Raw genomic sequence first — 450,125 nt, forward strand, 5'->3', positions numbered from 1 at the left:
CTGAGAAAAAATAAAAAAAAATCGTAATGAATGATTTGGGTAATATTGCGACTATTAAGTACCTGCAAATTTTCATGATCCACACGGATTCAAGAAGTAGTTTGAAGAAGGCTTGAACTTAATTGTATGGTTTCTCTGGGACGACATAAGTACTTACGTTTTACACGAATGCAGCATACTCACCTGTTAAAACAGTACCGTGTATAAGAAATACGAACAGACTACAAAAGAAGTTCTGCTAGATGCACAAGTAGAAATTTGTCTTACGTCACGACCAGAACTTGGACAAAACTTTGCACACATAACAAACAAGTTTGGATCGAGAGCATTGTATATAGAGAGCAACATTTCTGGCTTAACAATTATTTCAAAAAATTACACAGACTACGCGAATAAGTACAGGAAATCATTTCTAGCCAAGAAAAACGATGGTTTGCATTGAACAAATTGTAAATAATTGTATTCGATGTGCACATGTATTGGATGTAGAAATCCCACCCAAAATTTAGCTGTGCGGATTTAATCTTTATTTATGTGTATTAATGAAAACTGGCACTCAGATAATAAATAGTTAGTTAAACTGACTCTTGAATAAGTTCAAGAACTTTAGGCTTTTTCCGTATTTAATAAGGCCGAAGATAGCCCTAGGTTACTTCTTGGTGACTGTAACAGTCAAGGGCCAAGGACAGAACTGCAATGTCTTCGACAGTAGAAGAAATAAGTCGTTTTCAACTGGCCATATCCGCTTGGTGCTGTTGTAGCTTCTAATTGTGGTGCGGCATGTAAATAAGAGACTATGCAGCAGAGAGAAAATAGTTTCACTTCTTTTGCATTTTTCGGCCCTGTCCTGGCCTTGTGCTGCCATACATAGGACCTAATTATTTTATTCGACGGAACAACGGCACTGGAAATAATTATTTCTGCTTTGCAGTGAAACAAAAATTAATTGTACAACTTTGGCCATAAATAGAGCCACAAATAATGTGGCACGATAAGGGCAGAAAAAAGGTCATCAGAAAGGTAACTCTAAACTCAACTTTGCGCAAAATTTCCATTTTCCGTTTGGCCTCCATTATTTATGCTTTTCGGGACAAAACACAACACGGAGACAAAGTGCAAAACAAAATGTTGTCTTTAAACTTGTTACCCGAAACTCGAAGGTAAGTATGATTTGCATTTTAAACACATGCTGCCTGCACTTTGATTCTTGGCTGAAACTACAACTTCAACTTGGAAAAATGTGTCTCTAAATTTCATAAAAAATAAACATAAATTTGAAAAATAATTGTTTCAGTTGCGTCTTGAGGCTACACCAGCGCTTCCCAGCAGCAAATGCATCTCCTTGTTAGATTTTCAGACTTCTTCAGTTACATCTCACTTCAGTACGGAAAGGACTTGGAATTGGACTGCTCCTCGTAGTCGTCGTAGACAAGGACTCGTTTATGAATTGGCTGTATACAGGCAGCTCCTTGGACTTTGTCAGCTACTTAATGATCTTCCGAATGCGTGGCTCATCCTTCCCCGTCATCAGAGGCAGTTCGATAATTATTGAATTAACTATAATTATCGAATTATCTGTTTATAATCAGACGATCCATACAGCCTTTGCCCAGCTTGTATGCAGCCTTAATGTCAACTAACTCCAGCTGCGACCCCTTGCAGTGGTTTATAAAGACTCCGTAGACATCCGACTGATCCTGGTAGCTTTTTATTAGAGACCAGCATACGGACAATAAAGCAGGTTTGTCGTTGGTTAGGATGCTCATAATTCTGAAGACTTAATGACACCCTTCCAGGGCCCTCTACCGTTGCTTGGCAGCAACCTGATTCGGGTGTTCCTTTATGCTCAGCCGATGGCCATCTCCATGGTACATCCAACACCTTGTAAATGATGCGTGTCCCGAACAATCGCCACGATTCACCGTACACAGACATAGCATAAGGATTGGACTAACTGCGCAAGAAAAATTCGAAGAATAAAAGTGTTTTAATCTGCGGTCGTGAAATGATAGTTTTTAAAAAATTAAAATAGCAACCCCCTATTTAGAGAAACATTTCCCATCACTCGAGAGTTGAATCAAAACCAAGCTCCTCGCCTCAGGACAATTTCTTCCCTCAGCTTATGAACTTATGAATCGTATGGTATATACATTTTCAAACTTTGGCCCCAAGTTTAGCCGGGAGAAGACCACATAAAGTTAAATTAATGCTCGGTCTGTGGCTACGTACCACTCCCATCCCATCCACACTCTCTTAGCCAGCTTCCTGTCTGAGTTTGTCGTTTTCAATTACACTTAAACTTTAAGCGTTTTGCGTTTTTTGATTCTCTAGAATACCCCTGCCCGTACTCCTACCCCTGCCTCTCTCACTCTCTTTATGTATCTCTTCAAAATCATCAACTTTGCCCAAGTGGTTCATAATTGTATTAAGCAACGTTTTGAGTTGCTTAGCGCCAGCTCCTGGTGAGATTCATGCCACGTGCTGCAATTAATACCTGCTGCTCAAAGGATACTCCCACAAGGGTATACTGTATTCGTGGCTATGCATGTAACAAAAAGAAATCACAGTCGATATAAAAAAGATAATCAATACCTCGGGATGAGTGTTTTTCGATACAGAGATATATTGGACATACTATATTTTTTGCAACTCAGTACCAGGTATAGTCAAGACGCCTGTGCCTTTAGCACTCTGGGGCGGAGATACTTAGCATCAACTTTGGACAGGGCCAGGCAACGGTCCTCCATCTGTTACATGCAGCACCATCTGCATGTCCGTCTGTTTCGTCTGTGGGACCTGTTTTCACATCATTTGAAACGTGGCCGGCATTCAAATGAGGCGCATTACTTTCTCCTTTCGTCTCTTGGGCAGCTTAATGCGAAAAGTTGAACATTTCTTGGCCGGCTTTAGTTCATCTTCTGGTTAATTTAGTTAGCAGACAGGAACTCAACAAAAAAACGATTTATCAAGATACGAGTTAGTTTGGCTTTATTTTTTGGGGACTGAATGTTCGTTCCCATTGCATTCGTGATTGGTTTTTAATTCAAATGGAATTCGGCAAAGCTAGGTAATCCACTTAGTTGCGGTATAAGCTGACTTATCCTGAAGTTGTTTGACTCAAATAAATTTCAGCTTTCAGCCGTTTGTGAATCGGTTAATGCTGCGGCTGCGACTAGTCAAGTAGGGCTATAGGTCTTTGTCTACTCAATAATACATAACATTAATTATTCGCCTTTTAACGACCTATTGTCTGAATGTTGTGGTGATTGATTGATTGATTCGCTGACTATTTTTGTACGGTTCTCTTGAATATCCCCGTCAAATATGTCAGGCAGGCAATGTGCAAGCATTTTTACAATTTGCATGCAAATATGCTCTTATACATGATATGAGCATTTTTTTTTGTCGTACGTCCCTTTTGGCCTTGCAAATATTTACATTTGTCGAGCAGCCAAGGCGGTGCTCTGCACGATACTGCCAGGGCTCAATGCGAGTAGGAGTATATTGACAATTCCTCAGTTCCTTAGCAAAAGGAACGTAACAAGCGTAATAATAAAGCAAAATATCGGATGCACAGCACAATGCAATAAATGATAACTGTATGCAAAGAATGCGCAATATGAGAGACCGCTCCCCCAAAAAGGACACAGGAAAACGAAAATGTATTTCAAGGAAGGCACAGAATCGAGCAACTGTTAGCCAGAGAATGGCAATCGTAGGCAAAATGATTTATGCAGACTGAATTGTCTGAAATATCATCTTTTAGGTCGAGTAATAGCTTTCTTTCCCTTTTAAAGTAAGTTTCAAAACACAAAAATCAAAGAAGGTTGCGATTAATTCTAGGACTGCACTCGACAAACGATTCGAAGACGGAGACACTAACTACGTAAGTCCGCTCTAAACATGCAGACCAAGAAAAAGTAAAACACTCGCACCCAGACCACAGGCCACAAACTGGCCTCAAGTTAAACAACCACAGAAATCCACACACACGAAAATTGGGCCAGGACGGACTCAATCGCAATGTGAATGAACGGCAGAAGATTTCGTTAAAAGCGGATGGTTGGAAAAAATAATGCGAACAGAGAGAAAAGAAAAAGAAAATAAAAACTAAAGTGAACGAGGAGAACGTGAACAGAAAGACGAAAGGGCAAAATCAGTTGAGAGCATGGTAAAGGGTTTTTTTGGTTTGAATTTGCATAGCACTTAAAAATGGAAGGGGGTGCAAACAAAAAAAGTGAAGTTAAAGGCAAGACAGAAGTGGTAATTCGGCATGAGGCTCGACGTGTTCAGGCGCTGGTAATTGACATTGTCGGTGAAAATGGCACAGGAGATGAGTGCGTGGCAGCAGCAGCATGCCAGAATGGCAGCATAGGCGTTAGGATGCCATCGAAAGCTGTTTATCGACTGCCTGTCAAGGCATAACACGCTGTCGTCTCCTGGTTGCTGGCCAGGTGACTGTCGCTATCCTACAGCCGCAGAAAAAGCCAGTTAGTTGGAAATGACATTTGCAGCAGTGTGCAGTGTGTGCTCAGAACATGTGCTAGTCGCTCATTCGGAGCGCCACTTGGGCAACTGTTGAGAGAGACGGACAAGCCGAGGCCCGGTGTCCAAGGCCTCTGCTCTGGACAAATAGGCCGCCTGTCATTTGTGAATGTCGGACCGGCAGAAGCCCGCATCTGACCTAATTGCCTGGGGCTAGAAACGAGCACACATTGCTTTATGTTCAATTGGGGGGTTCTCTACCTTTGTGAAGACTTGCCTAGCGCCTCGGAGAATGCGATGACATTTGTTCCTGGGCCTCAGTCAACAGGGATTGGTGCATTGAAGAGCCTAGTTAAGGGTCTAGCCACCTCATAAACATATACCAAGCGTGATCATAGTTCGGCTGTATAGCCAAGCCGTCAAATAAAGAGACCGAAAAACAAGTAACAAGTAAAAAGCAATTGGCATTTAAATGATGCGAAATTGAAACAAGCTGCGGCAGCTCTGTGTGTTTGTTTTATGTGAATGTGTGTGTGTGGGTATGCGCGAAAATGTGTATTTCCATTGCAGTTGTTGTGACGCTTACATATTTTCTGGCTTGTTTTCGTAGCGCTTCTTAAGCGCTGTTATTTATTTTTCACAAGGCGCATACGCCGCGTATGCCAGCGGAGTAATGCAGCAACAAGCAGCGTGCCTCGCACTGCTCGATGTACCATATTATTTTGTCTGCTCGCATTTTGTTTTTTTTCCCCTTCCTTTTTTTGTAATTTTTCCATTTCTCCCTTTATTTGTTTCATTTTGCGTGAAATACACCACTCCCAACGAATCCCCTCCCTTGTGCTGTTCTGCCCGACCATATCGCTGCCATGCCTCTTGATGTACGGCTTGGGCAATATCAGCATTTTATTCTGTGCTTTCGTCAGTTTCCGCTGTAGCTGCTCCTACCCTCCTGCTGCTGCCACAGTCCATGGCTACGGCGACGGCGACGACGATGGGCGGCGGCAGCGGCAGCGGCGGCGGTGGCATCCGCCATCATCATCATTGCTGGCATTTTGTGCGCACTGACCCGCTTTTTGCGCTTTTCCCATTACATTCGGTTTGCCATTTCTTCCCCTCTGACTCTCTCCCCGCCCTCACCACTCGCTTACTTATTTATAGTATAACTGTTTCATTGTTGGCTCGCGGGCATGAACTATCTGCCATTCGTTCTATGTCCAAGCTCCGCATGTGTCCGCGTCCGGGTGTGTGTGTGTGTGCCTGTATGTAGCTGTGTATTCTACTGGATGCACCAAATCAGTTTTGCCATGTAGTTTTCATGTTAAACGCGCTCAAAATTAATGGTCACACATACGAACAAGCCCCAGACACACACACATACATACGCACGCACACACACAGCCGTTGGGTTTCTGAAATAGAAACGAATGTTATCGTTACAAATGTCCTTTCCGCTGCCTGTCAGCATGACTGTAGTTCGCGGGCCGAACCCGCACCCCAAACCCTCCTCAGCTAAGAGACGCAATCACATTGTACCCTAGTAAAGGGTGCAACGATTTTGACCACATACTTGAAACACAGATAAGTTGCATATTAGCCATTTAAAATGTTTGTTCTGTATTGCAAGGAACTTATAAATAAACAGAGCCAAATCAATATTTGTTAAGGTCAAAATTGATTACATTAAAGTAAGTAAGTAAAGTAAAAGAGCGGATCAGACAACTGTCTATTATGCTGATCTCTAGTCACCATTCACACAATTATCTCTCTCCGAGCGTGGAGCAATACAACATGGCAAAGTCAAGCTATATTTTTTAAGATATTCTAAATAAAATCAATTTTTTTTAAACTTATTTGTGAAAAACTTGAGAGGGTAGTATGTGACTCGGGCGTCACGAAACACTATCCTGCGTTGTTGTCGGCTCTGTCTCTTACCATTTGGAGTTTCGTGAACACCAACGAGCACCGGACCCACACACAAACACGAACTCAAACCCAGCGTGCATTTAATATTTGCTTGCAGCTAAATCAAATTGTTTTTCTGCTTCATTTTTTACTTGTATTCGCTTTGGGTGCACAGCGTTTAACATTTTTTTCTGTCTTATGTTTTAGTTTCAGTTTCTATTTCAGTTCCAGTCTCTTTTTCAGTAACATGCGTATAAAAAATGCAAGATAAATGTTAGTAATGTGATTTTTAGGAGCCCTAATATGCCACAAAAACTTACCTCGAGGTCCTCATACCCTTTTTCCATTAATAGCCGTCGGATTTGTGCTTTTTGCACTGCCAGATATAATAAGCACTAAATACCTCTCGCCCAACACCACAATCTTTTTTGTTTACTTCTTTTCTTCGCATCTCAGATATGGAGTGACTTTTAACACCGGCACGAATTCTTAAAAATATTTATGATGTGAGGATTATAAAAGTCATTTTAATAATTATCAGCGGACGCTAGTCGACTTAAGTCTTCGTGACAGATTTAATCTACTGTAAAAGCCCAACATTTGTCAATTTATCAAGGAGCTGGGTAAGCTATGTTATGCACATTACCGCAACGGATTTAGATTTTCCGTAATTTAGAGTTATCTTCTGGTCGATCGGTCGTAATTACATCGATCACGCTCTGAGTAGCTGAGTAGCAAGCACCTCAAGTGGCACATAAATCATGCACTCTAGCCGATATCAACGGAATGCATTGTCCCGATGAATACATCGGATTAGGCTCTCTACCCTGAATTAGTCCAATAGAGTAATTCGAGTAATTAACCACTCAACTAATCTTCATCGTGAGTTCGCAGCAAAAGTCTCCTATCGTACTGCCCACAATCAGCCAGAACGTCTAGCTCGTCTCCCAATAATCAGCCGGCGTGCTGCCCCACACGCAGAGAATAAATGAATCGAAGAAAGCCGATAAGATCAAGTCGCAAATCACTCCCCACGAAGCCAATGCCGACCACCTATATAAAAGCGGTGCAAACCTGAATGCACTCAGAGTGCTTCTTGGATTTCACCTAGCATCAACATGTTCCTGACAAAGTCCATCGTTTGCATCGCCTTCCTGGCGATCGCCAACGCCCAGTTCAACACCAACTATGCCGCTGGCCGCAGCGGTATGGTCCACCTCTTCGAGTGGAAGTGGGACGACATCGCCGCCGAGTGCGAGAACTTCCTGGGCCCCCAGGGCTACGCCGGTATTCAGGTGAGATCCGTTCTCAGATTTCCAGAAATCCTCATCCACTAATCTTTTGCTTCTAATTACGTCCATCTCAGGTGTCGCCAGTGAACGAGAACGCCGTGAAGGATGGCCGCCCGTGGTGGGAGCGCTACCAGCCCATCTCATACAAGCTGACCACCCGTTCTGGCAACGAGCAGCAATTCGCCAGCATGGTCAGGCGTTGCAACAACGTCGGAGTGCGCACCTACGTGGACGTCGTCTTCAACCATATGTCAGCCGATGGTGGCACCTACGGAACCGCCGGCAGCACCGCCAGCCCCAGCACCAAGAGCTACCCTGCAGTGCCCTTCTCCTCTTTGGACTTCAACCCCACCTGCGGCATCTCGAACTACAACGACGCCAACCAGGTTCGCAACTGCGAGCTGGTGGGTCTGCGTGACCTGAACCAGGGCAACTCCTATGTCCGGGACAAGGTTGTGGAGTTCTTGGACCATTTGATCGATCTTGGTGTGGCTGGATTCCGCGTTGACGCTGCCAAGCACATGTGGCCCGCAGATCTGGGTGTCATCTATGGCCGCCTTACGAATCTGAACACCGATCACGGCTTCGCGTACGGATCCAAGGCCTACATCGTGCAGGAGGTCATCGACATGGGTGGCGAGGCCATCAGCAAGAGCGAGTACACTGGCCTGGGCGCCGTCACCGAGTTCCGTCACTCCGACTCAATCGGCAAGTGCTTCCGCGGCAAGGATAAGCTGACTTACATGTCCAACTGGGGCACCGGCTGGGGCTTTGCTGCCTCCGATCGCTCGCTCGTCTTCGTAGACAACCACGACAACCAGCGCGGGCACGGTGCAGGTGGGGCTGATGTGCTCACCTACAAGGTGCCCAAGCAGTACAAGATGGCCTCCGCCTTCATGTTGGCCCATCCCTTCGGCACTCCCCGTGTCATGTCCTCCTTCTCCTTCGACGACACTGACCAGGGTCCACCCACCACTGACGGACAAAACATTGCTTCTCCCACCTTCAACAGCGACAAGTCCTGCGGCGGCGGATGGGTGTGCGAGCACCGCTGGCGCCAGATCTACAGCATGGTCGCCTTCAGAAACGCCGCCGCCGATGCGGCTCTCCAGAACTGGTGGTCCAACGGAAGCAACCAGGTCGCCTTCAGCCGTGGCAACAAGGCTTTCGTGGCCTTTAACAACGACAACTACGATCTTAACAGCTCCCTGCAGACGGGTCTGCCCGCCGGCACCTACTGCGACGTCATCTCCGGCGAGAAGAGCGGCTCCTCTTGCACAGGCCAGAGCGTCACCGTTGGCTCCGATGGACGCGCCAGCATCAACATTAGCAGCTCCGCTGCCGATGGTGTCGTGGCCATCCACGTCAACGCCAAGTTGTAAGGGTCTCAGACTCAGTGCGTGAGAAACTCAAAAACCAAGCACCGAAAATCGAGATTATTATTATTAAATACACAATGATATTATTGCAAAACAAAACACACACCTCATGGCAATCGGCTCAATCCTTTATCCAACTCTGCTAGAACACTTTCCACGGTATCCTGTCGGAGCTGTAAATGGAACTCCCGTGATTACTCCACTGGTAGACACCTGTCTCTGGCTTTACTCTCCGCCGCAGAACTGCTTGGTAGGGCCTGCGACCGATGCGGTCTGTGTGTGGAAGAAAGCCTCCATATCCCATGTGGCATTAATATTTAAGAGTCAGCTTTGAAACTTGTTTGACAGGCTGTCAGAACATGTTTACCGGCAAGGGGTAGAAGAAGCGCGCCACGCCACTCCCACTCCCTCTGCCACTGAGCGAAAATTGAAAACATGTGCTTGCAGTGCTCGCTAACACATGACAGTCCAGACAGACAGTTTGTGGCAACTTTCAAAATAAAAACTTACAGTGGGTTGGGCTTGCCGCATCCAAACGGAGCTCCGTAAAGCGCTTAAAGATTCTGTCAAATGGTTGATTACAGGCCGATGAGAAAGATGGAATTATTTTTGTCGTGCTTCCGTCAGAGTCCAATGAGGCACTTCCGACAGTTGCTCGGCCTGCCTAGTGCCCTTCCAAAGTCTTCGCAGGCCCGCATTCTGGCACGTGTGTCAGCCCCATGCCCGAACAATGTCCTAAATCATCCCTCGCGGAGGAAGACGCGCAGGAGCCGCAAAAATACCGAGAACAAACGCCGTGTGACTGCTTGTGTGGTTTCATTTTGATGTTTTGCATAAATACAAGAATGCTTTCCTTTGTCAGCAGATTTAAATTAATTTTTGTGCACCAGAGAAGCGAGAGGCAGCTTAGCTCGTTGCTCAACTTCCGGTCCATCCCGGTCCACCTTGGTCTCAGTCACACCCACAACCAGCAGCCAGCAACCAGCAACCCTCTATCCCATTTCAGTCACAGAGGAGCCCGTGCAACCGCAATCTAGACATGTTCAGCTTTGACTTTCAGCTCGTTTTGCGTTCGTGTCTGTGTCTGTGTCTGTGTCTGTGTATGTGCGTATCTATGTGTACGAGTATCTACATATCATTTTTGATGCGAATTCTGATTTTCTGCCCTTTATGTAGATGGATTTTCCTTCTTGGCAGACTTAACCACACGCACATCACACACACACACACACACACACACTCGTTCTTGTATGTACACATGCGGCACGAAAAGTTGTCAACCGGAGCAAAAGGAAGAAAGGAAGGCTTGCTTAGGTGGTCGCAGATTCAAATACCCTCGACTCAGATTCAAATAATATTCAGCTCTTGATCCATGGAAAATTATAGTATACCTATAGTATACTGATTTGGTCTTGGCGGCCACCAAACCAACCAAACAAAACATTATACCCTTGTCGAAGGTAAGGCAAGTAGCCCACACACTCAATTCCTCACTCTAAATCACGTGGAGCACATGAAAATTGCGTTTGTGTAATAAAAAGTCGAGTTTATCTGTGCTGCGTTCACTTAGAAAACTGATTTACTTTGCAATTTTATGACTTTATTAAGAATTATGCGATTTTTTGAATATATTTACAATACGCAATCTGCAAACGACCGAGCAGCAGACGGTAAGTACTCGGAAGTTGGGGCATGAACCCTAGGTTCCTCCCTGGATGCAGGTCCTGCAGGTCCCACATCCTTAGAGCTGGTCTAACTCTGACTCCTGCTCATCTGTATTTCTGTACTGCTGCATTGTGTGTCGACCAGCTCGTGTGCGGACTCGGACTCTCTCTTGACCCCCAGTAAATGACATGAAAATCCTCTGATATGTTGCTCACATTTATTCATATCAAGTCGGGCCATGGTCGAAAGTTATGAGTGCATATTTTTATGCAACCAAATTGCACATCGACTTGCCATGGGAAACTGTTGCAGCAAACAGGAGTATGAGAGGCAATGTCCGTCTGCAGATGCAGATGCAGATGCTCTTCGGGGTATATTTGTTGAACAGATTTAAGTGCAAGCTACTGTTTTCCCCTGCCAGTCCCCCTACTCATCCGCACTCGCACTCGCACTCGCTTCCGATTCCAACTCCTACATTCTAAACCCACACAGAAAGACAAAAATTTGCTCATGCGATGAGCACAAATAAGCGCACACTGCAAGAGGACCGACCAGAGTGCCAGATATCTGACAAACTGACAAACAAACTACGAGAATAATGCTCTGCGATATCTATTCTTTGGTGCGGGTGGGATCGGGATATGTGGAATTGTCGTGGAGTGCCACTGTGCGTGGAGGAACCACATTTGACACACAATACTCGTACTGTTCACGTTATAAAGCCTTTCACCTGTACTTGTCAACTGCCACCGCCTCTTATCCGCAGTGACCCATCTCGTTCCTTTGTTGTCCAGAATTTAATTAATTTCCACACTTTGCACTGCTCGTCCCTTCTGGATTCAATGGACGCTTCACAGCAGAATCACCTCAACTTCTTGGCGCACTAAAGTAGGGACAGCTCTGACCGACCGTCTTGAGAAATGTCCTTTTGGCATACCTAGCCTAACCTTTTATCATTTCCCAACGCATTCCAACTCACAGTGAACGAGTATTGCATAATATCATTGTGTATTTAATAATAATAATCTCGATTTTCGGTGCTTGGTTTTTGAGTTTCTCACGCACTGAGTCTGAGACCCTTACAACTTGGCGTTGACGTGGATGGCCACGACACCATCGGCAGCGGAGCTGCTAATGTTGATGCTGGCGCGTCCATCGGAGCCAACGGTGACGCTCTGGCCTGTGCAAGAGGAGCCGCTCTTCTCGCCGGAGATGACGTCGCAGTAGGTGCCGGCGGGCAGACCCGTCTGCAGGGAGCTGTTAAGATCGTAGTTGTCGTTGTTAAAGGCCACGAAAGCCTTGTTGCCACGGCTGAAGGCGACCTGGTTGCTTCCGTTGGACCACCAGTTCTGGAGAGCCGCATCGGCGGCGGCGTTTCTGAAGGCGACCATGCTGTAGATCTGGCGCCAGCGGTGCTCGCACACCCATCCGCCGCCGCAGGACTTGTCGCTGTTGAAGGTGGGAGAAGCAATGTTTTGTCCGTCAGTGGTGGGTGGACCCTGGTCAGTGTCGTCGAAGGAGAAGGAGGACATGACACGGGGAGTGCCGAAGGGATGGGCCAACATGAAGGCGGAGGCCATCTTGTACTGCTTGGGCACCTTGTAGGTGAGCACATCAGCCCCACCTGCACCGTGCCCGCGCTGGTTGTCGTGGTTGTCTACGAAGACGAGCGAGCGATCGGAGGCAGCAAAGCCCCAGCCGGTGCCCCAGTTGGACATGTAAGTCAGCTTATCCTTGCCGCGGAAGCACTTGCCGATTGAGTCGGAGTGACGGAACTCGGTGACGGCGCCCAGGCCAGTGTACTCGCTCTTGCTGATGGCCTCGCCACCCATGTCGATGACCTCCTGCACGATGTAGGCCTTGGATCCGAACGCGAAGCCGTGATCGGTGTTCAGATTCTTAAGGCGGCCATAGATGACACCCAGATCTGCGGGCCACATGTGCTTGGCAGCGTCAACGCGGAATCCAGCCACACCAAGATCGATCAAATGGTCCAAGAACTCCACAACCTTGTCCCGGACATAGGAGTTGCCCTGGTTCAGGTCACGCAGACCCACCAGCTCGCAGTTGCGAACCTGGTTGGCGTCGTTGTAGTTCGAGATGCCGCAGGTGGGGTTGAAGTCCAGAGAGGAGAAGGGCACTGCAGGGTAGCTCTTGGTGCTGGGGCTGGCGGTGCTGCCGGCGGTTCCGTAGGTGCCACCATCGGCTGACATATGGTTGAAGACGACGTCCACGTAGGTGCGCACTCCGACGTTGTTGCAACGCCTGACCATGCTGGCGAATTGCTGCTCGTTGCCAGAACGGGTGGTCAGCTTGTATGAGATGGGCTGGTAGCGCTCCCACCACGGGCGGCCATCCTTCACGGCGTTCTCGTTCACTGGCGACACCTGAGATGGACGTAATTAGAAGCAAAAGATTAGTGGATGAGGATTTCTGGAAATCTGAGAACGGATCTCACCTGAATACCGGCGTAGCCCTGGGGGCCCAGGAAGTTCTCGCACTCGGCGGCGATGTCGTCCCACTTCCACTCGAAGAGGTGGACCATACCGCTGCGGCCAGCGGCATAGTTGGTGTTGAACTGGGCGTTGGCGATCGCCAGGAAGGCGATGCAAACGATGGACTTTGTCAGGAACATGTTGATGCTAGGTGGAATCCAAGAAGCACTCTGAGTCCAACCCGGTCGTTGCTGCGCCTTATATAAGGTGTCTGGAGTGCCTGGAAAGAGTTGATCGTCATCGGCTTGTTGTTTTGCTGGGTGAGTGATTTGCGATTCAAATTGAGATCTTATCGGACCGCTTGCCGTGGGGTGCCCTTCTCCTCACCGGTCGCGGCTTGGGGGGTCGTCGGCCGCAATCGACGCCTAGATTAGATATGAGTTCGCCATGCAGGATGCGCTGTCTTGTGGCGGATGGCTGAGATTTAGTCGAAATGGCCATTACGGAAGCCTATCAGCGGATCAGCCCGATTAGAGCGGATTCCTGTGGAAGTCCGTAGACGTTGTGGAATTCCGCCGGGTGGCAGGGGGGCCAGAGGGTCCACTCGGGCAGCCTGAGCAGAGCATATAAATCGCTGGTGTTAATGCTGCCAGTTTCTGTCTTGATTTACAGCCACAGGCTGAGATTCCAGAAGCACAAAAACATACGCTCGGTGGGGTTGGGTCGTATATATGGCTTAGTTTTACGATGCCGATCGGAAAAACAGCGAGGGGGCTTATCAGGCCGCACTTTGGTCGCGCAACTCCGCACGAGCGGGTAGAAATATGGGCACCTCCCTCGATTCGACCATTTTCGGAGTCGAACGGCCAAAACGCAGTTCGTCCCGAACAATCAAGCGATTGACTCTCTAGCTGAAGCCTATTTTTAAAGTCCAGCATTTGCATTGGAATGCAGCCACGCCGATTTCGAGTGTTCGTCGCGTGGCGCCAGATTATGAACCCCCCAGTGGCTGTCGAGGGGTGTCCGTGTCTGCAATTGGACGATCGACTCGCTTGCTAATCTTCCAAATAAGCAACGACCATTCAAAGTGTTTCTCAATGTCCATTATGTCACTTACATCCACTCGAACCTAATGAGAAAACACGCACCAGTGAGCGGCAGGTGGCAGCAATATATTATAATTGGAATTTTTATCTACAAATGCAGCTCGTGTCCGTCTAGTGCCCGGGGGGTGCCCACTTGAAGTGGCAAGTGCCATAAATTTGATAAGTATTCAATTAAGCCACATTGAGCACTAACCATTCAGTTGCTGCTATTTTCATTTACCAGTTATGCAGTGCACTCATGAAGATAACACATTTTTACACCTCTCCCCAAAGTCAAACACGATAGATGGCCGAAACAATGGGAGCTTTTGGAGGAGAAGACAGCTATACGACACAATTTTGCATCAAATTATAGAACACATTTCAGCCGCAGTGCAAAATGTGACACGTGTCTTGTGCAAATTGATTCGATGCTGGAATTGGATTCAAATTGGGAGAAGAAGGCTGTCGGTGTGTCATGTTGGTGTACAAATATTTACCTTAAAGTGCATAAACGGGAACCAAGGTCTGAATGGGAGCATTTCCGCACATTACACCTGAAGTTTGGGAACTTTTCTGAAGCGGACAGACACAGGCATACAGGCACTCACACAGTTACAGGCAGAGGCCGAAGCCGACGCAAGAAAGTTGGTATCTCTCTTACATGCCCTGTGTCCTCCTTCTCCTTGTCATGCCTGTTCCTGCCTTGAAAGCCAATTTGAATTGTAAGCAAATGCCGGATATGCCAAAGTTCAAAGCGGAAACGTTTGCAGCATTTTCAATGCCAGAATGGCTTTCTCTGCAGCAACAAAAACAGGAGCAGAAGAGCAAGAGCCGTCCAGGGAATGGTCATGGTGCACAGAAGGTGGGCGGGTATCTGCGTCTGGCATAAGCCAAACTTCCAAGTTGCAATCTATAAATGCAGACGAACTTGCCACCAAGCACAGTTAGCTAAGTCGGCTCAGAACTTTGCACCTGTATGTAGGCAGATGGCTCCAGAATTTCTGTGCGGGCATACGAGAAAAATTAATTTACATTTAAATTAGATCTATGCCATTTTCGGTCTAGGAGATTTGACGTTTGACAAAACAATTGCCTGCCGGCTTCATGCCAAACATCTATTCGAATGAAATCGAAGCCGCTCCGTCTCCATCCACCACATACATATTTGCGTAAAGTGTCCTGCATGGGGTATGCAAAATATGCAGACTGTGCGTGCCACGATATGCCAAGCATTTTTGTGGCATGTCGCACCCCGAGGCGAAGAGCAAGGAGGCTACCATAGCAGGGTCCATAGCAACTGATATCCCCAGCAAGGATTACTAACCTCAAGGATAGAGAGTTTATTACCTGACCATTGAATGCAAATGAGGTGGATGTCCTGTCTTATTTCCCATTAAGGGAATATTGAAACTTAAACCACAATAAGGTTAAAACAATGATTGAATTCGCTTGGAGTTAATTCTGCTGGCAGGAGGAGTCTCTAAAAACCCTAGTACGTTTGGACATCGTTTTTGGACATTTATTGTGCATATGAATATCAAAAGCTATTAAGTGCGTAACCATTGAAATGTGTATATAGTCGGTAATTGGATACGTAATGGCTTATCGAATATAATAAGTAAGTAGTAACCTCTTAAAATGGATAAAAATAATCAAATTGTCCATCGGATTCGGATTCCATGTCTTATCAAGTTTTGAACATTCAATTACTAATTAATACCGCTGCAAAAATTATATATTCTAATCTTTAACACATGAACTATAAAATTGATAAAATATTGATCAAATTGTATGAGCAAACGAATTATAACGACAAGTCAGAAAGTGCGATAAGATACTGTAAGAACAGGCTAACCTTAAAACCTTATTTTGAAAGGCCCACCATTAGAGTGGGAGCCATTAAATTGCAATGCAGAAATTCGATTTTCGTTTGTCAGACAGAGATGTTAGGCAAAAGAAAGTAATAACTTCGTTTCCATTGTCTTTACATATGTAAATATGTATGTAGTATTTATGTATGTAGTACATATTTATGCATGTACCCCACATAGAGAAAGCTGGATCGGAATGAGTCAAAGAACTGCATCCGCGCACACCGTGAGCGCGTTCGCTGGCAAAACACTTAACGGCATCGACATCCATACACTCACCCATACAACGAAGGACCGCTAACGACATCAACGCGTAGCTGCCAGAGTGTGTTTGTGTGTATGTGGGTGTTGTAAAACGTTAGATGTAACTTTGTCACATTATCATTTTGATTGCAATGTGCTAAGCACTCGCTCCCATCCACACATGCTCGCATGTACATATGTACATACATATGTACATACGTATAGCTTCCCTGTCTTCATGCTCCACGAAGCTACATTGTTGAATCAGTGATTCGAATGGATTTTATTGCTTACTTTTAGGCGGGAAAATTTGCTGCATTTTGGCCAGCGGCTTAAAGAGCATTACACTGCTCGTATTATTCGAGTTCATAAATTTCGCCAAGACTTACTGGCCCAATAAAATATAATACACTGCCACGACCAGACAACGACAGCGACGACAAAATGACCAACTGAAATGCCGGGCAACGGCAACGGCAGTGGCAGAGGCACCGAACGCTAATAAAAACCAACTTTGACTCTGACTGCAGCGCTTCCTTTTTAGTGTCGCTCGAAAATAAAACGGAGAATAACGAGGCAGCCGAAAGCGGACGAAGGAGAGCCAGGCAGCAGCCACGCCTCCACACAGTTGCACACACAATGCAATGTAGTTGAAAATTATGAAAATTATCTGCCACGCCATTTTTATGCCAGAAACTTTGCATCTAAATGTCCATAAAAGCGGAAGCGTCGCGACGCCAAATGGCAAAAAAAATAAGATGTGAAAAAAATCAACGAAGAAATAGTGCAGAGGCAAAGAAAGAAAGATCAGGCCAAGGAACCGAACCTGTGGATACCCTTATATTTTATCGTTTCAATGGTAAATTACTTAGGCTATCAGTTTTGAAGTTTCGTCCTATCTACTGCCTCTAGTAGAAATAAAATGTGGAAAGCTGAGACTCAAAGCTGACTTTGTGGGATCGGAAATGCATTCCTCCTCTTTAAGGGTATACTAACGGGAATAACTGAAAAGAAATGAAAAGAAATGGGGTAGCGCTATGGGGAGATAAAAGGCCAAGCTACGTGGCTACATGGCTACGTGTGGGCGTGTCATCTGCCGGGCCTCAGACTCCACCTCCGCTCCATCGTCGGCATTGCCACGGGGCTCGCTGCCTGGCAGCCGGCATGTCATCATTATAATAGAAATTAAGTGCAGTCACAGCTCAGTTCCAGTGGCACCAAGAGCAGTCAGTGCTCCGCTTCGCTCCGCTCCGATCCGGTAATGGGTAATAGAATTAAAATGGTTTGGACGCATGCCACCCAGTCAGAGCACCACGACAAAGGGACAAACAATAGCACCGATTCATTAAGAGGCAGCACAGGACAGCAGACGACGGCAACTAGGCAAACTTTGCCTTTGGAAAAGCTTAAAGCCACACTTTAAAGACAGACATAGTCAGCCTGGAGAACGGAAGTGCATAAAAAGCAATCCAAATTCGCCATAACCGTGACAATTGCAATCTGGTCTTGTTCACTGGAGCACTCAAGTGTAAGCAACATGTCATTTGAAATGCTTTCACCGTTCAGGCAATCCAGGAAGTCCATGCAGTCGGGAGTCGAGAATCGCAGTCAGGATTGGCCACAACAATGCAATAATGCACTTTCCGCACTCAGGCATACGCGCGTAGGGAAAAACACACCATTTGACAGATGATTTCCCACATTTCAGCGGCCATTTTTTCCACTCTCAAAGCCAGATGGCCCAAAATTGTATGCGCAATTTATGCCAACCCAAAAAAAACATTTGTGTGTGTCATTAAAATGCAAAGTTGCTGCAAAATATTTAATCAAACAGCATGCCAGAACCACGAATACTCTTTGAATAATAAAATATGGATCACAATACAAAATGGGAGAATGTCAATGTAAAACTTTTCTGTTTAGTTTATACAAAAATAATTGTGCTCATAAAAATGGGCTCAAACTAGGTGCCAAATTTGTGTTACCCACCCACAGAAGAGAAGGCATAAGCAGTCGCAAAGTACACAAAGTAAGTACTCGCAAAACAATCCACGCACGTGAAGAGGCCAGGCACCAGGCCAGGCCGCAGCAACCGCAGCAATGAAAGTTGGTTAGCCACACACCTACACACAGAGATCGAATGACCTCCCAAAGGACTCCAACTTCCCATCCGAACTCCAATCAAAAATCCCCACATGGCAAACTCAAATGTGAAAACAGCCACGAACCAAACTCCATTTCGGCAAAGAGAAAATTGAAATTTGAGGTGAACCATTTGCATTTCGGTATTAACTGGGCCACGTTCGCTGCAAAGCAATTAAAATCGCGTTCGCTTTCGTGGACGGCACCGAGACACCTTAAGCATCGACAAAACCTCCGTAAAAGAATCCAAAGCCATCAGCTGCGATCCCCAATGTCATTCAGTTTTGTATTAGCCCCATGCCACGAACCGATTTATACAACTTTTGTTGATGGAGAATGACCGTAACTTCTTGGCCTGCAAGCCATTCAATTTGTCTTAATGCGAAAACCAATTGCATGCCATAAACCAAATGGCAGTGGCGAAAAACAAACTGCACCGCCTAGTAAATGACAATAGGATCTCCACACAAAGCCATATCGTGAAACATGGGCAGGACATTCGATTTGATGACTAACCTTGCGTCGCGACGCACCGGGGTTATGAACATCAAATCAGCATTGAGTATACACTCGTAGCTGTGTTCGACCGATATATCTTTATGGGTCACATCAACTAGTTACGAGCCATGTATCTATCCACATCCACTTGCCATATTCAAACTCCTCCTCTAGTATGATGACGTGGGTTAGGGGACGGGGACGGGGACGGGGACTGCCCACCATTCTCAATTTATGACCCACTATTTGTGGCCTCGACTTGAACCTGGCTCCGACCCGACCCGTCGCATCCTGGACTGAATCGATTGTTTCGGCAATGGGAGTCGTGCGTATCGGCACATAAATCAAATCAAATGAATTTGATTTGTGCGCAGGAAATTGTCACTAAAAATAAGACGTCATAAATGTAATTTCCTCTGGGTTGTCCCAGGTCGCAGAGGTGCTGGGGTAGGTAAGTATGAGCTGGCTTTCTGACTAGAATCCCTATCCATCAGCAACATTGGAGAAACTTACATCAGCACATTAAAGCAAAGAAACGAGTTTGAAAGATTGATATCAACATTAAGCACATATTAAATTATATTCTTGACAGTGAACCACCGCTGGAACAGGGAGACGGCGTATTTGTTTATATTTTACTTCAGTCCTCAACTCTTTTCATGGCAACAAACGCTATCGGCTTGCATGCCCTTTGCATAATGTGGAACACTTTTAACTGCATTTGCCCAGTGAAGAATCCGAACGCAAAAGCATTGTATTTCGAACCGAGCAAATATTCGAAGGTGAATTCCTGCTTGTGCACTGCCAACACGAAGGCAAAATCTGGTTCTGATTCCCCCGTGGCATCGACCTGCGCCAGCCCTCATCTTTACTAGGCGCATTTCCCGGGAAATTGCACACAACTGTGCACAACGAATTATCAAAACGGCTCAGAGACCATGAATGGGGCTCACTCAGTCTCGACTTGAGGCACACACTAGCGCACTGGGGCCTGGTAGCTGGCAATCACTAACCGCCGACTCATTTTTAAACGCAATTGATCAACACACAGACACACACAACACACATGGCACGGTGGAAATAGGGCAGGAACCAGGACAGGAGCAGACTGGACCGGCAGACGACTAATGAATAAACCATGAGCGTCATCGCCAGTTGGCCAAAACAACGACAACAGCAGCAGAGCAGCCGCGGACTGGACCAGGACCGAGGACCAAGCCAGGACTACACGAGGAGCCTAAAGCTGGCCAGAATGCAAGCCCAACTCTGATGGCACTCAAAGTGCTTAGCATATTTTGCAGTGATGGCGGTTTCCAGCCCTTAATGGCCGAGTCACAGTTGCAGGCTCGCCTGGCCCAGTCAGCTTATAACACACACCGGTACATCGGTGAAGCACTAAAAGTCTTAATTATTGTGGAAGCCTCACGCATAATGATAATGCAGGTTTTTGCAAGATCTACAGTTGAAAGCTGCCTCACATCGTCTATGGTGAAGGAAATGCTGCACATGTCAGAGAAACTATCGAACAATTGCACGCTCGACTGAGGCGGAATTAAAATTATGTATCGCATTTCGGAATGCATTTTAAGTTTCAGCTGCCACTGCAGCTGCCTCTTATCAGCAGAGTTGCAGCTTGCCAGAGCACAACAAAGTCAACAGACAAGGGGATGCTGGACGCAGGGTTGCGGCTGCTGGGACTTCGCTCAAAAAAGCAAACAACTTTTTTGGCTTGCTTTTAGACAAGCATTTTCTTAGCTTATCCGATTGAACAGAAACAAGCAACCGAAAAAGAAACAGCAGCCACCCCCAAAGAAAATTAATATTAAACGGACAATTCGACAGCCACTTTAACCGGGTAAATGTGAAGAGCAAGATTGACACATCGAACGAGCTAAAATGCACAAGCTCAGGAGTAATAGCAGTATAGATAATTTAAGGACTCTACACTACTCATTAGTCCTATTTTAATATATTCCATTTTAATAAAAACAACAGACTACAAATTAGAGAGAGTAAAAGACTCATCGTACTCGTGCTTGCAGTATTATAACACCTAATTTTTAATATTTTATGTTCAACATTTTATACTCGATTTGATGGGGCCGCCTACATCCCAGCCAATGCAATGCATGTATGCCCCAGCACTCTAAAAGCACTACAGGTATACGAGTAACAACAGCAAATCGGGCCAATTTTCGAGGCTCGCCCGTGCGGGGGAAGTCGTGCCTGCAGAAGTTGATCGTTAGCAGGAAATTTCAGCTCTAGCTCTGCCAGAAAGTTCCAACGCTCCAACTTTGCGCTGCCTTTTATGCGCTGTTATAGTTTATCGTTAAAAAGTTCCCGAACAGAGGCAAACTTCTATTGGGACCTGTGCAACAGAATCGCTGGCCATTCCATTTCATTCCTCAGAACAGGTGAGCCCCCTCAGACGGTGCACGAGTACTACGCGGGTATTTAGTTCTGAGGATGCTCCAGTTTTGGTTTCTCCAAAAAGTTGGACACAACAAAAAGAAGAAAAATACTCGAATCTTCCGGTGCTGAAGTGTTAATAATGCACTAACTGGCTCAGAGAAGCCTACTTTGCAGCCGCAGCCTGGTTCGTGGAGGGAGGTGGGAGGTGTTAACGACCCCTAGACGACCTTGACGTCCGCCGCCCGTGTCGTGCATCTATTTCAAATAGATTGAAGCACCGCCTAAATGCGTTCGTGTGCAATTTATAAGAACGTGCTTCATCACACACACACACACACAAACCCGGATAGAGGGGGTGCGGGAGCTTCCTTTGGCAAGTTTAGATCTTATCATTCATTCTAACGAGTTCACCTACCTACCAACCCATTTCTTCCCATTCCCCATCTCAATTTCCCTACATTTTCCAGCTTTACCCAGTCCACCCACATGGAGATACACACGACTCTGCTTCTGCAGCATCCTCGCTCGACATTTATCTGTGCCAGGAAAACGTTTAATTAAGTCACTTGAATGCGTAGCCGGTTGTCGTGGCATTTATTCTCAATGATGTTGCTAATGCTGATGACGATGGTAATGCTGCCATTGCTGATGGTGATGATGATGATGATGTCAATGCTGATGATGAAACGAGCGATGGAGCGTGCTTGGGACTAGGAGCTCGGGGTTGCCTTGCCTCCCTTCGTCTGGTGTGCTGCATGTCACCTGGTGTGACCTTGTCAGCAGCATTTCTTGTGCACAACGTGATTTTCTCTACAGTAAAATCGCCCTTGGGCGAACACCCACGGCTTTGGTGGTCACCTCCCTCCAAGGGAGCTATATTCAATAGAACTTGCCCTGTGCATACTTAATGTGGGTACCTCTCAATTAGTTCCGATTGGCCATGAAATCGTATAACTGCTGATACATATGCACATGCCCCACTGTCTGTCATCATTAGCCATACGAGTCAGTCCATCATTTAAGCGGATGTATGAATGTATGAAGAGCTCATTACCTACACTCTTCAAATTAATGGGGAACTACTTTTGCTTGTACAACGACACTTGTTTCAGCATTTACCTGTACTAATGCGTAGGAAAAATAATGACGAGGCGTGGAGTATCTCCGAATGCCAACGGATTTAAAACTGAGTGGAGTTAGTCTAATTATTCGTATCAACAATCCTCCATAAAACGTTAGGAGATAGTAGGGAGCTCCCTTAGGAATCGCAAAATTGAATCAGTTGCCATTGAATCCACCTGAGTGAAGGGCGGTGGATTTCCTTGAGAGGCAGCATAATTCGGAGACTCCTTCAGCCTTTAATCTTTAATCGAGTATCTAGCAGTGCTCTAGTCTGGCTGACCTGGCTGACCTGACTCTGCAGCATTTTTGGTTTAATTTCGGTCGTTTGATAATTGTTAATTTTTAATTGTTGTACTAGGAGTCGTAGATCGGAGCTAATTGACTTCCGTATGGGCGCTTTTCTTCGTGTTGTTAAACACTCATTATTCATTCAACCGTTTGTTGGTTACTCGACCTACACTGCAGCTTTTGTTATCTGTATTGTGTATAGTCTTACTTACTAATACTCACCGCCTTCTTTTTCAAATCCCTGACGTCTCATTGTTCTCCCGAAAACCGCAAAAAGCAAGCAACCACACAGTAAAAACACTCACTCAGAAAAGTATGCGTGCTAGCGAAAGTGAAAATGCTTTTTGTGGCTGGTGTTCTATTCATAGTAGTTTGCTGCTGCACTTATTATTTCTGTACTTTTGTGAGTCTCTTGGGGCTGCTTCTGCTGCTGCTGCAATATTAGTTGATGCTAAGCTGCATCATTATTTATGCCATCACTGATAATTCCCTTGATTAATGTGCAGCGCTCCTACTTGCTCTGTCTTCTGTAATTAGTTTATACGCTCTAGTCCAAGGTAAGTTTCTATAAGTCCCCACGGTTAAGTAAATCATACCTATTTGACAGTGTACTGCTCTTGGTCTCCTTACATCTCAGGATTAGATACCTCTACACACAGTATACACAGTGTACGCTTTATTTACTTTCTGTCATGGGCCATTTATTTGCTGTCGTTTTCCTGTGAGGCTGTCTGACCTGATTGTACGGACACATCCTCAAATATACCTCAGTCAACAGCCGAATGCAAATACAAACACATTATGTTTAGACACTGCTACATAATTAAACACACACTTTAACCCACACCCTCGCTGGATAAAATACACATAAAAAGTAACCAAAAACCAAGTCAATCACTTGTATGTGTCAACAGAGAAGAGAAAGAAAGAGAGAGAGAGAGAGTAGTGACTGTGTTAGTGTTAATATGAGCTCATTCTCTACCTTGCTTACACTTGTTTGCCTCTGCCGACACTGTGGTGCACACTCGATTACGAGAACAACTAAATGCGATTTGAATTTCCAACGATTTCAACGACTTTGCGGTTAAAGGTCGATGCAGCCTAAAGTGCTAAATAAATTCACTTTGCAGAGTAACAAAAAACAAATGGCGCAGAGGGAGGTGGAGGTGGAAAGGTCGGGCAGCAAGTCAATTTGTCAATTTTAAAACAAACTATAGCGGCAAAAAACCTAAAAAATAAAGAAAGCAACGCTTCAGGCAAGTGATCCGACAATTTGATACCCAGTACGCTAGTGCACTGCTAAAACACATGTCAAATCTCACTGAGAGAGTACGGCACGGCAGGGAGTTCCAAGTTTTTTCCAACTGTTTTTTTATGTGATGAGCAATTACTGCAAGCCCAACTACTTTTTTTTCGCAAAACCATGCGAACAATTCGTCATAACAATACATATACTAAGCATACGGACAAATTAGAACTTATAAAAAGTTTACACTAAATAGGTCCATAGCGACTGTCACGTACATTTCCATTGATGCAATATACTCTAGTAGACTATAAGTATTGTATGCACAAAAAAATGGGATTCCCTCGCCACATGCGACGCAAGATGGTGATAAAAAAAATAGGATCGAGACAGAGAGGGGTGTACAAAATATACGACCATTGAGAAAAAGTTCAAAACAAACACAGTACACAAGTGTATGTGTGTGTGTCTGTTTGCAGAGCCTTGTATGTGACAATCTGTAAAATTCGACGTGCCAAACGCCCACAAACGCACACAAACAATCAACAATCGCAGCAGAAAGACAGACAGAGAGACAGGCAGTCATTCAGGCACAGCACACCCCCTCACCGTCCCTTCCCGAACTCACTTATGTATTCACTCACTCACTCAGTCAGTCAGTCACGCAGTCAAACATGGGGTTGCCGGAGTCTGAGTTCGAGTGGCGCTTCCGCCGAAAGCCAAATCAAAGTTAAGCACTCAATTTTCAATTAAGCTCGAAAAATGCACACTCATATACACACACATAAGCAAAAGGCTGCCCTCGTCCGATGGCTCTGTGGAAAAGCGACCAGAAAAATTCTCAGTGGTATCAATGGACGCCCAGCCAACCTAATCAACAGAAAATCGCAAGGATTCTCTACCCATTGGAAGGGTAACTCACTTGGGAGGTGAGTAATACAAAAAATACACTAAACAAATTTGATTTTATTTTACTTAAAAAAAATATGGTGCTTTTTTTGGTTAAAATAAAATCAGTTTTTTTTGTTGGATCGAAGGGAACGATCAATATAAAGATAAACATAAAGTTAGACATATCTTCTAGCTCACTTTTAAGATCTTCTCCACACAGAGGATATCGAATTCGTTCGGAGGTTTCTCTGTCCAGTTGGGTCTCAAAGCAAATCAAAGAAGAGCACACATACTAACTCTTGGGGGTTGGCCTCAAATTCATTCAAATGCTTAAGGCAGTTTGTGTTAAATTCACTTTGCCTGTCACCTGCCTGTCCCAGGGTGCACACCTCCAAAGGAGCCCAGACTCCCCGCAGTAATGGACCGGGACCAACACATGATACGAACATAGAGATGTGTTTCACCTTCGAGTTATTCTACGTTTTTTGCAGGTAAAGTGGCTTCTTATTTTCGTTCGTTACGCGGCTGGATGATGTTTCCGTTTGTCTATGACCCGATGGAGGCTCTCAGAACGGGAGACTACGTTGCTAGGGTTGGGCAGGATGGCAACGTCATGCCGGAGGCGTAATCTGTTTGCTCTCCTAATTATACGTAGTAAATGGGTGTGTACACATGGGTGTGTGCCACTGAGCTGATGGCATTTTCTCATGCGATTAGGTTCAGAAGTTAAATGTTTAATGTTTAATCTGTGCCTCATGTTTGTCAGTTATCATTAACCTGCCGCTATACACAAATTATTGCCTGGCAACTGATTGTCGAGCCCACCCACTCACACGGTGGCGCAAAGGCAAAGGCAGGGCCGAAGGAGCAGCACAGCTGAGGTAAAAATGTCAGACAGCCCACAAACAAACGCAATCAACAACATCATCAATGCCAGCTAGGCGTCAATAGTTCCAAGGGAAAATCGAGCTAAAGAGGAGGATGTACTTGACAGACAGGCAGAGAGACATGGAATGGGTGGCAACGTAGGGAGCGTTTGCATAAGATATTTGACTTGTCTAAGAAACCCGTCAGACACGCTGACAGACATTTCCACCTACAGCTCCAGCTCTAGCTCCTGCTGCTCCTATCCACCTCCTCATCAATGCCATGCCAATGGGGCGTATACGCAACAGCGCTGACTCGTGTTTACAGCGTACCCGAATCGCCTTTCTAATGCCTAAGGAATTCCTAGAAAATTAAATTTATTTTTGGAATTTTTATTTTTCTCTGCTTCAAAGCGCTCCTGCTCCTGCGGTTTATCTTTGGGGACAGGCTGTAACAGGCGGAGACAAGCTGTGACAGAGTGAGACAGGCAGGTAGGCCAACATGCATACAGACAGACAGACGGACAGACAGACAGAAACAGATAGACAGACAGACCACACATTGCCATATCTTGTGGTGGTACACCCGGGTGGGACCGCCAGGGTTATTGTACTTTTCGTGTTCAACAATTTCGATAAGTAGCAATTTTCAAGTTATGGCTATTCCTTCCTCCGGGCAACCTAATACCCCTAAATTGAGAGCACTTGAGCACCCAGAGGCAGGACTCGGAAGGCTGGAACAGGGAATTTAAGCTGTTCAGCTATTAATTGAAATCTTATCTTTTTTGTGGTATTTACGTAAAATGTTGGCCCCAAAATAAGCCATTGGCGAGGCCGTAAAACGTTTTCGGAGATACAATTCTGTTGCTTAAGTGAAAATATCAGTTACAAAAGAGGGAAAGAGATCAAAAGTAAACGCTATCCGAGAGCATGTACATATCCGTACTTTTTAACGGATACTTGATATTTAAATGGAATGGATATTTTAACGTATTCAACCTCAATAGCTTACTCTGTGGAATTTCTTAACCACTTTAAAGGAACATTAAATATTTAATTTCCTTGAACTTCTCTCCTTCAATTTTTATTTTCTAATTCATTACATTTTAATGTTAGTCTCTTTTTTTTACCATGACTAGCAGAAATAACACAATAAATTGCGTTCTCCGAATAGGAAATTAATCTCGAGTTCAACCCACTTTATTCAAAAAAGAATTTTAATTGCTCTCTAATTTTTGGTCTATGGCCTATTTGTTGATTCATTTGTCATGCATCTCCTCTGCTATGTAACGCACTCATACAACACGATACATACATATGTATGTATGTATGTACATATGAATGTACATGAATGTATGCACATATGTATGTACATTCATATGTACATACATATCTGCACATGCACTTTGTACTGTTTTTCACATCATTCTCTTCTCTGTAACCCGAACGATTGCATTTGGATTAGTTTTACGTTTCATAAACATTTATATTTTTATATTTACATATGTATATGTATGTGCAAATACTCTTATATTTACACAATCAATATTCTGGTCTATTACAGAAGAAACGTTGATCTCCCCCGTTCGGTCAGTTTGTGGGGTGATTGTTTACTTACCGATCAGCGACAATAAACACTTTTCCGAGCAAACGCCAACACGATACGAATAAATCAAACAAAATAATTGTTTAAAAGTGACAAAGGCAGACTGGAAACTGATCTTCTCCGCCTCATGGGAGGATCCAACGGGGAGTCACTCGAAGTGGGGCGAAAGCACTCAAAGAGCGAGCAGATCAAAGGTGCTGTATTATAAGGTGGAAACTCTCCCACAGTTCTCTCCGACTAAAGTGTATTTACTTTATTAAGGGATGTTGTTATACTTACGATAGGTACTATTAACACTGCATATGGTTTCACTCACACTCACACACAAAACATTAACTCCAAATGTGTGAAACCAAAAACTACTAATTATTTAATTTTTTTTTTAATTCTTTAAGAAAATACCACAAAATTAAGTTCTTTGCTTTGTTTACACGAGATATGTTATATTTTATTTGATTTTCCAATAATATACAATTATCTCTGAGTGACGCAAAAAGAGCAAAATCACCCTACATAAATACCCCTTGGCGCAGAACATTAGTCGAGCACCTCTCAGCGATTATTATTGTGGAGGCAATCAGAAAGCCCCCAACGCTCTCTCTTTAGTAGCTAACGCTCTTTATCTTTCGCTCTCTCCCTCTCTCTGCCTGTGTCTCTGTGCATGGGCTAACTGTAGTCGTCTGCGTCGTCGTTGTCCGTAGTCTCTGATTATTTGAACTTCACGCGTCGCTGACAACGTGCGCGTTTTCTGGCGGTGAGAAATGTTGCTACTTGCGATCGTAAATTATTCAACTAAAAAGAGTTTGACGGGCTTCGAAGGAAACGCAATCAAAAAGTTATCTAAAAACCGCTGTCAGTGTGAATTGCAAAGTGCAGAGTGTAAATTTCCCTAGTTCTCAGCTAGTGACAAGTGCTGATCTCAGCTAGTGACAAGTGCTGATCTCAGCTGACAAACAATTTTAGTTTTGAAAACCCACGAAAACAAAGCCGACACAACTGTAAATATCATTCGTCATTTCATTGTGTTTACATAAGTAATCAGCAAAATTTCGAGGGCTGCGAATTAGAAAACGAAACGAAAAATGCAGTGAATAGAATAACAAACATCATGAAGCGGAATATCTGAATTACGCTTTTTAAGGCTTTGGGTTCGTTCACTCCCTTGCCCTTGATTGCTGTTTCGCTCTCTCCGTCTCGCTACAATCTTTCTGACTCAGCAGCCGGCTTCACGTGCTGGCAGACAACACAAACAACAAGAAACTAATCGAACTTCGAGTGCCGAGTCTTTGCATACCCTTGCGGATTGCTCTTTTCCATGCGCTGAATTTTTTGACTGCATTGTCAACAGACGAAAAGATTTTCTCACCGGTATATGGTTTTTCTATGGTTTTATAAAAACACATAAAAAATACAGATGTAAATTGTTGTTTCGTAACATAGTTTCTTGCTTTGTGGGACATACATGTTGTCAAAGTTAGCTTACCCTCTGCCAGGGTGTAACAAAAACAGAGTGCAAGCAGCATCTGCAGCAGAGGCAAAGAGAGCGCTAATCAAGCTCATTACGCACTCGGAGAGTCAAACCTGTTGAAAAGGTCAATGCACGTTCTCTCTTCTCTTAGTCGCTGGGTTTTTTGTGTTTTTCTTTTGGTATTTTGCATTCTTTATTGCAATTACCGCTAGCACAAAGCAGAGGCAGTGTGGGAGAAGTTCATGCAAATTCGATTTGGTCAGCTCTTTCCCCCAACAGCCCCGATATAGGTTTATATTTCCTATTTCTCTGATACTAAAAATAACAATGGAAAATATGCCAAGAGCATTAGAAGCCCCCACGAGCACGTTCGGCTCTCAGTTCTTCCCTGCCTGCCCCATAAATAAACTGTTATAAATGGAAATTAAATGAAACCGAAATAGGAATGAAAACAAGAACAAATCAAAGAGCAACTGTCAACAATAAATTCATTTCGAAATCTGCTTTTCAAGGCCTGCAAGGTTGGGTGGCATGGGAGAATATAAGGGAGTGCGCCGGTACTCTAGACGCACGTATTTTTTATCAATACTCAATGGGAATTAGTCTGAACAGAATTCTAGTACTGTCTACGGTATACCAACGCATTGATTATTTCTTTTGAGAGCATGTACATACAAAATGTAAATGTGTAATCAGTACATTAAATATCTTTTGTGGGAAAAGAGAGTCCAATAGAACTTTCAAAGCAATCCATTCCCCAACTATTTCGAAGGAAAACTCCAGCCAGTAGACTTAATTGGCACAATTGTCGTGAGTCTTATCAAACAGGAAAGTAAGCGATATTGAATTCCAACAGATCATCAGCCCAAGATACCCCTCTCGACGCTGATTCAGATCTAACAAGGCTTATCTTATCGTGTAGGTTTATCGAGAGACGCCAGGCAAATACGTCCACACACATACTATACTTCTGTATGTATGTACATGTGAATATATGTATGTACATATGTATGTATTCTTCAAGTGCCAGCACCTCAATAAAATTGTGCCTCCACTCTACCCTACTCTGGAAAAAGTTTTTTCACCCTCGGAAAAAACGGTCTCTCAGACAACTGGAAGTTCGGGATAGGAAGTATAGTGAAGTTGAACCATGTTTTACTATGTGTGTGTCCGTGTATCTGTGAACTGGGCACCAACGGGATCCGACAAGTTAATCAAAGTCTTCAAGTAATTTCGCTGTTGCCGCATTGACAACCCCAATGGGGGAAACGTGGGGCTTATCGCAACTTAAGTGCCCCAAGGCAGTGGAGCAACAAATGTGTGCGACCACATACTCGTACATAAAAAAGCAAAACGATAAAAAATTGAATCAGCAGCAGCAATAAGAGGCCCAGAAACATAACCGCTACACACACCCTAACAACCAATTATCGCTGATAAAAATTCAAACAAAGGTTGAAAAGCGAATCGACTCATGTGCACATTATCACACGACGGCACCGAAGGGCCCAGATACTTATTATTTTGCTTTTTAAGTAGTTCAACTCCCTGGGGTTCGGAACAAGTCAACAAGGTTACAGGCAATGTACATATAACAATCTCCGAGTATCCAGAAGAACATGCAATAGATACTTATTCCTAAAGAACACATTCTTTCAAAGTAATTCTTTCCAGTGATCTTATTCAATGATATTTTAATTGAATGCTTCCCACAGCTCAGTTCCAGCAAGACATTGCTGTAGTTCTGCTTGAGGTTCCTATCCTAGAAAGGGCAACCCAAAGGGAAAATCACAAGAAAACTAAGTAGGCCGTAAAGCTTCTAGGCATATTTCATTGAATCATACATTTAAACATTTCCACAGGATGTGAGCTGGGAAGTACGCCAATGTACGAAGTAGAAGTAGATTGATTTCATTTGACAGATGCCGGGTCATACTACGCACACTAATTATGATAAATGTGTTGCTCACATTGCGTAAACTAAACAAAGGCTGATACAGATACATGAACACGCACAACACACATACACACAGAAAACACTAACAAAGAGCACCGCAAAACCAAAACCAAAGACCAAAGACCGAGACCATGTCAAAATATCAAAAGCTCGACAGCGCCCAGGCCCCCACGTCAAATGAAGATGATTACGATGAGAGTTTTTCGCTTTACTTGGATGGTAATCAGCCTCAGTCGGGTGCAGAGCAGGAGCTCCATGACTTCAGACAGCCTGCCAGAGGAGCCTCTCATCTGACCAATGATAGTCCCAAATACCAACATCACCATCACCATCCCCACCACCAGCACCACCTCAACAACAACAATAGCCTCGAAAGCAGCCGTCGAGTGGCAGGAATAGGAAGTAAAGCTATCCGGGATCTGGACGAGCAGACGTGGGAAGTGCCGCTGCTGGGCAGCAGCGAAGGAAGTGCCAGCAATCTGGTGAGCAAAACTTAATTGTTAATAATTAAAGCAGTAACCGAAAGAGCAGTTAGGCGCCCTCTGTGGTATGCAACGAAAGTGCTCCATGCCTCCTTTATATGCATAGATACACAAGCAGAGATACAGATACTCAAACTCGCGTACAGCTGGGATCACCATCATAGTAACAGATTTTTGCGTGGCATACAATTTTTTCTTGCACAAGTCGCATTCTAATCTCTTTTCTTCTTAAGTTCACACATTTGATTGCAAAGGGATTAAAGATTGAAATTAGTTTGAAGAATACATATGTACATACAACTTTTTTTCGCTGACCTTTCTTAAACTTTGAGAGAATTGATTATAATTAATGAAATATTATTCATTTGACAGTCTAGACATGTCCCATAAGGAAAGGATTGTAGAAAATTCGAAGTCAGTGTGGCTCATTTTACATATGTATGTATGTACATGCATGCGAGTATGTATGCACATATGTACGTACATATATAGCTATACAGGACCCCATTTAGATGGGGTATCTTGCACCACTAATTTGTTGGCCGCACCTGTGCGCTCAATGCAATGTCGACCCCCCTCTCACACACACGTTCATATTTATAAGCAATTTGCGCGGTCACTTGCAGCACTCGGAGCACGAGCATGACACTGCAGCGCGAATGGAATTTGAGATGGAGATGGGGGCGGACAGGGAATGCCGCAGCTCCCAGCCGGGATTTGGGGCGAACCTAAAGAGCAAATCGGCACAGGAGGCCAAATTTAAAATTCTGCTCGCAATTTCCCTCTGCTGCATATTCATGGTGAGTGCTCGGACGCGGACGCGGACACGGACACCGTTACGCACCTACAAATACCTCCTTTGGCTTGTGTGCGGGAGTGCCCATTGTTGATTTAATTATGATAAATTTCATTCCCCACGACAACAACAACAACAACATCAACAACAACAACTACGATGCTCCACGATAACCACACTTGATGGCAATGACCGCAGATCATTGAATTCCTTGGCGGGTACGTGGCCGGAAGCCTGGCCATTATGACCGATGCCGCCCATTTGGCAACTGATTGTATTAGTTTCGTCATCGGACTGGTTGCAATTTGGTTGGGCAGTCGACCGCCGGACGAGCGCATGTCCTTTGGATACAAACGCTATGGTAAGTACCCAATTAGGGTCGACACTATGCTAATGAGTGGACAACTTGTTGTCGGATTGTTGTTGCCGCACAGACACAGGTGCAGTCTCATGGTGAGCCAGACCCACCCATTTAATCCTTCAGAAATCCTCTGCTGCCATTGGAGCCCCTTCACCTAAGCTGGTTGACGGTTTGAAGTATGGCCCACAATAATTGCATTTATGTCAAGCAAATCCATCTGCCTGCCATTGGTCCAAGCCCCAACTGTGCGCGATCCTGGCCAGCTCTCAACACCATTTTCATGATGATTCACTGCTCTCGATTTTCAGAGGTTATCGGTGCCCTGGCCTCCATCCTGGGTATCTGGCTACTGACTGGCATACTCGTTGTGGTTGCCATTCAACGGATATATTCCCAGGACTTTGAGCTGGATGTGAATGTAATGATGGCCATATCAGGGATTGGCATTGCCATCAATATTGTGTGAGTTGTTTAAATTAACAGTTAACAGCTATGTTCGCATTAATCAACAAGTCAATAACTAAGAACCGTATGCTGCGTTCTCCCCTAAAACGCCACTTTAATTTGTTACCATCTCTCTCCGTATTTCCAGCATGATGTTCGTTTTGCATGGGTCCTGGTTGGGCATAGGCGGCCATGGTCATAGTCACGGACACGGCCATGGGCACGGGCACGGACATGGGCATAGCCACAGCCACAGCCACTCCGACTCCAACTCCAACTCCCATTCGGGTTCCTACGCGCTTATTGCCGCAGGCAGCGAAAGCTCTTTGATGGCGACGACAGCCACCGATTCGAGAGCAACAATTCCAAATGGCCATAATGTGGCTATATCAAATGGCTCGAAGCCATTCGAGCGCATCGGGACAGGGGAGAGGCCTAAGCATGAAGGGTAAATATTGATTTAAATGGCATTCACTGTCTGAAACTGCAAATGCAACTGCAACTGCAACAGCAATTGGCCAGCGGTGTTTGAATTCGAGTTAGCAATAACATTCGTGGTGGATGGGGATAAACCTTTCGGGACAGTGCGGTTTGCTGCCAATTGTTTGTTTTATTGCAAGTGATTCCAATTTAATTCAGTTGACAGCTGCTTTAATTGAAAATGCATTAACTCTGATACGATTCGCATTCGCATAACAACAGCCAAGAGATGAACCCTCCTCCGCAGGCCTTGGTCATCGAGGAGAACCTGAACCTGCGAGCGGCGATGATTCATGTGATTGGAGATCTGGTGCAGAGCATTGGCGTCTTTCTGGCCGCCGTCCTAATCAAATTCCGCGTGAGTTCTTGCCCTCTGTCTAGACGACAAGTCAATTAATGCACACGCCTTGACTGCTCTCTGCTAATTCAATTTGCGACCCGTGCAGCCCGGCGCCAAGTATGCGGATCCACTGTGCACGCTACTCTTCTCAGTGATTGTGATTCTGACGACGGTGCCGCTGTTCCGGGAGTCGGTCGCCATCCTGCTCGACGCAGTGCCGCATAACATATCTTTGCGCACTCTGCAGCGGGAGCTAGCCAGCATTGAGGGAGTGAGGTGAGTGTCCTGGAGCCGGAGAAGAGCGATTGCTGCATATCATTTGCTCTTCGCTTATCCACCCTTTACAGATCGGTGCATCATCTGAATGTGTGGCAACACACCGCAGAGCACCGGATACTCATGGTGCATCTTGTCACAGGTAAGTCTGCCTCCAAACGCTGGGACAACCCCATCTGATTCAATTTCCCACACATCCTTTGCAGAGGCAAGGAGCAACAGCAAGGACATCCTGCAGTTGGCCACGCAACTTGTCAGCGGTCCCGAGTACCACATGAAGCATGCTACCATCCAAATCGAACGTCTGACTGCCTAGTTTAACAGAAAATTTAGCGATTGGCGTGCCTAGGTTATAGCTACAAATTTTATGAACCACCAAAGTCTCAGTGCCACATTATCGAAGGCATTTTGTGATTTCACACACTCGTGAATTAAGTTTTATTTTATGTATAGCGCACCTTTGAGAAATGTATTTTTATGGCCTCCAGATAAAACAATTTTATTAATTTATTTTCTTTTTTTCGCCCCACGGCAGAGGCAGAACAAGACATTTTGAAATACAACACCTGAGTAGCATAATTGTGCTGACAATTTATACAATTATGCACTGAAAGGGATTGGAAAGCCGTTTGTTCTTAAGAACTTTCCAGTTCCAGCTTCCAACTAAATGTTGAATGTGAATCCATGATATGCATAAGAAATGTTCGATGAATGTCTGTCCCCTTGGGGAACAGTTCTCCCATTAAAGCTCTATTCGTAAACCAAATTTCATGTTTAATTGTTTAATGTTGGACCAGTCGGCAGGCACAAGCTCTGTAAAATGTTAAAGGGGAAAATAATTGAAATTTCTCTGAGGCTCAGTGTGGTTAAAATTTGAGTTACGTGCAAGTAAGTATGAAGAGCAACTCGACGAAATATGAAATGGAATGAAAACAACCCGCTTTTACACACGCGTGGTGGCAAGGGCAAGTCAGTCCTATGTGGACTCTGTGCTCGTAATTAATTAGAACTTGCAGCATCAGCAGATGGAAAGTCTGCGCATGTTTAGCCTCCTATTTCGCTGTCTAATTGATTCCTTATCTGCTGCTTTCGTTTTAATTAGAAAGCAGCTACATCAAAGGCAGCGGGCGAAATTATTAGGTAATCAAATTGGGAGGAATTCGTACGGGGATTTGCAGGGCGTCTACTCAATAAAGTAACGAAATTCAATGTTAATTTACTGCTGCAACCGATTAGGGTCATAAAGCCAGCAACTGTTATATGCATACACTCATACTCATAATCATAGTAAGTTCTGATTTATGCGAGTATGATTAATTTGGAATAACATTTTAGCTTGTTTGTACACTCGATATTTATTTATGCATGTAAATACATACATACATACTCGTATACATAAGTATGTATATACAATAATTACCTTGGCTGCTAATTGTTGTTTTAATAATTCATTTGCTTAGTGGCCAGCGCACAGAAATGCACAACATTTGTCGCATGCGAGTCTGGCCATAATTCATATACACATGTAGTGTGTATGTACATATGTACCTAAGTATGTATCGGACAAGCATACAAATCCGATTAGAATATCGCTTGCCAATACACACCCACGCGCACATGGAGCTCGTACATACTCCCCAGTTGGATTTCAGTGAACCGGAAATGAGCAAATCAAGCACACTGAGAGGAAGCAACAGAGAGATGGAGAAGGGGAGAGAGCTAACCAGAAAATATCGCATAACTACTTATACTACTATAATGTTAACACATGAGTGAAGTCAAGTTGAAGCATCTTAATCAACCTAGAGGACACGGGACACAGGGCCAGGCCGGGCCACGTCAACTCGAACTCCCTGGAATCCTCTCAAGATCCCGAAAGTGAGATTCGGTGCCGGGTCACAGGCCTCACCGGCCCTCAACGAACCTCACGGTTCAATACGCTCGGACACGATTAAGTTATTTATAATTTATGGGAGTGGAAACGAAATTTCCATTTCACTGCCAAGCAAATTGTGTTAAAATGATGGAAAGATGCGACAGGAAAACCCATAAGAACCAGGCCCCGCTTAAGCTGTAAATCAACTGATTGAAAGTGGTTCTGGTACTGGTCCTACTGGCATGGTGAAACTCCATCACACACACACACATACACAAAAGAGTTCGATTCATTCGATTGCTGACCCCATTGCCTGTTTCAGAGAAGCTTTGCAACTAATTAATACGGCCACAAAAAGAAAAACGAGAGTGAAGAGCGAGAGGAAGAGAGAGAGAGACTCGGAATTGCAGTCAAGTACTTCGCCCATTTCTCAAGTGGCCAGCGGGGGGTCGTGGCGCACTTGAAATGCGCAAATGTAAAATTAATGGCATACTTCACTTGATGCTTTTCTAATTAGAAATGCATATAACAAAAATCGGAGCACGCTTTTGAGAGTCGGAGCGGGATACACGGCAGAAAGAAAATGCTTAAAAATTTGTTCTCGAGTACTCCGATGGCACTTTAGAGACATAGTGTGATGGTGAGAGAAAGTGGAAGAGCAGCAGAGTAATTGAAGTGCCTTTGCACGTGCCCGACAGCCGTTGGTCCTGAAGATCTCAGCGGTGGGGTAGCGAAAGGTTACCCGAAAGGCAGCCCGTTGAATGCTGATTCCTGCTTTAAAGACGAGCACACTTCACTGTTCATCTTTTATTTAATCTCTTAGTTTAGGATTTCTAACACATAAATGCTTCTTAACGATCTGATAAGTGTTAAAAGGGAAAATATACATTGCACTTTGGCTATGTTACACTTCAACTTAACTACAGACTAGACATACATTCTATACCTACTTACTTACGGTACAGACGCAACGGAAATCGCCAAAAAGTTCCACCAAACTTCGTGTATTGTTCTAGACATACAGGGGGCTTGATATTGAACTTGAAGTTTGAGCAAGGCTTATATACATAACATAAAAATAATATAAATAGTCCTCTCAAACTTCAAGGCCAATGTCTTTACTCCGTTTTAAGTTCAAGTTAGTTGAAACCAGGCGATTTGTTGAATCTGTTTGCGGAGCTGAGCCGCGGACTGACGTAAACTTACGAGTCCATTGAGTTGTCCAAATGGTCCCTTCGACTGCTGTGAGAATAATTCCGGCGAATACATGGCGAGTATGAAAAAAATATCAAAAGCATGTCACAGCTCATGGCATCAATAATTATTTGGAACTTAATCCCAACTTACTGTCAAATGAACTTCGCCCTGCAGTGGGACTGTTTTTGGATTTCTGCATCTGAAAAACTGTAAGGAAAAATGGGGTTTAAAACTTAGGAAGCAAAACAAAAATTCCTGGTTAATTCCGGTTTCCCTGACACATTTCTCCTAGGGAGCAGCATCGATACCCGCATTCGTGCCGACCTAAGCAAGACCCAAGCATGTAATTAGTCCTTGTAGCCTGTTCGTTCCTTGTGTATGGGAGAAGACGGCATAGGGCATTTTTGCCAGCATTGGGCGGAACAACAAATAATTTAGCTATTAAAATTAGTGTGAAAATTACGTGCAGGGCAGCCACTGGACGCGGGACGCGAGTGGGTCGACTTACTGACCTCGCAAACCCCTCATTATGGGGGGAGTGAGGGCTGGGAGAAATCCTGAGTAATTAGACTAATTTCGTAATTAAGGTAATTCGAGAGTGCGCAATGCAGGGTCCTTCCGTCGAGGAGAAAGCTGACAAAAAGCAACAGACCCCCGAGCGCAAAGGTTTCCAGAGGAAAACCTTTGAACTGTAGAATATTATATCTAGATTAGATAGATTTCTGGACAGAGTGCATCTCCGACCGGCATCCTTTGGGGTCGCTATTGAATGCTTTGCGTTTGAATGAGCTGCCAGTGATGATTAGCGCGCTTTGAGCCGGTGCATCAGCAGGCAGCGCCTTTCTGTGGGTCGCTCTGCAGTTCCATCACGATGGGCGCGACCAGAAAAAATGCTTGAAAATCAAAGTTCAAGTCATAAATAAGAAATTCTGTAAATGCTGCCAACGCGGCTGATGATGATGATAGTGCAAAGACGGCGCCTTTTATCGCTCGGGTGGCCATCGCTGGAGCTGCCCGAAACTTTTTGGTATTCATGCACGAAATGACTAAAAACTTGAAACTAATAGAGAAGTGTAGCCAAAGTTGTGCGTGGCTGCTGCTGCCTGCCTGCCTGCCTGACTGCATGTCCTCCGTCCCCAGTAGCTGGAGCTACTTCTCCTCCAGATGCTCCTACTTCTGCCGCTGCCGCTGCTGCTGCTGCTGCTGCTAGCCCGGGGGCTGTGCGCACTCAAAATTATTAATTAAACTTACCCTCAGAGTTGACTTGCGTGACGCCCTGCGATTGGAAGCAAGCCATGTACACTGCAATGGAGACAGAGAGAAAGAGAGAAAGAGAGAAAGAGAGAGAGAGAGATGTTGGGAGATGGTGAGTGAGTAAAAGAATAACGCCGTGCAAAAAAAGAAATAAAAGTTTTGGCGATATATACGCGCAGCGTCATTCTATGGACCCCCATGCATGGTAGATGCAATTAATCAAGGATGTAGTCTGCTTTTGCTGTTGCTGTTGATGCGGCCCCTCCTACTTTGCTGCGGTTGTTTACTCACCCTCTCACAGAGTGTGGGTGGGAGGACTGTCCTGTCCCAAGCCAAACAGAACCGAAACTTCTTATCAGTTTTGGGAGTTTGGCAAGCGAACAAGGTAAGCGCCAAGCCAAGCTGGTTAGCCATGACTCTTTTTATTTGGTTTTTTGTTGTCTTGTGCTGTGTTTTGTTGTGTTTCTCACTTTTTTATTGGGTGTAAAGTGTTTTCGAAGCGATAACACAAAACTATCAGAACCCGCCCACTGCACGCCCCGCGGTGCTGGGCTGGGGCAAACAAGCCAGAAGTACATACATTGAAAAATGGCAAAAGAGCGAGTCCTAAAAGGGAAAACTTTGCCACAACTTTCGGACCCCAGACTCAGCTCGGTTGCCGCACTGTCTGCTGCTGCTGCTGCCCGTGTAAAAATGCAGGAAAATGGCCAAGGTTTAACCAAGCGATGTCCCAAACGCAGGGCACAGGTTGCGTAAGCACTGAAAAGGTCTGCGTCAAGAATAGCGTTCAAGGATACCACGCTCTATCTGGCCCTTAGCTCCAACTCAAGATCTTCTTCCTTTTCCGTTTTCTCCAGCCAGGGGCTGATTAAAAATTCATGGAATTTGCGATTAACTGCAAACAACCGCAACAACAGCAGCAGCACCAAAAGCAACAGAAACTTCAGACTCCAAGTTCTGTCTCAGTCAAGTCTTTCCTATGATTTATGATGTTTCGGCTCTAACAAAGCCAAGACAGTCCGGGCCGAACTTAGTTTTGTGCATAATTTACTTGGTCAATAGAATTAACAATATTATCTAGTTATACTCACCCCAAATCGAGATGATTACAATCACAGTCGGGGTGAGGAGGAAGCCAATATTCTCACCCAGACGATAAACCAGAGGTCCGTGCACTTCTGGGCCAGCATGGTGCTGCCCGCAATGGGTACCTGTAATGACAAATAAGCAAACGGAATTATAAGCAGACATAATGCTAATCCTTGACCCCACAGTGCAATCCCACTACAATCCACTACGGCCACTACTAATCATCTTTAAATGCTGTATCAGAAGTAAGCTGCAGGCGATGCGGGCAGAAGCATCTGCAGGATACTTTCGCTGCTCTCCGAATGACCCAACAAGCGTTCCATCGACTTATGGGCCAAAATTTATTGGCAGTGCAGTGTCCCACAGCGTTGGATGCCACAATAGCCGGGGCACAGACACAAAGCTAACGATTCTGCCTTTGTTTATAGGCAAAACGGTTGCAGATACCGTTTATAGGTCGAGAAGAGCAGAAATTTATGTAATTTCGGCAAAGGTTGAGCAAGACAGACGTCATTCCGCTGCCATTGCTTTTGCTGTTGCAGTTGCTCTTGCTGCTCCTGCTGCTTCTTCTGCCTTTTGTTCGGGCAGTTGCAATGACCGTTCTCGGGGTGCTTCCCCCGAAAAGACCATTTGTATTTCCCTTCGAGGCGCCACCAAAGGAGGGGAAAACAAGTTTCCGCAACAACAAATTGATACGCGGCTGGCTATCAACGTGTTTGCACTATCTAATGGCATCAGGTAGCGAATGAGAAATGGTCATGGCAATGGAGTGGCAGCGAATTATTTACATTTGTGCTTTTCCCTGCTGCAACTACTACACCACGACTGTTGCCAGTTGCAAGAGAGACAGAGCGAAGCGGAGCACGAAAATGTACCAAATTGAAAACACGCAGCACAAACAAAACACAACAGAATGGTATGAATTGTATAGTCCATTCCCCGACTAACGGACACTCGTTGAGGAAAGAGCCATGGACCCTTTATAGATGTTGATAGCTGTGCCACAGATTTATTTTTCTTGAAGCTATGACGACATTCCCCTTCTAGCGTCTGACTTCATTTCTCCGCCCCATTCGCTCTGCCTGTTACAACTTCGCGAAAAGAATATGCCCAAAACACCCAAGGATCAGGCATACATACCCAAGCGAAGTTTAAGCATTTTTTCTCTTAGTGAAATATTACTAAATCTTTATTCTGTTATCTGGTATCTTTGGCACAATACTTTACGGGAACTTCTATGTATTCGTTTAGTCTCTCTCCCAGTCTATTGTTTTGCCATAAAAGATTCTGATTCAACAGCGCTGGAGTCAGGGCTGGAGTCATAAGATATAGTACTTACCTCAATGAACTGCTCCGTTACCGGGGATTCGATTAGTACGTAGGAGTCAAGGATATCCACAGAAAAGGGTTTTCTGTTCGCTGGTTTGACCTGTCCATGGATTAAATTCATTTATTTTATTAATTTAAATTTAGATTATCGATTAAACATGAGTGTGAGCGCAGAAAAGATATATGTGTATTTATTTATTATGGTTTCCTATTCAACATGTTTCCTTTCCCCACTTTCCACGCTAAAAGCTTCCAAGGAAATTCAAAAGGCACTCATTAGCATCCCACGCAAAGAGGAGTGGGCGGGACGACCTCTGATAAAAACTCTGGGAGTGGGATTGCATTGTGTTGAAATGAATTTTGATATCTGAATGTGCTGCAAAATCATTTAATTAAAAATAAAATCTCAAATAAATGTCACGCACAAAGAACACACTTTTGTGTGCATTTGGTTGAAACTTGAAATATAAATTGCATGTTGAACACGGATTCGGTTTCAGGCAGGCACAGGTCCTCTATGACCGGGGGACAGTCGGACAGGGGGACTGGCGATTGGCGGACTATCTCAAAACTGTTACTTTGCCACCTGCTAGGCAAAAGAGCAGACAAATATCTTTTGAAATTGACAATATTTGCCCAACACTCTGAACTCTCTCAATGAAAGGCTGCTGGCAGGCAGCACTACAATTCGAGCCTTGAATAAATATTTAAATCAAATTTCATTTGCAAAAAGTAAGCTCATCAACAAGTATCTGAGCTTCTTGCAGCATTTTGTGGCATCAAATCAAGAGAGAAAGTAAATACAAAGCTACACTAACTGAACTTTAATCTATTTTCTCACAAACAAACGCATCTGTTTGTACATTTCTGCTAAATTTGAATTAATAATATCTGAAATTAATTATTCAATTTGCAGAACATTCAGTGGGTCAGTAGTGGCTCGACTTTGGGATTCCCTGAACTTCGAGAAAACTCATAAATCATGGGAATATTTTTGAAATTTATTGTTACTTTGAACTAATTGCCAATTGGTAAAAGTTATTTGGTGTTAATTAAAACTTTAAATGCAACACTTTAATTAAGGGAGGAACAATTTTCCAGGACGTGTGACATGGAAGACGACCCAACTTCATATTGGGTGAATACTAATGCATCATCAATGTCCTTCAATGATTGAGAACTCGATGAATTGAGACCTGGATGATTGTAAATGGCAAACTTGCATATGTACATTTGCTATTCATTATGCTCATTCCAATATGCCCTCGAGTCCCCAACAATGCATAGGTAGGAAAAGACAAAACAAAAAAAAACAAAAAGTGAAATAAGTTATTACGGCAACGGATGCGAATCGAGAACAACTGCTGACATCGGAACAAGCCCCGCACATCCACACGTGCACGGGCCACGTTTATATTATATTAATGCATAATAATAAGTACTTGAAAAAATATCGACATTGTTAATAAACGGAAGTGTCGGCATATCGACAGCCAGAGCAACTGCGGAACTCGGCGAAAAAGCTCCTTATTAGTCCATCGATAATACACGAAAGGGAATATTGAATAATTAATTTAAAATTATGCAGACCAATGTATTTTTTATTAAACCCATCGACGCATCTGAGTGCGTGAGCGAGTGCATGCCGGGCGTGGGGGAGTGCGGTCACACACAGTCGTCTGTTTGAGAATGTGAATTTTAATAAAATGTGCCGAGAGCACTGAAATTGACAGCCACATAATTTGTCTTCTGCGGTCTGTCTCCTGTGTGGGTGTGCCGAAGCTGATGACGCTGCCTGTCCGGTGCATCAACTTTAAAAATAATTAATTAATAATAATCAAGACCAAACCATTTAAAGCAGTGTTTATCAGCGATCAGCGCTGTCGTGGCGGAGGAGAGAACAGCAGGATTAGTGAACGGACGGACGGAAGGATGGACGGAGCACTTGCGAGTTGCATGCCCCCGATTCTCAGATGAGTACTGGACCAATAAAACGCTCAATTGCACCAGAGACAAACAGAGGGACAAAACATAGACAGCTCAAACAATGCAGAGCACCCACCACCACCCAAATGCCCAAACGGACAATGGCCATTGCATCTCGATGACAGCTGCTAAGCGCCCATCCACTCCCAGTGGCCACTCCAGAACAAACATTCAAGTTGCAGTTGATGCTCTTTGAGTGGCGAACTGAGCATTCAAGTGCCAATCACCACCACCAGCCAGCCCCTCCCTCTGCACCCCTCAGCCAGATCACTAGGCTACATTCAAGCCACAAAACTCCCAGAGTCAGCTGCATTAATGCTGCAGTTGCTGTTGCTGTTGCTGTTGCTGTCGCTCGGGCTTGTCAGAAAATGCAAATTATCTTGAATATCTCAAATGGCCACTTTACTGTAATTAGAGTTGCTGCAAATGCAGCTAATATTTTACTGAATGCCCGGGCAAATAAAGCCTCAAGCTAGCCGGAAACGGAAGTCAAGCAAAATGCTGTCATTTTGCATTTTTCAGACAAGGGCGAGACGACTCGACTCGACTCTGCTCTGCACTGTCTTTCAAGGGTGGAGAAGGGTGGCTTTATGTGGCCTGGATGCCTGCTGCCTGTGGCTGCGCCTGCCTTGCATTGACATTGCATTGCTGCCGCTCCTTCTTGTGCCAGTGTCTTGTCTCTTGCCGCTGTGGCTGCTCCAGCTACAACTTGCGGCGATTCTTGCGGCCCAACAACAGTGGCAACAATGGATGGTTGCCCAGCTGCCTGGCCGCCAAGGACAGACAGTTCATGAGCAGGAACTTTTAAATTCATGGAACAGTATTCGGCTGGTCTGTCCCTTCGCTCCGTTGAATTCGAAGAGCACGTTCAGCGCTTGTCGTACATAATATTGTACTTTGAAGAAGCCGCCAGTGCCACTGGCGATGGCAGTGGCTGGAAACATCACTGGAGTACATTGTAAAGCAATTTCCTGTATTTTATTACCGCACAGAGTGCGAGTGCGAGTGCGAGTGGGAGACTCTTTGGCTCCCCTCCTACTTCTACTTATGATTGTCTCGCAAATAAGAGCAAAGTGCGTCCTCTCTGAACATCCCGATGCATGCAGGGCATTGCTTCCTTTCATCCCACTCACCTGCAGCTTGTGCAGTGCCTTGACCAGCCCACTAATGTGCAGCTCCTGTGGCTTCAAATCGCTCACCTGCACCGATTCGGGCATCACATTAATGCCCGGCACCAATTTCAGAGACATGGTATCCAAAACGCCGCTGGGCATCGCCGCCTGTGCACAGCAGAAGTGAGGGTTTGGAAATAGTTTGAGTAAATTGCTGTGTTGCCAAAAACAAAAAGAACGAGCACTCACCTGCAGCTCTAAAAGGACATCGTTGGTCTTGACGACGGCAAGTAGCTCGAGGAAGCTAGAGAGCATCTCTAACCGACAGCTGCACTGCCCGCTGAAGGCATCAAACATGGGCTGTGCCTTGTAGAGCATCAGCAGGTGCCGGCCAAGTGCATTCTTGGCCACCAGGCGGCAGGAGAACACATCCACAAACACATTGTCAGCGATCTGGGAATGAGAGAGCGTTAGCAGGAGTTACTCTGAGGAGAGTATGGTATGCATACCAGGTTCCTGCGATTCTAGGAACAGCAGCTGAACAGCGGAGCCGCTGAATTTGTACGTCGTTTGGCAAACACAATCTGCAAGGCAAGATAAAAGGTAAGAGGGGTTTATATATGCAGCAGGCACCTCCTCGCGCACCTCCAGATCGTACTTGATGAAACCCCCTCGGTTGGCCTCATCGCCGCTGGTGATAACAATCTTTTCACCCAGCTTGTGGCGATGGTTCAGCATGCGGGCAATGACAAAGCGAAACACAAATTATGACAATAATTAATGTTTTTCTCTATCAAGTATGCTCCAATGAGCAGTGCACGTTGCACGTTGTACATTGCAACGAGGCATAAATAATATTAAGGACTAGAACTATAAAGGGGCAGTGGCAGGTGGCAGGTGGCAGTAAGGATTCAAATGCCAAAACAAAAGGAACCAATTTAAATTAATGTTCACCGGAATAACACATTTCTACATGATACATAGCTTTGGGGCAGGGCGGCATTATGGACATACATGTGTGTGCATGCTCCAGCCTGATTATTATTCATTGTTTGATTGAAGTCAACTTTAAACAACAGCCTGAAAACAGATGGCTAATTGTTTGGGGATTTACCCACTCAGGACACCCGCCTCCTTCCTCCTGCCTTCTACCCGAGACACACAAGACGGGGGGCTTTGATTTTGCACTTTTGTTCTCCTTTCCGCACCAACGACACAGCAACGACAACAGCAACAGAAGCAACGACAACAAAAACAACTTAAACTAAAACTAATCTGCAGATGTGGAGGACATTGGCTGTATAAATTGCTTGGGGATCTCGTGTCGCTTCCCTGAACAAAGGCGAAATAGTCAATTGAAAATTGAAAAGGAAATAAATAATCGCTTTTCAATAAGGCTCATAAAACGAGAGGCATTAAAGAGGCACACAGCTAGCATCAGGCGACTTAAATCAAACTTAAATTGTTCAGCGACTGAGAAGAACGGAGAAAACCCTTGCTTAAGTAAAACACATGCTCCTACATTCGACTCTCCTTCTCTGAACTCAATTCGGGCATTAGTAGGGTGAACATACATTACAAATATTGCATTTTTTAATTATTGTAATCGAAACCAAGTGTAGTTAAATGTAATGAAATAATCCATATCATTCTTTAGTTTAAAGTGTGACATTTTTAAAGATGCGAAATGTGGATCCTGATGCCCATACCGACAAGAGGACACAACACGACTAAAAAGCTTCCTCCTGTCGTGTCTGTTCCCTACAAACCATACATACATACATAGTAGTACAATACGAGTACAATACATCCTTACCAGCTACGAGTACCGGGTAGCTTCAAGTAACTGAACAAACAATGCTTAAATGGGAGGAACCTGATCCGATTTCAACTTCAGCAAACTTTTTATTTGGCCCCGAAGCAAAGTTTGGGTTTCCCCCGTCAACAAGTTAATGATTTGAGCGAGGAAAGGCGAGGCGAGCGTAGCCTCAGCGGAACTCCAAAGATGATGAAATTGTAATGATTCAATTTTTCAAAGCACTTTTGTACAAATACGACAGCGTAGAAAATGCCAGCTTAGACTTTTGGCAACAGTTCAGAATCAGATTTCAATTCTGAATATAAGGCATGGTGGATTCACTGTGCATCTGTCTCGTCTTGCTTTCCTATGTTTTCAGCAGAAGAAACGCCACTCTTAATATAATTTAAGGTTTTTTTCAGGCTCGTTTATAGCTGAAACTTTGTATGAGAAGTACATTTGAGGTAGCAAACTACTACCGCCTGTGCTTCGGCCTGCGAGAACAAGAAGATACATCAAGGACTTTTTATTGGCAGAAACTTTCCGAGTTATTCACCTGGTAAGTTATTCTTCTTTATCTTTATGCTTGAGTGCAACTCCAGTTAAGAATAATAGTATTGAAAACAGCAACACAAGCCACACACCAAAATCACATCTCAGCCTGCTTAAATTTTGTTGTGTTGGTTTTGTGTCTGTTAAATGTCTCCATTTTGTTTGTGGTTGGTTTGGGTGTTCGTCTGTTTGCCAATTCGCCAGCCTTTTGCCACCTTTTCTTTTCTTATTTCTTGCTACGTGAAAAGTGTGAAAAATTGTATTTTCCTTTGCGCTTCTCCATTTGTTTGTTGCGTGGGTAAAAGTTGTCTTCCATGAATAATGTATTACGCTTAGCTGGCTTGCGTCGGGAATTTTGTCAAGGGGTTTACCCGTATTCCGGCAATGGCTCAACAAGAATTGTGAGCGTTTGCGGCAAGACTGCAGTAGCACTGCCACTGCCACTGGCCTAAGGACAACTGTGTGATGAGGATCCCCAGCAAGCAAAAGAAAGAAAAAGGAATCTCGCACTAAACTCAAAGGAAATTTTGCCCAGGGGATTGTTTCTCTGCCACTGTACTCCCATTAAAAAATCTGTCCATGGGGGCGTGGGAACGTGATTCCGTTCTATCATTGGAAACACATTCCTCCTTCGACACAATAATCCCAACAATGAACTTGCACAAATATCCTTCAAAGACTTCCATTACGCTAACAATTCAGGTTTTTCAATTTTCGCTTTTAGTAGATTTTTATTATATTTCAAGCGATCCACTGAAAGTCCGCAATTCTACGACCCATGTCGCTTCTTCATTTCCCAAATGGAATTGCAAATTCGTCGCATTCCATGGGAAAACTATGGAAATGTCAACGCGATTGCCAAGTAATTAATGCAAATTATTGCCAGAGAGTGAGAATGGCCGGGTTTGGGCATCTCGCTTTCTCTCCCTCTCTCTCTCTCTATCTCTGGTTGTTATTCGGGGCTTAGTTGTTCCTAAACCAGACGAAAATAAGCCTAATTGGGTTATCAATAAATCGAACGTGAAATATAGGCCAATTTACAGGATTTGTGCGCGTGCAGCACTGTGCAAACAACGCTCTAAAATCCACAGTCGGCCAGTAAGGGCATGCATAAATTTGCAGCAATGAAAACTCTATTCCAAATCCCGAACTTTCTGGCCATCAAATTAACACTCAACAGACCATTTAAGATAGTTATCCCCATAATCATAATCATAATCGTAATCGTAATCGTAATCGTAATCATATTCAAAGTCAGAAAAGAGACATTCCAAACTGGGGGAAAAGGGGAGTACAAACTACTCACCTGTGTGCTTATTAATCGTCACAATCTGCTCATTGGAGCTGCTCCAAATCGATGACAACGTTAGCGGTGAATCGAAGCAAATGATGTCGCCCACAGAGAAAATGGTCTGTGGATCCGATGGTTGGTTTAAGGTTGGTCAAAGGCGAAGGTTGACGCGGTGCATGTGATGTGCATGCGGTTGCAGCAGTCGAGAATTTGTGGGTTTTGCATGCAGTTGGGGAGAGACAAGTAATCGGATTGAATTATGAGAAACGTTTAGCATTACAAAATAGGTGTTCTGTCCAGTTGTCTGCTCATCCTGCACACATCCTGTGGCTACATCTGCTGCACAATTAACTGCACAGCCAACTCACCTAGCTGGGGTAGATGTTCTTCGACTCAACCACGGACAGCTTGATATAGTCCTCAGCATGCTTAACGCCCGTCGTGTCCTTTAAACTGATGGAAATCATGTTGTTTGTCTCCCATTGCAGCAGCTCCTGTGTGTAAAGTGGGGAGAGTCGAGTGTGTATTCAAAATTAATAATGTGTTGCACTCAAGACTGCCATTTGAATTTAATGCGAATGCGAGTAGGGACCGGAATTTCCCTGGACAGGGAATATGCCTCCAGAGTCCAGGGCTTTCATTATGTGTTGTTGCTGCTTCTTGTGGTCTCTCTGCTATGTGGTCACTCGCAACTTTTAAAAGCACCAAAAATCCGCCTGCCTCAGCCCGACCAGCGCTGGGCAGCATCATGTGCTGCATTTTTACGTGGCGACGTGCCATGCGGCCGGATTTTGAGATTTTTAGCGCAGCTCCGTACACATCGTACTCATCCTCTTCCGCAGGTGGCAAGGCAGCGGCTCTGTCTGTGTCTCTGTCTCTGACTCGAGCTCTACTTTTATACAGTGCATTAAAATGCAGAGGATTTTTTGCTGCCAGAGCGTGGTGGCACACAGAAATAGAAATTGAAATAAGTTGCCCCGAAAAACTTCAAGTTGAAATTTACATATAAACCACAAAAGTAAAGTCTTTCTTTTAGTCTCTGGCTCTGCCTTCTCGGCCACGCTTGATCTCTCCAGGGCAGGGCCAGGCACAGCCCAGCCCAGCAAATATGACAAGCGAAAAGTTTTCTGTGTTTTGTTTGCCATAAAACTTAAAAAAAACCCACCCGTAACCGATTTATGTAAGTTCTATAAATGAACAGCATCTGCTGGACACTGAAATGGATACTCACCGCAATTGTCAGATTATTGTCGATCTGAGCATCGACCGCATCCTTGGTGGCCAGATCGTAGCGCAGCCCATTGGCGTCCTCGACGTTGTGCGAGAACTCGTTGCCTAGATTGTCGTGCAGCGACACTTCGAACAGAAAGTTCATGCCACGCGGGATTTTGTGCTCGAGCTTCTTGCATTTCATGTGGGGCAACAGGGACACCAGGATGTACTGCACGTTCTTCACCTCAATGCCGATGGGCAGATTTTGGTCCACGGTTTTGGCCTGAACGCAACAAAGGAAATGCAATTTAGCAATTTAGGAATTTCGAAATAAGCCGATTTTGGTTTTTGGCACACCAAATCACACACACATGAGTGGCACGGGTACACAAGCAGCACACACACACACAAACACTTACAATTATCAGATCCCGGCCGTCGGTGTCCTTTGTGTGGACAATGCCATCTGGCGTCACGCTAACAATGCCGCCGCTCTGCTCATCCAGCTTATAGACCGCATCGTCCATGCTGGACTTTAGCTGAAGCGTGCTGCGGGGCGCCGCCAGAATCGAGTCCATTTTGATGGGCTTGGCTCCGAGCAGCTCCTGTGTTTCGAAAACTGCGATAACATTTTCAATTTGCGGTGCCATTGTCAGATAGAGTTAGACTTAGAGAAATGTGAGGCAGTGAGAGATTCAGCCAAATGGACACTTACCAATTAGCTCCATGCTGGTGGCGGGCAGCTTGGTGCCATCTGCCAGACTCACAGACGCTATGATTGTGACCTTGCCGGGATTCAATGCCAGCACCCGAACCGAGATTAGGTCGCCACTCTGGTACTCAATTCCTGTGGAAGAAACGACATTAAAGTGTTAGAATGTGGGACCAACAAAGAGAGTCTAGTGATCAGACGACACACAAATGTATGTTCCGTATCTGTTCCTGCACTGGAGCTCAACCATGCAGGCTCATCGGAGAACATTTCGATGTTCGTTCTACGTGCACTGGGTGGACATTGGGCTGAGATCTTTTGGCCTCAATGCCGTATCGGGGCACGGTAAATGTAAACGTAAACGTATTGAGTCTTATTGAGACACACAACCCACCCGCTGCGGTAAACACATTGAAGATCTCCACAACATCCGGCTGACTGACTGTCCAGGTGGTCCTCAAGTCCTCCAGCGTACCCAGCACCATGGGCGAGAAGTCCGGCTGGCCCCATAGGGTGGCGGGCATGACGGCGCCACTGCGAATGCGGACGAGCGGTGTGCGGATTTGCAAAGCCTTCAAGGCAGCAACACGGACCTCGATGGTGTCCTGCGATACTACTTCATCCTTGCCAGTCTCTGGCCCAGACGAAGCGGCGTCAACAATAATTTGCCAGCCTTCTCGTCGTGCACCACATTCACGATACCGGACTCGGAGAGCTCCATTTCGAAGAAGCCGCTTCCTTGGGCAATGGGGATGCGTTCTCTGTAATTGGGGGCCAGATAGACAGCTGCTTACTGTTCACCGTGTGGAACCTGATCTCGTTCTCAATCAATGGCGTGGTAATACTCCCAGTTTTCAGCTGCGTACTAGAAGTCAGTCAGGAACTCCAAGTGTCTATTTCCACTTACATTCTTGACCCCAAAGGGAGGGCGTTCCGCGTAAATGTCCTGTTGGGCCAGCATCTTCTCATTGTAGCGGACCACCGTGCCCTTGGTGCGGGAGTTTGGGTGACACTTCATTCAGCGTGAGGACAAGCATTTCGGTGGAAGTGACATTGACGCCCTGGAGGAGCTCCACTTCGGATAGCTGGTGTGGGGAATGTTTTCCACATGGTATAGCTCGTCACCTGCGGCAAACTCCCAGTCCAGCCACAGCAAGCTACCGTTCTTGGCGTCCTGTACCTCGATTTCGATCTCAAAGTTGTTCTCGTGACTCTTGGGATATATCAGCTTGGAGCGGTGCTCCAGGGGACACGAATGGCGCCTCCTCCAGGTAGAGCTGGCGTGTGGCAGTCCGCACGTTCAGGCAAACGCAATGGCCGTGTCGCGACGTCGCTCGAGAGTCCGCACTGTGACCAGCCATGGTACACAGGCATCACGTATATGGGTTTTAGCGGGAAGACGTCCTGCGAGATTTTTTTGCATGTTAGTAATTTAAGGTTAAAGTGCCGGTCAACTCACCATTTGCAGCAATTTCTTTCGTCCACCTGTAAAGTGGAATTGATGGATTTCTCTTGGAAGATGGGTAGGAGTACGCGTGGGTGGTTTAATTTGACAGCGTCGATCAACTTACATATGTACATATGTGCCGCGCAAATTAGCAAAAGGAAATATACGACGCTGGCTGTCAATTCGAGATGCTAGACGCGTTATTTCACAAGAACATCGTAATGGCTTATCTTTGAAAATTGGCAGCAGGTTTGCTGGCTGCGTCGCGTACTTAATGTGATGCGATGCGGAAATTAGCGAAAAGAATAACACAACAATAATAATAATAAAAGAAATGCACTGTGCAATGCTAGGGATGCGATGTTGAAATATTTGTACTTATCGATATATCGATATATTATGTTTATTTTGCGGGAACAAAACTTGAATTCTTCCGAATTGATCGAGTTCTGGATCGAATGCTTTTAATTTACAATAGATTTAATTGATGTTGTTAGACATATTCCTATGCCAGCGTCTACTTGCAGGATAGCTGGCATAAAAATATCGATATTTCTTTGCGATAAAAGCCCCGAATTGAACAGTGTTCGTTCGGCAAACAACTCTTTTTTGAGTTCAAAATTTTCAGTAACTTTTTTATAATATTCAACACAAAACTCAAGTACCTGGTCAATCCGGACTCATCTCTGCGACCAACCAATTTCGCTGTAGCGATTAAATATCAAAAAAAAAAATAATAATAATAATACACTTTAGAGCCGGAATTGGCTATTTCCATTTTCCCATTTATACAATATAAAACATTAAAATATTTGCAATCTACAATTTAGCGAAAGGCCCTGTATCGTCCAAGAAAATATCCGTAGCGAGCTTATGCAAATTCTCCGGATAGCAGGCATATTTTGCAAGATCCTTCACTCCAACATCCAGCAAAACCTCATCGTCAATAAAGAAATGTCCAGTGTAGTCCTTGGCATCGCGACTAATAATTGCATAGGCAGCATCGGCCATTATGTCGGGTTTGCGGGAATACAAAGCCCCCTCTGGACCACTGAGCATCTCCACCGCCGCCGTGTGAACGGTTGTGCGCGGCCACAGCGCGTTTACCGCCACGCCTTGATGACGGAACTCCTCCGACATCCCGAGAACACACATGGACATTCCGTACTTGGCAATCGTGTAGGCAACGTGATTTCCGAACCACTTCGGCTTCATGTTGAGCGGGGGCGACAGGTTCAGTATGTGCGGATTGTCGCTCTTCAGCAGGTGCGGCAAGCAGGTCTTCGATCTGTGAAGTTTGATCGGACGCAATTAAATTGGGGGCCAGCAACAGATAGGCCCGAGTCCACTTACACTAGAAACGTCCCCCTAGTGTTGATGTTCTGCATCAGGTCGTAGCGCTTCATGTCCGTGTCGAGGGTGGGGGTGATGGATATGGCACTGGCATTGTTGATGACAATATCGATGCCTCCGAACTTGGCCACCGCTGCCGCCACAGCCTGCTGCACTTGCTTCTCATCGCGCACATCGACAACGCAGGCCAACGCCCGCCCGCCAGCCCGCTCGACTAGTGCGGAATACAAAGGTCAAACTCCACTCCATTCGAAAATGGCGGTGGCCAGTTCACTTACTCTCTTCAGCCGCCGTATAGATGGTTCCAGGTAGCTTGGGATGTGCCTCCGCCGTCTTGGCTGCGATCACTATGTTCGCCCCATCGCGAGCCGCCTTCAGGGCTATCGCCTTGCCGATTCCCCTGGATGCGCCGGTAATGAATAAGGTTTTACCCCTCAGCTTGCTAATAGATTATCAGAGATTAGCTGGGCGATGGCTCTGTCTCCCATATCGAATTGTACAGACATACCCACTGTTCTTCATGATTGCGCTGCTAGCGAAGGAATGGTATTTGGTTCTGGTAAACGAATGATTAGTGAGTCAAAATTGCGACAACCCTAATCACAGGCAATTCACTGGTAAAAGTAGATTCACTCAAGTCAAAGCATTAAATGCCCTTTAACTGGGACCAAAGGTCGGGTTCCACCCGCTCAACACACCGACTCATGCTTTAAAATTTGTATTATATTCAACAATATGTCGCTTTAGATAATTATTTGTTCAAAATTGTATTGGGTGCACAGGTCGAGTCGCCAGCCCTGGTAGGTACAGCTGATGGGATATGTAACACGAACGAAATAAAGACCGTAAACAATTGGCTTGGCCCACATTCAAGCAGCACATCAGAGCATCATGTTACATATGAGTCGCAGCGCAACTCTGATGCGGATGCGGATGCGGGTGCAGCATCGGAAGCTAGTGTCCACCTGGTCACCGCTGGCAACGGCATTCAATGCGCCGCCGTCGAAGCGTATCAACTTTACCCGCGACGATGTGGTGAGCCATGAAATCCATCAGCGTGGGAGCACTGATCTTTATAAATTGTTCATGGACAGGGCCTGTTCCGGATGCCCGAGCTGCGCACCTTCGAAGGTTTCTACTTGCTAAGGGACAATGTGGAGAACAGGGCGCAGGATCTCATCGCAGAGGCGATCTCTAGTCAAAGACAGCGCAAAATGGTGGACATATTTGACGAGCTCTCCGACTCGCTGTGCAAGGTGGCCGACCTGGCGGAGTTCATACGGATTGCCCATCCCAAAAACAAGTACATGGAGGCGGCGGAGCAGGCCACCATCAGCATTTGCGGTGTGGTGGAGAGGTGAGTCTAAACCACACCACATCTAGAGACCTCTCTACAGCCCGCTCTAAATGGTTTCTCAATGCAGCTTGAACACGCACAAGCCACTGTACCAGGCCCTGAAGAAGGTGGTGGAGCAGGGAGACTTAAAGCCCACCACAGAGGTGGATCGACACGTGGCCAGACTGTTCCTCTTCGACTTCGAACAGTGCGGAATTCACCTGCCGGAAGCGGAACGCCTTCGAGTGGTGCGTCTCAACGACTACATCCTGCAGCTCGGCCAGAAGTTCATGAACGGAGCTGCCCAGCCCTCCGTGCTGCCGAGCTCCTATGTCCCTGAGTCCATCCGGAACTAGTGAGTCCATATTGAATCTGACCAACCGATGATTACCATGAAATTTCGCCACCAGTTTCCCCACCTCTGGGGAGAATGTCATCATCACCGGCTTGTGCACCAACGCAGAGAACGTTCAGATGCGAGAAGCCGCCTACCGATTGTACTTGCAACCGTCCGAGAACCAGGAGGAGCTGCTGAGGGATCTGCTGCTGTGTCGACATGAACTAGCCAGGAGCTGTGGCTTCGAGACATACGCCCATCGTGCGCTCAATGCCAGCACAATGGAGCGGCCAGAACTAGTCCGCGAATTCATCGATACGCTGTCGGATCAACTGCGTCCGCGCGCCGAGGCAGACTTTGCACTCATGACGCAGATGAAGCGCAAGGAGAGCGGCCAGCCCAATGCCCTGGTGGAGGTCTGGGACACGCCTTATTTTACAACGCAACTAAAGCGACAGTCGCTTGAGGAGCAGGCCAATGAGTTCCTCCCGTACTTCTCGCTTGGCGGCTGCATGGAGGGTCTGGACAACCTCCTCCAAGCGCTGTACGGTGTCCGGCTGGAGAACAGCGAGATGGAGCCGGGCGAGTCCTGGCACAGCGACATCTACAAGCTGGCCGTGGTGCACGAGAGCGAGGGTCTGCTCGGCTACATATACTGCGACTTCTTCGAGCGGAGCGGCAAGCCCAACCAGGACTGCCATTTCACCATCCAGGGAGGCAAGCGGCTGCCCGATGGAACCTACCAGCTGCCCATCGTTGTGGTTATGCTGGGACTGGCGCAACCACGATGGACCGGACCGACTCTGCTGTCGCCGGCTCGGGTGGATAATCTCTTCCACGAAATGGGCCATGCCATGCATTCGATGCTGGCGCGGACCGAGTACCAGCACGTGACGGGCACTCGATGCGCCACGGACTTTGCGGAAGTGCCCAGTGTTCTCATGGAGTACTTTGCCAGCGACCCCCGCGTGCTGCGCACATTCGCCCGCCACTTCCAGACGCACAAGCCCATCTCCGAGGACATGTTGCAGCGGCTGTGCGCCTCAAAGCATCTCTTTGCGGCCAGCGAGACACAACTGCAGGTCTTCTACTCGGCACTGGATCAGGAGTATCATGGGGACACGGCCCAGAAGGGCGGCAACACCACGGAGACTCTTAAGGCTGTGCAGAAGCGCTACTATGGACTGCCCCATGTGGAGAACACGGCCTGGCAACTGCGTTTCTCCCACCTCGTCGGCTACGGTGCGAAATACTACGCCTATCTCATATCGAAGACGATTGCCTCCTGGATATGGCAGACCTACTTCGAGGGTAATCCCTTCAACAGGCAGTCTGGAGAGAGGTACCGGGCGGAGATTCTGGCCCATGGAGGCGCCGTGCCCAGTCGGCAGCTGGTGGCCAACTTCCTGCAGCGCGAAATGACGCCCAGCGTGCTGGCCAATAGTCTGATACACGAGATAGACACGGACGAGTCCAAGATCAAGGAACTGATAGTCAGCAGAAGCTAATCCAATGTAACTACATAGTCGTTCTCCCCGCTTTTTATTAAACTAGTTAACTTGAACTGCCTTAAATGTTTTGTTTTGTCTTCGTGTTTGTGTCTACGCTGGTCCCACGGCCGGCATCAGTTCCAGGCCCACCAGCTCCTTGGCCACACGGACACCCAAAAAGAAGAGGGCGTAGCTCTTCACCAGCATCCTGCCAAAGGGATTCAGATTAGATTATGTAAAAATTTCCTACTAGAATTACTGAATTGTATTCCTGGTGTCTCTGGGCACTCACCATTGGAACTCGTTGTTGTATATGCTGCGAACAAAGTTTAGGGGATTTCCTGCCTTCACCATTTTGATAAAGATTTTAAAAAAATAATATTAACTCAAAACTTTACTATATTTTGCACGAGGAATGAATGAATACCGATATACCACCATAAAACATGAGTGGTGGGACGAACTTAGCCCACTAAAGCCCCCTATATTTACACAAGGGAACAGCCTGAAATAAGCACTGCTTTCAAACTCTCCTTGTAAATAAATCGTTTCACTTAACATGAATACAAATTACCGCGATTTCTCGCAGTTAAACTTCGCTTAAATTCTTAAAATTTCATAATTCTCGTGGGAAAATATTTAAGTACTCATGGGTCGTCAATGGGCTAATTAAATCGACATTATCGATAGTTCCATCGATGATTTTGCAGCTGCTAATGCTAGTGCACCACGTGCAACAACGAATCTAAATCCCAAATACCATAAAATAGGAGCAATAACAAACTATGGAGTCCGAAAACGAAGAGTTGAGCATGGAAGTGGTGGAGCCCGAAGATGCCGAGACCGACTCAGAGCCGGACAGCGACAGTGGGGGGTCAGAAGACGACTCCGCAGCGAAACAGCCGAAGGAAGTCTATCTGCCGGGCAAAACTCTTGGCGAAGATGAGGAGCTGGTCTGCGACGAGAGTGCCTATGTGATGCTGCACCAGGCCTCCACTGGGGCGCCCTGTCTGAGCTTTGATGTCGTTCCTGACGAGCTGGGAAAGAGCCGCGAGTCATTCCCGATGACCGCCTACATTGTGGCGGGCACACAAGCGGCCCGCACCCATGTCAACAATCTGATTGTGATGAAGATGAGCAATCTGCACAGAACCCAGGACGATGAGGCAGAGGAAGACGATGAGGAACTGGAAGACGACCAGGACGATGTGCCCGACAAGGAGGAGCTGAAGAAACCACAGATGACCTGCGCCCTGATTAAGCATCAGGGGTGCGTCAACCGTGTCCGTGCCCGTCGTCTGGGCAACACAGTGTACGCCGCCTCCTGGAGTGAGCTGGGACGCGTGAACATCTGGAATCTATCACAGCCTCTGCAAGCCGTCGAGGACGCGCAGCTCCTAAAGCAATACGAACAGAACGAGACGCGTCCGGTGTTCACCTTCAGTGGCCACCAGCAGGAGGGCTTTGCAGTGGACTGGAGTCCCAGTGCCGAGGGCGTGCTGGCCACGGGCGACTGTCGTCGCGACATCCACATCTGGAGTCCGCTGGAGGATGGCACCTGGAAGGTGGACCAACGGCCGCTGGCGGGACATACACAATCTGTAGAGGACTTGCAGTGGAGCCCCAATGAGCGCAGCGTCCTTGCATCCTGTTCGGTGGACAAGACCATTCGCATCTGGGACTGCCGGGCGGCGCCCCAGAAGGCCTGCATGCTGACCTGCCAGGATGCCCACGAGAGCGACATCAATGTAATCTCGTGGAATCACACAGAGCCCTTCATCGCCAGCGGCGGCGACGATGGCTTCCTGCACATCTGGGATCTTCGCCAGTTCCAGAGCCAGAAGCCCATTGCCACCTTCAAGCATCATACGGACCACATTACCACTGTCGAGTGGAGTCCCAGCGAGGCCACAGTCCTGGCCTCGGGCGGGGATGACGATCAAATCGCCCTCTGGGACTTGGCTGTCGAGAAGGACGCGGACCAGGTGCAGGCCCAGGCCCAGAACGAGGAGGAGGTAAGCAAGCTGCCTCCGCAACTGCTCTTCATCCACCAGGGCCAGAAGGAGATCAAGGAGCTACACTGGCATGCGCAGCTGCCGGGCGTTCTGCTCTCCACCGCCCACAGCGGCTTCAACATCTTCCGCACTATCAGCGTTTAGTTCCGTGCACGTGTCATGTCGTGCCTCCAACTCCCACTCCCACACCCAACCCCCGCTGCCGCTCCCGCCCGCGTCCACAATCTACGACATTGCAAATAAACCATAAAACGAAATCTGTGATTGCCTAGATTGCTTTTTATTGGGGCTTCTGGTGTGCCGTAGCTTCCTTCGCATCAGCATCAGCATCATCATCATCCTCATCCATTAGCATCGTGATATTGATTAGATGACGCATGGTGGGGCGACCGTGCGGGCAGTTCTGCGAATAGGGAGAGGATTCATGTGGTCCATTATAAATCATGCTAGTCGGGGGATATATGGATCGATGGATAGTTGCTCCCCGCTGATGCACTTAAAGAATTATCACCTGATAACGGTATTTACGGAGATTATTACAACCCAAGCCCCTCCTCCGTGATGCAGTCCGTCCCTGGATTCCATTCCCTTTTCATATTTGGATAACTTTGGCAGCGGTTATCTCTCGGCGCCGCATAAACGTGCCTTAATCTCGCTGTGGGGCCCCTGTGGAGCTCTGGTGAACGAAAATGAAATACGACCGCAGCATTCCGCATGGAGCTCTTGACCAGCGTGATTCTCCTCGGCAAGCGAGCAACCTACATAAAGACAAGTTCCTCCCAGCTTGAACGTCATGGAAAAGTCAAAAGCCAGCGACCCCGAGGAGGAGCAATCATTGAGTCAACCAGAGGCACCGCTGATGGCACACGGAAAGAAACAGACACAGGTGAGACGAACAGCTCCTTGACCAGGAAGGAAGCCCTTTGATCACCACATAAACCCTTCCAGCAGGATCAGCCAAAATGGAGCTTTTCCCTCAATTTGGCCTGCTTTGGATCCTCAATTGGGGCAGCCGTGCCCGTGGGCTACTGCATCGGAGTCATGAACAGCCCCGCCGTGGTAAGAGGAGGAGCATGATTCGAGCATAATCCCAAACCATTATCCTCCCCAGCACATGCGCTCCTGGTGCAACGAAACTCTGATTACACGCTATGATCTGCACCTGGCAGACTCTGGACTGGAGCTGCTCTGGTCGGCGGCCGTCTCCATCTTTCTGGTGGGTGGAGCCATCGGTTCTGTGACGGGCGCCTCGATCGCCAACCGTTTTGGACGTCGCGGATGCTTCTATATATGCGGTTTGCTCCTCGCCCTCGGAGCCGTCTCCTTCGCTGTCTGCCGCTTGTTGGCCTCCGTGGAAATGCTGCTCCTGGGCCGACTGCTGGTGGGGCTGGCGGGGGGCCTGGTCACCGCCTTTATGCCCATGTACCACAGCGAACTGGCCGCCCTGTCCCAGAGAAGCACCCTGTCCCCGTGCTGCGCAATGGGCCTCACCGCAGGCGTGGTGGTGGCCCAGGTCTGCAGCCTCCAGTCGCTGTTCGGGGGGCCAGACCGCTGGCACATTGCCTTGGCCTTCTATGGCCTCCTCGTACTGCTCTGCTACGCACCATTCAGGTGGTACCCCGAGAGCCCCAAATGGCTGTACATAGTCAAGGGGCGCAAGGAGGAGGCCAGGCAACAGCTCCAACAGTTGCGGGGTTTTTCCCCGGACAGCGAGGCACTGCAGGCGGAGCTGGACGAAATGGAGCTGGAAGCATCGGCCAAGGTGGAGGCCAGTGGACTCGTGGAGGTGTTGCGTAATCCCCGGCTGCGCCTTCCACTCATCATTGTGTGCGCCTTTCTGGGGGGTCAGCAGCTGTCGGGTATCAATGCGGTGGGTGTAGCTATCATTCCCATCATCCGCGTACCATTAATCCTCTCTTGCCTTGCAGATATTCTTCTACTCTGTGTCCATATTCCGCAAGGCGGGGTTGTCCTCGCAGGCGGCAGAGTGGGCCAATCTGGGCGCTGGATCCCTCAATCTGGCCACCTCGATGGTGGGCCCGATCCTGTTGGAGCGCGTCAATCGCCGCCCGCTGATGCTCTTCTCCACCTTCTTCTGCACCGTCTGCCTCTTTCTCTTCGCGATGATGCTCTACTTCATTGTGAGTGCTGGACAGCTGTCCTCGAGTTCCTCTAATTGGTTTGGCTCTTTCAGGAGAGCTTCAGCTGGTTTGCCATGGGCTGCATTGGCTGCATCTTCCTGTACATTTTCTTCTTCCAGTTTGGTCTCGGACCCATGCCATTCTTCATAGGAGCAGGTGGGTTTTGCCCCATATATCCTTTTGACTTGCCGCATTCTCGTATCCTTCTTTAGAACTGTTCGAGGTCTCTCCGCGTCCGGCTGCCATGGCTTTGGGGAGTGTTGTCTACTGGCTGTGCAACTTCATCATTGGCATGGCCTTTCCCACGCTGCAGAATGCCTGGGGCGCGTTGGTCTTCCTCCCGTTCTCTGCCACATGCTTGCTGCTCTTTGCGCTGACCAAGCGCTACTTGCCGGAGACCCGTGGCCGCGATCCATCCGAGGTGGCACCGCTCGTCTCTGACGGCTTTAAATCAAAAGTCTTGCGCACCCGCTCTGCGAGCGAATCCTCTTAGTCTAAGTCCACTAAATCACACCCCTGTCTGAGCCAATAAATCCCACAAGTTTACACCGCGAGGCATCCGATGGAGATAAAATAAAGTTCTTAAGCATCTGGCTACACAGTTTCGACGCAGCCGCACAACATGATGGAGGTGGAAAGTGCCAGCTCTCTGGTGGAGCTCAAGAAACAGCCCAGGAGCCGTTGGACGGCTCTGCTCGTGTGGAGCACTGTGGGCAGCACCATTGGATCTGCCCTACCCTGCGGCTACTGCATGGGCGTCATCAACACTCCAGCTGTGGTGAGTAGTTCTTCCACCTCTTTTCCCGTGTGCCAGCAGTTGGACTACGAGTGCCATCCAATTTGTAATCAATTTGTAGCACATGCGGTCCTGGTGCCAGGCCATGCTGCTTGAGAACTATGGCCTGGAAATTTCCCCTGCAGCTCTGGACACTCTCTGGGCCCTCATTGTGGCCATCTATCTGATTGGCGGGGTCCTTGGCTCGGCCTGCGCTGGCTGGGCGGCTAATCGCTTCGGACGCCGCGGTTGCTTTCTATTGAGCGGCGCGCTCCTGCTGCTGGCGGCCCTGATGTTCGCCAGCTGTCGCTGGCTGCGGTCCGTGGAGCTGCTGCTGCTGGGTCGTCTGGTGGTGGGCCTGGGCGGGGGTCTGGTGAGCACTTGCCTGCCCATGTACCACAGCGAGATTGCGTCGCTGTCACAGCGCGGCACGCTGGGAGTCTGCTGCTCTGTGGGCTTCTCCATCGGCATGGTGGTGTCGCAGATCTGCACCCTGCAGTCGCTCTTTGGCGGCGAGGAGCTCTGGCACATTGCCCTCAGCTTCTACGTGGTCTTTATGGCGGTGTGCTATGCTCCTTTCCGCCTGTACGCGGAGAGCCCCAAGTGGCTGTACATCGTGAAGGAGCGGCGCCAGGAGGCCATCCAGATGCTGATACGGCTGCGCGGCTCTGACCTCGGCATAGAGCAGGAGATCCGCGCCATGGACGACGAGGCCTCCGACAAGGGCACAACCCGCAGTCTGAGCGAAGTTCTCGGCGACCCACGGATGCTGCTCCCCCTCGTTCTTCTCTGCGCGTACCAAGGAGGTCAGCAGTTGTCCGGATGCTCGGCGGTAATCCTTAACTCACGCATTGGCCCGCTCTCGTATTGAACGTATTCGTCTGCTTCAGATCTTCTACTACTCCGTTTCCATTTTCCGCAATGGAGGGCTCTCGACGAGCGCCGCAGAGTGGATGAATCTGGCCGCTGGCAACGTCAATCTGGCCACCTCGCTAATGGGTCCTCTTCTCATGGCCAAGTTCAACAGACGCACCCTTATGCTGCTCTCCACGGCGTTTTGCGGTCTCCTCATGTTCTCCTTTGGCTGGATGGTCGAATACACTGTGAGTCCTTCCGCAGCCTCGCAATCCAATCGAATCTTCACCCAATCTTCTTTCTCATTCTGGATTTTGTAGGCCCAGATACCATGGTTCTCGTATGGCACAATGGCTAGCATTTTCCTCTATCTGATCGCCTTCCAACTCGCCCTGGCTCCCATGCCCTCGTTCATTGGAGCGGGTAAGTAGTTCCTCATCTGTGCTTGCAGTTTTTGTTTTTTAATATTTTCCAAATCTTGCAGAGATGTTCGAGGTTCCCTCCCGCTCGGTGGCCCTGTCCATTGGCAACCAGGTGGGCTGGGGATGCAATTTCCTCGTTGGCTTCCTGTTTCCCGCCATGCACACACTCCTCGGATCCTATGTCTTTCTGGTATTCGCCATGTGCAGCTTCCTGGTCTTCCTGCTGACCAAATTCTACCTGCCCGAGACGCGCGGCCGGGAGGTCTCTAAAGTGGCAGAGTTGGTGTCCAGAGGCTTTAGAAGTAAAGTCCTACAATAAAGTTTAATAAATAAATATTCATGGTTAAGCAGGAAAACGATTCGTTTCACTCACACAATCGAAAATCTTTAGTGGGGAAGAAGCTCTACCCTGCGAGACGAATGCCATGGCAGAGGGAAGCTTTCCCTTGCGCTGTGCTCGATCTACCTCGGTTATCCATTAGTAATCCCGCAGAGGAGAGTTGAGGGTGGCTAACAAATGCCGAATTGTTCTTAACACTCGACAACATTTTAGTCTCTTCCATCGAGAGATAGCCAGATCTACTTCTTGGTGCAAGCGGAGATAGCTGGATCTGGTTGCCGTGACCTCACGTTCCCTCTTCTAATTTAATTTATTATTATACCCGGAACTCGAGGAGTAAATAGGGTAAGTAGTAGGGTATTGTATTGGAGGTATGTAACGCAGTATATACATATATTTTTGAACAGCATCAATAGCCGAGTCGATAGAACCATGTCTGTCTGTCCGTCCGTCTCGTTGAACGCCTGGATATCAAAGACCATAAAAGCTAGAGCCACCAAATCTTGCACCCAGGTGGCTGGGATTTCACACTTACAAGTGTATTTCAAAGAAATCTGCTGTATCCACAATGTTGAAGATAAAATAAATCTAACGAGAAGGGACGTGTGAGAAGCTTCTTACGCGTCACAACTTTTATACCCGACACTCAGTACTACATCTGCACTTTAGCGGTTATTTGTCAAATTTTACATTTTTTCTTCATCAGTCATCTACATCAACAACACTACTCACGCGTGTGAGTGGCAGAGGCCATAAACTGCGCGAAGCAGAGTGTGCTGCTATAAGCTGCGGGACGGGGTGGGTTTGGCTACTGCAAATTAATTTCTTCATTGTGGCTATAATAATGATCCAATCGGATCCCAATTTGATGATCTGATAGATATGGTCATTCCCTACGGAATGGCGTTTTTAGTTTTCTGTTATCTTCAAAATTGTAGGGAGGATTTTGGGAGGTTTTCGCCCTTTTGCGGGGGCGGAAGGGGGAGGGGCTCATTTTTGAAATACACTGATTTCAGTGTGAGCATACAGCAGTCTCGTGCCAAAATTTGGTGGCTCTAGCTCTTATAGTCTCTGAGAACTAACCGACAAACAAGACGGACAGAAGGACATGGCTCAATCGACTCGGCTATTGATGCTGATCAAGAATATATATACTTTATGGGGTCGGAAACGTTTCCTTCTGTGCGTTACATACAACCGTTATCCGCACAAATACAATATACCCTATTTACTCTTCGAGTACCGGGTATAAAAATGCAATCCGTAGATGGCAGATCTAGAAAAAATTCGATATATAAAATGTAAAATTCGAAATCAACCACTAAGGTACAGATATACTGACTGAGTACTTGGTATAAAAGTTGTGAAGCGTACGAAGCGTCTCACAAACGTTTTTTCTCGTTTTCATTCATTTTAATTTTCACCAAAGGGCGCCTTGACCGGCGTTTCCCCTCCTGCTGTAGGAGCTTTGATCTTTCTAATATTTTCACTGTTCGCCTGTTTAATTTTGCACGGGAATGCAGGGACGCGGATAGTTATCCGTATGGCCCAACAGATCAATGGATTAAATTTCCCAGTAATAGATTTAGATGTTCCCCTTCTTACCCAGGGCTGTTCGATTTGACCCATTTGGGTGATGAGCCGCCTCATGGTGGTCGTCCTGTTCAGAGCAGTGCCAATCATTACGGATTTGCGGCATGCGCGAGAGGCAAACATCGAGCGCACTCGCGAGGGTCGGCAGATGGTGCCCTCGGGGGCGTCTTGCAGCATGAAGATGAGCTCATCGATGTCCTCCTTGCCGAATTCCCATTGTCGGCTAAAGGGTTTGCCTAGCAGTCGCACCTTCCGCGTGGCGGGAGCTGATGGAAGGAGAGAAATGTTCAAAGGGGAATCTTCAGCCTTCAGCCTCTAGTCTCCGACAGATGGGGGCAGGGCAGGGCACTCACCCTCCGGATTGATCTCAAATTTAAAGCCATTCTTCTCGAACACTGGCAGATGATCGATGAGCACCATCTCGTTGACGGCGGTCAGATCCAAGGACTGGGGCACAGTCAGACGCTGATACTCCAGCTGTGTGCTGCGTTGGAGCGACTCGAAGTTGTACTTCTCGTCCGAGGCGTGCTGGTCAACAATGAACAGATCGTCCTGCAGCTTGACAATGATGAAGCCCAGATTAAACTGTCCAACGATGTCCATGCGGGCAAAGTCCTCCTTGGCAATCTCCCTTTGCAGCTCGTCCTCCGCCTTATTGTTCTGATTTGGGTTGATTTCGCTCTTGAAGCGCAGCCGCTGCAGCTTAGCTTTCGTCCTGCGCTCCTTCTGCTGCTGCTCCTGTTGCCTTAGCCTAGCTGCAATCTCCTCGATTGAGGTCCGCAGCTCCCCGCTTTTGTAGTTGGCCAACGACTGCTCCTCGCCATCATCGCCATCGAACTCAATGCGTGCTGGCAGCTCGATGTGATCGTCATCATCGCTCCGATCCGCGGCGCTGACAGTTTCCTGGGCCTCTACAATGCTCTGACGGGATTTCATTGGAGTCAAGTTCTTGCAGTCAATGCGGACTGGCTTGGCTGGCTGCCGCAGCAACAGATCGTAGGCTGTGGGAGATTCAAGGTAAGTGACGAGACCATCCTCCTCCCTCTCTGTGCAACATGCTCACCCTTTGACTCCGTCTCCAGCTCCTTGAGGTTCAAGAAACTCTCATCCAGATTGGCCTGCACCTTGGCAGGCTTTTTTGGCTCATCGACACGATCCTCCTCCTCCTCCTGTTCCGATATTAAACCACATTTTGGCCTCTGTTCTTTGGGCGACTCTTGGCTGAGGAAATCCTGTATCTTTTGCATTTTCATAGAGCGAGCGGCCAACTCCTCGCCTTCAGCGCACCTACGCTTGACCGAAGCACTGGGAGCAGTTCCCTGAGTGTCTCCAGTGCGTCGCCACTGTGAGAGCACATCCATAAAACGCCGAGAGGAACTGATGGGAACCTCTGTCTCTGTCTCCTCCTCACTGGCCTTGCTGCCATCCGCGGGCTGAGCCTGAGGCTGCAACATACTCACTATGGTTGTATTTTGCATTTGGAATGTGGATGGGGTCTGCCCAAAGGTCTCCAGCAGCGACTTCTTCAGGGCCAGCAGCAGGATCCTCTCGTTGTTGAGCAGCAGCTGCCGCTTGTCGGGGGTGAGGTTGACGTCCACGTCGGAGCGGGCCGTGACAATGTTGAGGTAGACGAAAGGCTGCTGCTGGACGTTGTACCGATGGTAGGTCTCGTTTATGACTTTGGCTATCTTTAAATGTAGAGCAAATCAGAGCATAAGCGGAGTGAAACAAATGGATGATCGACTCACATTCTTGGGATCGCAGGGTCTGGCGTTGACGAAGAAGAACTGGCGATCCCTGGTGGAACGGCCTGCGCCATGGCGGCAGCTGGATATGTAGCCCTCCAGCCGGAAGTCGGCCTGGTTCAGCCGCTCCACATCCTCGGCGCTGAACTGTGTGCAAGTGGTGTCGGCTGCATCCGCGGAGGACTCCAGCTCGGCCCGCAGTCCAGCCTCACTCAGCTTGCCCTTCTCGAAGGGGCACTTCAGGGGCACAATGTCGGCCGCTTGGCGGGCCCCGAATACCGCGGATACGTTGGCCAGCACATCCTGGGCACCGTGGGTCTGCAGGACCACCGTCTTGGCGCCCTTCGGCGTCTGGTTGCTGCAGATGATGCGCACGCCTTTGGTCACCAGGCAGTAGGCCTGCAGGATCTGGCACATCTTGGCGAACTCTTTCTTGATGTTGCGCGTAAAGTCGCGCCGTCGCACTGGCAGGGTACTGAATAGGTTGGAGAGGCTGACGGTGGTGCCCACAGTGCGGGCGCAGGGCGAACGCTTCTTGATCTTGCCCTCGTGGTCGAGTTCCACTTTGAGACCTGCCATTGGAGATGCACCATAAAGAGTCACACAGAGTTTATGCCCGCGTTTCAGACTTAGAGACTCACCCACATCGCTGGACTGGTGGCGCGTCTGAATTGCCATTTCGGACAGGGCGCAGAGGGAGCTGAGTGCCTCGCCACGGAACCCGAACGTTTCCACTCCCAGCAGGTCCACGAATTCCCTTATTTTTGATGTGTGATACTTGGCCGCTGTTGGCAGATCTCTTTAGAGTTTGGAGTTGCCTGAGGTTTTATTGGTTTCACTTACTCATTCCCTCCAGGTTGGCCTCCACCACGCCGCTGCCGTTGTCACTGACCTCGACGCCTTGCAGGCCCTGGTCCTTCATCTTAATCTCCACCAGCGTGGCCCCTGCATCGATGGAGTTCTCCACCAGCTCCTTGACTGCCACCGCCAAGCTAAGCACCACCTGAAATGGCGCAAAGTAAATATGGACAAAAACAGAACAATCTGAGATATTTACCTGGCCGGAGCAGATTTTATGCACAGTGTCCTGGGCAATGGGCTTGATCTGCCCGGATGCAGCTGTGGTGGGTGCTGGCAGCTCGACATCCTCTTCATTGTCTGCCATTTCAGTGGATTTCGGATGAATCGGTTTATTATTATTATTATTATCGGAAACAAAAATAGAAATAAAATAAATTCTGGCGCGTTTTCAAAGCCAGTGTGACCAAATGCCCTTCATATACTAAATAGTGCCACCGCTGATTGATGGTGGCGCCTCTGTGCCATGTACATATCTTGGAAAAAATGTGGAAAATGTTTTATTATAGTAATAAAAAATATAAAATAAAAGCTATATGTTTCCATGAAACCGAATGAAAGAAGAGCAGCACATTGTATAGGATTCAAGATTTAAACTTGCAAAACATGAAGCAAATCCAGCAAAAACATTTATTTATTAAGTTGAACGGAAAAATACTGTGTGAATTTTATACAATATATCAAATTCTCATCCTAAAATTCTTTTAGGATCTCACAATTGGCGGTGATCAAAGCTAGAGTTCTCCTGTCCAGCAAGTATCTGCAACTGGCTGGGCTTTGAAGGTACGGGGTATCCATTTCCGTGGAGCTCAAATTGTAACTGCGTACAAGATCACAATTTTCCTGTAGTGCTTTGCAGACCAACAATCAAATGGCAACGACAAGCGCCATTAGCTCACAGAGTTCAGAACACTTCAACACTGTGAGCTCAAGCACTGCAGACGCAACCACTTCTTCCTACGTTGTGGTTGACACACCAAATTTGACAAAGGATGGAGCTCAACCATCACAACCCGCCCTTACGTCAGTGCCCGGTATATCAGCCAACGGTAGTCGCGGGGGAATCACGGCGTCAGAGACTACCACAAGTACGAGTCATGCGTTACGTAGCGGACGGGCTACGACGAATCTGGTCGCGGATGTACGTGGTGCTGGTCGCGGTAGTAACTCCGTCCGTGGAACAGGGGGTGCTGGAGGAAATGGAGATGGTAGACCTGGGACCAGCGGACAAAGCGGAGCAAGCGGAAGAGACAACACTCCACCAGCGCCACCACCAGAGGACGACCCGAGTCCACCACCGGCGCCACCTACGCCACAGAACAATGAGGGTGGTGACAGGTCGGGTCCTGCACATGGGATTGATGGTCCGAAAGTGAGGGCAGCGAAACTTGCAGCATCGGCAGCGGAGGTGCTGGCAATCATACAGCGCATGTTCCTGGATCCAATACCGAACCCAGTACCAATAGGAGGTTCGTATATGCCAAGCGGTACGGAAGTGCTTCGATGTAAAATTGACGAAGACTTTAACAAATATAGTCCGGTAATGTGGGCTGACCCTCTGATTGTGACATCGATAACTGTGGATGCGGATGAGCAAACGATCGACTGGCTGCCGGCGATAGGTGTTGATGTCAACAACTCAGTGACGATGGCGTTGCCAAATCTTGTGCTGTCTGCCCTTGGTGTTCAGCTTAAAGCAATAGTTGACGCTGACATATCACAAACTGGTGCGATAAGGGCAATGATTCCTATACCGGGACTGAAAGATCAGAAGTCTGTTGCAACTATAATGCACATCGGAGATGTGGAGTCAGTGCCTCTCTTGGACGAAGCTGCCATTGTGCGTCTGATGTTGTTTCAAGCTGCAACTATGGACCCATCAAAACAAGTTTACGTCTCGACAGCTGTGAACGAAATCAGCTTAAACACGTATGTGAAGAGAGAATCAAGTGAACTAAAATGGACACCCGCCTTGACATCATCGGACAATCTGCAGATCGGTACAGCCACGGAAACCAGCACGCTGTACTTCAGAACGATCGACGAATATGCAGCATTGATAGCAGATGGAGCAACGGATGATATTGCGATAAAGACTAAATCTAAGGCTGTGGTGGACAAATCTAACGTGATATTCATACCCGTCAAGTCATCCTGGCGTGGGCAAGCGTGGTTACTGCCCTACATCATGAGTTTCACGACAACAACATGGTGGAATCATGCTATCAGGGTGTCTGTACAGTACACACCGCTGGGGGACCAGAAAACCGAGGGCAAATCGATGAAGATGGATTTCATGCCGAAAGCAGCAACAGTGTACATACCCGGAAACTATGCAAGGATATGTTTGGTTGTCATCGACTCAACGTCTGCCACATTCCCATCAGCCCAGCCATATTCGGTGTGCAAAGGAATAACGGCTACACGTGCGGGTGAATTTGACTTCGCGAAAAAACTATTTGCTGCAATGGGCAGAGTGAACGATGCATCGGTAAGACCCATGGGACCTTCAGATGTTGTGCAGGCACTGAACAGAATGATTGAGTTCATGTGCACACGCACAGAGGCAAGGGTTATGCAAGTCAAAGCAGCGGTCCTTGCCACGTCGAAGATGAACGGGATGGGGGTTTACCCATCTCCTGATGTCCCTCCAAAGCAGGGCGAAAGACAGAGAGACCACATTCGTGGAGTTTCACAATTTAACTCCAAAGACGTCATATCTGTCGGCGATTTTGCGGCCACGGATTTGGCAGGAATGAAGAGTGAGTCACGCCTCAGCCACATCAAAGCGTTTCAGTCATGGAGGACAGACCCTCTGGGTTACATGGCATATGGACAAGTCAATTGCAAGAAAGACGCAGCACACTACCCGGCTATATGGAAATACACAGCAGGGTGTATACAATACCAGCTAACCGCAAGCACGGCGAATATGCGCATACTTAGATTGTGTGGCGTGTACATGCAAGACCCTGAGTGCGACAGACACGTATTGCAGGAGCCTGTAGATGTGTACAATACAACCCTTGCTTATGGTGCACTGATACTGGGTCTCACAAACTGGGCTGCCATGGAATTAGGCGTTACGATCCTGGAACACAATCGACTAGGACGTCGTTGGCGGTCACTTCCATCCGATTATCTAGATCTGTGGCCATTACTAACGAACGGTTTCGTCGTTCAGACATCTGAGCACACAGATAGGCTCGTTGACGAGGTTGACTGGCAACATAGATGGGGATGGCTGATGAACCAGTGGAAGGATGGCGCTGACGTGAACTCCACATGGTTAGACACCCATTATAGCTGGAATGTACCTTGGTGGTTTGTGGCTGCGGTCGCGGAAAAGTTTGGTCACAAGTTCACCTGCGGAACAACGTCTAACGGAGAATTAATTATGGATGAGGACTTCGCCAACTCGGACAACATGTTAGGATGGCTGATAGAGCCGTCGAAAAGTACACAATTCGATCTGAGCATGTTGACATTCACGACACAGTACGAGATTCGTGTCCGTAGGAGCAAACCTGCCTACTTCGACATACTGACACCTGATAGCAGAGGGAAGGGCGAAGCGTACAATATGCTATCTTGGAACCCGTACTTCTTGCAGGACACGAAGAAACTCCAGTACCGAACAAGGGGTTTGGTATCAGTGCCAGACTACAAAGGTATCGTCGAACTGAACATTGTCGTGTTCCCGAGCGCTCGTATCGGGAAAATGAAGACTTGTCCACGTGCATTTGTGTCAGCGGACAACCGCCTGGATGGATCACAGCCGGAAACATATCCTTACATCTCAGGCGGATTGAGACTACCAGACCCTTGGCTGGACTGGTTGCTGAAGGGGGGCATAGCGGTGATTCCTCGTCTACTGGTTGGAGACTACATCGGTGCAATAAATGGTGGGTTGTCGGTCATCATGGATGCGTTGAGCGAATGGAAATCGTCATCAAAATTTGGTGGCGGTGATTCCTTTCGTGAATAACTCTCTACAATGCACACTAATTGATCGTATGTACTTTCAGTCTTACCTAACTACATCCAAGGGAAAGAAACTGAGAGGTCTGAGTCTACAATACGGTCACACGGCTTTAACACCTCGAGACTCAGCGAGAATAAAGAAAATGTGCGAGAACATAACATCGTCCTTCACGCTCATATTGACCGAACTGAACAAGCAGAAACAAAAGAGAAAGTTCCCAAGCTCAATGTCACAACATGCAGGTCTGATGATCCGACATGTGATACACGCGGACTATAAGGTAGAAAATCATCCTGTTGGCGGTGTCACAGTTAGTACCCCAGAAATACACAACTACGTCAAACTGAAGTCGTTATTGAAGAACGCTCAAGATATAGCGGTATCTGACTCAATCACGATAAAACCAAACTTTGACCAGTCACGACTGACAGCACTGTTGAGGTGCAGATCGAAATATTCTGGCTCTCCCAACATGAGCACTTTTTCAAATCCTTTGGCATGTTATCTAAGAATGTTGGAAGAAAAAAAAAAAAAAAAAAAAACGTATTACAACATGAAAAATGATCTTAATTGTACAATAAACGTTTATATCTAAACCTAAATGTGATGAATCGATTGCGAAATAATTGTCAATTATTTTTGAGTTGATGTGAATGTCAGTGTGGTATAAGTGAGAATAACAAAATATATATATATATACGTATATGTATGTGTGTATGTATGTTTGTGTAGGTAGAATCTGGTTAAAGAATTCACCAGCTAAACATTCACTTAGATCTAATATAGCTGGATGTGGCCACAGGGTCAATAATGATGAGGGTCGGTCACCGGGTGGTTGCCGTTCGCGCTGCGGTTATCAGGTGGTCTTCCCATTCGCGATGCTCTCCAGCTGCTCGATGATCTTGTTCATGTCCATGTCCTTGGCGACCTTTAGGTACATGGTCTTGCGCACCTCGTGGAAGGCTGCCCACGCGGGCAGCTCCTTGGCGAGCAGCTTCAGGTGCGCCTCGATCTCCTGGGGCGTTAGATTGGCGCGGAAACTGTTCTGGATCTTCTTGATAATTACCTCGAGGGTGAGCACCCCCTTGCGCTCCGTCACGAACACGTTGCGCAGATGTCGCGCCAGTTCCGGCAGGCGCGAGTACTTGGTTGCCTCCTGGTCCTGCGACGGTCGCCTTGTCATGGCTTCCAGGGCCTTAGCCGCCTGCTTGGCCCGAATTTTGTCGATCAGCGACTTTGGCAGCCCCTTCAGCAGATTCGATGTGGCGTCTGGGACAGTGGGACACTCCTTCACCGTGGGCGTGGCAGTAGACGTTTCGGGTATTGATGTGTCGTCTCCCGTTCCCGTTCCCTCTGTTGAAGTTGGCTTCTGCGGTGGTTGCTTATCCGGAGCAGCAGCAGCAGCTTGCTTGTCCGCCTCCACTTTGGCCTCGTAGCGATCCATTGCCCTCTCCATGGGCGTGGCGCAGTTGAAGAGATTGCGAGCCGTCGAGAGGATGTCCTTGGCCGAGGAATACTTCTCCACATTCGGGGGCTGGGGCAGCGGGGCCAGCTCCACCTCTGGACAGTTCTCCAGCTCGAACTGGGGGTGCCAGCGGGTCAGCGCCTTCTCAATGAAGATTGGGGGGTCCAGGGAGCGCAGGAACTTGGCGTGTGCCTGCTTCACGCGTTCAAGCAGAAGGTTCTGGAATCGATGCATGCGCGACGTCATGACGTGTGGATTCATCGAAGTCGACTGGGCCGACGCGAGCACATCGTCCTCGTTGATCTTGTTGCAGCGGTGGTGCTGCTGGTCCTGCGCCTGCTCCGGGACCGGCTCCACATTGGGGCTGATCATTAGCTGGTAGTAGTCCGCCTTGGACACCGAACCATAGTTCCGCATCTTCATTTGACTGAAGACGAAGGCCTCCGGATAGACAGCCTTGATCTGGGCCAGATGCAGCTCGGTGAAGTTCTTGCGCAGCATTCGCTGCACCGCCGGCTTCAGCTTCTTGAACGTGATGCACTCCTTGCGATTGTGGAACATGGCCACCACCGAGTCCAGGCCCTTGAAGACGTCCAGCAAGTAGCGATACTTGTACGGCAGCGGGAGCTGTCCGGCCTTGCTGGTCTCTGCAAGGCTGGCGTAGCGCTTGTAGGCCGGAACCTCCACCAGCTTGACGGGCGATCCATTCTTGGCCGGACTGAAGTGCAGCCGCTTGGAGGCGTCCGTGTGCCGCGGCGACATCAACTCATGCTTGTCCGGCGTGGGTGGTGGCAGTTTTGTGGGCGTCTTGAATGTCTTCAGGGGGCTGCATTGAGGTGATGGAATGGTTGGAAAAATGTGCTAATCAGTTTTCAGTTTCTATTCGAAATATGTAGTTTCAATTTCAATTTAAAACCCACCCCGAAAGGGCAGAAAAAGCCGTTACAGAAAAGATTCCTCAGACTACCTGATAGACACACACACACACAGACGGTCCTAACAAAGGACACACACACACATGGGAAGCAACCCCTGATAGAGATAGAAAGCGAGAGGGAAGGAGAAGGTCAGGCCGGAATTTAGCGTCAGCGAAGGGTAAACATGCATCGCTATGCATAGCCATACATGCTGCTGAGGGCAACATAAATTCAAGTACATGCGAGAGAATGTTGTATCATAGCGATGGGTCGTTCGGTCGCTGCTGTTCTGTGCTGAGCTGAGCTGAGCTGGAGAAATGCCATTTCAGCAATTGGACTCGAGCGACCCAGAGCGACCTCGATTGCAGCAGAGACAGCAACACTTTGGCGGGGCATTTGGCTTTCGGTATTGATGTTACCCAGATTTTGCGCTGGCCAGCTGTACTCGACTCTGGCGCTGTTTACCCCGATTCTAGGCCACAGCAAACAGTTCAGTTGGAAATTATTGTGGAAGGCAGCAGCAAACGGCAATGCCATCTGACATTTTGGCATTATTCATCTTATTGTGTTTTTTATGCTTACCTTGTCAGCACCTCCAGCTCAATGGTGTCGAACTCCTTCAGCTGCACGGACAGGCTCGACTTTGATGGGGAGGGGCCGGCCTCGCGCAGGCGGCGATTGCGTTCCTCCTGCTCCTTGCGCTTCAGCTCGAGGGCCGCCTTGCGGGCCAAGACCGCCTTCAGCTCCTGCATTTTGGCGCTGCGCGAGATCTTGCTCTTGACCTCATCGAAGGTGAGCTGGCGCTTCAGGTCGCTGTGCTTGATGGGCGAGGCGTCCTTGAGGATCTGTTTGGTGGGCGTGCGCATGCCCCGCTGCATGTTGTCCGCATTCTGCTGGCTGGTGATGGTGAAGCTCACTTTGGGCGTCTGCTCGTTGACCGGCTGCAGGAGCAGCTGCTCCTCGTCGATCTTGGTGGCCGCCTGCTTCCTGGGCGAGAGCGTCCCTTTGCGAATGAACTGTACCAGCTTCGGCTGCTTGATGTGCGGCTCGAGCTTGGCTGGCTTCTTCTTGCTCGTCCCCATCTCCTGGGGGGTGACAATCAGCTTGGTGCTGCGACTCGAGCGGGTGCGCATCCCGCTGGCTGTCGCCTTGAGCGTGTCGATGTCCGCATCTTGGTGCGCGGGGGCTGGGCTTCGCGGCTGGGCAGACTCTGCTGGTTCCACCAGGCGCTGCAAATGGTCAAAACAGGGATGTTCCATGTAAATATGAATTTCGAAAATGGCCGCAGGATGCCACATACAAACACAAACGCTCAACATATGGGCAAGCGTCGGTGCAGATACAAAAGTATCTGGAAATCTTGGACACGGCACTTTGCTCGTGTGTAGTCACGTTCCTGGTGCAACTTACTCGGTTCTTGATTGTGATCGCATCATCGAGAGCGGCGCGTTTGCGATTAGTAAAAAATGCTGCTACCGAGGGCTGGGCCATTTCTGTGTGGTCTGATTAATAGTCGCGTTGCAGTTGAAGTTCTTTGCTTATTTCACTTATGGCACGTCCGGTCTTTGCTCGCGTCTTGATCTTATTTATCTTATTTTCTTTTTATCGGTCAACACGCGTCGCGCCACAGCAATGATCAAATTACAAGTGGGCCACGAATTTTCTCAAGATGCGATTTCCCTCCAAAAACTAATATTGCGCCAAAACGCGAGCAGTGTTTGAAAGAAACCATTGGGCAGCGTTGGTGTTGGGCAGCATTGCAATTATAAATACTGAAAATACCAGAAATGTAATTCTAAAATACACAAAATACTTCACAGCACTGCAATAGTAAATACTGAATATTATAACTAAAAAAATTGTTTGCCGTGCTCGTGGATATCTGCACGTTTTTGCAATGTTTGCTATTTGGATTAGCTGCTAAAGCGATACAAACCATGTAAGTTGGCCAACATCGACACAAAAAGGGCAACGACGAGCTGCAGGCAAAATAATCACTGCGCAAAAATGATTTTTACGAGTGTGTGCCAACTGCAGGCACAGGCGGAAGCGAGTCGGCAATAGTGACCTGGCTGGTTTTTACAGTGGTGTGCGAGTGAGCAAGGGATAGAGCTTACGTTACGTCGTTTACTTTACCAAGTGGCAGGCCCTGTTTTCGATAACACACAACACACATCAGAGAGATAAACCGATTTGATTTTTTCATGAAATAAAACATACATTTCTGTACCAAAAGAGCAAGCGACCCAATGTTTGATAGTATTAAGCCGTAGGAAGGCGATTTGCTGTGCCATTGTCATCTGTTGCCGCCATTCCCGTGAGCGTTCAATGTGCTAATTTCCTCCCGATTTTTTGTGCAGAAATCCAGTTGTCAGAGCAAAGGCAAACGCTGAAGCAGCGGGAAGAGCAGCAGCAGCGGAGCGGTGACAATTTGGAACAAGTGGGAGCCCCGAGGCAAGTAGACGATTCGGTTTTTTGTTGTTGCTCGATTTGACGAAACGAAAGCCCCACCATTTGGCGCTGGCTCTCTGGGCCTGGCCTGGCTCTGAGTGGCTTTGGTTTTGGCAAGGCGTGCGCATACAGCAAGAACACAATACAAGCGTAATACATCGTACATTGCCTTATTGAGATCTGTGCACGTTGTTTCTTCTTCTCATTTTCACTCCACACAACAGCTGTTACACACTCACACACACACACACCACACACAGTCGGCGAAAAAGCGAATAATACGCGAAAAGCAATAGAAAGAACATCATGAACGCCAAAGCTGACGTCAACCGCCGCGTTTTGACCATTCAAGCGAAGAAGAAGCGCCATAAGAACAACAAGAAGCGGGGCAAGCAGAACGGTGTGGCAGCTGGGAATCCGTCGCAGGAGCCGCAGCAACAGCAACAGCAGCAGAATTCCCAGACTGAAATCTGTGCTACGGCAGCAGCACCGGAAAATGCTAATAATAGCCCCAGTAAGCCCGAACTGCATCCGTCTGGCAGCGTTGGAAAGGCAGCCGCCGCTGTCCCCACGTCCTTCAGTAAGGCCACAGCAACGGCAACTGCAACCGCCACATCCACGTCGAGCGGTGGATCGGGCAGCACCCCAGAGACCCCTAACCACTATCAGCCGCCGTTGCAATCGCAATTGCAATCACAGTCGAAGAACAAGAAGAGCAATCACAATCAGCAGCAACAACAGCAAAAGCAGCAGCAGCAACAGCAGCAGCAGCAGCCGCCGCGCAGCTCTTCGAACGAGTCATATGAGTCGGAGCTGAACAGCGAGAACGAGGAGCAGGAGCTGAAGGAGGACTACTGCAAGGGTGGCTACCATCCAGTCAACATTGGTGACCTCTTTCAGGGTAAGCTGGCACCTGTTTGCACGCCGCACTCCCCAAAATCCCACCCCACTTGATTTGGGTTACTGGCTGCTGCCCTGTCATTTCAACCGTGGTAACCCACATCGCTACCCATTCCCATTCCCGTTCCCGTTTGTGTGCTCAATTAGATGCCTGGCTAGGGGGCCATATTGGCTTTTCGAGCATGGCCTCGGCCTCCGCCCCAAAAACCGAATAACAACAACAACAGGTTGCCAATGGGTCTCGTGTCTGTGCGAAAGCTTCCTCTCCACAGATTAATCGAATTCTGTCCGTGCGTGCGTGTCGTTGTCCCCTTTTCAGGGGTGCTTTTCCTTTCAGTAGGAGGGGCAGGGCAGCTCGTGTTGTGACAACGACAACAGCAGCGACAGTAAAAAGGGACCCTCAACGTTTTTGACAGCCACCCCACAATGCTCCTTTCAGATGCACCCATTCTGCAGCATTTTCATTTTTAGAAGGGCCTGTCCGAAAGAGCACCGCCCCCGTAGTCATCGCCACAGATACCACATCCTGTCAGCTGCATGTTTTCCCCAGCAAATCCATTTGCCTGCCCAACAGTTGAAAGCTAATCCCCGTCCAACCTTCGATTGCGATAAAATAGACCGCCCGATAACACAGAATGAATTGAACTGCGCATTCCGCCCATCTCTGTCACTGAACCTCAAAAGTATAACTGAAATATTTCCCCATATTGACAAGATTCCAAGAACTACACAAAGTACTGGCCTATTCCAAATTTTGGTCAGGTCTAAATGCCCCGTAAAGGTCCACCCCGAGTCTGTGCATTCTACAAACAAGGGGGGGAGGAAGCGGACTGCTGACGGACTGCATTTAATTGAATTTAATCCACGGGTAGACGATGTAGAGTAGAGCCTCGTTCTCGCTGGTCGTTAGTCGTGGAGTGTGAGTGGGGCGATTAAAATGGATTTGCTGCCAGCAGAGGCAGATATTTGTGATTTCATTTTTTTGAGTGGTTCCGTTTCGTCCCATTTTGAACATTAACCGGAGAAGCAAGAGATATATATTTTATTTTATTTTTACTCCCCAGGTCGCTATCATGTCATCCGGAAATTGGGCTGGGGCCACTTCTCCACCGTCTGGCTATGCTGGGATCTGCAGGAAAAGCGCTACGTGGCCATTAAGATTGTAAAGTCGGCACCGCATTTTGCCGAGACGGCCAAGGATGAGATCAAGATACTCAGAACTGTGCGCGAGACGGATCCGTCCAATCCGCGTCGCCAAAAGACCGTCCAGATGCTGGATGACTTCAAAATCAGCGGGGTGAACGGCACGCACATTTGCATGGTGTTCGAAGTTCTGGGAGACAATCTGCTGAAGCTCATCCGCAAGTCAAATTACCGTGGAATACCGCTGGCCAATGTAAAGGCCATCACGCGACAGATACTGGAGGGCCTGGACTACTTGCACACCTGCTGCAAAATCATTCACACGGACATCAAGCCTGAGAACGTGCTGCTGTGCGTAGACGAGCCGCATGTGCGCTCTATGGCCACGGAGGCCACCAAGCTGTACTGCATGAACTCCAAGATGTACCCCTCGCTGGTCAGTCGGGCGCCCAAGGAGTACCGCGAGCCTCAGATCACCGGCAAGATGAGCAAGAACAAGAAGAAGAAGCTCAAGAAGAAGGCCAAGAAGCGCATGGAGCTTTTCAAGAAGCAGCGGGACTATCTCGAGCAGACCGGCCAGCCCGCGGCCGATGCTAATGCGTCTGCCGAAGACCAGACGGACTTTGGCATTAACCACAATGCGGTGCAGAATGGTGATGCTGAAATCTCTGATGGAGAAGAGGATGTTGACGTGGACGTGAAGCTGGAACAAGATCCAGAAGAGAACGATGGCGATGATGAAGATGTGGCTGTTGAGCAGCCTGTGGTGCCCAAGGAAGAACAGGAAGAGGAGGCCATCGGCAACCAGCCACCGGTGGATAACACCGAGAAAACCAAAAAGAAGAAAAAGCGGAAGAACAAGAGTAAGTATCACAGTATGCCTTTCCCCAATGAATCTCCATTGATTGTCACCTCTTCGCCCACTCTTCATGGACCAGACAAACCCAACCAGCCACAAGCGCAGCAATCTCAGCAGCCTCAGCAGCAACTGGAGAACTCGACGAGCAGCGGCGACAGTAGCAATGCCGTGAAGAGCGGCACCCACACCAACGGCAGTAGCAGCAACAGCAAAAGCAACATCACGGTTAAAGGAAAATCAAATGGTGCGGCAGACGGCAAGAAGATTCCGCTTCGACCGAAACAGGAGAAGCAGCAGGAGCAACAATCGTATCAGCCACTGAACAACAACAACTCCAGTTCGAAGCACACATCAAACAGTAATTCGAAAATCTCCAGCTCTCTCAACTCTGTGTCGAACTCCTCGTCGGCCACCAATGGACCATATTCGGATCCTGGAGTGCCCCCGGCGCCACCACCGCCCCTGTCGAAGCACAGGCCAAAGCGAGAGCCGGCGCTGGAGGAGTGCAACGTGCAAGTAAAGATTGCCGATCTGGGCAATGCATGCTGGGTGGATCGCCACTTCACGGAGGACATTCAGACGCGGCAGTATCGCTCACTCGAGGTGATCCTGGGCTCGGGATACGACACATCGGCCGATATCTGGAGCACAGCCTGCATGGTATTCGAGCTGGCCACGGGCGACTATCTCTTTGAGCCGCACTCGGGCGACACGTACTCCCGGGATGAGGATCACTTGGCCCATATTATAGAGCTGCTCGGCCCCATACCCCGTCACATCGTGTTCCGCGGCACCTATGCCCAGCAGACGTTCAGCCGGAACGGGGAGCTGCGCAACATAACTGGCTTGAAGCCCTGGGGTCTGATGGATGTGCTGCTGGAGAAGTACGAGTGGTTGAACAGCGAGGCGGAATCCTTCGCCTCCTTCCTTAAGCCCATGCTGGAGTTCGATCCGGCAAAGCGAGCCACCGCTGCGGAGTGTCTGCAGCATCCGTGGCTTAGATAAGATACGATGCCACCTGGTTGTTGGTTGCGTGCCACCCAGCCAGCAGCTGATGGAGCAGGGGCAGTAGGACTTAGAGAGGCAGGAGCAACGTACATAGAGTCATCGGCATCTGTGGCCACATTGGCCTCCATTTCATCAATTGCATCCACATCGGCGGCAGCTATGGCAGCGCTCAGGGCTCGCCCCTATTCGGTAGCACCGTTCATGGCTGCCTCAGCTCCGCCCACACCTCATCCACATGCGGCTAATTCAACGTCCACGGCCCGAACAGCGCCAGCCACTCCCTTGAGACGCCGCATCATCAACGACGATGTGGGGCGGGATGTCTTAGAGATGTTTGATCTTAATGTTTCCCACATGGAGGAGCCACAGCCGTATCCAAAGTCCAAATCTCAGCGCATTTTCTGGCGCAAAGCGCTGCGTCGCGTCTTCCAGCGCCGTAAGTGACATCAGCTGCGGCGTCGACGGCAAGACTTGCCCCGTTGGCATCGTCCCGCCCGTCGCTGCCGGCGTCGCAACTTGGCCGAGCGTGTGCGTCGTGTCTGCGCCTGCTGCGCCTACGGACAGATCCTACTGAGGGCTGCCCGCGTTGCTCTGCTCAGCTGCATCCGTTGGCGAACGCGAGGCAATATACGCAACAGCAATTTCTACTTTAGCAATCACTAAACAGCACAGCCAACATCAACCTGAAACTTCAACCAGCGACCAACGAGTGGCGACCAGCAACCAGCAACCACAAAGAGGCGCCAATATACCTGCTCCACACCAGCTCCCACGCGAACCAATTTGAATTATAGTTTTTAATGTAAATGATGAGATATTCATTTGGTTTAGTTCTTAGCTATGCCAGGTCTTAATTTATTTCCTGTGTTTCACTCCGACAATTAGACTATTTTCGTTGCTACATAAGAAAGTAAATACTGTATTAGCGCCTACACCTACCCACAAATCCTGTGCATAGGACATGGACATCACTGCCAGAGCACTTTGCCTGGTCCGTGCTCATGCCTTTACCATCCACCATCAACCCTCCAACTTGTTGGTGTGCTAATAGACAGAGCTCCACAACACAAATCATTTAATCGCAAGGGTCCCATAGAAGCTTACGAGCATACAATATATAGATAAATGTCTTTTTGTTAGTGTACATTTAGCCAAGAGGCGCAATCTGCAAATGTTGCTTGCACGAACATAGCGAGTTTATAGCGAACATGCATACATAGTTAATTGAGCTAGAGTCCATAGGTCTGCGAGGGCCGAGAAGGAGTTTTTTATTAGCATATGTCGATGGAAATGTACATGGGAAGGCATTAATTGAGCTGAACATAACAATAATATAAACGTAGCTAATTAGTTTAACTTAACCTCGGTGGAGTGACCGTCTGAACAATCTGAAATTAAATTACGAGTAATGGGAGAAAGAGCAGACCAGAACCACCTCCTCGAGAGCACTAGTAAAAGCACCACCAACATCAACCAACAGCCACAAGTGAATCCAATCCTTAAATCTTAAGCGGAACTAAGTAGTATGCTTAAAAATATCAATGTAGCTGCCACTAACAAAATATTGTTCAACATTAAATATTAGCAAAAGAAACACAATAACTAATTAAACAAAATATCGGTAGAGAAATATTTGAAGCTCTCACAACCAATCAACCCAACACACACAATCACAATTTTGACACACTAACGAGTACTAAAACTAAAACACTAAAATTATGCAAATGCACTCAATCTCTCTCCGCATACACACACACACACACACACAAATGTATCCTAGAAGGCCACTTTAGTTAAGGCTAGAACTTAAAATGTTTTCGGCAATAGATACGATACGAAACACGATCCTTGATATGACATGAAGTAATATGTATTTGGGTATTATGTTGTGCAAGATTGGCTAGGAAAGCTTATCAGAAGTGCATAACTGCTGCTGAGCTGGATTATTGTTCTTAACTGACTATTTACTATACACATTACGAGTGCATACATACATACAGACACACACGTGCACACATAAACATATATATATGGATAAGTGGCCTTATTAATTCAATTTTCCGCACTACACCCAGGCAGCACCACACACACACAAACACACACTCAGAAAACGAATCACAATTGAAGATTTATAAACGGAAAACCTTATTGCAAAACTTGATTTCCCCCTAAGAAAACTTAAACCTTAAACAAAGTAAGCGAATATCAAGCTAAACTACAATTAATGCAAATGTCTAAGAAGTAATAGAAGAGAGAAACGATCCCTAATTGTTAGCCACAATCAATCTACGATGTCATCAGATTAATCATTAACCGAAATTCAAATATCTTCGGCTGGCCGATGTTTCGACATACATATACTCTTTGAAAACCGCAAAGACTTCCAAAAGAAGCTAAACTAAACATGATATCCCGAGGTGGAGGTGGATGTGGAGAAGTGGGGAAAGTTCACACGGAGAGGACTCAAGATGAACAATTCTATTCGATTCTGAATCAGGAACCCAGTTGCCGGAACGCTATTCCAATATGTTCTCACGCTTTCAAAGAGTATGATTATGAATTATACGATACGATATATAATTTATTGATGTAGTTATAAAAAAATAAACAACAACAAATTACACAAATTGGAAAACAATCGACAGAGTTTGTCTTTACTAAATATTTTATGTTTATATGTATATCTTTGGAGAGCTAAATCTCTTGCTCACACTCGTGAATTCCACCAATACCCTGAAGCAAGCACAGATTCGAATAAAAGACGACAATTTATAGCCACATAAAAATCACAATGGACGGCAACTGCCAAATGAATGGCTCAAAATTGAAACATCTTCGTCGTGGACATAGACAAACGTCAGGAGATGTGTCCGAATGCGAGCTTCTGGGACCGACCTTCGACCTTCTGGAGCTCCCTCCAGAAATACATCACGTTTTGTTTGTCAATGGATTTGTCTGAGCATGAATTGAATTTGCACTGTCTGATACATATGTATATGTATGTTGAGAAATGTCCAACCATAGGCAATGGACGGTTATTAAATACACATCTCTTCCCAGGTTACACAAGCAGTGTAAACAGGCACACATTGGCAGGGCAGGTAAAAAGAGCATTTATAACTATCGGTCTTTTCCGCCTTCAAAATTATCCAAGATCATTAAAATAACATTTTGCAAGTACAAAAGTTGCAACCATTCTTAGAAATCGAAATAAAAAATAACCTTGCCAGACCGCCAAATAGTTAACAATAGTTAATAAAAACTAGATAAATCGCGGTCCATCGAGGGAATATTCCTCGAATATCGAAAACTTACGCAAAACTAAACTTTTTCGGGACAGGGGAACGCCAGGTCTTATTTCAAGTTCACTGTGTTTCCTCACAGGAAAACTTTCAGTGCAACATAGGTTGAGTCCTACCTCTGTTTGTTTGCTTTCGGCAACTGCCAAAGAATGCACAAGAATTCTCCAAGACAAATGCCAAGAGCTGAGCGCACACTGGGCAGGCTCTTGTCTTTGCTCTGAATTGTTTGCCAAAGTTTCAGATAAGTGCAAAGTGTGCGCTGAGATTATTGACAGGATCTGGGTAGTAAAGCACTCTCTGCAGCATTTCTCCAAGAACGAAACCCCTCAAGTTCGAAAAGGTAAGCTGTCAATTAAACCCTTAAAATAATTAATCCAGAATGATTTGATTTCTGGGACTTTGCAGATTCATTCCTCAAACTACTCCCACTTCGAATGATTCGGTTTCTACTTTTCAATTTAAATAAATTAAATCTTTTCTTTGTATGTACGAGTATTTATGAGCTTGTAAATCATTTTGAAAGCTTTAACAGCTCAATTCAAGCGTTTTGGATGGACATTCGATTCCATTTACTTGAAAGTTTTACAACAGGCTCCGCCTCCTCGAGAGTGCTAACAAGACCCGTACTTGACGGACCCGGATTTGCTTATAAATGTCCAACAAATGACAAACTCGACAATCTCGAGAGCAGCCACACACACACCCACAATTAAGGAAAAGTTTTGCATGCTCCGAACCTAAACAGAAAAAAACTGAAAAGGGAAAAGGGAAATCGAAAAGAAAACTCTTGAGACAAGTCGGTCAGAATGTTTGTGATGCGTCTGAATGAAACCCAAACAATTGTGTGTTCTGTGTTCTGCCATCCTAGATGATCGATATTCGAGGCAGACACAAGCACACGCATATAAATATACAAATACAAAAGGAACTTTCAAAAGGACCCTTTTTGTAAATGCTGCGAAGCGCAAACGATTATTCAATTTGCACTCTGCGAATCTGAGCCTTCGCGCTCTGAAGGGGAAAGGAAACGGTTAACGTCGACGACCTACCCGAAGTCCCCCAACCATCCGGGCGCTGCCGCGTACCGCGCTCCCATCATCCTACCAACCTCGAACCATTGTGCACTTTCAAACGTCCTTGTTGAGAATTCCAGCGAGTGGCAAACTGATGACATTAAGTAGCCGTCGGGTTGGCCAGGATTAGATAGCAAAAGTGCCTGATGTTAGTTTAAAGTAGATAAACAAAAGCGGATTCTGTCTCAGCCCCTTCAAAGCCCCTCTATTTGTTGCCGCCTTTCCGTCAGACTGTGCTCCTAGTCTCGCTCCACACAATGGACTACTCAATGTTGTGGCTTCCAGGACTCTTGCGGTGGTTCTGCGTTACTGTTGGTCTGTGTGTAGTTTGTGTACGTTTGACAAACATTTTTGGACGGTCGTGCCTTCTGGAATAACGGCAAAATTGTCTAGGAATAGTTGCTTTTAAAGAGGTAATCCCGATGTATGGGGTTTTCCTCAGAAGGCCATCGTTGCTATCCACCTAACTTAACATAAATTAAAGTTTCTCCTTTGTAATTGCTCGAGCTTCGTTCTTCTTTCCCTATCCCCTGCAGTCTCTCTTTTCTTGAGGCAACCACTTGTTTGTAAAATATACGTACAACGCGTTTTCGGACTGACTCCGAAACATTTGGGGTTCCTTCTCTTTGACCTACTGCCGTCCTCTCTTAAGCCTACCCACAGGACACACTTTTTATTTCAACCTCAATATGTTGTTTGTTGCTCGCCCTGGGTAAATACTACTCCTGGTATAGTATCCCGGAGTTTCGCCCGCCGACTGGCGAACAATTTTCAAGCTGAGTGTTGAAACTTGGCGCTGGGCGCTTCGCATTTTGGAGTTTCTCTGTACAGTTTGGTATCCTTTTTACACCATCGCCGCACATTTGAAATTGGGAAACAGAGGACTTAATTAAAATCAATGGTGCATGCCCTGAAGAGCAATAAAGCGTTGAATCAAACAAACCTCAGCGGCGTTTGGGTACTGGGGTTATTTTGGAATAAGCGACGCGTATGTACATATATCATTTTGGCTCTCAATGACAAAGGAATGTTTGGCATGCTCGGAACGTGAAAAATATGCAATTTTTTTAATATTAATCAAAATAATGCAAACATATCCGAAAAAAAACAATTTTTTTATTACATCTCTCTGTCGAATCCTTGAGGAATGGTAGGTCGGTCATAATAACCTTTTGAAATGCAATTTCCATGCGTGTAATAATTGTATTGAACATATCCAGGGGGAAAAGCTCTTTCCGCTGGGAAGGAAGTGCCAAGGATAGAGCGAGAGATAATAATATCCAATGTGAATTGAATTTGCCGAAACGAAGAGGAAATAAACGATAGCCACTTGATTAAATTTATATTTCTTCTGTCCGGCTTTTTTACAACTGAAGCACAAAACAACACATACGCCAGGGCGTAGAGAGGGATTGGATGGTCAGGAGTGTAGTGGAATGTGATGGGAGGGTCTGTCATCATCAGATGCCACTTTAACTTGACCGCCCATCGTTGAACTCAATGTTTACTTTTCCTCACCAAAGAGGCGGCTTCCACTGGAGTCGAAAACAAGGCCCTAACCAAACAAACTGGTAAAAAATAACCCATGTACAGAAGGAATATACATACATATACATTGTACATATACACATATACAATAACAAAACACTTCTTTTCTAGTGTTTTCCAACTATTTTTTGTGTGGATTAATTACTATGAAAATTAACATTTAATTGCTTAATGTTTTTATTTGTTAAATAAAATATTTCCAGTTGAAATTGCAGGGGATACTACACGTGTCATTTTCTCTTTCAAACAGATACAGCCATTGGATACTTTCATCTAATCCCTCTTGTGTGTGTGTGTGTGTGTATGAGTATGGGTTTGACCTTGAAAGTGTTATATTAGTACACAAATACACAGATAGACAGAAACACATGCTCGCAACGACTCTATTCCATGTGCTGCCTGCGTCTATGCGTCTGGCCATGAGGAGTCGCTCTTGAAAATACTGGGTGGGAGTGGGAGTGGAAGAATGGTATCGGATGGGTATGGGTGTACATGTATGACTGTTGAACTGTCATACTGTCGGATTGTCTGTCCCGGTTCGACTGTTTGCATTTGGCATTTTCAATTTACATGATAGTCGCCCGCGCGACAGTACACGGACTCTGGTGCATAACACTTTGGCAGATGCCGAGCCATCCAATATGTCACGTAGGATTGCCCATCTCCACGGGATTGGAACAGATGGATTGGGGTTCATTTCACGTACAGATCTATGTGTTTACCCATGAATCTGTTCCCCAAGAACTTTCTGCTCGTCTAATTATTGTACGTATCTCCCTACCAACACTTCTTTTGCACTCTGAATTTCGGTTCATAAAATGGAATGTCTTTATAAATGGAGGTCTTGGAGGCACTCGCCGCACGCACACTTAATTTTCCAGCCCGTCGTCGCTGGAGTTGAATAAACTTTCTGCCGCTAATTGATGAGTCCGAGACCTTCAAGGAATTCTTTTCGACTTAGGCTCTCAGCCAAATTTTCGTGGCTTTGCGGGTAGTAATTCAATTTTATTCTGGCCACGAGCTGTTAAAGGCCAACTTTTTGAGCAAACATTTGCCTCGGTGATAGTTTAAGCTTTTAATGGAGGAATCTTGTTCGCTTGGACCCGGCTTTCGGTGTTACGATATTTATGAGCTGGACATTCATTCTCCGCCCACATTGCCCACATTTGACTCGTTCTGCTCCTGTTTTTATGGCCTAAAAAGTATGCCGCATTTTCGGTTCCTCTCTTTGGCGCAACCGGAAATTGCCGGAACTTGGCGCTGGCACCTGGCAATTATAGTCATAATGGCAAATGCATAAATGTGTGTGTTTGAGTCAGACTGTGTGTGCGTGCGTTTGTGTGAATTTTGCCCCTGAGTTTTATGGGACCTTTTTTGTTTTTTTTTGTCTTATCAATGACAGAAATATGAAAATATTCTCGCTGAAAAAAAATGTAGGAGAAATTCCCCTGCATTCTTAAATTACCAACAAAACTATAAAAATAATTCGATTAGGATCCTAGGATTTGAAATGTTCCCAAAATATATCAGGGTCGACTGTATTTTATGTGTGAACATCCTCGGTCAGGCTTAAACATTTTCCCCTTTTTTAATTCATAATTTCAGAAAATATGAGCGATTTCAGTACCATGTACTTGTAAACAATACAACAATCTTATCTAAGAGCTCCTCCTAAGAGCCCTGCATCACCTACAGCTTTGAAGATGCCTTGACTATGGTATTATTTTTGCCCACACAGCTGACGTAAGTAGTCACCTAAGATAAGAGGCATTTGTGGCTCCGGGCGGCCATGGCCTTCCGTCCTTCCTTGTTTTGATACCCTTTCAGAGGCTATTATTGTTTCTTTTCTTGTTCACATGCGGAGCACATCCATTTTTTATTGACATTTATTTGTTTTGCCGGGGCGGGCTCAGTGCTCGGGGGTCGGGGATCGCTGCAGTTGGCCATAAGTCATTGTGCCATTAAGGATTCCCTTTATGCACAACAATCGATTTCTTTAGTGCGGACCTAGCTTGGAGCGACCCAAGCCACAGCCCATGTCAGAGCCGAAGCCGAAGCCAAAGCCAAAGCCCTGACTCAATGAGAATCGACTTGGGTGTAGATTCTCTCCCTTTGAGTGTGGGCGTGTTGATTTACATATTTTATTTTCATTGCAGTGCAAAGTGGATTTATGGAATGCCTTGCTGCTCCGATGAGTGCCCCTAGGCACGATTTCTGTAACGAGGGACGATTGCTTTGGGGCTCTCAAGGCTCACACGGCTCCACTTGTTGCACTCTTCGTGCTGAAACTTCCGCACGTTTTAGTTCTCCTTCGGCACATATTTCCATATGTATGTCTGTATGTATTGTACTCTGCAAATGGCGAACAATTTCCGTTCGCTGTACCTTGTCTGGGGCTTCGACTAATTGAGACACCAAGCGACGGCGGAAATGTCATTCGAGTTTTTGGCTCCTACGAAGAACACACAGAAACAGGGCAACATTTGGCCGACCTCAGCCATCAAAAATGTAAATATATAATAGCTCAAGAAGAAGCCCAAAGCCAAGAACTGGCCAAGACGATGGAATAGAAAAAAAGAGACAAGTCGGGAAGGGTCTTGCAGGGCATAGCTCTCGTTGGGCCAGTCTCCTGAAGTGGAGCAGCGATGAATTAAATATAACCCAGCCCAGCAAAACCATTCTAAAATGTATACGCTACAAGCTTTTCGCTTGATTGCCACTCCCCCGGTCCATCTTGGCCAACCCTCGCCTATCAGTCCTTGGCGAATGGAGCTTCGATTTACATTTCAACTGCAGCCGCAGACCACAGCCTGACGTAAGCGTCAGTCCTCCCTGGGACAAAAATTTCTATACCCATATACATATAGATGGCTGTGTGTATGAACATATGTATGAATATACACACTCGTTCGTACATGCTGGGATCTGTTTACGTAGTAAAATACAACCAACAAACTCAAGGGCTGCAGTGGGCGAAAGGGTATGGGCCTTAATAATTTACCGACAGGCTTAGCTTTGGTGACTGTTTTGGGTCTGTTACACCTTCGTTTTTCCAAATTGAAATATTGGGAAAGTATACAAAAACTTATCCAAGTTTTCAGGTGACATTTCAGAATTGATTATAAATGTACATTCATTTTATATCAAGCTGGGGAGCTGAAAGGATTTCCAATTATACTCGAGAGCAAGTTACTCAGTAACTTAATGGAATAAGTGAGTTCTCATGGAAATTAACGATTTCTGTGACAAATTCCTTTATATCATTCCTATACATATAGAAGTAGATATTATACAAACTGCTTTCGTACATTTCGGAGAACAGAACACTGAGAAAAAATTGATTTACTAGTATATTTCAAGTCAAATATTCTTAGTGCAAGTATTAAATTTTATTAGTCAGCAATTGGTGTTGGTGAAATTATTATTATTATGTTTTGAATTATTATTATTATTATTATTCTATGAATAAGTTGGCAGTCCCGCAAACAAGGTGTTGATCGAAAAAAATAACGAGCTTAGAGACGGCAATGAAATATTATTAATAAAAATGAGATGGAACGTGAGACTTATAGTCTCTGAGAAACTGACGTCAAACAAAATGGACATACATACATATGTACATACATCCACTGTTGACCACAAATATAATACCCAATTTACTCTTTGAGTACCGGGTATAAAAAACTACATGTGTCTCTCTGGCACGATATTGTGGAAATTGGTTAATCGAGCCTGATTGACTGTACTTAAAAGGTACTTTAAGAAGTGTTGAAATGCAAATAGAAGTGTTACTCTGGTCTCTCGCCACAGCCATTTTTCGTCTGTGGGGGAAACACCCTCGGCGTCTCGCTCGCCCATTTGCTTTTCGCTCTCGTCCCATTTCGCCCATTGTTGTTATGATTGGGAATTTCGCATAGAAGTCAATTATTTCTCGCTCGTGATGGTTATTTATTTAAACTCTCTGCATTTAAAACAGAAGCCCCCTTCAACCGTAAGGAAATAATAATAATAATGGTGATCAATTTCAGTGATTAGATGCATGGTCTTGATTGGATTTGCATTTCAATTATACATATGTACATACATACATACATATATAGTGATCTAGTATCTCCCCATTCAATATTTAACTTTTTCGCTGAGTGTATGGATGAATACATATTTGGCACGAAGGACTATAGGGCTTATGTATGTCCGGCAGCCGTTCCTCCTCCCATCCGTACCCATCCGCTTCCCGTAAATTGTGACTGAGCGGCTATCGATGTCGCTGTCTGCCGTTCAATTCCATTGCTCCGGTATGTCCTGCATATTAAAAGAGTCGCGTAAATAAATAAGCATATTCAATTTTGTATGGAACGTGAATCGTATCGAAATGTTTAACAAAATACGCAAATACGTGACTGTGCAGCAGCTTACTTCTGCTGCTACATACATATAAGTAAATAGTAACAGCATCAGCATTTACATACATATGTACGTATATTTTGCGGCAAGTATCCCGTATCAACATGATTGTCTCCGGCATTAAGTGCTTAGCCGGAACAGCTGAAGTGCAAGAGACTTAAAGACAGAGACAGAGAGAGAGAGAGCCAAGCCAGTTGACGGGACATTATGATTTACATAGACAACCACTGGAAGCACTCCGCCCGAATTCAACTTGCTGAATTATTCACCTAATTGGCCCCCAAAGGTCCCGTCAGGAATGTCCTCGGAATAGACGTCGAATGTCAGAGTTGATGCTAACCGAGTACAACACGAGTACAGCAAAACACAACAGTCAAAAACAAACAAAAAAAGAGCGGATATACCCACCCGGCTGAATTTGAATGTATGTATGTATCTGTAGCTTGCATTTGGCATGCAAATGCATAACAACACGCAATACGAATTCTGTTTCATCTGCTCGATTGGCCAAGGGCATATCCAGTTGTTTACGTTGACCAAATATATGCCGAATCTAATTATCGGTGGTCTGTGGTCGGGCCTGATTATGTTCAGCTCGAAAGTTTGCATTTAATTAGAGCATGCAGTGGATTCTCATTATCGGAATTTTCCAGCAGTGTTTATCGTCTGTTATCAGTTTATCGTCGTTGACTGAGGCAGAGGAATTACTACTGTCCAGAGAGTATCTGCAGTCTGCTCGTTTGACTTTGTGATCGTTCGCATGGCCCTTGTTGGCGAAACACATTTAGATTCTGTGAATTGAATTTAAAGTTAAATTCTGCCCAAGCCTAACCTTGAACCTGTTTGTGCTGCTGCTGGCATTGCAAATTATATTTTCAGTTCATTAAGCGGGATTTTCAGCAGATTATTTACCCCATCGCTTGCGCTGGCTGCGTTGTTTCACGGATTACCTGGCCCCACGAGGAAAGCACGGGCCCGGAGCAGCAGTTGGACCCATACTTAGTTATAAGTGCTGCACGACGTGCTCACATCCTTATTCTCATCCTCATCCTCACCATCACCGTCATCCTCGTGCTCGAGAACACTGTAAGCGAGAATTGGCGGCGAGAGATTCATCTCATTTAACTTTGCGAAGTGGTGGCATTTGGCAGGGAGTTGTCGTACTCCCATGTTGCTCCATGTGTTGCAGTTAGTTTTGTCTGTTGGCAATCTCAGCTGCAGCACAACTTTTTAGCTCAAGTTTATTAATTACATGTTCGGTTGGGAATGCCACTCAGAAGGTGTTCGGTTGCGAAGGAAAGCTTAAGCTGAATATTATTTACACATGAAAGCTCTAGCAAAGTTCGCTCAGATAGAGTTCAAAATAATACGGACTTGGTGAAGACTTTCCGTTTGGAAGCTATGTCTACTCTGTGCCCCGTAATTACCGTCGATTGTTTTACCTGACACACACAGCTTGTTATATTAAGCCAAAATATAATTATTTACCTGTATGGATAGATGGCATCTCACTGGTAGCTTACCATAACCAAAACCAAAGCCGTCTTTCCGAGTGCCGTCACATAAGGCAATACTGATATTAGGCGGCCTAAAAGCAACAATATAGTATATGTATATATCCACATAATAATTGCTTTTGTGTTGGCAGCTTAATGAAATTTTAACAAAGGTAAATGTAAGTCGGGTTTATCTTTTGGATAATCGAAACTGTTGCAGTGGCAGGCTCTGCTGGAGCAAACTATGGACAGACACGCAGTGGCAAAGGGCAGAGGGCTGTATCCGGGCACTGTAGGCTGGGAAAAGCCGAAACACATTTGTCAGATAGCAAACCACCCACCAACCCACACCCACGCACATATCCCATGCTCAATTGTTTGTGCTGACAGCTAAATGGAGGAGGTTCAGGGCCACACGAAAACGTAAATGGATGCTCCGTCCTTCGGATCTCGTTCCTCCATATATCCATCCATCCACATACCCGACCCCTGGTCTCCGTTCAGCATTACATTAGCATGGAAATTGTTAAATTGAAATTGTCATTCACATTTCCGATGCTTGAGTTGGCAAATCTTGCGCTCCGTTCCTCTCTTCTCCGACGTTGGAACAAATCCCGGATCGATTGGGGGGTTTAGGCTTGGCACGTCATCTGCCATGATTTACCTTTGTCAGTTGATTTCGGTTTGGTTGTGGCTTCACGTGGCAGCCACTGCCACTTGGCGACATGAAAACAACGAATGTGCCCATAATTACGAGTAGTAGCCCAAAATCGATAGGTTCGGCCAGCGAGCCAGAAACAGCGAGGAAACCAAAAATAAACAAAAATTACACAGCATTTGAACAGTATTATAGATTGCTGGATTGATGGCTTGCCAGTTAATTTGATGGCTTGGATACCCCCACCGAAATGGCAATTTAATATCGCCTTAGCTCCCTGGCTTCCCTCGACAGAAACTAATTGGATTCCTAATTATGCACTTTCCACAAATTTGCGCGTTGCCTCGGCAACTACTTTAAAGGCCAGTAACTGTAACTTGACCAATTATCGCTCAGTTACTGATAATGGAGATGTCTCCCCCAATGCCAATACGTGACTCTGGAGCGGCCCGACTCTTGAGAGGCCACCGCCGGAATGTATGTACATAGCTGCAGTGGTGGCACTGGTTATTAAAACGCAATTACGTGGCCTGAAAGTTGACAAAGTCGCCAGGACAAAGTAAGTACATAAATTTGATTAACTCCCTGAAACTGCAATCAATGCACTTGAGCAAACTTCCATCACTTTCGCTCTCTTTTTGGCTCCGGCCCGACCCAAAGAGCTGTTCACACCCGAGGAGTCAAAGGAGAGATTGCATCTGCGGAGACTGCAATTTTCGAAAGTTTCCAATCAGAAGTTGCCACAATGATTGAGCAACTCAGTCCGTGTGAGAGAGACCCTGTGCGAATGCCCAATGAAGCATGCTGGGAACGTGTCCTTTGAGCAACAAGTTCGCAATGCGTGCATATCGTTGGAATCCATATGCAGGCTAACACAGAAGGACTACTTGAAAGATTTCAGGCTCTCCTCTACTCAACAATTTTGCAAACCTACATAAGTAATTTAACTTGTTTTTTGAACAAATCCAGCTGACGGAAAATTGACAAGTTGGCGGGAATTGCCTTAGTCATGGTGTTCTTTGACAGGCATACAGAGGTCACATAATCAAGCGTGATTCTTGTGGAAACTTCATTTAATTTTGTTGTTGCTTTTGCCTGTGGTGGACATCATAAACTTGACGAATGTGTTTGAGTGGAGAAAAAGTCCAACGCTTCGGTCTTCATTAATATTTATAGCCTCTAGGAGAAAAAAGTGGTGGTTGGTCTTGCTATTTTTCATGCCTTGAATTGGTAACTCTGTTGGGCTGCTTACTTGGGAGGACACTCTGCCGCAACCGCTGAATCCGCTTACCAGTTTCAATTTAAATCTAATCTAAATTATATGATATGCGCACAATTTGAGCGCTAATGAGCAATGACTTTGGGGCTGGGGTACGACGCTGCGTATGCGCAACATATTGCGTGTGAATTTTAATTAAAAAGTTTTCTCACTTACCGCCAAGATAATCTCTGGCTCCCCCTCTCTTCTCCCTTCCTTCTACTGTGGTGAAACGGATATCGTGTCTCGTTGTTCTCCTTTCTTTTTTCGACTGCATCGATTTTCTGCTCACTTTCAGCTACCTTCGAGAGGAGCTTGCCTGTTTCTTTTGCCCTTACTCGTTCCACCCTTCAGCGTAATCCTATTCTTCTGACCAGCACTCTGACCGAGTTATTCGTATGCCCAAAAACTGGGTACTACGATTTAGCAAAGAGGCTTGTGAAAAAATATCAAACTGCGCAGATGTTCATTCATGTCTCTGGACATGGGAGGTAAAGGGTATATTAAGGAACGACCTCCATAGATTGCACTTCTTTCCGGAATTGTCTTCTATTTTCCCGCGAAGTTGGTTTTCATTTATATTTAATTGTGTTGTGGTTGCCACGCTGTCCCCATAAGTGTCCCTTTCTTTGTGGCCTTTACCTCTACCCTCTACCTCTTTCTCGCCAGGCTCTTTACAACCAGTTGCCAGGTCGTTTGGAAATTACATGACTGCACATGAAGGGGAGGGAATTAACTTGTGATTCCATACCTGGTAGAGGGCAGCCAAAGCGTCCCGTTTTCTGGCTAGAAAATTGGTCCGTTCATATGTCAAAACGTTTCCCTAATCGATTATGAGCTTATCGAGCAGTACATAAGTAATGTAATTAATCACGACTATTCATAATTCGTCCATTATCACGACCAGACGATTAACTTTGTGTGCCCAGAGGTGGCTTTTTTGGGCCATTGAGACAATGGGCCAATGGGCCACCGGGCCCGCCTGTCCGTTGCTTCAACCACTTGCTTGATTCTGTTTGGCTGCTCTCCTTACCTTATGTTCTCTTTTTGTCTCTCAGTCTCTTGTCACACTCATTCGTTCCTCTCTTTGCAACTCTTTGGTTTCTCCCTCTCTTTCGTTGGCGCAGGCGCTGCAAGTTATTCCGAAAATAGCAGGCCAGTGGGAGCATTGCGTATACGCAGCGCTGTCGACTGTGCTCAGTCGCTAGCTGGACGTGATGTTGGCCGGAACGCCACCCCGGAAAGCAGAAATAAGCCAAACAGCCTGAACCATCAGTCCCGACACGACCCGAGACGACACGAGACCACCAGTAACAAATCCAGTAACAAGTGTGGCCTGAAGGCAGTACTTTTTTAGCCGCTGAAACAACAAGTACCTAACCGAATCGAGCTGAACCGAACTTTCCCTTTTTACGTTCGCCGTGCGTGTGTTTGCGTGTGTGTGTGTGTTTGTGGCCCGGTTACATACGGCGGCTGTGCGTGTGAACTCCGTGTGTGTACTGTGTGTTGCTGTACGAGTATGCTTCTGTGTTTGTTGTGTAGATGCAAATCAAAGCGCAGCACACCTGAAAAGTATGCTTTAAATGTTAACCATCGAGCGGCACATTGAAGTTGTGTATTCGAGACGCATATAACTCGTAACTCCTAACTCGTACCTCGCGCAACCTGTAACTCCGGAAAGTTTTTATTTGGTCGCTCGGCACATTTACATAAGTGAACTTTGGCATGCGCCCCACATGGAGCCCCGCTGTGTATAATGACGATCCAGCAACGCCACTGACGCCACTGACGCCGACGACGACTGCGACTACTACGTTTGCTCTGAATAATTAATGCAATCAGGCAATTTGAGCCCGTTTTAGTCCAAAGTTTTGGGCGTGTGCCTGCGTTAGCACGGTTTCAAAGCATCTAAGTATAATAAGACTCCTCCGCTAGGCTCTCTCGCTACAGATCAGACCAATCCAAACCAAAACCAAAACAAAAACCAGGAACTGAAACAGGGAAGGAAGAAGTTAAGGAAGAAAACTCTATTTTTCGATACTATACTATATATACTACGCCACTATTTAGAATATACTGACCACACATATTCCAATCATAAATTAACGTGATAAAAATTCTTAGCTGCTGAAAGCCCATTTCAACTTTCGCATCAAGAGAGAGGGGCAACAAGAGAAGAGTAGCGGAGCCGATAGGAGAGGGACAGAGAGAGAGAGAGAGAAAACTGTCTGCAGACCAAGCAACAAATTACTAATAATTTTCACATTTAAACGACAACAAAGCAGACAAACAAACGTAGAAACATATGCTCAGAATTCAAATAAATATGTATATGTAGGTACACATATGTAAATGTATGTATATGTAGACGTACCGTACGGGTGTTTAGCGTCGGCCATATGAGCAGACAGCTTGGCAAAATATATTTCGATTAAAATACAAACCAAATTGGACTGGACAGAGCTTTGACACAAAAACTAAATTGCCTGCCAAGTGTCCCCGCCGTCGAAATTCACAAGGAGAAAGAAGCAAAGATAAGAGCCCCTATCGGCGCCAGATAGCGCGGATCCATTACCCATTGGAAGGTAAGTTTCAAATCAGAGGATAATGAATAAATGTTAATAAATATGTGTACATATGGAAGGTATAAATATAGACTTTATTACCTTTTCTTAAGAGAAAGTAATTCATATAAAAGTATTCTGAATGAGAAACTGTCTGACTCGGCTATTAAGGCTGGAAAAGAATATATGTGTGTACATATCGTGTACATACATTATATACAGACATGTAGGATATACATATGAACGTACATAGTACATGTCTGGTGGACATAAACTTATTGACTGTGGTAGACTCGTCTTACGTTTCGCCTGAATCGTAAACTTCAATTCGATAATCCAATTTTTCGCACACTCCCATGCCCGAGACCGCATTCTTTGGCCACCTGATAGCACTCTGGAAAAACATGATAATACTCTCTCATAGTTCTCACTCAGATGAGGACAAAATATGAGAAAAAAGGCAACGGAGATAAAAAAACACCAGAGGGATGGGATGGGATGGGATGGGATGTAAGAGTACTGACCATGTCACAGAGTGCCATAAACAATTTTACAGCATTTTTGCTGTCATAAGATTAAATGTGCATAAACTGGTGGGGCAAGGCGACAGACAAGCAAAACCACTAGATAAAGGAGCAGCGAGTGTTGGGCGATGGAGCCATGCGATGGTTGAGAGCAATAACTATAAAACAAGGGAAAAACAGAAGCCAAAGCTTCAAAGCAAAAAATGGCAGTACAGTTACAGAAACCGACTTTATGGAGGGAGCACGAGTACGAGTACGAGTATGTATGCATTTATTCTGGGATTCGTTTTTAGTTTGTTGTGAGGACGATTGCTTCCATACCGGTATGCACGAGTAGTAGCAGTAGCCAGCCAAGAGACGACAACATCCAATTACAAAAGTGAATATTTTGAACCATCATGTTTTGGCTTTCTCTCGCTTTTCCTGGTTTTTATTTTTCCTCAGTGTGTGTGACCTTAACATTTATTCCATCTCTTTATTCTATTTCTTTCATTTTTTTCTGGTTTGTTTTGTTGGTGTTGTTGCTGCCGTAAAGTGACTTTCAAGTTTTTGTTGTCCCCCACAACAACATCTGCCGCTGCCTCTGCCTCTGCCACTGACCTGATTTTGATTTCTTCTTTAGCCGCAACAACAGCAGAGGAAATTCCAAGTGAGAACATTCCATGGAGACGGCCTTAGCCGGACACCTTAGCAGAAATTCCTGGCATAGCTGCTCCCCAGAATAATGAGGCACGCGACCATGCCCACTCGAGCACGTTTTACATGAATTGCGGCTGTCGCTGCTGCTGCTGCCGATGGTGGCGTTGATTATGATGCCAGAGCTAATAATGGCGCACACCTTGCTCCCAAATGAGGCACGAAGACACAAGGCCTGAGAACGTACATAAGCATATAATATATTTCCCTCGCTTAAACGTTTAGGCAGTGGCTGTCATTTTAACATTATTCACGCAAAATCAACCAAAAGCCTCCCCCTCAGATAGCTATCAGTTTCGATGCGCGTAAAGCGCCTCCTGACAGCCTACCCAAATTGTGATTTTCGATTTGTGGTTCCCTTTGGCACTTACAACGTGGTCAACAAGTGTCCGTCTCGATTTTTGGACAGCTGTGTGAAATATAATTAAGTATACGCTGGCTTTGTCCGTCAAACGGTGCGTATACTCCACGCTTGACATGACCTGACCCGGCCCCCACCTTCCCTGAACCAATTCGTGCCCACACTGAGCGGCTTTCACCTGCCAGCCCCTGTCCAAAATTGACCAGCAAAAAGCACTTTGCCCCAGCCCATTGTCCTGTGAATTTCGGGGCAATTTGTATGGCCTTCCTATAGGCCGCTCTTCCTTTTCCGGACATGTGCCATTGTGCCACAGAGAACAACAGCACGTCGTCCTCTCCGAACGTGTGGCGTGTGGCAATCACAGAGCAGCTCAATAAAGGCGAAAATCTAATTTTTTATGCCGACACAAGAGTCAAGAGTCGAAGTAGAGCCAGAATGCTGAGATGAATATCAAAAGATACGTACACCTTTTGATTGATTTGGTCTCACACTGTCTTTGCGTTAGTATACCTGCATACAGCTGCCCCCATCATCACAACTGCGAACTTTGATCAGCTGGCAGTCTGTCGCTCTCTGACAGCTAAAGGGAAATTATGTATTACATTCTGGGCACGCTGGGCCAGCCTGTTTATCCCAACAAACAATAACATTTTCATAGTAGACACTCTGACAACAGAGACACTGTAACGAGATATTCACCGCTGTTTTTTCGAAAAATAAGGCCAGCATAGGCCCTTGTAGTCCGGAGCTCGAGTATTTGATGACCTGCAAACTCAGCTGTGGAGCCTCAACAAGGAGAAGGCTCTACAAATTTATCGTATTCATTTATTATGTATCCAATATACATACATTTATATTTAAAACCATAATGGACATCGTATAAACGCAGTGATAAGTTTTTAGCGATTGCCCATGTACAGTGGGTAGCCACAGGGAACGAATATACCCCTTGCATAATAGGAGTGGGATGTGGCATGAAATAACAGCCACTGACGTTGCATAATTAACCTTTTGTCTTTGCATTTGTTTGGGGCTCTGCGCCGTATGGGAGGGATGGCGGCAAACAAAAAACGCCCGTCAGATAAATTGCAAAGTTAATAAGGAATGTAGCTGTGGCTGCTCTCCCGTTGCCCGTTTTCAGTTGGTAACGCTATTTGGGTTTAAACACATCATTAACTGCTTAAATAGCAACATTTCCGTGTTCATGTGGGCATGTGTCTGGGCGGGGCGGGGCTCCGAGTGCGTTCATTATCACCTGTCCGTCCGGGACAGGCCGTAAGGCGGGATGGCAGTCAGCGATACAGACAAAGGCGATATGATATTCTTACGGTGAGGTGGATGGGGGCTGTTTCCCCTCCCACACGATGCTGACAGCGCACAACGTATTCTTAAGTGCTTCATCTTGTCTGAATAACATTTGGGGCAGGACCTGGGCAGACGCAGAGGCATATTTTCCTCATTTCCATCCCCCAGACGCCACCTCCTATTTCACTCCCTCCTCAAGCGCTTTGCCGAAATGAGCTGGCACATTTATGGCATTCATTTTCGGGACGAGCAACTGGCATTTAGATCCCCTCGGCCGCCTTCTTCTACTCGCTCGCCTGGCCATACATATCTAATGAGCAGTGTGCTCTCGAGCTGAAAGCTCACCTAAATGGTTTCTGTAAGCTTCAGGTTACCAGTTTCAGAGTTGTAGGTAAAAATTCATATTTATGCCTATTTCGGCATGTTTTTCTTCTACTCCGGGGCAGTGTCTGGCATTTTTATGGGGCTCCAGCTCCAGCTCCGGACACCTGAATTATGAACTTGCCACCTTCACTTCGCATGCGTCTGCAGTAGCAGCTACTTCTAAAGAAGTAAATTAGTTTTGCAGTAACTCGAGAGTTTGGCATTGCCGTCTTACATATACACAATTGTTTGTGCAGCGCTGCATAGTATGTTCAGTCACGATGAGTTTGGCCCCTGGTTTTGCAGTGAGCGTAGTAAGTTTTTGATTAATTTTGATTGGGCCAACAAGAAGAGCATCCGTTTGGGCAGGCCAATGCCAACAGAGGGGCCAACCATTGAAATTCCTGCCTGAACTTCAATATAACCAAGTAGCAACATGTTCTCTAACGTTGGCTCTATTTAAGATTAATAATTAATTGAAATGCTGCATGTCAGATCAAATTTCCATCAAATTCGTATTTTGCTCTCACTGAAATTGCTCGAAATTATTATTGGTTGATTTAAGGCTAAAAGTTTGTCCATCAACTGTCAGAAATTTGTATTAATTTATCGAGTTTAGCCAGCTCGCTTTGATATGGCCAAACAATGAACTCTCGCCGAGTTTCAGCTGATTATGAAATTGCATTTCCCAGCAGCACATAATTAGAAAATATTTCAGTGATTTTTCAGCTGTCAACGGCCCTCAAGGCCGTATCGATTGGGCTGATGGCGAGAACTTGTCGAGTGTTTCACCTTCGAGCCGATATCCGTTTCCTAGGAACGGTACGAAAAAGCTTTCCCCCAACACCAGACGGCATTCTCCGTCCTCCGCTCCACTCAACTCGGCTGCCAGTTGACAACATTTCTTGCCTTTCGATTGAATTGCCTCCATTTTTGGCTCTTATCGGCTCAAATGTTACTTTTCATAGCTGCGCGATTTTTGCCCAAAATCTGTACTTTCCTACACTCGAAAAAATGTACACGAATTGTACCTATCGACATGAAGATATTTGATAATCAAATGTATACTTTTAGTAGGGCTTCGGGGCAACTTTTTGAAGCTGAAGCATCAGCCCATTGAACATGCAATAATGCTAACTTTTTTTTCTCGGTGCATGGGATACTTTTGCTGCTTTACTGCTGCCACGGTCGTTAGACTGGGCGCGCGGTGCGGCGATGCGGGGTGTTCGACAATAATTTGCAACGAATATTTCAAAATGCCAGCCGCAGCAATGGAATGAATGCCAACGCGAAATGGCAAACTAAAAAGTTCAGTTTCTTGCCGCAGCCAGTCTCAAATTTCTTGGCCTAGTTCTAGGGCAATCGGAGCCGTGGCTCGATCTGACTCTTGAGCCATTTGCCGTCAGTCAGGGCCAGTGCCTGAAGACGGCAATGATTGATGGACTAATGCCTCAATTTGCCTGTCGCCCTCGCTGTTTACACTGGGAACCCGTTCGGATCTGATGTTTATATAGTTTAGCAGCCATTCAATACACAATGTTTACGTTTATTTTTTAATGGTCTAACCATGAAAATGGATTAAATTTATTTGGAATTTTGTTTGATTTATTTGATTTATGGCTGACCATAGAGCATAAAGCGAACACTAAAAAGCAAAATGTACATAGAATCGAAATCCAAATCAATTCGATACAAATACAATTCGATAAACAAGTTTTGTTATATTTCATTTGTCTTCAAATTGCGTTTTGTATGAACCGGAAATTGCGTCAGACTGCCCGCCCCTCCCATTTACCCCTCTACGGGTCCTTTTTCGAAGCTTCGCACATCGCCAAAATTGATTACACAGAAAGTCTTACACTTTTTTGAGGGCAATGAGGCATGGATTAAATCGTTTTTACGCTTCAGAAGAGTGCCAAAAAATAAGAAAAGTTAAGTTGATAATTACGGAAAATGTCAGTCAAGATATTCAAGTGCCCATACTCTGCCCTCAGATCCACCTTAATGGTGTGCCAGAGGTAGTGAAAGTTCTTATTATTTTACTACGAGCTCAATGCGGATAGGGTGAATTGAATGCCAGCATTCACTACGCTACAACAAACACCTTTTACCCATTGCTCCAAAGCCCTAAGAAAGCTAAGGGGCAATTGCCACTGAATTCGGAGACCTGTCCCTTCCTCCAACCCTGCTCCCCAGCTTCAGGCTCACATGAGCTAAAGCATCGTGTTGACGCCCATTGACGCTGCCTTCCAAAGGCTGTCGTCTGTCGCGTGGTCCTTTTGCAATGCAGAAACAACATCAAATGGCAGACTCATGCAGGCAGCGGGGCTCCACCCTCACCCCTGTGACCTTGCTCGGGAATGTAAATATACAGTGCTAGTTTCCATACTCATATTTAATTTCTGCTCTCTGAGATGTGATTGATAATCCCCTGCAGGGGGATGCCCCAGCCAGCAAGTTTCCCCAGTCCCAATCGCTTATCGGTAGCGCTGACATTTGGCCGTCATTCATGTGGCTGCTTATCAATAAAGCTTAAACAAAAGTCCCCAATCGGAGACTCGGTTGGGCTCATAAACTCGTAGTACGGCTCCGGGTATAAAAGCTGCTCCCGACTACCACTCAGAATATCAATCCATTCACGACACTCAACAAAGATGCAATTTAATATGGGAGCCGTTTTTCTGGCGCTGCTGGGTCTGCTTGCTGTTGGGCCACTCACGTCTTCCGAGGCACGCCATCGGCAGGGACCCATCTTCGATACGAGGCCGTCGCCCTTCAATCCCAATCCGCCCAGGAGAGGAACCTTATAAGGATCGACCGTGTTGTTGCTGCTGCTGCTCCTGATGTCGTTAACACATTTAATAATTAATTTAATGCAATTAAAGAAAACTGAACATCAAAGGCATGGAAACAAGTAACTAAATTACATCCATTCTAAATGGAAAAGGGGATAGGGAGGCTCCGTGGGAATATACCATCCACTTCATCTAGGAGCAGCATGCAAATCAGCAAAACTTTCCAGTTGCTGAACAATTTTCCAAGTCTCTTGCGGCCTCTCACTCTGCGAACTTTGTCGGGTTGCCACGTTGTGAGAAAATTATAGATAAGTATTAGATGCAGTTTGAGACACTCAAGTTCTGGGGAGAGACTGCATTTAGTGTGAATTTGAGAGCCATTCAACTGTTCGTGATGATCATTTCTGACTCATAAAAAATAATTATACAATTGATTGGAGCATCGGCATACACCTTTGGATGTCAACATTTGAATGCAATTTAATGTGCAGCGGGGTATGGACGTATGATTTAAATCTACTGCCATCGCATCTGCATATATGTGTGTACATACATATACATAAATATATGTGTATAAATCTACTCGAATGAGTAGATGCGAATAAAATTGAGTACGCGCAAACATTTCAATGAGTTTCACACACAAAATCGAAAATGTTTTCCTCACGCTCTGCTTTTCTATTTTCAGATGCGATCCAAGAAAAGAGCAAAGAAAAACACTTGCAAAAATTAGCAGCAACGCCGGCAGTGGCAGTGCCTGTGGCAGTGACTGCTGTAGCAGCAGCTGACGGACACCGGCAGCGGTCGGGAGGAGGCCGTGCATCTATAAATAGGAGTCGAACACTTTGTGCGCGTGACAGCTGTGAAAACGGCAGGGGGCCGGCGGCAGTGGCAGTGGCAGCCACAGAGATGGCAGCTATGACGTCATTGGCTGGATAAGTGATTGCGTTCGGAAACGTCACGGATGCGGTACAAACTGGTCCGGCCAGGCCAATAAACCACATATCGCGTATACCCGTTCCCCGCATATACAGTTGTATGTAGAGATGTATATACGTGGATCTGGCATAATGAGAGCGCCAGACAAACGGGAAGAAAACGAATGCCGAGCAGCGGCCGCATCACCTGAAGCAGCACCCGCATCAAGAGCAACAGCAACAGCGATAGCAACATGCAAAGAGGCAGCCAGAGCAGCAGTAGCAGCATCAACAACAGTAGCATCGGCAGCAGAGCAGCCATGAGAATCGCGAGAAAGCACATCAAGAAGAAGGAGAGTCGTCGTGGCGAAAAAGACAAAAGTTGCTAAAAATCAAAATATTTCAGTGCTCACAGCTGCTCTAGAATCAGTCTAAATTCGTCGTCGATCGGCAGCAACGAGTGTGCTGTGGTGAGCCCCAGTTCCACAAAAGCGCGCGCGCTTCTATCTGTATCTGTATCTGTGTGTGTTTGTGTTTGTGCGTAAGTGTGTGTGCGTGAAAAAAGGAAACGGAAGTGGAAGTCGAATTGAAAGGGGAATTGAAAGTACAAGTGTACACAACCACCACCACCGGCATTAGCAGCAGCACAAGCTGAAACGACTCAAACGAGCATTCAACGACACTGAACCCCAGCGTTAATTTACCAATAAAATCAAGCCAAACTGCTGCAAAAATCTGTGCGTAAACATTCAAATAGCTACCTTCCTTGTGCTTAAATATATTCTACAATTGAACAGAATACTGAAATGCCGACCACAGAGCGTCAAACAAATGCAATTGTGATGCTTTAACCATTAACGGTAAGTGAACATTTATGGAATTTCGTTTTAATAAGCCACATCTATGATCGTGATAAAGATTCGGTTCTGAAAAACTTCAAAGTGTGGGTCTATGTACATACAAGACTTACTGCAGAGAGAATTTCCATTCGATTAATACTGTTATTCGTTGACATCTAGGAATAAGGATTTCTGGAAAAATAAACTCCCTTCAAGTACATATGTATGTACATACACACACACGTATGTACATATGTACTTCATTCGGCTGTGCACGGTTCCTTCGCAGAAGTGTTAAAATTTTCTTATGTAGAAGCAGCTTCATGGTATATTCATGGGGTGCCACGTTGCTCAGAGGCAGTTCTTGCTGGTGCGTGCTTTCCCAGCCTCTCCAAAGGTCTCCCCATAAATTGAGCTTACTCGTTTCGGCAGCCTTGTTTTCCCTATCTATGTATATATCTTCCCTCGCCATGCGTATGTATCTCATGGCTCTGCTACCTGTATCATTGTCGGTGTGTCTCTATGTACAAGTATTTTTGGTTATCTGTTCTTTTGCATGGGAATTATGGTGAATTATTTGACAGCTGCATTGTTAGGCTCGTTACACTGATGGGTCTTGGCAGGAGGGCATAATTGCTGGTTGGAATTGATTGAGCCCATTACCCCGAGCATTTCCAGAAAATAAATTACTTTTAGCAGCTTGAAGATATTTGCTCTCTGTTTTCACTCGAAGTAAAATGCAACCTGACCTTGCAGCTTGAACTGGGACTTGCCCCCAGCGTTCTACTCCTTCCTCATCCTCAGCGTACAGCATTCGTTTTCTTTTGCAAGTCGCCAAGAATTTGGTTAATTTGCAGTCTCATAGCAAGCACAGAATAACTCGACACACAGCCATGCCATGAATTTTTGTATGTCTTTACATTTCTATATCTGTAACTATGTGTAATGTCAGGAACTTTTGCATTTGGATGCCGCTGAGGCAGCATCAGCATCATCATCATCATCAACGTCGTTGGCTTCTTCTGGGCTCACTGCCATGCAATTATGTCTATGTCTATGTCCGAGAGCATCGCATCCCCTGGCATAGCGTCGTTGGGACGCCTTGACAATGCACTTGAGTCAAGTTTGCTTCCTCTACTCGGATTCGGATCTGCTCCGATCCATTCGCGTGCTCTCTATATCTCTCTCCTGGGCTGCTGCTTGCCAAAATGCATGCGAGGGTAGAGGGTACAACTAGAGGTAGCTCTCTTATTTATTTATAAAATTTTGTTTGCTGCCTGTTTCCTCATGCCACTTATGCGCCGTATACCTTGGCCTTCTTGAGAGCACGCCCGTGAATGATAAGCGGGGCACAGCGTCGCCTGTCCATTGTTATACCCGGCATTCAAACATTTTGTGGGTATATTAAATTCGTGAATATGTATGTACATATGTAGCAGCCAAAAGGATTGCTGAATAGATCAATAGCATTTAACGTCTAGATCTCAGAGCTATAAATTCCGAAGCAGCTTCAATATTCACTCTGAAACAAGTCTGCCGGGAATCTGTGGAATTCAAAAATTTAAGGATACTAGAAAACCAATACTTGGAGCCTTTATATGGTAATCTGAAAAGCTCCGTCTGAGGGTTAAATCATCTTGGCTGTTGATGATGCTGATAAAGATATTATGGGTGTACAATGTAGATCAGGGCTCGGCACCCATACAGTGCAGTACGCTTGTGTGTGTAGCTAAAACACGAAGATGCCTACGCCGAAACCGGTTTCTTGCTTTACACTGGGCGAAACAAGCTGCAATTATTTCGTGTTGAAACTTTCAAGAGAAACACAAATTTTAAGCAAAACAATAAAAATTTTAAAGAATATATGACAAAAATGAATACAATTATTAAACACAACTGCACGTAACATAATCGCGTATTATGCATTGCGCATTGTCATCTATAATTTGGAAAAATAAAAAGTTTTGTTGTTACTTCTCATTGAGCATGTTTTCTTACAGTGTGGCATTCAATAGTTGCGTAGCGTGATCTTGCTTTGTCGACGGCTGATCAGCAACTGATGCCATTTTCGTTCTGTATCTGGTGTGAAAACGAGACAACAAGTGCCGAAGTCGCATTGCCGAAGCCATACGAAGCTCTGCTGCTTTTTTATACTGTCGGTGTACCGGCAGCGCAGCAGCAGCGCAATTTTACGCACCCCAGGGATAGGGCCGTGCCGAGCCCTGATGTAGATACATATTTTATGAATGGGGTCAGTATTGGTGCAGTTGGAAATATTCCATTCTCTTCGTTTTCTTTTTAATCCTCTCCTTTGTTTGTGGCATTGCCGCACTGGGAAAAATGCCATCTACATGCCATTCCCAGAAAATGTCACCCATCCGTCCTTTGCAACTTTAACTTCGTCCCCCAGTTCACGCCATTGTGTGGAATCACTTTCGCTTTCCCTTCTCCTCGGCGCGCTTTCCTCTTCTCCGTCCGTCCCCTTGCTGGCCTGGTTTGATGGATCAATGTTGACAGATTTAACGAGCTGGTAAAGTGCAGCAAAACAATTAAATTATCTGCGTGTGTGTGGAAAGTGTGTGCATGTGGGTGTGCGAGGAGATTTCGCCACTGTGGAAGATGGAGCAGAAAAGGCCTGTGGAGTGGCGAATGGAAATGAAATATTTGCGTACAGCGTCAGATAGTGCCACCGTCCCATCACATCCCATCCCATCACATCCCATCTTCCCTCGTCGTCGCTTTTCAACCTTCAGAACCAGGTTGGTTGCCTCGGAACTAAATATGAGGAATTATTCATGTGCCACACGGCTCGCTTGCCCTGTTTTCCACCTCTCTCTCGCGCTTACTCTGTCTCTCTGTGGCAGCCAATAAATTATTCACATTGAATTAAATTGCGTGATTTCTTCTCGACTCAAATCGCCTTGCCGCAAACACAAAATGTAGCCACCTATTTATGAAATGCAATTTCTGTGCTGGGCTCGGTTTTCTTCGCGGCTCTCATTCTCGTCACACCCCTCCTCCCTCATCCACCGGTTAGTTTTCTTTTGGGTTTTTCCTCACATTTTCTCGCATCCACACACGCAAGGCCGCCCTGCTCTGGCTTCTGACAATATATGAATTTAATCTCGACCGATTTCGCCGCACCGTGCCGTTGTTCGCCTAATGCGATTTTAATGCCGGACAAGGCATGGCCCACCGATAGTCGGCCGTTCCCCGAGGGTGAAATAGATCAGGCCAATATCAATTATATATCAATTATGCAAATTTTCCATCTACAATGCAACAGGAAAATACACACGCGCTTAAGTCAAGTTCGTCCCTTGAACGCAAATGGGTAGGGGAAAAAACGTTTGGGTTGGGTTTAATTCCAGCATTACACTTTTCACTACTTAGCATTTCTGTTAGTTATTCCAGTTAGTACAGGTCATTGACTAAAGACTAAAGCAGCTGCTTTATCTTACGTATACATTTGGCACAGACTTAGAGAAATAATTGAAGCCATGCGTCTACTATGGTCTATGTATTTAAATCTGAAAAATTCTTTAGTTTTTAGGAGCTGCGAATGCTTATTCCATTCCAATTTCAAGTTATTGGTCAAATTAAATTCTCCCAGCAGATTTAAATAAAAACAGAAAAAGCTATCAGTCTTTATAGCAGTTTCAATTGCTGTTTTTCTTAGTCCGAGATGATACAAACGAATAAGCTGCTTAAAAGTGTAAATTATACTGTGAGGCTCACTATAAATTAAATTACACAAACGCATTTTGTGAGAGGGAAGGAGGAACTCGAAAAGCAATAATTTGTCATCATGTTAACTCTGCTGTAATAACTAAGTCGGCGTGGAGACATCGGTTATCATAAATATTTAATGGAGATTTAATTGATATGGCTCATCAATTGGCCAGTAAAATCGCATAACAATAAGCCGTATATGTGGCAAGTCTGTTATTATACCCGGTACTCGAAGAGTAAACAGGGTATATTGGGGAATTTTGGATGTATGTAACACACGGAAGGAAACGTTTCTGACCATATAACGTATATACATATATTCCTTATCAGCATCAATAGCCGAGTCGATGCCTGTCTGTCCGTCCGTCTCTCCGTCTGCCCGTCCGTCCGTCTTGTTGAGCGCCTAAATCTCAGAGACTATAAAAGCTGGAGCCACCAAATTTTGCGTCAAGATTGCTATATGCTCACACTGTTACAAAATTTCGTTCCGCGCCCACATGGGGCGAAAATCTCCCACAGCCACAATTTTTAAAGATAGAAGAAAAGAAAGAACAATATCAATCATATCACCGAGCTGGGATCAGATTGGATCAATATTATAGCCAGAATGAAGACATTAATTTGCGTGGGCTGCGCCCACCCCGCCCAGCACCTTTTTTTTTTTTGCACATTTTTACATTTACACTCTTCTTTGTGTAGTTTGCGGCTCTAGGGGAGGGGGCGAGCTAAAAGAGCGTGTTGGCTTGAGAAGTTATGTAGATGTAGATGACATATGTAGAAAAAATGTAAAATGTAAAATATGGAAAAAATCACTAAGGTACATTTGTATGTATGTCTTACTGATTACCGGGTATAAAAGTTGTGACGCGTAAGAAGCGTCTCACACGTTCCTTCACGTGTTCTCTGACCTCTGTGGCCGCCCCCACAAGAGGCTTTAACACGCACCACACGCACACGTCCAAAAGGGGCATGCTGTGGGGTAAGCTTTGCCTTCCGGCTGCCGATGGCAATTCTGTTGACTTGTGTTCAAGCTTGCTGCCATAAAATGATCAATTACAGGTAGACTAGGACTAGAAGTCGAACAGTAACTACGTACAACACAAGGAGGAGGCTAACTTTGACTAGTCCGTAGCCATTGGGAGCCTGGTCTTGGCGTGGTGTGGCATGCAAAATGTGCAGAAGGTACTTCGAGGAAATGCCAAACTTTGTTGTGTAGACAGCGAGAAGTTTAGCCCGAGTCTTGGGTCGTGGAGTCGTGGGGTCCTGGAGCAGATGGAAAAAAGCTACTCCAAACAAAACGAAACACTTTTATGAGCAAAAATACTCGCTTGAGCGAATGACCCACAAAATGAAATGTTTTTAATGATGCTCTGCTGCGGTTTTTGCGGGAAAACTTTTGTATTGTGTTGTTTGAAAATTCAAAGTCGAGCAATTAATATAATGAATTTTATTATTCTCTTGTCTTCTCTTCTCCCATTGCAGAATATATATTCTTCGAGCATCGGAAGCATGCACAGATCCAAATGACAGCACGACCCGTAAATTAAATCAAATTCGAACTCTCCTTGTGATAGCCCCAAACTGCGGAAAGTACGTTAGCTTAGCCTCTATTAACATACTATACGACATACATATGATTTCTTACGGTGACCCTACCCACTGAGAAAACTCAAAAAAAGACAGGAAACCCGAACAAAAGACAGAAGAAAGCAAGCAAACCCTAACAGAAACCAAACTGAAACCGGAAATGACTGAGCCCCGCCGAGTGTAATGTATTCTGAGCCGATCCCAATACGATCCCGATACGAGAACTAGCTGAGGATTTACTTAGCGCAGTGTCACCATGTCGCATGGGGGCCGTAAGGAATGTACGTAATATATCCCGCCGATGAGCTCATCTTGATGACATATGGTTTCTTTGCGCCACGTGTGAAACCACGACCCTCACTCGACTGCCTCCGAGAGCCGCTCGTCCCCATCGAGTACCCAGAGAGAGGTGCCACCACAGCAACAACTACAACCACAGGCACAGCCACAAGCAAAACCAAAAACTCAACCGCTGCCGCAACCAGCAGCAGAGCCACCGCCTTCACCCCCACACCAGTCCAGTTTCAGTTTGAGGTTCCGGGGACCAGCCCTTCCTTAGGCATCAACCAACATCCGCAGCCACCTGTTCCATCACCTGTTTACACCAGCTTTTTCAGCTTTGAGGAACAACCACCCCCGGTCCAGAGTCCCCCGCAGTCACAGAGCCTGCCGCCCACGCCCACCCGCCGCGCATCGCGATCCTCGCTGACCCACTCGAATCACAGCCACACCTCCGGCAAACGGAGCAGCGTGAGGAGCGGACGCCTGCCGCCTGCGTCCATGTATAATGATGCCAGCCAGAAGCAGGGGAACAGCGCCACTGGACCAGGACGAGCACCATTCCAGCGCAGCAGCGCAGCCTATGACGACGAGGCAGGAGCCCTTGGCGGCAGTCTAGACTATGGCGCTGGTCAGTTGGTCAGCCGCTCGCGAAGTCCCAGCATCTTCCTGGAACCACCCACACCAGATCCCACACATGCCCACTTCGGTCCCGGCTGGGGCCGGCCCATGTCGCCAATGGATCTGCCGCCTGAGAAGTCGTCAAGCAGCGGCGTGGGATCCGGCGTCGGTGCCAGTAGGTCTCCCACGAGCAAGTCCCGGCTGCGACCCAAACTCCACCTGCCTCTGGGCCGGCTGGGCCGCTCCACATCGTCGGACACACGCGAGAGCAACCGATTACGTGAGGACGTTCACGTGCATGTGGAGAACCCGGTTTTCAGCAGCGAGAATCTGCGCCAGAATAATTTCGATGCATTCTTCGAGGCCCGCGAGCCCGTCATTAAGCTCCACCCACTCACACCGAACACGGCTCCTGCTGAGGGCGGTCGGGGCTATTCGCCGCCATTGGAGGGCCGCAGGGGGGTCTACGACTCGCCACGGACGAGGAGTCCCGTTGGAAAATCCGGGGGGGCCGGTGGCGATCTCTTTGCCCGCTCACCGCGAGAGGACCGCGATCGAATGGCCAACGCTCGTTCTCGCAGTGCGGATCAGTACGATGGGGCGGCAACGGGACTTGGGCCGGTACTGGGACCTGGACCGGGTACAGGTGCGGGTGCGGGTGCTGTGGAAAGTGGATCCAACTCTGCGGGCGGTGGTGGCGGTGGTTCAGCCGGAGCGCACTCCAAAGGTGACAGGTGCCTTCCAAGTCTACTCTTGCACCCGCTAATCGAATCGTTTACAGTTGATTGCTGCGCCTCGCGCGTCTCCTAGAGCATTCTTGACCGCCATGCCACATGCCATACGCCATAACATACCACAACATTACATGCGGTGCAAGTTTCAGCCGCAGTTTGAGTTTCGTTATCGTTATGAGTTTGAAATGAAATTCCTGCCTTTTCCTGGCGTATCCTTGGAATGATTTGCTAAGGGAGTAAAGGGATACATACATAACTTAAGTATCTTACATCTGGTTGTAATGTACTTATATTCAATAAAGCTGATTGAAGCATCTATAAAGTGTACCCAAATATCGTGTGGGTTTACCTTACCGTTTAAAAAATATTAAGCTTGAAATGCAAAAATATTGGGTTGGGAAAGATGCATTCATCAGCTTTATGGAATAGATAAGTCCATTACAACCAGATGTAAGATATTAGGTTATGTGAAAAAAAGTTATGTGTCAGAAAAAGACGAGTAGTGTAATTGGTGCACAAAGTCCGATAGGTCCCCCTCGTGCAAGGAAAAATCCTATGATCAGCATTGCTCATGTACTCTTATTCATATTTACCAACTGCTACTAGGACAAAAAAAGTCCGTTAAATACCAAAGCTGCCTCGAGTTTCCAGTTCATTCAAGGATACGCCTGCTTTGGCCTGGCCAGAGTCAGATTTTCTGTCTCTGTTCTGCAATCGCTTGGCTAACTTTTCCGTACTAAACACACAGATGAAGGAGCTGAACTTAAGGCGAACTTAAGGTGCTTGCCTTCCGCCTTTCGCCTGCCACCCTTGATCCATCCCTTAAGCTTAAAGGTGCTCTCGCATGCAGAAGTGGGTTACATACTTACATCCTTCCTTGTGGAGCTAGAAGTGCAGCTGCAAATGAAAGTGAATTGCGTGCCGTTGGCGCATTCGCTAAATGCAAGCACGCACATAATTTCTTCCTAAAGCTGCAGAAGGAGAAGGAGCAGCAGTGGGAGCAGTAGCGACAGCAGCAGCACATCCTGCTGTGACTGTCGTCCTGGAATGAATGTCAGCTTAGCAGCGCGTGAAGTGTAATCAACAACAGCGATAACGACGACAACAGCAACGGCAATGGCAACGGCAGCGGCAACGGCTGTGCACATCCTTGCAGCTGGCACGTGAGTGTGCGGCACCACCCACCAGGGAGGACCCATCCACTGAGCCAGCCCCACCCACTTGAATTCATTTAAAAGTTCAGAGCACGGAAAATTTGATGACCAGCGGCAAAGTAAATCAACAGCAGCAGCAACAGGGTTACGTGATTGTTGCTGTGGCCAACTTCTGGCAATCTCAGACACGCCTTGTTTATTTCGTTTTAAATTTGACAAGGATAAAAGGATACGACTTTCAACCCCTCGACCAGGCGCCGGTGCCCCGATTTTCTGCACTGCAGCTGTCCTTTTATAATGTCTATAGGATATCTGTATATCTGTGTGTATGTGCACCGCGGGTGCAAGCTATTCTTCTTTGTCTTCCGCTCAATTCCAGTTGCAGCTCGGCCCGTGCATATTTCATGTGAACTGTAATTGAGATGGTTGTGCAAGTGTGGGCCAGAACACACACACCAACAGAATAGAACAGAGTCAAACAGATAGACAGGCAGACAGCAAAACACTTTAGACACTTGGACAGACTGCACTCGATGGATGGGCATGGGAATGGGCCCCGGGGTCTTTTTAACCTCATACTCGTACTATACGGCGTATATGAGTGAGTTAGAGTGCGAGTCGAAACAAAATCTTGTCTCTGAGAGCGCGGCAATGAAATTACGCTTCATTTATTGATTGAATTTTAAATGAACCGACTTTTTTCGGACCCGACAACAACTCCGACCCCTACCAAGACCACGACCACGACTTTGAACAAACCTATTTTCCCTCTTGTTGACTTTGGTAATGGGACTCAGACTCAGTTTTCGGCACTCGGAATTTCCGCTTTCGACCCCGAAAAAACAAAAATAGAATGAACAGGAAAATACTCGCAGCCAAGGGCTTGGCTCGCTCGGCTCGCTCGGCTAAGGAAGACAGAAGGCCAAGGAAAAGTGCTGCCTGCGTTCATTATTTATGCATAAATACTCGTACCGACAGAAGACAGTGTTTGATTCGCAGCATAGCGGCAAAATAATTCCCGACATTGCTTCATTGACTTGACGGATACTTGATTCCGTTTATTTCGCTAGAAAACAAATCACATTTCGTTTGGAAATCTCCCACCCCATTTGTTTGCATTCAATTTGGTTTGTTTTGCTTGAATTTTCTTGTTTTCTGTTTGTTCACACAATTTTATTGATTGCCTCGTTATTTGAGTTGATTAATGTTTTTGGTTCTATTGAAAAAAATGCCAAGTATTGTCAAAACTAACGTCCAACGGTCTCGCAGGTTCTTCGGTAAAATCTTCAAGTGGTCGAAGAAATCGTAAGTTCTTCGGGTGGAGGGGGCCACGCGGTGGTTCCCTTAGCCCCCGGGCCGGCGGCAGTATGGCGTCTTACAGCGGCGTGCTCAAGGACTACAGTCACAGCAGCTTGAACGAGGCTTTCAAGTCCCAGAATAGTGTCAACTTTAAGTTAATTAAAACAGGTAAGCAAAGCCAATATTTTGTATGCGATACTTACTTACTCATACTCATGTCGTACAATTACATACATACATACATATGTATGTACAAATGTGTGTAGGTACATATTTGGGATTGTGTTTGTGTTTCCCCTAGTCAAGTCATATCCAATTCGCGTTGCCAGTGACATTCATGCCACAGGAGACGACACGCTATGCCGCAGCCTGACACGCACAGCAGGTGGGGCCAAAATCCATCGTGTAGTGCTCTAGGGCCAGGGAAGAGAACCACGAAGAGAAAAACGCTACCAGGGATAAGTTTCAGCTTTGGCTCGCACCTGAAAAGGCATGCGAGGAAATTTCTAGTCAAGAAAATAAAACAATTTATGTTGGAGCATTTAATTTGATAAGTTTTCCGTCGACTATTGTCGCTTTTAGGGCTTATTGATTTCCATTGCCAATTGTCTATGGTTTCGCATCTGATGGAGACATAAATCTGTGCGGCTCCTGCAAGCACTCGTACATACACACGTGTGTCCCGGGTACTAAAGCCTCATAAATTTTCCTCCTTATCTTAGATCTTGTTTGCACACAGGAAAAGAACACACACCTGCTCGAACGATATGACCCGGTGGACAATCTCCGACACAGATGCAACTTTTTGGCACAACTTTGACTTTGAATTACGATGTTGTCATAGAAAGTTGTCCCAGCAGGAGAGACCGGGAGATGTGTCTCCATCCCCATCTCCGCCACTCGCATAGTTCAGCGAAAATTGAGGCTGAATATTAAAAGTTTATAATAACATTTCTGATCCACATTGAGTTCAATCTCAAGCAAACAGATAGAAGGTGGAAAATAATTTATCGATTTAAGTAGAGTGGAGATGAGTGAGTCTAAGGGCTGTCGTCGTGTTTCTGGGAGCCAATAAAAACGGCGACCAATAAACTGGCAAGTTAAAGAGCTAAAAGCCAACTCTGAGAGAAATGCATATTCAGAGCGACATATGCATATTGGAGCAATCGTAAATATGATGGATTATCCAGCTTTTATGGAGAGGCATGGTCGCCTTTTCCAACTTTATGAGCTCTCCGAACCGACAATGTTGGGGGGAATATACTATACTCGCATTACTGCCAGCACAAAGTAAGTGAAATGGCAATGGCACTTTCTTAAAATAAAATGACTGCCAGACTCCAGCTTAGCCAAGAAAGTCACAAATCACAAAGCTAACTCTTTGAACCATCACTTAGGAGGAAGTTTCCATTTCTTTCTGAATCCAGCTCTTTATTGATTTCAATCTCTAATGCATTCTTGGTTTCCGGGCCATAAATCCCTTACATTTCATCTGCATTGTTTGAAATGAAAAACTCGTAGCTGCTTCACGGCATGGCCTCCGGAGAATTTAATTTAATGTCAAGGAAAACCTGAAAGCTCATGGAATTATACTATTTTCCATTGCAGTATCCGATTTCACCGAAACACTTTCTCAACTGTATGAGGAACACGCAACTGCCCTACAAACTCTAGTGTCCAATTATCGCAAAAAGAATGCTGAGCTACGCAAAGAAAGGTAAGTTTGGTCCTCACATTTCCTCCAATTTTGCAATCATTTTGATGAAAACCGGGGAATGGGGTGCAGACCAGCCTGCCACTTGGCCATATTTCAGGCATGGGAAACATTCCTGCAAGAGGCCGAGACGGACTCGCAGGCCTGCAACGATGTGGCCAGTGTCCTCTCCCGACAGGTGAGTGCTTAAAAGGGTTTATTTCTGGGCACAAAGCCTACAAGGCAACGCAGCTAATGGAAAAATCGAGTCTTTGGGAAATGTGCAGTTACCTTGGTCGAAAATAAACCAGAAAGTCAGTCGAATGACAATGACTGCTTTAATTAAATATCCCATTTTAACTAGCGTAAATTTTTTTGTATTCAGTAAAGCAATGCAGAATTGTAATATTTACGAACATTTTAATTCTGTATAAATTGAACAGTGATTTTCCTAAATAATCATTTTTTCATCTGGTCAATTTAATAATATACACAATAATTATATTCATATATGTATGAATACCGCGTCAATCCATTGAGCCAACCACCAACAAATTCACAATTTGCATCATAAACAGTCGACTCTAATTATGGTTAATTAGGGGCGTGCCCGCTGAGGGACCTTGGGAAAGAGACATTTGTAATTGGAGTGCCGAATAATGTTAATTTTTTTCTTTGTTTGCTTTGTTTTTTTGGCGCTCGTGGGTTGTTTTATGCTGTTTGGCTTTTGCATTAAATATCAATTTTCCACGATGACTTGCCTTTGGGTGTCTGAAAAAAATGTACATATGTACATACATATGTACATATCCCTAAATTAAAAAACCTTTTTTAATTTTCTCACCGAAACCGCAGGTGTCGCGACCAATGCTGGATAAATCCTTTCATCGTAAAGTTCAAAGCCGCAAAATATTTACACACAGGGAGTCTTTTGAGACTATTATCGCAAAGACTGAAGAGAAGCTGTCAAAGGTTAGTGAATGGGTAATATTTCTAATTAGTAGATCCAAGGAAAATGCTTTGCCATTAGGCTTTAGTTCGCATTAAAGTTATGCACCAGTGCCACATGACGCATACTCAATTTCGGCCGCTTCAAAGACCTCTTATGGCGTTGTGTCTGCATTCTGTTAAGCCATGGCTATTAGCCATAAATTCTTTTTCGTGATGTGTACCAGCGCAGCTCTGATTTTCCCTTCCAGTGCCGGATGGACTACAAGCAGTGCCACATGGCCCATCGACAGAGCCCCAGCCAGCACTCGCTCACCGAATACATTGATGCGCACAATGCATACGTGCAGCAGCTGCATGCCACCAATGGCATGCTGGAGGCCTACCACGGCGACACTCTGCCACACCTAATGCAGGAGCTGGAGGAGATACACAATGACCTGTCCGGCATTGTTTCCGATTCGCTGTTGCAGGGAGCCGACGTAATTGCCAGCAAGGTGAGTCTGAGAGCGGGAAGCTGGAGGTGCAATGATTTATAGCCGCAGCAGGTGGTTGCTGATGTTGCTGCTACAGTTGTTGGGGAGGGGGTGGTTCTGGTAATTGTGCCTGCCACCTGGCATGTGGGCTAATTTTTGTGACGACTTTTGTTTCCTGGGAAATAATTAGTGCACGATTATAACAATTACGCACAGTCGCAATTTTCCATAGTAATTTGCTTAATGGCTACAGCAACGAAGGGCAGAGCAGGGGAGTGTCCGACACCGGGCACAGGTCAAAGTTCCTGCGTAAGTTGCGTGTGGGAAGGGAGTCGTAGTTGTTTGAGGTCTACCACTGTCATACTTATGTAAATATACAATTACATGTTACCGCTACCATTTGTTCAGGCCAGCGACCAGGCCAAGCGGTACATCAGTCTGACCAACCAGTGCAGTGCGGTCTCGCCGCCGCAGGATCTGGCCAACTTTGTGCGCCTCCTGGCCCAGCCATCGCAGGCCCAGAAGGTTCCGCGGCGGCCCTTTGCTCCACCCCAAGGCGAGCCAGGCGAGGAGACGGGCGAATATAATGTGAGTACAATGCGAACAACTTGTCTGCGGCATTTGGCTGATGGGACGAGAGTGTGTGTTACAGGAGATGACGCCCAACTTACGGAACGAGCTCGTCTTCGACCGCCACTCCACGCTGTCGCAGCGCTCGGCCCTGGAGTCACTGAAGCGTGAGGCCTTAGAATTGGAATTGCAGATACGTCAGCTGCAGGTGAGCGCGTCCACCATTAAGACGACTATCTACTCCCTGATAGGTAGATGGCTAATGTGTGCGATTTTATTTGTTGCTCATCCCTTGCGCTGTAGGACGCCATTGATGCACTGAATCGGACACAGACTCGAGGCATAGAGGGCCAGCTTTACAACAAGGTCAACGAGCTGCAGGAGGATTTATCCATGAAGAAGTTTGACTTGCGCGCCAAGCAAATCCATTTGGCGGCCATACGGGCTCAGGTAAGTAGGCTGAGAGTAGAACGTTAGAACAAGAACCCAATTTGCAGGGGAAGCCTAACCATTAATTAAAAAAAAAAATCAGTTCGGTTCAGAACAGTCTGCTTGAAACTGCTAAGTAATAAAGTGTCAAATGTAATGTTAAATGTAAGTTTCGTACTTTTAAAAGCTTGTACAAGCTTTCAAGTATATTTAAAAGCTCTCAAAATCATCACAAAAGCTTATATGGAAAGCTATTTTGGACATACTTTTTTCAATGATGTGGCAAGGCCGTCATCTGACATTTGGACGAACCTGTTGCTCGAGCCCTCGACATTTGCCCTTGGGCGCTTGCACGCCTTTGAGTACACATGAACTGGCGCTCAAATGTGGGTCAAACAGCTGAGTGACTCTGTGACACTCGCTCCCTGCGCATGTGACCAAACCATGTCCCTCTCTGGCTCTCTCTTTGGCTGTATGAAGCAAGCATACTTGGGTTCATGTCGTCCTTCGCTTAGTCCTGCGGTAGATTAGCTTGTGTGTGGTCAGTGCGGATATGCGTGTATGCTGATGGCTTCGTTTGTAGAAAACGACAATTCCCCTCGTCGAAACTAGTCTGAATATCGCGTTTTGTGTGTGATTTCCCAGTTAATTTTGTTATTACAATTGCTCAGCAAACTGTTATTGTTTCTGTGTAGTGTATACTGTTGTTGAATTGGAACAGCCCAATCGCAAGCCCAAGCAAGCGCAAACAACTCTGCCCTAGCTCGCCTGTGTACGAAACAGCTGTTCAAGGGCTCCGAAGAGCTCGAGAGAGCAGGTGCATGCGTGGCGTTGCCAGACCATTTGCTGGAGGAGCCCGATGCTGTTTATAAGTAACGTGCAGCGCTGGCTCCGAGTCAGTCACGTGCTTGCATTCCGACGAATTTGATACGCGGGTAGCCGTCGTCTCAGTTCTACTACGCTGCTCCTGCCGAGTGATCCGTTCAACAAATTAGCCGTAGCCGTAGCCTTAGCCGTAACCGTAACGGTAACCGTAACCGTACACGTAGCCGTCGTCGTTAAAGCCGTCGTAGTCGTAGTATCAGTCGTTGCGGTCGTCGCGCTGAGGTTTGATTGGCTGCCAATTGCAACGGGATAATAATGCCAGGACGTCGCTTCAGTTAGCAAACAACAAAACACAAAAACCAGACAAATTGGAACAAGAGTTAACCAGAAAGGCGTTGCCCTCATTGACGATTTTTGTAATTCCCAACCACAGACAATCTATTTCTACAGTGGGGAGCAATGATGAGTACATGTTCACATTAACTGACTTTCGTCGCCCATAACTTCTAAACGCATAATGCAAACGTAACCAATTTTTTTGTAGATATCAATCACTTTATCCTTAACAAAAAGGCAATACCAGAAAAATACAAATATGAAGCTTTTAAATAGCGAAAAATAAAAAACTAAAAAAAGTCGCATGTACTCATTTATGCACTTTTCGTTGTTTTCACTTATTTAATATTTCAAAATTTTCTAATCAACAATATGCCTGCAGATTTGATGTTAAATATTTTTTTGGTTATATTCTAGTAATACTAACATCAAATTAAGACATTTCTCATAATAATCGAAGCAGATTTCATGAATTTATTAAATAGTGCCTATGTTGTACCTGAGGCTGAAGAAACAAAATCTAGAAAATGTAAATATTATTGTGTAGCTCACTAAAAATGGCTATAAGACAGCTAATACTGCTGAAAAACATGGCATTAGTCAATCGGTGGTGATCAGAGTGGAAAAGGCGCTAAATTTTGTCCCGAAACAGCAAAGCCAAGGTCGCCCTAAGGCGCTAGCAGGCCCAAAAGCCGCACTTATAATGTCGCAATTTAGTAACAAGGACTTTCTGAGGCCCAACGAGGTTCTTTTCGAATAATACTATCAATGTTGTTCTAGATGGCTAAGTATGGCCATCGTTCCACCGCCTAAAACATACTTACACCATTTTACATCTACCGGCATGTTTCATGGTTTGCTTGATTTGATGTCCTTAAAGCCTTTTTTCGGACTTAAGCTAACAATACTGCCACCCATATGATTATTTGGACTCATCAGACCTGATAACACGTTTTCAATCATCTGTGGTCAAATTGTTATGCTAATTTGAAAATTTCGGGTTTGCTTTACCATTATTTACCTACCACGTGAAAAGTGCCGGTAGATGTAAAATGGTGTAAAAATGTTTCAGGTGGTGGTACGATGGCCATACTTGGCTATCTAGACCAAAATTGATAGTTTTACGCGAAAAGAGCATCCTTTGGACTTAGAAAGTTCTTGTTCCCAATTTGCGACATTATAAGTGCGGCTTTTGGGCCTGCTAGCGCCTTAGGGCGACCTTGGCTTTGCTGTTTCGGGACAAAATTTAGCGCCTTTTCCACTCTGATCACCACCGATTGACTAATGCCATGTTTTTCAGCAGTATTAGCTGTCTTATAGCCATTTTTAGTGAGCTACACAATAATATTTACATTTTCTAGATTTTGTTTCTTCAGCCTCAGGTACAACATAGGCACTATTTAATAAATTCATGAAATCTGCTTCGATTATTATGAGAAATGTCTTAATTTGATGTTAGTATTACTAGAATATAACCAAAAAAATATTTAACATCAAATCTGCAGGCATATTGTTGATTAGAAAATTTTGAAATATTAAATAAGTGAAAACAACGAAAAGTGCATAAATGAGTACATGCGACTTTTTTTAGTTTTTTATTTTTCGCTATTTAAAAGCTTCATATTTGTATTTTTCTGGTATTGCCTTTTTGTTAAGGATAAAGTGATTGATATCTACAAAAAAATTGGTTACGTTTGCATTATGCGTTTAGAAGTTATGGGCGACGAAAGTCAGTTAATGTGAACATGTACTCATCATTGCTCCCCACTGTATATATCCATAATTTTAGAGTGCAAAGTCAGGCAGGCTTTTTCTGAGGCAGGCGAGAGATTTCTTGAGGCGAGTTCTGTTTTGATAGCCCCAAAAATTTAATTGAATCAATTTCAGCGTAAGTAACCACCCATTGACGATCAATAGTATTGCCTCAACTAGTCGAGAGTCTATGTTCAATTATTTAGCTTTATTAACCAATCACGCATTCGCACCGTGCGCCCAAAGAATTCGCTCTCAAAAACAAAAACAAAAACAAATCGAATCGAATCCACTCAATTCGACTGAAATCAAATCTTATCAAATCAATTTAATGTAGCACTGTCAGAGTTTCTCATAATTAATTGCTTGCTTTAAAACTTTAAAACAAACCTTAGCTGGTAGTCGAAATTCGCGGCGAAAGTTCACACTAATCAGTCTATCAATCAATCCAGCTTGTAAAAATTCTTTAGCGCCAGAAAATACTATTTATCGATACCTACCAATCTATGTCACAATTCTACAACAAACTCTATTCTATGTACTGTAAATAACCAATAACCAATTCTTTGCTAAACTAGAAGTAGTTAACTTATCTGTAGCACCAAACTGCAATAAGAACTATGTAAAAATCCATCTGGAGCTAGAGGCTCAGCTCGCTTTGCATTTTGTCATTTCGTGTCCTTTGTGCTTGTACTACACCTCGTGCTACACCCCTCTTGTACACCATCCAACACAACACAATACTCCCCCGATGCTGAGTGGGGTAGAACACCGTTTGTGAACGGCACCGCGAACTGCAATCACTTAACAGAATAAGAGACAAGAGATTCGCAATCGTATAGAACATTTAACGCAACTATCAAGATCTAAATCCACACTAAAACACATTCCTATAAATACACACATAATCGTATATACCATACACCATGCGCGTTATCGTACTGAAAAAGAATCGCCCTAACAAGCGCGGCACGCCCACGGCAACAGCGGCAGCTCCGTCGCGCGAGCCGCCGAAAAAAACGGCGTACGCAAAAGTAAGAATAAATTCGATATATTCAATATTTGGTTTCAATGTTTGCCGTTTTGATGGGATAGGAGGGAATGGAATGGCCAGCATGGAGAGCATGTCATTCCTTTGTTTCCTGTCCAATTTGCCAGTGCAATCAATTTTTGAGCTACCCTGCTCGATTTATGCAAATTTAAACGCCAAAACTTTTCTTACCGCGTACTCTGGTATTAGATCGAATGGAAGTGCAATTACCTCGTACTCTTATCAGCATGTTTTTGTAGCCATCTTTACAAATCTATACAAAATTAGCTCAAAAATTGGTTGTAGTGGCCTGGCATGATATATCTATAACTACGAGTATTTAATAATCTATATGTTTTAGTCAGAATTATATTTATTTCGAATATTTATATCCAAGATATTGGCATACATATGTACTAGGCTTTCAGAATTAGCTCAATTTGTGTGAATGTTGTGCTTGGAATTTTTGGCTAATTTAAATGGGAAGATTATGTATTGTGGAATTTGTATTGTTGTTGGCGAGGAACTCTATGAGTCCTCGCTGGCTGTGTAAAGCACTTCGAATTCCGAGGGGCTACCGTCGCGTTTTCGCTGTACATCCCAGTAGAATGATAGAACTACGAAGCCAAAATATGCCTCTAGAGCTGGAAATACTTATTGTTCAGTCAGTCAATAACAAAAGCAGAGCTAATAAGAAAGGAGATCATGATAAAGATGCACTTACATACAGACAGCGCCTCTAAGACCAAATGCTCAACAACCAAATTGATGAAGAGAGTATTGAGCATGAACATGAAAACCACAAAAACTGTAAGGTAAAGCCAAAGCAATAGGCAAATCTTGTGCTCCTGCAGATAGTAAAAGAAATCTTTTAGTCTGACCATAAACGCATCGAATTACTCACAATTCTAGCTCCTATAATAAGAAGAATCGACTTCAATACAGCTACTGTTTCGAGGGCCATGGTAAAATAGTGATTCCCTGTGCCATGGCTCGAAGGTGGGTCCATGGGGTCGTCTTCGATCGCGCGTGTGACAAACTCGGCCTCAGTTGTGACCCCAACCGCAGTCTCAATCTCCGATTGATTGACCAGATTGTAACACTGGTATATCTGCATCAGTCCAAGAAGAGCCTCGAAAAAGGCTATTAGCTTGCATCCCATTTTCAGATCGAAAAAGTAGCAGCAGCTCTTCAGTCCGGCCATTTCGTTGGTGCTGCGTCCACGAGCACCTTCCTCCAATGATCCCGCCTGCACCGTCGGCCCACTGGGAATTTGTGGCGCGCCCACCAAATCTAGAATAATCGACATCTTTCAACAATTACAATGTGTTTCTTACGGATAGATATAGATTGTGGTTAATGAGATTCACTCAAAGCAAACGCTGATGAATGAACGTTAGCTGCCAGCCCACTTAGTGAACTTTTTCTTTTGTTGAAGAGATTTTGATTAAGTTTTTTGTCGGCTTTCGATTTCATTTCGATTTAAGTGCACAAGAAAATCCAATTTGATTTATTCGCTTCGGATGGCAGAAATAAACGAAAAAGAGAGAGCGAGCACGAAATGGAGGAAAATCTAAAACAATTCAATTTTCTAAGTGTGGCAGCCAAAAAAGGAATAATCAAAGAAAAAACTTATTCTCCGCTTCCCACGTTCTGGCCCAGGGAACTTGTTCAAGTTTCTGCCCATTTCGAAGGCACAATCAGTTGCCCATAAGCGAAATTCCTTTCCTGATTTCCTTTTAAAAGCATTTCTTGAATTGTCTTGACTGAGTCGGGAGCCACTTGAACCTGCTCTTCCTTCTCCCTGCCGTCCTGCCATCCTGCCTGTCGACAGTATCCCTTCTGGCTCTGTCCGATTACTCCAGTTTCGCTTTGGCTTTGCCTCCTCTTTTGGCCAAGGTTGAGCCTAGGGCACAGTCATGTTTTCCATTTTATTTATTGTTGTTCGGCGTGTTGCACTGACAACTCTCTCGGCGGGGGCATAGCTGCAGGTTGAGCAGTTGCATCCCAGCCTTTTTTTAATGGCGTCGAAACTCTTTCATTTAATTAATCAAAAGAAATGATAATATTTCACGAAATTTAAATGTATGTAACATTAAAAGGGACAGAGGCTGGTCCAAAAAATTGCCTGGACCACCTGGGAATGCGATTAATTTGGTCAGTCGAAGAGGATTGTCCTTTCCTAGCTTGAGGAGCCTGCTTGGATGAGCACTGCCATCACGCCACCGCCACTGTGAGTGTGGGTTAAGGTCAAAAGCTGTGCTCCTAAAGGGTTAATTTTAAATTTATTGCCCTGCCCTTCTTGCTTATTCGCCCCAAATCCTTGTCGAGGACACTCAGACCTCAGACCCCTTACGCGTAGATGTAGGCGTAGGCGTGGGCAAACACCAATTGTAGGGCAGGAAGGCTGAGAGCTAAGAGGAAGCAACAAATTTGCACGTTAACCACGACCAAAGCAACAATAGGTTAAGCTCCCTGAATTTATGTGTGTGTGCGTGTTTTTCGTATTCGTTGCGTGTGCTTGTGTGAGTGACACAGTGATATTTCTCTACGACTCTGGGGCCCCAACACGTTATCTGAGCCACAACGCTCAGGGTTCAGTTAGGCCTTGTCCGGACTCTACTTTATTTTATTGCTTTAATAAATATGAAATGCGCTTACTTTTTTGGCACCTTCGGCATTCGGCACTCGGCAGTAGTGTTCCGCGCAGTTTGCCCCTCGAGTGCCTTCAATTAGTTTTCCAAATTGCGTTTTTTCTTTATGACAATCCTCATAATCTTAATCGCACAGTTTGACGGTCCCTAAACCAGATGAATTGATGGCCGCTCCCTGAATAGGGATACGAGTATTTATATGAACATGTTTGTACATGCATATTTAGTTCTATTGGAATGAAGGCGCACAACATTTTCTCAGGCATTAATTTTAATTAATCATAAAAACGTGGGCATAAAACGCCAACAGGTCCTGCCTGCCATTTTTTCCGTCTTATATTCCATTTCACAACACTCCTTTCCATTCCATGCCCAGCTGCCTAGCCTAGCAACTCCTGTAATTCATATTCATGTTTAATAATAAATCACAAGATGCCGCCGGGGCTGGAGCTAGGTCTGAGGCTGGGGTTTGTGCAGGGGCCAGTTGTGGTTGCAGTCTTGGGCTACCACACCCATACGCAAGGCAAGCAGTAGAGAGAAAGAGGAAAGTCAAATGCCAAAGGAAGCCCAAGTAAAATGGCGCGGGCATAAAAGGATTTGCGGCTAAAGGCGAATTTAATTAAAGACATCAACGCCGCCACACAAAGGCTGAATCAGGCTCAAACGCAGCCTCCTTTTAATTGCCTTCTTTTTTACCTCGGCCCAGCTGCCACCGTTCCATTGTGAGTACATACGTACTGGTATGGTCGTATTGCACGACTTCGACTACGACTGAACAACAATGGGAATTCATTTGCAAATTTTGGTATCAATTAATCAGCCTTTCCATTCTCCCGTTCATCGCAATCGTCATTTTGTTGTTGTGTCATGGTCGTATCAGAAGGATGTATGCTTCAACTAATTTTGTGAATGAACACGATATGGAGGGAAAATGTTTTGCAGTTTTGCATTTCGTTGACGCCATCGGGAAGGGTGGGAGAGGGTCCTACTCGCTGGTCCCCTATTGTTTCCACTGATAAATATTTAAGTAAAATCCTGGCAGAGAGGGCATAGGGGCCAAAGGGGATATGGAGAACGGGACTGATGCCTTTATGGTCGTTTGGGTGAGATAGACTGACAGATCTGAGCTGCTGTTTGGAGATTTCAAATTTCGTTGACGCATGCCACACAGAGTACGAATGGCAAAAAACACTTTTCTTCTCTCTGCCCTTTTCTCTCTCGCTCTCTCTGATTGTTGGCACGCGCCATGGGTTTTCCCTCTGCATGTGTGTCTGTGTGTGGCGTTCATTAAAATTTCATTTGAAAATCAGCAGAAATGCTGCTGTAATCTCTTCTAGTCATTTGTTTTGCCAGCCACGAGAACTTTCCATTGTGTTTCCCCCACCAGCCACGCCTCCTAGGTCCACTCTTTTGGTAGAAAAATAAATATTCGCCTGTCAGCAGGAGCCAAGTTGAGGGAAATTTGTTAAATTGGTAGAAAAAGTGCAAGGACAGACAAATCGCAACTTGATATGCTTGTATCTTGCATATTTTATTGCTACGACAATTGGATGTGCAGAGAACTTGCCAAAGTAGCGACAACGCTTTAATGGTCATATACTAAGCCATTGAAAAAGGAAAGAATCGAGAATCAATGAGGAACAGAAGGTTCGAGTTTTGCAGATCTTTTATTGAGCTATTAGTTGTAGATCATCAATGATTTTACTCTTTTATATTGAACACAAATACATATATCAGAATATATAAAAGTAAATATGAAGAAAGAATAGATGGTTAAATTTAAGCTCAATTCCCTGTACGATTATGATGGATGGGAGAATTCCCCAACGTTGTAAGATTATAATTGGCTTGATTTTGAGTATTGAAAGATTAAGATTCGAGCTTGATCAGAAAAATTTGATATGAACATTTAATGTCAAAGCTATTCTGAAAATTCTCTTTTTTGCTGTTTCACTCTAAGATCATGTTAGCCGCTTGGAAACGCTTCCCAAGTAAGTATTGTATGCTGTGCTAAGTGTATTCTTCCTTGCTATCGGCTGAGTTATGCTTTGACCCAGATTCCGTGACCTCACTCAGGCCTCAACACCTAATGGCTTTGAAATGCTCTCACCCACTTAAAGCAATCCCTCAAAGTGATGGCTGTTTATCTGACATTTATAGTTTATGCTTCATGTTTTGCTCAAGAAAATATACGCAGCGTAGATACGTATAAAAAAAAAAAAAAAAAAAAAAAAATCAAAACCGAATAAGAAAAGGAAAAATATAGATGAGAACCAGTCTGGTAGGAGCACTGGGAGAAGTATAGATGGAAAAAGTAAAAGCAGCAATGATAAAACTAGTAAAGCATACAACATTGTTTGACTTTGTGGACTTGGTGGGCGTGGAGAAGCGTTTCTGCTTTGTCTGCTCACTGGTCCTACCGGGTCCCACGGCACCACGCCCTTGGACCGCCACAAAGCATTTTTGGCAGTTAACCCGTAAAGATGATAAATGCGAATGTCTTTGCCGTTTGAGTTTGAGTTGTTGCAGTACCTACTCAAGAAATTTATGGCGATGCGCAACCAGAATTGGGCCACAGACAAAACGAGAAAAAAACGTCTGCGGCGAAATTGAAAAGGCTCAGGAAAATGCCTGAACTCTCGCTTTTCCTCTCCTCTGGATTGACAGGCCAGCTGGCAGGGTGCCCAGCTCTGGACCATGCCCCTTCCGAGAGTCACATTAATCAACACTTAAACGTTTAATTGCCGAACATTAATCTTGAGGTTAAGCTGCCTCCGTTAGCCCTGAACTGTCAATTGTTCCTGTTTTGCGAGTGTTTGCGAGTGAGTGTGGGTCTGAGTGCGGCCTGTGGCCTGTTCTTGTGGCTTTTTTCGACTGCTTCTGCATTAATTTTGTCATTTAGCAATTAACTTTCCGGCTGGGTCGCGCCATGCGTCCCATCGCCTCACTTCGCCTCGCCCCGTTTTGGCCCAGCCACGGTGACAAATTCGTGGCTGGCCGCCCGTAAATATTGATGATCCGTTCCACTGGGAGGGCCTGGCTTCCTCTTCCGCAACCAGCAGCGATTCGGGCCGTCGTTGGAGCGTTTCCAAAATGATGTTCGAGCTTATGCCGCCAACTTGCAGCTGTCGCAGTTTTGATTGAAATATGAGCGTGAAATTGCCTTCGTAGTCAGAAAGAGTCCACTCTTCGCAGCCGAGTTAATTAATTTCCACGTTGACATTTCTCTTTATTGTATATTTAATGAGTGCAATTCGGTATCGGCCAAGGTTCAGGACCCTGCTCTGAGTTAGTTGAGAGACAAAATATTCCTCCCATCGTTGATCCGGGACGAGAAACACCAGTTGTCTAAATAAATTCCATAATTTCATTTGGCCTTTGCGTATTCAATAAGCAAAACTTTTGCCGCAACCAAAATTCAGAAAAGAGAACAACAAAAACTCCAAGAAAATCATAGCGTTTACGATGCGAATAATCTATACCCATCTCTTTCCTTCATTGCTATCTTTCTGTCCCTCTCTGTGTCTCTGTATATCTGTCTCTTTCTCTGTTTCTGTCTCTCGTGCAGTTTTGGCTTGCTGAACTGCATTCTGCCTTCAAAGGAAGAACTTTTGCAGTATTTGCTCGGCACTTGTCTTTCATTTTGCTTTACACTTAGTTCTGTTACCAGCTCTGTTCGGTTTCCCCTTTCTACTCTCTTTTTGCCTTTATTTTCCGCTCTTTCAATTTTTATGTATGCAAATAAGTTTCGCCTCCATTGTTGCCAGCCGCCAGACCCGACTGGCAGCCAACGTGCTTGTTATCGCATAAGGATGTTGTTACAAGTTTACTTCTCATTCTCTCCCACATTTATTGTGGAATTTTTTGATGCTCTTTCAGTGGCTATTAAGGTTTCGATCAGGTGTTGCATCACATCACTTAGAAGCCTAGAAGCTATCTGTTTGGACCTTTGCATAGATCAAGCTTCTAACGTAGAGCTGTATTGAAACCCATCCAAATTGAAACTGAATTCACACCACTATTTGGGTATCGATGGATCTGTGAGAGTGTATAAAGGTTCGGTGTCCATGGATTGCCTCCCTTATTGTTTCCCTATGTTTTTTGGGTTAGTGGAGAGGGCCTGTGTACATGTTGACTATAGCTGGCCGCCCACGACAAGTGTTACGGGTGTCAGTACAATAGTTGAGTAATGGCAAACGAAAGCCATCAGCTGGCGGGAGCAAATGATACAGCAGGAGTGCTTCAGTCTGGCCGGGCCTCTGCTGGGGCCGTTGTCGAAAGTTTAATTATCACTGTGTTTTCTCTCTGTTTCGGAGCGGCCTCTGTGTGCATTGGGGCTATGATGTTGGGGTAGTATCCGTGTGAGTTTCAGTTTGCTGTTTGAATTTTAAACTTTTCTCTCGCTGGCATTCTTGTGGTCTGAACTACGAACTTTGTGCATTTTAACTTTTTCTTTCATTTCTTTGTTTTCGCATTTTTCCCTCCGGGGTGGGTGTGTTGTGTGGGCAGGGTGGTCCATTTTGGTGGTCAATAACAATCGCATACTTTGAGGCAAATTCGGGCAAATCACGCATTCACCGTGTGGTGGCAATTATTTCTGGCGCCTGAGCATTTTGCAATGGAAACACTCACTATGCTGCGTACAGGCCTTAGTACAGGCCCTGCCATATCGAAACATTTCCGTATGCATTCGCACATTAAGAACAGCCACGCCCACACCACGCTCTCCCCACACTCAGGCGCCTTATCGCAATCGCAATTTTTGCGGCCACAGTCCCATGAATTTTTATTACTCGTACTGCTGTCGTTAGTTCTCTGCATATATTATTAGGGAGCAGAGCCCCACCTCCAGCTGCTGTTGCAACATGTGTCCTGTGCTTGCACATGGCTGCCAGCAACAGCAACGGGAGCGCGTCCCGCACGTTCATTTGTAACATTTGAAGTGTGCCTTGGAGTGGGAGCTGATGCAAAATGTGTGTGTGCGTGGTGAAATCAATGAGGAACTGTGGGTGCGCCTCAAGCTGCTGTGCGTTGATGCGGCTCGAGGGACACATCCCATAACCGATGGGTGCATTGCATATTTTTATTTTTCATATGATACGTTCTTTTAATTTCAAATGTTACCATTGCTTCACACTTAATGACTCATTTTGCACTGCTTATAAACTGCAATACTAATAAGCACTTGAAAGCCTGTGCACTGCACAGAAATGCAGTTTGTCCTTTCCTCTTTCTGTCACTTTGGTTTAAAGCGAAAACAGAAGTCTGCCCTTTTACGTGCCTTTTCCACATTGCTATTACCATTGCCAGTCCCTCAGGCACTCCCACCTCCTCTCTTGGGTGCATAAGTGGAAAACGATGCCACGTGATGTGAATCGAGGAGCAAATTTGCATTGATCGCTCGTCCAAATGAAAAACGCGGCAGCCAATTCACTGACACCATCAATTTGCAATAACGCCAGAACGCTGAGGGGATTGGGCATGGCGGCAAGAATGTCATTTAATCTTTGCATCTGCATGCCAGGCGCTGACGTCGCGACAACTTGATTGCGATGCTCGCTTGAATGATACACTGTGCACTTTGATTCGGTGAAATTCCTTTTAATTCCTTCGCCCTGCTCCACTGCTCCTTTAGTCACTCCTGCATGTCACATGTCGAAAACTTGCTGGCACGTAGCTAGGTTTCAATTAAAGCCTCGTTACATGGTCCGCAGTGGGAGAATTTTACTGCTGCCATGTGCCCAGAGCCAGAGCAAGTCCCAGCGCATATCTAGTTCGTCCTTATCCCATTCCAATTCCCACTCAGAATCGGAATCCGAATCCCTTGCCTTTTCCCACTTGCAGGAAAATGAAAATATGTTGGAAAATACAATAAATACTGTGGCGGCCGTGGGCGGAGTAGCGAGTGAGTATGTGCCAGTAAGTGCAACTGGTACAAGGCCGAAAGTTTTTGCAGCACATTGAGCCACAAAGCGCAGAGCGTGCCGTTCTCTTTTCTACATTTGCAGATTTTACCTACCGCACATAGAGCCCATTCAATGGGTGTTCCTGTGTGTGGGTGTGGGTGTGGGTGTGGATGTGGGCGTGTCGCATTTAAGCCACAGAAATCGCCTTGGGTTCTACCATCTTATGGGCATTCGCAGCACTGCGAAAATGGCTTTAATAGAAAACGAGCGGAAAATCGCTTATTACGGCAAAGGGAAATAGTTGCTCTTCCCCATCCGCTCTGCTTGCACATCTTTCCTCTTAAGAAATGTCCCACCGACAGCAGCGGTAATTCGACTTTATATATTTACTGGTCTGGGCCCAGCCCTTTCATGTGACATTAGCGGAAGGGCATAAGTAGAGCAGCGCTGAGCAGAGTTTAGTAAGCCAAAAAGACAAAGTGAGCTGGAAATGCCTTGCACTTTGAGAAAGAAAATATAATCGATGCTGCATGAATTCCATGAAAAAATCTCCGTGGTGCAAAATATTTTTGCACTTTGTTGCAGCTTTTCGAGAGAGTGTAAAGTGTATTCATCGAAAGAGGCCAAAGAAACACAACCATTGAAATCTAATAATTATCGCACTGATATCGATTGCTAACGGACTGCTTCGATGGCCTGCTTTACGTGACTGGCATAGTTATCGTTCCATTTCACTTTAATTGTGATGCTCATTTGCCTGTGAACGAAAACAGTTTACCATTGATACCACGGAGCGTTGGACGGGTGAGGCGAGGAGAGGAGATACGACTGCAGCTGGTGTTAGCAAAAATATTTTCAAAGAAAACACTGTTCACGCTTTCACTCTCTGCGACTGCCTCTGCCTCTGCTCTGCCTCACCATCACTCACTTCCACTTGCACTTCCTCTCTATCCCTCCTTTCCATTTTGCACAATTTATAAACGATTCGTGTGGCAAACGCATTGGCATGGAATTTTAATTGGATGATTTCTGGTCCTGCCACGTGTTTGTGCGTTGGCAAAGCCAAAAAGGAAAACTATGCCATAAACATATGTATGGGAATTTGGGCAGCTTTTCTTGCGTCCATTTGCAAGCGTCAGACAAGTATTCCACTGTTATTCCAGACGCTGTGTTGCCACAGATAAGCTGCCAGCTCAACACATATTGTTAGAGAGGAAAGACGTGGGCGTTTGGGTCCAGGCACGAACTACTTCCATATCCACTTAGGAAGGCCATAAATGGCCGCCTAGCTGGTTGTGGGGTTCGTGCTGGGGCCAGTGTATGTGCGTGAGGGTCGTGCCACACACACACGCACCAAAATATATGTATCTACATACATACATACATACATACATATGTACATATAATGATGTGGTCTTCCATTCTGTCCTCTGGAGCGTGAAATGTATGACAATAGGAGTGCGTAGAGTGCGAAGCGGGAGGCGATGAGCTAAAAATACATGCACACAGACAGGGGAACAATAGGAAAATCTAGCAAAATCAACACAGAACTCTGAAGGAGGGGCAGCAGCTGCGGAAGAACACTGAACAGAAATCCAATAACAAATTATATGCACTAGACAATTGGTCCTTTATTGTTGGCTATGGTGACAGGAAAAGCAGGGGCAAGCGCCAATGACTGCTTGCAATAACAACGAGAACGACGACGACTTTTATGCGAAAAGTGCAAAATGATTTACGATTATGTTGATAAAATGGCTTAAACAGTATTTTCATTTCTTGATGCTCGAGTGCACTTTGTGGCATCTACTTTATGTCCTTCCCTGCTCCCGCATACCCACACACTTTCAATTGTCTGTTGCGGCAAAAGTGCTGTATGATTTGTTTGCGCTCAAGCAACGAAGACAGCGGAGAAGAGCCAAGCAGAGCAGAGCAAGCGGTGCTCCTTTCTAGCTTTTCTCAGCGCAGCTTCTCACAGCGCCAGCACGCAAGCTCCTCTGTGCGTGTTTCTCTGCTTGTGAGAGTGTGCGTGCGTGCCTGATTTGGATTTCTTGAAATATTCATGGCCAGTCTCTGGTTGGCATGTTCTTTTCTCATATATAATTTGTTTTTTCGCTTTTTTTACTAAGCATAGCTTCACTTTAAGTTATCTCAAGCAATGTCTGAACATGCACAACTTTTACCCTTTTGCATACACAATTTTGGACTTTACTTTCATAGAATAGCGGGCAAGAGAACGCGGGACAGATCATTGGCCACACTCAAGCACAGCTGGCTTCATATACTATGTATGTATGTATGCCAGGGCCGGCTTAAATAATCAATGCCCAGGACGGAGAAAACCAGACTGATTTCCTCTCCCTTCACACATCTCTGCGTGCATCAGCGCGTATTGATTAAGAGACTCAGAGAAAAAGAGAGAAGGTGTGAGTACAAGAGAGTTAAAGAGGGAAAGAGAAATTAAGCTCGGGAGAATCTTTTGTACAAGTGAGTCATATATTGTGACTGCACTCGCTACACATAATTGAATGAAACCGCACACATGTAGCGAACGAGATAATTTCCTTATTATCTTACTCTGCAGAGGAGGGGCAGGCGCCTTGAGTGGTGGTTAAAACGTATAGCAATCAACGGACAGACCCCATCCACAGCCCAGTCACTGTCATTCCACTAAGGGGGGTGCTATGACATTGTAACTCAGTCTAGTCCACTATCTGTGTAAGCCATAATCCTAAATTTGTTTTGATACCAATTACTGTAATGTGAGTGTACGCTAGCGGGAGCGCATCTGTAGAGCTTTTTCCCATGCACAATAGACAGGGCCGTGCCGAACCCTGCACTACACACACGCATACGCGTACACGCATACATATATATGTATGTATGTAGAGAAATAGAGAGCGACACACACGCGCAATTGACTTTGTAAGAGAAGAGGGGGTGTAAGAGGCAAATTGCCCGTGAAATTATGGCTAATACTTTAACTCTCAAGGTTGAGCAATAATTCCAAGGAGGCGCCTGGAAAGTACATAAATCACTGCTGCCTGCGAGACCTCGCCTCAAATAGTAGCTAATTTACCATTATTTATTATGATTTGATTGGGAGAGCAGCTACAAATACGTGTATGTACATATGTGTATGTTGTTCTCTTTTGGCTCCTCTTCGGACTTGGCGACGAGCTTAGCGAGTGCACTCAGACCTGTAATCGAACCGTACCCTCACAAGTTGGCGGCTTTGACTGACAACCGTCTAACCGAGCGTCCGACTGGCTGAGCGATGGACTGGATCTAATTGGATTTTCGATTTTCTGCTAGTAGCATGCACGCATGTCCCAGAATCGTTAAGTTGATGCTCTTTTTGTTGCTGCTGTTGCTGTTACTGTTGGTATTAATGTTGGATTAACTTAATTAATGTCACACACTAATGACAATTCAATGCGATTATGTTGACAGCAGAACAGACCAGAGCGCACTGAATGAAATTGAGAAATTAGCAATGAACTGGCACGAGGCAAATAAATTGAAATTTCAATCGTCAATTCACCTCGAATGCCAAATGCGATTAATAAATGGATTGCTAATGAGGGTACTCCCACACACAAACATACAAATTCACACTCGAATACACACAAATAACCATCATCGTCCAAGTTTGTGGTGTGTGGATGGGGGTGACTTTTTAAGCCTCTAATTAGTTCGTTATGAATTGCAGCAAAAAGAGTTGGATAAGTAACAGCAGCAGCAAACAGCAGCAAAGCTTTTGAGTTTGGCAACCCACTGACAGGGACAACACCCATACATATGTACATATGGCATGGTAGGGACACGGTAGTTCGTCGACTGATCTGCCTTTTGCGGCACACTTGATCCACATTCGAGCAGTAGTAGCGAAAACAAACATTCTGTCAGCCCTTTAGGGGACCAATTGAGAATGCAAATCTGCTTGCTCTCTGGGGCAAGAGCAGCAGCAGCAGCAACAGCAGCAACAGCAGCAGAAATTGCTCATGCCGCCTGCTGTTGCTCAATAAACGGTTAGGCAGGCCTCATCCTCGCCATCGCCAGCTACACTAACAGCCTATAATCGCAACTTAACATGCACTAGTCGCACAAGCAGGGGGCGTGGCAGTGCAGTGCTGCCAGCGGAAGCAGCAGCAGCAGAGCCAACATCCTTCACCACCCGGATATCGCACAATCTCAGAGAAACACACAGAAAAAAAAACACCAGCTTGACAAGCTGCTGCCTCCCCGAGCTGTAGCGCGACCTCAGCCTGCTGCACCTCATGGCATCCGAGCAGGCTATGCCTATGCTGCACTAAATGACTTGCCCACACAGAGACACACTAGCCAAAAAGTGCAGGGATGGGACAGGGGCTGGGGCAGGGGCAGGGGCAGCTGTCGAGTGCGTTGCACTGAATTTTACAGCTTTTGTTTTGTCGCTCGAGCCACTCTCTAGGCTGAGCTTGTGTTTTATATGCGTTTATCTCCCAGGCAGATGCCTTTTCATGTTGTTCTTGCAGGCAGTGGCATGTACGCTTTGCTCATTGGCAGAGAGGTCCTTGTGCCTGAGCAACGTTTACAAACATCCAGTTGAGTGGCTTTGAGTGCCATTGTTCTTGAACATTTGAACATGTGTTGTCAAGGCGAGAGTCGCATAGCTCGTTGCGCCCAGAGAATGACTCTCTCTCTATCTCTCTCTGTCTCTCTTTTTTTCTATCTGTGACTCTTGTTGGGATAATGCGGCCTACCTCTGAAGAGGGGAGGCGACTTTGGCCACGATTTTGGCTGCATTTTCATTTCACAATCAAGTTTTGTCGCCACCTTTCGCCTGGCTACCCACTCGGCCAATATCTGCAGTCAAGTCGAGTCGAGTCGAGTTTCGGATTCAATCCAATAACGCCGCCACTTGGCAGCTGCTCAGAAGAAGTGCAACTACTACTATTAGCATTCGGCTGAAGAATGGCATAGAAGTCAACAGAAATGTGAGCGAACTTGGAGAGCCTCTCCGAGTGCAAAAAGGCGAGAAGTGAAAAAATATTTGCACTGCCAGAAATTGACAACTGTTTGCTTAGTGGAGAGTGTTTGCACCCCCTGCAGCTGCAGTCAGACATTGCCGCTCTGGTGCCGCTCTGAAAGCGGAAATTTGACACTCTGCTTTCTACTTTCGCCATCACTTACCCCTACATGGCTCACCCCTCCCCCCCATGACCATCTACAGGGGAATGGAAAGTGGCACTGAGGAAGATGAAAACATTCCAATTGCTAGAATGTAGCGCGTTATATCAGCTTACATTTTAATGGCACTGGCACTGGCACTGGCTCTGGCTCGGGGATCGGTCTCTGTCTCGGGCTACGGCTTCGCCAGAGCAGAAATATACAATTACTGCAGATAGTTGCTTCGCAGGAAAATGGGAAAAATGTCGAGAAGGATATATCCATGGCCAAGCTATTTGATTACCGATTGCTTCTGTTTCTGTGCTTTGGTATCGTGGGGGGGCAGCAAAGTGTCCCATGGCTTTTAATTGCCGCATTCATTTCCAAGCAAGCGCTAATGCTGGAAAGATAACAAGGGAAGAGCAAGTCCTTAGAGGTGGAAAACAAAGCGAATCCCACCGATTTACAGCAAACAAAGAGAATCGAGAAGAACAAACAAAGTGAGAGGTTTTCACAGGGTTTGCGATTCATTCGATTAGCTTAAGGGACTAAAAGATCCCTCGGGGTGCTATGATTTCGCTGCCAACAGCAGCATCTAATCAATCAGCTGAAAGCTTTCCCAAATTACTCCTTCAGCACAGAATTTTCGCACCAGGAACTATTAGAAGTAGTAGCAGCACCCGTATCAGAAATTGTACTTTCATGTTCATGTCCATACATAATTATGTAATTTGTTCGAGAATTTCCAATTTGCTGAGCAGCTCCAGCAGCTCCAGCAGAAACTTTCGGAAAAACTTGCTGAGCTACAGCCACTGGCGCTGGCACTGGCACTGGCACTGGCATGTCCTAGCAGTTTTCAACTATCGAATCGATAAAAAGAAATGACTAACAGAAAGTGTAAATAGAACTGTTTGACCCTGGACAACGTCATAAATATGTCAGACCTAGACCGAAAACAATTTGTCAGGAGGGGAGAAGGAACGAAGAGGGGGAAGGTGGCAGGAGGGGAGGGGAGGGAGGCCGAGTTGAGTTAACATATACTTCTATTATGTCCCGAGCTGGTCTCTCTACTACGACTATGTATTTGAGCTTTAATCAATAACTTGTGGTATTATTAAACTGCCTCAAACAAATGGCACACACGTGCAGCATGGTGCATGTTGCATGGTGCATGCTGGATGGCCAAGGAGCTGGCCTGGCTTCCCGCAAATATTTGTGTGCTGCTTGGCACGCTGCTGTATGCCCGAAATATGAGTCTGACAAGGACTTATTTGCAGGACCCTCAGGCGGAGATACATGCGGGTGTGGCAAGCACATCTTCCACAGCGCTCTCTCTCTCTCTTTCAATCTGCCTCTGTGTTTGTGAATGTGTATGTGTGTGTGCTCTCGTTGTGTGTGCATCGTTACGCTAACAAGCTGCAGATCCAGCTGCTTCGCCCGCTCGCTCTCTGCCACGTCCCGCATGTGAGGGGGTAGGCCAGGCCAGGCACAATGTAGGAAGGATGCCGGCGAGTCCTTGCGAGTAATTTGTCGGGCTGCAGCCAGGCCAGGCCGCTTGCTTAATTTTACATCAAATTTATAACTGACTTATTGGCACTTGGCACTGGAATTACGCCTTCCAGGCCAGAGCTCTAAACTAGACTGTCTTCGGAGTTGCTCGCACAAGCTATTACGTATACGCAGCGTGTCCGTACCCAGACTTTCTATGTGTGTGTGTGTGTGTGTGTTTGAGTGTGAGGCATGTGCAAAGTTTCCGGCTCGCTCGGAGGGCCAAGTTGCTCAGGTAATCGGAAATTCAAATGAAACCGAAGACGAAAATGCTTCATTTATGCAATTTGCAATATTGGCAACTCAGCAGCACTCTCCACCTACGCAGCAGCACTCTCCACCTCGTAGGTCCCCTTTCGCCCCTTCCACGCTCCTTCGGTCCCCAGTGGCAGCTGTCGTGGGTTTCGGTTTTTATCAAAAGCAATTTTGCAATTTCTTTAGCTGGCCTTTTAATAAATTCCGTCAAGCTTTGCATTTTCAGCAGTTTTCGCTGTGGCTCGTCCGTCTGCCCCGAATGCTCCTCCACTTCGCTTACTTTTTCTGCTGCTCTTTGTGCTGATTTTAACACTTTTCGAAATTTCCGAGTAGGCCACGAAATTGGCAGAGCATTTCCACTTGCACTCTCTCCCCAGTTCGAGGTCCTGGCTCTGGTCCTGCTCCTGCTGCTTCAACTAGTCTTCCTCGTCAAGGCAACGAACTGAAATCGGGTTGGCTCTGGGATTGGTTTTGATAAGGTTTCCTGCCTCCTTGCGCCTTACGTTACTTCACCTTCCTTTTTTTACTAGAATTTTAATGAAAATTTAAATAATTGAAAACCATGATGCAATGCCAGGAGGAATGCGGCGGAGGCTGGAGACGGCAGGGCGACTCCGCTGATAGTGTTGCATATTAATGAGCCCAACGGCAGCTCCCGTTCGTTCCCCTGCCAGTTTCAGCCGGTTTCGTTGAACGCTTTAAGAGCCTTCGGTTAAAGCGATTTGGCAGGAAACCAAAAGGTGTCTCTAGGAGGCGTCTTCTCCTCGGCTGCAGCTTGCACAGCGTTTGACAATGACAAATGAATACTTTTATGGCCGCGACCCTGCCAGCTAAGGAGCACAGGCACTGGCAGTGGCAGTGGCACTGGCGCTGCCATCGGAGGTGGCAGTAGAAGCATTAAAAGTTTCGTGTTGGCCAAAGTGACACCCCAGGCAGGTGGGGCAAGCAGACACAGACAGGCAACGAGACCGCCGGAGAGGTAGATGAAATCAGCAGGATTCCAAGCCCTTCTAGCCAAGGTGCGACGCCTTGCGAACGCGAATGCTTTAAGGCTTTGGCTTACGCCATGACAGGAAGTAGTTTCTGCTACTTACTGCGTAGTCATGTCCAACACTTGCCTTTATTTATTCAGACAGCCAGCCTCTGCCTATGTCTCTGCCTCAGCCGAGTTCTGTTTACCAAACGAATTAAATTGTTCGCTTTGAGTGTGTTTCGTGTGCCGACGAACGCGAATGCGGCAATCACTGCGATTGCCATGCCCGATGTTTGTTGTTTGTTGTTTGCTGGCTGCCACAGCCTGCAGGCTCTGAATTTGTTAATCCGTGCCACTCAATCAGCGAGAGCAAGCTGTCGACTCGGCAGCAAGCTGTGAGCCGAAAGCTATGTATGCTCCGCTATTCGGCAGCCATCAATTTTTGTTCCTTACCAACAACCCACTAATTATGCACGTCCCAATGTACAATGGGCGCCAAGGCCGCCAACAGTCTCTCCATCGAAGCTTGGGCGTAAATATAGATTGTCTGGAAATGGTGGCATATTATTGCATATTTCGATGGGAGTTTCTCTATCAATTTAGATCACTTTTTCGGATACTTGTTCCATGGTATACTGTAGCGGCCGAATCGATGTCTCTATCCCCATCAGAGTTGGTGATTATTAAGTTTCGTTGTCGACTGGCAGTCACACACACGAGCTGCCCACCTTGGCCTATATGATTAACGACTGCATTCTCACAAACTGTTGCACACATACACAGCCATACACATTGCACACAGTGAGAGACAAATGTGACGAGCATTTGACATCAATTATCGAGCCCGGGCTTAGCTACAACCTGGCACCACCCCGGACCCCGGGCCCGGCCCCAGGCGTCAGGCCATAGAGACCCATCGATTTTCATCCCCGAAGTTAGCTTAAGCTTGGCATTGAGTAACGCGACTCAAGTGCAGGTAGGCAGGCATGGCACACGGAGCGAGGCACGGCGCAAGGCCAAGTTAATTGATTTTTTATTAGGCAGCAAAGGCAGAAGCAGAAACAGAAACACAAACAGGAGCACAAGCAGAACCTGAACCAATTGTGTACAAATATACACAGATACACGCACAAATAAAACCGAAAAAAACACACACAAAACAGGGGATATTGTCCACCTGGTGGAGTCGGATGTGGGCCCATGGGTAACCACTACAGAACGAAATAAAAAATTGAAAAATTGACAATTGACAATTTTCAATTTGAGGTGCGGAAATATTTTGATTTCCTTTTGGTTGCTGGCCTGCAAAAAATAGGAAATTCATATGTGTGCCCGCATATCCTGCAGTGGGAGCGCAGAGACAGAGTGTGATAAGGGGTCAGGGGAGTGGAGTGGAGTGCACTCTTTCGCACATATTTTCCGCTCCATTTCCCACAGAAGCTGGCGGACAAGGAAAGGAGGTAAAAAGGAAAGAGGGGATGAAGCAGCGAGCAAAGCGAACACTTTGTCAATGCAATACAAGTTTGCGTGAATGGCAGTGGCGTTGCCCAGAGGGGGGTGTCGGAGAGCAAAAAGCTGGAGCCTGCAGCACGAAGCTTTATCCGGGAAGTTGAAGTGGGTTTAATCAGCTGGGAGAGAGGTGGAGAGTCGACTCGTCGGAGTCTTTTGGGACACATGCACTTTAAATTATGCACATAATCGCCCGCTCGGCCCACCAAGTAATTAAGTATATAGCAGCCAATGTACACAGATACATACATACATATGTATATGTACACTTGCATACATTCATATGTACATACATACATATATGTATATTTTCATATGTACGCAAGTCAAGAGAGTGTGTCAGGAGGGAGCACGTTGTGCGGTTTGGCTGATTTTAATTAGAAAAAAGAGTGCGCCTAGTTGAGCAGTAGTTGTGTAAGCCTCACTTGTCTTGGCTTGCCTACGCCCACAACCGTTCACTCTTTTCTATCTGTAACTCCCCCACTTTTGCAAGCGGTAGTCGGTTGATTGATAAGCTTGAAGTAGACCTAGCCACCCGCAATCAAGCCATTGATCGCATTGTAATAAATCGCTTTTAAGCTGTCAGCCCTTCTGTTCCCCAAGTATCATCAATCTAGCTGAATGGAGAAAAGGTTGCTTCGATTGACAGGTTGGAATGCTAGCTTCAAATCTGCATGCGTGTTTATGCTCGTGTTTCACTTGCTGTGGCTTAAACATAATTACGTCCGGGTGAATTGAGTGGACGACATTACAGCCAGCACACATCAAGTCCAAGTCGGAGTCGGAGTAGTGTCTCTAAGTCTGCCTCTGTGTTGAGACCTAACCGAGTACGTCATTTTATTGAATCAAGAACCACTCAGCTATTGAAAATCAATTTGCACTGCCTCTGCGTCGGAGTCGAGTCTCCATGCGCAGGGATGGACCAGTCTGTCACAGTCGGTCTAACAAGAAATGGGACAATAAATGGCCACACATACAGAGAAACCCACAATCTCTGGGACTGGTACTGGGACTTTTCCCACAGTCACAAGTTACACTTGCAATAATCATACAAACACATAAAAGGGAAACTCGTCAGTGCCAGTTCCAGTCCCTATCTCATGCCCATTTCCCATTTACAGTCCGCATTTCAGGTGTGATCAGCAGTCGTCGCACATGACGCCTTTTAAACCAATTCAAAATCGAGTTAAGAGCGCAAGGACTTCCGCTTCCGCCCCTACCTCTTCGTCTCTCCACAATTCACCTGTTTGTATGCAAAATGATGCGGCAATGCCACTGAAAATTGATGGCAGTCACGTAAAATGCCAAGAGGAGGAACAGCAGCAGCCGCTCACCATCCAGAAGCCAAGAGAAAATCCATAAAAACAAGTGGAAACCTGGGGCCAGGTCCAGGTTCTGGTCCAGGCCAAGCCAGTCTCTCGCATGGCTTGGCATTTTCTCCCATATTCCATTTTGTTTTGAGCAATAAAAATAAAAAATAAGGGGATGCCGAGTGCAGGGGCGAAGCAGCAAATTCAAATTACATACAGAACATGCCAAGATGTGAATGCAAGTGTCATTACACGAGGAATCGGAAAGCATTTCACGCAGCTTTAACCACACACCATCACTTCCTCCCACGCCTTCATCCCATCCTGATGATTTCGGTTCGGCTTAATGAAAGCCTTTGCTCTCTTATTTGCCCCAGATTGTGGTGGCAGAGTGGGGTTGGTTGCGGCTAAGGGTGCACCTCATGAAGCCATCAAATTCGAGGAGAGCCAAGGCTGGCCGTGGTGAGGTCTGGTCGTTCTCCCCACAGAAGCAAATAAATAAAAGCCGCAACAGGCCAGCCAAATGGTTAAGGATGCCGATACTGGCCCGGCCTGGGCCTGGGCCTGGGCCTTTGCCTGACCCAGGAAGGCGTTGAGCGTGAGCCGATTAAGCTTATCATCTGGCCGAGCTCCAGCTTCCTGGCTTACTCTCATGCCGGAGGGCAAAGAGCAAAGAGCAAGGAGTGTGTGGCCAAAGAAAACATTGTGCAATTTTAATTGTTGGCCATAAATTTCGCATCCGAAGCCGAGTAACATATTTATTAAGCGCTCGAAAAAGTTCGGAAGAGCAGCACGGAGAGCGCGGCTAACCACAGAGCCACAGAACGGGCCGACGCCCCGGATTCCCAGACGGAACTGACTTCTCTGTGTCATCTGTCCCGGCACTCAATCTTCGCTCACAGATTGTTGGCGCTGCTGTTGCTTGTCAAATAAAAAGTGTGCCTCGGCAATGACTGTATGTAGCGTAGCTGTGTCAGTTGCACATGCCACAAGCAATTTGCAGCCGCAGTTAATGAAAATTGAAAAGTGCTTACTGCCATTGCGTATGTGCCGCCTGGTCCTTGGTCTGCAGAGCGTCGCATGGCATCGGCTCGCCTCGCCTCGCATCGCATCGCGATGGATTGGATCGATGGTGGGTGTATTGTCAGTGATGTGGTTGCATAATAGCTGCTCTACATTTCGCGCTACAACACACACTCTTGCAACAAGCAAACCCATTAGAAGTTGCAACAGCTCTACAACAGTCACCGTCCCCTGGCCACCCGTCCCCATCCCTCGCTGTCTGTTTTTGTGTCGAGTCATTTTTGCGCTCAAAAGCACTCACTAAAACAAATAAACACTTTGCGCATTGTTTCGTTTTGACAAATGCGTGTAATTTACGGAAATGTTTGCCCGTCCGTCCCCCTCCTTCCCCCTACCGCCTCCCGCTCGCTCAGAGGCACTCCTTGTCGCTGTCTCTCGCCCTTTCGCTGTGTGCTACATGTTGGCTAAATTGTCTTGGCCATGTTTGCAGAGCTCTCGGCTGCCTTTCTCTAGCCAGCCCGACGACTACAGGGCGACTACGGGAGCGGCAGTTAGTAGGAGCTGGGAAAAAGCCATGAAGTAAGTGGCAACCCTCCACTTTCTCTCACCGCCTAACGTGCACACACACACGCGCATAGGCACACCATACTCCAGATTACAAAGTCATAATCGGGGTTGGAAATATAGGTTATATCGCACAGAAAGGAGCCAACATCCCTCTGGCTGCTGCTCGTCAAAGTGGCAATAAAATAGGCTCTCATATTGCTGCCGCTCGAATGGCTCATCGTGGGCCAATTGAAATGCTTATTATAAGGTGGAAGTGGCATCGAGGGGCATTTGCTATCGGGTCGGGACTCCGTGGTCAAGCAGATCAGCCATCAAATCACAAAAGAAACCCTATCCTTTGTCGCTTGCCTGCTTTGTTGCGGCCTGCTTAATGAGGATATTTCACGGTTGGTTCGGTGATGTTCGCTTCGCTTCGTTTTGTCTTTGGTTGGCTCTTCACATCGCTGGAAAGGCTGTGCAATTTACGATACCTTTGTGGTTTCAATCTAGCAATGGGAAACATAATTAAAAATTGTGACAGCCATAAATTTGGCTGGGTCCCCTTCAGGGACCCACAGAACGAAAGCGAGGAGGCCAACCAGCAGATAGCAGATAATTAAAGTGGCAAAAGAGAAGCTCGAAACTTGCTTCAAACTGTCCAAGGCCCTCGCCAATCCTCTACTTAACGAGTATTCATATTGTGGAGCTCTTTTCCGTTTGGTTAGAAAAGTAGCTTAAAAAGCTAGGCGAAATCAATTAGGTCGCATTTTATGACAGAGAAGTGGAAGCCTAAGCTGAGAGAGAGAGAGCACTTTAAGCCTTTCTGGTCTGGGCCAAGCCATCGTTTGATTTCAGTATAGCTGCCTCAGCGAAGCAGCAGCTGGTGCTCCTGATTGCAGGACAGGACAGGATGCAGGACTCCCACATCTCTCAACTGTCCGCCCCCACTAGCCCCACTCGACAGTACCACTCCCAATCCCCTGCTGTCCCACGGTGCTGCTCCCGATCCCCTGGTCATTTAGCAGTCAACTGCTGACTGATGCCTGCTGCCTGCTGGCTGATGGCTGCGGGCTACGAGGCTGGCCTGGATGGGACTTGGCCTGTTGTAAAGTGTCAAAACGTGTACTTGTCGCTGCCAGGATGTGCAGCAGCTCTTTAATTTGAATTTTATGCACTGCATGCATAAATTTATGGCCCGAGTCCCGCCTTCAAATGGCGACGACAATGACAAAGGCAACATGACAGGCACATGTCCATTATGGCCAGACGGGGGCGGCCACTGCCACTCTGCCGTGCCTCTGGGTGGGGTGGACAGCATTTAAATGTGCTGGTTGCCAGCCAGCAAAAGAGCACGAGGAGCCGGGAGCCAGAGACCTTCTTATCTTGCCTCTGTCAAGTCAACTGGGTGCGGGGCGTCATCTTACATTGTTGGGTTCTACAACCCGATTAAAGCCAAAGTTAAAGATGCAGAAAAAAGAACCCACCCCAGCCCATGTCCATGTCCATTTCCGTTTTGCAAGGAATTTGCGTGCAAATTAATTGCACATTTAGTATTTTTTTTGGTGCCGTTCGGGTCGGGCAGTATGGAAAAGATTGAAAAATTCATTTTTAATTGCAATTGCTGCAGGAGAATTAATTTGTATAAGCGCATTCTCCTGCAGTCATAAAATGGTATTCAGCGGCATTACAACCTTTGTTTGACATCGCTTGCTCCTGCTTCTGTTCGTCTTCTGCTCTTGCTGCTGCTGCTGCTCCTGCAGCTGTGGCTGATGCATTGATTTTGATATGACGCTGCACCATGTGGACACGGGACACATGGCAGACTTAATATCCTGCCTGTCATCCACCCCTTTCATTCTGAATGTGTGTGGCCTCGCCTCCTTTAACTTCTGTCAGACTGTCAGAGTGCTAAAAATAACATGTGGAAAAAATAAAACACCCACCGAAAAACGAACCGAACCAAACCGAACCAAACCGAATCGAATCGAACGCGCTCCTGATGCATTATAGATACGGCAATTGCATTGAGTGCAATGATTTTCAACTTGTTTTGGCTGTCTCTCTACCTCTGCCACTGGCCTTATAAAATCACGCCCGACTTCTGTCTCTCGCGAAGCGGTGTGAAGCGGTGCCGTCAGTTGCACTTCCTTCAGATTATGGCTTTGATTGACGTACAAGCAGCCAGCAAATAAAAATCAATTAAATGAAATGGAAATTATAGCAGAACAACTTTCACGATCCTGCTCCTATTTCCTTCGAAACTTTTGTAAAACAAATCTTTATTATTGTGCTTTTGCCACTTTCTAGAATTCATCGGTTTATGAAACATATTGGCTCATCAGCGGGGTGTTTAATACTTGAGAGTCTGTACAATCATTGACAAAAAAACGCAGCAACAACAGCCTCAACAAAATGATAAAGCATCCACCCTGCTAATTAAAATATAGCGCGTAGATATGTTTGTGTGAGTAAATATTGCGCTGCTACCTACAACAACTGAAACTAATCTAATTATGCAACGCACAACTCACAGCCGACCGCACAACGCACTCCAACAAGAACAGGGAAGGGACAACTAGGACAACGAGGCTTACTAAACTGTGACCAAATGTCACACGTGGTTTTAATTATTGCCAAGAGTTCTGCCCTGTGAGTGTACCCATGGTGTGTTTATCAGTGACTGTGTGTGCGTGTGTGCGTGTGTGCGAGGCATAATTACATTTTGCGGCATTCGGTAAAGTGTTGATTATTAATTAAAATAGCTTTATTCAACGCTGGGCTGGCCTGTCGCCTATCAGAATATCAGTTAAATATTTAAGCATTTCTCTGCCTAAACAGTGTCGTCCATGTAATCATGGCTCCATTATGCCATAACGAGCTCCCCCTCTCCACTTCCCCTGTGCTCGTATCTACCACACTCGTATCTATGTATGTGTATTTGTTGGCGAGTATGTTTGCTTACATGTGTGTGTCCTGTTTGTGTTTGTGTCCTAGGGAGAAAACAGAAATCAAAATGGCTGGCAAATAGCAGACAAAGTTTTGCTGCAAATGGAATAGAATGAAATGCGAATGGGTGTGGGAATGGGAATGGGAATGGAAACGGGTTGAAAGTGTAAATGGCTTGTAATTAAGCTGCAACGTGAGACGTTTAAATGGAAATTGCATTTGGCCTAATGCACGTTTCCCCTTGCTCTCTCTCTCTCTTCCTCCCGTTGTCTATTGCAGAAGGAGCTGTTCGTGAGCAAAGTTGAGCCGACGTCGCCGCGCAACGAACGCAAATTCTCCGCTGCCACAGCGCCATCGATGAAAACAAAGTGGCTGAAAGCATTTAAGAGCCTAAAGCCTGCTGGTTCTGGTTCAGCACAACAAGCAGACAGGTAAGTCTAACCCTACATCATCCCATGCAGTGCATACCATCCGCTCCCTCCCCCTCCCTGCTCTGACACAACAACATTATCAGGCACAGAGCAAGGCCCATTGGCCCATTAAGCCGAAGTGAAACCACAGCAAAGTATCCCATCCCCATCCCCATTCCCATGCACATCCATAAAAAGCAGAAAGGAAAGAGAGAGCAGAGCGCCTACCGCCATACCACGATACAAAATGAAATAGTGCCGGTGGGCAAGAGCAGAGGAGGAGCCGCCCGCACATTAATATGACTAAAAGCTTGCGGAAAAGGCGGAAAATTATTCAAGCAATCGTGAAAAGCCCACAGGCTGCAGCAGCCGAAGGCCTTGAGCACAGAAAGTATATTGCTAATATTTACACACTTCGAATTATGCAATGCAGCCATTGCACTCTAGAAAGATAATCCCACACAGACGCAGGGCTTCCACCACCACCAGCCCAGTCCAGTCCAGTCCCACTTTAGGTTAAGTTAACGTTAACCCTCTGCCTCTGTTGGAAAAAGTTCAGACTACTAATGTTCTCTATACACTTTTTCTCTATTAATATACATACGTACGTACAATAAATGCCATCTCATTTGAACACTTAAAAAATGCTTTTGCGTTTGCCACTCAAAACAATCGATAAATCGGTACTTAATCGCGATTAATCAGCCAACCACCACCCCGACAAAATCAAATGTACCACGCTGTATCAACCGTTTTGACTTTGAGGTAACCGAAATTCACCAACTAAAAAATTCACCACCTGTCCAAAATACAGACATTCGTAACTATAACTAGAGAATCTATGTACCTTACCAACCTACACCAATACATATAAATATATCTAATTAATTCCCAGATGTATATGTCCCACAAAGCAGTAATAGGTTGTCGTAAATGTTGCACGCAAATCAGTAGACAATTAGTGGAAAGAACAACCTGCTTTGGCCCTGGATTATAGCAACTAATTGATTTCAAGCACGTCCATACAATATATGTTATTATTTTATTATTACTATAGATTAGCCGTTTTCTGGTTGCGCTTTGCAATAAAGTGCACCTGCTTCCACTCCACCGCCATCATCAATCACGCTTGCTGCCACATGTGGCAATTAAAAAATGGTGAATTTTGCAACAGTTCGAATACCTCTACAGCCAGTTCAGTTAAAGTGGAGCAAAGACAATGGTGGAGCTGCAAAGTTTACACTGTTCGATAACTGGGAATAAATGTGTCCGAGAGTGGGCTCCATATGTTCCGGACAAGTTTCCTGCTTCTGCTGCTGCTTCTGTTGCTGATGCCGATGCTGATGCTACAGGCGGACACAGTAAATTCCACTCGGCGCCACTGAAGCACTGAGAAATATGCGAAAAATTGCAAAACTATAAATTTTCCATCCACCCACAGTCCGACCATACATATACCCATGGACACACAGACTGGACAGATGCTTCCGACCCCATAGAAATGGCCAGCATTTTGTTGCATTTGTTATTTGCTGGCTGTGGGAAGGGAATGGTAGTGGGGAAATGGTAGTGGCAACTGCAACTGCCATTGCAGCAGGCATCGCATCCAATGGCAACAATACTTAATTCCATGCCGACAGCGGGCACTGCCAATGATGATAAATCTGGAAATCTTCTCGGCTTAGTCAGTGCGAGGGAAACGGGCTTTATCCCCACAAACTTCGTTTCGAATTATTTCCGACTTTTCGTGCATTCATCAGTGGAGTGAAGTGGAGGGGAGTGGCAAGGCGGACACTCCGCATAAATAAGCGAAAATACTAACACGAGTGCACGGGTATTTACAAACGTGACAAGAAAGTCCTAGTTAAAAGTTGAGTTTTGCTATATTACAAAAGTTTCGCACCGAAATTACAGAATGAATCTCGAAGCTGGACCTCCCCCAAAATGAAAGTTAACTCATTTCGCTGTGGTCCAGTTTTTGTTGCTGCCTATTGTACTTTTCCGTTCTGATGGGGTTTATTTTCAGGTTGCTGAAAGTTTTAAGTAGTGTACAAATCCAATAATAAATTTGTAATGTGAATAATTATTTATGTATGCCGCTCTTTGGTTTTAGCATTGTGCTTTCTATAGCAACCACAGACACATTCACATCACACCTCCAACACCACATCACCTCGATACCTAGATTACCTACCTAGTTTATGTATGTATGTATGTACAATATAACAATAATGACATTTTAGACGAATAGCTCGATTATCCCATTAAGTATGCCAACACATTGAACCCAAAACTACTTTCAATTACTCGTCGTAGTCTTCCTAGTAAACTTACATACAAAGATCCATTCATACATACATACGTATAAAACTCAGATAGCTGATGTACATATGTACATATGTTATACAGATGTATTTAAATTATGAATCGCTTAGAGAGTTGACACATCGGCCAGAAATCAGTATTGGTATTTTGTTGACAATGCCAACAAATAATTTTTACTTTATTTAATTTAGCTTAAGAACTGTCTGCAAAATCAATCTCATCTATCAATCATCATCTGCAGTTGGTTTATAAGAGTACACAAGTGTTGCACTTTCCCCACTTTCCACTTCTCGCCAATCGTTCGGCCACTGCGGAACTCGACTCACATTGTGTACGTCGTATTGTACGCACTTTACGCACACAACTTTGTAAATATTGTGCGGATACGCCCAACAGAATTTATTTTCTTGCCTGTCCGTCCGGCTGCCTGCATGTCTGTTGCTCTGTGCTCAACTGCAGAAGTGTGCATGAGCCACTTACAAAAAATCAACCTCGGGTCTGGTCCTGAGTCCAGGACGTTCGGTGCCAAGCCTAGGTCTGAGCCGGAGTCTGTCCGAACAATCGCCTCGCCCCAGTGCCAGTGGGCCTCAACCTCAGCCCTCAGCCTTTCCCCCTGTTTGCGTTGTCGGCTACGTGAGCTTTTTTCTGGTAAACACTCGTAGTGATGTGGGGAGAGGGGGGAATTGCAAATTGGTTGTATATCTGTGTTAAATATGAAATGAAATTGGTGAAATGAATTCGTTGTGTGCAGAACATAAATATCGTAGCAGTGGATTTGGCACACACAAATGTACATATGCAGAATGTTTGTGTCTGGCTGTGAAGTCCACTCGAACAGTAACAAATCGACCAATTTACAATGATTTGACAACGGTTGCAAAGAAACCCGAGTGCTGCCTGGTTTTAAATACATTTATTCTAATGTTTTTTTCGTCCAAGCACACCCTACAATGTGTTTGATTAATGTCCCCTGTCTATTATCTTCTTTTTGCATACTGCATTGTCCTGTCCACACCCCATTGTTGGTTTGACATTGTTTGTCGTGTGCGTTAAAGCAATCTGAAATAGCATAAAATATGAAACAAAAGCTGCCATAAAGTTGATCAGCATATGCTCCTGTCATGTCCTGTCGTGGCCTGGCCTGGCCGGGGATGTAACGAGGAACGGGGGACAAGTGCAACATTTGCGACGACTCCATTGCGAAGCCTACTTACTCATGCCAAACCCTTTTTCAACCCTTCCCCCTTCCCAAACAGGCGTAATGGTGCCTCCAGCACGGCCTCGGAGCCGCTTCGCCCCAACCTGGACGGGAGCCACCATCTGCAGGAGTACACGTACAAGAAGATAACGGCCTGCGACGCCTGCTCCCAGATACTGAGAGGTGCGTATGGGCCATGTCCCAGTCCCTCGCTAGCCGCCTGCTGCCAATGCTCCTGTCTGCTTTCCTTTCTTTCCTTCTAATAGGCCACACTCGGCAAGGTCTACGCTGCCGCATCTGCAAGCTAAATGCCCACGGAGACTGTGCCCCGAATCTGCCGCGCTGCCAGCCTAAACAGAAACTCCTGCGGCGACAGAAGAGCACCTCGGAGCTGGAGAATCGTGTTGATGTTGAGGAGGAAAGTAAGTATCTGGCACGTATTATCATCACAACCATGCCCCCCGAAACACACACTCGTGTACACACACACACACACACACACACACACACACAAGCAACGCAGATACACAGCCGCATACACTCACCAACACAGAGACCAACCCTCTGTACAGGGAACTAACGACTTGCAGGGGAAATATTTTGCCGAAACTTGGCTGAGCTTGGTTGGTCCCCAACAATTTGTTCGGCTACCGTGCTCTCTAACTGCATTTGCATGGAGACAGCCAGCGTCTGGCACATTGTTATCCAGGAGCTCGCCTTCTAACACGAAACAATTGCATTGCATGCTCTCTGTGTTAGTGTATGGTCGCTGGTCCCTCTACCACCTGACCACATAAGCAATATTTTGCGTACCATTTGGCATACATTTATTGATCTGAGTTGGTCAGGAGAGCGGGAGTCCGGCAGGAGCGAACTCTCTGCCACTGCAGGGGGTGCGATTGTGATTGCCTTGGTATCAGTTGATTTCACAATGGATTTATGGCACTCGTGGGGGCACACAGATTGTGGCATTTGTGATTTGTGTCGCAATTCTCTAAGCCCCAGCGAACAAGAGCTTTTGCAATTTTCTTGGCCCTCCCTTTCTGTCCCGTTACCCTCGCACCATACATACATATATAAAGAGACTATGTGCGGAGAAACGCAGTATGTGGCTGCATATGCAGGTACTAGAAGGATGACAATGATGATTTCCCTGCTCACTGAACTGTGAACGAGTGGCGGTGTCATGAACGATAAGAGTCAGAGTCTGTCGCATTCCACGAGGATGGGATGCAAGTGCCATTCATGTACATTGTACAAGTAGCTAATAAACACGAATTCCAAATTGTAGTCTCAGCATTAATGTGAATAACTCAATTTGAAATCCTCTTCCCCCCCACTCACACCACCGAACATTGAACACGGAACACCACTCCGACAAACCACACCACCGAAAAACTAGCATGGCCACAGGAGTCCGTTGTGGTTGCAACGCTAGCAGATCAGGCAGAGGATCAGTTGAGTGTGCCGGATCCGAATCCAAATCCGAATCCAAATGCGAAATTCCGTCAAAAGACGCCGTTCATGCAACGCATTGCGCAACTAGGTATCAAAACGATCAGTATTACTCTATATAGCATATGCCATATCTGTACGTACCTACAAACATACAAATAAATCAATATATAAATAGCATCTGCGATATAGTATGTATAGTCAGTCAGTCGTATGATGTCTCGACGTCAGATGCTCGACTGCAGACTGCAATGCGCTTGAACTTTATGATTTTTATTGGATTTTTCGTTGTTGTTTGACTGTTGCGCTTTGATTCACTTAATTAGCGAGACAATCAGCGAATGAACAATCAGCTCAAACTCAAAGTCAATAGAACATTAATACATGCAACAAACAAACAAACACATACATACACACATGCATACACAGATAAATAAGTGACAGCCCCTCGTCGGTAAATCGAAGGAGCTGTGGGCGCTCCCAAAGAAATCAGTTTCAGTAGCGGAGCATGTTATAGCCACCACTTACTCGTACTCGTACTCGTACACGTACAGTAATTCACCAGTATGTCGATCAGTTCACTAGAAGTTGCCTCACTCTCATTCCGCCTAGCTATTGTACGTTTAGGGACTCTTTGGGCTGGGTCTTCGAGCAGCCTACACCCCAGAGGTCTATCGCTTGCGTGCAGGCCAAAAGTAGCCACCAACTGGAGTCTTATGCTAAACTATAAATATGTAAACCCACTAGTTAAACGTTAAACGTTAAACGTATCTCGGTCCCACACTATCTTCCATTTACTTCTGCGCAGTTGAGATTATGACAAGTATCCCCTAGGCACCCACCATACACCCTCCCCATCCATCAAGCTCATTCCAAATTAGAGAACTGCTCAAACCACTTCCGATTTGTAATAATGCCTATCAACCACGCACGATCATCACAAATACAATATACGATATTTGTATATGTATATCCAAAATTGAATACGAATTGAAATCGATCAAACCAAAATCAAAACTGGCCACCACCGACCTTCACCAACCAAACAACCAAACAACCAACAACCAATCAACCGAATCAACTTGTCAACTCTCCTACGGCACTCAAAGAAATAACCGAAATCGATCAAATTTATCGAGTGCTGAAACAAGCCGGCGAACTCAAATCCGGACATCTTGCAGCAGGCGCCGAAAAATCCGTCCAGGCGAAGGTTTTGGATGGCAGCTTCGTGGGAGGCTCGATCCCCGGACCCGCATTCGCAGAGCGGGAGATGGTTCCGGGCCCACGGCCCGTCGATATACCCATTGTCAGTGTCTCCGAGCTAGCTTTGCAGGAGCAGCAGCAGCAGCAGCAGCAGCAGCAACAACAACAACAACTACAACAGCAGCAACAGCAACAATTGCAACAGCAGCAGCAATTGCAACAGCAGCAGCAATATCAGCAGCAGCAACGAAGTCTGGCATCGGTGGCGCAGGCGGCAGCTGTGCGGGCCGGACGGGGCGTGCGACCGCCGCCCGTGGCCATGCCCATTTTGGGCGTGCAACTGCAGCAACAGGAGCTGCAGCAGCAGCGTGGCGGCCTGCCAGTGCCCACCCAAGATATATCTAGTAGTTCAGGTCCGACAAATCACCAGCAAACAGATTGCAGCAAAAGTAGTTTGTTGTTACTCTCTACAATATCTCTCTCAACTATCTCTTCCACTATCCCCATCTGTCTTTCGTTACTATACTCACCTCACATTTATCTCTATTTATTTCATTATCTGTATCCTGAGTTCCACATTGATTTAATCTTTTCATAATACTCGTATGTTTTGTTGTAGTTTCGGTTTTGGTTTCGGTTTTGGTTTCGGCCTTGGTTTTGGTTTCATCTTTTTGTACTATCTGTGTTCCCCTCTCCGATTCTCTTCCTTTCGATCTCGTTTCTGTCTCTAGTCCAGTATCCCGTATTCCGTATCCCGTAACCCGTCTCAGTGCTTCAGCTATGTACCATCCACTCACCCAACTAGAAATAGAAACCCTTCCCTCCGCATTTCTCTAGCTTAACACTCTCACATTTCACATTAAGCTAACGTCGACTCGACTCCAATTCAAAAGCTCCCTCATGTAGATTTTCCTTTCTCACAAATATTTCCACCACATCTTCTTGAGATAGTAGTTGCTCATCCATAAACTCACATATCTTAGTTGTATTTAGTCACGCTCGATTGCATTTACTCTGTCTTTTTCTTAAAAAATTGTATCTAGCGTGTATCTATGGCAAGTCAATTTCAATTTCAATTTCATTCGCATTGCCCAAACCATATAGTTGCCCTCATTATTGCTTCGCTTGGCAGTTGACTTAGCTTGCGACTTAGATTTTGACCAGTATCTAAACAATTCCCAAACACACACACACACATCTACACACACTTCCAACCACCAACCACATACAGATGGATCAATGACAGACACACAAACACATCAATATGCATTTTGTCGATAAATAAAATATATATTTAAGAGTTGCATTTGAAATGCTTTTGACTGGAACAGTTGCTGAATACATTTTATCGTAGCCAGCATCACCCAGCGTACATACATAACTAGCGCAAAGACATATATACATACATATCTAGTATCTATGAGCCATATCGTATTTAGTTAACCGCAATTAATTTGTATATGCTAAACACTTTGATTTACTTATGCTATGTATATGTCAAGATTATATCCGCGCATTCTCCACACAAATAATCTAGCCGAGGAGAGTCAACCGAGTTGTCAGCTTGATTCCGAGATTCCGAGTGTGTTTCTGATTGTGCGTGGGAACGTGAACGGGAATGGGAATGGGAATGAGAATGGGTAATGGATGAGTGTTGTGTTGCAGCCTTATCTGGGTCTGTCTGCCATATGAACGAATGAGCTTCAATTAAAATACATTGCCACAAAACGCCCAGGGCAGACGGGACGGACACAGACCCCTACTCGTACCCGACTCTTCCATTGTCTCGACATAGAGCAAACACACACACAAAATGACGTTGCTATTTGTCGCTTACTCAAAGCAGCATTTCCGAGCAGTTGCCCTAGACGCAAAACGTCCCAAATCTTGACAAGTGTGCAGATAATTAGCGCCGCAGTTGCATGTTGTCGTTCAGTGCAACTGAAAACAGCAGCAACTGGCATGGAACTCGCAACTGTCATTGCGTTCCCCTGCGGTCTCCAGCTGCATTATTCCAATTAGGAGAGTGTAAATGTAGTCCTTGACTGATTGATTGGAGATTGCCTATGGTGGGTAATTAGAGCTTTGCACTCTGTATCTGGGATAGTTTGTGGCTGCCGCAGTTACAGTAGTTACAAGTTCGGTTCAAATGGGCCTCTCTGGTTCTCGTATAATGGCGGTTGATGAGGCGTCACACAGAACAGACACATTCTTTAGTGTTTAGTGAAATGTGCAAAATACAAACAAATTCATATACAAGATATATATATCTATATTATTTCGTGTCCATATCTTTTTTGCCAATTTTCGTTTCGCTTGCCACCACCAATTAACCAAATAACCAATAAAATAACAAACAACATCAAACAACCAACCGACACCCAAAGATCAACGCTGCGGGCAGTTCTTTGCCCCCGTCTCGAATATGTCCAGCTCAGCGTACATCAGCAACGGCTTCGGCATCAACTACTACACCGCCAGCGCCATGCATCAGCCGTATGCGGGGCCACAGTTTGCCGCATCCTCTTCAGCAACAGCATCGCCCTTGCATCATCAGCCATCCGGGAGCGGTGGCGCTGGTGCCAGTGCCAATGCCACGGGCAGCACAGCCACCGGCAGCGGTAGCAGCTATCCCGTGAGCGATACGGGACTGCGGAGGCGCCTGTTCGCCGGGTTTCGACCGCTCTCCGGCTACGGACTCTTGCGGAAGAAATCTTCCCAGAATCGATCGATTTCGTTGCCGGAAAGTAATTACGAGCAAGAGCCACACCTTAAGCATAAACATAGCCATAATCGTAGCGATAGACCTTATTGTCATTACCACATGCTCACAACCTTTCCGACATCCCTCTTATGAATCACCATCAGTCATTACCATTAGGCCATTACCCCAACATCTTCATCACCCCAAGCTTCTACGAGTGTCTTCAACTCCAAATTTAGATGGCAAACAAGTCCGCCCTTTGATATTGCAACATCTTCAATCAGCACCGCATCTACATCGACCTCAACATCAACATCAACACCAACACCAACATCAGCATCTACAACTTTTCTGCTTTTAGTTTTCACTTGCAATTGATGTTTAAAAAGTGTTTCAGTGTTACTAGATACTCTTGCAGAAGGCGATATAATTTTCCAGAATTTTCCAAACTAAATTAAATTAAATGACCAATTAAAGTGCAAAGCCGACGAGGCAATGATCGATCTGCAGGGGTACTTAGACCTTCGGTACGCCGAGACTTGTCTTCGATTAATTAATGTACTTACCTGTGGCAGGCCGCAGATGATTGTTTCTACGTACATATGTACATATGTGTTTGTCATGTGTGTTGCTCTGAGTGTGTTTATATTTACAATAAGTGTTTGCACCCAAGCCAAAGAGAGACAAGAGGAAGGCGCATTTCAGTTATTTTAATTTCGAGTCGTGGAATCCAAGCAGCGGAGCCCGTGGCGAGACATGAGCCCGCTCAAACAAAGACCAGAGTAAATGCCAATTAGTCTTAACCCAGTTTGCACTTCAAGCAAATGGCTCATTTCCGTTGCACACCAACAAACAACAACAACGGCAGCGGCTACAACAACTACTGCAATTCAGGCGCAAATTCCCATCGTTTGTGTGCATGGCCGTGCATTTGTGCTGAAAGCAGCTTCATCACGGCTCCAGCTTGGTTTAAAACGAAAGACTGACTACGAACTGACTCCATCCAGTACTCCGTGGTACCCCCTTTATTACAGGCCTGCAGCCCTCATCCACAGCTCCGGCTACTGTTGCTGTTGAAGCCGTGTAAATTGCAGGCCATTGTCAGCTTTTGTGCTAAAATTCAGCCGCATAGCTCCCCAGTAAATGGAAAGTACTACCACGAATACTTCTGGCAGGGAACAAACTTTTTTCGCCCAACTCGATTCACGGCGGGCGAGTTCATTTGTACTTTATGCTTGCTGTATTTCTGATGCTCCAGCTCCAGCTCCAGCTCCAGCTCCTCCCCTCCTGCTTCAGAATTCGTCCGCAGAAACAACTTTAAAGTCGCGTGCGGAAAAGTTTTTTGTCTTCGGCTATGCAGCTTCTTAGCGTGAGCAGAAGGGGTGGCGGCGATGGGGACGAGGACGGGTGTGCATGGCTGGGAGCTAGGATCTGGGGTCGGTCCCCGGTCCCTAGCCGAACATAATTATGCTAAAAATTGTTACGACACACACAATTTTTTCTTTCTTTTTTGAGCCTCCCTTTCCTAGGGCTTTCCCTCTGCTTTTATGCTGAGCCTTACTCGCAGAGTACAAGGGTATAATGAATCCATGCAACTATATGCAACAAGCAAGAAATTTGTATTCTACTCTATTATTTATTTAGTAAATACTTTTCCTTATATGAAGGTATCTTATATTGTAAAACTATAAAGCTTCAGGGTCTGTGAAGTATCAGGTATCTTAGAGTCGATCAGTTATTTATGGAGCTATTTTGTTTTTGCCATTCCTCTCTGCATGTTGTCGTCCGGGGCTGGTGCTGGTCTCGACTTCCTTCGAGCCAGACTGTGTAGTTATTTCCCAAGGATTATGTTTCTGCTCTATTACTTGGGCCAGGCAGCTGCTGGTGGTCCCTGTTCTTCTCTTTACTTTACTCAGTGCCCGCTTCTTTTCGTTTTCCTTATGCATGAACGCTGCCGTCTTAATGTTTAATATTTTCTTTCGGTCTTTGTGTCTTCATTTGGCATAATTAGTTTTAATTCGCATTTCTTTGCTCTGGCCTGGGGTAACCTTTAAGCATGCTTGGGGCCAGGGCCATCCGGTTCCTATTCAAATCAGCTGGATCCATCGAAGCGCTACTAACCATGAAAACTTCCGAAAACTGCTGGGTTGAAATTACAAGCGATGATATAATGTACTTATTTGACACAGCATCAACGAATCCGAAAACTGACACAGCGCGTCCCTTTGGCGAGCCCCTGATGCTGCCGCGACCCATCCTTAAGAGCCCAGAGACCAGTCTCCAGGATGAGTCGAGAGCCAGGCGGAGAGGCCGACTAAGCTAAGGCACAGAAGGCACAGAGGACAAGAAGAATATAAATTATAAGAGAAGAACAACGAAGAACGGATAAGAAAGGGGTGGAGAAACACTGCGCAGCGACACTTACAGCCAACATATACATACATAGATAAAATAAATAAATTATAATATTATTGATTATGTTTATCTCTTATCTCTTAAGTTTCTAATATCTTCTACCCTTTAGAAATGAATCCTGGCTCAATTAATGTTAAAAATGCATCACAGTAATTATTATAAATACTCGAAATAGTTAATTTACCAACTCATGCATACATACATAAATATATACCTACATATATGTACTCGTAAATATATTAGTTAATTTCAATTCTTGCAACTCTGTAGAGCTTGGATGTGAGCTACCTTAAACGTACTGTACTCTACATGTACTACTTTATTAAAGTATTAAGTTATATTTGACGATTGCACACTTTCATTGGTTTGTTGTTTGATTGTTGTACGTATTGCACAGACAACACCCGACGGATGTCGAAGGGAATTCGCATTAACAAACTCTTATAAGAACAAAGCTTTTTGGGACTCTCACCCATTCATTTCATTCCATTCCTTTTCCACGAACACGCCCACATACATATGTACATACATACATACATACAGACATTTGTATGTACTTCTGCCACAGTGTTCAGTACTGGAAGCAAGTTTTTATACCCGGTACTCGAAGAGTAAATAGGGTATATTGTATTTGTGCACATAACGGTTGTATGTAACGCACAGAAGGAAACGTTTCCGACCCCATAAAGTATATATATTCTTGATCAGCATCAATAGCCGAGTCTCTGTCTGTCTGTCTGTCTGTCCGTCTGTCCGTCTGTCCGTCTGTCCGTCTGTCCGTCCTGATGAGCGCCTAGTACTCAGAGACTATAAGAGCTAGAGCCACAAAATTTTGCATCCAGACTTCTGTATGCTCACACTGTTACAAGTGTATTTCAAAAATGAGCCACGCCCCCTTCCGAGTCCGCAAAAGGGCGAAAACCTCCCAAATCTACAATTTTGAAGATAGCAGAAAACTAAAAACGCCATTCCGTAGGGAATGACCATATCTATCAGATCACCAAATTGGGATACGATTGGATCATTATTATAGCCACAATGAAGAAATTAATTTGCAGTAGCCAAACCCACCCCGTCCCGCAGCATTCACAATCTGCTTCGCGCTGTTTATGGCCTGGCCCCTGACACGTCACTGCCTCTGCCTCTGCCGCTGCCTCTGCCGCTTCCTCTGCCGCTGACTCTGCCGCGACTCTGCAGTGTGTGTCTATAGGGGAGGGTGGCGAGCTAAAGGAGCGTGTTGACGTGAGTAGTGTTGTTGATGTAGATGACAGATGAAGAAAAAATGTAAAATTGGACAAATAACCGCTAAAGTGCAGATGTAGTACTGAGTGCCGGGTATAAAAGTTGTGACGCGTAAGAAGCGTCTCACACGTCCCTTCTCGTTTTTAATTATTTTTCACGACAGCAAAAAGTTCCTTACGTTCGTTTTTTTTGCGGTAACCCAAAAGAGACACACACACACTCGCTGTCTCTCTTATTCTGTCTCTAAACGTTGAATGTTGTTAAGTTAATACACAAAATAGATATTACCAACTACTACATAGTACTTCTATGTCAATAATCTCTCTCTCAGTGTCAAGGCGTAAGGCTATTTACTGAATATTTCAATTTTCATTTGATTACATTTTCGGTAATTGTTTGGTTTCTGTCTTGGAACTGTAGATGTACCCATAGATTATATTTTTCATTACATGATCAATGTTGAACAAATTAAAAATTAAAATCAATTTATTTTTATTCCACGTTTTATCGAAATCAACTCTCATGTTGTGTATTGTCTGACCACAAATACAACAAAAAAAAACAAAACAAACACGATCTAACACACCCACAAATCAAAAACCCTAACCAAACCAACAAAAAATACAACTACAACAACAGCACCGCACTCACCGCGCCGCCAAAAGTTGAACTTACGCATGAAATCCCTGAGCCTGGACTCCCCCGAGTCGTCGGAGCTGCACGGCCAATTCCGTCGACGTCCGCAGCTGCCGGTAGCGGGCGCTTCGACATCAGCGGCCCCGGGCTACTATCACGGCGGATCGGGTGGCCACCTGGAGCACAGCACTCCTCCATCGAACAACAGCCGTCTGCACTGTAAGTAGCAACCCAGTAAATCTTCCCGTTCCGTTTCCGTAACTGGTCCCAAGGCCGACACCGATAACGATACCGATACCGATACCGCCACCGATATCGTTACGAACGTCTGAGACCAACGAGTACTCTCGGCGCTGCACAGAGCCATCCAGAGCTATCCACCTATGTACCTACGATCAACTATTGAAAAAGGGCACCCACCTCTTTCGCTTCCTAACGAATCTCGTTCGTTCTCACTCTAATTTCCCGGTCTAGTACGTATACACCTATCCAACACCACCATTGAAGTCACACCACAACCTATGCTATAACTGAAAGAGCTTTCCTATGTAGTCGCTTACAATGTAAATACGTTGAAAACGCAGAGTAAAGTAAAGTTTCGTTGAGTAGTTAGATATGGTTAATCTCGTAAAATTTGCTACAATTACATAAGTACATAGAAGCCGTAAGCTGAAACTAATATTGCTATAAAGACCGCTAAAACATCTGCTGATCATACACCAGTATTTTGAACCTTGGTGGGGACTATCTGAAGTATGTTGAAGCACTGCGCCTAATCTAAACTAATCTCCCGCTAACCTCTCTCTATCTTTCTCTTGTATACATTTTATCTTTATGCGTATTTTATACATAATTTCTCTATTGCTAATCTTGTTCTTTTACGTTCATTCACTTGCATTCCAACTTGCAAACTAACCAAAACACATTGAGCATGTCCTGGAACAGGGATTAACGCATCCAAAACCATTACAGCACCATCGAGTCCTTCGCATACGGGCCGCAAGCTGTTGTATGCCACACGTGGCATGCGTGGTGGCAGCGTCGATTTGCCAGATGAATTGGAGAAGTCACAGTCATCGGCCAGCACTTCGCCATGCCTCTCACCAGTAAGACATCCCCAGGTATTCCCCCATCCCTGTTCAATCCCCTTCTCTTTCGTGTGTTGATTTTGGCTGCACCATCCGACAATGACTGCACCTACATTCACGCATTCTGCAATCTAATCCCATCCCATCCGCTTCGACATTTTCAAGAAATCGCATCGTCTGCTGCCCACCAACTTGTACGTCATCCTCTACAACTTCAAGGCTAGACATCCCGATGAGCTGGACCTCAAGGCGGGCTACAAGGTGAGCAAATCACGCAAATCCCGATAACTGTAGGGGAAAAACTCTCTCTCTCTTTTTTTCCTTCATGGGTGTGGTATGTACATATGTGTGTGTGTATGCACGAGTATGAATAATAAACAACACGCTTTGTTTAATCCACTAAGCGGAACGCTTAGCGCACACAATGGCTCACAGGAAATTGGCATAACAAAATCAGAAATGTATACACACATATTCGCATTTCCCTTTGCCCATTCCCCATTCTTTATTCAATATTAAAACGAGCAAGGACAACAGAGCCCCCTCCCTTTATTTATCGTACACTCGTATGTAGGAGTACGAGTATATGCACAAAGACAGAAGGACGAAGAGAGAGGAGAGCTCCTTTTATACTGCGTAAACAGGACAACGCAAACAACGCGAATAAGAAGAAATAATAATAGTTGCTGCGTTTTTTGTGTACTTTCGCTGATTGCGAGTCCTCGTCCTCCCTACCCGCCGGCAAAGTGTTCAATATTTACAGATTAGCTTTTGTTCGGGTTTCGTCCCCGCCAGTTTAGCAATCTGTTAGTGCAGCAAGTGCAGTATGAACCAAACTTTTGCTATATCATTTACTTATTATTATAATTATTGTATTCAGTCGATACTTGGATCTTCTGTTGTCCAAGTCGATACTTGGCTCTTCCTTGCAATCAACTTTTGTGTTTGCCATTAGAATTTGCATAAATGTATGCAGGCTATCATATACTGCATCATATTCAACTTTAATTGACTGAAAGACAGACAAGTTTAGAGTCCAATTTATATTTTTGAACTGAAATTCACTTACTCCCGCCAATTAGCTGAAGTCACATCTAGTGCAGTCTCAAAGTGTATCGACATTCAGCTCATAAATATTAAGAGGCCTCTCTTAATCTGCATTTATTGTCTCCTACTTAATTCAGGTGACTGTCATTGACACATCCGATCCAGACTGGTGGAAGGGGAAGGTGCTGGGACGCGTTGGCTTTTTTCCATCCAAGTACTGTGTGCGTCTGAACGCCAGTGAGAAGCCGTTGCAGGTTACCCACAATCTGCAAGTGTCCGATGGGGAGCGCAGTGAAAAAATTACGCTGCTGAGAGACCAGATTGTCATACAGGTAACGTAGACGAGCTGAGTGCGAGAAACACGAATAGGCTAACATTTCGTTTTGGGCTTGTTTAATCAGATAGGCGATGAGGTCAATGGTATGTGCATGGTGCGCTCAGCCGACAGCCGCCAGGGCTACTGTCCGGTCAAGTATCTGCAGGAGGTGTGACAGCCAGAAGAGCCAGAAGATGAGCCGCCTTCTGATGAGCGGAGTAGGCCGCAGAAGTCAGCAATGCAAACGTCGTCGTCGTCGTCGAGGACAACGGAGAAGACCAAGCGTAGAATTAGAATCGTAGTTAACGATAATAGCAGCTTAGCCGGAAGTAGTGTCGCACCTGCACCACCACACACCACCCACTCAAATCACCAAATTCCAAGGGAAGCTGAGGCCGAGACGAAGCGACTGAACATCGACTATGGCGACGAGAGCAGTGCCGATTGGGAAAAGGACAAGGACGTACTCATTCTCTCCGGACGACGGAACAAGAACGACAAGAATTGGGAGAACTGGGAACGGATTCGCGAGCATAAGCTGGAGAAGATGAAGAACATATGCTTCGAGAGCTACCGCCAGTCGAAGCGGGACAAGCTGCTACAGGCCAAGCCAAGACCAAAGCAGCTCGACACCACCTGGTACACGGACAACATATACTCCAATCGCTCGGACGACATGGATGAGGACTATGTCCCCGAGTGCATCAAGTACGGCCCTTACCGCACTCTTCGCGACATTAACGAGCTCGACGAGAAGTATCCGGAGGAGGCAGGCGTCAATCGCGAGCGGCGCGGAGAGGGCGAGGGCTCCCCAGGATACGGCTTGCACCGATCCAAGAGCTGCAAGGAGTTCCAGTACCCAAAATCGCAGAGCTGGTGCTTCGAGGGCAACGTCTTTGAGGGTGGCGGCGGCGTGGCCAGTGGAAGTGCGAGTGTGAGTGTGAGTGGCGCTGCTGCTCCGGCCACCACCTCCATACTGAAAAACCGATCAGGAGTGCCCAAGTCCTACTCATTCAGTGCCAGCACCAAGACAATGCCCTTCGACATCATCGACTACGAGCTTCCCCCAGCCTCAAACACGCGGCGAGAGAAGCGCGAAGCCTACAGGCGCAACATGAACATGCTCTACAGCAACAGCCTGGACGAGCGAAGCCTGGCACACAGGTGTTGCGCTCGGGACCAGTGCACCAGCGCTAGGTGCCTGCTGGACGAGATCTATCCGGTATCAGGGGTGGGGGTAGCACCCGCCCTGGTGACAGCCAGATCACGGGGTCGCGCCCCATCGCAGCAGTTGCTCGCTGGCAGCAACAGGAATCTGAGTCTGAATGCAGCGGAATGGCTATTCGAGGAGCGGGCAGAGGCCGATCACCGGGCGGGGCGGGGTCCGCGGACGCCGGCCCCCACGGTGATCTGTTGCTGCGCTGCAGACGACTGTTGCTGCCACCGGCAAGCACAGGCCCATCATGTGGTGGTTCGACCACGGTCGCGTGTCCACTGCCCCGGCCACCATCCGGCGGCCGAGGAGGAGGAGCACATGCACTGCCGGTACGACACCGATCTGGAACACTTCATACGAGCGGAGCGCGAGCGCCTGCTGCTGCAGGACAAGTTCCTGGACGAGGACGAGCGCTATATGGCCGCAGCACCTGCTCCGCGCAGCCCAGTGCGTCGGTACCCCAACTACCAGCGACCCACACGCAGCAAATCGTTGCTGGAAATGGAGCCATCCAACCTGTTTCATGACGACGACACTTGCTCGGACACAACCGAAATCGATCTGGAGGACTTCAACATCGATCTGGAGAAGTACTGGGAGCAGCTTGACAAGCCGCCCAGTCCCATCAACATGGACATGCGGCGCAACATGCAGAGCAGCCTCAAGGTGAAGAACGTCAATGTGAGGTGCTACAACAACGGACAGCCCATCGACCTTCATGACCGGGAGCACGAGCGCCTGATGATCAAGAAGTCGCTGCTCGAGGGCATGCCCTCGCCACCGCAGCTGGACTCCAGTGAGTCGTCCAACAATGCTGGATATCCTTTTTTTGAGAACGGAGCCGACAGCCCCTCCTTCCATCACATCTCTGGAGCGGGTCCTGCGCCCACCTATGGGCATGCGGCAGGCTATGGGCACAAGATTTATCCGACTGCGGACATCCTGCCCTCGTACCAGTACAATAACTTTTACCCCGAGCACAGTCACCCGACTGTGGGCAACGTGCTCACCCAGCAGCCCACAGCCGGCATCCACCATGCCTCCGCCGGCGGCCACTCTGCCCTAAGTCTGATCAACAACATCTTCTCCATCTACAAGCCGAACAAGTACTCGCCGGAGAACTGCCAGATGAACTATGAGAGCAAGCCGGAGCCGTGCAAGAAGATGAACGTGCCCAGCACCCGACGACCCCTTGGAGCGGCGGCACATCACCATCCACACCCTCACGAGTACATGCACTCGTCGATGAAGCGGCCCCTGCTGGTGAGTGCCGACCAGCCCCACTTCAAGATTATCCCCGAGAAGACTGGCCTCAAGATATCCCCTCTGCTTAGCTACGACGAGTATGGCGGAGGTGGATGTGGGGGCGCAAGCATCGACAAGTCGCATCATAGACTGAGCAGCACGGCACGGCCTCTGATGCTTCCGCACTGATGGTGCTGGACCTTTCCGTGGTATGGTAATGGCAACTATTGTTAGATATGCTCCCAGCGACTGCCAGAACAACTCTGCAGAAATCCAAAAGACTCTAGAGCAGTGGAACGCAATCCAAACGCACATGTCCTGAGCCCTGCCTGCCCCCAACATTTCCACTCCATCCACATTCCAGCTGGCTGGGGCGCGGTCTCAGGGCACTCAACCAACACCACCACTCGTCGTCGTTGTCGTCGTTGGTCCTCGTCCTCGTCGCCTTCGTTCATCCGCCCGCACAGTTTGCTTTTGGTTCAGCAATGGGAGCAGGGACATTGTTCCATTGATTGATTCATCGCTGTCGCAGCAACTGGCACTCCAGCAATCCAGGAAAATCCAGGAGCAACAACTTCAGCCATACCATTGGAAAAGAGCACAACAACAAACTACAAGAAATACTATAACATGACCAAGAACTTAGTCAAAAGAATGTCGAATCATGAAGATGTAAAGATCGAAAGGTAAAGGTTAAGGTGAAGGCAGGTTAGGTATCGAAAGAATTTGTTCGACAGATCAAATGAATGAATGAATCCTCTTCTCCCCTGAAACGGCCACTCATTCGAGCAGAACACACAGACACACATCGTATATACACATGTACAATCAATGTGCTTTTAATTGGATTAAAAACGCTAGAGAAATCGCAGCATAAACCGCAGTATATACAATACATATGAATGTAGTTCATACAGATACACTAATTTTTCGAGCAACTTTTAAGCAATCAGCAGCGTATTCTCAATTGCAAAGAGCAAGGAAGAATACACACATGCATATTTAAGGCAGATAAGATAAAGACACACTTGTGTGCATAGGCTAAGTTTATAAGTTAATATCGTGTTTCATATCCAAGTATGAGAAACTATGGTATGCCCCGCTGTTAATCTGTAGCAGTTAAGCCGATTTTATTAGTACTGAAGCTTCGAAAGAACATTTACCTAATGATCGCTCTTAATAGGGATACTTTTTGGCCTCGATATTGAGATAATTTTTGGAATACGATACGATACGAAATGACAGAAGGGAGGCAGATGATGTGTACTAGGGAAAACCGTTTTTATTGTCACGAAATTTTTTCTATTTTTTATACCAGACAACTTTGAAGCAACTAAACGGACGGAGGGAGTCCATAAAATCGATAGGATTGATAAGGATAGAAGCTTTTCGCTACATAGATTGCAGCTACTAGATGGGATTATACAAAGGACATATGTACATGCATACATATGTATTTACATATGTACATGTATACATACATACATATGTAAGAATGTATGTATGTACATACGTGTGGAAAGTGTATGGCTTCGACCCGATAAAAGCGCTTTTATAAACTAACTAGATTTGTATATTAATGTGAAACATTGAATATGATAAATATGAATTGTACTTTTATGATGTATGCGTATCCACTGGCCTTATTTATTCAGAAGTAAGCAAACCATGAGCTGAACTCACACACAAACAAGTCGAAACTCGATCGCACCGAGATCACAGATACACATCCACACCCACACAACACACTAAACTACAAACGAAAACAAGCAACCAAATTGAAAATTAGAATTGAAATTTTCAGCAAGTAATATTCTTAAGGCTTCGCGTCGATTTTGTTAATTGTTTTTTGGCGTCCAATTTTAAATGATAGTTAACTAGTGTAGGACTCAAGACGAACTATCGAGTATTTGTAGCTGTAAGCAAACTAAAACAGAAACCAAAAGCAAAGCAGAACCTTCAAAGAATATTAAATTCTAAGCGGAAGGAGAATCCTTCGGACCCGTCGAAGATGCAGACGATTTTGAATTTGAATTTATTTTTAATGTCTTTTGAATACAAGCTAAACCAACCACAGGACGTTTCATCGGAGATCGTTTTTTATCTATGTATCAAACGTGTTCTTGAACCACATACCACATACCAATTACAACAACTAATTGCTAAGTGTTCCCCTTTGGCGTATGAGTTAGATGTAAGAGATTAAGTAAGCTACGAGAGAGAAGGGATCCGAAACTCATTCAAGCACAAAAATCGTCTTACAAATCTTGAATGTACTTTTGGATTGGCACGCCCAGACGAGCGAGCAAATGATCACTTTTAGTAAAGGAAAATTGTTGTCAAGTGGCGACCGTGTCCCTAGCCTCACGCTTACAGTGAAGGGACACAGACACAGAGACAGAGACAGAGACGAAAGGAGTCAGAAGAACACGGGGGAATCTGCACAACTTATAAGAAAATATCCATAAACTGCACCCAATTAATTATACAATATACATACATATATATCGAGTATCAAGTATTTATGAACACGTCTAGCCACTAAGGAAGAATTGTAAAATGAATGGAATCGATGAACACGAAAACGCCCAAATCTTATGAGTATGTAAGTAGAACCGGAAACTAGAATTCAAACAGGATAACCGATGGCTCTGAGACACGAGCTACGAGCATCCAAACTGCTGAAATTGGCACTTAAGTATACATGTAGAACATACATACATACATACACACAACAGGATAGTACGCCTACGTACGTAGTAGAACTTTCGAGTAAACTAAACCAAACTTGCAACAGTAGTGCGACTTTTTGCCAATTTACTCTACCGGAGAGCCCATTGAAGGGATTGGTTTTCTTTTTTTGGAAAAACTGCTTCACGTTTTTAGTGTGTAAACTTGGTTTTAGATATAGGCGATTATACGATTACCAATACTATTCAGCGTGTCGCAGGGAGCCGCTTCAACAAGCGATGGTTCTCACTCTCCTCCCTATTAGATGGGGTGTTGCCTGCGGACCCATGCTCTCCCTGAGACACATTCATAGACATAGACAAATGGGTAGCTAGCGGAAAATACATACAAGCAAACAATACGAGTATCTAGAGAAAACAAATATCAGAGTGGAGTGGGTATTAATCAGAGCAACATAAGAATATCGGTAAAAATAATAGTTAAACGAAAACGGTAGATAAACTCAACTCATTTAGCACTTGCAATTAAATGTGACAAACCACACCTTCCCCAATCTTCCCCTGAACTGCGACCTCCCTGAAATGCAAATAAAACAGATGTTTATTCGATGTACAAAAAAAACCCCCACTGACTAAGTTTATTAGCTTCTTCCGGGGCCAGAACGTATTCTTGTGTACTGGGAATGTCCCTCCAACCACAGATATAAAAGTAAGTATAGAAATAAAAATATACATATTTATGTATGTATGTACATACGTCGAGGTATACTTAATTGTTATCTTATTTTAATGATAAAACCAAATATAAAACAAATAAATTTCTATATCTACATATTTAGGTATCTGTGGATTTCTCCATTTGTCATATTGTTTGTTTATCATTTGTCCTTTTGAAGAAGGAGGGGAAGGAGCCCGTGCGTATGGTTTTAGTAGAATTTTGTTAGCCAATTGAAAGAGAAAATTCAGTTCCTCCGTCAACCAGTATTGCTAGTCAGCGTAAGTCCAGCTCCAGTTGCTAAAGTTGATCAATTTTTATATAAAGAAATACGTCTAATTTTAGGTTGCCGAACTGTCAGTTCAATCTCACGTTAAAATGTTCATACCTACATATGTTACGTGTGTATCTTGAACTTTCTTAGCATACTTTTAGGTGTAAATGTCGTGTAGGGCGCATGTAAGAATTAAGTAAAAATTACATTTTTGGCGCGTCTGCGAAAATATCGTTATTTGCATAAAAACAATTTTATCCATATTCTGATAACGGCGAACTTGTTTACTGCCCAATTTCTATAGCCATTTGTGGATTAATGGGTATGTATGTACATATGTTTATATGTTTGAATACATCAAATGCTACTAAATGTTGAGGTCAGCTAGAATTAAAAACGTAGAATTACGAGTACTTAAACACATTTCTTTCTTTATTCAGTTTTAAATTTATATCACATTAAATTTTAAATTAACAGAAATACAAAAGTCAAGCGATTCGTCAGTTGCTGCTGCTGCGGCAGCTTTACAATTACATATATGTCTTCAATTATGGGAAACTAGTGGGTCTGTCAACAGCCTTTAGGGACTTTGACAGACACGGGACAGATGCAGGACGGTTGGGGTTAGCATAGTCAAACATTCAACATCGAGTTACACTTAGATCTATCACTAAATTGGTTTTAACCTAATTGCATCAGAGTCAGTCAGAGAGATGTTGGGTACCTAATCTATGGTTATTACAGGTGCGAAACCTTCTTGTCAGATTTACGATCTAGTTTGTTGGCTGTTCCTCCTGCTGCGTCTGCTGCTGCTGCTGCTGATGCTGAGCATCGCCTGGTGACGCACCAGTTACAGCAGCTGTTGCCGCTGCTGCGGATCCTGTTGTTGTGTGGCTGGTGCTAGCAGCTCCTGCATCCAGGTCGAGCGTAGTGCTGCTGGCAGCCTTCTGATTGGGAAAGAGCACCGAGTATGCCGGAGGCGGATCGAGCTCCTCATAGTTGGGCGGCGATGCGGCGTTGAGCTGATCCAGGCCACCGCCTCCTCCTCCGCCATTGGCAGCGGCCAGCGCCGCCTCCCTCTCATTGTTAACCGCGTGCTGTGATGCGGAGGCTGCAAGAGAAGGAATGGATTAAAGTCAGAAAAAGTCACAATATGGTGCAATTTAACGTACCCCAGAGGCCGCAGATGAGCAGGGCTCCGCCGCAGAGGAGCATTCCCAGCATTAGGTAGCCCCAAGGCCCGTATTTCGAAAGGTCCGAGTGGAGGCCCGATCGGGTTGAGTTGCGGCGGGTGAAGCCACTGCCAGCTCCTGTTCCCGCACCCGCTCCCAACTCTGTTGTGTCGTTTTCCGACTTTCCCTGCCCCTCCAAAAGGTTGGGCCCTATGGAGTTGGGAGAACCATCGCCTCCCGGCTTCTTCATGTCTTTGGTGTGGACTTTTCTCAGCGTTGTCGTGGTTGTGGTTGACGTTGAGTTATCCAGGCCGACAGATCCGTTGAGGGGCAGATCCTCGGGCGCCATTGGGGAATCATAGGCGAACAGATTGCGGAATACTTCTAGGGCAAACTGCTCGAAAAGGTCCGACTCACGGCCCGCAGGCAGATTGCCGGCACCAGGTCGACGCTGCTTGAGGCACATCTCGTAGTCCTCATCGCTGTCGTACTCATTGCTGTAGGGACAGTGGCGGATGCCGTCACAGGCCAGCTCCTTAGAGATGCACAGGATGGGCTCGTCCCTAGAAAGGATACAAATCGAAAATTTTTTACACTCTGGTCAAGCTGAAATCTTGATTTTCTACTATCACTCACCCGATCCTCAGGCACTGATGCTTGCTCGCATCCTTGCACTGCTCTCCCTTGCCCAGCACTGTGACCATTAGCTTCGACCTCAGCGCGTGCAGGCCGTGCTCCCAAACGATCCTCACCCGCCCGTGAAAGAGCCGCACGGGATCCTCCATCTCCGAGGCTGTGTCCTCCAGCTGACATGGGTCGACGCGCCACTGGGCCGTGTGGGGATCCAGCGAGCTGAACTGTGGAGGCAAATAGATTTATCCAATTATTGGAAGCTGGCTAAAAGCGTGGGACAAATGCGTATGAGTTCTCCTGATGGCATCCCATGCTGAATATTTGCCGCCAATGTGCGACCTAGCAGTTTACACGATCGAAATGCTAAAAGTCTCGCCTCTCAGAAACCGCCCCCACGGACACCGCCCCTATAGGCTGACGTGATAGCACTTCTAAAATCCTACAAAACGATCCGCGATCAAAACTGCGATTCCACATCGGAGGCAAACACACACGCGCTCACACACATAATGCAAAATTAAATATTTACGCTGGAAAAATACAAAACAAAAAGCTGTTAAGCCTCCGCCAGATACACATATAATATATGTATATGTATTTATATGCATACTATACGCGATCTACGAAATGCCTGAGAATCATATGGGTATAAAAATACATCCAATAATATCTGCTTCTGGCTGGTGGCGCTGGCGCTGTCGTTGTCGCTGTCGCTGTGGCGTCACGTGCAGAGCCAACAATCGGAATGGAATGATATGGCGCACACAAAGAGATGTGGAAGCTACGAGTCGACTGAGCTGGCTTTCTGTCCAGGTTCAATAACTGTGAAACAGCTTGGCGATCAGTCGCCTGGCAATTTCAGTAAACAGCAAACTGCAATTAAACCTGTTCTAAAGAAGTAACAACTAAATACTTTGAGTATGAGCTCGCATTTTCTAGCCTGTTCATGGGGAATATGCTTGCCTAGTGAAGAGCTGCAGTAATGCGTCGCGATGCATCAATTTGCACATTTCGCGGAGGGGGAGCCTCTGACAGAACAAAGAAGATATCTCTACTGGAAATGCAAAAGCGACACACCCCCAGCCCCACCACATCCCAAAAGCTGGCAGCAGCATAGTTTGTTTTTATGGCCAGGCTTGACAGCCATGGCTGTCAGTCAGCCAACCAGCCAGTACGCCAGTTGGGCAGTTGGAGTCGGCGGATTTATTGCTAGGGGTCTGAAAGTGTTTCTGCCGGGCTGCGCTCTCTAGCCAAATGAGACAAACGTGTTTCAAATACAAAAACGCCCTGACAAAATGCTTGGAATTGGCGCGCTTATGCAAATATAGCTCATGTGGGTGAGAACCACCACTATGGTCTGCCTATGGGTTCTGTTTCGGATTCAGTTGCTGTTTCAGCGTTTTACTGCGAGATGCGTCGCACTTTTGGCTTTGCAGTGAGTGAAACATTTCCAACTGGCTGAACACGGGCCAAGACCAAAGGGTGACAAACTTTAATGGAAAGTCTCATAAGTCCTAATCGAGAACACCTTGAAAATTTCAACGATTTGTCGACGAATTACGTTCCAGAAAGTGTTTTTCGCTTGCCTCGCGTGAGAGGTTGCCAGTAATTGGAGACAATTTCAGATGGATGTCAAACTGTCTCATCGGAAAGCCACAAAAAAGTAACAATGTCAATGGGAAACCTACCTATACATAGTAGTCATTCCATTCATATGTACATACATACATACATATGTATGTATGTATTCAATATGTAATGATCTCAACAACTTAATCTATTTGACAATGGCGATTGAAATCGGTAATCGCTTTGAAATCCATTTTTATGTTTCATGGAATAAATTTAAAAATCATACCGATGAAGTCATTTGAAATTCAGATTTATTATGTCACTTGCTGTCGATGCACATTCTGAATGGAAAGGGAAGCATTCTTACTAGAGAGAGTTCGTCGCAGTCCGTTGCAGAGTTTGTGACCAAATATCAAGGTTTCATGGTATACATTTTACTGACCATTAAGTGCCTCAGCCCTTATTCTTGAGACTTGAAACATTGTACATATTTAAATGATTCTCACACTTAAGCACTGATGGCTTTGGCGGCGTGTACGCACAGCATCCAAGAGGATGAGCCAGAGGAGAGAAAATAGATCAGTCAGTGAAGAAATGGAAATGGCAATTCCGCACTAATCACCTCAGTGTGCCCATGGTTGGGTTTCAGGTGCGTTTACTTACGATGTTCAGGGGACAGGTGCGTCCCACCCGGGGTGTTGTCAATGGCTTCGTTGTGTTGAGGCGGTCCGTCAGCGTGGACATTTCCGTCAGACCACTTGTCTTGGGTATCCGTTGGGGTTTCGCTGTACTGCTAGCAGCTGGCATGATGCTCGACGATGGAGCACTCCCACTGTCCGGCTGAGTGTGCCGTAGCTTGGGCAGAATGAGGCGCACTATGAAGCCGTACGTTGGCGGGGCACTCAGTATGCGGGAGCAGGAGGGGTGCTCGGCGCCATAGGAGCCCGGCTTCAGTTCGATGATGAGACTAGATTCCTTGCCATCGCTTTCGATGAAGTGTTCCTGCTGGGCGCTGCACAGCGGCTTGAATGTTGGGTGCGATAGCAGATCGCCTGAAATGTAGAGAGCTGAGATGAGTCTCTTTTTCTTTTTTTGGTAAATGGAAAAGACGCCTTGATCGCGAATTTACAATAGACTGTTAATTCCTAGAGCATACATATACACACATGTATGGCTGGGATGTAGGGGGGCTGTCGGGGGAACATTTTTTCATTTGCATGCAACAGCATAACGAAAGCGATAGAAAAAACCGCTTCGAATGCAGATATCAGCCGCGAGCTGCCAATCAATAAATAACTCTCAGATTGACTAAAATATAACCAAATAAAAACTCCATGTGACAGCTCCAAAAATAGACATTTTGTGTGAATTGAAAATGGAACTGAAAATGAATTGTGGTGAAAATGTTTATTATGCTCTCCCTCATTCGCGTTCGAGTATTTTTCTCTTTGATGAAACTAAAATTCAATTAATTTGAATGGATTCTCCTCGTGCACTAATTGAATAACTGCCTTTACCTACTGGAGGCACAGGGCAGGCACGGGTAGAGGTGGAGTGTGTTCGCCTCCTCTGTTCAATTATTTTGCACTCGTATTCGAACTTTGCGACACAAAGGTTAAAGATTCACACAGATACACACACCACGTCCTACGCATACTAAATACCACAATTAATAATACACCATACACCAATCTAAATATATGTACATATGTATACTCGTACAGTGGATAGTGGATATGGTAGGGGCTTTTGATAAACGCGAAATATCTCTCGATTCGTGTAGGAAAACTACTCTAAATACAGACATCTCTGTACAGACGAATGTACATACATACATATGTATGTATGTACATAAGTATGTACGAGTATGTAGACAAGTATTTATGTACATATTCTGGGTCACTGACTGCACCACATTCGTTATTATTATATTATTATTACTGATGTTGATGTTGCTGCAACAGCCTTATTGTTTACTGTTGACTCGCCTCGTTGCCGGGCACTTGTGCCATACACTGGCACCCAGCATATTGCAAACCATTAAAAATTGGACGAGAGCTCGAGTTAGTATTTGCGACTGCCCATGGAAAAACAATTTGCATTTGCTGCATCCACCAACACACCGTCCGCGTGTGTGTGCAAGTGTGCAATTTCCCTGCTAATTCCCATTCCGAACTTGACATTAATATTCAAGTGGTGCCCCTGCCCTGCACGTGCGGAAGGCGATTCAATGCTTCATCAGCATTTAACGGAGAAAACCGAAAAAGCACTGCAAATAATTATAGTATTTCCACAAACTTAAATGCCAATTGTAGTTAATTTGAGTCGAAAATCAAGAAGAGATCCCTAACACATTAACAGATTCGGTTCACGAATATACAAGAACGTACATACAAATGTACATACTTACATATACATTTTACATACTATGTATATGTACACTTGTAAATGCTTTATTCTTTTCAGAGAGAAATTGGAAAGCAATAACGAATGAAATAAAAGGGAGAAGCATTGATAAGATGTTTCTTTATGATGGAACTCTTTCAATTTCAAAATAGGGATTAGAGCTGCTCTTTCCTAGGGCACTCATCGTCGCCCACACAATTAGTCGCAATTGTTATACATAGAGACCAGATGACATTGGCATCACTAAACGAACGCAGAACACTGCGTCTCATACAGCTAAGAAATTATTAAGGTTTGTTTGACGGCTAAGAGAGAGCTGCAAAACGTAATCTCCCACTGAGCGCCTCTGCTAAAAAACAGCACAAGCACTCGCGCATCCCATATACATACATATGTATGTACAGACATATATACATATGTACATATGTGCATATCTAAAAACTTAACAGAAGTATGCGAGTATAGGATGAGTTTACAAGTTCAATTAATGTTGCTGGTTCCGTGCGGATGAGGAGTAAAGCAGCTAGGCATTAGGGCTAATACGAAATGGCACTGGTAAATGGATTGGTTGAGGGATCACTCTGCTAACAAGGTAGTCAAGCAAGCGAGGAAAGGGCCCATCGTTTCACTTATATTTTTCACAAAATATGCCGTTAATAATTTGTCTACGTTTTCAGAGCAGAACAGAATAATTTTTTGGGAAAGCAGAATGAATGAAGAGCGATTTGTTGAGTGCTTTTCTAGGGAAAGTCAGAGTCAGAGCAGCGACTGGGAAATATCTTTGATCTTGGCCATGCCAAGCCCAGAGCTAGATCAAACCAGACACAAGCCTCGAGCATTACGTGTTGGGCAAGGTCAGGCTAAAGACTTGGACTTGATTGCACAGATAAACATAAACATCAGCTTATGCCAACATACAGATACAGATACTCGCACAGATAGAAAACAATTTAGAGAAAATTGTTGTACGACCAAAATTGTTGCTGCCAGTTGTGTATCTTTGGCAGCTGTGTGAGTTCATGCGAGTGCGAGAGTGCTGGCTAGTATCTGTGTGTAGGTCAAGCAGCAGCCATTTCAATTTGAAAAGGGCGCATTAAAATGCGTAGTCAATGCCGATCCACATGATGATATACTCGCCTAAACATGAACAATGACATATGTACATACATAGTATGTATGCACATGGCTCTGGAGTCGCTGGCTCGGTCCACGCTGAGTGGGCCAGTTTTCAGTTGTTGTTTAGATTCAGATTTTGATTTAGAAAAAAAGGGAACTTGGCTAAGAGCAAACTGCAACTTGCTCGTGCAGAGATTGTCAAGCGTTTGAGGCTGTTTTTTTTTGTGTCGAGTGGCAACTGGGCATAATAAATTCTGTGGCTGCCACGCGAGGCGGACGCGTGTTGCATGCTGGATGGATGCTGGATCCTCTGCTCACTCATCATAATTACGCCTGGCTGGCTACAGAAGGCAGAACACGGGAGGGAATGATGGCTCTGCAGTACAGCGCAGTGCAGTGGGAGAACGATGGAAAGACACTCGAAAAAAAAAAGTTGTTGTTAAAAATTACACAACTCTGGCCCACACGGACACACACCGGCGCACACATTCATAGAGGCAATGGGAATGCCACTCGACGCACAAACAGAAACAAACAAAAACAGTCTACAAGTGCAGTTCGTAATGCTCTTCTTCCTCGAGGGGTGGGAAGGTTACCAAAAACTTTCCATCAGGTTTGCCACACTCATCAGAATCAAGGAAGGGAAGCACACGAATTGCTGGAATTGGTTTCATATTTCCAGTTATGAAATAATATCATATAAATTGTACGCCTAATATTTGTTATTTGTTTTTATTTTTGTTGAATTTATTATAGTTAAGACTATTGTTGGCCAGAATTTCTTTCAGATTTCCCATTTTTAGGTACCAAGACTTAGGGAATATGATCTTCGACTCTTCTGGTGAAATTTATTCCGTCTGCCTTCTATTTTTTTGTTTGTTTTTTTGTTCGTAAAACTGCAAAAATTGGGTCAACTATCAAAGTCAGAATGGCAAGGGTTAAGTGCTTGTCCCACTGTCTGTGTCTCTATTTCTGCCCTTGCACCTTTCTCCGCTCCCGCAAGACCTCTCTGCCCAAAACCTCTAACCCTCCCTTCGCATCATCGACTCTAGCTTTGGACCGAGCGCCACAATTCCCGCTGGCCAATTTTCCTAATAGGTCAGCGACTGTGTCAGCATGTTGTTGCTCTTGTTGTCAGTGTTGCTGTTGCTGTTGTCGCTGTCATTTTCTGTTTGCTCAGCAAAAGAACATCCAAATAAATAAATGGTAGAAAAACAAGAATCGAGGAAACGTTGGAGGCACAGAACTTGGCAGTTGTTGATACTGCCACTGATGCGCTTCTGTTGCATGCAACACTTTTGCAGAGCTAACGGCAATTGTTGCTGCTTAGCTGGCCAAGCAGTTAGTGGAGAAGCCAGTCGAACAGCCAGTCGTCTAATGGCAGAAAACGTAAATTAAAGCAGCCATTTTGCCACTTTTATAAAAAGAAGTACGGGAATTATTGGAAAGGGAAAAATGGACAAAAAATCAAGGAAAATAGCTCACAGCGTCAGCTTTTCTGGACAATTTGCATTTTAATTACGCCTTTGCAAATGCTTCTACCCATCTTCATCTTTATCTTTGGACTTGCCTCTCTTTTTGCTTGAACAACTTTGAATTCCCAATTGAATTGGAAAATCCAGTGGGCGTTTCATGTGGAAGTGAGGAGATTGTAGAAAGCCACATAATTGAACCCAGACGACATCGAATTGCATAGCAAAAAGGTTTCGGACACCGCAGCGCGAACAACTAAAATAAAATGAAAAACTTGACTTGGGGGAAACAGAACCTCAACACATGGCTGCTGGCTGGCTGCTGGCAACATATGTTAATTCTATTTGATATTCACAACAACAAAATTTATAACTACTCGGAGCTGGAAACCAGTTTGCATACGTGAGTATATAAGCCATTCATGCATATGTACATATGTATGTACATCTCTACATTTGAATACTTATAGATGGTTAAATAAAGCTTCTTGTCTCTGGGTGGATTGGGTTTGTTGTGCTTGCCAAAAAAATACGAAGAGAATTTGAATAAAATGGTAAGCCAAATCATACTCCTATACTTATGTACACACATATGTACATACATACATATGTATGAAAGTAGTTTTTATCTCAACTGTAAACATCATTTAGTAGATCAAGATTCCGATTCCCATTCGAATGCTGCGCACTTTGACGCTAGCTTCCGTTCTTGGGTCTCTGCTCTGTGGAGCACAGAGAAGTCAGACAGAGAATAGAGTTCAACAGAACGCGCTAAACACTGTCCCAGGCTTAATGTAGTTGCAACTGTGCAGATCTGCAGATCTGCGCTGTGTAGTGTGCTGCCATGTAGTGCTGTGTAGCTGTGGCTCGCCACTCTGAGTCTTTGTTCTGCCATCCCATAACTGTATTTCAATGACAATGAGGTCGCGCTCGAGCTTGTCTCGCGGTTCGAGTTGCGTTTTCTGTTTTTCTGTTTTCTGTTTTTCAGTTTATCTGTTTCAAGTTTCACAAAACAAAAATTATTTTCTTTTATCCGTATTACTCGCATTTGTATTCGTTGTTTTCTTTATTTCATGCCGCAATGCTTCCGCGTGTTTTTCTTCTTTTTATTTCTTTCCTCTCGGCCTAGGGCCAGCCATGATTGAAGTCTCAATCGAACAATGGCTTATCAGACGGACGGCTAGGGCTTTGGGAACCTGGAGTCTAGACTAACCTCCTCTAACCAAATGACAAGCAGTCAGTGATAGATTGAGCCAAAACATTATTGTTTATACCAAACCATGTGCACGGGTCGGTCAATTGCGGTTAAGATCGAGTGTTACCAGGCCGAGGCGGCAACCGGTTTGCGAGACAAAAACGACAAAAAATAATGGACGATAAAATTAAAACACACACAACAAATGACAGTGGTTCGCAGCGCATTGTACTCGTACTCGAAAGATTTGTGTTTACGACCGAAGATGGGACGTTAGAGGAGATTAGTAGAGGGACGGGTTAATTCATGGGAGAAATGAAAGTCGCCCAGTGGCTCCTTAAAAATTGGTACTTCATATAGGAGATTTGCCAATTTGGAGCTGCAGAAATTTGTGTTCGTGCTTCTTTGCTTCCTCTTACACGAACCAGTAATTTCGTCCAACATTTGCACACAATGAAGAAGGTGCGGAGAAAGAGAGATGAAGAGATGGATTTTTGCACATACATACGTTTGTATGTATGCACATACATATTTATAGATATGTAAACGAAACGTATACATAGATAGAGACCCGATTAAAATAAAAACCGTTTCCCAGACACGCTTCCTACTAACCAAAGGAGACCGCTGCGCTCTGGACGATGGCGGCGCTGGCGGCCAGCAGCGTAATCAACGCCCACGCGCTGTAAATGTGCAGAATCCGATGGCTGCCTGCGCCGGCGCCACAGCTGGCGCAGATGGACGACGCGACAGCAGCAGACGCCATTTTTTCTCGGCGCAAGTGTGGGATGGGACGCGGCTATTACGGTTAGGTTTCGTATTAAAACGGCTCTAAAGTGCCGTTGGTCGTCGCTTGGTTTTCGCTCTTGTATTGGATTTCACTCGGGAGGGGCCACAAAAGCACTGTTTCACTGCGATTCACTGGGATAGATAGTTGCACAACAGCTATTGGAAAAACATTCACGAATATTCATTTGCTGCCTTTTTAAGTGGTTTTAGTGGACTGGGGAGGCGGTTCGTTCACTCGCGCGCCCTTTTTGAAACTGAGCCAGGCTCTCTGCGCCACCATCGACAACGACACGACTGGGGCCGAAAACTTCAACTGGCTGCTGCACTTGAACTGATCACTTCGACTGATGAAACCGTAGTGAGCGCAGCTTTGAGCTTGGCGCTCGGCGCAGCCGCGCCGCGACCGCTCCAAGGTGCATGAACATAAGGTGACCATTTTTCGTTCACTCTCTCTTGAACCAGTTGTGTCCAAATCACGTAAAAACGGTTATGTTGAACAATGTGTTAATCCGAGTACATTTGTATGTACTATGTACATACATACATATGTATGTATGTATAAGCCAACATACATTAGAAACGTAAAATTTAAATTTAAAGATAAGCTCAACTCGAGTAAATGGGCCACTATCAAAAGAGCGCTCGTTCAATGCCTCACCTTACACAACTACATATGTGGGTACAAATGTACATATGTATGTATGTACATGTGATCAAAGAGTGTCGACTTAGCGTGTCGCGCTCTTAAATAACTTATCATCTTCTACCTACCAATCACAAAAAAAGAGCTCGAAACAACTGTAACACTGCAAGTCAACCAACAAAGCAGAAACGGAGATAGTCAGGGGAAGCGAAGCAACTAAGTAAAAGAGAAATCGAAATCTTGAGCACGAAAATAGTGTCCTCCCCCGCCACCCCCGACCAACAACATCAAGCAACAGCAATCAGTGCAACAACAGTGTTCTGACTCATGGAGCTTACGGGCGTCAAACGGATTTTTGCATTCTGTTTTCTTTCTGTAATTTTTCTGCGTGCGCTCTCTGGGTTTTGGGGTTCGGTCTGGTCTGGGGCTCTGTAACCCAATTTTGAAACGAGTCAAGTCGAGAGGCGGGAAGAAGGTCGTCAGCAGAGTGTGGGAAGACAGAATACGAAAATTACAGCAAAAGACCAAACGTCTTTCGGTAGAACAAAAATCGAAAAAAGTTCAAACAACATATGTATGTACATACATACAAACATACTTACATATGTATGTATGTACATACATACATATGTCAGACGCGATGAGAGCAAGAAGTAAATCTGCATACAAGAGAGATGCATGCAATCTGTATTCCTCACATACATGCCTACGTACAAACATATTCACATATGTACATACATACATACATAGCAGAGAAGAACAAATTTGAGTTTACCTTAAGCCTGCGTGGTGACAGGGATTCGTTTCCAAGGCTAACTGAATCAGAAAGTAGGCTAAAGCTAAGTTGATACACAACTCTACATTTACTTAGACTTACTTACTGCATGTACTTATGTACATACATATGTACATATGTATGTTTGTTAATTTATCTTACATTTGTAACATGTGTATACATAGGTACATACGTATGTATCATTATTCCCTTGAATATATTGAAAGATGTGAGTGATTACAGGTTATAATCTCACACATTTTACAACTTTACTTTGGCAGTTGCAATTTGTTTGTCTGGCAACAAAATATTGAAAAACTCTTGAACATTGCATAAGGTAAACATGGGAAAGCAAACAAACCATTTGGGCAGCAGCGACCGGATCGGGCCAGATCGGACCAGCAGCAATATCTCTGTTACGGCTCACCTCATGGCAACATCAGTACAGCAAGAAAAACCTGGCTCCATTTTCCCATTTTATGCATTGCAGTTTTTGTGTTGCTGCCGCTCGCTGCATTTGGCCGCTTGCCAGTCCACACGAGTTTTCTGTAGTTGCCCCGTTGTTGCAGCCTCGCGCAGTTTGTGGAGCTAAAAATAAACTACATGTAATTATAGGCGCTGCAACCGCTGACGCGGACAGCGACTTGTTGCACCTACAGCCATGCCCATAAAGAAGAACTGGCTGTGACTGAGAGGGAGTCTTTAAGAGAGCGACATGCTCACTCTTTCTGTATGCATGCTCTTTGACAGCTTTTGGTCACGTCGTCCAGCTCCATTGGAGCCACCCGCTCTGCGATAGCAGGGTCACGTATGCGTGTGATTTGTGGGGCTTGGATGAAATCTTGTCCTGCTATCAAGTCAGTCACACAGACACGTTTGGCGTCTTGTTGCGGCTGCTCAGAGGCTGAGATGCCCACCAGCTAACCTTGGCCCAAATGCAGGATCGAATAGGGTTCGCGCGAACTGTTGAAGCTGGTATAAGCCACCGGAAGCCGGAAGCCATGTACATGTACCATGTTCATACGATTACTTTAGCAAACTATTTCTCGTGACCACATATTTATCAATATCAATTTATCATGAAGAAACTTTAAATTTTGTGTAAATTTAAAATTTCATTTCGTGCCATCTACTGGTGGTAAGTAAGATAGCCAACGTTAAATAGCGCCATCTGTTTTACAGAACACTAAAACACCAACGCTAGATGGCGCTTTAGCAGCAACACCCAAGTGTCATGCCGGTCAGCTTTTGTTAGTTCATTTTTCGATATCAGGTGTTTTCTGACAATGAAATACGATTAAGTTAGCCAAGAACATAAATATGTAGGAACTTTCGACGTCAATTTTAGGAACTTCGTCGGCAATTTTACGATTTTGCCCCAGTGGGAAAATGGGCGTGGCGTTCACCAGGATATCTTGATCTAGGTGGCGCCATATTATCAAATACCAAATGTTTGGATCGATATTTGAAAAGGCCGTTTTATAATGGCATCTTCCACCACATTTATGCACAGTACTGCACTTGCTCTCGAAACTTTACCAATGTAGTTCATCACCTGTCGTGCCCCACTGTGGGAGCCCATTCAGCAGATCTCCAGGTCTCCCAAGCGAACCGGTTGCAGGAAAGATAGCTGTTAACAAGCAAAAAAAAAATAATACATATCTACTAATTACGGGACCGTATGGTGAGCATCTTCCTCAACGCCTTTGGGTGGCGGAATCATGCTCCTCTTTCTGTAACTTAGTCAGCTCATTCTTGTTCTGAAGGTGTGAGTTCCCAAAGAGGTGCATCTAACAATTTACATTTTCCTTATTTATTTTGATTGTTTTACGTAAATTAACTTAAATTAAGATAATTGTAACATCAGCATAGAATATTTACAAAATGGAAATACTACGAGTGGACTTGGGGATGCAATGCCGTGATCAATGAAGCATGATTCTCTTTTCTTTTGCTGGAAATGTGCAACCTGATGATAGCTCAAGAAGAGAAGAGACGGAACGCAAAACTAAGGAAGGAGGGTGGTAAAAGGAGGAAAAAAATAAGGCGAAATTGTGGAACGGTGTGCACGATGATGTGAAGAGTAGCTAAATGGCATTTTGTTGTGGACTGCGGTTGCGACTCAATTTATCTGCGTCGCAGATGCATCATGGACTCCAGCGAGCTGTGGTCCAGAGTGGCGGCATGTTCAAGATCCTCGCTGCTGGCGTTCTCCTCGGCCACGCTGACGAAGGTGCTCGAGAGCTCCCCGTTCAATCGATTGATACTGCCCGTGCCGATGTCGTACATGAAGATCTCCTGATCCGCGGATGAGTCGCTGGTCCTGCAAGAAAACGAAAGGTTAGCAATGGCTCCATCAAGTGAGGGGAAAGGGACACTTACCTAGTTACCAGCAGAACAACGGACTGCAGCTCGAGGTCCGTGCGAGACTCTTTCTCCAGCCAACGCTTGAAGTTGTCTTTAGTGGGCTTCTTCACCAGGGTTTTAATGAGATCTCCGCCCAAGAACTTGACCTCCTTGTTGTCCACACTGCGCCCCTCACTGCTGCCTGGCTGAGAGTCGACGGGCGCCAGGACGACCACGCTGACGATCTTCTTGCCCTGTAGCTCCTCGCTGTCTGGAATGGGGAACTGGGCTCCGTTTATCTTCAGGGGCAGGTAGCGGTTGTACTGCTGTCGCTCGGTCAGGTCCACGGGGGTCACCACCGTGGCATCAGTGCGAACATACTTCTCGCTGACGCTCTGGCTCTGTCCCGCATCATAGCGGACCACCTTTACGTCCAGATTCTGCTTCTGGGGCAGGGAGTTGCTCTGCTTGACGCGATCAATCTGCTTCTCGCTGAGCCCAACCTTGTCTCCATTTGGCTTGACCACGGTGAGCACCTTGTTGGTCTCGGCAATCTGGGCGCCGCCGCCGGCTCCATAGAAGTGCTGCAGATGCTCGGCGGGAAGGTTCTCCAGGGCAATGTCCCCTTGCTTGTCATAGTCGAGGATCGAGATGTCGGCGTTGTTTAGGATGCCAGAGGAGAACAGTTGCTGGCGCAGATCGTCGGGTACTTCGTCGGGAAGTTGGAGCAGTGTCTGTGAGGCCTTTCCATTGGGAGAGGATGCCGATGGGGCAGCAGCCGTACCAGTTGGTACTGAAGCGGCACTTGGTTGTTGCTGCACTTGCTGTGACTGTACCTGCAGCTGTAGCTGTTGCTGTGACTGCGCATCCTGCTGGTTTCGCTGCTCAAGCTCTTTGAACACATCCGAGTGGAAGGTGGAGACACTGAAGGGCGAGTGGTCCGTCGAGGGGGCGCTGATCTGGGAGCCAGTTGGCTGCCGGGGCTGCTGAGCAAAGTGAGTGCTGGCCTGGGCCTGCAGAGCGGCTGACTGGGAGTTCACATGGACCACGGGCTCGTTTGCCGCCTGCGGATATTGATTGTAGGTCACATAGTTGGCAGATGGGGGCACTGGTGTGACCACCATTACCTTTTGGCCATGCGTAGACTCCGCATACACGGGCGGCTGGACCGGAGCCTCGCTGGGAAAGCTGGCAAAGTGAGATTGCTGTTGTTGTTGCTGCTGCTGTTGCTGCTGATGTTGGGCGCTACCTGAGCTTGCGGTTATGTAATGGCCGGAGACTGGCTGTTGGGCAGAGGGTGTAAGATTGGGAGCGGGCACATCATGGATCACCTCATTACGGGTGCTGCTGTAACTGAATTGCTGCTGCTGCTGCTGCTGATGATGATGTTGCTGCTGCTGCTGATGCTGCTGGGAGGGAGCTATGGGATTCTGCACGGTCTCGGTGATGTGCTGCTCGTACTTGGGTATGGATTTTAAGAGCTCTGTCTCCTTGGATGGCTTGATGTCGAAGTAGTTAAGGGTGCTCTGAATGGTCTTCTGTTGCTGTTGCTGCTGGCGATGCTGCTGCTGCGATTGTTGGTGCTGCTGCTGTGGGTAATATTCCGGAACGGGCGTGGGGGAGCGCACCACAAACTGCGGCTGCTGCACAAACTGGGGCTGTCGAACGAACTGATAGGGCTGTGGTACCTTCTGTTGTTGTTGCTGTGTTTGATAATGTTGCTGCTGCTGCTGCTGCTGCTGTTGCTGTTGTTGCTGGTAGTTTGCATTGTCCAGTTTAACAGGCAGTGGCAAGGGCTTGGCGTGCGTCGTCGGAGCTGGTGTTGGACGGAACTTGATCGGATGATATGGCGCTGGACTGGGGCGCGATGACAGGTCCTGTGTCTTAGGTGGAATCGTGGGGAAGAATGGCACCTGGACCTGCTTGTGAGGTGGTTTCTGGTACTGCTGCTGCTGGTGTGGCTGGCCTTGGTGCTGCGACGGATACTGCTGATTGTGATTGACGTAGAATTGCGACTGCTGGACCAACTTGTTAAAGATCGTCTGAGACGAGGTGGAAGGCAGTTGCTGCTGCGTGATGCTGGGACGAGACTGCTGTGGCTGTTGGTGCTGCTGCTGTGACTGCTGCAGTTGCTGCTGTGGCTGTTGTGGGGGCTGTGGATGCGTCTGTGTCGCCGGCTTCTGATAGGAGTGTGGCGGCCCCACCAGGGCGGATGGGGGTCTGAAGTAATTGCTTCCGTGCTGCGTGGGAAGCTGCTGGTGGCCCTGGAAGTGCAGTGGTGACTGCTGGTGGTAGTTGTTGGAGCTGCCGCTGCCTCCACCTCCACCTCCAGCTCCAAAGAGCAGATTTGCGATGGGTCCTGGACTCCTACTGAAGCTGCTCTCACGGCCATAGTCGGCCCGGGTGTTTCCGGGATAGCTGCCGTCCTGTGTCTTGTGGCCAGTCACTGGGAGCGGCAGAGCCACCACCTGTCGCTGAATGCTCTCGGCATCGTGCTCCTCCAGAATGTGCCCAGTCTGGTGTTTGTTCTCCGCACCGAAGGAGACGTGGATTCCGGAGTTGCTGTGATACTTCTCGGAGTCGGGGTGGATGATGGTGCGCAGGGTGGTGGGCTTCAGGGGCGGCAGAGGCGTCACTGGGTACTGGATCACCTCCTCCTCCTCCTCCTCTTCCTCCTCGTTGTCATCGTTGTTCAGGGAGGCTATAGGCGACTCCAGGTGCAGCTTGTTGTTCTGATCCTTCTTGTAGTTCACGTAGAACACATGCACTTTCTCCTTCTTCCTCCTCTTCTTGGTCACTATCGGCTGGGCCGGCTCCTCGGCGAGCGTCTCATTGGCATCCTTGATAATGATCTCGATTATGGGCTCGGGGGCCTCCAGGTACTGTGGATATGGCGCATATGCCGGTCCAAAGTGTCCCGGAAATTGAGCTGCAATTAACAATTATGTTTCGGTCATTTTTGCTGCCATTATTTATTGCTGTTCACCCTACCAATGGCGTTCTGTCCGCTGTAGTAGCCAGTCTGCGGATAATAGCCAGCTGTGTTGTCCACATAGCCGGACCTCCTACTGGCCACCTCCGGATACAGATAGCCGGCATTGCCAAAGTCAAAGAGCGTCCTCTTGCCGCGGCTCTCGCCAGGACTCAAGGCTGCCTTCAGCGCTTTCGAGTGCCTTGTGGTGGCAGCCGTGGACGATGGCTTTGCAGATGGCGATGTCTTCTTGGTTGGCTTATCAGCCTCAGCCTTTATCTTGGACTCGCTCTTTGGCTTTGGGGTTGTTATTGTTGTGGTGGTGGTGGAAGCGGTGGTCTTGGTCTTGGCCGTGGTCTTGGTAGACGCGGAAGCTGCTGCGACGGCTCCAATGGCCAGCAGCGTCAGCGCCAACTGCAAATAGAAAAGAAAGTTTCCACTCATTACTCTCGCTCCCTCAAATGCCAAAATATTTAATTAAAATTCCGTGAAGCTCAAATTTGTCGGCCAGATACATATCTTGATCAGGCAGATGCCACAGCTCCTCTACAATCCACTAAGTTAGCCCTAAGAGCGAAACTAGTTCGAGCAGACTATTACGAAATATGTATACAACGTTTTGCGATATTTTGAGAGGAATGTTACAAATTGACAAAGGCTACGGCTCGTGAAAAATCCAAAAGTATCTGCAAACTTTCCATTTCCAAAAATATATCCCTGCAAACTTGAAAATATTTTAATGGATTTAGCTTGGGACAAGGTCGAGACGAGACCCCGACCAAGAGAAGATAAGCAAACACTTTTACCAAGCGAAAAACAATTTGGTGAATTGGCCAAAAGAGGCGAATTAAAGACGCAATAAAAAGAGCAGAGCATCAGAAATTAGCCCAACAAAGTGGGATTGAATGGATGGATGATGTGTGTTGTCGTCATTCCAAGTCTGCATTGGGTCAATGTCAAGTGGAGGCTGCGGTTGAGGCTTTGCTGTTGTGGAGAGGCAGAGTCTGAAATTGAGTTGTTGACCACAGAAATGACACGCCGACAACTCGATGGGTTAAAGGCAAGGCCAGACTTCATCTCAAGTGCTCCAGACTCTTTTGGCGGTTAATTTTTGCCCGATCGCGATATGGTTAATCAGTGAATCAGCACATCCGCGAGCCCGTCTAGCCGTGCCAGGGCATTGAGTCATCATCAGTCACGGGCAGCCCGGCCCGGCCCGGCCCGGCCCGGCCCCGTCCACGGCCTTTCTGGCTTAGCCGTGAAAGTTGCCTTGAAGTGCGGCGACGAATTTCAATTGACCAGCCTGCAGACCCAGAGAGGGGCAACGCCAGTAATGAAGATACGCCCTCGCAAAAATGCCAGAAAGACATAAGAAAAACCCCATTCTGTTTCACTTGGCCAGGGCTCAATTTTCTCAACTTTCCAAACTGCATTTGGGCTGCAAATGTCGGCCGCACAGATAGATGGCTGTGTGGGCGCTTGACATTTGATTTGTATCTGTATCTATCTGTATGCGCTCGTATAATGGGGCACAAGTACATGTATCTACGAATAACACATTTGATGGCTGAGCCGAAAGTGAAGTGAAAATAATACACACTCAACCGACAATGAGAGTTACCCACATTCACATTCACATCCACAAACAAATCCACAGCCACATGGCGGGGTCTATCCTAGCCCAGTTGATGTTTCTCGCTTGTCGATTGGCAATGGCCATCTCGGTACACGCAATCTCACGGTAGTTGCTGCTGTAGATTATGGCATCTTTGTCACATTGTTTGTGGCCTTTATCTAGGAGTGTATACTCAAGTCAAAACGGAAGCTGTGAGACCCAGATTTGACAGCTTTTGAGGCAACTGCCCTTTGGTTTTGTTTTCTTATAATTTTTTTTTATAGGTAGATAGATATCTGTGAATGCAGTCTCAACACGCGTCTTGACAGCAGATAATTGCAGTGATCGGGTCCAGTCCAGTCGTACTCTCACTTTCCGGATAGACCATGTGTATATTCGGGGGACGGCCTCTGCCATAATCTAACCTTTGTGCGCTACATGCACATACATGTATGCTAATCGCGGACAGGGCATTTGACAATGGTCAATCCCACACAAGCAATTCGATTATCCAACAGTGACTTCCTATACAAACTGTCCAAACAAAGTCACAGACACAAGGCAGAAGACAGAAGACAGAGGACAGAAGACATTACCATACTTGTCCCTCTAACTGACCTACACCTCGAGCCATTCGGCGGTAGTCGCTTCTGCTGGACCTACAATGAAAGCCTGACTGGCCACTCACACAACACACTCTGCTGACCACATACAATAAGCAAATGTCAAAGATTTGGCAAAACAATGACACGCAGAGGGGGAAATATGAAACAGTGGAGAAATAATCAAATCAACATGGGCATCGACAGCAGCTGGCGCGAACAGCCGAAAGCAGTTCATGAAAAGAAAGATGCTAACAAAGGGAGAAAGTTTACACACCAGGCACATGGGCAGAGACAGACACAGAGACACAGAGACACAGACAGACGCACAGTCGAGTCAGCAAGGCAAAAAGCCATCAAAAGTCATCTCGAGCCAGGGCCCAAAAATGAACTCGCACATTAACATAACGAAAATGTTTACAGGCCAATAAATCTGATGTCAGCCTCCGCCTCCCCGGGGAACTCTCCGCTCCGGAATTTTCCTCCATTTGGCCAGAAGAATTATGCAATGCGCGAAGCGAAGAAGGAGGGGCAGGAGGAGGAGTAGGAGGGGGAGAAGAAGAAGCCTCCGAATCTTTGGCAAGCATTTAGTGGGCAAGTGTAAATCAAAGCCAGACCCAGAGTGAATATGTTGTGTAATAGAAATGGCCATACAAGCCAAGCCAAGCCAAGCCAAGCCAGTGGCATGGACAACATCAGGTTGACCGCAGGACTAACACAGCTTGTGGCATGTGGCATGAGCCGCCAAGTGGCAAGTACGCTGGGTGCCTGCCTGGCTTGGCTTGTTTGGTGTCTGTGCTGACGAGCGGCACGTTTTACGGTGGTTTTTGTTATTTTTATTTTTGATTTTTCTGTTCAGCTTTTGCTGCTTGTGTTGGCGTTCGGTTCGCCGATTTGCCAAGTGAAATCTCACAGAGCTGCTGCTCCCACTGCTGCTGCCTCCAGTTTGGTCTGCCGCAGACAAGTTGCAACTGACAAATAGCCGAACAAGTTCTCATGCAAAGTGTGTTTATTTTCGGCAGCTTTGTTGTCTAGACACACAGCTATTGCCATTAGCCTCTGGCAATCCCATCGCAGACACAGCCCACTGCAATCATGCTCCCGATGATGAGCAGTTATGATATGTGCCAGTTGATCTGCCATTGTTAGGCCCGCAGCCATGAGAATGCAAGTGGATGCGGTGGATTGGCGACACAGAGCCGACTCAAGCCATTAGCATGTGACACGGCACAATTATTCTGGCCAACTTGAGAGTCATCTCTGTGTGAACCACCACCACCACCCTCTGACGAAGGCAGTTAGCACAGAGAGTCTCCTCTCGCTATCGCAGCCAACAAGAACTACGGGACGGGACGGCACGACCAGAAACTGTGGCTTGTCTGCAGGCCAATTAACCGAGTGGGCCAGGAGCGTCAGTCATCGCCAAACTATGCAAAAAAAGAAACGTTGCAAAAACTAAAACAAAATGTCCATTCAAATTATGGGAGAGAACATGAACACGAGCACTCGTGTGGCCCTAACTGACATCATTTCCACAATACTTAGTGCCCCCAATACTCCACTGAAAGGCAAAAGGAGAGGCGAAGCCGAAGCGGATGTAAATAATGCGTCACTTTCGCGTTCGTTTTCTCGCCAAATTGCCGACAATCTGGTAAATCCTTATAATTAAATCCCAGGCCCTGGTTGCATAAGAGGCGGCTGACACTGCCACGGAGACACAGACACTGAGACACTGAGACAGCTGTCCAAATGGAATAACTGTAGCGCGACCAACAGGAACGAAGAAGAAAGGAAGTGAGTGCTCGAATCGGGGTGGTGAAGAAAATGTGAGACTGCGAATGTGAAAACAAACGAAAGACTCAAGCGACAAACGTGGCATGCGAGCCGAAATGGTGTATGAAACGGCATGTACGAAAATAAAACATTTATCGTTTTTTGTGCAGCCGTCATTGTGTTTGAGAAGTGCCACCAGCACCGCCGAAAACGGAAGTAAGCGACACGCCAGCGGGGGAAAATGTGGACCAGGCTATAAACACTTTTGGGCGCTTCAGATAAGGCCAACGCGATGGGAGCAGAGCAGCATAGCAGCAGAGATGATGAATTATTAAATGAAATGAAAAATGAAAGTGTTTTTATGCTTCTGCTGCTCTTCTGCTCTGCTGCTCTGTTGGGGTCGGGTCTGCCTCAACGTGACATGAATTGGCCGCGAGAAAGCAGCACAGCGCAGAAGAGCAGATGATAATGATGAAGAAGGTCCACCTGGCAGCCTCAATGGCGGCAACGTGCCGACAAGTAGCAGGTTTTCGTGTGCGTGCTTGGGCTTGGAGCATCTTGGGGCATCTTGTAGAGTCTTGGAGGGTTAGGGGGGACCATGCCCAGAGCTGTGCGTGAGGCCCACCAGCCATCAGGCTGATCTGCATAATGGGCCCTGGGAAATTGTGGAAGATGATGCAGCACTGCATGCCGGGCGAATGTAAAAGTTGTCCGACCACTCCAAGGAATCTCAGCCACAAAAATGAGCGAGGCTGGGGCTTCAATTGCAACAGACTGTCGCCCAGAGATCTCGATTCGTAATTGTAATTTGACCAACTTTTGTTCGGGTGCAGCAATCCCTGCTCTGTCGCGATGCCTTATCGCCTGAGCATTTCATTTCATATTTCTGCAGTGTGTCAATTGCAAATTGCCGACTAATAAGCAAATTGAAATGCAATTGAACGAATGTTGCGTATGAGTGGCGGCGACAACAGCCGGGTTATGCAAACGACCAAACACCACACAACGTCCATACTCTGCACCTGTCTGTGTGTCTGAAGTCTGAAGTCTGTGAGTATCAATGTCCACAATTGGTTACAAACACTCAGCTAGGCGGCTGCTAGTGCCAATATTGTCACTACTTACTGGAGGCGAAACGAAACAGTGGCTAGTGGAGTGGCAAACAAAAGACTTGGGCAACGAGCTCGAGGCACACATTTGGGGCGCGAATGTGCAAATGGAAAGGAGAATCCCAATGCAGGGGCCAGACGAAACCAATCAAAGCAAAACTAATTAACTAACCCATCCAAAAGTCACTTCGGTTGAGGGCGTTCGGTGGCAGCAGGCTCTAAAAAAGCTTGGCATTTCGGTTAATTATTTAAGCGCTCAGCAAGGTCGTTGCATAAAATAAATAAAAATCAAATAAACAATCAGTAACCCCCAAAGAAAAAGTGTGCATAAATTAAACAAACTTGGTCGCCGCTGATAGCCATCCGGAACCGCGATGAACTCTGGCCGCATTTTGGGGCTATTCATGACGCACTATTATGCAATGCTCTTCTCTCTCCCCTCCCTTCCGCTCTCTCTTTATCTGGTCAAGACTTATTCCAATCTCCGGCGAATGCCAAATAGAGAAAAGTCAACTAATTAAAAGCCGCAAACATGTTGGGGCCACAGATTAGTAGGCAACCTAATCGACATCCGAACAATTTTGGATCATTATTAATATTCATGTGCAGCCCGAGACTGCAGTTCAGGTCAGATTCGAGTCCGAGAGGCTGCTTACGGTTATATATACACATTAATTAAAATAAATATCCCCGCATCATCCACCACCGAGTAGTGGATGGTAGCATTGTAATTACGCTACGAGCACAAAATTGTCTGCGGTCGAAAACCGCATTCCGAGATATGAATTTCGTGTGTCTCCTCCTCGCGGCTTCAACTTCAAGCCTGCCTCTATCCCGGTACGGCTGTGGGTATGGGTATAGGCACATTCACATTTGTCCAGCCAAAAACTGGCTGCTAACAACTCGTCTTCAATTGCAAAAGTTTTTCCTTTTATTTATGTATAACCATTTTTGCCGCTGAATTTCGGTGGCTGGACCGTCCAGGCCGACGGCCGGACAGCGAGCGCATCTTTCGATTTCAATACTCGTTCGTAATGGAAATAATTGAGCTGCTGTGGGAAGTGAAGAAGGAGAAGTGAAAGGTGGATTCCTTGCCCATTCCGGGATCTGGTAGGGCTGGCTGGCTGGCTGCATCTTTGGCCAAAGCTGAAGATTAGTGGCTGCAGTCAGTCCGTCGCAGTTCGCCGCAATTGAAACGAAACTTTCTGCTGGCAATCTAGATACATAATAATAATCGAACCGAAGCCAGAGACAAAATAATGCCAATCAACTTTCTACACTCCAAGCGGCAGGCAGGCAAATGGTCGGTTTGCATGCGTGCAGCATATTAAAATATGCTCAGCCTCGGCCTATTTGGTGGCACTGTCAGAGTGGAGAGTGGAGAGTGGAGTGTAGCTCAGGGGCCCAGAGGCAGCAGCAGGTGCTGAAGTGAAGTGTGCGGTGTCGTGAGTCGGACAGAAGAAGCACAGAAAGCAGGCACAGGCAGTTCTTCCCCCTCTTCCACGTGTTGTCTGCGCAAACATCGGGCAATGACAATCAGCATTTTCCTTTCTATGCGACTGAAAATTAGCCATGAAATGGTTTTCTACACAACTGAAATAATGTTTATCTGGGGCAGCTTTTGGCATTTATTGTGCGACCGTGCTCTGCTCCGCTCTGCTCTATTCAGACCGAATTGCAATAAAGTTCGATAAATGAAGTGCCTTACAAGACTTTTGTAAAGGTTACACACACACATGTGCTGGCAGCAGCTAATGATCATCGTGGGGGATTTTTTGGCTGCAAAAGTCTAGAGTCATCTTTGGATGCCTTTGCACAACCAATGGAGATGGAGATTGAAGCCAAATCTGATGGTCGTTTGGCGCCTCAATTTTGAAAGGCAGACGAACATGCTGAGACAGAGACGGGGACGGAGGCGGAGATGGAGGCAGAAATCAAGATGGAAAGGAGGACAGTTGGAGCTCTCATGTTGGTTTTGATGCAGATGCAGATGAAGATGTTTAATGAGTTCAGCTAGCTGCCACAATAGGTTCTACTCGTGCAGTAGATTGCATGTGCAATTCTCGAACGATGTTGCAGAGGAGCAAGCATTGGGCAAGCAAATAGCACTTGGAGTTTTTAGTGAACTGATCTTACCCTTGATCTGATTTATGACAAAGATGTTCCCAGGGATAATATCTCCAATCGGAGCCTGAGGCAGTGCTAACAAGTGCAAGGCAGGCAATGAGGCAATCCGCTGGCGGGGCACACGCCTCACACCTTCCATTCCACCACATGCGGAGCCACCCGGGTATGAGATCCCCCAGATAGGCCAACATTTCTTCGCGTAACAAGAGCCATGTTGAAGTCTGCAGGCAGAGGCAAAGGCAAAGGCAAAAGTGTTGAGGCAGCCGGAAGGCAATTTACACTTGGCTTACTCCGGTCTCTGTTTGCCCTCCGTGTAATGACACTATTTGTCAATGTCAATGATGGAGAATGCCTCCACAGAGGGCTTGGGTTTTGGAGTTTGGGGCTTGGGGCTTGGGGCAGGTCGCTGGGCCGTAGGTCAAGCAAGCGTTGACACCGCTCCAGGTGGTTGTTGTTGCATAGATTCCCATTCCCAATTATGAGGCAAGTTTCTTGGTTGAACACTTACCAGCAATGGCAAAGTCCTCATCGCGACAGGATGAAAACAAAGTCCTAATCCAAATGAGGCAAATGAGGCAGCAGCTGAAAGTAAGCACCGGGGAAATACACTGATTGAAGTTGAGATTGGAACTACGTATGTATGTGTATATGTGTGTCTCCAGACTCGCACTGCACCACCCACTTTATTGGTATATCCTTGTAGTTATATTTCAGGATACACGCACAAGCACAAAGAGACACGCGCGCAGCAATTGAGGGAACCGCAACCAGGCCGAGTCGCTGCCGAATTGTAACTGAAACTTGAAGTCAGCGTCGACTCGCAACTTGGCCAAAACGAAGACGAAGCAGCCGCCAGAGAGAAAGAGAGAGACAGAGACAGAGGCAGATAAAGAGAAGCGAGCAGTGAGCAGTGAGCAGAGAGCGCAAGTGCTGAAGAAGACACCACGAGGTGAGTTTGATGCTCTGAAGACCTGAAGATTCCAATACCGGACTCAAGCATTCTCAATCAAAGCATCGAAAGTGAATCTGGATGCCCCATCGGCTCATTTTGCTTTCAATGGCAACTGCTTCAGCCTCCCATCCACACCGATCCCGTCCTATTGGGGGAAACGAAGCGAAAAGAAACCAAATCCAATGCGCGAGAGGAGTAGCTCCGAGCTGAAGCTGAAATTGTGCCGCCAGACAGCCAACCGAATCTACAACAATGCCCTGGTCAATGTGTGTTAAAAACGCCGGCAAAATGTCCGACAAACAAGCCCAAAGTGGGCACATTACCGCTAAGAGAGCCACGCCAAAATAACACAATCCGCCAAAAAGAAGCAAACAAATAAATTAAAAACAAAAACACAATCGAAGACATAATGAGCAGATTGTGCAGATTTCGGTGGCTCTGGGCTTGTTTATAGCTCCCTGGATTACAAGCAATTTTCAAGCTGAACCCAAGCCCAAGAAGTGAAAGGAAATTAATAACGAAAGCCAACAGGCAGCAATGGGCATGGGAAATTGTTCTTAATAAACTATATTAATACCTAGTTATATTTATATAAATGTCTCTTAGTCTTATTTTCAATCTGGTTGCGAATTAAGAAAGAATTGTCTTCATTTTTATCCATTAGATATATGGGGAGACTTGCTATCATTTTTGTACAACTTACACATGAGAAACCATTTGGGGAACTATTCTCAAGGCTTTCGCGACTTTTCTAACTCAATGTTTGAATATATAATCCCACTCAGCTGCGATCTTCAATGCCGAGTGCATATCATCGATACAACTTGTTTGAATTTGAACAATTTCACAGAGAATCTGTTTCCACCTGCTGCCTTAGTTTCTGTGGTCTTTGGCACCAAAATTGATCCATCCATTGAGATGAGCGGCTCTTTTATAATTTGTAGCTTGCGTATTGAGCAAATATTTGCGTTGAGCATATATTGAACAATGTTAATCTGCTCTGACGACTGGTTTGTTTTGTGGACACAGTCAGACATGAGCTGAAAATTAGACACGCACTGACACTCGCGGGCACACCATTCCATCCCATACAAAGTCGTTGCGGTCACATCGAGTATACGCAGTGTGTAGCAAAACAAGTGACAAGAAAACCTTTTTGTAGCTGCAGTTGTAGTTGCAGCTGGAGATGAGCTGTGCTCCCTCCTGAGCTGGTCATGGCCAGACAATTTGCAGCAACCAAAAATCAATGACCGACCGGTTTTGCATAGGTTTTCAGTGTTTTGTCGTCGGTGCTGGTTGTCGATGGTAACGTAACAACTTTCGCTGAAACGTCATTCCAAACATCGGCAGCAACAGCAACAGCAGCAGCCGCCGCAGCCGCAGCAGCAGCAGCAACAGCAGAGAGCCAAATGGCAAAAGGCAGGCTAAGAGATAAAGCCACGATATCAGCACAAGATGATGATGATGAAGCAGAAGAAATTCGGTTCCAGTTCGGCCTCTCTTGGCCTTCTCCCTCTGGTGGTCTGGCTGTGTGTCGTTTGTTCGCCATTTAGGCGACATGGCCTGGACCAGTTTTGGAGGAGCGAATATTCGGAAGTGCAGCACGTGGAGGGAGACTTCGAGTGGCATGCCAGGGAAACGAATCATTTGAATAATTGAAATCCACTTGCACTGCAATTAAGAGCACAAAACGAAATGTTTGCATTTGCCCACTTTCGATGAGGGTCTACTCCACACTGAGTCAAAGTCTTGACGAAGAGCGAATGCAATGAGCTTGACTCTGCCCAAATTGCCGGAAAATTTTATTTCATTTCAACAAATCGAATTTCGTTTGGTTGGGTCTGTGTCTGTGTATCGCTCTCATCTGCTGAACATGCTACACTTTCGATCGCATTTGAAATGGAAGTGCAGCTGTAGCTGAAACTGGAGTTGGAGTTGGAGTACAGCTGTGGAGCGGAAGTTGTTAAAAGCCCCACAAGCCATTCAAATGAGGCAGTCTCACGCGCCTGAGCTGAGCAACAGGTCCAACAACTGGCTGTGCGTGGAGCCGCTTACATTCTCACCGACCGTCCAATCAGTCAAATCAGTCTGTGAGAAATGAGCAGTCGCTAATTGCCCTTGCATGGGTCGAGCCCTGACCCCCGTGCCCGAACAGAATGTATTGAACATGAAAATTGCGTGACAGGCAGACACATCTCCTGCTGCTGGTTGTGCTACAAAAGGTGGCGCCCCGCAGGATTTTGCGACAGTTTCGCGATGACTTCAGGCTGGCTCGTTCTGATTCTCTTCTGCCTCGGGCAGGTGACTCGTGCCCAACCATCTAATTTAGGCATTCACCAAGTAGACGGAGTAGACCTGGAGAAGAAATTGCTGAGGTTGCTTCTGAGAGTGCGCGTGGAGGAGAGCTTTGACACTCTGGCCATCTACGGAGAGGAATGCGTACTCCATTCAATGCTGAGGCACTCGCTGGCACCCACTGTGCTGGTGTCCGCGGGCAGCACGGAGTTTGATTGGAATTTCAGTAGCTCGACACTGATCCTCAGCTGCGGTTCCAATGCTGAGAGGGAGGTGAACTATCGAACTTTGATGAAGCTGCAGACGGCCAGACGTCTGATTTATCTGGAGGAGGACAGCAAGCCAGAGACAGTCTGTGGCCACTATTCGGCCAGGGAGCAGCATAACATAGCAATGATGAAAACAAATGTGAATCATCCAGTGACCATCTACACCTGTCGATGCTTTCAGGACCCCAACTATGAGGAACGAGACCTGTGCGAAGACAGACCCATTTTTATCGAACACTTTCGGGACATGCGCGGCGGCATAATTAGAACGGAGGCTGACCGACAGGTCCCCCGATCCATGGCGTACTGGGATGCGAAGAGCGGTGAGGAGAAAATGATTGGGTACGTGGCCAATTTGATGAACAACTACGCACAGAAGGTGAATGCCACCTTGGACTTTCATCACTTGACGAGGGATAGAGAGAAGCAGGCGCTCTATACGGACATAACCCGGTGGGTGAAGGAGGATCGTATAGACATTGGCACCACCATGTCTACATCGCTGCAGGAATCGGACTTGGACGACCTGAGCTATCCCTATTTGCTGACATCGTACTGTCTGATGGTACCGATACCGGCCAGGCTGCCCTACAACCAGATATACGCAGTTATAGTGGATCCGCTGGTGCTGTGCATCATCTTCGTGCTCTTCTATCTGCTCTCGGCGCTGCTGATCTACAGCCAGCGAATGTCCTGGCAAGGCCTGACTCTGGCCAATGTCCTGCTCAACGATAAGAGCCTGCGCGGCCTCTTGGGCCAGTCGTTTCCGTTTCCGCGAGACCCATCAAGGAACCTGAAGCTCGTCTTCTTCATCCTGTGCTTCGCCAGTCTGATGATCACCACAATGTACGAGTCCTATCTTCAGTCTTACCTGACGTTCCCTCCGCCCGAGCCATCCATCCGCACCTTCCAGGACGTGGGCAACTCCCGCCACAAGCTCGCCATTAGTAGGCTGGAGCTGAACGTCCTCATCGCCAAAAACAACTCTCACATTGGCCAGATACGCAGGGATCGCATTTGGGTCGTCGAAGATCCCAATGAGTTCGTGCGTCTGCGCAATTCCCTCAATGACAGCTACATCTATACGGTGACCTACGATCGCTGGAGCTGCTACCAGGAGCGCCAGAGGACCCTCTCGCAGCCCATTTTCTACTACTCACTGGATCTCTGCTTCAATCGTTTTCTGTACTTCCAATTCCCGGTGCGCCGCCACCTGCCCTACCGGCACCTCTTCGAGGAGCACATGCAGCGGCAGCAGGAGTTCGGTCTGGTGCAGTTCTGGAAGAGCCAGAGCTTCCTCGACATGGTGAGGCTGGGTCTGAAGCCCATGAGCGCCTCCAGCCAGCCGCCACACAATGAACCGGCCATTGTGGTGGATGACATCTCCTGGATACTGAAGCTCTTTGTAGCAGCCATGGGAGTAAGCTGCTGCTGCTTCATCCTCGAGCTCTGTGTTTGGGGGGTGAGAAGGAGAATGCCGCCCTCAGCCGCTTATCTAGCGACCATCTAAAGCGTTTATTTGCTGGCCCATTCTGACTAATACATTTTTAATCAAACAGATAATTGCCCATGCACGGAAACCGCTCTGACCTTCGCAGCTGCGGAGTCATGTCCACACTCGACACATGTTAACACGCTGCGAGGAACGCGAAAACTGCATGCCAGAGCAGCAATCACTGGCATTACCAAAAGCGTTTGCATCGGGGGATTTCTCAACAGTTTCAGCATGGCCTCGCGGGGGATTGTCGTCCTCTTATTGGGCCTCTTCCTCGTACGTGTTGATGGCCAACTCTCAGATATCAGCAATCAGAGTGAGCTGCATCTGGAGGAGACATTGTTGAGGCTGCTTCTGAGACTGCGACTGGAGGAAGACTTTGACACGCTGCTCATCTACGGCCAGGAGTGTGTTTTCCATGCGCTGTCCAAGCGCTTGGAAGTCTCCACTATGCTGGTGCTGGCGTCGTCGGGCAGCACGGACTACGAGTGGAACTTCAGCAGCTCGACACTGATCCTGTGCTGCGGAGCTGCTGCTGAGAAGGAGGGAAACTTTCGCACCTCGATGAAGCTGCAAATGAGACGACGTCTGCTGTACATTGAGGAAGACATGCAGCCAGAGAATGTGTGCGAGAACCATTCGATCAGAGAGCAACACAACGTGGCCATGGTGAAGGTGGACTTTGTTCAGTCGGGCAGCATCTACACCTGTCGCTGCTTTCAAGAGGCCAACTGTGAGGAGCTGCAGCTTATCGATCATAAGCCAATCTTTGTGGAACAATTTAAGAACATGCGCGGGGCCGCAATCAAGACTCTGGCGGATCAGTTGGTCCCTCGATCGATGTCGTATCGCGATGAGAGGAGCGGCGAGGAGAAAATGGTTGGTTACGTGGCCAATTTGATAAACAGCTTCGCCCAGAAGGTGAATGCCAGACTGCAGCTGAGTGCGGAACTTAGGTCGGAGGGCGGAAAGGCGACTTACTATGGGAATATATCCAAGTGGGCGGGGGAGGATCTCCTGGACATTGGTATGAGCCTGGATACCACTTGGCTGAGCTCGAGCTTCGACACTCTCACCTATCCGTATTTGACTGGCAGTTTCTGCTTCATGGTCCCGCTTCCGCCCAAGGTGCCATATCGGCAGATATACACAATCATCGTGGATCCCCTCGTCCTGGGCATCATATTCGTGATGTTCTGCCTGTTCTCGCTGCTGCTGATCTACAGCCAGCAGCTGTCCTGGAAGGGTCTCAGTCTGGCAAACGTCCTGCTGAATGACAAGAGTCTTCGCGGCCTCCTAGGCCAGTCATATCCGTTTCCCCGCAACTCCAGCAAGCAGCTAAAGCTGGTCTGCTCCCTGCTGTGCTTCGCGAGTGTAATGATGACCACCATGTACGAGGCGTATCTGCAGTCCTTCTTCACCAGTCCGCCGTCAGAGCCGATGCTCCGCGCCATCAACGACGTGCAAAACTCCCGCTACAAGGTGGCCATCAACCGGGCGGATTTGAAGCTCCTGCATGACTCCGGTTATCAAGGAGTCAAGCAGCTGGGCAGATATCACACCCACATCATTGATGACTACCACGAGTTTGTGCGCCTTCGAGCGTCCTTCAATACAAGTTTCATCTTCCCGGTAACGGACTTGGCCTGGTACACCTATGAGCAGCAGCAGAAAATATTCGCGGAGCCCGTCTTCTACTTCTCAGACGACATTTGCATCAACCGCTTCTTCTTTCTCAGCCTGCCGGTGCGCCGCCATCTGCCTTACCGCGAGATCTTCGAGGAGCACATGCTGCGGCAGAAGGAGTTCGGTTTCGTCAAGTTTTGGGTGGACAGAAGCTTCTACGAAATGGTGAGGCTGCGCCTGATGCCCATGAAGGACTTGAGCTCGCCGGAGCCCCAATGGGACACCATTTACTTCGAGGACTTGTCCTGGATACTGTCACTGTATGTGGTTGCCATGCTGCTTTGCTGCTTTTGCTTTTTCATCGAGCTTTGGGGCTCCAGGCGCTGCTTGAAATGGAAGCGATGCAGAATACTTAACTAAGGTCGAGCCAGTGTTGTTCCGCCAGAAGATACCAATTTACTTTTCGTCACATTTTCTTTGTATGCACAGTCGGAAATAAATTGAAAAATTTTCTTACCAAAATTGATCCAAATGTGGTCCAATTCGCTGCCAGTTTGGCAACCTTCGCCAAACAAAGGAATGTTGAAAAGAGATTGGTCAGGCCACCTCCGCACAATAAGTGATGGCGGATATGCAAATCGCCATCGAATCATCTCAATGTGATGAGACAATGCTCAATTTTATATTTTGATCGATACGCTATATTGATTTTGATGTGGTTTTAAAAGACAATCGGATGTGTCTATCCATCTATAGTAGATACACATCTCTGTGCAGCGCTAACGATTTGGAAACCCCAAATCGACAAGTCGACACGGCGGACGCAACCCGATGCATTCCGAGCGATGAGTCGACCCAATGAACTGGCCAAATATTCGATGACATCTCACATGATTTGATCTTACATAAATATGGCAATATGGCCATAAAGAGTCGAAAATGCGGGTGTTTCAGTCGCGGTCGCAGCAAAGTCTGCGATTATGCAAAACCCGAACAGGCTACCATCATAAAAGCGTTATAATTGGTGCTCTTTTGGGCCAACTTGCATATTTGATCCGCATCATAATTCGGTTCGTCACTTTGGCGCCACTTTTGACGCGTGCTGATTGGGATTGGAGTTGTTATTGGGACTGGGACTGGGATTGGGATTGTGTAACCGTAAACCCCAAGCACCCCAGTATCAGTGGGTGATACAAAACAATGGTCTGTCTAGCACTGTCATCGCCGGCGGTAATTTTGAAATCTTTCACTTTCAGCTTAGTGGCAAAAGAAATCTGTGTTTAATATCGAGCAGGCTGACCATTAATCATGGCTTTAAATACGCATGTTAGTGGTGCGGATCATTATGGTTCCCAGGTTCATTGGTTTGTCATGGGAGAGCCGTGATCAGATCTGATCTAAACTGATGAAACCCACGATGCAATGCCATTGGTCAATTGCTCAACTGATTTTGACATTTGCAAAGTTTCGGAGCGAAACGAAAGTGGCAGACAGTCAGGTCAGTCCACGATCCACTATCAGGTAATCCGTAAAATCTCTGGCAAGCATTTCTCAACTGCAATCCCAATTCTATTATTATCCGCTGTGCTGTCGACTGCCCAATCGCATTGACGGATGATGACCATTTCTCAGCTGCTTGTGGCTTCTTCAGGGTCGTTAAGATTAATAGATTTCTGTGGCTCAAGCCATTATGGCGAGCGCCTTAACCACAGTCGGCTCACATGTGGAACAATGTCTGGCGGCAGTTAAACTGTTTTTCGTGTGTTGTTTTTAACCCCTTTTTATTTTGTTATTGTATTAATGAGGCCTCGTTTGGAGCTCCACTCATTATTCAATAGCGTAATTTTTGTTTGTAATTATTTATCGAGCACTTCTGCTATTTACCCAGGCTCTTGACGTGGCCGGTGGCTGATATTCAGTCCGGTGGCGGCCTGCTCATAGCTCATAAAAGCAAACTAATTCGACCTCAGGCATTAACTATTTCACGAATGTGCTGAAAATGCATAATTTTCGACGGTCGTAAAGGGTGAATATTTCGGTTTAGGAGGTGTTAATTTCTCGAACTAAACGAAGCAACAAACCAATCTGTTTCAATGCCGGATTTGATGCATTTTTACAAACTTGTATTTTGAGGTCACACACGAAATGGAATTCCAAAGTCTGGTTGCCTTGTCTCTCGCCACCCCTTCTCTCTCTCTCTCTCTCTCTCTCTGTCTCTCTGTCTGCCTTTCAATGTGTCGGTCTCTTTTTGCTTTGCAGACACCTCTGTCGTGGGGGACCAACAAAACAAAGGAACAGCCACCATGCCATCCTCTCCAATCTCCAAACTGGCTAAGTAATTTATTTCCTTCCTAGTTTTTGTCGCTCAGAGCTATTAAAAGAGTTTTAGCGAAAATTGGCAAAACAGTTGCCACCTTTCAGCGGCTCTCCAATTGCTTCCCACAAATGTTGTCGCTCTCTGGCACGTAGACTTGCACCCCGCTGAAACTCCAATTACGAGCTGGAGAGCACTTTGAACTTTTCGCTGTGCCTGTGGTTGTGGCTGTGGATTTGGCTGTGGCAGTGCCGGTTGCTTGTCCACCCGCTGCTCGAGCCCATAGCGTCTCCCGCAGCGTCACCAATGCGTATACGTAACGTATTAATTATGCCACTGAAGGGCCAGCTGCGACGACCGTTCGCAATAAAGCTTCGTACATTAACTGCTGAAATTAATCACAGCCACCGCCAAAAGAGCACAGGCACACAGAATACATACTAGGTGGCATAATTACAAAAAAGAAAGTTGCGAAGAGAATTAACCCCACTTGTCCATTAGAATTAAAATGAAATTTTAACAAGAAACGGCAACAACGAAAAGACACGAAAGAAGCAACATCAGCGCAGTCAAACAATCTCCTACAAATGTACATATATTCATACATACATATTTACCAACTCGTATATATTTATCTGCCCCGCGTTGTTGCATGTCAAAGGCAGCAACAGGTTTGTAATAGGAAATCCATTTTGTCTCGTTTGAACAACAAATGAACATGCAATTTGTGCATTAAGTGCCGCCAGAAAAAGTGTCAAGTGTGACAGTTTCGAGGTAGTCAGTCCCTTTCGCTTCCAGCCTCGCTCTCAGCGCCATTTTAAGTGATATGAGTTTCCGCTTTTTTTTAATAATTGCTATGACAACCGGGCCACAATGAGTTCACATTGTGGACTGGCCACAAGTGTCTGGCACCTGATAACTACATTTATGATTTATGTTTGTATATGTTTGATTTCTGAATATATATGTATCCTCGCAGCAAATGAAAGTGTAAAGCTCACAAATGATCACAAACAAGGAAAATTAGCATGTTTTGCATTATTAAGGTTTAAATTGGTTTCACATTTTCTGAGTCTGCTAAAGCATTCGTCTTCTCCAACAACTTCTTTCAATGATATTATTGGACATTCTAAGATGTATTCAGTTAATAGTATATTAGATATATAAAATATACCACAAGATATATAGGAGTAATTAGAATGTATGTAAATATGTATGTATGTGCATGGATATATTTTAAATATACATATTAGGTTCCATTCTCTCCATCGATACCTAACTAATGGACGGAACACATTTTAACAACTGTAGTAGTAATAGCTGTAGTAATAGGCATACATATGTATGTATGTACATACATATGTACATAAGCCATCGAGCATATGTACATGTGTACCAATTCCTAACCACACAAAAGAATTCAAAAACTATTTTAGCGCTTCTTTCAGATATCTAGAAAAAATACGTCAAAAAAATATCGATGTGAGAAAACCTCATTATTCGAATTTCAGAATTATATCATTATTTAAAACATATATTCTTAGCTGGCTTTGGTCAGTAACCATATACTGTATGGTTAGTACTTTGGTGTTCAAATTACCAGTAGAATGACGAGATGTCGTAAACAGAAACGTTTAGATAGGTGCCTCCGTGAGAGTTTCATCCCTGTGTAGTTGCCATGTAGTCATACTTGTAGGTACCACGTAAGACTATCGTTATTTGTGTACATATTGTTGGCGCAAAATTTGCTTGCGATAGAATCAGGTAAGAAATCAATCCTTTTTTTTTTGTTCGACAGAAAATTTCGCAGCCAGCTCTTCGCAGTTTAGTACTCAGATAAACGGTAAACATGCCAGAGAACCAACCGATTAAATACCACCATGTTGAAGGGAAAAAAGAATATTTCTATCTTCTGTCGACAAAAAGACGTCTGCATACACACACATACTCAAAAATTTTATAATTATATAATTATATAAATTTATAAGGAGATAAAACACATGTTTATTGCATTTGTGTGCTGAGCCCTGGTCTATGGTGTAAAGATCCACTAGTTTTAGCCTAGATCGGTTGTAAGAGTCTGTCAGAGTCCCAGTTCAGATTTCTAAGGGCGAATATTAACAACGAATATTGTGTTGCTCCTTTTATGGAGGACTACACACACAAGAGAAAATCTTCCAACATCGGGCGGATCTATCGGAGTTTAGCCCCAATTTTGTTGTGCGCGCCATTTTTCAAAATTTTTAATATTATCAGTTAATATAAATGTATAATTTACATACTGAAGACAGAGCTCCCGTGCTTCCAGAGGGAATGATTTTAATGAAAAATTCAAATACAAATTTGTAAAATATAATTTCATATGATATACAATCCAATAAAAATTGTATTTATAATAAAAAAAATTCTTTCTTCAATCGGATTAAACTATGGTTTCAGTGTTGAATGTCTTCGCAAGCTAGTAATTTCAAATATAACTTCAAAATCAAGGAATATGATTTAAAATTCGCACGTTTCTATTCTAGGGTTGTCAAATATTTAAAAAATATCATATCGGTGATATATTTTGCTTGAAAAAAATATCAAAATTATATAACCCATATCACTGCAAAATTATCGATATACTTGATATTATTTATATTTCTTTGCTTGTATATATTTGCTGTGTTTTGTAAACATGTGTACTGCCGTGGCAGTTTGAAAGTCAAACTGAAAATACAAAAGTAACAAAAAGAGCTAATTGTCAAGCATTATTTCTTGCCAGTCTACCAGCTGTTCGCTTAGTCCATACAAGAGGAGGTCTTTTCCGTTGGCTTTCGTGGTAATTGGGACCAAAGCACAGTCAACGCACTAACACATATATGCGGTGTCAGTGTAAAGTCGAGAAACACCCAGTTTCGAGCGCTAAACGAGGAGGGACGTGTGAGACGCTTCGTACATAAAGTGTGGCTCTAGCTCTTATAGTCTCTGAATACTAGCCGACAAGTAAGACGAACAGACGGACAGACAGACATGGGTATATCGACTCGGCTATTGATGCTGATCAATACCACTAACAACAGATTATACATTCTTTATGAGGTCAGAAACATTTCCTTCTGTGCGTTACATACATCCACTTTTTTGCACAAATACAATATACCCTATATATTTATTTAGAACTGGTTAGTTACCGAACTTAAAATATCCAAAAACATATCAATATATTGATATTTTGGAAAAAAATAATCACGATAAAAATATATTTTTATTTAAAAAAATATCGATATATTGATAATTTGGAAAAAAATCACGATATAAATATATTTTTATTTTAAAAATTTCGATATATTGATATTTTGGAAAAAAAATAACGATATAAATATATTTTTATTTAAAAAAATATCCACATTCTATTTTTAGTGTTCGTTCGGCAAACAACTCTTTTTTTGAGTTCAAAATTTTCAGTAACTTTTTTATAATATTCAACACAAAACTGAAGTATCTGGTCAATGCGGACTCATCTCTGCGACCAACCAATTTCGCTGTAGCGATTAAATATAAAAAAAAAAATCGATATATTGATATTTAGATATTATTTGAAAACCCTAGCTACACTGAAGCAACAGATTTACAATAACAAAAACACTTGACCGTTTAGTAACAGGAGAGGATTTCCCTGACCTTTCAGTAACAGGAGAGGATTTCCCTGACAAGAAAGTCCCAAACCCGAACAAGACAAGCGGGACAATCTAACACTGACAACAAAATTTTCAGTAATATTCAACACTCAACACAAAACTAAAGTAGTACCTGGTCAATGTGGACTCGTCCAACCAATTTCGCTGTAGCGATGTTTATATGGGCGGTGAGACGTCGGGGGTCGGTCGCGCTTAGAATTAATATTTCCATTTAGTCTAGTTTAAGTCACTGGAGCGGGTGAGCGGCTCTATTCAATCAGCGTTGCTGCTAGAAACGAGTAAAAACTGGAATTCATATTCGCACTCGCGCAGAGCCATTCAGAGCTAGTGAAAAAAAAAAACATATGCATACCCAATGCCAGTGTGCCGTGTGTATGTATTTTCCAGCGACTCGACTCTGTGACAAATGAAGCTACTAGTGTAGGAGAGAAACATTAGCCAGAGACGAGGAAGACGTAATCCACAGCCACGTCTGCGTCTGTGGCGTTGCAATTGAAAGTGACCAGACCAGTGCTACCTCAACCACAAAGCAACACCCGCCAACCACCACAAAAGCAACCAGCATGCTGCCTCGGTTTCGTTCCTTCTATGGCAAACTAATCATATTCATATTGGTTGCCCTGTGCTTCATCCTGTACAGCAAGGTGCAGCAGCCAAGCGGCGATGAAGGGCTTCCTGCTCGAGCAGCCGCCCTCAGGGGCCACGCTCGAGACAAATACAGTGCGTACGGCGAGAGCGAAAACGAAATCGCCCGACCCGCCACAGTGTCCCCCTATGAGCAAAGCATCCAGCTGGACCTAGAAAAACAGAAGGTGGGCCTGGGCGACCAGGGAGCATCAGTGCACCTGTCTGGCAAGGCCAAGGAGCGCGGGGACGCCATCTACAAGAAGATCGCCCTAAACGAGGAACTGAGTGAGCAGTTGTCCTACAACCGCAGCGTGGGGGACCACCGCAATCCCTTGTGTCTGGCTCAACAGTTCGATGCCAGTTCTCTGCCCAGTGCCAGCGTGATCGTAATTTTCTACAACGAACCTTACTCCGTTCTGCTGCGGACCGTGCACAGCACTCTAATAACGTGCACTGAGCAGGCCTTGAAGGAAATCATCCTTGTGGACGATGGCAGTGACAATCCCGAACTGGGGGGAAAGCTGGACTACTACATTCGCACGCGCACTCCCCCCGGCAAAGTGACGGTGCTGCGCCTGAAGAATCGGTGAGTGGCGTGGCTGAGCGGCGCGGAGAAAGGCCGTGAATCCATTTTTGGAATTGTCTTTTGGCTAGGAAAGTTCGGGCATTCAGCTATCAAATCGCCCGTGGCTTACCATCATTTGAATAACTAGTTTGTGCCCCAGTGCCGTGTCAGACTCGCTGGGTTGGAGCATCTTCTTTGGCAGGCAGCATAATGTCAGAACCGACAAAAGCTCAAATAACACAAGACACAGAAAGAGAAGAAACGAAACGAAACGGCAACCGTAAAACCAGTTCGTCAAGTTACGAATATTTGAGGTTTTTTGGGCTTAACTTTTTGTAACTCTCAGTCGGTATCTGCGTGCATTACACTGTCCCACAAGAGAGCTCGGGGTAGCTGCCCCTGAGCTTTGTCTGCCCGAAGTTTGTCTTGGCCATGTTGGCGTGTGCTGGCATGCCGCTTGACGAAGATTGGAAGGTTGCTCGATGACCCAATAAATTGTTTTCTTCTTTAGCTTAGCACAGTTCATAAAAATGCACATTGATTGGCTAAAGAAAGTTTTGTTATTTCCCGTTTAGATTGGGACTGATACGCGCCCGTTTGGCCGGAGCCCGAATTGCCACAGGAGATGTGCTCATCTTTCTTGATGCACACTGCGAGGGCAACGTGGGCTGGTGTGAGCCGCTGCTGCACCGGATCAAGGAGTCGCGCACGAGCGTCTTGGTGCCCATCATCGATGTGATCGATGCTAATGACTTTCAGTACAGCACCAACGGCTACAAGTCCTTCCAAGTGGGCGGATTCCAGTGGAACGGTCACTTCGATTGGATTAATCTGCCAGAGCGGGAGAAGCAGCGACAACGACGGGAATGTAACCAGGAGCGGGAAATCTGTCCAGCCTACAGTCCGACCATGGCTGGCGGTCTGTTTGCCATGGATCGGCGTTACTTCTGGGAGGTGGGCAGCTATGACGAGCAAATGGACGGCTGGGGAGGCGAAAACCTGGAAATGTCGTTCAGGATCTGGCAGTGCGGCGGCACCATTGAGACGATTCCCTGCTCCCGAGTGGGACACATCTTCCGCGACTTCCATCCTTACAAGTAGGCCACAATCTTTTGCTCCTGTTTTGTACACAAATTTAATTTACTCGATTGCAGATTCCCTAATGATCGTGACACGCACGGCATTAATACGGCCCGCATGGCCTTGGTGTGGATGGATGAGTTCATCAATATATTCTTTCTCAACCGGCCCGATCTCAAGTTCCATGCGGACATCGGGGATGTCACCCACCGAGTGATGCTTCGGAAGAAGCTGCGCTGCAAAAGCTTCGAGTGGTACCTGAAGAACATCTACCCGGAGAAGTTTGTGCCCAACGCAAAAGTTGTGGGTTGGGGCAAGGTGAAAGCTGTCAGTACCAACTTGTGCCTTGATGACTTGCTACAGAACAACGAGAAGCCCTACAACGTAGGCCTCTATCCATGCGGAAAGGTGCTGCAGAAGTCGCAGCTCTTCTCGTTGACAAACTCACAGGTGCTTCGAAACGAGCTCAGCTGCGCAACCGTCCAGCATAGCGACTCACCACCATACCGGGTGGTGATGGTGCCCTGCATGGAGAACGACGAATATAACGAGCAGTGGAAATTCGCGAACCAGCATCTGATACACAGCAACACGGCCATGTGCCTTGACCACAAGGGCCTCAAGACCGTGGACGATGCCCAGATGGCGCCATGCGACCCCAACAGCGAAACGCAACGTTGGACCATCGATCACTGAAGCGACACTGAGAAGACAGGGATTGCGATGGGGACGGGATGGAAGGGACCAAACCAACTGAGAGAAACTGACTAACGCTGACTGCGCAGCATATTAGTGCAACAACTTGTAAATACATAACCGAATTCTAGAATTACATATATATTTTCTATACGCTGTATACTCTGAACGTGTATACCAGCATTGACAATTGGGATCGGTAGCTAAAGCAAATCGAAAAATATTTAAACAAATCAAAACCAGCGGCGAATCAAACACAAACAAGTCAACTTAGAAAGCTAATAAGAAGAATAACAATTACCTGTGTGTTGTGTATTTTGCGTGTATAAATATAATTAGAGCAAGTTGTAAAATAGAACGTCGGTACATCCTACGAGTATGTAAATGCTTCACCGATAATTATAATCGCAATGTGATCACGTAACGATGAAAGCGATGCGATGCTATGCGATACATGGGCAAAGTGTGTAACAAATGCATTCCACGGATTTAAAGGGAACGGAACGGAAGGAAGGAAGGGAATCATCCGCTTTCATCGAAAGTCTACTCGAATAACCAACTATGTAAACTGTAAACTAAAAGTGTTATAAGCATTTATCTACTAATATACCTTTTTTGCCATTTGTTTTCATAAATAAAAAACTTCCAAGTGGAAGACACACATCTTTAACGTTTGACCTTGTTGCCGTAAGCACCCAGGTCAAAGGGGTTGATTAGCTAGACTACATGGAAATGGAACCAGTTAATAGCACCAGAGGCCAGAGGCCGATCGAGTTCAAGGCTACCTGTGTGTTTCCCAAACATCAACAAGATGGGAACGGAATGGAACAGCTGTGACAGCATTAAGAAATAAAGTCAATTTGAGTCCAAGATATTCATTGCATTTTTGTATATTTGTATTTATAAGTAGATATACATAAGTACATATTCATATTCTCGTATTTGTATTTTGTTTTGTTTTATTTTTTGCTGAAATTGTTCAAATTTGCTGACTTCTCGTGTGTTTTTTTTTGTGACGGGTTTAATTTAAAATACTTAAATCGGAGTAAAACAATTGCAATTACAGAAAATTGATCGTATTTTTGTGGTTTTTTGCTGCTGCGGACTACTATTTACTTTTTTTTGTTCTTTTTTTAACACACACTATTACACCTACTAGTGGAGAGTGTGAACTTAATGTTGATTATCCATCCTTACATACAAAACAAACTAAACAAATGCATCATCATCAAAAAATGGGCTTTAGCCCCGTTCTTTCTTTGTGTAGTATGATAAAAGCAATTGTTAGCATATGCATGTTCTCTTTTCTCTTTTGTTTTGTTTTGGTAATTAACGTTTTTGTTCAACTCTTGGTTAATTTATTTAACGGTTGATGGATTCGAGTGCTGCTGGTTTCGAGCTACAATTCATAATAACATTTTATTCGTTGACTGTGCTAAAAGCTCTAAGAGTGCGCAAACTTACGAGTATCTATGTATCTGTAACTTGTTTTCAAGGCTATATCGTATTTCCCATATTATGTGTGTGTATAACATTCTGTTCTGTTCTGTTCTGCTATGCAACTGTAAATCAATTAGCACACCTAGTGGAGGCCGATTTCGAGGGGCCAAGAGCTGCACTGGATTGCACAAAAATATGATTAGTTCTTTAATAACTGCAAGGTACGATTCAATTTGTCAGCAATGCCAATCGATCTCTGGGACCCCACTTCCGTCCGGCTAACCTATGGCTACGTACTACTTTTCTATGTGATAATCAAGCAAGCGCATCGCATGGCACTCTATACTATAGAACTACATACAATGTATCTCGATCTATTTTACACCTAAAGCCGAGTGTGCGTGCTGCTAATTTACCGACTTTGATTTACTTTCAGTTTAGGGATTTCATAACTCAATCAAGCTCTAGTTGAATGTTAATTACGCTTATTAAATGCATTAATTTTCATTGATTTTGTCAGTATTAATGCCCCACTATGTAAATATAATACATTCATGTGGCAAGTCATGTGGCTGGGTGCAACAATTAAACAATATGGAGAGTGCTCAACAGAATAAAACTGCGGCGTCTACAAATCGCACACACACATACACACACGCACACACACACACGCATGCGCGCACCTTGAAATCGGAATGGCCACTGCAGTGGCTGTAGTTTGGGAGCGGACGATTCGAAAGCCCATCCTCAAAAGCCTTTCAACTTTGGCTGGCCAAAGATTTAGTTTAGTTCGTACGTTAGGATTATCATTGGTAAATATATAATATAGTATGTATATATTTGTATTCATGAATATCCATGTAATTGTAAGTATATATTGGAGTTGTATCTTGAATTTTTAATTTTGGACGTATTTTCAAGTATATTTTTGGTAGTTGATTCTCTCATCTATACGCAAGTAGAAAACACAGTTTCGAAAATATATACCTAATGTATATGCATGCATTTATATAGTAAATATGTATGTATGCTTGTATATACTACTGGATGAATGGCTGTAGTTCTTCCAGTTGGATTTCAACGTCTGATCTCAAGCATCTCGGTTTTCTGTTGGATTTTAGTATCAGTTTGGTTTTGTTTTTGCTTTCGTTTTCATTTTCGCATTGGTTTCTAAGTGTAAATCGCTTGTTATTGTGTTTGAAATTGCAATTTATCTCAGACTCAGTTTGGAGTGTCTTGGATGTTGGTTGGTTGGTTGGATGGATGGATGGATACGTTTACGGTTTACTGCGGTTTCGTTCCGGTCCCGTTCAATGGGAGACCGGCCCACTCTTGAGTCACTGATCCTTTGTCTGTACGAACAAGTATTACATAGATTATCTTTACATAAAATTGAATATTCAATGCAATTATTGCTTCACTTCATCTTGCTTTCTTGGACAAACACAAGCTTCATTCTCAGTGTTCGGTGTTCAGTTAATGTTACTTAATAACGCTTCACAAACATAGTCGCACAACCTTCAACATTGATAAATATGTACGTACATATGTACAACAAAAGTTCCCAATACTTGGGATATTGCACATACCGGGATGAGGTAAGAACGTAAGAGGAAATCATAAAATAATGACGTACATATATGATAAAATCAATTTTATTCATATATATGTATGTATCCGTATATATGTATATGTATATAAAGAGTAAATTATAAATACATCACATCAAAATAATACAATTTACATATGTATTTACTGCGTCAGTGCGAGAAGCTTCTTAATCGGCGACTAAGATCAAAGATGCGACCCATCTTACGATGTCTCACGATTGCAGCGACGCAGCATTATAGAATATGTCGCTTTAATTATTACTAACATTGTAATCTGGTAATCTGTATATAAATGCGCTTAACAGAATGTGAGCTTGGGATGTAGGAAAAGAAAGTAAATCGAATATACGTCTACACAAGAAAATATTGCATGATCTTAAAGTTATAAATATATACAAATGATCTCATAAATTTGATATACATATATAGAGTTAATAACAATTAAAAATATAAGCTCATCATAAACCAAGTCACATCGACATAAAAACAATTGAACTAAACTAAAGGCAAAGGACCATTCAAAAAATATGTATAGTATTTCAAACAATTCAATAATAATCATAATCAAACGCGCTCCATCGCAAAATCGGCGAGACGAGCAATAAACGACATAAACGTACTACACGAACACAGAACGCAAAACAAAACTGTGGAATCTGAAGACATACACACATTACTCAAAAAATATACGAGTACGCTACACATTTAGATTTTGCTCGTGCCCAAGTGCTCGTGGTATTGCAACTACTCGAACGCGAACGAAAACGAAGACGCCCTGCTAGGCTTAGTTTAGTTTAGCTACATAGATTAGTATTTAGTTCGTTCTTCTGTAGACACCGCCTTAAACTACTTAGAGAAGCGCGGGGGTTAAGTGTACGGCATTTCATTTGCGGCGTGGTGAGAGAATAGTTAAGTAAGCTAGTAAATGGTTGGCATGTGGATTATGCTCCGCATTGTTCGTTGCTGGACGACCTTGTCATCAACTTCGTCATCGTCATTATCTGTCATCGGGTGTCATCATTGGTGGCAGCCTTAGAAGGCCGTCGAGCGTCGATTGGCATAGCACTTTTTGCCATGACTGTTCGCATCTGCAGCGCTGCTGGTTGCACGCAATCTGTGGCATGTCGCGGTCGCGGTCGCTGGCTGGCTGACAGCGCCTGTGACCAGTGTCGATTGCCTGCAATTAGTCCAACGCTGCAGCTGATGCGAACACTTTGGGTACAATCATTTGCGCGCCGACACATTTAGCGAGTCGCCGCGGCTCTTGGAGCGTGTCATCGAGCTGCTCATTTCTAAACGGGGCGAAGGCGAACCACAAACTAAAAACTACTTCACTCCAATGTAATCCACCACTCACCTTTGCTGATGCTGTTGCTCTTCTCGGCAGCCTTGTAGGCCCGCATCGCCTTTCCGCGTTTGTCCAGCTGCAGCTTGTCAGGTCGCACAAACTTGCCGTACTTCGGCTTGCACTGGAAATACTGTATGCCCTCCATGGTGCCGTCGTTTTTTCCTGTGGGCGTGTCCAGTTCCACGCCAACCCAGGCGCCTGCCTGAAAGTGTGTGGTACCCACATACCGTATGACGCCGCTGGCGTTGGACGGTCGAATCAACACCGATTCGCCCACCACAATCCAATCAGGCAGCGTCAGATGTACCATATCCTTGCCGTCGTCTGCAAAGGTACGAGCCCCGTGGCAGAATCAAGTCAAGTCTCAAGCTGTTGGCGTTTGAATGTCAATGCTTACCCTCGACTTCTGTGCTGCTGGACATAATGCTGGGGTCCATGTACGCTGCCAAGCCTTCCATTTTGGCCACCGAGGCACGCTGGTTGATGCGGGGCGTTTGGCTCGTACTGTTATTATTGTTGTTGTTGCTACTGTGCCCAGTGTTGTTCGGTGGCTGCGTGTTGGACTTTTTGCGCCGCATCACTTTGCCAGCCGGTAGCTCTTCTCTGACGATGCCATCGCCCTCAATGCTCTGCTCTGAAAAATTGTGTGTGGCCTCGTCCAGCGATTGGTTGCCGTTCTGATTGTCTGTAGAGAGCTCTGGTTCCTCTGCAGATTCGTGTCTCTGCTCTCGCTCCTCTTCCACCGCCTCGTGAACTTCTTGATCGGATGTCTGTTGTGGCTGCTCTTTGACATTGGTATCGTTGTTGTTGTTGTTAATGTTACTTTTGGGAACCTGCTCGCACTCGTCATCATCACTTTGGGCGGCTTCCTTCGATTCTGGCTGCTCCAATGGGTGTGTGAAAGCCTCCTGCAGCGTCTTTGCATGGGGCTCTAGCTCGGCTGGCTCTTGAGTTTTGGCTTTGGGCATATCCTTGAGGAAGGGGTTGACTCGAGCTTGACGATTTGGTGGCGAATTAGAGTTGACACGATCAAAATCTAAGAAGAGATGATTTATGAGATTATTCTGGGTTCATATTTGTTGGCTTTTTGTGTTTACCTGGAGTCTCGTCAATGCTCATGGAACGCATGGAAGTTATGTCCTCGTTGCTCAGATTGTTGCAGGACACGGCCTGGGAGCCATAGCCACTACTGGTGGACGAGCTCATGCTTAGCGTGGCCAGGCCGGTCAAGTGCTTCATATTCGCATTGGCGCTCGACGTGTAGCTTAAGTAGCTGTTGGTCGTCGAGTGGCTGCTGACATCCATGAACGAGTCCATGGTCTTCGACGCCGTGAGGCGTGACCTTGTGGCCAGGCTCCTGTTCTGCTGGCGCTCCTGCTCATATTCTGCGGCATATTCCGAGTCGCTGTAGCTGTCCTCAGGCTCCTCGTCCAGCGAGCGATGTCCGCCCAGGGGCTCCTCATGCAGCGTGGTCATGCGCATGCCTAGCAGCTTGCTGGTGGCCGGCGATGCTGTGGACACAAGAGATTCGACACCGATTAATTCTCTTAAGATTCTCTGCCATGTGAGAAAAGTGGTAGACTTAGAGCTAGACAAACCACATACGTTTCGTTGGCGCAATTCTCAATGTGTTCAAGTTCAAATTGAGATTCAAAAACGTTGGACGCGCTGCATTCCATTGCATGGGGGCGGGGAAGATAATGGGTATGTTTAATGTTTAGTTACAATGCAATATACAGCCTTCAATGAGTGATCACACTAGCTCCAGCTGCGACTAGCTCGCACCTCGAGGAACACTAACAAAGATAATGAAAGATCTAATTTCTAAGAGTAAGACACAGGTACGCGGTTCGTGCTCAAATATCGTGCAGTGTGTGCTGCGGCTGCTGTGTAACAGTTTGGCAGTTTGGCAGTGTGCTGTGTGCGCCAGATTGAGTGGGTTGGCTGAAATGGAATGACCGAGTGATTGATGCATCTACAACTGCTGATGATGAATGTTCACGAATGCTTGAATATGAGAGAGAGAGTCTTGTGGGGGTTTAATGGAAGGACACAATTACCAGCAAGCGAACACTAATACAAAACTACATTTAAACACTTGCTAAATATGGACTGGGACTCCCTCCTTCCCCTCTTGGACTGAAATAATAGTATAATGTCCATGGATGGGTATGAGGTGTTCGGCGGTGTGTGGCGGTGTCTGTGTCTTAATGGATGGGCATGAAGACAGACAAACTTAAACTTAAACTCAACTCAGCTAACAATCAATGAACATTAGTCAAGAATACACTTTTTGATTTGATTTGGGCATAATTATGGCCTTTACCTGACAGCAGAGATATAGAGCCTGTTGGCCGTTGAATTTCATTAACAATACGATAAACATTGGAGACACAGAAAAGAATTTGACAAAGTGAGAAACTATACGATAAATACGAGAAGAAAATAGAAGCACTGTGGACTGGATTCTGGATAGATGGCTTTGGGGTTCGGTTCGTGTACTCGTCGAATGCATGTCAATTTATATGATAAGCAATGAAATATGTGGCAGGACAGAACATAGTCGAGTGCGTCAATAAGAAGGATTGCTCGAGTCTTCATATCGAGTTGATGCGATTGCTATAGAGGTTGCTATTGCTGCTGCAGGTGCTGCAGGTGTTGCATCCGAGCAAAGCAAACAAAGTAGATTCGGAAGTTGTGACAAAGCAATGCAATGCGAGAAATCACAGAATTAATAAATTGCTCTTGGGAAGGAAGAAGCATAAGCAAGCATAACAAAAACCAGTTCTATGCGTGTGCGGGAGCACAGAAACATTCGGAAAAGGATTTATCTTGTTGCCATTGGGATAATTTAATTTGATTTGTACTAAAATACTAGTTCAAGTCAAGTACTACTCCAAGAAAAGTAACAGTAACATTATATACGGAGAAGGAGAACTAAGATTGTCCAAAATTACGAAATATATAAGATTATACATATATATGTACATATGCAGGTCAATCGAAGTTTAAACAAAGATAAATCCTTTGCTCTAGAGCACGCCTGCAACTAGGTCGCACGGTGCGTTTGCATCAGCATATGCATATGCGGAATTTACTTATTGAATATGTAGTGGATATATATTAGTGGATATAAATTCGATTATATGGATTAAAGTACGCTAAGATTGTTTTTCAAAAAATTGCTCAAAGGGTGGCATTATGGAGTGGTAATCGGTCGATTCAAACAAATCATTTTCTTGCAAAGAATACCCACCAATGCCGAAGGCTTTTCCAGGAGAATCGTCACTGCTGCCCTTACCGCCGAAGCTGTGTCGGTTGCGGATGACTCCGTTGGCGGCCCCTCCACTGTGAACTGCAGATAAGAGAATTTGATTAATTTCACATGATCGAGTGTCCTATGCATGAGCTCACCTGGCGTAAACTTATTGACCAGGGCACTGTTGTTGAGATCGGCAAAGGACTCGGATCGTCCCACATTCAGCAGCGACTCCATCGATGCATCGAAGCGCATGATCTGCGTGAGTTTATTCATGAGTTTCTTGCATCATACATTTCATATGCAAAAGTTGTTTTGTTTGTTTTTTACAACAAATGTTATTTAGGATGATGATACAAAATTTATTAAAACAAAAAAGAAACCAAAATGAAAATGAAAATAAAAATAAAAAAACGAACACAAAAACACACATTACAAAAATGGCAAACTGAAGAGAGCAGAGAAAGAGTTTCGGAACCACTTGAAAGGCGTGAAAGATTCGATATTTTAACAGAACTGAGGAACAGAAGAACATATGTAAGTCACAGACAGCAACAACTACAAAAAGCACAGTTACAGTAGTGAGTGCTCAGGATGGCACAGGATAGAGGCATAAAGTGGGGTGGAAAAAGAGGATACAAGTTACTTACACTCCCGGTATTGGTGGTGTCTTTGACCGCCTATGTGCGCAGTGGGAAGCGTTTGGGCAAAACACACATACACGGCACACACATATAGGCAGAAATAATACCAATACACACGCACATACACACATATATCAGAAAAAAGTGCGCGCCGAATTTGAATTTGGTTTTGGTTTTTTGTTTTTGGTGGTTAATCAAAAATTTTTTTTTTTTTTTTAGTTTGGTGAAAGCGCATAGAAGAATGTGAAAAGAGAAAGAATTTGCGTTTTAGTCAAATGTTTGGTTAATTTAGCATGTGGCAAGTGTGGCGAGTGAGTGAGTGAGTGTAAGTGGAAGTGGATGTGGAAGTGGTGGTGTAAGTGGAAGCATAGGGCGGCAGGAACGGCAGGAACGGCAGCGACGACATGAGTAAGCAGCGCAACAGCAGCGGTAGCAGCTGAATGGGATGATGAGCGGTATGCGGGCATGTCCTTACCTGCGAGAAGTTCGGCACACTGACGGTCTTGCGCATGGACAGCGGCTGGCCATGGGCTGTCTCCAGTTCCTTGACGGCCACATTCTGCCGCAGCCGATCCAGGGTCAGGATGCTCTCTACTGCCGAAACGCCACGCGTGTATTTTTCTGCAAGATGGGCGGAGAGTGCTGGTTAAGCCAGGTTACGACTGGGTAATATTGATTGGTCTCACCTATGTAGGTCTCGCCATCGCTGGCCGAGCAATCATCTCCGCTGGCCGCTAGCTGTGCGAGCGACTCGCGGTCCTCGAGCTCTTCGGAGGCCTTCGGAATGTTGGACACCACCTCGTAGGTAACGCCACTCTGCCATATGGCGTTCTCACCCCGCACAAGTCGAAACTTCTTAAGACGATCTGTCAGTGTCTGTCCTTTCTTGATGTTGATGCTGAGGCGCTTCCGCAGCACCAGATCCATGGGTGCCGGATGCGAGAGACGCACTGTGGTGCGCAGAATGAGATAGACACGTTCGTTGGCCTCGGTGACGCGGTTGAGGGCCTGGCTGTCGTGCATGGACGAGTCCCAGCTGGCCACACAGCACACATCCTTATCCAGATGCTGCAGGATCTGCAGCGTGTAGAATTTATGGCCATGCTCCTTGGAGAGAATTGAATTGATTCCCGCAATGGAGAGTTCGTCGTTTGTGTTCTGGGCGGACAGATCGTCGCCATTGAGGTTTAGAAAGAGAACGGGCACATGTGGCTCCATGCCAGAAGGTGGCTCCCAGGAGGCAGGGGCACCAGGTATGCCCGAGCCGGGTGCCGGCACCAGCACTGCGTTGCGTTCCTCTGTCAGGGAGACCCACTGATGCACCAGGCTCAGCTCTCGCTCCCTCTCCTGCTCGTTCTTCTCCTCCTTCTTGATCAGCATCTGGATCTGCTGGTCCAGGTACTGGCGACGGCGACCCAGCGCCTCGCTCCACTTCTCACGCAAGACGGTGAGATCTTCCTCCTGGTAGGAGTCAAGTGGCCGCTGCAGCCGCGAGCGAACCGTCACGCTGCCAATAGCCACGTTCACAATCGACTGGCAGATTATGGGCAGCGTGCCCGAGTTCTGGACGGGCTTCACGCGCACATTGACCCGTCGCTGCTGACCTTGGCGCAGCTGGTAGATGCCACCGGTCAGAACCTCGTTGCGATTGGTCACCTCAACGGGCGAGTACTCGCCGCTGTCGTTCAGCTCGTGGATCTCCACCCACAACTCGATTTTGCGCGACAGCTCCGCCCAGCGATCGACCAGGGAACGGGCCTTGGCCTGCTGCTGCTCAACCTCCCAGCCCTTGGTCCTTGAGAAGCCGGCACTGCGATGCCCCCAGACCTCAATAGACAGGGCTCCCTCGATGCAGTGCTCGAGGAACTCCTCGTTGATGGTGACCGTGAAGTCCTTGGTGTGCTCGAACTTGAATACCATGTTCTGATCGTGGGCCGTGGTCTCGGCATTGATCACGGGCACCACCATCTCCTGGTGGCCCCAGAACGTGTACTGGCAGAACACAAAGTTGGAGAGCGACAGGGGCAAGCCCGTGGCGCATTTGATGGTGACGCGGCACGTGATCTGGTTGGCGGAGGGATCGACAGGGTCATCGTACTCGTCGCGTGAGTTCTCCGAGGACTCCGAAACCGATTCGCACATGCGATCCTGTGGCATCTGGCCGGCTATGCGCTCCACCTCCACCTGTAGGCGACCAGCCACCTCTCCCTGTTGGCTGATGATGGGCGTGTGGTAGTCTAGCTTGACATCGTGGAAGAGCACCTCCAGGAATATGTTGGCCACGCCAATGAGATTGTGGTTCTCCTGCGACTCGTAGAACGGATCCTGCGGCTTGGCATTGTCGTCATCCTACAAAAGGCAGAGCAAATAATCATTCGATTTCGTGTCGCAATCACACAATTTCACTGCCAAATAGTTTTTAGAACGGTGTGTATGTGTGGGCTTAGGTGTGGTTTAGGGGGTGTGGGGGTCTCGTATCTTAATTACCTTGTCGTCGTATTCATCGTCTGAGAATTGCTCTACAAGGGGCTGTATTCAGGGGTTAATTGAATGCGTGTGTGAATCGATACAATTATAAATGGTAAATGGTTAGTACAGAGCACACAGAGCGAGAGATGAATGGAGAGTAGAGCGAATTCAACATACCAGTCCGTTAAGCACGCGCTCCTTGTGCTCCTGGTACATCTCCCGCATGTCGATCAGTTTGTTCTCCAGCTTCTCCATCGTCCATATCTGGCTACCGGAATTTGTGCGCTTCACCAGAATCGCGGGCTCGCTAACAAAGGCCCCCCGCCGCCTGTTGGGACTCAGGTTGGCCGGCGGTATTTGCAGGGTTACCGAGAACTTTGTCTTCTTCTCCATTTCCTCGGCCAGGAAGTTTGCCTCCTGCACCAGGGAATTGGCTCGCATGATGTCTGTTTTCAGCTGCCCAAGCGAACGGCGGAACATTTCATCTCGCTCCTAAAAGAGAAGCATTCAGCATCATTATCATTTATCAGTTAAAAAGTCAGCTAATCCAAAGCGCTAAGCTTACCTGTGCCCACTTCTCGACACGCATCTGGGAGGTCGGCGTATTCGGGGTTATCTTGCCCATGCGCAGCGGATCGTAGGGGGCATATGGAGCATAGGGTGTGCTGGGCGACAGAATGTTACGCAGTTGCTGGAATTGACGCTCGTACTCCTGCCGCTGCTTCTCGAGCGCAACCTGCTTATCTTCCTCATGCTGGCGCTCTAGCCGAGCAATGGCCGTCTGGATGGGGTCGTTGCTCAGCTCGTTCTGCATAATCTCATCTCGCGCAAAGTTGTAGTCGATCAGCTGGGCCGGCGTCTGTGGTTCCGAGGCGCACATGCTCGTGTTGTTGCTTTTTGGCGAGTTGACGCGGAAGAAATGATGATTTCCCCACAGGATGCGATCTCCGTTCTGGAGCGGAGTCTTCTCCACGGCCGCCGATCCGTTGACAAAGCAACGCGCTCCCTGTACGGGCTCCATATACAGCCCACTGTCCTCAATTGTGATTACACAGTGCTCTGGTTGAATCCCCAGCCCCGAGAGTTGGATATCGGGCTGCTGTCCGCTAATGCTGCGACCGCCAATCAGCGTCCGTTCCTGAGCACAAAGAAATTATCGGTTAGATCAGTTCTATACAGCGTTTCAGCACATTTTATTTACCTTTAGATAGTAAACCAGAAGCTCGTTGAGGGACGGATCTGCATTCAAATTGACCAAGTAGTACTTGTTCTTCTCCACCTTGATGCCGCTGGCCTGCACACTGATGCCCATTTTCTCCAGGGCCTGCTGTCGCTCGTTCTGGATGCGCTCCGTTTTGACCAGTTTCTCCTCCCAGGTCTGGGAGATCTGCTTCATTAAATTCTCGCTCTCGGCAAGCTTATCCTGCACATCGCCCACTGGCGATCCCGTGGCGTGCTTCAGCATGCTCCTCAGCGTCTCCACCTCGTGTCGCAGCTCCCGAATAATTCTGGCATTGGGATCTTCATTGACCACGGCGTGGTTGACGATGCGTTTGGCCCGATCCGCATAGCGCAGCGTGGACAGCGTCTCCTCGTAGTTGTCCGCCGACGGCGAGATTGTGGCCACCATTACGGTCCTGGAGTTGCCGCCCAGATTGTCCTTCAGCAGCCAGGTGAGCACAGAGTCCCGATAGGGCACAAACTTATCGTTTCCACTCCTCTTGCCATTTGTCTGATCGGCCAGCTTGGAGATGACCAGGCCAAGCGTGGTCAGAGATCTACAAGAGGCATAAATATAATAATAAGTGCATAAGCCAAGCTTTTTGACTCAATTTCACCCACTTGTTGATGTTGGAACCCTCCTTGAGACGATCGCCGACAGCTCCCGTCTTCACGGCACGCTCGGAGCCAGCCAAGTCTACGAGGGACATCCGAGAGACCTTCTCCCCGCTGACGCCCGTTGCCTGATCCGTGAGTATTTGGGTGAGCACCACAGAGAAGACGGCATGTGACCGCGACGACTCGGCATTCATGTTGGTGGCCGCCACCGTCCGGGACTTGTTGCCCTCGGTCATGAGGTTGTCGATGTCCTGGTAGGATGCCACGGCAAGCTGCGACAACCCATCGACATAGGGACCCATCACGTTGTGCTCGCGCACCTTTAGCGACTGCTTGTTTGGCTTAGGGTCGAGCAGATCGTGGACCTTCTCGTTGTAGATCTCCATGTAGGAGACCTCCACTTTGTACATCAGCTCGGGCGTCGACTTGTTCGCAATGGCCGAGAAGAGCTTATCGCACAGGCGCGGTATAATGCCCTTGTTCTCCTGAGAACCCATCATCGTATAGGACTTGCCGGACCCTGCAAGAATAAACAATTAATGAGTCATACTCCAATGGCCCTGGAAGCTGACAGTCTGCCCATACCTGTCTGACCATAGGCGAATATGCACGCATTGTAGCCCTGGAATGCATTGTCCAGTATGTCACGTCCCACGCAATCGAACACCGTCTCCTGGGACGCGAAGTTGTCATCCTCCGGGTTCAACGAGTAGAAGCAGTGATCGAATGCAAATGTCTTTGGTTGTTTTCTGTTTGTGCAGAACAAAAGATCATTAGTTACACCAAGATATACTCTTTAGACATACTCTACTTTTGAATGCGACAATACGAACGAACCACTTAATCATAATATATTGTTACTACATATTATATTTTAAAATAAAGTCAACATGCCATAGTCTTGATAAATTGAACTCAATTGTATCGAGTAGTTATCATCAAAAAGGAATGTAGAATATAAAATATTTTACCTTTCGATTTTCTCCAATGGTGGTGGATTCTGCAATATGGTCTGTTGTTTTTCCATTTCCACGATACATTTTGTACCCAGTTCGATTTCTGCAAGTAGAGAAAACACTTTCAATGATTCTGGTTCCGGGATACAAACGTACATACTACTATTATACATATGTATGTATGTTCATGTACACATGTATTTACATACATACATTATTCGCCGTAAATTATGTGTAAAATTGAGATAATACCGCCATTATTCCTTTCTCTCTCTTTCTCTCCGTGGGGTGATAACAAGTTCAAAATGGCAAAACAATTTAATTTTATATTTTCACTGTACCCTACATACATACATATGTACATACATCTGTATATATACTATATAGTGCACACATTTCTCTCCGAATACGAATAATATATATCATGTTGGGGGTTTCGTAAATAAGTGCGAAACTAGATTCACTAAAAAGAGGCACAGAGAGAGAGAGGCGATAAATGAGTGTGGAATACGTCCAATGCCACACACAACGAAAACTCACTGGAGGAGAACAGAACCTTTCAAATGATTGTAAACAAAAGTCGAATAAAAAGGCAGAAAAACAGTTGCCCAAGCACTCGGCGTAATAAATATTGCAGCAACAATAAAACCACGATTTGATAAGATATTCCCTAAGACAAACCGTGGATGCCCTTGACAGCTTCGTCCAATGAAATAATCCAGCAAATAATCCAATAAACAGAAAACGAAGAAGTTGAAATAAATTCTAAAAGGATTTTCTATCTACAAAAAAAATCTCATTCGAGCTAATGAATTGATGAAATATTTCAGCTGTGATCCCCCTTGTCCTTCGCTTGTTCGAAATGGCAGAGAGCAAATGCCAAAACAAACAGCAAAAAGCAAAACAGGCAAAAGGAAACATAACGTACCGTCAAAGCCCTTCCCTGCCCAGACAGGCAGACACATTTCTAGCCCACACACACATCTGGTGTACATATACATACATGCACATATACTTATATTTACTCGTATTGTATATATTTAGATGCATATGTACACATGTACGTCCTGGTGTGGCCTGGCCTTTGGTACTTCCGTTCCGGTTTACATTACAAAACGACACTGAGCCGAGAACGTGACAAGACATGGAAATGAGAGCCACAAAGGACTCAACTCTGATAGTATTACACATGTACATATGTATGTACATAAATATGGAATGTCTCAGCAATTGGGTTGACATTTGCCCGGTAACGAACGTAGCGGAGGCGGGTCATAAATAATTTGATGATCTCTCATTTGTACGACTATGCGTAGTTCTGGTCAGTTGATTTTTGGTTTCTGATTGTCTGCCCACCTTTCTATAACCTTAAAGCTGTCTCGATAATGATAAAGTTTTCTCTTGCCGTTGACCGTTGTCTGCTATTCTATTGTCCATCCGATGTTGAAATTAACATCCAAACATCCAAATACACACACACACACACACACTCAAATGCATAGCCATTGGCACGGTTGAAAACAGGTTAAGCTTTTTGGTAGTAACTCTCTGCTCTGGTCAGAGCTGACTTCATTTTACCTCGTTTGACTCAGTCTTTGCCATTTGCTTTGATTGTGTGTGAGTGTTGGTGTCTTTGCGTTTGGATTTGCGCTTGCTTTCATTTTACGCTGTGCTGGCCCCTGATGGAGGAGGGGTCACTAGCTTCGGACATGGCCCAATTGCGATGCCAAAGATTGACTAATTTTGTACTTCATGTGGAACAGTCCTACCCAGTCCACCACCAGGCACACGTTTATCAGCCATGATAACATTTCTGCACTGCTTATCACAGACACTCTGGTGACTACGATTCCCGCACACAGATATGAACATTTACAGTCACACAGCGACACCTAATCAACCCGAATAACAAGCGATCGACATGACAGTCTAACGGAGGAAAACTTACTATGAAATGAATATAAAAAAAAACATAATCAACGTGCCACCATTCAAGCACTTTGGCATCCAATCAATAAGTTCCTCCCATTCCTGCGAGAATCCAATCGAACCTTGCCCTACACATACATACATATTTCTGCTTCTGCCTGTGCCGGGGTCCGTCCCTGTTCCAGAGTACCCCCTTCCTACTTACAAAAGTGTCTTCCTTCATTTCCGCTTATGCCTCGTGTGAGTCATGGATAAGCCAAATGAATGATCAGCGTTGACATTGGAAATGCTGACTGACACTGTTGTTGCTGTGGCTTGTTTTTGCACTTGCAACACTTCACCGCTGTAATGGAAGACACAACAAATTAGCTGGAAACGAAATGAAAATCGCTGTAAGTCACACAGGCCGCTGACATGGGACAGGGCAGGCAGCCGTAGGTAGTCCGCTGCAGTGCAGCGAGCGCCTCTCTGGTAAAAAACAAAAATTTGCTGTCGCTGCAGTGGAAGAAAAACGCAAAACGAAACCCGAATTCAAAGGAAACGCCAAGAGCCATGTACATTTTGTTAGCCTAAAAAACCGTCCCAGGCTGCTGGCTGCCTGTTTGCATTATTGATTTAGAGAAGAGAGGAGCATTGACTGCGGCACTGGCACTGCATTCCCCCCGTCAGTACATGGGGCATTGTTCGTTGAGGAGCTGCCCTGTGGGGGATAGGGGAAATTGTTGTACGGCACCTCCCCGCAGAGCTAATCACAGATGGGAAGATTATCACCAAGGGAAAATGACTTACCGCGGCGATTGAAGGGTCGCACCCTTACAGCAACTTTGATCTTATCACTTGACATCGTGAAGGCTTCGAAGCTGGTGAGGGATGTGGGTGTTGATGCGGGCGAGGGAGTGATTCATGCACCACTCACTCTCACTTGGCCCCGTTCGACGCCAAAGGGGACTATACGGACGGCAAAGTTGGGTCTCCTTTATTATGAATATTTTTGGCTGGATTGTTGTCCTCGGGGGAGTCGTGCGCACGCAATCTATAAGGCAGGTGGAAGTTGTAAGGTTCTAAGCTGACTGGGCTGGGGTAAGGGGGGAGAGAGCGCCAAAATTGTGTGAGCGATTCAATTAGCGCCGCGCAGACAGACCCACATCCAACCATACGTCATGCGGGGTGTGGAGTGTGCCTGGGAGGAGTCATATTTCCCTTTCATTCTTGACTTTTGTCATTGCTTTGTTATTACTGCGCACAGACACATTCTCACTGCACACATGCGTTCACTGTTGTGTGCTAGAATTCTTTATTTGCGCGACACGACGCGACACACACTCAAATGTTTGCCCAAAATTAGTTAATTAAGATTATGATTCGAATGTCCTGTCCGATTTGTAGGGGCGTTTGTTTCGCAAACAAATGAGTGCACACTCAAATAGAATAATATTTTCGCACATGCACACACACTCTCACTCACACAATTACAGGTGCATAGCGCACACAGTGCACAGGTTGGGATACACTGCACCCCCTCCCCCTCTCAAAATGGGTAGATGTATTTAGTTTTTCGAGGCCTCTTTAAATTGGCGAGCCGTAGTCAAAAGTAACGCCAGGTATCATTCCAGGGTACACCACCCGCGCGAAAAATGTTGCCAGTATGACTGTTCTGGGTGCTGTGACTACTTTGAAGAATCGATTTTTATGGCTTTCTTTTTCCGAAGCCACAGCTTCCTTGGCGCTGCACCATTTGTTGTAATGGTTTTGACTATTGCTTAAGTGGCTTTCGCACCTGTAATCCGATGTAGTTGAGTTTAATTTCACTTTAATTTGGTTTTTTTATTTTGCGTTTTCATTTTTCGCGTCTCGTCGTTTGTCGTTTTTAGCAGTGTGACTGGCCCTCAGAAATATACCAAAATATCCCTTCCCACTTTAAAAAATACCGCAATATACCGATGAAAAACGAAGTTAACCCATTTAGCCCCGCTCTATTTAAACAGTTACAGGACAACTTGATCACCGATCCATGATAGTCCTGGTGAACGCACTTGATCAGCGTTTTTGATGCAAGAATTCATGGATCGGATTTTGTGAAATGGATAGTGAAATAAGGAAGATCCCTTGAACTCGTGCCCGATCCATTGCTTTTGGCTGATATCGATAGCTGATATATCGACAAGAGCGCCCAGAAGAAGAAGAACATAACCGAATACAAATGTTTTAAGAAGTCATGAATTCCGCTCAATTTGATCGTTTTCATGGAAGAAACGTTACAATTTGATATGACTGACAACGCAGAGTAATTCTACACTGGCGGCGGCAAACGGAGACGATTTTCAACAGCGTATACTTAAGAAAAAAGCAAAGAAAAGAGCAACTGTTCGTGCCAATATCCTTAGGTTCTGAGCCGGTCGCGTTCACCAGGACCACTAACCATACAGTTTAACCATACCATTTAACCATACCGTTTAACCATACCATTTTTATACCCGGTACTCGAAGAGTAAATAGGGTATATTGTATTTGTGCACATAACGGTTGTATGTAACGCACAGAAGGAAACGTTTCCGACCCCATAAAGTATATATATTCTTGATCAGCATCAATAGCCGAGTCTATGTCTGTCTGTCTGTCTGTCCGTCTGTCCGTCCGTCCGTCTTGTTTGTCGGCTAGTTCTCAGAGACTATAAGAGCTAGAGCCACCAAATTTTGGCACCAGACTGCTGTATGCTCACACTGAAACCAGTGTATTTCAAAAATGAGCCACGCCCCCTTCCGCCTCTGCAAAAGGGCGAAAACCTCCCAAATCTACAATTTTGAAGATAGCAGAAAACTAAAAACGCCATTCCGTAGGGAATGACCTTATCTATCAGACCACCAAATTGGGATCCGATTGGATCATTATTATAGCCACAATGAAGAAATTAATTTGCAGTAGCCAAACCCACCCCGTCCCGCAGCATTCACACTCTGCTTCGCGCTGTTTATGGCCTGGCCCCTGACACGTCACTGCCTCTGCCTCTGCCGCTGCCTCTGCCGCGACTCTGCAGTGTGTGTTTCTAGGGGAGGGTGGCGAGCTAAAGGAGCGTGTTGGCGTGAGTAATGTTGTTGATGTAGATGACAGATGAAGAAAAAATTTAAAATTTGGCAAATAACCGCTAAAGTGCAGATGTAGTACTGAGTGCCGGGTATAAAAGTTGTGACGCGTAAGAAGCGTCTCACACGTCCCTTCTCGTTAGCTCTGGCGTCCCTCCATAGATTTTGAATAGCAATTCTGTAAATGGCGCCCAATTAATGCACCTATACATACGTACATACGTACATATCAAAGATTAATATTTCCCAGACGGTAAACCCACAAAAGGTTTGAATCTACTTTTAAGCTACATCAATCAGCTCTTCAGATAATCAAAGTGCTTTACAACCTGATATAAGATACTTAAGTTTGTGAAAAAACAAACCGCTACCTCTGAAAAAACCTTAAAATATAATACAAGACTTTACAAATCCATAAATCCATAAATCCATAAATCCACAAATCCAAAAACCATAATTCATTAAACAATTTAATTCCCGAAATCTATCAGAAAGAATGGGTTTGGTTCCTTGAGGAAAAAAAAAGTTCGATTTTGTCGAGTAGTGTAATTGAAATGGTAAATTCATTAATTAATGCTAAACTTCTGTTTTCCAAGCTGCTTGTAAACTCAGGTTAGGATATTAACCTTTTCTCCGATTGACATATGTACATATGTACACATGAACATACATATGTTTTGATGAATTTAATTTGTTTTAAGTCCGGATACGTATTCTTAATCTCTCTTAATCTACACATATATTAAAAATATTTATGTATGTTTGTCCATTTGAAATAACATTTAATTGTTTCACCAATTTATGGCTGTTACATACTTATTACAAACATCCAATGAAAACACATTGGCGATAACTACGCAAATACATTGTACACATGCATGTACTATATAAGTAGGTGCTGCCATACTTTGGGTCAGAAAAAGATCCATTTTAAACTATGTATATTACTTAGAAAGTCATTTACGAGCTTACCAGGATGTCGACTTAGCTTTTTCCTGTCAGATCCTGCAGTTTTTAAGGGATATTTGCAAGATATACCTGTGTTTTGTGGGAAGCGTTGTTGTTAGTTTAGAAATGTGTCACATTTAAAATCTAGACTAAAAAAACAAAAATATTGTTAAAAAATGATCATTTTAAATTTCAAAGATTAATATTAATCATTTCCACTTTAAAAGTGCAGTTATTAGCTTTTCAGAACTGCAAAGTTATTACCGCGGAAGATCTAGGTGAGGTAATCAAAATAATGTAAAAACATTTTCATTTCTAAAACCACTTTGCTTTGTTTGCCCTTTTTATTTACTTTATGTACATATGTATGTACATATGTACCTGAAGTGTAATAGGGGTATATTGTATTTGCGCTCGAAAGTGCATTGTATGTAGCGCAAAGTATATAAGTATGTAAGTATATACATATGTATATTCTTGATCAATATCAATTGCCGACTCGATAATTCCATGGCTGTCTGTCCGTCCGTGTTGACGAGCGCCTGGATATCACTTACTATAAAAGCTACGGCATCAAAATTTAGTATCCAGAATGCTGTGATATCACACTGTTACAAGTGTATTTCCAAATTCGTCGCGCTCCCTTCCGCAGTATTGAAAAAAGGTTTGTCATCAGTCAATTTCTAAGCTCCAAAACTTTCAGAAAAAGTTAGTATGCTTCCTTGAGGGAGTATCGTGTCGGGTAGTTTTATTAGTTAAGCTTCAAATATCATAACAAAATAACTACTTATTACCAACCTTCTGAAATATTTTGTCTAATATTTTAGTTTGAGTCTGTTCGAGTGATAGCTAAAACTGACCTTATTTTCGGGCACTCACACAAAATACTTAAAATAAAAAACGTTTTTACCTTGAAGTCTAATTTTCCACTTTTTAAATAAGGAAGAGGATCTTGATTAATGGAAAAATATACTCTTTCCATAATCATTCGTAGCTGGATTTTTAAAATAATTTGTTGCATTCTAAATTCTTGAGTCTATTTCATTGTTTGGGAGTTTGTAATCAAGACTAAAATTGTTTTTCGTGTCGAGCCGGGCCTTTATAATATACATATGTACATACGTTCGATTTGGATTAATTTTCGGACCGATGCAACCACGTCTTCCCCGCCACCAACATTGAAAAAAATTATTAAATTTAGGTTTTTACATTTTTAATGTATGTAAAAACCTGCGGATCCTTTGCCAAGATTGGCTGTTTTGCCGTTTCTATTTTGGAGACATACAGTCATACAGACATGCAGTCGCTATTTTCAAAATTGCCCTAACATGCTGTCGCTATTTTTCAACAGACAATTGAAATTTGTTTTCTGCCTAATATTTGGCACAAGCCATGGTGCTGAGCGTTAAGTTCTCATCAACAAACGACAGCGGTTCAAGTGCTAGTAATGATAATTGCTAATAATGATAACTGAAATAAGATTGCCAAGTACCCAGAGAGGAAATTTAATAATTGTCTGCGAAAAAGACAGATCTTAAATAAAAAGTTGAAAGACGGCCTAATATTTACATATGTACATATGTACATATGTATGTACTATGTATGTATGTACATAAGTGTGTAGATTTTTGATCCTGTTATCATGGCGAAAAAATATTCCTACAAAGATTAATTTATGGTTTGGAAATGCTTGCAATCTTTTTAAAATATTTTTTTATACATTGACACATTGATGTAACTCCTGTTGACCCTGTTTTTAATATGGCTCTTTCTATTCTGGCCTGCGCCTTTGTGTTCATTTCATTGTGTGTGTAATTTCGTAGAGAATGTGCCACTAAAGTATTACTTCCGATTTCGTATGACTCCTTCCAGCTATAATTATCCAGGCTTACCCTGCAATGAGGATTCAGGAAGCTCCCGCACACGCCCCCTTCCCGAAGCAATGTCAATGAACGCTCGATCGACTCAATGAAAAACCAGAACTGCCTGATGATGAGTTGAGTGCGGTTCCAAGCGTGGCCTGTGACGCAGAAGCTCGATAATGCACGCCGTCTGTCAGATTCCCCCAAAAGGTCCAAATAAAATCAACAACAACGAGCACCATCAGCTAACGAACAGTCGCAGCCGAACAACAATTTCGCTTTCATCGCTGGACTTGTTGGTGTTTCAGGTTGTCTGAAATCTGGCGCTGGCGCTGGAATTGCTGCTGCTGGTGCGGCTGCTGGTGCGGCTGCTGGTGCGGCTGCTGGTGCGGCTGCTGGTGCGGCTGCTGGTGCGGCTGCTGGTGCTGCTGCTATATGTTCACGTGTTTCCAGCGCTCACGGAGTTTATAAAGGTTGGAGCCGCAGCGAAGGGCGACACAGTTTCTCGGACAGACGCGGACCTGCGCGACCAAACTTCAGAAACAAATTCAACAGAAATTCGAAATACGCAGGAGTTTTGTTTTGTTTTGGTTTCGATTCCGAAAATTACAAACAAACAAAGTCAAGAAAAAGAAAACGCAACAAAGTGTATCAAGCAAAGTCAATAGCTCAAGGATAGTTCTGTTTTGATTGGATATTTATTTTCCTCAGCTCGGAAAGTAGGTCAATTGTAATGGTTTTCTATCAAGCGCTCATACCCATGGATGTGGTTTAAGTGACTCCGGATTTAGTCTAAGAGACTGTCGAGTGTTGACCCATAAAAACTAAATTCAATTTGTGCCAAACATAGACATGACCCACATACGAGTTGCAAAAATAAGGAGCAAAAACAATAAATCAGCAAACTTGCTTATGCCATTTTCATTAATAACCAAACACAACGATTTCCATACAAATTCGATCCCGCAAACATGGCAAAACCGGAGTCAGCACGCAACTAATACTCGTATTAGTTACGTTACAAAACCGTCGTTTGTCCAATGTGTGGACAAAACCGGGCGAATAACTCTCGATCGGGACGCGATTCGCTGACAAAGTTAAGGTGAAGGTTCATTTGCATAGCCAAAAAAGAGATGCGAATCCGAGCGCAGATTTACCCTTGAAATGGTTTTATATCATCGAAAACCCATTAACTGCCATACACAAAATGCCAACTCGCTTGCCGTGCGGCTTACAACAACGCGTCTTAGATGCGATGGGATGGATTGAACAGATTGCTTTGGACTGAACTGCCTGAACAGTAATGAAAATATTGAATTGTTGTCCATACATGCGTTGATATGGCAAAAAGCCCCAGGCTCTGGCTGTCGATCAGCGTGCGAGACCTAAGCAAATAGTCGCACCATTTGCCCGAATGGGATAAGTATTTAAGGCAAACACAAAATTGGCTAGAATCCCAAATGTGTGCATGTATGTACTACATAAGTACATATGTATGCATGTAGATTCTGTTGCACGTTCCCGGGGTTTTACCACCCAAGGAATGACTAATCCCTTACTAAACTAGGGTTAATGGGAGTCCATCACGAAAATAGACCTCTCTAGTCGTTGGCCTTTGCTCAATAGAGAAACAATGAACCCCCAATAGTTAGTTTGAGCATATATATCGCTTGTTCTTTGAGCTTTTCAAACAATCAATACTTGAGTTCGAATGAATCAGCAGCCAGTGACAAGATCGAAGGGGATTATGCCTTTTGGCAGCCCATAAACCTTAAAGTGACGACCGTCCAGTCCATTATCTGAACAAGCTCATACGAGTATGAATTTTTTGTGCGATTTTTCACTTGAATATAAAACTAATCCGCTGCAATGTGGCCTACGTCCCGTGATGGCATTGAGACGCACTCAGGCCTCGGATGTGGCTAATTGGTGTTTGAATTGAACTCTACATTGTCCAGTGTGCCACTTACAGCACTCACAGCACATCCATGTTCTGCGATTGCTGAGTTGGGTTGCTGGGATAACACGTGTTCCGCTCGAAGCATCTGTCCAGGCCCGGGCCCGGTGACCGTGCCAGTGCCAGTGCCGCGCCTTCTTTTAGAGGTTTCCGCGGTTTGCGGGGTCTTTGGTTTCGGGGTCAGCGTCAGCGAATGTTAGTCAATAGATGTACATATGTATGTATGTACACACCTGCCTCCCCGAGTATTTCCCGGTACACTGGAGCTACGACCACAGCTCAGCTCCAAAATGCATCGAATCTATTCCGGTAGGAAGTGTACTCTTCAGTGTAATTGTTTTAGTCAATGTTTGTGTGCCGCCATCCGACTCCTCAAGGGTCGCTATTGTCTCTATGAAAGTACACGTACTCTCACTCATAGCGTTGTCATATTTATGGGTAAACAGGTGTTCAACTCTTCAACTCTGTCATCTTTCAGCTCCCGCTCGTTAGCGGCCGATCGGCATGGGGAGAGATTGGAAAGCGGCCCTCATCACACTTGGGATCTTTGCACTCGCTGCTGATGCTGCCGTAAACGAGTCCACGCCGCGACAACATCGGTATAGTTACGGGCAGCTCAATGCCACCCAAGCCCCTCCGCCGACTCTGCCGCCGGCCCCCCGGAGAAGCCCTCAGCTAGACAGACATCACGAGGCGCATCTAATTCGCAGCTCAGTCATCTTCGGCCTGACCAAAGCCGCCAACGAGAGCAATGTGAATGGCGCGTGCCACACCCAAATGCAGCAGGTGCAGCGGGGCATACTCAGCCGGCAGCCGTGGGCCATGAAAGGTGTGTTGGGTCGATGTCGATTCCAGCCTACAGCTAACAATTTCCTCTGCCATACTCCCATTTCAGTGCTCGACGCCTCTGGGACCAAGCCGTCGGGCTTCGTGTTTGGCCAGAACTACTGGCTGGGCAGCAGTGCGGCTTGCAAAGGAGTTCAGCGTCCGGTGGGTATCACTCTCTCGAGGAACTACGAGCGGGTCATGCACTACGGCATTCTGACTCAAAGCGCCCCCTTCGAGATGGACTACCGGATGATCTACATGCGGCACAGCTCCCCCTGGCAGGTGGAGATTAAGCTGATGTCTGAACAGATCCTTCACATCGGTCTCTGCCTGCCGAAGGCGTGCGCGTCTGAGGAGGTGAAACAGCTGGCCAGGGAGTACGTGGCCGATGGTAGCTTCATCGAGAACGACATCTTCGACATGCGACCTGAGGTGCTCTATATGAAGGATCTGAACCTGAGCAAGCGGTTCTTCCAGCGAGCGTCCTTCAAGCTTATGGTGGCCTCGCTCCTGGTCACTGGAGCTCTGACGCTCTGTGCCCAGCAGCTGCGCGTAGCAAAGCGTGGGGATGAGCCCAATCCCGGACTGGCGCCAGTCGAATCGGAGCTGTGGCAGGCTCTGGACACCGTCCTGAAGTGGCAGCCATTGCAGCGTCTAGTATCCTGCTACGATATGCCCAGCAATTGGAGGAAGATCTTGGCCACCAGGGACAACAGTTCCGGAGAGATTCCCATCATGAATGGACTACGTTCGGTGTGCGCGTTCTGGATCCTGGTCTTCCATGTGGTTTGGTACATGTACTTCACTGTTCACAACAAGACAGTGCTCCTCTCGTACGCTGAGAAGGCCTTCTTCCAGTACGTCTCCTCGGCTCCCCTCCTGGTGGATGTGTTCTTCACCATCAGGTAAGTTTCCCTCAGTTTCGTACATAGTTGTCACTGCCTAATTCTGGATCCGTACGTGCCCAGTGGCTTCCTGCAGACCTACAACTTCCTGCGTAATGTCAAGCTAATTGAGTCAGTGCGTCGCAATGGCCTATTCGGCAATGCCAAGCTCCTCGGCAAGCTGCTGTTCCACCGATACCTGAGGCTGGGCCCCCTCTATCTCATTGTCATTGCCAGCGTGGACCTGGCATTCGCCTACATGGGAGACGTTTCTCTCTACCACATCAACGAGCGGTACGATGAGCTGTGCACTCAGCACTGGTGGAGGAACTTGCTTTTCATCCAGAACCTCTTTGATCACCGCGAGCTCTGCGTCAACTGGAGCTGGAGCTTGGCCTGCGACATGCAATTTTTCCTAGTGGCGAACCTCATTCTCTTTGTCTATGCCAGGTGAGATATTAACTAGCATATGTACATGTACATACATATAAGCCTTACCAGCTCATCTTTCAAACAGACATCCGAAAGTGGCCAAGCTGTTAACGATCAGTGGACTGCTGGCCACCATCACCTGGTCCTATGGCATTGGTATCAACAACAAGTTCGAGTTCTCCTTCGACGCCACATACGCCACCGGTACCCAGATCTATACGAATCCCATTGTTCGCGTCCTACCGTACATTATTGGGGCCATTGCAGCCTGGTGCCTGCTGGAGCGGCGGTTTCAGGTGGAGCTGAGTGAGCAACAGACGCGCTGGCTCTGGCACTGCTCGTTAAATGTATTTATATCTTGCATTTACGCGACTGTCAGGCGGGATCTGGGCCGTCTGCTGACCACCTCACTGTTCGTGCTGGGACGAGGGATCTTCTCCCTGTCCGTGTGCTGGATGATTCTGGGCAGTGCGACGGGCACTGGTGTGTGGTGGTCGCGCATGCTTGAGGCCAAGTGCTTCCAGCATCTGAATCGACTCTCGTATGCTATTTACCTGGTGAATCCGCTGGTGATTAGCTTCACCTATAGTCTGACCAGTGCCAGCACAGACGCGGATCCCTTCATGCTGGTGGGTTATAGTCGGTCGTTCGTTCCAGCTCAGCCTTTTTAACCAACTTCATACTTGCTTTCAGTCCGTCGTGTCCTGTGGCTTCACTCTGATTGTGTACCTCGTTTCCATCGTTCTCTCCTTGGCGTTTGAGGTGCCCTACAGCAATCTGTCGAGCTTGTTGCTGCGGCCCAGCAGTCGGCAAAAAAGCGCATAAACTGTGATTATCTGTAATTCTTCTAAGTCAATTGTTAATAAGAAATTCTAGCTCATACGCAAAGTCCTTTTGCATTTTGCTCTCAATATACCAAGATTCCTAGAATCAGAAACAAGTAGGAGCAATCCCGAACCTTAGCTCAGCCAAAGGACGGTTATGGCTGGTCCCCGAACGAGAAAAGCATGTGGTGAAGTCGACATCTTACAGTAAATTCTCCTGGTAGAAGGTGTAAGTAAATTAACCTTCCCCTGAAATCTACCCATTGTGTACTGCCGCTCCTGCTCTCTGTCTCTGCTGGCAAGGAAGGAGCTGACACGCCATGCGACGGCCTCCCCTTGACAGCTCCAAAATCATGGTGCGAGTTTTGTGTACCTATTTGTAATATTTAATGTCCTGATAGCCGAATCCGCCTTCTAACTCAATTCGTTAATAAAGGAGAAGCCACATTTAAGTTAGCTGCTCATTGTATGTCTATCTCCATGTACTGGTCGGCGTTGGACAGATGCATCGCCTGGCTCTTGGTGCCCTCGTCCACCACGTAGTTGGGGCCGATGATGCAGTTCTTCAGGACAGAGCCTTTCTTCACGTGCGCCCGATGTCCCACGATGCAGTTGTCTATATTGCAGCCCTCCTCCACAATGGCGTTCGACATGACGAGCGAGTTGCTCACAATGTTCTTCGGATTGATGACACAATTTGGTCCAAAAACACTGTAGTTCAAGGAGGTCTTCTCCGACAGCTTGGCGTTGTCGGCCGCTATGATATCCTTCGTCTGCGTGGACTTAACCAGAGCCCCGGCAGCGATCAGCGGATGCGCTTCGCCGCACAGCTCGATCCAGATGCTGGCCAACTTTCGGTTGATGGCCAGAAAACTGAGCGTGCTGTTCACTCGGACTCCGATGGCATCCTTTGGGGCCTGGACGGCATAGCAGCGCACAACGTCCCCGTGATAGGGAACATGCGACAGCGATTGATTAAATAGCGACGTCTGCGTGATTTTCTGATCCAGAGCCGTGTGCGGGACATACTAAAGCAAATATGGATTTGAGTGAATACTCCTCTTGAAGCTTGATGGGGTTTTGAAATTTAAATCCTTACATGTAGAACGTTGTCCTCGAGCTTGGTGACCAGACCCACTTCAGATGTCGTGTCCTGAACAGCCTTGGCAGGCCGCTTGGCATGTTGTTTCTTGATGAGATGGGGCAGGAACTCCCCCTTGAACGTTGAGATATTTTCCTTCTGCAATAATAAAGTCTCGGATAAGAATGCATCCCTCTGGGAAAACTGTAGTAAGTACCCTGTGTAGATAGTTGATGACCCACTTCTTCAACACATAGATGTGGGCATCTAACAGACGGCTGTACACATCCAGCTGTCCCTTGTTCTTCAGTAAGTGCCTCTGGATGTTGAGTGTGTCCTCGCAGTCGCTGGCAGCGGTCAAAAAGGCCAGACGCTGGGTAGCCGAATGAACTCCAATCACATCGCGCTCCGGCTTGTGCTTCGTCTTTGGCCCCGGCATGACCACATCCGATTCGAAGCCGCTCTTGAACAGAAGGAGAGCTAGCGCGGCATCGTGCTCGCGGAACTTGTTTATCAGCGGGTACAGGCTCACATTGCTGACAATGTCGCAGCTCACAACCAGAAAGTCCGATTTGATTTTATCGTATATGTAGCGCAGGCTGTCCGCTGTGCCGAAGTCGCTGTCGCTGGGAATTGTGGCATAGTCGACCTTCAGCTTCAGGGGTGTGTTCTCCAGGGCCAATTGAATTTCCAGCTTCTCCTGCTCCAGAACCACCACAATCACCTCTGTAGAGTAACCCAAGAGTTCAATATAAGTTTGAATCTACATTGAGTATACTCATAATTGCAATTACCGGAAAAGTTGTGCTGTTGCAGCATATTCAGGGGATACCACAACAGCGGAAAGGGCCCCACCGGCAGCAGGCACTTGGGCGCATCGCCGAGGACTTCGGGCAGACGCGTGCCTCGACCGGCAGCCAAAACTACAGCCTGGAACTCGGAGTTGGTCATTTCGCAATCAATTTAAAATTATTCAGCCAGATAGACGCGTGCAATCCAAAAATCCAATCAACGTCACACAAGCAGCTGTTTAAATCCGGCGCTGTTCAACACTATCTCTATGTTTGCAGTCATGTGACCGCCTTGCATTGTTTTTGCCATTGTATAAAACAAGTCAGATGACTGTTTTTCCAACTTAAAACCGTTTATTTTGATGCTCAGATTACAGGAATTGCAACACAACACACAAAATACGTTCTATGGAACAACAAAACTTTAATGCAGGATGCAGCACAGCTCTTACACTGCACGACAAAAATGGAATACATACATTTTTCTTATTGGAATAGACTACATACATTAGTTTGTGGTTTGCTTTTTGCGAATTAAAATGGAACAGAAAAATAGTTTAACAATAGTATTGCTGGAATATACACACAGATTGAATAATACTTAGAAGAGCACATCATCATCGCCCTCGTCGAGAATGTTGGCCTGTTGGCGTACATCGATGCCCTGCTTCAGTAATTCCGCCTTCTTGGCGTCAGCCTTGATTCGTGCCTCGCGCTTCTTGTCCTGAATTTTCTTGAGGCGATAGAACTCCTCACGCTCCAACTCGTCCAGCTCGGAGATGATGTAGGCCAGAGTGCGATCAATGCGAGGAATAATGACGTGCTCGATGGCGTTCACACGGCGGTTGGTGATCTTGATGACCTCGTCCAGCGTGACGAAGGACGTTTGCAGCGAGGCCAGCTCCACGAGTAGCTTCACAGCGCTCTGGTAGTTCTTCTTCAACTTGGCCAGCTGCTGACCACCGCGGGCCAGACCAGCCAGTTCGTAAGTATCAGCGCCATCCGTGTATGACTCAAAAACGGGCAGTGTGACACCAGCTACGTTGTCCTTCTTGGTGCGAATCTTGATTTGTGCCTTGGTCACGTTCTGGAGCACCACCTGGTTGATATCACCCGACGTGAACTTGGCCTCGGCCAGCGAAAAGGCGGCTTCTTTCATAACGTCGCCCATCAGGGTCTTGGTCTCAATAATTTTGCCCAAAATCATGCGAAAACGCATCTGCAAGGCATCGGCCTTCTTTTTCAGCAGGCCATGGCCCTTTTGTGCGCCTGCCAGTCGTGCCTTCATCAACATCTGGGCACCACGGGACGGGAAAATCGGTAACCTATCTTTGCCAGACATTTTTCGGATCTTTTTTTTTATGAAATTTGCAAGTTACACGAATTACTCTAGTGCGCACCAAAATCGACGATACTGAAAAACAGTGTGACCGCGGATTTATCGATAACATACACCGCCTGACCCTCGGAAAATATGACCGTATATTTACACATTGCACTATGGGTTAAAAGCCCGATTTTTTGGCATTACCCCCAAAAAAAAGCTAGACCTAGACAAATTGGCACGAATGATAGTTAGACTAAAGAAGAATTTCGGAAAAAATGTATTCCCCATACGAACTGAAACCCATTTACGTGGTATTTATTTAAAAAAATGTACTCAACAGATTAATTATGATAAAAGATCCTTTAAAACATTTTAGAACTTTAAAATATATATATTTGATTGACTGATTGAATGATTGACTTGTTAAATGTAATTTGATTGGAATCGCTCCAACGTGCGATTACATTTCGCTTAGTACTTGTTTACCTAAGTTTAATCTTCAGTAAGACAGGTTCGTCAATACTTTTTAGAGTACAACATATTTTTGAGTCTGCTTCACGATTGTTGTTGCTGCATGAGTGAACTCATAAGCATCTGCAAAATTTTATATTATCCGAAAAGGTGCAAAAAGGCATTACCACACATGTTTCTATAATAACAGGTTAATAACATGTAACTTGATCCTTTGTGAAGTGAGTGCTGAACAAAAGTAATATTCCACAGAACACTCGTGCAATTTTAAGTACTCCGTAAAAATCTTCTAAAACCAGTTTTATTATATCTTGATATTCAGGAATCAGAAAATAAAGTCGCATTCAAATATTTTACCCAAAAATAATTACATTAATGCCAAAAATGTACCCATAGTTCATTGTGTAAAAAAGTAAATATGCATGAAATGAAGCATAGTGGGAATGAAATGCAGAGAAATTGTTTCTAAGAAAATCTTGTTGTTACAAAAGTAATCCTCTCGAAAAAGATATCACGAAAGCACGATTTTTAGCGTCAAATAACAACCGAATAACATTAAATATACCGTGTCTGGCAACCGCCAAAAATCAATATTCCGACCAGTGCTAGTAAGTGGAGGACACCACAGCTGATCGACAGTTTATTCAAAACGTAAACAAATAAGTCGTGGATCTGACCTGGTGCAATACAATGTTGTTTTTGCCACGGGTTTGGACACCACAAGTTCGTAGCCACATCCGGTACTACGCCAAGAAATCCAAGTCTCAGATAAAACCGCCAATGGCCGACACCGTCCCAAAGCAAGTGGTGCACGAGGAGATTTTCCGTTATGTAAACCCATTTGCCAGGATTAATGTAGTATCCGATCTGATATTGCGCGTCAAGTCGGCGGATGTGCATCTGTATACCAGTGGTAATGTCTTTATAGCACAACTGCACGGCTGCAAGCCCAAAAACACAAAAGTCTCGTTTGATGTCCACGTTTCCGACGATGAAAAAATCGTTAGTGTTTCGGTAAAGAAGTCGGCGGAGAAAGTATCACGATTCGAGTGCCACCTTCAAGTACCGGTGAGGTCAGACGTTTTCATAGAAGGAGGAGACAATGTAAGCGTTGAGGGCATACAGAGCGAGTGTCTTCAGGTCAAGGCAGAAGGTGCCATAGTTACCAAGAATGTGCGGGCCACAAACATTTCGCTATACAGTGAGAATGGGAACATCAGCTGTGAGGGTACTCTGCTGGGAAAATCCACCGAAATTGAAACTCACAATGGTGTAAGGATTTATACGCATAGCATATATGTACATATGCATTTAGTTGAATTGCAATGATTGTTACACGTTTCAGAATATTGAGTTGGACAAGCTGCAAGGAGACAGCCTGAAGTGCTCTACCAAGGCAGGCAACATTGTCACAGACTGTTGCTATGTGGAGCAATCAAAATTTCAAACAGAAACCGGTCGACTGGAACTGAGAAATGTCCACAAGAGTAGTGAAGTGCATATCCATCAGTCCGGCGAGCTCAATATGAGTGAGTATGAGAAAGCAATTACCGATTTCAACTCCTATTTCACTCTGGGATTGCAGCTGGAGTCCATGGAAATCTGCAGGTGGCCACCAAAGGAGGCAGCTTAAATCTGCAGCTTTCCGAGTTGATGGGGCAGTGCAGTATTCTGGCTGATAACTTGGAAAACGACGCCGTTATACACATATCAGAAAGCATTGAAAACGAGTCGAACATTGACGTAACAGCCTCTGAGGTCAGGTTAGACGAAGAGCTAGAGCATGTGGCACATGCGCTTAGCGAAGACAAGAGCAAATTTGTACTCAGCAATGTGAACAAGCATCAGCGTCTGACTGTCAGAAGTACTGGAGAAAAAGGTGTTCGCTTGGGAAAGCAATCCTGGAGCGACATGATGCGACAGAAGCTTCAGGATATGGCCACTAAAAATCTAAAAGAAACAAACACTACTCATTAAGTTACGAATATATTGTGCTGTAAGCTAAAATATCAGTCCTTTCTTTTTGTTTTTCCTATTAAGGAGGGCTATCTCTTAGGCTTGGCCCGATTTCTTATCTAAAACTTCGCTCAGACGCTCGTGGGCCTTCGAGAAGAGCACATCCTGCTCAGCCATTAGAGCGGTAATGAAGAATTTGGTTTTGCTGGCGTCAATGTCTTGTAGATTTTGAATGTCCTCCGCATTTCTTGCCTTGACAAGCATGCACGCGAGCAGCCGCAGCAGCTTCGAGGAATTCTCCACATACTGCTCCTTGGGAGCTTCATCCTCCTCGTCCTCAAAGTCATTGCTGTCTGCATTGCCTTCGGTGTAGTTTTCTACGTGCTGTCTTAGTCTTGACCACACTTCTAGCAGATTTCCGAAAGCATCTTTTTGATAGAAATAATTTAGGCGCTGGAAAGAGGCAAGGAAATTGATTAGGGTTTCAGGACTCATAGTCATGAGCTTACACTAAAAATATGAGCCACATCGTCGAGATACTCTTCTTGGCGTTCGCCCAATGGAATGAGCTGCAGGGGCTGCAGAAGGAATTCCAGAATCCGCGATAAGCAATTTATGATGCTGGGGGCGTAGACATCCATCGATGCCTGCGCTTCAGGCAGTTGAACAAGAATGGTGCAAATGTTGAGGTAGGTTTGTATGATCTCCACATCACAGGTTATTTTGGGGGAACATGACTCGTAGCCGACATCAGCGTCTTCTTCGGTATCTGGTTCGACGGCCTGTTCATCACCTTCCGCCCCGACTTCATCAGCCATCTTCGCCTGATCATCGCGCATGAGGCGCAAAAACGAATTGTTCACCCCCTCGCAGAGCTCTTGCACCAGGAAAACCTCCGCAAAGGGCTTCAGCTTGACTGTAGAGTTGGCATTTTCCTCCTCGACCAAGGCACAGCTGGCCAGGACAGCATTGATGGCTTTCAGGGCAGCCGTAAGGAGATCATCGCTCACCGACTGCTGCAGAATGAAGCCTAGGTTCCTGGCCGAGCCATCGAAGGCGGCGAAGCAGACGTACCAATCTATCGCAAACTGCTCCTTTCCGCTGGTCACATGTACCATGATGTACTGATACACACGCATCAGTTGTATCAGCATGCAGGTGTCCATGCAGGTGGCCAGCTTGAGGAGGGTCTCAATCCACTCCGCGTTTCCCGTCAGCTGCTCCACGCACCGAGCTTGAGCACACATGTTGCCCAGCAGACCGATGAGGATCTCGTAGAGGCGCATGTCATCGCTTCCGGATATGGCGTACATAGCCAGCTCGATGGCATCGTTTTCCAGCAAGAGAGTCACCACCTCCGGCGACACGGACATGTCCCACACCTTGCACAGATCATCCTCCAACTCCTGCCCCAGCGACCCCGCCTCTTGTTGGCTGAGCTTCATTAGCGTCAGCAGTATGAAGCGCCTGCTGTACATTGTCTCACCCACAGCATCACCACGCATGCGCTCCAGGAGCTCCTCATCGTTCTCGTCATCTGGTTCGTCGTCGTTGCTCTTAACTGCATGGGCGGGCGGGGGAGTGTCTGATTCGTTGCTGACACTTGCGCTGCCGCTCCCAGCGTTGTTTCCTTTCTGGTTGTGTTCTGCTGGCAGCGTTTCGTTGCTTGACGCAGCTCTTGGAGCTACGCCTCTGTTACCGTCACCGTTACCGGCGGCAAGCTCGACATCTTCGTTTGGCATCTGAATTGGCAAGTTAAACGATTTTGTTCTAATACGCACCAAAAAACTCGCCAAAAATTCAGTGTGACCGCGGAGGTCTTGATAAAATATACCGAGAGTAGGGTTGTCAAATATATACCAAAATATCAATATATCGATATCTTTAAAAAGAAAAAGAAATGTATGTATGGTGTGATATTTTTTTTTTTAAATATCAATATATAAATATTTTTATGCGATCGTTTTTTGGTTTTTTTAAGTTCGGTAACTAACACAGGATCTTTATAAATATTTGTATTTGTGCACAGAAGTGGAAGTATGTACCCCACAGAAGGAAATGTTTTCGACCCCATTAAGAATATCTGTTTTTGATAAGCATCAATTTCAGAATCTGTTGGTGCGTTGACTGTATGGTTAGTGGTTTGGTCCCAATTACCAAGAAAGCCAACGGAAAAGACCCGCAAAAGAATTTTTCTCAGAGCTTTCTAGAAAAATGGGAAAGTGCAATTTATGCAGCAGTGGTTGTTTTTGTGAGGTGTGCGAAATAGAAATATGATCTTCAGGATTTGAAGGAGATTTACTCAAAAGGATTATAACTGTAAACCAAAGAAAAGTTGAATAAGTCAAATTAAAAACACAGAAAAGTGGAATAAGGGTTAAAGATATAAACAAAATATATCACCGACATGATATTTTTTCTATATTTGACAACCCAACTTGGGACTCTCAACAATCTAACTTATTAAGCATTCTATTTCTGGTGTTCGTTCGACAAACAACTCATTTTTGAGTTCAAAATTTTCATTAAAATTTTGTTTCTAATATAATATTCAACATAAAGTCATTGCGGACTCATCGTCTGCGACCAACCAATTTCGATGTAGCGATTAAATAAAAAAAAAACCTATTAAGGAATCTTTATTTTATGGTATTGGTTAAAACGATTCCCGTTTTATTGTTCATAGTCTGGTCAATCATAGACTAATTTGAGGAGTATGGTCCATAGAAGTTTAAGTTGAAGTCTAAGTAATAAGTAGTGCCTTTTTTTTAGATTGACATGTTTTCTACCTATGCAAATGCAAGGATATTAATTTTGAATGTGATCCCGATACGTATTCTCGTAATATACTGCCCGATGCATACATATAGCTCAAACATTTAGCGACTATTTTTGTAATTTTGTAATTTTCTAATGTTCCAAATTATTGTGGTACATATTTCCAATTTATCTATCCTAAACTCTTTGAAAAAAGTATGACTTCTCGCTGCAACACATTCTAGGTGTCGCAAATCAGTGTCAAATTGATGTGGTTTATACAAATATTAGTAAGTCCTTTGACTTAGTTAATCACAAGCTACACAAGCTACTAAAAACTACATACATACGTGGTGAACGAGGGCTCCAAGAGCCAGGCGATGCATCTGTTTAACGCCGACCAGTACATGGATAAATAGATATACAATGAGCAGCTAACTTAAATGTGGCTTCCTTTATTAACGAATTGAGTTAGAAGGCGGATTCTTCTAGCAGGACATTAAATATTACAAATAGGTACACAAAACTCGCGCTATGATTTTTAGGCTGACAAGGCGAGGCCGTCGCATGGAGTGTGTCAGCTACTTCCTTGACAGCAGAGACAGAGAGCAGGAGCGGGAGCACAGCTTAAAGCTAATAGAGAGTGGACCCCAAAACTGGCGTGGGAGGGAGGAGAAATGTACACAATTGGTGGATTCCAGGGCATGGGCAGGGGAAGGGGAAGGGGAAGATGTGGGCGTGGAACGACAAGACTGTTTGCTCACTCCTCCTCACTTCCTGCGCTCGTAGAGGTACTCATCCTCGTAGTACCTAGGCGTTGTGGCAATGAACACCTGCGGTCGGCGCTGCTGCAGCGAGATGTTAATCTCCTCGGGCGTGCGGAAGACCTGCTGATGCTGCTGCTGCTGCAGATGCTGCAGCTGTGGAGCGGCAGTGAAGAAGCGGTACGGCGCCGGCGTTACGGTGGGCGCCAATGTCTGGGGTCGCTGCTGGTGCAACTGCAATTGGGGGTGGTGCAGCTGATGCAACTGTAATTGTGGCTGGACAGTGGTCGTGGGCTGGGGCTTGCGATAGGCCAGGGTGGTCGGTTGCGGCTGCGGCTGCGGCTGGTGTCGGATCTGTGTGGGATGTGCCTGCTGCTGCTGCTGCTGCTGTTGATACTGGACGCGGACTTGAGGCTCCTGCTGATGCTGAATCTGGGGCTGCTGATAGGCGATCACTTGACGGTGTTGCTGCTGTTGGGGTTGCTGTTGCTGATGATGCTGCTGCTGCTGCTGGTGCTGAGTTCGTGGCCTGGGCGCCGCCGGCAACTCCTCCTCCTCGTCGTCGTAGCGCTCGTGCTCATAGTAGTTCTCGGGGAAGTAGCGCTCCGAGTAGCGGAGCGTCACGTTGGGCTTGCTCTGGTGCTCCTGCAGGTTGATGGGCTTGTACAGGTAGTCGTTGACGATGTGGTACTTGGAGGACTGCTTGCAGATGTTGTCGTGAGAGGGAGGCATGCAGATCAGGTGGATCTGGTGGAAGGTGAACCCCTCTGGGCAAATCCACGAGTGTTTCTGGCTCTCCTGGCAGTAGTGGAACACCTCGCAGCTCAGCGACTCGTCCGCGTAGTAGCTGAAAACAGGGATAAGTGAGCATCACCTTGAGCGACCGACCCATTGATAGGTACTGTCTTACCCAGAGTTCCTGTCCGTGCAGCTGAAGGACGACTTGCTAAGTAGCGTGGAGAGACGGTCGGGCTCCTCGATCTCCTCCTCCTCCTCCTCGCTCTCCTCGCTCAGCGGCTTCTTTTGTAGCTGTTGCTTCAGGTAGTTGTTCTGCTGCTTGGTGCTACGATTGATGTACACTTGGCGAGGCGCCTCCTCCTGATCCTCCTCACTGTACTCATACTGCTGCCGCTGCTGTTGCTGCTGCTGCTGGTGGTGTTGCTGTTGCTGCCTGTAGGCCAGATGCGTCTGGGCTTGCGTCTCAAAGTCATCCTCCTCCTCGGCGCCGCTGGCGTTCACGTCCAGAGAACGGGCCGAGAATCCCTTTGGCTGAGCTGTGGTGGCCGTGGCCGAAGGTGCTCCCGTAGCGGCTCCATCCACGCTGGCCCACAGGCCGGTGGCAACCGCCAGGACTAGTAGCAGGGCTGGGTGTGTGCTGCAAGAGAAACAAAGCCATTAAATGAGTCAATCCCAAGTCATTCCACCTATAGACACGTAGACAGGCACTTTATGATATGGGAAACTCTGCGGCAAGCAGACAATCAAGAAAGAAGACCCACAAAAAACGCGGGAAAATATTTTTGCGAACCTTTTTTCTTGTTTCTCTCGACTCGCATATGCCGCCAAATTGCAACCAAAGCCCCATCGGATCGTCATTGGCATCGGCATCTGCAGCAGCCCAGCGACCAGTTATGCAAGACCAGACCAGGCCAGGCCAGGCCAGAAAACTTGTTATAAGGTAACAGCAAGTCCCAGTGCCAGTCCCAGTCCCAGTCGCGTACCGTCCCATCCCGTCCACCATGAAGATGCCACAGAGGCTGAGAAGCCTGAGAAGCCAACAAGGAAAGTTCGGCTTTGGAAGTCATAGAAGATGGAATGCACTTGGCAAAGTTGCAGCGCATCCATCGAAAGCTTCAAAGAACAGTCTGGAAAGAGGATAGAGTGGGAGAAGGAAACCCCTTTTGTTTGGTACATCCTTAGGGACGATGGTCTGTGCTATAGCTGATGTACCCTCTTCAAGGGAGCACAATGAAGATGCTCAACTTGCCATTTAATCGAGACCCACTCGCTCACACACACACACAGATCACGGATCACAGACAACTTTGGCTGAATGTCAACTGCTACTCATACGCATAATCTCTGCCTGAGAGAGGCATTCCTGACCGATCGCTGGTGCTGGTCAGTCAGTCCAATTAGCTAACGTTACGTGCCCGTGCCTGCCTCTAATTGAGGCCGCAGCTTGGAAAGCCGGAGTAACAGTCACAAATAGTTGAGCAAAGTGAAATAAATGTGGCAATAAAAGCAAAAGTCCGAGCCAAACTTTTACTTTTCCTGCCAATCGAATTTCTCGTCGAATGGCTAAGTGGACTCAACCGTGCTGGTCGCTGATCGCTGGTCGCTGGCCGCTGGCTCTGACTTTGAATCTTTGCATCTCCATCGCGCTTAATTGGGGCAAGTTAATAAAGTTTGACCTGCATGAGGGCTGAAAAGTGTTTGATGTTCCAGACATGGAGTTTTCCAGCTGCGCTGCCATTTTCAGTTTCATTTGCAGTTGCAGTTGCAGTTACAGTGGGATGGATGCACCTTTGAACTTTAGGCAGCCTCTGGCTGAAGATGTGCAGCCTACCACCGCTTGTTGCATTGTCACTGTCAACGAACCTTTTGCGAAATGTGCCTGGGAATCACTCCATCTTCATGTTCGGCGCCAGAGACTGCGCTTTCTTCTCGCACCTGCCCCACATGCAAAGAGTGCTCCACCCTCCCCCCATCATTGCCATTCCGATCATTCCACCTATGGCTGCTGCTCTACATGTGGGGCACTGCTCGGGGCTCAGCACTCTCGCTGGCAATCGCAGTCGTAATCTGCGTTGCATGGCATGGCCAGTCCAGCCAGTCTGTCTGCCATAAATGGTGCATTAGTTGCATGTCTCGGGATCTGACTCTCTACCTCTAGCTCTAGCTCTAGCTCCAGATGGAGACTTTATCGTACTCGTACTGCCATTACATCACAGCCAGGCGGCAGAGACGATGCGTTGATGGTCTTCGTTCAGTACCCCTTAGCAGTACCCGCTGCTCCCCCTGCTCCCCCTGCTCGACCACCTTTCAGCCACTTCTGGCATAAGACCACAAGACAAGCAGAGAGTTGGTTTCGTTACACATTACATGCTCGTATTCGTACTCGTACTCGAGACTGACTTGATTTTTCTCTGCCGCAGACTTTTCTTGCGTATGAATCTGGTGCTGAATTGTATCTCTTACGAGCCACCAGCCACCAGCCTCCATGTGGGCTCGGACTATATTTGCCTTTGATTTCCTTAAACGTTGGGTGTGCGTCATGTTAGACGGACATTTTTGGGTGACATAAGCAATAAGCAACTCTTACGACAGAGAGCAGCAGAGCAGCAGAGTACGCCACAGCATCAGCCACCACCTGCATTTTGATGGGTTTTTTGGGTAATTATCAGATTGGATGGATGTCACTTTAGATTCCTGTTCTTCCCTTATTGTACATATGTTTAGTCCCTCGAGTACGAGTGCGAGTACGAGTTGTTACAATTCCAACTCTGGCTCTTTTAAGCATGTAATTTGCTTACTTTAACCAGTCGAGTTTGTTGCTCAAGTCTTTTGTTTTCTCTGCATTCCCCACTGCAGACTGAAGGGCAGGGGAGACGGGCAGGCAGGCAGGCAGGCATGTGAGCTATTTTATCTGAGAGCTTAATTAAACGCAAGCTCGTTAACAGCCCTCCCGAAGCCATTAGACTGTGTGTGTTACTGTGTGTGTGTGAAACACACACAAATAAATTACATTGCACCGCTTTAATTTCGACTTTTTTTCAACTTTTTCCAGCTTAAATCTTTTTGTAACAAATTAAACTCTGCTAATGTGCGTGCAGTTAAGGAGGTGAGGTCTGGTGGAGTGGTGTTTGGTGTTTGGTGTGGGGTGGATTTTTAATGTGCTGGAATTTTACGTTTGGCTGATTTCGGGGCATCTAAATAATGTGCTCCACAATTGCTCGTGGCAATGGATTTTATGTTTCTTTTCTCTCGTACTCCACTCCACTCTCTGTCTTCGTTTGTCTTTTGGTCTTTCGCTTATAATTTTCACAAATTTGTAACCGTTTTGGGGCTGACCTTCGCCATGCCTGGGCACTGCTTAGGGGGAGGGAGTGGGAGTGGGAGTGTGTGCGTGTGCTTTGCGTGTGATGTTCGATTACATGACAGTCAAAGTGCCATTGGGATCCCATCCAAGCAAAAGTAAAGGACATTCAAGTACACAAATTGCATTCAAAGCACACATTTAATGCTAACCTTTTATGTCTCAGTTCTTTGATATACATATGTACATTGTATATATGTACATTGTATATATGTACATACATATGTACGTACATATGTATGTTTCTGTAACAGATCGACATGGGTATATTGTTCGTTTACAAGGACTCAGAGATTGCCGCCCCTCTTAGATGGTCATGATACCATCAAAGACTAATAGCCAGAAGGCAGTCGCTGGGGCTGGGTGGCTTTGGGGCGTGGCATCATGGCGTGGCATGGCACGCTTGGGCAATTGCGCATGTCTGTGCGTAACTGTAATTCCAAACGCTGACATATTGCGTATACGCCCCGTGCATTTGATACAATTGCCGTTCATATTCGCCGTTGCTTATGTAACCCATGCGTATGAGTAATCCACACGACGTTTTAGAAAGGACAAGTCCCCGATTATGTGAGGCAATTTATTGTGGAGATTGTGATCTACATCTCCATCTGTCTTTCCCTGTATCCCTCGCTCTGTGCCTCTTTGCAGAGGCGTGACCAGGTCCAATCGATTCCTAATCGATTGATCTACTTTGGCTGTGAGTAATTCAGTCCGTCAGCTGTCGGTGCTGCCCGGCCTGGACATCGGATTGCTTGCCACAAAAGCAAACACACATTTTTGGCCACAAACTCTCCCTGCCTGCGATTAGGTAATGGGCTTATGCTTATCCCCCCTGGTGTAGTATTGTGGAACTGGTGAACTGGTGGAGCCGCAGCTGCCACTACTACCAGCGTCTAGTGACGGTACTTGGCTGTCTGAATGAACTGTCAGTGCCACAGGCGGGCAAGAGACCAACAAAAACAAAAACAAAAACTCCCACGCCAACACAGAGACAGCAACAGAGACGGCGACAGAGCAGAGGCAGACGTTGGTGGAGGAAAACAAACCCAAGAGACACGCTCCAAGTACGAGTCGAGTTTCGTATCTGCTTCTGTTGCAGTTGCAGTTGCAGTTGCATTTGGCTGTGGCTCGTATGTTGCTCGATTTTGAAATCTTTCAAAAGAATATTTCGTGGTTGGTTGCCAAGCGACACAAGACGGGGCTGAGAGAACGAATCGAATCCCAGAGACCCAAACAGACAGAAAGATACTCAGACAGAAGTCAAACAATACCAAAATGTTAATTATTGGTTGAGGTTGCGGCACGAATTTCTGGGTCTCCGGTCTGCAGGGCCAGTCCAGTCCAGGCCCAGGTTCGGGTCTCGGGTCTCGGCCTATGATTCATTGCCGTCTGCGGGTCTGAGGGTGGGGATGGGGGCTGTACACTTACTGCATTCTGTGGCAGACGCCTCGTAGGTAGGTATCCAAATAATGTGCTTGTCCTTTGGGCAATATCCTCTTGTGGGCTGGATCAAACGTAACACTGCACTCACTTCTCGTTCACTCGATGTTCGGTCTCGAGTGGGGGTTCTTGGGCTCGATCAGAGGAGTCTAGTGTCTTTCTTTCGAGTTGCCTATTTAACACTGAGTTGCACTTGGGCAGCACTTTTCTTGTTGCTAGCGGATTGCTAACGGTTCGCTCGTCTGGCTCAAACAACTAAATGAATGACTTTCTTTGGCTGGTTAATGCTTTATACCAAAAAGTCGCCGCCACACTCGGCCGCAGCCAACCGCCCAACAGATCGGGCCCCAAGAGCATGATTTTCGCTCTCTATTATTTCTCTCTCTCTCTCTTGCCTCTCGAGCTCTCTTGACTACCCCCAAGGGGTATGAACAGGAAGGTAAGGTGGTGCGACACTCTTTTGTTTATGTGTGTGTGTAGATTGGTGAGTGGGGAGAACCTTTTGCTAATATATCTTGCTCACTGCCCCCTCCCTCCCTCTGTCTTTCTAGCAGAGAGTGGCTCCAAAATTGTATTCGAATTGAAACATTTGAGTGGAATTTCGTTCGCCGCCGTCAAGTTCGTTGCCGAAGTCTTTTGTTTTGGTGTTTGTTGGTTTCGTTTCTAGAACTGTATGTCTGCGCCTGTCCATTAGTCATAATCCAATTGATATTACTCATGCCATATAGCAGCATAATTGAATGCTCAGTACATGTACATGTATAAAACTAACTGCTGCACTCTACAAATTGCATTTTGGTATACCATTGGTATTGGTATTGGAATTGGAATTGGATGGGTCCCTAACTGGCTGGCAGATAGAAGTCACTGCCTAGATATGTACGTACATAGTGTAATTAACATTTTCACCGCTGATTTTCTCAGCCTTCGCAGCGCATTTTGCATGTTTGCCAGATACGAGACGATACGAGACGATGCGATACGATGCCAAGTAAATGAAAATAAAAATCATTTGCGCCGGTTTCTGCAACGAGGCTGCGATGCTCCCACAACGCTGAGGCAGACCACAGAAACCTGTGCGGCAACCCATCCATCGAACGAAATGCTAAAAGCTAACCCAGCCACACAGTACAAAGATACACACCGATACTCGCACACGGATGCATTTGTTTAGCTAATATGAATTAATTTACAATACTGCAAACGCCTACAAGTGCTGGTGGGGAGGGGATGGGAGGGGAGGGAGATTCGCGGGACGAGATGCTGACGCCTCCGTCTGTTGAACTTTTGCGTTTCTGTGCCGTAGCTGCTGTTGCACTTGCATCTGCATCTGCCCCTCGCATCTCCACTTGTATCTGTATCTGTATCTGCATCTTTTTCGGCGGGCAGCATTCAAGCATTGCAACTGCTTGGCTTGGCGTTCAATGTCTGGACACTGACCGCACCATTATCTCAGCATACACACACACAAACACACACACACACATTCATATATAAATATAAGTTTCAAATAAATATATATTTATATATTTGGCAATGCATGCAAAGAAGCGTAACGCAAAGAAAGTGCAACTTGTTGCTCTGCTTGTGGCTGCTGCTGTTTTGGAAAAGTGTTTGGGGCCTCAATCCCCGTCCCGGCCCCGTCGCCGGCCCCTGTTGAAGTGTTGAAGTGACTTGCTCTGGCCAACAGGTGATATAACAAGTTCACATAATTTTCTGGCTTTTCTTTTGGCGTTTTTATTTGATTTTTCTTTTTCTTTACTCCACCCGTCGTCATATTACACATTTTGCAGCTGTCGAGTATGCACAGTCGCGGCAAACAACTTCACGACTCTGATGGATAATTGCAGGCGGCAGCTAATCACAATCGGTCCCTTCCCAGACTGCTATGCATTGTAATGCATAATTAATAAATGTTTTGGTGGATTCAGTCAGCAGCGTAACCAGCCTCAGCCCCCTGGGAGAGCTTGCCAAAACAGACCCTTCCTCCACTCGGCCACTTGCAACTTTTGCTGACAAATGTCTCCCCAATGTCGCCGACTCCCCGCCCCGCCCTCAGCTACTATTGTCCCATAATAGCACAGGTAAAAATTCATTACACGAACTAACTGGCCAACTGGCTATCTGGCTAACTGGCCGACCATTATGCAAAGTCCAAGTCCATTCCGATCCACGCCAGAGCCATGCCAAAGCCATGGCATAGCCATTTCAGTGCGGCACGTTTCGAGGAAGTTGATTGTCACAAAGGCCTCTCATAATCATAACTGTGTTTACAGCCACAGCCTGCCCGTCTGCCCGCCCCATCGACATCGACTTCGACAGCATTAACAACCAGCGCGACGGTCAGGTTCATTGGGGAAATTATGGGCATTGCAGACACAGCCAAAGTGGCAAAAAAGTAAACCTCAAATCGTACTTGTCCATTTCCTTTCTTCAGCGGGGGGAGAGAGCGCTCTTAAAATTCCATTTTAACAACCCGCAAGTTTCTCCCAGTGTTGCGATCATTTTCGCTGCAATTGAGAATCGGCCAGCTGGACTCTGGACTCTGATCCGCCAAAGAAATCAAAATAAACCAAAACAAAAGAGACAGACAGAGCCAGTAAGGGAATGGGAATGGGAATGGGAGTGGAGAAATGTTTCCCATCCACTGCGATACGATGGCTGGCCTCTCTTTTGTTTATTAACTAATTAGCCCGAATGCTTAATGCTCCACATACTTTCCGTCCGTCTGTCAGGTTATGTCAGGGTTTCCCCTCGTGCCGATCTCTCAATTGTGGGCATTTCGCAAGAATCTCGCCAGTCGAGGTACGCCTCTGTCTTGATGGATGAAAAAGCGAAAGTGAGTCTGCCCAGCTGCCTGGCCTCCTCCGATCTAAGCTAAGCTAACGCAACGTTCTAATTGGCCACGTCATTCGCGGGCTTTGAAGTTCAAGGCCGCGCTCAAAGAGTGGCGAATCGAAATTAATTACATCCAAAGTTCTCTGGGCGTTGTTTCAGTGCTCCCTCCACCAACGAGCCCGAGCGGTGGTGGGATCTGTTTTAGATTAGCAATTCGTACATATGGCCAAATGAAGTAATTTTTGGACATACTCTTCTGAGAGAGAGGTGGCATTGAAGGATACATGTGTTTGGGAATGTTTCTCATACTCTGATGGAAAAGGGTAGCTACAAATCGGCTTCAAATAGCAAATGTGAGGGTTTTCAAGAGTTAATTGGGCACACGTTAGCGCCGAGTGTGCTTCGAGTTATTTAATTGATGATTAAAAGACTCAGCAGTACCAGCATCAACAGCAACAGCCAGCACACCCACACCCACAATTAGCCATTCAGATTTATTCACTTCACATTCACATCATAATCATCATTTATGCAGTTAACAATGGGCCAGTTTTAGATCATAGAAGCCTGATTCAAGCCGGAACTTGTGCGCTACATGATTTGTAAGTTTTAACTTGATTGTTTTTTTTTTGTTTGGTGGGCATTAAGATCAGATCAGATCGGATCCGTGGCTATTACGTCTCTTTAAGAAGTCTGTGAATGGAATCGGAACAGTTAAGTTTCGGCTTTGGTTTCACTTCTGGGAAGGAAGTGACTCTGAACTTGACATTGAGGGGGCGTGCCCTGCCGTGCCGGGCCAAAGAAATGCAAATTTCTGACCGTTCTCACGAGCGAGTGAGGCGGAAGGAAGGAAGTCAAAGTGGGGGCCAGTTGGCACTTGGATTCAACTGGAGCTGCAACTGACATCCGCCGATCTGTATATGAGTAATTCCATTGAAATCAATTCAAATCAATCGCAATGCCCCCGCTTACAAATTACCAATCGACGCCACCGAAGGCAACAAAGAAAACGGTGAGGGGGAAAAAAACCCATAGCCCCCCCCAAACCAAGCAAACCAAATCCGCTTTTTTCCAATTGTTGCGCACTTGAAGCATGAAGCGTGCCCGTCGAGTTGGAGGTGGAGGTGGAGGTGGGGGTGGAGCAGCACCTGACGGACTGTTGGACTGATGGACTCCGATGGACTCCTCCGACATGGACAGTCCGATTGGGCATGGCTGAGTGCTCTAACGGGCGCTGGTGGTCTGGCGGTGGTGGCGGCCTCTTCGGGCGTTGCCAATCCCATGGAACGCCACAAAAGAAATGCTGACTCGCACACCAAGCTGGAGGCTGAAGTTGGGGCTGGGGCTGGGGCTGGGGCTTAGATGAGGCTGGGTCTGTGGCTGATTCGGGGCTAACGGGCTCATTAATTTCAGTTCAAGGCATCTTTACGTAAACTCGCTCGTTCCGTTGCCGATTTGTAACAATAAAATAAACTTGAAGTGTAGACGCGAGAGGAAAAAAACGCGCAACCATTCCAACTACAAGTAAATTCGCAATTTTGTTACAATTTGTATTGTCTTGGGTGCAGTTCGAGTCCGAATCCGAATCTGAATCCAAATCCAAGCCCTGCCATTGCCACGGTGCCAGCCCCAGCCTCCTCGGCCACTCCCAGGGCAACTATTAATTATCACAATTCAGCAAAAGACTGTTTGTTTTCGGGTCTGACCGCCCTATAATTACCCGAGCGGCTCGCTTTAATTGCCTTAGATTTATTTTAAATGGGTCAGGTCAGACGTTAGTAGTACGAATGCTGCTCTGAACTTGAAATTTCTGCGTGTTAAACTTAACCCACTCGACTACAATGCAAGGGTACAGTGGCACACGAAAAGCAATGGCAATTTCGAGCAACAGTTATAAACGACAGAGTCCGGGGGGGAGGGAGTGCCCCTCAGAATCCCTTATAACTCCCGAGATGAATACATACAAAATAAACAACATTTTCTGACCAATTCCTATTGCAGGTACTCTACAAATGGCTATTGTAAGCAGCTCTGTACTTTCTTCAATAGATCCGAGGACTTGTTCTTTCAGAAAGTTAAAAAAATAAAAGCAAAAATAAACAAGAAACTTGTTGAGCCTCGTAAACTTCAAAACTCTAGTATTTTATAGAAATTAATTGGTAATTTTGCAGGTTTTGCTCTTTTAATTGTGTTTAGTTCTAAAACATTAGTCTAGCATCTGTCTAGCACCGTTTCGGTTACACGCACCCCTCGGTCCGTTGAGCGGGAGAAGAGCTGCGTTCTGCCGGGTCCCGCGCGTAACAGGGTTCGGCTTGGTATCGCATGAAAATAATCCAGAAATATTAACTATGCTAATATACATATATATTAGAATTGAAAACTCCTTTATTTGCTCCAGTTTCCATCAAGTAAAGGCTGCAACCATTAAAGACAGAGAGCAATACGTACCTACGATTATTACCGGTGATTTCCCTTGGGTAACACTTGACTTGCTTGGACTTGGACAATGTCTTGACTATGAATCGGACTGAATCATTTTATGCGTGTGCGCCCCTTCAGAGGATATATGTATGTTAATTTTGCATTTGATTTGGCAGCGTAGAGATTTACATTCACGAGTAAATATATTTCTGGTCAGCATCAGCAGCTCGGACGACACGTACCCGCCTTTATATTTATTTATCCCATCTGATTTCCTTTGCCATGGCATAACCCACGTGAATTCCAGGCTATGAATTGCGAGACTCGTTCTGTGAGGGTATCAACACTTTCAGCTTCCCTCTCTAAACATTGCTGATTGGTTTCAAAATACTTTTAACCGATAAGTCAACAGCGTGTGAACCACCCAACGATTAAAAATCCGTCCTAACCTTATCGCATTATTGTACCAAGGGTAGCACCAGCTTGGACTCTGCCTTGGTTTGGCATGGGAGAGAGTTTTCAGTTGGCTATCCGTGTTCATATGAATCGGCGGAACCACCGGGACTCCCCTGCCCGCGAACATGTCAGTGGCCCTCTATTCGTGCCTGCTGTTTCTGGGCCTGGGCATTAGCATATTAATCAAGGTAAGTAAGTTCGCTTACTTTTGGCAGAGGAGACAGATTATATATCTATGTACATGTATATATTCTATTGCAGATTGTCTTAATGGCCACCAGGAGGGCACGAGGCAGAGGTAAGATTTATTTGGATCGAGAAAACATATTTAATTTGTATGGTTTGCCGATTGTTTGCCTCTAATTTGAAGAGAGATAGATTAGATAAGGATATGGGCAACGGGCAATGGGGGGGCTGATTGGGAGCTTAGTCAGTTGTCACAAAGCACTTGTTGTGCACAGACTTGGAGTTGGTCAGGAATAGGAATAGGAATGGGTGCGGAATACAGCTCTTTCTCCATACTGATCTTGATCATCATTCTGATCATAGTCGTGAGTACTCGATTCAAAGCCACGCGTGTAGACGCCTCTATAGGACTCTCAATTGCAGTTCCTTGTCAATGCCTACAACAAGAACAAGCGAGTTGCCCGTGAGGAGAGTTCGAGAGAGAGCCCGTCCAGGAGGACAGCTGCTCCCAGAATCAGAAGTACTGGTAAGCGGTCCACATTTGGAAAACAAAACAAAACAAAATAAGGAGAGCTGATAGTGGCTATCAGAGCGGGGCACATGCCTGATTACACGACTCCTGATTACCTTATGTGGCCCACACCTCACCAGAAGTTACCAGGCTATAATTAGAGATCTGATTTGCTTATCTGGTCACCCGAATTACGAAAGTTTCGCGACAGCCAGGTGATGCAAGGCATTTATCCCATCCCTCCTTATCTCTCTGTTTATCGGGGCTTTATCAGAGACACTCTGCATGGTGTGGGTCAGGTGCATTTGTCCCCGCAGCTCTAGACTCATTTGCATTGCCACATTGCTCAGGTAAAGGCTGACGCTGAAATGTCTTTCGTGGAGTACTACTATTTCATATCCTTCCTGCTCATTTTCCTCATTCTGTTGCGGGTAAGTGGATCTCTGCTGCGGGATGAAACACATATGTACATACGTATCATTGGTTTTCTCTCAAGGCCTACGTTTGTCCCACGCACAACTGGAAGTGTCTGTGCTGCCTTGCCTACGGCCGGGAATCGGGTGAGTTAGCCCCTTTCTACCCCTCTCCAAGCAACCCGTCATCGGTTTGTCTCTACGTTTGTTTGTGTAAATGAAAAATTGAAAGTCTACCAGCGAAATCCCTCAGTTGTATCCAATGTTCGCGGAATTCTGGTTCTTTGCCATTTTACTTTCGATTGTCTTTTGGCTGGTTGGACGGGTAAGTTTGCTGATCCCATCCCAGCAGGAGCTTCGTCCATCTATTTCTCTCTCTCTCTCTCAATCCATTGTACCACCTTTGCCTCCATGCCATCCCCCTAGGAGTGCTATCTGTTCGTTAAACTAAAAGTCGAGGAATGGAATATTCACGTGTACGAGCGCATCCTGCGCGAGGAGATGATGCTGCGGCTGGCCATCGAGGGTAAGCAAGTCCACTCCCAAAAGCTTGCCCAGCCCCAAAAAGCTCTCCCTCCCGATAAGATATCTCTTTGGGGGGTAAATGTTCGTGTCAATATCAGCAATAAGCATAAAGAAATTATTACCACACTTGTTTGGCATTCTACGCCGTATTTAGCCACCAACTCAGATTCCGTTCGGTTCGATTGACATTCGGCTGCCCGCAAAAATGCAACTGATGGACGTGTTCTACATCTGCCTACTGATCCTCCTGGTATCCTTTGTGAGTTTCAGTTCAGCTCCCAATCTCTCCTGTTCATCTCTATCGTAACCAACCAATCTATTTGCTCCGACAGCTCTGCTACAAAAGCAAGGCGAACCAGAACTCGATGCTGCGAGACAGCTCTGTGGCGGAAGGTGCGTACCAGTGCGAGTGTGTATGGAAATCGATAGGGGCATAGATACCAATGATAGAGTCCAAGGCAATGCTGATAGAGTAGAGCTCCTCGAGTGCTAAAATATCTGTTCACATACCATTAATCACAGGCTTGTCCATATCGTGATAAGGGCTGTTTTGCTTTGGGCTTTGACTTTTTTTCGTGTGATTAGGAGGCAGTTACTGTTTACACTTCTGCCTCTGCGGCAAGGCTGGAAGACTCACTCGTGCCCGCTCCCTGTCTTGACTCCAATGATTAGTTGCAATGGTACTTTACGTGAGCGTTTTCCTGGGATGGTTCCTCATAATCGTGATTGTGGCCGTGCTCGTGCGCGTAAGTTGCTCCAGGAATTCCGGAATTTCTATTTCTATTCCTATTCCTATTCCCACCAACCCCAGTGAGTGATCTTCATCGTTGCAGGTGTGTTGCCTGTGCGCCCGCCACAAGAGTCAATCTACTCGGCAGCAGGGTAGGACACGTTACCGTGGTCCTGGTCCTGATCCTGTTCCTGGTGCTGGTGCTGGCCCAGCCCGAGTGCTGCAGAGCTATCGAATCGATCCGCCTTTAGTCAGTACGGCAGGCAGAGGTGAGGACTAAGCCCGGGCGACCGATTCATCATCATTCGCAACGACAATCGTTGAGTCAGCTGAGTCCCAGATAAGGTTATCTATCATTCGTTGCTTATCGATAGAGGTGCAAAGGCAAAAGCAAAAGCAAAAGCAGAGACTCGCAGAATTTCGCTCGATTCAAAAACAGTCCATGCAGATGGCACGCAAGGGCTCAGTCTCAGTCTCAGTCTCTGAGTACCATCGATCCGATAATGTAACCAATGGACAGATATCCACTGCCGATTGTCTAACATGTCCGACCAACTCCATTATTTCGAACTCGGGATTTTGCTTGTCATCTTCGTTTTAATCGTCTACCTCCCGTTGCGAGTAAGTCTTGGACTCAGAATTAAGTGAGTGAGTGAGTGAATGAGTGAATCCTCAATTTGTTCTAGAAATATGTGGCCCGGAAATGCAGCCAACCGAGGCCAGCACCTGTCAGTACGCCCATGAGCAGGTTCAGTGCATCATACCCATCGTCGTCGCTCAGTTGGACAGGTGAGCATGGGCATAGAGGTATTCTGTCGTGGCATTGAACTAAACTTCCCATATGCCTCATTGGCGGGGGGTTGTGATTTGTGATTTTCCGGCAAGTCCGAAACAATATGTTCCTTTGTCTGGCCTCACATTAGTTTTGTGCTCCACTACGCTGGCTCTGAATTAATTAGCGATCGTGTTGATGGCTTCCGCACTCTCTGGCTTTTACTCTAGCTTCGGCGAGTGCTGCTATCCGGAGCAAAGTTATCTGCCAGATACTCGCATTGTGGATACCATTTTCCAGGGCTGTCTGTGTGCACTCGTATAATTTACGCATTTCGTCACTGAAATGGCATAGAACATGGCAGAACAGAAACAAAAACAGACAGCCCAGACTATCTTATCAGACACATGGCGATACACGGCATTGCTTATCAGGCGGACGGCCCTTGACGCACCTGCAATCCCCGCTGCCAGCGCTCCCCGCCAGTCGCTGATAAGTCTTGGCCAGAGGCGGCTCGATTGCGGCCAGAATGGAGGATGAACAGTTGCCCAAAGGCCTCTCTATGGAGCGAATATCATTCACAGAGGAGCACACAATTGCCTACGTGGATACCCGATCCAGGTCCCGCTCCGCGCGCGAATATCGGTGCGAAAATGCCGGCCGTTGCGCCCTACCTAGTTTTCTTCTTCCTCGCCTTCATATCCTGTGCCGTGACCTTCTGTTGCCTAAGCTTCTGCATGTGGGCCTGCTACGAGGCGTGGAGGACCGGTCCGGAGCCGGGCCGGCGTAGAGCCCGTACTCGACGCGGTAGGTTGACAGAGTTCCTGGATCACTTCTACGTCCCCTTCAGCAGTATGGTCAAGGGGGTAGGGTAAGGTGATCGAGTGCGATAGCCCCCGGTTGAGGCAATTGACTTGGCCAATCAACACTTCAATACTTGGCTTCCTTGGCCCCGATAAGATTAGTTCAACGCTCGCTCAGAAGAGGGCTCTGCTCAGTATTGGCTGGTTACTCAAGTGCTTCGATTGTGTGTGGTTTAGACACTGAAATGGATCTGTTCATCGTCTATGTGGGAGCCTTCTTTGTGCTTTTCCTGGTGATGCCCATAGTCTACTTCTTGATGCAGGTATTAACCCGCTCCCGGAACTGCCATGCCTCCTCTTACGTTCTCGTCTGATATTCCCTCAAAGTTTCTGCTCTGGTTCATTCTGAACAAGTGCTGTGGGTCGAATCCTCCGCAGCGAGCTCAGGACCAACGTCGTCGTCGCCCCCGCCGTCGCGTTGCCAACATTGGTATGTATTTGTCGTCTGAGTGTGTCCCGTCCCGGTCCCTGTCCCTGTCCCGGTCCCGGTCCCGATTGCTGCCCATAAATCAATAAAACCCTGAAGTGTTACTTGATAAGCCTCTCTGTCCCGCGATTAGCTCTGCTATTGCTTCGCTGAATCGCCTTACAGACATTGCGAATTTTGATGGATGGAGTTAGTCTCTCGGCGAGTTTCTTTCAAAATGGAAGCGGGCCCAGTGATTGCGTTTTTCATCCTCCTGGCCATAGGGTTTGTGGCCTATGCCGTGCTGCAGGTGACACTCTACCTCCTTCTCCTCTTTCCTTGATTCCCTTGATAAATGCTCCATTATTTTGACTTTAAGTGCGCAGTCATATGCATCGCCAAGAGGTTTTGTTCTGCTCGCGTACGCAGTGGCAGCTCCAGCCGGATCGAAGGGATGGCCATGTCCTCTGCACCCTGTAAGTTGCTCTAGGAGTGGCTCTGTGCAGACATTTGTAGTTTATGGCCATCGCGGGGTTATATATGGCGGGAGTTTTATCGTCCCCATACGTGCGGGCTGCACACAACATGGCGCACAATCTAATCGGGCGATTATCAATGGCCGCGCAGTGCCAAACTGGAAACTAGAAAACTCTGTGGCCGTTCAAGTAGAAACCAGTGCTTGTTGGGGATGTAGTCCGGCTTTGGTCAGTAGGCAATCGAAGTGCTCCCAACACGAGTATGTACGCTCCCATCATGGACTGGAACTCATCTGACTTTGGTATCCATGTGGCCATCTACCTAGCTCTCATTGTATTCTTCTTCTGTCTGCTCCCTATCGCCTGCTATTATGTGCGCATCGAGAGTCGAACGCTGGCAAAGATCTGCCCACCACGACGACGACGACAGCAGCAGCAGCAGCAACGACAGAGGAATCAGCGATATGACATTGGAAATGGTAACGTGTGCCAAATGTGTGGGACTGTGTGGGGGTCTATCTAATCGCAGTTAGCTGGTTAACGCTGGAACTGCGGTGTGGGGCGATTATTTTGGCAATAGAACTTCAGCTACAGCCGCAGAATGACTTTGACATCTAATTTGATTGTGACGCTCGGTTTTGTGTTTGCCATATTTGTAATAGGCCAACTGATATACGTAATTATCCATTCATTGCTCGAGGCCCCGGGCCCGCTCGGAGGGGGAGAGTCAAGTAACAATGGGCCCGTAATTGATTTATTTTCGATTTCGTTTTGTTTTGATTTGATAGTTGGCAAAGCGCATGCACGACTCCGTGGCACAGAACCGACGACTGCGCCAGCTTGGTACACTCTCGCTGATCGTGTGGATCGATATGGACTGTCTTACTAATTGGTATTTCCTCATCTCTTTCAGACCGCCAGGGCAATGCGTTGAACGCTTCGGAGGAGCGGCCGCACAACCGCTATGGCGACATATTCTTCATCGAGCCGAGCAGCGAGGAGTCGGCACGCATTCGCAGCCAGCTGGAAAAGGACGACAAGGAGCTGCCCAGCTATGACGAGGTGATGCGTATGTGTAATCTGACAACGCCAACGGCGGCCGCTGCGGCGTCACACTCGCCCTCGGCTGTCCCCAGCCCCATTGGGATAGCGGCTTTGCCAGCTCCGCCATATTCGGAGTCTGATCCGCATGCCGATGCTGCGGCGGTGGCGGTGTCGGTGTCGGTGGCTGCGACACCACTCACAGTCATCACGATGGAGCCGGAACCCTCGACATCGCGTGCCGCGCAGAGCCCAACAACAACAACCACCACCCTCGTCCGCGGTGCCCCTCTGACCCTGCCGAACACGGCATCCAATACGGAAGTTTGATTGGCGACTGCCTGCTGCATTTTCCGAGCGAGCCACTATGGGCTACACAGATTTCCATTTGTGTGTGCTTCTCATTTCAGAAATGAACATGTGTGATTTTATTAGATACATCTTAAGTACATATTTAGGCGCTAGTTTAAGTTTGGCTTATTGTAAAAACATATTTATACAATCTAGGCTGAAATACATTTTTTAAGGTACAAACAGATGAAGTTATCGATAGCATTTCTCGACCTATCACTCCAGAAGTGTAATGGAATGGCCGTCTGAACGATTAACATACGGCTTATAGAAGTTTCGGAGAGCCTGGGAACTTGCGGGGTTAGTGTCTGTGACTCCATTTATGCCGAAAAGTAGATTTTCAACACAATTCCATATAAATCACGCTTTTCACTGAACAAGGCAATCTCTTTCCGATGAAGTGTTTGAAGTTTAGTGTCACGACGATAATCACCATCAACATGCTACGAAAAGTGAGCAACACTGTTCTCCAACATTGTCACGGAATAAGCTACATTTAGTACCCTTGGAGGGTTGGATATGCTCGAACAGAGGACAAATTGGAAATCTCTAGCTACAATCAATGCAAAAAGAAATCAATCTGTGTGAGCCATCTCAACGAAAGTGTGCAGATTATAGATACCGAGAATGTATCTAGATCGGTATATATTACATGTGTTATATGTAAAATGTAAAATATATGTAAGGGTTAAAAGCATGTCAGTCTAAGACAGGGCTCGGCACCCATACAATCAACGAGCCGTTTTTGCGTTTGTGTGTGAAGACAGCACGCAAAACGGAACATTTCACTATATTGGTATTGGTACGAATCACTGTAGTAGTACTCGTGTACGTGAGGGCAGCGCAGCAGCAGCGCATTTTTCCGCACCCCAGGGATAGTGCCGTGCCGAGCCCTGGTCTAAGACAAAGTCATTGTTTAAAAGCAGCTGGTAAAATGGAAATTGAATATTAAGTATGGCAAATAGGGTACACAAGTGCCCATACTATACTTTACTATCGGTTGGCCAGCCACAAATTGTCCAATGACGTAACATTCCATTCTCACACACGTAACTCTTAATGTTTCCTATCTTGGTTGCTCCTATTAGTTTTAACCTTATTTTGCAATCATTCCAATAAAAGAAAGTCGTGAAAACTAGCTAGTCTTGTGAAGAATTTATTGATAAATCGGATAAAATTATAGTTTTAGCGCGGAGACTCATAACTAGCTAGTGTTATCAAATAGAACATCAAATTCGAGGAAATGTGTGAAGGTTACGTTTTATGTAAGTGTGAACGTATATTCTTTTTGGTATATCTCTGTGGGATTTCTGTGCTCATATTGAAACGCAAAATGAGGAGAGAGAAGAGAGGATCTTGCTGACCTAATCCTCTCTTTGGCATGTGACCGCAAGGTATGGCAAGCAGGTAAAAAAGGACGAGCTTTTTTTAGGCTCTCACCTTTTTCGCACCTGTTGCAAGTATCCCTAATAGTGCATGCGAGAGCTTCTCGCAGGAGAGAATTTCCCTGACCATTTAGGCACAGGAGAGGATTTCCCTGGAAAATTTCCATCACGTAGGATTAAATCGCCGAGTAATTTACCTGGCGCCACTGAAATTTTTGTGACGTATTTACCTGCTGTCGCACCTTAGTTTTTGGTGAAAATTTCGCAGCATGAAAGCTCCCTTGCTTTGTTTAGGTACTTTGAAAGCTCTCTTCCTTTGCGAAGGGACAACTAATGAACAACTAAATATAAAATAAAATATATTAATATTTGACTATTGACTATAGATTGTTATAGTATTTTTTTATTCATGTATTTTAAATTAGGAATTAACTTCTAATTATGGAATATGGAATACGAATAAATGTATAAATTAAATATTATAATAAATATATTATATATTATAAAGTATATGTGTACATAAATATTTATGTACATATATGATTGTAATTATTGGTTCATGTGCATGGGGAAGAAAGTACGGGTAATTTGGTCTGGAGCATGAAGCAACTATATATACATACATACATATGTACATAGTTTCTTCATGGTCTGGAGCAGCCTCGGCACCCATACAATGAACGTTAAGTTTTGTGCGAAGACAGCGCGCTTTATATTGTTCGTAGCAAACAGCTGACTTTAACAGCTGTTATCTTAACAGTGGTGCGCAATGTTAATTTTCTGGGTATGTTACATTACGGACTGATGTTATCCCTATGTATATCTGTTAAAAAAAAATATTACTTTTTTTACTTTTGACAAATGAGCGGCAGCGCCGCGGCAGAGCCTTGTCCTTTGCACAACAGATAATAAAAAATAGATAGGGCCATGCCGAGCCCTGCTCTGGAGGGAACTGTAAAATCTATCTGTCCCAAAAGCGATGGTGTCAAGAGGTCCACAAGTTTTAGCCAATATCGGTATGGTGGTCTGTCAGAGTACCTATTTAGATTTCTAAGGCGAATATAATAAATTGTTTTTGAGAGGATTCAACAAGAATACTCCTTGTATTGAGGACTCCACACAGAAGAACAATACTCCAATATCGGGCGAACCAACGAGACGTACAGTGTGTTTTAGTTACATACGGATCGTCAAACTCTCTGACCAATGCTTAATAAACGCTAGGACTCCCTTAGCTTTGTTAACCGTAATGGCTATTAATATGGCTATTTAATGTGGATATCGATCCAGAACATGGTGTCCTAGAGAACAGGAGACAAAATGTGGTGCACGGCGGTGAAAAGTCATAAGTTTGCACTTAGTCTGGTTCAAGAAAAATAGGTTATTCGAACACTCGTATATTCCACCGACTTCGGATGTCTTAATATACGAGCAGCACTTGTCCGCCTTAAAAACTGTTTCTTTCTCGTTATCTGATAAAGACCATATAATAGTTATTGGGGATTTCAACCTGCCAGGTACCATTTGGTCTTCGGTTAACGAGTCTAATAACCTTATGCCATGTCACCACACGACTTTGTTGATGTCTTATTAGACCTGTCCCTGTCTCAAGTCAACCATGTAAAAAACTCCTTGGGTCGATTGCTTGATCTTTGTTTTGTCTCGGATCCGACCGTAGCGTTGTTCCGCTCACTATACATACATACATATGTACATGAAGACTGCTATCATCCTACTTTCGAAGCGTCGGTAGATATTGGACCTACTGTATCGGATCGTGCGGGTAGGCTATCTGAACGCGTCCGCTGCTTTCGTAAAACCGAGTTTACGAAGCTCAATAATTTAACTAGGGATTTTGATTGGTCCGCTTTGTACTTGTCCACTGACGTTATTGAAGACACAAACATTTTTATACCTGGTACTAGAAGAGTAAATAGGGTATATTGAATTTGTGCACAAAATTGGATGTACATTTGTAACGCACAGAATCAAATATATACGACCACATAAAGTATACATATGTACATATATATTCTTGATCAGCATCAATAGCCGATTCGATATAGCCATGTCTGTCTGTCTGTCCGTCTTGTTGAGCGTCTGTATCTCAGAGACTATAAAAGCTAGAGCCACCAAATATTGCATCTAGATAGCTGTATGCTCACACTGTTACAAGTGTATTTAAAAATTTCGGCCAGCCCCCTTCCGCCCCCTCAAAACCAAAAATATAACTAACGAGAAGGGACGTGTGAGACGCTTCTTACGCGTCACAACTTTTAAACCCGGCACTCAGTACTACATCTGCAACTTAGCGGTTATTTGTCAAATTTTACATTTTTCTTCATCTGTCATCTACATCAACAACACTACTCACGCCAACACACTCCTTTAGCTAGCCACCCTCCCCTAGAAACACACTTTGCAGAGTCGCGGCAGAGGCAGCGGCAGAGATGTGTCAGGGGCAGAGGCCATAAACAGCGCGAAGCAGAGTGTGAATGTTGCGGGACGGGGTGGGTTTGGCCACTGAAAATTAATTTCTCCATTGTGGCTATAATAATGATCCAATCGGATCCCAATTTGGTGATCTGTTAGATATGGTCATTCCCTACGGAATGGCGTTTTTAGTTTTCTGTTATCTTCAAAATTGTAGATTAGGGAGGTTTTCGCCTTTTTGCGGAGGCGGAAGGGGGCGTGGCTCATTTTGGAAATACACTTGTAACAGTGTGAGCATACAGAAGTCTGGATGCAAAATTTGGTGGCTCTAGCTCTTATAGTCTCTGAGTACTAGGCGCTCATCAGGACGGACAGACGGACGGACGGACGGACGGACAGACGGACAGACAGACAGACATGGCTCAATCGACTCGGCTATTGATGCTGATCAAGAATATATATACTTTATGGGGTCGGAAACGTTTCCTTCTGTGCGTTACATACAACCGTTATCCGCACAAATACAATATACCCTATTTACTCTTCGAGTACCGGGTATAATAATAACTCTCCCAAAAACACGCCCTTAAGCAGCCTCATTCCTCCACAAACACGCCCTTAAGCAGCCATATTCCTCCACAAACACGCCCTTAAGCAGCCACATTCCTCCGAACCGAACGACGCAGAGTGAAAAAGTGGGCAATAGGTTTGAAGATTTAAAATTGATTAGAAATATGGGTGAGGTACATCAATATTATAAGCTCTTTGCGTATCGGAAAATCCAGAGCATGCAATTCACAAACAATTTTATAATTGTGTACCTCAACCATATTTCCGCCCCCGCAAATCTGCGGTATTCACAATTTTGAAGATATAAGCAAACTAAAAACGCCATTCTGTAGGGGAGGGCCATATCTATCAGATCACCGAATCAGATTAGATCTTTATTATAGCAAGAATGAAGAAATTAATTTGCAGTGGCTAAACCCACCCCGTCCAGCAGCTTTTTTTATTTTTAGCACACTATCTTATTAAACACTCTGCTTCGTTCAGTGCGCGGCTCTAGGGAAGGGGGCGAGCTAACAGACCGTTTTGGCGTGAGAAGTTATATAAGTTCGTTCGTTCGTTCGGAAAACAACTGTTTTTTGAGCTCAAAATTGTTTGTAACATTTGTACCTGGTCAATGCGGACTCATCGTCTGCGACCAACCAATTTCGCTGTAGCGATTATATTAAAAAAAAAAGTTATATAGATGTAGATGTAGTTGAGAGATTTAGAAAAAATGTAAAATTTAAAATAAAAAACCACTAAGGTCCAGATGTCCTGCTGAGTACCGGCTTTAAAAGCTGTGACGCGTAAAAAGCGTCTCCCACGTCCCTTCTCGTTTAATTTTTGTTTTGTTTAGCTAAGCTCTTTTAGTGTCGCATGGGCTACTTGATGGTGCAGTCATTGCATATCAACGTCCAGAAGAATCATAATCTTAAGATGCTTCAAGATGTACATATGTACAAACGTACTTGATTTCAACCAATAAAATTGAGATAGAAAATGAGAGATACTGATTTTATTTGAAAATGTAATTTTATTTAATTATCTGTTATGCCTATTGAATAATATAAACTTCACAGCCGTTTGTCCTCAATTAAATCTCCATTCTCCATATTTAGTTCTTGAACAAATTCATTAATCTTACGGTGCGTTAGAGCATTATGATTGAATAATATAAACTGTAAAGCCGTTTGTCCTTGCATAAAGGCTCAAGGCGAGTGTTGGTTAAACACTCTTCCGGGCATTTTTGGTGTCCTGACATTTTCTTTGAAGTCTCTGCGCAAAAGCCACACTGCAAGCATATGTATGTACATATGTATGGCTTTGGAATGAGATGGCAAGCCTTCGTGTGACGCATGTTATTACAGTATCCTGGACACTGTCGTGCATAAACAAACCCCGGCGCATCTTCGAATCCCTGAGGTAGTTGGATAAATCTCTCGAAGTAATTTTTTAGTAATAGTTGTCCGTCATGATCGTTGACAGAGCAGCTGAGCGCTGAGCAAGAGTGTGTGTCTGTGTTGCCCGCCCTAGAGCCTGATGTTAGGCGGGGCTTTGGCAAAATGCTTCGTGTGTGCATGGAACTCGCCTTTGCGACTGTTGGTCGCGTTGCCAATATTTCTTCCGCCCCTAGAAGCTCCTGCTGGTCCTCCGAATCTGGCGACCCAAGTACTCTATTGTCAATCGCCGGGGTTTCAGGTATTGGGGGCTCTGGAAAAAACAAGTGTTCTGTAAGGTAGTCTTTTTCATAGGCTGAGGTAAGCTCAGCCTCTCCAGTGCCACCTTACAAAGAAATTTGTACAGTGCCGGGAGCCGAGATTGCGGAATGGGGACGCCGTGCGTGGAGGGGTGGGAGTATGGGCGGAAAGGGAACCTGATCGGTGGTTAGCGGATGCGCCTTCTGGCAGTGTAGCCGCCCCTGTCTGCTCCGGCTCGAGTGCCCCTGGTAGTACCTAGGAAGCACCCGTCCCGGAGACAGGCACGCGCCTTTTGAGAGCCCGCGGTCTGGCGCGGTAATGACCTGCGACCAGCCCAGCGGAGCCTCCAACGGTGGGCGACCACACTTACCGTCTTGCACTTGCACTTTGGGGGGTGGAAAGGGGGGTTAAATTTACATTAATTTATTGTTCCACGAGCACATTTTTAAGTTTTATTTGCATTTATTTCATTTCTTATTGCTGGTTCCTTGCCCTGTGCTTAAATTTCCTATCTCCCTGCCTACTCGCACCTAACTAAGTCTAAAAAAGGGGGATAAAGCACGCAGCCTCGCTCACCCGATCCTCTCGAGCTTTTTCTGGTGGTTTCTCCTCTGTCGCCTTGTCCTCGGGCGATCCTTGTACTCCCGGTGGGGGTGTGTCCTCGTTCCACGTGTTCCACTCACTGCCCACTGACTTGTGGACTTTTCGCATCGATCAACTTCTCCGCTTGGTGGCAAAAATCGAACTCCTCGAGGCGGGCTCCGCGTGGCGATCGCGAGCCCTTAGCTGCGGTCCCTTGTCCGGGCTGCGCTGCCGCTGATGCCGTCGCTGCCCACGCCCGTGGCTTTCGTGCTGTTGGCCGCTCTCGGGCTGCTGCCGGCGCCCTTGCTCTCTCGCTCTCTGGGCTGGGGTTCGCTTCTGCTGCTGGCTCACGTCATGAAGCAACTATAAAGGAGGTCTCGTCGGCAATTTTAAGACATTTGTACGAGTGAAAAGTGCGAGTGAAAAGGCTCTCGCTGATTAACCCTTTGAAGGCAATGTGAAAAAACACGAGTTTTGTTTGTTTTATAATTTAATTTTTAATAATATGCTCTCTCTGAACATTTCGGTACATGAACCACTTTCAAATCTTTCGCGACCTTGCCGCATAAACTGCACCAACTCATTTTTAAGCGCAAATATGAACACTTGAAAAAAAATTGTGTCCGCGACCAACCTTCCGCGTCGACAAGCAAACGAGCACTGACAGTAAGGAAGAGCAGCGAGTAACTCTGCCACCGACGAGGCCTCCTTATATAGTTGCTTTATGGCTCACGTCGTCGCTCTGTTCTGCTGCTGGCTCGCGTCGCCGTTCTCTTTTCGTTCTGCTGCTGATTCTCGGCTCATGTCGTCGATCTCTGCCCGTTCCCATGAAGCAACTATAAAGGAGGTCTCGTCGGCTAAAACTAAGGAAACTTGCGAGTGAAAAGTGCGAGTGAAAGGGCTCTCCCTGTAACCTTCCGCATTGACAAGCACACGAGCACTGAAAATTGGGGAAAGTAGCGAGTAACTCTGCCACGGACGAGATCTCCTTTATAGTTTCTTCATGGTCCGTTCCGCTGCTCTGCTGCTGGCTCTCGGCGTTGATCTCGGGCTCTGCTTCTCTGCTGCTAGCTCTCGGCGTTGATCTCGGGCTCTGCTTCTCTGCTGCTGGCTCTCGGCGTTGATCTCGGGCTCTGCTTCTCTGCTGCTGGCTCTCGTCGCCGTTCTCTTTGCTCTGCTCTGCTGTGGGCCACCGTGGGCCGCGAACTTTAATTATTTCTTCAAAAATGTACCCTTATAATATAACTTAGAAACTAATAATGGAAATAAATATATGAAACGAGGTACTTCCCTAGTACAAACTTAAACATATAAATAACAAAAACTTCATAATTGGTCCCTTATAATATAACTTATATAACTACCAATTATAACTACTTACATACTACAAAATTGTGCGTCGTCACACACCCCCCCCCCCCTTTCTTCCCGGGGGATATTTAATGGTGACGCCGCCGGACGGGGTGATCGTGATCTTGAAGGTGCTTTCCGGCCACTCCAGTGTGAATCGTCGCCTCCAGGTCCCCTGTTGTTGGCTTGTACGGACCATTTACACGAGGCTCCGGGGGATGAGTCGGCGTGGGGTATTCGCCCGCCATTCGGCAGGTGCCCTGTCAGGGCCTTGACGTTAACTTCCGGTCCTAGGAGAGTCTGGAGGTCTCTGCTGCCGAATGACAAGTCCAGCTCCTCTGTGTCTTGGGCTGGCGACAGCCCGAGCGAAGCAGATGAGACAGTCGGTGTTGCTGCGGTTCGCGAGGTTGAGACCCCCACCTCGTCACTGATGATGGCCACCCGGGCCACTCTCTCCACCACCTCTTCGTCCTCTGGCTGCAGCCAAGAATCCGGTTCCGGGTAAAGGTAGCGGTGTATGGCGCTCTCTGTGCTCGGAACAGCTCCGTGCTGATATCGTCGAATTGCGACATTCCTCGGGCGGGTTCGGCCTCGTTTCCCTCGTCGTCGAAACTACTTACATACTACAAAATTGTGCGCCGTCACACCTTTCTTCACGGGTAATATTTAATGGTGACGCCGCCGGACGGGGTGATCGTGATCTTGAAGGTGCTTTCCGGCCACTCCAGTGTGAATCGTCGCCTCCAGGTCCCCTGTTGTTGGCTTGTACGGACCATTTCCACGAGGCTCCGGGGGATGAGTCGGCGTGGGGTATTCGCCCGCCATTCGGCAGGTGCCTCACCCCATTTTTCCTCCTCCTGCAACAGCTCCGCTGTCAGGGCCTTGACGTTAACTTCCGGTCCTAGGAGAGTCTGGAGGTCGCTGCTGCCGAGTGACAAGTCCAGCTCCTTTGTGTCTTGGGCTGGCGACAGCCCGAGCGAAGCAGATGAGACAGTCGGTGTTGCTGCGGTTCGCGAGGTTGAGACCCCCACCTCGTCACTGATGATGGCCACCCGGGCCACTCTCTCCACCCCCTCTTCGTCCTCTGGCTGCAGCCACGAATCCGGTTCCGGGTAAAGGTAGCGGTGCATGGCGCTCTCTGTGCTAGGAACATTTTCGTGCTGATATCGTCGAATTGCGACATTCCTCGGCGGGTTCGGCCTCGTTTCCCTCGTCATCGAAACTACTTACATACTACAAAATTGTGCGTCGTCACACCCCTTTCTTCACGGGTAATATTTAATGGTGACGCCGCCGGACGGGGTGATCGTGATCTTGAAGGTGCTTTCCGGCCACTCCAGTGTGAATCGTCGCCTCCAGGTCCCCTGTTGTTGGCTTGTACGGACCATTTCCACGAGGCTCCGGGGGATGAGTCGGCGTGGGGTATTCGCCCGCCATTCGGCAGGTGCCTCACCCCATTTTTCCTCCTCCTGCAACAGCTCCGCTGTCAGGGCCTTGACGTTAACTTCCGGTCCTAGGAGAGTCTGGAGGTCGCTGCTGCCGAGTGACAAGTCCAGCTCCTTTGTGTCTTGGACTGGCGACAGCCCGAGCGAAGCAGATGAGACAGTCGGTGTTGCTGCGGTTCGCGAGGTTGAGACCCCCACCTCGTCACTGATGATGGCCACCCGGGCCACTCTCTCCACCCCCTCTTCGTCCTCTGGCTGCAGCCACGAATCCGGTTCCGGGTAAAGGTAGCGGTGCATGGCGCTCTCTGTGCTAGGAACATTTTCGTGCTGATATCGTCGAATTGCGACATTCCTCGGGCGGGTTCGGCCTCGTTTCCCTCGTCATCGAAACTACTTACATACTACAAAATTGTGCGTCGTCACACCCCTTTCTTCACGGGTAATATTTAATGGTGACGCCGCCGGACGGGGTGATCGTGATCTTGAAGGTGCTTTCCGGCCACTCCAGTGTGAATCGTCGCCTCCAGGTCCCCTGTTGTTGGCTTGTACGGACCATTTCCACGAGGCTCCGGGGGATGAGTCGGCGTGGGGTATTCGCCCGCCATTCGGCAGGTGCCTCACCCCATTTTTCCTCCTCCTGCAACAGCTCCGCTGTCAGGGCCTTGACGTTAACTTCCGGTCCTAGGAGAGTCTGGAGGTCGCTGCTGCCGAGTGACAAGTCCAGCTCCTTTGTGTCTTGGACTGGCGACAGCCCGAGCGAAGCAGATGAGACAGTCGGTGTTGCTGCGGTTCGCGAGGTTGAGACCCCCACCTCGTCACTGATGATGGCCACCCGGGCCACTCTCTCCACCCCCTCTTCGTCCTCTGGCTGCAGCCACGAATCCGGTTCCGGGTAAAGGTAGCGGTGCATGGCGCTCTCTGTGCTAGGAACATTTTCGTGCTGATATCGTCGAATTGCGACATTCCTCGGGCGGGTTCGGCCTCGTTTCCCTCGTCATCGAAACTACTTACATACTACAAAATTGTGCGTCGTCACACCCCCCCCCCCCCTTTCTTCACGGGTAATATTTAATGGTGACGCCGCCGGACGGGGTGATCGTGATCTTGAAGGTGCTTTCCGGCCACTCCAGTGTGAATCGTCGCCTCCAGGTCCCCTGTTGTTGGCTTGTACGGACCATTTCCACGAGGCTCCGGGGGATGAGTCGGCGTGGGGTATTCGCCCGCCATTCGGCAGGTGCCCTGTCAGGGCCTTGACGTTAACTTCCGGTCCTAGGAGAGTCTGGAGGTCGCTGCTGCCGAATGACAAGTCCAGCTCCTCTGTGTCTTGGGCTGGCGACAGCCCGAGCGAAGCAGATGAGACAGTCGGTGTTGCTGCGGTTCGCGAGGTTGAGACCCCCACCTCGTCACTGATGATGGCCACCCGGGCCACTCTCTCCACCACCTCTTCGTCCTCTGGCTGCAGCCAAGAATCCGGTTCCGGGTAAAGGTAGCGGTGTATGGCGCTTTCTGTGCTCGGAACAGCTCCGTGCTGATATCGTCGAATTGCGACATTCCTCGGGCGGGTTCGGCCTCGTTTCCCTCGTCGTCGAAACTACTTACATACTACAAAATTGTGCGCCGTCACACCCCCTTTCTTCACGGGTAATATTTAATGGTGACGCCGCCGGACGGGGTGATCGTGATCTTGAAGGTGCTTTCCGCCCACTCCAGTGTGAATCGTCGCCTCCAGGTCCCCTGTTGTTGGCTTGTACGGACCATTTCCACGAGGCTCCGGGGGATGAGTCGGCGTGGGGTATTCGCCCGCCATTCGGCAGGTGCCCTGTCAGGGCCTTGACGTTAACTTCCGGTCCTAGGAGAGTCTGGAGGTCGCTGCTGCCGAATGACAAGTCCAGCTCCTCTGTGTCTTGGGCTGGGGACAGCCCGAGCGAAGCAGATGAGACAGTCGGTGTTGCTGCGGTTCGCGAGGTTGAGACCCCCACCTCGTCACTGATGGTGGCCACCCGGGCCACTCTCTCCACCCCCTCTTCGTCCTCTGGCTGCAGCCACGAATCCGGTTCCGGGTAAAGGTAGCGCTGCATGGCGCTCTCTGTGCTCGGAACAGCTCCGTGCTGATATCGTCGAACTGCGACATTCCTCGTCGTCCATGGTCGTACTAAATGCTGTGGGATATAAACGAGGTTATATCCCTGGGCCTATGGGCAGACTATGCTCTACAGGACAATAGTCTGGTGCGATATTTGAAACTTGAAAATACCCTAACGAAATATTACTACCGATGTTATACAATGTCTTATACTAATCCGATTGGTGAGCGGCCCCAAATTTACTTACGGTCGAGCGGGTGCTCGCCGTCTTCGCTGTCCTGCTGTTCCTCGTCGTCGTGTTGCCTTTAGGTCGGCTACCCCGGCGGTGCGCCGTTGTCCAGTCTCCGTGTGGCGAACTCTGGCTATGTTGGGTGAAACGAGTTTGGTTACCTTGTACGGGCCCTCGTACCGTGGGGCTAACTTGGCGGCGAATCCGTCGTTGGCTTTCGATAGCACGTGTTGCTTCACTAGCACCAAGCTGCCAATGGTTGGTCTCCAATCGCGTCGTCTTAGGTTGTAGTGGCGGCCCTGTTCCGCTAATGCTCGCTGAGTGTTGTCCCTTGCCGCCTGGAAAACCTCGTACAGCTGTTTCGCCCTGGTTTCGGGATCGGTAGCGACTATTCCGGATCCTGGCGTGACTTCCTCGTACAATGCTCCTGGTAGTCTCAGCTCTCGTCCTTGGACCAGGAACGCCGGACTAAATCCTGTTGTGTCGGACACGCTGCTATTGATTGCCAATGAAATCTCCGGTAGTGGGGTGTCCCATGTACTATGCGGTCCCTCGATGTACTGTGCGATCATGGTCTTGATTGTCCGGTTAGCCCTCTCCGTCGGGTTTTGCTGTGGATTGTACGGCGCAGTATACTCCAGTGTCATACCTGCCCGCTTACAAAACGCTTTAAAGGAACGACTGGTAAATTGAGTCCCGTTGTCGCAGATGAACTTCCGGGGTATCCCAAATCGGCTGAGGATCCTGTCGCGAAAAGCTTTCTCCAAGTATGTTGCAGTGGCACGGCGCAGAGGTATCAGCTCCACCCATTTGGAAAACATATCTAAGAAGACTAGTAACACTGTGTTCCCTTGTTTGGATCTCGGCAGTCGCGAAAGGCTCGCTTGCCTGTCGTGTTAGCATCTTCCCTGCTGGCTTGGCTTGTTGCGTCTTGAACTTTTGACACACAGCACATTTCCTTACGTAGCGAGCGACGTCTCTGAAGATTCCGGGCCAATAATATCTTTGACATACCCTTGTCGTTGTCTTGCGTATTCCCAGGTGTCCCGCGCTTGGTTGGTCGTGTCATTCTTGTAGCACACGCTGCCGTTGTTCCTTGCCTATGCACAGCTTCCATGGTATGAAATCCTCCTCCAGGGGCCGTTGTCCTACGTTCCTGTACAATTGTCCGTTCTCCAGGGTATAATCAGGGTACTTCTCTGGTCGCTCCAGTGTCTCTTGTGTGCGTCGTCGTATCCATGCGCATGTGTTCTGCTCCTCGATGATTGTCTGTAGGGCCTCGAGTGGCTGCCGTGACAAGGCGTCTGCGACAACGTTCTGTCGCCCTTTCCGGTAATGTATGTCGAACTGGAACTATTGGAGTTCCAGGGCCCATCGTGCAATTCGTCCCGTGGGATTTTCGGTCGTGTTGAGCCACTTGAGGGCCAAGTGGTCCATCACGACGTCGAACCTGTATCCTTCCAAGTAGCAACGCAGTAAACGCAAGTAAGCATTCCTTCTCGGTGGCGGAGTAATTCTCCTCGGCCCTCGATAGTCTTCGGCTCACATATGCAATGACCCTCTCGCCGTCGGCACTCGGCTGGGTTAGTACTCCTCCTAGTCCGTAGTCGCTGGCGTCAGTCTGTAAAGAGAACTTACTGGTAAAATCCGGGCACGCGAGAACTGGTGCCTCGGTCAGTAGTTCCTTGAGTTGTGCGAACGCTTGCTGTTTTGGTGTTTCCCACGTCCATTTCTTGCCTTTCCGAAGTAGTTGTGACATCGGTTGTACCACGGCTGCAAAGTTTGGGACAAATCGCCTGTACCAGGAGGCGAGGCCCAGGCATCGGCGTAGTTCTCGTGCACTGGTTGGAGCAGCGAGCTTCTGTACCGCGGCGATCTTCTCGGGATCGGTGTGAATTCCTTCCTTGCTAACGACGTGCCCCAGGTACACCAACCTGCGCTGGAAGAAGAGGCACTTCTTCCGGTTAAGCCTGAGGTTCGCTTGTCGTAAGCGCCTCAACACTTCTCTGAGATTCCTGACGTGTTCCTCCAATGTTGTTCCAATGATGATGATGTCATCGAGATATGCGAACGCGTGGGGTTCCATATCTGCCCCGATGACGAGTGCCCTCTGGAATGTTGCGGGTGCCGAGTGGAGTCCAAACGGCATAACACGCCATTGGAAAAGACCTCGTCCTGGTACTGTGAACACGGTGCATTCACTGCTTGCCTTGGCCATGGGTATCTGCCAATACCTGCTTTTCAAGTCCAATGTGCTAATATACTTGGCGTTCCGCAATCTCTCCAAGATTGAATTTATCCTTGGCAGGGGGTATGCGTCCGGTACCGATCGTGCATTGAGTTGACGAAAGTCCACACACATGCGGGTTTCTTCAGTCTTCTTGCCCACCAACACAATAGGGGCACTGTGTGGGCTTTTGGAAGGCTCGATGCATCCATCCCGTAATAACTCGTCTACTTGCGCGTGAATTATCCATTGCATGGCTGGATTCCGTGGATAGTATCGCTGTTTGATCGGGCGATCGTCGCGCATCAGTATCACGTGCTCGGCGATGTTGGACACGCCGGTCTGGCCGTCGAATTTCGCCAATTCTTCCTCCAGGATTTCCTGTACCCATGATGCTATCGGTTCTGTTGAGCTAGGTCCGAGCTTGCTTGTGACAGCTGGGTGGGCCTCTGACCCCATCGTCGCTGCGTCGTCGGGCTGTGCGTCTCCTCCTGCTAACTTTGCGTCTGTTATGCTGGCCAGTACCCCAAGTGGTACTGTAAGTCTTCTGGCCTGCTGCGAAACGGGTTCCGTTGGGTGGCCTTCAGTCGTGCGGGGCCAAGAGCGCCTCTCCAAGTTCTGTCTCGTTCGGTGCCGGGGTCTTCTCGTACAATTGTTGTCTCTGCTGACGAGACGACCGCCTCGCGGATGCAGGCGTCGTCCTGTGTAGTCCTCGTTCTCACTGCTAAGGTGACGACCGCCTCGCGGATGCAGGCGTCGTCGCTGCTTTCCTTCGTCGTTGATGCTGACCCGCCGGTCACCTCGCGGTTGCAGGTGCCGGGGTCATCTCGAACACTCATTGTCGTCCATACTGCTGTGGCGACCGCCTCGCGGATGCAGGCGTCGTCCTGTGTGGTCCTCGTCCTCACTGCTAGGATGACGACCGCCTCGCGGATGCAGGCATCGTCGTAGCTTTCCTTCGTCGTTGATGCTGACCCGCCGGTCACCTCGCGGTTGCAGGTGCCGGGGTCATCTCGAACCCTCGTTGTCGTCCATGCCGATGTGGCGACCGCCTCGCGGATGCAGGCGTCGTCCTGTCTCGTCCTTCCTGGTGATCTGACGACCGCCTCGCGGATGCAGGCGTCGTCGTTGCTTGTCCTTCCTGGTGATATGGCGACCGCCTCGCGGATGCAGGCGTCCTCGTTGCTTGTCCTTCCTGGTGATATGGCGACCGCCTCGCGGATGCAGGCGTCGTCCCGTCTTGTCTTTGCTGGTCGATGACACTCCGTGGTTCCGTGGTTGGATCTGCTCAAGGGGATGAGCAACCCTCCTACCTGCAGCTTGGCATCTATGGCGGCAAAGAAATCCAATCCGAGCAGCACGTCGTCGAAAGCCGTTGGCAGGACCAGCATCAGGATGCTAGCCTGTGATTGTCCTAGTCGTACCTCTGCTGGAATTGCCCGCGTTAGTTCCATCCTTGTCCCATTTGCCAAAGGTATGGTTGTCTTCACTGTTCGTCTGTTAGCCGGGGTCTCGATGAGTCGTGCTTTCTGCTCGCTGAGGAAACTCCGCGTGGCCCCCGTGTCCAGCGTCGCTATCATCACCTCAGCCTCGATGCTTGCCTCGGCGGCAAGCCTGCCATCTCGCGGACGGATGACACCCGCTAGTCCCAGGACTCGCTCGTCTGCCCTCTCATCTGTCCTGGGTTTGATGAGGGGCGCTGGGCGTTTCCCGTCTCCTTGGCCTGGCAGCAGTCGATGGTCCTTACTCCTCGGCGACCACAGTTCCAGCAGAATAGTGTCCAAGTTCCACGGCATTCTCTGGCAAAGTGTCCTAGCACCCCGCAGTTCCTGCACGCATTACGCGTGTCCACTGGTTGCTCGCTGCTGGTATTGCCTATCGTTCCTGGATCCTTTCCCTCTTTAGGCACCACTGCTGCGTTCGAAGTCGTCCACGGTGATCCGGGTTTGGGGCTTGTTGCTCCGGTTCCCCGCTTTGGCATCGCTGCTGATCCTGTCCTGGTTCTGGCTTGACGTTGATGCTCGCGTTCCCGGGTGACCTCAAAGTTGATCACCAGTTGTGTTAGCTGCTTGAATGTGCGGAAGTCCATGCGTCTCACGTACAACTGGTATTCGGGCAGCAGATTTTCGTACACCCGCTCCAGTTCCTGAGCTTCCGAGTAACCAAGCGCGGTTCATCATTAGGCGAATGTCCACTAGATACTGCTTGTATCCCTCGTTTTCCCTCTGGTATCGCATCCTGATCTCGTCCTCCAGTCTCTGAAAGTACCGCGGGGGTAGGAAGAAATCCAAAAATTCCCGGCGAAACACGTTCCATGGCTCTCCCTGTAGATGACTCGTGCGGAACCAGTCCTCGGCAGTACCTTTTAAAAGTTCCGGTACTCCTTGGGCCAAACTTCTGGTGTCCACTCGGTGTGATACGGCTCGTTCCTCCAAACGCTCGATGAATCGCAAGGGATCGCTGGCGCCGTCAAAAGTGACTCCCCAGCGTTGCATGCGCTCCACTCCCCTAGCTCCGGAGACGTCGCGTTGATTTGGTAGAATCACCCTCTCGTTGGTTCGTGACACGCGCTGCTGCTGTCCAGGCACCGGTATGCTAAGGTAATGCATACCCGGTCTGGTTGGTTCTTCTTGGGGGACTTCCTTCGTTTGGGCTCCATGCCCACTCGTAGTAGGCGAAAGGCTCCGAGATCGCTGCTGTGTTTCTGGCTTGGTGTCGGGAGTCCGTGCTCGTCCAAAGGTGTCTTCAAGTTCCTCTAGGCGAGCCTGGATGGTAGCCGAGTGTCCCCCACGACTCACAAAGGCAGACATGCGGCCTCGGAGTTCCTCCACTGTGCCTTCTCGTTCGAGTCCGAATTCCTTGGCGAATGCCTCCAGCTCCGCCTTGCGCCGGTACGAGATCCATCCTACTCCTACCATGCTGCAATATGGAGTCTGCTCCCGTGTCCTGGGTCCTGTGCATTGATTTCCTTGTATTCCCGTTGTGTCCTTTGCAATGCCTGTTCAATGTATCCTTGGTGTATACTGGGTGTCCTGTGCGCTGTCCTTGCTCCTAGTATCCGTGTTGTATCGTAGTGGTATCCTGTGCGATGTCCTTGGTTCTAGTATCCTGTGCGATGTCCTTGTTGTATACCCGTAGTATCCCTGGTAAATCCTTTTGTTTTCACTTGGTCAGAATGTTTATGATTAGGAACGATGTGCACTGCTCAATGACTCTGGGTCGACTGTCCTCTTTTATGCTCTGCCAGCTTAATTTATGGGGGATTCATTTGCGGCTGAACGATCGTGACCGAGAGTTCACGAGCGCTGCGTGGCCCGCCTCTCTCTCTCTCTTCCAACCTTCGTAGATGCGATCACCCAAAAAAAATATAACCTCTTTTCTTTTCGATCTCTCTGCTCCTCGTAGCTCCGAAATGTGTACTCTGTATGCCCTGTGGGCCCTAAGAACCTCGTGTATGCTCACTCCCGCATGCCTCTCACTGGCACGTATAAGTTCCTTGAAAACTGGGCATTTTCCAACTGTTCACGTGTGTTTTTGGCTGCCCCAGTGTCCGTAAAACTGGGCAATTTGCAAAAGTGCCGAAACGCGTGCAAAATAAACCCCTGGCCAATTACTGTAAAACTGTGCATGTGTGTTTTGGGTGCCCCAGTGTCCATAAAACTGGGCAATTGGCAAAAGTGCCGAAACGCGCGACACATAAACCCCTGGCCAATTACTTTCAAACTGTGCTTGTGTGTTTTTGGGGGCCCCAGTAGCCGTGAAACTGTGCCCACGTGAAAATGTTTGGGAAATGCACTCGTGTGCATGCAGACCGGCCTATGTTAAGGAAAACCAAAATTTCAAATACAAATGAAACGCACCCCCCCTCTGTGTGCAAATGCGCGGTGATTGTAAACGGTACCTACATATGTATGTATGCCTGAGCCAGCGCGTGTCGCTGTGTAGTAAACAACAGCAGAAAACCTAACGGCGTTTTTTTTTTCCCTGCCGTCTTACGCTATGAGCGCGCGTATATAAGTACAGTCGTATGTATGTACAAACATACATATGCGCACCGCGCGGCCACGCTATGCTGACGCCCTGTCGGATAATGGCTTACTGCCGTTATGCGCGTTCCCAAGCAGAATTCCCCCTACTGAATTTCCCCCTGAAATACCCTAACCTCTCCTCACTCTAGCTCTTTACACTATTTCAGCGCCCCCGTCCGAAAAATCTAGCGATAAAAATGCTAACAATCCCGGAGTCCCTGCTCGGGCGCCATCTGTAAGGTAGTCTTTTTCATAGGCTGAGGTAAGCTCAGCCTCTCCAGGGCCACCTTACAAAGAAATTTGTACAGTGCCGGGACCCGAGATTGCGGAATGGGGACGCCGTGCGTGGAGGGGTGGGAGTATGGGCGGAAAGGGAACCTGATCGGTGGTTAGCGGAGGCGCCTTCTGGCAGTGTAGCCGCCCCTGTCTGCTCCGGCTCGAGTGCCCCTGGTAGTACCTAGGAAGCACCCGTCCCGGAGACAGGCACGCGCCTTTTGAGAGCCCGCGGTCTGGCGCGGTAATGACCTGCGACCAGCCCAGCGGAGCCTCCAACGGTGGGCGACCACACTTACCGTCTTACACTTGCACTTTGGGGGGTGGAAAGGGGGGTTCAATTTACATTAATTTATTGTTCCACGAGCACATTTTTAAGTTTTATTTGCATTTATTTCATTTCTTATTGCTGGTTCCTTGCCCTGTGCTTAAATTTCCTATCTCCCTGCCTACTCGCACCAAACTAAGTCTAAAAAAGGGGATAAAGCACGCAGCCTCGCTCACCCGATCCTCTCGAGCTTTTCCTGGTGGTTTCTCCTCTGGCGCCTTGTCCTCGGGCGATCCTTGTACTCCCGGTGGGGGTGTGTCCTCGTTCCACGTGTTCCACTCACTGCCCACTGACTTGTGGACTTTTCGCATCGATCAACTTCTCCGCTTGGTGGCAAAAATCTAACTCCTCGAGGCGGGCTCCGCGTGGCGATCGCGAGCCCTTAGCTCATGAAGAAACTATAAAGGAGATCTCGTCGGTGGCAGAGTTACTCGCTACATTCCCCAATTTTCAGTGCTCGTGTGCTTGTCGACAAAATGTTGCCCTCAAACTTACAGCGAGAGCAAGTTCACTCGCACTTTTCACTCGCAAGTTTCCCTAGTTTTTGCCGACGAGACCTCCTTTATAGTTTCTTCATGATGTCGTCGATCTCTGTCCGTTCCGCTGCTCTGCTGCTGGCTCTCGGCGTTGATCTCGGGCTCTGCTTCTCTGCTGCTGGCTCTCGGCGTTGATCTCGGGCTCTGCTTCTCTGCTGCTGGCTTTCGTCGCCGTTCTCTTTGCTCTGCTCTGCTGTGGATTTTCAAATAACATAAAATTGCTAAAATGTTTCCCATAATCAGGAGACATTCTGGCGGCGTCGGACTGCTGGCCTCTTGTGGAGACGCTGCGCTTGTTGATCCTGTCGTGCAGAACTCCACAACAGCCGGTGTTTGTTTTGTAGCCAATAACAGCCACTTTTAAACTGCAAATATAGAATTTGTTCTTTAACAGAACGCACACAAAACCAAATTTACAAATTACATACACACATACTTTTGCATGGACCATAGTTAAATTACTAATAAGGTGCATTATATAATACATTATATAAATCCAAGCCCAATGAATGGCAGAGCTTTATTGCACTGGCTGAGTTGCCAGCTTAACTCTCTGTATGCCTGCAGCGCGTACGTTAAGGTGATCATCAGTTACCTTCCGCATAATAGAATGGTCCGAAGTGGAAGCGTGGTTCATAGCTTGCCTCACGGTTGCTTTGTTAAAACTTTCCCATCAAAGACAAGCCCTGAATGAAGGAAGTGATTCCCCATCAACTTCACAAGATGGGGTACGTCTGCAAACACATAAACTTTCCTAGTAGGGTCAGCTGGGTGCTCAAAGCATGTTTTCTCTATTTAAACGAGAAGGGACGTCTGAGACGCTTCTTACGCGTCACAAGTTTTATACCCGGTACTCACTAAAAAATCGGGGTTTTCTAGAGCCAAAAAAATATCCTCTGTGTTTTTCCATACTTTTTAAGAAGCTGAGAACCTTGTTCCGCAAATAAAATAGGCGTTCCAAAAATTTGCCCCTACTAAGCCAACGCACTTCCGTGTACATAATTAAATCTCCATTCTGTGCATTTAGTTCTTGAACAAATTCATTAAACTTTCGGTGCGTTAGAGCATTATGACCACCGCTTATTTTATTAATAATCCTAATAGCTGCATTCATAACGGCAACCATTTTCAGCTCTTTTGCAAATAGTGCTTCCTGATGAATAACGTTTATAGCAAAAATACCTACAAGGTCTTTGTGTTTCCCCGGCATTACCTTCGCTCCATCCGTACATATTGAGCTCAGTTTACTTTGACCAACTACGGAAAAAATTTTTGACTGGAGTGTTTCAAACAAAACCTGCCCCGTAACATGGCCACGAAGAGGTACCACATCAAAAACCTCTTCAAAACAGTTTAAATTGCTGTCAACTGTTTTGATGCATATTATTAGCTGCAAATATTATTTATATCTGTACTCTCATCCAGTGCAACAGAATAAAATTGCAATTCGCTAGTCTTTTGTTAGCTAGATAACGAAAGGTTCCGGCAAAGTTTTAAAAGTTCATTGTTTTTATTTCCAAAAGAGCTAAGGACATCCCACAAAAGGTTTTTGAAAAATATACCATCGGTAAAGGGGCGGCTTTGCTTAGCTAAAGCTATTGCAATTTTAAAAGAGGCTTTTTATAGCTAGGATGTCGTTATCTTCCGCTAAAAATAATAGAAAATATTTTGCCTGCAATTCTAAAACATTTTGGACACAATCAACCTAATAAGTTGTAACCAATATGCTTTGCATTGTAATGTGTTTCAATGACATATAAATTACAGCTGCACGCAACATTCATATTTTAGGCAAAGAAAAAGTTGTTTTCCCATTTCTCATTAAACATTTTTTCTTTCAGTGTGTATTTTAATAGTTGCGTAGCGAGGTCTCACATTGATGACGGCTGATGTTTTCAACTGATGCCATTTTCGTTATGTTTTTGGCATGAAAGCGAGACAACAAGTGCCGAAGTGGCATTGCCGAAACCACACGAAGCTCTGCTGCTTTTTTATGCTGTCGGTGTACCGGCAGCGCAGCAGCAGCGCCTTGTCCTATGCATGAAGAAATTATAGAAGGAGGTCTCGTCGGCAAATGAGTAAAACGACAATGGAGAGTGCTGATTAACCATTTGAAGGCAATGTGAAAAGACACGAGTTTTGTACGTTTTATAATTTAGTTTTTAATAATTTGCTACATGAGACTTAATTAAAAAATAAATTGTTATTTTGAAAAAAAAAAATTATATTTCTAAATTATAATTAATGCCTTCGGCAGCCACTAACAATTTTTTTTTTAAATCGTTTGTTACCTTAAATCTATCGCTAGCTGTTTTTAAAAAAATGAATTCTAGCTGTTTGATTATGTCTTAAAAGACAAGTTTAGCGCACTCTTTAGTGTATGTAGATGTAAGCGGCAGATCGACCTCAAGCCGGATGTTCCACGTTTAAGCCCAGTGTCAAGAGCTAAAGCATTGGGCATTATTTTGACGGACCTGTTGCTCTGCGTTGATTTACGCCTTTTCTGGATTTAAGTTCGATATGTAATTTTAAGGCCTATTCTCTTGCAGTTCTATATTAATATTCAAGCCTCAGGAATCATAAGTGTTTGTGGAAGCGATTGGGTATGAGACCTTACAACCATTAATTGAAATCCCCAAATCGTACTTGTACGTACGCTAGTGTGCATATATTGTTAATAGCTTATATTTTTCCCCACAAACAGACACCTACGTCATCCTTGAGCTCAACGATCACGAAAGGAGAAAGTGTTATTAAAACACCAAAACAGAAACGCTGGGAGTTTATAATTTTAAACCCGTATATGCACAGAACAGAAACGTAACCGGCGATTTACCAATTGTTTTGTTCGAATTTATATATAAATTCTTAAATAAGCATATATTTTAAGTGGGCTAAATCGCCATAATATGAATTCCTCTGTATGTTAAGAAAACTTGGAAAACATTGAATTATAATAATAGGAAATCATGGAAGTATACATATATAAAAGCCTTTGTTTTGAAACACAGATTTAATATGTTCTATATTCTAACGTCCGTCCTCAGACAAGCAAGATCAAAGTGATAGGATGCAAACTGCCTGAATGTTATAGGGTCTATACGGTTAAATAGCATAGGTATAGCATAGGTTGGGAGGGTAGAGAAGAGGGATTCTCGACGACACCCGAGTTTCCCGTGATTCGAATAGAGTAGTTGATATTATCATACCCCTTTCTCAACAACAAATAATTAATCCACTTTCCAAATACTCAGTGCAGTTTAACCTTTGTTCTCCTTTTGATTTTTGATTATTTTTAAATGTGCACCTAAAACATTATGCGAGTGTGTGTCAGTACATAACATAGGAGAGAGTAGAACGAACCCCGAAAATGCGGCAAGCCTAGCTAAAGCATAGCCAGAGGTGCACACGAAATCTCTTTGTACTAGTTTGGGTAAAATATGTACATATGTACATCTATCCCACACCTGCACGCTACAATACTTAGCAGGGTACGTCGTAAGGAAACTCAAAATTGCAAATAATTTGGCCGACAAACATACATTTACTTATGTATGTACAATGTCGATGAAGTTTCGCATGGCGGACTTATCGAACCGTCGACAAGCAAACTTGTCTTCTCACTGAAGCTGTTAGAAGGTTCCGAGGCGCCCCCTCTGGGCTTGCTAAGGGTTGCGACGCCTAACTACGGTTGACCTAAGGCAGAGGTTTTTTGGGGCTTGTAACGGGTAACGGGACGGCACGCTAATATTTGTTCCGGCTGCTGGTCCGTCGGCTACGAGTAGCCGAATAAAATGAAATAAAAAACGAGAAGGGACGTGTGAGACGCTTCTTACGCGTCAAAACTTTTATACCCGGCACTCAGTACTACATCTGCACCTTAGCGGTGTTTTGTCAAACTTTACATTTTTTCTTCATCTGTTATCCAAATCAACAACACTACTCACGCCACCCTCCCCTAGAGCAACGCACTGCAGAGTCAGGGCAGAAACGCGGCAGAGACGCGGCAGAGTGTCGGCAGAAGCAGAGACGTGTCAGAAGCAGAGGACACAAACTGCGCGAAGCAGAGTATGAAAGAGAGAATGTGAAAAAAACAAATATAAGCTGCGGGACGGGGTGGGTTTAGCCACCGCAAATTAATTTCTTCATTCTGGATAAATTAATGGTCCAATCGAATCTCAATTTGGTGATCTGATAGATATGGTCATTCCCTACGGAATGGCGTTTTTAGTTTTCTGTTATCTTCAAAATTTGGGAGGTTTTCGCACTTTTGCGGGGGCGGGGCTCATTTTTGAAAAACACTGGTTTCAGTGTGAGCATACAGCAGTCTGTGGCAAAATATAGTGGCTCTAGCTCTCATAGTCTCTGAGAACTAGCCGACAAACAAGACGGACAGACGGACAGACAGACATGGCTCAATCGACTCGGCTATTGATGCTGATCAAGAATATATATACTTTATGGGGTCGGAGACGTTTCCTTCTGTGAGTTACATACATATGTACATTCACTTTCTGCACAAATACAATATACCCTATTTACTCTTCGAGTACCGGGTATAAAAATAAATGAACTTTGTTTATCATTATTCATTATTAGTCGGCACTTTGTTCATTGGTTTAGAAATGAGTTCTGTTAAGGTAACTATTTGCGGAGAAGACATGCGCGACATTTGCAGTTCAGATGAAAAAGGGGGACGAAGCCTATGCAAACACACTGCGAAAGGCTCTGGATGGTTTGGGTGAAGTGGATGTCGACTTGAAAGAGGGACGTGTGATCGTTCAGACTGAGAGTCCGTCGTCAGAGGTGCACGATAAGATTGAGGCCACCGGACGAAAGGCTGTGCTGTCGGGATTTGGCGGACAGTCGGCAGTTGCTCTGATCAACACAACCGGCAGTGTGGTGGACCGAACGCCTGTCCAAGGCGTTGTACGGTTTACTGCCATCAGTGCAAAGAAGCCTGGCGTTTTGGTGGATGTCGTAGTGGATGGCCTGGAGCCGGGATTGCACGGCTTCCACATACACGAAAGTGGCGATGTTTCCCTAGGGTGTGCCTCTGTTGGCGACCACTATAATCCGCGTCAGTCGCGTCACGGCAGCCCAGAAGCATCGCGTTCAGAACGGCAGGCTGGCGACTTAGGCAATCTACGTGCTGATGAGAGTGGACGGGCAAAGATCCGGATCGTGGATGCCGAGCTGGAGGTGGCGGAGATTATCGGAAGGGCCGTTGTTATAACATCCAGTGCTGACGATCTTGGACTTGGTGCAAACGACCAAAGTCTGATTAACCCATACTATATTTTGATTGTATGTGCATATTTCACTTCAGAATCGCCTGCGGGATAATTGCTCGCTCGGCGTGAATAATGGATAACTTTAAGAGAATCTGTGCCTGTGGTGGCGTTACACTTTGTAATGAACGCAACAAACCTCTGGCTGGAAAGGAGCGCTCCCAAAAGCTTTCAGTGTTTCACATTCACCTCTGACTCTGAGTGGCATACTTCCTTGATTCTTTTCTATTTAGAAATGCTTATAACAAAAATCGGGGCGCGCTTTTGAGAGTCGGAGCGGGAAACATGCAGAAAGAAAATGCTTACAAATTTGCTCTCGGGTACTCCGATGGCACTTTAAAGACAAAGAGCAAGAGAAAGTGAAAGAGCGGCAGAGTAATTGAAGTGCCTTTGCACGTGCCCGACAGCCATTGTTTCTGAAGATCTCAGCGGTGGGGTAGCGAAAGGTTACCCGAAAAGCAACCCGTTGAATGCTGATTTCTGCTTTAAAGACGAGCACACTTCACTCTTCATCTTTTATTTAATCTCTTATTTTAGGATTTTTAACACATAAATACTTCTTAACGATCTGATTTCAAAGAAAAAGATACATTGTACTTTGGCTATGTTACACTTTAACTTATCTACAGACTAGACATACATAATAGACCTACAGACGCAAGGAAAATCGAAAAAAATTTCAACCAAACTACGAGTATTGTTCTAAACAAAAAAAAAAAAGGAGGCTTGACATTGCCTTGAAGGATGAGCTTATCAAAAGCATGACGTAAAAATAATATAAATAATTTGTGCAATCGCAGATAGTTCCTATCAAACTTCAAGGCCAATATCTTTCCACCGTTTTAAGTTCAATTTAGTTAAAACGAGGCGAATTTCCGGATCTGTTTGCGGAGCTGAGCCGCGGACTGCCGTAAACATACGAGTCCATTGAGTTGTCCAAATGGTCCCTTCGACTGCTATGAGAATAATTCCGGCGAATAGATGACGAGTCTAAAAAAATATCAAAAGCATATCAAAGCTCATGGCATCAATCATTATTTGGAATATAATCAATCCACAACTTACCGTCAAATACATTTGGACTTGCAGTGGGACTGTTTTTGGATTTCTGCATCTGGAAAACTTTAAGATAAAATGAGATTTAAAACTTAGGAAGCAGAGTCAAAATTGCCGGGGAAATCGGGTTTACCCGACACATTTCCCCTAGGGAGCATCATCGATACCCTCACTCTTGGTGACCTAAGCAAGACCCAAGCATGTAATTAGTCCTTGTAGCCTGTTAGTCACTTGCGTATGTGAGGAGACGGCATTTTTGCCAGCACTGGGCGGAACAACAAAAAATGTAGCTATTGAAATTAGTGTGAAAATTAATGGCGGGAAGCCACTGGACGCGGGACGCGAGTGAGTCGACTTACTGGCCTCGCAAACCCCGTGTGGGCTGGGAGAAATCGAGAGTAATTAGACTAATTTCGTAATTAAGGTAATTCGAGATTGCGCAATGCAGGGTCCCTCCGTTGAGGAGAAAGCTAACAAAAAGCAACAGACAATTACGCTCGGGTTTCCAGAGGATCACCTTTGAACTGTAGAATATTATATCTAGAATAGATAGATTTCTGGACAGAGTGCAAACTCCGACCGGCATCCGTTGGGGTCGCTATTGAGTGCTTTGCATTTAAATGAGTTGCCAGTGAGGATTGGCACGCTTTGAGCCGGTGCATCAGCAGGCAGCGCCTTTCTGTGGGTCGCTCTGCAGTTCCATCACGATGGACGCGACCCGAAAAAAATGCTTGAAAATCAAAGTTAAAGTCAAAAATAAGAAATTCTGTAAATGCTGCTAACGCGGCTGATGATGATAGTGCAAAGACGTCGCCTTTTATCGCTCGGGTTGCCATCGCTAAAGATGCTTTTTGGTATTCATGCACAAAATTACTAAAAACTTGAAACTAATAGAGTAGTGTAGCCAAAGTTGTGCGTGGCTGCTGCTGCCTGCCTAACATGCCTGGCTGCATGGCCTCTGTCTCCAGCAGCTGAAGCTGCTTCTCCTCCAGATGCTCCTCCTCCTCCTGCCGCTGCTGCTGCTAGCCCGGGGGCTGTGCGCACTCAAAATTATGAATTAAACTTACCCTCAGAGTTGACTTGCGTGACACCCTGCGATTGGAAGCAAGCCACGTATACTGCAATGGAGACAGAGGGTAAGAGAGAGAGAGAGTTTGTGGGAGATGGTGAGTGAGTAGAACAATAAAAAAGAAAAAATAGTTTTGGCGATACACATGTACGCGCAGAGTCATTCTATGGGCCCCAACGCATGGGAGACGCAATTAATGGATGTAGTCTGCTTTTGCTTTTGCTGTTGCTGCATTGCTACTTTGCTGCATTTGTTTACGCACACCGTCCTGTCCTAAGCCAAACAGAACCAAAACTTCTTGTCAGTGTTGGGAGTTTGGACAGCGAACAAGGTAAGCACCAAGCCAAGCTGGTTTCTGGTTTTTATACCCGGTACTCGAAGAGTAAATAGGGTATATTGTATTTGTGCACAAAGTGAATGTATGTAACGCACAGAAGGAAACGTCTCCGACCCCATAAAGTATATATATTCTTGATCAGCATCAATAGCCGAGTCGATTGAGCCATGTCTGTCTGTCCGTCCGTCTGTCCGTCTGTCCGTCCGTCTTGTTGAGCGCCTGGATCTCAGAGACCATAAAAGGTAGAGCCACCAAATTTTGCATCCAGACTTCTGTATGCTCACACTGTTACAAGTGTTTTTCAAAAATGAGCCAAAAACGCCATTCCGTAGGGAATGACCATATCTATCTGATCACCAAATTGGGATCCGATTGGATCATTATTATGGCCACAATGAAGAAATTAAGTTGCAGTGGCTAAACCCACCCTGTCCAGCAGCTTTTGTTGCTTTTACACATTCTCTCATTCACACTCTGCTTCGCGCAGTGGCAGAGGCCTCTTCCCCTGACACGTCTCTGACTCATCCCCTGCCACGACTCTGCCGCTGCCTCTGCCCTGACTCTGCAGTGTGTGTCTCTAGGGGAGGGTTGCGAGCTAAAGGAGCGTGTTGGCGTGAGTAGTGTTGTTGATGTAGATGACAGATGAAGAGAAAATGTAAAATTTGACAAATAACCGCTAAGGTGCAGATGTAGTACTGAGTACCGGGTATAAGAGTTGTGACGCGGCTTAAGACGCGTCTCACAACGTTCCTCCTCGTTTAGTTGTCTTGTGCTGTGTTTTGTTGTGTTTCTCCCTTTTTTGTATTGGGTGTAAAGTGTTTTCGAAGCTGGCCTGGTGCAAACAAGCCAGAAGTACATTGAAAAATGGAAAAAGAGTGAGTCCTAAAAGGGAAGACAATGCCACAGACCCCAGACTCAGCTCGATTGCCGTACAGTCTGCGGATACTGCTACGTGTGTAAAAATGCAGGAAAATGGCCAAGGTTTAACCAAGCGATGTCCCAATTTGCGATTAACTGCAAACAACCGCAACAACAGCAGCAGCAAAAAAAGCAACAGAAACAGACACAGAAACTTCAGACTCCAAGTTCTGTCTCAGTCAAGTCTTTCCTATGATTTATGATGTTTCGGCTCTAACAAAGCCAAGCCAATCCGGGCAGAATTTAGTTTTGTGCATAATTTACTTGGTCAATAAAATTAACGATATTATTTAGTTAGACTCACCCCATATCGAGATGATTACAATCACAGTCGTGGTGAGGAGGAATCCAATATTCTCTACCAGACGATAAAACAGAGGTCCGCCATAGGGACGGTCCGCGCACTTCTGGGCCAGCATTGTGCTGCCCGCAATGGGTATCTGTAATGACAAATAAGCAAACGGAATTATAAGCAGACAATGCTAATCCTAATCCAATCTCACTACAATCCACTACAACCACTACTAATCAGAAGTAAGTTTCAGGCGATGCGGCCATAAACATCTGCAAGATACTTTCGCTCCTCTCCGAATGACCCAACAACGTATCGACTTATAGGCCAAAATTTATTGGCAGTGCAGTGTCCCCCAGCGTTGGATGCTACAATAGCCAGGACACAGCCACAAAGCTAACGATTCTGCCTTTGTTTATAGGCAAAACGGTTGCAGATACCGTTTATAGGTCGAGAAATTTATGTAATTTCGCCAAAGGTTGAGCAAGACAGACGTCATTCCGTCATTGAAAAAACGCAGCAGTTCATTCACCAACTAACGGATACTCCCAGAGTAGAAGACCCATGGAACCTTCATAGATGTTGATAGCTGTACTACAGATTTATATTTCTTGAAGCTATGACGACATTCCTCTTCTAGGGTCTGACATCATGTCCCCGTCCCAGTCGCTCTGCCTATTACATCTATTCGCGAAAACGATATGCCCAAAACACCCAAGGATCAGGCATATGTGCATACATACCCACGCGTAGTCTAAGCTTTTTTTTTCTTTTGGTGAAATATAACTACATAAATCGTTATCGTGTTTTCTGGTATCTTTGGCACAACAACTTACAGGAACTTCTATGTATTCATTTACTCTCTCTCCCAGTCTATTGTTTTGCTATAATAGATTCTGATTCTACAGCACTGGAGTCGGGGCTGGAGTCATAAAATATCGTACCTCAATGATCTGCTCCGTTTCCGGGGATTCGATTAGTACGTAAAAGTGTTCATCCATCGGAAAGTCCTCGAAGAATCGCAAACTATATTTGCTAATGCCATGGCCGTGCTCAAGGAAGTCCACAGAAAAGTATTTGCTGGTCGATGATTTGACCTGTCCATAGATTAAATTCATTAATTTTATTAATTTAAATTTAGATTTTCGATGATAAATTAGTGTGGGCGCAGAAAAGATATATGTACATTTATTTATTTTGATTCCCTATTCAACATGTATAGTTGCCCCATATTCCACGCTAAAAGCTTCCAAGGAAATTCAATAAGCGTTTATTAGCATCCAACGCAAAAAGGGAGAAGCATTGCATTGTGTTGAAATGAATTTTGATATCTGAATGTGCTGCAAAATTATTTAATTCAAAATAAAATCTCACACTTTTGTGTGCATTTGCTTGAAACTTCAAATATATATTGCATGTCCGACGAATCCAATGAGCATGAGGTGGCTCAAGGGGGCCTAGCTGAGGCCACCGTACGGGTCGCAGGTTGCGGATAGCGAACGGCCTACCTTGTTTAGGTAGGTCAGCTGTGAATAAGCGGAAATAAACAGCCCCGGACAGCCAGCGGGTGTTCGCGAAGTAGCAACACTGACGATGCGCTTGTGGTGCCGCCTCGTATAAGTAGCTCGCACACTTCCCCTCCCCACACAATACCTACCCACGAAACACCCACCCACCTCAAACCGGGCCGGACTTAGGTGTCATTCGACCCGTGTCGAGAGTCATTCTGGCTGGGGTCCCGGTATAAAAACTAACCCAGTCGTGAACGGAGAGCTTAGGGAAATGGCAGCCCCCTGTTCTAATGATGCCTTACCCAGGCAACGTGGATCTCTGCCTGGGCTGGCCGTTCCCCTTCTCTGCATCTCGTGGGATCAGAATGGAAAAAAATAAAAATGGAAATAATAAGAAAAATAAAAAAAAAACGAGAAAAAAGTCACAACTTTTATACCCGGCACTCAGTACTACATCTGCAACTTAGCGGTTATTTGTCAAATTTTACATTTTTTCTTCATCTGTCATCTACATCAACAACACTACTCACGCCAACACGCTCCTTTAGCTCGCCATGCTCCCCTAGAGACACACTTTGCAGAGTCAGGGCAGACGCAGCGGCAGAGACGTGAGGGGCAGAGGCCATAAACTGCGCGAAGCAGAGTGTGCTGCTATAAGCTGCGGGACGGGGTGGGTTTGGCCACTGAAGGCAGAATCCCCAGAAGCCAGTGGAAGTGGGTGGAAGCGGCATTGGCCGACCGCTGCTTCGAACTACTGGACAAGGACCCCGGCCCACCTCCAGTCTGCAAAGACATGGGATGGTTCCAGGGGAACACCAAAATAATAGCCTGTGAAGACGAACGCTCCGTGCAGATATACAAAGCAGCGGTAGCGCAGGTTGGGGAAGTTTACCCAGGCGCAAACTTGCAGCAGTCGACTGGAGCGAGGTGCCCAGTCGGCCGAGAGCCAGAATCTGGGTGCCGGCCTCCATAAAGGAGCCAGAACGCATCCTGCAAATGTTGCAGCGATGCAACCCAAACCTTCCAACAGCGGATTGGAAGGTGGTTAAAGTTGAAGCGACGCAAGGCCCCACAAACCAGGCCATCGTCGTGATCAACAAAGAGTCGCTGGCCCCTAAAGGAGCAAAAAGAAGAGGACAATTTCGGGTTCAGCGCCGTCACCATAAAGGTATATAAGTCGGATGCAGCGGCCGGGGCGCGTCCTGTCGACAACCCAGTCGAGCAGGAGGTTGCCTCGGAGATCGAAGCACCCGACAACGAGCTGGACTTAGCCAACGAAAATGACTCCCTAGAGTCGGAGCTGATGCTCGAATTCGAGGCAATGTGCCGAAATGAGAGCTCCGGCGACTCAGACGCCGACAATACAGTGGTGGAGATATGCAAGGATCCCTCTGAGGCTTCTTCAGATAAATCTCCACCACTGTAAAGCAGCGACTGCTGCCCTCCTACTCCGCTTGGAATCGAGCGGAGGCGACGTAGTCCTAATCCAGGAGCCTTGAATAGTTGGAGATACGGTTTGTGGATTAGCGACGAAGGACTACAAGCTGATTGTAGCACCAAAAGAAGGTAAAATTTGTACCTGCACTTTAGCCAGAAAGCACATAAACATCTTTTTGCTCCACAATTATAGCGATGGCGATAACACAGCAGCTAGCCTAGAGCTGCAAGGGACACACCTCAGAGTGGTGTCGTCCTATATGGCTCACGACCATAGTGACCCTCCCAGTGACCTCGTCCGCAGGATTGCCAGCGAAAGCAAGATGTCAAACACAGGCCTACGCCAACGCTCACCATACCCAATGGGGAAGCTCGGACATAAATGTGAGGGGTGAGTCACTTTTCAGCTTCATCCTAAACTCTAATATGGTCCTATGTAATCAGGGAAACGACCCTACCTTCATTATAAAGAACCGACAGGAGGTCATAGACCTTACCCTAGTGTCCCACAACACACTGGGATTAGTTAAGGGCTGGAGAGCCAAAAACAGCAACGAGGACAAACTATGGGCAAACTACACGTCCAGTCTTGCCCTATATAAAAAATAAACTAGGAGAGCGAAAAGAGCCTCCTGGCCAAAATTCTGTACTGAGATCGAGGAGACGGCAGACGCCGCAAGGCTGCGCAAGATCCTCTCAAAAACAAATACCTCTGTAGGATACATCAAGAGTACAGATGGTACTCCAGCAAGGAGTCCCTACACATCCTGCTCGATACTGACTTCCAAAGGTGCACAACCACCGAACCACCTGAACGCCCCGGTGAAAGCCCAACCATCTCGATGGCGCACCTCCTCACAAAACGGAATATCTGCTGGACGGTGAACAGCTTCAAACCGTTGAAATCGCCAGGGCCAGACAAGGTCATCCTAGCTCAACTTCAGAAGGCTTCAAGAAGATACTAAATGTAGGAAAGATCCCTAAGGCATGGCTCAAGGCAGAAATTGTCTTCATCCCGAAAGCGGGAAAAGCCTCCGACTCAACGGCAAAGGACTTCAGACCGATAAGTCTAACCTCCTTTCTCCTAAAAACATTCGAAAGAATAGTCGGGAACGGCCCTACATGAAGTAATTTCAGGTGTAGAGAAAGCTCTACACCTTAAGGAATACTCCCTAGCGGCCTAGGGCCACAAATGACCACAAAACTAGCGCGACTGTCAGAATGGACTAGATCGTGCGGATTGGGTGTAAATGCCTCGAAAACGGAACTTGTACTATTTACTAACAAGTACAAAACCCCGCCACTTAACCCCCCAACATTAAACAAATGTAGGTTAACCTTTAGCGACAGTGCCAGTTACCTTGGGTAACAGGAAGTTAAAGTGGAACCTAAATACGAAAGAAAGAGTGAAGAAGGCCAGAATAGCTCTATACACCTGCAAAAAAGTCATTGGACTAAAATGGGGCATGAACCTACGTATAGTTCAATGGATATACCAAGCTGTAGTCAAACCAATACTGCTCTACGGAGTCACAGTTTGGTGGCCAGCTCTGTCAAAAAAGACAATCACCGCTCAACTGGCAAAAGTCCAACGAACGGCCACTCTTTGCATCAGCGGCGCTCTCCGCACCACACCAAATGATGTACTAAATGCCATCCTATGCCTGCAGGGCATTGACCTTGCGGGGAAGGAACAAGCAGCACGGGCAGCAATACGTGCGAGACTCGGACCAATGGACGTCACGACCCTATGGTCACTCGGCGATCCTTAGGGACACTAACATAGTACCTCATAGAACTGACTATTGCGTTCCCAGAGAGCACAGCCACCCCCTTTGAGGCTATAATCCCCCGTAGAGAGGAATGGATCGAGGGCACACCTGGCCCAAAGGGGGCAATAAACATCTTTACAGATGGATCCAAACTTGATAACAAAGTTGGCGGAGGAATTTACTCCGGGCAACTAAATATGAGGCATTCTTTCCGCCTTCCAGTTCTCTGCAGTGTCTTCCAAGCGGAAGTCATTGCGATAGATGAGGCGCTAAGGTGCCTTTAAGAGGTCTCCGTCGCGGCTACTCACTTAAATATCTATAGTGACAGCCAGGCGGCACTGAAATCACTAAGCGCAATTTCGTCGAATTAGACCACAGTGGCAAATTGTCGCAAATCTCTACATGAGATGGCAATGCAATATGCTATTAGCATAATATGGGTCCCGGGACACCAGGACATTGAAGGCAACTGCATAGCAGACGCGTTGGCCAGATCCGGCACTACACTCCCCCTTAGCCAAGATAAGGAGGAAATACGTATGCCAATGGCCACTTGCAAGCTCAAAATAAAGGAGTACTATACCCTGCAAACAAACAACAGATGGCAAATGGTCCCAAGATGTCGCATCACTCGACAAACGTGGCCAGACATCTCGAAAAAACGCACCGCTGAACTATGTAAACTCAGCAGACATAGGTGCAGTGTAGTCATTCGCTCTCTCACAGGGCATTGGCTGATAGGCAACCACGCAAATAGGCTGGGTGCCCCCCATAACGACCTCTGTCGCAGCTGTAGAGACGAGGATGAGGAGGAAACAGTAGAACATCTGTTCTGCTCCTGTCCGGCTCTCAGTAGAAGGAGAATAAAATATCTAGGCTCACTTTTTCTTAACGACATTTCAGACATGTCTACTAAAGGCCCCAGGAAGATAGCAAACTTTGTGAGAGCATCTGGATGGGAGCACTGCTGACATCGTGACAAACGGGAGGAGAAGAGGAATTAGATCCAAGCGGAATTAAAACGGTAACCTATTGCATGTTGAGCACGGGTTCGTGACTGGCCATTGGCGGACCATCTCCTAATAGCAATTTCCAGCCGCCACCCGAGGAGGAGTATATTTTGGGCATTGTTACTTGCCACCTGCTAGGCAAAAGAACAGACAAGTATCTTTTGAAATGGATAACATTTGCCCAACACTATGAACTCTCCCAATGAAAGGCTGCTGGCAGGCGGCACTACAATTCGAGCCTGGAACGAGAAGGGACGTGTGAGACGCTTCTTACGCGTCACAACCTTTATACCTTGCACTCAGTACTACATCTGCACCTTAGCGGTGTTTTGTCAAATTTTAAATTTTTTCTTCATCTGTCATCTACATCTACAACACTTCTCACACTTCCCTAGACCCACACACTGTAGACTCGCGGCAGAGGCAGTGGCCGCACACAGCAGAAGCAGAGTGTGAATGAGAAAATGTGAAAAAAACAAATATAACCGTTATTTCCCACAAATACAATATACCCTATTTACTCTTCGAGTACCGGGTATAATAAATATTTAAATCAAATTTCATTTACAAAAAGTAATCTCATCAAAAAGTATCTGAGCTTCTTGCAGCATTTTGTGGCATCAAATCAAGAGAGAAAGTAAATACATAGCTGCACTAACTGAACTTTAATCTATTTTCTCACAAAAAAACGCATCTGTTTGTAGATTTCTGCCACATTTTAATTAATAATATCTGAAATTAATTATTCAATTTGCAGAACATTCAGTGGGGCAGTAGTGGCTCGACTTTGGGATTCCCTGAACTTTTAAGTAATTGTCAATTGGTAAAAGGTTTTTTTTTGTTAATTAAAACGTTAAATGCAAAAGTTTAAGAGAGGAACAATTTTGTAGGACATATGACGTTGAAGACGTCTGCGTCTAATAATAAACACTTGAAAAAAATATCGACGTTGAGAGCGGTCACACACAGTCGTCTGTTTGAGAATGTGAATTTTAATAAAATGTGGCTAGTGCACTGAAATTGACAGCCACATAATTTGTCTTCTGCGGTCTGTCCCCTGTGTGGGGGGAGACAACGCAGTGGTGGAGGAGCACAGAACAGTAGGATCAATGAACAGAAAGGACGGATGGACGGACCACTTTCGAGTTGCTTGCCCCCGATTCTCAGATGAGTACTGCACCAATAAAACGCTCAATTGCACCAGATACAAACACAGACCGCTCAAACAATGCAGAGCACCCACCACCACCCGAATGACCGAACGGACAATGGCCATTGCATCTCGATGACAGCTGCTAAGCGCCCATCGACTCCCAGTGGCCACTCCAGAACAAACTTTGCAGTTGGTGCTCTTTCAGTGGCGAACTGAGCTTTCAAGTGCCACTTTTAAATTCATGGAACAGTATTCGGCTGGCCTGCCCCTTCGCTCTGTTGAATTAGAAGAGCACGCTCACTGGCAATGGCAGTAGCTAGAAACATCAGTGGAGTACATTGTAAAGCCATTTCCTGTATTTTATTACGGCACAGAGTGCGAGTGCTAGTGCGAGACTCTTTCGGCGCCCTCATACTTGTACTTATGATTGTCTTGCAAATAAGAGCAAAGTGCGTCCTCTCTGAACAGCCCGAAGCATGGCGGCCATTGCTTCCTTTCGACCCACTCACCTGCAGCTTGTGTAGTGCCTTGTCCAGCCCACTAATGTGCAGCTCCTGTGGTTTCAAATCGGTCACCTGCACCGATTCGGGCATCACTTTAATGCCCGGCACCAATTTCAGTGACATGGTATCCAAAACGCCGTTGGGCATCGCCGCCTGTGCACAGCAGAAGTGAGGGTTTGAAAATAGTTTGAGCTGTGTTGCCAAAAACAATAAGAACGAGCACTCACCCTCAGTTCTAAAAGGACATCGTTGGTCTTAACGACGGCAAGTAGCTCGACGAAGCTAGAGAGCAGCTCTAACCGACAGCTGTACTTCCCGCTAAAGGCATCAAACATGGGCTGTGCCTTGTAGAGCTTCAGTAGCTGCTGGCCGAGTACGTCCTTGGCCACCAAGCGACAGGTGAACACATCCACAGGAACATTGTCGAGCTGAACGGCGCACTTTGTTACGTTGTGAGCGATCTGGGAGTGAGAGAGCGTTAGCAGGAGTTACTCTGAGGAGAGTATGGTATGTATACCAGGTTGCTGCGTTTCTCGGACTGCATGTGGTTGCGCAGCACCAACTGTCCGCGATACTCAGAGCCGCTGAATTTGTCCGTCGATTTGTCAAACACAATCTGCAAGGCAAGATAAAAGGTGAGATATTTGCATATTTGCAGCAGGCACTGACTTACCGCATCCGACTCGCGCACCTCCAGATCGTACTTGATAAAGCCCCCTCGGTTGGCCTCATCGCCGCTGGTGATAACAATCTTTTCACCCAGCTTGTGGCGATGGTTCAGCACGCGGGCAATGCCTAAACAAAACGGAAATTATGGCACAAATTAATGCTTTCTTCTATCAAGTATGCTCCAACGGGTAGTGCACGTTGCCCGTTGCACATTACAACGAGGCATAAATAATATTTAGAACTCAGTCAGTAAGTAGCTCAAATTCCAAAAGAAAAGAAGCCAATTTAAATGTTCACATTTCATGATACAAAGCTTTGGGGCAGGGCGGCATTATGGACATACATTTGTATGTATGCTCCAGCCTGATTAATATTCGTTGTTTGCTTGAAGTCAACTTTAAACAACAGCCTGAAAACAGATGGCTAGTTGTTTGGGGATTTAGTTAGTTATCCCCATAATAATAATCGTAACAGTAATCACATTCAAAGTCAGAAAAGAGACAGTCCAAACTGGGGGAAAAGTGGAGCACAAACTACTCACCTGTGTGCTTATTAATCGTCACAATCTGCTCATTGGAGCTCTTCCAAATCGATGACGTTAGCGGTGAATCGAAGCAAATGATGTCGCCCACAGAGAAAATGGTCTGTGGAACCGATGATTGGATGGTTGGGAGAGACAAGAAATCGGATTGAATTATAAGAAACGTTTAGCATTACAAAATATGTGATCAGTCCTGTTGTCTGCTCACATCCTGTGGCTACATCTGCTGCACAATTAACTGCACAGCCAACTCACCTTGGTGGGGTAGATGTTCTTCGATTCAACCACGGACAGCTTGATATAGTCCTCAGCATGCTTAACGCCCGTCGTGTCCTTTAAACTGATGGAAATCATGTTGTTTGTCTCCCTTTGCAGCTGTACCTGTGTGTATAGTGGGGAGAGTCGATTGTGTATTCAAAATTAATAATGTGTTTCACTCAAGACTGCCATGACTCTCGGACTCGAGCTCTGCTTTTATACGGTGCATTAAAATGCAGAGGATTTTTTGCTGCCAGAGCTACCAGAGGCACACAGATATAAAAATTGACAAGCGAAAAGTTTTCTGTGTTTTGTTTGCCATAAAACTTTAAAAAAACCCACCCGTACCCGATTTATGTAAGTTCTATAAATGAACAGCATATGCTGGACACTGAAATGGACACTCACCGCAATTGTCAGATTATTGTCGATCTGAACATCGACCACATCCTTGGTGGCCAGATCGTAGCGCAGCCCATTGGCGTCCTCGATGTTGTGCGAGAGCTCGTTTCCCAGATTGTCGTGCAGCGACACTTTGAACAGAAAGTTCATTCCACGCGGGATTTTGTGCTCGAGCTTCTTGAATTTCATGTGGGGCAACAGCGACACCAGGATGTACTGCACGTTCTTCACCTCAATGCCGATGGGCAGATTTTGGTCCACGGTTTTGGCCTAAGCGCAAGAAAGGAAATGCAATTTAGCAATTTAGGAATTTCAAAAAAAGTCACATTTTGGTTTTTGGCACACCAAATCACACACACATGAGTGGAACGGGTACACAAGCAGCACACACACCCACACACACACACAGAAACACTTACAATTATCAGATCCCGGCCGAGAGTGTCCTTTGTGTGGACAATGCCATCTGGCGTCACGCTAACAATGCCGCTGCTCTGCTCATCCAGCTTATAGACCGCATCGCCCATGTTGGACTTCAGCTGAAGCGTGCTGCGGGGCGCCGCCAGAATCGAGTCCATTTTGATGGGCTTGGGTCCGAGCAGCTCCAGTGTTTTGAAAACTGCGATAACATTTTCATTTTGCGGTGCCATTGTCAGATAGAGTTAGACTTAGAGAAATGTGAGGCAGTGAGAGATTCAGCCAAATGGACACTTACCAATTAGCTCCACGCTGGTGGCGGGCAGTTTTGTGCCATCTGCCAGTCTCACTGACGCTGTGATTGTGACCTTGCCGGGATTCATTGCCCGCACTCGAACCGATATTAGGTCGCCGCTCTGGTACTCAATTCCTGTGGAAGAAACGACATTAAAGTGTTAGAATGTGGGACCAACAAAGAGAGTAGTGATCAGACGACACACAAATGTATGTTCCGTATCTGTTCCTGCACTGGAGCTCAACCATGCAGGCTCATCGGAGAACATTTCGATGTTCGTTCTACGTGCACTGGGTGGACATTGGGCTGAGATCTTTTGGCCGCAATGCCGTATCGGGGCACGGTAAATGTAAACGTAAATGTATTGAGTCTTATTGAGACACACAACCCACCCGCTGCGGTAAACACATTGAAGATCTCCACAACATCCGGCTGACTGACTGTCCAGGTGATCCTCAAGTCCTCCAGCGTACCCAGCACCATGGGCGAGAAGTCCGGCTGGCCCCATAGGGTGGCGGGCATGACGGCGCCACTGCGAATGCGGACGAGCGGTGTGCGGATTTGCACAGCCTTCAAGGCAGCAACACGGACCTCGATGGTGTCCTGCGATACTACTTCATCCTTGCCAGTGACGGGGTTCTTGAGCAGGCACTTTCCGGTTATTTGGGTAGCTCCTAGTCGATGGGCCGTGACAATGGCGGAGCTCATGGCTAAGTGAAAAACACGTGAGAAAATTGGGTGAATTCGTCTCCGTAAAGGAACCTTCGATTGGTACCTACTCGCGACTTGTTCTTTTTCCACGGTGTATATCACGTTGGTATTGGGCTGGGGACCGCCCTGGTAGTAGATCTGGATGCTGCTGCCCACCACAAGTGTGGAGTCGCGCGGGTAGAGGCGGATCGGGGCAAAGACCTGGACAACGATCGCCGGGCTGGACACCTGTTGCGGCCCCTTGCCAGCCTGGAAGACTATCTTGCTTTCCCCGATATTGTTCCCAGTGATGCTGTACCGAATCTGGCCAGGCTCGAGATGGCCCTGCTCGTCCAGACGCACACTCAATATAGTCGGATCAAAGACCACCTCGGAGAGGTCGTAGACAGCCAGTTTGTTGGGATCCACGTCCAGCACATTGTCGTTGGTGTCGAAGAGTTTCACAATCGCTTCGATGGAGTTCGTGCGCTCCACCCGATCCATGCTGACCACACTGATGGAGCCGATGCCCACCACGGAGATGGACAGGACACTGTTCTCGTTCATGAGGCAGCGGTCGGCCAACTCGAGACGTGTATGGCCCAGACGAAGCGGCGTCAACAATAATATGCCAGCCTTCTCGTCGTGCACCACATTCACGATACCGGACTCGGAGAGCTCCATTTCGAAGAAGCCGCTTCCCTGGGCAATGGGGATGCGTTCTCTGTAATTGGGGGCCAGATAGACGCTGATGTGATCCTTCGGCAGCAGCGTACTGTTCACCGTGTGGAACCTAATCTCGTTCTCAATCAATGGCGTTGTAATACTACCCGTTTTCAGCTGCGTACGAGAAGTCAGTTAGTTGTTAGTTAGGAACTCCAAGTTTTTATTTCCACTTACATTCTTGACCCCAAAGGGAGGGCGTTCCGCGTAAATGTCGTGTTGGGCCAGCATCTTGTCATTGTAGCGGACCACCGTGCCCTTGATGCGGAAGTTGGGCGACACTTCACTCAGCGTGAGGACAAGCATTTCGGTGGAAGTGACATTGACGCCGTGGAGAAGATCCACTTCGGACATCTGGTGGTGGGGAATGTTGTCCACATGGTATCGCTCGTCGCCTGCGGCAAACTCCCAGTCCAGCCACAGCGAGCTGATGTTCATGAGCCTGCGATTCTTGGCGTCCTGCACCTCGATTTCGATCTCAAAGTTGTTCTCCTGACTCTTGAGATACAGCAGCTTCGAGCGGTGCTCCAGGGGACACGACTGGCGCAACACCTGTCTGGAGTATAGCTTCAGAAAGCGCGGCATTACGCAGTGCACCTTGGTTGTCACTTCAGACTTAAAGGCGACGAATTTGGACGTGGCAAGGCTGTTGTAGACGCGGTATTGGAACACCGTCTCGCCCAGCTCGCGGCACAGGATACTGAACGCGGTAATGGGGTCCTCGGCGTCCAACTCAATCTCCGACACCTTCACGACCTTGCCATTAAAGTTTGTGGCCTTTGTGAGCTCCGCCTCCAGTGTAAAGATGCGGCGTGGCCCATGCACATAGATCACGTTTCGCGACGAGCCAATGGGCAGAACCAGCTCGTTCTCCAAGGGATTCAGGACGCTCAGCGCCTCGAACACATGCAAATCGACCGTGTCCTGGAGCACTTTGTCCTGAAAGATGTACGAGACGCGCAGCGAGGTGCTGCCCACGGCGGTGGCCCGCAGTCTCAGCACATGGCACGCATCAGGAGCCAACTTCTCAGCTTCCCAGTTGTTCTCTAGCTGAAGGATGGGTTGGCTGAAGTCCAGCTGGAAGTGCAAGTTATCGCAGTTTGTGTACGGCACTTCGGAGTCGTTCGCGTGCGCGTAGACAGCTACATGCAGGAGCACGTAGTCCTTAAGGGCTGTCTCGAAGTTGTACTGCTTGATCTCGAGTCGTTGCGGCGAGAGGAAGTAGATCTGAGCCAATTGGGCGACATTCTGGTTCTTGGCCAGGGCCACCTTGACGGTGGTGTGGGCAGCCAGCAGATTTCCGTCATCATACTGCTCCTGCGTGCCAGTGGAGAGACGCATTTCGGTGGTGGCCAAACCCTGGGCATCGATTTTCAGCACTTGCTCATTGCCGGACTGCCACACATAGCTGTAGTCCCCACCAGCCGCATAGAACTGCAGCTTAAGCGGCTTTATGCTGTTCGTGTCGTAGGGCAGAATCACCTTACTGGGTCTGAGCTGCAGCTTCTCAAAGATCTGCAGCTCTGCCTCCACCGCAAGCTGCAATGGATTGAATTTCAGAAGAGAACTGGAAGGATCAATGTCATTTACTTACCTGGTCGTACATGCCGGAAATTGTGCTGACGCCCTTCTGCAGAGCTTCACCGTACAGACAGCTGCCGTTTTTTGTTTTGTTGAGGATGCCGAAAAGAGATTTGTCCAGATTGGAGTGGATGGCAAACCGGTTACCCAGCGTCACCTTTTGGCCATCTGGAGCGTAAAGGTCGAAGACCACTTCGTGCTTCTCGCCCTCCACCGTCACCCAGTTGTTGTATGGCAGGAGACTGATGCCCAGCTTATGGGGCTCTGCCACGGTCAAGAGAGCGCTGGGCCCCTTAGTGTTCTTAACGGTCTCTGGCATGTTTCTATCACGCAGCAGGATCTGGGTGCGCCCTAGTGTCTCTCCGGTTGCGGTGCTACCTCTCAAACTGGCCACCTCGGTATCCTCCACCTCGAGGAAGTATTGCTTACTTTCCGTAATGTCGTGCAGCTTGTCCATCTTCAGCTGAAGAATGCGGAAGCTAATCGAGTCTTTGTTCAGGATCGTCGCCTCGGAAGGCTCGATTATTATATTGGCCAGCACACTGATGTACACTTCCAGGGGCTTCACATTGCTGTAATCGGCATAGGGCAAGGTGATGGTTATCTTCGAAGTGCCCGTATTGATTCCCTCCAGCAGGATCATGTAGCCCTTGATGCCGACGGCTTCGAATTTCTCGAGAGCGGGTGGCACCGTGTGGAACGGGCTTTGCGAGAAGGTTAGGAATCGCATAGCGGGCGGCTTTTTGCTGTCGGGCTCCGAAATGCCCCAGTTGAACTCGATTCCCTCGAGGGTGAAGAACTCGTTGCCCTGAGAGTCGAAGGCGTGCAGCTCGAAGATCGCTGGCGCCTCCTCCAGGTAGAGCTGGCGTGTGGCAGTCCGCACGTTCAGGCAGGCAATGTTGTCCACTATCACGTCGCAGCGCAGCACTGCACCGGTGTGCACTTCTTCCGCAAACACAATGGCCGTGTTACGACGTCGCTCGCGAGTCCGCACTGTGACCACCGCCTCGTAGGCGCATTCGCTGAAGTCATGATACACAGGCATCACGGATATAAGGTCTTGGCGGGAAGACGTCCTGCGAGATATTTTTTGTAGGTTAGTAATTTGAGGTTAAAGTGCCGGTCCGGTCGGTCAAGCCGGTCGGGCCGGGAAGCCAAGGCTAGCAAGCAATTGTAGGTTAAAACGCCAGTCAACTCACCATTTGTAGCAATTTCTTTCGTCCACCTGTAAGGTGAAGTTGATGGATTTCTCTTGGAAGATGGGTAGGAGTACGCGTGGGTGGTTTAATTTGGCAGCGTCGATTAACCTATGTGCCGCGCAAATTAGCAAAAGGAAATATACGACGCTGGCTGTCATTTCGAGAAGTTAGACGCGGTCTTTCACAAGAACAATGTGATACAATGAAAAAATGTGCTTGGCTGCGTCGCTCACTTTATGTGATGCGATGCCAACTAAGATGCCAACTAATTAGCGAAAATAATAACAAATAACAAAACACGCGGAGTTTTAATAAAATAAATGCTAGGGATGCGATGTTAATATATTTGTATTTATCGATAAATCAATCTATTTTGCGGGGACACTAACCATACACCATACTAGATTCTCCATACAGTACAAGCGAAACGTCAACGCTCACTGTGCGTGGAGAGTACCCCACCATGGTGTGTGTGGATTAGTGCGTGTAAAACACGCAGCCAATGATGGACATGTATTGCTCGTTATTTTTTAGCGCTCCAAAACGGTTTTGTCTTTATTCAAACGGACACTGCACGTAATGTATGTATGTATGTGTTGGTGAGTTGACTTGCTGAACTGCGATGGAACGAAAATTCGTTTTAATGTTTTGATTTTGTTTTCGGGGCGTGCGAAGCAATGCTTTGCGGCAGTACCGCACCCACTCCCGAATACGGTCCGCACTCAAAAATTATACCCAATAGTGTAAGAATGTAGTTTTAAAGCAAGAAAAGACTTGAATAGAAGGAAAATACGAATGAATACACAAACACCATGGTGGGGTACTCTCCCCCCACAATGAGCGGTAACGATTCGCTTCCTCTAAAATTCGAATCGACTACACTGTATGGTTAGTGCATTTGGTCAATGCGGATTCATCGTCGTGCGACCATACAATTCGCTGTAGCGATTAAATACCAAAAACAAAACAAAAAAATACTTTGTTTATCATTATTCATCTATTCATTATTAGTCGGCACTTTGTGCATTGGATCAGAAATGGGCTCTGTTAAGGTAATTATTGGCGGAGAAGACATGCGCTCATTTTAAAGAGTAGATTGAATTTGCAGTTCAGATGAAAAAGGGGACGAAGCCTATGCAAACACACTGCGAAAGGCTCTGGATGGTTTGGGTGAAGTGGATGTCGACTTGAAAGAGGGACGTGTGATCGTTCAGACTGAGAGTCCGTGGTCAGAGGTGCACGATAAGATTGAGGCCACCGGACGAAAGGCTGTGCTGTCGGGATTTGGCGGACAGTCGGCAGTTGCTCTGATCAACACAACCGGCAGTGTGGTGGACCGAACGCCTGTCCAAGGCGTTGTACGGTTTACTGCCATCAGTGCAAAGAAGCCTGCCGTTTTGGTGGATGTCGTAGTGGATGGCCTGGAGCCGGGATTGCACGGCTTCCACATACACGAAAGTGGCGATGTTTCCCTAGGGTGTGCCTCTGTTGGCGACCACTATAACCCGCGTCAGTCGCGTCACGGCAGCCCAGAAGCATCGAGTTCAGAACGGCACGCTGGCGACTTAGGCAATCTACGTGCTGATGAGAGTGGACGGGCAAAGATCCGGTTTGTGGATGCTGAGCTGGAGGTGGCGGAGATTATCGGAAGGGCTGTTGTTATAACAGCCAGTGCTGACGATCTGGGACTTGGTGCAAACGACCAAAGTCTGATTGACGGCAACTCGGGCGAAAGGTATGTCCATAATGATGGTACACATAGTATATTTTGATTGTATGTGCATATTTCACTTCAGAATCGCCTGCGGGATAATTGCTCGCTCGGCGGGAATAATGGAGAACTTTAAGAGAATCTGTGCCTGTGATGGCGTTACGCTTTGGGATGAACGCAACAAACCTCTGGCTGGAAAGGAGCGCTCCCAAAAGCTCTAAATGTTTCACATCCACCTCTGACTTTGTAAATAAATTATAATTATATGATTAAAAGTTTTATTAGTACAAAAAAGTGACTGCTCTTTGATTCTGAATTCTTTTAAAGTTTTATTTAAAATATTTCTTGCCGGGTTTGCTTGATCTCTTGTGATTTTTTAGCTAAAATTATTCATTTTATTTTAAATTATTATTATCTGTTTTGCTCTGCCAATACCTAAGGGGTTGGGATGTGTTGTGTGTGTGAGTGTATGAGTGTGTTGGTTGGTAAACTTTAATTGTTCTGTTGAAGAACATACAGACGCGTTTGTTGTACAAGATAATAATTTTATAATTATAATAATAATGATAATAACCATTATGCCTAATGCATTTGACATTAATTATATATATATGTATAATTAATTTGATTCCTCCGTTTAAACTACAGCGCATGCCACAATCCCTGCACCTTATTTTATCCTGAGGAAGCAGAGAGCGGGGCAAGCTGAAGATTCCTTTTTTTTTGTGTTATGTAAATTATCCGTACAAAATATGTAAAGTGTATATGTTTTCTGCTTATTTACTGCGCTTGCCAGCCGTGTTTACACACCTGTTGGCTTTTTGTACTCTACGTGCTTTTTTCGACTCCTCCGGCTCATCAAAAGCTGGATCCATGGTCATCAACGTCGGAGATAAGCATTGTTTTATGGACACTGGACTGACAATAACGCCGCTTCTCTGATGATTTCCATAAAAGAGCTTCGGCGAATACCCCCCAGCCCTTACAGTTTCGCTACTTTCGTCGCCACCGCCACCACTCGGAGACGCTAGCTCTAGGGATTCGGCTGCCTTAGAAGTGGACGCAATTATGTTGGACTGTGCCTCTGAAGGACGCTTGCGCTTCAAATGCTTGGAGTTGACAGCCAGTAGCTTTGCCGTGGTGGATTCGTCCGGAGAGGCAAATTCCTTCAGTTCGCCAATGCTGACATCGCTCTCATTGTCTGCATCATCGTTGATGATGATTATGTGCTCCGGATCAACGCCCTGATTGACGAGTGCCTGGAAATCTTCGGGCGGCACCACAGGTGTCACCTTCTGATTGCACGAACTGCACACAGCAGGAAGGGCAGGACTCTTGGAGCGCCAGAACTGCAGCTCCGTCTTGCACTTGTTGAGTTCCTGCAAGGACCAAAAGCGATTAGAGTGGCTTTACACATCGCAGGCATGACAGGCCGCACTCACCTGCAACAAAGTAGAAAACTTTCGTGCCATTTCCTCGTTCTTTTTGTCGTTCTCGTCCAACCGATTGGCGTACTCAAGTGTTTGTTTCTGGTGCTCGGCCAACAGGTTCTGTTGCTCGGCAAACAGTTTGCTCTGCTCGGCGGCCTTGCGCTTGCAGGTGCGTAAATCGGTGCGCAGCACCGACAGCTGATTGTTGTACATTTTCATGCCCTGTTTGATTTTGCGTATGCCCTTGCGGAGCACCATGTGGTTCTGTGGGGGGGAATTGCTATCGCTGTCCGCGAGATCCGAAGCTATGGCGAGAATGGCTGCAGACAAAAAAGCAGGAGGGTGTGGATTAGCGTTAGTTCAACACTGGATAGCCCATCACCTACGTCGCTTTGTTGTGGTGGGCGAGGTGTAGAAATTCTTATTAAAATACGCCAGCCCAGGAAGCGTGGGCTCAATACGGTCCTTGAAGTACTCCATGGCCATGGTCGAGAGATCAAAGAGTTCGTCGGTCACCCGATAAGGGCGCTGCAGCTTGGGCGTAATACTGATGTATTTCAGAATCGCATTCACCTCGTCCAGTATCTGCAAACGGGAAAAGTGTTGAATTTGTTGAATGCTGATCGCGTACATCACGGGTATCCCACTTACGGCGCCTGGAAAGAAACAGCAATGGCCTCGCTCGATATGCTTTCCCATGGACATGTGCAGCAGCGAAAGCCGCATGTAGCATGTCTCGATTATGTCGCACTCGCAGGCCAGTGGGTGGCTGCGACGGGCCGACTCCCGACGCGGCATGTTCGCCTTGATGGAGTGGAAACGGTTGTACGTGGTCTTGATCTGCCTGGCGAAGGCTCCGTTCAGGATGGCCATGCTAATGTCATTAAAGCGATGCGATACCTTCAAATATGCAAATTCGCATCAGATTTCCAACTAAAGAACTTACAAATTGTTTATTGATTTGCGTCTTGGTTGCATATTTGGGCTGCTTCTGCCTGCTCGCCCGCATCCATAATGCAGTGGAGCTGCTGCCTCCTACCATTTAATTATATCAGGTTACATTTTTCGTCGCTACCTAAGAACCAACACACACACACACATATACATCGTCGAGGGTGAGGCATAAAACACCAGAACAAAAGGTTTTGTTTCAGACACCGAACTGAGATCACCCTTAAATCTTTGGACTAAATCTTCAACCAAGTTGGCTGAGTTTTGTACCCTAATTCAAGAATGTGCATTTAAAATGTCGTGACAAAGTTATAATTGCCCACTGCAATGGGAAAAGGACGCCAGGCCAACAAAAGGAACGCATCGGCAACTGATGTCTGATGACGACTCGTGTCAGCGACTTTGAGTGGCAAAAATAATAGCAGCAGCAGCACATACTAGTAATCGTGTTCGTACTCGTACTCGTACAAGTGCATTTCAGGTAGTTGGATAACTCTCTGCGCCCGTCCCACGCTTGCACTTGGAAAATTGCTATTTATTGATTTAATAGCGAAAAAGGCCAAACCAAAAAGAGAGATAGAAGCAATGGGAATAGACTGACAGCGGGGAGACTTACCATTCTCAGATTCGAAACATTTTTGTAATCCAAGAAGCCGACAATCTTTTCCACGAGTTCCGTGGGCAAATCGAGAATGTTGAGAACGGGAGCTGGCAGCCCACTGGACAAGGAGCTTGTGGCGCCACCACTTGAACCGACCCGGTCGGAGCGCTGCATCTGCAAGGTGTAATTATGGCTAGTTACCACACTGGCCGAGAAAGCCAGGGTGGCTGGCGAGGATTGCGGCTGGCTGTTGTAAGTTGCAGTACGCCTTAAGACGGAGGTACGTGCAGCCGCCTCCCTCTGGGCTGGGTTAGAGGCGTTACTGCTGGACGCTGGCTCAGATACGGATCCGTTTCCTGTCGATGGTCCGGCACTGCCACACATTTGGCGGGTGGAAACCATGTTCTAAGAGTCGATACTCTATGGATCCAAAAGAGTGGACAGAATTATCTTTCAGCTCCTCCTGTGTTCTTCTGAAACATTAAAACACGAGAATTAGAGGTCGATCGATAGACGAACGTCATTTATTAATATATTTTAGAGGAGATTTTAAAGTTGTATCTTATATCTACACTAGCATCAGTTTGCTAGCCTCCCTCCGTCTTCGGTCGCAAGACATTTGGTAGTCATTTGGTTATTTACGCACTTGAGAGTTGGGTTTTCGTACCCGTTTTATGAAATGGAATTATTGTATGTGCATCGTTTTTCCTACTTCTGACGGTGGACCACACTGTCTAGTTTGCATTCAATTACTTTTAATTATAATCTCTGAACGGTGACATTCAGTTTTCTTCCGATTTTTCCAGCAGCACAATTAAATACACAATCCGTGGCAAAAAAATGGTCGTCAGTGTGACCGCGGAATTATCGATAAAATATACCGACAGACACTCAAGTATACACCAAAATATACCATTTCATTTTTAAAAAATACCGTAATATACCTTAGTCTTGAATCATATTTCTCGATGTTGATGTTCTGTTTGATATAACTAGCTTGCAAAAACTTTTAACACTGAAACAATAATTAAGTCCGATTGAAGAATCAATTTGTCTTATTATAAATACTTCTTTTTATTGGATTATATACCTTTTGACCTTATATTTTAAAAATTTGTAAATGAATATTTAATTTGATTTGGTAAGGAAAATTCTCTGTCAAACGCTCTCCCGATCTAAGAAAAATATCGATGTATTTTACGCTTAATATTATTATTAAATTATATTAATTTAGTCGACGGTATACTTACGGTATATATGGCTATATTCCGAAAAAAGCTCGGTATATTACGGTATATTTGAGAAGGTTAAAGCACTAACCAAATAGTATATATACTATTTGGTTAGTGGTTAAAGTTTCCACACAATTTCGAGACGATTTCAAAGAGATTTCAAACAAAAATATAGACAGGAATGGGCTAAAACAGACACAAAAAATGGTCTATGCAGGAGTAAAAACTATTTTAAGCCCAGTACTCAGACTCGCAAAATATTCTTGCGACAGAATCAGGAAAAAAATAACAGAAAACTTGGGCGATTAAATACTTCAATCGCTAAGCGAAAGAAAGAAGTTTTTATCTTTTGACAACATTATCAAGACACGAGGAAGAAAAATATCAAGGCTGGAAAAGACCATTAAATGAAGACGATTAAAAACTTATTAATACAGTCCAACGAAAGCTGATTATTTGGAGTTTATAAGTTATACTCGGTACTCATTTTATCAATTTATAAAGAGATAAAACACATGTTTATTGCATTTATGTCCCTCCGGAACGAACTTATTCAAGACTGCTGTGCTTTCTCCATGCACTGTTGTCCTCCCAGCTCCGTATCAACTCTGAAATAACACACACCATCTGTTTTCAAACAAAATTTGAATTTTTAGCGGGCTTCATTGTGTAAAGCCTGGTACTCAGATCGAAAAAAAAACTTGCTAGCAATATATTTTGCTATCAGCAGAGTGTGACCAGAGGTGAAAACCGCATTCCGTACGGTTACACTTCTCAGGAAGCAGTGTTGTTTGGTTTACCTTTTTGAATATGTGTGAAAATTGAATAAAAGATTAATAAAACAATGAATGCAAAATGGATCCATGCAGGAGATTCTTTTCGTGAGACTGGCGGCTCTTGCATGATCGGAGGAGGAGGACAATCAACGAAATAAGCGCCGACAACTTTGATTAAACCCATATCTGCAGGAAAGAAACCAGGACGGTCGTTGTCTATACATTTGGGTATTATAAATTATATAAATATGTGTTAATATATGGAAACCCATGAAACGATAGCCTTGCATTTCCCCAGTTAGAAACTATGACAGAGAATTTGCAAATGGCTGGGAATAACATATGCAGACTTCTTTGATTGGTGGAGCAGGGCCCTAAGCAAGGCCGTGCCAAGTAATATTTGCGCCCGTTGCAAAGTTGTAAAACGGCGCCTACAAGCACCCTTCCTATTCAACATTGGATAGTTTCGAGCCCTGATTGTCGCCATCGCCCCTTGGCACGACCCTGTGGAGTATTACTTGGTCCCAAAAGGAAAACAAATTAAAAACATTTTGTTAACAGCCCAGCCGGGTCTGTGTCTTGGCAACATGAAGATACTGGCGTTCAAATAAGTTAAGCAAATTATAAATGCAAATAAATTCAATATAATCTCATTAATCTATAATAATTGTTTCCTTTTTTGCCGTTTGATGGCCTTAAGCTCGTTTAGAAGCACGGTGGTCATTTATCTTTCAACTTCACCGGCATTGTTGCCTCCATTTGATTGAGACTTTACTCTCTGTTTGCTAGGTACCCTATCGGAAATTAAAACAAATCTTTATTTTTCGTGCTGCTAGCAACATACCAACGAATAACACACAAATACCATCAATACCACACAAATACTATCGATACCACAAAATACACTCTATCGTCTGACTTTCTAGATTTTTTCGGCCTGTTTTTTTGTCGATCTGAGTACTGCCTGGACAGTGTTCGTTAGGCAAACAACTCTTTTTTGAGCTCAAAATTTTTAGTAACATTTGTACCTGGTCAATGCGTCTGCGACCAACCAATTTCGCTGTAGCGATTAAATTAAAAAAAAAAAAGAGTACTCCCTGGCGTACAGCCGCTAGAAAGTAACTTGTGCGCACAAAATGTTCTTATCGGTTCCATAAGAATATCATCCCTGATTTTTTTTGCGACACCTTTTTTTCGATCTGAGTACTAGGCCTTAATATACTAGGCCAAATATACTACTTGGTTAGTGGCCTTAGTTAGTGGTACTGGCCTTAAAAAAAGAACAAACCTATTTTTCATCGGTATATTTTACGGTATATTTTGAAAATGACAAGGTATGTTTCGGTTGATTTTCGAGGCGACGGTATACTTTATCGATAAGTCCGCGGCCGCTGCTGAACATTGAACATGCAGCCAAAGTAATGAAAAAAATTGTTAAACAATCCCTGACTTGTTGTATTGTATTTTTGTAAAGAGTCAATCACAAAATTAAATGGTAAGCCCACTCAATTCATTAAATGAGCCAGTTCACACATGTAGCCGAACAGAAACTCGGGAGTGAAAGTCAAAGAACAAAACTTTCTGGTTGGCATCGAGAGTGTGTGCTTGTGTGTGTGTGTGTTGACAAAAATACAACAAAATCAAATCGCGTCGAAAACAGGAAGTGTACCGAGAGAAGAGATAGAACATAAAGAGCAAAGCACTCGCTTGCAATGAATTGATAACTATATTTGCCTAATAAGCATCATCTATCGGTGATGTCACGGACACAAGTTATCCACTCTCTCTTTCAACTGTGTTTTGGCTCTCCATCTCGGGGGTTTTAAATTTGCAGTTTTGTTTTTGTTGCTTCGTGCTTCGATGCTGCGGATGCCTAAAACATTTTTAATATCACGTCATTTTTGGCCACGCTCTGTGGCAAGCAGCGTGAACACAAGTCGTTCAGCGAAATCGATTCCACTGCATTTATGTGTATGTTTGTACACATATGCATAGATTGTACATTAACTTCGTCGCGAGAGGTTTCTTGTGTCGGTGTGTGCGAGGGTATGACTGTTTGCATATATATTATGTGCGTATATCCACTAGAATATATGTACATATGTACATGACTGTTTTTACTTTCATATGTTAATGCTTTTGTCTTTTATCAAAGTTTCGCGCTATCGCTAAGCCAGCGAAGAAGCAGCAGCCACTCCCCATACTCGCCCAAGTCAACTGAGTGAAGAGAGTCTAGTAATTCCATAATTGTGGCCTCCTCCTGTGCCACCGCCACCGCCTCGCCCACCTTCTCCTGTCAGCCTGTCCACGATGACGGATGGTGAACAGCGGGAGGCCTTGGTTAGGCGTGCCGAGGACGAGCGCGAGGAGATTGTGAAGCGCTACGAGCTGGGACTCGATCCCACCAACATTGTGGATCCCTGGGAGAATCCCACTTTCGAAATCTATCACATAACTGACAAGTGAGTTTTTCCGTTTTTTAATTTATTTCCCTTAATATACTTATATGTTTCTGATCGCCTTGATTGCAGATACGGCTTTATGCACGACTCCCGCCTGCCCACCACGCGCAACTCTCAGGAAATGCAGCTAACAAAGATTGAGCTCGAGCGTGATAAAAAGTGGATGAAGATGCTCGCCAAGTGGCCGCCACCCCAGGACAAGCTGCACACACGTGTGTACAAGGGCATACCCAAAGCCGTTCGTTGGCCAGCCTGGAAGAAACTGCTCAATGTCGATCAGTCAATAGCCAACAATGTCGGCGTTTATCCCCGCATGCTCCAGCTGGCCAAGAAGTACTCCACTGAGACGCGCCAGATCGACGCTGATGTGAATCGCCAGTTTAGAGACAATCTTGCCTATCGGGAACGCTACAGCATCAAGCAGTGCTCGCTGTTCAATGTGCTCAATGCTTATAGTATCTACAACTCGGAGCTGGGCTACTGCCAGGGGATGGCTTGCGTGGCTGGGGTGCTGCTCCTGTTTATGCAGGAAGAGGAGGCCTTCTGGGCCCTGAACACCCTGATGACCGACCAGAAATATGGCATGCACGGGCTGTTCATCGAGGGATTCCCCAAGCTGACACGTTTTATCGACCACCATGATCGCATTTTGTCCAAGATAATGCGAAAGCTGCACAAGCATTTCACCAAACACAATGTTGACGCACTGCTCTATGCTATCAAGTGGTTCTTCGTGGTTTTCGTAGAGCGGGTAAGGCATCATCGTTGCCTCAGCTGATATGAAATTAATAATTTATGCGAATACCTTATTTATTCTGTTGCAGGTCCCCTTCAGTCTGAGTCTACGCGTGTGGGACATATTTCTGTTGGATGGTGACAGAGTCATTCTGGCTATGGCCATCACTATTCTATATCTACACAAGGATGAACTGCTCCGCATGAAAGACATGGACGCGATCATCGAGTATCTGCAAGTGAAGCTCCACAAGAACTTCGGCTACTCCGACGACGACGCCATACATGCCCTCGAACGAGTGATGAAGAAGCTGAAGGACTTAAAGCTTGATGCGCCTCCACCAGCCAAATCAAACGAGTTTCCCACACGGACCTTGGGAGATTTCGTCGAGGCTGATATGGAAAAGAAAATCGGGCGCAGACGCAACGATTACACAGACACGGAGAAGCAAGTCATAACAGATGTGATATCAAGGTTGTAAATGCATATTTAAAAAATATCAACAAAGTTTCAGGTCTCAGTATGTGTATTATCCTTACAGACAAGAACAGAATGCAATTGATGTGCAATCGACAGTGTCCTATGAGACTTCGGAGTGTGCTACAGGTGAGTGTCGCGTGGTTTGACAATTTCTCCCACCCCCTACACTTTTGTACATACTCTAACTAATACTAATGCTTGCTTTTCCACAATCCACTAACAAACCCAAGTAACTCAGTAATATGTATTCAAATTACCTTTTTTTTTAATATTGTGTGGTGCAAGACATTTATGTATATGTACAGAAAGAAATATAAGCAGTTTCCACAATATGAACCGGAATTTGAGTTGGTGTTGCACTACAATATGTGAATGTATGTAAATACGATAAATCTGTTTTTGTATGTCCCACCCCCCAAAAAGAAACAGCTATTTTCAGTTTAATTATGATATCGTATAGTATTTATTTCTTTTTCGTAGCCATGTCTCGATTTTTGTTTGATTTTACGTACATATGTATACTTAGATCTAGGTAGTAGTCCTCTTTCAGGGTGAAGACAACTCTGTATAATATTACGTACTTTTTAATTGGCGTTGTGTGTGGGATGGTCAATGGTATTGTCGTCGGATGTAATTGAAATGGAACTTAGTTAATGTTAGTGGTTTTGTATAGAATACCAAGAACGGGAAGAACGGAACCCCTAAGAGTAACGGATATAATTGTAACGAGCACTAATTCAACATATACCTATATAAATATATAAATGCTGTATAAAAAATCCCATTTAAGGGCTGCCCCTTGAAAAGCCATAACAAAAGAATAAAAAAATCAGTCCAATACAATTCACGCTTATTAAGTACGCCCCCCAAAGTTCATGTCACATAATCGGATGATCCATCTTGTAACCATTGTCTAACATTGTCCGCTCCGTGTACATATATGTATATGCCTGCATTGATCACATGCCACCGCTTCGCTTCTGCGTCTGCGTTTGGGTTGGCGTTTGCGTTTGTTTCCGCCCTGCCCGGTATGATGGAGCCGCGCCGATCTCAAAGTAAATCCAGATATGAACTTAACTCGCATTCGCTTCTGTAATTTTGTTCCTAGGTGATGCATACTCAATGAAAACCTATCAGAGTATCACTAGCTTAGCCACCTCGCCGGCAAATAGCAGCTACTCGCTGTACAGCAATGGATACGTGGTCACCACTGTTGAAAATGCCCACGAGCACAACCACGATGCCAGTCGCAGCCAGAGCATCCACAATCTCACCTATCTCAACTCTCAGCCGCCGCAGCAGAATGCCCTTCCCAATGGTTTGCAGCACATGCGGCACAGCTTCAGCAGCGATAGCGACAGTCGCAATCGCCTCGATCTGGATCAGGCACTTGAGGCGCTCCAGAAACAGCAGTTGTACCTGCACGGGAAGCCACCACCACCACCAGGTGGGCACCGGGAGCTGGATCGGGGTATTTCTATCGTGCAGAATGGAGGCACACACATGGATCAGCAGCATAATAATGGTGCCTATGCCAATGTCTCAGATGCTGATGATAATGATGATGCGTTGAGTGTGGAAAACACGCGCCTTTAGTTTTTAGTTCATTTCTAATATTTAATCTTTGTTTATGTAGTTAATGTCTTCCTTTATGGTTTGTAAAACGCATTTGCCAACTAGAATTCCATTTCCCATTGCCCACAATGAAAATTTCCACGAACATAGCTTTAGTTTTTGTAATTTCAACGCATTGCAGCTGGAAAACTGAATTGTTTTGTCATTTTCTAGCATTGCTCAATGTTTGTATCTAGTTTTTTCTACTTTTATGTTGCCTCCTCCTAACTCTTTGATATTAAATACCTGCTAAATATGTATTCCAAACTGACCTGCTAAGATACCAACGATTCCAACGTTTGAAGCTACGTACAACAAAAAATATTTATTGATATCTGTCTAGCGACTTTTCTAAACTACTTTGCACCTACTTCTACAAAAATTATTAGACTTTTTCCCTTGCATTTACTCAAATTACATATATATATTATTCTCGCTTTATGAAAGCAACTAAAAGTTAGTTTACCTTAAAGCCAAATTGAAATGGTAGTTGTAATTTGATTAGCCAATAACTATACAAATATGATTATAAATACAACATACGAGCACTAGTACAGCGAAAAGGAAAACTGTACTGTACCGTACCGTACCACACAAATAAATATAATATTTTATACTGAAAATGAACTCACTTGCCAGCATGATATGAATAGAATAGAAATCTCACGAATATACATTAATAGCATTACGTACACATGTATTTCCGATCCGATATTTGTAATGCAAGAACTGTTTCAGATTCAGAGATCTATATGAATCCGATTCGCTTTGCACCACCTCACATAAACCACAACTTCGTACAACCACAACTACAACCACAACCACAACAACACTAACACTGCTAACAAGAAAAACTTCCCATTTACACCTCAAAGTCACATCCTCAACGAAAACTAAATGAAATTTTCCAAAAACCAAACTTCTTTCCAACGCATTGGCCACACAACGAACTGGGATTGGTGTGACGTTGACACGTGTTCTGTTCGATAATTGACAAAACAAACAAACTAAATGCCACTTTTATTAGTTACGCTTACTGTTCCCGAGGACTCGCACTCAATACGAAGTTCGCTTGCAGGTACTTCAGTTGCCTCGCACGGCTCATCGGAGACCATGTCGCTGGAGGACAACAAGTGAGTAACAAGTAACAAGTAGACCCCATACAACATGGCTGACTGGCCTTGGCTCTCTTGCAGCATTCACCTGAAAACCGCCAATATGCTTCAGAGCACGCCACAGCGCGAGATGCTCTTGGGCACCTGACGTCAGCTGCCGCCGGCGTCTTGCTCGACGCTGGCAGCTGCAGAAAATCATACCACAACAGCATTAGGGAGCACCGCCACCGCCACATCTTCTCCACGAGGAACCCCAACACCACCGCCTGTACCGCCCCGATCGCCGCTGGCTCTTGGATGATTGGCAAAGCAGCAGATGACCACGAACCAAACTGGAATAACCTAGGAACTGCTCGTTGTTTTCTGCTGCCTATGTCTGGCCTTGAGTCTTATATTCTTACCACAGCAACAAGAAAAACAACAACAGCAGCTGTTGTAGCTGGAAAAACGCAACTATTCCCAAAAGTAGCGGAATAATTTATGATAATCATTAACCATACCATCTGTATATAATTCATGTCGTTTAAGTTGGCGAGAAAAACAAAGAGCAGAGCGCTTGTAAAGAAGCTTTGGGCAGACCCAGTTGATCGAGTTTCTGGGACAGCGGAGCCAAATGTTTGGAATTTGATTAAGCAATTGAGAATTAAATGCAAAATGCTAAAGGAACAATATTTAAGCAAGAGCAAATCGTATCTAATACACATACAAAGCGGTTAGAAATCTATTAGATTGCATATTGAACTACGAATAAACGAATATTATAAATTGTTGTAAATTGTACTTGTATATACGTACCGAAGAAAATACAAAGCAACGTTAAAAAGTTACGTCCAAGAAATTTAAGCGAGTGTAAAAACGGAGCCGAATGCAACCAAATATTAATCGAAGGAGATCCAATCATTATGATAGATATAACACTATATATATGTACATATATGTACTATGTAGTTATACGCAACCGCAACAAATTGACGAATAAAGTGCAAGGGCATTCTTTATATGTAATCCTTTTCGGGATGAACATTTACACGAATCAGACCATGAATTATTAAGTTAAGTTTCCCAAATAGGGAACCCTTTTTATTTAAGTAATGGATAATGTTCAAGAGCGTTTTATAAATAAAACTAAATTGAATTTGCAACGTTTTCCCATTCTTACGTCTGTGAGTCCACCTTGCCGCCCTTCTCGATAATCTTGCCCAGATCCTTGAGCGACACCTCTCCTGTGCCGCGTGGCAATGGCTGAGGCTGGTTGGGCCCCGGCTTCCAGCCGACAAAGTAAATAATTTGGAAGGTGGCCGGCACACCGCTTTCATTTGGTTTGGCGTAGAGCTCTTGGTAGATGGCACTGGCGGCCATCATTGTCTCGCGGCTAAGGTGTGCGGGCCTGTTGAAGGCTGCGTTGTTCTCCGCCATTCCCTTGAGATCCCACATCAGCTCAAACATGCTGGGATAACCAATAACTAGTTCGTCGGTGTCTATGGTCAGCATAGTGAAGCCGGCGCGATTCAGGAGAGATCCGATGTCGCGAATCTGTGTAAATGGCGAAATGTGAGGTGAGATGCCACCCTTGCGCTCCAGCTCGGCTAACTGCAGCGAGGAGCGCAGCTCGTACAACGTATCCCCGCCAAACATGGAGGCTATGAAGACGCCGTCTGGTTTCAAGCTGCGCTTTATCTTGGCAAAGCAGCCCGGCAGGTCATTTACCCAATGTAGACTCAGGCTGGAGATGACCAGATCCAGGGAGTTTTCCTCAAACTGGGAATAGATATAGTTGGAGGTGATCGTTGGAAATAAATTAAGATTATGTTTTACTTACATTCAAGTCCTCCTCGTCTATGACTATTTTGTGCATTTTGAGGCCTGGTGTGCCCTGCGCCTGCTCAAGCATTGTGGCACTTATGTCTGTAAGCGTCAGATGCTGCACACTCTCGGCCAGAATGTGCTTGGAGAGGTAGCCTCGACTGCACCCGATGTCAGCGGCCGCCTTGAACTCGCGCTTAATGTCAAACACTCGATCCGCTAGTCGGAATCCCACCTCCTCCTTCAGATAGTCATATAATCCTACATCCTCACTGTGTCCAACAATTGATAAGAAAAGAAAGCCTCCTCAAAACCATACGCTAACTTACCTCAATGCGGCGCGTTCCTTTTGCAGCCGCTTGGCGTTGCGGTCAAATATGCTTTGATGCGTGGGTTGTGTGAGTGAGGAGAGGGCCCGCAGATCGCATTTGATCTTTAAGGTCGATAGCTTTGCAATGTTCTTTAACATAGTCCGTTAAATCAATGCGGTAACCACAAACCACAAACAATTCTATTCGCACCGGCAGGGCAGAGAGAGACAAAAACAAAACTAGAGCTCAGCTGTTTTATACACGAACTCGTTTCCCAACACTGGCAGTCAGTGATAGATTTTGGCGCCAAAAGCCTTGGTTCCGCGCGAGTTGTGTTTATTTTATTTTCATTGAACATTGAACAGAATGACGTTCTCGCGAAGTGCCCTGCGCTATGCGCACACCAATGGACACACTGGACTCATTTACACGCCGAAGGGCGAGTTCATTATTACCTGCGGCACCGACGGCGACATTCGCCACTGGACGTGCATCAGCGACGATGACCCGCGCTCAACCTGCCTGGGTGAGTTTGTCATGTGCATCGCCCACTCGGGCAGCCGCCTTCTGGCCTCCACGGATCGCAACACCATCCATGCCTACACCTTTCCCGACATGGACAGCGATGGCATCCTGATGCGCTTTACCGCACCAGCCACATGTCTCAAAGTGGCTGGCGAGTACACGGCTGCAGGCAGCGAGGATGCAACAATTAAGGTGCTACGGGGTGATCATGCCGGTAATGAAACCCTCCTAGAGGGTCATTCAGGACCCATACTCGCCCTGGACATGTTTATTGAGAGGAAACTGCTGGCCTCAGTCAGCGGCGACGGCCAGCTGAAGGTGTGGAACTTTGAGACGGCAACAGAACTGAAGAACATTACTGGACTTCCACGGGTGAACAGTTTCGAGAGTGCGACACAGTATGGCACGCCCAGCTTTGAGCCCCAGACCGGGGAGCTGCTGGCCTATGCAGCGGACACCGAAATTGTGGTGCTTAACACGGCCAACTGGGAGGTCGCCTACAAGCTGCGCGACGATAGAGTCTCCAGCAACTACAGTTGCTGCCAGTTCTCTCCGAACGGGGAGCGACTGGCCGCTGGAACCACCAAGGGAGAGGTGAGCGTGTTTGACATAAAGAAGCGCAAGGCGATCTCTGTGGAGTCGCCCCCAAACGATTGCAATTCCATTACTTGCTTGGCCTGGAGCCGTGCGGAAGAGGAGGAAGTGGCCTTTTGTGATGCCACTGGCCAGCTGGGAACCGTATTCATGAGCGACGGTACAGAAGCCGACTTAGAGGAGGAACTGGAATCGGAGGACATCCGAGCAGATCTGCTAAGCAAATTGAAGTTCCATCGAGCAGGAAATCAAGAGTCTACTGCAGATGACGGTGACGGCGTTAGCCTGGAGCAGTTGAAGCGAGACGTTATGAACTGCGGGGATTCCATTGATGATGAGCTCTCCAACCACTCCCTGGCCAGCGGCAGCAGAGTGGTGCCTGCTCCAGCTGCTCCACAAATAAAGCTTTTCAAACAGCAGTCTGCCTTCCAGCCCAGTGCCACGCCGAGCGATCTCGAGCACCGCTACTTGGCGTGGAATGACGTCGGCATAGTCACAGGCCACGTGGAGCCGTCGGGTGAGAGCTCCATAGACGTGGAGTTCCATGATGCGAGCATTCACCATTCCCTGCACATCAGCAACTATAACCAGCACAATCTGGCCAGCCTAAGCAGCGGGGCCCTGGCCTTGGCCTCCAGCGAGTCCAACAAGCTGGTGGTGATTGCCTTGGCCGCCTCGGGAAACAAGGAGTGGTCGCTCAGCCTGCCAGACTGCGAGTCCGTGGATGCATTGGTGGCCACCAGCCACCTGGTCGCAGTGGCCACTAGTGCCAGTTTCCTACGCATATTCAGCGTCATGGGTACCCAGCGCGAGGTGTTGAGCATACCAGGCCCCGTGGTTGCCATAGCCGGACACGAGCACAGCCTGATGTTGGTCTACCACAGCTCTGCTCCTAGCCAGACCCAGCAGCATCTCTCGGCCATGCTGGTGAACATCAATGGATTGAGTCTTCGCCTGGAACATCTGCCCGTGCCCCTCACCCCTGGCAGGCAAATGACCTGGCTCGGCTACACTGAAACCGGGTCGCCCAGCATCGCTGACAACATGGGTCTGCTGCAGCTGTACAGGAAGAGCAGCAATGCCTGGTTCCCCATATGTGATACCATGAAGCAGAGCTCCAGCGTGTCCAACAACTACTTTGTGGTTGCCGTATCCGAGCGCCGGCAAATTGTACAGGCAGTCCTCTGCCGCGGCACATCTTACCCCATGACCAATCCCCGCCCCATGTTGCAGGAACTGCGCATGCAGATCCCACTGTGCGATATCGAGGTGGAGAAGTCGGAGCTGGAGGATGCCCTACTGCGGTCCAGTCTGATGCAGGTGGACGGCGCCGAGAAGATGCAGAAGGAGACTGCCATCAAGCTGTTTGCTCTGGCGTGCAGCAACGAGTGCGAGACCCGGGCCCGCGAGCTCATTGAGTCAATTGCCTCCACTGAGCTCCTGCAGCTGGCTGTCAAATATGCCACCAAACGAGGACGCATTCATCTCTCTGATCGCCTGTGTGAATTGATGCCCCAGCTGGAGGCTATACAGGAGGCACGCAAGCAGCAAACGCTTCTGGGCGCCAGTGGGATAGCAGCCACCATTGTCCTCCCCATGACACCTACGGCTGGATCTCAGAGTCAGGGACCCAAGCCCAAGGCCATCGAGTTGAGTTCCTCGAAGCGCGGGGCCCTCAAACGTTTCACCAACTCGCCAAATATGTTCAAGGCAGCTGCTCGTCCCTCCACACCCGAGACAACTGCCCCACTGGATACGCAGGAGAATATATTCGCAGACTCCGAGTCTGAGACGGTGACCGGTAAATCCACGGAGCAGCGTACTCCTCTAAACTCTGTTAATCCCTTCGCCATGAAACGCAAACTTGTCGATACAGGGGTTATATTTGGATCCGAGAAGCTGAAGCTCGCCAAAAAATAAACTTTTTATAGCATTTAAAATATCTAAAATAATAAATCGTTAAAATAAATGTGACCATATTTTGCATCTATATTGCTTTAGATAATTGATATCAATTGATGGTTTCAGCGGCTGGTCACTCTTGAGCGATCGAAGTGAATCAGTAAATCGGTACTTTATGCGAATTGTATTACGTGTCAGGCAAGTTTTTGTACTTTCGTTTGATTTTCTATAAAATAAAGTATTACACGTCACAAATTCCAACTAGCTAACATTTACCCACATACCCAGAGCACCCTCCAAAAGGTTTGGGGTTCAGATCCAGGGCTCAGCAGCCAAGTCAAGGCAGTTAGAAACTTAAAAATTTGCAGTAATTTGTGAGTATTCTGATTTGGTATTGGTTCCTTCCCAACACTGGAAGCTTTGTCTTCTGTGTTGGTTATGTGGCTAACATTCGCCGTTATTCGAAATGCGCAGCCCAGACATGAACATGCTCATACACTCACATGGAAGAGTACGCGCCTCTTATTTATTAGTTGAGTGAACGTACCGGTTGCTGTTTTCTGTTTTGTGTTGCATCAATATCGATAAACGGTTGTTTATTCCGCGTGTGTGTATGTGTGATCCGTGCAAAAGTTACTAAATATTGATACGAATACAAATATCTACCCAGTCGGTCTAGGAACATGACGAAGGGCAAGAAAAATAAGGCCGTCGCTGCCAAAACCAACGGTAGTAATAAAAGCTGTGCAGAGGCTATAACTCCCTGCTTACTGACGCCGCCGGGCACTCCGCCTATAAACGGATTTAAGATCTTTAACAAAAACTGCGGCAATGGCACAAATCGAAGTCCGACGGTCGCCTGGGGTAAGCAACAGGTTCATGGCTACGGGGCCTGGCTTTCTTGTGTGATCTGATCAATACCTCGTTGCTCTTCCTTGCATAGAACGGGAATTTATAGGGCTCTTTCTGCTGGAGATGGGCGACAGTCAGGAGATCAGTGCGCGCAATGATTGGTACGTGGATAAGATGAAAATGAGGAGGCTCTTCGAGGTCCATCTGGGAAAGTGTTCCAACTATGTGGAGCTACGGATCAAGCTGTCTGCAAATGGAGCCTGTAACGTGAGTATCGGACTAGACCGAGCGTAACCAAAGACACTCGCACGCACACTAGAACAGCCCTTTCGCGATAAGAGTAAGAGTGTATATATCTCCCATGCATTTGCTTACAAACACGTACATATGTATGTACATCCATACAGATTTTGAATTCATTTTCTTTGTTTGCAAACCTTCGACATTTGTCAACTCGACTCTTATCCATACAAAACAGCATTCATACATACAGTTGTGTTCAATGAAATAGTAGTGCCGTGCCACACAATTTTCTCAACTATTTTTGAGACCCTTCCAGTCTTTCGAATTGAACAAGTGATACCTTTTTGGAAAGCCTGAAAAGTACACATTAGAACCCAGAAAGAATCCTGGAACATTTGCATTCCATCTTCTTGTTTTACATGACTTAAGAAAAATACATATACAAAATGCTGTTCAATAAAATAGTAGTGTTTTTTTAGAAAATTAAAAAAAACAACGAAACTGGAATTAGTGCATATGTTTCATGTTCTATATGTTTCTTGAGGTTTAATATGTAGTTTTTAATCAAATTTGTTTTCACTATGGCCTTACGCCCACCTGTCATGTGTAAATAAGGTACTGCCCAAGCTTAAATAAGATCTGAGACTATAATTCTTAAACACCTTGGCAAAACTGTGCTCTGGTTGACGGATTTGTAATAGTAATAACACATTTCACATTTTACAATAAGATTTCGTTGGGATTTTGGTCTAGAGACTGAGCAAGACATGGAAAAGTGTCGACCTCTTCGGATAAAATTCCATTCCTAGCGAGCTTTCTTGCGTGTTTCAGATCATTATCTTGATGACAGATCCTTTTGATAAGCATTTTTCAATAGTAATATTACTGTATTGTATTAAAAAGTATGTTGGCACACACCACTTTATGAAATACGTCAGTATAAGGCTAGGAAGTAAGAGTTTATATGGGCTGTAGCCCATAAGGGTCAACCCAACATGCCCAATGTTGTTTTTTTCAAGAATTTGTGCAGTTATCAGATATCTGTGAACACCAAACATATTCTTTTGAGTCTTTCTTACCATATAAAACAACTTTACACTCATCTGTCAAAAGTATTTTTCGGACTGTGACGCGGCCCAGTCCACATGCCTCATCTCCTCATTTTTCAAAACATGAGTCGTGTACCCATGTGCTTTTATTCTCAAACACGTAGCTTCCGGGGACATCTTGCAACTAAATAATGTGTAATCAGTCGTGTATTAACTATCAAAACACTTTCAGAGCGATATAAAATTGTTGTCATAACTTTTGAGGATGTTAAAGACCTTGATCTTGCCTTTAACCATCTTCGACCATCTACTAAAAGACAATTTTTTCGCATAAAAATCATTTTTCAGGGTGCTTTTTTTAGTTTAAACTATTAAATATAACAGTAAAAGCACATTAAAATTAGTTTTGAATTTCATTATACCTCCTGATTTTAGTTTTTAGTCGAATTCTAAAGTCTCCCATATTGGACCGTTCATTGATTACTTCTACGCTGCAAAAACAAAAGTACCGCTATATTCAAACATTTCTTTCATCAAAATATTCAATATATAAACTAAGCTTACTGATGGTAACTTTTTTGAATTGATTTAATTTGTTTTTTAATTTTTTTTTAATACTTGCACCCAGCACTACTATTTTATTGAACAGCAGTTTTCATGGGTATTTTTCTAAAGTCATGTAAAACAAGAAGATGGAATGCAAATGTTCCAGGATTCTTTCTGGGTTCTAATGTGAACATTTCAGGCTTTCCAAAAAGGTATCACTTGTTCAATTCGAAAGACTGGAAGGGTCTCAAAAATAGTTGTGAAAATTGTGTGGCGCGGCACTACTATTTCATTGAACACAACTGTACATATATACATACATATTGGTGGAGTGCATAAGATTAGATTCCCTCTATAACCCTCTATGAGTCATGAGTCAATGAATGATTCTGATGTTCGTGGGTTTACACCGGCCGATTTATCTTCCACTGGTTTAGCTTTCTAGCCTTTATACCGGATCATTGATGTCACACCAGTTTTGAATAAAATCCACATAGGCAAGACATATCTTTTGTCATTGCTTCTGAAGGTAGAAATAAATGGTAAACAGCTTGGTCTGAGGTAGCTAGGTATTACTTTGGGTTAAGTCTTTCAAATTCAAGTTGATTTTATTTATAAAATGTATTTATTTATGCATCTATTTACTGTAAACATATACATATGTACATATATGCACGAAAATATTTATGTATGTATGCTGTATGTATGTGCGGCTTATTTATGTAAAACTGGGATCTTGTGATTCCACGCTGTAAGCGGTTCTTGGAAAAAATAAAAGTCTCGAATTACGCGACAGTCGGCACTTGACATCAGAGAAATGTTCTTAATAAACAATTCAAAGAGATTAATAATGGCAACGTTTTGGTTTCAAACTCAATAAACAGATTGGGTCGCTGATGCAGCGAACCAACTTTCTGAGGAACACGCCGCGGGGAAGCACCAACTATCAAATTAAGAATTTCGCCCTGATGGAGTTTCGGAGGGAGAAGTTTAATGCGATCGATGAGATGCGGCGTCTGCCGGATCAAATAACCTTCATTGAGCCAGGGGCTAATGTGGAGGGCAGTCTCGAGGGGAAATTAATCGAGCAGTACGTCCTTGATACAGAAGCCGCGGCGATGCCGCTGATGTATCAGAAAACTCAGGTGCTGCAGCCATCAACGAACTTTGAACTCAACTCTATGGGGTGTTACATCTGCGAGCACCACTTTGAGTCGATTGAAAAGTATGAGGAGCATGTGGAGCATCACGGCGATGAGTCCGACTTTAAGTCACTCGAAAGAATGACCAAATTGTAAGCCAAACCAAGATGTCTAGTTGCCAATCTCTTAACATGGCTCCTAATCCTACTTTCACAGCACCGAGCCCATGGTGACCCTTTCGTACCAGACCTGCGTGGACAGCCACTACTTTGGCTTCACCCTGAAGACCGACCTCAAAGATGTGGTGCTGCAAAAGTTCATTATTGTGCAGTCGCGCCAGTTCTATTATGTGTACAATGGGCGGATGCCGTTGACGATGCCCGAGAGTGGGGAGATGGTTTTCTTTGTGGACTCGCAGGTGTTCACTATCCTGCGCGAGATGCCCATTGTCATCGGGTTTACGAGCAAAGGGCAGCGCTACGTGGAACAGCACCACTTCATGCGAACGACCGCCCTGCCCAAGGCCATGTTCAACATAAATTCGTACAGGTTGTCGAGCAAGGAGATCTTCCGCGGCAAGGGCCTGTCCCGTGCCAATCCGCCCACGCAGGTTGTGCATGCACTGAAGCACAACGATGCACAGCAGCGTCTGGTGGAGTACGACAAACACTACCGCAACTACTGTGAGCAAGGAAGGGCTCTCACGCAGGGGAATATAGGCGGCGCTCTGCGCACACTCCTGCAGGTGGAGGACATAGAGCGTCTGCAGCACTATCTGGGGCTGAAACAGTCGAAGGTGGAACTACATCAGTTCGGCAGGGAGCTGTCGGTAAAGATGCAACTGCCTTCCGCCAACAATGGAAGCGTCGAGGATATTCTGTCCCCGGGCGACGACGTGCTAATCATCAACGAGCGTGTCCTGCATGGGAGTCCCGACGGTATTCGGAAGCTGCTGGAAGACAGTAATCTCGTGCTGGAACTGGCCCTCAAGGACTTCGATTCGATCATCAAGTGGGCACGGAGCTTAGAAGAGAAGATGGGATCGCTGATGAAGCAGCCGCGGGTCTACTTTGCGCGCATCCTCGGTGTGTCCACCCAGCGTGTGCACATCACCTGCGAGCGACAGTTGGCGGACAACACAACGTATACGCTGATCTTTCGACCAGTGCGGGCTGTAATGCGCTACCAGTACCGGGCTCTAGAGCAGTTGGGTTTTACCAACAGCCAGAATGTGCAGCGGATTCTCTTTCCCGAAGAGATACCACGCAAGCCGGTGGCGATTGGAGCTCTGAAGCTGCACAACCAGCTCATATCTCGCAATCCAGAGCAAATGCAGGCAGTGCAGCAGATTGCTCTGTGCCCCAAGCTGCCCGCTCCCTATATTGTCGTCGGTCCGCCCGGAACCGGCAAAACGGCGACCATCTGCGAAGCCATCTATCAGCTGTTTGTGTGCAGGCCGGAAACACACATTCTCGTGCTGGCCGGATCAAACACCGCCTGCGACGAGATTGCTCTGAGGCTGCTTCGCGCCATAGCCAAGGCACCCGAGACCCAACCGCGGCCCCTAACTCGCATCTTCTCCGCTTGCTGCGATCGACGCATAGACAACATTGATGACCTGCTGCTCGAGTACTCCAACCTGTATGCCGTACACTTTTACCCGGCCGTCCAGGCAGTGCACCAGTACCGTATCGTTGTCTGTACCCTCAGCTTGGCTGGCAAGCTCTCAACGGGTGGCTTCGCTCTCGACGATGGAAAGCGTCCCGTGTTCTCGCATGTGTTTATAGATGAGGCGGCCGCCTCTACCGAGGCGGAGTGCCTCATGGGCATCACCTGCACGATCTCGTCCACCACGAATCTGATTCTATCCGGCGATCACAAGCAGCTCGGCCCGATTCTTCAGTCGCACCGTGCCAACGAGTGGGGTCTGTCCGAGTCTCTGTACGAGCGGCTTCTCCAGCGAAAGTGCTACCAGGTGGACGCGGAGGGTGCATACAATGCGGCTGTTCAAACGCGTCTCATTCGGAACTATCGCTCCCACCCGGAGATCGTGTCTCTCTACAGCGATCTCTACTACAATGGCGAGCTTGAGGCTGAGGCTCCCATTGGTGAGCATATCCTCCGCCCCTTGCCATTTAATAAACTCTAATGTCCAGAATACTTGAATATTTCTGATTGCAGAGAATGTCTCTCTAGTGAAGAGCTGGTTCCACACGACCAACGAAGATTTCCCGATAATGTTCCATTCTGTCTTTGGCACAGTGATGAACACCAAATGGTCGGTTAGGTGAGTAGAGCTGTGTGCTTTAGGAGCAGCCATGTGTATACCTATCAAACGTACCTTTTTTGTGGCTACAGCCTGTGCAACAACAAGGAGATCGACGCTGTTATGGATTATGTGAAAGATCTTATGTACTTTGGCATTAACGGAAAGCCGGTGGCGCAGACGGACATCGGGATCATATCGCCGTACAAAAATCAGTACCAACGGATCCAAGAGCAGCTTAACATGCGCAACTGGTCGCAGATAGATTGCGGATCCGTCGAGTTGTTCCAGGGCAAGGAGAAACAGATCATCATTGTGTCGTTTGTGCGCTCCTTTACACCCAAGTTGGGCTTCCTCGACAACCAGCGGGTGAGTGGCCTTCCCTCTGGAAGGAGAATCTCTGTAACTAATTGTTGTGCCCCACGTAGCGTTTGAATGTCCTGCTCTCGCGGCCGATGTCTTTGCTGATTATGATCGGCAATCCACGTACGCTGAGCCAGAATCACGACTTTCGGCGCATCATCGAGCTGTGCCGTGCTCGCAGGACACTTGTTGGCGTCCCCTATTTTCTGGATGAAACTGGCAGTAAGGTCGTCAATGGAGCTGCCTCTGGAGGAGCTGGAGAATCTAAAATGGTCAAGAGAGAAAGCGTGGGACACACACAAATAAGAAGTAAAAATTCCAATGGTCGCTGCCATTCCCACATTTTCCAGAGAAACAGATATCGTGAGCAAATAAATGTGATCCGAGCTCAATCCAATGTCGAAGACTCCCTTCCACTTGCAAAATAAACTGTCTCCAGTTTGCTTCTGCCGTCATCACCTTATCCTCACTCCCGTATTTCTTGTTTCTCTGGCCCCACCCTCACATACAATGAGCAACCCCCAGCTAACTTAACCCTCTTTAATTCAGCTTCACCAAAGAACGGCACAAAGGATAACGCCAGGTCAGAGCTGGACAAGCTTTTCGATGAATTGCCAAAGGTTCCGCGTTACGTGGATCCCAGCTCGGACGCTGTTCGCTCGGTCACTGCTCAAATGATGAAACTACAAGTGGATACAAAAACGAAGGTTGTGGCCAAACTCACCGAAAATGCTCCAGCAAAATCGAACTCAGTTCCACTCAAGCCCAAACCACAGACAACTGCTTCAGCAAAGATCCTGACAACTGCAGCTAGAGCTGCAACCGCACAAACATCGACTCCCCTTTCTATTCCAACGAGCTCAAACCGAGCTCATCACTACATAAACTACAAGCCCACTGCTCCAGAAATGACTCCCCCAAGGACATCCACTAATGGGAGAGGATCCACAGTCTATAGCCATGTTCCCACTGGCTCCGCACGATTCGAGGACTTGCGTGCGCCGTCTGAGCAGTACTCGTACAGTAACCAGCATCGAGGACCCACTGAGTATACTCATATTCCCACCGGCTCCGCACGATTCGAGGACTTCCGTGCGTCGTTTGAGCAGCACTCGTATAGAAATCAGCCGCATTTCTCCACAAACCACAGCAACAACGGGAGACGGCCAGAGGAACCCAAGCCCCAAAAGAAGAAGTCGACGTGTACCATTTCGTAACCAAGGTACCGAATTCGAATAACAAAACCTATGAGGACCCGAGCAGGCGCCTGACCTAAGAGTCGTCTTCGAGGGACCTCTTTTTGACTTTGCTATTTTGGCATTTGAGCGGTCTTTTCTTCGATCGTCCACGTGCCAAGTAGCAAAACCACACAAAATGCATTCGCATTTGGTATGCACTTATTCGCAAGGGAGAAGCAACAGAAATCATTTCATTTCTAACCTTCTGCTCCCTTGGGAATAGCACCAAATTCGTGTGTTTTTTTATGATTTAATAATGATAGACCAGAGTCTTTGAAAAAACATTTTTCAAAGTCTTATGCACTTTTACTCAGTGTTTGCCGTACTGGGGACAGATCCTATTTGAGAAGTACAAGATTTGATCGCTTATATTTTTGTGTTAAAAAACGAACTATGCATCCCGTTTCTAAAATGTCAAGAATTCAAATGGAGACAAACTGCGTATGATCTAAATTAATCCGAGTTGAAATTTAGAACTAAAGGGACAGCGAAAAAAGTACTTATATTTTGTTACTCTTTTCATTCTTTGCGTTGTTAATTCAAATTGAGAAAATGATAATTGAAAGACATGTATTATGATTTAAATGTTAGTTAAATGGCATATCGATCGGTAATGTTACGCCTTAATCATTCCCTGCCACAAATGAACTATTGTATTCCAATTACTACAAGATGCCCCCATATTTCAATAAAGACGAATACGAAAGCTTCCGATTTTCTATACATAGTTGGCCACACAAATTGAAATTTTCCATTTTGAAGGGGGAGAAACGTCTACATATCGACACACTTTTCATTATCAGTTCAAACAACATCAGTAGTATAAAGAAACAACTTTCAGAATTTATTGAAAATTATTGTGCGAGCAAACAAAAAATTCTTCAGCAGTACGTTACTCCCTAGCATATACATAGGTACGGATTCCCAAACACGCGATGAATGCCTTTGGGAAGACCAATGGGCGTAGTGCTGGTGCCCCCCAATCCCCAAACTATAATCGACGTATCACGGATGCATCGCAAGTCACCGGAAATAGCTCGGCCAGGGCCTTGTTGACGGCGCCGCTTTCGGGTCACTCTGCAGGAGCACGAAAGGCAGCTCACTGCGGAGCGGGCGATGGAGGCTCCGTTGACGGGCGTTCCTGGAAGACGCAAGGAAATCGTCTGGAAGGAGGTTCCCCAGCAGCCACAGGGACCACATCCCGCCTGGCGCGTCCTACCATTGCCTCGGCCTTAAGGGCATCCAGCAATCAACAGTCGGTCAAGCAGCAGCGCGAGCGAGCCGCTGCTGCCCTGACGGCCTCTCTGAACAGGTCGGAAAAGTTGAGCGCCAAGAGCAAGACTGTTGCAACAGGAGGTTGGGCCAAGAAGGATCGTGAAATGACAGAGTCGGCGAAGCAGGCGGCTCGAACTCGCCTGTGGCCACCAAAGAAGGCGGCTGGAGGTGAGGCCCTCCGCCTGAAGAAGGAAACTTTTGCCATAAACCTGGACGAGTATCTGGAGGAGGACGAGCCTGGCCTGGAGGGCGAACTGCCGTCAGAAGATCTGTCCAATCGCTTGCTAGAGGCAGGCGTTCAGACCAACGAGCAGGAGATACTCAGCCGTGGCCCGCTTCCTGGCTTGAGGGTAGTGATCCCCTCCCAGCCACTAATGGAGAAAATTGAAAGGGAGCGGCACGAAGCTAAGTCCCGGCTGGAACGCCAGTCGACGCGCAGGTTCGCCTCGTACGAGCTGCAGGAAGAACAGCACCTGGACGAGCTGAAGGAGTTCTCTGAGCGCCACGTCGTCACCAAGCGCAGTCCGAAGAGGCCGCCACCCGTCATGTACGCCAGTTACGACAATCAGTACCAGAACGTTTTCAAGTCAATGGACGACTTCTTTACCCGTGAGGTCCCCAAGTCCGAGTCCATCACCGACATCAAGGAACGCATCAAACGAAAGGAGCAGGAGCTCCTCAGTCTCTTCGATGGGGTGGACCATCTGAAAGAGCAGCCGAAGGTGTAGCTGCCCCCAAGCTCAAATTCCAAATTCTTTGCCTATAAATTGACCAAAGTTCCAGCCTGAAAGGAAAGGACGGTCCAAGTACATATTTGTTTTAATAAAGTTTAAGTCGACATTCCGCGATTGAAATCTACATTAGCTCATCTGGGTCCACACCTTTTCCAAGAGCAGGTCAGCGCATTCGCCGCGTTAACATAACTTGTCTAGCAAGTAATATAAAAAGCTAAGTAAAACAAAGAGAACCTGCAGGGCCCGAATCTTCAGATACCCTTCGCTGCAATAGTAATAATTGTATGACCACCGGCACGCTACACTGTGGACTGTCCACTTTATAATCTGAATCAAGTAATAAAAGTTAGTCAAGGCATTGCGTGCTTCGGGAATGCTCTTTGGTAGGGCATTGAGGGTAAGTACAGTCGTATTTAAATTACGCTTAGCCAAGCAGTACTACGGACCAACCAGTTCTCACTTTCTCTGCGAGCCGAAAGTAGGGTCAAGTCAAGACGATTTCCCAGCCCACAGTGCCAAAGTCAGTGAGTTGCTCAGTCAACGCTGGCAACTGGTCGCGCGAGCAATGGAAAAGTCGCATTTAAAATTTCCCCACGAAATTCGCGATGTGGAGGAGTCGACAAATGCCGAACTGCTGGAGTACTTCAAAGGTGTGTAGTCTCTGACATATGTACATATCTGGTTGGCTGGTGTAATTCCTGGTTCGTGGCTTTCAGGCGAGCGGACTGGTTTTGTTCAGGTTGGAGGCGAGGGCTACTTCTTTCCAGTCAAATTCAAAGACGAGGCGGATAAATATTACAACTTTGAGGCTCGACCTAATGACGTCTGGATAGTGACTGTGCCCAGATCGGGAACCACTTGGACACAGGAGCTCATCTGGCTGCTGGCCAATGGGTTGGACTTTGAGCAAGCCCAGCGGCGACCTCTCACCGAGCGTTTCCCCTTCTTTGAGTTTCCACTCTTCATGCACAGCCAGGTCAAGGCAGAGCTTCTGGAGGAGAACCACCAGTCAGCTGGTGCCGCGGAATTTATTGAGAAAATTTCACGGCCGGGATACGAGGTCCTTAGTGAAGTGCCTTCTTCCGAGCGACGCTTCATCAAGACGCACTTTCCATTCTCCCTGTTGCCGCCGAGTGTCCTGCAGAATAAATGCAAGGTCCGACCCTTGTTGAAGCAGGACAACTTGTACCAAAAATTTAATATATAACTACACATGTATTTCAGATCGTTTACGTTGCCCGCAATCCCAAGGACGTTGCAGTCTCGTATTACCACTTGAACAGGCTCTTCCGCACCCAAGGATACATCGGGGACTTTGAGCGCTACTGGCGCTACTTCCAGAGAGGATTGAGTCCGTGATCCTTCACAATATTTGTCTTATTACATTTTGACTATCAAACGGTTCTTGCAGATCCCTGGCTGCCATACTATAGCCATGTGAATGAAGCCCGGAACCATAGCCACTTGAGCAACGTTCTCTATCTGCGTTACGAGGACATGCTGAAGGATCTGCCGGGTACTGTGCAAAGCATTAGCACCTTTTTGGATTGTGTACCGAGTGCCGAGGACCTGGACACATTGCTCGACCATCTAAGCATTCGAAACTTTCGCGAGAACAAGTCGGTGAACATGCACGAAATGGCCTCCGTTGGAATCCTCAATAAAAACGAGGCGGGCTTCGTCCGAAGCGGCGGAGAAGATGCCAAAAATGGTACCCACACCCAAAAGGAGTTTGTCGATAATCCCAAGTTGCTCAAGAGCGCCAACGAATGGATCGAACAGAATGTTAAATGCTTCAGAAACATATGAAACGGGTGCAGAAATAGAGCTCGATGTCACTTATTTTGTTTGGTACTTGAACTCTTTTTGTTTTTTGGCTTAAATTGAACCTGAATTGGACTAGATCTAACGTATTTGGACATTGAAACTTTCCACACTGGCATTGGCTATCTGCTTGTGTATATCGTTGACTTCCGCCTGGGTCAGGGTGCGCTCCATATGGCGGTAGACAATGCGGAAGCAAACGCTCGACTTTCCCGTCTTCGGATGCTTGAATTTGTCCACTAGGCTGATCTGAAGAGGAGGTAGAGTTAAGTTCAGCTACTCTGTAGTTTTTGGTCCGGGTTTAAAAGCACTCACCTGTTCCACAATGTCGCCAGCCACAGTCCGGACCAGATCGTAGAAATCATTGGGCGAGAAGCCAGCATCGACCTCCACGTCCGAGGGCAGCCAGAAGGACAGGTCGTTTGTGCACTGAGGATAATGGGAGATGGGTTTGTACTTTGGCAGATTAAGCAGATCCTTTTCGCTGAACTGCGAAAGGAAGCCGCTGTCGTTGGACCAGAACAGGCGAATGTCCGGTATGTCGAAGAGCACCATAGCCAGACGCTCGAGGCCGACACCAAAGGCATAGCCAATTGACTGATGGACGCCGGACTGTTGGAGTATCTCGTGGCGCATTATGCCACAGCCAAGAACCTCCAGCCAGTTGTTCTTGAAGAAGATCTCCAGCTCCCAGGAGGGTTGCGTAAAAGGGAAATAGGTTTCTACCCAGCGGTACTTGATGCGAGGACCGAACAATTCCTTCGTCAGACCCACAAGGACGTGCTTCATCTCGTGCTCCATCAGTTTCACCGCTTCCAGAGTGTGACATGGCTGCTTCGTCTGGTCCATGCACTTTGATGAAGGAAGAATCAGCTTCGGATCGGCTACTGAGCCCGTCCAAGTCTCCTCGAACAGTTCCAGGCCGGGATTGCGCTCAAAGAGCTTGTCCTTGGTGACTAGTCGCACTGCATCTGCCTGATGGAAGACTGGGTAGTGGGTGCTGTCGATCTCATCGCGCCGATACACCTCCCCCACAACAAGGAAATTGTCCAGTCCACCAGAGATCATTTCGACCTGGTGGGCCGTGGTGTGAGCGCGGAGCAGCTGGTGCTGGTTAATGTAGTAGCAGTCGGATTTCTGGCGACTCACATGGTCGCTGGGTATCAGGAGGTTGTCAAAGTTCTGCTGCACTGTCACCACAGGATTCAGTTTGTCGTAGATGGAAAACAGTGGATTCCCGCGCTGATTACGGTAGGCTCCATAAAAGTAGTTAACAATGCGCTGGCGAATGATCGACAGCGGATGGTCTTTCTGCAGATGCTTATTGGCTCCCAGGTACGACAGAATTTTGGGCGTCACATTCGTCCAGCTGTCGGTGGCGTACGTGCTCCCATTCACCTCCAGTTGTGGCTGCGCAGGAGGTGGAGTTTTTTCAACCACAGCGTTACTGGCCAGGCACCGGATTCGACAGGAGCTACCCGTCCGCAGAGATAACCTGGAGCCCTGCACACGTAGTGCCAGCAGCATTTTCGGGGGCTATTTTAGATTATATGAACAATTGCATATTACAACCAGTGTGACGGACCGCGGACTTATCGATAGAAATAACTTAACCCACTTAGCCCCGCATTAGTTGAACAGGTGAACCATTTGCGGTAAGAAGCGGAAAATAATAACAAGCAAATTATCTTCCTCTCTTGCCCATATTTATTTCAACTAAATTGCGTACAAAATCGCAGGTTTCATCACTTTCGTGAGTAAATTCATAATATGCACTGTGCAACAATGGGTTAATCGATTTCTGTCCATGACAAGAAATCATTTTCTTGGAATTTATTTTGCTTTTTATTGCTAGCTTGCTAAGATTGAGAGCCCTGAACATATAATTTTATCTGAATGATGTATTAATTTTTTACAAGATTGGCTAGTTTTCGGGACTCCTTTTTATTGGACTAATAAAAAAATCAGGTCAAAGCATTAAAAAGTAACTTTGATGGGAATGTGACGTCACTGTTGCTCGTCAACTCTAAGGAGCATAAACATTTGCACACCCTCTTTTCAATATATTATATTATATTGTTCATATTATTTTTCTGTGTTTAATCATGGCACCGATCCCTATTCATGGGAACCATAAACTGCAAAATTTCTTTGAGATAGGATTAAAAAATGTATTGGAGCCACAGATAAGAAAAAATTCATTAATTATTTCATATTATTTTTCCAATTTTCATAGAGAGAAAATTAAAACGTAAATGAGTCTGGAAGGTTTTATACATTATGTAGTGTTTTATTTACCCAAAAAGTTAAAAATGTACGAAAAAGTAAATTCAGTGCGAAATCAAGAAAAAAAGAGGAGGAACGTTGTGAGACTATCAAATACACAACCCAGTCAAGTGATACATATTCATAAGTATGTACAATATACGACCGAATACGAATATCAAATTTTACATTATAAATTTTTTTCTACATGCGTCATCTACATATACACCATAGGTCATGTACATATGTACGTCATACACCAAAACGCCGTGGTTCTCCCCCGCAACAGGACGTCCACTGCAAGAGGCAGAGCGGGGGACAATGTAAACTCTTCATTTTGGATAAAATAATGATCCGATAATATCAATAAGGATCCTACTCCGGGAACGTGATGGATTTCTACATTCTCTACAGTTCTGGGGATGTCACAGATTTTCGTTATTTGTTATAGTGGAGGGGGCGGGTCGAAATGTTGAAAGCTCTAGTCTCTGAGATCTAGGCGACAAGCAACACGGACGGCTGATCAAGAATATATGTATATACCTTATGGGGTCGGAAACGTTTTCTTCGGTGCGTTACGCACATTACTTCGACCACAAATCGAATATATTATTCCACAATCTGTAGTTGAAGACTTCAAGAGCAGAAATATTAATTTTTACGGCAAGAGCATGAAGACACACATATCAGGACGACCGTGAAAATGTCCGTATTGCAAAATAATATCTAATCTATATAATATGAATAATCCTTCAGTTGCAGCAATCCAAAACTAGCTTAGTTAATTCGAATATCATACTCGTACGCTCCCTGCTAATCTGTGAGTGTGATTGGAGTCTCCTTACAGTTGATGACATGTGAAATATTTTCTTTACTTAGAACACAGATGTAGTCGATCTTGTGGCGGCGCAAGGGTAAAGATATGGTAGAATCATGCTTGTATACGGCATAACATTCTTCCAACATACATAGAAACAGATTCACGAATATAAGTCAAGTTGTTGCATCCTTGGATATTTATTAGATCGCTATTATTGTTTGTATGTATGTACATTTGTTATATATTTAGATATACGTACATATGTATGTATATTTACTGGTGTGCCATTATTATTATTATATTTACTAAGTTACAAAATTTTGAAATCCTAACTGACGTACATATCAGGACGACCGTGAAAATGTCCGTGTTGCAAAATAATATCTAATCTATATAATATGTATAATCTTTCAGTTGCAGCAATCCAAAACTAGCTTAGTTAATTCGAATATCATACTCGTACGCTCCCTGCTAATCTGTGAGTGTGATCGGAGTCTCCTTACAGTTGATGACATGGTGGAGTGCAAAGCTTATGTTTGTTTTTAACACTACGTAACATGCAGAAAAACTATAAATAAGTATACGCTAGTCACTTGTTGAAGATCGATATATGGTTACTATTTACTAATGTGATGCGGGAGCGGAACCCGAGTACGCTGCAAGATTCTCTGGATGGACGCTTGAGTGTATTCGGGTCGCAGCTCCCGTAACTTGGATCTGTGGTCCTCCTTTTTACAGTTTTAGGGTATAAGTTTTATGGTTATACTACGAGTAGTCATAATTTGATTATTCTATTTATATTTTTAGTTGATTCCTTCATGTCTATAGAGAGCATTCCTACTTGAGGGCCTCCTTGGCGCGCTGCTCCCACTCGGCACGGCGCTGATGGATGCCCTTGAACTCGCCCACTGTCGCGGATCGCTCGATTGGCTTGCCAGACATGGACATGGCACCTGTGGCTTGCGTCACTGACCCTGTTGTGGGTGGAGTTGCCTGTGGCACCGCCGGAACTGATCCTGTCGATGGGGTAGTCTGTTTCATTTGCAAGGACATGCGATCGCTCGCGGGCTTGGCGCCTCCATTGTTGTTGCTGTTGCTGTTGCTGTTGGTGTTGCTGGTCAGGCTGTTCCGGACACCATTGCTGACCTTGATGGGGGGTAGGTAGGTAACCACCGACTGCTGTCCATTGACCGCCTTCTGCAGATTACTGCTGATGTTGTTATTGTTGTGGTTGCTGCTTGTGTTGAGATTCCGGAAGTCCACCGAGTTCCGGTTGTTGCTGGGATGTTGGGAGGCTGTCTTGGTAAACTCCCCGCTGATCTGCGCCTCGTACTTGGGCGACAGTTTGTCCAGCTTCTCCTCGCTGTTGGACTGGTTCTCCTTGTCACTGTCCACACTCTGGCTGCCACTGGGCGCTGATATCTTCTTGGACACTGACTGGGAAGGGGCTACCACCTCCTCATCTTTCACCTTGAGCGAACGGCGGGCAAACACTTTCATCAGTTCCGGCGTGGGGTCGTCCTTGTTTGGCGAGGGGTTGCCATTGCAGCTAGCAAAGGACTTCTTGCGCAGCACCACGGGATTGGCATTGCCATTGACTTCGGTCAGCTCCGGTGTCTTCGGCGGAGTGGCAGGAGCTGGAGCACTCACTGCCGGCGGCGTCTCCGCCTTGCCAACTGACTGCTTCCGCTGCTCCACTGCAGGCCGTTCCGTTCTCTCCTCGTTGAGGAACAGTCGCTTGCGCTCCTCCAGCGAGAGGCGGTTTACCTTGCTCTCCTTCTGGCTGCTCCGCTGCTCCCTCGGTGCTGCCTCCAACTTGGGAACGGGGATGCCGTTGCTCTTTGGTGTACTGGGTGTCGTAGCAGGCGTGTTCGCTGACGAGAGGCCTTCGCTGCTGCCGCTGCTGCTGCCAAAGCTGGTCCGCACGCTGGACGCGCTCACAGATCGCAGCTGCCTGCCCAGATTCGGCTCCAGGGCCTGCCTAAGGTTGAGTGGAACCGCGCTAGGACCCACGGGTATCCCCGTCTGCTCCACGACCTCCACGCTGGCCCCACTGCTCCGCCTCGAGCTGAGGTCATCGTTGCTCTGGCTTCGCTCGCTGGGCGATTTCAGGTTCTTGGCCAGAACCAGGTGGTTGCACTTTTTGTGCAGGCTCGCCTGATCCACGCGGTTCAGCTGAATCTTCATAAACTCCGGCTCCGCGGGACTCTCCACGTTGCTCGAGTTGCGACGGCTGCTCCCACAGCTGTTGTTATTGTTGCTGTGGTTGCTGGAGCTGCTCTTGGCCGGAGTTCTGGGCGGACTGTGCGAGAGCTTGGCACTCTTGCTCAGAGGGCTGGCCGGGCTGGGACTGCAGATGGCCATGGCTGTGCTGGTCATGTTCTTCTTTCCGAGATCCAGTAGCTTTGGGCGCTCCGGCTGCAGTTTGGCCGTTGGAGCGGTCTGCTCCACGGGTAGCTGCTCGCTGACCGTTGCTGCTGCCGACTTGCGCAGGACACTCACCAGCGGCGACTTGACGATCATGTCGATGTTCTGCTCTATCTGGGAGATGTTGGCTGGACCGGGGCTGGACTGGACAAGGAGCTTGTTGCTCCGTTGCGGCGAGATCTTTGCCAGCGCCGGCAACTGGCCCGCAGACTCAGCGCGCCCCTGCAGCAGCTTGTTGTCGTTGATCTCAAATCCCAGGGACACGCACTTGGTGTTCGGCGAGAGGGGGGAGCGCGGGGACTGCGGCGGAGAGCGGGGCGAGGGCTGCTTGTAGTAGGAGGGCAGGCGGAAGCTGATCGAGAGATCGGGCAGACTGGGCATGTGGTTGTGCACGACCGTGGACTCGACCACGGACTCGCGCTCCTCCTGGTAGTTGCGGAAACTGCGCGACTTCTCCACCGTCTTGCGCTGCTTCTCCTCGTAGTACAGCGGCGAGGGCTCGTCCGTGCTGGTCTCCAGCGAGTTCGAGGAGCTGGAGTTGTGCCCCATCGAGTCACTGGAGCGTGACAGCTTCTGCTGGAAGGCGCTGAGGCCCACGATCCGTGGCTTTCGTTCGAAGTGCGCTCGATCCGTGGTCTCGGCCTTGACCTGCTGCTCGCGCACCAGGGTTGTGGATTGAAAGGTGTCGTTGCCCCGGGTGCTCTTTGACAGTAGATTGGTCACGTCGTTCGAGTGGCTGCTACTCAGAGTGGCGGCGGGCGCGCTGGCTCCAAGCTCTTGAGGGATGTAGCGTTGGCGAGCCGCTGGTCCCGACTTGGGTTTGGAAGCCATCTGCGGCTGGGCAGTAGTACCGAGCCCGAGCCCGATCCCTACCCCTAAGTCGCTGACTATGGCGTTGCGCCCGTGGCCGTGACTGTGACTGGCCTCGTTGTGGATTTCACGCTTGATCATCTGGCGGGTCTCCTGGACATGCTCCACGTGTTGTTGGTGGGAGGTTGCGGTGCGCGACTTGTCCGGTATCGGCAGTGACTCCCGGAAGGCCGCATCCAGGCAGGAGCTGGATATCTGAAGCTTCTTGGCCACGCTCTGGCTGGAGTCGGTATCCTCGAGGCCATCGTTAGCCCGGGCAATGCTGCGCTTTGAGTTCCTGTGGATAAGTCGCCTCAGGAGTCCGCTCTCAGCGCTCTCGCTGGCAGCCAGGGCATCGTCACCGTCCGTGGAGGACTCGCCCCGACTCTCGAGCACGGTGTTCGCCTTGTTGATGGTGGTAGCGGTGGTCGTGGTGGGTGATCGCAGTCCAAAGATCTGCGACGTGCTGGAAGACGTGGTCGTTCTTGTCGCCTGCTCGATGGTTTTGGTCCGCTTCGTCGTGATGGAACTAGAGCTGGAGCTGGAGCTGGAGCTACAGTTGGCGGCCGTTATGGTTGTGGTGCTGGGACTGGGACTGGAGACAATGGCAGGCAACGCCTTGGGTGGCAGAGATCGCGTCCTGCTCTTGAGGTCAGCATCTGAGGGAAAATGGGAGGAGGATACAGATAAGCTGGGAACTCTGAAAAGTGCTGGGATTCACTTACCACGGACTGCCCTCAGTGCCGGGCACGTCTTCTGCAAATCCTCGTTGGCTTCAGGTATGGAGGACTGCGGACACGGGGAGGAGTCAGTTATCAATCTTGGACATCTGCTGCCTTCACTCACCTCCAAGGTCCTGCGGTGTTGTCTGCTGGGCCCCTTCTTCTTGGCGGGTCTGATGGCCATCTTGTGCTTGGCCGCCGCATGGGACAGCCGGTGGCGCTCCGTGCCGACCGCATCCACCTCGTCCTCGTGGTGCGGGCGCAGTATGTCCGAGCCCATCGAGACGGAGGAGCTGGTCGACACCCGCGAGTGGTACCTGTGGCTCTGGCTCTGGCTCTGGCTGTGGCTGTGACTGTGGCCGTTACTCTGGCTGTCCTCCGTTTCTTCGGCGCTGTTCACGCTCTGAAGACTCAACGAGGACACCTCGCTTTGGCTGTGTCCACGGAGCTGACTGTGACCTGGGGCGGCACCGCGGCTCTGGCTCTGGCCTCCCGCCACTCGTCTCTGCGGCGATGCCGGACTGCGGGGCAGGCCCAGATCTTCGTCGGAGGCATCGGGTCGATTGCGTCGCTTGCGCAGAACGTCTGTGAGCTCCGCCTTGAATGGAAAGCAAACAGAAATGTGGAACGGATTAGCACTGGTACTCTGGATGCGAGATGGGGTGGGGGCCCGGCTGTTACCCAGCTCTTCCACCGGAACGCGAAACGGGCGCGTAGACAGCTGCGGCCGAGACGACTCTCGCCGATGCTAGAGCCGCTCAGCCTCATCTTGAAGGGGTTCTGTTTGAAGTCGATCATTTCGAGAGCCTCGATGCGGGCTCGAGGCTGCGAAAGACTGTGAGGATGCTCGTTTCGATTAACGCGGAAACTGTGGCGCTGTACATATGAACTCATACATGTCCCTGCGATTCCTGAACAGTCCCGGCCCCAACTCTTACCGTAAACGAGACCTTGAATGGATTGGCCTGCACTTTGAGGGAGCCCGCGCTTCCGGCTACCATCTCGGATCTCGGGTCTCGTGTCTCGGGTCTAATCAACGGCGCACTAACAAGGGCTATTGTTGTCTGTCTGCGGTGGAGGCACGCGATCCCAATGATTTCACTTTCCACTGGCACAGAGACTGGGCAACAGAGATGTGTGCGCACATCCAAGTGCAATGTGCAACTGAAAATGCTCTCGAGTCGGAGTAGAGTAGAGCAGAGCAGGGCAGGGCAGATGTGGTGTAGCGCCCTCGACGAGTGAAACGAGAGTGAAATTGAAATGGAAATGGAAATGGCGGCGCACATGGTGGAGTTTTTACCTAGTCGAACATAATTGACTGCGAGGCAGGCACTGGAAATCTTTGTGTTGCATTTCAAGGGTACCCAGAGTACCCAGGGGCATAAACAGATGCAGAGGCCAGAGTAAACATTCCCCGATCTCTTTCGAATGCACATACAGTGCACACCCGATAGAGCGGACTGAACTGTCCGGGCGCGTGGTGTGTCTTGACGTGACGCCACCATCTGCTTGCTCTAGGCAAGGTTCTATTTTTGGGAGCTGAGGCTGGCCTGGCTCCTCGTTGTACGTGGATTAAGTGCCGGGCTGGTTCAGGTTAAAGACCTCGTCCATCAATTGCATTCAGATGCATAAATGAAGGAGAGGTTCTGATGGATATGCAGCGGGTAGATGAGTGGATGGGTAGATGGGTGGATGGGTGGATGGGAGGATGTGCGAGGCTGTCTCTCCGAGTTCAATGTGCTCTGAGAGATTTGTACATTTCTATTCCTGTATCTTAGCCTCTTGGTGTGCTTCAAGTGTCTTCTACCCAGTACTCATTCCAGGCTCAATTCCTGCACATCTGTTCTGTCCGATAACATTCGGGGAATTATCCGCGTCTCTCACAGGTAGCCAGATTAGATCCTTCCGCAACTCCTTATCGTTGCATGTGCTACCTGCTGCCAGGGTGACTAATCCGAATGCGAACACAGTGCAAATCACTGACCAGACCAGACCAGTCCACGTCCCCGTCCCCGTCACGTTCACTGATTTATTGGCACACTTGCTGAGTGGGCCACTGGTCTGGGTGGAAGAGTGGTGGAACGGGGGAGTGGCCAGTGGCTCCAAACATGGCCACACACAAGCCAACAAGCCAGCATTGATTACCACAGCACCTCGCCTCAATCTGTGCTCCTATGGCATGTGGCTGTGGCAGGGGCAGAGAGAGACAGAGAGAGAGAGAGAGAATGGGAACAACAGTTGGCCAAGTGGGAGTAGAGGCAGGCAGGCAATCGCTTTGAATTAATGCAATTGCATCATTTCGCTGTCCGAGCTGCATTTCAGGTATCCAACAAATGGCAACAGCCGCGGGTAGTAAGTGGAATAAACGGTATATTCCCAGCCAGGTGGGGGCATGGGCATCCGCTTTGGATCGCCGAATGCTTGACAAGGCTTGACCTTGACCCTAACTGATCCAAACCTCCAATCTACACGAAAGTCTACCTCTCCTACACGGAACATACTCTCCTACATACCTTAAGTTGTCATGGTATAGGCGAGAAATGAGCAAATTCCGACTAAGATTCCAACCCTTTTCATTAACAGGCTGTCCACAAGTTGTAACTTCAATAAAGTGTACACTAATGTATCTCCTAATGGATTTCTCCGCATCCGTCGGAGCGGAGCGGAGAGTGAGAGGAATGTGCGGCTCGTGAAGTGGGCCGACAGAAGTGGCCAACAAATACATACATATGTACATACACACATACAATGTATGAACATGGGCCGCATTTTTGCTGAACTTGAGAATTCAGAGTGATGGGCACAGCGTGCGAAGAAATGCAACTAAAAGCTTTATGCGGATGCTGCAAAACGCCGGCTGCTGATTGCCATTGGGATATCCAGATCCCGTGGCTGCCTAATGGACACGGAAATCTATGATCAATGAGCTATGCATACGGGCAAGTCCACTGAGGACCTTATGCAATGCTTAACGCAGCCCACCAGCCAGACGGGAAATGTCACAGATCTCATTTTAGACTGCAATGAACGTAGGCCGCAACAAATACAAATTCGGGTATCGGTTTCGGCTGGCCAGGCGAGACAGGGGGCCAATGGGGGCCAGGAAGTAAGTCTGAGCATCGGGCCGGCTTCTCCCATCTCCTCGTTTTCCCTCCGTGTTGGTTAATTGGAGAGAAGCGTGTGAAAAGTCTTCGCTCATCCACCCGATGCGAGATGGAGACAGACTGATGACGGCTCTGATGGCTCCTGAGCGGTTGGCCCCAGTCATTGCCGATGCGTGTTACCGTGTTACCATATCGCTGTCATTCCATGTCGTCCAAGCTAATGGCTCCTCCACCCTCCCCTTGTCCCTCTCCTCCTCCTCCCTGAGTGTGCCTGCATTGTCACTTATCTCTCCCATTATGGCCATCGACTAGATGTTTTTCTCTTTCTGTTTTCCACAATTAATTCAGCAAACTGGTTGCAGCAGAGTCTTGTCTGGGACAGATCTGCCACTGGTAAATATTTATAGACCCATGGATGTACAAACATACGAACATATGTATGCTCGCTCCGCGGGCTGCTCTTCAGCTTTTCAAAGGCAAGCTGGCCAGTCCCGCAGCGGGTGGGGAAGGATGGATGTGGAAGGATAAGTACAGTCCAGGAGGAAAGACTTTCTGTTCTTGCTTTCTAATAATAGATTTCTTAGAGGAATTGTACACTATTATTATTAGTATTATTATTTCCGCCCGTTCAAACTTGAATCCCCAATGACTAGATCTGGTTTTCAGGAATCGCAGTAACAAATGTATGGACGGGCAGCCAAAGCGTCCCCGCAGTACCGGTAGAACGAAGCCAACACTTTTTTATTTTTCTGTATTTTGGGAACTCTTCACTGGGCTGGACTGGACATATGTCGCGGATAGGACCGGAACGGACCGGACTGGAGCGGATCGGACCGGACCGGATCGTATGGGATCGGAGCGAGAACTGCGAATTGCGCGCTGCCTTTGTCTTCGTCTTCACTGGCAAATGGCTCGATGCAAACTGATTTAGCGGAAAGCTTTGCAGGAGTTCAATAGCATAGAAACAGAAAGAAATGCGATTTATTTGCTAACCAGGTTGGCAAATAAGCTGCCAGGGGGTGCAGCGGGTGGCTTGGCACGGTGCGGGACGGGACGGTGGAGAGCGAGTGGAGCCAAGTGGAAAAAAGTGGAATAACAAGAAGCGGCCAGGCGTCCAGGCGGCCTAGCGACCAAGCGACCAAGCGACCATCGGACTGGCAACTCGTTTGTCCAGAAACCGGAGAAGCAATAGAAGCAACATAAGAGGAAGAAGCCGCAAATTGCCACGCGCAGAGCGGGGTGGGGAGATGGGATGGTGGTACGATGGGATGTATGGGATGGTTTACTGCAATTGCAATTGCACTACGAGTACGAGTACACACGCTGCAGTCATGGTGGGGTTGGTGGTTTCTTCGGTTTCCAGTTGCGCCTCGACGCGTGCCTTTTCCTCTTTCCCTCTTTCACTCTGCCTCTGCAGACCAGTCTACCAAAAAACTCAGCCAGCATATGATAATGTTGGTTCGTTCAGTTTATTAGGTAACGCTTGTGGCAAGACCATTGCATTTCGGTCTTTCCTGCCACACAGAAAATTTCCAAAATTTACTAGGCCTAAATACTCGTGGAGCAAATGGCAAATGGATTGCGAATCGAGGGAAATGTAATGTATCAGTGGGGGTGAGAGTGGATTCGAGGAGGGGATATAAGGCTCACCCTGCTTCCCCTCTTCCGCAGTATCAGTGGAGTTCACTGATCTCATTTCGCCTGAAAGCTCCCCCAAAATGAATTTCATTATTTGAGTCTCCAGATAATGCAGCTAATCAGTTTTGCAGAGTTGTAAACTCTTTTCCATGGCCTGGCATTTCATCAGCATTCCAACGAACAGAACAAAGGAGTGAATCGATCGAATGGGAGCCAAAGTCAATGGCCACTGCTGGAGATTTGGTCATTACAACTGCTGATACATACTGGTGGAATGCCAACAAAAGCACCAATTGAATTTGATTAAAATCAATTCACATTGATTGCACCACAGCAACAACAACAGCAAAAACAATGCCAACAAAAGCAAAACAAATAATCCCATGAGGATTCCCCAAGTGAACAATACACTTTGTTGGTCATATCGATGGGAAATAGTGAAAAGTATCCAAAAGACTCACCTTCAGGACAATCGACAGGCTGCTGGCCGTCGCCGATTCGGAGAAGACGCTGTCGTGGGACTGCGAAAGAGTCTCACGAGAGTAGTCCCTGAAAAGAGAGGAAGAACATCAGATGATATTAGACAATCTCGCATTGGACAGCGGTGGGATGGAACTCACCCATCGACATCTAGGAGGCGGCCCTCGCTGAGGCTGCGCTGGCTATCGGAGATGTCGGCGGTGGCGCCACCACTATCAGTGCTGGCGTTGCTGTTGCCCTCCCGCTCCACGCCCAATTCCTGTGAGGAGTCGCCGACGCTTCGCAGGTGCCTCTGCTGGTGCCGCTGCTCTGAGAAGTAGCTGCTGCGGCTCAGACTACGGGTCTCGGGAAAGACGGCCACGCCGACGCCCATCTGCTGGCGATGTGTCTGGTACATGGCGTCCGCCGGGAACTGTTGCTGCTGCTGCTGCTGCTGCTGCTGGTCGCTGTGTTGCGCCTGTTTGCTGGCCCTCTTCTTGCCCAGGAGCACGCTCAGCAGTTCATCGCGGTGCGATCCGTAGGACTTGGACTTGGGCAGCGACTGCGTCTGGTAGCTCTCGCCCAGCGACTGGTGGTTCTGCGGTGAAGTCGGCGAGGAGGCGATGGCCGAAGACGCTGGAGCGGTCACGCTGCGCAGATTCTTTTCGCTGGAGCTGCTGACCGGCGGCGGCAGGGTGTTGCAGGAGCCAGGACCTGGACCGGGTGTAGTTGGGGATTGGCTAGCTGTCGGGCTGTCCGCAGAGCTGTTGATGGTGCGACGCCGGAAGATGCGGCGCAGGTTACGAAGCGGATGGAAGCGACGACGCTTCTGCTGCTGCTGCTGCTGCTGGAGTTGTTGTTCTGGAAGGATAGAGGCCCAGGATCAGACATGAATTTTGATACGAAAGCATTTTTACATATTTTATTTTGAAAACTTGGAGACATTTAAAGGTGGGCTTGCTGTGAATGCTAGTTACCCATCCGCATCCGACCTCAAATCTGCCAAGTGGGACACGAACAGAACCCCCGAAACAGGACTAACATGAACATTTTCAATTGAACAATATCTAATAAATGAATGCCTGTTTATTTTAATCAAAAATTCCGGTTCCCAGTACGCGGAGGGAATCATGATTCCGATTTCCATTCTCAGTTACTCACAGCCCAGAGACCATCATCCATCGATTGCTAATAGAATCTTTGTCACTTCCCCTGGCCATGAACACAACAGAAGAAAGGAGAAGCGGGCCCGAATGAGCGATAAGAAACAAACGAAGCGGATCGAAAAACATGCCCATAAATAGGCAAAAAGTGGAGGGCCTCCCGCCATTTGGGAACTCCCAAGTCAACGGAAGCGGGAGGCAGAGGGTGACAGGAAAAAACGTGACAGATATAGATAGTGCACCCACACTGAGAGAAATACTACACTCCGAAGTGCCGAACCAACTCAATTGGAATTTGGTCTGTACCCCCACCACGGGTTTGAATCCCGGATATGATCGATGGAAATTATATTTTTTAACCCAATATAATAGATCTTTTTATACCCGGTTCTCGAAGAGTACCCTGCCTCGTGTGTGTGGCTCTTTGGGAGGCATACAAAAGTATTTACTAACTGAGTACCGAGTATACAAGTTGTGACGCGTAGGAAGCGTCTCACGTTCCTCCTCAATTTCAGTGTATTTAGATCGGCTTATCAGGTTTATCCACGTGCACCCCCAGAAGTATATTTATATTATATATATGTATGCAGATCTCGAAAGGGGTTCAGGGTTTTAGGCCAGTCCATAGACGTAATTGGCCAGAATGGTAAAATGTAATCAATCGAAGTGGAATTGCTGCGTCGCCGTCTACTACTCTCATTGTGGCTGTGCAGCACCTCAATAATTTTTATTTCATTTCGATAGTGCGATAAGATGGTAAGAAAAAGAGAGACAGAGTGTGACAGGCAGGTTGATTTCCTTATCGATCGATACGGAATGTTGAATGTGGAATACTCGTACGCACTCGTACATACTATTACATATGTATGTACATAGCTACACTATCCCCACCCCAGAGCAAAACATCTTTAGATTAGATCCACGCAATGGAACTCCACTTAAGATGATTTCACAGTCGAATCACCCCTCGAGTGGCTCTCTCTTCGGAGAGTTATCATCCTTGTCATCCTCATCTGGAGCAGTTCCTGGAACTTCCCAAGTTATTCACACACCAGTATGTGCTATGTGTCATTCGCTGGAAGAAAGTTCAGTCAACGCAGGCACTGTGATTCTCCACGTAAAGTCTGCATTCCCTTTGGCGGCTAATAAAGTGTACGGGTATACTGTATTAATTAAGGAAAAGAGCCCAACAGAACGGAAGCCACTATATATGTACGAGTACGAGTCTAAAAAAACAGCACAGCACACTGAAGACAACGCGTGGATTGGACCTTCCCCCATGGGTCTCTAATCAGAGGTATTCGGGGGTCGGGATGTGCCTTACCCGCCACTCGTATGCAGGTCACGTTTTGGGCCACGGCACGCGAATACTGCCAGACAGTACAGATATACAGAAACATATACTATGTACGGTGTACAAATATATGCAGACATACGAAATATTTGACGGATACTGACTGGTCATCGCTTGCTTACTCATAAAAGGTCGCTGACGGACAAGAAATAATATTTGTGTTCCCCCAAGTGGAGCAGGAGGAGGGCACTCGCGCGTCATTCTATTTATTCCCTTTGGGGGGTGTCTCGAAATTGCTTGGGGACCCTGCTAATGGAATTTTAACCGCCAAACGGTGGCAGAACAGGTACCGAGTACCGCCCCACCTCCGGACAAGTGACAATTGCTTATTTATAGAATGCTAATTGGGTCAGTTGTCTGTTGAGGAACGCCTTTCCCTTCTAGCTGAGACTGGCCTTAATTTTCATTTGGAAATTTAAATTGTAAAATCAAACAAGGAGGAGCTATCTGTCAAATATATTGGAAGTACTTCATATTTCTACTCCATCTAAAGTCCATTGAGCAATATCTGTTTTTGCTTGGGTTCCCGTTTCGATAATTTTGTTATTTTCGTTTTTCGAGTGCCGTCATCATCGCTTGAATTTCCGCGAATGTGGGCGAAGTGTTTGGGTCTTTGTCTCCGTCATTGTCAGATTTTGTAATACATCAAAATAGACTTAGCGTCTTTTCAATTTGGCAACATGATGCACTGTCTTTTCGGCTGTCTCTGCGAGTGCTCACTGTACTGGGGACGCGTGGGCCGGCGGAGTGTTGCCGCTGACAGTTTTACTGACACCAATTCCAAGTCCAACTCGATTCCATACGATTCTCGATTTGCAATTCCAAAAAGGTTCGGTTCGGCGAGTGGGTTCATTTATTAATTAATCATTGGCAAGCAAACTGTTGCCACACACCAAACAACAAACATCATGCAAATTGGCAAACGGATTTTCAGCCCCGCTGCAGTAATTGGCGACTTTTGTAAGCCACTGCCGCGAGTACATGCCAGAGTGTGTGAGCGGATGTGGGCTTTGCCACTCTTCGGGAACTCTTGGGGAAGGTCAAGTGAGCAGCGGCCCTGCCCTGCCATGCCATTCCCAGACTTGGCAGAGTGGGCAGCTTATCCGCTCAGCCAGTGTGCCGCGTCCACTCACTCGTGTGGCACAAGAATGGAGGCCCCGACAGTTGCACATTTCAACAACAGTTCTTAAAAGCGAACAGGTCTTGCGGCCTTCAAATGTTGAATACTTACGAGTATTCTGTATAGACTCGTTAACTCGTAAGTAGTTGCGAGACAAGCTTCTAAAATTGGATATTCTTTCAGTGGATTAAGTAAAGCCGAGGCAAAGCCTTGAGTTCGTTGCTCAGCCTGAGGGGGTCGGCGCTGCACATGATTAACTAGCAAAGAAAAGGACTAGTCCCTAGTGCAACACTTTCCTAAATAAAAATGATGTCAATACAAATATCGCTCGCTTGTTGCTGATAGCGTTTGTTTGATCTGGCGAACCCTTGTATTGTATTGAGTACGGGTGGAACCACCAATCATTGCACAAATCTGCCATCAGGCAACCAACTACGAGTGCCACAAATCGAACAGAAGAGAAGATAACCAATGTCAAGTAGTTTTTATGCGTTACAATTAATTGAACTCGAAACTATCCCCAAATACATATAAATAGCTGCAATATTCTTATCTGGCTGTGGAATTAATCCACGATTTCTTATAGGCTGCTTGTCTGTTAGCTTTTGCACTATTTCGAGGGCACTGTATACCTACTCTCCTATTCCGACCTATCGATTGGTCTTATCCCAGACTTTATTTATTTATACCACCGTGCCTGATAAGCAGACAGCAGCGAGTCTTTTGTATGGTTCTTTGGTATGCCAATCTCCCAAGTTGGCCAAATCGCACAAAGACGTTGACTGCCAGCGGTCGAGAGCGTGCTGATGGCCACGGGCTTATCAGACCGACGCCATCCCAGAAACACTAACAACAGTCGACACACTGTGAGACGCACGAAATTGGTTACACAACTAGCGGCACTCGGCACTTGTCACTTGGCACTTGTCACTTCAATTAGAGGTAGAGGTAGAGGTATCCAGCCACGGGTTTCTTTGAGGCCTGAACTGGGATTGAACCCGAAAAATCATCGTCGCTTGATTGCATTTCGCTGGCGTTTATTTTTCGACTTATTTTACTGGTTATAGAACTGTCTCTGAGTAGAGTAGTGAACAATCTGCTATGAAGGAATGGGAATTCCGTTTCTATCCTTGTTGCCCCGCAAAGAGTAAACAATACATTTTATTACCTGTTCAAATAATTGGGAGCCGAAAATAGACGCAGATGTTCTATTCAATTGAGGAATTCCTCGCGATGTTTACTCCACTGATTGTTGCTTATTGTAAACAAGTAAACATCCACACAGCAATTCGTACATATGTATGTACATATGTATGTACATATGTTTGTATGTATTTGTTTTCTTTTGAAATATTGAACTTCGCTTCACAGAACACACACACACACACATAAAATGGCACTCTACTTAATGACTTCTCGCTTTCTTATGTATTTCTTGGTGTTTTTCCAATAATATTGATTAAAATGATGTTGAATTGATGTTGGATTGATCGAACAGCGATTATGAGTGCGTTTTCGGTCGGGTGTTGAGTGTTTCAATTCGATTCCACTTGGATGGCAATCAGCGACAGTCTGCAGCGACGACAATTCAATTAGTGCAATAACCGGCGTACGAAATCGTTTCACCTGTACAGGTGGAGCGGAGCACACGGAATGAATTGAATCAGAGGGACAGACAGCAGCGCAATGGAAAATACGACCCGGTACACACACACACACACATACACATTGAAAACGGAATCGAAATCGAAATCGAAATCCACGAAAACGAAACGAAGCGAACGACGCCAGCCGAGGCGAACTCAACTCAGATCACACAAAATACTGAACACTGAACCCAACTGAACCGACGGAGCCCCAAGCGAGCACTGCAATCATCGACAGCGTCTCATGTCTGGCGGGCCTATTGGTTGTTGCGTCGCACTCTTAGCCAGGTTGCCAAATCGGTCCGCTCGTATTTGGCGGCAGGTGTCTGCAAGGGGCGACGGACAGCATTAACAGACCTTTGTCTGGCAGGGGTTAAGCTGACTAACCCAATGGGTCTGCCTGCACAATGGGCCACATCGGACAGAGCCAGCTTTCGTGGAAGGTCGACGTTCGTTTTGTACAAGCTTCGGAAAAGCAAAGTAGTTTACAAATAAAACATTAATTGGCCAGAATATTGGACAGACTCATTATGAATTTGCCCCTCGAAAACTGAGGATACTGAAAGTATAGTTCGTGATCTCACCCACTGTGCAGCGACCCGTGCAGCATTTATCTAGGCACAGAAATGTATGCTGAAATGTACAGAGTACGCTTGGTATGCACACACACACACACGAGTATGTTCCGTTATTGTGGATGAAAGCTTGTTGTTGTGGAAGTTGTCATAACAACTAAAACACCTAAAACCGCCCCAAAATGAATAATATCCCATTCCCATTCGTGTTCCTATTGGTATTCCTATTTCGACGCAGCATATTCGTAGAACATTTGTGGTCGATTTCTGCTTCGCATCCGCATGAACCGCCGCAGTAGAAAGTCGTCGACGTTAATTAGCACGTGGGTGGAGGTGGGGCTGCTTGTGTCAGCATTACCCACAATTATATAAACATTATCCAGTTATTCGGTTGGGACCACCAGCTCAGCGAGCAAACAAAGCCCGATTCACAAGTAACAAAATCTGAATATTCGTATGCTCGTATTGTGCCTAGGCCTTTATCTCGCGCTCATTGTATCTGCATCTGCAGCTCTGTTCGTATCTGTATCTCTGCTGCTGGTGGTGGTGGTGGTGGTGGTGGTGGTGTTAGTGTTTGTGGTGACGGTGGCATCAACAAACCGAAAGCCAAAAGCCTCATCTCATTATGCACATACGAAACGAACCAACTAACGATCCAAGTTTTGCTAACGGTCTCCCACTCACAGTCCCAGTACAACAACTGCGGGACCAGGGTATTCAGACATGCGCCGCTTTGTTGAACCTTTTCCTTACTCATTTCCTAACAGTTGCCGACTCAAGTGAATATTGCGTACCTTCAGGAATAGCTGACATTTGTAGTAAATCCTTAAAATTGGATTTAAAAATTGACCCTTTTTAAATTTCACTACATTAACCTTCAGCACAACCCTTCTGAATAGCCTACTCCAACAGGTACTTGATTGCCATGGATCCCAAGAGTTCCTACAGCTAACCTTCAGGGATGGGATGGCAATCAAACCCACCCCCTCCCATTCCCATCTGGGAATCCATCAGGTGATGAACAGATGAAGAAGAAAGCTGCCGTATGGCAGGCTATTCCCAGAAAGCGAGAGTCGGGCCAAAGGCAATTTCATAATCCGAACTTCCACACTTGAATGATTCAGTGTTCCCGCGCTGTGGCACATAAAATAAACAATCAAGCAACAATCGAACTCATTCCAAGGATATGCGACTGTCTTTTCTGCTCTGAGTGTGAGCAGAGCATGGGCAGAGACTATTAGATAACATAACTCACCAGCATTTGCAGGCTCGTGGCCATCGTTTCCGGGGCTCGAAATAGGCGTGGAGGTGGCGGGACCAGGCCCAGACCTGGGCCCTCCATGCGACCTGCTGATGTTGCCCTCCGGCAGTGACAATGGACCATCGGCACTCGCATCCAACTCCAGCTCCAGCGGCGGCGAGTTTTCCCTCACACACGACATCAGGCCGGAAGACATACTGAAACGAAGCAACGAAACAAAAAGTGAGTTTGTAATTTTGCCGTCATCTGAAATGTAACAAATATTTGTAAGGTATTGGGATGGTAAATGGATGTCTTCCGCAATAGTTCAGGTACGGTTGCAAGGGCTGGATAACTTTCCCGTCACTCACTTGTCCTGACACCCCGCTAATGGATCGCTCTATGTGACTGCTCCTGACACCATGGGGATGGATGGTTGGGGAAATTAAATGTCATATTGAATTCACCATAAAAGCCACCCAAGCTGACAGCAGCCCAGCGTATGAAAATCATGTCATTGCAGTCTTTAACACTATTTTACATATCATTTTAAATATTGTCAAAGCGGATGCTAAATTGGAATCCATATCTCCATTCTTTGACCTCTTCGGAATGGTTCGGCTAACAGCAGCCCTTGTTCAGACTCCTTTCGGATGCCACATGAATCTCAAATGTCTACTTAAATCCATAATAAATGCGAGTATGTGAGTAATCGGTTGTAGAACCCACAACCCATTCGTTTAATGTATCAACCCATAAATAAATGTCATGCCCAGGCCCAGGCCCTGGCCCAGGCCAAACAAGAGCAAAATGCATTTACCATTAGTGCAGTAAATTTGCTTGAAATTGGATGAAAGGAGCGGCAGGGTGCAGGCAGCAGCAGGGCGGCGGACCAAAGGCATTTCAAGGAAAACTATTTTCAAATAAGAATTTGTCTCTTCTGCCGAACTTTGTGGCCTGTTGCCGATGTGGATGCTGCTGCCTCTGCACTTGGCTCGTATTGTTTCTGGCTTCTATCGGCGCCAGACGAATGGGACATGAGTAATGGGTCTGAAGTGAGTCACACCAAGTTCGGGGATGCCGAGTAGTCACAGACGCTGTAACATGTACATATTACGTACGTGTTGCGTGTTCTCACAGTACAAAAAGCATGCACATCAGCAGCCACATCGGCCAGGTCCTGTTAGTCAAGCTGGAGAAATTGTTCTCCAATAAGGAAAGTCTCTGATTTGTCTCCACAAAGGAAAAACACACAGCAATACCAAATACTACAGTTGGAATGGATGTAAGTAGGTGTCATGCCCGCACTCTCGCTTAAAAAAAAAAGGCACTTAAACAATTCGTTGCATACTTTCGGGCACTACATTCGTGTAAAATGCGTGTTGGGTTCGTGTAAAATTTACATTTAAAGTACGTATTCATATTTCCTATTATGGGCATTGCAAGATTGATTCATTTCTCGATGATATTCAGACTTATTTTAGCGAATTGTAAACTAGTGGGAAAGTATCTCGGAAATCATCCTTCCCATGATAAACTCGCTCGTGCGATTAAGAACGTGCGATTAACGCTCCAGAAAGCCTCTTCACATAACCAAATTACCGCAGCTAACCACATCGTTATTGGAGCTGTCCAAATACTGCCTCAGGCTGACATCTGACCCTCTTTTGGGGTAACGAACCAGGCACCCACCCAGCTGCATGTGGGCCCAAAGTATTTATGGACTAATTAGTACACCCAGCCAACCAACCCCTTGAGCACCCCTTCGCGCGAGTTTCAGTTTTAGAATTTGCAGCGCATCGAAATGGAAACTGCAGCCGCAGGTTCTTGTCGACACTTGTGGGTGCAGTACAGTACCCTCCCCGAGGGAGGCTGACGAAGGGGATGGATGATGCTGGTGCTCATTGGCACTACAAATGAGCAACACAATCCACACACACACACACACAACTGGAAAATTTTCGTTTCGTTATTGCGTTGATTAATTAAATGGCATGACTGCCTCCGGGGGGGTCTGGCTCTGAGTCTGAATGGAAACCAGCGCGGGGAAGAGAACCAGAAATATGGTTTGGCATTGAACTTGGGGGAATGCCAAGGCTGAGTTCATTACTGGATGCAGCCAATTGAGCTGGGAGTGTGTGGGAAATGGGCACGCTGGCTGTACGAGTTGAAGAATCATTCGGATCACCACAACTAACTCCCAGGAGGAGGCAAGATGTAGTCGAACATTTGGCCACAATGCAGGCTGTGTACGAGCACTCGATGGTATCTGAATCTGCGGACGAGTGTGGATATCTCGACGGGAAAATCTTACAAATTAGCTTTGACTTTCATTTGCATGTGTGCAGATGCGCCAACACTCTCTCACCTCTCGATGCATCTGCGATGGCAAAGTGGGCAAACATTCAAGTGGAAAAAGAAAACAAAATCCACCAAAGAGAAAAGCTGTCTGTCTTCGACAGGCGAATCTTTGCACTCCCTTTCAATGCGTTTCAGACTTGAGACCATACAACTCACCATTCACGATGCTGCAATTGGAAAACCCTCTGGAAGAGTATCACAACCAAAACCCAAACAAAATCAACCAACAGTAAGCAGAGGCAGCCACAACCAACATGATAATTACGAGTGCGAGTATGCACAGCATTTCGAGAGGTGAGCCCCAAACACGGCTCCTTCGCGGTGTATAATTTAAGTTGCCCATTACGCGAATTTGCCAACTTAATTATGCTGCGGCCAGGCGTGTGGCCAGACAATGGGACAGGAAAGCATCTCTGGGAGCTCCATCTCTAGGCGAGCAGCGCAGTTCTCAGCGGCGATTATGGCCTTAGAGCGAACACTTGTTAGCGACACCTCAGCACAAATCCCAATGGTAAGCAAACGTCATTGCGAGACGGCTCTAAAGAGCTGGACAAATCGAAAAGGAAAGTGCCCCTGACCGGAAAGCGAAGACGGGAGACAGAAGACGGAAAACGGAAAACAAACGAAAGCCAAATAAACTCAGAGAAGAAACTGCATGCTCATCGGAGTATACTCCGACACTTCGACTACGACACTGCTACTCTGGTGTATTACCGCACTGTATGGAGCTGTCTGCCATTAATTGTTATGACCAACACTTCGCAGGCTTTGGCTTTGCACAATGCACGGATTGGGGGCGGTGATTCAGTGAAGGTCGCCTCGAATTGTGAAAATGCCTCAAAACTCAGACTATAGCTAAAGTTAGACACTTGAAACGGCAGCGCAGTTACTCAAGTGGATGTGAATAGCTTTTTGAATGCAAAATTCAAATCGATTGAAACCAATTTGCCACACTTTCATTGTCGATTATTTTGATGGTCTTCCTTGTGCGATTTCCTTCAGTTTTAGTGCGGATTTTAATTAAAGCATTTTCGAGAGTATTGCTTTTGCTTTCCAATGACTCATTTTCCTGGTTGGGGAAATACTCGTGTTCCCCCAGCAAGTATACAATCTACACGGATTTGCAATGATTTGTTCAAGTTTCAAGAACTGCAAATGTCACACAATATTTACCAAATGGGCGTACCACATTATCTCTGTTTGTGCTTCCATAAAAGTGTGTAAAACACTTATTGGTTATTGGCACAAGGAATGTACAATTAGAGCAGCACCCAAGATTGCTCTCACTTACAATTCCTCCCTTCCCTTATCGATGTGTAAGCTCACTCGTAATGCTATTCGATTGGGGCTCACATCACCCATTCTCACAAATCATTCTGTACATGATGGATGATGGATATAGAGCGTAGAAAACCAATAGCAATGGCGATGACGCACTGGTTGCTGATACTGTTATTTTCGGCCTGATGCTGCCCCCCGACTGCCACATGGTTATGATGTTCCCATTTGCGGTGTATGCTACCCACCGCGTATCATCGATGCTGCGATCCAAGTCCGAATGCGAAGCCATTGCGGGGGATCGTTTGCACAGATGTTTGTCCCACTGAATAGTGCTTCCTACAACATATATTTATTTATTTATTACTACACCACACACTTGTTCCCAGCTCCGAGAACTATCCGCGATGCCCGCAACTTGTGGCTGCTGTCGATAACAGGAGTACGGCTTTTGGGGCTCGTTCTCGCAGATGTTGCGGGGCCCCAACATGGGAGTCTGTGCCTCTTTGTGCGTGTCCAAGGTCAAGGAGCGCAACTGCGAGGGCACTCCGACTCACACGAATGGCAACGAAATTGAGAGCGTTATCTCAGAAACATTTCAAGCTGATTTGTCTGTTTTTTCTCCCTCTACCGAAGATCTAAGCCCGTTGCATTTGTACACAATTTGCATAAGGGAACTCAACATGTTTTATCAGGTATTATCAGTATTAGCTTATTAATAAAACATTTACCCAAAAACATAAATGTTGCCAGCCACATGTTGCCAGGACACGAGGTTGTCCTCTCTTTGCCGTCTGCGCAGGCCCATCCCATTCGCACTCACAGAAACCAAAAGTGAAGCATACAGCCTGACCTAGTCAACGAAATCGTCAGAGGGGTGGTCGGTCTGTCACTGTATAACCAAATAAGGCAAAAAGCACCGGCGAGACATCCTTCCCCCACCAGCAGAAGCAGATACACACAGGCAGAAAGTTGCCAATTGAAGTCCATTTCCCAGATACATTTTCCGGACTTTAATACGAACTCCCTTTCGAGACAACTAAGGACACAACAAGGTTGTCCGTCATCTGGAAACACTCTTTAACTGCAAATCCTCTCTCGAAACAGTTGAATATACAAAAATGTTTAACCGGGCCAGATTATGCGGTTCGAACAGCTGGCTTCAAGGACGTTCATTGCCGAAGGTTTGCTGCCCACTAAAAGCACTCATTCTAGCTGCATGATTATGTATGTGGGTACATTTCAAAGTATTTTTATGGTAATCAGAATAAAACCCCAAGACGAAGCTCTCATTACCATAACAACAGAGTCGTTGCTGCTCGAAATGTACCTCTCCTCTAGGTCCCAAATGGTGTTACATTCATATTTCATATACATGTGTACATACATATATGCACATACACTCACAGAAAACACATAGTACATGCACAACAGTCATTAATATATGTATCACAGAAGTTGTAATAATATTCTCATAAGGTGTTCGGGGTTTTCTTTAACATTTTTTCAAGTGTTTAAGGGGTCTCGTATACTCTACGATTAATGGAGCAGCACGTGTGGTCTGGCCCTGCGAACTTTGAGTGCTTCCTTTGCTCATGTAAACATAAATTCACCTACAGCCCGAAAAAACAGACAGAGGCAACTCTGAAATTATTCCCTCTGGATAAACAAAGAAGTAAAGAAGTAGCGCAATGTTGCCTCGGAGTGTACGAGACGACATAACTTATTGGATTCACCCTGAGGAACCATTGCGCTACTTACATATGTACGTATGTATGTATGTATGTATGTATGAATGTATGTACATACATACATATGTATGCCTGCATGTACGAGTACTTGTACTTCCATAGGAGCAAGCAAATGTTGCGAGAGAATTATGAAAAGTTCCCAACTAAGAGCCAAAACTAATTTACTTTTATTGATTTCCTAGAGATCAAAGGGAATTATGATTATTGTTCGCTGCTGAGCTTTAAGTGTTTTTCCAATCGAGGCAGTTGCCCAACTTACCTGAGGAGGTATCTTGATGTGAAAATGTGGTTGCTGAGAGAAGATCGACCTCTCCTCTGTTGGTTCTGTTGCTTAATCGAATCGTTCGAGTTGTCGTTACATGGTTCGAAGGTCTTTGAGTGGTGATCTGAAACGAAACACAAAAACACACACATTTAGTAAACTTTCAGTTTGGGTGGGAGGAGTGATGGTGATGTAATCCCAATGCATGGACCACAAGGTTGAATCAGCTGTTCTCGAAAGGGAACATGTGCGGAGCATGTGCCCCACGCGGACCAATGCCAAGCACACGTCAAGCAAGTTCTACGCGCAAGCTGACGTACAGTAAAAAGTCGTGGTAAATATTCCTCCTGCTAAGTAAATCAATCAATACATTAGGCGGCCAATGGCCCAGAAAGCGAATGTGAACTCTGTGAACCCCATGGACATAATCAGAAGTCTCCTGGCTCAGTTTCAGGGTCAGTCCAGGCCCATCCATTGGCAAGTGATAACGACGAAGAGTCCACCGTAAATCTTGATTATCCCCAGGCACCACAATGGCATAGATGGGCCCAGCAAGCCCCGCATTACGTAAGTCTGAATACCAAAATACGAAAAAACAGACTTCATTTTGTCACGTTCCAGCCGAGCCAAGCCCGAGCCGAAGTCCATCCCATTCCGTGGCCTAAAGAATTTTGGCATTGGGCTAGGCTGCTTCCCTTCCCCCAGATATTCCTTAACCCCTTAAATTTGCATATCCATATCGCATATCATGCGGAGTATTGAAAGCTTCTGCCCCATTATAACTGTATGAGGCCATCCAAGGACTGCCTTCTCCCTCCTGATGTGCTGTGATGTGTGCGTGTTCCCTGCTGATTTGCATAGAAATGGCCCAGCAGAAATGTCGATGGCTGCCCAGAGAGAGCACAGGGGACAGGGATGGGATCCTTACCTACGAAAGTAAAACTCGACTGCAACGAGCCTTTAGTTATAAGAGAAATAAATGCCATTAAATAAGTCGCACACAAATGAAATGGAAGTGAGGGAAAGTATGTACATATACGTACATCCTAACTAACTAACTTTTTACTCCTCATTTAAATATGTCTATTTAGATTTGACTTAAGTTTGATTTAAAGCTACAAATGAGCTCCAATTTCGAATAGAATTTGAAATCTTGTAAGATAGAAACACAGATAAAAGCGAAACAACGATACGCTTCTATCGAAATATCTTGTAAATAAAATGAGGAATGTTTAATGACGCGTAAACTGGTAGCTTGATAATTGTTATGCACTTACTTCCCTGACGAGCCGTACGTACCCAGATCTAACTACCCAGAAACCCCATTCCAGGCCAGGGAAACCGAGAGTCGTCGTCTTATCGTCATCATCAATCGCTGAACAAGTAAGTATGTAAAAGCTGAGCTGGAAAATTAATGTTGATCTGATTTCTACGCACTTCCAGACATCAAGTATGCAACACAACAGCAACTGCAACAGCTGCCCACAGCAACCACTCGTGAGTGGTGGTGAGATGTTTATGCAAATGGCTATCGGATCGTCTTGGGGCTGGCTAAGGCCCAGGCCCAGGCCCAGGCCCAGTGGCTTAGAACGGACGGAAAACTTTCACTGCCCACACACGGCCGTAGGGCTGTGGTTGTCTAATTGGTTTGTCCGCGTAAGCGCATCCGAAGATTAATTGCAGGGGGAGAAATATCTCTGCGAGAGCACTCACAATGGCCTCAAAACAATGATGGAAAGTAAAAGTTTGTTTTCGGAAATCGAACAATGTAGCGAATGATGATGAATCCATGAATTAATTAACAGACTCTCCTCCGGAGCTCGATCCGAACATGGTTGGATTCTGAACGGGTTTTGGCGGCTCTTGATATTAATTTTATGCACTCAAATTCGTTTTGTTTCTGCCGTCTGTATCCATAAAACTTAATTGAAGTTCGTATTTCAATTCAATTCAGTTCGTTTGTTCGTTTTCTCCAGCATTTGTTTTGGGAGAACATTCCAAAAACAGACAAAACGAAAGCGCGAAATGCAGAACGACGGGCGCCGGTACATGTAAACGAAAACATTCCGACCATTAAGAAATGAAATAATAATCCCGCCATCGAATTGTTCCCCTTAGCTCAGAATGAAAGGAAAACTCGAATTAAAAAAGAAAACTATTTGTGTACGTCTGCGGCTTCTATGCCCTTTTAAAGGTGATATTTTTTCGCTCTAAGTTGCAATTTAATCAGAATACTATTCACCTTATAAAACCTTTTTCTTGCGCCACCCACGGTTGAATTATCGGTCAGTACAGCATTTCGCATAGATCCCAGAGAGGACTATAGGTACTTTATGTGTGCGCTATGGGCTAACATCTGACAGTATTCAGGATTCAAAGGCTGAGAATTTGCAGATGGGAAAAGTGTGAATTTCCTTTTCCTGGTTGCTGCTTATTTTCGCGCTCAGTTTTTGGCACTTGGCAAGTGCCGCAGACTTGTGTACGTGTATGTAGGTCAGTTCGGACGATGGGTTACTGAACTCCCGTCCGGCGGCCAAATGTATTTATGGAGAATTTGTCACATACCAACAAACGTACATAGACGTACTCACACTCGCACTCGCACCCTCGTAATATTGTGGGGCCAGAGATGACGATGAGGCCAGCGACTGTGAGACTGCGCGACTTCAGTGCGGGGTGGTAAGGCGAAACTTCAATGCCAAACGGTCCGTCCCGTCCCCAGGTGGAATACGTATCTACTCAGAAGTAATGTTTTATGCGCTCATGGAAAAGTAAAACTTAACAAGAAACTGAAAACTGAAAACTGAAAAACTGTGGAAAACCACACGACCACAACGTGAGACCGAAAAGAGCTGCTGCCTTTATAATAATAAAAATATGTGTGTGAGGAACTCCACTGGGCTTTTGTTATCCGCTGCATCTATGGGTTACGTGTATTGGAAGACATCTTCGAATGCGGCCGTTTATTTGTCTCGAGCTTCAAGCTGTCTGCTTGGATTCGTTCAATATGCAGTTCTTGGATGAACTCCCTCATCCGATTGGGTCTGTTCTGGCCTGCCTCAAGTGTGTGCTCCCAGAAGACTTTCAAGTTTCGTTCCAAATATCGACAAAATCATCATCATCATCATCATCGATGGGGGGGACACAACGAGACGGGCACAAAATTAACATTTTCTAATTCTCCTCCACTCCAATGTTGTTGTTTTTTTGTTAGCCGTCTCCCGTATGCCTCTCTCTTCCCATCGTGCTTGGCTGACTTTGGGTTGCGGCTTGGGTCCCCTTCCATCTCGAAAAACATAAAAAACGAACAGAACTTGCCACTTCAGCGGGGGTCTGGTCTGGCACGGCTCAAATGATGGAAGAGCTGTTCAATAAAACAGAGAGAGGCAAGAGATTCTTCATCTCATTTCGCTTATGTACATATGTATAGATATATGTATGTATGTACATATCTACTTTACTCATACGGCACTGGCACCAGCACCCAGCACCCAGAGAACTCGTTTCTGTTAATTGTTGCGTTAATTTGTATTCTCTGCAGCCAAAAACAAAAAATATTAAGAATTACCAGGCCCCTGCCCTCACTCTGTTGCCACACTTAATATGCTCTGATTGTGTTGAAAATAGAATTATTGGGCTGGCTTCAAAAGTTGATCGCATGAGCGCAAGAACCATTCACTTCAAACTATGAAGAACTCCTGAAGCAGCCCACTCGCTAACTGGTCTTAGTTAGTCATAGTTTTGCCGGCCGTTAGTCATTCACCTGGACCGCACATACTCGTAAAGATTGCAGCGAGCATGGGGAACAAAGGAACATTGTTGGAGCGGTGCGATGCGGTGCTCGTCTTGGGGCCATGATCCATAGCCGCGATCTCTGAATCGAATAACCGATGAGCCATCAAATGGAATATCGTGAGGCTTGCCTGCCCAATCGACAATGAAACGAGTCTGAACAGGCTGTGGAAAGACTGGCGGTCGATCAGGCCGGAGCAAGTCCAAAGCCAATGGAGCATAGAATGAAGTAGCGGAAGCCCAAATCGAACAGAATCAACAAAATTGTACGAGAATTACGGCTGCACATGCATGAGTCGGTCCCTGCGGCAGGGGAGCGGAGCCGCCGAAGGGTTCCTGCCGAAGGAACCTGTTATAAAATCAATGGCAGGGGGCACCGACCTCAGCGCTGCCTCGGAACATTTTCCATTCATTTGCCATTGCGGTGGGTCAGCCATGAAGACTGCCGTAAAATACCTTTGCACATCTGATTTTATTCAGTTAGAGCCCCAAAATATTGTTCTAACTCAGCTCGCCTCGGAATGGGTTTGGATTGGAAATTAAATCTCCATCAGACAACTTTTCGAAGAGGTTTTTGCATACGCATGGGGTACTCAATAGCAGCGTAACAAGGAAAAGCCATTCAATGAAAAGCTGGCGAAAATCAGAAAACTGTAGCCGCAACAAGGAGGGGAACGGGCAAGGGGACTGAAAATGGATTGAAAACACTCAGCGAATTCCTAAGGCCGAACGAACGCTTGAGCAATTTGCAAGCATGCTGAAAATGAAATTCAATTGCGAAATTAAATTTCATTGAATTTAATTGTTGCAATGATCAGATCGAGCACCCAAACAAGCCAGGCCAATTCAGATGAAATCAAACGCGTCTAATCTGAGCCGTCCAAGCGTAAAATTCGATGAAATAAATTACCTATCAATGGCATCTCATTTCACTTTTGTTTTATTCTATCAAAGGGTGTGGTCCGGTCTCGTACGGTCCGGTCCAGTCCGGATGCTGAGAGTCTGCGATAAAAGTGGGAAGCACGCAGCCACAAGAAATGCATTCAAATGTATATCTGTACATATGTAGAAATGAAGGTCTTATCAGCTGTGGGTCAATGTGTTTGTTCCACACCATTCAAAGATCGCCTCTTAACCGTTTCCTTTAAGTTTCGAAGCTGATAAGCTCGAGAAAAGGAAAGTGAATGGAAAATATGAATACTTAATGAATCTCTAATGAATCACTTACGAAGAAAGCAAGAAAACTTGTTGGTTTTCGATTTGGGGAGTCTTGGAAACCAATTAGTCTTTTATCTATGATAATTTATTAAAGAACAAAGAGCTCCATTCACTGTGGTCTCAAACAAAGCATTTGTTAGTGAAATTGTTAGCTGGAATCGTGATTTGTGATCACAATTATTATGAATATCATATCCATTTCATCCTAAACAATGATTCCATTTCCATCTTTTGACAGCTTGAAATAATTTGGCTCTTCTAGAATATCTTCCGTACATTCTTTTGAGGTTATCCTAATGAGATCTAATGTTTACATGGTGCCATGTACATATGTACATATGTATGTATGCCTTGGACCCATACCCTAACAGCCATCTGATATCGGTACTGAAGAACATAAAAGCACTGTCCCAAATGGGAAAAATTGCGAAACGCGCAAAAAACAAGAAAAGATGCTCGTACATATCCGCTAATAGCGCACAAATTATAAAAGAAAAGCATCAAAAAGATTGGCCAACATTAATGGGTAATCTTTTTATTTTTAACCTTCTGCAAACCATTAAAAGTGAAATTGCAAGCACTGGGACTGGGCCTCCATCCATCCATCTGTCTCTTCTCCCGGACACAGAGCCGGACATGCTCTTGGCGATGTTGGGAGTTCGCGTTGGAGGTGCAAAAGATTAGAGCGGCCAGAAGAAGGTTATTTCGCTTTTCTTCTTGCCCTAATGAAAGTTGTCCGGCTCCGCTAGCGGGAGAAGACGACAGTTTTTCAACATTAACCCAAATAGAAGTAAAGCAGCCGATTAAAAATAAAAACCGACAAACCGAAACACAACAAAGCAAAGCAAAGCAAAAATAGAGGAGGTCGAATGTGTGCCATTGTGTCGATTGAATATTTGATTTAATTCGTCCGAATCCAAATACGAGAACGAAACGAAACCTTGTAATTATGCAGAAGAAAGAACGGTTAAAAGAGAAACACTCTCCCACTCCCACTCCCTCTCCCTCTCCCTCTCCCGCTCTCTCTCTCCCACGTGCGCTACCTGCAATCTCTTCTCCGCTTTACGAAACCTGTTGATTCCGATGAAAATTTGTAAGTTATGTCTTTGTGCGACCAGGTTCTTGCTGTTTAGTAATTGGACATGCAAAGCACGTGCAACCCCTCCTCAACTCTCCAACCCGCCTGCACAAAACCCTTCACTTCACTGAATGACGTAGTGATGTACCTAGTGTGTTATTGCTGTTTGTATACACTTGCCAAGAGTACTCTCCCAACCTATTCCCAGTTGCAGACGGGCCGTCGCTAAGCTAAGAGACATTTTTCCATCAGTGGTCAATCGGCAAGGGTATGCACAGCTTCGGTGCCAAGAGACAGCAACTATTAGTGCACAGTCGTCTCGTCACCTGTTCTCTTGGCTAGGTTTCTGCCTGCCACCGTGAAGGTCTTTACTGGCTCGTCATCATCATCGTTCTGGTTTAAGCATTAGACGATTGCCAGATACACCGATACATACATATGTACATATATGTGCATTTGTAAATACATATTTATGTACATATGTATGTATCTGTGAGCTAGCAAGTAGCATAACAATTTGTATGTGTGTCATTGTGGCAATTGATTTGAATCGCGTGCATGCAACCTGATAAACCATTGTGAATGGTGTGAATATGGAATACTTGATATGTTTTTATGTCTTTCGCCTTTTATGCCTTGTTACTGTTACGTGGCCTGCGCCTCGAATTGCTAAGTAGTTGGCCAAAACGGATAGAAGTATAATACAATATATTAAATAAATAAATGTTAATTTAAGCATGTATGTACATACATACGTACATATTCACTGGCATATAAACTGGCAGATTGTGCTCTGTTCCCCAAATCGTTAAATCAAAGCTATTTCTGTCCTGAAAATGTTCAACGAAAAATGTGTCCTATTGAAAAATGGGATTGAATGCAAAATGCCTGCGAGTCAGCTGCATTGTAATTGCTGTCGGCTGGATCGTTGGGACCACAGTAACAGTCACATACTTGGTTCAGGCGGGTAAGTTCTGGCACTGCCTAAGCATTAAGATTTAAAATTGAGCAGTCCCTCGATGTCCACAGAAACGGAGAAACCTATAATAACTCTTATAATGGCCATCGCTGACTTTATGACGACGGCGTGCTCGATTGTGGGATTAATTGGAGTTATCAAGAGAATTCCATTGGCCCTTCTGCCTTGGGTCCTAATGATGCTGGTTTCCCGGAGCCTGGAAGTTATTTTCTACATTATCTTTCCACTGGAAAAGAAATGGCTGTCCGGAATGTGCAACGCGATAGGCTGTCTCACGATTCCATCCATACTCTTCATCATCGGACTTATAAGTAAGGTTAAATTCTACATGAGGTGTTCAGCTGTTGACAGCAGCGATGTCCTTTACAGGTGTGACGGCCATGTCGATATTTGTCATATATAAGTACTACGACCACCTGCGACACCACGATCGGTATATTGAGGAATGACATGTACTACGTTCTCTTTTTGACGATCCTATGTACATACATATATGTATCTCTCCAGCCACCCCACCATTAAAACTAATTGTTTTCTACTACGTAATAGCATTAATTAAGTTTAATGGGGAGGGCCTCGACTACCGAGGACTACACACCCAAAAGTGTCGGGAACAATGCAAATTTCATTCGAAAGTGATGTATGCATATGTACATATGTATGCATATGTATGTATACATATGTATTTATTTGTACATACATATGTACATATTTATACGTTTGGGGATTGTGAATCATAGAATCCATTCCGTTTGTCAGAGTCTTATAATGAATCAATATGAAAATGCAATATGAAAATTTCATTTCTGGAAGGAACTTTTCGAATCATTGTTTGTGTGTTTTTCTGAGCCGTTTACCACTTTTCCTCTATTAACTCGGCTCGAAATGAGCGAAATAGGCGCCCCTTTCCCCACCCGTTTCTTGTGTTTTGATTAATGGTTGCGTTACCATTGGGATTTAGTGCGCGACTGACTGCGACTTTGGCTTAGGAGGTGGTCGGTACTGGTACCCAGACCCGGCCCAGCCTCCCCTCCACCCAAGCAACTACATATTGTACATACCTGCGGCATCTCTCATGCTTTTTCAATTACGTTTTAGTGTTTGAATTTTGCGCCACAATTTTTAATGCCGAAACCATATAGGTGAGCATGTGTGCAGAAATAAGACTACAAACAGTGCTCCAAAATAAAAGTCTGCTTGGTTTGTTCGGCTCGTTAGCAGCAACAACAACTCGGCCACATTATTGCGAGGCGAATGAAGAAGAGAGGCAGACCAACACACAAAAACTCGACTGAAATTTGTTTCAAATTTTTGAAAACTCACTTTGCAATGGCGGAATGTCTTAGTCACGCCACCGGCTGCAATCCGCCCTGCCCACAGCAAGGTACCCACTGTTGCTACATCGGGTACTAGCACTAGTACAAGGCAAGCACACTCGAAATAAATGTTTTTGCTAAACCAAAGCCATAGACAATAATTGCGCCAAGAGCCTTAAGAGACTTCCAAGGTCGTATGTAAACGTTCTTCTTAATTATGCAAATAATGGCGTCAATTGAAATGAATATAAATACACATTTATAGAGAAACAGATGTAAAATAGATATCTTGTTATCTCTTAGTTTATTTACTGGAAATTCGAATGGAACGAACTCGATAAGTGGCACGTCGTAGAATAATGGAAATTGTACCAGGAATAGAGTGTGAGTGTAGAGCTCGCATGTTTCTGGTTAGATAGTCTGGAAAACAGACTAAGAATACTTGGGGATCACTAATTTGAAACGTTTTCTCTCGACTTATTTTGGACCATCGGAAATCACCCATTGAACACACATTTCAAGTGGCAAGACCCCATATGAAGACAGGAAAGACGAGTACAGGAAAGGAAAAAACACAAAAAAAAGATAAAGAAGGAAGGCCAGCAGATACAGGGAGTGAGAGATGCAAATGGAGAGACAACTCCATTCTCGGGGTAATTCGAGACATTGCTAAGGGCACAAAAATAATCAAAATAATCCGTCGATGGATAAACGCTGGAGGGCAGGTCAAAAGGGAAGACAAGCAGACAGACCCCTCGCAAACACATGGGTGTGCGTGTCCTCGGCAAACACTTGAGTCTTGTCTTGTATGTGAGAGGCATATCGTTCATCGGGCATTGGGTGCATCTCTACTGAAGTGTATCTCATGCAGGCCAACTCCCCCAGCCACACCGCTGAGTCATTCCCTTGGCCACGAACAGGTTGGTTTGTCACATACTGGCTCACACATCCTCGTACATATGTATTTATGCATATATGTAAATACATACATAGATACAAATACACACAACTGCACAAATATTGGGCCTACCTACGCCCAAGTGGAATGAAATGGTCTGAAAATGCCTGCAAATTAACAAAAAAAAAATAAAAACAAATAATGAAAACAGATTTTGTCGAGGGTTCTGTTAGTTGATACCTATTAGGGGAAGCAACCCATGGATTTAAGGCCGAAGTGTCTGGACTATTTATCTAAGAACAAGTCCAAACATTTGCGGAGAAGTTAAAAGAAAATATTATACTTTACCCCAGTTCAGGGTTACGAGTGCGAGTACATGCCATATACACAAATGCCCACTGGAAACCTGCACGCTTCAGGGTATAAATAAAAACAAACCAAGAAACACAAGACGACAAAATATACTTGAGCCCAAGACCAAGCTCAGGCCTGGCCCCAGCCCCCATACCCGATGCAATCGGCCAGCGAATTCGAACGAAAGGTACTTACAAAAGTGCATGCGGGTTCATTTCCTGTTTGCTCTTGCCATTTCAGCTAGCTCAACGCGCTGAGTGGCAGAAAGAGAGAAGGGGAGAGTGGACGGTGGACGGTGGAGAGAGGCTTCTTGCCATTTTGCGACGTCAGCTGAGCTGAGCACCAATCAGAAGGGTGGGGTGGCGAGCAAGCAGGCTTCTGGGGCCGAAGCGTTGATGCCCTTCCAACTGGATGATACTTGTTGTAGCATAATCCATACTTGTCTCTCTATGGATTACAATTTTCAAATAACAAAAACTTGTGTTGAAAATTCGTCAATACGTTTTAAATCTATTTACGACCTTCAATTGGTATAAAGTTTTTTGCATCAGTTTCAACCTTGGAAATAATCACTTGGCTATCGGTTACCTTCTCTGCGTTTACAAAACTCTACAAATATAAAGAACCCTCCATCCACTACAGCATGGGTTAGGGTATAAACATGCTCAAGCAGGGAAAAGTCGACTGCGCTCTCCTCAGTGCCTCGCGGCCCAACTTTGATGACTTAAAGGTTTATCTGTTCCTCAGTTTCTTCATGGGGCTCGCTCTGCTCTTTCTGCGGTCAATTTATCTGCTCTTTTTCTGCACTTTTGCCCGGTTAGCCACTCTCTAGTCTGCCGCCAGCTTTTAACGATCATTGGATATTGGGTTTTTGTGTTGCGTCAATGCAAATTATATCCATATTCGAGTAAGCAAGCATTTTGTCACTTTTCCAGCGTCTCTTCTAACGGCACCATTCAATATAAGCTTCTTTTATTTTGTTTTGTTGTGTTTGACTACAGTTATTAATGATTCGTGGTCGGATAGAGCTGCGGGCCTAGAAAGTGTTTATCGTCGAATCGATTAACAATTACATACATATCTTTTTGTTTTTTTTTGTCATTTGATTGTTTTTGATTTCATTAATTGAGCGCTAGCAGTTTGTCACTTTGATTGCGTTTTCATGCGGCTCTTGCCCTTTTATTATTAATTTGTGAACTTTCAATTATTAGATAAATGAAATTGTTCCAAATTTCCCATTAAAGGTACATATGTACATACATATGTACATACATACATGCATATGTACATATGTATGTAGGTGTGTATGTCTTCGGCACTCAGACAGTTAACCAACTACATATGTAGGTATCTAAATAACTAGTTAAAAGTTCTTAACAAGTAAATAACATACTTCTCGTTTATTGTCGAATTATAGCATGTCTATAATGACTCAATACTTTATTTAACGTGAAACCAATATTATTGTCTCTGCAGGTCATTTTCCCAATCTAGACCAATTTTTTGAATTAACATTTTACGCAAAAATAACTTTCATAATTAAATTCGTATTTTAAAATAAAATGTAATCCTTCAACGGCCTTATAGTATTAATAGATCAAAATATATGTAAATAGGTATGTACATGTGTACATGTGTGGCTTACCTTTCAGAAATGTTCGTGCGAGATACTCCGGTTCTCGAGCTGCTTTGAATTGGACCGCATTCAAATTGGACCGATTGGGCACAGTACGTTAGATGCTGAGCTGTTGCTGTTGCTTGTCTTTTCGTGTGTTCGGGCAGGGTACTTGTTGCTGTTGCTCTTGCTGGACACCGACGGACCCCGACCTGGACGAGAGCCAACAGCAGAGGCAGGGGCAGAGGCAGCCAGAAAATGGAAACGCGATTAGGGGGAAACCGAGCAACAGAAACAGGCGAAAAGGTACACAAAAAAGATGCAGAGCCACAAAACACCAAACCAAACCAAACGAAAACAATGCCAGAAAAAAATCAACATGCACACACTGACACCAAGAATATGTATCTTGAAACTGGTTTAAGATTTGTTGGGGATTTGTTCACTTGGCTGTGGGGAACGTATAGGTATAGCGTACATCTACCCGTGGTAGCGTGAGTGTGCTCGTACTTTCCAATAACAAACTCAACTTCTTGTTTAACTCTTCAATCTTCAATAACACGCGGATAGGGATATAATTTCCAAATCAATTCTATACTCGATCTCCGCCCTAAGAGAACAACTGTTGCGCCTCTGTGTGGGGGGGCAACGGCAAGCAGAGCAGATACGCAACTTAACAAAACGCAGCTCTAGCACTGAGTACCGCACTTTTAAATACTTTATATTGTATTACATTTTTTGATTTAAATTAAGTATATTTTTTATGTTAGAAACTACCGGCATTCCCGTAACTAAATCGCTTTTTTTTGAAGCGACAGCGGAGCGCGCGACGAATAGAAAGATATACGACCAGTGTGACCAGTGTGAGTCACATTGTGTGACCGTGAAACTATCAATAATATATACCGTCAGGGCCTCGTAAATATACCGAAATATACCATTTCATCTTCAAAATACCGTAAATATACCGTAGCCTTAAATCAGATTCCTCGATTTTGATGTTCTATTAGATATTACTAGCTTGCCTAGCGACTTTCACCTCTGAAACAATAATTTAATCAGAGGGAAGAATCAATTTTGCTTATTATAAATATTCTTTTTTATAGGATTGTATACCTTATAGCCTAGTACTCAGATCGAAAAACACGCTTTTAGTGGGATTGGCGGCTCTTGCATGATCGGGGGAGGAGGACAATCAACGAAATAAGCGCCGACAACTTTGATTAAACCCATATCTGCAGGAAAAAAAACCAGGACGGTCGTTTGTCTATGTATACATTTGAGTATTATATGTATATCATACATATATGTAAATATGTGTACTTTTATGGAAACCCATGAATTTGCATATGTACATACATATGTCTGGGCATAACATCTGCAGCCTTCTTTGATAGGTGGAGCTGCCAGGCCGTGCCAAGGAATATTTGCGCCCGTGGAAAAGCTGTAAAACCTCGCCTCCAAGCCCCCTTCCTATTCAAAATTGGATAGTTTTGAGTCCAAATCGCCGCCTTCGCCCCTCAACGGCACGACCCTGTGGAGCAGTCCTTGTTCCCAAAAGGAAAACAACTTAAAACATTTTTTTAACAGCCCAGCCCGGTCTGTGTCTTGGCAACATGAAGATAAGCTTTAAAATAGGTTAAACAAATTACAAAATGCAAATAAATTCAATATAATCTTATTAATCTATAACAATTTTTCTCTTTTTTTTGGCGTTTAAAGGCCTTAAGCTTGTTGAGAAGCACGGTGGTAATCATCTTTCCACTTCAGCGGCATACTGCAAATGAGATTATACAAACTGGGTGGGTACCGATCATTAGTAGTGTCTAGGCACGTTTCAACATATTTTTCCGTTACAAAACTCTAGAGTGATTAAAATAAAAATACATTCTCTTTCGACAAATTTTATTTCATTTCCCTATTTCCTTCGAGCTTATTCTAAAAATGGATTATGTATTTTTATAGATCTATGTGCCACGGTATGTGGAGTATCCAAAGGGGTTAAGGAGTAGAGGAATATGATAATTCTGATTCTCACTACAGTCCACCATTATATCTATAGCTGGGTACAAGGTGTTCACATTGCGCTCTGCGAAGTAGGCTCCCACATGAAATTTTAGCTTATAGACTCCGCTGGGAAACTCGCCGGCCTCCAAAAGTTGACAACGACCGTCCGCATTGGTTTGGACCGCTCGGAGGGATCTCCACTCTTGGATCTCGTCTAGAACAGAAACTGTGACCCTAACACTTGCGGCCGCCTTTCCAACAGAGGTATCCAGTACATGGGTGGAAAATTTCCGTGCGTCCATTGCGACTCGACTAAAGAACTGAAAACCACTGAGAGGTTGATCTCTGACAAGACACTGAAGATAAGAAATTTCAGTAAACAAAATCAGTTTATCTAAATCTTAGAGTACATTTTGCTTAGTTTAGGAAAGATAATGAAATTTATTTTCTAATCATAAACTTTGCAAAAAAAATACAAGTGCTCATACAATTTTTTTAATATACATACATACATATGTACGTTTGTATATAAATATGTACTTAAAGCAGTTATTGTATTGTGCTATTTCTGGCCCATCAAATCTCAAAAGATCTACATAGCTCCATGTAATTTATACGTTACATGAACGTTCGTATGCGCTATGCCACTTGATCACACTGGGCACCGAGGGAATATACATATGAACATACATACATACATATATAGCTCTTTTTGTGGGCAAACAATTTAGCGCATCTGATTACTGTGCCGTACGTTTTATAATATTTTTTGTTACAATTTCTATACCTTTTTCTTTCCAGCAAATCAAAAATCCAGTTCATGTAAAAGATACTGTGGAAATATTTATTTGTAGATAAAGAGATGGAAGCATCTACAAGATGAATTTACCAAACAGTATTATTTTCCTCCGAGGTGTAGGGGGTTATTTGGGCTAAGTTAGTATAATTTCGGAATATTTTGAAAAAGAGGAGGTATATTTCAGTAGTCGGTATATTTTATCGATAAGTCCTCAGCACGTGTTGTTCGTTTGATTTGGATTTCTGATTTTAGTTAATTTCTTTCAATATAAAATACAAATGGCTGAAGAAGGACCCCCCGAGGCAAGCATTGACTTTGTACCCGCGTTGTGCTTTGTGCCACGCGGAGTTGCCAAGGATCGCCCCGATAAGATTGTGCTGACACAAGGCGAGTTGGCCAGAATCATTGGCGCCACGCAGCAGGAGCTGGAGGAGGACAGTGAGGACGATGACGAAGGTGATGAGACAGCAGCTGGTGACGCAGGCATGGACGTGGATGAGGACAATGACGATGCCAATAGCGAGAATCGCAATCCGCAGGACGAGTTCGATTTCAATGCGTATGACAACGAGGAGAACGCAACGGTCACGAGTTTGGCCAACATTGTAGATGCCGGTGAGCAGGTGCCCGATGAAGACGAAGACTCTGAGGCTGAGGACGAGGTTATCAAGCCCAGTGACAACTTGATTCTGGTGGGTCATGTCCAGGATGACGCCGCCTCCATGGAGGTGTGGGTGTTCAATCAGGAGGAGGAGGCGCTCTACACACACCACGACTTCCTGCTGCCCAGCTTTCCCCTCTGCATCGAGTGGATGAACCACGATGCGGGCAGCGATAAGCCGGGCAACATGTGCGCCATTGGATGCATGGACCCGATCATAACGGTGTGGGACTTGGATATTCAGGACTCCATCGAGCCCACGTTTAAGCTGGGCTCCAAGGGCAGTCGCAAACATCAGAAGGAGCAGTATGGCCACAAGGATGCCGTTCTGGATCTCTCCTGGAACCGTAACTTCGAGCACATATTGGCCAGTGGCTCGGTCGATCGTACACTGATCCTCTGGGATATGGATGAGGGACAACCGCACACTACCATCACCGCTTTTGAGGAGAAAGTCCAGACTTTGGAGTTCCACCCCACGGAGGCTCAGAGCATTCTAACCGGGTGTTCTGACGGATACGTGCGGCTCTTCGATTGCCGCGACGCTGAGGCCGTGAACTCGTCCAGCATCCAGTGGAAGGTGGATGGCGAGGTGGAGAAGGTTCTCTGGCACCCCACCCAAACAGACTATTTCATCATTGGCACGAACGACGGCAGTCTCCACTATGCCGATAAGCGCACACCCAACCAAATCTTGTGGTCCGTAAAAGCCCACAACGAGGAAATCTCCGGGGTGTGCTTCAACAGCCAAATGCCCAATCTGCTGACTTCCACCTCCACGGAGGGCACTCTGAAAGTGTGGAACTTCAGCGGCACCGAGGCAAAGCATGTCTACGAACACGAGTTCAACATGGGTCGTCTGCAGTGCATGCGCCAATGCCCGGAGGACCCATACACGCTTGCATTCGGGGGAGAGAAGCCTCCGCGGTGTGCTATCTACAACATAAAGAACTCCGTAGCGGTGCGTCGGACATTCGGTATTGACGATTCCGAGTCTTAGATATGCTGATGTTTTTGCATTCACGATTTAAGAACATTTTATAAATATATTATATGGCTAATGTGTAAGGATCCAAAACGTGTCAGTTGTTTAAACTTAAACCGTATCTAAAACGTAGAGTAGAAATGTACAGAAATTATATTAATTATATTGCTATGTTTTGGCCACTCGTACCTCTGGATTGTGGATGAGCTAGCTATTTCCAGTCAATGGCATTACAACCCAATGCTCGAACTACTTGATCTGCATTTTGGTTACAATATAATCCAAGTAAATCAGGTGGATTAATTAGATAATCAGACACTTGCTAACTTTATATTATGATACAAAATCATCTTAATCCTAAACACTACGTTACGTATGTATGTATATGGACAAAACTAAGGTATTACCTAACTCTTAAAGAGTCCGACGCACATGAGGAGATTGCGGCGGGTGAAGTGAAGGGTGACAAAGGGGGAGTTCTTGCTGGGGAACGTGCGCAACAGGTAGACATCCTCATCGTTCTCATCCTGATGGTGCGACACCGTAATGTGGTTGCTGATGTAGTCATCGGTGACCTTGTGGAAGTCCCATAGGGTTAGATTGTTGTCCAGGCCAGCAGCAGCCAAGAGCGTTCCATCTCGGCTGAAGGTTATCGTCGTCACGGTGCTGGTATGCCTTAGTAAAGTGGTCACCAGGGAACCATTTGACAAGTCCCAGATGATGATGGTGCTGTCGATGGAGCCGGAGGCTAGATAGCGTCCGCAGGTGGAGAAGGCAAGAGCACTGACAGACCCCTTGTGACCCGTCATTAGACGGACCGACTGGCCGGTCATGTTGTCCCAGAGACGCACAGTCCGGTCGCTGGAGCCAGTGGCCACATAATTTGAATTTGGATGAAACTGGACACAGTCCACGTCGGATAGGTGGCCAACGAAGACTCGAAGCGCCTGATTGGAGTCTGTCGCCCACAAGCGCGCCGTTTTGTCGTAGGAACATGATACAAAATAATATCCATGCGGGGCAAATCGAACATCCCAGACGGGGTAGACATGGCCGCGGTAGGTCACAACACAGGACCACGTAAGAAGAGACCACAATCGTATGGTGCTGTCTTCGGAGCATGATAGGAGCAGGTTCATTTCGGGCGCAAAGGCACACCGATATACAGGCCCTGTGTGGCCCAGGAAGTTTCTTGTTGTTTCCCCACTGCGGTCGTCCAGCATGCGCACATTAATATCGGCAGACTCCTTGTCAAGTTCCCTCAGTGCATCGGCTTCCTTGAGGGTTCGCAGTTTGGCGGGCGTCAGGGACCATATCCTAATGCTGGAGTCAGCAAATCCACAGGCCACCATCGTGGAATCCTCTGAGATCTCGGCACATGTGACGCCCTGTTGGGAGTTAAGTACCGTGTAGAAGACAGCGGAGGGAAGCTGATCTCGGCCGAGGGCCATGCGTTTGCTGGCTTCCCTCAGGGCCTTTAGCTTCAGCAACTTGTCAGAGTCCTTGAGCTCAGGCAGGGGTATCCTGTCTATGGAGGGAGCATTGGGATCTGACTTGGACTTCTTGGACAGCAACGGATCCTTTTTGGGCTTTTTCTTCTTGGGACGATCTGGTGCATCCGGATCATCGTCTTCCTCTTCTGGGGCCGGCGCCGGAGTGGTCAGCGTTTGAAAGTCCACCTCCTTGAGCAGGCCATAGTACACTCTCATCTTGTTGTCCTGCCTCTTGGCCTCTCCGATGTGGGAACCTGCAGTGGCAACACATTGCAGCTTGTTCCGAGCCATGCCTTCATAGGTATCGAAATGTAAGTACTTGGACACGATGTCAGCCACCACCTCCTGCCTGCGATCCTGGATGTGCCGCTTGAACAGCGAGTGGGAGTCCCTTGACATCCGAATGACAAACTTGTCCATTTCCATAGCAACGACCAGATCGTTATCCAGCAGCTCCTCCGGCTTGGACAGCATCAGCAAGTTGAACAGCCCCTCTATGTAGTAGCCGTCGAGATCGGATTTGTACTTCTCGATGAAAGCGCGCGCCTTTTCCTTTTGCCCGATGGCAAGCATCTTGAAATAGATTTGCACTAATATGGGATACAGTACCATAGACAGCTCGTGTTTATATATGTCCAACGAATCCTCCACAAATGAGCGAAGATCTTCGTACGCCTGCTCGTGCTGCTGGGCGTCAAAGCTGTCGTCTCCAATGAACTTGGCCAATGCCTCCGCCGCATTGGCCTCAGTCACCGCCGTTTGTTTTGTTTCCACTGAAGTAGACCGAGGAGGCTCTCTCTCACCGTCGCCCAGCCCCAAAGCAGCGCCGAGAACCTGCTGTACATCTGTTTCGCTGATTGCCGACAGATCCGCGGCGCTCACATTGGCCTCCTGACAGAGCAGCTCCTCTGTGCTCTTCAGCTGGTACTTTTTGAGGAGTTTCAGCAGACAGAGCATCTCGCGCTTGTCGTGGGCGCGCTGGATGCCATTTCCTCCATTTGAGTTGCTCATTTCAAGGCTCATTTTAAGAAACAATTTAATTTTTTACGCTTTGCTACTATTTTGTTTTGCCGAGTCTCTTTTTTTTTTTGGTATTTAATCGCTACATCGAAATTGGTCGCATCTCGATGAATCCGCATTGACTATCGATATTAGTGGATTAGTGTTGCTATCGATGGTTGTTGATGAGGGCATGCAAGGTGTTGCATTGGAAATGTTCCTATAATTTAAACAATAAGATGCTCAGTTAAAAAGTGTGGTCGTATGTAAGAGTTTAAAAAAAATTATATAATGTATTGGATGTAATTTCATGGATTAACATGTAAGTGTAAGTATAAGTGCAAAGGCAACAGAAGGCTGCCCCAGAAAGTAGGGACAACAGAAGGTTGCTATTCAAGATGACTTCCGATGGCACCAAGTTAACCCGACCTGAATGTAACCACTGTGTTTCGATTCGTAACTCCAAATCAGCCTCATTCATATCTTTGGACAATTCTCTAAAAAAGAGAGGCTTTTTGGTGAGCAATAAATCCGTAAAGTCTTTAAAACGATAGACAATTTTATATTTTTTCCTGATAATAGCATGTTGTTGGCAGGATAAGATTTCGAGTTCCGCATTGTCTAGAACTTTGCAAACTTAGCAAATGTTGGATGTCCGGCTTTAATATTTTCTACAAAAACGTTATCATAGGTTCGACTAATTAACAGTCTATTTATTTATTTTTTTTGTAATTTAATCGCTACAGCGATATTAGTTGGTCGCAGACGATGAGTCCGCATTGACCAGGTACAAATGTTACTAAAAATTTCGATCTCAAAAAGGAGTTGTTTGCCGAACAACACTAGAAAAAAATGAACAGTCTATTTATGACCTTTATGTTTTTACACTCCAGGCCATGGTACTGGGCCATGTTTTGACAGGAATTTCTTTATAAATTGAAGCAAAATAAACTTCTCTAGTTTTTTATTTTTCCCTGTACTCATTGTTCCAGAATAGAAAAGCAAAATCTAGGAAATTGATTTAAGATTTACGGTATATTTTGAAAATTTTCGCTATTTCGGTATATTTCTGAGGGTAAGGCGGTATATTTTATCAAAAGGTCGGCGGTCACAATGGTAGAGTAACAACAAGAAAATGACGAAGAGAGTAATTATAAAAAAGGTAAAAACAAGCGTAAATGATAGTAAATATTATGCTTTCGCATAGCTGCACGAATAACAAGCTTATTTTGTATAAAGGCCTAACTTACTATTGCCTATTTTAGTGTATCTGTGTGCTGTCCTTCCTCCAACTCCTTGAACTTTGACTCTACGCTCCACGATATCTAACCCTTGTACCTGTAGATTGTGTTGTTTGTCTCTGTTTGACCAAAAAATGAATGAAAATGATGATGCGGTAGGTGTGTTATTGAATAACCCCAGATATGTATAAAATTCCCCTTGACACTCGCAGAAAAAGGTCTCCGTCAAGCGCTCGTCCGTGTCGGTGGATCAGCTGGATCCCGGTCAGCCTACATACAGCTACTCGGGACGCATGCAAGAGCTGATAGAGGGCTACAATTCCGCGGTCCAGTTGCTGGTGCCCAAGTGGCCGTGGTTCTTCTATCCCGGATACCTGACATACGCAGTATATTGGCGGTACGCCAGATACTACAAGGGCAAGTTTCATTTAACGCCTATACCAAATCGTCTCTACGAACTGCTCATTAAAAATGAGTTGATCAAGTCGGAGCACCTGGTATTCGCCAGCCAGGATGTGTACGATAGCTATGCCGAGTCGCCAGACGTTAACTTTGTCAACCTGATCATCCGCGGCGGCAGTGCAACGGCCAACCAGCCAGCATCAAGCCATTCTGCGCCCCAATCAGTTATTCAGCAAATGCTGCAGGAAGCTCCACACACAATAGTGGCGCAGATATTGCCGGTAGCTCACTGTCAAGGCAACTGTCTTTATGTCCAGGTCCGTTTCAGTTTATAAATCATTTCAAGAAGATAAGTGAATGATCCTTATTGTTGTAGGAAAACTTCTATAGCAATGTCATGGACCGGTTTCGGGTTCGCTCCAATTGCTGGATCAAACTGGAACGCTTTGCCGATGAACAAACTATACCATCCATAGCCACCAAAGCCCATGTGTATATGCTGAGCAATCCCCACGAGCTGCCTGCCGAGGTGACGGAGCTCATCCTGAGCAACCATTTTAATACGCCGCGTCTACTGCATCGCGGCCACACCTATCGCATCGAGGTGAACGCCAAACTGGTTGGCACCGCTGCCTATGCCCACTATTATCTGATATTCGCGTATCTGCGGCACGTCCACTTCCGCTGCATTCATCTGGAGACAAAGAGCAGCGAGTTCGAGCTACAGGCGGTTGTGGCGAAGGGTCTTAGCAACCTGGTGCAAGTTCCCAATGCCCATAACTTCCTCCCACGACAAGTTCTTGACAACTTTGCCATCGTTGAGAACTATCCGAGTGGGCTGCGAAAGCCTTACCAGCTGCTGCGATCATCGGTTGACGCGTTTCTGCCCAAGAAGTCGGCCTGCCTGTCTTCCAAGCACATCTTCCCAGTGTTTCTAGTCCAGGGTGAGCGGGGATCTGGCAAAACTAAGCTCATAAACGCCGTCGCCCAGGAGCTGGGAATGCACTTGTATGGAGCGGATTGTGCCGAGATCGTTTCGCAGGTTCCCTCGCACACAGAGATGAAGCTGAAGGCGGTCTTCGCCAAGAGCCAAGTCACTGAGCCACTGTTGATCTGCTTCCATAATTTCGAGGTACTTATATACAACCTTCCCGGTGAGAACGAGACTAATCCTAAAATGTAATCCTTCAGATATTCGGCATCGACAATGAAGGCAACGAGGACCTGCGTCTGCTTTCGGCCTTCCATGTCCAAGTACAAGAGCTGTTCTCTCGGGATCGAAAGCATCCTGTAGTTGTAGTTGCTCTAACCAGTGACAAGCACTTGAAGCCCATGATTCAGAGCTTGTTCCTTGAGATAATAAGCATTGAAATGCCGAGCAAGGAAGAGCGCTTTGAGATCCTCCGTTGGATGCACGCCCGTGAGACTTTCAACGATATGATCTACAATCAAAAGGCCATCGACCGCTTGCCCTTGTTCTCGAGAGAAAACCAATCACAGTTCATGGCGCGCCTGTGTCCGAGTTGGAGACAGACGGTGGGCGTGCTGCAGGAAGTGGCGGCCAAATCACAGGGATTTCTTCTAGGTGACCTGCAATTACTGTACGACAGTGCCATTCGCATGAAAAGCCGACAGAGGCTGGGCAGGAGCTGCCTTGACCTGTCCCACTTTTCCAAGAACTTGAGCGACATGCAGAGCTCGTTTGCGGATAGTTTGGGTGCGCCAAAGGTGCCCAAGGTCTATTGGTCGGACATTGGCGGTCTGGCCAAACTGAAGGATGAGATTCAGAGCAGCATAGGACTGCCGCTAAAGCACGTTCACCTCATGGGCAAGAACCTACGGCGCTCCGGCATTCTGCTCTACGGGCCGCCTGGAACGGGCAAAACCTTGGTTGCCAAGGCCGTGGCCACTGAATGCAACCTGAGCTTCCTTTCAGTGCAGGGACCCGAGTTGCTCAACATGTACGTGGGCCAGAGTGAACAGAATGTGCGTGAGGTCTTTTCCCGTGCTCGCTCCGCGGCCCCCTGTGTGCTCTTCCTCGACGAGCTTGACTCCCTGGCACCAAATCGAGGTGTGGCGGGCGATTCTGGCGGTGTTATGGATCGCGTTGTGTCGCAGCTTCTTGCTGAGATGGACGGCATGAGCGATGGCGACTCCAGTAAGCCCATTTTCATACTTGCGGCCACCAATCGTCCGGACTTGATTGATCCCGCTCTGCTACGACCCGGTCGCTTCGATAAACTCTTCTACGTGGGGCCCTGCTCTACATCCGACGACAAAGCAGCCGTTTTGCGAGCGCAAACTCAGCGCTTTGTCCTGGACTCTGGCGTCAACATGGACGAGATTGCCGAGCGCCTGAAGAGTGAAATGAGTGGCGCAGACCTGTACTCCATCTGCTCGAATGCCTGGCTATCGGCTGTGAGACGCACCATTGACCGGCACCTGAGTGGAAAGCTCTCGGAAGAGGAACTCCTGCCTGAGACCGTAATCGTGGAGTCTGAAGACTTCACCAAGTCGTTCAACAAATTTGTGCCTTCGATAAGCAAAACGGATCTGGAGTACTTCAACAACCTTAAGGCATCCTACAGTGTTTGATTAATCCTACCAATAGATCGTCTCCTAGGTACGGCAATCATTTGTTATCGATTTTTTCTTAATTTTTGAATAAAACTGTTGATAGTTCACAAGCCAAGGGACTGCTGTCGAACATGGAACAGGAAAAGTTAGAAGCATTGGGACTCCGCACACTAAAAGCTATTCCATACCTATCTTTGGACTATCTTTGGCAAAACGAAAGTTGTCACAGCACCAGTGCCTGATCATCGACAGACAGTCACCCCCCATGTAGAGTCTGGGAAACTACGTCGTCCGATTCGGTCTTGTATTCTGTTGTCTTCGCTATTGAAGGGGAGGGTCAGGTGTCCGTTATCAGTTTCCCCATACCCTGGCAGACAGGGCGCTTATCACGATGTGGGTTTATGAACCCAATCGAGGGGAAGCTGTAGATGCTCGCTTTTAATCTTGGGGGGTTCGGTTTAGTTCGACTCTTGGAGGTGCGGTGAGAAGTGCTAGAGCTAGAATTGTATACTAATCCCATTCAATTGTTGCGTAACTTGACTGCGGACATGGCGTTGGTGTGTGTGGAGGACTTTGAGAAAAAGGCAGCAGGGCAGCTGGAAAAGAATGCACTCGACTACTACAGAAGCGGAGCAGGGGAGCAGTTCACGCTGGGGCTGAATCGGGAGGCGTTCCGAAAGCTTCGCCTCCGTCCCCGGTGCCTGAGAGATGTTTCCCGCCTGGACATTGGCTGTCCGATCTTTGGTGAGCAAATGAAGTGGCCGCTAGGCATTGCGCCGACTGCAATGCAGAAAATGGCTCATCCAGATGGCGAGGTGGGCAATGCAAGAGCTGCCGGCAAAGCTGGATCCATATTCATTCTGAGCACGCTCTCGACCACATCCCTGGAGGACTTGGCCGCCGGCGCTCCGGACACCTGCAAATGGTTCCAGCTCTACATCTACAAAGACCGGTAGGCACAGATGCGTTACCTTTATGCTCGCATTACCCGACTACTTTTCACATTCCAGCACAATTACCGAGAAACTGGTACGCCGGGCAGAGAAGGCCAACTTCAAGGCTCTCGTTCTGACTATTGACGCCCCAATCTTTGGACATCGCCGTGCCGATGTGCGCAACAACTTCAGCCTACCGTCGCACCTGACTTTGGCCAACTTCCAGGGCGTGAAGGCCACAGGCGTGGCGACTACTGCAATGGGCGCCTCTGGCATTAATGAGTACGTGTCCAGCCAGTTCGATCCTACTATAACCTGGCAGGATATCAAGTGGCTGAAGGGCATTACACACCTGCCCATCGTTGTGAAGGGGGTATTGACTGCAGAAGACGCCGTGCTCGCCAAGGAGTTTGGCTGTGCCGGGATAATCGTGTCCAACCATGGAGCCCGCCAAATAGACACAGTCCCTGCCTCAATAGAGGCCCTCCCCGAAGTAGCGAAGGCTGTAGGCAACGATCTGGTAGTCATGCTGGACGGTGGCATTATGCAGGGCAATGATATCTTCAAGGCCCTAGCTCTGGGAGCGAAGACTGTCTTTGTCGGTCGTCCTGCTGTCTGGGGTCTAGCCTACAACGGACAGAAGGGCGTGGAGGATATGTTGAGCGTGCTCAGAAAGGATTTCGAGATCACAATGGCATTGATCGGCTGCCAAACACTGAATGATATTCAATCTTCGATGGTGGTACATGAGTCCCAATATTCCAAGCTTTGAGTACGGAAACCAATTCTAGAGCCTTTAAATAAATCGCAATTGGAAAGAAACAAAAAATATAGCTGTATTTTGAAAATATTTCCACAATTTTTCGATATGTAAAAGTACAAGTACATCGATACATGTTATAGCCCAACCTATCGTTTAAGTCCCACCTCTGTGAAATAAAAGAATATTAAATTAACAAAACACAAGAAACGCCATGCTTGAAGGTTGGTACTGTCGATCCCTTGCCAATCAAGAGGAGGGCGCTGTTAAGGACGAGCCTCTTCAGCAGGAGAGCGATGAGGAACAGCCCACGCGGAACATTGGCCAAGTGCACGCTAGGGGAGCGGGAGCAGGAGCACCAGCTAGTTCATCTTCAGCGTCTGCAGGAACTGCGAATAATGCAAATAACGTTGATTACAAGGATCGCTACAAGAATCTAAAGCGAAAACTAAAGTTTCTCATTTATGTAAGGCAACGGTCAGAGTGTTTCCAGTGAAAAAATTTAATATTGTGCTTGCAGGAAAACGAGTACTTTCAGGATTTGCTGCATACGAATCAGCGGCGCTTGCTAAAAGTGTCTCGCGACCGTACTTTCCTGCTTGATCGTTTGCTGCTTTACGAGCACCCCGCCAAGGACTCAAGCGACAGCGAGGCTACAGACAGCTCCGACTCGGAAACGGAACAAGCCACACCATCCACCTCCACAGCAGCTGGAGGCTCGCAGACACCAAGGGAGACCATTCGAAAAAAGCACAAAGAAAAAGGAACATCAGTGGCAACTGCAACTCCCCCTCACCAGCCTACTGTTGGTGCTACCCGTGGTCGCAGGCGCAAAGTATTGACTGGAGCTCTGTCCTCAAACCATGGAGTGCAGGCACCTGGGAAACGGCAGCTGACGGCCACAGTTCCTCCTTCTCAACAATCTCTGCATTCAGCCGTATCCCTAAGCACAGCTGAGATCACCCGTCAGTTGCAAGAGCGACGTCCGACGCCAATAGAACTTATGAGCCCGGAGTGTACTTCGGCCACTGTTCCCACAACAATGCTCAGCGATGAAAGCCCATCGAAATGGTAAATTTTGAATGAGATTCCATATCGTTTTTCTCTTCTATGAACTATTTGTGCTTGTCTGTCTTTGCTAGCTATCCCAATGAGAGCCTGCACCATCTGATGGAGGACGACTCGCACTCTCAGGAGGTGGCCGCCGAAGAGTGCGTGGCAATGGAGTACACCAATTAATATATTAATACACATTGATAGTTTGTATTATCTTCATCTTAAACCATTAAACTTAATAGTACCACATTCTCCCCTCGTATTAAAATCTGTGGCAAGTGACGTACTATCTGTACATTCTTTCGATTCAAGCTCTTCACCTCCACTGCGGGAACGGCTATGCACAGATCCCTGAGACGCTCAGAGCAATCAATAGGCGCTCCGCAGAGTTTCTGCTCTCCATAGTTGTATTTGCGACGTTGCCATGTCTCTGTGGCATTCCTCAAGAGAAGATTCCACTGCTTATCGTAGGCCACCAATTCGCCCACGACACTACCGCCTATCGCTCGATCCTTGCGAAGTACAACCCGAACGCGGATCTTTCGAATATTCTCTGAAGCAGGTGTGACTATGCATTTTTTCAACAGTTCCAGAGGGCCTATCGCCGTCTCCATGTATGTAAAAATATTCCGTTGATGTTTCTTGTTTAAAGTGCTGACCGTTGGCAATTGATGCGGCTCAAAACGGCGCTGCGGAACTTCTTCCAGAACAAGCACAGATTTTGAAGTGGAAGTCAAAGAAGGCTTTTTGTCTGCAGCTTGGCCAGGTCCGGCTGTTGTTCCAGATTTCTGTCGCTTGTTCAGTTGCCATACTCCAAACTTCTTAAGAGCGCTCTCGAAGGCGGCGATGTTTTGGTATAGTACTTTTGGAGGTACTTCTGTTATTTTGTAATTGGGCTCGTATAGCGCTCTGAGGGGGTTGAATTGCTCGCTGGACACATCCAGTTCGGGATCTGTGGCTGCTGAAACTTCACGTTTTTCCGAACTCGACTCCATGGGCGGCTTTTGTAAGGTTGTTTTGGTTTTCTTTTACAAATCAAATGTCAACATTTCTACCGTGCCGGCTTGATGGACGACTCACTTATCGATAGATAGGGATGGGATGGATGGAAAACAAATCGGGTAGATGTAAATAAGTAAATATGAATGTAATTAATACAATTAATACACCCCGTCGGATAATATATGTCAATGAAAGGAATACAGCTATTTCTTACATCTATTCATAATTGACATGAAAATAACACAGCTGAGTTGAAGCTAATACAGAATGTGACATGATCTACACAAAGAAGCTTTCGTCTCCCCTTGAGGGGGTCAATCTTATCAGTTAAGCTTTAAGAGCAGAGAATCAACAAGTGGGTGTGATAACTGAAAGAAATTACAAAGAGGATGACATGTAAGTAAAAATTTGGTGAGTCACCAGACCAATTAAAGAGAATTACATCCTCGTAGCCAACAGCCCCAGCTTGGACATTGGTCCGAAGACGCTCATCGGAGTGGGCGTTGGCCTGGTAGTGGCGGGAGGGGCAAGCTATTTTCTGTGCCGACGCTACGTGCAATACCGGGATGCTATGCCTCTGAAATGAAGGCGCGTGGGAACGCTGCAGCAGATCAACTTATTTCCGATCAAGTCCTGTGCTCCAATCGACTCGACACCAGGAACAGAGTACGACTGCGATGTGCTTGGAATGTCATACGAGGGAATACGCGATCGCACGCTAATGCTGCTCGATGAAAATAACACAATGGTGACGGCACGGGGCTATCCCCATATGAAATTAATAAAGTCAAAAAAAATCTCGGTCAAAGGACTCATATTCAGCGCACCGGGAATGCCCGAGTTGGAGCTTGATTTCGATAACTTGGAGAGTCCTGGCCAGAATTTGCGTACAATCATTTGGGGTGCCCCCGTGGATGCTATGCTTTGTGGAGACCGTTTCAACAAGTGGTTCTCTCAATTCATCTTGAAGAAGGAAACAGGAATGAAGCTGGTGCACTATCCGTACCCGAAGGCCGTGAAAAGAGTCTGCGACGACTTGAGGAACATGCCATTTATGCGGAAAGAGGATTCGGTAGGTACCAACACAATGGCATGAAATTATTAAGAACCGTTCGACCATTTTTACGAATAATCCGAACAGGGAACCTTTAACGATGCGACTAGCTACATGCTCATGAATCTGTCTTCGGTTGACGATTTGAACACTCGACTAAAGAATCCCGTTGAACCGCTACAATTTCGAGGTGGTTTCGAAATAAAATGTGACGTGCACGAGCCCTACGCCGAGGATAATTGGCAATGGGTTCGCATTGGTGATGAAGCCGTTTTTCGTCAAGTGGCTCCGCGCACAGTTTGCATTGTTCCGAATGTTAATGACAACACAGGGAAGCGGGACATCGATGGCGAACCGTTGAAGACTTTGAAAAGGTGATCTACCTACCTCCTACCCTCTACTAAATCTCAGGAAATAACCTATAACTTTATTTCTTTGATCAGCTATCGCATGTTCAACTATAAGTCCCCCTTACTAGGAATACATTTGGGTCTCCGGCAGGCAGGCAAAGTCAGGGCCAATGATGTTGTGTATGTTGGGGAAAAGTAAATCAATCTATTCAATCAATTGTTTTTTGTCGTATGTAACTATAGTCTTTTTGATTAAATATAATATAATAAATATATATATATATAAATGAAGGTAATGAATGTTCTATAAGCCGCAAGCAGTGAGTATAGTCGAGCTGTTAGGAGCGGCATTTAATTATTAAAAGGTTAACCCAGATCTTACGGTATATGATCAGTACGAAGGCATTATGGCTCTATTGACTAGGCTAATGCTAGTTACGAACAATTAATGGAGACGTAACGCAGTTACATGAGCTCAGTATACCCCAATACCCTACATTTAAGACCCTGTCACACATATCGATAGCCTGCACAGGGATGCACAATCCTATTTTGTGTCGGTAATAAATAAAATAAAAGGATAACAGGTCATTTTAAAACGAATATTAAATATTATCTTTAAAAACCTGAGTTGGATGTTCAAATTTTTTCCAGGCTCTTCGATATGATCTACATACAAACATATGTATGTATGTATGTATGTATGTCTAATCTGTTGAGCTTTGAGCTTTTGGCGCAGAGAAATCAACAGGTGTGATACATTTTGATACGTTCAGACATTTCATTTTAAGGCGATGGCAAGTAAGTGAAAACAATTTGTTAGATCCCCAGTTGACTAAGCAAATGATAATCACATCATTGAAGCCAGCAGTTGCAGCTTGGACATTGGTCCGAAGACGCTCATCGGAGTGGGCGTTGGCCTGGTAGTGGCGGGAGGGGCAAGCTATTTTCTGTACCGACGCTACCTGCAATACCGGGATGCTATGCCTCTGAAGTGGAGGCGCGTGGGAACGCTGCAGCAGATCAATTTATTTCCTGTCAAGTCCTGTGCTCCAGTCGACTTAGAGGCGGGCGTCGAGTACGACTGCGATGTTCTTGGATTGTCATACGAGGGAATACGCGATCGCACGCTAATGCTACTTGATGAAAGTAACACAATGGTGACGGCACGGGGCTATCCTCATATGTTGTTAATCAAATCAAGAAAAGCCTCGGTGAATGGAATCGTATTCAGCGCACCGGGAATGCACGATTTGGAATTAGATTTCGAAAATTTGGAGAGTCCTGGCCAAGATTTGCATACATCCGTTTGGGGTGCCCCCGTGGATGCAATGCTTTGTGGCGAACGGTTCAACAAATGGTTCTCTAAGTTCATCTTGAAAATGGAGACCGGTCTAAAGCTGGTGCACTATCCCTACCCGAAAGCCGTGAAAATCATCAACCCGCGACTGAAGAACATGCCCCATATAACGCAAGCGGATTCGGTGGGTAGACTGCATAGCTCGCTGTACCAACAGTTATTAAGTATTATTTTTGTTGTACAAAATCAACCGATCAGGGCACTTTCAACGATGCGACAAGCTATATGCTCATGAATCTGTCATCGGTCGCCGATCTGAACACCCGGATTAAGAATCCCGTGGATCCGCTTCAATTTCGAGGTAACTTCGAGTTAAAAGCTGATATAGACGAGCCCTACGCGGAGGATCATTGGCAATGGGTTCGCATTGGGGACAAGGCCGTCTTTCGATCAGTGGCTCCCTGTACACGTTGCATTCTTCCGAATATTAATGTCAATACAGCGGAGCGGGACATTGACGGCGAACCTTTGAAGACGTTAAGAAGGTAGTAGAGTGATACAGCGTAGAGTCTACACAAACATATGAAATAACTTTGAATGCCTCTTTTTCTTTTATCAGCTTTCGCCTGTTCAACTATAGCTCCCCAGCACTGGGCATACACTTGGGTCTGCGGCAGCCAGGCAGGGTCAAGGCCAATGATGTTGTGTATGTTGGAGAGAAGTAAATCAATTTCTGAACATTTCGTCTGCTTATCGTATAAATATTCATGTATACACTCCAGTTTATTAAATAGAACATACATACATAGATAATGAAAGTAACTCATGTGTTTTATATGCAAATATACATCCAATCCGGCACGGTATGAACCTATAACAATTAAAACAATATCGTTGGCCATGCACTAAACGCATGACTGCCAGGCGAGACCGCCACAGGCCATGCTCACAATAACATAGACAATAAATATAATCACTATCCCAACCACAACATAGACACGAATATTCTTCCAAAACATCTGTCGCGCCAAATTTCGTGAAGCCTTGCGGAATGCAACCGACTGTAAATAAAGGCGCGAGAGCTGTTATAGCAAGAGATATATTTATTTGTGTTGAAATTAACTTACGTTATTGCTCAAGTTTTCTGTTTTATTGACGAGCAGCTCCAACTTTTCTCCCCGATCACGTAGACTGTCTATAATAAGCATGGAAGACAATGCGGAGTATAAAGAAAATTGAAGCAATCATGATGGTTTCCAAGTGCTCACCAATATTCTTAACCATTATGTCTTTCAGTTCGTCTATCTGGCCATGAACACGAGAAATTGTATCAACATCACGCGACTGGCTGGAGTAGATCATCTGCTGGGCAAGTACTTGCGAGAACTCTGTATTCATGGCATAGGCGATTGCCGTGGCCACCTGCAGTCCATAAGTCTGTATGAATTTCTGCTTGATATCCGCCAGAAAAAAGAAAGCTCGGTTTCTTTCAAACTCCTGAAAGTAGAGATAAGTCACATTTAATGTTAATTTAGGGTTCATTCCACAGTCCATTCAACTTACATTGTCGGTAATGCACATGTAAACCAACTTGTTCTCGCATGTGTAGTGAATCAGATAGTCGCCGTGGGTGTAGGTCATCTTGTGGTTGTGCACCCCAATCCGCCCAATTATATGCTCCGTCACTTCGGCAAAGTTTCCAACGCACTCCGCAAACTTGGCAAGCACCGTGGTGCCGCGCGAGATGACACTATACAGTATCGGCATTATATGGTATCGGCTTTTTTATTTAGGGTGCGGCTGTATACAAATCTCCGGTTACTTGCACTTTCTCGCTCTTGCAGTTGCTGCTGCTGCTGCTGTTTATCTATGCAACAACAGAGACTTCTTACTGATGACGTGCTTTGCTCGGTCCCTGCGTTAGAATGCAACACACAAAGAGTAAGCTAATGAAATTAGTACAAAAAAGTGCATTCATGCATTATGCACATCAAGTTTTGTTTTGTTTATAATTTGCATGAATGTTATGAAACTTACAGAACTATTTACACAGCTCCTGTGAAAAATATCGTGGTAACAAAAACTTGTAATGGAAGAGGAAACATGGATCTACAAGAAGAGTTAACTATTATTATATTTCGCGGATTAACTCACGCTACTCTACTGTTTTAAAAGAGGGATTAGGTGGTCCCTTTTTTTACATACCATTTTATCCTCAAATCCGCGGTCTAACTGCACATATTGCGTTTTGTTATTTTGAATAACAATTTATTTTTTTTTTGCTTATATTTATTTTTCAACTGCACAAAGAAAATAGCAACAATTGCTGACGCTTCGGATGCACCTATCGATAGCACTATCGCTCGCTTCGATTGCACATAGCAGTAGCCATACAGTTTGTAAATATATCAGTTCATGCAAGCAAACTGTCTCAGTTGACTTCGCGTTAAGAATACCCCAAAAAGCCTGGTGGGAATGTACATATGTTTGCGAGTAATTTTTAGCACTTGACACATTTTGAATTTTATGTTTGTCTTCTGTGCTCTTTCAATTTGAATTGCATAAAATATGAGAAAAATGTCACGAAATCAGAAAAACTAATTTTTGTAACTCATTATTTGGGCAAATATATTTTTCAAATTCAAAGAGGTTAAAGGGATACACGTCTAAATATAAAAACAAATAATGTATACCAATGTATGTATGTACCACATACATACATACTATTAATATTACATATTACCAAATAATCGTATGGATATTTCTATTAATATTAAATTAATATTATATAAAAAAAGTTAAGTTAAAGTTTAAAATTTAAAAAGTCATTTGCGTTGCAAAGAATTATATATATTTATACTTATGCATACATCTGCCTTCAAATATCTATGCTTACTCACACAGTGCACGCTCAATACCGTGATGGAAGTCTTTTCGAATTTAAAGTAAAATCTTAATACATATACACCAACTGCGCGTGGGATACTCTCAGCGCAAATTAAACTGGGACCTATCTATGTATGTACTGTATGGTTAGTGGCACAGCCGCTAGCAAACAGTTTCTGCTCGAAAAAAGTATTTTCGGTTTCATGCAAACATCATTTTTATCTGATCTGACTACTAGGCTATAAGCAGGCTGCTAAATTTTTTGTCGCACAAATATCAGGGATGATTTTCTATCGTTTCCATACGAATATCATCCCTGATTCGGTCGACTAAAAATATAACATTTCTGAGTACTGGGCAAATAGCCTTTTAACTATTTCTGGATTAAGTATACAGAAACACTTGTTTCTCCTTTACAAATTCCACAAGATGTCTATTTTTTGCAAAAAATGGAATTCAAATTCAAAATGGCGCATTCTCTGTTTGGGTTCGTGTCTTAAAGGGTCGGTCAGCAGTGGGAACGAGACAACAAGTTGGTGGTAGGGTTACCAAGTACGATCTATTCAAACTAGTTTTTACTTATTATTAAATATTTAGACTTTAATCAAGCTGAAACAATTTCTACATATTTATATATTAAAAAAAATGTAAGCCTTGGCTTAGATTGCAAATGATTAAAGTCGCTAAAAGTCGTAATATATGATTTTTAATAATTTCAATTTATTTTGTAGAGCTCTTAGGTTTTCAAGCTTTGACGATCATTTGGAAACCGATCCAACTATAATACCTTTACAAATCTGATATAGGTTCAAATCCGATTTACTTTTCAATCCACTTCGTACACAACCCGAAGGCGACGCCATGTTGAAATTTCAGACATTCTCGTGTGAAAAAATAATGTGCACTGTTGGGGTTGCGATTCGATGCAAAAATTGACAATTTTCAAAGACTGTACAAAGATATTTTGTCCGGTCACAGTTAAAAGATACGCGGCAGTGTTGCTCTAGTGTTTATGCAAAGAATCACAGCGTCGCTTTGTTGTTATCGCTTGGTGGTGCTGCCGCCGCTGCCTGTCTGCCATTGAGGACGGACGCCTTTGTAGAGAAATACATAATTTTGGCAATCAAATACTTGCACGTGGAATGGATTACACACCACAACGCCGCAACATGAGCCATACTCCAAACAGTGAAGTGATGCTGGTCCCGGACGCGACTCCCTCGCCATCGCCGCTGGCCAAACTCGATGTTGACTTTTCAGGTAAGCGAAGGCGCCGACTCCTGAGGACTGCTGATGCTCACACCGTGCTTGTATTTTTTCGTATAGGCTCGAATTATGAGATGCACTCGAGCCTTTCTGATGAGGAGCGTCGTTACTATCTAAAGGAGTTCCCGAGCGTGGATACGATCAACCAGCGAAAGGTGCACTGCACAGTATGCAAACTGCACATGGGCACTGCCCCCGGTTCGGAGGCAAGCATCAAGATGCACCCCATTCTGCGCGTAACGCACTGCGTCAAGTGCCACGAATTTTACAACAGTGGAGAGTTCTCAAAGGGCGAGGACGGTTCGGAGCTGTATTGTCGGTGGTGCGGTCAGGGCGGTGAGGTCTATTGTTGTTCGACATGTCCGTATGTTTTCTGCAAGTCGTGCATCGTGAAGAATCTTTCGCGCGGCGTCATTGTAGACATTGAACAGAATGAGAACTGGAACTGCTTTAGCTGCACCCCCAAGATCCTATGGCCCCTGCGGGCCCAGCACTGGGCCCTAGTCAACTACATCCAAACGCAGAAGCGGTGAGTGCTTTTGCCGTGTACTTCTTTCCCATCAGATGTTGACGTTTTATATTCCTGTGTTTTTGCAGAGGCCTGCAGAGCCTGCAATTGCCCGAAAAGGAGGCGCGTCGCCAGATGATGCAGGACAACAGTGTGTGCTGCCGTCTGGCCAAGGCTAAGTCCAACAGCCTCTCCGATTCCGCTGAGAGCCTTGAATCAACCACTTCGAAGCGCAGCCACAACAGTTCTGTGAGCTCTGCGAAGAAGGGCTCTTCGGCAAAGCTGCAAGGTCCGCCCACCAAGCGTCCCAAGGCGTCAAACGACGAAGTCGTCTGTACGCCCGATTTGCTGAGCATGCTGGAGCCCGACTGTCAGATTTCCATGCCCCAAAAGCCGGCAGCGCGTCTCCCGGTCTCACCGGCTAACATAACAAAAACGCCAAGGATTGTCACCGTGCAACAAAACTATACCGGACCCAGTCCCAGTCCCAGCAGCAATGGTAAAAGTCCACCCCGACTCAGCTTGCCTCCCCCTTTGGTACTGAGTGGCTCGGGAGTTCGGTATCGCCAAAGTTCACCGGCCAGTGTTGTGCGTCGCACCGTGGTGCCCAATAGCGTTAGGAACACTGGGCCCGTCTTCCACACTATCAACGGGTTCCGCGTGGATCTGAACAGCGCCGCGCAGCAGGACTCGTACCGCCTTCCCAATGGACGGCTCATCCAGGTCAAGCGCCAGATGCCACTTAGCAGTCAGCCTGCAACCGCTTTGACACCGCCCACTCCGATGTCTGTGGGTCCACTGGGTCAGGTCATAATTCGACCCCGTTCTCTCGCAGCCGCTCCGCCAACCATTCGCCAAGTGCACAGCAGCAGCGCCAACAGCAGCCCAGGCGGCACTCTACCATCCGTGGTCTCCAACATGGGCAACAATATGGGGATCTACAATCCGCAGATTAATCAACAGCAGCGAGCTCCTCAAGGTGTGCGCGTTGGAAATGTTAGCCAGACAAGTGCCAGTGGCAGTGCAAATGCCAGTGCCAGTGGCGGACCTTTACCGACGGTGGGGAACGGTAATGGAGGAGAAGGGACTCTGATATACGCGGTGCAACCGAACAAGGCACCTGCATTGATGCGCCACGTGTTCCCTAATAGCTCCATTGGACAGGCGCGTGCCCAGCTGCAGGAGCAGATATTCAATGCCATGGACATTTGCACTCATCTCACCGGAAAAGTCATCTCTCTGACCCATTCGAATGCATACAATCAGGCGCGCAGCTTTATGGATCTTAAGGAGCTGTACATTCATATGTCCTACCTAATGACCTATGCTATCGGACGCTTCAAGCATCTGCAGGATAAGTGTCTGGTCGATATGCGCGACATGGGCTTCAAGAACGATGCCAACAGTCTGGAGAACGGCCAGTTGGCTGCTGGTAAGTCCCTGCCAAACCTCTCTACCTTACTTCTTAGATTTAAGGCACCGTTTGGTAGCCACCTGTCTCCAAATAAATGTAAAGGGGGCCTGGAGTTTCTCTATTATTGTCTTTGGAGAAAATTTTCAACACATGGACTGGCGCTGTCAGTTCTTCGTTTTAGCCGTTATTCGTTGTTCGGGTTTTGTGCGCGAGTGTTCATTTCTGAATTTGCCCTTGCTGAAGAGCAATGAGAGGAAAGAGAAAAGGAGCATGTATGTAAGTATCCTGTGATCCACTGATTGTCTGTTTAGGGAAAACTGCAAGTTCCATTCCTTGGCTGCGATAGCGATTGGTTTTAGCTTGGTCCATGTGTTTGCAAAATACTATCCAAAGAGGCAATGGAATAGAACCCAGAAGCAGTTTTTCCCTAAACGTTAATCTCTCTCTTTGTCATTTCTTGTGTGCTTCCAGCCGTCGACTATGTCTGCTTTGGCCAAATTGACGACGTGGATCTCTTCAACACAGGCTGCAACAGCTTCCACAATCAAGTGTACGAATACCGCAAGAGTCTGCACGCGAATCTCAAGGAGGGAGAAGACTGCGAGCCCCTGCCAGCTCTGATGCCCCTGGGAGTGCGAGCCGAGGGCGATCCCATTGACGAGGAAGACCCAGAAAATGAGAACGAGAATGCCAGTGCATTCGAGGCGGTGCCCAGCAAGAACAATGACAACGATGTCGATAGCTGCGATTATGACGAGCCCGATGATTTGGATGACGATTTGGACGATGATAATGATGACCTGGACAGCGAGGACCTCGGCGAACTGGGCACCGAGGAGAGCATGAATCGCAACGAACAGGCCCACGCCTACGACCGTAAGCTGACGCGACTGCTGCGCGAGTATCCCTCGATCTGGTGCACCCATCACCCGGACTACGGCAAAATGGAGGTCACGCGTAAGCAGTGGCGTGTCATAGCCAGCCACTTTCCGCGCGGCGACGATATCAAGCTTCGCTGGAAGAACGTGCGCAAGCGCTATGTGCGCATCGAGCGCCGCAACCGTCTGGGGAAGCGCTTCAAGGGATATTTTGACAAGGCAACCAACTATCTGGCCAACAGAGATCTGCCGCGCAGCCAGTGGCTGGAGGTGGACTGTGGCGAGGACGATGGGGATGGCTTCGAGCGAAAGCAACTGGACGTCATTGAAAACACCATGGACAAGGATCACGGAACAAGGCAAACGAGGCAAACGAAGGAGACGCAGGAGATGCGGAAGCCGGTGAAGGCGAGACAAGTGCCCGTCCGCGACATTGACATGCGCATCATCAACTTTGCCAAGAGCCATCCCGTTCTGTGGCGCAAGTCGGTCGATCCCGAGTTCAATAGCATTGACGAGCAGACACGGAAGTCGCTGTGGCTAAATTTTTGTAAATCGGCAACCAGTGAGTAGTCCTCTAGAAGGGCATCGTTGACAGGTGGACAGTTAATCAGTGTTTCTTTCACTTTTCAAGACTATCCGTGCGATTACCTGGTGGGCCGCTGGCAACAAATGTTCGAAATGTTCAAGACCTTCCGCCTGAGGACCATCAAGGACGAAAGAGTCCATGTCAACCTGCAGCTAAAGTATTCGAAATATTTGGCCAGCTTGTTCTTTCTCCATAAAATCGATGAGCAGGACTTGCGCGATGAGTTTGAGCCGCAGCAGGATTGTGTACAGAACGAGAACAAGTCCGGCAGCAAGTTGAAGCAAATGGCCGATGACAATCAGTTTGCCCAGCAGCTGGTGCTGGCCATGCGCGCCTACCCCACTCTGTGGAATCCGCGTCATGCTGACTACAATGATGTGGTTGCCCGCGAGCGCCTTTGGCCCGAGGTTGCCCGGCGTCTTCCACGCTTCAAGCGAGACGCCCAGACATGCAAGCAGCGCTGGCAGATGGCCAAATTCGCTTATGAGTGCTATTGCCGCGAGCTGAATCGACAGCCACAGCCCAATGAAACGACTCTGAAAAAGCTGCGCTTGAACTTTCCCTTGGAGGAGATGCGCTTCCTCAATATTTAATTACCATTTCATTCCAGTCAATGCCAATCTAAACATAGTTTATGTATAACCATACGAATAAGATCGAATAAAGAAATTTCCAACCTCTGTTTGATTGGGAGCTTCTGATTTTTAGGCTACGCATATCTGATCGAAAGAATGATGCATTTTTGTTAATTTTGATTGTCTCTTGCAGAGAAACAAGCCAGTGATGACGAGGATAACGAGATCGAGATTGTGGAGCCTAAGACGGATACCATCACCATTGATTCCGACAACGAGGACGAGGCGTGCTTGCTCTCTAGCAGCAAGAAGATTATGAAGATAACTTCTGTTTCGTCTCATTCTCCGAAGATAGATGTTCCGAAGAGGGAAGTTATGGAAGTACTGCCGAGTGAGGCCGATATGGCCGCCTTTAGCTCAACAATATTAGCCAGTCTTCTCGAAGTGGAAATTACTGATGGCACTGCCGAGCTCAAGAATGTTTCGCCAGGACACAAAAAGCAGCCTCGTAAGAAGACTACGAACAGGCCGAATCCTGCATTGCTCCAATTGGAGCGCCAGCGCATGGAGGAGATAAAGCTCACCGATGCCAAGCTAAAAAAAAAAGTCGTGGTCAAGTTACGAAGAGCCGAGGAAGAGTTTGAGGTGGCCCGTAAATGGGCTAAGAACTGCGATAAGCAGGCCAAGAGTGACCGCCAGGCTCAACAGGCAAAGCACAACGCTGAGAAAAACCCAGTTGCCGGACCCAAAGAGCCAATTTCTATCGAAGTAGAAAAAGAATCTGACCACTGTATTAAGGGGGGGTCCAGCCCAAGTAACCCAGTAGCTGACAAAGAAACGGAAAAGCCTGAGGCACCCCAAGAAACTAGCAGCAAGAATGACAAATCAGACGACCCAAAAAAAGAGTTTGCAAGTGATGATAACCTAAAAATAGGAGATGCAGCAGACAGGCAGCACGAGAAAGATGACTCTGAAGCTCAAGCCGAAACTGAACCTCAACCCGAGCCAGAAGCTGAAGCGGGAGCGGAAGCGGAAGACGAAGCTCAATCCAAACCTGATGCTGTTGATGAGGACAACGAAAAAGAACTCTTAAGTATTAATCCAGTTGTAGGCGATGACATGCAATGCCCACAGTCCGAAACGGATGCTGTGAAGGATAAATCTTCGGATAAAGAAAAGTATCATTTCAAAGAAGCAATGGACACTTCCACTGAAACCCCTGCTGCTGTGCCGCTGGAAAGCATGGACATAGACGTTCCCATTGAGAAAACGGAACAAACAAAAGATGAAGTAGATGAATCAAAAGAGCTGGATGGTATTGGAGTGAGTGACCGAGCCAAAGATCTCAGTCCCATAGCATATACAGCTGAAGCTAAAGCGTTTAAAGACAAGGAAAATGAGCTGACAGTTGCAGAAATAAATCCTCAAATTGTAGCTTCCGAGACTAACTCAGCAACGTTGCGAATGCCATTGCCAGAACCCATCCTAAATGATGATCAAAACGAGGAGATCTGTGAGTACCGGCGTGAATCTGTACCCATAACGGAGAACGAAGCTGTTGCAGGTTTCAACGAGAATGTCGAAAGGAAATTGACACCATCGGACGAGTCTTCCTCAAATGGGACTGCCACTGGACAGATCATTCAAGACCCCGACCACGACTTTGCATAAAGCATTGACATCATGGACCTTAATAGCACATTAGTAACTTATACTCTGTGTATATAATACTTTCATGATCCAATGAGATGCAAGAAAACTTCAAATAATTTGTTGAGTAAATTTAATTTGGGTTTAAATGCACTTAAACTTGTTTTATATATCGCATATACATATATTTGGCATTCATTCAATATATGTGCGTGCATACAATATCTTTTCTAAGTTTATTTATGATACACAAATGTACAAAGTGAATGAATTATTGATCATGTTATATTCTTAAGAAACTACACGAATTAATTCAGACGACCATTCTGTTCTTTAATAAATTGTTATGGCCTCTACTTACAGTGATATTGGACATACAAGTTTGTATGATTCTTTCACACCAGAATCGGTGACATGTTTGCTTATAGCTTTCCCATTCTGTATAGGTATGTGCATAAGAAGACATCGCATTTAATCAATCATTCATTGTTATATTCCCGAAACACTAACAAGGTCTGCCCGTCATCAAAGCGATCTGAAGATCTATTAGTCCTAGAAGATACGAGTATCTGGGTCTGCTCCAATTATGAATTTGTCTATGAGTATTTCTAATATCAGCAACTGAACAGGAGAGGATTCAAGCCAGTAGAAATTATTTAGTACTTAGGGTATTAATTGATATTAAGTAAATATATTTTGTAAGTTATGAGCTATTATATGAATACAAATAAAATCTTAAACACCTAGTGCATGTAGTATCTATTTATTTTATTTGATTCGAGGTGGTCAAGGCTGAAGGGTCAACACATCGGAAGCTTTGAACGGAGGATTACATTTACGAGTACATACTATTCATCTATGTGATATATCTTATGTGCAATACTTTTAACGTTGATATGGATATATGGAGCTTCTGCTCACTCTAATCTCATTCGATGGATTCACAACACAACGGCTTCCCATTAAATACGATGCGAGAGAAGAGGAGTGTATTATCAGATGGGAATAGCACGAGCTCAATATTCGTTGCAATCTTCAATGAAATTGGGTAAACAATAATACAACGCTATATATATAATAATATCTCGTTTCATATGTATGTGCGGGCATTTCAGACGTTGTGTTAGAGTATTCTGTTACTTATAATTTCAGGAACATAAAGTGGATTCTCGTGAGTTATAATAACAAACTGTGCGGCGTGTATAAATAAACATTATGAAGTATTTTTGGGTCTTTACAAAGTTGGGGCGAGTAGAACATATAGGGTCATACAAGCCTGTCTTGGGAGCGCATATTACTAACAATTTGGGCGCTTGTGCAGTCGCATGTGGTTGAAGTAACGACCTGGCGGCGGGCACCTAATCTTGTAGTCGGAAACATAGTTCCAGGCCTCCACCATTGTGTCGTCCTTCACCTGATGCTGCGTAATGCTGCCTTTGAAGGCGCACAAATGCTTTGAGTGGGCAAAACTGAAGAGCGGGTGATGATGTCGCTTAATGTGGGCACGCTGTGCGCAAAGCCCGGTGATGTAGACGTCCTCCAAATACACAAGCGTCGTGTTCAGAGAGGCCTCGTACAGCCGTTGCACCACATCAATAGAGAGAAGGTACCCGGCTCCGGACAAATACTTTGGATAGGACTCCGGCGGATACATATAGGAAGGCATGTACCACTTGCTGCTAACATCGTTGACGGGCACCACGTTGCAGAACTGGTGTCCGTACATCACCTCGCTGGTGTCGTTCAGTCGATTCTGCGGTGACTTCACCAGGAACGTGTATCGATCATGATAGTCCAGAGTATCGTTGTACAGCGGAACGGAGCCGCCTAGCAGAAAGTGCAGCAGATTGGGGACATTTACAAAGGTGTCGTCGTCGCACTTGAGAAAGTACGCGGTGCTGTTGGCGCAGCTCCGGCTTATGTGTTTCAAGGCCATCACCGACTTGAGTGTTAGATTGTTGTAGCTATCGACAAAGCTCTCCTGAATGATATCGTTGTACTGCTCCGCCTCGCTGTGAACTCTAGACAACGTTTCGTTTCCCTCAAGGGATTCGTACTTGCTGCGGCCCACAATGAAGACAACGCGGACGGAGGCTGACAGTGAATCGCCCTCGCCGCTTAGGTAATCGGCATACAGCTTCAGGCGCGCCGTCATCGGTGGCAAGTAGTTTCCCTTGAGATGGCCATGCAACTTCACAAATGCTCCGTAGTTGAACTCCGAGGTGTTTCCCCATGTCTCGCGTATTGTCTGCCGTTGAACAAAGTTTCCCAGGCTGGTGCAAACGGCGATTACCAGGAAGGTCTTGTTGCGACAAAACCCCCGCGGCACAATAAGCGCCGTCTCCTGCACTGGGTCTATGTAGTCGCCTATGCTCCGGGAGGTCTCCAGTGTCCAGTCCGGTAAGCCCACTGGCAACGCAAAAGTAAAAAGAAAACACGAGGATCAATATAATGGAGATACGCATCCCTAGCCGCTTCTCTTACCGCGACGTTTGTGCACATCCATGTACATCAATGGCAGGTAGACAAGGAGTAGCAGGAATATAAATGATGCCATAAGAGTGTAACATCCGAGCCGACGCAAACTTCTTGGAAGAGGCAAGCGCGGTCGCCGCTGCAGCTTCATAGCTCCTTGTCCTCGCTTGCCCTTGGGCTGCCTTGCAGTTGTCTCTTCATCGGACACAGATGCCGTCGACCCCGAACTAACGGAAGAGTCCGCCAACAGAGCACACTGCTCTTCATGCCCGCTACATGCGTTATTCATTTGCTCTTTTGTTGTTTAATCTCCCTTTGGTCGGCGTTCGCTTTGTCTGCATTTCAGGTCCATTGCATTTTTTCAATGCCAACTGTTAATCCAAGCAGCAGCGGCAGCAGTACTGAATGCACTGTCAATAAATCTTTAATTAACTGCTCTGCGACCGGCAAATTGCACTAATATTTGCAATTCGATTTAATTCACGCAATAGGCAGCAACAATCACTTGAAATTTGATAAAAATGCCATCCAGCTGATTACACACTCGCCAACACAAGTTCATGTACACATAGACATGCCAGAATTTGAGGTGAGAGGTCCCAGAGGTCTGCGGCATGGGAGCTGTCAGATTCGGTGCACGACAAGCGCCTGGGCGAATGGTCGTTGGTCGACAGGGAGCCTTTCATGGCCCGGACTTTAGATTGTTAGCTATAAGTACAATTTATTATTATAAATATTATATTTTATTAGCTTACAAAAAAAATATATATGTATTTTGTTTAGTTCTTACGTAATATTTTTGTTGTGCTCGTCTCTACAATTTTGTACAGAAATATCTCCAAAAATATGATATATTTATTTTGTACTTCAAATTTAGACACCAACAAAATACTATCCATGATTTTATTACTTTTCACAAGTCTGTGTGTAGCGAAAAAAAGTTTTTGTACCGTCTGTCCGTCTTGTTTGACGCCTGTTTCTCAGAGACTATACGAAAAATTATCAGAGACTTCTCCAAATTTTGTGTGAAGATCACGATCCACCCTTTCGCCCTCAACAAAGAGCAAATATCCTACATCCACCATTTTGAAGATAAGAGAAAACTAAGAACGCAATTCCGTAGAGAATGGCCATAACTATTAAATCCCCGTATTAAGATCGGCTCAGATAATTTTAATAGCCAGAATGAAGATTCACTAGCAGTGGCTACCCCCACCCCGTCCAGCAGCTTTGCTTATTCTTGTTTTTTGTTGCTCATTCTTATATCGCGCTCCCACACTCTACCTCTGGCAATGTGCGTAGCTAGGGGAGGGTGGCGACCCATAAAGGCGTGTAAATGTAAAATTGGAAAAAGACACTAAGGTACAGATATACTGACTGAGTGATGGGTTTAAAAGTTGTGACGCTTACGAAGCTTCTCACAAACGTTCCTACTCGTTCTATCTGTATTTTTGTTTACAAATATGGATATGTATACGTGTACATACATTCATACACAGGTAAAACGACGACGACTCAACATTTTTTCCCGCCATTAAGACTACAATTTCCCGCCCGCTCAGTTTCTCGTAACAGAAATAAAAGACTCGTCCATTTAGGTTATAATTGTGTCTATTTATTATTTATTGATGTTTTATATACAATAATGTGATTTTGCTCCAAGTCAGGTGCATCAACTTTCATACATGGAAAGGCTTAAGGTCAAGAGTGTAAATGAGGACGTGATTGATCTTAATCTAAATTACAATTCTATTACAAATTACACATAAAAACTCCCTGGTTAAATATTTATCATGAGATGCCAGCCCTCGGAAGGGACCAGCCCTAGAAATCGGCGTCTAGGGTAAACACGTTGTCCAAGCGACTCGTTACGACTCCCATGCGCTGGTACTCGGCCACCTTCTTTTCAAAGAAGTTTGTCTTTCCGTCAAGAGAGATCATCTCCATGAAGCTGAAGGGATTCTTGGTGTTGTAGATCTTACCCACACCGAGCTCCCCCAGCAGACGGTCGGCCACAAACTCGATGTACTGCGACATGAGGACGCAGTTCATGCCAATCAAATTGACGGGCAGGGCTTCGGTGAGGAACTCTTGCTCGATTTCCACAGCATCCCGAATGATCTCAATGATGCGCTCCCGCTTGGGACGCTGCACTAGATGCTGGTACATCAGCACCGCAAAGTCGCAGTGGAGGCCTTCGTCACGGGAGATAAGCTCGTTGGAGAAGGTCAGACCGGGCATGAGGCCACGTTTCTTTAGCCAAAAGATCGAGGCAAAACTGCCGCTAAAGAAGATTCCTTCCACAGCTGCAAAGGCAATAATTCGCTCGGCAAAGTTGGCCGATTTCGAGGATATCCAGGATAGGGCCCAGTCCGCCTTGCGCTTCACAGCCGGCATGGTCTCAACAGCATTGAACAAGTAGTCGCGCTCCTCCGGCTCCCGTATGTAGGTGTCGATGAGCACGCTGTACATCTCGGAGTGCACGTTCTCCATGGCTATCTGGAAGCCGTAGAAACAGCGCGCCTCCGTGATCTGAACCTCCTGACTGAAGCGCTCGACCAGATTCTCGTTAACAATGCCGTCGGAGGCAGCGAAGAAGGCCAGCACATGGGAGATGAAGTAGCGCTCGTTGTCAGTGAGACGAGCCCAGTCGGTCGCGTCCTTCGACAGATCCACCTCTTCCACAGTCCAGAAGGAGGCTTCGGCCTGCGAGATGAGTGCAATGTAAAATTATTAACATGCTTGAATGAAATTGTTAACAAACGCGGACACATTATCTTAATTGCTCTAATCTTTGGAAGTATTTCCCGCCAAAAACAGTTATTGTTTCATTAAGTAAACATGAGGCAAGGGCTGGGGGGTTGCACACGCCTATCATGTTTGATTTGATTCATGCAATCGGGCACGCCACCGACGTGACTGTATTTTGGCGCGCTTAATCATGAAATTACCCGCCAGAAGTAGATACACACAAGCGAGCGCACACACACAGACGCACACATGTACCACACATACCTTTTTGTACATCTGCCAGATGTCGTGGTACTGAATGGGGAATATAACAAAGCGGCGTGGATTCTCTCGGAGCAGGGGCTCAATAGAAGGGTCAAACGGCGATCCATTCTTCTCCATAATGGACGTCGCTACTTTGCTGACCTCGGCTTCCTTGGCTGCGCCATTCTCCTCGTTGCCAATGGACATTTTGCGAACGTTGCTGGCGTTCTCGGTCAGTACTTTCTTGCTGGGGCTCTAAAAACATATGTACAGTATGAAACAAATATGTAAGTTGAATGCCAAGCGAGCAATATGTATGCTGATTTCTTGTGATGCGCAATATAGCGTCAATTTCACTTATTCCCACGGGAACATTTGTACACAATACATACGAAAAACGGGAGTCTATGTATAGCCTATGTACTTGTGGATTTGCATACGAATGCATGCATGTAATTTCCATTGCATAAACGTGTCGCGTCACTTACCTTTAGCGTGAATTTCTCCATGTTGTCGGCAATATTTTCCTTGGAAGCAACCTGAGACATTTTGTTGCGGGTTAACTTGTTGATTGTTCTTAAAATAGTGTGTACCTGTCAAAAAAAACGTTTGTATATAACGCGGAAAAGCGGCTGGTTTGAAATTTCACCATCAATTGACAGGAAAAACAGAGGTTCTTGGCTTATATGCCGGGCGGCAAGCTATTTACCTTTCCCGCCAAAACGAGCGTAGGGATGATAAGTTGCAAAATAAGAGTATCGGTATTTTTGTGCGATAAGTGGACCGACTTTGAAGATTTATTTTCCTACTATCGATACTGCTATCGCGTATCAAACAATTCCAAATTAAAATAAATAAATAAATAATTATGGACTCTACGACTACAGATCACCACAAGCAGATGAAATACTGCACTACCCGACTGCCATATCGTCAAGGACGGGAGTTGAAAGCCGTAAAAGTATTGAAGCTGCTCTGCATGTCTGTTCCCATAACGACCTCTTGTCTTTTGCAGGTCTATACGGTTGCAAGCGAATCGCGGCACTTGCTGGTCTTTGGAGTGCCCAGAATAAACCTCCAGGGAAACCTAAAGGCCAAGCTACAGTGTTTTGGAAAACTGCAGTCTTGTGCGTGTATTACTTCGGAGATGGCTACAAAGAGTGCGTGTGAAAGACACTGACTTGATCCTTGAACTAAGTTACAACTGTTTGCAGTGGAACTGGAGGCTTTCACAGATGTCTTTGCCGTACAGTTTGAGCGCCTCGAGGTAGCACGACGAGCCAAGCGGCAGCTGGATGCCAAACAGTTTTACGGTGGAACCCTGCACATCTCATATGCGCCTGAAAGAGAGACGCAGCAAGAGCTGCGGGAAAAACTGCTGAAACGAAGCCAGGAGGTGGCGATTCGGACAAGACGTAATCACACAGACCATAAGGATAAAGGATAACATTTATTACTTTCAACACATTGTAATGAGCCCCTGGGGGGCTAAACGATATCCCAAACCATGAACAGTAATGCATTTGTTTTTGTTTGTAACCGATTTGATCTGTCATTATTTCGGCTTCGATTCGCGGAGCTGGTGGTAGTAGTTCAGCAGTGTTAGGCGTTTCGCCCACAGCTGAGCACCATAATGCGCCCAGAATCTGAGGATGAACAAGAGAGTGAGTGAGGGCCATCGCCAGCTCCCACATCTTGCAGTTTACTTACATGCCAAAAGCGGCTCCTCCCAAATGCGCCGCATGGTCAAAGAACTTCCATCCCATCACGCAGCCGGCAAAGTCAATGCCCATAATTACTTTTATGCCGGCACTGGCGGAGAACGTTAGGGCGGGCAGAAACAATATGCTGAGCTGGGTATCCGGATACTGGGCACACACATATGCCAGCACTGTCATGATTGCTCCCGACTAGAGGGCAATTACAAGATTAATTGTATTTAACGTAACACTTTCCCTTGCCATTGCATACGCACCGCTCCCAGAGACATGCCCACTTGTCGCGTGCCCGCCTTGTACAGAATGCTCATCAGACTCGAGAACACTCCGGCGCTCAGGTAAAGTGCTAGGAACTGCTCCTTACCCAGCGACGTGGCTGCAGCGTTGGCAAAGCTGTGCAGCACATACATATTGGCGAACAGGTGCATGGCCGAGTAGTGGCTGAAAGTGGACAGGAACATGGGCCAGCACACGATGCCTGCTCAGGGAAACAGGTGCTCAGATACGGGTGATTTGATTCGGTTCAAGGTCTCGCCTGACTTACGCGCAGCCGGGTTGGATGTGAAATACGAGATCATTGTGGATCGCAGGCGGGGCACGCGCCACAGGCCAAACACCAACAGATTCACAAAGCAGATGGGGGCAAATACCTTCTCGCCAGTGCTCAGATTGTCCCAGTGCTGGCGGATATCCTGTTTCAGTTGCGCCCAGTCGCTGCGGTCTACGACCGATCGACTGTGCCACCAACCAAATTGCGCCTGCTTGGCCTTGGTAATGATCAGGCTTCGTGTGTTTTCGTATTCCCAGATGGTGGCTCCGGCAAAGCATCCCACCGTAAACTGGAATCGAAAAGATGTACAGAAAGAAATGCATATGGAAAATTGCCTGCTTACTGCGCCTGTGAATGCAACAGCCTTGATTAAGTTGTTCGTCGGAACTGTTGTGCTTTCTGGGACCGGCTCCCCGCCCGTGGGCTTTACATTGCTTCTCTGCTTACTGTTGCCGTGGAAGTATCGTGCTGGTGGCTTTGATCGTGGTGCAGGTACTATGTGTCGGCATGTGAAATTGTGTCCATTTGCATATCTGTGTCTGTGGGATGACTGACTGTGGTTAATCTGTCACGGACAGCGCCTTTGACCCTACTTACGTCACCTGGGAGAGCCAGCTCCTACAGAGCGCGCGATTTACAAGCATAGTAATAATTGAAAAATAGAAATTGAAAAATTTTGTATGAGTTTATATTTAATGTTTTGTTTCTGACATTTGAGCTATCGATAAGTTTGACTATCGTTTCATCTATGTGAACATGATAAATTATATACGGTGGTTCCATCGGCTGCCTAATGGCTTCGTTTTTTTTTTTTTTTTTATATTTAATCGCTGCAGCGAAATTGGTTGGTCGCAGAGATGAGTCCGCATTGACCAGGTACTTGAATATTATAAAAAGTTACTGAAAATTTTGAACTCAAAAAAGAGTTGTTTGCCGAACGAACACTAGGATTGTTGCTACGTTTTCGCACCATAGAGTTCAGTGAAAAGGTTGTGTGACATATGTGTATTAATCTTGCCTGCGCTCAATATGATTTTTCAGTTTTTGCAGCAAGAAAGTCACAATTTATTTAAAATTAAGAGTCTACGCAAAAAAATGTATAGTAAAAAACAAACATAACGACTATTTTCAAGTAGTGAATTACTAAATTTCAAAATAAACGAGAAGGGACGTGTGAGACGCTTCTTACGCGTCACAACTTTTATTCCCGGCACTCAGTACTACATCTGCACTTTAGCGGTTATTTGTCAATTTTACATTTTTTGTAAAATTTTACATTTTTTCTTCAACCGTCATCTACATCAACAACACTGCTCACGCCAACACACTCCTTTAGCTCGCCACCCTCCCCTATAGACACACACTGCAGAGTCGCGGTAGAGGCAGTGGCATAGGCAGAGACGTGTCAGGGGTAGAGGCCATAAACAGCGCGAAGCAGAGTGTGAATGCTGCTGGACGGGGTGGGTTTGGCCACTGCAAATTAATTTCTCCATTGTGGCTATAATAATGATCCAATCGTATCCCAATTTGGTGATCTGATAGATATGGTCATTCCCTACGGATTTTTAGTTTTTTGCTATCTTCAAAATTGTAGATTTGGAAGGTTTTCGCCCTTTTGCGGAGGCGGAAGGGGGCGTGGCTCATTTTTGAAATACACTTGTAACAGTGTGAGCATACAGAAGTCTGGATGCAAAATTTGGTGGCTCTAGCTTTTATGGTCTCTGAGATCCAGTCGCTCAACAAGACGGACGGACAGACGGACAGACAGACAGACAGACATAGACTCGGCTATTGATACTGATCAAGAATATATGTATATACTTTATGGGGTCGGAAACGTTTCCTTCTGTGCGTTACATACAACCGTTATTCGCACAAATACAATATACCCTATTTACTCTTCGAGTACCGGGTATAAAAAGAAAACTTCAACTCTTTTTCATGCAATGGTCAACGCCATGCCATTAAGGGGCCATTAATCTGCACAATTGTCGTTTCAGCCGCACTTACTACTATTTAGTGGCGCCTTAAATAATTTCATCATGATTGTGACTTTTTGTTGCATTATGCATCGTATCATAGCTTCGTTACGTTGTGCCCGTAATTTCTTTTGGGTTAAGCCCGGTCCACTTCTCGCTCTCTGCCCAGAGAAATTTTGAAGCTTTTTCGTCTAGTGCTGCGGATCCGATTTGCTTGGGCCTGCAGTCGCTAAAGTACTGGCCTGTGATGTGACTTAAGCTAGGATCAAGAACTGCATACAGCGATGTAGGCGCTCCACTTTTCGGAGACTTAATAAAGGGCCAAATGAGCGGTTTGATCAAATATCTGTAAAACGGCGCAGTCAATAATTTGGGAAGGGAAACGAATTGCCACGTACATTTGTACATATATGAGTACTCACTTTCCAAATTCCGTTTGAAAGAGTCTCCAGTTCCGAAAGAGCTCTGTGTTGACAACACCGGGATGCATGGCATTCACCGTCACTCCACTGCCATCCAAGCGCTTGGCCAACTCCCGCGCGAATAGAATATTTGCCAGTTTGCTCTGGCAATAGGCTCTGTTCCGGCCATAGGAATTCTGGCTGTTCAGATCAACCACATTGATTGAGCCGAATCTATGGGCCAGGCTGGATAGGATGATGATTCGACTGGGGGCAGAGCTCCTCAGGACATCGATAAGCAGATTGGTAAGCAGAAAGTGCCCCATATGGTTGACCCCAATCCTTCGTCAGCGATTTGGACAATCCATTACGCCGGCATTATTAATTAGGATGTGAAGTTGTTTATTCTCTTTCTTGAAACTGAACCGAAATGAGTGAGTATCTGAAAACATGATCCCATCTGACCTTGACTCACTCAGCAGCAAATTTCTTCACGGAATCCAGGGAGCTCAAGTCCAATTCTCGGGAGAAGAAGTTTGCATTCTTTGTCTTCTCAACTATTTCCTGTCGAGTCTGCTCACACTTTTGCATATCGCGGCAGGCCATAAAAACAGTGGCACCGCTTCGTGCCAGCTCGAGAACGGTCTCCCTGCCGATGCACGTATTGCATCCGGTGACAATCACAACTTTTCCCGTCTCATCAGTTCTCTTGGTAAACTGACCGCCCTGCATGTACGCCCTAAAGTTGTTTCAACTTTGTAACACATTTACAGATCATATTAAAGACACCAACCAGCCACCAATTGGCCCCAAAGGCCAATAAAGCAGGTCCAGATATCAAAAGGGCTTATCATGCTTTCGGTTAAAGCGTACATTTCCAAGTGTCTTCTGCCAGCTACGAGGGGATACTACGCTGCCCGATTCAGATGAAATAAATCTGAAAGCTTGGGGTGTTACGGGTATAAAGTGCATATCATATTAATAGTTTATTTCAATGAATTGGAGACGGCTCCAATTGGATGTGAGATAATCGTTTCGGAGAGAAAAGCATTTGATAAGGCCATTAATGTTATTACGGCTATTACGGGCTTCGCTCGTGCGTGACCGGCGGAACCAATCTCAATAAAAACAGCTTTAAAGTTGTTGTTTAAGGTTAAAACTATTATATATTTATAAAAGGTACCAAAAGAGTATCTTAGAGGCTATAAGAGCCATAGCAAATTTTTCCAGCTGAAGCAAACGGAAGAACGTTGTGAGTAGTGTTGATACGCGTCACTACTCAGTCAGTATAGATATACATATGTAAATACATACATACATATGTATGTAGGTACATATTTACATATATGTACATATGTACATACATATATGTGCGCTTATGATTTTATTCGAGTTTTACATTTTCTTGCAACTGCCATCTACAACACGTCCGCACCAGCACGCTCCTTTACAGTTAGATACTTTTTCATTATGTGAAAAGAGGATACGCGGAGTACAGGAATATTACTGAGTACTGATTTTCGTTGCAACTCCAAGTTGTTTGACTGGTTTTCAATTATTCTCGAATTTTATTCAGAAATAAACATTTCATTTCATCCCTAAAACTAACCCTAAGCCCAATTCATCGGCTTATTCCCGTCCATTTCTCGGACTCTAGCCACAACCACTTTGCCATTTTGTCATCGGTGGCAGCAGGAGCTACTACCTTCGTACTGCAGTCGCTGAAGTACTGACCGGACACCTCAGCCAGTTCGGAATCTAGGGCTGCATAGAGTGTTGTCTGGGCACCGTTTCGGGGAGACTTCATGAGAGACCAAAGCAGAGGCCTGAGAACGGTCCTGAAAGCATACAACAATTGTTAATGTACCCAATGGGCAAGGATGAACTGGACACACTCTACTACATACTGGGCGAGCTTTGTTTTGAAGAATATCATATTCCTCGCTATTTGCGTGTCTGCTATACCGGGATTGACAGCATTGACCGTTACCCCAGTGCCCGCGAGACGTTTCGCCAGCTCCCGAGTGAAGAGTATGTTGGCCAGTTTGCTTTGGCAGTAGGCTGTGCCTTCGTCGAAGGACAGCTTGCTGTTTATGTCCTCCACGATGATCCGGCCCCGCTCGTGCGCCTTGCTGGAAACGACCACAATGCGACTTGGCTCCGAATGCTTCAGTAAATCGAGCAACAGGTGGGTGAGAAGGAAGTGACCAACATGATTGACTCCCAAGTGCATTTCGAAGCCTTCTTTTGTGAGCCGACGCGGCTCCCAGAAGACGCCGGCATTGTTAATCAGGATGTGCAGCTTATCTTGCTCCTTCTTGAAACTGTCGAGGAGATGGACATGATTAGATAAGAATTATGACTGGCGGTCAAACAATGATTCACCCATCGACAAATTTCCGAACGGAATCCAAGGAGGACAAGTCACATTCGCGAGAGAACACGTTCGAGTTGTTTGTCTCCCTAACGATCTCCTTGCAGGCTTGCTCGCCCTTTTCCTTGTCCCGACATGCCATGTATACAGTAGCTCCTCTTCGGGCCAGTTCACGCACAGTCTCCCTGCCGAGACCCGTATTACCGCCAGTCACAATTACCACTCTGCCCCTCTCATCCGTGTTCTTTTTGAACTTCCCCCCCTGCATGTATAGCCTGTGGCGAGGTAATAAAATGATTCTCTGGTTAAATTAATTGTGAAATCTATCGCACACGAATAGTTCCATGTCACTTTTATGTTTGATAACAGGTATCAGCGTTACATTTAACTTTGGGTCAGTAATTACCTCACGCAGACCGCAATTATTCCGACAATGGCATGTGCCGCAAAAAAGGGGGCAATTCTTCCAAGAAAATTTATAATAATTTCCATAGTTGACGCGCTCAGGGTCCGGACGTAAATGAGGCCAGCAAATGGGAATGGCCTAGGGAACGTACCTGATATGCGATTTCACGACAACTGGTAAAATTGATAGTGCAGCACTCTACATACGAGCACTGTTTAATCTAAGTTCTGCTGCTGAAATCGAGCCAAACCTTTAGCATAGATAACTGGAAACACAACCAGACTACAGACACCACCACCAGCGAGCGTGAGAGGCCTTTTGTTTCCCTATGGTACCATGGAACGTTTTACCTTTTGAACCGAGGGCTTTTAACTTAAAATGTAATGGATATGTACACAGTATTTTAAACAAACGATGATGAAATTGGCAAGCAACCGGTTTTGGTACAGAATACATTTTTCAAAGGGACCGGTCAGACAGCGCCGATCAGATGGAGCTTATTAAGAAATTACATTTCTCTGCTGTTAACCAAATTAGCAGAGGATTGTAAACAGGAATGGGTGCCAGAAATTAGATACAAATTCTTTCGATTGTAGAAAATGATTCATTTATGACTGGCATAAGGTTAAAAACGGTTTAGCTTATTTTTTCACATCGATAGCCGGTGGATTTGTCCACTTCTCGCTGACCGCCCATAGCCATTTGCCTGTTTGTGTGTCCGTGGCAGCTGGTGCCACTTCTTTGGACTGGCAGTCACTGAAATATTCACCAGAAACCTGCTCCAAGTCAGGATCGAGGGCGGCATATAAGCTGGTTTGAGCTCCATTCCTTGCAGTCTTTACGAAGGGCCAAAATAAAGGCTTAACGAATAGTCTGAAAGCAGAAAACCAAATTCAAACTAATTGCTGCAAGTTTTTCCACAGGTACCAACCCGGCAAAGAAGTTACTGAAGAAGCTCATGTGCCTAAACAGTTCTGTATCCACAACACCGGGGTGCAAGGCATTAGCCGTCACTCCAGAGCCTGCCAGTCGCTTCGCCAACTCCCGTGTGAACAGGACGTTTGCCAATTTACTCTGACTGTAGGCTCTCCCTTCGTCGTACGACTTGTCGCTGTTCAGATCGCCTGTGTTGATTTCGCCACGTGTATGTGCTAGGCTCGAGACGTTCACAATCCTACTGGGCGCTGAGATCTAAAAATTCTGTCGCATTACTATCAAAATATGCAATGTTTCACGGGGCTAGCAGCAGCACCTTCAACAGATCCAGTAGCAGTGTTGTAAGTAAAAAGTGGCCCATGTGATTCACGCCCAACTGCATCTCGAAGCCATCCTTTGTGTGCGATCGGGGACACCGCATGACCCCGGCATTGTTGATGAGTACGTTCAGCGTTTTCTGTTCCCGTTTGAAGCTGCAAGGACAGTGCATTGAGGAAATGTGATACACATATACTTCAACAGAGTGCATACGCGGCAACAAAATTCCGAATCGAGTCCAGGGAAGCCAAGTCGCATTCACGGCAGTAAACATATTTGTTTTTGGTCTCCAGAACAATCTCCTCACGAGCCTCCTCGCACTTCTTCATGTCTCGGCATGCCATGTAAACGGTGGCTCCCCGTTTCGCCAGCTCCCTGACCGTCTCCTTTCCAATCCCACTGTTTGACCCCGTCACAATGATGACTTTTTCCGTTTCGTCGGTCTCCTTTGTGAATTGGCCGCCTTGCATAAGGTCTCTGCAAGAGTAAACGCAATCAAACCCGGCAATTTATAAATGAATGTGGGGAAACCAGACTTTATGGCGCAGGCGGCGCCTACCGTAGTTCCGGTGACGCTCAGCCAGAAAATGGGGCGACTCTTTAGGAACGAGAATAACGTCATTTCAGAAATATATTTAGCTACAAAATTAAACAAACGCTTTCTATGGACATTGAAATAAACACAAACAGCTGTTTGTGAACACTGGTATATATCGATAGGTTTAATCATCTGTCTCTGTTTTCAAGTGTTTGTTGTTGGTGTGTGGCTGGAAATATACTTTACACTTCATTTATATACATAAGCTAATTAATTGGTTTATCTGGGGCATCACAACCGCTTAGCAAGGAAGAGTCACTGCAGCAGCATCCAAGAAGTTGCTGAGAAGGAAACCAACCCTCCGCGAGATCTAAGGCAGCTATGCGACGCAATGTGTAAGAGTCAGCCGCCAACACGACGACTGTTGCTTCGAGTGTCAACAAAATAAAATGTACATAGTATGACGCGGGCTTTGTCTTTCAGGCGCAACCAAAATTACAACTGGGACGATCCAGACCCCGACAATGTGGAGGATATCTTCGCGAGGCCAGCCTACGACGATGATGAGTTTGTCAACCTGGTGCCGTTGGGACACAGACCGAACGGGCACGCGAGGCTGGCTCGCTACGAGAACACGCTGGAGGTAAATGTGCAAGAAGGCGACACCTTACAGGCGTTGGCCCTCAGATTTCATTGTTCCGTGGCCGATATCAAACGCCTGAACATGATGGACCGCGACAATGAGATACACGCACATCGCATCATACGCATACCCGTTACAGTGCACAATGTTCTCCTGGGAAATGGAGTACAGGATGCTCTGCCAGCCGTGCACAGAAGTGGAAACAACAGTCCAAGGCATAACATAGAGCGGGAGCCTGCCATTGAACGCAACCCACTGGAGGACGCTCGCCAAATGTTGGACGAAAGACTCCTTGTGGCAGCAGTAAATGCATCTGGCTCTGTGGACGACGAACAACCATCAACGAGCAAAGCGGCAAGCAAATACTACGAGGGAGCTCATGGATCTCCTAATGATGAAGGTGAGTCCATGCCCTTGATAATTTGACCTCATTTTCGGTAAAAATAGCCCCCGGCTCACTAGGGAACCGATAAGTAAGCGTTACTTTTCTTAAACATGCACCAGGTACCAAATGTAATTGTTTACTGTACCATGGTACAGAACAGACGAGAGTCCATAATGGCATGACTTCTAGTGTAAATGATAAACCTTTTCCAATACGTTGTACTAGGTTCACAAGAATTGGGTAAATTTATAATCGGAACAACAATATAGAATGAAATTCCGGGCAGCAAAAAACTGGCCTAGCAATTTGTCTTCAAGCTTCCTGCGGAGAGAATAGCATCAAACTGGGAACTAGGCTTTCTAACAAAACATAATGCAAATTTGGCAGTTTTTGAATGGTTTTTTGATTTCAGTGTTGAAAAAATACCACATTCTGTTTTAGTGCTGTTAAATAATTGAAGATAAAAAGTGCTGAAAAAGACATCACTTCCAATGCTGCTTTTCGATATCGATATCGATGTAGACCGAGCAATCGATGTTTCACAGAGCATTTTGCTCCCAAATTGTTTAGTCATTCTGCCTTTAAAACAAAAGAAAACATTGCTTAAGTTGCTTTTTTGCTGTCGAAAAGTTTAAATTGAACTACAACAAAATGCCGGACTATCTGGGAGATGATCAGCGCAAAGTGAAACATGAAGAGAAGGAGGAAAAGGAAATCAAGTCGCTGGACGAAGGCGACATCGAACTACTGAAGACCTACGGCCAGAGCCAGTACCACAAGTCCATAAAAAACATCGAGGAAGACATTCAAAAGGCTGTAAAGCAGGTCAATGAGTTGACTGGCATCAAGGAGAGCGACACAGGGCTGGCACCTCCTGCGCTCTGGGATCTGGCTGCTGATAAGCAAATTTTGCAGAATGAGCAACCGCTTCAGGTGGCCCGTTGCACCAAAATCATTAACGCCGACACGGATGACCCGAAGTACATTATCAACGTGAAGCAGTTTGCCAAGTTCGTCGTGGACTTGGCCGATTCGGTGGCCACCACCGATATTGAGGAAGGAATGCGTGTGGGTGTCGATCGCAACAAGTACCAGATCCACATACCGCTGCCGCCAAAGATTGATCCAACTGTGACGATGATGCAGGTGGAAGATAAGCCGGATGTGACCTACAGCGATGTTGGCGGCTGCAAGGAGCAGATTGAGAAGCTGCGTGAGGTTGTGGAAACGCCACTGCTCCATCCCGAGAAATTCGTCAACTTGGGCATTGAGCCGCCCAAGGGCGTGTTGCTGTTTGGACCGCCTGGTACTGGCAAGACACTCTGTGCTCGAGCCGTGGCCAATCGCACGGATGCCTGCTTCATCCGCGTCATCGGTTCAGAGCTGGTGCAAAAGTATGTCGGCGAGGGAGCACGTATGGTGCGTGAGCTGTTTGAGATGGCGCGCTCCAAGAAGGCTTGTCTCATTTTCTTCGATGAAATCGATGCGATTGGCGGAGCCCGATTCGACGATGGTGCTGGTGGTGACAACGAGGTGCAGCGTACTATGTTGGAGCTTATCAATCAGCTAGATGGCTTCGATCCTCGTGGCAACATCAAGGTTCTGATGGCAACCAACAGACCTGACACTCTGGATCCAGCGTTAATGCGTCCCGGCCGTCTGGACCGTAAGGTGGAGTTCGGTCTGCCTGACCAGGACGGTCGTTCGCACATCTTCAAGATTCACGCTCGCTCCATGTCCGTGGAACGTGACATTCGTTTTGATCTGCTGGCCCGTCTTTGCCCCAACTCAACGGGCGCTGAGATCCGCTCAGTCTGCACGGAAGCCGGCATGTTTGCCATTCGTGCACGTCGCAAGGTGGCGACCGAAAAGGATTTCCTCGAGGCCGTCAACAAGGTTATCAAGAGCTACGCCAAGTTCAGCGCCACCCCACGCTATATGACCTATAATTAAGATTATTTTTATTGGCACTATTTTGTATCCACTGAAGGAGAAGCTGTTGTAGAAAATAGCATATCCTTCAACTGGCAATTAATTAAATAAAACAAAAAGTATACCTCCGGATGTTTGGCTCGATAGCATTACATAATATTTAATTGTTCTCCGCTAATAAGAGCTAATAACTTTGTTTATTTTGTAAACTCTAATCCAGCCAATATGGAGCGACCGCCGGACGACAGTGCACCTCTGCTGAACGACTTGCTGGTGGATAGGCATGCTCCGCTGGTGCGTCCCATACCGGGTCCCTCTCTGCGCGCCATCGATTGGTCCGGCTCCGACTGCGACATGTCTTGGATCTGTTTGCTGATATTCATACTCGCTCTGTGCGTCGTCATACCGCTGGTATACGTCGTCTATTTGGCGGAGCATCCACATCACAACCACAGCTCGCAGTAGCGAGCCAGCACCGAAGTGATCATCATTCCAAATGTACCGGCAACAACTCGTCTGCTTCCTCTCACTCTTTGTAGCTCCATCAAGCGCATTTCAAATGCAGCTGCTGGCCGTTGAATTTATTTGATATACATATAACAACCATAGAACTTTATATGGACTCTTTTCGAAATAATAAGGACTTTGTGTACTGTATTGATTCTTTAAATTGTTCGGATTCTTGTGGGCTGTTCTTTAAGTTGCTAACTGGTGCCAACACCGGTGTCAAAGATCTGTGCAAGTCTCTTGTGAATGTCAGTTGTAAAGACGAGCCCTTAATACCATGTAAGATTTATTGATTATAAATATGCAACAGTTAAGCACTTACGGGTAACACGTATCCTCTCTCGGTTGAAACTTTAACTAGTTCTGTTACGTCTAATAAGTACACGCATAATACATATCTTAGGGCTAAATAGATAGTATCCATGGACATAATAGTTGTTAATAATAAATACGCACTACAAGTAACAATTAAGTTAAGTACTTTGTTGTGTGTGTGTGTGTGTGTGTGTGTGTGTGTTTGTGTGTGAATAGGTTAGGGAATACAGGCCATGGCCATGGCACATGATTTTTGGTTACGATGCGTGGAGTGCTCTACCATTGCTGTGCATATTGCACAAGGAATATCCACCAATGGCTGCACTTTTCATCCCCTTCGTGTATTTACTTAAACTTTAAGTTCTCAAAGAAAGCAATATTGCTCCGGAGAAAACCGTGGCGCACCGGAACTGGGCTCACAGGCGAGGCGATGGGTGGATTCATGGAACCGTCCGAGTGCATAGATGGATCCCTGTGAGTTTGAGAAGGAACTCAGGAACGTAACATTTATCCAACTCCAAAGAGAACTTACGTTTCGAGGGATGACAAGTCAGAGGCGATCGTGGATTCATCGGCTACCTCTGCCATGGAGACGGCATGCTCCAGCTTGGGTCGTCGTGCCAGGGAGGTAGCTGGCTTGTCTGATGAATCATGTGTGGCTGCCATCCTCACCTTGTGTCAAAATATACTCACATTTAAATGAACAGATCTATGCTACAGATCCACTCGAGCTTACCTTTGATCGCCATCGTCGCTCGGCTTGCTGGGCTTTGCTGGTCAGGAGAAAGGCTTGGGCCAGAGCTTTGACCGAGGGCATGGCATGGGCCACCTCATCTTCTACGGCTGGCTTCTCTGCGCCGGGTGTACTTGGTTCGGGCTGCCAAGCATATTTCATCAGCTGCTAAAATCAAGCATCATGCCAAAAAGTATTCACTTACCCAATCATCTTCGTCCACAGACAGCACTTGACTCGGCTCGATGAGGCGTCGCTTGGGCTGGAGAAAGCGGAACGCCGGGGGTGTCGAGCCTCTTGTGGGCGTACTCGCTGGCGAGCCGATGCTGGGCACCGAGTCGGAAGGGCCAAATTGTAGGACAACTGGTCGCTCACGCTTTTTGGACACTGACGCGTCTGTGGAGGAAGAGGACAACGGTGCGCTCCGAGCCGACTCCATGGATGATGTCGTGGAGGAGCTTGGCTGCTGTTCCGCAGGGGCAGCTCTGATGACCGTGGTCTCCTGCTTATTGAAGTCATAGACGCGCACCGTTTCGGACTCATCGCTGGTGGTCGTCGTGGTTTGAAGGGAGTGCAGCGAAGGGTTCGATTGGGTCTCTAGGGAATCGTCCAACACCTGAGCTGGCAAGGCCGTGTAAACGTGTGCCGCAGCAGTTTCCTCTTCCTGCTCCTGCTCTTTTGCAGCTTTGCTTGCGTTTGGAGCCGCCTTTTGGTGGTATAATTTTGTTTTGATTGTTTCGGTAGTTGGTTTTGTGTGTTGGTTCGTGTGTGTTGTAGGGTTAGTAGTTACGGTCAACATTCAAGCGGAGAGAAGAACAGTGGGCGTGTTAGTACTTACAGTATAATGTGTACTTCTATTTGTATGTGTGGCAAAGTTGGTGATTTTAGTGTTTCTTCGAGTGGATGTTGTGTGGTGTGTGGTGTGTGAGGTGTGAGGTGTACGGGTCAAGCAGCATCATGCAAACATTCGCTTAGAAATAGTTATTCAATGGCTTAATTCGAAACAAATGCTGTTAGTCATGTTCCACAAAAGCTACCTCAGACAGTGTAGATAATTGTAAATTCTAAATAAATCTCGGATCCTGTACTCACCATTCAGTAGGTTGTTGGGATACTAAAAACATTTGTTTCATTGCTTGTGTTTTGTTTTTATTGGTTTGCTCATGGCTTTGGCTTTATTCGGAATGCATAATATGTGGGTAAATATCGCTAGGCGTGTGGAGTTGTGGTTTTTTTGTTCATAAAAGATCGTTAGCAGAGTGCATACAGATGCAGGTTGGAGCTAAGTACTGCTACGTATTATTTATTTGACAGCTTTAACAGCAAAATATAATGATTAAAAAAAGTAAGTTGTTCCATACTCTAGGGGCATTAGCATTACATTACGTAAATATTTACTAAATAAAAGTACAAGTTAGATAGATGGGTAGATACATAGATAGAACACTAGCAAGACATACGCTCATTGCTCATGGAATTTGTGTGCATTTTGGTGCGGTTGAAGGGTGTAACGAATGGCCCCTGACCCTGACCCTGAACCTAACCCTGTGCTGGAGATTCTGTGTGCGGTCCCTCCCCTATTCTCATCACTCATTTGCAGACAGGATACATATGTACAGGGAAACTCGAGTTTTCCATACTGACTAGTGTTTAACATTGATTCTGACTAAGCTATGCGTGGATTTGGCAAATGGAAGCTACCGACCCGACCCGACCCCATTCGACCCGACCCTATTCGACCTTCTGTCCTATCCTAACCTGTTTCCATCCTGTTTGATCTAAAAGAGTAAACTATTGTTACTGTACTTGGCATCCGCACCGCTGAAGCCGTTCAGGCAGCTATCGACCCCCGAGTCGCCCGGGTCCTCTGTCTCTGGCCTGAGCGCCAGCTTGGGGGTCTCGCTTTCGAACAGAGGATTCATCACGAATTCCTTCGAGCTGCCCGACACTGCGCGGAAGCTGTTGCGCTTGAGGTCCTTGTGCAGCAACTGCTTCTCGAACTGTGTGAGCACCCCGGCCGAGGGCCCGACCGGACGCCTCTTGGACGCCGACGAGCCGAAGGAGACCCCGCTGCCGTTGCTGTGCAGGCTCAGGCTGGACTGGGTGCGCCGCTTGGGCAGGGTGCTGGCAGAACCATAGCCGAACTGGCCAATGCTGCTGCGCCAGGAGCGGTGGGAGCGGACATCAAAGTCCTCGTCGTCTAGCCCTACGCTTGTGTCTCGGTACTGGGACGCTGACGTGGAAGGGCGCTCGTAGTCGTTGATGGGGACGGGCGTTAATGAGTGGGCGGGACGCTTGTTAATGAATTTAAGCGAACTGCTACGGCGCACTGGCGTGGATAGTGTCCAATGAGAGTGGTCGGCGGAGGGAGCGTTGCTCTGAGCGCTACTTGACATGCGGCCATGCTGTGGTAGTGGTTCAGGTTGATTTACCTCGTTGATAACAATGTCCAGCTCCACATCCTCGGCGGTGGGTTGCCTCTCCACACTGGACGATGGTGCACCCCGTCCGTTTCCGCTTACTTCTGTGCCGTGGGGGGCATCGTTGATGTAGTAGTCGCGGCTGTAGCTGTGTGTTCGATGAATGGTTAGATATGGCGACGAGTCCGAGTCCGAGTCCGAGTCCGGCTGGGGACGAGTCTTCACTTACCGTTTGTAGTCGGTGGAAGGGGGCGCCGGGTCCGGGTCGCCTTCTTCGGTGAGGGCGGCGGCCAGGGCCTTCTGCTCGGCACTGGGACTGATGTTCGGCACATCCATGTAGCGCTCCTGCGTGCCGCTGATCCGCTGCTTCAGGGCCTCGGGCGCGTACGGATTGTTGGGCATTTCGACGGCGTTGTACCACTTCTTGACCTCGCGCTCTGCAATAGAACCTGCACGTGGGTTGGGTGGGTTGGTTTTAGAACAATGGGAATCATCTGAGCAGGACACACAATAGGCACATAGACAGTTAACATAAGCGGGGCGCACACGGCAAAGGAATAGCAAGACCAAGCAATCAGCAGCACCAAAGGCAAGGAGAGGCGGGGAGAGGACAACAAACACCGAGTGATGGCAGCGGTGGCCATGCCATGTCTATGGTTAGGTTACTGTTACCTGGCACAAAGCGCCGCAACAGTACGACATCGTCATCATCAGTAAGGTCGTTTTGTTGGGCCACCAGTTGGCCACCATTCGGGCGTGCGATGGCACAGGCACCCGCCTTGTTCGACCATCTCAGGGAACCATTTGTTAGTTTGCCGCTAGTGCGTCTACTCGGATTTGTGGGGTTAGTTGTGGTTGTGGTTGTGGTTTCAGTGTGAGTGGGATGTGTGTTAGAGTTAGAGTTGGTGTTGGTGTTGGTGTTGCTGTTGGAAGTGTGAGTGTTGGTCCTAGACGTGCGCTCGTCCAAAACTAGAACTCTCTGGCTAACGAACTCCTGTTCAGAGTCGCCGTCTCCGTCGAAGGTCTCACAGCCGGTGGACGGCGCACTCTCATCGCTGTGACTCGACTCTGAACTTAATTGATCTGAGAAGAGAATTACGTTAATGAAATTATACGAGATTTCGCTCAAACTGCCTACAATGATTGAATCAGTCTCTACCTCTAACTCTATGTCCTTATCATCTCCCATATCACAGAATGTTTCACTGCTACGAACAGTCCCTGACCTCAATGGATCCTCTAAGCGATCTGAGTGCAGTTCGGTGGATCTACTATATGGGGCTCTAGGAATTGAAGACCCTATGTTATCTGCCCTAGCAGTTTGGCTGCCCACAGCATCAGTTCTGACTTGGCTATTGGATTCTCTACTGGAAACTAAACTATCACCGTCTTGCGGGTGCAATTCGTCAAAGAGGCTGGGATGGGTCTCGCAAACATCGTCTATGGTGTCCTCCATAGAGTCGAAGGAGCTCAGGTATTTGTGCATGATCAGAGCGCGTCGACGTCTGCGTTCGATTGTTGCCAAAAGTCGTTTGTCTTTTATGTAAAACTTGCAAATGGTCCCCAAGAGGTTTACAGGCTCGGCTCTCGCTGCCGCGTCTCCATCGCTCGGTGTTGTGTCAGGAATGTTCGGCTGTCTTCGAAGGCACTTTTGAGACGCTTTACCTAAAGCGGAACTATCGCTCCTAGAGTGTTCTCCGAATGATTGCGCTGGAACACATTCCGACGTTGGTTCGATTTCCACTGCAGCTGGAGGATCAACAGGTGCGGTTTCTGTCTGCGAAACGATTTCCACTGCTGGCGGAGGATCCACAGGTGCGTTTCCAGGTTGTGAAATAATTTCCAATTCCGCTGGAAGATCAGGAGTCGCGGTTTCCGTCTCTGGAACGACCTCGACTGCAGTTGGAGGATCAACAGATACGGCTTCTGTATCCGGAATGATTTCCACTGAAGCTGAATGATCCACAGCTACGGTTTCTGTCTCTGATATGATTTCGGTCTCCGGAATGATTTCCACTGCAGCTGAACGATCCGCAGCTACGGTTTCTGTTTTTGGAACGATTTCCACTGCAGCTGGAGTATCAACAGTCATGGTTTCTGTCTCTGGAATTAAAACCACAGCTGCCGGAGGTGCGATTTCAGGCTGTGAAATGATATCCACTGCTGCTGGAGAATCCACAGCTACGGTTTCTGTCTCTGGAATGATTTCCACTGCACTTGGAGTATCAACAGCCACGGTTTCTGTCTCAGGAATGGTTGCCACTGCAACCGGAGGATCCACAGGTGCGATTTCAGGATGAGCAATGATTTCCACTGCAGCTTGGGGATCCACAGCCACGGTTTCTGTCTCTGGAATAATTTCGACGGCAGCCGGAGAGTCCCCTGGTGCGATTTCAGGCTGAGCAATGATTTCCACTGTAGCTGGAGGATCCACAGCCACGGTTTCTGTCTCAGAATTGGTTGCCACTGCAACCGGAGGATCCACAGGTGCGATTTCAGGATGAACAATGATTTCCACTGCAGCTTGGGGATCAACAGCCACGGATTCTGTCTCTGGAATGATTTCCACTGCAGTTAAAGGACCCACAGCCTCGGTTTCGGTCTCCGGAATGATTTCCACTGCAGCTGAACGATCCGCAGCTACGGTTTCTGTTTTTGGAATAATTTCCACGGCAGCCGGAGAGTCCCCTGGTGCAATTTCTGGGTGTGAAATGATTTCCACTGCAGCTGGAGAATCCACAGGCACGGTTTCTGTCTCTGGAACGATTTCCACAGCAGCCGGAGAGTCCACTGGTGCAATTTCTGTCTCTGGAATGATTTCCACGGCAGCCGGTGAGTCCACTGGTGCAATTTCTGACTTTGAAAAGATTTCCACTGCAGCTGGAGAATCCACAGCTACGGTTTCTGTCTCCGGAATGATTTCCACTGCTGCCGGGGGATCCACAGGTGCGATTTCAGGCTGTGAAATGATTTCCACTGCAGCTGGAGAATCCACAGCTACGGTTTCTGTCTCTGGAATGATTTCCACTGCAGCCGGAGAGTCCACAGGTGCTATTTCTGGCTGTGAAATGATTTCCACTGCAGCCGGAGGATCCACAGTCAAGGTTTCTGTCTCTGGAATATTATCCACTGCAGCCGGAGAATCCACAGCTACGGCTTCTGTCTCTGGAATGATTTCCACTGCAGCTGGAGAATCCACAGCTACGGTTTCTGTCTCTGGAATGATTTCCACTGCAGTTGGAGGATCCACAGCCACGGTTTCTATCTCCGGAATGATTTCCACTGCTTCCGGAGGATCCACAGGCGCGATTTCAGGCTGTGTAATGATTTCCACTGCAGTTGGAGGATCCACAGCCACGGTTTCTATCTCCGGAATGATTTCCACTGCAGCCGGAGGGTCCACAGGTGATATTTCTGGCTGTGAAATGATTTCCACTGCAGCTGGAGGATCCACAGCTACGGTTTCTGTCTCTGGAATGATTTCCACTGCAGCCGGAGGGTCCACAGGTGCTATTTCTGTCTGTAAAATGATTTCCACTGCAGTTGGAGAATCCACAGCTACGGTTTCTGTCTCCGGAATGATTTCCACTGCAGCTGGCGGATCAATACCTACGGTTTCTGTCTCTGGAATGATTTCCACTGTAGCCGGAGGGTCCTCAGGTGCTATTTCTGGCTGTGAAATGATTTCCACTGCAGTTGGAGGATCCACAGCCACGGTTTCTATCTCCGGAATTATTTCCACTGTAGCCGGAGGGTCCTCAGGTGCTATTTCTGGCTGTGAAATGGTTTCCACTGCAGTTGGAGGATCCACAGCCACGGTTTCTATCTCCGGAATGATTTCCACTGCAGCCGGAGGGTCCAGAGGTGCTATTTCTGGCTGTGAAATGATTTCCACTGCAACTGGAGAATCCACAGCTACGGTTTCTGTCTCTGGAATGATTTCCACTGCAGCTGCAGAATCCACAGCCACGGTTTCTGTTTCCGGAATGATTTCCACTGCAGCCGGAGGGTCCAGAGGTGATATTTCTGGCTGTGTAATGATTTCCAATGCAGCTGGAGGATCCACAGCCACGGTTTCTATCTCCGAAATTATTTCCACTGCAGCCGGAGGGTCCACAGGTGCGATTTCAGGCTGTGTAATGATTTCCACTGCAGTTGGAGGATCCACAGCTACGGTTTCTGTCTCTGAAATGATTTCCACTGCAGCCGGAGGATCCACAGCTACGGGAACTGTCTCTGAAATGATATCCACTGCAGCCGGAGGGTCCACAGCTACGGTTGCTGTCTCTGAAATGATATCGACTGCAGCCGTTGGGTCCACAGGGGCTATTTCTGTCTGTAAAATGATTTCCACTGCAGTTGGAGGATCCACAGCCACGGTTTCTGTCTCCGGAATGATTTCCACTGCAGCCGGAGGGTCCTCAGGTGCTATTTCTGGCTTTAAAATGACTTCCACTGCAGCTGGAGGATCCACAGCCACGGTTTCTATCTCCGGAATGATTTCCACTGCTTCCGGAGGATCCACAGGCGCGATTTCAGGCTGTGTAATGATTTCCACTGCAGTTGGAGGATCCACAGTTACGGGTTCTGTCTCTGGAATGATTTCCACTGCAACCGGATGGTCCACAGGGGCTATTTCTGGCTGTGAAATGATTTCCACTGCAGTTGGAGGATCCACAGCCACGGTTTCTATCTCCGGAATGATTTCCACTGCAGCCGGAGGGTCCACAGGTGATATTTCTGGCTGTGAAATGATTTCCACTGCAGCTGGAGGATCCACAGCTACGGTTTCTGTCTCTGGAATGATTTCCACTGCAGCCGGATGGTCCACAGGGGCTATTTCTGGCTGTGAAATGATTTCCACTGCAGTTGGAGGATCCACAGCCACGGTTTCTATCTCCGGAATGATTTCGACTGCAGCCGGAGGGTCCACAGGTGATATTTCTGGCTGTGAAATGATTTCCACTGCAGCTGGAGGATCCACAGCTACGGTTTCTGTCTCTGGAACGATTTCCACAGCAGCCGGAGAGTCCACTGGTGCAATTTCTGTCTCTGGAATGATTTCCACGGCAGCCGGTGAGTCCACTGGTGCAATTTCTGACTTTGAAAAGATTTCCACTGCAGTTGGAGGATCCACAGCCACGGTTTCTATCTCCGGAATGATTTCGACTGCAGCCGGAGGGTCCACAGGTGATATTTCTGGCTGTGAAATGATTTCCACTGCAGCTGGAGGATCCACAGCTACGGTTTCTGTCTCTGGAACGATTTCCACAGCAGCCGGAGAGTCCACTGGTGCAATTTCTGTCTCTGGAATGATTTCCACGGCAGCCGGTGAGTCCACTGGTGCAATTTCTGACTTTGAAAAGATTTCCACTGCAGCTGGAGAATCCACAGCTACGGTTTCTGTCTCCGGAATGATTTCCACTGCTGCCGGCGGATCAATACCTACGGTTTCTGTCTCTGGAATGATTTCCACTGTAGCCGGAGGGTCCTCAGGTGCTATTTCTGGCTTTGAAATGATTTCCACGGCAGCTGGAGGATCCACAGCCACGGTTTCTGTCTCTGGAATGATTTCCACTGCAGCCGGAGGGTCCTCAGGTGGTATTTCTGGCTTTGAAATGATTTCCACTGCAGCTGGAGGATCCACAGCTACGGTTTCTGTCTCCGGAATGATTTCCACTGCAGCTGAAAGATCCACAGGTGCGATTTCAGGCTGTGAAATGATTTCCAATGCAGCTGGAGGATCCACAGCCACGGTTTCTGTCTCTGGAATATTATCCACTGCAGCCGGAGGGTCCACAGGTGCTATTTCTGGCTGTGAAATGATTTCCACTGCAGCTGGAGGATCCACAGCTACGGTTTCTCTCTCCGGAATGATTTCCACTGCTGCCGGAGGGTCAACAGGTGCTATTTCTGGCTGTGTAATGATTTCCTTTGCAGCTGGAGAATCCACAGGCACGGTTTCTGTCTCTGGAATGATTTCCACTGCTGCCGGAGGATCCACAGGGGCGATTTCAGTCTGTGAAATGACTTCCACTGCAGCTGGAGAATCCACAGCCACGGTTTCTATCTCCGGAATGATTTCCACTGCAGCCGGAGGGTCCACAGGTGCTATTTCTGGCTGTGAAATGATTTCCGCTGCAACTGGAGAATCCACAGCTACGGTTTCTGTCTCTGGAATGATTTCCACTGCAGCTGCAGAATCCACAGCCACGGTTTCTGTCTCTGGAATGATTTCCACTGCAGCCGGAGGGTCCTCAGGTGGTATTTCTGGCTTTGAAATGATTTCCACTGCAGCTGGAGGATCCACAGCTACGGTTTCTGTCTCCGGAATGATTTCCACTGCAGCTGAAAGATCCACAGGTGCGATTTCAGGCTGTGAAATGATTTCCAATGCAGCTGGAGGATCCACAGCCACGGTTTCTGTCTCTGGAATATTATCCACTGCAGCCGGAGGGTCCACAGGTGCTTTTTCTGGCTGTGAAATGATTTCCACTGCAGCTGGAGGATCCACAGCCACGGTTTCTGTCTCCGGACTGGTTTCCTTTGCAGCGGGAGATTCCACAACCACGGTTTCTGTCTCTGGAATGATTTCCACTGTAGCCGGAGGATCCTCAGCCACGGTTTCTGTTTCCGGAATTATTTCCACTGCAGCCGGAGGATCCACAGGTGCGATTTCAGGCTGTGAAATGATTTCCACTGCAGCTGGAGGATCCACAGCTACGGTTTCTGTCTCCGGAATGATTTCCACTGCAGCTGAAAGATCCACAGGTGCGATTTCAGGCTGTGAAATGATTTCCAATGCAGCTGGAGGATCCACAGCCACGGTTTCTGTCTCTGGAATATTATCCACTGCAGCCGGAGGGTCCACAGGTGCTTTTTCTGGCTGTGAAATGATTTCCACTGCAGCTGGAGGATCCACAGCCACGGTTTCTGTCTCCGGACTGGTTTCCTTTGCAGCGGGAGATTCCACAACCACGGTTTCTGTCTCTGGAATGATTTCCACTGCAGCCGGAGGATCAGCAGCGACGTTTTCTTTGTCCGAAATGATTTCCAATGCTTTCAGGTTATCCCCTGCTTTCAAGTGGTCAACTAAGGCAGAATTCGGTATCACTGCGTTGTCCTGGGGCGCAGTCGATTCGATGGAGTTGAATGGATGGCAAAATGTTTGAGCTGAGTGGTCGGTGCGTATTGGTGGATTGGCATTTACAGTGGGCGGCTCTGAGCCACAGCCTGTTGGGGGAAATAATTCGGTTGTCTCCTCTTCAATGATGTCAAGGGAATGGTGCGCAAGGTCCACTGCACGAGCGTTTATTTCGGCGAGCGCCAAGTCACTCAGCTCCTTCAGAGTATGCATCTCGCTGGGTGTCATTACGCCAGGCTGCTCCGATGCTGGGACCGCTAGCATCGGCCCCAAGGCAATGGCGGCCAGGATCTCGATGACTGAGGGTGTGGTCTCGCGCACCTGCTCCTCGTCGATGTACTCGACTGTGCTGTAACCGGTGCAGCCTTCGAGGCTGGCCAGTCCGTCAGCTTCCGCGTGGGCTGTAACACAAACGACTGCTAAATGGCGAGGCTTCAAGATCAGGCACAGATCGGGGCTGAGGTTCTACGCTAACTGACGGGTTTCCGGGTCCGGGTTTCAAACAGCTAGGATGGAATCAACTTGTATCTAGGACACTCTGGGATGCTCGTGGTCTAATCAGAGGCGGTGGTCAGCCCAGTGTTAAGGATGGCAAGGATGAAGTGCTACGGTTGGGGCAAATGCATATGTGCAGGTGACAATTACCTGCGACGGGAGTCTGGACCAGCTCCTCGTTCAGAGAGTCATCTTGGAACACCATGGGTGGCGGGGGTGCGGCTGCTCTTTGCGATGGCACGGCCCTGGAGGCTACGACAAATGCGTTTGTGGTGTCGGTAAATGCGGGCTCGTGCTCCTCCGGGAGGGTGTGGGAGACCAGGCTGCTGCGATCCACGAGCTCGTCCAGCACGAGTTTTGTGTTCTGACCTCCGATGAGATGCTTGCTCAGCAGGCGATCGTTCAGCTCGTTGCCGCGCAACACATCCAGCGAGTTGTCCTCCGCATCCGAGCCCAGCTCCGACAGATCGCTGACCTCGTCTGCTGTCCTGTCGCCGATCTGGGCCCGCACATGCTCCTTGGGAGCCGGCACCAGCATGCCTATGCTGCTCGGTGTGGCCGAGCTCTGCATGGAGCTGCGTTTCTTCTTGAACAGCCAGTTGTCCTCCCAGGTGCCATCGCCGATCATGCTCGAGGAGATGGATCCGACGTCTGAGAGGGAGAGGAGAAACGTAGAGCGTAGAGAGTAGAGCGTAAAGCGCAGAGCGGGGAGTTGTCCATCACTTACCATCCTCCGATTCGGTAACAGACGCCGAGAAGTCCGGAAGGGGCACCATGTGTGCGGCTATGTAATCACTCAGCACCGATTCACGCTCCAGCTCCGCTTGCAGGGATTGCGATTTGCCAACCTGGAATGAGGGAGCGATGAGCGATGAGACAACGAGCCAAGAGGGGTGGCTGCTGGGCCTTACATCCAGTTCCAACTCATGGTCGGTGAGGCTGCAGTCGCTTCGGGGCTCAACGGAACTGCCGGACGTGCTGCTCAACGCTTCGGCATTGTAATTCTCATCAATGAGGCGAGCACTCAGGTCCGGAGTGCTCTCCGACACCAACCGCGTGTTCCCATCCTTATCGGCAATCTGTGGGGAAGAAGACAACAGAATTTAGTCCAAAACCTTGACATTGGGGCAGCAGAGTGTTGTTGAACCCCAAAGAGCAGTCGAGCGTGTCCCCTAAGCAGATTAGACCCTGCCATATCCATTCCCATTCCGACACTGCTCGCAACGTCATCGACTATTAGCAGATTCTCTTATCGATCGTATGCAGTGACAGTGACAATGTCAGATTGCGGCCCACGCTGCCGAAACAATTCGATTGTGAAGCTTTGGGGAGTTTGGCGACACGGTTGGGGATATTCCGATTAGAGTTGAGTACGTAATCGCGGCTGATAGGGCTCTGAGCTGAGTCATGCACTTGGCTCTCACACATTGCAGCGTAGAGAATATTTACTTTGTCCCCGGAGTCCTCCATTGTCCTGTCAGGCACTGCACTTGGGCCTTTTAGTTGGTCCACAAAGTAGATCTATGTATATCCAATTAGCGTCGTGATTGATTTCACTCTTTAGTCTGCTGTCTGCGGGTGTACTTCTGCTGCTGGTGCTGCTGCTGCTGCTGAAGAAAACGTCTTTTCAGTCGAGACATTGAGCTGCGACTAATTAGCGTGGACTGGCAGTGGTTCAGCGGGGTCGTGTCGTGTGTGGCCACTGGACAGTCGAAGCCGCCCAAGTGCGGGTTCAATGAAAGCGAAAACGAAAACGAGAACGAAAACGGAACGAAGTGCGCGTGGCGGAAGTGGCCAGAACACGGTAGGGAGACGGTGGCTGCCGCGCGGCTTACACGACACTCGCGAAGGCAGCGGGGTCATGTGTGGTACCACAGGAGGCACAGCGCAGCCTCGGGGCTTACCTTGTTCAGCACCGCTGTGGCCAGCAGATCCTGATAGATCTTCGGCTCGAAGTAGTGCTCCGTGCGGTGGCGTCGCTTCATCCCGATCCCGCCATGGCACGGCAGCTCGGCGGCCAGCGAGCGGCTGGTGTCCAGGCTGATCTCCGAGACGGCGCCACTCACGCTCAGCGCACTGCTGCGCAGCGTCTCCGCTATTATGGTCTCGATGAGACTGCGTAGACGGGTCTGGGAGGTGTCTGCCAGAGAGTCGGCATCCCCATTGTTGTTGTTGTTGTTGTTGCTGTTGTTGTTTCTGGTTGGACTCGGGTTGTCGTTGCCATTGACAATGGCCGGCAGATCTGAAAGTGTGCATTGTCAAGTCAATAAATTGGCCAAGAATGCTGGCTGGCCAAAACTGCCACGCTACTAGCTGACTGCTTGGTGGGCCACGTTCGATACAATTAGAGTGAAAACGAATTTACTTCTAAGCGTGCTCTAATTGTGTTTCTGTGTGCATATGAAAGCCAAAGAAAGTATGGGGAGTGAGTGTATGCAGATATGTGTGTGTGTATGTGTATGTACTGGCCATACCTAATTTCACCTCAATGACGTAAACAACGTAGAAGACAACTAAGGCCAGAACGGCATACGCGCCGGTGATTAGGCCCAAAGTAAAGTCCATGCTACACACATCTATGTATACATGCATACATGTATATGTGTATGTGTGTATGTGTATTGTGTACGAGTATTGGGTTGTGTATTTGTATACGCGATGCGGGTGTTTGTTATTATTTTGTATTGGTTTGCCGTTGCTTATTTGTTCGAGCACTCCGGGTTTGTGTCTTGGGTTTTGTTTGGGTTTTTGTCTTGACTGTTTGTTTTCATTGACTGAACTGCCTGTCGAGCTGTTAGTTACTGCAAATAGATATTCAAGCTGTACTTTCGTATTGTCCCATACCCCTAATCATTGCCAAACATGCACATAAATGTATCGCCGAGTTCCCTCGTCGCTCGAGCTGCCAGCCACTCATGCTGAAAATCGCGAATACCTATGAATATATTCATCATTTTCCCTTTGACATGTTGAGTCTATGGTCGCATTGCGGTAAATACCCGATCTTATAGTGAATAATGAATGGCCCAAAGCCATCTATTTTGCGTTACAATGCCGCCCATGTTTCTTTATCGGCAAACAATCCACTTGGTGGCTGCCCGACTGAATGGTCTGAGCTCCGGTGGGTCTGTCTAGCCTAGGCTCTGCCGTTAGTCAGTCAGGTGTGCGCAAAATGTCAAAGATAGAAACTGTCCCCTATTCAAAACAAACATTCGCGTGCGAGTCATCGGTGAAAATAACGCCAGAATGAAGCAGGCAGCGAAACAGTCGGAGAAACGGGCCGAGAACCAGAACCAGAACCAGACCCAGACGGACAACTTCTGACCAAAGTTCAGGGTTCAGCGCAAATCACTTGAGTAATTGTCACAGTGCTGCATGCGAGTATTACAAATCACTTAATTCCACATCTGAATACGCTTAACGCGTAGCCCTGCGCGGCGTTCAAGTGGCTTGATAGCTCTCCATCGGATCAGATGGGGTGTCGCTATGCCGACTTCCTGCGATAAGTTGGGTGTTCAGATGGGCTAAGGTCAAAGGTAGACTACACAGGCACAGGCACAGGCACGTGTTGAGAGTTCACGATCACCACCGGGAAATAATGGACTTGTTATTGCTGTTGTTGTTCATCTCAGGTTGGGTTGCGCACAGATTGGAGCTACAAGCGGGACTCGGGATCATTAATATTGATTAGCGCTGATTGAGGTCTCTTCCACGACTCTTACGATAACGATTATCGACTTGAGTTTCAACTATCTTTTTGGCTCCACTGGGGCTCGGGTCAAGGTTGACGACAACTCATAAGTAACTGAATCCGAACTCATCTGGCAGCTTCTGCGCCTTATCTCTGCCCTGACGGAGGTCTATTTCTAGCTGCTGGCCAAAAATTCTTGAAGCTATCTTACAATATAGAATTTAAAATGTTATCACTAGCACCCCCGTTTAGACGGAATCTTCTGTCGCTGCGTGTGTGTGTGTGTGTGCGAGTGCGTGTGTGTGTGTACCCGGAGCCCGGAGCTCGTTTCACGTTACGATCACGGCGCGACGCTTCTGGCAAATGAAGCGGTTCCGTGCGATTGTCGAGCGTCTAACCGCTCACTTAGCCCCACTCTCACACACACGCACACTGACTCTCTTAGGTCTACACACACACAGCCACATGCATGTGTGTGTGGGGGGACCTACAGCTGGCGGTGTTGGGTGTTTCGGCACTGCCGAGACTCTCCTCTTGGCCAACAGTTGAGCTTTGATTTGGGATTTACGTGCACGCTGGCTGCCGCTGCCGCTGCCTCGCGTAAATTAGTGAATTTTAGTCAGTCAACTGCCAAGACAGAGGGCCTCCTCATGAGCATGAATGAATGGCCATGTAAGCTGTAAATTTACACCACGGACATCTCCCGCCTCGAGAGGCGAACCAGTTGGTGAGCAATGCTTACACGGTGCGTATGATGAATGTGTATCTCGGTCTGTCATCTGGCTTCAGCACTTGTATAGCGCCGGCAAAGTGCTGTCGGCACTTCAATGGCTAAAGCACCTTATCAGAGCTACATATGTATGGGCGTGTAGCCTTATCTGACCGCGATTCGCGACTGTCAGCCAGAGTCCCTGTGTGTGAGAGAGATTGCTGATTTCGGCTCTCAATTTGTAGAATGATAAGTCAGTGCGACTAAGGCTGGCAGGCGGTACGACTGGCATTGAATACAAAAGCTCCAATCATCGATTCATGGATTTATTTTATGGCATTTGTGGGCGAACGAGGGAGTTCTCCGACACTCCGACTGCTGCATACTCGTATTTGGGGCAAGGCTACTCAAGGCTACCAACTCAACACAAAGTACATGTAGATACAGTTACTGGTAGCAGGTTACAGGTTGCAGGTTGCAGGATCGAGAGGTTAGTTACATTCAAAACGATTACATTGCATTCGCTCGACTGCTGATTGCTCGACTTCTCGATTACTTACCTCCCTTAAGCAGGTCGCTCTCCACATTGAGAAGCAGGTTCGAAAGTTTCGCATGGAATTTGTGGAAGAATTGCAAGTCTGCAGTGCATTTGCATGTGTGAGTGACAGTGTGAGAGGGTGTGTTCGTGTAGATAAAAGTTTAACAAAGGCTGCGCCCAAAAGTATGCAGTGAACTTCCGCTGTCCGCAAGCTGTGTTGCCAGCAGCAAATGTTGCCAGTCCCGACCAACACAAATGTTGCCCGACCAATTGAATCTTATTTGCAAATTGAAATTTGAATGCACTGAACCAACAATTGCATTTGCGCAAATCAAATCGCTGACAATCTGAGCAGCTGCAGCAGCAGGCTGTACTTACAGTTTTCACTTTTGGACAATTGCCCCACTTTGATGTGATCCAGATTGCCGCCCAGCATCTCGGCGACGATTTCCTCCACGTACGCACGTATCTTGGCTCGCTCGTCGAGATGAACGCTCTGCCCAACCTGGCTGACGCTCTCAATGTCTGCAAGGGACCAAGTGTGGCATGCTCTCAGTTCATTGGGAGTTCTTTTAGTGGTTTTCTGCTTACGCATTGTGCTGTCGATGCCATCGCCAGTGATGGGTATGTAGACCTCGCTTCGGGCCCGCATCGGGTAGACGAACTTGTGCTGGTTAAAGGACATCTGCTCCGCCACCCAGGAGGAGGTGTGGGCCAGCGACTCCTTGGAGCTGTGGCACAGCTGGCACTCCCACTTGGCATCCTTCGGCCGCCAGTCGGCGCACTTGGGGCCGCGGCACACTAGCTTCCCGCACGTACAACATGTCACATAGCTGGAAGGGACAGATCGATCGGTCAAAGCACCTGACTGAGGCACTTGGCGGTGCACTTACGTTTTGGGACTGGCCTGGTCCAAATCTGCACAGCAGACGTTGCAGCTCTGCTCCTCGCTGGCCTCCTCCTTCTTCCACTTCCTATCGGCTATTTTACTGCAAATAATTCATAGAGCACGGAGAATGTTCGGTTAGTTCGAGTCGCGGCGATTAGTCAGGTCAGTTCTGCCGAATCGCAGGGGTTGTTCAACCAGCAGAAGGTCAGGTCAAGACAAACAAACTGTGGAGAAACATGAGGAAATCAAGCAACCAATTAGTTGGCTGCCAGTCAGCCGCCAGAGACAATTAGCGCCTGCTCGCTTGATCATTTTGCATCTTCCCAGTTCTCCCACATAAGAGTGAGTCCCGCCGTTCCCGCCACTTGGGGCAATGGACTTTCTCTCACTTGGCTGCCTATCCCTCCTGGCAGATTGCATAAGAGGAAAGGAGGAAAGCCACAGGCAAAACCAGTTGGACCAGGGGCAGCAATCGAAACATCGGTTCGGTCGAGTGTCGTTTTATAGCCAGATTTATTCGCGTCACTTAGGATCTAGGTATCAAATAACTAAACATATCACACGGCTTACAAGCTACGCTCGTCCGAGATGTGCAATCAGTTCTCGCAGGAACAGTCTACGAAGGGTTTTCCTCTGGTCTGACTGACTCTAGGTACACATTCGTATCGAATCCATTCACGAGTCGTCGTGTTTTGTTGTGCTGGTCGTTGTGGTACAACGTGCTCAAAATTGACAATCAATCACAAACAATTTGGGTAACTTATTCAAATGAAATGTCTGGCTGGCAATCGCTTACAAACGAAAAACAAAAACATTGCACACTCTCTCTCTCCTATACACTATGTAATTTCGAAAAACAAAGGCAAACCAGTCATAGCCGATACCCAACCGATTGCAAATTCTGCATCTAAGTAATCAGCTGCTGCTGCTGCTGCTGTTGCTGTTGCCTCTGATGGAAACGCATCCGTCGGCGGGCCCAGTGCTCGTAGTTGTTGCCGAGATTCTCATAGTAGATCTGCTCCTCGGACTCGTCGTCCCCGGCCTCGTCCCCGTCGTCGGGCGGCCGCCCGAACACCGGATCACTGGTGGTTGTCTTCAGCAGAACCACCTCCAGGGCGCAGGCCATGAAGAGGAAGGCGAACACGGCAAAGCTGATCGGCATGCATAGCAATCTCTCCACTTGGCACACCACCACGGACGCGAGCAACATTCTCTCTCTCCCTTTGCTGGAGGGTTCTATAGCTTCGATGGTTTCTCGGGAGTTCGGTGTGGTTTTGGTTTTGGTTTAGTTTTGGGGGTTTTAAGTGTTGCAGATCTCTCTCTCTCTCTCTCTCGTGTGTTTTGTATTTTATGTGAATGTCATGAGATGTTTGGTGCTTTGTTTGCTTTGATTTGGCATGGCACTCGGATTGAACTGTTTTCGCCGATTTGCATGTATATTCGAGTCTGGGAGCACATTAATTTGGATGATTCGCCAACGAAACGCGATTCGGCGCACTCCGACACTGACAACTTTCTCGGACAAGGTTTGCCTTTGTTGTGCTGTGCGCAGTTGGTTGGCTCTGGGCGGGCAACAGCTGAGACCCGACCGAGGCTCGGCTGAGTCGAAGCGTTGCTCATACGCCATGCCGGTTTCATGACTCTGGGGAGAGAGAGAGAAGCATACCCAGACATAGAGAGAGCGAGAGAGAGTGGCATAGAGCGTGGGTAAGAGAGTGGGTAAACATTCAGACAGGCTGGCTGGCTGGCTGGCTGGCTGGCAGCAAACTCGTTAATGACGTAAGATTCAATTGTAGACTCTGGAGAAGAAGACCTTACATTTCCGTACACCGCCGCCCCCTGGCTAGAAAACCCACCCAACGGGTCTACGTAGCGGAATCAGCCGTGACTAGGCATATTTCCCAGCCCATCTATCGGCTTTCTTCCATGATTGATCCCCAAGCAAGCAACCAAGTCGATATCTGGTCAAGCAGGAACCGTTTCGGGCCCCATACCCATACCCCCATACCCCCATACCCCATACCCGTATGCATATGCATTCATTTGTCTATAAATTAATTTTTGGCAATCTTTTCCAGCTATGTGTCTCGGCCTGAACTTCATTAATTTCCAAATGCTAATTGTGAGAAACATTCCGCAAACGAGTTTGCCTCCGATTTTGTCTGGCAATTTGAATCTATGCATGCTCCGCGACGTTCAATCCTCAACAAATCAATCGAACGGTCGAACTTTATTGGAATACAAACTTCTCTGTATTCGCGAATAAATGGCGCCTTTAAAGCTCACAAAAAGAAAGATGCTTCGAGGTCTGACTAAAGTATCTGGGTTAATATTTGTATACATGTAAGCTGGGAATATCCCCATTAGCATTTCGCAGCACGAGAAATCATAAAGTTGCCCTCTGGTTCTGTGCGGGTTGGCTTTATTAATGACTGAGTCGGATGGATGAATACGAATTTTGACAGGCACCAATTTAGGTTGGATTACGCTCTAAAATAATCACCCATATTACCAGTAGACAATTCATTTTAAAAAGGAAACCTGAGGATTCTGAAATTCGCCACAAACCATAAGACATTTGCACATTCCTCAGTAACCTGTCTGTCTTGTTCTACAAATCTCTAGTTTAAGCACATTTTTGTTTGTTTCTTGTATAGTGATTGTCTGAGATCCTGGAAACTTCTCGATGGACCACTATTAATAGCAATGATGAATCTTGTGCTTGCCATCTGTCCAGCCCCATTTCTGCGCGTCTCAATAAATACAATTTTTCGGTAATTATTTGGAAGCTCCTTTATCTGCCCCTCCACAGGCAAAAGGCAACCACCTGTTGGGTACTCACACATGGACCCCCTACGAAGCTAAGGCACTTGACTCTTTTCGACCCCCCACCAATGAAATCACAGAACGGATTTGAATGCACCAAAATATAACGATACATTGTAACACACAATCTACATGCCAACTACATACATGCTACAGTGGCGCCAACATGAAGCTAGTTCAAAAATGTTCCGTTTTTTCAAGTGAACGAGAAACTCGTAATTTTTTCTGAAAACCTGGATATGGAATTTGATTCCGATTTGGAATATATATTTGTACATGTTTATTGTAATTGTTGATGGCAACCGCTTCCACACGCTAGATGCTAGACAATAGAAAACGATTTTTAAACTAAAATGTATAACCTGCGTTTTTGGTTTAAAAACAACTAAAGGTGAAGTGGATCTTGGGCGATAATTGCTTTATGGCTCATAATTGACAATGGTTATGGCCTGTAACTGGCTTTGGATTGCTCTCACTCTCTAAGCTGCTTTCGACACCGGATCACAAATGACATTTGTGCCAAATGCAGAACTTGTTTAATTCGTACAAAACTTTGTTTTCTAGACTTTCGACCATTTTGGAACTTGTTTTGGTTTCTATTTTGGTGTCCCTTCTGTGGAAGTGCAACCTGTCATTCAACTCTCAGTCTCTGAGCAAACAAAAGGAGCGAACATACACTCTAATCAACAGAAGAAACATATCTGTCCTCTTTTCAGATTTAATTGCAACTTACCCTAGCTCCTACCCTACGGCTTTTCGTACAAGTATTTACTCATGTCGCATATCATAAGAATATTTTTCACAAAGCAGCTAATTAAGTTGCCATTGACTAGTGCTGGTGACGAAAAGCAAACAATTGTGGGCGGATAATTGTTGTTGGGGCGTTTGGGCCTGCCATCTTTTATGTTCGCCGAGTCTTTAAAGGTGTTCGCCGAGTCTTTGACTGGAAGCGGCAGCGGCAGCGGCAGCGGCAATTCTGCTTCTGCCCTTTGTTGGCCAGTGATTTCCGTTTGCCATTTGTCGCAACTCTTTGGTTCTGGCGGGCCAAATTCGTCTTGGCACCAAGTCAATTCAATGGGCAGTCTGGACGGCCTGTTAATGTTATGAAACGTGCAGCGGTACAGTTATCCATAAACCATTACAGGTGCAAAAGGAAACTGTGCACCGACTCGATTGGCCACCGCTGATCCGCTGCAGTTGGTTTGGCCTGATGCCTCTTACGCAATCCTTAATTAAGGCGCAGCTACGTACTGGATGCCCAACTGAGATGAGGAAAGACCATAGAAAGACAACAGCAACAGCAACAGCCACAGCAGTCGCAACTGTGCCAAGCACACAAAATGGCAACAATTATGTCAAATCGCTTTTTATGCGAAATGCTTTTCCTCTGCACTTTTCTTTGCTTTCTTCGCACACGCAAACGCAATCAAGTCATGCGAAACGATGGACACGTAATCGAATCGAAGCTGCAGCAGCAGCAGCGGCAGCTGCATCTCGGAAAGTTCAGTTTCAGTTTCACTGCCAACATCTCCTCGGGGGCATCTGCACCTGTAGGTATCTGTATCTCTGCTGTATCTGTATCTGTGCGAGTGCATCTTCTGGCAGCTGCACGCTCGCGCACGTGAAACACACAGAGGGGGAGCACACACTCATTTGGTTATCGCTATTCGATTAACTCACCCGAGGAGTCGCTGGGCGCCACATTGCAGCAGGTAGGCACCGCCGACGAGGCCCACCACCGAGGTGAGGCCCAGCAGCAGGCTGGCGGCTCCAGGACGATGGATTGGCAGCTCCATGAGTCGTATCAAACGCTTGCAGCACTGAGGAGGTGACATTGTGTTTGATCATTTAAACGATTTTGCAGCATTTGCATTCGAAGCACACACACGCACGGAAAGACCTCTCTCCCCCCTAATGGTTCAAACCCTCGCAGCCCAAAGTTTTGTCATAACTAAAAGAGGGAAATGGCCAAGATACTCGTACATAAAACTAGCGCAAATACTTCTGGATTATCAGAACAGATAACTTCACGTACTCGCTTGGTTTGCCCTTGCCCGTTGCTCGAAATGTTTGCTCCGGCCTCATGCTCATACTTTGGCCTCAGGGAGCCTTATCAGAGAGTTTATTTACCAAGAGATATACATACGTAAAGGTGTATTGGCCATGTACCCTTCGTGCGGTATTTGAGTTTCGAGAGTATTGAGTGCCCATGAATGAAAACTGAATGCAAACTTGTTAATCTAATCAAGCACTTATTAAAACTGCAATAACTCAAAGCTCCAATCTCGTTCTATGTATAGAAGTGATTAACTTTGGGGAGGAAGGGAAATCGCTTTGGCTTCGCAGTCACGATTGAGCTTTTATTTAAGACTCTTGGGTATTTCTTTGTGTTTACTTTTGCACATAGCGATTATCACTAATTAAAGTTGATAAATGGATGCGATGCTGAGATTCTTATCGAGAAGGTACTGCCCAAGTGTTTCTGCCAAAGATGTTGAGATCATTGGGGGTTGCGTAACTTCCTGGGGTTTCATATTTGCCTGCTGTGTGCCTGTGTGCTTCGAACCACTCGAAAGACTCTTTATTGGTTGTGTAATTCACTTCACTTGGCATCAAATTATGCGATTTTTCTTCACTTTTATTGGCTATAACTGGCCCGGGGGAGACCTCACGCAGTGTACTTCACTGGGGAGTATCTGGATAAATAATTACCACACACAATTTTGAGGCTTTTCTCCGCGTTTGTTTCGCAACGATTACAATCAATCACTGTTGGAAAATATTGTTTTTCGGTACGTGATTCTTTCGAGGTGTTTGCCACATGAACTCGCTAATTGCCACCACACCACTCCTCCCCGGCGGCAGTCAGTCGGACACAACCTCAGCCCGAAAACGACAACAATCCCGAAAGCATGACGCACTTTTTGAAACAATTCCCGACTGACACGGCGGCACTACTATATACCTCTATAAGGCAAGACCAAACTGATTAAGACCACGAGGCCCGACCCGACTGGAATAAGGGCTCTCCTCCACCTCTACTGGAAACGATCTTCAAGTTAACGATTGACTCCGACTCCGACTGGGAATGCGAATGCGACTGCGACTGGAGCAGCGACTGAACGCGGCGACAGGTTTGTTTTAGCCAAGTTTTATTTGGATTGTTTACTTTCCGTCCGTACATATAGCCGTAATATATATACATAAGTGGAGCCCAGAGGGGGGTGGGGATATTATAGTGGATTTTGTTTGCCCATTTCGTTGTTGCGGCTCGCTATATAAGCCTTTTGTTGATTTGATAAGAGCTCCATTCGCGGACAATGATAAATATATATATCTGTATCTGCATCTGTATCTGTTTCTGTATATAAAGAAAACGATGAAGCGCGGCAACGAATTTCGCAGATAAGTGTCAAGACAATTTCCGCGGTTATATCACATATTCGAATGGTTTTTGTAAGCTTATATGTGTCAATTCTTTATCATAATATTATTTATTCAATTTATAATTTGGCTTCTTGTTTGTTTATTTTTTTGGATGTTATGTGCGTTGCTGGCGAGTAACCGAAATGGAACTGGCCGCAATTGCGGACTGGCTGGGTCCGAGCCTTGCTGCTGGTCACGCAACAGTAGGGCCATGCAAATCCCCCAAGAAGAGGGTACAAATAGACAGAAAGCCCAGCCCCTAATGGATTCATATTCTTGGCTTTATGCCACTGCCACTGCCAGTGCCACTACCACTGCAGCTGTGGAATGCTTCGCCAGCCGCCAGTCACATGTACGAGACGGCTAATGACCAGAGTTTGGCCCAAAGAAAATATCTGAAATCGATTGGCCCCGCCATTGGCCATGCAAAAGCCTACGGCAATTAATTGGCATTAATCAAATTAATTATGAAATACCCGATAAGATTGCGGCTCCACTCTGTAGGCTTTTCCACACGCGTGTTGGAAAGCGAAACAAACATGGATTGGGGAACGGATCGGAACGGGCTTTGGTCTGGGGCTACACTCGAATGTTGGATACCCTTGAAGTACTTTAAGGGATTACCATGAGAACTGCAAACCGATGGATACCTTATTATCGAAAGTCGAATATTCAGAAATAAAGTTGACAACCAATTGGATCGGTTCGCAATTTCGTTCTGGTGGAACTTTCACAGCCCATTAGCGGTTCGTTCTTCAAACGGCAAACTCATTTCACTGCCACTCGAAGTCGTAATGGTGCATGGAAATCGTTTCGTGGATGGGGCAGCTGCCGCAGTTGACTCTGTGGCCAGAAGCTGACTCAGCGCCAGAGTCAGTTTCTCTTTGGCAAGCGTGGAAACAGATTCTCAGAAGAGCTTTCAAGATTCCGCCCAAGTGCTCACTGAGTGCGAGTTCTTGCTGAAAGATTCACTGACTACGCCTGGGATATTGTCATTATTTTCATTTTGAGGTCGGCAAATTTGCATGAATTGATATCCGTTGCTTACAGCTTGCCTGATGCTTGCAACAAATGGTCGAAGATGGTGGGCAACGAGCCAGTCACTCACTCGGAGCGCACCCAAGCTGAGCCGAGCCGAGCCCCAGCTCGACTGCAGCTGCTTCCGTTCTGGGCCTGTCCCCATGCCCGTACCCGTACCCATACCCATACCCATACTCACCTTAATCTATCGCGCAGCTGCCTGTGGGTGGAATGGTCCCGCTGCAGCAGCTGGAGGATGCGCTGGCACTGCTGCAGCCGCTGCCGTCGTCTCAGCGTCGGCGTCTCGACCTCCCCCTCCAGCACGGCTATGCCACTGTCCACACTGCCGTTCAACTGCCGCTGGACAGGACTGCTCTCGGAGCTGTTGCTTTCAGGCGATTCACCTGCCATTTGCGACGCCTCTCGTTCGTGGGTGTTTCTTCTTGATGTTGTTGTTGTTTCTTTGTTACGGGACGATCCCCTTGTGATTTTATCGCGCTTTCACAGGCACTAGCACTAAGCCATTTCGGCACTCACGCTACACGCACTCTCTTGGAATGGGATGGGATGCCCTGGAATCGTATCTCATTCTTCGCAATTGGCGCGCACATGAAACACTTTTGCCCAAAACAAATTCGTTTCGTTTCGTTTGTTATTTTTGCAGTTGCTTTTTGTTTTTTGTTGAGCTGTTTTGTTTTTGCTTTTTTGTGGGTTAATTACGCGCCAGATGCCGCCATTGTTTTGCCCCTGGGACCACCGGTCCCCAACTGCCTTTGACTTGGGCTCCAAAACAAGAAAACGTTGCTTATGGAGCAGCTTATCAGGTCTTCCCGAGACACACAAATTGCCATCAGTGGTAGAGGTGTGGGGGGAGCGCCTGTGTGTGCCTGGCAGCGCTCGTTTTCGTACTGCAATCAAAGGAATTTCGTTTTATTTTTACGGCGAGAAACCCATAAACAAATTCCAGCAGAAGATAACGAACTTCTCGCCCCAGATAACCAGATTCTCCAAAGCCAGAGCGCTGGGCCGGCCCATCATCCCCAATCCAAAGAACATGACGTCAGAACAGATCTCTGTCTTTCTCTCTCTCTCTCTCTCTCTCTCTCTTCCTTCGTGTGTCAGTCTGCCTGTCACCGTGAAAGTCCGTGCTGAATGCTACTGCACCCATTAAGAAATAGTCGCATGAAAGATGCATTTTCAGGGTTTATTAGGCCGCACGCCCAAATATGTAAATTGTCGGCACCTGAGTGGGGCACGTATTTGGGCCAATTAATTTGGAAACTACATACGTTGAGTACATCGAATTGGGCCTCGTGATAGCGGGGGAGAGAGCGATAGTGACTCCTACCGGCACTGAGGAATTCGAATGCGACTAAAGCTCATCCATGGATGATTTCTTGGGCTATGGATTGAGTGGCGTGGCCTAACATTCATCTTCGACAGCATCTTCTATCAACTCCACCTGACAACTGTGTGTTGTGTTTGTGTGAAATTATTTGGCAAAGCCCCGAGGCAAAAAATCCCACAAATTCGAAAAGAGAAATTCTTGGGCAGCTCCAGTCAAGCTCGGGATTGTTGGCCACTTAAATGGATGACATGAAACGCTGACATACAGCGTGGACATACAGACAAACATACAAACAGACCAGACCAGACCGGACCGAGCCGAGCCGAGCCGAACCGAGAAACAAGATGATTACGATTCCGTATCGCATTTCGGCTCAGCTGACAGCGGCGCACTTGTTGTTCGGTGGCGTCCACCAGCAGCAGCAGACAACAGGCAGCAAAAGGCAAAAGGCAAAAGGCAGGCAAAAGTGGTCTTGGTCATAGAAATTTCGTTGTGGAGAAAACGACAAATGTTGAAATTCTCTGAGTGGGATTTGCTGCGGGTTTGGTCGAATGGTGGGGGCATGGAATGGATCATTTCGGTCGGTGCAACAACATGATTTGCATTTTTGAAACAATGCAGCAATTAAAAATGCATTTAGCCCGGACAAGTTGCAACACATTTCCAAACCCAATCCCAATCCCAATCCCGATCCCAAACCAAATCCAAATCCGTTTTGCATATCATTTTCTGTCGGTTGCAGTTTTGTTGAGGTTGGTCAATAGAAATTGATTTTGAATCCAAGTGCATTGCTCAATGTTGCTACAGTGTTGCCTGTGCGCACCTCCATCTCCATCTCTCTCTATCTCTGTCTGTCTGTTTGTGTGTCCGTGGGATAGATTTGTGCAATTTTCACACAATTGTTCGCCGCATTCGCATGGCATGTCGAATTAAGTTGTTACAGTAACTAATCTGCTGACTAATTAAACAACAATTTCAAATGCAATTGGGTCGCCGGCAAACGGGTCACCCCTTCCGGAGGAGAACTACCGCCTTCGCGACGGGGGAGACAGACGCTCAAGGAGTCGCTCAATTAATTATGACTACATTTTTCCCTGTGCCAATATTTGCCACATGATTGATGTGTGTTGTGATGATGGGTGCCACCAGCCACACCACCGAGGGGTGGGCTTGCAGGGGTACTTATCTTCCGAGCTATCAATGTTACTTTTACTAACGGTTTCACGCTCTTTTCCAGCTTTAATTACTGCTGCTGGTGCCACCACCACTACACACACACACATACATATGTATGTGTACATATACAGACGAGGGGCAGAGCCGCAGGGCGCAGCCGCAACTCAACTGCCGACTCATTGGGAAATTAGTCAAAGCCCAATCCCTGCCAATGATGCGTTGCTTAAAGTTTCTTTTCATATGTTATACTCTTCCAGAGGTTGCTTGGATGTTGAGTAAAGGTTTGCAGTGCAGACAGGTACATAGTCCAATCACGCTTCTCCGATCATTCCATCATATTGTGATGCTCGATACGGCAGAGCATTGCGAACTTCGGCCCGGCATTTCCTGAGTCTTCATCGTTGTCTTTCCATTCACCCCCTTTTCACCTCTCGGCATTCCCCATGAGCCGCTGCAGTAGCAGCAGCAGCAGCAGCAGCAGCAGAGAAGCACAAACAATCTGCTTAAACGAACGGAAGTTGGAAGTTGGCCCCCACCCCATAGACGCCAGTCGCTGCTTTAATACTGTTAACCGATGCTGTCCGATTGGTTTTGGTTATCTGTCTCTCTTTCTGCCTCCGGCTTCCTCCTGCTTCCCATCCTCTTCTGCGCTGTTACTTGGCTTTTGTTCGTTTTCAATTTACGGGTGAAATGGCTTTTTCTCTGTAAAAGTTGTTTTCACAGACGCGGCCAACAAGAAAATAATGTGAAAAGAGTCCAAACACACTCAAAAATACTCAAAAATCAATGGAAACGATTGAGTTCCAGCGGAAGTGCACGAGTTGAGCAAACTGTTGCCATTTCTCGCACTCATGGACAGGTCTGACTCCAGTCTATAAATGTACATACATATGTACTTATGTTCCCGGTGCTCGTTTTTGCTGCTGTGCAAAGGTTTTCAATGCTACGAAAACGGCATTTTAGAATGACATTGACACCTGTCCGTGCGTCCACCCTTTCAGCCGTCACCCAAGCCACCGGAGCCCTCCACCTCCTCCTCCACCTCTGAGCTAGCGCATGAGTCGCATGTTTCTCTCGCCGCTTTGGGCATATGGCACGCTCCAGTGACCCACTAGGAGTGCACGGCGATCACAGCACACAACGCACACACTGACACGGGCACAGAACACACAAAACAGTTTTAGTTGTTGGTTTTGGGACAAGGCTTTGGAACTGCTTGCCCTATGGCTGCTGCCTGCCCTTCACAGTTTTCGCTTCAACGACTACGATGTTGATGTTGATGCTGATGCTGCTGCGCTGACCGCTTCGTAAGCTTATCGGCAGCGCTACGCGACACTCGGTCGGTACATACTCGTACTTGATACAAAAGAGCTGCAGTTGTTTTATCAAAGCGCACCACGCGACGCAAAGGTTGAATCGCGAATGCCGTGAGTCTAGAGTCTAGAGCCGGAGCCGCAGCCGCAGCCCCAGGTATGAGTCGAGCTTTGCTCTCTCTCACTCTCTCTCTCTCTCTCCCTCTCAGCCGTTATCTTTCTCTCTGTGTGTGGGGACTGCCCTCTCTATCTCTCCATTGTTGTTGTTCAACAGCTGGCAAGGTAAGCGAACAGAAATTTAGCGGCAAACTTTTGTTCTGTGTTGGCACTCTGTGTACCTGACAGAAGTTAGGGGTAAAACACGTTCTAGGGGTAGGGATTGCGTTGCCAAACGAGTTCCGTTCCCCGTACAAGCTCAAACTGAGTTCTGCCTTAAGCCATAGGCCTTAGAGTGCCTTAAGAGTGCGACTATTTTCGCATTTGCATAGCCCCAATTCTTGTCACAAGTACTTATCTACTTTCTTCCACTTTGTTTCTTCTTTTGCCAGCGCTCCCTCTCTCTCTCTCTCTCACTCTCTGGCTTCCTCTTTGAAACTTTTCAACTTGGCGCGTTGTGTGCTAAAACGTTAATTTGTATGCAAGGAAGATTGAAGATGGGAGTTGAGAGAGAAGAGAGAAGAGAAGTGACTTTAGGGGACGAACAGTGGAATCGGGAGACTGACCACTCAGTGGCAGGCGTAGCTGACGGGGGTATTCGGTTACACAAGTTCAGTTAGCAAGAAGCCTGACTCGAAAGTAGTGACAGCGATAATAGACAAGCTATAAATAGTTTATGATCCGGCCAGGCAATGCGGTAAATACCCTACTGTTCATCCACAAATACGGGCCAACAGAGAGGGAAAGAGAGAGAGATCGTAGCCGGATTTGTTTATTGCCTTGCTTTACCCAGCACAGAGCCGCGCTGCCGCGCCGCCTGCTGGTTTGGCTTGGAGTAGGAAGCGTTTAACTACCTTTGAAAGACATCCGATATGAGTCTATGTACATATGTACATACGATACATGCCCCAGACAGAGCTTTGTCGGAGTTTGTGTTTTCTTCGTTTTCTTTTCGCTTACGTATGTACGTACGCTTCCTCCACTCCCTCCGTCCATAGCATATTGCACCTGATACACTCACTGGACTCGAACGCCTTAGTAAAGCAAAACAGAACTTAGTTCTACTTACTTAGAGCTTGTAGCTTATAGCTTTCATTAAAACTATCATTCTGATTGGATATCAAAGGCTTTCTTTGACGCATTGGTTGGAGTAACGAATAATTTGTTGTTTTTTTTTTGTTTTGACTTTAAAAAACTTCCAGCATTCAGCAAAGAATGCGGTAAACGCAGTATTCCGCTAAGATAATCATCAATGAAGTGAATGAATGGAGAGAACGAAGAGAGTGAATTCTCCCATACTTACATATGTATGTGCATATGTATGTACGTATGTATGTATGCGTGTATAAGCCGCTTTTGTTTATGGCCGAAACGTGGGACAGATCTCCCCAATCAAAGAGTTTCCATTGAGGGCCAATAAAATACGATGGCGCCCCGAATATTGAACGGTGAAAGCATTTCATCAACCGCACCGCCACTTTCGATGAGCAGACAATTTCGATTAATTCGTTTGCATAAATCATATTAATGGCTTATGATTGGCCTAATTCCCGTCATGAGAATTAGCTTGATGCGCGAAAATGTTGAATCTTGGTATTTATTTGCATCAAGCCGGATCGGGTCACATCCACGCACTCCAAGAATTGAAACGGGTAGCCAGTACCCCCGCAACAGTCGATCGATGGCTTCCCAGTCAGCTCGTAAAGAGCCGCAACAAGTGGCTACGGAACTTCGGACACGGGCCGACCGGAGCCCACCATTAACTGTCGCTAACCATCAAATTCAAATCCAAATCGAAATTACCAGATTAATTTAAATTTAAGCAGCATAGCAGCATGGGTAGGTGAGTGGCGGGGAGGGAAGGGTAATACAACGAATTAATTTATTTTCAGTTGTACCGTTTATTTAAGGTCCTTCGCGAAGGAAGAAGGATGCTTTGTTTGTACCTGCGCACTGGCCTGGGAGAGGAGAGGAGAGCTGTGCATCAGCATCCACAGCATCCAACACAATGGCGGGGTGTGGAACCCAAGCCTGGCGTATAAAACGGACAGAATCAATGGCATTTGCTGTACTCCTTCGAAGGGTTGGCAGCGAGCGAAGCGACGCAGAGAAGCAGCAGAAACAAAACGAGGCAACGAACGCTTTGCAGTTGGCGAGTCCTCTGCAAACAAACACTTAGACCGTGAATACCAAGTACACGTGGGTTAATCCTGAAAGTTGTGGCACGTCGAAACGAGTCCAAGTGCAGTGAAATGTTCTTATTCTAGTCCTGTTCCTGTTCCTTTCCCCATCCTCATCCTCATCCCGAGCAGCATTCTAATACGAATTCCGTTTCGCCTTTTGTTTCCATTCAAAAACTCCAACGTCCCACAAACGCACACAACTGCCACGCTACGCCACGCCGCAACACGCGTTTTAGCGCGCAAACGGAAGATCCTGGCTGGGCCCTGAACGGAGTGACAAAGTGCCGAAGGGTAAGTGCTAGTGCTTTCGACTCATTTGATTGCAATTAAAAGGAATTGCTTTAATTGCGAGCTGCCAAGTGCTGGAATGAGTGCATCCGAGTAGGGAGGTCGACTCTGATTGTGTGCTGCAGCCTTGCACACGTACTCGTATGCTCGTATTGCTGGTCTGGTGGCATCAACAAGCTGCAAACGCATCAGGCTGAGCGCGGCAGAGATGTGAACGTGTCAGAGGAATAAACAAAACACACTTTAAGTGAAACTAAAATCCATAAATTGATTTTTCCGCATGCATCCGAGCAGGACAACAGACAAAAGGTTTGCCCAGATCCGCATCCAGGTGTCTCCGGTTTTTATTTGCGCCCAAGCAGGCATTACCAAATCCGAGTCCAAAGCAAAGCTAGACAATGCCAAAACACAGACACAGCCAGCCAGAGGTTATTTCTCTCTCTTGCTCTCCGCCACCCAGAATCTCTCTCACTTCCCTGCTTCCTTGTGCGGGTTGCCGTTCCGTGCAGCTGCCACGCCACTCGCCGCCGAGTCCAAAGCTCCACACCACACACCATCCGACGGCAGAGATGTGTGCGAGAGCAGCGTTGAATGTATCCGTTTCGTGTCTGGCTGGCAGCCGCAGCCCTCTTCCAAGTGTTTATGTGGGCCCGTCTGTGAGCGTGTGACGCAATGTTTGGAGGTTTTTGAACTGAAGCACTCTCACACACACACACACACACACACACACACACACACACACACACACACACACACACACACACACACACACACACACACCCAAGCGAAAGCGTCAAGGCATTGGAATGCTGAAACGCCTCGAAGCGAGGAAGGTCCTCAATCAGCACTGAAATCCGTATTGCCCAGGGGCGTCTTATTAGCAGCTTTAATCAGGCAGAACCTGAAGGGAACATTTGAACTTGAGGTTTAGATATTCAGGTATTTGGCATTTGAACTGAATACTTTTCTTGATTACTGACTTTCATTGATTAATCTGACGCTGTCTTCGAAACCAATTCCACTCTGACTAAAAATCGGTGACTCCAAGTTAAATCCGGGCTAAGTAGAGTTGCAAACTGTTCAAATAAAGAAGAGTTACGACTTCATTTGTAGAGGAGATAATTGAAATATGAAAACATGGTCTAAGTGGATAAGCCTCGAAAAACTGAATGTTGGAGAATATTATAAAGTAAATTATTCTCGCAGACACGTAAATATGTTTGAATATTTTTGATGGATTCTGCAGCGAATAATTGATACACTTTCATATTGGATGGTTTATGAAATAAACCGATGCTCTTTAATAGCCAATAGATTTCTTAAGGATCCGAAAAACTTTCATAGCTTTAGGAAATCCTCAAACTAAGCTCCATACCCATGAGATCCCCCCTTATAACCGTTTATTCCTCTTGCAAAATATTCTGAGATAAACTGCAATTGAAGCCCCAGCAGAGGCATTTCCATTCAATGCCACACATAAATTGAATTTATAACTCGCCACAGCAAACCACAATTTGATTTCGATTAGGTCAATTGGCACCTTTTTGAGGGGCATGGCCCACAGATACCAGAGTAAAGGCAACCAAAGTGTGGGCGAAACTTTTCGACACGTAATTGAGTCCACAAGAGCTGCGGTACAAACGCAGTCATGCAATTATAATGGACAAATGGCAACAGAGAACACTGGCACTGCGACTGCGACTGGGACTCAGACTGAGACTGAGACTGGGAATGGGGCTGGGGGCAACGTTATTGATTGGGTTGGCGAGAAAGTAGGGCACTTCCTGGTGGCAGCACAAATTAATTCTAAACTACCCATTTTACCACAAAATGCACTTTCAGAGAACGCTCTCATGAGCAGCATTAATTATGACAAGCCAGAGACTTCGATCCCAGACCATTGGGTCTAATCCAAACTTGAGCCCCGCATTCAGGTCAATAAATAAGACTCGGCCGTAAATTAACGAGCGAAACATAAATAGCAAAGGAAACACGACCTTTCGCTGGGGAAAAGAACGAATGGATGAGAGTAAACTGCACAAATGCCAAATGCAGAGTGAAAAATGAGCCAAGAGAGCAAATTGGCGACGAAAAAAAGGACCACTGCCATAGAAGTTAATTGCAAATGTCCAATTAGGGAGCTGACATGGCCATGGTGGCTGTCCAGAAGCGGAAGCAGTCTTTGATGCAATTAAAAACGCATCTGAATACAGAAAGCTGAACAAAACTGCATACTAATCTCAGATTCGGCCAACTGGCACTGCCTCTGCTGCGGTGGCGAAAATTGCATAATTGAGGCGGCGCGACACCCCCCTTTGAAGCCGCAGCATGTGACGCAGGCAGGAAAAGGGTCCAAGAACTGCGCCAGCATCTGCGGCGGCTGCAGCAAAAACTTTTCCGCTGATAACACGATTTTTCCTCAAGCAACCCAACCAACTTTTTCTGAAAGATATGGGGCTTAGAAATGGCCCACCGAACTGCCAGAGTATTTCTTTAGTACCCGAAAAGAACTGAAAACGAGAAGGGACGTATGAGACGCTTCTTACGCGTCACAACTTTTATACCCGGCACTCAGTACTACATCTGCACCTTAGCGGTTATTTGTCAAATTTTACATTTTTTCTTCATCTGTCATCTACATCAACAACACTACTCACGCCAACACGCTCCTTTAGCTCGCCACCCTCCCCTAGAGCCACACACTGCAGAGTCAGGGCAGAGACGCGGCCGAGGCAGAGACGTATCAGAGGCAGAGGCCACAAACTGCGCGAAGCAGAGTGTGAATGAGATAATGTGTAAAAACCAAATATAAGCTGCGGGACGGGGTGGGTTTAGCCACTGCAAATTAATTTCTTCTTTGTGACCTTAATAATGATCCAATCGGATCCCAATTTGGTGATCTGATAGATATCGTCATTCTCACGGAATGGTTTCTTTTATCTTCAAAATTGTAGGTTTGGGAGGTTTTCGCCATTTTGCAGGGGCGGAAGGTGGCGGGGTTAATTTTTGAAATACACTTCTAACAGTGTGAGCATACAGCAGTCTGGAGCCAAAATTTGGTGGCTTTAGCTCTTATAGTCTCTGAGTACTAGGCGCTCATCAGGACGGACAGACGGACAGACAGACAGACATAGACTCGGCTATTGATGCTGATCAAGAATATATGTATATACTTTATAGGGTCGGAAACGTTTCCTTCTGTGCTTTGCATACAACCGTTATTCGCACAAATACAATATAAATACCCTATTTACTCTTCGAGTACCGGGTATAAAAATATTAAAAATAAAAAAATCGAAATTGTGTCGGTATTTAACGGAAAATTAAGTGTTTGTTTAAGTGTCAACCAATTTTAGCTTAGCAGAATTTCCATATATTTTGATAGATAATACCTAAAACGACGCCAAATTCATGAACTTTCACACAAAAAAATGAAAGGAAGCAGGATATAATTTTGGTTTTACTTTTCCAGAGTTTCAAAATGTCTTTAAAAAAAACGCTAAAAAATCATAATTGTTGAATTTGAAAGCTTAATATTTCCCAGACAGCGAGATAAAACCACATAGTTTTGGGGTAAACTTAGTAGAGGCACTTATCACATTTTTAGATTGGCAAAGTTCATTACAACCAGATGTAAGATACTTCATTTATGTGAATAAAAGAAAACCTACCTCTAAAAAGAAGCCTTCCAACAAAAAAACAGTTTTTTAAAACTCCTTAAAAAAAGTTCTGCCCTAGAAAACAAACCATAATTCATTCAAAAACTGTAATGCCCCAAATCTTTCGGAAAAAGTTGGTTTAAATAAAAAAGTGTTCGATTTTGTTTAATTCGAAATTGTATGCGGTGAGCTCAGAAGTATGCCACACATTTTTAGGGAACGAAAAAGCTCTTCAGCAGTAAAATACATTTTATGGTAATTTATCTAGCTTAAGCACAATCCCACTCCCTCTTCAATGACACAAATTTTTTAATTAATAAATAAATGTTGCGGAAATTGTATCGCATTCAGAGGAGCAGGCTGCCTCCGCATGCAAGCGGCGCATACATACAAACTCACACACATACATAGTGTATAATTACGCGATTTGCTGGGGATTAAGACAGACTTGACAAATGCCTCTCCTCCACCATCCGTCCTCTGGGCACCAGCAGGCATTAATGAGCCCGCCTAACGGTAGGCCACATAGCAGGGAGAGACGAAGAGTCACTAATACAAAGAGCAAGAATCCCACTTGAGCGCACAAACACAAATGCGAGAAGGCGCCTAATGTTCCCCGCTGATTATTCCTCCCCTTCTACTTCTGAGCGGTGGAAATACATAACTGCCTGGGGCTATCTCATCTCATTGCACCCATTCCTCTCATTTAACTTGATTTAGAGCCCAGTGTGATGAGGCTGGCCGCAAATGACCAAAGGTGTTGGGCGCCCGCTCTCGCAAATTGTTTGCATAAATATTTCCCTTTCCATGGCCCCCCCTTTGCTCGGACCTCTGCTGCTGCTGGCTGCGAGGCTCCTAATTGGGGCCGGACTCGAGCGCGAGGATTGTGAGAATCCACTTCTATGTGTGTATGTCCGCTGGACATTTGTTAGCTACAAATTGCATTTCGAATTCAGACGGCGGCTGAAGTGAAATTAAGACAAAGGCATTGCACTGTTCCTAACTCCCGGACAGCAAGAGTGAATGAGAAATGTAGCAATCAGCCCTCGGGCTTAGCTTTGCAAGCAGCAAGCGGCATGCGGCAAGCGGCAGGCGGCACGCGGCACAAGTGGTTGCGCTAGGGGGAACGGAGGTGTTAGAGCATGCGGGCATTAAAAGGATTACGACTGGATGGTGCACTGAGAATCCATTAGCAGCGTATACGGCAGTTGATTTCGCCGGCTTACGGTTGTACATCGTCTAACCAGCCAGCGAAACAAAGCTAGCACCGACTTTGACCCATGGAATTTCCCCTTTTTGATGGCATACTCGTAGTAATCCACATGACCCATTGCCATTGGTGTGTCTTTTTGCATGCACCAGCGTTAAATGCAATTGTGAAGTCGTAAAGCGATTAGGAAACTTAGAAAACTTTCGTTTTCTCTTTCTCTCTCAGACATCCATTTCACGTGTCTTAGCTAAACGGTGTAGATTTAGATTTAAGAATAATGCCATTCGAAAAGGGTTACTTAACTGATTAGATTCATTATTATCTTGTCGACGATAAAGTTAGTTACATTTGTAAAATGTGATTATCTGACGAGTATCATTGATTCAACGATTCCAGCATTTGCGGTTGCAAATTATATTGCGATACTCACAGAGTGATATACGATGCAAGTATAGCCCCGAAGCTGGTTGTTAATTGTCTGTAAAACGGGGAAATTTTCTAGCGTGCATAACAACTACCTTTTTAACATACATATCAAAAATTACTGACTTTGGGAGTTGCGACTATACGCTACCTCGTACGCAGACTTTAAATAAAAAAGCATACTAATGAATTGTTTATATAAATTAAGAACTAAATTTCACCCTCTATCTACCGAAGGACAAATATTCCAGCTGATTCCCTTTCTCTTTCAATAACGAATTACCATCCGGCCGCTTTATCTCGATTAAACAGCCAAGAGGCGAGTACTTGAAGAGGCAGAGGTATTATTTTCTTCATTCTTGGTTTATTATTGTTCCGGTACAATCCATATGTCATATGCCATATGGTAGATAAATGCGTTATCGGCATTCTCTTCAAAATTGCGTATGGCATAGTTATTCGATGTTTGAGTTGGCGGAAAGGGGCTGGCACATATTTTAAAACAAACTTTATTCAGTGCGACATTGAAGGAGTCTGCAAACGGTTCGATGTACAGAGTGACAGACGGATTAACGATTCTAGAAAATGTAGGACTGCATGGAATTTGGCTAGCAAAACTGTACATACATATCTATACGAATGTAATATACCCCTGTACTTTGGGAGTGCTAGTTAAAATGAAGGCAACGAGACGTGGCCACGACCACACCAGATGCCAGGGAATTACTTGAACAAACAAAAATCCATTCCGATCATGGGGATTTACGGAGTCACAAACTGGTTGCCATCGCATAATAGTAGTAATCTCCCTATAATACAATAATCAGTCTAATGTCATGTTAAATGCTTATCAGCACTCGAATTAAGTTGTTATTATCGGGTGTATGAGCAAATATGTGTACAAACAAACATACGTACTAGTACAAAGTTTGCAAATCGCGCG

General features: G+C 46.4%; 62 protein-coding genes, 1 long non-coding RNA gene and 1 pseudogene across 118 annotated transcripts; 33 read left to right on the forward strand and 31 right to left on the reverse strand.

Moving 5' to 3' along the window:
- Positions 1 to 7,475: 7,475 nt before the first annotated feature.
- On the forward strand, positions 7,476 to 9,144 carry LOC117890994 (alpha-amylase A-like). Its single transcript, XM_034796143.1, has 2 exons — positions 7,476 to 7,682; positions 7,754 to 9,144. Exons 1-2 carry the CDS (start codon positions 7,506 to 7,508, stop codon positions 9,059 to 9,061), a joined length of 1,485 nt encoding a protein of 494 aa, XP_034652034.1. The 5' UTR covers positions 7,476 to 7,505; the 3' UTR covers positions 9,062 to 9,144.
- A 2,568-nt stretch (positions 9,145 to 11,712) lies between these two features.
- Positions 11,713 to 27,569, reverse strand: LOC117892139 (alpha-amylase A). Its single transcript, XM_034798177.1, has 3 exons — positions 27,444 to 27,569; positions 13,182 to 13,438; positions 11,713 to 13,110 (listed from the first exon to the last, which is right to left on the reverse strand). The coding sequence occupies exons 2-3, from the start codon at positions 13,356 to 13,358 to the stop codon at positions 11,803 to 11,805; spliced, it is 1,485 nt and encodes a 494-aa protein (XP_034654068.1). The 5' UTR covers positions 13,359 to 13,438; positions 27,444 to 27,569; the 3' UTR covers positions 11,713 to 11,802.
- Positions 27,570 to 28,143: 574 nt separating this feature from the next.
- LOC117892138 (zinc transporter 2) lies at positions 28,144 to 34,545 on the forward strand. Of its 2 annotated transcripts, none has more exons than XM_034798175.1 (10): positions 28,144 to 28,429; positions 30,762 to 31,338; positions 31,965 to 32,138; positions 32,333 to 32,495; positions 32,804 to 32,957; positions 33,088 to 33,387; positions 33,642 to 33,777; positions 33,866 to 34,035; positions 34,107 to 34,177; positions 34,242 to 34,545. In XM_034798175.1, exons 2-10 carry the CDS (start codon positions 30,988 to 30,990, stop codon positions 34,349 to 34,351), a joined length of 1,629 nt encoding a protein of 542 aa, XP_034654066.1. In that variant the 5' UTR covers positions 28,144 to 28,429; positions 30,762 to 30,987; the 3' UTR covers positions 34,352 to 34,545. The 2 variants fall into 2 exon arrangements, with proteins under 2 accessions (XP_034654066.1, XP_034654067.1); XM_034798176.1 differs by lacking the exon at positions 28,144 to 28,429 and adding an exon at positions 30,685 to 30,702.
- A 2,158-nt stretch (positions 34,546 to 36,703) lies between these two features.
- Positions 36,704 to 50,524, reverse strand: LOC117892141 (nuclear pore membrane glycoprotein 210). Of its 3 annotated transcripts, XM_034798179.1 has the most exons (10): positions 50,502 to 50,524; positions 50,351 to 50,431; positions 49,838 to 50,301; positions 49,447 to 49,578; positions 49,151 to 49,350; positions 48,751 to 49,014; positions 47,888 to 48,013; positions 47,535 to 47,640; positions 44,388 to 44,462; positions 44,314 to 44,331 (listed from the first exon to the last, which is right to left on the reverse strand). In XM_034798179.1, the coding sequence occupies exons 3-7, from the start codon at positions 49,965 to 49,967 to the stop codon at positions 47,888 to 47,890; spliced, it is 852 nt and encodes a 283-aa protein (XP_034654070.1). In that variant the 5' UTR covers positions 49,968 to 50,301; positions 50,351 to 50,431; positions 50,502 to 50,524; the 3' UTR covers positions 44,314 to 44,331; positions 44,388 to 44,462; positions 47,535 to 47,640. The 3 variants fall into 3 exon arrangements, with proteins under 3 accessions (XP_034654072.1, XP_034654071.1, XP_034654070.1); XM_034798181.1 differs by lacking the exons at positions 47,888 to 48,013; positions 48,751 to 49,014; positions 49,151 to 49,350; ... (2 more) ...; positions 50,351 to 50,431; positions 50,502 to 50,524 and adding exons at positions 36,704 to 37,153; positions 37,259 to 37,315; positions 38,360 to 38,410; ... (1 more) ...; positions 40,791 to 40,880; positions 43,900 to 44,046 and having other exon boundaries at positions 44,128 to 44,331; XM_034798180.1 differs by lacking the exons at positions 47,888 to 48,013; positions 48,751 to 49,014; positions 49,151 to 49,350; ... (2 more) ...; positions 50,351 to 50,431; positions 50,502 to 50,524 and adding an exon at positions 43,168 to 44,046 and having other exon boundaries at positions 44,128 to 44,331.
- Positions 50,525 to 51,688: 1,164 nt separating this feature from the next.
- Positions 51,689 to 52,905, reverse strand: LOC117892140 (hydroxysteroid dehydrogenase-like protein 2). The gene is made up of 4 exons (XM_034798178.1): positions 52,752 to 52,905; positions 52,522 to 52,685; positions 52,244 to 52,457; positions 51,689 to 52,178 (listed from the first exon to the last, which is right to left on the reverse strand). Exons 1-4 carry the CDS (start codon positions 52,763 to 52,765, stop codon positions 51,710 to 51,712), a joined length of 861 nt encoding a protein of 286 aa, XP_034654069.1. The 5' UTR covers positions 52,766 to 52,905; the 3' UTR covers positions 51,689 to 51,709.
- A 121-nt stretch (positions 52,906 to 53,026) lies between these two features.
- LOC117892137 (mitochondrial intermediate peptidase) lies at positions 53,027 to 55,490 on the forward strand. The gene is made up of 4 exons (XM_034798174.1): positions 53,027 to 53,278; positions 53,338 to 53,600; positions 53,668 to 53,934; positions 53,990 to 55,490. The coding sequence occupies exons 1-4, from the start codon at positions 53,135 to 53,137 to the stop codon at positions 55,422 to 55,424; spliced, it is 2,109 nt and encodes a 702-aa protein (XP_034654065.1). The 5' UTR covers positions 53,027 to 53,134; the 3' UTR covers positions 55,425 to 55,490.
- Positions 55,427 to 55,857, reverse strand: LOC117892143. The gene is made up of 2 exons (XM_034798182.1): positions 55,699 to 55,857; positions 55,427 to 55,614 (listed from the first exon to the last, which is right to left on the reverse strand). Exons 1-2 carry the CDS (start codon positions 55,758 to 55,760, stop codon positions 55,518 to 55,520), a joined length of 159 nt encoding a protein of 52 aa, XP_034654073.1. The 5' UTR covers positions 55,761 to 55,857; the 3' UTR covers positions 55,427 to 55,517.
- A 252-nt stretch (positions 55,858 to 56,109) lies between these two features.
- On the forward strand, positions 56,110 to 57,685 carry LOC117889894 (glutamate-rich WD repeat-containing protein 1). The gene has a single exon (XM_034794405.1). It carries the CDS (start codon positions 56,192 to 56,194, stop codon positions 57,563 to 57,565), a length of 1,374 nt encoding a protein of 457 aa, XP_034650296.1. The 5' UTR covers positions 56,110 to 56,191; the 3' UTR covers positions 57,566 to 57,685.
- LOC117889893 (mismatch repair endonuclease PMS2) lies at positions 57,679 to 66,539 on the reverse strand. Of its 2 annotated transcripts, XM_034794403.1 has the most exons (8): positions 66,350 to 66,539; positions 66,136 to 66,295; positions 65,934 to 66,077; positions 65,296 to 65,864; positions 64,611 to 65,235; positions 63,901 to 64,548; positions 63,560 to 63,813; positions 57,679 to 57,824 (listed from the first exon to the last, which is right to left on the reverse strand). In XM_034794403.1, the coding sequence occupies exons 1-8, from the start codon at positions 66,455 to 66,457 to the stop codon at positions 57,702 to 57,704; spliced, it is 2,631 nt and encodes an 876-aa protein (XP_034650294.1). In that variant the 5' UTR covers positions 66,458 to 66,539; the 3' UTR covers positions 57,679 to 57,701. The 2 variants fall into 2 exon arrangements, with proteins under 2 accessions (XP_034650294.1, XP_034650295.1); XM_034794404.1 differs by lacking the exon at positions 66,350 to 66,539 and having other exon boundaries at positions 57,688 to 57,824; positions 66,132 to 66,220.
- Positions 58,111 to 61,970, forward strand: LOC117892437. The gene is made up of 11 exons (XM_034798677.1): positions 58,111 to 58,302; positions 58,365 to 58,480; positions 58,533 to 59,291; positions 59,350 to 59,562; positions 59,616 to 59,718; positions 59,775 to 60,054; positions 60,154 to 60,340; positions 60,420 to 61,169; positions 61,228 to 61,440; positions 61,513 to 61,615; positions 61,677 to 61,970. The coding sequence occupies exons 1-11, from the start codon at positions 58,215 to 58,217 to the stop codon at positions 61,931 to 61,933; spliced, it is 3,069 nt and encodes a 1,022-aa protein (XP_034654568.1). The 5' UTR covers positions 58,111 to 58,214; the 3' UTR covers positions 61,934 to 61,970.
- Positions 66,540 to 67,021: 482 nt separating the features above from the next.
- LOC117892552 lies at positions 67,022 to 70,661 on the forward strand. Its single transcript, XM_034798861.1, has 2 exons — positions 67,022 to 70,055; positions 70,179 to 70,661. Exons 1-2 carry the CDS (start codon positions 67,022 to 67,024, stop codon positions 70,412 to 70,414), a joined length of 3,270 nt encoding a protein of 1,089 aa, XP_034654752.1. The 3' UTR covers positions 70,415 to 70,661.
- Positions 70,662 to 70,701: 40 nt separating this feature from the next.
- On the reverse strand, positions 70,702 to 74,245 carry LOC117891271 (DNA replication factor Cdt1). Its single transcript, XM_034796646.1, has 3 exons — positions 73,928 to 74,245; positions 73,100 to 73,746; positions 70,702 to 72,426 (listed from the first exon to the last, which is right to left on the reverse strand). Exons 1-3 carry the CDS (start codon positions 74,006 to 74,008, stop codon positions 70,992 to 70,994), a joined length of 2,163 nt encoding a protein of 720 aa, XP_034652537.1. The 5' UTR covers positions 74,009 to 74,245; the 3' UTR covers positions 70,702 to 70,991.
- A 417-nt stretch (positions 74,246 to 74,662) lies between these two features.
- On the forward strand, positions 74,663 to 80,343 carry LOC117891270 (SRSF protein kinase 3). 2 transcript variants are annotated; one of them, XM_034796644.1, is made up of 4 exons: positions 74,663 to 74,971; positions 75,193 to 75,869; positions 76,933 to 77,874; positions 77,950 to 80,343. In XM_034796644.1, exons 2-4 carry the CDS (start codon positions 75,275 to 75,277, stop codon positions 78,873 to 78,875), a joined length of 2,463 nt encoding a protein of 820 aa, XP_034652535.1. In that variant the 5' UTR covers positions 74,663 to 74,971; positions 75,193 to 75,274; the 3' UTR covers positions 78,876 to 80,343. The 2 variants fall into 2 exon arrangements, with proteins under 2 accessions (XP_034652535.1, XP_034652536.1); XM_034796645.1 differs by lacking the exons at positions 74,663 to 74,971; positions 75,193 to 75,869 and adding an exon at positions 76,767 to 76,857.
- Positions 80,344 to 94,955: 14,612 nt separating this feature from the next.
- LOC117891274 lies at positions 94,956 to 103,132 on the forward strand. The gene is made up of 3 exons (XR_004648617.1): positions 94,956 to 95,202; positions 101,914 to 103,002; positions 103,122 to 103,132. It is a non-coding gene; the product is annotated as an uncharacterized LOC117891274 (long non-coding RNA).
- On the forward strand, positions 101,046 to 101,342 carry LOC117891273 (metchnikowin). Its single transcript, XM_034796650.1, has one exon. It carries the CDS (start codon positions 101,085 to 101,087, stop codon positions 101,238 to 101,240), a length of 156 nt encoding a protein of 51 aa, XP_034652541.1. The 5' UTR covers positions 101,046 to 101,084; the 3' UTR covers positions 101,241 to 101,342.
- A 6,365-nt stretch (positions 103,133 to 109,497) lies between the features above and the next one.
- Positions 109,498 to 163,453, forward strand: LOC117891269. Its single transcript, XM_034796643.1, is given in 19 exon segments — positions 109,498 to 109,934; positions 112,358 to 112,555; positions 113,996 to 114,104; positions 114,174 to 114,279; positions 114,936 to 115,052; positions 115,280 to 115,525; positions 115,913 to 116,092; positions 116,157 to 116,282; positions 116,378 to 116,524; positions 144,547 to 144,698; positions 145,383 to 145,442; positions 148,259 to 148,383; positions 148,467 to 148,622; positions 150,837 to 151,271; positions 157,859 to 158,074; positions 158,828 to 158,961; positions 159,109 to 159,204; positions 160,128 to 160,322; positions 160,392 to 163,453. Coding segments are annotated over 19 exon segments (5,844 nt in total). The 5' UTR covers position 109,498; the 3' UTR covers positions 163,002 to 163,453.
- On the reverse strand, positions 120,810 to 121,842 carry LOC117891272. Of its 2 annotated transcripts, none has more exons than XM_034796647.1 (3): positions 121,351 to 121,842; positions 121,171 to 121,294; positions 120,810 to 121,099 (listed from the first exon to the last, which is right to left on the reverse strand). In XM_034796647.1, exons 1-3 carry the CDS (start codon positions 121,753 to 121,755, stop codon positions 120,975 to 120,977), a joined length of 654 nt encoding a protein of 217 aa, XP_034652538.1. In that variant the 5' UTR covers positions 121,756 to 121,842; the 3' UTR covers positions 120,810 to 120,974. The 2 variants fall into 2 exon arrangements, with proteins under 2 accessions (XP_034652538.1, XP_034652540.1); XM_034796649.1 differs by having other exon boundaries at positions 120,810 to 121,090; positions 121,351 to 121,838.
- A 3,396-nt stretch (positions 163,454 to 166,849) lies between the features above and the next one.
- LOC117890688 lies at positions 166,850 to 177,169 on the reverse strand. Its single transcript, XM_034795675.1, has 5 exons — positions 176,628 to 177,169; positions 170,487 to 170,875; positions 168,255 to 168,475; positions 167,619 to 168,181; positions 166,850 to 167,557 (listed from the first exon to the last, which is right to left on the reverse strand). The coding sequence occupies exons 1-5, from the start codon at positions 176,776 to 176,778 to the stop codon at positions 167,220 to 167,222; spliced, it is 1,662 nt and encodes a 553-aa protein (XP_034651566.1). The 5' UTR covers positions 176,779 to 177,169; the 3' UTR covers positions 166,850 to 167,219.
- A 2,867-nt stretch (positions 177,170 to 180,036) lies between these two features.
- Positions 180,037 to 191,533, reverse strand: LOC117891466 (mastermind-like protein 2). Its single transcript, XM_034796949.1, has 5 exons — positions 191,445 to 191,533; positions 191,271 to 191,344; positions 183,557 to 183,950; positions 180,602 to 183,494; positions 180,037 to 180,542 (listed from the first exon to the last, which is right to left on the reverse strand). Exons 2-5 carry the CDS (start codon positions 191,289 to 191,291, stop codon positions 180,347 to 180,349), a joined length of 3,504 nt encoding a protein of 1,167 aa, XP_034652840.1. The 5' UTR covers positions 191,292 to 191,344; positions 191,445 to 191,533; the 3' UTR covers positions 180,037 to 180,346.
- Positions 191,534 to 193,970: 2,437 nt separating this feature from the next.
- On the forward strand, positions 193,971 to 195,853 carry LOC117891239. The gene has a single exon (XM_034796585.1). The coding sequence runs from the start codon at positions 193,971 to 193,973 to the stop codon at positions 195,786 to 195,788; it is 1,818 nt and encodes a 605-aa protein (XP_034652476.1). The 3' UTR covers positions 195,789 to 195,853.
- Positions 195,854 to 196,004: 151 nt separating this feature from the next.
- On the forward strand, positions 196,005 to 197,819 carry LOC117892557. Its single transcript, XM_034798869.1, has one exon. It carries the CDS (start codon positions 196,005 to 196,007, stop codon positions 197,817 to 197,819), a length of 1,815 nt encoding a protein of 604 aa, XP_034654760.1.
- Positions 197,820 to 203,530: 5,711 nt separating this feature from the next.
- LOC117891666 (polypeptide N-acetylgalactosaminyltransferase 1) lies at positions 203,531 to 207,031 on the forward strand. The gene is made up of 3 exons (XM_034797231.1): positions 203,531 to 204,606; positions 205,161 to 205,682; positions 205,740 to 207,031. The coding sequence occupies exons 1-3, from the start codon at positions 203,957 to 203,959 to the stop codon at positions 206,359 to 206,361; spliced, it is 1,794 nt and encodes a 597-aa protein (XP_034653122.1). The 5' UTR covers positions 203,531 to 203,956; the 3' UTR covers positions 206,362 to 207,031.
- Positions 207,032 to 210,097: 3,066 nt separating this feature from the next.
- On the reverse strand, positions 210,098 to 223,739 carry LOC117891663 (kinesin-like protein KIF13B). 8 transcript variants are annotated; one of them, XM_034797223.1, is made up of 20 exons: positions 223,633 to 223,739; positions 222,645 to 222,888; positions 219,942 to 220,029; positions 219,556 to 219,719; positions 218,974 to 219,490; positions 218,333 to 218,909; positions 217,697 to 218,269; positions 217,309 to 217,623; positions 217,150 to 217,191; positions 215,349 to 217,011; positions 215,138 to 215,283; positions 214,669 to 214,698; positions 214,174 to 214,276; positions 214,016 to 214,114; positions 213,086 to 213,106; positions 212,365 to 212,427; positions 211,857 to 212,270; positions 211,157 to 211,795; positions 210,769 to 211,083; positions 210,098 to 210,703 (listed from the first exon to the last, which is right to left on the reverse strand). In XM_034797223.1, the coding sequence occupies exons 2-20, from the start codon at positions 222,697 to 222,699 to the stop codon at positions 210,636 to 210,638; spliced, it is 5,892 nt and encodes a 1,963-aa protein (XP_034653114.1). In that variant the 5' UTR covers positions 222,700 to 222,888; positions 223,633 to 223,739; the 3' UTR covers positions 210,098 to 210,635. The 8 variants fall into 8 exon arrangements, with proteins under 8 accessions (XP_034653114.1, XP_034653112.1, XP_034653115.1 ...); XM_034797221.1 differs by having other exon boundaries at positions 214,174 to 214,300; XM_034797224.1 differs by lacking the exon at positions 214,669 to 214,698 and having other exon boundaries at positions 214,174 to 214,300.
- Positions 223,740 to 228,364: 4,625 nt separating this feature from the next.
- LOC117891664 (nose resistant to fluoxetine protein 6) lies at positions 228,365 to 232,743 on the forward strand. 2 transcript variants are annotated; one of them, XM_034797229.1, is made up of 6 exons: positions 228,365 to 228,464; positions 230,181 to 230,531; positions 230,598 to 231,435; positions 231,499 to 231,864; positions 231,932 to 232,475; positions 232,540 to 232,743. In XM_034797229.1, the coding sequence occupies exons 2-6, from the start codon at positions 230,207 to 230,209 to the stop codon at positions 232,669 to 232,671; spliced, it is 2,205 nt and encodes a 734-aa protein (XP_034653120.1). In that variant the 5' UTR covers positions 228,365 to 228,464; positions 230,181 to 230,206; the 3' UTR covers positions 232,672 to 232,743. The 2 variants fall into 2 exon arrangements, with proteins under 2 accessions (XP_034653120.1, XP_034653121.1); XM_034797230.1 differs by having other exon boundaries at positions 228,374 to 228,468.
- Positions 232,744 to 233,053: 310 nt separating this feature from the next.
- LOC117891667 (translation initiation factor eIF-2B subunit gamma) lies at positions 233,054 to 234,766 on the reverse strand. The gene is made up of 4 exons (XM_034797232.1): positions 234,546 to 234,766; positions 233,969 to 234,477; positions 233,770 to 233,910; positions 233,054 to 233,698 (listed from the first exon to the last, which is right to left on the reverse strand). Exons 1-4 carry the CDS (start codon positions 234,700 to 234,702, stop codon positions 233,132 to 233,134), a joined length of 1,374 nt encoding a protein of 457 aa, XP_034653123.1. The 5' UTR covers positions 234,703 to 234,766; the 3' UTR covers positions 233,054 to 233,131.
- A 172-nt stretch (positions 234,767 to 234,938) lies between these two features.
- Positions 234,939 to 235,965, reverse strand: LOC117891668 (V-type proton ATPase subunit D 1). The gene has a single exon (XM_034797233.1). The coding sequence runs from the start codon at positions 235,882 to 235,884 to the stop codon at positions 235,144 to 235,146; it is 741 nt and encodes a 246-aa protein (XP_034653124.1). The 5' UTR covers positions 235,885 to 235,965; the 3' UTR covers positions 234,939 to 235,143.
- Positions 235,966 to 236,977: 1,012 nt separating this feature from the next.
- Positions 236,978 to 238,352, forward strand: LOC117889973. Its single transcript, XM_034794539.1, has 3 exons — positions 236,978 to 237,612; positions 237,686 to 237,869; positions 237,926 to 238,352. The coding sequence occupies exons 1-3, from the start codon at positions 237,031 to 237,033 to the stop codon at positions 238,315 to 238,317; spliced, it is 1,158 nt and encodes a 385-aa protein (XP_034650430.1). The 5' UTR covers positions 236,978 to 237,030; the 3' UTR covers positions 238,318 to 238,352.
- LOC117889971 lies at positions 238,311 to 240,100 on the reverse strand. Its single transcript, XM_034794537.1, has 2 exons — positions 238,806 to 240,100; positions 238,311 to 238,749 (listed from the first exon to the last, which is right to left on the reverse strand). Exons 1-2 carry the CDS (start codon positions 240,036 to 240,038, stop codon positions 238,393 to 238,395), a joined length of 1,590 nt encoding a protein of 529 aa, XP_034650428.1. The 5' UTR covers positions 240,039 to 240,100; the 3' UTR covers positions 238,311 to 238,392.
- Positions 240,101 to 241,488: 1,388 nt separating this feature from the next.
- LOC117889972 (GATA zinc finger domain-containing protein 10) lies at positions 241,489 to 247,620 on the reverse strand. Its single transcript, XM_034794538.1, has 3 exons — positions 247,348 to 247,620; positions 242,728 to 243,192; positions 241,489 to 242,664 (listed from the first exon to the last, which is right to left on the reverse strand). The coding sequence occupies exons 1-3, from the start codon at positions 247,350 to 247,352 to the stop codon at positions 241,824 to 241,826; spliced, it is 1,311 nt and encodes a 436-aa protein (XP_034650429.1). The 5' UTR covers positions 247,353 to 247,620; the 3' UTR covers positions 241,489 to 241,823.
- A 5,541-nt stretch (positions 247,621 to 253,161) lies between these two features.
- LOC117889974 lies at positions 253,162 to 259,524 on the forward strand. 14 transcript variants are annotated; one of them, XM_034794550.1, is made up of 4 exons: positions 255,310 to 255,455; positions 255,543 to 255,581; positions 258,384 to 258,435; positions 258,870 to 259,524. In XM_034794550.1, the coding sequence occupies exons 1-4, from the start codon at positions 255,387 to 255,389 to the stop codon at positions 259,325 to 259,327; spliced, it is 618 nt and encodes a 205-aa protein (XP_034650441.1). In that variant the 5' UTR covers positions 255,310 to 255,386; the 3' UTR covers positions 259,328 to 259,524. The 14 variants fall into 14 exon arrangements, with proteins under 14 accessions (XP_034650446.1, XP_034650440.1, XP_034650442.1 ...); XM_034794555.1 differs by lacking the exons at positions 255,310 to 255,455; positions 255,543 to 255,581; positions 258,384 to 258,435 and adding exons at positions 253,162 to 253,262; positions 253,336 to 253,372; XM_034794549.1 differs by lacking the exons at positions 255,310 to 255,455; positions 255,543 to 255,581; positions 258,384 to 258,435 and adding exons at positions 253,545 to 253,625; positions 253,684 to 253,786.
- Positions 259,525 to 283,119: 23,595 nt separating this feature from the next.
- LOC117890132 (copper chaperone for superoxide dismutase-like) lies at positions 283,120 to 283,857 on the forward strand. The gene is made up of 3 exons (XM_034794819.1): positions 283,120 to 283,134; positions 283,178 to 283,777; positions 283,819 to 283,857. Exons 1-3 carry the CDS (start codon positions 283,120 to 283,122, stop codon positions 283,855 to 283,857), a joined length of 654 nt encoding a protein of 217 aa, XP_034650710.1.
- A 412-nt stretch (positions 283,858 to 284,269) lies between these two features.
- Positions 284,270 to 301,913, reverse strand: LOC117890120 (nuclear pore membrane glycoprotein 210-like). 5 transcript variants are annotated; one of them, XM_034794795.1, is made up of 19 exons: positions 301,619 to 301,912; positions 300,433 to 301,495; positions 299,016 to 300,377; positions 298,205 to 298,955; positions 297,818 to 298,135; positions 297,429 to 297,560; positions 297,133 to 297,332; positions 296,720 to 296,983; positions 296,309 to 296,434; positions 296,054 to 296,156; positions 295,517 to 295,638; positions 295,361 to 295,459; positions 295,074 to 295,304; positions 294,850 to 294,999; positions 288,402 to 288,554; positions 287,470 to 287,605; positions 285,909 to 285,959; positions 284,851 to 284,907; positions 284,270 to 284,775 (listed from the first exon to the last, which is right to left on the reverse strand). In XM_034794795.1, the coding sequence occupies exons 1-19, from the start codon at positions 301,774 to 301,776 to the stop codon at positions 284,639 to 284,641; spliced, it is 5,613 nt and encodes a 1,870-aa protein (XP_034650686.1). In that variant the 5' UTR covers positions 301,777 to 301,912; the 3' UTR covers positions 284,270 to 284,638. The 5 variants fall into 5 exon arrangements, with proteins under 5 accessions (XP_034650686.1, XP_034650685.1, XP_034650684.1 ...); XM_034794794.1 differs by having other exon boundaries at positions 294,850 to 294,996; positions 295,071 to 295,304; positions 296,309 to 296,428; positions 296,714 to 296,983; XM_034794793.1 differs by having other exon boundaries at positions 294,850 to 294,996; positions 295,071 to 295,304; positions 301,619 to 301,911.
- A 727-nt stretch (positions 301,914 to 302,640) lies between these two features.
- LOC117890131 (copper chaperone for superoxide dismutase-like) lies at positions 302,641 to 303,616 on the forward strand. The gene is given in 4 exon segments (XM_034794818.1): positions 302,641 to 302,670; positions 302,714 to 302,737; positions 302,740 to 303,353; positions 303,415 to 303,616. Coding segments are annotated over 4 exon segments (789 nt in total). The 5' UTR covers positions 302,641 to 302,655; the 3' UTR covers positions 303,551 to 303,616.
- A 441-nt stretch (positions 303,617 to 304,057) lies between these two features.
- LOC117890126 lies at positions 304,058 to 307,164 on the reverse strand. 5 transcript variants are annotated; one of them, XM_034794812.1, is made up of 6 exons: positions 306,979 to 307,164; positions 306,327 to 306,716; positions 305,411 to 305,659; positions 305,146 to 305,344; positions 304,772 to 305,079; positions 304,058 to 304,708 (listed from the first exon to the last, which is right to left on the reverse strand). In XM_034794812.1, exons 2-6 carry the CDS (start codon positions 306,711 to 306,713, stop codon positions 304,106 to 304,108), a joined length of 1,746 nt encoding a protein of 581 aa, XP_034650703.1. In that variant the 5' UTR covers positions 306,714 to 306,716; positions 306,979 to 307,164; the 3' UTR covers positions 304,058 to 304,105. The 5 variants fall into 5 exon arrangements, with proteins under 5 accessions (XP_034650703.1, XP_034650701.1, XP_034650699.1 ...); XM_034794810.1 differs by having other exon boundaries at positions 306,327 to 306,781; positions 306,979 to 307,163; XM_034794808.1 differs by having other exon boundaries at positions 306,327 to 306,784; positions 306,979 to 307,163.
- A 2,524-nt stretch (positions 307,165 to 309,688) lies between these two features.
- LOC117890125 (USP6 N-terminal-like protein) lies at positions 309,689 to 315,506 on the forward strand. Of its 3 annotated transcripts, none has more exons than XM_034794806.1 (7): positions 309,689 to 309,814; positions 310,475 to 310,781; positions 310,851 to 311,532; positions 311,606 to 311,991; positions 312,059 to 312,123; positions 314,639 to 314,744; positions 314,808 to 315,506. In XM_034794806.1, the coding sequence occupies exons 2-7, from the start codon at positions 310,630 to 310,632 to the stop codon at positions 314,872 to 314,874; spliced, it is 1,458 nt and encodes a 485-aa protein (XP_034650697.1). In that variant the 5' UTR covers positions 309,689 to 309,814; positions 310,475 to 310,629; the 3' UTR covers positions 314,875 to 315,506. The 3 variants fall into 3 exon arrangements, with proteins under 3 accessions (XP_034650697.1, XP_034650698.1, XP_034650696.1); XM_034794807.1 differs by having other exon boundaries at positions 314,690 to 314,744; XM_034794805.1 differs by lacking the exons at positions 314,639 to 314,744; positions 314,808 to 315,506 and adding an exon at positions 313,106 to 314,234.
- A 273-nt stretch (positions 315,507 to 315,779) lies between these two features.
- Positions 315,780 to 317,050, reverse strand: LOC117890130 (arginine-hydroxylase NDUFAF5, mitochondrial). The gene is made up of 3 exons (XM_034794817.1): positions 316,859 to 317,050; positions 316,546 to 316,801; positions 315,780 to 316,484 (listed from the first exon to the last, which is right to left on the reverse strand). The coding sequence occupies exons 1-3, from the start codon at positions 316,996 to 316,998 to the stop codon at positions 315,882 to 315,884; spliced, it is 999 nt and encodes a 332-aa protein (XP_034650708.1). The 5' UTR covers positions 316,999 to 317,050; the 3' UTR covers positions 315,780 to 315,881.
- Positions 317,051 to 317,120: 70 nt separating this feature from the next.
- On the forward strand, positions 317,121 to 320,110 carry LOC117890124 (WD repeat and HMG-box DNA-binding protein 1). Its single transcript, XM_034794803.1, has one exon. The coding sequence runs from the start codon at positions 317,207 to 317,209 to the stop codon at positions 319,877 to 319,879; it is 2,673 nt and encodes an 890-aa protein (XP_034650694.1). The 5' UTR covers positions 317,121 to 317,206; the 3' UTR covers positions 319,880 to 320,110.
- Positions 320,111 to 320,291: 181 nt separating this feature from the next.
- LOC117890123 lies at positions 320,292 to 328,281 on the forward strand. Its single transcript, XM_034794802.1, has 8 exons — positions 320,292 to 320,725; positions 320,805 to 320,980; positions 323,436 to 323,845; positions 323,910 to 325,801; positions 325,875 to 325,980; positions 326,052 to 326,328; positions 326,388 to 326,631; positions 326,872 to 328,281. The coding sequence occupies exons 1-8, from the start codon at positions 320,545 to 320,547 to the stop codon at positions 327,537 to 327,539; spliced, it is 3,954 nt and encodes a 1,317-aa protein (XP_034650693.1). The 5' UTR covers positions 320,292 to 320,544; the 3' UTR covers positions 327,540 to 328,281.
- A 110-nt stretch (positions 328,282 to 328,391) lies between these two features.
- On the forward strand, positions 328,392 to 340,373 carry LOC117890129. Its single transcript, XM_034794816.1, has 2 exons — positions 328,392 to 329,559; positions 340,363 to 340,373. Exons 1-2 carry the CDS (start codon positions 328,496 to 328,498, stop codon positions 340,364 to 340,366), a joined length of 1,068 nt encoding a protein of 355 aa, XP_034650707.1. The 5' UTR covers positions 328,392 to 328,495; the 3' UTR covers positions 340,367 to 340,373.
- LOC117890128 (sulfotransferase 1C4) lies at positions 329,967 to 331,429 on the forward strand. The gene is made up of 4 exons (XM_034794815.1): positions 329,967 to 330,219; positions 330,286 to 330,725; positions 330,794 to 330,920; positions 330,981 to 331,429. Exons 1-4 carry the CDS (start codon positions 330,135 to 330,137, stop codon positions 331,376 to 331,378), a joined length of 1,050 nt encoding a protein of 349 aa, XP_034650706.1. The 5' UTR covers positions 329,967 to 330,134; the 3' UTR covers positions 331,379 to 331,429.
- Positions 331,409 to 332,985, reverse strand: LOC117890127 (probable phenylalanine--tRNA ligase, mitochondrial). The gene is made up of 2 exons (XM_034794814.1): positions 331,709 to 332,985; positions 331,409 to 331,642 (listed from the first exon to the last, which is right to left on the reverse strand). The coding sequence occupies exons 1-2, from the start codon at positions 332,918 to 332,920 to the stop codon at positions 331,475 to 331,477; spliced, it is 1,380 nt and encodes a 459-aa protein (XP_034650705.1). The 5' UTR covers positions 332,921 to 332,985; the 3' UTR covers positions 331,409 to 331,474.
- Positions 335,032 to 368,371, reverse strand: LOC117890121 (serine-rich adhesin for platelets). 4 transcript variants are annotated; one of them, XM_034794799.1, is made up of 8 exons: positions 367,708 to 368,371; positions 356,425 to 356,551; positions 350,791 to 350,993; positions 343,839 to 344,538; positions 343,680 to 343,767; positions 338,601 to 339,074; positions 338,480 to 338,543; positions 335,032 to 338,413 (listed from the first exon to the last, which is right to left on the reverse strand). In XM_034794799.1, exons 3-8 carry the CDS (start codon positions 350,990 to 350,992, stop codon positions 335,316 to 335,318), a joined length of 4,626 nt encoding a protein of 1,541 aa, XP_034650690.1. In that variant the 5' UTR covers position 350,993; positions 356,425 to 356,551; positions 367,708 to 368,371; the 3' UTR covers positions 335,032 to 335,315. The 4 variants fall into 4 exon arrangements, with proteins under 4 accessions (XP_034650690.1, XP_034650689.1, XP_034650691.1 ...); XM_034794798.1 differs by lacking the exons at positions 356,425 to 356,551; positions 367,708 to 368,371 and having other exon boundaries at positions 335,032 to 335,573; positions 335,607 to 338,413; XM_034794800.1 differs by lacking the exons at positions 343,680 to 343,767; positions 343,839 to 344,538; positions 350,791 to 350,993; positions 356,425 to 356,551; positions 367,708 to 368,371 and adding an exon at positions 339,415 to 339,681.
- Positions 368,372 to 369,596: 1,225 nt separating this feature from the next.
- LOC117890266 (5-hydroxyisourate hydrolase) lies at positions 369,597 to 370,016 on the reverse strand. Its single transcript, XM_034795025.1, has one exon. The coding sequence runs from the start codon at positions 369,984 to 369,986 to the stop codon at positions 369,645 to 369,647; it is 342 nt and encodes a 113-aa protein (XP_034650916.1). The 5' UTR covers positions 369,987 to 370,016; the 3' UTR covers positions 369,597 to 369,644.
- Positions 370,017 to 370,680: 664 nt separating this feature from the next.
- LOC117890564 (periodic tryptophan protein 1 homolog) lies at positions 370,681 to 372,288 on the forward strand. Its single transcript, XM_034795498.1, has one exon. The coding sequence runs from the start codon at positions 370,762 to 370,764 to the stop codon at positions 372,142 to 372,144; it is 1,383 nt and encodes a 460-aa protein (XP_034651389.1). The 5' UTR covers positions 370,681 to 370,761; the 3' UTR covers positions 372,145 to 372,288.
- Positions 372,289 to 372,406: 118 nt separating this feature from the next.
- LOC117890563 (transcription initiation factor TFIID subunit 5) lies at positions 372,407 to 374,712 on the reverse strand. Its single transcript, XM_034795497.1, has one exon. The coding sequence runs from the start codon at positions 374,643 to 374,645 to the stop codon at positions 372,537 to 372,539; it is 2,109 nt and encodes a 702-aa protein (XP_034651388.1). The 5' UTR covers positions 374,646 to 374,712; the 3' UTR covers positions 372,407 to 372,536.
- A 945-nt stretch (positions 374,713 to 375,657) lies between these two features.
- LOC117892528 (peroxisome assembly factor 2) lies at positions 375,658 to 378,956 on the forward strand. Of its 2 annotated transcripts, XM_034798830.1 has the most exons (5): positions 375,658 to 375,783; positions 375,887 to 376,017; positions 376,075 to 376,581; positions 376,641 to 377,396; positions 377,456 to 378,956. In XM_034798830.1, exons 2-5 carry the CDS (start codon positions 375,997 to 375,999, stop codon positions 378,857 to 378,859), a joined length of 2,688 nt encoding a protein of 895 aa, XP_034654721.1. In that variant the 5' UTR covers positions 375,658 to 375,783; positions 375,887 to 375,996; the 3' UTR covers positions 378,860 to 378,956. The 2 variants fall into 2 exon arrangements, with proteins under 2 accessions (XP_034654721.1, XP_034654720.1); XM_034798829.1 differs by lacking the exon at positions 375,887 to 376,017 and having other exon boundaries at positions 375,702 to 375,783.
- A 62-nt stretch (positions 378,957 to 379,018) lies between these two features.
- Positions 379,019 to 398,090, reverse strand: LOC117892529 (beta-1,3-galactosyltransferase 1). 2 transcript variants are annotated; one of them, XM_034798833.1, is made up of 3 exons: positions 397,549 to 398,090; positions 396,363 to 397,473; positions 379,019 to 379,029 (listed from the first exon to the last, which is right to left on the reverse strand). In XM_034798833.1, coding segments are annotated over exons 1-3 (1,392 nt in total). In that variant the 5' UTR covers positions 397,829 to 398,090; the 3' UTR covers positions 379,019 to 379,028. The 2 variants fall into 2 exon arrangements, with proteins under 2 accessions (XP_034654724.1, XP_034654722.1); XM_034798831.1 differs by lacking the exon at positions 379,019 to 379,029 and having other exon boundaries at positions 395,638 to 397,473.
- Positions 379,288 to 380,551, forward strand: LOC117892533 (peroxisomal (S)-2-hydroxy-acid oxidase GLO5). The gene is made up of 2 exons (XM_034798838.1): positions 379,288 to 379,793; positions 379,852 to 380,551. The coding sequence occupies exons 1-2, from the start codon at positions 379,390 to 379,392 to the stop codon at positions 380,546 to 380,548; spliced, it is 1,101 nt and encodes a 366-aa protein (XP_034654729.1). The 5' UTR covers positions 379,288 to 379,389; the 3' UTR covers positions 380,549 to 380,551.
- On the forward strand, positions 380,697 to 381,779 carry LOC117892537 (INO80 complex subunit E). Its single transcript, XM_034798845.1, has 3 exons — positions 380,697 to 381,002; positions 381,057 to 381,607; positions 381,679 to 381,779. Exons 1-3 carry the CDS (start codon positions 380,751 to 380,753, stop codon positions 381,773 to 381,775), a joined length of 900 nt encoding a protein of 299 aa, XP_034654736.1. The 5' UTR covers positions 380,697 to 380,750; the 3' UTR covers positions 381,776 to 381,779.
- Positions 381,794 to 382,659, reverse strand: LOC117892540 (U7 snRNA-associated Sm-like protein LSm11). Its single transcript, XM_034798848.1, has one exon. The coding sequence runs from the start codon at positions 382,585 to 382,587 to the stop codon at positions 381,814 to 381,816; it is 774 nt and encodes a 257-aa protein (XP_034654739.1). The 5' UTR covers positions 382,588 to 382,659; the 3' UTR covers positions 381,794 to 381,813.
- LOC117892535 (mitochondrial amidoxime-reducing component 1-like) lies at positions 382,916 to 392,141 on the forward strand. Of its 3 annotated transcripts, XM_034798843.1 has the most exons (5): positions 382,916 to 382,990; positions 384,863 to 385,482; positions 385,557 to 385,843; positions 385,918 to 386,042; positions 392,131 to 392,141. In XM_034798843.1, the coding sequence occupies exons 1-4, from the start codon at positions 382,984 to 382,986 to the stop codon at positions 386,021 to 386,023; spliced, it is 1,020 nt and encodes a 339-aa protein (XP_034654734.1). In that variant the 5' UTR covers positions 382,916 to 382,983; the 3' UTR covers positions 386,024 to 386,042; positions 392,131 to 392,141. The 3 variants fall into 3 exon arrangements, with proteins under 3 accessions (XP_034654734.1, XP_034654732.1, XP_034654733.1); XM_034798841.1 differs by lacking the exon at positions 392,131 to 392,141 and having other exon boundaries at positions 385,918 to 386,116; XM_034798842.1 differs by lacking the exons at positions 382,916 to 382,990; positions 392,131 to 392,141 and adding an exon at positions 384,672 to 384,799 and having other exon boundaries at positions 385,918 to 386,116.
- On the forward strand, positions 383,043 to 384,265 carry LOC117892441 (mitochondrial amidoxime-reducing component 1-like; the record flags this gene model as incomplete). Its single annotated transcript, XM_034798682.1, is given in 3 exon segments — positions 383,043 to 383,666; positions 383,736 to 384,022; positions 384,092 to 384,265. Coding segments are annotated over 3 exon segments (1,017 nt in total), but the record flags the coding sequence as incomplete, so codon positions are not given.
- LOC117892541 (vesicle-associated membrane protein 7) lies at positions 386,063 to 387,646 on the reverse strand. 2 transcript variants are annotated; one of them, XM_034798849.1, is made up of 6 exons: positions 387,504 to 387,646; positions 387,336 to 387,407; positions 386,862 to 387,213; positions 386,567 to 386,795; positions 386,426 to 386,493; positions 386,063 to 386,359 (listed from the first exon to the last, which is right to left on the reverse strand). In XM_034798849.1, exons 3-6 carry the CDS (start codon positions 387,063 to 387,065, stop codon positions 386,204 to 386,206), a joined length of 657 nt encoding a protein of 218 aa, XP_034654740.1. In that variant the 5' UTR covers positions 387,066 to 387,213; positions 387,336 to 387,407; positions 387,504 to 387,646; the 3' UTR covers positions 386,063 to 386,203. The 2 variants fall into 2 exon arrangements, with proteins under 2 accessions (XP_034654740.1, XP_034654741.1); XM_034798850.1 differs by having other exon boundaries at positions 386,862 to 387,244.
- LOC117892527 lies at positions 389,045 to 395,127 on the forward strand. Of its 4 annotated transcripts, none has more exons than XM_034798825.1 (5): positions 389,045 to 389,444; positions 389,511 to 389,979; positions 390,048 to 391,390; positions 391,844 to 392,815; positions 392,885 to 393,521. In XM_034798825.1, the coding sequence occupies exons 1-5, from the start codon at positions 389,327 to 389,329 to the stop codon at positions 393,430 to 393,432; spliced, it is 3,450 nt and encodes a 1,149-aa protein (XP_034654716.1). In that variant the 5' UTR covers positions 389,045 to 389,326; the 3' UTR covers positions 393,433 to 393,521. The 4 variants fall into 4 exon arrangements, with proteins under 4 accessions (XP_034654716.1, XP_034654719.1, XP_034654718.1 ...); XM_034798828.1 differs by lacking the exons at positions 391,844 to 392,815; positions 392,885 to 393,521 and adding exons at positions 393,608 to 394,927; positions 394,979 to 395,100 and having other exon boundaries at positions 389,073 to 389,444; XM_034798827.1 differs by lacking the exons at positions 391,844 to 392,815; positions 392,885 to 393,521 and adding exons at positions 393,608 to 394,576; positions 394,610 to 395,127 and having other exon boundaries at positions 389,074 to 389,444.
- A 1,042-nt stretch (positions 398,091 to 399,132) lies between the features above and the next one.
- LOC117892531 (ribonucleoside-diphosphate reductase subunit M2) lies at positions 399,133 to 401,234 on the reverse strand. The gene is made up of 3 exons (XM_034798835.1): positions 401,022 to 401,234; positions 400,555 to 400,788; positions 399,133 to 400,245 (listed from the first exon to the last, which is right to left on the reverse strand). The coding sequence occupies exons 1-3, from the start codon at positions 401,079 to 401,081 to the stop codon at positions 399,364 to 399,366; spliced, it is 1,176 nt and encodes a 391-aa protein (XP_034654726.1). The 5' UTR covers positions 401,082 to 401,234; the 3' UTR covers positions 399,133 to 399,363.
- A 105-nt stretch (positions 401,235 to 401,339) lies between these two features.
- LOC117892542 (RNA-binding protein 48) lies at positions 401,340 to 402,073 on the forward strand. The gene is made up of 3 exons (XM_034798851.1): positions 401,340 to 401,494; positions 401,549 to 401,693; positions 401,748 to 402,073. The coding sequence occupies exons 1-3, from the start codon at positions 401,402 to 401,404 to the stop codon at positions 401,978 to 401,980; spliced, it is 471 nt and encodes a 156-aa protein (XP_034654742.1). The 5' UTR covers positions 401,340 to 401,401; the 3' UTR covers positions 401,981 to 402,073.
- Positions 401,987 to 403,545, reverse strand: LOC117892534 (presenilins-associated rhomboid-like protein, mitochondrial). Its single transcript, XM_034798839.1, has 6 exons — positions 403,399 to 403,545; positions 403,145 to 403,340; positions 402,796 to 403,090; positions 402,509 to 402,729; positions 402,244 to 402,443; positions 401,987 to 402,179 (listed from the first exon to the last, which is right to left on the reverse strand). Exons 1-6 carry the CDS (start codon positions 403,443 to 403,445, stop codon positions 402,089 to 402,091), a joined length of 1,050 nt encoding a protein of 349 aa, XP_034654730.1. The 5' UTR covers positions 403,446 to 403,545; the 3' UTR covers positions 401,987 to 402,088.
- A 1,327-nt stretch (positions 403,546 to 404,872) lies between these two features.
- On the reverse strand, positions 404,873 to 406,085 carry LOC117892538 (annotated as a pseudogene).
- Positions 406,086 to 406,612: 527 nt separating this feature from the next.
- LOC117892536 (retinol dehydrogenase 12) lies at positions 406,613 to 408,345 on the reverse strand. Its single transcript, XM_034798844.1, has 4 exons — positions 407,962 to 408,345; positions 407,567 to 407,830; positions 407,089 to 407,505; positions 406,613 to 407,019 (listed from the first exon to the last, which is right to left on the reverse strand). Exons 1-4 carry the CDS (start codon positions 408,045 to 408,047, stop codon positions 406,803 to 406,805), a joined length of 984 nt encoding a protein of 327 aa, XP_034654735.1. The 5' UTR covers positions 408,048 to 408,345; the 3' UTR covers positions 406,613 to 406,802.
- Positions 408,346 to 408,551: 206 nt separating this feature from the next.
- On the reverse strand, positions 408,552 to 409,911 carry LOC117892532 (retinol dehydrogenase 12). Of its 2 annotated transcripts, none has more exons than XM_034798836.1 (5): positions 409,752 to 409,911; positions 409,429 to 409,692; positions 409,214 to 409,370; positions 408,893 to 409,152; positions 408,552 to 408,834 (listed from the first exon to the last, which is right to left on the reverse strand). In XM_034798836.1, exons 1-5 carry the CDS (start codon positions 409,835 to 409,837, stop codon positions 408,603 to 408,605), a joined length of 999 nt encoding a protein of 332 aa, XP_034654727.1. In that variant the 5' UTR covers positions 409,838 to 409,911; the 3' UTR covers positions 408,552 to 408,602. The 2 variants fall into 2 exon arrangements, with proteins under 2 accessions (XP_034654727.1, XP_034654728.1); XM_034798837.1 differs by having other exon boundaries at positions 409,775 to 409,907.
- Positions 409,912 to 409,966: 55 nt separating this feature from the next.
- LOC117892539 (lysM and putative peptidoglycan-binding domain-containing protein 3) lies at positions 409,967 to 413,343 on the forward strand. Its single transcript, XM_034798846.1, has 3 exons — positions 409,967 to 410,148; positions 410,237 to 410,796; positions 412,934 to 413,343. The coding sequence occupies exons 1-3, from the start codon at positions 410,135 to 410,137 to the stop codon at positions 413,176 to 413,178; spliced, it is 819 nt and encodes a 272-aa protein (XP_034654737.1). The 5' UTR covers positions 409,967 to 410,134; the 3' UTR covers positions 413,179 to 413,343.
- LOC117892530 (26S proteasome regulatory subunit 7) lies at positions 411,313 to 412,837 on the forward strand. The gene has a single exon (XM_034798834.1). It carries the CDS (start codon positions 411,433 to 411,435, stop codon positions 412,732 to 412,734), a length of 1,302 nt encoding a protein of 433 aa, XP_034654725.1. The 5' UTR covers positions 411,313 to 411,432; the 3' UTR covers positions 412,735 to 412,837.
- Positions 413,344 to 413,489: 146 nt separating the features above from the next.
- LOC117892526 (serine-rich adhesin for platelets) lies at positions 413,490 to 441,357 on the reverse strand. Of its 7 annotated transcripts, XM_034798817.1 has the most exons (17): positions 441,302 to 441,357; positions 437,626 to 438,334; positions 430,159 to 430,254; positions 429,857 to 430,098; positions 429,644 to 429,790; positions 429,288 to 429,365; positions 426,232 to 426,569; positions 425,239 to 425,406; positions 425,055 to 425,175; positions 424,478 to 424,978; positions 417,361 to 417,771; positions 416,918 to 417,137; positions 416,701 to 416,836; positions 414,474 to 414,974; positions 414,272 to 414,412; positions 414,068 to 414,207; positions 413,490 to 414,007 (listed from the first exon to the last, which is right to left on the reverse strand). In XM_034798817.1, exons 2-17 carry the CDS (start codon positions 437,835 to 437,837, stop codon positions 413,881 to 413,883), a joined length of 3,579 nt encoding a protein of 1,192 aa, XP_034654708.1. In that variant the 5' UTR covers positions 437,838 to 438,334; positions 441,302 to 441,357; the 3' UTR covers positions 413,490 to 413,880. The 7 variants fall into 7 exon arrangements, with proteins under 7 accessions (XP_034654708.1, XP_034654709.1, XP_034654710.1 ...); XM_034798818.1 differs by lacking the exon at positions 417,361 to 417,771 and having other exon boundaries at positions 441,302 to 441,354; XM_034798819.1 differs by lacking the exons at positions 417,361 to 417,771; positions 429,288 to 429,365 and having other exon boundaries at positions 441,302 to 441,352.
- On the reverse strand, positions 430,843 to 431,688 carry LOC117892543. The gene has a single exon (XM_034798852.1). The coding sequence runs from the start codon at positions 431,362 to 431,364 to the stop codon at positions 431,062 to 431,064; it is 303 nt and encodes a 100-aa protein (XP_034654743.1). The 5' UTR covers positions 431,365 to 431,688; the 3' UTR covers positions 430,843 to 431,061.
- Positions 441,358 to 450,125: the final 8,768 nt, after the last annotated feature.

Source organism: Drosophila subobscura, chromosome E (assembly GCF_008121235.1).
Source record: "Drosophila subobscura isolate 14011-0131.10 chromosome E, UCBerk_Dsub_1.0, whole genome shotgun sequence".
Classification (NCBI taxonomy): domain Eukaryota; kingdom Metazoa; phylum Arthropoda; class Insecta; order Diptera; family Drosophilidae; genus Drosophila; species Drosophila subobscura.

Coding starts and splice junctions, on each gene's coding strand:
- LOC117890563 (XM_034795497.1), bottom strand. CDS start 374,645: ATGAGCCTTGAAATGAGCAACTCAAATGGAGGAAATGGCATCCAGCGC.
- LOC117890124 (XM_034794803.1), top strand. CDS start 317,207: ATGACGTTCTCGCGAAGTGCCCTGCGCTATGCGCACACCAATGGACAC.
- LOC117892543 (XM_034798852.1), bottom strand. CDS start 431,364: ATGTTGCTCGCGTCCGTGGTGGTGTGCCAAGTGGAGAGATTGCTATGC.
- LOC117889893 (XM_034794403.1), bottom strand. CDS start 66,457: ATGGCAGACAATGAAGAGGATGTCGAGCTGCCAGCACCCACCACAGCT. Junction 66,296..66,349: donor ATAAAATCTGCTCCGGCCAG/GTAAATATCTCA, acceptor GCGCCATTTCAG/GTGGTGCTTAGCTTGGCGGT. Junction 63,814..63,900: donor ATTTGAGATCAATCCGGAGG/GTGAGTGCCCTG, acceptor TCCTTCCATCAG/CTCCCGCCACGCGGAAGGTG.
- LOC117892143 (XM_034798182.1), bottom strand. CDS start 55,760: ATGGTGAAGGCAGGAAATCCCCTAAACTTTGTTCGCAGCATATACAAC. Junction 55,615..55,698: donor TACAACAACGAGTTCCAATG/GTGAGTGCCCAG, acceptor TCCCTTTGGCAG/GATGCTGGTGAAGAGCTACG.
- LOC117890120 (XM_034794795.1), bottom strand. CDS start 301,776: ATGACAGCCAGCGTCGTATATTTCCTTTTGCTAATTTGCGCGGCACAT. Junction 298,136..298,204: donor GGAAAAAGAACAAGTCGCGA/GTAGGTACCAAT, acceptor TTTTTCACTTAG/CCATGAGCTCCGCCATTGTC. Junction 285,960..287,469: donor TGTAATCATCTCGATATGGG/GTGAGTCTAACT, acceptor TCTCCATTGCAG/TATACGTGGCTTGCTTCCAA.
- LOC117890128 (XM_034794815.1), top strand. CDS start 330,135: ATGGAAAAGTCGCATTTAAAATTTCCCCACGAAATTCGCGATGTGGAG. Junction 330,220..330,285: donor ACTGCTGGAGTACTTCAAAG/GTGTGTAGTCTC, acceptor CGTGGCTTTCAG/GCGAGCGGACTGGTTTTGTT. Junction 330,921..330,980: donor CTACTTCCAGAGAGGATTGA/GTCCGTGATCCT, acceptor CGGTTCTTGCAG/ATCCCTGGCTGCCATACTAT.
- LOC117890121 (XM_034794799.1), bottom strand. CDS start 350,992: ATGTCTTCCGGCCTGATGTCGTGTGTGAGGGAAAACTCGCCGCCGCTG. Junction 344,539..350,790: donor CCACGAGCCTGCAAATGCTG/GTGAGTTATGTT, acceptor CTATCCTTCCAG/AACAACAACTCCAGCAGCAG. Junction 338,544..338,600: donor AACACCGCAGGACCTTGGAG/GTGAGTGAAGGC, acceptor CCGTGTCCGCAG/TCCTCCATACCTGAAGCCAA.
- LOC117892537 (XM_034798845.1), top strand. CDS start 380,751: ATGCTTGAAGGTTGGTACTGTCGATCCCTTGCCAATCAAGAGGAGGGC. Junction 381,003..381,056: donor AACTAAAGTTTCTCATTTAT/GTAAGGCAACGG, acceptor TTGTGCTTGCAG/GAAAACGAGTACTTTCAGGA. Junction 381,608..381,678: donor GATGAAAGCCCATCGAAATG/GTAAATTTTGAA, acceptor TGTCTTTGCTAG/CTATCCCAATGAGAGCCTGC.
- LOC117892528 (XM_034798829.1), top strand. CDS start 375,757: ATGACGAAGAGAGTAATTATAAAAAAG. Junction 376,582..376,640: donor GCAACTGTCTTTATGTCCAG/GTCCGTTTCAGT, acceptor TTATTGTTGTAG/GAAAACTTCTATAGCAATGT. Junction 377,397..377,455: donor TCTGCTTCCATAATTTCGAG/GTACTTATATAC, acceptor GTAATCCTTCAG/ATATTCGGCATCGACAATGA.
- LOC117891239 (XM_034796585.1), top strand. CDS start 193,971: ATGACTTCAGGCTGGCTCGTTCTGATTCTCTTCTGCCTCGGGCAGGTG.
- LOC117892527 (XM_034798825.1), top strand. CDS start 389,327: ATGGATTACACACCACAACGCCGCAACATGAGCCATACTCCAAACAGT. Junction 389,980..390,047: donor TACATCCAAACGCAGAAGCG/GTGAGTGCTTTT, acceptor GTGTTTTTGCAG/AGGCCTGCAGAGCCTGCAAT. Junction 391,391..391,843: donor GAACGGCCAGTTGGCTGCTG/GTAAGTCCCTGC, acceptor GTGTGCTTCCAG/CCGTCGACTATGTCTGCTTT.
- LOC117891664 (XM_034797229.1), top strand. CDS start 230,207: ATGGGGAGAGATTGGAAAGCGGCCCTCATCACACTTGGGATCTTTGCA. Junction 230,532..230,597: donor GCAGCCGTGGGCCATGAAAG/GTGTGTTGGGTC, acceptor CTCCCATTTCAG/TGCTCGACGCCTCTGGGACC. Junction 231,436..231,498: donor GATGTGTTCTTCACCATCAG/GTAAGTTTCCCT, acceptor GTACGTGCCCAG/TGGCTTCCTGCAGACCTACA.
- LOC117890130 (XM_034794817.1), bottom strand. CDS start 316,998: ATGTTAAAGAACATTGCAAAGCTATCGACCTTAAAGATCAAATGCGAT. Junction 316,802..316,858: donor AAGGAACGCGCCGCATTGAG/GTAAGTTAGCGT, acceptor TGTTGGACACAG/TGAGGATGTAGGATTATATG. Junction 316,485..316,545: donor TAGACGAGGAGGACTTGAAT/GTAAGTAAAACA, acceptor ATCTATTCCCAG/TTTGAGGAAAACTCCCTGGA.
- LOC117892529 (XM_034798833.1), bottom strand. CDS start 397,828: ATGAATAACGCATGTAGCGGGCATGAAGAGCAGTGTGCTCTGTTGGCG. Junction 397,474..397,548: donor GGATGTGCACAAACGTCGCG/GTAAGAGAAGCG, acceptor TTGCGTTGCCAG/TGGGCTTACCGGACTGGACA.
- LOC117892557 (XM_034798869.1), top strand. CDS start 196,005: ATGGCCTCGCGGGGGATTGTCGTCCTCTTATTGGGCCTCTTCCTCGTA.
- LOC117889973 (XM_034794539.1), top strand. CDS start 237,031: ATGTTGTTTTTGCCACGGGTTTGGACACCACAAGTTCGTAGCCACATC. Junction 237,613..237,685: donor AAATTGAAACTCACAATGGT/GTAAGGATTTAT, acceptor TACACGTTTCAG/AATATTGAGTTGGACAAGCT. Junction 237,870..237,925: donor GTCCGGCGAGCTCAATATGA/GTGAGTATGAGA, acceptor CTGGGATTGCAG/CTGGAGTCCATGGAAATCTG.
- LOC117890126 (XM_034794812.1), bottom strand. CDS start 306,713: ATGGTTTCCACCCGCCAAATGTGTGGCAGTGCCGGACCATCGACAGGA. Junction 305,660..306,326: donor ATGTTTCGAATCTGAGAATG/GTAAGTCTCCCC, acceptor GCATATTTGAAG/GTATCGCATCGCTTTAATGA. Junction 304,709..304,771: donor AGTTTTCTACTTTGTTGCAG/GTGAGTGCGGCC, acceptor TGGTCCTTGCAG/GAACTCAACAAGTGCAAGAC.
- LOC117892141 (XM_034798179.1), bottom strand. CDS start 49,967: ATGCCCGCCACCCTATGGGGCCAGCCGGACTTCTCGCCCATGGTGCTG. Junction 49,015..49,150: donor ACGGCCGGGATCTGATAATT/GTAAGTGTTTGT, acceptor TGTTGCGTTCAG/GCCAAAACCGTGGACCAAAA. Junction 48,014..48,750: donor ACAATAATCTGACAATTGCG/GTGAGTATCCAT, acceptor CTTTACACACAG/GAGCTGCTGCAATGGGAGAC.
- LOC117891466 (XM_034796949.1), bottom strand. CDS start 191,291: ATGAGGACTTTGCCATTGCTG. Junction 183,951..191,270: donor TGAGGACTTTGCCATTGCTG/GTAAGTGTTCAA, acceptor TTCTATTTGCAG/TTGGCGCTGACGCTGCTGGC. Junction 180,543..180,601: donor GTTGTTCTGCTGGTAACTAG/GTAAGTGTCCCT, acceptor GTTTTCTTGCAG/GACCAGCGACTCATCCGCGG.
- LOC117890688 (XM_034795675.1), bottom strand. CDS start 176,778: ATGGCGTCTGCTGCTGTCGCGTCGTCCATCTGCGCCAGCTGTGGCGCC. Junction 168,476..170,486: donor GCACCTGTCCCCTGAACATC/GTAAGTAAACGC, acceptor TTGCCTCCACAG/TTCAGCTCGCTGGATCCCCA. Junction 168,182..168,254: donor CATCAGTGCCTGAGGATCGG/GTGAGTGATAGT, acceptor TATCCTTTCTAG/GGACGAGCCCATCCTGTGCA.
- LOC117892532 (XM_034798836.1), bottom strand. CDS start 409,837: ATGACGTTATTCTCGTTCCTAAAGAGTCGCCCCATTTTCTGGCTGAGC. Junction 409,371..409,428: donor ATTCGGAATTTTGTTGCCGC/GTATGCACTCTG, acceptor CTGTCCTTGCAG/CTTCAAACGGGAACAGAAAA. Junction 408,835..408,892: donor TTCAGTAACTTCTTTGCCGG/GTTGGTACCTGT, acceptor TTCTGCTTTCAG/ACTATTCGTTAAGCCTTTAT.
- LOC117892541 (XM_034798849.1), bottom strand. CDS start 387,065: ATGCCGATACTGTATAGTGTCATCTCGCGCGGCACCACGGTGCTTGCC. Junction 386,494..386,566: donor CATAATGGTTAAGAATATTG/GTGAGCACTTGG, acceptor TGCTTATTATAG/ACAGTCTACGTGATCGGGGA. Junction 386,360..386,425: donor CAGAAAACTTGAGCAATAAC/GTAAGTTAATTT, acceptor CTTTATTTACAG/TCGGTTGCATTCCGCAAGGC.
- LOC117891272 (XM_034796647.1), bottom strand. CDS start 121,755: ATGTCGATTATTCTAGATTTGGTGGGCGCGCCACAAATTCCCAGTGGG. Junction 121,295..121,350: donor TTATTATAGGAGCTAGAATT/GTGAGTAATTCG, acceptor TACTATCTGCAG/GAGCACAAGATTTGCCTATT. Junction 121,100..121,170: donor CTTAGAGGCGCTGTCTGTAT/GTAAGTGCATCT, acceptor CTGAACAATAAG/TATTTCCAGCTCTAGAGGCA.
- LOC117892138 (XM_034798175.1), top strand. CDS start 30,988: ATGTCAAAATATCAAAAGCTCGACAGCGCCCAGGCCCCCACGTCAAAT. Junction 33,778..33,865: donor CCGTCCTAATCAAATTCCGC/GTGAGTTCTTGC, acceptor CGACCCGTGCAG/CCCGGCGCCAAGTATGCGGA. Junction 34,178..34,241: donor CATGGTGCATCTTGTCACAG/GTAAGTCTGCCT, acceptor CATCCTTTGCAG/AGGCAAGGAGCAACAGCAAG.
- LOC117890125 (XM_034794805.1), top strand. CDS start 310,630: ATGACGGATGGTGAACAGCGGGAGGCCTTGGTTAGGCGTGCCGAGGAC. Junction 310,782..310,850: donor ATCTATCACATAACTGACAA/GTGAGTTTTTCC, acceptor CCTTGATTGCAG/ATACGGCTTTATGCACGACT. Junction 312,124..313,105: donor GACTTCGGAGTGTGCTACAG/GTGAGTGTCGCG, acceptor TTTTGTTCCTAG/GTGATGCATACTCAATGAAA.
- LOC117890127 (XM_034794814.1), bottom strand. CDS start 332,920: ATGCTGCTGGCACTACGTGTGCAGGGCTCCAGGTTATCTCTGCGGACG. Junction 331,643..331,708: donor CTGGCGACATTGTGGAACAG/GTGAGTGCTTTT, acceptor CCTCCTCTTCAG/ATCAGCCTAGTGGACAAATT.
- LOC117892542 (XM_034798851.1), top strand. CDS start 401,402: ATGGACTCTACGACTACAGATCACCACAAGCAGATGAAATACTGCACT. Junction 401,495..401,548: donor GGGAGTTGAAAGCCGTAAAA/GTATTGAAGCTG, acceptor TGTCTTTTGCAG/GTCTATACGGTTGCAAGCGA. Junction 401,694..401,747: donor TTCGGAGATGGCTACAAAGA/GTGCGTGTGAAA, acceptor AACTGTTTGCAG/TGGAACTGGAGGCTTTCACA.
- LOC117890266 (XM_034795025.1), bottom strand. CDS start 369,986: ATGGACGCACGGAAATTTTCCACCCATGTACTGGATACCTCTGTTGGA.
- LOC117889972 (XM_034794538.1), bottom strand. Junction 242,665..242,727: donor TGCACGGACAGGAACTCTGG/GTAAGACAGTAC, acceptor CCCTGTTTTCAG/CTACTACGCGGACGAGTCGC.
- LOC117891668 (XM_034797233.1), bottom strand. CDS start 235,884: ATGTCTGGCAAAGATAGGTTACCGATTTTCCCGTCCCGTGGTGCCCAG.
- LOC117892531 (XM_034798835.1), bottom strand. CDS start 401,081: ATGTCTCAGGTTGCTTCCAAGGAAAATATTGCCGACAACATGGAGAAA. Junction 400,789..401,021: donor TGGAGAAATTCACGCTAAAG/GTAAGTGACGCG, acceptor ATATGTTTTTAG/AGCCCCAGCAAGAAAGTACT. Junction 400,246..400,554: donor TCTGGCAGATGTACAAAAAG/GTATGTGTGGTA, acceptor CTCATCTCGCAG/GCCGAAGCCTCCTTCTGGAC.
- LOC117891273 (XM_034796650.1), top strand. CDS start 101,085: ATGCAATTTAATATGGGAGCCGTTTTTCTGGCGCTGCTGGGTCTGCTT.
- LOC117890123 (XM_034794802.1), top strand. CDS start 320,545: ATGACGAAGGGCAAGAAAAATAAGGCCGTCGCTGCCAAAACCAACGGT. Junction 325,981..326,051: donor AACACCAAATGGTCGGTTAG/GTGAGTAGAGCT, acceptor TTGTGGCTACAG/CCTGTGCAACAACAAGGAGA. Junction 326,329..326,387: donor GCTTCCTCGACAACCAGCGG/GTGAGTGGCCTT, acceptor TGCCCCACGTAG/CGTTTGAATGTCCTGCTCTC.
- LOC117889894 (XM_034794405.1), top strand. CDS start 56,192: ATGGAGTCCGAAAACGAAGAGTTGAGCATGGAAGTGGTGGAGCCCGAA.
- LOC117892530 (XM_034798834.1), top strand. CDS start 411,433: ATGCCGGACTATCTGGGAGATGATCAGCGCAAAGTGAAACATGAAGAG.
- LOC117889974 (XM_034794540.1), top strand. CDS start 256,748: ATGAACAGTTGCCCAAAGGCCTCTCTATGGAGCGAATATCATTCACAG. Junction 257,019..258,869: donor TAGAGCCCGTACTCGACGCG/GTAGGTTGACAG, acceptor CATCTCTTTCAG/ACCGCCAGGGCAATGCGTTG.
- LOC117891666 (XM_034797231.1), top strand. CDS start 203,957: ATGCTGCCTCGGTTTCGTTCCTTCTATGGCAAACTAATCATATTCATA. Junction 204,607..205,160: donor GTGCTGCGCCTGAAGAATCG/GTGAGTGGCGTG, acceptor TTTCCCGTTTAG/ATTGGGACTGATACGCGCCC. Junction 205,683..205,739: donor CGCGACTTCCATCCTTACAA/GTAGGCCACAAT, acceptor ACTCGATTGCAG/ATTCCCTAATGATCGTGACA.
- LOC117892534 (XM_034798839.1), bottom strand. CDS start 403,445: ATGCTTGTAAATCGCGCGCTCTGTAGGAGCTGGCTCTCCCAGGTGAC. Junction 403,341..403,398: donor AGCTGGCTCTCCCAGGTGAC/GTAAGTAGGGTC, acceptor GTCATCCCACAG/ACACAGATATGCAAATGGAC. Junction 402,730..402,795: donor CACATCCAACCCGGCTGCGC/GTAAGTCAGGCG, acceptor TTCCCTGAGCAG/GCATCGTGTGCTGGCCCATG.
- LOC117892552 (XM_034798861.1), top strand. CDS start 67,022: ATGGCAACGACAAGCGCCATTAGCTCACAGAGTTCAGAACACTTCAAC. Junction 70,056..70,178: donor CTACATCGGTGCAATAAATG/GTGGGTTGTCGG, acceptor ATGTACTTTCAG/TCTTACCTAACTACATCCAA.
- LOC117890994 (XM_034796143.1), top strand. CDS start 7,506: ATGTTCCTGACAAAGTCCATCGTTTGCATCGCCTTCCTGGCGATCGCC. Junction 7,683..7,753: donor AGGGCTACGCCGGTATTCAG/GTGAGATCCGTT, acceptor CGTCCATCTCAG/GTGTCGCCAGTGAACGAGAA.
- LOC117891663 (XM_034797221.1), bottom strand. CDS start 222,699: ATGTCAAGTGATAAGATCAAAGTTGCTGTAAGGGTGCGACCCTTCAAT. Junction 215,284..215,348: donor CGATGGCGAGACCTACATAG/GTGAGACCAATC, acceptor CCCATCTTGCAG/AAAAATACACGCGTGGCGTT. Junction 211,796..211,856: donor GAGCATTGACGAGACTCCAG/GTAAACACAAAA, acceptor ATCTCTTCTTAG/ATTTTGATCGTGTCAACTCT.
- LOC117892536 (XM_034798844.1), bottom strand. CDS start 408,047: ATGGAAATTATTATAAATTTTCTTGGAAGAATTGCCCCCTTTTTTGCG. Junction 407,831..407,961: donor ATAATTGCGGTCTGCGTGAG/GTAATTACTGAC, acceptor ACCTCGCCACAG/GCTATACATGCAGGGGGGGA. Junction 407,506..407,566: donor GTTCGGAAATTTGTCGATGG/GTGAATCATTGT, acceptor TCTCCTCGACAG/TTTCAAGAAGGAGCAAGATA.
- LOC117892437 (XM_034798677.1), top strand. CDS start 58,215: ATGGAAAAGTCAAAAGCCAGCGACCCCGAGGAGGAGCAATCATTGAGT. Junction 59,719..59,774: donor GCCATTCTTCATAGGAGCAG/GTGGGTTTTGCC, acceptor ATCCTTCTTTAG/AACTGTTCGAGGTCTCTCCG. Junction 61,170..61,227: donor AGTTGTCCGGATGCTCGGCG/GTAATCCTTAAC, acceptor CGTCTGCTTCAG/ATCTTCTACTACTCCGTTTC.
- LOC117889971 (XM_034794537.1), bottom strand. CDS start 240,038: ATGCCAAACGAAGATGTCGAGCTTGCCGCCGGTAACGGTGACGGTAAC. Junction 238,750..238,805: donor ATGTGGCTCATATTTTTAGT/GTAAGCTCATGA, acceptor GCCTCTTTCCAG/CGCCTAAATTATTTCTATCA.
- LOC117892535 (XM_034798843.1), top strand. Junction 385,483..385,556: donor ATATAACGCAAGCGGATTCG/GTGGGTAGACTG, acceptor TCAACCGATCAG/GGCACTTTCAACGATGCGAC. Junction 385,844..385,917: donor CCTTTGAAGACGTTAAGAAG/GTAGTAGAGTGA, acceptor TTCTTTTATCAG/CTTTCGCCTGTTCAACTATA.
- LOC117890132 (XM_034794819.1), top strand. Junction 283,778..283,818: donor GTGCAAACGACCAAAGTCTG/ATTAACCCATAC, acceptor TGCATATTTCAC/TTCAGAATCGCCTGCGGGAT.
- LOC117892533 (XM_034798838.1), top strand. CDS start 379,390: ATGGCGTTGGTGTGTGTGGAGGACTTTGAGAAAAAGGCAGCAGGGCAG. Junction 379,794..379,851: donor CTCTACATCTACAAAGACCG/GTAGGCACAGAT, acceptor TTCACATTCCAG/CACAATTACCGAGAAACTGG.
- LOC117890129 (XM_034794816.1), top strand. CDS start 328,496: ATGAATGCCTTTGGGAAGACCAATGGGCGTAGTGCTGGTGCCCCCCAA.
- LOC117891667 (XM_034797232.1), bottom strand. CDS start 234,702: ATGACCAACTCCGAGTTCCAGGCTGTAGTTTTGGCTGCCGGTCGAGGC. Junction 234,478..234,545: donor GCAACAGCACAACTTTTCCG/GTAATTGCAATT, acceptor GTTACTCTACAG/AGGTGATTGTGGTGGTTCTG. Junction 233,699..233,769: donor TCGAGGACAACGTTCTACAT/GTAAGGATTTAA, acceptor TATTTGCTTTAG/TATGTCCCGCACACGGCTCT.
- LOC117891271 (XM_034796646.1), bottom strand. CDS start 74,008: ATGGCCCAGCCCTCGGTAGCAGCATTTTTTACTAATCGCAAACGCGCC. Junction 73,747..73,927: donor CGATCACAATCAAGAACCGA/GTAAGTTGCACC, acceptor GACCATTTGCAG/CGCCTGGTGGAACCAGCAGA. Junction 72,427..73,099: donor GAGCTGGAGGTGCTGACAAG/GTAAGCATAAAA, acceptor ACCTCAATGCAG/CCCCCTGAAGACATTCAAGA.
- LOC117892137 (XM_034798174.1), top strand. CDS start 53,135: ATGTTACATATGAGTCGCAGCGCAACTCTGATGCGGATGCGGATGCGG. Junction 53,279..53,337: donor ACTTTACCCGCGACGATGTG/GTGAGCCATGAA, acceptor GTTCATGGACAG/GGCCTGTTCCGGATGCCCGA. Junction 53,935..53,989: donor CCTGAGTCCATCCGGAACTA/GTGAGTCCATAT, acceptor TTTCGCCACCAG/TTTCCCCACCTCTGGGGAGA.
- LOC117890564 (XM_034795498.1), top strand. CDS start 370,762: ATGGCTGAAGAAGGACCCCCCGAGGCAAGCATTGACTTTGTACCCGCG.
- LOC117891270 (XM_034796644.1), top strand. CDS start 75,275: ATGAACGCCAAAGCTGACGTCAACCGCCGCGTTTTGACCATTCAAGCG. Junction 75,870..76,932: donor CATTGGTGACCTCTTTCAGG/GTAAGCTGGCAC, acceptor TTTACTCCCCAG/GTCGCTATCATGTCATCCGG. Junction 77,875..77,949: donor GAAAAAGCGGAAGAACAAGA/GTAAGTATCACA, acceptor TTCATGGACCAG/ACAAACCCAACCAGCCACAA.
- LOC117892140 (XM_034798178.1), bottom strand. Junction 52,458..52,521: donor CTATACGGCGGCTGAAGAGA/GTAAGTGAACTG, acceptor ATTCCGCACTAG/TCGAGCGGGCTGGCGGGCGG. Junction 52,179..52,243: donor ACTAGGGGGACGTTTCTAGT/GTAAGTGGACTC, acceptor CAAACTTCACAG/ATCGAAGACCTGCTTGCCGC.
- LOC117892539 (XM_034798846.1), top strand. Junction 410,797..412,933: donor TGGATCTCCTAATGATGAAG/GTGAGTCCATGC, acceptor ACTCTAATCCAG/CCAATATGGAGCGACCGCCG.
- LOC117892540 (XM_034798848.1), bottom strand. CDS start 382,587: ATGGAGTCGAGTTCGGAAAAACGTGAAGTTTCAGCAGCCACAGATCCC.
- LOC117892526 (XM_034798817.1), bottom strand. CDS start 437,837: ATGGCAGGTGAATCGCCTGAAAGCAACAGCTCCGAGAGCAGTCCTGTC. Junction 426,570..429,287: donor GAGCGACCTGCTTAAGGGAG/GTAAGTAATCGA, acceptor GCACACTTTCAG/ATCTGCCGGCCATTGTCAAT. Junction 414,208..414,271: donor AGCGACGATGGCGATCAAAG/GTAAGCTCGAGT, acceptor TTTTGACACAAG/GTGAGGATGGCAGCCACACA.
- LOC117892139 (XM_034798177.1), bottom strand. CDS start 13,358: ATGTTCCTGACAAAGTCCATCGTTTGCATCGCCTTCCTGGCGATCGCC. Junction 13,111..13,181: donor AGGGCTACGCCGGTATTCAG/GTGAGATCCGTT, acceptor CGTCCATCTCAG/GTGTCGCCAGTGAACGAGAA.